The sequence below is a fragment of the Mastigoproctus giganteus genome, chromosome 7 (assembly GCF_048544385.1).
Source record: "Mastigoproctus giganteus isolate SK-2022 chromosome 7, ASM4854438v1, whole genome shotgun sequence".
Taxonomy (NCBI): domain Eukaryota; kingdom Metazoa; phylum Arthropoda; class Arachnida; order Uropygi; family Thelyphonidae; genus Mastigoproctus; species Mastigoproctus giganteus.
The window spans coordinates 231,912,668-232,489,383 of NC_143581.1; the positions used below are offsets into that span (position 1 = coordinate 231,912,668).

General features: G+C 39.9%; 3 protein-coding genes across 3 annotated transcripts; 1 reads left to right on the top strand and 2 right to left on the bottom strand.

The window, feature by feature from the left end:
- Window positions 1-115,473: 115,473 nt before the first annotated feature.
- On the bottom strand, window positions 115,474-404,119 carry RYa-R (RYamide receptor). Its single transcript, XM_090377477.1, has 3 exons — window positions 403,839-404,119; window positions 160,691-162,024; window positions 115,474-115,942 (listed from the first exon to the last, which is right to left on the bottom strand). The coding sequence occupies exons 2-3, from the start codon at window positions 161,507-161,509 to the stop codon at window positions 115,475-115,477; spliced, it is 1,287 nt and encodes a 428-aa protein (XP_090233603.1). The 5' UTR covers window positions 161,510-162,024; window positions 403,839-404,119; the 3' UTR covers window position 115,474.
- On the top strand, window positions 344,632-416,505 carry LOC150083770 (uncharacterized). The gene is made up of 11 exons (XM_090378598.1): window positions 344,632-344,698; window positions 352,815-352,923; window positions 358,411-358,453; window positions 360,486-360,611; window positions 389,498-389,721; window positions 395,599-395,728; window positions 400,273-400,413; window positions 403,818-403,994; window positions 410,171-410,432; window positions 410,522-410,653; window positions 416,068-416,505. Exons 1-11 carry the CDS (start codon window positions 344,632-344,634, stop codon window positions 416,451-416,453), a joined length of 1,797 nt encoding a protein of 598 aa, XP_090234724.1. The 3' UTR covers window positions 416,454-416,505.
- A 71,882-nt stretch (window positions 416,506-488,387) lies between these two features.
- On the bottom strand, window positions 488,388-513,276 carry LOC150083771 (protein spaetzle-like). The gene is made up of 4 exons (XM_090377478.1): window positions 512,930-513,276; window positions 507,601-507,752; window positions 489,163-489,399; window positions 488,388-488,658 (listed from the first exon to the last, which is right to left on the bottom strand). The coding sequence occupies exons 1-4, from the start codon at window positions 512,972-512,974 to the stop codon at window positions 488,481-488,483; spliced, it is 612 nt and encodes a 203-aa protein (XP_090233604.1). The 5' UTR covers window positions 512,975-513,276; the 3' UTR covers window positions 488,388-488,480.
- Between the last annotated feature and the right edge of the window lie 63,440 nt (window positions 513,277-576,716).

The window sequence follows — 576,716 nt, forward strand, 5'->3', positions numbered from 1 at the left end:
GTGTGTCAGTGACCAACCCACAAATATCAGTCAATATCTGGGAAATTAAAATCCCCCATTATAAGACTCTCTGGTTTACTGGCCAATTCTATTTCCCTGTACAGTTTCTTGTTATAGTCATCAGAGTCATTAGGCCTACAGCACACACCTACTCTCAATTTTGATCTCCCAATGCTTATGTGACACTAAACTGACTCAACACTGCACTGTCCAGCGATGTCGACTGGCTTCACTTCCTTGGATTTTATGTTTCTTAACTAATAGTATAACCCCACCTCCCTTCCTATCCTGTATATCCTTTCTGTTCACATTGTACTCTCCAAATTCCAGTTCTGCATTCCTTATATCTGTGTGACACCACGTCTCTGATATCCCAACAATATCTGCCTTTGATGTTTTGAGCAACACCTCAGATTCATCAAATTTATTTACCTAACTCCTAGCATTGGTGTACACGCAAGTATACATGCACGTGTTCTTTTTCCTAGCTACCCTAACACAACCCATGTGTTTAATTGTACTCCAATGACTCCCAACAGTCTCTGAAATATCCTGCATCTTATTTTCCAAGCTGCTGCTCATTCCAATAGAAGCAGTGCAAGAATCACTTTCACCTCTACCAGTGGCTACTGTTAATCTATTAATCCTTGTATCCCCCCCAATCTAGCAGTTTTCCGACCCACCTAACACAGCCTCGATAGCATCAGCAATATTCTTGCACCCTTTCTATTTAAGTGTATCCTATCCCTGTATAAGCAGTCCCTCCTGTTAACAAGTATAGATCAGGCGGCTGAAAAAAATTCTACCCCTTGAGCCTTGCACAATCTTTCCAGGGCCGAATTGATCGACAGGGTTGTCATCTTATACTCCCTCCTATCGTGTCTGGGCAGAATTGCAGACACTTTCAAATTCAACCCTAATTCACGGATTTTTTTCTACGGTGACCTGTACTTGTTAAGTAATTCCGCCGGTCTCCTACTCCTAATATCATTAGTGCCAACGTGTACAACTATATTACCTTTTGTGCCCTTAAAAGATGATATACGCTCTACAACGTCAGATTATTGTCATTTAATGTATGTATTTAACTTTAATGAAAATAATTCAGCACAGTTATCTTATCGACTGTTCATCTTTTTGATTAAAATTCATTTCTATGGGTCAAACTCTTTGAAAGCAATGTTTCTGACTATTTTTTCTTGGATGATGATGATGCTTCTATTTTTTTCGTACTTTGGGCTGAAAGTTCAGAATTCTAAAAGTTAGAATGTTGGATATGATGGTCATTGTAATGCAGTATATTCAATCAGTATATTCATATATATAGTTCATGCAGTATATTCATATCATTATGTTCATAACACGTAATGTTCATACTGTATATTCATATCATAAATTGCTATATTCTGTTGTGAAATTTTATACCAAACTATTCTGATGTACTCTCCATATCACTCAGAAAGTGATGTAAATACTATTAACCGCTTTGTTTCTGATTCACAGATTGTGCTAGTTTGATAAGCGCGCGCGCGCACACACACACAGTACGTGCAATTTTATTCACAACTATTTAGGCGATTTTCTGCTAGAGAGCAGCACATCAGACTAACTTCCAAGATTTAAATGTTTCCGCGAGGCCAACTACTGTAAGTTTAATAATATTCAGGGATTCACACCAGAATGGTTTTATTTGTGTCCTTGTATGAGTAGAGTTAGCTGTAAACAACGACCAACAACCAAGACACACATAGTTATGCGCCTACTGCTTGAAACTATCATTTTGATGACTCGTTGCCACGGTAACGCCTTTTGCAAAGAAAACATTTTTGTTAGTCACGAAAATTAACTTGAGTACTTCAATATGGAAGATTGCTCTGCTCCGTTTTCCAAACAACCGTGAGCATTACTTTACTGTTTAATATTAATTCATATTAAATTAGAAAGGCAAAAATTTCTATTCCAATAGCTGACACAATAACTATCGTAATATTTAAAGCTTTAGTACAATAATGATCTGCTTTGGTGTGCTATTCTGACTCCTTTAACAGCTTTCCAGCACAACTCTCGATGCATGAATACGTTACTGCCAATTAGGTACTAAAGTAAATTTTACGGAACAATATTATCGCCCCTTCTCTCTCTCTCTCTCTCTCCATGTCTCGTTTCCTTCCCGAGATGTTCTCGAAATGCGAACGCCACCAGTGAACTGCAAGTTGCTCTTCGAGAGAAAATGGAGCGTGGTGTAACGTAGGCGTCACGTCGAAGCCTACTGTAGGAGTGCCGCAAACAGAGAATCAGCAAAAACCCTAATGGACTTGGCAGGGGCATATCGTCTTGGTCTTAATGTTGAACGGGCTCAGATATTCCACCGAAAGCACGGGCATAAAACAAGATTAATGTTCGCTCTCGTCTTGCTTCGTGCCTGTGGATTGAAACTTTGTCTCGTTTATAAGAAAGTGATGTTGACGTCGTGAATACATCATTTTCTTCTTGGTGGAAAGTCAAGGTAGCTCAGATGAAAGAGGCTGCTGCTGTTGCTCGGATCATTTTTCTCGTTTACCCAACGCGGGATGAAAGCTTTTAGTCACAGCACTGAATTCGATGAAATATTTAAGCACACACACACACTTCTTACTTGCGTAACCTCTCGTAAAATGAATGCTCCTTTCTCGACTCCACCATTCAATTAGGGCTTCCCCACCCTAAGCGATGTCTGTCATTTATATGCCCCTCCGTCTCTGCGAAATGTTTCGCGGACTAAGTAGTAATTACATTATATCTTGCCGCATGGTGTCAGATTCAGGCGAAGGGTTCTGAGGGTTTTAAACTGGGGTTTTTCATCCCGCATTTTTTTTTTTTTTTGCAGGCTCTCAGGTTTGGGCCACTTAACAGCGGGAATCCAGGTACCCACCGGTATTGCACTACTTCCGGTAGGTGCGGGATTTGTGCTATATGCACATACAGTGTTAAAAACTTCCACTTTTCTTTTATATACTTTTTTAGGCCAGTCAGCTATGTAGAGTTTCTTTCTACACCACCACAGGTTATCAAGGTGGAGATGGGCTTGAAATCGGGTGGCCTGGGAGCCACCCAGTTTCAAGAACGAACGAACGAACGAACACACACACACACACGTTAAATATATGTACAGAGAGCATATAAATATATGTAAATAACTGTTGTATATAAATCTTGTATATTAATTGATGTTTATACATCTTGATTGCATATTATGCATAATAAATGAATTAAAATAAAAATTCCACAATACAGGTAGACTGATCATTGAACAATACAATATACTGAGACCTCACAGCCTTAGTTTTTCTGCTCAAAAATCGAACAACCAGCCAACAATCATGAATCATGTTCACTGTCCTTGTAAACGTTAAATTTGGCGAGCAGTTATCCATTTTAAAATTTTAGTTCAAGAAATTACGTCGGACCTTTGTTAAATGGGCAGCCTGCGACCTATGAACAACTTTTAAGTTCAATACAAGTTTTATTTTTATCTTAATTACAGTATAGCAAGACAACTCTGTTTGGTTCTGTTCTTGAAAAGTACAGATGGTTTCTCTCTGCTATGTATCACAGCTGCCAATGCGCCATTAAAAACCAAACCAAACCAAATCTGCTATATATCAAAGGTAATGGAGAACAAACACGACGGAACAAAGCGACTTTGGGACCGAAGCGCGAACTCCTCACCAAGATACGGAAATGGGCTTCCGGCAATTCAACGTATCATATGCAATTTTAACTGTTGCATTTCATGAGATGCTCTCTATGAAATAAAGCTAATGGCTCGTGATGGCTTTCCTCGAAATTCGCAGACGTATGGAGATATTGGAGCAATCGTCTGCCCTGAATTCTCTGAAACACTTAGCGAAATGTGAAACCACTCTGTAAGGGCATTTGCGGGTCACTTAATCCAATAGGTAGACGTTAACGGTACTAAGAATGTCGCCATGTAATGATCCTTAAGCATCCCCCGGTCCTTATATTCCCCGTCCTTCCTAGGTTTCTCCAATAAACAGTGCATTAAGTCTCGTTAGTGCTAGTTGGTGGTTTCTCGTATGTGGAACCACAATCGTGTGTGTGATAGCACGAAATGAGGCTTGTTTTCCCTCACACAGTGTTAGCTGTTCTACCTCACCGTTATTGCTCTCTTATTGACGAATAAAACGCTGTCATTGGTGATGATACTTACAGCGAGTATTATGATGGCAGGGTTGCAGAGTTCGTCTCTAATCTGTTGTTGTTGGAGAGCAATGTCGAGTCCCTCATCTGCGGTTTTACCCTTCTAGATGAATGTAATGTTACAGGGTCATTCGCTGCGATTCCCTCAACACTCTCTGTAAAGTGTTTATCCTGTAATCTCCACAAGTAATAAATGATAGAGCCTTTGAAATATCATGTGATGCGGTTGAGTACACAGTTCTGTAAAGATACATCAAATAATTCTTCACGTTTATTACGAAGATTAAACAATTACACTGCTCGACGAAATTAACAAAACACCTACACTGCTCGACAAAATTAACAGAACAAAATGTTTTTCACGAATATTTTATCGTGAACAGTGTGCCGAAGGCGAATATTTAATATAATACCCATCCTAGCATGCAAATTCAGAGTATTCAATAGAAATCGATGTACCACCTTACAGAGCCGCAAAAATTTTATTAAAGTTATTCATACCTATAAAAACACGGGTTGGGACAACATCACCTCATTCTCGTTTTTTTTTTTTGGATTGTTTAGTGAGATACTGGCAAGTCATCGTCGTTTAGATGATTCTTTGAGATGGCGGCCATTGGACGACTTGAAGCCGGGCAGTCGCAGACGGAGGTGGCATGCTGGTTTAATTTATCACGCAGTGTTGTCTCAGCATTATGGAAGCAGTTTCACTTCACTTTTTCACTAGAAGGTGAGGAATCTACTAGAGCAGAGGTCGGCAACCTGCGACTCTTTAACTTTTAGCCCACATGAAGCTAAGTTTGAAATGGAGTTAGAGGACTTAAAAATCAAGGACATGTGGAGTTCAAGACTAAATGCCTTAAAACTGAAATTGAGGATTTGGAAAGGTAAAAGGCTGCCCTTGCAATTCTACATAAATGGACGGCAATAGATGAATTGAAAAAGCAAGATCAAATTGTGTTCGATGCGTGGAGTAGCTTACCAGAGACGTATATAAATTTGAAAATATCTGCGTTTGGACGTCTCTCAGTTTTTTGTTCGACGAATTTATGCGGGCAAATATTTTCGAAGATGAACTATATTAAAATAAATCAAGGAACCGTCTGAAATGTGAGTCTCTCAGCATGTTTAAAGATGAAAATTACGGCATACTCTCCTGATGTTGAGAGACTCGCTCAATAATTCGTACCTAATTGGACGTTTGTTACGTTTTTTCAGTATTAATAAATAATATTTCAAAATATATATTTTTTTAATAAAACACCTTCCCACTCTATTTCATATCTTAAAAACCTCCCCCCCCCCTCCCCCAGTTTGAGCTCAGGTGCGACTCTTCGGATTTTCTTTTAAATTAGATCAAAAATTGCTCTTCACTCAAAAAAGGTTGCCGACCCCTGTATTCGAAGATAATAAGCCAAAATAGAAGAATAATTGGAGTAGATCTGCTTTGGGATAGTCTACAGTGATAATAGTACTCTCCTTTCATTTCAGATAAATAAATGTTTGTAATAGTTCGCGGTTTTCCTAACCATTTAAATGGATAGAAGGAAAGTGGAGAAGGAAGAACAGCCGCCTCGGCTGTCTCCCCTTTCTTCTAACGTTTCCCAGCTAAATACTGATGGCAGTAAGAGAAATTCTGATAGTAAGCTATTGAAGGGAAAAAGTAGTCGCTGCTGTATGGGGGGGAGGGGAATCTTCCTCCGCCCGATGCTGTAGCTAGCACTGGTAGTATGACAGATGTTAGTGAGCTTAGGGGTAATAATTTTCCCTCTAATCAGAGTCAGTTCGACTTGGCAGATCAGGGTACTCAAATCGAGGAGATTAGGGAAGGAATACAAGAATTACAGTTATATTCTGAACCCAGTTGTGAGATTCCAGACATACACCCAGAATTTTTGAATGTATATGAAGATAGTTTTTTTGGAGATGTTAGCAGGAGAAGCACTGGCACAAACGTTAGGGAAAGTGACATTATTGTGGCAAACAATCGCGAACAGCGTTGTCAATGTGTGGACGTTAACTCTATGAATTAGTGTCTAAATTGAAGAAGTTAGTTATTGATTACACAACTAATGAAGCCAAAAAAGTGGAAACCAACTATTGGAATGAGCAGCAGCTTGGAAAATAAGATGCAGGATATTTCAGAGACTGCTGGGAGTCATTGAGGTACAAGTAAACACATGGGTTGTATTAGGGGAGCTAAGAAAAAGAACAGGTGCATGTATACTTGCGTATACACCAATGCTAGCAGTTTGGTAAATAAATTTGATGAATTTGAGGTATTGCTCAAACCATCAAGGGCGGATATTGTTGGGATATCAGAGACGTGGTGTCACACAGATATAAGGAATGCAGAACTGGAATTTGGGTGTACATCAACGTCTACAGAAAGGATAGACAGGATAGGAAGGGAGGAGGAGTTATGCTATTAGTTATACATAAAATTTATTAGTTATACATCAAGGAAGTGAAGCCAGTGGACATCGCTGGACAGTGCAGTGTCGAGTCAGTTTGGTGTGAGATAAGCATTGGGAGATCAAAATTGAGAGTTGGAGTGTGCTGTAGGCCTAATGACTCTGATGAGTATAATAAGAAACTGTACGGGGAAATAGAGTGGGCCAGTAAATCAGAGTCTTATAATGGGGGATTTTAATTTCCCAGATATTGACTGGAATTTGTGGGTTGGTCACTCACACACTAGCAAGGCTTTTGTGGATTTATTGGATGATTGTTTTCTAAATCAGCATGTTCGGAAGGCAACTAGGGGGAGCAACTACAGGAACCACTAGGTGGCAGTGATCACAGTGTGCTGAAGTGGGATTTACTCAAGGAGGTAACTACCATCAAGGGTAAAGGGAAGGGTTATTGCTTTCGTAAAGGCGACTACAATGCTCTGAGACAGTATTTAAATTCTATACAGTGGGACCAACTGATGATGTTACCAACAGCAAACTCAAAATGGGAAGCATTCAAAGAATTTATCTTGGAAGCTACTAGGCTTTACATACCAACTAAGAAATATTTTTCAAGGTTTAGGCCAAAATGGATGTCAGATGAACTAATAAGACATATGGCAGAGATGAAAAATGAATGGGATACATACAAATTAACACGTGACACAGAAGCCTATGATAGATATAAGTTGATCTGTAACCAAGTTACAAAGGAGGTTAGGCTGGCGAAGGCAAATTACGAGAAATCTTTGGCAAGGGATGCAAAGAAAAACAGCAAGGAGTTCTTTACTCATGTGAACTCTAGAAGAAAGGGGATGAATCAGATTGGTCTACTTGATATCGATGGTTCAACTGTTCATGATCCTGCTCAGGTAGCTAACAAACTAAATCAATATTTTGGATCTAGATTCACACATTCAGGAGTTATTCAGAAAGGGGAATTCTATAGATGGAGTAAACACTGGCAGTGAGCTAGATGATCTTGTAATAATTGAGAGTAAAGTGGAGGAGAAATTGTTGAAGATAAATACAAGAAAGGCACCTGGGGTGGATGGGATCTATCCAGTTATATTAAAGGAGGCAGCAAAGGAAGTAAGCAATCCGTTAGCCATAATTATGAGAGCTTCCTTGGACTCAGAGGAGGCCCACAGACTGGTGATGTGCAAATGTAGCCCCAATTCACAAAGGAGGTCAAAGGATGACACAAGTAATTATAGACCTGTGAATTTAACTTCTGTTCCAGGAAAATTAATGGAAGTACTGGTTAAAGAAGCACTGCAGGATCATCTTGACAAGAATTCAGTTACAGCTCAGACACAGCATGGTTTTGTTAAGGGAAGGTCTTGCCTGACCAATTTGATTGGATATCTGATGTAGTCACAAAAGAATTGGATGCAGAGAATAACTTTTATATTATATATTTGGATCTTAGAAAAGCTTTTGATGCTGTTGCACATGGAAGACTGCTGTACAAATTGGAGCAATGTGGCATTGGAGGCAAATTGCTGCTATGGATAAAGGGGTGGTTGAGGGGGAGAAGACAGAGAGTGGTAATCAATGGACACTGCTCATCGTGGACTAATGTTATTAGTGGAATCCTTCAGGGTTCAGTGTTGGGTCCATTATTGTTTTCTGTATTTATAAATGATATTGATGATGGTATATCAAGCTTAATGTCCAAGTTTGCAGATGATACAAAGGTTGGCAGGGTTGTTAAGGACACTACTGACGCTATGCTGCTGGAACAGGATCTGTAAAGGTTGAGCAGATGACCTGAGAGGTGGCAAATGAAGTTTAACATTGACAAATGTAAAGTTCTACATAAAAATGGAAACAGCAACCCCAGAGCAACGTATCAACTCTGTGGTACTACACTGACAGTGGTAGAGAATGAAAAGGACCTGGGGGTAATTGTGCAGGCAGATATGAAGTTCTGTGAGCAGTGCAGACGGGCTGCAAGAGTAGCTCATGGTGTCTTATCAATGATATACAGGAATTTTTCTAGCAGGGATAAGGAGGTGATTATTCTCTTGTATAAAGCAATGGTCAGGCCACACGTTGAGTACTGTATGCAGGTCTGGAGGCCTCATTTCAAGAAGGATGTAGAGCTGCTGGAACGAGTACAGAGAAGGGCAACAAGATTTGAATGGAACAAAGGGTTGCTTCTACGAAAAAAGACTTAAACTTTGCAAATTACAGTGTTTGGGGACTAGGCACCGGCGAGGTGATCTGATAGAGGTGTATAAAGCCTTGATCTGATAGAGGTGTATATGCCTCTGCTAATGCTAAAGACAAACCACAAGCTGTACTAGAACCGCTCCATTAATAACGGACAAGACAGTCCTACATAACAGATTGAACATACTCTTGTCGACAAGGGTATGTTCAATCTGTTATGCTGCCTATCTGATTGACACAGCGGTGTCCAACACAGGCTACATCAAGAAAACACAGGATGAGAAATGAAGAAGTACGTGAACTTAAGACTAGAGATAAAAGAGATGTGGCATATGCAACAGGTAACAACCGTCCCGATCATCGTGTCAACCCTCGGTATGGTGCCAAAAACTCTACAAAACAGCTTAGCAGCAATAGTTCTCCCAGCGAACACCTAAAAGGAACTCCAGAAAGTCGCAATTCTGAACACCTGTGGGACAGTCAGAGAGTTCTTCGACGAACCGTAACACCAGACATAACAACCACCCTGTGCACTTGGTAGCAGTAACCGTCACGGGGTGGAACTCCCCAATGATAATAATATTAAATATATAATAATAATAATACAATACAATAATAATAAAACGTCAGATGCGATATCACACGACTTGTGATGAACGTCACTACCGATATGCCTTGCTGCACTGTCGAAACTGTATTTCTCTTTCAAGACATTGTGGTCACTGAACAGCTTCACACTGAATCTCATCATGTGTTACATGTTCTACCCGTTCCTTGGCTCGACGATACTTTTATTTATGACCTGTCTATATTTATTTTTTAAGTAGGACATGCTCTGTAATTTTGCCTGTCGTGCCACGAAAAACTGGCTAGACAAGACTCATCCAGGTCGAAGTGCTTGCTTGTGGCCCCTTTCCTCTTAGGTGTCCAACTGTATTTCGAGATGTAACTAAAATTATTATAACTATTACAAGAGTTAACGAATTTTTAAGATACGCTGCTGGTTTATATTTCTTCCTCGGAAAAAGAATAGATTTTGTTATTGCGCTGTCGCGTAGTTAATCACGCTGAACTATACTTTTGGTACTAGTGGCGAGAGTTAAAGGTCTAAAGAACTGTCTCGTGCTTAAATATTAAGATCTGATATAAATGAACAATTTATTCCGATCGGTTTGTCGCACTTCTGTAGTTGTAATGCAGTTTTCTCTGAGAGATCTGCTAATATATGCTGTGACTCTGTGACATACATCATCGGATCGTTATATGAAAATGATGATTGTCTTGATGGTCTTTGACAAAAAACTTCTTTTTCGAATAATCTGAGATTGCTAAAGAGAAATAAGACACTTTATTCCATCGACCGAATGCAAATTAACGTCATGAATTTGGAAACATTATTAGTCTTCGGATTAAAGGGATGAAAATAAAACCCTTTATGTTAAATAAGTGTTTTCGTAGCAGTTTGTGATGTCCAGGTGTCGCGTCTCGTATGAGGGGCGCAGTAATTCGCGAGGGAAAAGCCAGCAGTTGTAAAGACGGCAGAATTTGTCAGATTTATATGTCGAGGTTCTTATTACATTAGACCATTTTGTTCCGAAGATCGAGTTTCCGATAGAGAGAGAGAGAGAGAGAGAGAGAGAGAGAGAGCTAATGCTGTGATGGATTCCAGTATCTCAAAAAACCAAGAGAATACGACCTGCCATTGCGCTATGCCCAGCAGCATTACTACTGAGAGCAATCAATAACGCATTAGAGCAGAGGCTGACGAAGTAATGCAGTCATTTTGTGATGGACTTCTACAAGAATGTACTCAACAAGAAAACTTTATTTCACGAATAATGACGAACGGGCGTGCGATAGTCGGCCACTGTTCGTTAAAAGTAAACCTGCGGATGTTCGCAGAAAAAATGATAGTGAACCCAATTACTAATCGTACACACAAAAGAATATTTTATTACACTCGTGTCCACACACACTTCGTTTATGCTGTGTTAAACTTCTCGTCCTAGAAAATTAAACTGTTCTTGAAAAAAGGATTAGTACCTTAAATTGACGTGAGATGATGCTTGTTCACCGTGATATGCACAGTAGACTTTCAGAATAATGGCACCTTCGGGGATTCAAGGTGCCGTTATTTCGATTTTTCGTTATTTAGAAAGTTTTATATTTAATACAGAAATAATGAGGCCAAATAAGAAATAAAGAGATTAAGAATGCAATTTTATTGACTGCACATAAAAAACATAATCACGTTGACGATCCCATGTTAAAATCTGCCATTAATACACTCTTGCTTACGTCCAGTTCTATTTTAATTATTACAGCAAATTTAATCTGCGCGCGTAGCACAGTGGTATCGTCACCGTTTTCCCCATCACCTAGTGGAAAAAGCCCGGGTTCGAATCACGTCGATGACGCGAGGAACTTTTATGGGCCTTTTTTTCTTTCTCCGTGGCTGAATTAGTCGGTCTCAGGCGTAGGTAGCAAGGTTTTTTTCTCCAGAATCGGGTTTTTCGTCCAGCAAAACAGCCAAATCGACCAGCGAACAGGCATGGGTATATGAATCAACTTTCCAGGTGCCCCTAATGTAATAGTTTGGATTATATCGAGTTTTTACCACTAAGCTTTAAATGTTGTTTATTTTTTCTTCTCTGTATGAGGTTAATAAACCTCATACAGAGAAGAAATTATGAGGTTAATTTAATTTAGGAGCCATAGTGAGGGGTTTTTAATTTGAAATAAATGTAACTCAGCGCTATAATTCGTAAAATCAGTACAGAATTCACTTTGAAAATGGCGAACGTTAACGAATACAGTAATCACGTGACTTGCCGTTTTCTTTTTTTCGGCACTGTGAGATATCTGCGCTGTATGTAAACATCTGATCTCAATGTGCCGTTAGCTCGAATGTTCCGTTATTTGGGGTGCCGTTATTTCGACAGTCTACTGTATTTTGGTGACACCTTATCTACACGTGTTTCAGCTTTGGTCGCTATATGGTGCAATTCATGTTGCCGAATACTTTTTAATTTAAAATTACAGTTTCCTTTTATTGCGTTTATACACAATCCCTGTAAAAATATTGGAACGGCCACCCTGTTGCATCGTATTAATGAAATGAGAATTAATATGATACAAAAGAAATAGTAAACACTGCGAAAAATCATTTTTTGAAAGTAGATGTATGTAGTTTGTAAGTGGATATAAATTGCGCGTGGCCAATGCTGATTTTCGCGACAATAGTTGTTTGTTGGTATGGTTGTTTTGGGTGCGAATGGCACATCGCAACGAAGGCCATAATGCGTCAAGACCAATTGCAACCAAGCGGACATTTCTGCATCGGCTAAAAAATAATAATATAAAATAAAATGGGATATTTATACTATTCCCATACGCACAAGATAACCATCCAATTCTGCTTTCAATTCAACCAGACTCACTATCTCTGCGATGTTGGGACAACCTGTAGTGTTCGAAAACCCGCTCCCTCTAAGTGAACTTTATGAGATCCACTATTTTGATATTCCCTGAGATTTTATTGGGTGATTTTTTATTCACGATGCCATTTTCATCCAAAGAACACAATATTTTGCTTTCTTCAGATGATTAAAAATTACAGGAAAACAGAAATTAGCGCTTTATATTTAGCAGTGTTGGGAAATTCATGCTTGTTACAAAATGTTCAATGTGTCTCCACGTTCATCAATAAAGTGTCGCAGTCAGTGTGTGAAGCTGCAAAGAACGTGCTTCAGCGTTTCCTCCGACATAGAAAAAATTCATCTTCAATCGCTCTCTTTAGCGCAGGAATGGTCCTTGAATTCTTCTGAAACACCGTCTCTCAGATAACCCCAGAGAGAAAAATCACTTGAGCTTAAATCAGGTGACATTGGAGGCCACACCAGTCTTTTGCCATACACCGCAGGGTAGATGGTTAGAAACCACCCTGTTCTCAAAAATTTCATTAAGGAACTCTTAGATAACTCTTGCGGTGTGAGGCCTTGCACTATTCTGTTGAAACTAGTTGCCATCCACGCCAGTGCCATAGCTATGCATAAAAGGCATAAAATTATCGCTAATGACGCTCAGTTAAATGTCACTCTATCTGTGAAGAGATTCCATCATTCCGGATAATACAGTGTTTTTTTTTTTTTTTTTTCTTTTTCGTACGATTTTTATTTGTGTTCGTTTAATTCTCACTGTTTGAGTATTCATATTTCATAAATTTTGTATGGCAAGTTTTATTTCTTCTATATGTTTAATTCTTATTCTTGTCTTTTCCTTTTGTGTAGCGTAAGCGCTAAGGGAAGGAATCCATAGGGATGGAAGAAATAATCTATTTTTTATTTCTTTTTAATTAATATTTCATTCCTTTTTCACAACTTTACAGTTTTATTAACAATCTACATTTTATTCCAACCCTTTTGTATGTTCAGTAATATTCCAGATCTTTGCCTCTGGAGGTTGTTTGGAAAAAGAGTCGGTGTTTTTATCTCTCTCTCTCTCTCTCTCTCTACTTCAAATGAGGGGCTTTCGTATATTAACATTAGCATTAGTTGAGGCATACGATGCAAGAAACCAAGCTTATGCAGCATCAGCCGAAAAAAAAACCTCCCATTTCACCCATCCATTCACTCCAAATGCCTGTCTAGCTCAGCCTTAAATTTGTTTAAGCTATCAACTTCCACAACAACAGATTGAAGTATGTTCCATCATAAATCAACTATCCGCTGGCTAAAGGCAAATTTCCGCACATCTGTTTTACAACTGTCTTTTCTCAGTTTGAATCTATACCCCCTCAGGTTCTTAGTCTGAGCAAGCGGAAGTATCCCGTCAGCATTGAGCCTGCTCAAATCATTCAAGGCCTTATAAACCTCAATCAGATCACCTCGCAGGTGCCTACTCTTCGGGCGGCGAAATTTGTAGAACTTAAACCTCTCTTGGTAAGAGGCCCCTTCGTTCTCACCAATCTTGTTGCTCTTCTCTGTACTCATTCTAGCAACTCTACATCCTTCCTGAAATGAGGCCTCTAGACCTGTACACAGTATTCTAGGTGTGGCTTGACCATTGCCTTATACAAAGGAATAATCACCTTCTTGTCTCCGCTAGCAAAATTCATATATATTATTGATGAAACTCCATGACCTGCTCTGGCAGCCCGTCTGCACTGCTCGGAGAACTTCATATATGACTGCACAATCGTTGTGTACTGTCGTTAACAACCCTGCCAACCTTTGTATCATCTGCAAACTTGGACATTAAGCCTAAGTGTGCAGATAAACACCCAAAGGAAAGGTTGGCAGGGTTGTTAACGACAGTAAAGACAGTATGCTACTCCAACTGGATCTAGATAAGTTGGAGAAATGGGCTGAGAAGTGGCAACTGAAGTGTAACGTTGACAAATGCATAGTACTGCATATGAAAATAATTCAGTGTATAATTATATTTTTTTTATATTTCATCAATTAATAATCCTAAGCTTATTTAACTTCCAAGTTTCGTATCTGTTATATATTTTTTTTCTCTAGAAGGTCAGTATCTAATTAGTATTTTTTTCCTTTGAGATTAACCGGCGCTTGTGTGTTTTTTCTTTCATAATTTTACATTCTTATTAGAATATTTCATATCTTTTTGTAGTGTGTATGCGTGCGATTGGTTAAAAAATCAATTAACAGCACATCGGAAATATCGATAACTACATATTGTGATTGGTTAAGTTTTTTTTTAAGTATTCAAGGTAATTAATATCCTATGGGAAAAGCTTGTTTTTTTTCTTTCATGCAATGTGGACTTTAAGCTTCGTTAGGTGGGTTAAAAAGGTGATGCTGATCACATAGAAGTAGTTGTGATAGAAAGATGAATTTTTTTTGTTTGACACCTTGAAATCTTTCTAGCAACGGCACAAATTGGTTTCTATCTGGCAATTCATTTTTTCTCCTTTGCAGCGCTGAATGAAGTTTTTTGGTAGTTGTTGGCGCATCGGCTTCTGTGGCCATATTGCACCTCCCAAGGTTTTTGCAGTACTTTGATCCAAGCCCGAGGCGGGAATCGAACCCGCGACCTTTGGGTTGCCGGGCAGGTACTTTACCCACTCGGCTAGCCCGGTCGGCGCTGAATGAAGTAAATTTCACAATGAATAAAGTGGAATACTGATCAGTGATTAGGTTCCTCATTCTTGTGCAAGGGAAAACACCCAAAACAATCCACGAAGAAATGGTCGCTGTTTACGGGGAAGATTACCTAGGTTACAAGATTGTTGTGGCACATTGATGCAAAAATTCAAATGTGGAAGAACAGCGTATGATGAAGAAATCTCAGGACGCCCAGTAACTGCTGTACTGGGCGTCCTATGGCGATTTCCCATTAATCCTGGGAGAGCGCTGTACTAGCTGCAGAACTCCAAATTAGTGTAGGGTCTGTGGACAACATATGTTGATTGTCAATTACATATGAGTAAAGCGGACACATTTAAGTTCCGAGACTTCTGACTCCTTACCAGAAGAAAGAAAGGGCACCATGTGCAGATGAAATGTTGGAAATGTGCCAGGAAAAACTGAAATATTTCCGCATCCTGCTTATTCCCTCGACCTTGCAGCCTCGGAATTCTTTCTCTTTCCTGCCCCGAAGTCCTTTCTTCGTGGAAAATACTTCGCTGCTGATGATGAGGTGATTTCTGCTGCCGAGTCGTAGTGGTTTGGACAGTCAGAGGACTTCTCCAAAACAGGCATGCGGAAGTATATTGAGAGGTGTTAAAATGTGTTATTTTGTCCGGTTAATACGTTGAAAGAGTGTAATACATGGTGTTTGTTTCAACTTTCTATCTCAACTACTTCTGGGTAAATACAAAATATTTTTTTGAAACCCCCCAGTTGGTTTTATCATGTTGTTGGATGTGTCTACAATTTTTATTTATTCATTCAATCTGTATATATTTCCTCATTGTGTGTGTGAGATTGGATTTTAGGCAATTTGGTGTTTTTTTTTTTTTTTTAATTTCCATGTATTCAATGGTTACTTGTATTTCTCTGATTTTTTTGATTTTTTTTATTTCATTGCTATAATCCAATATTCTGCGATTCTCTAAGATAAATCTGACTTTTAATCTCGTTGAATTGACTGTTGTGGTAATTTTGTTACTTCTCTCAGAATTAAAGTCCACTGTTTATTTTTATTCATAAATTGCGTGATTCTGTTTACTTCATTTTGTGTTTATTTGCGTTTTTCATTTTGTATATTTTTTCTATTTCTGAAAAGTTCATCTTTCCTTGATTGCCCTTAATTTTCATTAAAAACTTAAAATTGACACAATATTAATATTTTCTTCTTTTTCATCTGGTAAACCTATGTGTGTTATATTTCATATCCATTTTTGGAATAAAACTGATTTTTCATTCTTGAGAATTTTTTGGGACTTTGATTTATAATCCCTCATTTTTTTAATGAAAGTTCATTTACTCTCATATAATCTCGCTGAAAATATTGTGTAAAAATTTTATCATTGATCTTATAATATGAAAGCAAGTCCGTTTGCGGTCATTTAATTGAAACCATTAGAGCGTTTCTCCTCTTTTAATTTGCAAAATTTGTGCAAATTAAAAGAGGAGTGTGCAAAATGTACAAAATTTGTGCCGCACAGGATGAGCAGAAGCAGTGAAGAGAATTATCATGCGAAGACTTCATCCAGATTTGTCAAGAGAGTCCTAATTTCCTTGCCTGTATTGTCACTGGAGATGAGAATTGAGTGTTTCAGTAAGACCTAGGGACGAAGCATCAGAGCATGGACATCAAAATCATCACAACGGCCTAAAAAGTTTCTTTTACAGAAGTCCAGGTTCAAGACGATTCTGATCATGTTTTTACAAACAGGGTGTGATTCACAAGGAATTTGTATCTGAAGGGGTATTAGTGTTGAGGGTCAGGCAGCACCAGTGGTTTTTCATAACACCATATACAGTACACTCTTGTGCTGTTATACACGTCCAAGTAAAGGCCAGATATGTGTATGATGAGTGTGTAGTGTGTGGTTTATGTTTTTGTGTAGTGTTGGGTTCTTTTGTTCTTTTGGTCTCTTAGCCTAGGGGCCCCGTGAGAACCACCGACCACTAGTTTCCATCCATGGCACAGGCAGCCAGTCCAAAAAGTCAAATTTAACTCTGGCTAGGCCAATCCCGGAGAGCCTGAGCTTCCCAGAGAGGGCCAAAATAATAATAATAATAAAAGATAGAAAAGAAAATTTTCTTTGAAGAGAGCACGGGGGAATAGTCAAGAATGGGTCAGAATGTGGGGAGAGGAGAAAAAAAGAAAATGTGGGTGATAGGGAAAAGTGTCCACCCGGGGATTAGGCGAAGATATAGTTGTGTGGAGGGTGGGCACAAGCCCAGGTATGTTAAAGTTATATACACTGGTGGGCAAAGTTTAAGGACCAGTCAGGTTTTCACCTGTAGCTTCTCATAAGAGTGGCCTGGATATGGGAAAAGGATACCAAAGGAACCTCGTGAGATACAGAAATGATGAAGGAAACAACACCGACACAACAACGGAAACAAAACGGTACAGAGGGACTTTATTCAAAAATGGCAACATAGCACTGGCTGCCATGATACAGATGCATGACGGCCAAAGATGGAACAAAGGGAAGAGGTGGTCCTTAGTGGGAGATATGGCCACCACTAATGTCGATGCAGGCTTTGCATCGCCTGTCCATACTTAGAACAATGTTGTTGATAAGTTCTTGCGGTAACATCGTCTGTTCCTCTGTTAGCGCCATCTTCAGCTGGTGAACGTTTTCTGGTGGGTATGGACGTGCCGCTAGGCGTCTCTCCAGAGCGTCCCATATGTGTTCGATGAGACTTATCGGCAGAACGGGCAGGACAATCCATACGAACAATGTCCTCACTTTCCAAAAGCATATCAACAGCTGCTGTGCGATGGGGTGTGGCGTTATCATCCATAAATAGGAACTCGGAGTCAATAGCCTTCCAGTATCTGGAGTTGTTTACGTCCATCCAAGATAACGCCTCCCCAGACGAGAACACCTCGACCGCCATATCATTTTGTGGTCGTAACCTTTAGAAATAGTGTTGGTCCTTAAGTTTTGCACACCAGTGTAGAAGAGAGGTTCCTGTGATGTCGTCGGTTGGCGACAGTAGTCCAAAGTTTAGTTAATCCCACACTGGAAGGGTTCAGTGTCAACAAGTATACCTTCAGGCAGATGGAGTTGCCCTCAAATTCAGTCATGTAGTATATATATCAGGGGACAGCGATGGTGCACAGTCTGTGTTGAATAATGGATGTTCGCTGGAAGACTTCTTGGGCAAAAGAGGGTTCTTGTAGCTGGGCCAATGAAAAATGACGTGGCCCCAATCATCAGGGGAACCACAGTGGCATAACCGGTTATTTGCAAATCTGAGATTTGTTTTTGGTTGAATGGTCCATGTCCGGTTTAAAGAAAGGTAACCTGTAAAATTGGGGAAAACCAGAAAGGAGAGGAGGCTTCGGATTAGTGATATAAAATTATAAAACGTCCCTTTTCCATCAATAAAACGTTCCTTTGGAGGAACGTTTTATTATTATTATTATTTCGTATGGCAAAAATGAGGATACATTTGTAACAAACAATGTCAAAAAAAAATAATAAAAATAAATTACAATAAGCCTAAAAACAATATTTACAGAAAAAAATTATAAGTAACGTTTGATGAATTAAAATGTAATGTCCAATTTATTCACCCAATTAATAGCATCATCAGTAACACTATGTAGATCTTGGATGGAGCCTTCAAATCTCCTCTTTGGGCACTCCGAGATGACATGCTGGATGGTCTGGGGCACGTTGTCACAGTCGCAGAATGGGTTTTCAGTTTTTCCCCACTTATGCAGCCAAAACTTGCATCTTCCGTGATTTGTTCGGATTTTGTTCAGGGATGTCCATTCCTTTCTTGGTAAGTTGAAACCTGGAACAGCTCTGCATGGATCACTGACTAAGCCCAGGTGGTCGGGATTTGAAGTAGTCCAGTCTTCGCGCCAGGTCTGGTCAGCATTAAAATGTGACTTGATAAGTTTCTCGCCTAGCTTCCATGAGGGGTTCCTAGACTTCAATCTCTCCGGCTTCTGGGGTTTGCAATCCTGATGTATGGGCAATTGAGGATTTCTTTGACATTTCTGCCATTCTTTCTGCAAGGCTATTTCTCTTCTTATATGAGGGGGATAGATGTTAGATAACACTGGTAGCCATTTTAAAGGTGTCGATTTAATGGTGCCTGATATTGTCCTCATTGTGTCATTCAGTTGGGTATCAACTTTTACAGAGTGTGCACTATCAAGCCATACGGGGCAACAATATTCTGCAAGTGAGTAGACTAGGGCAAGGGCTGATGTTCGTAGCACCGTTGCGTTTGCTCCCCAGCCTGTTCCACTGAGTTTATGCAAGATGTTATTCCTAGTTTTTATCTTTGCTGCAATATTACAAAGGTGTTGTTTATACGTCAGTGTTCGGTCCATTATAATTTCCAGATATTTTGGGCAAGGGCTGTATTTTAGTCGTTGACCTTTATATTCCACTTGTGGCATATAGTTAGCCCTATGATTATCCAGATGAAAACAGCTAACTTCGGTTTTATTTAAATTAGGTTTAAGTCGCCATGTGTGAAAATGTTTATTCAGGTTATGAAGATCCTTTGTAAGTACAATTTCGGCTGCATTGAAGTCAGTAGACTGGGCAGTCAGGGCTATGTCATCTGCGTACATGAATTTCCTAGAAGCAGTTGCTGGAAGATCTGCAGTATAGATATTAAATAATAATGGGGCTAGAACTGATCCTTGTGGTAAACCATCATTTAATATATAGGGCTTGCTCGCTCTGCCGTTTAAGTGTACTTCAAACACTCTGTTGCATAACATATTGTTAAGTAGGATCGCGAGGGGCTTACAAGGAATAATCTTCAAAAATTTCAGAATCATTCCTTGTCGCCATACTGTGTCATAAGCTGATGTCAAGTCCACAAAGACTGCAATGGTCTTCTTCTTATCTTGGAATCCGTTCTCGATATGGCTGGTAAGTGCCAGTACCTGATCGCAGCAGCTTCGGCCTGGTCGGAATCCGACTTGTTCAATTGGTATGTGTTGGAAGGTTGTGGTTAAAATTCTGTTGTAAACCATTCTTTCAATTAATTTATAACATATATTTAAAAGTGCAATTGGGCGATAATCTTCAGGGCAAGATCCACTTTTCCCAGGCTTTAGGATGGCAACTATTTTAGTTCTCTTAAACAAAGACGGGAATCTACCATTCTGCAAGATGTCATTAAAAAAATTAACTAGCCAATTCAGAGCACTTGGAGCACAATGTTTCAGGAACTCTGGATATATTCCGTCCACTCCGGCTGCTTTGCCTGGTTTTATTTCCTTCAGAGCTGTTGAAATCTCTGCAATTGTGAATTCTCCTGAGAATTGGGAGGTTGGTTCAGCCAAGGATAGTCTAGTTCTTAATTCCTTCTTAAGTTTTTTGACTTCATCTTTGTTAGTATCGGTTGGTCTCTTGGAAATGTTGACAATTCTCTTGGCTACTTTTCCTGGGGATACTTCTGAGCTCTTATTAATATATTTGGGAGTACTACTTCCGAGTTTCCTCAGAGGTGTCCATGCTTTTCTGCTTGAGTGTTGGAAATTCATACCTGCTGTCATTATGTTCCATTTTTCTTTCCTAGCAGAGTCTAAGCATTGCAATAGGTCATCAGCAATTTCTGTTCTATTGCTAAGTTGGTATTCTTCATATAGCTCATCACATCTTCTGTTCCAGCCAGGAATGTATTCTTTCCTATATCCTCTGGGAATATGTTTCTTTGCTATGGAGCATATTAAACCAACAAATCGCTTATAATTGTCGGTTTTTGATGGGATCCATTGAATATTGTGATCCACCTCATTAGTGAAGGCTTCCCAGTGAGCTTTTCTAAAGTTCCAGCGAGGTACTGGCTTTGATCTTACTATTGGAACTTCGGTACAAATTTTTACAAGAATTGGTCTATGCTGACTACGAGGAAAATTATTCAAAACTTTCCTGCTACACTGCAAAGGTCTTCCGAACTCATCTCTTGAGACAAAACAGAGGTCTGGGTTGGTATCTTTGTTCCATCTGCCTGAGTGAAAGGAACCTTTCTCTTTTGCATCATACATTAAGAAAACATCCTCGACTTCAGACCAGACCATCACACCAAGGCCATCTGCGTTAGTGTCAGCATAGCCCCAAAGAATACTTCTACTGTTGAAATCTCCCATAATAATTGATGGATGATGTACATTCTGGATAGCTTCTTTACACTAAGGTTGAGATGGTGGTTTATAGATATTTATTATTTCCAGGCCCATCACCCCAACCCTGGTAGTGAAAATGTCATTAGAGCTTATGTCCTAAATTTCTATTTGGTCAATTTTATTTCGGATATGCGTAGTGGTACCATAGCTTTTATGGAAAGTAGCCGCGACAAGGCTGTATCCTGGTAATTTACATCTAGAGTAAAGTTGGTTTTGATCTTCACAATGTGTTTCTTGTAGCAGCACAACATCTACATGGTAGTCGTTAAGCACTTTTAAAAGGTAGTCACTTTTTGATCGGCTTATACCCTCGATATTAAGTTGAAGAATGTTCAGAGGGTGTCCTGTGTTCTTTGTTGTTGTTTGGTTCTGAAAGGAGCCATTTAGATTAGGATAATGTTCCATGTTCTAAGTATTAATATAACGTTTTATTGATGGCACTTTTAGTAGTCTCACCCCAAAGCGATTGCCATTGTCGATATATCTCTTTTAATTCTCCTGTTTTTGATCCCGGAGGCTTCTTTGGGAAGGTTTCTCCTTAAATGCTGGAAGAGCCCGTTCCTAACAACATCCAGATAGAGTGGGGAAAATCTGCAATGACTTGAAGCGCTGACGTGCTTATAGTGCGGCAATGCCTTGTAGTAGGAAGTAGACCGTCCGTTGAATGGAATCTAGTTTTTGATCGTTGTGAGCAAGAGTGGCCTTGGTGCACTAAACACTGACTCCATAGCAGATAATGGGAATAACGACGGCCATATAGATTATCATTACACATCTGGTGACGAGGCTAGTAGGAACCAGACGTGTTCAAAGCCGCAAAGTCGATTTTTCTTATTTATTGATTTGAAATTATTGTTTTTCTAAAACTTTTGATTTAAATTTAGTAGTATAGCATTATTTTGTGATTTTCTGATTAATCTGGTGTATTTATTCTTTACTCGACCTTGTAATTGCATAAAAGTATCGGTAAGGGTATCAAATCCACGTCTTACAAGTTGCAGCTCCGCTGAACGAGAAGTTTTTTAGCAATATTTAGCCGCTTTATTGACCATTTTTACCTCAAATTATTTTCTATAAGTAGCTTATAGACCTATTCAGAATCGCTAGTTTATTCTGAATTGAGACAGCGAGATTTGAAAGTTAATTAATACTTAAGTGTCCGTAGATTTACCGTTCGTAACTTGCCGCCTTTGTCATACGATACGTTATATACCGAACTAGATAGCGTTAGTATAGTATAGGTTATAATATTGTCAGTTCATCGGTAGAATCTATTAAACTTGTTGAACTTCGTTGTCAATTAAATTGTACTTTTAACTAAATACGTATAATGACTTAGATTACAAACATAACATAATTAATTAATACATAACTGATACGGAAGTTATATAAAGGGAACTCGTAGATAATTAATACTTGACACTGAAAAATATATATACCATTATAACTGTGTTGGGAACACGTTTAGGGTTATAATTTTGAACTGAAATGGAAATTTTATTGAAATTAATAGAAATCATGACTCAGACCAGAGCAGCAAAGGCTCAAGCAAATGGAAGTACTGTGGCTAAGAGGAGAACTGAGGGGGGCAGTTGCCTTCTTAATCACAGCCTTTTAAAATGCACTGCTTGCATGATGTTTGTGGAGCATTCAGGTGCGGGACATGATATTGCCATGGGGGATGTCTTTGTGTGTGCGCGATGCAAGGAGTGTAACGAAATCAGGCAATAACTCAGCGTTGTTACGGGCCTATATGAGAGCTTGAAGGACAGGGTGGATGTCCTCAAAAGAACTAAATTGAAGGGCCCGTCAAGCTCTCAGTTGCCCACATCAAGCCAGAGCTTGCACTTGGTCATCGCGCAACACAGCGGCAACCCCCAAGGCAGAATGCGCTGGTCCCACAGGAACTAGTAGTTGGTGACTCTATTGTCAGGGAAACGGGAACATGCTTTGTAAAAAGGATAGGTGGAACAGGAGCAGGGTATGTCTGCCAGGGGGAAAAGGATGATGACGTTGTAGAGCGGATATCATCTTTTAAGGGCACAAAAGGTGATATAGTTGTACACGTTGGCACTAATGATATTAAGAGTAGGAGACCGGTGGAATTACTTAACAAGTACAGGTCACTGTTGGAAAAAAGCCGTGAATTAGAGTTGAATTTGAAAGTGTCTGCAATTCTGCCCAGACCCTATAGGAGGGAGTATATGATGAGAGCCTTGGCGATCAATTCAGCCGTGGAAAGATTGTGCAAGGCTCAAGGGGTGGAATTTTTTTCCGCCTGGACTGTACTTGTTAACAGGAGAGACTGCTTCTACAGGGATAGGATACACTTAAATAGAAAGGGTGCAAGAATATTTGCTGATGCTATCGAGGCAGTGTTAGGTGGGTGGAAAACTGCTAACTTGGGGGGGGGGACACAAAGCCTAATAGATTAACAGTAGCCACTGGCAGAAGTGAAAGTGATTCTTGCACTGCTTCTATTGGAATGAGCAGAAGCCTGAAAAACAAGATGCAGGATATTTCAGAGACTGCTGGGAGTCATTGCGGTACAAGTAAACACATGGGTTGTGTTAGGATAGCTAAGAAAAAGAACAGATGCTGCATGTATACTTGCGTGTACACCAATGCTAGGAGTTTAGTAAATAAATTTAATGAATTTGAGGTATTGCTAAAAACATCAAAGGCAGATATTGTTGGGATATCAGAGATGTGGTGTCACACAGATATAACGAATGCAGAACTGGAATTTGGGGAGTACAACGTCTACAGAAAGGATGGACAGGATAGGAAGGGAGTAGGGGTTATGCTATTAGTTAAGAAACACATAAAATCCAAGGAAGTGAAGCCAGACGACATCGCTGGACAGTGCAGTGACCAGTCAGTTTGGTGTGACATAAGCATTGGGAGATAAAATTGAGAGTAGCAGTGTGCTATAGGCCTAATGACTCTGATGAGTGTAATAAGAAACTGTACAGGGAAATAGAGTGGGCCAGTACATCAGAGAGTCTAATAATGGGGGATTTTAATTTCCCAGATATTGACTGGAATTTGTGGGTTGGTCACTCACACACTAGCAAGACTATTGTGGATTTATTGGATGATTGTTTTCTAAATCAGCATGTTCGGGAAGCAACTAGACGGAGTAATACTCTTGATTTGATTATCAGTAGTGATTCTTCATGCATTAAGAATCTGCAAATAAAGGAACTACTAGGCGGCAGTGATCACAGTGTGCTGAAGTGGGATTTACTCAAAATGGTAACTACCATCAGGGGTAAAGGGAAGAGTTTTTGCTTTCGTAAAGGCGATTACGATGGTCTGAGACAGTATTTAAATTCTATACAGTGGGACCAACTGATGATGTTACCAACAGCAAATTCAAAATGGGAAGCATTCAAAGAACTTATCTTGGAAGCTACTAGGCTTTACATACCAACTAAGAAATATTGTTCAAGGTTTAGGCCTAGATGGATTTCAGATGAACTAATGAGACACATGGCAGAGAAGAAAAATGCATGGGATACATACAAATTAACACGTGACACAGAAGCCTATGATAGATACAAGTTGATCTGGAACCAAGTCACAAAGGAGGTTAGGCAGGCAAAGGCAGATTACGAGAAATCTTTGGCAAAGGATGCAAAGAAAAACAGCAAAGAGTTCTTTACTTATGTAAACTCTAGAAGGAAGGGGATGAATCAGATTGGTCCACTTGATATCGATGGTTCAACTGTTGATGATCCTGCTCAGGTAGCTAACAAACTAAATGAATATTTTGCATCGACATTCACACATGAGGAGTTATTCATTCAGCGAAGGGAATGTCAGAGGTATATTCAACTCTGGCAGTAAGCTAGAGAATCTTGTAATAACTGAGAGTAAAGTGGATGAGAAATTGTTGACGATAAACACAAGAAAGGCACCTGGGGTGGATGGGATCTATACAGTTATATTAAAGGAAGCAGCAAAGGAAGTAAGCAAACCGTTAGCCATAATCATGAGAGCTTCCTTGGACTCAGGGAAGATACCCATAGACTGGAGATGTACAAATGTAACCCCAATTCACAAAGGAGGATCAAAGGCTGACACAAGTAATTATAGACCTGTGAGTTTAACTTCTGTTCCAGAAAAATTAATGGAGGCACTGGTTAAAGAAGCACTGCAGGATCATCTAGACAAGATTTCAGTTATAGCTCGGACACAGCATGGTTTTGTTAAGGTGAAGTCTTGCCTGACCAATTTGATTGGATACTATGATGCCGTTACGAAAGAGCTGGATGCAGGGAATAACTTTGATATTATATACTTGGATCTTAGAATGGCTTTTGATTCTGTTGCACATGGAAGACTGCTGTAAAAAATTGGAGCAGCGTGGCATTGGAGGCAAATTGCTGCTATGGATAAAGGGGTGGGTGGTTGAGGGGGAGAAGACAGAGAGTGGTAATCATTGGACACTGCTCATCGTGGACTAATGTTATTAGTGGAGTCCCTCAGGGTTCAGTGTTGGGTCCATTATTGTTTTCTGTATTTATAAATAATATTGATGATGGTATATCAAGCTTAATGTTCAAGTTTGCAGACGATACAAAGGTTGGCAGCGTTGTTAAGGACGCTAATGACGCTATGCTGCTGCAACAGGATGTGTAAAGGTTGAGCAAATGGGCTGAGAGGTGGCAAATGAAGTTGAACATTGACAAATGTAAAGTACTACATATGGGAAACAGCAACCCCAGAGCAACGTATCAACTCTGTGGTACTACACTGGCAGTGGTCGAGAATGAAAAGGACCTGGGGGTTATTGTGCAGGCAGATATGAAGTTTTGTGAGTAGTGCAGACGAGCTGCAAGAGTAGCTCATGGTGTCTTATCAATGATATACAGGAATTTTTCTAGCAGCGATAACGAGGCGATTATTCTCTTGTATAAGGCAATGGTCAGGCCACACCTTGAGTACTGTATACAGGTCTGGAGGTCTCATTTCAAGAAGGATATAGAGCTGCTGGAACCAGTACAGAGAAGGGCAACAAGATTAGTGAATGGAACAAAGGGTTGCTCTTACGAAGAAAGGCTTAAGTTTTGCAAATTACAGTGTAATTTAAGAATGCATAAATGAATGAATTTAAGAGTGCATAAATTCAGATTGAGGAAAGACAGATGTTGGATAGATGTGCGGAAATTTGCCTTTAGCCAGTGGGTAGTTGGTTGGTGGAACAGACTTCTATCCCTTGTTGTGGAAGTTGATAGCCTCAATAAATTTAAGGCTCAGCTGGACAGGTATTTCGAACAAACGGAGGGGTGAAATAGAAGTATTTTTTTTTTTTTCACCGTGATGGGCAGATAGTTAAGATGAGGAAGGAATGTTTATTTTGAATCTATGATTATCCCGAGATATATAATTTCTGAGTACATTTTAATAGAGATTCCTGTGACCTTAATGGTGTTTGGCCGGCAGAGATTCAGGGAGCCTTTCAGGAGGATTGACTTTATCTTCTCACCAGAGACAGCTAGTGTATGAGTGGTGGCCCATTTGTGAAGCCTGCTTAGGGTGTTATTTGCCGGACGTTTCTGCTCGGTCTGGGCATCTGCGTGACAGACAAGAACAGGTCGTCATCGAAGGCAAAGCTTCAGCATGTCCAAGGTCCATTTAGAGCAACTTGTCTAGGACAACAGTCTAGAAGAATGTATTAGTGTTAATAGTAGCAAATGACACAAGAAAGCAAGCTTACACAGCATGAGCCAGAAAAAAAAATGAACCTTCCCATTATGGTCCGGACTGAGCTTTGAGAGGAACCTCTGGTGACAAGTCTGGTGAGTTTTTGAAATTTTTGCCATGCCCGTAACAGATCTCTTTCTCAGTATGGTTTTATGGGGACCTTGGCATGTTGAAGATGACGGAGAATGCTTGGTCACCAAAGCGGGTCGAAAATGCACCCATGAAGTTGACAATGATGGCAAGAGAGTACTTTCCACGAGTATCGGCTGCCATACACCAGCTTCCGGTGTATGGAATCATACACCGGGAGCTGGTGCATGGAATCATCCGTAGAGAAACCGTAGAGAAACCATAGAGAAGCCAAACTGTCAGCAGGATGAGAGGTTTGAATCAGCATAGTGTGAGGCAAGTCTGTAGTGGAGGAGTCTTTCTAGAAGTTTGGCTAAAACAGGGAGAAGTGTAATTGGCCTGTATAACCTGGACTGCTCTGGTAGCTTATCTCGACTCTTTAGAATACATCTGAGATTGGCTATTTTCCATGAGTTCGGGAAGGTTCCAGTCAGCTATTGAACAGAGCAAGTAATAAAAAAATAAAATAAATTTTCTGTTTATACTCCGGGACGACCAAACGGTCAGAGTTTACACGATACACAGAATAGAAGAAACAGCACCGTGTTCAGCAGTCATGGACTTGAACCCCGGTCCCTCAAGGCACGTGTACTTATGCACCCGCGCCCCTGACCACTAGGCTACGCCAGCCTGGCTGCTCTAAGTGCAAAGGGGCAAATTTCTTCACGACGTAAACTTCCAGGAACTCTATACTGAGAGCTTTGTGGTCTTTGGTTTTCAAGAGAACGGTTTGTAGTTTATCAATTCCGAAAGAATCTTCTAGGGTGTGTGTTTGTTAGTTCTCGTTATTTAGGCCTATCTGTGCTTGAAGGTCCGTGTTTGGCTGGTTGCTTGTGGGGTCAGGACTTTCAGCGTGTTAACCTCACTTATTCTTCGCATGTCAGAATATAATTGCCATCCGATTTGACTGTTGAGGTTTGGATTTTTTCTCTGAGGAGTCTGTTGGTGAAGATACTGTAGACTAGACCCGAGGGGGTTAGAGTTCGCCGTGGTTATGACTTTGTTTTGCCAAGAGGACTTCACTTTGCTTCTAATCGTGGTTGTGTAGGTGTTCCTGACGTTTCTATATTCCTCTCTTGCAGCGCCCACTAGAGCCTGGGGTTGCACATTGAAAACGCCTTCTGTCTGCATGAACTGGCTTTCTGAGCTGACTGAGTTCCGCACAACACCAGGTGACGGTGTTTCTATAACTTTTCTCTTTAGGATCGCTAAGTCGTAGGCTAGCTGATGGTCCTGGTAAGATGTTTAGTATTTGTATCAGGGTCAGCGTGCGGAAGCAGAGGTAGATCGCCCGTCAGTACGTTTCTCAATGAGCTTGTGAACAGGTCCCAATTTGCTTTTTTATTGCAGTATTGAACCGTGTCTCTTGGAGCCGTTGGGGTTGGGTCCACTGAGCGCACCAGAGAGAGAGAGAGAGAGAGAGAGAGAGAGAGAGAGAGAGAGAGAGAAAGAGGGTAATAACTCTGTGCTCCGAAGTAGACCACGGCTTCTGAACCCTCCAGTCCATAGGGACCTCCCCTGAATTCCAGGATGTCCAGCCTCAGCAATTGCTCTTCCACTTTCTTTTCAGTTATCATAAAGTCATTTAGCTTTCGAATTCCTCATGTGTGAATGTAGACACAAAATACCTTGTCAATTTGTCAACAATATGAGCAGGGTCATCAACAGTTAACCTAAGTGGCCAAGTGTGATTCAATCCGTCCTACTATTAATATAAGCATACAAGTTTTTCTGCTTTTCTTTGCCTGCTTTGCAAAAAATTTCTCATATTTTGCCTTAGCTTGCCTAACCTCCTTTGTGACTTGATTACAGATTAATTTTTATCTAACATAGGCATCTGTGTCTTCTGATAATTTATATGCGTCTCATGCATTTTTCTTCTCTGCCACGAGTCTCATTAGTTCATCTGACATCCATTTAGGCCTAAACCTTGGACAGTATTTTTTTGTTGGTATGAAAAGCCTAGTGGTTCCTCTGGTTACTTCACTGAATGCTTCTCATTTAGAATTTGCTGTTGGTAACATCATCAGTTGGTCCCACTGCTTAGAATTTAAAAACTGTCTGAGACCACTCTAGCTAAACTTACTATAGCAAAAGCTTTTTCCTTTACCATTGACAGTAGTTATGTCTTTAATTAAATTCCACATTAGTACACTGTGGTCGATGCCACCCAGTGGGTGTTTTACCCGCAGATTTTTAATGCATGAAGAATCACTGCTGGTAACTAGATCGAGTATTACTTCCTCTTGTTGTTCCTCTAACATGCTGCTCTGTAGAAAACAGTCATCCAAGAAATCTACAAAAGATTTGCTACTGTGTGATTTGCCAACGCATAAATTCTAGTCAAAATCTGTAAAGTTAAAATCCGCTATTTTTTTTTTTTACAATCTTATCATATTCATGGTACATGAGAACCCTAAAGTCTACACAGTCATAGAAGGTTGTCTTTTCATTACTGAGGCCCTTCGTTGGTGATATCTCCAGCAACCATAGGTCCCCCTGAAGCACCCTGACACAGATGACTTTTATATGGAGCATGTAAGACCTAATCCTAATAAAAGGTTTGCTGAAGTTTTGCTCCATATTCCCCTATAGGAAAGAGTAATGGTTGAAATAACTGGATTATTGCCTTCCTCTTCATGAACTTGACGTCTCAAGTCTCTATTCAAATCATATTTTTCTTTGTTTTAACCTGTGAGAAGCCTCGAGCCCACTGCCTTCACCCACTACTTGAGCGTCCAGAATGTATTTTGCATTACCTCTGGTGCAAATAATATCTGGCTTCCTTATTCCCTTTTCCGTTGAGAACCTTGGCTCAACAAGAGTCCTCCATCCCCCCCCCCCCCCGAACTAGCCGGTTATTAACAATGGCTACCACAGCATCATGCTGTCTCACACGCTTGTCATGGGACCGGTGACAGCCGGAGTGCAATATGGGCGAGGGACTCTGCTGCATTACAGCCTCCCCTACAACTTCGATCCGAAGACCGTCCTCTAGATGTTCTTGAGAGGGTAGGTAGAGCATTTATTCGAGTCTTTATTCATGGCCAGTCAGGAACTGGGTCCCATCCCCCACCCACTAATGCTGGGCAGAGACGAGGGAGGACTCATGCAGTGCCCTTCCACCAACTTAAGTATATAAGAGGGTTTTCCATCTTTTGGCCACTGATCGCTTATTATTAATCAACTCAACACGATCAAAACAAAATTGGTTTGCATATTTCTTTTCCCCTCTGGAAGTGAGGACGCTCCACAAGCTTCCTTATTAACATTGAACTGTAGGAAACTAATTTCTTTAATCGTTTTTCTTTCAATATAGGTACAGTCCATCTATATGTTGGAATACCTAATCCTCCATCATTAATCCGAGCATACAAGTAGGCATTGGGGAAATCCTTAGGGAGGTTCAACCACTGCTTGACTAATGACCTTATTTTTTTGTCAAGGGAGTTGTCTACCAGCAGTTATTCTACCTAGTGTTAATCGATAGTAGAACCTAAGGATAAGATAGTGTTTGAGGATAAATAACCTCTACTGGGGTGGGACTTTTCTAAGCCGACTCAACTCAACCTCGAGGTCAATGTCAACTTTGGTTTTACCAGTGTCTGAAAACTCTATCCCAAGGTATTTCCACTGTTCCTCAGGTTTCTTAAGTGTAAGCGCCTCGTTCCCTAATAGGAATATGCAAGAATCTATTTTCACCTTCTTTTGTCTTCCTGAGGCTACTAATGATAATGTCCAAGATTTATTGGTATTAATTTTCAATCCCCTTTTCCTAAGAAAAGACTGTGTTCTATCTAATAAAGACTGGAGGCCACCTTTCGTAGCTGCAACCAATACGAGGTCGTCAGCAAAGGCCATTGCGTTCACAATCTTGTCTTCCAATCAGAAACCTATGTGTTTTGGTAGATCACCCAACAAAAGGTCTATGACCATATTAAATAACAAAGGGGAAAGTGGATTCCCTTGTCTAGGGTGCTACGCAATGACCTCTGCCTCTGAATCCCATAGTGGTTGAGGCGCTACCGTAGATATTACAAAGGTATCTCGAAAACGTATACGGTAGACCGTGTCTAAAAGCTGCCTCAAATCTACAAAAACTTTGCTAGTGTGTGAGTTTGCAACGCATAAATAGTCAAAATCTGTCAAGTTAAAATCCGCCATTTTAAGACATTCTGATTTACTGGCTCGCTCTATTCACCTGTATAACTATTTGGTGTACTCGTCGAAGTCATTAAGCCTATAACACACTCCTATTCTCAATTTAGTTTTCCCAGTGTTTGTATCACACCAAACTAACTCAACATTGTACTCGTTACCCAAGTCAACTGGATACACTGTCTTAAATTTAATATTCCTCTTAACTAAGAGCATAACCCTTCCACCCCCTCTTGTCCCGTCTGTCCTTCCTGTATACAGTACTCACCGTATTCAAATTCACTATCACTTATGTCTAAGTGACACTATGTCTCTGCTGTCCCTAAAATGTCTGCATTTGATGATTTAATCAGTACTTCAAATTCATAAAATTTATTTTCAATGTACCTATCATCAGTGTACATGTTCTTATTCTTAGTTTCCCTTACACAGCCCATGTATTCTCTTGTTCTATGATGACTCATAACAGGGCCCGAAGTCCCGACAGCACAGTGTTAAGTGGCACGTTAAAAATTACCTGGCTGCAATGGCTGAGACTCCGTAGCCAGAGAAACACAAAGAGGTAATTTAAGAACGGGTAGTACTTAGCTTTCATGGAGGTCTTTCTTGTATCCAGTTATCATCTCTTGATTTCGAAGAACGCTCTCAGGTCGGAGGCAAATACAGAGAATTATGGGATTTAAGCTAACTGAAATATTAAAGTAAATATCGAGCACATAAAAGAACGCGCACCCAGTCGAGCAGAGCGAGCAATGGAGATCTACCTCAAAGGGAGAGAATCAATGCTGCGTTCTACCTATAGATGCTTCAAAGACTATTCAAAGACTACACAAGTACGACAATGTCCCCCCCCCCCCGCCCATTCCACACTAGTTGTGAAGACAATTCTGACGAAACATGGCATTGTACAGATCAAACTTTGATCGTACTCTCCTGATCTAGCACCAGACTTCTTCCTCTTTCCGAAGATGAAAACTGTCCTCAAAGGAAAGAGATTTCAGGATGTTGGGGATATAAAGGAAAATGTTACCGCTGAACTGAACATCATCGCTTTGGATGCCTTCGCTGACTCTTTCAGAAACCTTTAAAAGAACCGTGTGCCTGGAAACTCAAAGGTCGCGGGTTCGAATCCCGCCTCGGGCTTGGATCAAAATACTGCAAAAACCTTGGGAGGTGCACTATGGGCACAGAAGCCTATGCGCCAACAACTACCAAAAAAAAAAAAAGAACGGTGTAATAAGCGCATTCAATCAGGTGGTGAATACTTTGAATAAAAATAAAACTATTTTTGAGCTCTTTCACTTTGTTTTAATTTCATTTGCGACTAATCCACAGATTCATACTTCTCTTTGAGCCGTAGTTATTGTTTCTCCCTTTTATGATGGCAGTCTGCGACGTGTGAGATTGGATGGGAAGGAATGGAAAGGAGAAGGTCGACGGCATAGTTCATGCGTAGCAGAGGCGGACTGTGTCAAAAATTCTTACCAAGGAAAAAAAATCGGAGGTTAGAGTGTTAATATTGAAAATCGCACTGGCCTCCGCCCCACGGGTTTCCCCCGGTAAGTCTTATGGCCAATCCGCCTCTGATGCGTAGTGTTAGTTTTATTCGGACGGGAACTTGAACTAGAATTCCGTTCAAGTACGGAATTCTAGTTCAAGAATTCCGTACTTGAACTAGATGATTGATACCTAATGAATTAATAAGGTAGTGCCTTTAGTTTAAACATGGCCTTCCGTAAAGGCGCACCCTCCACGAAGACGACTCATCCTCATAAAGGGGCTCTTTATGACTGTGATTTTATGACTTTGACGATACTTTATATAAGATTTATGTGCACTTAGTTTAAACAAATAAAGTTGATATACACGCTTACACCATTTATAGGAATTCATATATTTTACCTTAGCAATAGTTTTCTATAGGATAATCCCAATTTACGCGAGGGTACTAGGAACCTAACCCTCTTGTACTCTGAAATCTCCTACTGTGTGTTCCTATTATTAATGCTGTAATTTTTTTATTTAGTTTGTTACGCGAAATTAAAAACGGCAAATTTTTGTTCGTTACTAAATATTAAATGAATAAATTCAAAACTTATGGCTGCCATTCAGTGGCAGAAATAGGAATTGACAGCAACTGTTATGACCGAAGCTTTCAAACCGAGGATGACATCATATCTCTTGTCAAAATGAATGGTTATTGCCCTTTATTTTTCTACCTTACTAAATTGACTAACGAACATTTATTCCCAAAGAAAGCGTGCGAATTTGAAATAAGAAATAAGTAGCATATTTCGTAAAAATAAAGTAAAAAAAAAAAAGAAGTAAATTGCAGCCATTATCAGTCCATTGCAGGATGGAAGCCTCCTCAACGATTCGTGTTGAGGGAAATGGACCAAAATCTGCCACGCTGGTCCAGTGCGGTTTGGCAGATCGACCGTATTTAGCAGTCAAGGACTTGAACCCTGGTCTACTCAAAGGGAATGTGCTACTGCAGTGCCGCTCCTGACCACTCGCTACGGAGGCGAGAGAGAGAGAGAAATATATATAGTAAAATAATAAAAATAATAAATAAATAAAATAAAATAAAGTAACTTTGCATATATTTCTCTTAAAACAAATGTAAACAAAAAAATCAAAACAAAATTTATTAAAGATATTGACGTTTAAAAAGCACATTCAACCTATTGTCATTAAGGTGACCTACAGAGGAAAAGTATACCCTATATCTTCGTTAGTTAATTCTGATGAGAAAATACTGCATTCATTTGAAATACCTTTGAAAGGTCTTTGCAGTTAATAAAAATTGTTGAATATTTTAATGTGAAACACCACGGAACTGAGGCTGAGGTATCAGTATATCGTGTCTGTAATAGTGAGTATTTTTCGATCAAAAAACCCGAGTTTTTGGTTGTTGAAACCACACAACCCTCGCCCGAGAACTAATTCGGCCATGTTGTGAAATAAAGTCGACGAAACTTCCTCTCTTTGGGAGAGGATTCAAACCGGGACTTTTACACGCGGTGTGGAAGGAAGGTGATCAAAACATTGTGCTAAACGGTGTAGTATTCGGTACTGCGCGTCATTTAGAAGCCAGGTTGAAAAGAAAAATCAAAGAAATAAACATATACAAATAAAATAAAATAAGTTAAAAACAAATAAATAACGTTATTCTTGTCTGTACACGCAACAACTGATAAGTGTGTAGTTAAATAATAACTTTATAAATATTTTATTTAATGTCTTCTTTATATTATATAGGAGGTGAGTAATATACCGATGATTCTTGTTATTTTCACGGACTTAAAAGAGTATTGCGAGACAGAATGAAGTAAAGTTATTGACGGCGTTATGTAAATATCTGTGCCGCCGTTGACATCTTCCGGTTCTGTTGAGTGCGACAGAAATTTTCGCCGCTAGGGGACGAAATATTAAAATCGTTGATTTCGACTTTAATTAGTTGTATAATTCACAGAAGAATGAATAACTTTAATTAAAACATGGCGACATCGGATTTTCAAAGCTTGCACTACAAATAAATGATGCCATTAACGAGAAATTCTAAAGACTCGCAAGCTTCTGGGACAGTTTAATCTCAGTCCTACAATGCCAGCCATTTGTCAAGTATATTTGCTGACGATATTGCGTGTTTTTCTTTATCATCCATCTATTCATCAATCCTTAATCTTTTCTTTCATTAATAGTAAAGTTGAGATGGGGGTGATTACGCTTTCCTTTTCAGAATGAAGTAATGATATAAAGTATGTTTATTACCTGGAATATTATAAATTATAAATGGATAACCATCAAATGGAGTAGCTTTAAGAAAATTCCCAATAATTTAAGTAAATGAATTAATTAGAATGTTCTCAAAGCCCTTCTCGATTGTACTCTGTAATTTATGGAGCAGTAATCTATATAATTTATAGTACAGAAGTTGATTCTTAACCAACAGCCGCAAATCAATGCTCCATCAATCTGTAAATATGTCAAATAAACTTTCTATTGATAGAATTACATTTTCGAAAAATGTAATTTTGCCCTTCATGAATAAAAGTAATTAATCTTCCAAACAGATTTTATCTTTGTAATGACACCTCACTTTTGGCTTTGTTTCCAGTAGATAAAACAACTTATTTTCTGGAGATATCTCTTTTGATTGCTTTAATTAAAGATGTTAAAGCATTAGAGCGATCAGAGGTTATCTATCACAGGACAAACCTTGGAACTGGAAAAGTGTTTTATAGAGGAGATGTCTTACATATTTAAGCTAGAAAGATGACAGCTTGACTTACGAAAAGATGGCGGATTATACAATAAGCTTCAAGTAATAGTGATGCTGTCTGTCATACAAGATAAAAGTTGTTTTTTATGATTTCTATTGCCCTTTTCGGTTCCCCTTTCGTAAAATAATCTATTTTAAGAGCTGACAATGTTTGTATTTCTTGCCACAAATTCCATGCAACCGAAGTGAAGTGCAGTTTTCAGCAGAAATCTCTAAATAAACAGTTTCTTAATGATGTAGAAAGGAAGATCGGAGGCCAAGATGACTTCGCTCCTGTAAGCTTTACTTGGCTGCAAGAGTGGGATCGCCCGAAGTGTGCTACTTGCAGATAAGGATTCGAGGTGTAATGAGACGCGAACAAACAACTGATGCAAGATTGTCCTTTTCTGAGGAGCTGTTGGATAGAAATGCTTTCCAAAGCGGTGGAAAAGGTTGTTTGATTGTGGGAGCAAAGTGGAGACAAGTTGTTTTAGTAGAATTTATCGGTATCACGCGAATAATGGCAGTGACAGGTGGACGGTATTAATTGCTGTAAAATACCTGCTGTAAAATACTATTAATAATTAGATAGTATTTACAGCAGGTATTTTACAGCAATTAACACTGTCTACCTGTCATTGAGATAAACTCCTCTTATTACTTTACAAATACTATAGATAATGAAAGTTTATTCAGTTAAGATTAATGTGATCGGAGCGAATCTGGATTGAAATTCGAATATTTTAGAATTAAGCAAAAAGGAAGAGAGCAAGCCAGAAATGCTAATAAAATTACAAAAAATGCATTATTATATGTTAAAAAAAACCACTCGGAAAAATCTAGAAAACTCAAAGATAAACGTAACATTTGTCTTTAATCTGCTTCAACTCTCATTAATGGGCGAAGTGGATTATTTGCATGTGACTTGGGTGAAGTAGATTCAATCGCACGTGATGGGACAAATCACCTCTGAAGGACACAGCCTAACTAAATATAAAATATAATTTATTTAAATACAAATTATATTTTATATTTGGTATTTCAAACTTTTGGTTCATTACTTTGTTATAAATATTTAGCTCTCTAGAAATTCATCAATTAAGATGTAGAAAATACTTAAATTTTAGTGTAGGCAAAAAAATCCGTAGGATTTTGCTGAATCAGCTAAAAATGTTGCTTATACATTCAATCTTATTATCACTCTTACCAATCCAGCTGCTCCTCTGATTTCTCCGGATTGTCAACCTCGCCCACCCAAGGAGGCAGTTTATTCTAGTGGCCGATAATAAGCTGCCCAAACGTAAATTTCCCTAGATTCTGTTTATAAGTTTGTTCTCGTCTACGTTTTGCTCTCGCCCCTCAGTGCTTTATACATATCAATGAGATTTCCCCCACCCCAGAGATGCTTAGCTCTCCTCTGCCGACTAGCCATGTCAAAATCCACCAGATTTCCAATATCATAATCTTTCGTATTTGTGACTATGTCGAAGAGCACAATTAGTAGACTACGAGAAGTGGGGCTGCGTTCTTGCCTTACGTTTGAGGTTCAGCAATAACCATATGCGTCTGCACATACTCTGTGACAAAGGTAATCTACCCCGCATTACAAAGCGGCATACCGGACAGAATCATGGAATGCTTGTAATCACCTGGAAAGCCTGTCCAGTGCCCGTTTACGCTGTTGAAACCAGGTGGGCCGCAACCACGTATCTACCGTTTGTGGGCGACCTCGAAAACCTCTGTTCTATAGCTCTTACTGCTCTAACAGTAGAGCAAAAAAAAAAAAAAATAATAATAAAAAAATATATATATAATAATAAATAAATAATTAAAATAAATAAATAAAAATAAAATTCTCATACCTATTTGAGGAAGTGTTAAACTAGTGGGTATCAGTAAATAATCCCATACGCTGGGCAACCAAAACCAAAGGAGATCATGATATTGGGAATCATCAGTTGCAATAGCAGTTCACTTCTACTGGTTCTTGATGGCACGTTGACGGCGAGACATTATGTTGAAACCAGCCGTTGCGGATGTACAGTAGGACACCGTTCGAGTCTATCGTAATTCAATTGCGCGTGCCTGCTAAATACGGCGACGTTCTTGTAGTTTTTCTCTCATGTAAGCTTCTCTGACCCAAATGTGGCCTCCCCAGAGTATTGAAAAAGCGTATTTTTTATTATGAGACAACTGCGTCTGTCCTTTCTACGCACTATTCCAAACGTTATTTGACTGCTCACATAGGGCTCTCACACCCCAACAGTGCCTACGTGATGTGAACTTGCTTTTTTGGCCAGCACTTTCAACAGCTCCCATATCCCCTCTTATCGAGCATATTTGGGATACGATGGAAGGTACACTGATGTCCGCCTCTCAGTCCCCTACCACATTGCCCAACTCACAGCACAGTTTTGCAAGAAAGAATGCTCAGTGTTTATCAAGATGACATTTGCCACCTTTTCGACTTTTGCCACGAAATTTGGCCTCTTGTATCACTGTTTATGGATGTCCTACTTTACAATGATGTGCGCCGCATTTTCTTAATTACTGCTGAATTGATACACAAAGAATCATTTCTATATTGATATCTGTTATTCCAACTTAGATTGTCCCTTTTTTTTTTGGTGGAGCAATTTCAATGATGAGAGTAGTGTATTTTCGCTTGGTCACCCTTTCAGTTATATTTAGAAACAGTGAAATTTTAAATACTTCTCTGTAGGAAAAAAATTTACCATTTCAGCGAGAATATGGGAAAACCGATTTTCTAATCGAATCATTGAAAAGCTTTCTTGAAAGATTTGAAGACGTATGGTCAATGGTTACAGAAGAAAATAAAGACCTTGGTATCAAAAAATTACCCCATTATAGGAGAGTTCCTCGGACATACGGAGATCAGAACTTGATGCCTCTTGAATCTCATTTCGAAACTCCCAAACCTACTATCGAAAAATGTATTTTTAACTGCTAGATACCGCTGTTTCATGTCTTAACTCAAGATACAAAAGTGAAAGCGGTAAACGGCTAAAGAGAGTGGAAATTTTCATCCTAGTGCAATTTTTAATGTTTATAAAGGAGGTTTAAATGAGAACAGGTAAAAAAAAACAAAAACTTGTTGGTTCATAATTTTGGAGATCTACTCAACTTGATGAAAACCGAGGAACATATTTCTGAAGTGTGACCGAAATGGCTCTTCTTTGCCAAACTATTCACCAAACAACCGATGACAACTTCCACTGCTGAAAGATATTTTTCTACTTTCAGGAGATCGAAAAATTAATTGCGATCAGCAATGACACAGCAGGGTTGATGGTTGTGGCCATTATCAGCACTCGAGAGGACAATAAAAAACAGCAAACTGGGCGGATAAATTCATAAGTAAAACGGACACAAGGCAAAAAATATTTAGCTCATCATAGCACTAAATTAAGCTTAAACTGTTTTCAATTTATTTGTTCACATTTAGTGATAATGCTGTAAAAATAACAATAAATAAGAACTATGGTTTGCTTACGTTATTTATTCATAATTACTGTATATTCATATGGGTTATGTTCTTTAGGTTAAGTACACACGTAGTGACCCAGGTTTGCACGCAGTTGTAGTAGTTGCAAGGTTTGTCTTTCAGCTATTTTATTTTTAATTTTTTAAATTTTTTTAAGATTTCGGTTCTTTGCCTTTCTGATGATGATTTTTGAATTTCTTCACAAGATTCCGTGAATAATTTTTTTTCAAACACAAATTGAATATACGAGATACAAGAAAATCTTCCCGCAATCCTTTCTCAGCAAACTTATACACCCCTCCCCTCTTTTCGAACTCTAAAATTTCAAAACATTCCAATACGTGGTAGTTGTGCATTTCGTTTTCTTGTAACCATTTTAATAAACTTACTTAACGTTTGCATGCGATGTAATGTCTTTTTTCGTACTGATTTCATTTGAACAGTAGAGATTATTTACATTTACAAACATGTGTGTGGATAATACTGTCGATGGGTCAAGTGTAAGGGCATCAGAACAAGGAAAAGCAGCGAAAAGTGTCTCTGAAGAACCGAACAGAAGTTCTACAGAATTAGTATCCCTTGAATCAGGAAGCGGAACACTTTAGAAAAAGACGGAGATTAAATATAAACATTGTGTTTGCCTGTTTGAATACAAGGTTTGAATACCTGTTTGATTACAGTACAATCGCAGCTCTTGGTAGGGAAGATATTCTGTCTCCTTTCTTATTCATCTCTCACTTCATCCCCCACATTAGCTGACCAATCGTAATACAGGGCATGTATTTTGGCTGTGTGACTGTGCACAGACCGATGTATATGTTTGCGGGCAGAAAAACCGGAATAACTCATGGGGGGGCTGCACCATCCGCCTGAGATCTACTAGCTAAATTCCGGTTGAAGAAGCTTAAAGAATTCCTTCAGTCATAAATGGCAATCGAACCCAGATCTCCAGACCTCTCCAAACGAGTGGTAGGCGGCGATATATCGTGTCGGCTAAGCTACCACGGAGGAAATACACAAGACATCTGTGTGTAAAACATACAAAAATGGCCATCTTTACAAAATGAAGTTAGTTAATGTATACAGTGTGTCATATCTCAGGAACGTTAGAAAATAGTAATGATTCATGATTTAAGTCGCATTTTAGGGCAAAAGCCTCAAGTTGCGTAGTGAGTTAACATGCTTACAAGTTAGTGCAAATGCATCAGATCTGCTCGCAGCTAACTACTAAATAGTTATGATTGGAATCATGCATATCACAACGAGTTGCTCTGATATTGCACTACCTCGAATAAGTAACTCTTCACCATAGGAGAAAACATTTTTACTTATTTTCAGCAGATGCCACCATCCAGACGGCACCATTTCGGAGCTGATTGGCTCCTCTTTCTTTGGGTGGGCACCACCAGGGTGCCTGCACTCTAAAAATTAACAACACAAGCCAGGGTGAGGGTGTTGCCCACCCACCATAGAGGAGCCAATCAGCTCCGAAACGGTGCAGTCTGGGTGGTGGCATCCGCTGAGAATAAGTAACAGTAGTTTTCTCCTTGGTGAAGAGTTACTTATTCGAGGTAGTTCAATATCATGCCAATTCGTTGTGAAGGTATTCACAATATGAGATATACATAATGATGCCAATCTTATAACTATTTAGTAGTTGGCTGCGAGCAGATCTGATACAATTGCGCTAACTTGTAAGCATGATTCATGATTTATAACAAAAAACAAGAGTAAAAAGCATTTTTGCTTGCTCGTTTTTTTATTTTTTATTTTTTTTATTATACTCGCACAACTTTTATGCGAGAACAACCGAGAACATCCACCAACTAGCGCATGGGAACAAACATAATATTATCCGGTGCCTCAACTACAATATACAGTACATGGATAGCCAATGTGATATGTATGAAAATAAATAAAATTGCAGGATTTCTATTGGTCTGATTTTAATGTAATTTGGGATGGCTCGACAAATCGTTCTAAAAGGTCTAAATATAAACTTCATAAAAATCCATCCACCAGGAACGGAGTTATTACATGCCGACAGATGGACAGACAAAGTAAAGACCGCATTACGCATATATGCTAAGACGCGTAATACTGTGTGACGCCTCCGTAGCCAGGTTGGCAGGAGCAGCAGCGCATAGCACACGATTCTTGATTAGACCGGGGTTCGAGCCCGTCACCACCAAATACGGAGGATGCGGAAAGGTCAGGGAATGACCACCGCATATCACGGAGGAATATAGCCTTAGTTGCTAATGCTCCTAAAAACCAAACAAACAGCCTAATACTGCTGATAAAAAAAAAACTCTGGAGAAAAATATTTGAGTGACTCTTCACAATTATTATTTTTAATTAGCAAAATATTACTAAATTGAGTAGATCGAGCTATTTATGGAAGGATTCAATTTGGAAAAACTCTGTGTGTGTGTGTGTGTGTGTTACTCCGGTCAGTCGGTTTGAACGAGGTAAGCTTAACAGCACTATCGCAGCCGATAGTCTGGTGACAATATATTAAGAGAGAGAGAAATCACTCAACATTTGTCGCCTGCGCAACAGGTGTTCTTTACAACAGAACAAAGGGGTACTGTGGCCTAATAGCTCTGGCGTGGAAGACGTTCACAAACTTCCGGAAAATTGATGGTGTTCTCTCGTGAGAGGAAAAATCACTGGGCGAGCAGAACATCGACGGACTTCCATCTTAAAGAGTACACAGAAAGAGAGAAAATCAGTCGGACGCAGACAACTATTGCCAACAGTTCCCCAGGAAATAATCACAGCATGGACTACCCTCCATCGGAGAAACTGTCATGTATTGTATATGTTGCAGTCTTTGATAAAACAGGATTGCCACAGTTTAATATTTGTGATCTGTTGACAGAAAGAAGTTAAATAAGTGAACATGCATGCAATAAATAAAAGCAAGCAAGTTTATTTGCCCTTTAGAAATTTGGTGATTGATAAAGGAGGAATTAGACAGTCGATTAGAGGATGAGCGAATTTGAAGTGAGCGCATCTTCCTCTTTGAACTTCCCCACAGCAAAGTGGGGAAGTTCAACGAGGAAGATGCGCTCACAGGCTGGTGTAATCTCAATAAAAATTAACAAATTGCCTATACAGCGAAATTCCTACTGACATTCACTTGAACTTTTCTAACCAATTTAACGCAACGAAACATTACGAACTGCAAACCTAACTAAATTAAGGGTGTTACCATTTGGGTTAATATAATGGTTACGATCATGCTCAGCATTGAGAAAGGGTCTGAATTCCAATCCCTTCAAGATGCAAGCAACTTTTATGGGCCTTTTCATAGCATGCTTGAATTAGTCGGTTTATCAAGCGAGGATAGAAAGTTTTTTTCTCCTAGAATTGCTAGTTTTTCCAACCAGCAAAACAGGCAAACTGACTAGGGAACATACACAATTTACAGACATAATACACAGAGGTGCATTTGTTCTCTCAGGTAATCTAATATGACATGAATGCTGTGGAAAGATGCTGTGGTTTTCACGGGCTTTATATTCACACCGTGGCAAAGCATGAGCGTAGGTTTTAGGGTTTTCGTCCGACAAACAGAAAAGCGACCGAAGAACACATTCCATTCTTCACACACACACACACGCGCGCCAAAAGCAACCCAATAAGAAAAAACAAGTTAATATTTTTGGACTGCATTTAGAGTGCTCAGAGACTACCCACCAACTCATTAGTCCGAATATGTATATCACAGAGCGCTTGAAACGTAGACTAAATGTTTTAGTAGTTAAGAGTACTGGGCTTTAGAGTTCAGTACTTTCCAGGGATAAACTAAAAGTATCGCCCTCAATTTTTTTTAGAAAGCTTCCAAAATGTCTCCGTCATGACACCTGAACCGCGTCACAAGTACTATAAATTTAATTTGGATCGGATTGTAAACACCATGATAGTCAAGCTTTCCATTTTTGTAAAGTAGGCTAAAATGTACATGATTAGATAAAATACGAGTAGTAGAGACACTTCTGTTATTTTTTAATAATGATAGAATTGGATAAGTAAAAAACTATGGTATAAAAAGAAAACAATAAACTTCAGACACGAGACCTCCGTTTAATAATCCAACGTGCTCGCGCTACAAGAAGCGCTGCACTTGAAAATTAAGAAACGTTTTAGAAAAATTCATTCAGATAAAGCTCGTTTAATTCTGAGGGGAACAAATCGTATACTTACCATCTCGGCAGTTGAAAGTTTCTGTCATTCGGGAGTTACTATTTTATGAGCTTCATCTAATTTCGATGAATACAAACGTCATCTCATTTCTTCGAAAATATAGGTTCAATGCACGAAAGAAGGAATCAATGAAACTTTTTTGAAGTGCAACTTTATCAAGGGAAATAAAGAATAAAGTTTATAGAACATTTTTATGTATTCAGATGTTTATTGGTCTGATGATATTGTCTCAGAGAAAACAGTGTAATCCTAAAGTAAACAGAGTACATTCCCCGTTATTGAATAATCATTTTGAGGGGCATCCAATCGGAAACAGAATCTAATTTAAAATTCATTATGATTTCTAATAATTTCATTTTTCATATCAAAAAGACAGAAAAAGACGCTGTTGAAGAGTCTGACTAAGGAGCCAAAAGTAATCGATTTAAAATTGGTTACCTCAACGGATCCGTGGAAGATAGTGATAGGAAAAGTTTTATCCGCTAAGTATGGATTATATGGAGCCATAATACTTGTAATGAATTATGTGCACGGGTGTGGGACACATTTCCCGGAAATTTCTTTGATGATCAGGTCCCATCTGGAAAATACATGTTAGTTGTTTCATTAAAGTTGATATTTTCCGTGATTTTTAGAGAAAAATAATGGACCGAAAGCTATCATACTTTTTAAGCATATTCTGGTGACGTTACAGACGGAATGACGCAAGAAGCAGTTCTAAAAGACACCACTAGTTTGTAGAGTGTGGGACACTGATACTAGTTTTAGGAAGGCGATGGAAGCAGTAGTGTACTAGCATTATGGAAGAAAGGGGACAGGGTCGTTTTATCTTCATTTGACTGAATAAGAATTTTCATGTTGCAGTGTGTTCAAGATGCAGGTGTCGACCCAGTAAGATTTTCTCTACACAAATAAATAATAAACACAATTCCTTCAGTTTACCACTAACAACGCCTAAAGTTCAATCAATACTTAAAATATCTAAGAGAAAACATTACTAAAAAAGTACAAGAGCAACGACCTAAAGGACTGTTTTTTTTACTCTGCATGATTATATGGAATTTTATTCTTTTCAGCATGAACTGGACAGTAAATGTGGCTTGAAATTGGAAGCTGCTTTAGGTCCCTAAGATGTAACTATATATGTCCCTAGTTAGTTCAAGTTCATTTAGTCTGTATAACATCAACTGTAAAATACTTATAATGGAAGGTTGTGCAACAAAATGTGGCATCTATATATTTAAAATAATTTATTATACTAAATATTTTTTTTATGAAACAACAAACACGAAAGGTATAAAAACATATAGTACGTGCGTAGATCGAAGGTGTGGAAGACAGAAGAAGATTGGACTTCAATTTCTGTAGATTGCAATTTTCAAGGAATATATGTGAAGGAAGGTTGTTCCAGACAGATGAAATTGAAGGAATACATGAAAAAGAAAGGTTTGTACACTTCGAGTTTGAAGTCGGGCTGTAATCGATATTGACTGATTGCGGCACGTGTTCGGACTGGTTTGGAAGAGAGAAGGGGAATTGCAGAAGCCAATTCAGAACAGTTCTCATGGAAGTATATAAACAAAAGACATGCAACAGAAACGGAACGTCTAAGAGACAGACAGTGGAGAGACTCTTTAAGAGATGGGTCATTAATTAATCTGACTACTGTCTTTTGAATGGAGTTTAGAATCCTGAGAGAGGTATTGGGGGCACCATCGCAGATGGGGGAACAATATTCCATGGCAGAGAGGAGGATTTGAGATTTGTAGAGAGAGTGAGTAGGAGTTTAGAAGAAAAGTAATGCCGACAGCGAAAGACAAAACACAGTTTTTTTTAGAAGTAGAGGAAACGATATTTGTGATGTGCTCATGCTAAGAGAGATTAGAAGTTAGAGTAATTCCTAATAGAGATATGTGATCTTTTTTAGAAATCTGAAAGTCTTCGAGGATAACCATAGATTCTTTTTCCAGTGCTCAGCAGTAGACTCTTTTTGCGAGATATAAGAGAGTTTCAAAAGGATGTAAATAAACTAAGTTACCTTTGGTCCGCTGGAGAATTACCTGGAGAATAGCATTTAAGGAATTAGTGTGGGTATTCGAGAAGTTTATTCAAGACAAGATTTTTTAAACTGCAATATGAAATGCAATGTGCTATCTTCAGCAAAACTTTGGATAGGATTTCCAGTTAGTAGAACGATGTCATTAAAATACGATAGGGAAAAGAGTGGGAGAAAGAACTGAACCTTAGGGAATGCCACCATTAGTGACTAAGTTAGAAGACAAAGAGCATCTAGAATCATTCGCAGAGAGTGGTCAGAAAGAAAACTGGATATCCAATTGCAAAAAACAGTCGGCAATCTATAAGATGGAAGCATGTTAAGAGGGCCTTTATGTGAAACACGATAAAAGCCTTAGAAATGTCAAGAACGCCTGCTTCAGTTTCACTAAACTTTTCCATTGAATTGCCCAAAAATAGACAACATAAACAAAAGATCACCAATGGATCGATACCAACGGAATCCATATTGGCGATCATTGCTCAGATGGAAGGCTTCCAGATAGTTTATGAGTTGATGATTAATAGATTTTTCTATTACTTTGGAAAGAGTAGAGGTAAATAGCTGAAGCTACTTTCAGACCATTATCAAATCAAGGGAGACACTCTACAGTTCCTCACTTCACACCTTCAAAATAGAATAATCCACGGCCAAACATACGAGCGATGTGTCTCTTCAGATGTGCCACAGGGTGGTATCTTATCTGGGCTTTTGTTTACAGCGCTTATCTCGCCGCTTGTTGAGTCCAGGCATGATACTATGTTATGCTGATGATATGAAACTCCTCACACTGATTTCTCCACATAATTTTCTCATTATAACAGCATCAATTAACAATATACTCCTGGAATTTGCAAACTACCTCAACCAGTTAGGATTAAAAATACAGAAAAGTCTGAATTTATATTCTCATTAAAGAAAACGCATTTCTATACTCAGCCAACACTATGTAATTCTCCTATTCTCATCGTCAAGAAATATATTGATCTGGGGTTTTTTTTGATCCTAAGCTCTGCTTTGGTAACCACATGGAAAAGCTGCTCACCCAGGCAGCTCGACTCTGAAGGATGGCCAAACTGCATTTGCATTATGTTAATGAAGTAACCACCGCCACCAGAAGGTATAAAAAAACAGTATAATCTCCGCTTCTATATGCTGCAGGGGTATGGGCATCTGCTGCCCCTAGCACAATTGGACCACTATTTTCTACTGAGTTTTGGCTCTTAAAATGGGCCATAAACAAACATAAACTTCCTTCACAGTTAAGGACAACTGAAATGGCTAGTTTGATAAAAATTCACAGGCTTCCCACGCTAATTAGGGTGAAATGCCTTACCACAACTGTAAAAAATGATCACTGGCAAAATTTCGGCACCATCATTCTGAGACCTGTGCTCTTGGAGAGTCCCTCAGCCTTCCCTCAGAGCGACTCCAACTCTCTGCCCACATTTCATCCATCTCCACCTATCCTATAGGTTTATGCCATTTCAGCTATTTTCATGTGCCCAGTCTTTGGATGCTGACCTTAATAAGTTTTCTTGTAATAGGGAGTACAGACACCGCATCTTTAAATTGTACTTCCCTGTCCCTGATCCTTCTCCTTGAAGCTCGAATAAAAGTAAATACAGCTCAACACTCAAAGTATAATATAATTATAATCATTGTGATGTTTATAATTGTATTATACTTTGAGTGTTGAGCTGTATTTACTTTTATTCGTGATGCCTCCGTAGCCAGGTGGGCAGGAGCAGAAGTGCGTAGCACACGCTTCCTGATTAGACCAGGGTTCGAGCCCGTGATCACCAAATACAGAGGATGCGGAAAGGTCAGGGAATAACCACCGCATATCCCTGGAGCAATATGGCCTTAGTTGCTAATGCTCCTAAAAACCAAATAAAAACAACAACTTTTATTCGTCCACATATGCATTTTTATGTTTAATTTATTAATTTCCTTTTCTTACATATTGTACTATTACTGTTAACCCCTGGCCTTGTGGCCGTGAAGGGGGATATTGCAATGTATCCATTTGTATTATTATTACTGCAATAAAGATTTCTAAATGCAACGGAACGATAACTGGATGGAAGGAATTTTTCACCCTTTTTAGGAACTCGCTGGATATGAGCAAATTTCAAAGCAGAAGGAAAAACACAAGTGGAATAAGAAAGTGTAAAAAGGCGACACAAAACAGGAGCAAGCTCAGAAGCACAGGTTTTAAGAACAAGTGGAAAAATTACCATCAGGACCTGGATCCTTCTCGGCATCAAGATTGTTCAAAATTTTTAAGAACAAGTGGAAAAATTACCATCAGGACCTGGATCCTTCTCGGCATCAAGATTGTTCAAAATTTTTGTGACATCCTTTTGAAGGAAGAGCAGAAGAGGCATCGAGTGGAGTGCACTGGAAATGTTAGGAGATGGTTTAACAAACTCGTCACTGCAAGAGTTTGAAGAAAAGTAGGATGCTAGTAAGTCGTCTTTATCTTTAGCTGAGGAGACAATAGAGACAGGAGGTTTTAACAGAGGTGGAAATATAGATGAGTAAAAATTAAGATAAATATAGATGAGTAAAAATTAAGATAAATATAGATGAGTAAAAATTAAGATAAATATAGATGAGTAAAAATTAAGATAAATATAGATGAGTAAAAATTAAGATAAATATAGATGAGTAAAAATTAAGATAAATATAGATGAGTAAAATGGAATAGATGAGTAAAAGGAAATATAGATGAGTAAAAAAAAGTAAATATGAGTAGGGGGGGTCACGTTATATAAGGTAATGAAATTTTTTGGTATGGCATACACACGGCAAAATATACCCATTTCCTTGACATAACGAGGCCTCCACAACGCCTTCCTCATTCATACTACTTGTACTTTCTCCAGTCGCTGTCTGGCAGAGTAGAGGCAGCGAGATTATAGACTAGCTGGTACGGATGCCTCGTGGACAGTTACTAATATGTTCGGTACGGTAGACTAAGTAGGCCGATCTATGAACACCGTTTCAGAGCTGTACCCTGGAAGGGAAAGGAAAATTGGATCTCGTTATGAAGTCATCATAATTGTACAAATAGTATTCAAAAATTCGGCTGTTTTGAATATTTTTCCGAGAGTAGTGGACGATCAGGGGAAGAGCATATCTGGTCTTTAAAAAATAAGAGCACCGCAGATGGATTTATGCATTATGTTAATAATTTTCAAAAAACATAAAGTCATTCATTTGGCGAGGCAATGATTACTAGTTCACAGTGTACTACTTAATCGTACAGTAGATGTATTTAGTTTTTAAGACGATTGCATCGATGAAATCATGTCGTACTATTTATACCTCATTTTAAAAAAAAATATTAGACAATCGTACAACGCATCCCGGAGGCAACATTCGAATCAGCAACATTTATTTCTTAGATAGGTACGTCGTCCTCTGGAGCAATCCGTCAGTAGCGGTGCGGCTTAACATTTTTTTAAATATTGATAAATGTGATGTCATTACCATTTCAGATGCTCAAACAATTTGTCATCTGTTACAATTACACTTTAGAATCTTTGCATATTAATAGAACTCATGAAATAAAAGATTTAGGAATTTTAAGAACTAGTAATGGATCTTACACAACTCGTATTAATAAAGTAACTGCCAGAGCCTCTAAATTACTTGGCTTAATCAAAAGGACTTGTTTTGACTTTGTTGGCCCCGATATCCCAAAACTTGCTTATACATCATATATTCGTCCAATTGTGGAGTACGCGACACAAGTGTGGACCCCCTTTGGTATAAATAATATTAATACGCTCGAAAGGGTTCATAAATATCTCATCAGATTCGTAGTTTATAAATCAGATTTAGACTATTTTATGTTTCAGTATAAAGATTGGTGTAAAATTTTTAACCTTCCCATATTAAGTGTTAAAAGGAATATGTTTGATTGCTTCTTTCTACATTCGATTATTCGAGGCAAAATAGACGCTCCATGGCTACTCTCGTGTATTAACTTCAATTGTCCCCCTAGGCCTTTGAGGGAACATAAATTATTTCACATCTCCAAATTTAGGACAAATCATCTTAAATTTGAATTTGTCAACAGAATAGTTGCATCGTTAAATGAAAATAAAACTGATATTTTTATTAATAAAACTAGTGTTAGAAATGAATATCACAAACTGTCGTTTTAGCCTATTCGTGTTTTGTATTAATTCTTTATATTTTAACTTTACTGAAGTTTATTTGTATTACTTTTATTTTTATACGTTATTATTATATTTCAAACTGTTTTTCACAAATGTAAGGCTTTTTGCTGTTTTTTATGATTAATAAAAAAAATTTTTTTTTTCTTAATTCTGACAACTGTTGTTCTGTGGAGATTATAGGGTTTGGTTTGGTTCGGCTTGGGGTTTAATGGAGTACGGGCCACTAAGCAGGTTATAGGGATCAGAGCTATTATATTATATGATAAACATTCCGAATTACTCTTGAATTCTTAAGCTATATGCATACTTTCAAAAATCTGAATTTCAAAAATCCGGCATGTTCTGGGCCGAATGATGCCAGATTTATGGAGTTCTATCGTATTATCGAAACGACCTTTTTCATTTTACGATAAATAACTTCTTATGATTAGTAAGTATTTTTATTATTAACATAAAACGTTACTGCTACTAGGTAAATGTCTCTTATTGTTATAAACGCCTGCTTCTTGACATACCTTACTGTGTATTAATTAGTCATGATTCATTTCGTTCAAACACTCTCGCATGTCCTGCTCTCTCACAGAGAAGTGAAAAAAAAAGAAAGAAAAGTCAAATCGTCTCACCGAAGGCATGCCTGTGCTGTTACAACGTCTACCTGACCTCCGACCAGATTCTTTGAGGGCTCCTGTCACGTTCCATTAGCTTCGGAGATTTTCCCAGGTCGTTTCATGACAGTTTCAATACCAGTCTGCTTTCATTTGCAGATTGCATCACCAATCATAGACCTAGGAATCTTTAGAGCCGTTGAAATGTTACGTGGATGTATGTATCTGTGTTGGTAGGGCAGCTCCCAGAACGCCTGTTCAAATACGACTCGTATTACTACTATTTAGACTCTTAAAATTGTGCCAGACACGTAGTAGTGTTATGTTTGTGTTGTGCTGGCCTCTTGGCACCCAGAAACAGCAATCACTTGAAAAAGCTGTTTTCAAGTACTCGGCCCTACCACGGGAAGATGGGCCAATTCCAGTAGACAGGACTCTTACGGTTTCAGAATATGAGACAAAAAAAAAAAAAAAAAAATTCACCACACACTCCGGGAGCCCACTCCACAGGAGTTAAAAAAAAACTGATCAGATCACAATCAGTCTGGAGGAACCAGGACACAAGCAATTGTACACTAAATGTTGTAGCTCAATTTCAGGCCACTTGAAGCAGACTCTTCCTTAGTTCAAATACTCCTTTAGCAAAGTCCTGAAATAATTGAAATTTCCTCCGTTCTGATTAAAATATCGCTTCCTAAACCGGTGAAATAATTTCAGTAATCTCACTTGTTACTGTCCTAACAGTATCATAGATATTGCGCTCGTACAACTTTCCTTGGCTACACAAAAACAAAGATCTGTGTTGTTCAGTCCTAATGCAAATAACTTGTCATTCAGTGAGCCATGCCCTGTTATTAGAAATGGCGAATGTAAACTAGGTGAAACCAACTTTTAATATTTTTGTTACGTCTGGAATAAACAGCTTAGTTACCCTTCCTGAGGCCTTGGTATCCCATCTTGTCTGCCACAAATTATTTACCTCTTATAAGCATCTCCTTCCTTTCTCTTCTGATATCAGATTGGATATTAATTTCCATGTCAAAAATTGTAATGGTATTTTCCTCTTGATCCGATAGCAAAGGCCTTGTTAAACCAAAAACAAATCCAATGGAATGGCTACAGCCGACACTTAGAGGGCAGCAGTAGAGACAGTTCTACACACTCAATAACTCAATACACACTCAATAAGACGCTGAGAAGCATAGTACGTGTATTGAATTTAGTTTTGCTTGAAACCTCACCACTGCAGCTTTATGGGACCACACTCCCGCAGCATACATAGTCATAGGAAGAAACACCGCAGTATAATATAAGAACAACATTTTCTGTGACAGGTCCCAGTCAGATGTTGAAACTCTAACAAATAGAAGTAGAGAATTTCCTGATCTTGTTATTTAAGTATGCTAGATACGAGTAATATGACAATAATTCCCAAGTATTTAGTCACAAGCACCATAGCTAATGGCCACAATGACCATTACCTTGTCCCTGTGACAATTAGCTATGGTCCTTGTAATTTTCTGGCTCTAAATCATCAAATTCTTTTTTTTGTATTTACATTCAACCGGGCCGTTTAAATACAGAGAGGAATGAAAAATCGGCCGCTGCAATCAACATCGCCCTTCGCGACGTTGACTGCAGCGGCCGATGTTGGCTGTAGCACTACGCGGCGTTTCGAACTTCCAGACTTAAAGCAAATTGGTTTTAAAAAAGTGTTAATTTGGTATAATTTTTTTTAAAAGAATAATATGGAGGTGGTCATATATATATAAGTGTAAAGTGTAAAGTGTATTTAGGGTCATACGGCACCAGGGGGTTTCCCCCATCTCCGCGTTGTTTACATTGTGATGGGTGTGCCAGTTTGCTGGAAATGCCAGAGATTTAAAAATGTATGGATATTGTTCATATGTAGTGTCGTGTACCGTTGTTCATCTGGTCATTTAGCCGCTGGACCCCTACTGAGGCCCAACGTTGCCCCACTGTCGCCCCGTGGAGGCAGACCAGGTACACCAGTATTATAATTAATTTACTCTGGCAGGTCCTGCCACCTAATTTCCTGAGATTTCAGTGGCTAGGACCTTTAAAAAAAAAAAAAAAATTCGCACGTTGCATGTTGATCACATACATGTTTCCCGGTTTGAAGGGGTTGCATTTGAAAATTTAATGGCCGAGGAGAGGGCGAAATAATTTAGAGAAGCTAGAATTTTGGTGTGGGTCTTGCGCTGGCATAGAGATAGAGAGGGGAGGAGACTGAAGGCTAGGGGGGGGAATAGCTAGGAAAGACTGGGGTCAATAGAGAAGACGACCCCAGCATGTGCCAGTGGGGCATACCCATGCCCCACCAGAGAGAAAGATGTGGGATGGCAGGGGGGAGGCAACAAGAAGGCTGTCCCCCTCTGCCAAGGAAGGGAGGAAAGTGTGCCCGGCAAGGGAGCCGGCACAGGTCGCCATATGGCCTGGCGGCTGCATGTCTGCTTGAGTCAGGTCCTTGTTGTCCCATCCGTGTGTAGGTTCCTGTCTGTGGTTGTCACTTGGCAGCAGGACAGGTGCCTTAGTCAGGTCCGTAGTTGTGGGTATTTAGTCCAGTCTGTACTTATGTCTCTATCTGGAGTCATGGTCATTAGTTATTGGATCCTGGGTCCATTTGTTGGATCCGAGTTTGTCGAGTCCGGGTGTTTTTTTTTTTTTTTTATGCTGTTTCTTCCTGGGATGCAGTCCCTTTGTGGATTGTCTTGATGGTGACTGTCCGTGCACCTTATATGGTTGTTTGCAAAGTCATATATTGTGGGCCTGAGAAACGCTATTGTGGCTGTGGGGGCGGAAGAGTATGCCTTCTGTGAAAAAGATCTTGTGCAAAGTTTGCCAGTGCTTTGTAGCTGTGCTCCTCCTCCAATAAGCGTTCCTCTTGATTCTCTGGTACATAATGTAATTCTGTAATTAGTCGGCATCGGAGGTCTTCATAAAGCTTGCAGTGGTACATTAAATGCTCCCACGTTTCCACTAAGCCACAATGACAGAGGGCAGTGTTGCTCAGTCCAAAGGTCATTAGTTTGAATCTGATGGCGCCGTTGCCAGTTAGGAGGTACGTGGCCAGCAATCCTGGGGAGAGCCAGCTTGGGTATTTTGGGTATACGGCCGAGACAGTTGGGAGGAATTTTCGCGTTATTTGCCCTTTTGTTGAGTTTTGCCACCGTGTTTGCCAGGTTTGCTGAAAATGTACAGTTAGTCTTCTTTTCTCTATTTTCGGTTCGCTGGCTACATTTAATGTGAAATTTAGGCAGGTATCCGGTATCCCTCTGGAAAGGCTGTAGAGGAGTCCACTGCGTATCACTTCCAGGTCCAAGGGGAGGGCACCCGTGAGCACCTGAAGCGCGTGTGTACTCACCGTTTTTCAAGCTCGTGAGATAGTCAGTAAGATGTACCTCTGTATGGTTTCTAGTTTTCTTTTATTAGTTGCAGTGGTTGCTTTCTTGTACCAGACACCGGAGGCATAGAGGATGACTGGCAGGAACACAGTTTTGTGAAAAAGAGCAAGGGTTTTCTTCTTTATGCCCCAGTCCTTGCGGGTGATTCTTGCAAATAGTGACGAGTAATTTCTGATTTTATTTCTGAGATAGTTAAGATGGGGAGTGAAGGATAGGTTTCTATCAAGGAAAACCCCAAGAAATTTCATTTCTGTGGTCAGCTTGACGGTGGTTCCTTGTACTTTTATTTGGGGGGGTCTCCTGGTGTCCAGGGTTCCCCGAAGTAGGATGGAGCTTGTCTTAGTGGATGATATCTTCAGGTTATTTTCGTCATATATATATATATTTATTTTTTTTTATAATTATAATTCATATTCATTGTTAATGTATACTAGGGAGCTTTGCTCCCCCGCTCGCTTTTCTCGCCAGCCCACAGACTCGCTTTTCTATGTAAAATAGAGGTATGTGGAGTAAGTCAAATCTTTTCTACGTAAAAGACACACCCGTCTAAACGCACTTATCGATATTTAATCAGGAAATGGCCGATGTAATTATTTACTTGTGCGTAACCCGCATCCCTCTTCTCCCATTGGTTACTCCACCGCGCCGCATTCTCAAGGTCAAATAAATATCACTATCTAATTATTTACCTACGTTTACATAAGTCACTTAGGATAAGTTCTTTTGTTTCGGGTTCCATAATGCATGAGGAATATTATTGCATCCGAAACAGCAGACCTAAAATATTTACAAACTATACAAATATTTAAAATATTTACAAAATACTAAACTATTTACAATATACAAACTATATCGGGCCCTTCATTAGCTGACATTACAGTGAAACATCAAATTAGCATTAGCATTAGCATTAGCATTAGTAGAGGCATATGATGCAAGAAAGCAAGCTTATGCAGCATCAGCCAAAAAAAAAAATAAAGTAAAATAAATAAATAAAAAATAACCACTTCCACTTCACCCCTCTGTTCGTTCGAAATACCTGTCCAGCTGAGCCTTAAACTTGTTTAGGCTATCAACTTCCACGACAAGGGATGGAAGTCTGTTCCACCTATCAACCAACCGCTGGCTAAAGGCAAATTTCCGCACATCTATCCTACATCTGTCTTTCCTCAATTTGAATTTATGCCCTCTCAGGTGATTATTCTGAGCAAGAGGAAGAATCCCATCAGCATTGAGCATGCTCAAACCATTCAAGGCTTTGTACACCTCTGTACGAATGATGCCGGGCATGGTTATGTATTAGACAGTGCAGCACGTGCACGAGGTTGGTGAACGTTATGGAAGCAGTTGTATTGCAATGTGACGAAGCTTGGCATGCATCCCACGCACGCGCTATACATTGTCAACAGCAAGTGTCTGATTCTGCTCAGTAACCCATTTAATGTTCAGTCCATTTAGCGTTCACCAACCTCGTGCACGTGCTTCACTTGTCTAATACATGACGACGTCCGGCATTATTTGATATTCCATTGTAACGTATTTATATATTAACGTTAGCTGATGAAGGGACCCATTGTCCCCGATATAGTAGAGGTATGTTTGTAAATAGTTTAGTTTTTTGTATATATTTGTATAGTTTTGTATTGTAATTTTATTATTTGTTTAATAATAACATTATACTAATATATTAACATTATAACGCACCGATCGAAATCTAATCAGGAAATGACCTATGTAATTATTTACCTGCGCATTTGTAGTGACGTAATTGTCCCACCCTCTTCTTCCATTGGTTCCAATAAATATCACTAGGAGGAAAACTTTTTTAATGTATAGATAGATATGAATTCTGCTATGTATTTGTTTTTATACAGGGTTATTCAAAATAAAGTCCGGGGTTTCAAACAATTCTTGTACTGAAACCCCGGACTTCTTTTTGAATAACCCTGCATTTATTTCCCTTGTACTGTAGTGAATTTATGCCGTTAGACTAGTGCTGTGCGGTATTTGCAATAAATTAATTATTTATTTATATATGTATATATATTTTTAGAGGGGAACAGGTATTCTGTGTTTTATCAGCCACTCAGTCTAAAACACTGATGGATCCAATATCTTTCTATTACAGAAGATTTAGGAGAAGTCCGGTAGGCCTGCCTCCCTAAAATCAGCTCATGCACACCTTCTCGATGGTAAGCCCTGTTACGTCACTTAGGCAGCAACGAACGTGTAGAGTAGTTAGTTCTCTTCAAGACGCCTGGTCAGCGTGATGAGGAAAAGACCAAACCCTCCAGCACATGACAGCACAACGAAACTAATGGCTCTCAGTCCCCAGCGGCTTTCACTCCCCCTCTTACGTCAGCGAGAGGATCAGAGTGGAAGCAGAGGGTGCTAAGAAACTCTGGATGCGATCAGGCTGCCATGCACGGAAACTGAACTTGGCCTGTTACAACGTAAGATCGCTCATCGGTGAAGACTGGATATTAGAGCTGGAAAAGGAATTATAAAATGTGAATTGGAATATCATCGGTTTGGCTGAAACAAGAAGAAGAAATGAATCACTTATAAGTTTATCAAATGGAAATCTGCTGTACACCAATGGAAACAGTGAAAGGAGTGAAGGTGGAGTTGGGTTTCTGGTCCATAAAGATTTTAAAAACAACATTTTGGAATTCAAAAGTACATCACCAAGGGTGTCAAGACTAATATTCAAGATTTCTAAGAGGTACAAGCTAAAGATTATAATGATTTATGCACCAACATCGAGCTATGATGATGAAGAGGTTGAAGAAATGTACACTGAAATTGAGAGTCTTCTAGATGAGCAGAAAACCCACTACATTATTATTATGGGGGATTTCAATGCTAAGGTTGGAAAAAGGCAAAACAGCGCAGAAAGAGGAACTATAGGAAATTTTGGAATTGGTGAAAGAAATAAAAGAGGTGAAAGACTTGTGGAATTTGCAAAATCTCAAGGACTGTCAGTAATGAACACTTTTTTCAAGAAAAGGGTTAACAGAAAGTGGACATGGAAGAGTCCAAATGGATTAACAACTAATGAAATCGACTTCATCCTCACTAACAGAAGATATATTGTGAATGATGTTACCGTCCTGAATAAGGTAAATGTTAGAAGTGATCACAGAATGGTAAGATGCACACTTGGTATAGATGTAAGAAAAGAAAGAAAAAAACTGACTCGAGCAAATAATACAAAGATCTTTTGGATAACAGAAGTGGAGAAAAAGCAGTATGTACTGGAACTTAAGAACAAGTTTGAGTTTCTGCAGACTGCTCAGGACCAAGATATCGACAAGGAATATTACAACTTTCTGAAAGTGATAAAGCCCAAGAAACCTATAAGGAAAAAGAAATCCAAACAAGAAAAAATTAGTCAAGAAACACTTGTTATGATGAACTGAAGGCGACAAATGAAGAGCAAAATAAACACTGACAAGGAGAAAATTGAGTATACTGAGTTATGCAAAGCCATTAGAAAGAGACTCAGAGAGGACATAAGAAGATTTAACACAAGAAAAGTAGAACAAGCATTAAGGGAAAACAAAGGATTTAAATCAGCAGCCATGAGCAGTAATACAGAAAGACAAATGATACTGAAACTGAACTGAAGAATAGCGATGGTGTACTTATAAACAGCAGAGAAGGCATAATTCAAATAGCAGAAGACTACTATAGGGAATTATACAAGGAGCGAGGGAATGATGCCAGCAGTGCGGAAGATGGATCGCAAATTAGCAACACATACGACATACCCGATATTCTTCCTGATGAGGCAGAACATGCGTTGAAGGAAATGAAGAATCAGAAAGCCCCGGGGAAAGATGAAGTTACTGTAGAGTTGTTAAAATTGGAAGGAAGAAACAACACAAAAACTGGTAAGGCTCTTCACAAAATGCATTAAAAAAGGTGTGACGCCTAAGGAGTGGATCAATGCAATCATACTTTTGTTGCATAAAAAAGGAGATAAATCAGTAATTGGAAATTATAGACCAATTAGCTTGTTATCCCATATCTACAAGTTGTTCACAAGGGTCATTACTAACAGGTTAGAAAGAATACTTGATGAGAATCAACCGAAAGAGCAAGCTGGCTTTAGGACAGGATTCTCAACTATGAATCACCTTCACGTAATATCACAGCTAATGGAGAAAGCAAATGAATATAAAACACCATTATGCATGTCATTTGTGGATTATGAAAAGGCATTTGACTCCATACAGCATAAGGCAATGTTTCGGGCACTGGAAAGACAAGGCACAGAGGCCCCATATATTATGATTTTGAATAAAATATATGAAAACGCTACCTCTTTTATTAGACTAGAAAAAGACAGTAGGAAATTTAAAATTGAGAAAGGTGTTCGACAAGGAGACACAATATCTCTGAAGCTGTTTACTGCTGCCCTTGAGGAAGCTTTCAGAAGATTAGACTGGTCGCAGAAAGGAGTCAATGTGAATGGAGAGTACCTAAACCATTTACGATTTGCAGATGACATTGTGGTCATAAGCCACGATCCCAAAGGATTAGAGGAAAATCTTAATCAGTTATGCAAAGTTAGTAAGGATTTTGAACTAAAGATGAATATGGCTAAAACAAAAGTAATTATGAACAAGTATGCCACAGAAAGGGACATAATGATTGAAAGAGCAGTAATTGAAAAGGTGGAGTCATATACTTATCTGGGACAAGTTATTAGCTGTAATAATGATAAATGGCTGGAAGTCAAGAGAAGAATAAATATTGGATGGATAGCATTCAGGAAATATAGTCACATACTGAAGAGCAATATCCCAGTTTGTCTGAATCATAAAATAATGAACCAATGTATATTCCCCACCATGACTTATGGAAGTGAAACTTAGGCACTCATCAAAAGAATGGAAGAGAAGCTGAAGTACACAGCGAAGAATGGAACGAATTATATTTGGAATCAGACTGTTAGATAAGAAGAGAAACACATGGATTATGCAGCAAACTCAAGTAAAGGACATTCTTATCAAAACTAAAGAATTGAAATGGTCTTGGGCAGGACACATAGCTCGAAGACATGATGACAGATGGACTAAGAAAATAACAGAATGGTACCCAAGAGGAGCTAGAAGAAAACCTGGAAGACAACGGCGGAGATGGATAGATGAAATTCATGAGTTTGTGAGTAGTAAATGGATGGCCATTGCACAAAACAGAAGTAACTGGAAAGTTGCTGGAGAGGCCTTCATCCTGCAGTGGATTGAAAATAGCCTATAATGATGATATATCTTTATTTTTATTTTATTTTTTTGGTTTATTAAGCGATCGAGATAAGCGAGTGACTAGCAAATTTTAAATTTGAAATCTGTCTGAGATTGGGAAAAGAACTGCGTTTCCTGGGCTCCATCAGCATACACGAAGAATAAACGCAAAAAAAAATCGTCATGGGATTTGGGATACCTGTCGACTGACAGCATCTTGTAGCCCTAGAAGTTGCCTTTCCTTGCGGGTAATTGCTAATAATTAAGCGCTTCTGACAACCACAGAATTGGAAACTATTTGTCTTAGCACGTGTAGAGTCATTAGGGCAGGAACAAATTACAGTGGTGCCCTTGTGTTCCGGTTTTGCAATATTTATCGCTGATGTAATTGTGTTACGACGCACTATTCCCGTAAAATGGAGCCGTCTACCCCGTTTATAGAGCTTTATTTCTCTATGGCAACCAGTCCCAGTGTTAATACTAATCCTCTAGGAAAAATGTCGTCGCTTTTTTAGTAGTGAGTACGGGAAACTTGAAAGTAGGTCTCCTGAGAGAGGCGAGAACGCGCATCAGATTAATGTATGTTTTCGGCACTTCTGTAGTCGTCCGCTGATGACAGCTTTTGATAAGACATTCCTTTCTCCAAATGTCTGGACATATTTCTTCTTTAGGTCTAAGGTACCATTTATCATGGAAACTGAGCAGACGATTACATCAATTTGGCTTCCTACAAAACCTTAAGAATAATTTACTGAGTGAATAGTCGACTTCTTGCAAAGCAGACTTAAACGAAGACCAAAGAGATTACGTAGGTCATTCGCGCCATTCTTACCTGAATAGAATCGTCTGCGAAATGCGATCGTAATCCAAATGTTAGAGGAAACTGAATGTTACACTTTGTTTTCAAAATTAGGGCAACATGGCGGAAGACAATGGATCATTAGAAAATGGTGCAGAAACGTCTGAATGAAATACGAAAACTCCTGATTACGATCTTTAGTATATTCTTTCCGTGTAGCAAATCTCTTACCCCTCCAGTGGGCTCTGGATCTTGTTCATTCCTGAGTACACAGTAACGTAGAGTCCTGGCTCCTCGTGCCATGCACTGAGAAGGCAGCTTTCCAGATGATCGCTGCTTCTTGGTGGCGAAGAGGCCAAAGAACACGGTGTATTGTGGTTCTTGTCAAACGGCACTGGGAGATTCCCCCAACTCCGCGTAGTATACTCTGTCTCGCAGTATGAACTCTGTAAATGCCAGAGATAATGTGAGTTGTGGCGTTGGTCTGCGTAGGTTTTTATTATTATTTTATTTTTTGTTTTGGTCGGTTGTTCTTCCGGAATTTAAATAAATATGACCTTTATTGTAAGGTTCATAGGTACACAGGTACCCTACCTTTACAAAGCTTGTAAAGGCATAGTGCATAGTGCATAGTTTTGGGGGAAAGGCGCCTCCGGTGGTTTCCCACATCTGCGCCATATATACTCTGTGGAGACAAACAGTATCACTGTGAAAGCCAGAAAAAAATTTTTTGTGTTGTAAATGAAGTATTGTGCTGGGTTCTGTTGGGTGTCCTGGCTTTTGGCCGCAGGCCCCTGATGGGACCCCACGTTGCCCGCACACACCACTAGGAGGTAGCCAGGCTGCCCATAATTCTCTGGCTAGTCTCCTCCAGGTCACCTGAGCTTCCTGGAAAGAGACCACGTAAAAAAAAAAAAAAAAAACATATATATAAAATAATATAATAGGGTACAGGGAGTACAGGATGTACTGGAGAGGGTAAAGGAAGGAAGTATAGACAGAGCGACGGAGGATGTAAGGGAAGGCATCCTCCACAGGTTGGGTGGGAATTCTCTCACCTAAGCGGAAGTGGAAGAAGAGGCCCCTCGAGAGGGTGGGAAGGCAATCACATATCAAGAGAGACACGGATGAAACAATTCAAGCGACCTGAGTGTCAAGTCCAGTAGCTAGAAGTGGTCACAATCTAGGTGAAGATGTTCAGTTTATGAGAAAGAGTGTTCATCAATGTGCATCAGTTCCAGGACGTTGTACCAGTGATCTTCTTCTGGTGAAGAGATCATGGGCGAAGGCAGAAAAAGCGTGGTACTGGTCTTCCTCATTGATCAGAAAATGTTCATTTCCTCGAGGCAAGGCATGAATTTTTGATATGAGCAACGTTCGCAGGTCCTCGTAGAGCGGGCAAACATAGAATAGGTGATCCCAGTCTTCGTTTTCACCACAAAGACAGCGAGGATCATCCACGATGTTCATAGAGGCAAGTTTGTGATTTATAGATCCATGGCCTGTAATCAGGAAAGTGGTATATAACCCTGGGCTGTACCATGCTGGAGCTTTAGGGTAGATCTGGGCTATTTCAGGTAAGAATTTTTTAGTGATGGAACCTTTGGGGGTGGTATTCCATCTGTTTTGCCAGGCGTTAAGAAGGTAGACTGCAAGGCGCTTTTTTTCTTCTTTGATGGTGTTTCCTGGGTTTGTAGTGAAATCCAGGATGGTGGTAGGGAGTCCCTTTGCGAGCCGGTAGTGCACACCTTTGCGAATTATCTGCAGGTCCAGAGGGAGAACTCCTGCCAAGACTTGGAGCGCTGGGTTGCTTACTGTGCAGCAGGCACGGGTGATAGTGAGAAGGATATTACGCTGGATGGAGGTGAGCTTCCTTTGGTTACGAACAATGAGTGCACGATGAAACCAGACACCTGCACAGTAGGTTATAGTGGGGATGAATACAGCTTTGTATAGCATGTGCAGCGAGCGGCGATTTAGGCCCCAGTCAGACCTGCTGATCCTCACTACCATTGCCGTGTAGTTCCTGACTTTGCGATGAAGGTAGTCTATATGCGGGTAAAATGTGAGCTTGGGGTCGAGAATTACCCCAAGGTACTTCATCTCAGTTGTCAGTTTGATAGTTCTACCAGCAATTTTAATCTGCGGCGGCCTGCTTATTTGAAGGGTTCCTCTGAGTAGAATTGAAGTAGTTTTCTCAGTGGATATATGGAGTTTATGGAGGCTGGCCCATTCTTCTAGCTTTGTAAGGGCTCCGTTGGCTGTTGTTTCCAGGGAAGCTCTGGAGTTTCCAGTGACTGTCAGTATCAAGTCGTCTGCGAAGGCTTGGGTGGAAACATCCCCCAGGTCTAGGTTCAGGAACTCGTCCATGACCACATTCCATAGGAAAGGACCAAGGACAGAGCCCTGGGGGCATCCTCTGTAGACATTTCTGGAGACTTGTCGATAGGCATTTCTGACTGTAACACTTCTGTTGTGAAGATAGTCCTGTATGCAGCTGTAAAGATTTGTTGGAACGCTAGCTTCTCTGAGTCTTCGTAGTATACTTGGCCACCAGAGCAAGTCAAAGGCCCCGGCGAAGTCCACTGATATTACTAAGAAGTATTTGGTGGCTGAATTTTTGATTGAATCCTTGAGCTGTCGAAGAGCATCTTCTGCTGAACGGCCTGCCCGAAAACCAAACTGGTTTGGGGGACTGGAGATTTGCATTTTTATAGTGTTTTTCCAATCTGGATAAGAGAAGACGTTCAAGTATTTTGCTTAAAACGGGAAGGAGTGCTATGGGTCTATATGACCTTGGCTGCTCTGGTGGTTTACTTGGGTTCTTCAAAATGAGGCGTAGATTGGCCTCTTTCCAGTCATCTGGGAAGAGTCCAAGCTTGTAAAGGCAGGGTACCTGCATGTAATTGTGTTAACCCCTTAGTGCCGTGAAGGCACCAAGCCAGGGGTTAACAAGCTGCAGAGATATCATCTCGCAGGAAATGTAATGAATAAATAATAGGATAAATAAATAATATATAGCACATGTCATTTAAAGGAGCCCAGGTTGAAGAAGTAGGAATTACTGATATTCAGTCCTTTACTGAGGATAAAAGTCCAGGAGAGATAGCTTTTTCCAATGACGACCTACCGATAGATATTGATAGCTTTTTCAGTGAGATGGGGGGGGTGAAAATGTAAGGGAACAAACGTAAGAGAGAGCAGCATATAATAAGCAGTTTTCAAGAGCAGAGGGAGATGTTTCAACTATCTATGAATTAGTGACTAAATTAAAGAAACAGATCGTAGATTACACGACTAACGAAGGAAATAAGGTAACGAAGGCTGCCTCTAATTATGTCTTAGACAAGTGGGTTGACATGGAGGTCATCACCATTGCTTTAATTATAGAGAATGAACGGTTGAAGGCTAAGTTAGAAGAAATACAGTTACGTGCAAATTTATTTGACAACATAGTTAAGGGGCAGCCATTCCCAATGGGGGCATGGAGCAGCCACTTACATATGCGGATAAGGTGAAAGGGTTCCAGGCTTATGAAGATGGAGCTAGCATTAGAATACCAAGGTATTGCGAGAAATTTGCTGATTATGATAGGAAGAAAGGGGGGGAGAGGCATTGCAAAGAACAGGCAAACGAATAAAGTTATTTTGAGGGCTGCAGAAGGCATATATGTTAACTCTAGTCAGGAGGTGAAGGAAATAGTTGTTGATACGCTGAGACAGGGCTTTACCGATATTAAAATTAGGAAATTTAGAACAATTATAAATAAGGGTATTGTAGATCTGCATGTATTGTAGAGACTGGAAGGTCTGAAGATTTAGAAAAAAATTGTAACTTCTGAACCTTTAGTTAACAAAGGGATTGAGCGTGATCAGCCAAAGTTAAATAACCCCTCAATTTTGATATATGACATTGATAAGGATATGCCAAGGGAAGATTTTATTAAGGACATGTATAATAAAAACTTTAAAGAACATGGTATTGATGAATCCGAGGTTCAGCAAGATGTTATTGTTGGTTTTAGTATAGCTAAGCAGTCACAGTTATCTAATTGGGTTGTAGGTGTAACATCTAAGTTGTTGCATATTTTGATGAACTGTAACATAATATCTTTAGGATATAATTCGCATAAATTCAGGAGATTTACTGTTGTGGTAAAATGTCTTGGGTATGGCCATTCCTCACACTTTTCAGATTGCAAGAATAAGGACAAACCGTTGTTTTGTGTAAATTGTAAAAGGAAGGGGCGGGCTTTTGACCACTCGGTGAGAGACGTCAGTTGCCCTGAATATAGAAGGGCAAAATGATGAACTATTTTAATAAGCAGCAAGGCGTTAGACTTAATAATGAAGTAAACGATGACCTCTGTTTGAAGGTGTTGTAACTGAATTGTCAAAGGTCTCGCTCTGTTCTGGATCAAATAAGGTTTGTCTCCTTACAAGAGAAGTTTAATACCCACTGCTTGCAGGAGCTATATTCTATGCTACATGCAGGTCAGCATAGGGTAACTGGCTTTCCTGTAGGCAGCTGGGTTGTTTATGCTAAAAGTAGCGAACCAAAAACTGCAATTATAGTTCTGAATAATTGTTTAAATATGTCACTGTAGTGTCAAGTTTTTGTACACAGATTGCTACATGTGTGCATATCACCACACAGAGTGTTTCATTTATGTTGTCAGTTTATTGTTCCCCCTATGACAACATAGAGGTAGCATTACAATATCTAGATTTTTTTAATGACATTTGTAGGTGGAGAAAATATTATCATTGCAATGGATGCTAATGCCAGATCCCACTTGTGGCATTCAAACTCCGCGGATACTAGAGGTATGAACCCTGAAGAATTTATTTTTATGCATGATTTAACTATGACTAATGTATGGAGAACTGTTTACCTTTGATAATGATCGTGGTAGGTCAAATATTGATGTAGCTTTAATGTCATACAGGTTATCACAAAATTTGTGTCAATGGAAAGTGATTTCTGATTATTCCACAAGTGACCACAGATCAATAATAGTGTTTAAAATTAAGTTGGATAATGATAAGAATGGTATTGCACAATTATTGCTGGAAAAAGTCTGAATTAATTACAAGTCTATTAATTGGAATAAGTTGATAGATTCTGTAAAGACTGATATTACCTCTTTCGATAATATGAGTTTAAATGAGCTAAATGCTCAGGAATATGCATTCTATCCCAGAATGTTTTGTTTAGAGCACAACAATATGCGGCTAAGCGTAGGAAAAAAATTCAAAGGGTGGTGGAATTCTGATTTGGCTCGATTCAGAAGGGAGGTATTTTTTGCTAGGAGACAATATCAAAGGTATAGGTCACTGGGGTCATTAGATTCAGAATATTTTAAGGGAGTATACAGGAATAAAAGGAGATTATATCGGAGAGCTATAGTGATTAGTAAACTTGAGTCACGGAAAACCTTGGTCTAGGGGGCTGTAAATCATAACCCCTGGGGTTTTGTTTACAAATTAGTGGTAAACAAGTTACAATTGAACCCCTTACTGTCATCAATAAGGCAGGGGAATATGAGACCAGAGATTGGCTTACAACTGTGCAGTTAATAGATGACAATCTTTTTCCCAATGATGTAATTACTGAGGACACAGAGGAGCAAGCAGGGGTAAGGAGGTTAAATTTTGATTATTCTGGCCCTAATGACCAAACTTTATTTACTGGGCTAGAAGTTAAAAAGGTATGTCAACATATAAATGTCAATAAAATCAGGGCTAGATCTTATTGAAAATAATGTGATTATGAAGCTGTTGGAAGTTTAACCACACTTTTTGGTTAACACATTTAATAAATGTTATCTTGCAGGACTTTTTCCCGGGTTTTGGAAAGTAGCCCTGGTAAAATTGTTGTGCAAGCCTGGAAAAGAGTTAAGTCATCCAAGGAGGCCTATATCTTTGTTGCCTAACATAGCAAAAGTTTGAGAGGTTGTTGTTGTTAAGATTGACTGATTGGTTGAATGATATTTGATTTCTGAGATCAAATGCTGTCAAAGATCTGGTGGATTACATAAATCAGTCAGCCAGCAGGTATGTTCTTGTGCTGTATATTGATTTCGAGGATGCCTTCGAGAGTGTATGGCATGAGAGCATACTCTGCTCTCTGCGACAGCTTTCATGTCGGAATATTCTATATAGAGTTATGGCCAGCTATTTAAAAAGCAGAAAAGTGGTTATTAGTGCCATATGGTATTTTCCAAAATGGTAAGTCGTGAGTGCCCCCAAAGCTCAGTCCTGGGACCAATCTTCTGGAATCTAATGTTAAATTTGTGGATGCAGGAGGATATTGGTAACTGTCATCGTGTCGCTTATGCTGATGATCTTATGGGTTGTGTACCTGGAAGATCCAGACGGGATTTACAGGAGACAGTAATGAATAGTTTATCTCTGTGGGCCAAAAAGCCCAAACTTAATATATCTACTAAGAAAACAGTCATGATGCTGTTCAAAGGTAAATTAGATATAGAGAGGCCTCCAATAGTTTTTCTAGATGGTGAACGTATATCAATGGTTGGTCATATAAAACATTTGGGTATAGCAACGGATAACAACTTGTCGTTTAAGCTACATCTAGAACATTTAAGTCAAAAAATTAAAAAATTTTTCCTCAACTATTATCTGGATAGCTAGCACTGATTGGGGGTTGTGGAGGAGAGCCTTGGTGTTATATTACAAGGGTGTCTTTCTGCCGATTGTAACATATGGTTCTGATGTTTGGTATGTTAGAGTAGGAAATGTGAAATTTAAACAGAAACTTCTTTCAATTCAGAGACAAATGATCCTTTCATTGTTCAAAATTTGTAGAACAGTGTCCACCAACGCTATGCAGGTTCTGTCGGGCTTTCTGCCGCTTGACTTGTATGTGGCTTATGGAGCCTTTATTTATAATCTAAGGAAGGGTTTGTCGTTAGAATTCATAGGATTAAAAGGGGATATAACAATGGAATACGGAAAGGCAAAAAAATTAATTATGAGTCAACTGCTAGAGGTATGGTAGCAAAATGGGAGGAGAGCGATACTGGATGTGTCACCAAACTCTTCATACCTAGGATATCTTTTGCTTTAGATAAAAGAGTTAATGTATGGTTTTTCCCTGAAATGAAAACATCTTACTTTCTGACTGGTCATGGATCTTTTAATTTTAAACTGTTTTATTTTGGACTAGATGTGGATCGAAGATTCCAGGTATTGCCCTGGCCTCCAAATTCCGCAGATATCAATCCCATTGAGCATCTGTGGTTTGCGTCGGAACAGCAACTCGATCTGCGGTGTCTCAACCATGGACCTTGCGGAGTTAAACGATCTGCTGGTTACGTGTTGGTACCAATACCACATAATACATTTAGAAATGTTGTAGCGTCCATGCCTCGCCGGGTACGAGCTGTTTTGGCTGCACGTGGAGGACTAACATTAACTATCTATTTTTTTAAAAAATAGATAGTTTATACTGCTGTGGCTTTATTAAAAGTAGCTTTAACATAAAGACTTGGAATTGCTGTAGATATTTCTACCCAAGGTAGCCGAGAAAAAACTAAGTTAGGTATCTGTGAATAAATAAAATGAAAATTGTTAAAAAAAACCCCGGATAAATACATAAAAATGAAAGAAAACAAATTGAAATAAATCCTTCCTACATAGATTTGTTTACGGCACTCACTTAGCTGTCCTTGTTAAAAATGACTGAATTTTGCTTTGTGAGCTTACTACTAGAATAGCAAAATGTTTCATGACCTCTTTTAAGCCCCTTAAACCTTAAACCCCTTAAATATGGCTTGGGGAAATTCGCTTCAAAAAATCACAAGAGTTTCCTCATACTTATACTAACTCAGTGTAGTTGTGAGAAACCATCTCATCTGTTTCAAGGTTGCTTTCGTATTTGCATGTTATTTGTCGACGCAGTAACCGACGTTTTACCTTTTGCGCTGTTCTGTTCACTGCTGCAACCTAGGCCCTATGACTCCCTGTTCAGCAAGCTGGACGCGTTAATATGTTTTCCTATCGCGTCTCGTGAGAATTTATTTCGTCTCAGCATGTGCAAGTCTCTTCTTTGTTTCCGTTCTCAACGTGTTGACGGAAGTATGCAAAAGAACAGGCTGCAGAGTGTGTGATACGTCAATCACCACTTCCTTTCGTGGATCCAATCGGAATGTTCGCTTGTTTAAATGGAAATAAGTCTCCCACCCCTGCCGCCGAGTTACTGCGGATCGGCTTATTGTGCCGCTCCACCGTAGATCGATATTCAAAAATACACCATTGAACTCTCACTTCTGGTTAACTTCCACGGCGGCTGCATCTCCGTCGAGGGCTTCGCCTAGCACGTTGTCTTAGATCGAATTCGATTTTACGGACGGCCTTTATGAACTTTGAGAAAACTTAGCGCCAGACACTTTCGAAGTGCTGTCGCGGAGATAAGTGGAAATCACAACCGGACAGCACCTGCGGGACAGATTGGTCCTTTTAATCTTCGATCTACGTCCACGTGCAATGGCAGCATTGCCTCCGCGGCAATGCTGCCATTGCACGTGGGGCTAGGTGGCTTTCTGCAATGAAGATTGATTTCGAATTATAGGCAGAAAGAGATGTTCTTAGCATACAAGTATTAGTCTCATGTTCGTGTGTGTGTGTGTGTCTGATGCAATTCGATGAATCCTGGTGGAAGAAATAACTTTATTTTCTTCTTTATTTATGTGCATCAAGGTTTATAAGCGCAGAGAGCTCACACACCGAAGCCACAACTGATTTTGACCACTGCTGTTTAAAGCTCTTATTAGGCATTCAATGCACCAGTGGTGAACCAATCGCATCTTAATTTATGGGGTGGGGCGGAAAACAGCCCACAGTATGAAGCCCACAGTTCCACGATATGAGAAAAAGTCAAACGCGGAAACACGACAGTGGGTTGAACGATATGTGCCAGTTCCTCCTGACACCAGCACTTGTTCGATATTGACTGTTAGCATCTTTTACACTGTGGATTACGTACATGGAATACAATCAATGACATCACTGACGTATTCCCTTCCCTGCCTACATATTGTTATTGTATTTTTCTTCTCAGTTTTCATGGTTCCAATTGGAGTCTTGTATAATAGGGTGGTGATCAGGCTTGTATAGTCATACCGCGAAGGATGTTGTAGGGTATTTTACCACCCTATTGTACAAATGAAGTAAGGTGGTGAAACAATATACCAGTGATTCAAAATTCATGTAACTTAAATTGTAAATATTTAATTTATCATTGACATCGTGATGTAATTTTATTCTAACTTCTATAATAGCAGCACTGGCTATTCCCCGGAGATTCAACAGTCATTTTTATTAACTTTTAGTCACTAACCAGCCATATAAGTAATATTATCCCAGAAACCTGATGTGATGTGACTTGCACATCAGGTTTCTGGGAGCATCGACAAGAGTTGTCTGTCAGAAGTACGGTCTGATGATGGGTATCTTACTGATACCCATCATCAGATGAAACGTTACCTTAATGTATAGTAGTTTAGGGGAAAGATTAATAAACTATATTATTAATTTCGAACGGTATAACAGTGGTATTATATTTAGTAATAATCCTAATAGTAATATTATGTTTTACAATGAAAGCAGCACTTCATTTTCCAGGAATAGGACATGTTCATAATTCATCATCCCGATTTTTACCTTTCGGGCTACTTGAAAGGAACGGTATACCTTTACAATCTCCACATATTGGAAAAATTAAATATTAATGTTGACTCAGAAATTTCGACGATAACAGTCAAGCAAGTCCCATCAAATATGACGAAAAGGGTTCGTTCTTACATTTGAGATGGAGAACATTTTCAACTTTTATTGTAATCTCTATTATAATTATGTTTATAATAATAGATATTATTATGAATTAATGAAACGTACTATGAATTGCATCTTTTGGATCATCCTACAGTATCTTACCCTGTTTTGACACTGTTCACACAAAAGACCGCTGTACAAATTACCCTGAAAACGTATTCAGCACGTTTCAAGTTCTACTGAATCTCTTCATCAGCAAGCAGGTTCCTATATATATATATATATATATACAGGATGGACAGAAAATATGTATACACACTTTATCAGCCCATAACTCAGTAACCGTTTTCTTTTTCAGTTGCAAGTTGGTGGTAATAATGGAGAAGACCAGGCTTACACTTGAACAGCGGAAATTTGTGCTGAAGTGGTATTGGAAGTCGAAAAATCTCAACGAACTCCAGAGACAGTTTAGGAGTAAATACCACACTGAACCACCAACGTGTCTCACAATTTCGCGTATTCGTGATAAGTTTGAAGCGGATGGCACTGTGAAAAATGTACACAGGCAATTCTCAGGAAGACCAACCACATCCACAAGCCCCACGAGAGCACAAGAGGTGTTGGAACTTTTCCTACAAATACCAAGGAAATCTGTCCGAAAAGCTACTCGTGAAATGCTATTTTATATTGTACTTTATACATCGTCTTATAGTTATAGTTACACTGATTATTTTTATTTTTAATTTAGATAAAGAGATTTTGTAGATTACTACTTAATATACGTAAAACCGTTATTTCGTTCGAATCTTGCAGCCATTGTTTTTGTATAAAGTAGTAGGGAATTCAAATTTTTAATTGTGGTAACTAGGTAGCTCTAACGTATAATTATATAGCGTAATACAAATCACTGCATTTAGGATTCTATTAGATAGCGTAGTATTGACAATTAATTAATTAAATTTATTGATCTTATTAATTTAAAATATCATGCCCCAGACTAGCACAGCAAAGCAACGGGTACAAAGTGGCAGGAGTTCTGTGACTCGAAGGAGAACTGAGGGGAGCGATTCTCCAACGCATCACAGCCTAAAAAAATGTGCAACTTGTGAAATGTTTGCCGAACTCTCTGGAACAGAACATGATCTAGCCAAGGACGATTTCTTTGTGTGTGCCAGGTGCAGAGAGTGTCTAGAAATTAGGCATCAACTCAGCGTTCGACTGGTCGTCTATGAGAACTTGAGGTGTAGGGTAGATGCCTCCAAGATATTAATATGAAGGGCCCGTCAAGCTCTCAGCTGCCCAACTCAACGCCAGAGCTCACTCCTGGGCATCAGGCAACACAGCGGCAATCTCCAATGCAGAATGCGCTGGTCCCACAGGAACTAGTAGTTATTGGTGACTCTATTGTCAGGGAGACGGGGAATATATTGTGTAAAAAGGATAGATGGAACAAGACCAGGGTATGTCTGCCAGGGGCAAAGTTTGATGATGTTGTAAAGCATATATCATGTTTTAAGGGCACAAAAGGGCACACGTTAGCACCAATGACGTTAAGAGTAGGAGATCTGCAGATTTACTTAACAAGTACAGGTCAATTTATCAAAAAAAGTGGTGAGTTAGGGTTAAATTTGAAAGTGTCTGCAATTCTGCTCAGACACGATAGGAGGGAGTACATGATGAGAGCCTTCTCAGTCAATTCGGCCCTGGATGGAATGCACATGGCTCAAGGGGTAGAGTTTTTTTCAGCGTGGTCTAACCTGGTTAACAGGAGAGACTGCTTCTACAGGGATGGGATACACTTAAATAGAAAGGGTGCAAGAATATTTGCTGATGCTATCGAGGCAGTGTTAGGTGGGTCGGAAGACTGCTAGCTTGGGGGGATTCACAGACTAAAAGGTTAAAAGTAGCCGCAGGCAGAGGTGAAGGTGATTCTTGCACAACTTCTATTAGAATAAGTAGCGACCTGGAGCGAGAGGTGCTGGGGGGTTTCAGGGACGGATGGCAGTCATCGTGAAACAGGTGGGTATATCGGATGTGTTAGGGTAACTAATAATAAGGATAGGTACATGTATACTTCTAGGTATACCAATACTAGAAGTATAATAAATAAATTTGATGAATTTGAAGTGTTGGTCAAGACATCAAAGGCGGATATTGTTGGGATAGCAGAGACGTGGTGTCACACTGATATTAGGAATGCAGAATTGGAATTTGGGGAGTACAATGTGACAGAAAGGATAGACAGGATAGGAAGGGAGGAGGTGTCATGCTGTTAATTAAGAAATACATAAAATAAAAAGAAGTGCATCCAGCTGATATAGATGAACAGTGCACTGTTGAGTCAGTTTGATGTGACATAAGCACTGCGAAAGCCAAAATAAGAGTAGGAGTGTGTTATAGGCCTAATGACTCGAATGAGTACAATGAACAATTGTACAGAGAAATAGAGTGGGCTAGTAAATCGGAATGTCTTATAATGGGGGATTTTAACTTCACAGATATTGATTGGAACTTGAGGATTGGTCACTCGACCCACTAGTAAGACTTTTGTGGATTTATTGGATGATTGTTTTCTGCAGCAGAATGTTCGAGAGGCAACCAGAGAGGGTAATACTCTTGATCTGGTTATTAGCTGTGATCATTCGTGTATTAAGAATTTGCAGATGACGGCACCACTAGGTAGGAGTGATCACAGTGTGCTGAAGTGGGATTTACTTAAAGATATAATTACCGTCAGGGGTAAAGGAAAGGGTTTTTGCTTCCGTAAATATGAGTTCAGGGATCTCAAACAGTTTTTAAATTCTGTACAGTGTGATCAACTGACGATGTTACCAACAGTAAATTCTAAGTGGAAAGCATTCAAGGAATTAATCGTGGATGCTACTAAAAGTTTCATACCTATTAAGAAATATTGTTCACGGTTTAGGCCTAAATGGTTATCAAATAAATAAATAAATAAATAAATTCTTTATTGCTAATAAGTACAGGACATGTACTAGAGACAATAATACTCAACACGGCGACATGGCCAGGACTTTTACATTATAAATGAAATTATAAATGAAATTAATTGGCAAAAAGGAAAAAAATACCGTTACATGGAAATTATGAGTTACAAACATGTAAATTATAATAATTAAAAAATGAGGACTAAACGTCATATGGAGGAAATTATCCAAGTTCCACAGATGGAATCCACTCGAGGAGCATGTGACGGTATTTGTAGTCGGTAGCTAATTTCTGAAGGTCGACTCCAAGACGGAGCAGTGCCTGAATTTTGGGGAGTGCCTGGGCAGGTAGGAACCGACTACACAGTTCGACTACACAAATGAATTAATGAGACTCGTGACAGAGAAGAACAATGCATGGGGTGCATATAAATTATCAAGAGACTCAAAAGCCGATGGTAGATATAAGCTAGTCTGTAATCAGATCACAAAGGAGGTTAGGCAGGCGAAGGCAGATTACGAGAAATCTTTGGCAAAGGATGCTAAGAAAAACAGTAAGGATTTCTTTACTTATATAAACTCTAAAAGAAGGGGATGAATCTGATTGGTCCACTTGATATCCATGGTTCGACTGTTGATGATCCTGCTCAGATAGCAACCAAACTGAATGAGTATTTCCATCTACATTCACACATGAGGAGTTATTAAGGTTTGAAAATGCCAGAAGTTTATTAAATTGTAGCACACGTTAGCACAACGACACTGAGAGCAAAGTGGAGGAGAAATTGATGAAGTTAAACATAAGAAAGGCAACTGGGGTGGATTGAATCTATCCAGTTATATTAAAGGAGGCGGCAAAGCAACTAAGCAAACCCTCAGCCATAATTATGAGAGCATCCTTGGACTCAGGGGAGGTCCCCACGCACTGGAGATGTGCAAATGTATCCCCAATTCACAAAGGGGGAACGAAGGGTGACACAAGTAGTTACAGACCAGTTAGTTTAACTTCTGTTCCTGGTAAAATAATGGAATCACTGGTTAAAGATGCATTGCAGTATCATCTAGACAAGACTGCAGCAATAATTCAGACACAGCATGGGTTTGTTAAGGGAAAGTCTTGTCTAATATTTTGATAGGATATTATGATGTTGTTACAAAGAAACTGGATGCAAAAAATAATGTTGATATCATATATTTGGATTTCAGGAAAGTTTTTGACACTGTTGCCCATGGAAGACTATTGTACAAATTGGAGCAGAATGGTATTAAGGGTAAGTTGCTACAATGAATAAAAGGATGGTTGAGTGGACGAAGACAGAGGGTGGTAATCAATTGGTGCTGCTCTTCGTGGACTAATGTTATTATTGGAGTCCCACAGGGTTCGGTGTTGGGTCCACTGTTGTTTTGTATATTTATCAACGATATTGATGAAGGTATATTAGGCTTAGTATCGAACTTTGCAGATGATACAAAGGTTGGCAGGGTTGTTAATGACAGTAATGGCAGTGTGCTACTGCAGCAGGATCTAGATAATTTGGGCAGATGGGCTAAGAAGTGGCAACTGAAGTTTAACCTTGACAAATGCAAAGTACTGCATATGGGTAGAATTAACCCCAGAGAAACATAACAACTGTTTGGTATTACACTTAAGGTGGTTGAAAATGAAAAAGACCTGGCAGTAATTGTGCAGGCAGATATGAAGTTTTCTGAGCAATGCAGACAGGCTGCCAGGGCAGGTCATGGGGTTTTGTCAATGATATATAGGAATTTTGCTAGCATGGAAAAGGAGGTGATTGTTCCTCTGTATAAGGCAATGGTCAGGCCATGCCTTGAGTACTGCGTCCAGGTCTGGAGGCCTCATTTTAGGAAGGATGTAGATTTGCTTGAGCGTGTACAGAGAAGGGCAACAAGATTGGTGAGGGTAATGAAATGAAGGGATCCTCTTACCAAGAGAGGCTTAAGTTCTGCAAATTGCAGTGGCTGGAAACTAGGCACCTGCACGGTGATCTGATTGAGGTGTATAAGGTCTTGAATGGGTTGAGCACGCTGAATTCTGATGGGATCCTTCTCTTGTTCAGATTACGAACCTAAGGGGGCATAAATTGAAATTAAGAAAAGACAGATGTAGAATAGATGCGCGGAAATTTGTCTTTAGATAGCGGGTGGTTAATTGCTGGAACAAACTTCCATCTGTTGTTGTGGAAGTTGATAGGGTGAATAAATTTAAGGAGGAACTGGACAGGCATTTGGAGGTAATGGTGTGATTTTTTTTTTTTTTTTTTTTTTTTGGCTGATGCTGCATAAGCTCATACACTTGCTTTCTTGCATCACATGCCACTACTACTACTAATGACAATCCCTAAATCCGGTGTGCATGACATTTTAAAGCGTGCAAAATGGAAAGCTACATTCGTGATCTATTTGAGGATGATAATGACTTTTATTTTCAACACTATGGGGAACCTCCCCATTTTCATCGCAATGTTAGGGCTATCTGGATGAAGCTTTCCCAAAAAGAGGCAGTGTTGAGTTTTTCCTCCGCGTTCTCTAGATCTAACGACAGTGGATTTTTTATTTATGGAGACACCTCAAAGTTAAAGTTTATGCCACAAAACCAGCGACAATCGCTGAATTATGGCAAGTTATTGAAGCAGAATGTGCAGCAATATCAAGAGATATCTTAGGTGATGTATCCACTTCAGTTTCTCGACGATGTCAACAATGTCTGGATGAGAATGGAGTACAATTTGAATACTTCTGTTAATGCGCATTTTTTTCTCACATTTTTCCTTCATTATAAAATTGAATTTATGAAATTAAACACAGAAGTCATTAACAATCAAAGTGTGTATACATTTTTTTCTGAACATCCTGAGTGTGTGTATACAGGGTGTTTCAGTTAAACGTTTCAGAACTTCTAAGAGAGGTAGGGTACATCCTGACAACTCGAAATCATATAGCAATGTGGGGTCGGAAATGCTTTCCTGAAGCGGTGTTGTACACAGAAGCACCATAAAGAAAAGAGACCGTAAGTGAGAAATCGTTTTAATAATACATGAAAAGAAGCAAAAGGTACATGGATTAAAGTAAGTGTTCGAAGTTTCTTCCATGGGCTACAATGCACGCCTCACATCTCCGACGCATGGACATCCGAACATTCTGGAATACTCTAGGCGAATTTCTTCGGCAGCTACTGCGATTCTTGCAACCAGCTCCTCAGCATTGTCAACAGGGGTGTCATAAACTAGCGATTTCATATGACCCCAGAAATAAAAATCAAGACATGATAGGTCGGGTGACCGAGCAGGCCAACGCACGGGACCACCACGTCCGATCCACTGTTGACCAAATGTGACATCCAGGTAGTTACGAACATCTCCGCTATAATGGGCAGGGGCTCCATCGTGTTGGAACCACATTGTCTGTTGCGTCGATGCAGAAATCTGTTCATCTCTCAAAAGTTGTGGCAATACTTGCTGCAGAAAGATCAAGTAGATAGGTCCGGTTAGACGACACGGTAACAGGTAAGGTCCGATGAGGTGATCTCCCATAATACCGGCCCATACATTGACCGAAAATCGAATCTGTGCTGCACGACGTCGTATTGCATGCGGGTTCTCGACCGCCCAGATATGGTCGTTATGCGTGTTGAAAATTCCTTCCCTTGTGAAGGATGCCTCATCGGAAAACAACACTTCAGCAGGAAAAAGGGGATTTGTAGCACATTTTCCAAGGTACCACTGTGCGAAAGCAATACGAGGTTGAAGAAACTTCGAACACTTACTTTAATCCATGTACCTTTTGCTTCTTTTCATGTATTATTAAAACGATTTCTCACTTACGGTCTCTTTTCTTTATGGTGCTTCTGTGTACAACACCGCTTCAGGAAAGCATTTCCGACCCCACATTGCTATATGATTTCGAGTTGTCAGGATGTACCCTACCCCTCTTAGAAGTTCTGAAACGTTTAACTGAAACACCCTGTATATATACAGCATATATATAGCGATAGGTTGGTACATCTTAATTCGTTAACAAATATTTCTGCGTAGGCAGTTAGTTTTCAGTTTCCTCTTGAACGCTCATTGCTTTCTGTATGGTTAGATCTTTCATTGTCACTGTCCATGCACCTAAGCTTTGGTATATATTGTGTATTTTCTATAGTCTATTTGCAGAATAATGAACTCTGATGGTTTCAGGGAGTAACAAACCATGCAATCCTCGTTCTAAGGCTAACTCAGCCTTCACAAAGGATTGAAACCCCGATCGTTTCCACGCGGTGTAGAAAGAGAGAGACAGTAACTATTAAATCACGAGGTCTACGGTTATCTGACAGCAATTCCGTTTTTATAGATACCAGCCATCCTTTTATGTTCTTTATTCCTTTCTCCCCTCCTAAATTAAAAGCACTTCTGCCATTGACACTATCATCTGAACCTATCGCTGTCCCACACTGCATTCATCAAGAGCTGAAATCAGACTTCTAATCATAGTGAAAATGATAAAGGATCAATTTCTGGTCTCCCACCGGAGGGGAATTCTTTCATCAATATTCAAAGAAATCCTCAACCCTCTAGGTGCTCAGAAATTTTCTACATTTCGCTGAAGGATGCCTTTCAGGTCAAACACTCGATCCTAACCTAGCCGTTTTGGGGTTAAAAAATAAATAAATAAACCAGAAACTACACCTTCCAAATTTGGAATTAGAACACCGCGAATCTTTCTAATATTCCTTAATGATTGACTCTCCCTCACCATTCCTAATGTCCCTGAGGTGAACAGAAGTTCCCTCAGAGCCAGTCTTCCTGCCCCCCCCCCCCACACAGCAGGACCATATGCTGTCGTGAAATATCTACAGTTTTGGCTAGCACCTGCTTCGCCATGAGATAACTCTCTTGTCAACGTATAATTTTCTGCTCATTTTGGGTATATTTCATATGACAGCGTGTAGCTTCCCGTATAGAATCCATGTAATTTAGAGATTAATTATGTGACAAATTCTTGATGGGCTACTCCAAAGCTGCTGCTCGCTTCAAAGTGGGCATTAAAAGAAAAACCCCAGCGCGGTTCACAGTACTATTTAGAGCGGCATAATTAAACCTTCTTGGGTCGTATAACATTAGAAAAGGGGTTTGCAACTCCTCACGCCAGTAAAACGAGGGAGATAATCAGCAGGTAATTATGGGTTCCTTCTAATTGGATGTAATCGCCAAAGTATAGACGAAACAGGCAGCCCCATTCTAAACCCAGTTAGAACATTCAGGTGGTAATACTGTAGCGATGAAACCTGATGTATTTACATAAGGCATGCCATCGAGATTTAATTAAAATTTTGGACCATTTTCAAATTTCAAGTGTTGATATATTTCGAAGGCGTAGTGTATGTGCACGCGCAAACACTCACTTCGTTATTCTTGAAGGGGGGCCGGCTATAAACTTTTCTAATGGCAGTTAAGATAAACTTATTGATAAATTTATTGTACTGCACGTTAGTGACACCTATAGTCAATAGCGGTCATAACTCATTGTGTGTATAAGAAACTCAGTCCTGAATTCCACGCGGAATACGCGATTCATATGATATTGAGAAGGAAGCACTTCATTCTCGCACGAATGAAGTGCTTCCTTCATTCGGGAGTTAGAAGGATGACGAAGTGATCTTATCGTGCATTGAGACTAGCAAAAAGACAGTGAAGAGCAGACAAACAAGCAAACAAAAAATCTACCCGATAGTATGAAATGAGGGAGGGAATAAATGGGAATGATCAAAAATTCGGCGTGTTTAGGGAATTTTCATCAGAGCAGAAAGAGGTAAACAACAGCAGGGAACAGTTGGAAAATTAGGAAGTTTCTACAACTTGATCAAACTTAGTAAAGACATTACTGATACCGCACATGATTCGTACTGATTAACGGCTACCATTGAAGCAGTGGCGAAACTCCATTATCACAAAATGATCAGGTCCGCTGCGACTGGGAGCGTTGCGAAACCCCTCGTTTAGCGGCCCAAAGCTGCAAACAGCTGCAACATCATGTGGGTTTAATTAATATTTCCATTGTAAATTATCAGTGATTAAGTAAAATAGCATCGGGCTGTGATGATGCGGAACACACACACACACCCGCACGGCTGCTTTAAACTGCGCTTGAAAATGTAACACGGTATTGTCTCATTAAGTTCACTAAAATGCCGCTCAGAATTAATTTTCAAGGCGGGGGAGGGGGGGGGGGGGAACCTGTCGGCTGTTTTAATGGAGTATATTTCATCGAGTCGATGCTCGAGGAGCTCACTGCGAGAAAGGTCAAGTTAGGCTTTAAATGGTCTTTTGAAGGAGTTAAGGGCTTGCTCGGAAAGAATTAAGAAAAAAGGAAATGAAAGCCAAAATTAATGTTTTTAACAAGATTGAGATGTACGAACATTTTAACTCTTCTTTTCGCAGTCCAATGAACTTCTTTTGAGGAGGAGGAGGAGGAGGGGGTTGCGTATTTGAGGTGGGTTCTAAACCAACCCATAATGATAGCCTTATAACATGCGTGTCATACGCCTTGGAATTTTCTTTTCTTTTACCGAAAGATTTCCTTCATTTTATATTTAATTTTATGAACGCTTCCGAAGAGGCAGAAAGAATTAGATCTTATTATCATCATGCTTCTGAAGCAGTAATTAATATGCGGCTTCTATTTAAACTGAAAATTTCAGAAATATTCGTAGAATTAAATTGTAATGTTCAGGGTTATGGACAATAAGTAGAGACTTTCATATGATTTTTTCCACCTTACAAAAACTCAGGGAAAAGTCACCATCAATTACGGCACGCCCTGGAAATTCCAAATGAGGATTTAATTAAAGAACGCCGGAAAGTAAGTACAGTCGAAGGAGTTTCTTTTGAGGAGCGTCCACAAGTATGGTCGAGGAAAAGTGAGATTAACGTGGAAATGAAAATGTCAGTATCAAGTATAAACGAGTAGAAACAATATGGCTCTTGTGCGGGGCATATCAGTATGCATTTTGAAAGGATCAAATGCTATAATTGCAAAATATTGGGTTATACTATTTTGCGATATGGGGAACGGTACAGACGATGTAATGCCCTGGATCTCAAAACTAATACGCGTTCTGTACGACCATTTGTGCATGCAATCTCCAGACAGCGGTCGAGAATTAATGAAACCTTAAGAAACGACCTGCTTCTTTATCACCGAATAATACCAGTGCTGAATAATACTGGTTGAATAAAAAAATTGAATAATACCAGATGTTGCAATACCACAACAGCTATTTGGTCAAGATTATCAAGAAGAAATTTGAGTAACCAGTAAGTTGTGGTTAAACGCACGGAAATCGAAATGTAAAAAGGAAATGAGGATGTAGGAGGGTCAAATAAGAAAACACGAATTATGGAGCAAATTGTTGTTGTTATTTGGTTTTCGGAGCATTAGCAACTAAGGCCATATTGCTGCAAGGATATGCGGTGGTCATTCTCTGACCTTTCCGCATCCTCCGTATTTGGTGGTTACGAGCTCGAACCCCGGTCTAATCACGCACTGCTGCTCTTGCCCACCTAACTACGGAGGAGCCTATGGAGCAAGTGAGTGATGCATTAACTCTGTTAGTTGAAAACGGTGGCAGTAGCATTCAGAAGCAGATGTAGGGGGGGTAACTTTATCCGATAGTATAGAAACAATGTCGGGGATGGTAACATGGAATTGAATATGGTCAGACCATATATAGGCATTGGTTTCCACTTGTAATGATGCTAAGGAACAGTATGATGAAGAATTTCACGTAGATATAAATGAAGGGACCGCTAAACGTGATTCCAAAGGCTTATAGGTATTCATTATTTAAGAAAATGCTTTTACAATGAACAGGATAGTTTTAGAATCATTTTGGAAGGCTTGAAATACGATATGGTGAACCAACAAGTACAGTTTTTCCGGAACGAAGGAAGCTAAAATATATTCAGATTGAATGGAGATACCTCTGTATAGATAATATTAAGGACTTCAAAGATGTAGAAGTAAAAAACAAATTGAAATAAAACAGATCCGTACAGCTGGGGAAAGAGGCAAAGCCATCTTAACTATTAGTTAGACTTGGTGTGACACAATTTGGGATATAAACCATGAGTCACCTTCGGTCTTGGAATATTAAATATTCTTGGGCGGCGACGGCATATAAACAGCATAGTCTGTGGCAGACAGTGCTATTTTTAATTTACAAATTTCTTTTACAAGAAGTCCACTTCGGGTTGTACAGGAATGCTCTTTACTTTAATTGGAGATTTAAATGTGCACTTACTGGAGTTTTGGCATGCGATGTGCAAGAGGGGTTGTCTAGTGCTTATGGTCTCCGGTAGTGCGGGTGTTTGGTAGTTTTCAAAAGGATTTGGATAAGAGAATTGTTAGTATAAATTGAATCTAGGGGAGGAAATACAGTTAATTAATGTTCATTCTCTAAATTAATCAGCTAAGAGAGTTCAATTATTTGGTCGGTTATAGCACTTCTTATCAGCAGCACAATACAATGGGTAATCATGACAGGAGACTGGAAATGTGTACAGGACCAGCAGCAGAAAAGAATGGGGTAGCAACATTAAGGGAGAGTGTGCAGAACGGGAGGAGGGGCTTATGGTGATTACAGCACCCTGCACAACATGGGGGACTGCATGGACCTAATGGAACCATCGGTATGCGTATTTATTCGCATAGCATATATATATTTCATCTAAATTTGATCATTGGATGAATCAAATTAGTCATATCTGTTGATGTAATCTGGTTTTGGAGACGTTACAGACCAATCTTTTTTTAACGCACAAATAGGCTCACTATAGTATATAGAATGTGGTCCTACGATATAAAATAAATGAAAAATCTTCTAATAACTGATTATTCAGATATCATATAAGTATTAAAGGGTGACAAGATTGGAATGCATGGGCGCTAAAAAAAATCAACTTCTTGTAATCTTCCAGAGGATTGCTAAAACGATAATAATAGGACGACGGAGAGAGTAGTTGGCACAGCGCAGACGGAAACAAGTTTCTCAAAGGATGTGGGGTTCTCCGCAGTAGCGCGGATGATGAAAACAAAAACGGACCAACACTTTGATCATATCAAAATTTTATCAAAAGGAAACACTTAGAAGTTCAAAAACTACAGATATGCTGTTATCTTATATAAAACCATTGTTTTGCCAATCCTTGAATTCTGCTCACCCATCTGGAATCCTCATATCAAGAGTTTAATTAACAAAATTGAAGCAGTCCAAAAATATTTTGACCGATACTTTACGTTCCGTACCCCTCTATTTCATCGCTCAGTATACCACAAATCGCTGTGTGATTGCTATTTTGTCTGAGGCCTCTAAGCACTAGAAGAGTTATTGCTGACATCACCCTTCTGGCCAAAGTAATCACTGGAACATATGAAGCAACTGAAATCCTTAGTAAAATCAACTTCCATGCTCCTCGTAGAGAAGTCAGGAATCTTAGGCTTTTCACCTTGACTCTGTCACCACGGGTTTTATGAAGTTCAAGTCCACTAAACAGAATGAGCTAATGACGCTTTCATTTACTCTTTTTGTGATAATTACCAATCACTGATGAATTCTATTTACAAGTATGCCTGTTCTCTTGAACTGCGAAGTGACTTATTTTTTTCTTTAATTAATTAATTAATTTATTATTTGTTTTACCGGTAACTTAACTTAATGCATACCTCTTTTTGTATTGAATCTAATCGACGTCAATGGTTTATCTTACTGTTCGATTTCTTACAATTGTTATCAACTCTGTTCATTGTTCTGCTCTCAGATACGCTGTTACTTGTTCTGCTCTCAGATACGCTGTTAATTGTTCTGCTCTCAGATATGCTGTAACCTGTTGTGTACCTTGTTATTAATAAATTAAAAAAAAAAAACATCGCAGAGATTAGGGAAATAGGGATGAGGACTAAGGGATTAGTTAGCTTAGATACAAGAGTGGAGAGATGTTTGTCGCCAACCACCGTCCGGTGAGAGGCATCCCTGTAAAATGTAGAAAGATTCGAGAGTTGGCTTTCGTAGGCTACCGACGAAAAAATTATTTTATTTTAATGGCATGAAACAATGATATTTCTTGGTTGTCAGCAAAAAAAAAAAAAAAAAATGTATGGTACATATAAAGTATGATAAGGTGATGTACTGGTCCCCCCCCCCCTCGTATTTTTTATCATTTGATACAAGACTGATTTCGAGAGTGGTGTTATTGTCGAATATCATATTGCTGGTTTGTCGATTAGTATAATTGCCGACAGCCTACATATTCCAAAGTCAACTGCCAGTGATGCTATTATGAAATGGAATGAAATTATGCAAAAACAACGTAATTGCTCTATACAGTAGTGAAATCGTTTCTACGGAGTGGCAAATATGAATACACTAATTAAACTGATTTTCAAGTTACAATCAAAAAAGTGGAGGTAGAAAAATGCCGGTTGCGGGAGTGCAATGTGCAACAACGAAGTTCGGAGAAGGTGGGATTATGGTGTAGCACTGTTTCTTGTGGTATCGCCTAGGTTAGGACTTTTGGTGGTTGTGTGACAAACCACGAACACTGACGCTTATCTTAAAATTTGGACAATTTCATGCTCCCTACGATATGGTAGTTCCTTGGTGCAGACACCATGCGTGTTTGTACAGGTTAATGCCAAATGCCATACTGCCACGGCTCTTTTTTTCCTCTCAAGACGATGCTGTCTTGAGAGGAAAGATAAAAGGTATTGCTGATGGAGTACCATTACGAAACGCCTTTCAGTGTATGCACTGGATGTATTCTATCCCATCATAGTGCTTGCAACGGCCTACGGTAACATGTCTGTAGTAATGGTAGTCACACAGGGAGTGACGCCATCCTTCAGATCAGTGAGGATCATTTCCTTTAACTCCACCGGCACAATATTTCGCCGCCAAGATGGCCCACGATATATTGACATATTTGTATCGTATTTAAAACTGATATGTTAGTGAATTTCGTTTAAACATGGAGGTAGTCTACAGTAGTTCCTGGAAAATTTGCCAACAGCAGCAACAAGTCACAGCATTTTTACATGATCGTGAATTCCGCGTTCTCTTCTCAGTAAGCAAAACGGCATAAAAATCATTCCTCAAAATCGAGCAGAAGGATGAAGCTGTGTTTTTTTCCGCCGCGGTTAGAATAAAAAAGACTGGTAGGTAGCGTAACTGAGTAATTAATGTTCTAGACTAGTAAACTTTTGCAATTGGAGGAGAAAATCTTATCATTTGGGATATACGCATCGGTATTGCTGAAGGAAACAAATATAGAAGAGGTCTGTTGCCTTTAACCCTAACGTCATCTGCTAACTATTGAATAAGGTCTTTCACCTGAAATAATTTAATGAGACTAAATTTTAGCTTCCTTTTTGTTTGCTAAGTCACAGCACTTCACCTTGCCTGCGAAGATCCCAGTCTGATCTAAAAGGAAATATCAAGAGCGTGTTGGTCTTGTAAAAAATCAGATCAACATAATCTTTCATTAACTACTCTTCTTGTCAAAGGTAAACACTTTTGGACGTTTGGTAAAGTTAAGTGCTTGGCTGAAACAGATTTTCCATATATAAAATGTCCGAGAATTGCTCAAAATAACTTAACAGAAAATAATAAAAACGAAAGTAGCAAATAGATAGTAGTAAATCTTGTGCTTCATAGATAAAGATTCAAAATATAAAGATTATAAAACATAATTAGACATTTTTAAGGGTTATAAAAAATGATGTTAAATCGAAAATTAAAACGCCATGATAACTAAAGCCATGAGGCGTCAATGTACTTTATCAGGAATTGCGTGTATTCTTTGCTGGTTTTCAGAATGAAGAACACTGCAATTTCTGGAGAGAAAACCCTGTGCAATCGCCGAAGACCGACTACCTTGGCCACGAAGTAAAAATGGCCCATAAAATGAGATACTAACATCAGTACCGAAAGGGCAAAGTTGTTGATTGGAGAGTTTTTAGCTTAGCTACAACTTAGGCCCTGTTGAGCCGGACACATGATATTGAAAATATAATTTCATTAGGTGTTTGGACTGACATCCCTATTCTGGTGAGTAGCACATTTGTTATTGTTAACGCTCTCCCCTATGTCGTGTGAAAAAGGTCTGAGGTTCTAATGCCATCAATAATGTGAGGAACTTTTATGAAACTTTTTTCTCATCGTGGTTGAGTTTGTCGGGCTCATCAAGGATAGCCTGCGAATGATAAGGAAACTGAGATCTCCCGAACTCAGGTCTTTTTCACCCGGTGTGGGGAGGACGGAGATTCTACGAACTGTGCTATCTACGAAGGTTGCGATTTATGGACATAGATATTAAATATGTATATACACTGAGTGATCACTGAATTATCACCACCCCCTATGAAAACTGAATGCGACCCGTTGACCACGTGAGGTACGAGAATGCGCAGTTAGTTGACCTACTTAGCACAGATAAGGTGTCAGTGGTTCAGTCGGTGGTAAAATCCCGAGCGTGATGGGTAAAAGGAAGGATTTATCGGATTTGATTAAGGACAGATTGTGGGAGCTCGACGAGCTGGTGCCTCGATTAACCAAAAAATACCTTAATCGGTACGTTGCTGGATGAAGCAGGACTTCGAAATTTTGAGGGACTAAAACAAACGGTACAGGAAAGACAAAGTGGAGACAGCTCATCAGAGAAACTGACCAGTCACAAAACTGAATTACTGATGATGATGACATAACAATAAAGAATAATCGGCTTTCTTTCGTTATCGAGCATTCTTTATCTCTCGAGCATGTACGATTTGATCAGTAGAATCAGCAGTACAGTAGAACAGTAGATCAGCAGTACAGTGAAACATCTTTTAATGAGGAGACTTCAAAAACCTCTCCATAAACTAGCTCTACCAAAAAAAAATGCAATAGTGTTACCAAATGACAACAAGCTTCTTTGTCACGTTGAGGAATGCCGAATGAAGTATCCCGTAGCGAAATCCCTTATAAAGTGTCCCGAAGTAAACTACAAACCTTAAGTGGTTCCTTTAACCACTGAATTTACATATTCCAACAATTTTCTATCGTTTGCTTTTCTGCCACAAGAGGCTTTGCAAGATTTGCGAACACGGCCTTTTGAAATAATCCGAGACTAAGCCTGCGATAATAACATACTAAATATAAAAATAATTACATGGCGCTTCCTGGGAAAGTCTGTTCACAAGCAATTGTCGGAAAATGAAGGTTACACCCTCGTGCGACGGAACCGCCTTTCCCGTGTAGCAGTTTCTGTCCACGTGATGTCGTGGTATTCTGATCATTTCACGGATTGAAATACTAATAATCCTTCGAGGCACCTCTGGGTACTCTTCGATTAGTTTTCAGTTGATAACCGCACAATCCCTTAGTTACCTCTAAATGTTGTTGTTGCTGCTGCTTCCCGCTTTGTATAAGGAATTTGATTTGTTTGCATCGTTTTATTGCTGTGCTGTTCATCCAGTTCATTCTTATGCTTTCTTGTCGTGCATCACGTCCCATGGGTAGTCGATGGAAGAATAGACGAGCAACAAGCGAACATTAAATTTTGTTTCAATCTGTGTAAAAGTACAACTGAGAATAACAGTCTGTTTCATACTGTAAGGTTACACTGGCTTGTTTATTTTATTTAATAAACTGTTTTGTTCGTTTAATTATCGTGTCTATAAATTGTATTTTGTAGTTATTTTGCTTATTTTACGAATCAAATCCTAGTTTTCAGGCAGTAAAAATCATGAAGCTAACGCTCATTTAAAACCTACTAACTCTGCTACGGTGTGTAAAGTCATCCCATAAATATCGGATGTGGAGAAGAGACGGATCGCACCCAAACATTTTCCGTATAGTCTAGAGAAGAGCAGCTGGCGTACCCACTGTGGACAAGAGGGGGCAATGCTGCCTGATGACGGATCCGTATCACAGACAGTTCTTCTGGTAAATACAATTATATAGTTCCCTGGGTCACATAGTTCCCTGAGGAGCTGTTTTGGCCACCATCAAATTCCTCCAACTGCATCGATCGTGCTATACGAGCAGTATCGCAAAATGTCACGCCCAAAAGTTCACTGATCCCATCCTTCCACCTAGTTGCAAGTCTTCCTTTAACAGCAGTCTTTGGAGTTGGTTTTGTTATGGTCTCTGTGGCATCAGATAATGTGGTGGTATGCCATTGCCTGCCACATGGTATACCGCCATATCAGGATACTTGGTGTCATTCATACTCAGAAAACCACAATGTAAATTAAGTTGGGTTATTTGCAACTTATTATTATTAACATTAATAATAATAAAAATAATAATAACAGCCTGCGTGCCGTGACGGGTCGGTTGCAACATAAGTTCTCTAACCATCTTTTCTTAAATCGCAATAAAGACCTTCTCTCTCTCTCTCTCAGCATTATTATTATTATCTGTTTATTACCTGGACGGTGCTTCCCTCGAACAGTCACCTAGACAGGATGGCTTTAAAATATAGGATGTAATTGCGTCCCATATTATGAATATATACAAAATATGAGTATACGACGTATTGTTACATAATTTGTAATCTATAATTAATAATATTTATAATTAATTAGTAATCAAATAATCAAATTAAATTTTTATATTAGGGCCACCCATTATTTCTAATATATACCCATATATGTGTTTTGTCTGTAAATTGCATGTGTTTTCTGGTCGATTTGCCTGTTTTGCTGGACGAAAAAACCCAGTTCCTGGGGGGAAAAACTTTCTCTCTACGCCTGAAACTGACTAACTGAGCCACGGAGTGAAAAAAGCCCATTAAAGTTCCTGGCGTTATCGACGGGATTCGAACCCGGCCTTTTCTACCCGGTGTGAGGAGGACAGTGACGATACCACTGCGCTACCGCACAGACATTAATTTGTAATATAATAATTAATAGCAAGGTAAAGTAAGCAGCAGCCATTATCAATCCACTGCAGGATGGAAGCCTCCTCAACAATTCATGCTGAGGGAAATGGACCATAGTCTGCTGGTCCAGTGCGGTTTGGCAGTCAGGGGCTTGAACCCCGGTCTACTTAAAGAGCGTGTGCTGCTATACTCCCGTTCCTGACCACTCGGCTACAAGGAGTAGCACATAAAGATATTCCATTGAGTCAATTGGATCATTTAATTTAGTTAAGTAAAGCTTATAGATAAAAATTATTTTTTTGGCACTCTATATGCCTCGCAGTTGCAAATTTAGGGAGCATGTTAAGAGTAATTTTAGGGAGCATGTTAAGAGTAATAAATTACACAGCATACGGCGCAATAGTAGCTTGGAGAAGCTGTAACTCCAGTTAATACAGGCCAGTCAATTTGTTTCAATACCAGTTTTGCCAGTGTATATTGTTATTTATTATTCGGAGCTGCTAAGATTTTACATCAAGATTGATAGATACGATTTTCCTGGAGATCGCAAGTGGTTTTCCAGAAATTTTTATTCATCCACAGCATCCAATATTCTGTCTGGGGAGCAGAAGACCATGTTGATGAAATGGGAATTGGTACAAGACAAAGTTGGATATATTTATGCTACACCCTTTTATACCTACAATTATATCAAAATTAGAGAGAGTTGTTGTATCAGCATCATCGAATTTTTTAATTGGAATCAGCACTCTATACTCTTTATTCTATGTTCCAAATGCATACAACGAATTATAAATAAATAAAAAATTCTAGGTCTGCAGTTATGTCTTTCTAATTAACAGAATTTAACAAAATTCTAAAATGTAATTACAATATTTTGATTTCAAAATGTAGAACGAGGTGTGGCAATAAAGTTCCCCGACTGGGTGCAATAAAAAGAACACAAAGTGAATGAACTCAAAAATGGTTTTATTTTTACTCAAATAATCATCATCTGATTGCATGCACTTATTGCGCCGTTCTAAAAGTTTCAGAAAAGAATCAGTAAAGGCACACAAAGAGATGATGTTCAGTTCGGCGGCTGCGTTTTTTATGTCCTCAACATCCGAAATATTTCCTCTGAGGGCAGTTTTCACCATGAGAAAGAGGAAGAAGTCCACTGGACAGGGCACTTCCTCAACATACCCAATGGTGCTAGATCGGAAGAGTACGGTAGATGGTTGACCCGTTCAATGCCATGTTTCGTCAGAAGTGTCTTCGCAACAAGTGCGGAATGTTCTGGGAGGGGGAGTGTTGTCGTGTAACAAGAGCCAGCTGCCCTCGAAGCGGCTCACCCGTGAAATGTGTTTTGATAGTATTTAGACTAAGGCGCATTTAGGGCTAGAGCCTCAAGCTGCGAACAAATTTAGACTATGTATATAAAGTGCTTAGCATCATAATACACAGCCATTTCTGAATAAACAGAAAATTTTTATGGTGGCATCGTTTTAGGTTATATCTCATATTGTGAATGCCTTCACAACGAGTTGCCATGATATTGCACTACTTCGAATAAGTAACGCTTCACCTAAGGAGAAGACTAGTGTTACTTATTCTCAGATAGGTACCACCACCCAGACAGCACTGTTTCAGGGCTATTTGGCCCTTCGTCAGTGAGTGGGTAGGTACCCAAGTGATGCAATGATGGCAAAAACAGTTATGAAGTATAACTCCACAATATGAGAGATGCCTGATGGTGTATGATGTATTTAGACTAAGGCGCATTTAGGGCTAGAGCCTCAAGCTGCGAACAAATTTAGACTATGTATATAAAGTGCTTAGCATCATAATACACAGCCATTTCTGAATAAACAGAAAATTTTTATGGTGGCATCGTTTTAGGTTATATCTCATATTGTGAATGCCTTCACAACGAGTTGCCATGATATTGCACTACTTCGAATAAGTAACGCTTCACCTAAGGAGAAGACTAGTGTTACTTATTCTCAGATAGGTACCACCACCCAGACAGCACTGTTTCAGGGCTATTTGGCCCTTCGTCAGTGAGTGGGTAGGTACCCAAGTGATGCAGTGATGGCAAAAACAGTTATGAAGTATAACTCCACAATATGAGAGATGCCTGATGGTGTATGATGTATTTAGACTAAGGCGCATTTAGGGCTAGAGCCTCAAGCTGCGAACAAATTTAGACTATGTATATAAAGTGCTTAGCATCATAATACACAGCCATTTCTGAATAAACAGAAAATTTTTATGGTGGCATCGTTTTAGGTTATATCTCATATTGTGAATGCCTTCACAACGAGTTGCCATGATATTGCACTACTTCGAATAAGTAACGCTTCACCTAAGGAGAAGACTAGTGTTACTTATTCTCAGATAGGTACCACCACCCAGACAGCACTGTTTCAGGGCTATTTGTGAAGGCATTCACAATATGAGATATAACCTAAAACGATGCCACCATAAAAATTTTCTGTTTATTCAGAAATGGCTGTGTATTATGATGCTAAGCACTTTATATACATAGTCTAAATTTGTTCGCAGCTTGAGGCTCTAGCCCTAAATGCGCCTTAGTCTAAATACATCATACACCATCAGGCATCTCTCATATTGTGGAGTTATACTTCATAACTGTTTTTGCCATCATTGCATCACTTGGGTACCTACCCACTCACTGACGAAGGGCCAAATAGCCCTGAAACAGTGCTGTCTGGGTGGTGGTACCTATCTGAGAATAAGTAACACTAGTCTTCTCCTTAGGTGAAGCGTTACTTATTCGAAGTAGTGCAATATCATGGCAACTCGTTGTGAAGGCATTCACAATATGAGATATAACCTAAAACGATGCCACCATAAAAATTTTCTGTTTATTCAGAAATGGCTGTGTATTATGATGCTAAGCACTTTATATACATAGTCTAAATTTGTTCGCAGCTTGAGGCTCTAGCCCTAAATGCGCCTTAGTCTAAATACATCATACACCATCAGGCATCTCTCATATTGTGGAGTTATACTTCATAACTGTTTTTGCCATCATTGCATCACTTGGGTACCTACCCACTCACTGACGAAGGGCCAAATAGCCCTGAAACAGTGCTGTCTGGGTGGTGGTACCTATCTGAGAATAAGTAACACTAGTCTTCTCCTTAGGTGAAGCGTTACTTATTCGAAGTAGTGCAATATCATGGCAACTCGTTGTGAAGGCATTCACAATATGAGATATAACCTAAAACGATGCCACCATAAAAATTTTCTGTTTATTCAGAAATGGCTGTGTATTATGATGCTAAGCACTTTATATACATAGTCTAAATTTGTTCGCAGCTTGAGGCTCTAGCCCTAAATGCGCCTTAGTCTAAATACATCATACACCATCAGGCATCTCTCATATTGTGGAGTTATACTTCATAACTGTTTTTGCCATCATTGCATCACTTGGGTACCTACCCACTCACTGACGAAGGGCCAAATAGCCCTGAAACAGTGCTGTCTGGGTGGTGGTACCTATCTGAGAATAAGTAACACTAGTCTTCTCCTTAGGTGAAGCGTTACTTATTCGAAGTAGTGCAATATCATGGCAACTCGTTGTGAAGGCATTCACAATATGAGATATAACCTAAAACGATGCCACCATAAAAATTTTCTGTTTATTCAGAAATGGCTGTGTATTATGATGCTAAGCACTTTATATACATAGTTTTGATAGTATTTGAAGCATCTGTACATAAAATGCAGCATTGACTCTCTTCACCATCAGATACAAATGCGTTGTGAATCGCACTCTGTTTGTCGAAAAACATGATCAGCATCGTCTTGATCCTGGACTTCTGTAAACGAAACGTTTTGGGCCTAGGTGATGATTTTAAAGCCCACTGCATGCTCTGCCGCTTCGTCTTTGTGGTCGGGTGTTTCACCGATGTGTGTTGGGTGTTTCACCCAACACACATCTCTAGTGACAGTACAGTCGAGGAAATTTGGACTGTCTGACAAGTCTGGATGAGGTTTATAAGTTTTTATTCAATAATGTACTTTACAGAGTTAACTCTAAACCAGCAAAGTAAGGTATTGCACCTGGGGAACAGTAATCCCAAAATAACTTATATACACTTGGCGGAGTTGAACTAAACCCGGTAGTGGAGGAAAGGGACTTGGGTGTTCATACGGTCAGACATGAAGTTGTCTGAGCATTGTAGACAGGTTGCAATGAAGGCCCAGTGTTTCCTATCGATGATTTAACGAACAATCGCTAGTAGAGATATGGACGTCATAATCCCATTGTATAAGGCTATTGTTAGACCACACTTGGAATGCTGTGTTCAAATATGGAGACCACACCTAAAGAAAGACATTGTGCTTCTTGAAAGGGTCTAGAGACGGGTAACTCGCCTAGCGAGATCGGCAAAAGGGTGTGTCCATATGAGGAAAGACTTCAGATATGTGGGTTGCAGAGCTTGGACACTAGGCACCTTAGAGGAGACGTGATTGAGGTGTTTAAGGCTCTGGGAGGCATAAGCAAAATGAATATGGACGACATTTTCACGGTTATGAATGATTCTAGAACTAGGGGCCATAATTTCAAGTTACTGAGGAGTTGTTTAGACTGGATTGCAGGAAGTTTTATTTTAGCCAGCGAGTTATAAATTACTGGAATAAGTAATACCACATGGGTGGTAGAGGCTGACGGTTTGGGAAATTCAAAGGTCAGCTGGATAATTACCTACGGGAGGAGGGAAACGCTTAGGTTGTCCATTTCCCTTTCTTTTAATTATTAATTTTTATTGTATATATATATATATTTAATTTTTCTTATTATTATTATTATTATTTTTGTTTTTATTTTTTTTTTTTTTTGGCTGGTGCATCATTAGCCATACGCTTCAATGCACCATGTGGCCATTGCTAATACTAGTACTAACTATGATAACATTGTGTATGTACAGTATTATAAGACAAATTAAATAACAGTGCATTTAAAAGGATGATGTGCCTCTATACATATATATATAGATGTATAAATCTGTATATAATTACACAGGTAATCCTTTATTAAAAATGTTCAGATGATCATTAAACAAGACAAAAGAGTGGCGATTATTTTATTTGTGTAAGAATTTAAGAAAAATCTGAATTGCTAAGTTGACGTTTTACAGTGTAAATGAAATTTTGGTAATTTACGGAGTCTAGTAAGAGAGAGAGAGAGAGAGAGAAACAAAATAAGTTATACTGTATTTCCTATGCAACCTATATCTAAGATATTATGATGTTAACAAATATTATAAAAAATTTATTATATATATATATTATATATAATATTATATTATATTATATAATATTATAAATAATATTTAAAATATTATACAAAAATTTATAAATATTATAAACAAATATAAGTTTGATCAGAGTTCGCCTGTACCAATTCTTCATTGAAGAATTGGTACAGGCGAACATTGAAGAAGTAATGCAGGATGTACCACGAAACGTCTGAGAATAATTTGCAATTCTTTAAGAAATTACAGGCAGGTTTAAATGTTCATTATTTCACCAATTTCCAGTTCTTGATATATACAGTATTTGCGAATCATGTCGCTAAAAGAATTATTAAGTTCGACTGTTTAATAAATAAGATAAGAAAAATCTTTGGAGGTACATGCAATAATTTTTCCCGTGTAAACACTTAATAGCCTATAATTTTAGTACTATAGTAATCTTGTGCACTTTTTTGAATATTTTCCATCTGTTTAGAGAAAATGTTTTCTGTTTTGGACCCATACAGGGATAGCATATTCAATTGGCAAGACAGTAGCGACAAATAAAAATGCATAGTAAACACTGAATTATTGAACAAATAAGTGAATATCATGAATCCAAGTACCTTATACGCCTTCTTAAAAGTTTTCGCATTATGACCCTTCGTTGTTTCTGCTCATCCGTGAGGTTGTGCGAAACAAATTTTTCACAGACCTTCCTTTTAAATCTTCACGCAGAATTTGATGAATCGTCTCTTTATTCATATCCAACTCATCAGCCGTCATTCTGAGTGTCAAACGAAGACGTCTTATCACAACTTTCCGAACTTTTGCAACTCTGTCCTCATTTCGAGAGTTTGACGGACACCCAATTCTTGGGTCATTGCGAATATTCTCACGTCTGGCTTTAAACTACTTACACCATTCAACACACAGATGCGACTAATGTACAAGTTAGTGCATTTTCATCATTTCTGTACATAGCCAACTACATAAGTAGTCATAAATTGGCATCATTAAGTATATCTCATATTGCGAATACCTTCACAACGAGTTGCCATGGTATTGCACTACCTCGAATAAGTAACGCTTCACCATAGGAGAAGACTATTGTTACTTATTCTCAGCAGATACCATCACCCATACGGCACCGTTTGAAATATAGTATGGGATAAGATCTCTGTTATCCTCATATTATCCCTATTAGACTTAGGAAAGCAAAAAGGATGTAGGAGAGGAAGAACTGCTGTCGGAGGAAGAAAGGGACAGTTAGTCCTTCAACTCACACTGCTCAAAAGCTCATAATTCCTCGAATAAGCAACCATTCCCCATAAGAGAAGATTGGTGTTACCTATTCTCGGAAACTCCGTGAATATCAGGCTTCCCTCGTGACCGTTTCAAGGCTAGTTTGTATTTGTGTGGGATAATAACTCGACTATCCAGTTGTCCCTATTAGACTTAGAAAAGCAAAGAGGTAGAGGAAAAGTAATACTAGGAGTGGAAAAGAAACGGTGTAGAAGAATGAAAGGGACAGTAATTCCTTCAACTCACACCACTCAAAAACTCAAACTCCTCGAATACAACACTTCCCCAGTGGAGAAGGCTGTTGTTATCTATTCTTGGAAATCAGGCTCCCCTGGTGTCGTTTCAGGGCTAGTTGGCCGCTCCTCGGTGGGTGGGCGGGCAGGTACCCTGGTGTTGCAATGATGACAACCCAGTTGCGAAATATAAATCCACAATATGAGAGATGCCTGATGGTGTGGTGTAATTTAGATTACGGTATAGTTTAGGGCTAAAGTCTCAGGTTACGTAAATAGTTTAACTAATGTACAAGTTTGTTCATTTGCATCATTTCTGTACACAGCAACACATGTACGACTTAATGTTTTATCGCCATAACCGTTTTTACCATTTCACACATTTCTATTGCAGATTTTTCAGATTTTATTTTGCAGTTTAAACCAAAATTTGATATTCGTTTGTTGCTACACTGCAAAATTGTGACAGGGAACGTTAACGCTAATAACGAAACTGGTTGTTACTTGCAGCCTGTCAGTCTACTGGACAATCTCTGTACCACCATCTGTTGGAGGCAGTTTGAATTACAGCACCACTTCCGTTTATTTTGGGCATTGAACATGACCGCAAGAGGAGCAGCAGCAGTCCGGGAACTTTATTACCATACCTCGTATATTTGAAAACGACCTGAAAACATGTATTAAACTTACAGCTATTCTTCTGTCTTAATTTTTAGTGCTAGCTTTCTTTTCGCATTTTCTTGCTTGGATCTACTGCTTAAATAAATACTGTTTCTGCTGTACATGTCTGTTTTCAATAATACATTCAGCGGACTTTAAGAGGGCTATTCTGAATATTTCGGGGTTTTTCCCTCTCCTTATTTCTATCTAAATAGCAGTATCAAATAAAATAAACGATGGTGTTTTTCTAGTTTAAGATTACTTACACAATATACGCTTTCTGTTCCAATGCCTTTCTTGCTTGGAATCACTATGATGAGTTAGGGCTTAACTCATCATTCGTCCGCAATTCGAATGAATTGCGGATGAGTGAAGAGTTAGAATCTAATGTTGGTATGTTGTTTAATGGCACAAGGGCTGTTAAGCCATATTGTGCCTTATTCTGTTTAGTACTGCAGTTGAAATGTTAAAATCTGTTAAATAATCGTGTCTGCTTCAAGAATGTAAAAAAACTTAGCTAGATTTGCGTTGTCTCCAATCGGATAAGATAATGTTAAAGGTTCTTCGAGACGTGAAAGAGAAGTGAAAATTGTGTTTCGAACATTAATGTAATGGTTACGATTTAGCAGAATATGCTTCACCGTAAGTATAGCCTGACAATATGTACAAATAGGCGGATCTTCCCCCACGAGCAGATAAATATGGGTTAGATGCGTGTGCCCAATACGCGTCCTAGCCAGGATCACCTCCTCTTGCCTGTTTGATCTCACTCTTGATACCCACAACTGAGGTTCCAGTTTGAATTGCAGCAGCTTATTTCCGCCCCTAGCCTGCCAAATCTGCAACCATTTTTCTTCCCATATATTTTTTATGACTGATTTGTAGTCTGTATACAGCACTTGGTAGCTAGGAGAGCATGCAGTGGTCGGATGTTTAGCGGCTTGGTCTGCATATTCATTTCCTTTGACGCTTGCATGTCCCGGTATCCAACAGAAAGTGACTGATTGGTTAGCAGCACGTAACACAATTATCTGTGATCTGATTGGATTCAAGACAGGGTGGATTGGGTTGGATGAATTTTTTTAACGCTGTTATTGCACTCAAAGAGTCAGAATAGATCATTGTTTGCTTAGGACAGATCACTTACGTGATCTAGAGCTATCTTTATCGCAAAAAGTTCGGCAATATAGACACTGCATTCCTTCGGAAGTGACGCAGAATTAGAAAAGATAGTAGGAACTACCGCTGCACCTACTGTTCTACTTGTTTTTGAGCCATTGGTATATATATGAAACCACTGAGAATTTTTGGTTACATGTGCAGCATGGAGTTTCCTGATGGTGAGATCTGCTGCTTGTTTTTCCCCCAGTGTTGGAAAGAGAGATCACAGACCGGTGTATAACTAGACCATGGAGGTTCATAAGTGTTTGTTTCCTGAAAGATATTATCATTATGTAAGTTCCAGCATTCTATTAGCTGTAGTAACCTTATTCCAATTGGCTTGTTTTCGTTAGGTTTGTTGTCATGAAAGGTAGTCCACTGGGGCTCGAATAAGTATGGCCAGATAGGATGAAAGGGAAGACTCTGAATTTTTGCTGCATAGTTGAGTAGCAATATATTCCTCCGAAGATGGAGTGGAGGTTCGTGTGCCTCTATACACAGGGGACGTTCTGAATGCTCCTAAAGCAATCCTTAGAGCACTGTGATGGATAGTGTCTAGCCGAAGTAGTGCACTTTTCCTGGTCGAGTCATATATTGGAGCTCCGTAATCCAAGTAAGATCTAATGAAAACCCGATATAATCAAAACAGAGTAGAATCTAATACCGATCAACCAACGATTTTTTGACAACCGGTTCTAATATTAATCGCAGTACACAATTCCGTATACATATTGTGAAGTCAATTGTTTATTGCAGCTAATTCTTGTATGTGATCTGTTTGACCTTTATTAAATATTTTTTATTGAAGTTTATATCGCTTCGAAAGCTACTCTGTGTTTCTTTAAGACTTTTAAGCTTTTTTAAATTTTTAAGCTTATTCTTTTAACCTATATTTTATATAGATATTCGTTTATTTAGCTTGGTCTATTAACTGAATAATTTGTTTAGTTTAATTTTTACATAATTTTAAAGTAAATTAAAATTTCCTCAATAACAGCAAGAATTTTACATATCGATATAATTCCCGATTTCTGTGAGTGTTATATCACATTTTTGGCAACTTCCTTATACGGTACTTGTTTTTCCAGTTTTATGGAATGAGCCTTTTGTGTTGAACACGAAAATCCTCCTTATCACATAACCAGGTTAGTGCGCCTTGGTTTGAAGAAACTAGATTCTACAATTGACCTGGGTGTCCGAGATCTGCTCTGAATTTCATGGATATTTTGATGTCCAGATACACCGGAAAGAGTAGTTCATGTTTAGTGCAGTGGCAGACCACATTTATACATTTAGTAAAATAACAATAAAAAATAAACAGCATATTCCACCCCCCATCCCCGTGCGATTTCCCAACGGTCCCTACGTGATTTTTAATAGCCATCCCATGTAAACAGTCGGATCCGCCTGATGTTTCATCCCCCCACTACAGTGGCAGATCTACCTGTATGGGAGTTTCGCCACGTCTTGTATTATGTAACAAGTTTGTTAAAATTCTTAACAAAACACAAGAGACGAACATATTGTCCTATCTTCACTTTATTCAAACTCCTCGTCAACTTTTCTCACGGTAACTGTTCAATAAGTTCGCCAAAATCTCAAGTTTTAGCTAAATTTCTTTAAATAAGTAATATTGAATAATCAGTCAGAAAAGTTTCGTTAATATACGAGAAAATCTCGTAAATCTAAAATCTCTCGATCCTTTTCAAGGCACTCATTGTACGCTAGCAGTGTTTGTGGGTCAGGTTAGGAATATTCTTCACGGTAACGTCATGTCCGACAAATACTCTTCTAACCCGGATTAAACTATAAATTTTAAGTAAACGAACAAACTCTTCTGTTGTGGATTATCCCGGTCTTCGGTAAAATAGCAGTCTGTGAAAGCTAGTACGTTATTTCTATTTCAAGTCACATGAGAAACGCTTCTATCACATCATTAAAGAAATAATGTTGTCCCGATACCTTTGGGTGGCACATCCTTAAGTTTGCATGGTATAAAAAGCCGTAAATATCGTTTACTTCCTTAATAAATGAATTGTTGTGAGGGAACACGATTGGAAAATGCCGATCGTGTTCCCTCAGGGCACAGACTAACGACCAGCTAATTCCTACTCTGCCGCTACATCTTTTGATTCGCTTTTTTTTTTTTTTGAGCTGCACACAATAAATGGACTCTGCCTGTAGATTGTTTATTGAAATGAATGGAGTAAACTAATATAAAAACCATTCATTAAATAATAAACTAGTAGTCATTTAAAGATTTCATTTATTTGTGAAAACTAAAAATAAATTATTATCAAAAGTATTTGTATTAAAATACGCGATTAACGATTACTGGATATCTTAAAAAATAAAATGCAAAGTAAAATTTAAAAACAATGAACTGCATAAATAGAATTTAGGCTAAGGGAGAGTAGCATTACAATTACTACAGTTTAAGGATACATTATATACGAGTACGTCATCCGGTGCGATGCTCTTCTACAGAACATCGCACCGGATTTGCTCCTTACTCTGTTTTCTTAATGTAAATTTAGTATATATGTATTTTAATTTTAGTTTTGTATTGATTATTAGTTTCGTATTTTCTGTAACTCCTAGCGTTCTCACCTTTATTTAGGGTCTGTGTGCGCTGTGTGTTAGAAATGTGTGCATATATATAAATAAATAAACATCCGCGATCCCCGTGCAAAGACCCTCTCTGTCAAGGGAAACGACGCAGGTTTGTTTCTTGCGGTTTTCTGTTGCCTTTCTCTCCTGTGTTTGGGCAAGGCTTGTAAATATCTTGAAAGTCACGTTAGGTATTGAGAGTTTTCTGCCCGCTGCAGAAAAGTTATAATTGTGCAAATCTGAATACTGTAGTGAAACTAGGGAGGACAATTTCTGAAGGAACATTACCATTCATTAATGTTTTTGTTGTCGTTTTCGCACGAGACAGCGCAAAACACAGATGCTTACCCCATCAACTAAAACGTACTGAATATCTTCGCCAATTGTACTGTCATCTATCAAAAGAAGCTTTATGGTCACAATAATTAAAAAACAAAGTTTATATAAATACATTCAGTGGTGAGATGGCTTATCTACAGATAATTAAGCCGGAGAACTTTTGTGCTTTCCAAGTTAGATAAGAACCTGAAAATTTGCATGTAAATGGCTTAACTTCTTCGCACTTTAATATTCATTGCATTACGTAATTACGTGCATCACTCACACATTCAAAAGTCGTGAAATTCAAAGAATTTATTTTCGTTATTAAGCTTATCTAAATTTTACTGATATGCATTTAGAAAAACTCGGGGATTTTAGAGCAATATTATTCTACTGTGAGGCGCGAAACGATTCCTTAATTACGAGTTGCTGTTGGATGAGAATGTTTACATTGCATTGACACCGAATAATAAAATTAACTGTCATCATTAATATTCATTGTGTGGAATGAAATTTGTAATGCATTTCAAAAAGCCCTCACACAGCCAGTGGACTGATTCTCCCCCTCTCCCCCGATGATATTAGACCGGGGAAAAAACGAAAGCAGTTTGTATATTTATGAAAGTGACATCAGTTATGTAATTTAAAATACACTCTAAGGTTTTTAATCAGTAAATTTTACTTCTAAACAAGCAAATTATAAGCGAGTTCATATAAGAAAGATTGGCTTTTCTATCAAGCTCAGTAACTTTTTCAGAAATTTCATTAAACGACGACAAAAGTGCAATAATTTTTGTAAGACTTTTCGTCGGGTATGTCTTCAGAACAAACTTACCAATACTGACCTGTCCCATTGGAACAATGTATATACTACGTACGTATTCTTCGTTTTTGGAGCCATATGGATTGTCTTATGGATATTGCTTTATTTTGTTTCTGGATAGTTATGGTAGCTCGATTAGTTACATTTATTTCCTCTTTTTGTTATTTACACTGATGAGTCAAAACATTATGACCACCTACCTAATATGATGTTAGTCCTCCACGTGCAACCAAAACGTACCAGGCGAGGCATGGACGCTACAAGATTTCTAAATGTGTCTTGTGGTATCTGGTACAAAACCACAGATGCTCGATGGGATTGATGTCTGTGGAATTTGGATACAAGGGCATTACCTTAGAATCAGTTGTAATTATTAAATATGTGGGATTTAAAGTAGCAAACACCTGTTCTAGATATCTTTGTGATAAATTAATATCTGCCGATGGTGGACAATATAGTGACAGTAAGTAGAACGAGAAAGTTGATGTAGAGACTAAAATACAGGTGGAATTTTGATTACACAAGCCAGAGATAACAGTGATATCCAGCTTTTTGTTGAATATGATGATGGCATATTTAGGATCTGTTGCAGAGGACTGAATGATTCTTTCAAAGTTATGGGATATCCCATAACTTTGGAAGATTGCTCATAAAAGTGCTTAGAGACATAAGGTTCCTGAATGCATATAATATCAAATAAATTTTCCGTTGCAATAAACCTGATCTCATCAGCAACGTATCTAGAGCGTTGTGCATTGATCTGCATGATTGTAAGTTGGAAGGGACAGTCTGGTTCGCTGCCTAGCTACGCAGAGAGAGAGAGAGAGGCACACTGCCCATCTCTCGTCTCGAGATCGCTTGTACCGCTGGTTGTTCATTATGATTACCAAACGATGGCATTACCAAGAGACCTGCGTGCCAGATATCTGTGTTTAGATATCTTTCTATATTGGGACTTTTGATCTTAATCTGGAAAGAGGAACAGGATGGATGCCTGGTGTGGACCTTTATGGGGGTACCGGGTATGTTGAGCTGCTTCAGAAGGGTTTCAATTTGTTCTACTGTTGTTTCCGGGCATAGTCGACTTATAAAAATGCTGGAGGGTTTTGCCCTCCTTCCTCTATGCTGCACCGTTTTAATACCCAGTTGTGTTGGGGTTAGAGCCAATAACTGCATCACGATTCTGAGCTGCTTGGGTGAAGAATGTCTCCTTGCCTTGCTTGGAAGTAACTTTACTGCTGATATGTGCTGATTTCATTCCCCATGCTCTTGGTTCAACTGTCTTCTTGGAGCTACTTTCAAACTGCATGTTGTGACCATTAGATATATTTGTTGCATTACTGTTCGTTGTTGGTTGGAAGTAATGCTGTTGTATGTTCACTGCAGCTGTGTTTTGCTGCAGATAGCTTAATTTGGGCTGTTTGATTTTTTATAGTTCAGTTCTGAACCTCTGATGGCCGCTTTAGCATTATTTCTCCTCGTGGAGCTGGTAACTGGTGTGTAGTCTGGTTCGGTCTATTTAGCTGAGAGGGTCTGTCAGCTTTTAATAAGAAATCTGGAGTTTTTCTTTGTGTGATTTTTTTGATAAATTCTAAATATTCAGAATTCCTTAGCATTTCTTCTAGAGGACTAGAGACCTCAAGAGCAGGTTTATTATTATTATTATTAATCGGCACCTTAGGTTGCTGCGGTACAGTCTCACTAGGCGCGGAGGAGACAGGACGTTTGAGTACCCACTTTCCTTTGGAGTATGGCTTCCTTTTCTTTAATTGAGCTATTCGGGGTTCTTAGTTATGTTTCAGGAGTATCGGCTATTCTATTAATACCTTCAAGAATCATCTCAAAGCCATTTATTTCCTGTCCTTCTCTGTGCAATATTAAATCCTCAATTTTCTCGAGACGTTGTACCCAGTTTTCTAGTTTTTTCCCATTGGCCGAGATATATATTTTTTAAATTATTTATATCGCTAATACAAGTGATATGCAATTCTGAGTTTTTTTCTTTTTATATCTCTGTTTTTGGTACCGGGTTCAAAGATCGCAACAGATTGTGGGTTACTGCTACGGGCCTCCTCGGTTCAAGTATGCCGTCCGAATCTGGCGGTCCAATAATTGTAATGTTATTTCGCATATTCTTTACTTTTCTAGGTGTTTTCTTCATTATGGTTTTCCTGTACGGAAATCTGAAAGCCCCAGTGGTGCAGGTGGGGGGAGTTATTCCTAGAAACGCTAGAGCTACATTTAGTTGGCTGAACACCGCTTAGACGTTTTAATTGTTCACATTCCTTTCGTGGGCAGCTAGAGGATTTAGATTTCTTCATGCTGTTAGGACAAATGGAAATTTCCAAACAATTGTTTACAAGCCCTAAGGATACTTGTAGGGTAGATCTATACTTGGACGGAGTAGGAATTTGAATTGGGGGAAAATTCCTAAGGGAATTAATTGGATTATCCCGATAGCAGGGTCGATACTAGCACTTTTGACCTTCGAAGCCTATTGTTCCTGAATTCTGGCAATCAGCAGTAACATTATCGGCCGTCTAATATTAAATTGAAAACTTAAAATTGCATTGTACCTGTTATTTGTGGAATGAAATGGAAAGGATTGACGTACAGTTTACACTTCCTGGATTCCGTAGATGCCAAATATGGACCAGTTTGGTGAAGCTAATACAAGAACATAGTACCTAAACTGGGATCGCAGAAAAATGCGACCTGACGCTTCACCTAACTTTATTTGGTCAGTCTTCATCACGTTTCGCGAGCCAGTCTCTAACAATCCGGGCAGTGTGGCATGGCGCATTATCCTGCTGAAAGACGGCACGGCAAGATGGGAAGACCGTTGCCTTGAAAGGGTGTACCTGGTCAGCAGTGATGTTTAGGTAGGTGGCAGACGTTAGAGTGCCTGGGACATGGATGATTGGACCCAGCAGAACATCGCCCAAAGCATGAGACCGCCGCCACCGGCTTGTTTCCGTCCCATGGTGCATCCAGGCGCCATCACTTCCCCAGGTAAACGATGCACACATACCCAGCCAACAACATGGTGCAACAGGAAACGTGATTCATCGGACCCCACGACCTTCTTCCAATCACTCAAGGTCCAGTTTCGGTGCTCGTGTGCCCATTGCAGACGCTGTTGACGGTGAACCGTAGTTAGCATGGGCACTCGGAGCGGCCTGTGGCTACGCAGCCCCATTTTTAGCAGGGTTCGATGTCCTGTGTGTTGTGACACATTACTCCCGTCACCAGCATTCATATTACCGGCGAGTTGCGCCAGAGTCACCCTTCTGTTGCCACGCACCATCCGGGAGAGCCTTCGCTCACCTCGAGCATCCATGAGCCGTGGTCGTCCAACACCTCGCCGGCGGTTCGTGGGTCTTCTCTCCTCGGGCCACTTGCAGTAGGTACTAACCACGACTGACCGTGAGCATCCCACCAGCCGTGCCGTTTCGGATATGCTCTGACCCAGTCGTCTGGGTCAATTTGGCCTTTGTCAATCTCGCTTTAAGTCCACTGACTTTCCCATCTGAAGAACAAGAGTAACACTGAGTAACGGAGCTCAGTATCAGGTGTTTTTTATACCGTGTCCCGACCCGCGCCGTGGTTCACCTGCAGTTGCTTCGATTTGCATAACGACTCGCTGGTCATAATGTTTTGGCTCATTAGCGTATGTTATTAAGAATTTTACTATATTTTAAATTTATGATGCCTAACCTACCACCAATTAAATCAACCCGGAGTTTAATTAAATAAGAATAATAATTTTCTTTAATCTTTGAAATACTTGTAAGGCTAATAATGATGGATGAAATGAAACAGAAACTACGTTTCTTCTGGAATAAATGATGTATCATCTTATGTTCTGTGGAGGTAGCGATATTTGTCAGAGAGCTTTCATATTTGAGCATTTTGCAGAAACATCAGTAAATGCTACACTCAGTTGTAAACAATCACGATTGCTGAGAGACTTGTGCAAGGCTAGATTTAGTGAGGCGCAGTGGCGCAATTGCTCCAGTGCTCTAAGGTCATGGTGAACCCGGAACAATGCAATTAACGTTTGTTCAGGGTGCTGAAATCTTATTTTTAGGGCTTTTAAAATATGTGTGCCAGGGGTCCCAGCCTACATAAATCGACCATTGCTTTTGTGAAACTTAAAAACACGTTATCGCACTGAATGCTAAAATCCCACTTAACCAGACTCGCAGCTGTTTTTCTTGTGGATGGCAAGAACAGAACGGTACAATCTGATCAATGGCAATACGAGAAACGGAAGTGGTCTGACTGCTACGAAAATAGAGTACGTGTCCGAGTGTAGCGGCAATCAATGACGTTACTTCATCTTACAATGAGACAACTTATGGAGAGCCCTATGCAATCAATTTCTAAAAACGAGTTTTTAGAAATTGATTGCGTGGGTTTCTGTGTATTAGTTTTCAACTGAAGAGAGAGATTACCAATGAAACGGAAAATTAAAAAAATAATAATAAATAAAATAAAATAAAATAAAACCTGGACTTGATTCACATGCCTTTGTGGGTTGATGGGCGCAGATTGGAGTTTCCTTTTCATTCACTTAAGATATATTAAATGCAGTTCATTTATAGCTTTAAATTGAAAATAAACCGCGAATGCACTTAGTGATCAGATTCACACCACTGACGTTAACATGCCGAATCGTATTGCCGATTAAGCTTTCCGAGAACGAAGTTGTGCAGCAATATAAGATAAGAGCTAGAATACACACTGTTCAACTGAATTTCATATCACACTATTGAGTATCTGCAGTAAACCGTGAGGTTTTGTAATCTTGGCGAACTTAACTTCGTCATTTATTTTTAAATTGTTGCTTGAGGCGCACCACTATTAAAGGCAAATATCATTCAGTTAGTAACGAATGGGCCTGGTGTACTGGGGTCCATGGTTGAGAAAAAAAAAAAATAGATACGTATAATGATAACCCAGTTTAATGTAATAATAAAATATATAGTATTAAGTAACAGGCAGTAGCCTTCAAGACAAACGAGTCTCTTTTTCAACTGAATTCAAATACAACTGATAAGTGCAATGAGCTGAGTGAGGCACGTTATTCATTTGCTATTGAGGCACGTTATTCATGTTGCACGGACGTGCGCTGTTTTACTCCACTGATCAGCGCACGTCCGTGCAACAACAATAGCAAATGAATAACGTGCCTCACTCAGCTCATTGCACTTATCCGTTGTATTTGAATTCAGTTGAAAAAGAGACTCGTTAGTCTTGAAAGCTACTGCCTGTTACTTATTATTATATATTTTATTATTACATTAAACTGGGTTATCATTATACGTATCTATTTTTTTTTCTCTCAATCATTGCGTTAGTTTTGTTTTATGTTTTTGCGTCAAAGAATCTAAGGCCAGAAATGCCAATGTATTATGCCAGTAAAAGCCTGCATTCTTATAGCCAATTTGCTTGTTTTTCTAGATGAAAAATCCAAGTTTCCGGGTGGAGAAAAACCTTGCTCGAGACTAACTGAGTCACCGTATGAAAAAGAGGTCATAAAACTTCCTCCTTCCTTGATGTAATTCGAACCCAAACCTTTTCCACGTGGTATGGAAGGACAGCCTTCCATACCATGTGAAATCGTAACCGCCGTGTTAGTAAAACAGCTCAGTGATCGCACACATTTCGAGCTCGTAAGATGGTCATGTCACGTTACTGTGACGTGACATGACGGAATTCGTTTTAGATAGTAAAGGGCTACAATGCCAGGTGATCATCTCAGTCATGACGTCGGGAATTTCTTTCAATTATCAAGAACATGTTAATGGCTTTATCTTTCTTTCTCTTACCCCCTCCTCCCCCCCTTCTTTCTCCGAGATTTTTTTTGTTTCGCATCCAGACGAATTTCTTGAATCTTTAATAGATGACCAAGATGACCTTGTAGTGCCATTATATTAATATCAGTCTCTCTGAAAAAAGAAACTAAGCATTTTTTAACGTCAGTCATAACTTTGCCGTTTCTCTAATGTTGCGGCATTGTGATGTTCTTTTCACTTAAAAAAGTCATGAGCACATGCTTTTTGAGACATTGAGGAAGTCATTTAACTGAGTATCATTAAAAGGAGAAAAACACTAATTGTATTCACGAATGTTTGGTCAGTACTTATTAGGACAGTTATTAGTTCTAATACACTTATATTATATATAACTATATTAGTAATTAACCACTATATTAATCCTAATATAGAGTGGTTAATTATACATATTAATAATCATTAACAGTTATTAGTATTATCCACCAGACCGGTGACCAAATGAAACAGATGTCAGACACCTGTCTTTTGAGATGGCTTGTGCATTTGGAAGCAGCCCAGTATCTAGTTAACTTGCCCTCGGTGACATTATAGTGGTTTTGCTAGTTATCATTCGTTTGGGGACGTCTGAGTTCGAATTGGATTACAGAGTGGAGTAATTTCTGAATGCTCGGAGTTGTAGGTTGCCGATCTCCTTATTATTATTATTTTTTTAACTCGCACAATGTGCAAATCGCCCGTGACCACACACACTAGTAGAGATATAATACGCACGGCTCATTATAGTTCAATATGTCCGCTGATGTACCTAAAACCCACAACAATAACCTAGTTAGTTTGCTGAAAAGGTGGAACATGTTCCGGTATATGAGCCATTTGATAACTGTCTGCTGTTTAATGTTGACCAGCAGAATATTCCTTATTTGAAATTTCCCTACCATATTTCAACTTTGTCTTCCACCACAGTGAATTCCCCTCGACTTCTCAAAAAATAATTCTTACAATTATATTATATTTTTTAATGGATGTGTGCTTGAACCTTGGTCAACTCAGACGAGTGTAATGCAGGGAGCTGTTCTAGCGCAGATGTTGAAATAAAATAAATTCAGCGTCGATTTTCATAGGAGCAGAATTATCCCTATGATCGAAATTCGAACGCAGCAAAGCGTATGAATTCTTTTGACCAGTATATTTTTGCATTAGCCTGACGCTTGATCGCGGCAGGCTTCGTGTGATCAGTATAACTTTTCAGTTCTCTGTCTTGGACTATGGCGGTATTAAAAGCTTCTTCTTCTTCAAGAGGAGTGTTTCCATTTATTAAGGTTTGAAAATGGCAGATGGTTTTCAAATTTTAGCAGAGTGCTTAATGATTTTGTAATAACTGAGAGCAAAGTGGAGGAGACATTGTTGAAGTTAAATATAAGAAAGGCACCTGGGGGTGGATGGGATCTATCCAGTTATATTAAAGGAGGCAGCAAAGCAACTAAGCAAACCCTTAGCCATAATTATGAGAGCATCCTTGGACTCAGGGGAGGTTCCCATGGACTGGAGATGTGAAAATGTATCCCCAAGTCACAAAGAGGGATCGAAGGGTGACACGAGTAATTACAGACCAGTTAGTTTAACTTCTGTTCCGAGTAAAATAATGGAGTCACTGGTTAAAGATGCATTGCAGGATCATCTAGACAAGACCAGCAATAATTCAGACACAGCATGGGTTTGTTAAGGGAAAGTCTTGTCTGACAAATTTGATAGGATATTATGATGTGGTTACAAAGGAACTGGATGCAAAAAATAATTTTGATATCATATATTTGGATTTCAGGAAAGCTTTTGACACTGTTGCGCATGGAAGACTATTGTACAAATTGGAGCAGAATGGTATTAAGGGTAAATTGTTAGAATGGATAAAAGGATGGGTGAGTGGACGAAGAATCAATGGATGCTGCTCTTCTTGGACTAATGTTATTAGTGGAGTCCCACAGGGTTCGGTGTTGGGTCCTCTGTCGTTTTGTATATTTATCAACGATATTGAAGAAGGTATATTAGGCTTAGTATCGAAGTTTGCAGATGATACAAAGTTGGCAGGGTTATTAATGATAGTAATGGCAGTGTGCTACTGCAACAGGATCTAGATAATTTGGGCAGATGGGCTAAGAAGTGGCAACTGAAGTTTAACCTTCACAAATGCAAAGTACTGCATATAGGTAGAAGTAATCCCAGAGAAACATACCAACTATGTGGTACTACACTTAAGGTGGTAGAAAATGAAAAAGACCTGGGAGTAATTGTGCAGTCAGATATGAAGTTTTCTGAGCAATGCAGACAGGCTGCCAGGGCAGGTCAAGGGGTTTTATCAATGATATACAGTGAAACGTCTCCCAACGGACACCTCTCGTTAACGGACTTCTCTCTACAACGGACATTTTCAAATTTCCCAACTCACCTCAATTGGTTTTAACGTGTTTGCAGCTTCTGTCTAGCGGACATTCTCTGTAACGGACGTGGACAGGCAGTCTGCACTGTTTCGTTTAGATTAGCACTTAATTTGATCTCCCCATAACGGACATCGGGCGCGCTCACGGCCCTTTTTCTAGGAACGTTTCTTCCACGTATTGCCTCAATCGTGTGTTTATTTTCTATTTCCGATTCTCTGAATTTTATCAAGGTTTACGTCGCGGTTCTAAACCCTTTTTCAAGAATTTTAAGGCACGTGTAAAACTTCTGATGAATTCGGTGTGTGCAGGGAGGGGGGAATATGGTCGACCTTTCGTCTTTTCAGTTTCAGTTTTCAGTTTTGTTCAGTGTCGTGTGAAGTGCACAATGTCTTCTCGTAAACATTTAACTTTAAAAGATAGTCGAACTCATTAATGCGTATGATCGGCAATAAAATAGTGTTCGCAATCTCGCTGTAAAATTCAAAATCGGGAAGACGCAGGTAAGCGACATCCTAAAGAAAAAAAATGAACTGCTCAAACAATTTTGGCAACACGTAAATGATCAGGTTCAAAAATCATTCCCGAAAACTGTTGGACTTCAAATTTGTCGCGCACGTGCTAAACAAATTCCCATTAATGGGCCTATTATTAGGGAAAAGGCTTCGGAGGTTGCGAATTCTATGGGAGTAAATGAGTTCTGTGGGATGGCTAGACAAGTTCAAAACTCGGCATAAAATTTCTTGGAAAACCGTAAGTGGTGAAGGTGGATCTGTTGATACTGGGGTTGTAACAGAGTGGACCGTCAAATTGGAAGAGTTATGTCGTGATTTTGAAGCTAAGGATATTTACAACTGTGACGAAACAGGGTTGTTTTTTTAAAGCTCTTCCTGAAAACACAATGAGTCTAAAAAACGAAAATGCCAGGGCGGAAAAATTTCTAAGGAACGCTTGACTGTACTATTGTGTACAAATATGCTGGGAGACTTTGAACAACCTCTTGTTATAGGAAACCCACAAAATCCTCGTTGTTTCAAGGGCATAAAGTTGAATCTTTTGGATGTTGACTGGAAGTCTAATAAAAAAGCGTGGATGACACGAGATATCATGAGCGAATGGATAAGTCACTTTAACCAAAACATGATTCGTCAAAACAGAAAAATTATTCTTTTCATGGATAATGCTGCATCTCACCCGCACATTGAATTGTCCAACATTCAAATCATTTTTATGCCACCAAACACATCTGCAGAGTGTCAGCCCTTGGATTAAGGGATAATAAAAAATTTTAAATCTCACTACAGAAAACGTGTTTTAAGACATCTCATTGCAAACATGAACGATGTAACGTGTGCGAGTGACCTTGCAAAGAAAATCAGCATCCTAGATGCGATTCAATGGATTTCCTCTTCAGTACACGCAATTAGAAAACAAACTGTCGTGAACTGTTTTGTAAAGTCTGGCTTCTCAAACGCAAAATTGAAGTTGTGAACAGCAATGTGGAGCATCAAGAAGAACAAGTACTTCAACATCTATTGATAATGTACGATACTTCAGCTACAAGTGACCCTGGCTACAAAGATATGGACTCAAACCTCAGTACAGAAGATGGTGCTCTAAATATCAACGACATTATCATCGATATTTTTCAAGAAGTTCCTCATGAGGATGAAGAAATGGAAGGAGGTCATTCTGTCGAAGAACATATTAACGACGAACCACCGATGAAAATAGAAGAAGCACTCATACAAATCAATCGTTTAAAATTGTTTTTCGCCGCTGAAGAAGATACTGAAGGACTTTCGTTGGTTTCTTCACTCCAAACAAATGTTGAAAACAAAATTATCAGCCGGAAGAAGGTGCAGAAGAAAATAAGTGATTACTGTATTTAGACTAAGGCGCATTTAGGGCTAGAGCCTCAAGCTGCGAACAAATTTAGACTATGTATATAGTCTAAATTTGTTCACCTTAAAAATTTTCTGTTTATTCAGAAATGGCTGTGTATTATGATGCTAAGCACTTTATATACATAGTCTAAATTTGTTCGCAGCTTGAGGCTCTAGCCCTAAATGCGCCTTAGTCTAAATACATCATACACTATCAGGCATCTCTCATATTGTGGAGTTATACTTCATAACTGTTTTGCCATCATTGCATCACTTGGGTACCTACCCACTCACTGACGAAGGGCCAAATAGCCCTGAAACAGTGCTGTCTGGGTGGTGGTACCTATCTGAGAATAAGTAACACTAGTCTTCTCCTTAGGTGAAGCGTTACTTATTCGAAGTAGTGCAATATCATGGCAACTCGTTGTGAAGGCATTCACAATATGAGATATAACCTAAAACGATGCCACCTTAAAAATTTTCTGTTTATTCAGAAATGGCTGTGTATTATGATGCTAAGCACTTTATATACATAGTGATTACTGTATGTATTTTTCTTAAGATAAAGTCATAATATGCATAGCACAATTGTATGTATATTATTTACAAAAATGTTGTGCAAAATCTGTATATAATTTAATTTAATTTTACATTAAACGTTTAACGATTTTTCTTTCTTTCTTTTTTTTTTCTCCCTCAGACTTCTTGTTAGCGGACACTTCTCTCTAACGGACACATTTTCGTTCCCCGTGGCTGTCCGTTAAAGTTAAGTTTCACTGTAAAGGAATTTTGCTAGCAGGGAAAAGGAGGTGTTGTCCCTCTGTATAAAGCAATGGTCAGGCCACGCCTTGAGTACTGCGTACAGGACTGGAGGCCTCATTTTAGGAAGGATGTAGATTTGTTTCATCGTGTACAGAGAAGGGCAACAAGATTGGTGAGGGGAATAAGGGGATCCTCTTACCAAGAGAGGCTTAAGTTCTGCAAATTGCAGTGGCTGGAGACTGGGCACTTGCGCGGTGATCTGATTGAGGTGTATAAGGCCTTGAATGGGTTGAGCACGCTGAATTCTGATGGGATCCTTCCACTTGTTCCGATACGAACCTAAGGGGGCATAAATTCAAATTAAGAAAGGACAGACGTAGAATAGATGTGTGGAAATTTGCCTTTAACCAGCGTGTAGTTAATTGCTGGAACAAACTTCCATCTGTTGTTGTGGAAGTTGATAGGTTGAATAAATTTAAGGAGGAGAACTGGACAGGCATTTGGAGGGAATGGTGTGATTTTTTTTTTGGCTGATGTTGCTTAAGTTCATACATTTGCTTTCTTGCATCACATGCCACTACTACTACTACAATGGGTTTCTTCAGCCTACAAGTTACTTTTTGGTAGGAATTTTTCCTGCCATAAAGTGCGGTTCAAGGTAACTTGGTCGGTTAAATCCCGGGCTGTCATGCACTCCCGTACTCCATCCATTCATGTCCTCCTAGATCTTCTCCTTCCTGGAGGTATCCATTGCAGGATAGCCTTTGAATATATGGTTTCTTGTAACTTTTAGAAGCTTTTATGTAATCCGTTCATTTGTAAATGGTTAATGCGATAATTATTTTCTTTTAAATGGTTTTTCGAAACGGCAGCTTGCCTGAGGTTTGGTTTCCTTTCCGTGAATATTATTTTCTTCATATATATCGGATGTCAGACACTAGTGCGAGGGGAAATTCCCCCCCATTTTGGTGAAGGAAAGTGCTATTTATTTTTTATTCAGAGTGTTTTTTGCCACTTAATGTCGTACAAATTGTTAATGAAATTATAATTATCAAACAGTTCCATTAACAATTTGAATATTTAGTAGAAATCAATCTATGCATGAAATGCGATAGCCTGATAATCCTTTCCTGCAGGGAGAGAGATGTTTATATACGCTTGTAAAACTCAGAGTTGTGTTTACTTAAAATTCACATTTTAAATTATTGTCAAATCGGACAGCTTCGCTTTTCAAACGTGCCTCTAATATTAATAAGTTTCCTGCCTCGAATTTGATATTATCAGTTTTAAATTTTACGAAAGTTGGCCGTTCTGAAATATCATGACGCTCATGGGAGTTTTTTTCCCTGTAACGTTTTTATTCTAAAACGAATCAATTTAACTTTTAAAGCAAATAGCAACATTGATATTTGTCCTCGAACTCTTTTTAAGCTTCTTTGACATTCGTCAACTCTCTTACGTACCTTGTTCAGCATTCTTCAGTATCCTGATACCTTTAGTAATATAATAAACTCTGCTCATCCGGTAACGGAATGTGGTTCTTCACTCATGAATACCAAATAAGTATTTTCACTTTCAGTATTTTATCAATTGTACTCTCCGTAGCTTTCGGTAACTGCCCCTTTAGTCTGATACCTACCTGGTTACCACATATAAGATGTGCCCTTTCTGCTTGTAGCGAATAAACGATGATATCAAACAGAATTTACCCTTTGGGTTTTGTACTTGAAAAGGGCATATTAATGGCAATGGTGTTGTACTTTACTGAACCACTTTCGACGCCTATTCCTCTTCATCGAGGACTTTTATCCTCCCATCCCAGATTATCTCTCCTCATGGTTTCTCATTTGTTAACTGTTTTATACTTTTTTAAAATACTTACCTTACGGCTTTCCGCATTTATTGTACACTGTTCTGTTTAATCCCCTGTAAACTGCTATAGCAAGAAGGAAAAATGGGTCCAAAGAAGTTATTGATAGTTCGTAGCCAAGAAACAATGAATAAAAGATTTCCCTTTATCTGGAATTGTTGGTTGGTTTAATGGGAGTTTATTGGTAGAAGGGCAACTAAGGCCAAATTTTGTTTATCTGGAATAAAGCAGAAATTACTAGGCCATAACAATGCCCATTTGTGCAATGACGTTTTGTTATCGCATCTCAACGCACAAGCTGAAACCTTATGACCACTTTGAAACACGATGATATTTTATTTCTCTTATCGTGTTTATGCTCCTGGAAGAGACGAAATAAACTTTTCTATCTTCTCAAGAGCAGAGAATATTTAATTTTTAGTTTTATTATTATAGTCCGTGTGATAGACTATTTCTTAGGGTTCAGAGTTATTCAGAGTTTACGTGATCTGCACACTGACAACCGGTGGATTAACCAAATAATGTGAATATGAATCAGTGCAATCGAGCAACTCCTAATTTTTATTTTTTTAAAGTCAGGATTAATACTTAATTTCTTTGAGCCATTCTCCTTCGTGATAATTATCTGTGTTTGCATGTGCTGCCGCCTACTGGAACTTCCCTTCAAAATATTTATCCGCCTGGCTACTGGCTTTGCACGAATGTATTTATTTTAGTTTTATAGCTTTATTTTATGAGGTCGCATTACAGCCGCAGTTTAGCTTCAGCGCCAATAGCAAGTAGTCAAGTTTTTAGTAAAAATTGCGCTGTTTTTGCAGTTTTCGATTTTTTGAGGGATATATAAACAATAAAAATGACTGCTTATTCCTGATAGAAATTTCAGACGAGGTATAGCCTCAAGAGCCCAGCTGTGACTCTTCGCTTTTAACTTTCTGCTTAAAAAATAGTAATCAGAAAATATTATTTCAAAATTTTTGTTAAAAAATTTAAATTTTCATAGTCGGAAGCTCAGAATGCTCTTCACCTAATCGTAGTAACGCAATGCTGTTAGTACTCTTACCAGGGACGAAATGTTTATATCAACCAAAATTTATCTGTGATTGAGGCTGAACGATATCTTTTGTCCAGTTAGGATACTGACCAACAATCGGTTCACCTGTTCACACTCCCCTGTCGTAAGTATTCAGACATTCCTTCGAAAGTAACAAACGATGCTCTTGTATCCAAGTAAATAACAGGTAAAGCAGTTTGCAGGAAACTCTAGTCAATCAGTCAGTAATGAGTGGCGGTAAGCTCAAAAAGAAATAATCATTCTCGGCTTTTGCTATAGAAGATTGTTAATTATTCGAAGTCAGCAGTGGCCGATGCTGTGAAAAAATAGAAGATCGAGGAGATGCAACAATTAAACGATGATCCAGTAAACCACATAAAAGAAAGAAAGAAAGAAAGAAAAGAAGACAGCTGTTGGCGAACTCTGAATAAGACATTATATAATCCTCAAAAATCTCTCTGCAAAACCTGACCTCAAACTCAATATGTTAAGACTGTCCATACGGATTTACTACGGATTGATTTTCATCAGAGAGCTGCAGCTAATAAACCCTATAATACGAAAAAATTCGAAGTCTTTTGGGGATGAGAATGTTCATTTGGTGGCCTCAGAAACAATGGAAAGAGGTTCTATGGTACGAGTCATGTTACCCAATGGTCAATTGTGACTGACCTGTTTGGATTTGAAGATTGTCTGGAGAATGATGCCCACAATACATCGTTCCCACAACGAAGTGCGAAGAATACACTACAATGTGGTCTGCTTCTTGCGGTTCGCATTGCAGCAAATTTTTATAATTCGAAAATGCTGTGCAGGAATAGCGCCACATTTCGACAGGATTGATATCAGAACCGCTTGAAAGCTTTCCATAAAGGATAAATTCTGTTATTCAGGCTAAAGGTGTCCAAGAAGTTATAATTTTTTTAAATAATGATTCATTTTCGTCAACATGAGGTTCGAACACTTTTGAGAGGACAGTGTATATTTGTTACTTGTTGCCTCCCCACGACGCATGGAATATATCAGTCAAAAAAAGTATTGCTTTCTTCAGAAATCTGCTTTTAAAATTACTACCTTAAAGAATAACTTTATAAACTGATGATTAGTTCTGTTGCTAGGATATTTGTGGCACAGAATTTTCCCTATTTTCCAGGAGACCGGAATTACATTTGTGATACAAGCTGTGTCACGGATGGAAAACGACAGAAATCCGTCGCGCGACTCTAGTTTGAATTACAGATCGTTTGTTTGGAAGCTTCTGTGATATGTTTTCATTCAACTTCAAGAAAATGTAAACATTCCAGCAGCTGCCTTCCCAGCAGCCGTTCTATTCAGATGTCAAATTAAATTCGAAATCGTTAATCAATGTAAGTTCGCTTCGTGTGCGAGACTTTAACATTGGCTCTAACAATAAAATGTCAGAATGCTTTCGACCAATCTGGCTGCTATAGAAATGTCTCCCACAGCGGTTAAATTAGTTTAAAGCATTTTGAGTTGCATTATTAGTTTTAGCCTTTCTGCTCTAGGATTGAGCAGAAAGGCTAAAATTTCTGCTCCAGGATGAAGCTGCTCCTATTAGATTGTAGCATATTTGAAGTTCTAATATGCACAGCTAAGTCAGTCTAGGCATCTGAAAAAATTCATACTAAAAATCTATCCAGAAACTGTTTCGATTGTGTTATTTGTGTTATACTCTCAATCAAACTGAAGAGGCTAATCAAGTCAACTATTATTAGCCGTTCACGCCTCAGTTCAGAGAGAGGGAGAGAGAGATGTTGCCGTACAGCATCCATTTTTTTTTTTTTTATGGCAAACCTCACTCATCGCAAATTGCATCTCGGCCTTCATTTATTGATATTTGTTTGAACTTTCGCTAGAAATATTACCTCTAAAAGCGATATTTAGCCAAAGTAAGGAGTAGTCACAATCCAGTCTTTGCTGTGATACCGTGTGCCACGTCCGATGCAACTTTGTCTGGATGAGCAGACATGCCACTCATGAGATAAGATTGTATGTTCTACTGATTAATTGTGTGTTCTACATGTTATAACCACTAGCCTTTGTTACGGGTGCTGCGTGAGTCATCGATCTATTTTTTATTAATGATAGTAGTGATTGCAATAAAGATATATTAATATTTAATTTGAATTCTGGTCCATACAGACTGGAACAAAATGCAAAGAAATATTTCGTTTCACACATAAGAGTCACTAGCGACGTCTTCGTCCAGTTCGTGACACACGTGGTGGGTGAGCTTTGTTTTCATGTTTGGGGTTGCACAGGTCATGCTCCTTCCGTTCTCTTGTCCAATCATCACCTTCACGGCCTTGGTCGATCCTCGGAGGCTCATGGTTCGGACACTAGTGTACGTGGAATAGGTATTGCAGCGACCATCCTCCCAAATTCGCTTCCGTGTCTTTACACACGGCAGCCGCCGATAGATCTGCGTAAACCCTTCGCGGAATTTGGAGTTCATCCAGCAGTAGATGACCGGATTGTACGAGGCGTGGCTCATGGCCAGCCAGTGGCAGACAAACCAGATGTAGAGGATGTGCTTGTGCTTCCAGATACTCTCGTCCTGGTCTGCGGCCACTATGAGGGTGTTGAGAGGGAGCCAGCAAAGAGTGAACACCATCACGACCGCTATCATCATCTTGACCATCTGAAAAGATAAGAGCACATCAGTACAAGTGATTATGCTGACTACTGTTACAGTATACTACGGAAATTTGAAAGGTGTGTGTTTATAGGAAAATTTCTGTTTGTTCTAAGATATCTTGAAAGTGGGGCAGGGAAGTTGACTTCGAGTGGTTAAAATTGTCTTTATTTGCGATGCCGCTTGGGTCCGGATGGCATCATCATATGAGTGCTGATGTTGGTTCAATAAAATTACCTAAATATGGTAATAACGATAGGTTAGTTCGTGGGTGAGGGGCAGTTGGATGAATATTATGAAGAATGTCAGATGAAATAAATTCTTCGTAGGTAAAGAAGTTAGAGCTGCTACGACCAGAATATAAATGACTCCGGTTATTCATTGAGCGAGTATATTGCCAATCAAACAAGATGGACGAATTCGTTGGATTAGTAGACTGCTATTCAACCAAGGTAGATCCGTTCATTGGCTCAGAATATCGATTGGCTATGGAAATCGTTCTTGAACATTGATTATGCGTTTCGTATTGATAATTTTAAAAAAGTTATTAGTACGACGTCGTATAGTCATAGCATGGGCAATTAATTTAGTGCTATCTTGCAACTGGAGTGTTCATTAAAAATATATTTTTTAACAAGTTCTCTTAATATAGTTTTATTAGAAAGTAAAAATATAATTCACTTTCGAAATAAACATAATTATCAGAATTATTAATAATATTTTTATATACGAAAGCATTTCAGTTTTTTTAGGTTTCAAAATTTAACAAACTACTAAATTCATAAGAGCAATTCAGATGGGGGAAAATTATGTTCATCAAATCATTCAGAATGTATTGTTGAGTTGCTTCAGCTACTACCAGAGCAGCATCAAGAGTTGAGTAGTGGCTTAGACGTTCTAAGGCTGTTTTCTGCATTACATGTAAAATCAGATGCCTCCGTCACAGACCAAGAAGCACTGGAGAATGCTGTAGATAACTGGTGAGTTTAAGTGGTACAAACCTGCTGTTATTGCTGCCCACACTGCAGGCCCCCATTTTATCTTGCAGTCTCTGAGGAGCTGGTCTAAATCGGAGTGACCAGTGTCAGTCAGATGCACGCCTTTTGTTTGTTAATTGAAAAGGGGGAAGGAGCCAGCACAAGCCTTGACATAAAGCTTACAATTTTCAACTATTCAAATGCGGTCAAGTAGAATTTGATATTTTTTTTTCCTGATCAATTAGGAACACAATGAGACTGAAAAGATTAGACTTCTACGTCTTTAAAAAAATAAGAAATAAAGCGCGCTTGATTGTTGTTGACACGAGAGAGCAACATTCCAGAGATGCTTTTCCTGTTCAGAACTTCCTAGTCATAAACAGTAAATAGGAATCCACAAAAACACGAGGGTTGCTATAGTTTCCTCTGTAGGATATGAGGCTAGCAGAATTACCATTGCTATGACACCAGTGTCACTGAGAAAAATGACTTCGCAATTGAGATTTTTCTGGAGCAGAAGACGAAAGCCGAGAAACAAAGGTGGGGAGTTTACAGATTTCAATTTTTATGCAACTTGATCCCAGAACGATGCCGTTAATGCTCACTTAGCGTGCAAATTATTGTTTGTGAGTTCCATGGTGGGCTGAGAAAAAACTGGTGAAGTAAAGTGCGATGAGTTGTTTATAGAAATTAAGAAAAACATAATACATTCCAGATAATAATTTAATGTTCAACTAGTATGAGATTTTAATATGGTTTCTTAATCCTATTTACAGCAGGACAACATTCATGAATTTACATATTGTGGAAAAAATGCACATCATACTTAGTGAATAAACCTTCCCATGTTTTAATGAAGTTTTAAGTCATTATCAGTAACTGAGAATACATAAAACCTTGCCGGGCCGTCAGATCTCTTGAATGTATAGATACAGAGTAAGAACGACATGGGAAGACCAATTCGGGCGTTTCCTGTACGAGATCAACACATTTATTACAATCATGCACAAATATAAAGTATAAGTTGGAAATCCCCATCTTTACCTAACTGAATAAACCTGTCAAAGCTCATGCACTATTATGTACTATTCAGAAAGTGAGAAATTACTGCGCAGTAATGATCTACCTTGACAAATATATCTTTTATAGAATAGTAGTTTAAGCAAACAATTTTTATTTTTAAATAATAGTTTTTTTTAATGTGCAGTGAGTTAAGTAAAAATTAATCTAATAACATGAGAGTAAATGAATTACAACTAATAGTATAGAAAAGATAAAAAAAAATATATAAATAAATAATCATAAACCAAGGTACATATTATCCTATAAAGAAGCCACGACATGACAAATATATCTATTTACTGTTGTTAGTTTAATTGATGTTGGGAGGATTTAAGGACCGTTCTTGAAAGTTTTTCTTTTTTGACCCGACTATGAAAACCAAAATAAGATCATGGGCCGGTCTTACAGTTTAATTCCTAAAGCAATATGAGCGTCGTAGTTTGGAGAATACGTCTTTCACAGGTGGAGAGTTTGTTTTTTTCTGAGATATGTTGGAACTTGATTCGTATTGCATCCGCAAATATGTCTTTCACTATGCGCCCATTAGACACAGGATAATATACCATGGAGTCTCTTTATCCATTGGCGCAAAACAGAGACCTCAGAATATATTCGCTCCAACTTTACTTCTGATTTTGTTCCAAATTAATGCCATCTCAGCGATGCTGGGTTGTAGTTTAGAAAGAAAAAAATATATATACAAATTTTGTGAACAGCGACTTTCCGAGTGGAAATTCAAACTCTTCACCAAACAAAAAAAAAAAAAAAAAAAAACGTAAAGCTATTATTTCGATTTCCGTTTTTGCAATTCTTAGTGCACTGTGCATTTTTCCATTAAGGGAAGACATGCGGTTTAGTGAAGTGCATTAGTAACAGTATAAAGAGGATCAGGAAACCATTCATGTGCATTAGCACCACATGCGGGGTTTTTTGGGAAGCGTGCAAACAATGGCATGCGGAAATCAAGGAACATTCCTTTCATGCATTTAAGAAATGATACTTGCAGAGGAGGATGGAGGTGCTTGTCTCGGGTGGAGGTGGCTTTGGAGGTGTTGGAGTTGATGGTGCTAGTGGCCGTTGGGGTGGACTGCGGGAGGAAATCTGGCAGGTGCTGCATCTGGACACACGGGAGCCACCTTAATACGTAGCAAAACCCGCTTCGGAATCGGGAGTTCATCCAGCAGTAGATGATTGGGTTGTAGCATGCGTGGCTCATGGCCAGCCAGTGACAGGCAAACCAGACGTAAATGATGCCTGGGAGGGAATAGATCTCTGGGTGTTCATCGCCTACCACAACTAGAGTATTGAGGGGAAGCCAACACAGGGAAAAGGCCGTGACACAGGTTATCATCATTTTTACCATCTGGAAGAAAGCAGCAAAGCAAGCAAGTCACTTCGATGTGGCAAAGAAGAAATCCACTGTAATGTGGAATACAAATTAGGATTGTTGCGTCATAACCAAAGTACGACTGGTAATCATCAAACTTTCAGAGTTTGCTAATATATTCGCTAGGAGAGTTTGTTGTAACATTCAAATCCGCATAATATACTACTACCAAATGTACACTAACCATCAAGATTAATTAAAATTCCTTACACTCTTTACTCTACGGGAAATATTTTATTGTTTAGAGATATGTTACAACATCCTTAACGGAACCTTAATCACTTGCACTGAGTTTGCAAGTGATCAATGCTCCGATAATGATGCTGTAACGCATTGCTGAACATTAAAGTATTTATTGTGGTGTAAAGAGTGCAATGAATTTGAATTAACTTTGATGGCTAACTCCCAAGAAGAAACAGTTCGTTCAAAGTCATAATTAAAAACACAAACAGTTATTTAGGTCAGTTACACCTGGAAACAACAGAAATTCATCTCTCTTACTATAGACGTGAATGTTCTCAGATCTGTGCTAGGTTGTCTCTGTAGAAAGAGAGAAGAAAATGCTTATAGGAGAGGCGGATGGAACCCCATTTAGCAATTAAGGGCAAGTTATTCTTTTGCGAATCTTTATGATCATTTAATTAGAAGAGTTAAGGGCAGCCCAGTCGTTATATGCACGTTTCGAAACATTTTATTTCCGGTGATATCGTCCCGTTGTATTTGAGGATAAGAGTAATAATAGATCAAACTTCGCTACTTATATTAAGAGGTGTTAATAGGTAAGAAAGCAGGCGCATCTCTTGCAGAGCCCAAGAAAAGTTTTACAAATAATTTTCCCATATTTTAACTGAAATTAAAAGAAGTAAGAAAATCGACTTACTTCTTTCACACTACTTAATTTCTGAATAACTTTAATGGATTTTTAAAACTTTTGTATCTGCACTATTAGAAATCTTTTATGATTACTATTCATATTCAGAATTCTTAATACACAGCTTTACTTGGGGTACTGAATTGGATCCAAATGTCCAGTTTACCATTCGTTAACAGCGTTTATTTTTAATTCAAGTAAAATTGTAGCTTACTCTGAGAAATAGGAAATTAAAATGACTTGCAAGGGAAAAAAAATTGTTCACACGCTGTGTTACCAAACATTGGAATATTAATAAATAAGTATATTTTATGGAAGTTGGTAGTTACTCAAATATTACTCAAGTATAAAGGACAGAAGAGTAGAACAGAAATATAAATGAAACCGTAGAAGGTAGGGGTGTCATTTGTAGTAGACATGCCAACGTAGAAACGAGCGAAAAATCTGAAAGTGGAGAGATGATGGGAATATGACAATAGTCTGTGTACGACCGATTTTGGAACTCAAAATTGTAACGGCCATCTTGAACAAAACATATGCAAGTACATGTTGATTATGTTAAAGCCCATAAAAGTTCTTCGCGTCATTGTGTTGGACCTTTTTAAATTGCAATACTGAAAATAGTTTTTTTTCAACAAAACAAAAGAACTGCAAGCCTTGGGTCGGTTTGTTGTTCTTTTGTTGAATCAGGAGTGATTGGCTGAAATTAAGTCCTAATTTCAAGTTCAACTGGGTTTCCTGGGTTAAAATCCATCCCTTGCCTGAGACCGACTACTTCAACAAATTTGCTCATAAAAATTCCTCGCATCTTTGACGGATTTCTTTTCGAACCCTTTTCTATCTGGTGCCGAATTACGGTGATTATATCCACGGGCTACCCTCACGGGTAGCCCGTGGATATGTGCATATTATATATCTACTCCTCGGTACGTTGGCCGTCTTGACGCTAATTATAAAGGAACTTTCCAACCAAATTTTATTGATTTGTATCTATTTTTAAAACTGTTGTATTCTTGTCTTTTATACCTTAAATGTCTGCCCATCAGTGTATACAGGTCTCGAGTACTTTTTTTTGTTAGTTGTTGGCGCATACAACTTCTGTGGCCATAATGCACCTCCCAAGGTTTTTTTTGTACTACTCTGATCCAAGCCGCGACCTTTGGGTTGCCTGGCAGGCACTTTACCCACCCGGCTAACTCGGTCGGCGTCTTGAGTACTGACCCCCCTTTCATGTTTTACCAATGTAACCTTTGATACTGATTTGTTTTTCAACTTTTTTAATTAAACTTTGACACAGTTATGATAACAAATAAATACTTACATCAAAATAAATACATAAACAAATCAGAACTTGTAGAGAGGGAACAAATATGTGGTATTAATCAAGCTCCAAAAGCTTGCTGGTTAGTAATGGTTAGACATTAAGGGATCACCGTCTCAAATAACTATTTAGTTCGGAAGACTTTTATCAGACTTCGAAGCAATAGGAACTGAACAACAGCATAACCTTAATTATCGTTCCCTCTCTTTACGACACATAAATTAAGTTCAACTAAAAGAAGGGAGCATCACAATCTAATTTGTTTCTGCACAAATTAGTTAATGGGTTGATTGACTGTTCTGCATTGCTCAGCGCTGTTAATTCTGCTGTTCTGTCGAAGAATAGCAATAAATGAGAAACCCTAATGTAGGTGCTAATTGCGAGGAATTTACATGATTAATCTGAAGCTTTCATTGAAAAATAATTCTATTTCAGATATCTTTTTTGAGCTTGAAAGAAGTATTTAATATTACTTTAATATGGTGCATATATTGCATACAATTTAAACTTATTGGTTTACTTTAAATTCACCGAGGATGACTGGTACTGTATGTATTATGGTTATGTTTCCTCACTTTGGCAGACTAAAGATACTGCACTAGATCACGCCACTGAAATACATGGTTGTAAGGATTCAAGAGACGGTCTAAGAATATAATATCTGTACATAAGTTTTCCGATTAGTGAATCGGAAAACTTCGATTATTTCCTTTAATTTTGTTTAATTCTTCTTATATCAGGTTTTGTTTCTGAAGTTACACGATGATTAGACTACTTTTCAATGCTAAAGTTAATGCACGGCATCGGGAAAAAAAAGAAAGTCAAACTCACGAACTGTCGCCTTGTATTGATTACAAAGTTCAGTTTTTACACGTTACAACTCATTTCTTGGATAAATTCTAGATTTTTGTTTAAATACTGCACTCCTTATACGCATTTATCTATAATTCTACTTTTTTTAAATACTCATGGAGATCCTCTCAAGCATCATCTACCACCCCGAGAGACTAGGAACTCGCTGATGAGATGAATGAAAGGCATCAAAGGAAATATCCATTGCCCGATATTTTATTATTTTTTTTTGTGAGAAACACAGAGACAGGCGTCATCAGGAAGATATCACTGTGCTCAAAACATCTCGCTTCACTTTACCCTCAGGGAATACAAGATGGTCTCATGGATCATCTTACCCAGAACGAGCTAAAACACATAGAAACTATTTTGTTCATTCCGTTGCTATGGTTACAGGTATCCCGAGTTAAAAAGCGAAATCATTCAAATTTGTTTTCATAAGGTTACCTTGACAACCAGAAGGCGAAACTGCTCAATTTCCTTATGTTTCTATGGTTACATGAAAAGTAGTCCACTTCCCAACCTAGAGTTGATGCGAAGCTTACGACAGATTTCTCATATTACGATTATGACAGACTATTGCTCGAACTTATACCGTACATCTCATTACTAGTTTTGCAGTAGATTAATTTTATTTCGTCCACTACAACAAACATTGTCTTTACACTCAGTAACAAAAATGAGCAGTTCATTTCTTTTCGTTTGCAGCTTGATTTTAATCATATATTAATCTAAATTCACATTTTATTTTAAAGGACTGTGTGCATTTAAGTGAAAGAATTAGCTCATACGTTAATATTTGCGAGGTACGTTTCTTTCAAGTAGGCTCCATAAAACACAATCGCAGAATATGAAGTCACTATAATTGAAATAGATACAAAAGTAAACAGAACATTTCCTTATGAAGAAAGACTTCGAATATGTGGGTTGCAGAGTTTGGAAACTAGACACCTTAGAGGAGATTTGATTGAGGTATTTAAGGCTCTGAGAGGCATCAGTAAAATGAATGAGGACAAAATTTTCAAGATTATAAATGATGCTAGAACTAGGGGACATAAATTCAAGTTACGGGGCAGGAAATGTTTAGATTGGACTGCAGGAAGTTTTATTTTAGCCAGCGAGTTATAAATTACTGGAATAAGTTGCCTTCATGGGTGGTAGAGGCCGACAGTTTGGGGAAATTCAAAGGTCATCTGGATAGTACTTTCGGGTAAGGGAAGCGCATAGGATGATAGGTTTAATTTCCTTTTTTTATTTTATTAATTATTATTATTTATTTATTTTATTTTATTTTATTATTATTTTTTTTTTATTATTTTTTATCATTGTTTTTTTTTTTTGGCTGGTGCAGCATAAGCCATAGGCTTTCTTGCACCATGCGGCCGTTACTAGTACTAATTTCATTAATATTATTTAAAATTTAACGTAATTTTATTTTAATATATGAGTAAAGCAAGTATCGTCTACTTAAAAGAATAGAATAGTCGTCTGTTGCGACAGTCGTACTGAGGTAATTTAAAATGATTTGTAATGTCTTCGTCAGCAATTTTAATTGTTGAATGGCAAGAACCCCAAGTTGGTTTAATCACTGTTCCCCAACACCCGTCGGTAAAGCCTTGAGTTCGCACCTCGTGAATGACACGAGGAATTTTTATGGGCCTTTTTCACGAAGTGGTCGATTCAGTCGGTCTCAGGCGAGGGTAGTATTTAGTATTGATTTTTTTTTTTTTTTAGGGAATTAAAGAAATTGGGTTACGGAATTATGGAAAACAGTGCTTGATGCACCGTTTTCCATAATTCTGTCGCATTCCTCGGTGGAGGATCCAAACTCGAACGGACCTTCCCACAGTCTCCCAAAGATGCTCCACAGGGTTCATGTCCAGTGAACGAGAAGGCCATGCCATGGGGGTAAAATCTGCAGAATACTCTTCGAATCATGTTCTAATCACCACGGCTCTGTAGGGAGGTGCATTGTCCTGCTGGAAGAGTCCATTGCCTTGTGGGTGCACGATGACCATGAAGGGATACAGGTAGTCTGCAAGGATGGACGCGTAACCTGGACCGTTCACAGATGCGTCTAGACGTACCAGAGGTTCCAACTTGTGTCAGTTGAACACGTCCCAGACCATTGCCGACTGTCCACCTGCCTGAACACTTCCTTGTTGACATAACGAGTGCAGCATAGCTTCGTGCGGTTTCCTCCAGATACGCACCCTTCCGCCCGCTCGAAATAACTGGAAACGGGACTTATCGGACCAGGAGACCCGTATGCAATCATCCAAGGTCAAGTGCCGATGTTCTTTCGCCCAGTTGAGGCGTAGACTCCTGTGTTTTGGTATTAACAATGGGACTCTGGTGGGTCGGCGGCTCCCATAACCTATTGCGGGTAATGATCGCCTGATAGTCTTGGTAGAGACGTTTCTGGCACCTCCCTCGTTGAAGTCGGCGGTGATTTGTGCCACAGTCGCTCTGCGGTTGGCTGAAACAATGCGAGACGGACGTCGACTGCCACGTTCATCCACCACCTTTCTCCGGCCACAGCGCTGTCCACGATGAGATGTTATTCCGTAAATGACCTATCCCGATACACTCTTGATACTCCGAACGGGAATAGTTCAATTTCTGTACTACCTCCGCGATAGGGTGACCCATACGTTGTGCACCCACTATCATCCCTCTTTCAAAGTCGGTTAACTCACAACGCTCATCCATACTGACATCGAATTACCGTCTACGTGAATGTTGTAATGCAGCGTACCTATATACCTGCCAAGCGATGGGTTTCCAGTAGGGAGAGGGGTGACAGCGTCGCGTTGCCCAAGAACTAGGTATTACACGAATTCTGTTCTTTCAGTGTGTAAGATTATTTTGTCACGTCTTGTCTTTCCCGCTATGCTCCTCATAAATCAGGCGCCTCCGTAGCCAGGTGGGCAGGAGCAGCAGTGCGTAGCACACGCTTCTTGATTAGACCGGGGTTCGAGCCCGTCACCACCAAATACGGAGGATGCGGAAAGGTCAAGGGAATGACCACCGCATATTCCCGGAGCAATATGGCCTTAGTTGCTAATGCTCCTAAAAACCAAAATAACTAACTCCTCATAAATCTCATTTCTGCTCCCTGAATTCTGCTTTCATCCTTTTTCCTCATAGTCCAAGTTTCAGATGCATACATCAGAATTGGTACGTAATAGGCGTGATATTTAGCCTTCTTACACTTCAGTGGTATGTTCCAGATCAGATCTCTTGTCTGCCTATAGAATTTCCCATCCGCTTGTATCCTTCTACTTATTTCTTCGTCTGTCATTCCAGTCTTTGTAATGTTGCTAGATACTTGAAGTTGTTAACCATTTTTAGCTCTTTGACTTCTTTTATCAAAATTGTACAAGTATTAAAAATCGTACAGGATTATTGCCTATATTAAAGTTCTCAATTAAAATACTTTCGATGCGTAACGGTTTTCAGGTAGGTTGAGAAAAACATACGCTTAACCCAATCGACATGTTAGTTCATAATAAAAACTACTTAGTTTTATTCGCTCTCTGTACGATTGTGCGCGTCGTTTTTTGGGGGGGGGGAGGCAAAACGGATCATTATACAGTGATTCAAATTTTAATTGCTGAATGGAAAGAACCCCAAGAAATTCGTAACATAATGTTGGGTGAGTATGGCGAAAGTTGAAACTCAAAACCCACTGTCGTGGATTGATCATGAGATCAGGGGTAAATGTCTCTGTAAACAAAGTTGACCCTAGATTTGTGTAGGAAAAGTAACGCTAACCGTTTTATTCAACCACCTTGGCCTTTTGCTATTAAGATTCCAAAGAACCTAATGGCAACACAGGGTCAGTCTAAGCTTTCTTGGCGCCCAAGAAGAATATTTTCAATTGCGCTCTCCAATATTGATTAGTAATAGCAAACTCATCTTTGCTGCAAACATTATATAGAAGTAGTCAGATAAGTTTATATATTATATATTTTCCCCCTCTGTTTATAAATGTGATTAATTTTTATTTCTGTTACCAATGAAGGATTAATTTTTTTTTCAATGATTTGAAGGACTTTCCCGCGTAATCTTGATTTTATGTATTTAATTTTTAAAATTCAACAAAAGGATAAAAAAGTAGGACTCAATTTAAAGAAATTCTAGGAAATGCGTACTGATATTTACATAAATACGTGACTTATACGTAAAACATTATGTGGAATGAATGCAAATATGAGGTTGCAGAGCAGTGATTACAGAAAAAATAAATAAAAATTATGAGTAATTTTGCATAAAGTTATGCAAAAAACGACGTGGGTACAAAATGTTACGAAGAATAATATTGTCGGCTTCGATTTTAAATGTATGTAGTCAGATTAGATATAACCGATAAAATATAAATTGGTTAATGTTGGCCGTTTTATATTTAAACATTTTATAAAGTATTTTTAATTGAGCCTGTGAAAAAGTTCAGAGAAAATGTTTTCTTTAGTTAAAAAAAGCAAAATGTTTTGTTGTTACATGGGTTTTTGTTGAAAAATTTACAAACAAAAAAAGAAGCTATGTACACCGAAAGGACAGAATTCATGCGATATCTAGTTCCTGGGCAACACGACCCTGTCACGCCTCTCTCTAGTGTACGAACCCACCGCTTGGCAGGTATATAGGTGCACTGCATCACTGCATTCACGTCGGTAATTCGATGTCAGTATGGATAAACGTCGTGAGTTAATCGACTTTGAAAGAGGGATGATAGTGGGTGCCTAACGCATGGGAATGAATCGTGGACAGCGCTGTGGGCGAAAAAACGTGGTGGATGAACGTGGCCGTCGACATTTGTCTCGCACTGTTTCAGCCAACCGGAGAGCGACAGTGGCACAAATCACCGCCGACTTCAACGAGGGAGGTGCCAGAAACGTCTCCAACAAGACCATCATGCAATCATTAGCCACAATAGGTTATGGGAGCCGCCGACCCACCAGAGTCCCATTGCTCACACCACGACACAGAACTCTACGCTTCAACTGGGCGAAAGAACATCGGCACTGAACCTGGGATGATTGGAGATGGGTCTCCTAGTCCGACGAGTCCCGTTTCCAGTTATTTCGAGCAGACGGGAGGGTTCGTGTATGGCGGAAACCGCACGAAGCTATGCTGCACCCGTCATGTCAACAAGGAAGTGTTCAGGCAGGTGTACGGTCGGTAATGGTCTGAGGCGTGTTCAACTGGCACACGTTGGGACCTCTGGTACATCTAGACGCATCTGTTAACGTCCAGGTTATGTCCATCCTTGCAGCCCATTTGCATCCCTTCATGGTCATTGTGCACCCACAGGGCACTGAACCCTTTTAGCAGGACAATGCGCCTCACCAGAAAGCCACAGTGACTAGAACATGGTTCGAAGAGCATTCTGCAGATTTTACCACCATGGAATGGCTTCCCCGTTCACTGGACATAAACCCTGTGGACCATCTTTGGAATGCTGTGGAAGGTCCGTTCTAGCTTTGGATCCACCTAGGAATGCGACGGAATTGTGGACATTGGTGCAGCATTCAGGATGGAAATATTCGTGGAACGCTTTCATGAAATTTAATTTCACTCAATGGCTCGCCGTGTGACTGCCCTTATCCGGGCGAAACGTGAGCCTACCCGGTACTAAGTAGATAAACTATGATTTCTGTCAACTCAGTGTACTTACTTCACAATAGTCTTCTCCCATGTTCTTCCACACTATCACCTTACGTACACTAAACAATAAAAATCTGCTCACTATAGAACACTGTTCTCTATTCTTTTTAATCCATAGAACTTCGAAGATTGTTTACTAATAAGCTTCACGTCCCTTGATTTCTCAGAATTCCTACAGATCCAGAATAAGGAACTTCCTTTGAATATGTTTCATTGTATTCAGGTTTAATTGTGACCTTTCGGCATTGAAATACTTTGAATTCGTTTTTATTCAGTGATTTGTCTGGTCTGACAACAAAGCCAAATCTAATTTGGCCAAATCTAGACTTTTTTTAACTGTTAAGATATACAAGAAGACGAAAATATAAATAGTGATATTTTGTTTCTGAGTATTTGTGTTTGAGTATTATTTACAGAACTATTCTTATAATATTGTCCTTGGCGCTCCCAGTGCCTCGGCGTAGTTTGCCTGTATCTTGGGCCGGTCCTGTGCTAACATTATCTCAGAATGGTATGCAGAAGTATTGAACAACCTGCGCTTCAACTGCAAGCCACAAGGAAAAGTAATAGAAGGAAACATCCTTCTTCATGATAACGAAGCTATTCCGGCTTTGTTTCCAAATTTGCTGTGAAAAGCACTCAACCACCTTGTGTACAAGTTAGATTTGTTATCGTATGACTTTCATGTTTTCGATCCTTAAAAAGAAAAAATAAACCTTTAAGAGGACATCATTTCAAATTGGATTCTGAAGTCAAAACAGCCATCGATGAAACCGTTCGAAATGGAACAGAAAGACGTTTTAAGATGGAATGTAAGGATATGATAAAAGTGACGTTTTAAAACATTGAACAAACTTCTTACATATATATATAATGAAGATCTTAATATTTTTCTGCATGAAAAGATAGACATCTTTCCGAAGACCAGCTAACCCGGTCATGGTACGAAAAAAAAATCCACCAATTTGCTTCCCGACTCGACGAAATTCGGAAACACTGACAACCAATGTAATATCCACGAAAGCTGTTTATGCTTAAGAGTTACTGAAAACAAATGTTAATGAATGTGGTGGAAGCAGAAGAACCTTACCGTTTCTTATGTATCGAGGCTTTAATGTCAAACAACGTTAACTACAAAATTGCATTTTTGTTTTAAGTCAATTTTAGTTTTACTTTATACAAATAACGATGCATATCATGTCATAGAACTACATCCCTCTAGTACTTTAAAAGTTAGCTTGGGCTATAAGAAAATTTCCGTTGAACCAAGAAAATATCAAATTATTATTTTTTTTTTTGGTTAATTAAAAAACGTTTACTACAAAATGATTTTGTAGTTAACGTTGTTTGACACTAAACCCTCGATATACGATGGATTGTTTGAAAGAAATTTCTCGTTCACTGATAGAAAACTGCTAGAGCTTTGCGTGCAACATGTTTTCCGTGATGACATTCTTGGATGCGGACTTACTAAACGTACGTTTTTTTTTGTACTAAGTATGAAAACAGAGGAAGTAAACAGTTAACTAGTTATTACGACGAAAGGTGCAGTTAACAATTTGACATGCCTCCGAAAAAAAAAAAAAAAAAAAAAAAAAAAAGGAGGCTACAGCGCTGTTTATCATTTCTCTCTGAAGTGTTGGGCAGAAAAATCAAAAGTTTTTCTGTCTCAAAGAGCATTCCATTTGAAGTGTAGTCATGCGGAGTACAAACAACAAGATATTTTTATCTTCCTTTAATCATCTCTGCTTTACGTACAAGCGGAGAGGCTCTTTAAAATGTTATGACGTCATCCGTTTTGTTGGAATGATGAACGAACTTTAAGGGTTATGTACCCCGCCATGCATGAACTGGGCCAGATGGTTTTTCGCTGGAGAAAGGCCTTTTTGAACAGCACATGGTGAGAATCCAACCTTGGAGAAAGTTTAGATTCCAGTTCGCTCAGTTGCACACAAACATTGACGTGACGCCCACTTCACCAGCACCAGAAATGCTTTCAGATTCAGCTGAGTAGAAATCTCGGCGAGTTCGCAAATAAAAACGACAAAACAGATAAAAGGACAACCGAAAACAACAAAACTGTAAATAAAAAAATAAAACTGTAAATGACAGACAGACCAACGAAAAAAAAATGCCAAAAAAAAAAAAACAGACTGTTCAGCAAAGTCAAAATTACACTACACTGACCAAACAATAGGAAACTTTACTCAGCGTCAAATCAGGCAGCCTTTCTTTCGTAAGTTTGGGGAGCGGCATGAATTCTGTAAGGTGTTTTAGTGCATTTTGGTGTAATTGTAAACATTTATTTCAGTAAAATATCGCGTAGCTCCGACAAAAATGAAGTAAGAAGACTTCATTGCCGAATAGCTCTCCAGCATATCCTACACATTCTGAATAGGATTGAGATCAGATGAATGTGGGAAACAGGGAGGATGGAGAATATCCGTGGTGGCATGTTCTCCAAATCATCCTTGCACGAGTCTGGCACGACTAGGAAACATTGAATAGCAGCGATCCTCTGGTTGGAAACAACTGGTTTCATTATCATCCATAAAGTGGCCATCATCTTCGGGATAAAAGTAACATTGCAGAGTGCAGTAGATCTAATACAAATTTGAGGTATATTACGTGGGTGACATTCGACCTTCCACCGATATCAACGGACGCACCTAGTCCATGCTAAAAAAACATTCATTATACCATGATACCACCTCCAGATGCTTGGATTGTCTTATCAAGGCAAGCGAGGTCCATCGCCTTGTGAGATTCTCGTCACACTCTTTGCCTACCATCAGTGTAAAACAAAGTGTATAATGATTCGTTTGATCACATGAATTTCTTCCACTATCCAATAACGACATTCTCGGCACCACCACTGCAAGCGCATTTTTCTATTTTTCTCCGAAAAGTGGCTACCGAATAGGCAGGCGACTGCCAATACCCAATTTCTTTAATTCCCTGCGGGATGAAATAGGGCAGTTCTGGGCTTGGTTGAAATCAGATGGGCCTTATGGCTAGCACAGTTGGTAGAATCGCCATCCTCCCCCACACCGGGTGAAAAACAGCTGAGTTCGAGTCCCGGAATTTTTATGAGCCTTTTTCACAACGTGTCTGAGTCAGTCGATCTCAGGCGAGGGTAACTTGGTTTTTCACCGGGAAACTCGGGTTTTTCATCCAGTAAACAGAAAATCGACCAGAGAACATACGCAATTTACAGACAGTGTATACGGAGCAATATGGCCTTAGTCGTTGATACTCCTAAAATCCCACAACAACAACAACAACAACAACAATTCAGATGTTATTTGCTGCAAACTAGATGCAATATTTTTCTGCACAGTCCTCCTTAGAGTACGACGGCTTCACTCTTGAAGTATTGTTTTTCTCCCATATTTACTCCTCTGAGATGTGGAAGAAATGCTTGCTTTCCAGTCATTAAAAATCTTTCAGATGGATGCTTCTGAGAAACAGCTATGTTTTTCGTTTTTTGAATCTTGGCTCATGCTAAACATGCTCCCCACGATAATGTCTTTTGCAAAGTCTGAGAGATCACGCGCTTTCCTCATTCTAGCTTGAGATTACTGCAGTCGAATAGCCTGTGTAGTCTTTATACTCAAGAGGCATCACACACCTCATTATTTTCTTTGCATCTATTTGCATTTCTTCTATCTGTGACTGTCTGTTGATACGGTTTAAGTAAAGTACTGTAATGGCAATTAAGCATAAATAAATATGGGATATTTAATACATTGAGTGGCTACTTGGCTACTTTGTTTGGTACATCTACCTCTTTTTATAAAATGGAGTAGTCGTTCAGTAATAGCATCATATGTTCCTACCATTCGGTATAAAGCAAGTGGGCATCTTTATAAGGATAGAGCTGTGTACAAATTTAGTGGAATAATGGGCAAGACGAAATATTTAGGTGATTTCGAAGGCGAGTTGATGGTAGTCGACGCCAAAGGCACCGTTATGAGTATCTCGGAAAGTGCAATTCTGTGTGTTTTGCCGTATGACTGTGTCTCAACTGTATAGAGATTGGTCCAATAACCAAATAACATCCGACCGCAGTGAACCTCTGGTCGGGAACAGCTCGTTAACTAGAGGCCGGAGGAGGCAGGCAAGAGTTGTGCACTGTAACAGAACGGGCGCAGTGAAGCGAATAACAATTTAATACAACAGTGGTAACCAAACAGTCATGTCCGAACGCACACCTCATGGTGCCTTGTTGCGAACCAATCTGGATTCCCTCCTGTTAAAACGAGAGGGTAAGGCTCAAAACGCCAACACTGGACAGTGCAAGATTGTTTGCCTGACGAGCACTGGTTCGTGCTGATTGGTGCGCCAGAATATGGGGAAATCTGCATGAATCCATCCTGCCGGGTGTGAATAATATATTTTGTGTACCTGTGAATGAGTTCTTCCAATAGAATAATGCACCCTGTCATAAGACCAGAACTGTAAAAGCTAGTTGGTTCCAGGCATATGAGAATGAATTCACCTACTGAAGTGGCATTTCCAGTCTCGGGATTTCAATCCAGTTGAGATCACTTGTGGGATGAGGTGAAACGAGAAATTCCGAGTCCATATCTACAACTATACAAATTGAAATCATGTCAATATGGACCGGCTGCCTTATGGCATGAAGGATTCAGAGCAGCCTGGATTCTTCATGACGAAAGACCCAGCCTGTTCTGAGGGCTAAATGGAGGAAAAGGAACTACTAGCCAATAAATAGCCATTTTTTTTTTTTTTTTTTTTTTTGGTAGTTGTTGGCGCATAGGCTTCTGTGGCCATAATGCACCTCCCAAGGTTTTTGCAGTACTTTGATCCAAGCCCGAGGCGGGAATCGAACCCGCGACCTTTGGGTTGCCAAGCATAGCCATTTTGTGTTAACATTTGACGTGGAAGAGCCCTGTCTGTTGTTTCGTTATTTTGGATTTTACTATCGTATCAGCTGGTTTAGCTGATATCAGGGGCTTAGAGGGGAACAGGTATCCTGTGTGTTATCAGACACTCAGCCTAAAACACTGATCGATCCAATATCTCTCTATTACAGAAGATTTAGGAGAAGTCCGGTTGGCCTGCCTCCCTAAAATCCACTCATGCACACCTTCTCGATGGTAAGCCCTGTTACGTCACTTAGGTGGCAACGAACGTGTAGAGTGGTTCTCTTCAAGACGCCTGATCAGCGTGAAGAGGAAAAGACCAAACTCTCCAGCATATGAAAGCACGACGAAACAAATGGCCCTCAGTCCCCAGCAGCTTTCACTCTCCCTCTTACGGCAGCGAGAGGATCAGAGTGGAAGCAGAGGGTGCTAAGAATCTCTGGGTACGACCAGGCTGCCATGTACGGAAACTGAACTTGGCCTGTTATAACGTAAAAACACTCATCGGTGAAAACAGGATATTAGAGCTGGAAAAGGAATTAGAAAATGTGAATTGGAATATCATCGGTTTGGCTGAAACAAAAAGAAGAAATGAATCACTTATAAGTTTATCAAGTGGAAATCTGCTGTACACCAATGGAAACAGTGAAAGGAGTGAAGGTGGAGTTGGGTTTCTGGTCCATAAAGATTTTAAAAACAACATTTTGGAATTCAAAAGTACATCACCAAGAGTGTCAAGACTAATACTCAAGATTTCTAAGAGGTACAAGCTAAAGATTATAATGATTTATGCACCAACATCGAGCCACGATGATGAAGAGGTTGAAGAAATGTACACTGAAATTGAGAGTCTTCTAGATGAGCAGAAAACCCACTACACTATTATTATGGGAGACTTCAATGCTAAGGTTGGAAAAAGACAAAACAGCGCAGAAAGGAGAACTATAGGAAATTTTGGAATTGGTGAAAATGAAAGAGGTGAAAGACTTGTGGAATTTGCAAAATCTCAAGGACTGTCAGTAATGAACACTTTTTTCAAGAAAAGGGTTAACAGAAAGTGGACATGGAAGAGTCCAAATGGATTAACAACTAATGAAATCGACTTCATCCTCACTAACAGAAGATATATTGTGAATGATGTTACTGTCCTGAATAAGGTAAATGTTGGAAGTGATCACAGAATGGTAAGATGCACACTTGATATAGATGTAGGAAAGGAAAGGAAAAAACTGACTCGAGTAAATAATACAAAGGTCTTTGAGATAACAGAAGAGGAGAAAAAGCAGTATGTACTGGAACTTAAGAACAAGTTTGAGCTTCTGCAGACTGCTGAGGACCAAGATATCAACGAGGAATATTACAACTTTTTGAAAGTGATAAAGCCCAAGAAACCTATAGGGAAAAAAGAAATCCAAAGAAGAAAAAATTAGTCAAGAAACACTTGTCATGATGAACCGAAGACGACAAATGAAAAGCAAGAAAAACACTGACAGGGAGAAAATTGAGTATACTGAGTTATGCAAAGCCATTACAAAGAGACTCAGAGAGGACATAAGAAGATTTAACACAAGAAAAGTAGAACAAGCATTAAGGGAAAACAAAGGATTTAAATCAGCAGCCATGAGCAGTAATACAGAAAGACAAATGATACTGAAACTGAACTGAAGAATAGCGATGGTGTACTTATAAACAGCAGAGAAGGCATAATTCAATTAGCAGAAGACTACTATAGAGAATTATACAAGGAGCAGGGGAATGATGCCAGCAGTGGGGAAGATGGATTGCAAAGTAGCAACACATACGACATACCCAATATTCTTCCTGATGAGGTAGAACATGCATTGAAGAAAATGAAGAATCAGAAAGCCCCGGGGAAAGATGAAGTTACAGTAGAGTTGTTAAAATTGGGAGGAAGAGACATAACACAAAAACTGGCAAGGCTCATCACGAGGCGCATTAGAAAAGGTGTGACGCCTAAGCAGTGGAATAATGCAATCATAGTTTTGCTGCATAAGAAAGGAGATAAATCAGAAATTGGAAATTATAGACCAATTAGCTTGTTATCCCACATCTACAATTTGTTCACAAGGGTCATTACTAACAGATTAGAAAGAATACTTGATGAGAATCAACCGAAAGGGCAAACTGGCTTTAGGACAGGATTCTCAACTATGGATCACCTTCACGTAATATCACAGCTAATGGAGAAAGCAAATGAATATAAAACACCATTATGCCTGGCATTTGTGGATTATGAAAGGGCATTTGACCCCATACAGCATAAGGCAATGTTTCGGGCACTGGAAAGACAAGGCATTGACACCCCATATATTATGATTTTGAAGAAAATATATGAGAGTGCTACCTCCTTTATTAGACTAGACAAAGACAGTAGCAAATTTAAAATCGAGAAAGGAGTTCGACAAGGAGACACAATATCTCCGGAGTTGTTTACTGCTGCCCTTGAGGAACCTTTCAGAAGATTAGACTGGTCGCAGAAAGGAGTCAATGTGAACGGAGAGTACCTAAACCATTTACGATTTGCAGATGACATTGTGGTCATAAGCCATGATCCCAAAGAATTAGAGGAAAATCTTAATCAGTTATGCACAGCTAGTAAGGATTTTGAACTAAAGATGAATATGGCTAAAACAAAAGTAATTATGAACAAGTATGCCACGGAAAGGGAAATAATGATTGAAGGAGCAGTAATTGAAAAGGTGGAGTCATATACTTATCTGGGACAAGTTATTAGCTGTAATAATGATAAATGGCTGGAAGTCAAGAGAAGAATAAATTTTGGATGGATAGCATTCAGGAAATATAGTCACATACTGAAGAGCAATATCCCAGTTTGTCTGAAACGTAAAATAATGAATCAATGTATACTCCCCACCATGACTTATGGAAGTGAAACTTGGGCACTCACCAAAAGAATGGAAGAGAAGCTGAGAACTACACAGCGAAGAATGGAACGAATCATATTGGGAATCAGACTGTTAGATAAGAAGAGAAATACATGGATTAGGCAACAAACTGAAGTAAAGGACATTCTTATCAAAACTAAAGAACTAAAATGGTCTTGGGCAGGACACATAGCTCGAAGACACGATGACAGATGGACTAAGAAAATAACAGAATAGTATCCAAGAGGAGCTAGAGGAAAACCTGGAAGACAAAGGCAGAGATAGATAGATGAAATTCGTGAGTTTGTGGGTAGTAAATGGATGGCCAGTGCTCAAAACAGAAGGAACTGGAAAGTTGCTGGAGAGACCTTCATCCTGCAGTGAATTGAAAATGGCTGATGATGATGATGATCAGCTGGTTATAACGCACCAAAAGTCTGGTCATAAAAATAACAAAAAAGAACAACAATTTTGATAATAACCTCACTAAGAGGTTGTAACGCATATTCAGAATTAGAATAACAAATGTGTGTGTGTGTGTGTGTGTGAGTGAGTGAGAGAGAGAGAGAGAGAGAGAGAGAGAGAGAGAGAGAGAGAGAGAGAGAGAGAGATCGGAGCGGTACACAGACCCCGTCCTCATCATCGAATACTCTCAATGAAGAAATCAATGAAGCCATAGAAACTGATATTAATACAACAATGGTGCATAGGGAGTGCATAGCGTCGCACGCAAATCAAACATAACAGCATCCAATTCATAGCGTCGACTTGTCTGGTACACAACCTATCGTAGTTTGAGGTCAATGAAAATTTAAATTTTTTACATATCACCTGAGTTTGGCGCATTATAGCCTTAGTTGCTAATGCGCCAATAAAAATGAAACAAACCAAACCAAACCAATCGTCGTTTGTTTCCTGGAACTTCTAAAAGAAGCTGTGTTATGGAGTGACGAATCATCGCGCACTTTTTCCTATCTGATGGTGGTGCTTGAGTTTGGCTGATGCTTGGATAACGTTGTTTACTCAAAATATGAAGTTTGGGGGGGGGGGGCTGTGAACATCTCTGGTTGTTTTCTCGATTTAAGGTTGCACCATTGTTCATCTTTCCTGGAAAAATGAATGCCAAGGAGCACTTACATTCTGGAATAATTTTGCTCCTCCTGGGGTTAGGGCTCTCTTCTGTTTCAGCATCATTGCTGTATACACTCTGCGTATATAGCAATGATTCTTTTAACAATTGTATTTTTCGGCTTATAAGACGCACTTTTTTCCTTATATATACCTTAAAAAATCGCGCACCGCCTACTGAGAAGATGATTCGCCAATGGAGGAAGTTTTATTATAAGAAGCTGATAAAACAAAGCACAAACTTCGTAAATGACCACATTTCTAAGAAAACATGTAGTTGGATAATGGAACTTAGAGAGGTGGGTATTTTAGTGAGTACCAAAATGATAATATTCGAAGCACGGAAACGAACAGCTGATATTGGGATACACGACTTTAAAGGAACTGAATCTTGGTGTTATCGCTTCACGAAAAGAAACGGGTTAAGTTTACGCACAAGAAGTAGAACAGCCCAGAGATTGCCTGCTGAGTACTAACAGAAAATATTAGATTTCCATAAATGTGTCCTTAATGCTAGAAAACAAAGCAACTACGAACTTAGCCAAATCGGAAATATGGATGAAATTCCGTTGACTTTTGATGTGCCATCCAATAAAACCGTAAATCTGAGAGGGTTTACCTGTTCTCACCGTGACATGTGCGCTCTCAAGATGGGGAGAAAGGCCGACTGCTAAAACACAGGGATTCATAATGTTTTGACTGGACAGTGTATGAATGTATATACAGTATATACAGGGTGTTTCAGTTAAACGTTTCAGAACTTCTAAGAGGGGTAGGGTACATCCTGACAACTCGAAATCATATAGCAATGTGGGGTCGGAAATGCTTTCCTGAAGCGGTGTTGTACACAGAAGCACCATAAAGAAAAGAGACCGTAAGTGAGAAATCGTTTTAATAATACATGAAAAGAAGCAAAAGGTACATGGATTAAAGTAAGTGTTCGAAGTTTCTTCCACGGGCTACAATGCACGCCTCACATCTCCGACGCATGGACGTCCGAACATTCTGGAATACTCCAGGCGAATTTCGAATTTCTTCGGCAGCTACTGCGATTCTTGCAACCAGCTCCTCAGCATTGTCAACAGGGGTGTCATAAACTAGCGATTTCATATGACCCCAGAAATAAAAATCAAGACATGATAGGTCGGGTGACCGAGCAGGCCAACGCACGGGACCACCACGTCCGATCCACTGTTGACCAAATGTGACATCCAGGTAGTTACGAACATCTCCGCTATAATGGGCAGGGACTCCATCGTGTTGGAACCACATTGTCTGTTGCGTCGATGCAGAAATCTGTTCATCTCTCAAAAGTTGTGGCAATACTTGCTGCAGAAAGATCAAGTAGATAGGTCCGGTTAGACGACACGGTAACACGTAAGGTCCGATGAGGTGATCTCCCATAATACCGGCCCATACATTGACCGAAAATCGAATCTGTGCTGCACGACGTCGCACGACGACTTCTGTGTACAATACCGCTTCAGGAAAGCATTTCCGACCCCACATTGCTATATGATTTCGAGTTGTCAGGATGTACCCTACCCCTCTTAGAAGTTCTGAAACGTTTAACTGAAACACCCTGTATAAATATTTTCATTTCAGTTGGAATAGGAGTACCACGAAAGGTAGCTTTTCTTAGGGAAGATATTTTTTGAAAATTTCGGGAGGTTTATTCTGAGCCCAAATAGCGTTGAATAGTATGCCATTTGTTATAGCTATTTGGGCTCAGAATAATCAAAGGGGTTGGAAGAGCTGCTTATCAAAAGCAGCCTCAGCCAAATAAAAGCTTTCCCAGATTCAGAACTTACTAAATTCCATGCTTGCATAGAATCTACATGGGCGAGAAGTAGGTGGATGAAAAGGTAAAAATGAGGGTGGGTATACTACAACCAAAGTGATTGTGAAGATTATTTAGAGAGTCTCAACATACAGTGGACTGGGCTGCTCGCTTAGTGTGAATTTCAACTGTTGTGTTTTGTTGTTGTTGTTGTTGTTTTTGGTTTTTAGGAGCATTAGCAACTAAGGCCATATTGCTCCGGAATATGCGGTGGTCATTCCTTGACCTTTCCGCATCCTCCATATTTGGTGGTGACGGGCTCGAACCCCGGTCTAATCAAGAAGCGTGTGGTACGCACTGCTGCTCCTTCCCACCTGGCTACGGAGACGCCCTGTTGTGTTTTAAAATATGATATATGCTCTACAACGTCATCTAGTTTTGAACATAGCAAATATACCCTAGTCCTATTCTCTCTGTCCTTACACGACATATTTCCTGATTCCCTGACAATAAAGTCACCGACAATAACTACCTCCTGTGGGACCAGGTTTTCTGCCTTGGGCATTGCCACTGTGTTGCCTGGCGTTGAGTTGTCAGCTGACAGCTTCATAGATCCTATTTTAATTCCTTCGAAGGCATCCACCCGACTCTCATAAACGCCCATCAGAACGCTGAGTTAGCGCCAAATTTATTCACACACACACTCCGCACTAAACCACACAAATACATCTCCCCTCCCCCTAGCTCTATCATGCCCTGTTCCAGAAAGGTCTGCAAACATAGCATTTATTTATTTATTTTGAGCTCTGTAGTTTGAGGTTTGATAATACTTGGGGAACACCTTTGCATTTCTCTCCATTAAAACATGGCTGCCACTTTTCTGACCAGCATTGCTTGAAGCCTATGCAAATACTCTTGAAGGGGCACTTTTTTGGCGCTTATCATTAACTACTCTCACAACGTTCACACCATCTGCAAATTTTTACATCACGCCCTATAGCCTTCATCGATGTCATTTATGAAATCATACGTAATGGTCGTCGCAGACCCGATCTTGGGAGGATCCCACTTCCAACCTGAAGAGTTACAATTAATTACAGCCCTCTACCTCTTACTCTGTAGCCACCTTCTGCGATCCACCTTGTACTGTATTGTTAATAGTGATACTAAAATGGTTGCCACCAGGTATTATAAAGGGGTGTATGAGTGTGTGTTCATTTGTTCTTTCTGTTTCACCTAATTTTTCACTGATGAAAACTTGGTAAGGTTCGAAACTGGAGCGTTTTTGGTCAATAGTCAGCAATTCATAACCTGGTTAATTCTTGCTCTGTTTTAGCGTGTGCCGAACTCTAGACTTTATTCAAAGTATATTTAGTTTCCGCATTTCTGAGTGACACCGCGATACTCTGACGCACACCCACAGATATTGTACCATATTTCGTTTTGCACATCTCCCCACAACAGGATTTGTGATAGACTCTTGCAACCAACAGAGAGTCTACTGTCTGAGTTATGCTAAGCACTGTAAAAATTTAGTAGATCCAATTCCTGTCTAGGTGGGACGAAATTTTAATGAAATTTTTTCACATCGTGGCGAAATTAGTCATCCGAGGCAAGGGTCGCATTTTATTTTCTCTCTCACAGGGAATTTTATTTTTTATCGGGCAACAAGCAAACGTACAATAGAAAACACGCAATATTCAGACCAGTTAGCCGTCTCGGTGAAAATTCTAAACGGCTTAATGTGATAATTCTCACGTTGATGTAATATTGCATTATTTTGCAACTCTGCGATTTTGAAATGTATTCTTGACTTCTGTTGGTTAAGAAACTTTATTTATCAAAACAGAACCTGTGATAATGATATCTTTCACTGTGCTTTTTTTAACCGGAATCTGTCAATTGAAATATGTGGCAGATCATCCATTCTGTGGGAGATCATTCATTCAAAACTGCTCATTGTGATTGAGGTGTTTAAGGCCTTGAGTGGACCGAGTAAGCTAAACGTTGATGGCAATCTTCCTCTTGCTCAAACTACGTACATGAGGGGATATAAATTCAAATTGAGAGAGGATGGTTGAAGGATAGATGTGAGGACGTTTGCTTTCAGCCAGCGGGTGGTTAATTGTGGGAAGAAATTTCCATCTGCTGTTGTGGAAGTGGGTGGTTTGAATAAATTCAAGGAAGAACTAGACAAATTCTTGGAAGGTATGGATGTTGTTGTTGTTATTTGGTTTTTAGGAGCATTAGCAACTAAGGCCGTATTGCTCCGGGGATATGCGGTGGTCATTCCCTGACCTTTTGGAAGGTATGGATGAGTGAACTGTGTGGGTTATTTGTATTTTTTTTTATTTTTTGACTGATGCTTTATATGATTGCTTTCTTGCATCATTTACCAAAACTAATACTAATTTTTCACAGGCAGTATTTTGGCGAAGAAAGAAGCATGGTGACCTTCAAAAAGAGAGAGGAACGAAGCGCAGAAGTTTGTAGTTCAATTGAAAGATTACAAACAAAGCTACTCTGAAGAAAGTCATGTGAACTAGATAATCCCAAAACGACCAAAAGATGCACGAAGATTGACCGTTGAACGAATTCTTCAAAGCCACGCCTAAGAAATCAGGTCTAAGTTTATAGATTATAAAACTGATTAACAACGGCAGAAAATCGCGCAACACCAAGAATTCAAATCATAGAAACTGAGAAGTCAAAATAAGCACTGTAACTAAACAGAAGGCTAATTTAATGAAAGAAAACAGATTACGAAGAGCGCATACAGAAGATTGGAAGTTTCGTCTTGCACGTGTATTCGGAAGGTCGACAGCTTATTTTACAGCCGAAAGAACACGCTTGGGATGTTAATAGTGCACTCTATTAGCCGTAATTAACCCATCAATCAGGAAATTGATGTTAATCAGATTAAGCAGCTATAACGAAGCAGTCAATTAAGCTCTGATTATAACGATATGCGCACGAACTGCTTTCAGTCCTTGTGCTGGAGCTCCACCTGCAGGGCTGGTGACTAATATTTCCAGGTCCTCTGTTAGCTCAAGGCGAAGGCGAAGGGCGAAGTAAGAATAAGTTTGTAATTAGTTTTACCGTAGTAATTACAAGAAATGCTTCGGTGGGGCCCCCCGGGAACTCTGCAGAAGTTCTTCGATCGTTATGAAACCTCAGTCGTGAGACAAACAAATCGCTCATGCATCCCTTGGCCTCGGGGACTTAGAAAGTATTTTCTTAGTATACGTGCAGAGCAGCGTCATATGTAAGGAAGAATGCAGCAGATAAACAGTTGACGGAACACGTCAACTTCGCATCGTGATGGGTTACTGAAAAGAAAGCTTGTTCATCATCTCCAATTGATTCTTTCAATCTGGAGATGCTTAGAGTTCTTAACGTTGATTTCAGAAGCAGCCTTGAACTGTTGCTATGACGTATGGTTTGAGCAATAACTTTCTCGAAATTGTGTTTCTTGTTCAAAACTTAAATGTGCTTAACAAGCACTGCTTGTTATCAAGACGTAACAAGGGGTGATGTGTTCTATTGTAAGTCTGAGAACAATGTGACACGCATCTTTGTTTGGCTCTGTAACATTTTGAATTTTTCAAAAGCCGAGCAGTTTGTCTCTTTGGTTAACAGTAATTTTACGAAAAGTAACTGCTAACCAAGGCTTGATTTCTGGTCCAAAGAAGTACTATTCTGTTTTTCAGATTTCAAATAGTGACACAGGACAAATCATACGAGAAAGGTAAGAGAAACCTTGTATTTTATGTAAAAAGGGAATCAGAGTAAAAACTGCAGTGTATATGTTTTTAAACTGAACGTGTTTTATGGTCAGTGTATCTTCTTTTCAAGATGAAAAACCATGTATTCCTCGCCCAAATTCTTGTCTGTACAGGGCTAAAATTCAATTATTTTCAGAACATTGCAGAAAAACAGCGCCACCGCGACAGCACTTCTATGCTGCCGCTCAGTAACAGTCCCAAAGGATACACACAAAGAGTTAGTTAACCCGAAAACATTTACTTGCGAGCTTCACACGCCAAACTGCAGTGTAAAAGTTTCGTGAAAGCAATGAATAAGAATTGTACGAAAGTTTTTATACTTTAAAAAGAAATACCTAGAAAATAACGATGAAAAATATAAACGGGATATTGTGGGGCTCTAGAAAAATTAGAAAATCATTGAACTATAAGAAAATCCTACAGTGGTACTATAAATAAACATGGATAGTAATAAAGGGAGTTGTGAAATAATTTCAGAAATCTCAAAAAGCATCGAACTACAAGAGGTGCGGCTATAAAGTAACGAGACTGATTTTTGTAGTGACCTTCACTTACTCATCCAAATTCCCTCATTTAGGAGGGAGCACAATTATTCCAAAGCCTCGGGGTTAGCATAGTGTTTATAAGCACCGTCCTCCCCCCCCCGTAGTGGATAAGGCCCAGGTTCGAATCCCGTCAAAGATGGGAGGAATTTTTATGGGCGCTTTTTGATAACACGGCTGCATTAGTCAGGCTCAGCCGAGGGTTGCATGGTTCCTTCCGAAAATTCAAGTTTTTCGTCTAGCAAACAGACAAATCGACCAGAGAATACCTCCAATTCACATATATACCCGGCATATTATGGTCGAAGTCACTGGTGCGCCTAAAACAACTTGTTCCAGTGACGTACTGCTAACTTCGAACTCTCAATCTGTTGAGCTGTCTGCGTAGCTAGAGAATACAAGTCCGGATTCGCATCATAGTCCATCAATTAATCTTTTCCTCCTAATACTTGCGAACATCCTTCTAACACCTATGTTAATCTCAGCATTTTTCTTCAGAATGTAAGAAGCGTAAAAAATAAACTGTCCACGCTTATAGCACTTTTGGTTGAAGAAACTCATGACATAATTTGTTTAGTTGAAAACATGGATGCAGGAGCCTCTTCAGGATGTTTTTCTACTGCCGAAAAATCTCAACTACACTCCATACATGACATCTAGGATTAATCGAAGAGGTGGAGGGTCAGCAATTATTTTAAAATCAAACATTAAAGTTATTAACACCTACAACTCCTGTTCCTACAACTTTGAAGGAATTTCTCTTCTGATCCAAGTTAAGGATTCACTACTTCAAATATATAATATTTATATTCAACCTGGACCTACTGATGATATTATTAACGAAGTAACAACCTGGATCATCACTGTTAATAAGTCTCAATCTAATATAATTATAATGGGTGGCTTTAATCTCCCCCTGCCAAAATATAATATACAAATGAAGTTGCTGTCCGACTCCTTATTAGTTCTAGGAGCTAAAAATATCAACGTCCCTGCTACAAGAGGTAGCGCTTGATCTAGTTTACTCCAATCTTCAACTTCAAGAAAAAAGGAAGCAGCAACATTACATTTAGATTTGACCACAAGAGTATAGAACTGCAAGCAGAAATTTGCTGTGGGAATCCTCGCTCCCCTCTAGAAATCACTAAAAGAATATCATCAATTAAATTCCTTCAGAAAGAAAAGTTTTTGCAGCTCTTAAAATACAATCCATGGGATTCTCTTAAAAATATGCCTATTCAGGACGCCACGTTTCTACTAATAAAATGGTTAAATCAATTAAAAACAGAGTCAGCATCCAAACTTGTAAGACTTTCTTCTCAATCCAAACTGTGGTTCAAATCTCATCTAAAACCATACTTTAAAAGGAAACAAAAATGCCACAGGCAGTGGAAGAAGTACGGCTCTTCATCAACATACATAAAGTATAAAAGGAGCAGAGCATTGTTTCAGCTCAAAAAAATTCAGGCGTACAAAAATTACTTAACGTTCAGGCTCAAGCATAATAAAAGAGCACTTTCTTCAAAAACAAGAGCTACCTTGCAGCATGACCAGACGTTGGAATGGATAAAATTCAATATGGAAACATGCAATTTTGACATCTGCAATGAAGATATGCAAAATAGATTTAAAGAATTCAATTCTTATAAACGCGCAAATAGCGTGCAACATGAAATGCTTCCTAGTCAAGCCTTGCTAATCAACCAACTTGTAAACAAGAATACAGTTCAGAAAATTATTAACAAATTAAGAATTGATAGTAGTGAAGGCCCTGACGGCATCCCTAGTTTTATTATTAAAATGTCCAGTGCATTCATCATTGATTCTTTAGTTCATATTATTTCCTAGCCATTCCTTCCAAGACTATGGAAGACTTTTAGAATTACCCTGATTCCAAAACAGACTAGTAGTAATAACCATATAAGCTATCGTCCAATTGCTGTATCGTCAATAATCGCTAAAATTATTGATAAGATCATGCTGCCATATCTTCAGGATGCGATCTTCGCTAATGCACCTGTCAACATGCATTTTGGTCCTACAGGGCGTTCCACAACAACAAGCCTAGCTGACACCATTGTGCGCATCTAAACTGCGTTTCAGGATAAAGCACAATGCGATGTCTTTTACTTAGACACAAAGGTGCTTTCGACGACGTTGATCACAAGAAGGCCATTTTGAAATACTGGAAAATCATTTCCTCATTGACACAATGGTTACAACCTATCTACAGTATAGCCTAAATAATAGAAATCTCATCTTCCCCCCCCCCCCTAATACTGATACCATTCTCGTCACAACCACAACAGGCATTCCTCAAGGAGTTGTTCTTTCCAGTGTTATATTTTCAGCATCTCTACAACCACTTCTACAAGAAAATGCAAATCTGCTGGCTTATGCCGATGATTTAAAGTTGTTTATTATTTCCAAAACCTGTGATGACATTTCCAAGGTAAGCCATGATGCGAATTTACAGATGTGCGGAATCATCAAGTATCTGAAGAATCTCAATCTGACTATAAATACAAACAAATCTGCTCAAATAACTTATTCCTTACAGAAACAACCAAACCACATAGAAATTAAAATTGCAAATGTTTCAATTCCCAGCGTATATGCTCACAAAGACCTTGGAGTTGTTTTTGACAAAAATCTTTCATTTAATTCTCACTATGTATATGTTGCCAAAAAAATTCAAAAATCAAAATGGCTGATCAAGCAAGAAACAGTGGCGATTCAAGATAGAAAAACAGTCATTAACCATGTTCAGAGATGCATTTTTTCCATTCTGTACTATGCCTCCGAAACCTGGTCTGGCGCTCCTCAAGTTACCTTAAAAAAATTCCTTGCCCTAGAGTATTGGGTTCTTAGATGGCTAAACAATAAACTTCGTTTTCCCCGTACAATATCCAGGCAACAGCTTTATAAAAACCTAAAAACAAAGCCTCTGCTACAGATGCTACAGTCTGGAGTCATGCTTCTTGCAAAGTTAATTACATCTGCAACCGAGTCACCAAACCTAGCCAACATAATAGCTCCCACCAACAGAGAAAACTCAAGAAACCAACAACAATTCAAATTCAAACTCTCCAGACTAAAACAAATGGACAGGATGTTCCCCAATGCATCCCTTCATCTCATAAATTATCACAACATTGATTGTAAGAGGTTGCTGAACTCTGAAGCCTACAGGAGTCTCATTTACAAACAAATGATGAGAAATACAAACAGCTGCCTGCCTGCAATCCAGTAACTACATCCGAGAGCCAAATGTGATGTTCTGCAATATATATTTTTGAGCATTATAATTCATATTCGTTGCTAATGTATATATAGAATATCCTATGTATTTTTTTTTTATATATACTTGTCTCCTTTGTACTGAATTTATGCCCCTAGCCTAGTGCTGTGATGGGCTTGCTGTAGTTGCAATAAATGAAAATTTATTTATTATTTATTTATTATTGCTCAAACTACTTTTGTAACGCTTCTTTTTGGAATACTCGTACTTCAGAGGCTGCATCATATTCTTTTGAATATCTTCAATTCTTCGTTCTTTGACGAGGATTTTTGAAAACAACCAGAAATTACTCGGAGCCAAGTCTGACCAATGAGGTGGGTGATCAAGCTGATTTAATAGTCTTTGGCTAAAAGTGATTTCACAGAAAGTGCATTGTGGGTGTTGGAGCGTTTTCACAGTGAAGGGCTGCTCATCGTCATACAGTTCATTTCTCTTTGAAATTCACGGAATTGCTAAAACGCTTGAGGACTCCACATTGTTGTTGTTTTTGCTGTTGTAGGATTTTTTTGGACTTTTGTTAGATCGTTGTGGTAAGATTTTTTAGAATTTTTGTTAGATTGTTGTAGGAGTTTTATTAACATTAGGTCATAATAAATATTCATGCTTAGGTAGCACGCGACCAAATACCACACTATATTTTAGGACTGTTAGGGCTATAAGCCTTAAAAATTACCAAGTAAAATGACAGAGAATGTCAACGAGGAATGAGAAAATTTTAAGAAGGTGATGGTATAAACTGCTGTACATGTGTGTGAGAGAACTGGAGGGATCAGAAAAGAAAGAGAGATACACTGATGGAATGACAAAGTTAAAAGGGCAGTGAAACTGAAGAGTGATGCTTTCAGAAAATTGATGAAAACAAAATGGCATATAATGAGAAGAAAAAAGAAGCAAGAGAATTGTAAAAAGAGGAAAAGAACAAAAGTTGGATGGAGTTTGTACGAAAATTAGAGGAGGATATTAATGGAAATAGAAAGATGATATATGGGATGTTGAGGAATAAGAAAAGGAACAACGAAGAACCAAGGTTTCTAGTTGATACGAGTGGAAAATTAGTCACAGATGAGAAAGACACCAGGAAACAGTGGCAGGTCTATTTTATAACCCTGCCTTAATGTTAATGCCAATGGAAATGAAGATGGTGTAAGAGGAGAATTCGCAGTGGAAAAAGAGAGCCCAAAGGTTGGTCTTGAAGTAAAAGAAGCAATGAAACAGATGAAGAATAGAAAATCACCTAGATTTTCCATTATTAGAGCTGCTGGCAATATTGGATTAAAATGGCTGTATGGTTTTATTAATCTAGTTTGGAAAGAGAAAAGAGTACTAGCTGATTGGACAAAGCGAATCATCATACTAAGTTTTAAGAAAGGTCCAGAAGAAAATGTAACAACCATGCGGGAGTCACTTTATTATGCCACTGTGCCAACAGTTTTGAGCGAATACTTGAGACAGGATTAAGGAATAAAATAGAAGACGATTGGCCTGATATTTCGACCGTTTGGTGTCAAACGACGTTAACTACAAAATTGCATTTTTTGAGACAACTTAAATTTTACTTTATACAAATAACTATGCATATCATGTCATAGGACTACATCCCTCTAGTACTTTACAAGTTAGCTTGGCGCCTCCGTAGCCAGGTGGGAAGGAGCAGCAGTGCGTAGCACACGCTTCTTGATTAGACCGGGGTTCGAGCCCGTCACCACCAAATACGGATGATGCGGAAAGGTCAGGAAATGGCCACCGCATATCCCGGAGCAATATGGCCTAAGCTGCTAATGCTCCTAAAAAAAAAAAAAAAATAAAATAAGTTAGCTTGGGCTATAAGCACAATTCCGGTAAACCAAGAAAATGTTAAATGACTTTTCTTTTTCTTGGTTAATTACTAAAACGTTTACTAGAAAATAATTTTGTTTTTAACGTTATTTTTGACACTAAACCCCCGATTTTCTGTAAGAGAATTGCTAGAAACATTGGGAGTTTGCCGAGAGCCTCTTTCTGGTATTTTTAGACCTTGGAAAGGCATATAATAGTGTGAAAAGAGTAAAAGTGTGGAAACATCTGGAGAAAATGGTAATAGACAGGGAGGAGGAGGTTGTGATGATTAAAAATATGTATTCAAAGTGTGAATGTTGTGTGAGGACTAAATTTGGGGACTCAGATTGGTTTCCATTGTCCAGTGGACTTCCACAGGGTAGTGTATTGTCACCATTACACCAAATGGACAATATCCTTGTAGCGGTGGATGATAAAAAAAAAAAGGTGAAACAGCTGTGTTTGCAGATGATGGTGTTCCCAGGGCAAACAAGGAGGAAGAACTTCAAGAGAAACTAACACATTGGGAAAGTGCAGGCGGTGAGTATGGTCTTTCAAATGAGGCTAATTGCTAAAAGGGGCAGATCCGCATCCACCGAAGGCAGTGCTAAATCGCTGGGTGCCAGCAGATTTCTCTAGTTGCCCATACTAGAGAGAAAGAAAGAAACAAATAAGTCACTAAAGGCTTCTTGAATTTCAGTACTACTAAGGATAATCCTGAAAGGCAAGCAGGATGCGAGAAGAACGCATCCATTCATAATGATGTGTCGTTGGAACGTCAGTAATTTCCTTCTGTTGAAATCGTCAATAGAAAACTGTTGAAAATTGGAGAAAAGTTTCAATCAAAACGTTTACGTTGTCAGGCGAGAACTGCGGAACTTTTTCCAGTAGGGAATTTCTAAAGTGATAATAATAAGGGCAGTGGAAGACAACGTGCGCCCAGTCTCCTCGCTGCTGACAAAGGCAAGTGTCATTATTTTCTAAGCCCAATTGAACAAGTTTCGGTTTGATGGAACCGTGCCCAATGATGAGAAAAGACGTGTAGATATTAGGAGAGAACTAAGATGAAATTTTCCGATCAGAAGTAAACAGTACATTATCGATAAATTTTATGTGATTCTATCCTTGACTGACGTGGTCCAACGATCTTGCCAGATGTTGATAAGTTCAACATCTGGCAAGATCAGATACGACGATACGACGTTTTTCATGCTTTGTGTCATTTAAAGAGTTTGCAGGAATACCAGAAAATTCCATCTGCAATGCTTGTTGTTGTTATGATGGAGTTTAACGAAACATACATCGGCAGTGCGTACTTGAGATGATAACAGAACGATATAAATATAAGATGAAGCTCTAACGGCAATTTCCCACCTATTACTTGTAGGGCAACCGTAGAAACTGTCCTGCAGCACATAGCATACAAAGTAGCGTTGAGCGCTGAAGAGAGTACAGTTTTAGCACGCTCAAACCACAGAGGACAACCATAAGCGACAATTGGAAGAAACACAGCTTTGTAGTAGAGCAAGAGCATCTTCCTGCCAAAACCCAAGTCAGATTTCGAAATTCTTACTATAGCCATAGTAAATTTCTTGACCTTCTCGAGAAGTTTGTTGATGTGTAGGGTGAAGTCTTGTCGGTCATCTAAAACTAAACCAAGATATTTCAAGATACGGCGTAGGGTATTTGTTTGCTATCAATCTTAATACTAGGAGGGCGGGCCAGATTAAACAGATGGTTATATGACATTATCTTGGTTTTCGCCTGAGATATAGTAAGCTTGTTTTGTTTAGTCTAAGCAATTAGGTTCAGAAGGACTGTAGACGTTCTGGTTTCAAGCTGAGTTCTTGAATATCCAGAAACAATAAGAACCAAGTCGGCTGCTTAGGCAATTGGGAGAGTAAACTCAAATTTCCTGATAAGCCATCTATTTAAAACAATGTTCCAAAACAGTGGTGCCAGGACAAATCCTTGACGGCATCCACGCGAGAGAGAGAGAGAGAGAGAGAGAGAGAGGAGATAGAGAGAGAGAGAGAAAGAGAGAGAGACAGAGAGAGAGAGATATATCTATTAATTGTCTGATTTTTAGATGATACTTGGATAAACATGTCTCTGAAGTAATTCCGGATGACCTGATAAAGCTGTAACGAACACTTAGCAGCACTCATAGCTTCTAATACGTTTTCCCACCACATGGAATCGAACTCGCATTCAAAATCAATAAAGATAACTAAATGGTAATTCGAATCCAAGTTCTTAACATGTTTCTTTAGTTTTAATAAGGCGTCCTCACAACATTTTCCCTTGATAAATCCGAATTGGTGAGTTGAAAATGATTCCTGATCATGAAATAAATCTGTAATTTTATGATAAAGCGTGCGCCCAGTCTTCTCGCTGCTGAAAGGCAAGTGTCATTATTTTCTAAGCCCAACTGAACAAGTTCGGTTTGGTGGAGCCGTGCCCAATGATGAGAAAAGACGTGTAGATATTAGGAGAGAACGAAATTTGCCGATCAGAAACTCAAATAGCTTACCTAAGTTTGGAAGAACGAAACTAGGACGGAAAGATTTTGGATATGCAGGTGGCTTGTTCGGCTTTTTGAAGAGCTTCACCAGGGCCGTTTTCCACAGACGCGGGAAGACACCATTTAGCAGACATTTGTTAATCAGTTTAAGCCGTTCAGTTTAATTACAACTATACTGTATAATATTTATTTTTTCTGTGTATGTTTTTTAAGTCCCTTTTCTCAATATCTCTTTAATGGCGACACCACATGCACGAGTTTTACATAAACTATACCATGTGCAGCCTGCACGGACTGTCTAAAGCTAACAATACCGATTAAAATTTGATAACACATTTAATCTACGAATTTCTTTTTTTTTTTCATACAATTTGTATGAAAAAAAATATATATTAATTGCTGGATTTCTATTTATCCGATTTTAATGAAATTTTATATTTCGCAAAATATTTCTGTGTGAACCAAATGTAAAATTTCATAAAAAAGCTCTCCACTAGGAGTCGAGTTGTTACATGCGGACGGACGGACGGACAGGCTAAGACAATAGGCGGTTATGCATATATATTAAAGGCGCCTAAAAACAGGTGGACAGTATTCCACAGAAACTAGAGGCTGTCATAATGACTAAAGGTTTTAGAGCACATTATTAGTTTTCCTATAAATAAAGGTTATTTGTAAATATGAGGGTGTTGGGATATAAATCGGTAGGTGTCTGTAGAGCAGTATATACTACACAGCGTTGATGTAGTTTGAAGTTACGATTTTGAGTTAAAAATTCGAAGTTCCGTAACATGCGGATGAGCGAGGATAAGAACAGTGGCTCACACTTCTACTCTAATGCGTTACAGAACGCATCTTATAACACTCTCTCTCTCTCTCTCTCTCTCTCTCTCTCTCTCTCTCTCTCTCTCTCTCTCTCTCTCTCTCTCTCTCTCACAATGCATTTAGCTATACGCAGGTATCACATTGGTTATGATCACTATCCTCCGTACACCTAGTATGTATGTATGTATGTATGTATGTATGTTGTTAGATTTGTTGGTGCATCAGCAACTTAGGCTATAATTCACTAATTACTGTCTAATATCTTCGTTTGTCTTACAAGTGATATGGTTCATATATTGTGATATTTATTTATCAATTTTAAAAAGAGAGAAATGTCAACCATGTCCTCGCGATCTCCTAGAACACACTGTACTGATAACTGGTTGCAGTTACGAAAATGAGAGAAGAAAGCAGTTTTCCGTTCTTTCAGATATAGCGGACGTTCTACGATGGTATGTTTTACTGTTAATGAGCATAAGCAGTTATGCATTGTGGAGGATCATCGTTTGCTAGTATGTAGCTATGAGTGAGGAATGTATGACCAATGCGTAATCTGACTAGGATGGGTTCTTCCTTTCTGTTTCGTCTCAGACTGGATTCCCACTGTTTGGGTTCTCTCTTGATTTCAAGAAGTTTATTATTTGCTTGATCTTGCCACATGCGTGTCCACTGTTCTTTATACGTCTGTTTGATAATGGATTTATGCTCAATATAAGGAGTCCTGAAATTAGGTGGTATCACATTTGTAGCACATTTAGCAGCTAAATCTGCCTGCTCGTTTCCTGGGATTCGAACGTGTCCAGGGATCCAACAAAATATTACGAGCTGTCCATGAAGTTCTAGTAACTGTGCCCAAATGTTCTGTACAAGAGGATGACTAGGGAAGAGTTTACACTGTAGAGCATTAACAGCACTTAACGAGTCCGTATATATGATGGATTTGGTATACGAGTCTTCTTTTATATTGTCTAAGGCTAGAACAATACCATATAATTCTGAGGTATAAGTACTGCATTCTGACGGGAGCTGTCTGGAGATGGTGACATTTGGTAATACTACAACATTACCAACTTTACTACCAGTCTTGGATCCATCTGTATATATTTGAATGGAAGTTCTAAATATTCTCACTAGTGGAATACGCGGGCAGATGAATCCATCTTCCCGTGGCCATAGCATGACAGTTTTTTGTACAGTGCATCGCAGACATTTGTTGTTGTTGTTTGGTTTTTAGGAGCATTAGCAACTCAGGCCATATTGCTCCGGGATGTGCGGTGGTCATTCCTTGACCTTTCCGCATCCTCCGTATTTGGTGGTGACGGGCTCGAACCCCGGTCTAATCAAGAAGCGTGTGCTACGCACTGCTGCTCCTTCCCACCTGGCTACGGAGGTGCCCGCAGACATTTGTAATGTTCAGAGCTGTGTCTGACTATTAGCAAGAAAGTTACAAAATGAAGTAGCCAAAGCAGATCAAGTATTGTAATTTTTAAGGTTACGGAAAAAACACCAGGAGACTTTTTTTTTATTGCCACTGTCTGAAAACTACGTATATTAAAATTAATTTTCACCGAAAATAATTAAGAAATAAAGAATATAAAATAGCGACAATTGAAATACAGTTCTATATTCAACATATACATAAAAAAGGTGGGCCTATATAAATATTTTTTAGCTGTGATAGAGACAGGATTTGGTAAATGGATCGAGTTTGTATTTATCCACTAACACTAATAAAGACTTAAGTGGGCTTTTCTTCCATAGCCTGTTCTGAATATGGTTGGATTAAGGCGATTCTTGTGGGCACGTTTATATAAATATCTTTTAGTAAGGTAGAATTTAAAGTTTTTTCATCAATTTTAATCCTTGAGATTGCCTTCTAATACATATAGGTTTGATTTTATACTTTGTATGTACGATACATGTTGCTGTGGTGCTGAATTCCATCTTGACCTAGAAAATATTTTAGTATTCGAAACTGTATCTTTTAATAATTTGTCTGTTAAACTACGAGTATGTGAATATTGATTATCCAGAAAGACCTAGCATATTCAAGTGTGGGTACAGCCAGTAATATAAACAGTGTTTTAGTCCGATTGGAGTTGTTAAGGGGAGAGGCGAAACGTTTAATGAATCCAAGCTTCATATGTGCTTTGCTTATCATAAATAAATAATCTTTATTATTAGTAAGTGTCCATGATACTTGTTACAATGTGTGGCTAGTATATACTCACAACGGCAGCAGGGCCAGGTGCTTTACACTTTGATGGTGAAATGACTAGTATTAATTGATATAGCTACATAACTTAATACATAGATTATTCAATGTATGAATACTTATTACAAATTGTTCTCTCTCTCCTCATGGCAGGGTTATAATGATGGTGAGAGGACACTACTTAGATATACGAACATTATATACAATTATGAACGCAGAACAAAATTACGTAGAACTCAGTTCGGACGAGTTCACTCAATTAGTTTACCTTGATGTCCGTACGTTACTGACAGTTCTTATTCACATTCAAGGCATTTGTGAGTGGAGTTGTAGTTCCATAGACGCTGTTTATGGGAGATCCACTTTGTGAGGAGTTGTCTGCGTTTCTTGTCTGTCACCAGTTTCTGTAGATCAATTTCCATTTTTTGGAGTGCTTGTAAGCATGGAAGTGCTTGAGGCTGGTAAGGATCGATCACACATGTGCAGCTGGTTCCGTTTTAGAAAGATTTGGGGACTCGATTTCAGAGGCTGCGGAGGGACGTGCCACTCACATCTATCCCAAATATTTAGGACATTTATGCTACCTGTTAGCATTTTTATGACCATCATAGCACACCTCATAGTGATGAGGTTTCTAGTTGACATGTACAAAAGGCCCAAATGTAAAATTCTAAAACACGGAAACATAAAATATCATGAAAATCTTTACACTGGGGGTCAAGTTATTACATGCAGACGGACGGATGGATGGAGAGACTTGGTGAACACAATAGGCGCTTATTATTATTAGCTATATGGTGCAAGGAAGCTTGAGGCTTATGCTGCACCAGCCAAAAGAGAGAGAGAGAGAGAGAGGAATCACCACGAAGAAGAATGATGATATTCAGCTCAGGACCCTAGGTGTGCCAAGGCCATACTCACTAGATGTTTGTTTGTAAAGAGAGAGAGAGAGAGAGAGAGAGAGAGAGAGAGGAATCACCACGAAGAAGAATGATGATATTCAGCTCAGGACCCTAGGTGTGCCAAGGCCATACTCACTAGATGTTTGTTTGTTATTTGGTTTTTAGGAGCATTAGCAACTAAGGCCATATTGCTCCGGGATATGCGGTGGTCATTCCCTGACCTTTCCGCATCCTCCGTATTTGGTGGTCACGGGCTCGACCCTCGGTCTAATCAGGAAGCGTGTGCTACGCACTGCTGCTCCTGCCCACCTGGCTACGGAGGCGCCTCACCTGATGTGAGCCCCTGGGTTGCTTATGCAAATATGTGCGAACTGGCCTGAAAACTCCATTCATAAATTTTATTAAGTAATAGTTATTATAATTTTCCTAGCATGTGTGTGTTGTTTATAGTGTGCGCAATATTTTATTTAGTTACATTTTAAAGTTAAAATATTACTTGAAAACGGAATGAAGCGAATAAAGCATTATCGGTTGTTTTAAAATATAAGGTCGCTATTATAAGGAAATATGTATAAAACTGTATTTATTCATAATATTATGGTTTCAATTCCATGCATGTGATTTAATTTAGTTTTACTCGCCGAGAAATATATGGGCGGAGCAAAGCACCGTACTTCCTCGGAATTGTAGTAATAGAATTTTTTTTATTCCTCATTTCTGGAAATCGCAACACACGAACCTTTGAGCGAAATAAAACAAACTTGATGCCAAGTTACGATGGCTTCTCCAACGGGTGTGACACGTTGTCAACAAAGTTGCATATGCAGCTTGGTTTCTGACCATTTCCACTTGAGGACGTCAACGTGCGTTGTGGAGAGAACGTTCGAGTTTTACTGTATCTAGGTGATGCTGGCAGAATACGGGTAGGGAATCCAGATGTGAATAAATGGGCCAGAAATCACCCAGTTTTGGGACAGTAGTCACGTGGATAGTAAACACCTCTAAGTTATTGTGGACAATGGTAATAAAATGAGGCTCCACTGTAGAATCTTTCCACCTTCTTTTCAACCTAAGGATCCATTAATGTTAACATTATTTCACGACTTACGACCAGGTTATCAGTTTTTCTGCTGCTACCACTTCTCGTAGGTCACGGCTGTGGTATTTTCCTTCCAAATACCTTCTGAGAGAGAGAGAGAGAGAGAGAGAGAGAGAGAGAGAGAGAGAGAGAGAGAGAGAGAGAGAGAGAGGGGGGGGTGAAATGGGAATGGGTTTTTTTTTTTTTCTTTTGGCTGGTTCTGTTCTTAGCATTAGTGGAGGCATATGATGCAAAAAAGAAAGCTAATACAGCACCGGCCAAAAGAAAAAAAAAACCACTCCCATTTCATCCCTCCGTTCATTCGATATACCTATCCAGCTGAACCTTAAATTTATTTAGGCTATCGACTTCCACAACAAGGGATGGAAGTCTGTTCCACCAACCAACTACCCGCTGGCTAGAGGCAAATTTCCTCACATTTATCCTACATCTATCTTTCCTCAATCTGAATTTATGTCCTCTCAGGTGATTATTCTGAGCAACAGGTAGAATTCCATCGGCCTTGAGCATGCTCAAACCATTCAAGACTTTATACACCTCAATCAGATCACCCTGCAGGTGCCTAGTCTCCAGACACTGATATTTACAAAACTTAAGCCTTTCTTCGTAAGAAAGGCTTACGTTTTGTGGCCTGACCATTGCCTTATACAAGGGGCTAATCATCTCCTTATCTCTGCTAGAAAAATTACTGTATATCATTGACAAGACACCATAAGCTACTCTTGCAGACCGTCTGCACTGCTCAGATAATTTCATATCTGCCTGCACAACAACCCCCAGGTCCTTTTCATTCTCTACCACTGTCAGTGTAGTACCACAGAATTGATACGTTGCTCTGGGGTTACTGCTTCCCATATGTAGTACTTTACATTTGCAACGTTAAAATTCATTTGACAGCTCTCGGCCCATCTGCTCAACTTTTCTAGATCCTGTTGTAGCAACGTACTGTCAGTAGTGTCCTTAACAACTCTGCCAACCTTTGTATCGGCTGCAAATTGGACATTAAGCTTGATATACCATCATCAATATAGTTTATAAATACAGAAAACAACAATGGAGCCAACACTGAACATTAGTCCACGAAGAGCAGCGCCATTGATTACCACTCTCTGGCTTCTCTCTTTCAATCAACCCTTTATCCATAGCAGCAATTTGCCTCCAATGCCACACTGCTCCAATTTGTGCAGCAGTCTTCCATGTTCAACAGCATCGAAAGCCTTTCTAAGATCCAAATATATAATATCAAAGTATTCCCTGCATCCAATTCCTTTGTTACCACAACCTAGTATCCAATCAAATTGGTCAGACAAGACTTCTCCTTAACAAACCCATGCTGTGTCCGAGATGATCCCGCAGTGCTTCTTTAACCAGTGCCTCCATTAATTTTACTGGAACAGACGTTAAACTAACAGGTCTATAATTACTTGTGTCGCCCTTTGATCCTCTTTTGTGAATTGGGGTCACATTTGCACATCTCGAGTCCATGGGTACCTCCCCTGAGTCCAAAGAAGCTCTCTCATAATTATGGGTAAGGGTTTGCTAACTTCCTTTTCTGCCTCCTTTAATATAACTGGATAGATTCCATCCACCCCGGGTGCCTTTTTTATGTTTATCTTCAACAGTTTCTCCTCCACTTTCCTCTCAGTTATCACAAAATCATCTAGTTCGCTGTCAGAGTTTACTTCACCTCTGGAATGAATTCCCCTCCTTAAATAACTTCTCTGTGTGAATGTAGATGCAAAATACTCATTTAGTTTGTTAGCCACCTGAGCAGGATTATCAATAGTTGAACCATCAATATCCAGTGGACCAATCTGATTCATCCCTTTCCTTCTAGAGTTTACATAGGTAAAGAACTCTTTGCTGTTTTTCTTTGCATCCTTTGCCAAGGATTTCTGAAAACCTGCCTTTGCCTGTTTAACCTCCTTTGTGACTTGGTTACACACCAGCTTATAGCTATCATAGGCTTCCATGTCACCCATTAATTTATATGTATCCCATGCATTTTTCTTCTCTGCCATATGTCTCATTAGTTCATCTGACATCCATTTAGGCCTTAACCTTGAACAACATTTCTGAGTTGGTATGTAAAGCCTAGTAGCTTCCAAGATAAATTCTTTGAATGCTTCCCATTTTGAATTTGCTGTTGGTAACATCATCAGTTGGTTCCCACTGTATAGAATTTAAATACTGTCTCAGACCACCGTAGTCGCCCTTGCGAAAGCAAAAACCCTTCCCTTTACTCCTGATGGTAGTTACCACTTTGAGTAAATCCCCCTTCAGCACACTGTGTTCACTGCCACCTAGTGGTTCCTTTATCTGCAGATTCTTGATGCATTAAGAATCACTGCTGATAATCAGATCAAGAGTATTACTCCCTTTAGTTGCCTCCCGAACATGCTGATGTAGAAAACAATCATCCAATAAATCCACAAAACCCTTGCTAGTGTGTGAGTGACCAACCCACAAATTCCACTCAACATCTGGGAAATTAAAATCCACCATTATAAGACTCTCTGATTTACTGGCCCACTCTATAAGACTGTACAGTGTCTTATTATACTCATCAGAGTCATTAGGCCTATAGCACACTCCTACTCTCAATTTTGATCTCCCAATGCTTATGTCACACCAAACGTACTCGACACTGCACTGTCCAGCGATGTCGACTGGCTTCACTTCCTTAGATTTTGTGTGTTTCTTAAGTAATAGCATAACCCCTCCTCCCTTCCTATTCTATCTGTCCTTCCTGTGCACATTGTACTCCCCAAAAATTCCAGTTCAGAATTCCTTATATCTGTGTGACACAACGGCTCTGATATCCCAACAATATCTGCCTTTGATGTTTTGAGAAATACCTCAAATTCATCAAATTTATTTACCAAACTCCTAGCATTGGTGTACACGCAAATATACATGCACCTGCTCTTCCTCTTAGCCACCCTACCACAACCCATGTGTTTACTTGTAACGGAATGACTACCAGCAGTCTCTGAAATATCCTGCATCTTATTTTACAGGCTGCTGCTCATTCCAATAGAAGCAGTGCAAGAATCACTTTCACTTCTGCCAGTGGCTACTGTTAATTTATTAGTTCTTTGTATTCCCCCCCCCAAGTTAGCAGTTTTCCGACCCACCTAACACTGCCTCGATAGCATCAGCAAATATTCTTGCACCCTTTCTATTTAAGTGTATCCCATCCGTGTAGAAGCAGTCTCTCCTGTTAACAAATACAGACCAGGCCGAGAAAAATTCTACATCTTGAGCCTTGCACAATTTTTCCAGGCCCGAATTGAGGGAGATATTATTCCATAAACTATTACAACAGCAAGTATAACAATCTAAAAAATAACAAATTTAAAGTTTAATAATATAGATCGAACTTCCCAATAAAAATAGAACGACGGGCTCTGAGAATGATTATTCTCAGAGCCCGTCGATGTGGCGATGTGGCGACGTCTTAGAACACGTGAATTAGTGAATCGAAAAACAAATACGCCTGATGGTAAAGAGGAGAAGAAAGGTTGATTTATATTTAGTTTTGATTCTCCTAACAGAAAATGCTAATAACAAAAATAGAGAATCCATTTTGGCTATTAACAAAAACAATGCATCCACAAAGATAACAAAAAGAATGCATCCACAAAGATAGATAACAAAGATGAACGAATTTTTTTACAGAGAGCAGTATAATCTTTATGAGACCGATACAACTATCAAAGGAAATATCCAGATCCTTTTACTTTGTGTCACTAATATTTTTGGTTTGGGAAATCAAACTCGCTCGATACAAATATGAAAGAGGAAAGTTTTAAAAATATAATTCATTTTTATATCATCAGTATATATCGTATGTTTTCAAAAAGTATTTTATAGATTTTTCACTCTTAAAAAAAGCGCTCGGACACCTATGATGTTTAATAAATCGGATTATTGTTAAAATTGGTTGGGAGTTTTCGGTTTTTTCGAACTGGCATACACAGCATGCCAATTCAAACGGTTTGCAATTTATTATGAACAAGAGTGCGCGCGCTTATGTACCGATTGCGTGTTATATAGGCTTAAAAAACTCCGAATAGCTCACGGGGATAAACCGTACTCCCTCCACATGAGCTTACCTAACAATAGCACCACTGAAAAGGAATTTATAAAAATCCTCCAGACTTCGGCGGAACACAAATTCAATCTCTTCAAACGAGTGGCAAGTGATGTAACCAGAACCTGTGTGTATGTGTGTGTGTTAAGAGTCAAAACAAGTAAGGCTGTGAGGGGTCAACAATATATTGTATCTTTAACTGCGTGTATTCTTTGTTGGTTTTTGCTTGCTGCACGAAAAACCCGAATTTCCGGGAGAGAAAAAAAAAAATCGTGCAACCCTCGCATGTTCTGTTAAAATTCCTCGAGTCATTAGCGGGATTTGAACTAAAGTTTTTTTTCGTCCAGTGTGGGAGGACGGTGATAATGATCACTGTGCTACAGCAAGGGCTATTGAGGATGTTTCCTGAAGGAATGAAGAACGTGTGGACCTAACTTTGACCTGAATAACAGCAGTGGTTCTTTGTGGAAGGCTTTCGACCAGTTCCTGATAACAAGAACATGAAAATTTCCATTCCTCCTTCAGTATACTCAAAATTTTCTGTATTGGTTTTCCCTGATATATCGTTCCAGAATGTTCTAGTAGTTTTTTTTTTTTTTTTTTTGATTCACATGAGAGGGTGAGAGATTTAATTCTAATAAAATTAAAGTTAAATGCATAAAAAGAATAACAAACTCCTGAATGTAAACAGTCTCTGAGAGAGGTCTCCACCTTAAGGACAAGGCTATCGTTAGCGAGCAACTGAGTAATGAGGCACATAAAGTTCAAGTCTGAATCTAAGAATATTCAAAAATTATTAACTCTTACCTTTCGTTTAGATGCGGCCATCCGTTGATCTCGTGCATCTTCAGCCTCTCCTGGTGTTCTCTTTCCCCAGACAACGATGGCAATGCGTGTGTAGGTGTAGATGAGGACAATCAGAGGAAAGAAATACTGCAAGATCATCAGGGCCATGCTGTAGTAATACCTCTGTGTGTTGGTGTCCCATACTTCCATGCAGGCGTACCGATCGGTAATGTTCAACTGCAGCCAGTCGAGAGGCTGCCCCAGCTTCGACACGATGGCGGTGGGTAAGGGAGTGAGCAGGGCCACCACCCACACCAGTACAATGATGAGCTTGGCTTGCAGTTTTGTCATGCGGGGCCTCAAGGGATACAGAATGGCGATGTAGCGGTCGATGCTGATGGCAATTAGGGTATAGGCGCTGATAAACACCGATACGGCCTGGGCGTACGTCACCAGTACACACATGACAGCTCCGAAGGGCCAGTACTGCAGCAGCAAGTTCGACACGAACCCGAAAGGGATGCAAAGGCAGGCCATCATGATGTCGCCGACGGCCAGATTCACGATGAAGAAGTTAGTCACAGTGCGCATACGCTGATAGGCCATCACGATGTAGCAGACGATGCCGTTTCCGCCAACTGCTGTGACGGAGATGGCTATGTACATGATGTACATGAGCGCCTCAACACTCTTCGGAACCCCTTCTGTCTCACTGAGGGTCACATTGAAGGTTTCTTCGACCAACGGGTGCATCGGCCTCTCCCATTCTGGGGATCGCGTCTTGTTCAGTGCACCCATTATAGAGCTGCCTTCGGTGGTCTGTTGGATACCGTGGATCATTCAGGTAACGCAAAGAATGAAGGTCACTATTCTAAGCGTTTACTGGAAATTCCAGAATCCCCGGAACGAAACTCTCCCGCATTCAGTTGTCTTGCGGATGGCGGATGTTTCCGCGCGGACATGACGTCGGAAGAGCGGCTGTCCAGCTAGTCAAATGATGACTCGTTTATCTGTTTCTATGGCAACTGTATCACTTTCTCCCGGAGTTACAAAACTCTGATCCCGGTGTTTAAGTTTACTCATTCGCTTGAGGTTGTTTAGACTGTCCGTCTGCTTCCACGGAATTTTCCATTTAAGGTAAATTTCCTAGGCGATGTCTCATTAGAGAAATGCTGACGTCAGTAGCTTAGTTTCATCGGAGCATCTTAATTAGTAGAGGGATGTGGCTATAATTCTGTTGATCGTGCTGACTATCAGAGGTGAGGATGTTCCCGAAGTCGTCGATTGTGAATGAACTAGAGGTGAAAAGCACTGCTCTCATCCTAAATAATCTGAGAAGTCCTAGTTGCCTCCTCCTGTAAGGAAAAATAACGTGCCTTTACGCATTCAAAATTATGATCATGTTCAATAAAACAACAAAGTAAACTAAATAGAGTAATAATAATAAATAAACATCAGACTCCAAATACTGGTCACCGTCATTCTTTTCATCTTAGAAAATAAGTAGAATAGGAGGACCGTCAACAATCTCTGAGGAATCCACAACCATCACTTATCCATCCTGCAGTCCTCTGTGCATCTGAGGTCTGCGCATGTATAATCTCTACAACCGAAATGCTGGAGTTTTTGGCAATTTACGATTACCATCAAGTTATTTGCACATTATAGAAAACAGAGGTCCTAGGTTATCGAGTGCTTAAAAGTAAGACACCAATGCTCTTTCAATACAACCAATAATTAGCTCGCACTAAACCAATATTAAACATACAGGTTCATCGAAAAAGGTGTCCGTGATTTCCCTTTTAATTATCTTCTGAAATATTTCATCGATTGCTGTGATCGTAGCAGCAAACAGTGTGGTAACTCACTAAATTTTATTTGACACCTCAACAATGACCTTGGCTGCGCCGTCAGTGTGCGCAGAATGACTCCTATGCGCACCGCCTCAGTCAGTGTCAGTAAGAATCTTACTCTAAGATGGCCAATGCCAGTTTCCTCAAACTGATTAAACCAACGTATTGTCCGTAACGTATATATATATGATAAAAAATGCAGAAAAACTATAGAATTAGCGAAATAGAAAGGGAGTATCAGATCAGATTAATGCATTAATTATTAATTATTAAACATTACATCAGTCCGAAAAACATAAATTACAGTATTTATTGAACTGAATACCAAGGAAATCATATGATAATCATATTCGGAGTAAAATTATACTTCAAGAACCATAAGACCAAGTATGTTAGGTAACCTTAGTTGGTCTTCATTGTTATACCCTATAATTAAACATATAAATTATAATGAAATTCAATAAAATAATATAATAATGAAGCAAATTACTGATAAAAGGATATATTGAATGGAACGTGACGAGAGCTATCTGTAATTGGCTTAGACTATATGTTTCTGTTTGCTTTTTGTCTAGGTTCAAATATTCTAAAATTATAAATTCCAATACTCTAATATTATAGATGCAATCTATACTAAATTTATCAGCAAACTAGCAGAATAACCTCTAGCCAGACAGATAGCAGTGAATCAAAAATAATGAAAGTGAGTGCCAACTAATAATTTTTTATGAGTGAAAATTATTTGTGGTGAAAAGGAATGCGGTCAATTTCCCTCGAATTACTCTTATATATTTTGAGATATAAAAATTATAGTCAGCGAGCAGAAAGCAAAGGCAAAGCATATTATATAGATACTTCGGATTTACCGCGTAACTGCCCGCCCCTATAGTAGGGATCCCGGTATTACAGTAGATAGTGATATTAGAAGAAATTATAGAATGCCAGATGTGTTTTATAATGTACACTAATGTACCAATAAAGATAGTATTACAGCTGCATCATATCCAGCTATAGATATATATAAAATAGAGAAAAAAAATGGTATACCAAAGTATATGACAAACGTAAAGACTAACTTTGAAGCTATTAGCTTAACGCACTGGCATTGCGATATCTCAAAAAGAATTCATAGTAACATAATTATATCAGAGTTTTAAATTAATGAAAATAAGTAATAACATCAAAAGTATTAAAGAATCACTAAAATAATTAAAAGCCAAGCTGATTAGGTATGAATTCCCAGAAAAGTTCATATCAAAATATCTAAACAGGGCTATAATTATTGCAATTAATAAATGGCACAGAAGTATTAACCCTAAAATAGTTATAGTGAAGTACATAAAAAAAATAAATGACAATCATATTTTTTTCTCTCTGTTCTCGCTAAAGTCATTCTGAGAGCTTGTACATATGTATATAATAGGCACTTTTCTTGGGGCGTATTACATTATAGCTTACAAAGGTTGTACCTATATTTGTTCGAGGGGCAGTAATTAATTATTGAATTGTTAATATTTAACGTTATTCACTCATATTACGGTACCAACTAATTTCTTACAAAGTTTGTTAAAATAACAGCCATTTGCAGTTGTTTTCTGTAATTTTTAACACTTCAGGTTTCTGCAATTTTGCAAACTTTTTTCGACAATTTTCGACAATTACAGGAATACCTCGCATAGCGCGGTTTCGAACAGCGCGGTTTACAAATTGAAAAAAAAAATTAACCGCGTTACGCACCAATACATTTGATATGTATGTATGTATTATAATGCCAGCACGTAGGCCAATGCGTTATGGATTCAATGCCATTCTGACTGTTGTCGAAACTCCATTACGTACGGACTCTGCTAGCATTCAATGTGAGGATTCAAGGGATACAAGGTGAGGTCGTTGAATGTGCGTAAGCTGTACAAATATTTTTCGCTGTGTATTTTTATTAAAGATTGTTTTTTTTTAAAACGTTACACCTTTATACGCAAATATGAGAGGAAAGAAGAAATGTAATGGCGCCGAGTGTTCTTCTAGATCCAAACATCGAACGAGGTATGAAAGTAAGGCAGGCGTTGCAAAATGACATTCGATGTTATAAAGAGATGTATGCAGATAAAAATAAATAAATAAATAAATTTTTCATTTATTGCAACTACAGCAAGCCCATCACAGCACTAAGCTAGGGGCATAAATTCAGTACAAAGGAGACAAATATATATATATACAGTATATAAAAAATACATAGGATATTCTATATATACATTAGCAACGAATATGAATTATAATGCTCAAAAATATATATTGCAGAACATCACATTTGGCTCTCGGATGTAGTTATTGGGTTGTAGGCAGGCAGTTGTTTGTATTTCTCATAATTTGTTTGGAAATGAGACTCCTGTAGGCTTCAGAGTTGAGCAACCTCTTACAATCAATGTTGTGATAATTTATGAAGTGAAGGGATGCATTGGGGAACATCCTGTCCATTTGTTTTAGTCTGGAGAGTTTGGATTTGAATTGTTGGTTTCTTGAGTTTTCTCTGTTGGTGGGAGCTATTATGTTGACTAGGTTTGGTGAACTGGATGCAGAAGTAATTAACTTTGCAAGAAGCATGACTCCGAACTGTGCAAACTAAGCTGATCAGTTATTTTTCAAAATAAAAATACAGTACATACTTCACTTATATTCTTTTGGTATGTACGTATTGCAATAAAAATCATTTGTACTGTACTTACTAGTATTTTTCATATTTTTCATTTTAATTTCTTTTTTGGCAAGAACTTCGTGTGCGTCAATTTAAAGTAAACAAACACCTATATATTTTTGCAACTTGACCCATATAATCAAATTGTCGGAACGAATTACATTAAAATACATATTAATAATACCTCGATCAGCACGGTTTCGACTAGTGCGGTATTTTTTTGGCACGAATTAACCGCGTTATGCGAGGTATTCTTGTGTATGCAATTGGCTGTTATTTTCTGTTATTTGTTCAGTCCAGTTTATCCACCAATTCTCAGTAATTCCCAGTTTATCCCCCAATTCTCAGTTATTTAATCAATTATGGATGTTTTCTATCATTTTCATTTGTTAAATTAATTATTTAATTGTTCTTAAAGTAACCAAAAATAGGAGGACGCTGCTATATTTCTTTGTCATCTTGCTTTCGTTATCTTATATTTTCACTATTTCTAAAATTCTATGCTAAGGTCTGTTATTTATTTATTTTGGTTATATGCTGCCCTTTTTTTCAATTTCTACTATTTTCTAACATTGTAGGTTATTTAATTAATATTTAATTTTCCCACATTTTTTTAAAATTGTCAGTTATTTAATTAATTAATTATTTAATTGGTCACAAAATAACCAAAAGTGAGAGGGCGCTGCAGTCTTTCTTTATCATATATCAAGCAGCAAACTGAGTCATACGTTTTTTACAGTATGAAGGTATTCTTCATTTTCTATTTATTATTTAATATTATTACAGAAAACTAATTTTCATTTTCTATTTGATCTATTTCAGTAAGGCTGATTTGCCCTTATTTCTAAAAACTAATGTTCAATATTATGCTTACTATTTTATTTTATCTTATTCTAAAAACTTCTGGTACATCAGTTATTTCTCTATTCTTTATTGGATTTCTCTAATATAGTACATCTGGTATTCTACAATTTCTTCTAAATTACTTCAAATATCACTACCTACTGTAATACCAGGATCCCCACTATAGGGATGGGCAGTTACTCGGTAATTTTCTGCCTACACAAAAGCTCGCAACAATTATCAAGCAGTTATTAATCAGTCCGAACTAGAGTTTGAACAGGCTAAGAATATAAAACTTGCTTCTTGCCCTAATGGTAGCCGAGCTTTCTGGTCTCTTGCCAAAGCTATTGGCCGCAACTTTTGCCATCTCTGCTCCCACCTCTGCCCAAACCAAATGGTTCTGTTGTCACTTCAGCCAAGGATAAAGCTGACCTGCTAGCATCCCATTTTTCTTTCAACTCGTGTATTAATGATCTTGGTAAAACACTTCCCACCATCCCCAACACGCTCCATTTAATGCCTCCTGTGAACTTCCGTCAAAAGGCTTTCAGAATGATTTTGACGAATCTTGATGCTAAGAAAGCTCGAGGTCCCGATGGTATTTCTCCATTTGTTCTCAAAACCTGTGCTCCTGAACTTACTCCTGTTCTTTGCCGCCTTTTTGCACTTTCTTATTCCAAAGATGTTTTTCCTTCTACTTGGAAATTTGCTCATGTTCAGCCAGTTCCTAAAAAGGGTGACAAATCCCTCTCATCCAATTATCGTCCCATTGCAATTACTTCTACTCTTTCTAAAGTAATGGAGATATCAATTAACCGCCAACTCTTAAACTATCTGGAAACCTTCCATCTGATCAACGATCGCCAGTATGGATGCCATCAGTGTCGATCCACTGGTGATGTTCTGGGTTACGTTACCCATTTATGAACAAATTCAATGGAAAATTTCAGTGAAACACAAGCAGTTGCTCTTGACATCTCAAAGGCTTTCGATCGTGTTTGGTATAAAGGTGTTGTAAACAATTTTCCATCTTATGGTTTTCCAACTGTTTCCGTTATTGGTTATCCATCACTGAGGGTCATGGTAGATGGCTCTCTGTCTTCTAACTTCTCCACTAATGCCGGTGTCCCCCAAGGTTCAGTTCTTTCCCCCAATTTTTTCCTTTTGTATATTAATGACCTTCTTCCATTGACTGGAAATCCTATCCATAGTTCTGCCGATGATAGTACATTGCATTCCACTTTCCATTTTGAGAAACCTTGCCCTGCTCAATCAGCTTCAACTTTTCGAAAATCTGTTACCAATTCTTTAAATGCCGATCTCCAGGTAATTCTCCAGTGGAGCAAAGACAACTTAGCATTTCAATCCTTCTAAAACTCAGTCTTGTCTTATATCTCGCAAAAGGGATTCTTCTGCTCCTATGCTTATCTTTGGTGACACTCCGATTTCTGGGCAAGTTGATATATCTCTTTTGGGAATTAGCCTTGTAATCTCTTGTAATCTCTCTTGGCACAAGCACATTACAAATATTGCTTCTTCTGCATCTAAAAAACTTGGTTTTCTATTTCGCTCTCGGCGTTACTTTTCTTCCAAACAGCTGTTCACTCTGCATATATCGCAAATTCGCAATGGCATGTAATATTATTCCCACATCTGGGGTGGTGCCCCCAAAACCTCTCTCAGGCTTCCATTCAGAAGAGGGCAGTTAGGTTAATTAATGATTCATCTCTAACAGAGTCTCTTCACTCGCTGTCTGATAGACGTACTGTTTCTGCTGCATGCCTCTTCTACAGATACTTCGATGGGCACTGTTTTTCTGAATTGGTTTTTATAATTCCCGCTCTTTCTTTCAAAACAGTCCGAAGCCAACATCCATTTACTGTCCAACTTCAAACTGACAGAACCAACTTTTCATCTTCCTCCTTTATTCATTCAACTGCCGTTTTCTGGAACAACCTTCCTTCACACATATTTCCTGAAAATTACAGTGTACAGAAGTTCAAGTCCAATGTCAACAAATATATTCTTTCGTCTTCTCAACCTCTAACCCAAGCACGGTACTAAGTACTATAGGTTCTATAGTACTTAGCTCTAATAACTCTCGTGTGGGGTTTACATAAAAAAAAAAATATATATATATATAGTATGCTTTTTCTTTGTTTTTGCTTTCTGACTGTAATTTTTATACCTCAAAATCTATTACAATAATTCGAGGGAAACTGAGGTCTATTGATATCCTTATTCTTCCTCCTATTCGCCTCAATTTGGCAAAAGCCATTCCTTTTCACTGAATAAATAATTTTTACTAATAAAAAATATTAGTTGGCACTCACTTTCATTATTTTAATTATTTCTTATTAAATTTCATTAGTCATATGATTCCCTTGGTATTCAATTCAATAAATACTGTTTTATATATATATATAAAATAAGGATAAAAGTAAAAGTAATGCCAGATCAGATTAATGCCATTAATAGTATATTGAACATTACATCCGTCTGTAATATAGTTATTATAGGAAAAGTATAATATGTACTATTATAGACACTGAATATGTGTATAAACATAACGGTATACTACGGGCCATTAGGCCAAAATAACTTATAAAGGCTATGTAGCCTGTGTAGGTTTACAATGCCATACCCTGGAAATAAACATATAATTAGTAATAATATATAAATATATAATACAATAATGATTATGTAGCTAATTCTTGATATATAGATACATTGAAAGTAACTTTTTTTTATATATATATAATATATATTATATATATATATTATCACTGATTATGTTTATTTCCAGGGTATGGCATTGTAGACGTACACAGGTTATCTTAGTCTTTATAAGTTATTTTGGCCTTAAGGCCAACTGTATACTGTTATGTTTAGATACATATTCAGCATCTATATAATACTTATTATACTTTTACTATAATAACTATGTACTGTATATATGAGCATTGTTTTTAGTAGCATCGGAATCAGAGCAAGAACAACTTCCTATTTGTGACTAAGGCCATGTTGCTCCGTATATACTGTCTGTAAATTGCATTTGATCTGAAGTCGATTTTCTGTTTGGTGGACGAAAAACCCGGAGTTTCCAGAGAAAAAACCATGCTGCCCTCGCTTGAGACCGACTAACTGAGCTACGCTGTGAAAAAGACCCATAAAAATTCCTCTCGTCATCGACAGGATTCGAATTCTTTTCCACCCGGTGTGCAGAGGACCGCGATCCTACCAACTGTGCTATCCACGAGGGTATATGTCTGGGAGATAAAGCTGTGTCACAGTACACACCCATAGGAGGGTCATCAGCTCTCAGCAAATACTTGAGTCAGATTACTGTGTCCTATGCGAGTCCGAGCAAGAACAACTTGCTATTTGCGATTCCTACGCAGATTAGACTGCCACGGTTCAAATACAAGCTTTATGTGATGTAATTTATTGTAGTCTGTCTATTCCATGAATCCTGCCATTGGGAGTGTATCTTTTCGCGTATATTTGCCTATAGTCTATATAGGGGACTGCCAGGCAGTAGTTATTAGTAGGAATTACTGATTTGGCTGTGGTATCAGCCAGATCATTTCCGCTAATCCCAATGTGGCTAGGAATCCAGCAGAAGCGGATATCATATTCATGGAAAGAGTGAATCTTCTGCTGAATTCGAGACAGAACTGGATGAGTATTATATCTCACCGATAAAGGACGAGGATTTTATCTCACCTTATGCAGCAAATAATTATCATAGAAAAGAACCTAGCACTCATTATGTATGTGTTTTTTTTTTTTTTTTTCGCTCTACTGGTTTGCCATGCTACTAGCATATGTTTTATTTTACCATATTATTTACCCTTATCTTAGTTTATTATAAGCAGCATGTGGTGGGATATGCATTAATGCAGCCACCGATGCTCGTGATTGTCATACTAATTTTCTGTTTCTTTTTCTTTTTATCATTATTAGTTGAAATTTTACAATTTATTTACATGGTAGTAGTGAGACGATAGGCTAACGCAGCACTCGTACTGCCTGCTCTCTTTAGCTAATTTTCCGTACATATTCTGGTTTGACAGTGACTTTGTAAGTCGTATGGTGTTGCCATGTGAGTGCCAGGTTCTTTCCTATTATAATTTTTCACTGCATAAGAGCCACCATTATTCAAATCTATTGCGTTTGAGGATCGCTCTTTGTATCGGTTATGTGTTTAAGTATAGGGTATAACACTGAAGAATAACTTAGGTTACTTAAGTATTTGGCCTTATGGCACAAAAGGTATACTTTTTCTCTGAATACCTACATTCTTATTAAATTTCACGTGGCCTTTTGGTTCTCTTGGTATACTGTTCAATAAATACTATAGTATATATTTTGCAGACTGATGTAATGTTTAATCAATTATTTGATGGCGTTAATCTGATCTGAGACTTTTTCTAATTTTCTATCTTTTTATTCTTTATTTTATTTTTGACATTCTGCATTTATTTCCACTTATTTATTGTCACTTAAGTATGTATTCAATACTTAAAATTATGACTAATACGGATATAAAGATGAAGATAGTAAAACAGCAGATTGTATATTACGATAATCAGTAATTTCGTAATGTATTTATGGTTAAGAAAACACAAAATACCGTAACTTTAATTATAAAAATCAGCGTCGAAAATTTGAATTGCGTACCGAAGAGGGTATTAATTCATGATATGCTTCCGGTGTTTAAATCGTGAATGGTGAATTAAAATATTGTAAGGGACGTGATATTTTCGCTAATAAATATAATCTTTATTGTGTACCAAAGGATGTATACAATGTACCCTTTACAGCAGGAATGCTAGGGGCTTCACGTACAGTCGAAGCTGTTTATAGTGATACTCTTTTTAACGTTACACACGTTGAAACGTCCTATGTGGTTGGTCCCGGCCAATTTCTCATTAACCTAATGCTATTTTATGAATAATCGATATAACGACCGCTTTTCTCATTGCCCTGGGATCGTTATATAGAGCTTATACTGTAGAAATAAATACATTGCATGGAACCATAAGGAATACTTTTTAAATGTTTCTTGGTTACAGTTAAATTTCTTACAATGCAAGCAGATGTTTATTCCATAATTTTCAATGTTTTTTATAGTCTTCCATATAGACATAGGAAATGCTGACTCCAACATCATAGGTTAATTCAAAGGATTTTGATCCCTCTCTTCTTCTGGGGCGACGTCATCGTGCATGTTTTTTAATAATACATTCCGGAGACCTCCAAAAGACAATTCTATTATCGTATACATCAATTCCTTCTCTCACTTTCAAAACTAACCCAGACGCGTGCCCGTGTGCTTGAAACGTCCAAATTTTGGTCAATAAAAGTTCCCCTACCGTGATTGGCATTCCCGAAGATTTCGTCATCCCAGTCACTTGGTTTTCACATTGAACAGAGCTGATTGTAAATGATCGTTTGAAGAATGCCGCAGGGCTTTAGTAGTCAATACATCCTCGCTTCTATGGAATGGCCGAAGTCAAAAAAATAATAAAATGAAATAACGACAACCGGGAGCGTTTACTAGAGTATGAAAGAATTCCTGTCACACACCATCCTCTATACTTTATAAGTGAACGACAACAGCAGAATCGATGAAGAGGCGATCAAAGGAAATCAAGTCCAAAGGCAACGAATTTGTTCAGAAAATATTCGCAGCAGTTTAACTATGTTCCATGTGTTTAAAACTGTTCCTGTTTTAAACGTTTATAAAAAAAGGAAGTTTTTCTAAATTGTTGCACTTGTTAGCAAGAATATTGGAATTCCAATATTATTTTAATAAATAAATAAATTTTCCGTTTATACTACGGGATGACCACATAGGCGAATTAGGTTTCTTTCCTTTGGAAGGAAACCTGTTGCATATGGCTTACTTGAAAATTAATCTATTTAGTTCCCCGGGAATTAATTGCGTGTTGATGAATCCATTAATAAAACAGAAATTAATTCTAGGTTAAATTATTTCTAATAATTACTAAATCAATGTTTTGCCATATAAGAAGGATTGGCAACGAAGTAGTGCTTTGCCCTTCTACAACAAGTAGTGCTTCCATCCAAAGTATCAAGACTTTTACAGCCAATAGATGGTAGACATACTATAACGTTCTTGATCCTCATTAGAGGATTTGAAATTGAAAGTTGGATCCATCACTGTCCATTCCAGAAACCTGTAGCACTAAAGGTTACTAAAGTATGGTTTCAAACGTTTCCCAATTGTTGTATAGCGCAGCAAATTTTAAGCTGATGATTTACTGCTTAAATAAATTTTGTATGTGTTGAGACGTCGGTTAACTGAACGTTTTGGGTATTTATCGATTAGGATAATCGACGGACCTCACGCTATTGTTAGTGTATTAGCATAAATCGTGATGCAAGGGTCAGACCATTTGCAATTCATATTCTCCCAGCTCCTTACATTTACATAAACATAAAAGCAAAATTTGACATACATCAGCGTAGAAACGAACTGTTAGCATATATAGAAATTTGTAGGAAGGGGTGTAAAAATCGAACTTAAGAGATTTTTTTAAAGATTAAAATTTATGCGTAAATTATTGCTTTAATAAAGATGTTAATTCGCTAAACTTCAACTGTAATTGAAAGACAGATACTCATCTAGGAAATTAGTTTATACAGATGCTTATCCAGGAAAGTGGTGCTTATACAAATACTCATAAATCAAAGGGGTGCTTATACCGACACTCATACAGGAAAAGTGCTTATGCACATACTTATTAACTGTGCTACTGCAGATCATCTAAAAGTATTCACCATCTTCAAATCTATTCTTCTAGTCAATCTATGCATGATCCCCTGGAAGCTCACTGTTCTTAAAAAAATCTGTGCACATTCTCTAAGCTGCTAACTCGTCAGATTGATGCCCCATCGATAGAGGATATTATCTCACTTCCCAAAGCAAGCAATAGAAACCACCAGAGCGGGCAACGTCCACTTAGGATGAAGCTCACTAACCTGGACTCCCTGAAAGGAATGTTCTCGTATAACATGATTCAACACTTCAACACCTTCTTCAAATAAGTTTGGAGAAAACAGAAATACAGAAACCAAATTATCGATGAAATTTTGACCAAGTCACCAGAATTACTATAAAATGCGAGCTTTATTTATATGAGAAATTAGTAAATTAATAAGAGGAGTTTACCTCAATATAGTACGTAGAACACTTCCGTATGATAACCCTCCAGAAATTAAAACGGAAAAAACGAAAAAATCGACAACTTACCGGTACATTAAAGTAAAATATAAATAATTAAATAATCAATTTAACACAATTCAAAATCAATTTAAAACAATTAAAATTCAAATTAACGCAATTGCGTTCATTTGAATTAACGTTAATTAATTATTTATATTTTACTTTAATGTACCGGTAAGTTGTCGATTTTTTCGTTTTTTCCGTTTTACTTTCTGGAGGGTTATCATACGGAAGTGTTCTACGTACTATATTGAGGTAAACTCCTCTTATTAATTTACTAATATTGTTATCAACGTAGAACATATTGAGTATTACGGCTCTGATTCATACTATCTTATATGAGAAATGTAAATAATTTAATGCAAAAATATAAAGCAAAGCAAATTGTAATGACAGAAAAATATGTAGGAAAACCTGTATTTGTAATTACAATATTAATTTAATATCAATTTTATTTTAAAGTTACCGCTATTAAGTGAATATAATTTTCTAAACAATGTCATTATTTTAAATATTAAAAATTTGTATAAAATTGTACGCTGTATTTAAAATATATACATGTATATTTGTACACCCTCCTAGTCCACTGGCTGTTCAGGGGGTGAACCTAAGGTTAATAAACAGATGATAATAATAATATGTGCTGAAATGCTGTTGCTCTCATGGTTTTGTCCAATCATGCGAAGATGGCCAAAAACTCAGAACGTACTTTAGTGTAGGTAATCTTCGATTTACGTTGGCGATTTGTTCTCGTGATCGGCGACGTACATTGAAACGCGAAAATTGGACGTGTTGCTTACATGTGTGCATTAATGTTACAAAGGGAAGATGCGTTCCCGTGTTCAAACATTTTCACTTAATTTTTGAACACGGGAACGCATCTTCCCCGTTAATTTAATTTAAGCTTCATTTTACTATTCATTAAAATCAAAAACAGAAAAAATTCAATACTAAACAAGAAATCAATACGAATGCGTGCATGCGAGTATAATGTATTCATACATACAGAAAAATATATACAAGATATATTATTCATATTCTGTACTAATCGTAAGATATTATCCACGTTTTGAGAATCCAAAGATAGAAGCCTAAACAGAAACTGATGCTTCTTCCTTTGATACATCTCATTATAGCGGCACAAAATGAATCTTTCGGTCCTCGACTGAAATTTCTGCTTCATTTCTTGTTTGAACCATCTTAAACTAGAATGGCCATCCATTTCTCGAATTGAAGCCTCAGCTATCCTTCTTGCTTTTTGTCGTTCTCTGTTTTACTGGAGCTTCTGAATTTCATCTTCTTGCACTCGTATCTTTTGTTGCTCTAACTTAATCAGATCCTCGTTTTCGGCTCAGCAATGTGCGATTCCAGCGTTAGCTACATCCACTTCAAAGCCAATCTCATCTTCCGATTTCACGGTCTGTAATTGAATTTTGGAGACTCTGGCAAGTTTCTGGACACCCTGAACGCACTCCGCCCATATATTCCGCCGCCGCCGCCACACACACACACCATTCGTCATAGCCAGAGTGACTTCCTTCCAGGATGTCACAAAATGTTGTCCGCTGACTTTATATTGTATGAAGTAATACTGCCGCTCATCGCCGCTTGTCTCAGTGATGAGCTGTCGCTTGGTCCGCTGGAGACAACAGACAGTTGCTATCTCCTTTTTGTCCATGGGTTGCATGGGAAAACGATTTGTATGTTGCCAACCAGGCCTTCAGTGATGTATTTGGTGGCAGACACTGAAAAAAAAAATTTCAATTTAGATTTTTGTTCTTGATGAACGGAGAGAAGAGGTGAAAGTTTAAAACTTAAAATTTTTAAATCAAAAGGACATAAATTTGAGTCCCTGTAGTTATCAGCCACTTCGTGTTCTGTTGTTTGTGTGCACTGCTCGCGCAGACTTTTGCAGCCAAATATTGGCTGCGCGGTAGACTCTTGGGAGAAACTTAGACAATGCTTATAGCACCATGATCACGAATTACAATACGAATGTTGAGAGTCATTTTAAAATGAACAGGTTCCGTATCAACAATCAAATCTACAGTATTTTGTAGTATTTGGAAAATTAAATGCTCTACTAGAGAAGCGTTATTTATTTGAAGTAATGCAATAGTAGCTAACTCGTTGTGAAGGCAACCACATTATGAGATACAATTAAAATGATGCCCTCTACGCTACATACGTAGTTCAAATATATAGGTTAACTGTGGTGTATTTACACCGATACTATATAGTATTTTATGGTGTATTAAAATCATTTTTATTGAATCATAATGGGTTGACCTAGCTTTACCTGTCCAACCACCCCTTAGTCTTTTGCTCCTGAATGAAGCAGTTCATCAGCCCCGACGTGAACTATGTCGATGAGACAGAGTGAACATAAAACAAGTTAATATAACGCAAAACACAGTTTACCTCAACTGTTAACAAACAAACCATTACTAGCGCTGAACCACAGTTTGTCCTCGCATTGCATGCCGAAGACGATGCCTCGCTAGCCAATGCGCGTGAAGGAGGAAGAGAAGAATAAAGTCTGCTGTTTGACATTGGGATCAGAATACTCCATATCTGACGACAGCCGAACATGAAGTCATTTCTGTCGTTATTCGTCAAAGTGCGTGGGCGGCAGCTAAGGTCTCTTATAGACGCGCGTTCTTTCTGCGGCACAAGACCGTGATTTATGGATTCACTGTATATTAAACTGAATATACAGTGGGAAACTAGAAACTCATGCAGTGACGGCTGCTTTGCCATGCTGGAAACGTTTCATAAATTTCAGGATGTCTTACACTGTCTATAGCTGAGTAAATCAATGTCCAGAGAAAATACAGGGGATTCGTGGGGGGGGAGGAAACCTTTTAAATAGTTTAAGTTTTAACAGATAAGTGAAAATATTTACGGTTGTCACCATTATAAAAATTAGTTAATTTTAATATGGTTGGGTAAAGACGGTTAGTAAATTGATATACACCAATGAGCCAAAACATTATGACCACCTACCTAATACGATGTTGGTCCTCCACGTGCAGCCAAAACAGCTCGAACAGGCGAGGCATGGACACTACAAGATTTCTAAATGTGTCTTTTGGTATCTAGTAATAACACGTATCTGGAAATTTGCCTTTATCCAGCGGGTGGTTAATTGCTGGAAAAAACTTCCATCTGTCGTTGTGGAAGTTGATAGGTTGAATAAATTTAAGGAGGAACTGGACAGGCATTTGGAGGGAATGTTGTGTTTTTTTTTTTTTTTTTTTTTTTTTTTGGCTGATGCTGCATAAGCGCGTACGCTTGCTTTCTTGCATCACATGCCACTACTACGTAACCAGCAGATCCTTTAACTCCTGTAAGGTCCGTGGTTGGAGATCGGAATTGCTGTTCCAACACAAACCACAAATGCTCGATGGGATTGATGTCTGCGGAATTTGGAGACTTCCTTGGCAATACCTGGAAGTCTTCCTCGTGTTCCGCGAACCAGTCTCGACCATCCGGGAGGTGTGGCATGGCGCATTATTCTGCTGAAAAACAGCACCGCCAGAGGGGAAGACCGTTGCCATGAAAGGGTGTACCTGGTCAACAGTGATGTTAGGTAAAGTGTGTTTAGGGTCTAACGGCACCAGGTGTTTCCCCCATCTCCGCGTAGTCTACATTGTCGTCTGTTACAGAACACTGTAAAGGCCAGAGATTTAAAAGTGTATGGATATTGTTGGGTGTATTGTTGTGTACCGTTGTTCGTCTAGCCATTTAGCCAACTGAACCCCTACGGAGGCCCACACTTAGCGCAGTGGAGGCAGGCCAGGTACACCAGTATTTTTAAATAAATGATGTTAGGTAAAGTGTAAATTGTATTGATGTCTAACGGCACCAGGGGTTTCCCCCATCTCCGCGTTGTTTTCATTGTAGGTGAACCAGTTCACTGGGATGGCCAGAGATTTAAAAGTGTGTGGATTTTGTATATGTGTAGTGTTGTGTATCATTGTTCATCTGGCCGTTTAGCCGCTGAACCCCTACTGAGGCCCAACGTTGCCCACACTTGGCCTCGTGGAGGCAGACCAGGTACACAGAATGAAATTTTACTCTTGCAGGCCCTGCCACCTAGTTTCCTGAGATTTCAGTGACTAGGGCCTTAAAAAAAAAAAAAAACTCGGTAGGGGTGAGCGCTGGAATTAGAAAAGCCAATTGAGGTGAATACGGTTTAATTTGGATGAAGTTAAGTTTTTGCAGTTTGTGTGGGGTTATACGCTGGCGTATTAGGCAGAGTAGGGGGGGAGACTGAAGGCTGGGGGGAAAAGACAGAAGTATGGGGACGATAGAGAAGGCGACCCCAGGATTTTCAGTGAGACAGGCCCAAGCCCCACCAGGAGAAGAATCAGGGTTGGTGGCAGAGGTGGAGAGGAGACAAGACTGTCTCCTCCTCCCCCACCAGGGGAAAGGGAGTAAAGGTACCAGGCAAGGGAGCCCGGTACAGATCGCCATCAGGCATTGACAGTTGTGAGCACGTGGGGATCCAAGCGATCTGAACCGGATCTTCTTTGGTGATCTTTTTCACTGTAGGAGTCAAATCCCAGTCGCAGGGTCATACATGAGCAGTCTTGTCCTATGGTTGGGCATGTAACCTGTTCAGGTCGCCAATGGTGCATGTTATGAAGATGCAGCATTGGGTTCTGGTGATATAATTTTCTTAGTTCGTGCGTTGGTAATTTGGTTTAGTCATCCAGTTAGTGGTCCAGTGCAAATAATTTGTAGCCAGTTCATATCAATTCCTGTCAGTTTGTCTCTGGTTCAGACGTAGGTCTTCCTGGTTGTCAGTTCCCTCGTGAACAAGGCTAAATGATGGTCATGTTCGTGGTTGTGGGTTATTTGGTACAGTTTTCTTGTGTATTCCGGTTTTCTCTAATCCTGGTTTTGGGATTCATCATCAGCTTCTGGGTGCTGTGCATGGTGGTTTGCTATAAGTGTTTCTGTGCAAAAATGGTAAGGGCTTTGTATTCTTGTTCCGAATCGAGAAGATGCTGTTCCATGTTCTGCGGGAAGTACGTGATAGCAGTGGTGAGCCTGCATCGCAGGTCCTCATACTGGTCACAGTCATACATAAGATGTTGGCATGTCTCCTCGTGGCCACAGAGGCAACGGGATCCTCAGTGATTCGGAAGCTAGATAGTTTTGCATTAAATGGCCCGTGCCCTCTGAGCAAAAAGGTGACGTGGAGCCCCGGTTGGAACCAACTCGGGGGTTTTAGGTAAGGTGTAAGGTGTAAGGTGTATTTAGTGTCAGACGGCACCAGGGGTTCCCCCCATCTCCGCGTAGTTTTCATTGTGGGTGTACCAGTTCACTGGAAATGCCAGAGATTTAAAAGTGTATGGATATTGTATATGTGTAGTGCCGTGTACCGTTGTTCATCTGGTCGTTTAGCCGCTGGACCCCTGCTGAGGCCCAACGTTGCCCCACCTTAGCCCCGTGGAGGCAGACCAGGAACCCAGTAGACTTAAGTTACTCTGGCAGGTCCTGCCACCTAATTTCCTGAGATTTCAGTGGCTAGGACCTAAAAAAAAAAAAAAAAAATAATAATAAAAAAAAAAAATAAATAAAATAAAAAAAAAAAATAAATAAATAAATAAAATAAATAAATAAATAATAATAATAATAATAAAAAAAATAATAATAATAAATAAATAAATAAAAGAAAATAAAATAAATAAAGAAATAAAATAATAATAAAAGGATAAATAAATAAAAGGATAATAAGAAAAAAAAAAAAAAAGAATATATTTATATTGCATGCATATATGCATGTATACAAGCACATATATGTACACACAACGTGCATACATGTGCCAACGTCAATCGTGGGGTTGACGTCGCTTGAATTGGGCCAGAACGTGGGTGAAGATATTTTGGATGTATTTAAATTTAGGTGTGTGGGACTTCGCTAGCGTGAAGATAGAGAGGGGGGGAAGGCTGAAGTCTGGGGGGAGAAAGACAGAAATATGGAGCCAATAGGGAAGACAGCCCCAAGTTTAGTGTGGCATGCCCATGCCCCACCAGAGTGGAAATGAGGGGGGGGCGACGAGAGAATCGTCTCCCCGGGGGAGTAGGGTTTAAAGGTGAAGGGGGCTAGGGTGCCCTCTTCAGGCTGCCGTGAGGCTTTGGGAGCTAGGCTGCAGTTTGTTGTCTCTATTCTTGTCCACTTGATTCAGATTGGGACACTCATGAGGCAATCCCTGTCCCCCCTTTTTTTTTTTTTTTTTTTTTTTTTCTCCGTTGATTCTCTTTTCTTCTTCTTTTTTCCTTATTTTCTTTATTCCTTTCTTTTCCGTTCATTTTCTTTTCTTCCACAGTTTTCTTTTCCAGGAATTGTCTCTGTCTTATGCGATTTATGTTACTGTACTATCAGTCTCGATGTATAGCAATTAACACCCTTCTCCTTGTGAAGAGGTCCTGTGCATACTGGGAGAGCGCTCGGTACTCCTCTTCCGTGTCAATGAAGTGATGTTCAAGTCCTTTGGGGAGGTAATGGATTTTCGTGATGAGGGTGCATCTGAGGTCTTCGTATTGTGGGCAGTCGTAAAGCAGGTGGTCCCAGCTTTCGACCTCCCCGCACGTGCAATTTGGGTCATCGACGAGGCAGAAGCTGAACAGTTTCTGGTTGAAGGGTCCATGTCCTGTGAGTAATGAGGTCAGGTGCAAGCCCGGGAAGAACCAACCCGGTTGCCTTGGGTATATTTTGTTCAGTTCTGGAAAGAATTTACGAGTGATCTCGCCCTTTGTCGTCTCTGTCCATCTTTGCTGCCACTCCTGAAGGAGGTAGGTCTGTAGTCGGGCTCTTTCCGTTTTTTGACTGCTTGCTGGGTTGATTGTGAAGTCCTGATGATTTGCGGCCACTCCCTTTGAGTGCAAGTAGAGCAGTCCTGCTTTCACAGCTTCTAAATCCAGGGGTAGCGCGCCAGCAAGCACCTGCAGTGCAGGTGTGCTTACCGTGCGGCAAGCTCGTGTGGTTGTCAATAGGATGGTCCTATGTGTCATATCCAGGATTTTCTTGTTGGTTACCAGTGATGTTTTGGTGTACCATACTGCAGCTGCGTAGATTATTGCTGGAATGAAGGTTGACTTATAATATAGCATTAGGGTTCGTTTTTTCAGTCCCCAATCCTTCCTCGTAATCCTAGCCACTAGGGCTGAGTATCTTCTTATTTTCATTCTTATGTGTTTCAGGTGAGGTATGAAGGATAGGTTATTATCTAAGATAACTCCTAAGTACTTCATTTGCTTGGTGAGTTTGATGGTCAGGCCATTTATTTTTATTTGGGGCGGACGCTGTACCTGAAGAGTTCCTTTCAGCAAGATGGATATGGTTTTCGTCGGTGCAATTTTTAGCTGGTTTTTTGTGGCCCAGTATTGTAATTTCTGCATTGCCTCATTGCCGATGTTTTCCAGTTGGACTCTGGAATCTGCCTCAATAGTAACAATGAGATCGTCCGCAAAGGCCTGGGCCTCAGCCAGCCCCAAGTCCTGGCACAGGAAATCGTCCAAGACCATGTTCCAAATGAGAGGACCCAAGACAGACCCCTGCGGACATCCCCTATGTATGTTTCTTGTGATTTTTTGATAATTTGTATTTATTTCCACTCTTCTGCCTGAAAGGTAGTCTTCCATTGCTTTGTATAAGTTGATTGGTACTGCAGCTTCTCTCAGTCTGTTCAGGACGCTCGGCCACCAAAGTGAGTCGAACGCCCCGGCAAAATCGACTGAAATGACCAATAGATATTTTTTCCTGCACTCTTGTGCTTTCCTAAGCAGATTTCCAAGGGCATCCACCGTAGAGGATCCTGGCTTAAAGCCAAACTGATTTTTAGCTGCTAGGCCTGCCCTTTCGTAGTGGTTCTGTATCCGCATGTGGAGTAGCCTCTCGTACAATTTACTGACTACTGAGAGCAGAGCGATGGGTCTGTATGATGATGGACATTCTGGGTTCTTAGTAGGATTTTTCAGAATTAGCTTGGTGTTTGCAGTTTTCCATGCTGCAGGGAATTTCCCTGTTTCCAAACATCTGTTGTAGAGGGTGAGTAGGATTTGCGGAGCAATTTCTACTATTTTTTTCAGTATCTCCGGTTCGATCATATCAAGTCCCGGGCATTTGCGGTTTTTGATCCTGGTAGCAGCCGCGCCGAGTTCCTCATGGGTGAAGGGGGGCTCGAGCGCAGGGGTGATATATTTTTCATTTTCTTCGCAAATCTTATGTTGTTCTTGCAGAGTTAGGGTCGCGGGTTCCTTGAAAATTGTGTCGAGTATATTACCCATTGATTGCTCCCAAGTGGTTGTATAGTCTCCTTGCGAGGTCCTTGTGGTGCTGATCACCTCCCCCCTGGGCAGTTTGTTTGTAGTCACCTTGTAAACTACACCCCAGGGGTCAGTTCTTCCTGTCGTGGATACTAGACGCTCCCAGGAACGCTTCTTGCTTTTCTGTATCGCGTCCGTATACTGATTTCTGACTTCTCGATAGCGCTGTCTTAAAGCCTCCACTTCATGTGCAGGCCAAGTCCTACGGGCTCTCTGGAAATCTTTCCTAGCTTTTTGCATCTGGCGTCGAAGCACGGCTATTTCTGGGGTCCACCAAGGAACAGCACCAAGTTTTGGGTTTTTTCTTTTGATTGTTCGATCGCTAATGGTTTGTATTAGGTCTGTAGTCCCCCTCAGAAGGTCATCCGGGTCATTTTGCGGGTTTATACTGGCTGGGTTGCTTTCTATGGCTGTGATGAGCAGGTTTTTGAATGACATCCAGTCTGCTTTGGCAACTGCATATCTGTTTTTCTGTTGGTTTGTTCGTGTTACTGTTGTCAGTTGTCTGATTATTTTAAAGGTGATTGCACGGTGGTCTGAGGTAGTCCATGCCTCCTCCACCTTCCAGTCAGTCACAAATCCCGCCAAGTTCCTAGTAGCTAGGGATACATCGATCGTAGCCTCCCAGAGAGTGTTGCAAAAGGTTGGCAAGTGGTGAGGTTGATTTAGCACTGTCAGCTGTGATCCTGCCAAGTAATCCTCAAGGAGTTGACCATTTTGGGTTCCACGCCTGCCAGGGGTAGTACTGTGCCATGTCGGGGATCGACAGTTCACGTCAGCTCCTATGATGATTTTTTGGTTTGGTAGGATGCCCTGCAGGCATTGAAGATATTCGATTGCAAAATCTATCTGTTGTCCTGGTCTACAATAGAGTGCCACAACGTACAGGTTCCCTAAAGCTGTATTTAGCTGGGCACAGGCGGCCCACTCCGTGCAGAACTGCGTGATTTTAGTCACTGTGATATTGCTGTTCCTTACCAGGACAGCAGCCCATGGGGTGTCTTCAACTGTGTGTATCACTTTGTAGGTGAGCGGGTAGCCTACAACCCGTTTCCCATGCGAGTATGGCTCCTGTAATATGATGACATCGACGTTTTCCTCTTCAGCTTTAACTCGGATCTGGTCGGCTACTGCTCTAGCCCTCTGCGCATTTATTTGAATTATTTTTAGTATATTTGTGTTGTAAGCTTTAATTTTCGTCCCCATAGTTAATCCTACTTTGGTATAAACTCTTGGCTCGTTGGTACGTGGGACACATGGGGTCTCTCAGTGAATGCTTGTACTCTAGCTTTAAGTTTTTACAGTTTACGCAGGTAGGTCCCACATCTTTGTGGGGACAGGCATTATATTCATGGCCTTTTTCTGAGCAGTGGCCGCATGTTGGGGTGGTTTGTGCACACGTATGCGTGGTGTGACCGAACTTGCAGCAGCGGTAGCACTTCGGAACGACCACACGTTCGTGATATCGGTAGCAGCCCCATTCTATAAACACCCTTGTTTGGTTCTTCAGGGTTTGCCAGGCTTCCGGGGTTAGTTCTACTACCCAGTTTTTGTTTATTCCATCCCTCGCTTTAATGGAATATTTGGGCATTGCTATCTCTTGTGGATTTTTGTTAGGGATTTTACCCTGTAGGTTTCTATGGTAGAGTTCGTACGCTAATTGGTTCGGTGTGATGTCTTTATCTACGTCGTATATTATTATGGCTGGCCCTTTTCTTTTGGGTGGTTCAGCTGTTAGACCCAAAGTGGCTATTTTCGGGTTTTGTATTATTCCTAGCATCTCTTTCTTTGTCTCGGTTTCTATTACCAGTCCTATGCTCCTCATCTTGCGTATTCCTCTGATTTGGGTTTGTTTGAGGTCTTCCTTCATGGTGCTTATTAGTTTTGCCTTAATTTCTTCACTTGTTGTTATTTCCTCGGCATTTTTGGGCCTTAGTATTACCAGGTTTGGCGTTGGGAGGAGTGTCTTTTTCTTTGGCTGTTCGTTTCTTGGCATCTGTGTCACAGTTGGTGGATTACTCAGTGCACTTGCATAGGTAGGGATACGCTGTTGCATTTGTTGTGTAACCCTACATTCCTGGTAGGCCTCCAGTTTGGCTGCATTTCTTTCTGCCTCACTGCGAACCTTGTGGAAGACCGTCTCCAGCTTGGTCCATATTCCTACAATATCAGCCCTAAGGGCAGCTGAGATTCTACTTGCGGAGTCTTTCAGTTTGTTTTCAAGCTCCACCCGGAGGGCCAAAACCTGGTCCAGTACCGTTCCATCCGGCAATCTGGGGTCTGTGGTAGGCTGGGGCTGCTTACTTAATTCTTCGCTGTTCTCTGGTTGGGGGTCCTCATTGTTTTGCTGGTCTTTCGATTCGCTTTGCGATCTTGTCTCCATTCCCGTACTCGGGGCGACATATTTCTTGTATTTCTTTTTTGAAGTGTGTTGTGGCTGTGCTCCATCGTCGTGGTCATTCTTCTCTATAATTTGCAAATCATCATTTTGCTGTAGGATAGGTTGTTGCCTTCTTCGTTGGTGTTCATCTTCTGGCTGAAGTTCAGTCAATTTCTGACTATGGCTAATCATTTTGTCTCAGGTACGGTTTATCGAGACTAATCCGGATTATCGAGGTAGGATCCACACACTCAAGAACCGGCTAGGAATGTTTACAAATGTTGCCGATCGTAAGTCCGTGGCACAATTTCGGGCCTAGCAGTGGTCAATCTAAACTTTTGATTCCCCACAAATGATTGGGGGGGGGGTTAACCCAAGTATAGTGGGAAAGTTAATGCTGTGAAAAGCAGGTGGTCGCTGCTTTTTGTGGCGATGACGAAGCTACTGCCGAAGGCTGTAGATGGCAACCAGGAGCTCTCGCTAATAGAGGCTTAAGCATTTACACACATGGGGGTCACCCTCCCCACTCAATAATGCAGATCACTGTAGTCACACCCTCCAGTTCAAGAACAATGGGTGAAGCAGAATGTGTGTCGTCGCAGGCCGTCCCAGTGTAGCACGGCGCAGTAAAAAATAGTTCTCTACACTAAGTACATGTTCGAAGCACACGATTTTACAAAATTCGGCGGTTTACGGTACAGTTTGGTGGAGCGGTCTTTCAGCTCAGTTTTAAACACAGCTTGGGCAACTCCCCAGTCAAGTGTAAACTACCAACGTGGCTTCTGCTTTACATCAGTGCCTCTCTATGGCCCTTCTGCCAGCCACATGGTGACCATTGTAGTCTGACAACAAAGGACACAGATAGAAACGCTGGTAATTTACTAAATTCCCAATAGATATTAAAACTAATCTCACCTACGGAATCCTCCAGATAAGCTCTTTCAGGTGGAACACTTTTTTAGACTGATTTAACATTTTAAACACTTCATTTCCACACAAATTCAGGAGCGCGAAATAACGTGTCCGGTCGTAACGGCCGGCCAAGGTCTACTAGCGGGGTTTTAGGTAGGTGGTAGACTTCAGAGTGCCTGGCACATGGATGACTGGACCGAGGGTATCCTAGCAGAACATCGCCCAAAACATGACACTGCCGCCACCGGCTTGTTTTTGTTCCACAATGCAACCAGGCGCCATCACTTCCCCAGGTAAACGACGCACACGTAACCGGCCGTCCACATGGTGCAACAGGAAACATGATTCATCGGACCAGACGACCTTCTTCCAATCACTCAACGTCCAGTTTCGATGATCGCGTGTCCATTCTAGGCGCTGTCGCCGGTGAACCATGGTTACCGTGGGCACTCGGAGCGGCTTTTGGCTACGCAGCCTCATTTTCAGCAGAGTTCGATGTACTGTGTGTGTGTGTTGTGACACATTACTCCCGTCACCAGCATTCTAATTACCGACGAGTTGCGCCACAGTCGCCCTTCTGTTTCCACGTACCATCCGAGAACGCCTTCGGTCACCTCGAGCTTCGATGAGCTGTGGTCGTCCAACATCTTGCCTGCGGTTCGTTCGTTTCCCCTCTTCGGACCACTTTCGGTAGGTACTAATCACGGCTGACCATGGGCATCCCACCAGCCGTGCCGTTTCGGATATTTTTTTTTTTTATGAAAACCCCAAACACGAAAGGTATCAAAACCTATAGTACTTAGTACCGTGCATGGGTTGAAGGAGAAGTATGGGGGGAGGGGGATGCCGGAAACTTTGCTCTAGAGACTAAACATGGGTTTCACCACTTCAAGCCTCCAATAAGCAAAGTGGTGGTATTTCACCGGTTGATAAAAGTTATCTACCACATCACAATATGCTCTGATCCAGTCGTCTGGCCAATACAATTTGGCCTTTGTGAAACTCGCTTAAGTCCGCTGCTTTTCCCATCTGAAGAACAAGAGTAACACTCATTAACGGGGCTCAGGATCAGGTGTTTTTTATACCGTGTCCCGACCCGCGCCGTAGTTCACATGCAGTAGCTTCGCTTTGCATAAAGACTCGCTGGTCATAATGTTTTGGCTCATCGGTGTATATATTTATATTATGCATAATATAAATACTGTTTATCTCAAATAATTTTGTTATTGTAATAGTTGTATAGTATTTTTGCGTTATTTCAAATATTTTTGTTAGTGTATTGCATGCAAGATCGATAGGCGGCGTCATATTGACTGTAAACTAAAATGCTAACTACACAATTGAATTCATAGCGGATTTTGCGGTTTGCTTCAACATATTCGCCGATTCCAACGCAACTGATTATTCCAACGGAGAGGAGGGGACAGTGCAGGCTACTGCAACAGAATCTAATTGAAAAAGAATTGCCGACTGTTACAGCATTTATGGACCGAATAAAATTTGATAAAACTGGAATTCTGTTGCTTGCTAAAAGCAAGGGATGGCGACGAACACCACTTGACGTTGGAGTGGAAATTTAGGAAGGATTCTAGCGAAGCCCGAGTAACAATTCGATGCGCTAAATGAGTTCAAATACGGAAATTAACCTTGTACAAAGTCGTGTACAAAGACTGGTTATTCGCCTACGAACTGCAATTACTTCAAGAACTGATATACCAACACTTGAACCTGAAAGCTTCTGTTATGATGTTTCCATTTCTTTAAGGTGACAACTGCCTAAATAAGGTGGGCAGTAACTTTCATTGCCGACTGGGCTAGCCAGGTGGGTAAAGTGCCTGCCTGGCAACCCAAATGTCGCGGGTTCGAATCCCGCCTCGGGCTTGGATCAAAGTACTGCAAAAACCTTGGGAGGTGCATTATGGCCACAGAAGCCTATACGCCAAGAACTACTTAAAAAAAAAAAAAAAGTAACTTTCATGAAGCAACTTGAAGAAACTTTCATGTTTTAGGGACATGGAAGGAGTCACAATGTTCGCATTTGAGTTTTTAGAGTGGGTTTTTGAGAGAAAATGCGAGTAGCCCAAAAATGGTAGTGTAGTGTGATTTCATCCACTCGTACGGGGGGGGGGATATGCAATGGATATTGTGCATAGAACGCAAGTTTCTCACTTGCCAACGCTGACAACCGAAATAATCGAAGGGCGTATGTTACCTATCGACTGCAAGTTTTTAATTCCCAAAGCTGGATGGTTCAAGTTCAAGAACTGATATATCAACCAATGAGAAACATGCGATACGTTGAGAGCTACCTACCTATGAGTCTAACTGCGCATCATATAGGAGTTAAAAACTAAACTTTTTTTTTTTTTTTTTTTCCATTTTAGAAATACAATGTCATTGCGTGACTCTAGTTTTAAAAAGCCATCACTCTTCAAATTTTTAATAACCTATTATCCTTCTTTTAGAGAGAAATGCTATTAAATACCGTGAAGTACCAAATTTGTTTATAAAAGAAGGTTAGGTCACCTAAAGTTCGAAAGAGGACTATTGGATTGTTTTTTTTTTTTTTAAACTAGCGTTACTCGCTAATATGTAAATATCAAAAAGTTTTATTTCTTTCATATTGCCTTTGTTATTAATTGTAAATAAACGACGTTATGATGTGTTATACTGTCATAATCTCTGTTTTTTCGTAGTAAAATTATTAACTACACAACTGCTTTCTATTTAATCATGTGTGTAGCATTTTAATTACATTACTTTAGGGGGTTAAGAAAATTTGCTAAAGCGTCTAATTATGACGTGAAGTTTGGTTGTCGATCGATTAGCATTAGTGGTAACGAATCTGAAACATCCACAATGAAGTTTATCAACGAAGCGTCCAATGACTCGTATTACATTATTAGTACTATTCATACAGTGCAGGAAGCCACAGGCTTTTGCTGCACCGGCCAAAAAAAAAAGTTTTATTATTATATTATCTCTCTATACATTAAAAACTTTTTCTTCCTAGTGATATTTATTCAAGCCAATGGGAAGACAGGGCTATACGTCACTTATTCGACCAATGGGAGAAGAGGGCAGGCAACTACACTACAAATGTAATTAATTATTGACAATTGCCTCCACAACGTTCACCAACCTCGTGCACCTGCTTCACTGTATAATACTTGACCACGCCCGGCATCATTTCATGATCCATTGTAACGTTTTTTGTATAACTAGATCGTATGTATAGCTTAGCGTTTTTTGTATATTAATGAAGGGATCCATCATCCCGATATAATTTGTATATTTGTAAATAGTTGAGTATTTTGTAAATATTTGTATAGTTTTTAAATATTTCGGTTAAATATCTTAGTTCTGCTTTTTCGGATACAACAATATTCTTCCTGCATTATGGAACTCGAAGCAAAAGGCCTTTTCCTAAGTGACCTATATAAACACTGGTAAATAATTGTATAATGCTATTTATTCGACCTTGAGAATGCCGCGCACTACAAATGCACAGGTAAATAATTAACTAGGTCATTTCCTGATTAGATATCGATCAGTGCGTTTTGACAGCCGTGTCTTTTACGTAGAAAAGATTTGACTCACTCCGTCATACCTCTACATATTATGCAGAAAAGCGTGCGTGGGATTGGCGAGGAAAGCCACCTAGTTTATTATTAAAATAAATAATAATAAAACTTTTTCCCCCGCCCCCTAACGGGTATTGGTACTAAGTGCATGGATTGGTCTCATGGATTGTAACATTGGTCTCAGCTGATTTCGCAAAGCGGATATGTCACTGGTCTATTGATACAGACGCTGCAAATAGCGATCATCGAACCATACCGTTTCATGTTAATGTGGGAATATGTAATAAGGTTTATGATCTGAGAATTAAAGATCAGATGACATTTGTTTATAAAAAAATCAATTGGAATAGTTTTGGTCCAGTAATACACTCGGTTTATGCCGGGGAAAGATACTTGGCTCTGAACACCATGAATGCCTGTGAATATTCTTTTTATATACAGAATGTTTTTATGAAGCTTTTGGCTAAAAGGTGGAAGTTAGTTAACAAATTTGTTCCATGGTGGTCAGAAGAGTTAAAGATACAGAGAAAGAAGGTTTTTCTAGCTAGAAAGCAATTTTAAAGAGTCAGAGCTCGTGGCATGGTGGTGGTGGTTGATTATTACAAAGAATTATACAGATCTAAGAGGAGGGAATGCCATAAGGCAATTTACCAACATAAGTTAAATGCATGGCAAAATTTGGTGAAAACAGCAGGTAACAATAACCCTTGGGGCCTACTGTATAAATTATCTATAAATAAAAAGTTAGAACAAGATGTATTTCATACAGTTATTGTGGATAACAATTAATTGGGAAACTACTGTTAAGGTGGTCATTGATAAGCTTTTTTCCTGATGAAAATTTAAATGAAGAAACTACTGAGCAGACTGATAAGGGAAGATAATAGAACTTATTTTAATGAGGAAGAGGTTCCACTTTTTACAGTGCATGAATTAAACGTGGTTAGTGAGCAGGTGAATATAAAAAACCCCTGGGATTGATTTGGTCGAAAATAATGTCATTTTTAAAGCTGTTGTATTTATATCCAAATGTTATGGCAAATATGTATAACAAATGTATATTGGAAGATACCTTCCCGGTGATCAGGAAGTGTGCTCTCCTAAAGTTGTTACGAAAGCCTGGTAAGTAGTGAACTAATCCTCGTAGTTTTAGGCCAATTTCATTATTGTCAAACTTGGGGAAGTTTTTTGAGAGGCTAATTTATTTACGTTTAAATGATTTCATAGTTGATAAGCAATTGGAAATGCCTTTATCATACGGGTTTAGGCGGACCAAGTTTACAGAGGATGCTATTAATGATCTCTTATAATATAACGCTGACAGTAAATATGTCCTAGCTCTGTTCGTGGACTTCGAAGGAGCTTTTGATACCGTTTGGTATCAGAGTATCCTTCATTCATTAAAGAAAATGCATTGCCCTGGTAATTTATATCGTGTAATAGTTAGTTATTTAACTTCCAGGCAGGTTATTATACAGTCACATCATCTGTCATACAAGAAGTTTGTGACCAGAGGATGCCAACAGGATTTAGTACTGGGTCCCCTATTCTGGAACTTAGTGCTGAATCAATGGCTTCAATTAAGAGCAGCTAATTGTCACAAAATTGCCTTCGCAGATTATTTAGTATCATGTGTGCCCGGTTAGTCTAGGAAAGTTGTTGAGCATAGGGTTGAAGTGGTTGTTTAGAGCTTGGTATCTTGGGCTAGTTTAAATAAATTAGTAATTTCGTCTACTAAGACTGTTATGATTCTGATGAAAGATAGTTTGGACATTAATCGCCCTCCAAAGGTGATTTTAAGCGGTAGGCCCTGCAAGCAAAGCAATATCAGGACAAACAATTAGATTTATTTGTAACTTAGAGAGCATTTTGTTATCATATTAAGAAAAAGAATCCGTTTACTTGTATGAATATTAATCATGACATTGAAGGTGATCTCAAGGCTGAGAGGAAGAAGATATTTCAAAACATGATGGGTTTATGGCAAATCAGATGATCTGAAAGTGCGCTTGTTATTGTTGTTATTGTTATTTGGTTTTTAGGAGCATTAGCAACTAAGGCCATATTGCTCCGGGATATGCGGTGGTCATTCCCTGACCTTTCCGCATCCTCCGTATTTGGTGGTGACGGGCTCGAACCCCAGTCTAATCAAGAAGCGTATGCTACGCACTGCTGTCCTTCCCACCTGGCTACGGAGGCGCCCTGAAAGTGCGCCTGGAGCTGTTACTCGTTTATATATCCCTGACATTTCATTTGCTAGTAGCTGTCAATTTAATAAGTGATTTTTCCAAGCATGGAGACATCTTATCTAATGATGGGTCATGGGTCTTTAAATAGTAAACTATTATTTTAGTTTGAAAACTAATCCTAATTGTTTGTGTGGTCAAGAAGAAACATGGTTCCACATACTTTATAATTGTCCCTTGCATTCTAATTATAGAACTCAGTTGAATAATGTTATTCATAATTTATCTAATGGCAATGAATCTAATTATGTAAGTAAAGTAAAAAATTTGCTAATTTAGTATTCTTAAAGAGAAGACAGCTTTTACTCTGGAACTTCATTGATGAACGAATTCTCATTGTACAGTTTTTTTTCTTTATCCCCCCTCCCCCACTGGACCTGACTATTTTTATTATTATATATACAGTATATTTTTTTTCTATTTTTATTTATTTATTATAATTTTTTTTTAATTTATTATATATATATATATATATATATATATATATTTTTTTTTTTTTTTTTTTTTTTTGCTGGCGCTGGGTATCGTCACCGTGCGCGGGATATGGAAGTCGGGTCGGTGGTGTGGAGATGTTTTTTTTTTATTTATTTATTTTTATTTTTAAAATTTTTTTTATTTTTTTGCTCGCTCTCGGGCGTGGGCGGCCTGGAAGCGAGATTGCTGGCCCCCACTGGTCTAGCACTTCTACTGGTGGGTGCGGGATTTTTGGGCGTCTAGCACAGACAGTGGTAAACCCGGGCCCTGCTCCATATGCCTGGGTATGGGTGCCGGGCAGCGGTTGTTCGGATAATGACTGCTTCGTGGCCTGAATACTAAACAAGCAATACTCTGAAACATACTACATAAACACTACACAACACTCATTCAGGCCCATTCATGTAGTTTTGTTTAAATTTGACAGTGGCACTAGGTGGATTTGGACTTATGTCTAGGGGCCACCCTAGAACATACATGCAATACATACCAAGTGCATGGTGTGATTGACGCAATATGGCCAAAGTAGCTCTTGCGCCAAAAAAAAACCCAACAACAACAGCATGGAATGATTGGTTGAGTCCGGTTACTATTGTTATTACTGTTGATCGAGGAAGTCCGACTATCCTACAGGTGTTCAGGATCGCGGCTTTCTGGAGTTCCATGTAAGTGTTGTCTGGGAGGACTGTTGCTGCTAGGTTCTTATGGAGACTCTTTGGCACCATTCCGGTGGTTGGGATGGTCATTAATTGTTCCATATGCCACAGATCCTTGACTTCATGAGTACTTCCTGATCTTTTCCTCGTAGTTTTCTGAAGGCTGCTAGTGTTGGGCACCGCTATTTTGGTCAAATATGTAGCCATTTTCTTCTTTGTTGAAGAGAGTTACGTCTAGTCTGTTGTGCGGGATCGTCTTGTCCGTTTTATGGGGCGGTCCAGTATAGTTTATAAGTAGGGGTCTCCAGTACGGCCTGAGGTTAGTACCTGTAATAGAGTACATTTCCTTGATCAGCTGCTATTTTTGCGCTAGCTTCTGATGTATTATTATCCCAAAACCTAGTCATGTCTATGAGTGTACTCCGTCTGGGTAATCACCCTCCATCCCGCGGTGATGTGTTGCATTGTTCCTGGCGCCAGGTGGCATCGTCAGTATGTGTCATCTGTTATGATTATTGTTATTAGAGAGAGAGAGAGAATCTTTATTGCAACTTTATTATTATTGTAAAGGTGCAGGGCAGTGAACCATATCCGTATGTGTGTATTGTCTGTAGAAGTGTGTGTTTCTGGGGTGATTCGCATGTGATGTGCGCTGAAAAACCGGGAATAACTCACTGGAGAAATTCCACTGCCTTCGCCAGCAATTACTTAATTACAGCCTCGATTGAAGAGGACTTCAGAAATTCTTTCAGTCAACGACGGGACTCAAACCCGGATCTCTCCAAACAAACGACAAGTATCGAAACTACTAAGCTGTTATGCAGGAATGTCCAATAATCTATAGTGATTTTGATTAATATGGGCAAAAAAGTGTTGCTTCGAGAAGCGAAAACTTAGGATTTTAGGGATATAAAAGGTATAGTGAGTGTGCAATAGAGTACCATTTGATTTGATATCCTCTTAGCCACTAGATGGAGCCCATATTTAAGTTTATTGACTTTTATAATAGCGAAAACAAAACCTTAACTTTTTATGTTTCTGTATTCAGAAGTTATAAATTTTTCTAATTAAAAAGATTTTTTAGAACATCCTGTGTTATTCACTAATAACATCTTGATGGTAACGCCCTCTTAAGTGATGGGTTCAGCTAACAAATTAGTCTTATAATAGGGCAGTGGATTTGTTGATGAAATCCGTGCTCTGGTTTCACAATCAAAAAGTAAGAATAGACATTTTCTCTTCGGTAATGAGATCAAAAACGATTCGAGAAGGGAAGAGTTCATTGGGCGTCCCTAAGGGGAAACTGGACCCGTTTATAAACGTGCATCATTATGCTCTCAATTACTACACGGAAATCAGTCCGATCTCCTCATTTCAAGGAACAACCAAGATTATTTAGGATAATAACTCTAAAAAAAAAAAAGACCCATTTTCCAACACTCGAAACTATCCCTTCACCCCGAATAATGGCTACCAGCTGAATGTGGAGTCGATGGTCTCAATACAGTTCTTAATGCAGGGATATTATCGGAAGTCAAACAAACATTTGATATTTCTTTAATCGGTCAACGTACGGCAGACAGAGAAGTTCAGTGAGTGAGGTAAGCGAATGCGGGTCTGTTTGTCAAATAGGTAGACTGAATCGGTACTAAAAGCAGCTCTTTCTTTCTTTCTTGGAAAACAGATCTTCCAAATAACCAGCAAAACGGAAGCAAATGTGTAGAGCGTCTGCTGTTCGCTCCTCCCATGGGATCAAATCTGAACCTCTTTTTCTTGTTTACCTCTAGAATTCTGATTTTAAGCAAAAGATCATAATTTGTACAGTTCGTGTACTGTCAATTGGTTTTTTCTTTCTCTGTCATTCAACATGTGGAGTCATACTACAGATCAGCGATTTGTTACACTAGTGATTGCTAGGATTATCGGCTTCCTGCACGTACACAATCATCGAAATTCATGAGGCTGAAGACGAACTCTTCTTTTCTTTCTTTCTTTATTTTTGTCTCGGGGGAGGAGGTTCTTATACCCTATTCACACAACGAAATTTCTTTCGCTGCTTTTCGAGAAGCTGGATATAACAGTACATTCTGCTTGCACGTGCTTTCATAAACGATGCGGTTGTTGCTATGGGGCTAATCAGTCGCTTTCCCTAAGCGAGGTTGCAAATTGGACCAATTAGCTGGAAGCAACACGCAAAAAGGATCGCAGTGTTGAATTAGGTCAAGCGTTTCTTCAACAGCTCCTTCAGCCTACTTAGCGCATGCATCCCTGCACACCATTTCACATCCTCTCTAAACGCGATCTCCGTAATAAGAAGTGAATCCATCGTCTTTCTAGACAAATTTATACCAACACAAAACTCCTTCAGGGAAAGGCAGCAATGCCAGTCGAGTTTCTAGCGCGGACTGGGGGCTGCTTGATTTCCCATACCCTGAAGATTGCAATAATGTCGACTGTTAAATTTATTCTCATCTACCCGCATATAATTTCTCTTATCACGTAATTTTCTTTCCTAAGTTCAACTTAGTGCGGGAATCCTTAAGGGAAGCAACATCTGCTGTACACTAGCCAGTATCCGTGGCTAGAAAATCTTCATGTATTATCCACTCTTCACCCTTTATAGGTAATGAATGAACAAAAACTACACTGAAAGCACATTATGGCTAAGTTTAATTTGTCTTTTAAGAGCAATTTATTTTGACTATGTCTGTAAATATAGCGCATCTCGTGTTGATAGAATTAGCAACGTGTTCCCACTGTTTTCTTATTTGAACTGGCTCGTACGATCATTTAGTTCTTTAATGCAAAGGAAGGAGTGAATGATCGCTGAATACGAAAAGCGTACTAAGGCGTTTCGCTTTCTTATTCCAAGTAAAAAGAATGCCTACAATTTTGTGCTGTAAAATATGGTGGTACCGTTCTTCTTTTCTTTTGCCGAATTGTAGGGGGTGCACAGTTCCACACTTAAAAAATTGCTAACAAATTTTCCCACTTCGTATTATGCTTTAAAAAATATTCCACCAAATACGGTAAGAACGCCTAATTACTGCGATAACTAAACTGTTGCTATTTGCGGCCCCAGTCTTAAAAAATGCACACTTACGCAGAAAAATCACTTGCTGTGGTAACGGCGAACGCGTGTCATAATGAGGTTCATTCCTTAAGGATGTCAGCTTGATAAGGGACTAATTCTGAAATCACGTTTCGATTTTCTAGTCTGTTTTTCAAATGTGTATTCTGAACGATGAGGACAAAAAGAGCTAATAGAATGCAACTATAACCACTAAAGAGACAAACGCTGTTATATCTTCGTACTATTATAAAAAAGGAAACACTGATATAGAAAGAAACACTGTATTAGTATTATATTTGTTCAGGTGCTATTTTGCTACTCAGATAGCAAAACAGCGCCTTGAAATATTGGATTACTCCCGTAGCAAAATTGCACCCTTCCAAGTATACAATCTTAATTGTAGCATTAATTTGCTGCGTGTGTTTTGTGATAATGTTTGTTTCATGATTTCATTTAACATATACTCATAGAGCTAATAGAGGTTTAAAGAGAGAATAAGAGTAGGAACTTATGTGGGGAAAATGTTTTTGCATGCCAAAAAAAAAAAAAAAAAAAATAAATAAATATATATATATATATATATATATATATATATCAAACGTTCTCAAGTCGACAGCTGGCAACATGCTGAAGAACTGGAAATCCAGAACTGACACAGAGTACAAGACACGACCAGGTAAATCTGAGCGACAGGAGCCGAACATCTTAAGACGACTGGTTACCTCATCTCGCCATCAGACACTAGGGAATCTGAGTTTGGAGTTGAGGGTCGCTACAAGAAAAGCAGCATCTATTTCCACAACACGGAGAGTCTCGCTGCATGTCATCAATTTTACGGAAGAGTTGCGACTCACAGGTCTTTCATAGCAAAACAAATGCACACTATCGAGTAGGATGGTGCAAAGTACACCCAGTCTGGACTCCACATCAATGGAAATCTTTCATGTGGAGTTAAGCGTCATGCTACACGCTCATTTCCTCTAGTGGACGAGTTTGGATAGAGAAGATGCCTAGTGAACGCTTACTACTTGAGTGTGTTGTCCTAGATGTGAAGTGTATGGACTAAGTCCACCGACCACATTGCAAAAAATCACTAATACTGCCTTCCATTCTGACTTTCACGACGAAAATTCTAAGTGCTTTACACGTTTAATTTTTTGGAAGCGTCACTTATACCTTCCACTACTTCAATGCTCTACGTCACAAAGCATTAATTGTGAATGCGTCGTTTAAAGAAAATAACGTGAGAACATCGCAGTAGCCAGCAGAGAGCTCCGACGTCAACCCAAATTGAAGTTTGATTGCATTGAGGTAGATAGAGAGGAACGCAGAATTAGGGCAATTCCAAGACAGCCCTATTAGTGGAGCTCAGGCATTCTTTAAGGGAGAACTGGAAAGCAATGAAATCTAGTTTAAATGTTTATTAGCATTAAAAAAGTATAGAAATTAGGTCTAATTAAAACTTTAATTTGCACTAAATATTAATCACTCAGATGAATATTACAATTTAAACTACATAAAATCTTCTAAGAATAAATACTCCAAAAAGGGCACTATTTCCTTTCACTTTGTAAGGTATTGGATGACATTGGATGACAAATAATTTATATGAAACTGAAGATTTCATTTGGGACCTTCAAAGATAAAAGCTTTCCCTCTCCAATATAAAAATTGTTGATTTTGAGAACGCTTAATAAATAATCATTTATCAAAATTTTATCATTTATTAAGAAATTCTTCTTGATAAATGATGAAATGATAAATTGAAACATCGGCTAATCTTAATTAATGATCTGATGGCGATTTGCTGTATAATCGCTGTATGCTTTCAGAAGTATTAGTCAAATTATTAGGAGCCCAAATTGGGGTTTGGGTATTCAAAAATATGCGTCACAGCTGCCAGCTCTCTGGATTTACGATATAAATTTTTTTTTTTTAACTCTCACTGTCCTAACAGATTTTCTTCGACTTTTTCACAAAAAAAGGAAAGTTCACTAATGTACGCGGTGCATTACGTTTCAGATGCGTTCGATCTTTAATTAAATTTATTTATTTTTCTGTGATTAATAGAAATTAAAATTTAATAATTAATTATACTCTTACCAGTTAATTACTAATTGATAATATATAAATGTAATTGTTTTCACATCATTGCATATACCTCACAATGTGATATTCATTTAACTTTTTTTTAAGTATATTATTTATTTTTTCCTGTATTTTAATAACATTTGAAAGATAACACGTATTTCACATCTGATCAATATAATATGCGAACAGTAATAATTCATGATAGATATGCATATTTAGTAAACCGATAACAAAAAAAGGAGCTTTTCGAAAAGCAAAGATTTCATATGCGCGAACCCAGAATATTTATTTTCTGCCCATCCACCATATTGCCATTCATTCATTCCTATAATCAGTGCAAGGAAACAATATCCAGAGCACATGCGGGCGAAGGGATATTTGGGCATGTTGAATATCGCTGTTAAATATAAATGAATGTTTTAAACAATTCTATGAATATATGGCTCAATTTATCATTGGTCTCTAGCTAACGAATTGGCCGTCAGCTGTGCTAGCCTTCGATGCATAAAATATGTGGAATGCACGAAACGATTAGTATTAGCGGAAATTTCCTGCATCACCCAAACACACATACATACCCTGTATATGTATAACATAAAACAAAATATGTATTTAATTGTTCCCATTTCCGTAAGATAACCAATTGTGCTTTGAATTTTGCTTGATGCTGCTTATAGAACGTTGGACAGGAACGTTATTCCAGTGTTCGTTTCAGCAACTCGATGCTCATAGGTAAAAACTTTTATTTCGTGAGATTTAATATTTGTCTCCCGCCTCCACCCCACCCGGTTCATGTCTCACCTACGAGGGAGGACAGACCTCAGTTATTTCGTTCAACCCCTTCGACGACTTGCGCACCTCAATCAGTTATGCTTTTAGTTTTCTAGTTGATAAACTTTGCAGACCACGCTTTCATTGCCATTCTTCATGCGTGTATCAATTTTCACTTATCTCTAATCTAGTCGCCATTCTGTGAACCTTCTCTAGAAGTTGTCATTTTTTTTCAGGTGCAATCTCCAGACCTGAATACAATATTCCAAATGCGGTTTAACCATTGCCTTGTATAGAGGGAGAATGACATCTTCTCTCTGCTAGCAAAAGTACTATAAATCATGGACAGAACAACATGGCCCTCGTAGTCTCCAGTTTACACTGCATGGAAAATTTCATTCCAGATTGAATCTTAACACCTGTCTTTTTCTTCTTGAATCACTTTTAACTCCTCTGCCCCTAGCTTATATTTGACTACAGAAATGTCTTTTCCCAAATGCATAACGTTACGTTTAGAAGCATTTAACTTCAGTTGCCATTTTTCGGACGATATATGCAATCAATCCAAGTATTTTTGAAGCATCATGGCCTGACTCGAATTATTAACCGCACTTCCCACTTTCAAATCATCACTTCCCTAGGATACCACTATGAATATCATTTATGAAAATTAAAAACAAGAGGGGATTTAGCACCGATCACTGCGGGACCTCACTTGTTACGCCGGTCAACCCTGAGGACTGATCATTTATGACAACCCTCTGTCTCTTATTCTTTAACTGGCCTCCGATCCAGCATAGTATCCTACCAGTAATTCCAACTATTTCCAGTTTATATAAAAGCCTTCAAACCTATAGTGGACAGATTTCGATTAAATTTTATGTTTGGGATTTTTATAAAGATTTACAGTATACATAAATGTAAGTATGTATGCATTAGTAGCGACATATGATGCAAGGAAGAAAGCTCAGTCACATCATTGAAAAAAATAATAAAATATAATAAAGTAATACACACATCATTTGTCCATCTGTAATAATTTCTCTCCACACTAGGTGGGAAACGCCTGGGTTCAAATCCCGTCAATGACGCGAGGAACTTTTGTGGACTTTTTTCACTCGGTGGGTAAGTTAGTCGGTCTCAGACGTAGATAGCCAGGTTCCCCCCGAAAACTCGGGTTTTTTACGTTGAGCAAAACAGGAAACTCGGCCAGAGAACACATGCAATATATGGACATACACTGGACATACTCAGTACAGTAGCGTGCACCGGTGTACAAAATTTAAGGACCAGTCAAGTTTTCACCTGTAGCTTCTCATAGGAGTGGCCTGGATATGGGAAAACAATACTAAAGGAACCTCGTGAGGTACAGAAATGATGAAGGAAACAATGTTGTTGATAAGCTCTTGCGGTAACATCGTCCATTCCTCTGTCAGCGCCATCTTCAGCTGGTGAACATTTCCTGCTGGGTGTGGACGTGCCGCTGGGCGTCTTCCAAGAGCGTCCCATATGTGTTCGATGGGATTAGATTCGGAAACGGGCAGGCCAATCCATAGAAACAATGTCCTCACTTTTCAAAAGCATATCAACAGCTGCAGTGCGATGGGGTGTGGCGTTATCATCCATAAACACGAACTCGGGGGCAATGGCACCTCGGAACAGACGCAAATGGGGAAGGATTACCCAGTACAGTAGCGTGCACCGGTTACAGTACCGCCTTCCAGTATCTGGAGTTGTGTACGGTCCATTCAAGATAACGCCTCCCAAGGCGAGAACACCTCGATTACCATATCGATCCCTTTCAGTGATGTTTGCGGAGTGATACAGTGTGCCAACCTCTCGCCAGATTAGTTGACGTCCAGATTTGCTGCTGAGACTGAATCTCATCAGTAAAGAGTAAAGATTTTTGTGGTTGTATCCTTTAGAAATAGTGTTGGTCCTTGAGTTTTGCACACCTGTGTATTACACGTAGGCAGATGAATTAGTTCTTGAATGGCGCTAAAAGGGCAATTCTGTCGAAAGACCATAGGACGCAACGAGTGGGGTATATTGCGTGTGGTGAGAGATGATTGTCGATAAAATAGAAGAAAAGTAGGAGAGCAATAAATCATTTTTATCTCTAGTTGAGGATGCAATAGACCGTTCAGGTTGTAGCAGAGGTGGAATTTTATATTGACAAGAGTTATGGTCAATAGTGTTTGCGAGAAACCACTTAGCCAAGAAATAATTTTTCCACTGTTAGCCTGTTCAAAATCGAGTTTGAATTAATTAATAAATTTTCAGTTGTTTCGAGCTTTGGTATAGGCAGAAAACGAAGATGATTTGGCTGGAAGCTAATTGTCATATGCTACATTCTTATCTTGTACAGCCGTAGAATTTTATTTGAAAAACCATGGTATATTCCTCATTCCATCCTAAAACAAGATTTTAGGATGAAATAAGGAATAGAGGATTTAATACCTACACGAATAATTTCACTAACCCAATATGAACAAACATTGGGATCAGAAAGTTTAAAACAGTAAACTAAACCACGGAAAGGAAGAACAGAAATCAGGCAGATCATCCATTTGCATTCTTGTAATGCCAAACGACACGGGGCTGAGGGATATTAGGATCAGGAGTGTGGGGTGTGTGGTTTTGATAGTCTGGTATTTTGGTAGGCAAATGCACAAGTTGTGCAATGTCATTAGTAATTGCAAAAACTTCAACATCCCGCTCAACTGGATCCGTGTAACTAGAAAAACTAAGCCAGGTAAAGTTGTGAACTAAAATCAGTGAGGAAAATTATATCACTATGAGGAGAGTTAGACTGGAGAAAGTCGAATTAATTTTGAAGAAAGGAAGTCAACAAATTCTGAGTAATTTCTAGAATTGGAAGAACAAGAGAGGCAACAGATGAAGTTAACAGCATTGGGGAGGGGGTTTAAGAGATCTATAGGAGTTCAAAAAGAGGATATTCCAAATTCGTAATTCTCTGACAAGGAATATCAAAGAAGGCATATACCAACTTTACAGTGAAAGGAAGCATACTGCGAATAATTAAAGCAACTGAGTTGTTGAGTTGATACCTGTAATTAAGAGTGAAATTTTCGCCTAGTCTATTGATAAATAAATATCGGTTATTTATATTTGATGTCTTAAGTAATGATTAGCACTTCATAGCTGATTAAAATTAAAAAGTCCTTACAATTTCACAAAATAGATTATACCGTTTTTACATTACTACACGTACTTCCCAATAATATTCACTCAACCTTTTGTTATACTTTTTAATCAAAAAAGAGGGTGAAATGCCACGAATTTTAGGCCCTGTGATTTGATAAATCGTAGTATATATACTGTCAACGCTTTCGTACTGAAATTTCTTATTTCTTCATGGATTTTGACAACAATCGAAATATAGCTCATTAATGAATAATCATAGCAGAAGTATTTAACATTTCTGCTGTGATTAATAATAGTAATAATTGAAGACTTTGTGTTTAGTGTGCTAAAAGAAATGAGCAAAAAGCAATAACTTTTATTCGCTAACCGAGAACCTTTCGAAACGTTTTCAGAGCATGGTAATAAACATAATGTCTTTACACTTGATAAAATTAGGATGGTTTGAATGTGTCTACTATAGTTCGACTGATTTTACTAACTTCTCGTGCAGTTTACATTATGACATCATAATCTTACCTAAAAAAATGTGCAAGCAATGAACATCCCCGACGATTAGCAACAGTTTTCAGAGTTTTTTTTTCTTGTAATAAAATGCCTTTTATTCGCATTTTATTACAACAAAACCAGCTATATTAAAATCGCCTACAGCAAAAGCACGCTTCCTCGCTAATCGTTAACAAAATGCCCGAACTTCATAAAATATTTCGAGCTGCATACTCCAAAGACGCTGCCTGTTTATTTACTGAAAAATTGATAAGGAATTCCCGGATAGGAAGATTGCTAAGAGGTGAGTGTATTACAACTTTTCATGAGGAACTGTGATACGCACGATAGTGACACCCCCCTCCCACCTCATGCTGTCATTTGAAACAAAGTGGTGCCCAACAGGTCTGCCCGATGCTTTTCTGCTGCAAGTAGGATTCCTCTGTGCACGCGTGATGACTTGTACGAAACTATCCATTCCCGAAAGCCACAAATGAAAATGTTGTTTCCTGCAGAACTAGAAGACATTCAAAATAGTTTCCAAGTTTATCTTCCCAAACTTAGAAGTGCAGTGACAATTTGGGTAGCAGTTGATCGATATCCCCTCGGGGAAAGTCGTCATCAGCATAGCATTGGTAAATATAGTTATCTTGTAAGTGGCTTTCATTGCGTGGTAAATGCGATATGGAAAATTTATGCACAAACTCCTCCCCTGCACAGCACCTAGTTCGCATTAACAGAGAGTGTATTCGCTGTTTCAACCGAAAATTTTTAATATTGTATTGGCGAAAAGCGGAAACGAGAAGTAGCATTCTCTAGTATAAATATGTATAAACATCATCTGAGAGTGAACTGAACTTTTACCTCATTCTAAAAGTTCACGGAAAGTGCACTTGCTAGAAAGGTGTTCCGTACACTTTCTGTAGCAATCGAATAAAGGAAAATAATTGGTTATGTGCAGTCACTAAAATAAGGATCCACCCAAAAAAGAAAAAAAAATATGCTGGCACTTTGAGAAGCTGATTTCTTTCTATCGAGACATCATCTCTTTATCCAAAGAGATATCTCAATAGAGTAATAACCCAAGTGTTCAATTTCTATTAGGGTTGAAATTAAACAAAATCCTCAGTACCATCTTGAAGTCGGACTTCAGATTTATTGCACCGCTTATTTTATCAAAAATTTAGTTCTTACCGATGTTTAATTAAGGATATCTTTTCTAAAATAGAGATTTTTTGTAATTCAGAAAATTGTTTCAACATGAATTCCACGGCCCTTTGACTTTTAGGGAAGCGTTACTACCAGTATATTTCTTCAAGGCATTACAATAATAAACGAAATGTAAAGTGAATAACTTAAAAGTAAATAAGTAATTATCACGTTAACAATTGTTTACTAATTGATTAGCTAATGCACACACTGAAAAAAAAAAACAACAACAACTTTGTATTAAGAAAATCACAAAGAGAAGAAATGCAAATAGATGCAAAGAAACAGTGACGTGTTGCCTCGTTGAATATAAAGCCTGCACAGGCTGTTCTGTTCGACTGCAGGAATCTTAAGCCAGAATGATGGAGAAAACGCGTGGTCTATTACACTTTGAAAAGGTTTCTTATCGTGGATTCAATTTTGGCAGGGGCCACGATTCAAGAAAAGGCTTTTAATGACTGGAAGGAAATAATGTGGGAGAAAAAGAATACTTCAAGAGCGAAGCCGTCGTACTCTTAAGAGATTTATATGAAAAAATATGACATCCAGTGTGCAGTAAATAATATCTGAATTCAACCAAGCCGAGAACTGCCCTATTTAAATCTGTATCACTCAGAGAATTGAAGAAACTGGGTATTGGCATCTCCTGCCTATTCGGAAGCCAATTGTTTCAGAGAAAAAAAGAAAAATCCACTTGCAGTAGTGCCGAGAACATCGTCATTGGACAATGGAAGAAAGTGATGTGGTCAGACGAATCTCGGTACACTTTGCTTTGCACTGATGGTAAGCATTGTGTGGCGAGAACCTCACGAAGTGATGGACCCTGCTTGCCTCGTTAAAACATCCCAAGAATCTAGACGTAGTATCGTGGTATGGGGTATGTTCTGATGGCACGGACTGGGTCCGTTAATACCGGTGGAACGTCGAATATCATCTAGGGAGTACTTGAATTTTGTACCAGATCTACTGCACCGTGCAGTGTTACACTTTTATCCCGATGGTGATAATGTACCAGAATCGTTCCCTGCTCGCGTTATTCATCTGATATCAATCGTATTGAGAATATGTGCGATATGCTGGAGAGGGCTATTCGGCAACGAAGTCCTTTTTCTTCAACGTTGTCGCTCGCACTACGGATATTTTGCTGAAATATAGGTTACAATTGGACCAAAACGCATTAAATGCCTTATAGAATCCATTATTCGAAACACAGGCGGCCTGATTCGATACTGAATAAAGGTTCGTATATTTTTGGCCAGTATGTATAATATATAAACGTAATTGTTTTCACTTTGCTGCGTTGATCTGACCAGGAACATTTCGTTTTTGTTGTTCCGTTCCGCTATATTACACATTCTTTCCTCCAACCAGAGCACGGCAACAGACATAATATGCAGTGCCTCAGGTACAATATACAGTATATGGATAAACTATACAACATGTATGAAAAAATAATTGCCGGATTACTGTTTGTCTGATCTTAATGAAATATCGGATGGCTCTAGAAATCATTCTAAAAAGAACGGCCACATATAAAATTTCGTAAAAATCCGAATTATAACGTGCGAGTGGACATGGTGAAGAAAATAGGCATTTTGTGTAAATAAATATTCTTTATTGCGGAGATAACAAATACACCTGCAATTACAAAAAATAGAGAATTGTCAGGTCAGTTCGTACATCGAGGCAATTAGCATCTGTCAGCTGCGAATTAATAAGTTAAATTGCACGCACGCACATACACCTGAATGAAAATGGTAATAATAGCAATCAACATAAAAAATCCGTTCAGGTAGCAGCAAAGTAGATATTACAGATTATGTAAGGTAAAAGAAAGGCTATTCAGAATCTTCTACCTATATTTTTTGTCCGACAGAAACTTTCTATAGTAGTCCAGGGCCCGAAGAATTGGTAACATTCGGATTGGGCGGAACCTGTCGGTCAGCATAACCCTGTTAGTACCGACCGATAATGATGGTGCCGCTCTAAGGTTGACCTGGGGAATCCTCCATGAGCAGAGTCCTCCAGAAGTTCGGAGAGTAGACTTGATTATTCCAGTGAACATCTTGACTGGAAAGTGAGGCGGCTTTCCGCGAGAAGAGCTGGCAGTCTCTTAATACCAGAGAAAGCCATCTGGATTATTTTATGTTGTGAAGGGATGTGCAGTTTATTGGTGACTCACTGCAGCAGTCGTTAGTCCTAGAATTTTTAATTGTGGTCGTGGTGGCCCAAATTTCGGCACCATATAAGATGGCAGAGTATATGGCTGAATAAATGAAGTTTCTAAGGAACTGGACAGTTCACATGCAGCAATCGTTGTTTGTTAATCCTCCTGGGTTTGCGAAACTTGTTGGTTAATCTTTCTGTTTGGGCATGGAACTTGAACTTAGGGTCAAAAGTTATCCTTTGGTTGTGACTACCAGTATTTCCAGATTATTATGAGACACGGAGACTTGCCTGGGGTGGTTCTTCAGTCAGTATATCTTTATGGCTGATTTTGATGGGTTAATTCTAAGGTTAAGGTTATTTAGATATGCTTGTAGACTAAATTTGTAACCTATGACACAGTGATCAGCGTATTAGTCATTGGGCCCGATTCTTGTGCGGAGTTTTAGGTCATCTGCACAACGGATGAAGTCACGTTTTTCTTGTACAAAGGAACGAGTTTCTTTCTATGGATAATAATAAGAAGAAGAAATCTTTATTGTATACAAAAATCTTTATTGTATACAAAATGCATATGCCGTACACAATACCCTTCACGGCTAGAAGCCAGGAGAAGGCCCAGGATCCCCCTTGAGGTCGTCCTGCAGAAATGTTTCTTGACCGTGTGTTCTGATTATGTCGGAGGGGTACTGTGGAACCGAAGTACATCACCTGTGATGGAGAAATAATTCTCTAGCAAATTTATGAGAAAAAGGATAATCACAACATCAAAGACTGCTTGCAGGTCAACGTACGTGATTGCTACTTGCTGTCTTGATTTCAGTATGCCAAGAATTTCGGTGGTGGTGATTGAGAGATTAGCGATCGTCAATTTCCTTGGCTGGCATAGTGGATGTTAGGAAGGCGATGTGGGAGGATCTGCATAGTTACAATACGTATGCTAACGCGCCTAAAGAATGAGTTCACAAAAACTACCAGTGTAATGTCTTCGAATGTAAACAAGCAACATACTTTTTGTCTTCTTTCATTTAATTTAAATCCACATAAGCGTAATTTAAATTAAATGAAAGCACTCTTTGGACAAACACACACACACACTCAGTTTCTGTCTCCTTTCGTCACATAGAAACCAACTTAATCTTATTTTACTTGCAACTTCACACAGCTTGAAGTTACAATATTTTGTTATTGTACAGTTTATTTGAATCTCCAAGAGCATGCATTCCTTTTGTATCGCTGATGGAACCTACCGTTCATCATTTATTTTTCCCTTTATACAGGGATTTTACGTTGGCCAACATTTTCATCGCAGGTGTTAACTAATATTTTTTTCACTTGGTGCACTTCTCTTCGAAACACCTGTAAAAACACCATCGCACACTAACTCAACAATTCAACTTCTTTAACCTCTCTTTAATACCGAGTGCGGCCAGGTGTATCTACGGACCTGTCCACGTCCCTCGTGTAGCCAAGCAATCGTTCGAGTCCCCAAAGACAATCCACGAAGGAAGGAAGACAATTTATCACTGTCACCCTGGCTTTCTAAACCTGACACGGCGCTCGCTATTAAACTCCTAGAATAAATATTCGGTGCAGGGGGCGCTCTTTGTTGGTAGAAATTCAGCACTTGCACGAGACTGCAAACTAAAATTTCTTCACAAGTCTATTTACTCGCTCTCCAAACAAGCCCCAGCTGTATGCAGAAAGTACTTTCTGCATACAGCTGGGGAGGCTTAAACTGTTGCACTCAGCCTCCTTCTGTGAATCGATTGAGAGTCACATTCCTGATGGCACGAATCCGCCACGAGGCGAACTACCCACACAAGTGCCAGTTTCCACAAAGACACCTGTCAACCACGCTAATTACGATCCGCAACCATTCTCTTCAATTGGCGCAATAAGATCAAGAAACCGACTCTCAGCTAATTCTACATCGCACTTTGTGAAATCTTACAGGCAAAGAAAGGGCGCTTGTGGGAATTATGCAGACCAGAATGTGACGTGGACAGCTCAGTGATCTATTTCTGATTGCTGATAGTCTGAAATCCGCGGAGAAGGAAATCCAGATGTATTTTTAATGGAGTTTTCACTGAGAAGTTCGCTACTTACAAGAACTGATTAAAGAAAGTACGCAGCGTCCCCATTAAGAAAATTCATTAAAGAACAATTAGGGCGTTTGTAGTGGCACCCGGTTAATTCTTTCGTCCTTGAGCTTGGGAGCTGACCCTCTCTGGCGCTTTCTATTTATGCTTCTCTTTTCTGTCCCTTCATCTTTCGGAATCTCTCACTTTTCTGTGTTTGCCTGCCTGCGCTCTCTCTCTCTCTCTCTCTCTCTCTCTCTCTCTCTCTCATCTGTGGCTTCCTCTTTCTTTTCTATCTGTAAGGCCTTTTGTTGTCTGTGTCTGCTTAGACCATCTCTTCTGTCTGTGTCTGCTTAGACCATCTCTTCTGTCTGTCTCTCATTTTGGTCTCTTTTTTTTTGTTTGTCTACCTCGATTAGCGAACAGTGTTAGGGAGCATAACCTTGGTATGCCGATGTGTGGGAAGTGTCGGAATACTGTTCGCCCTGCCCACATTCTTTGAACATAAACAACCGTGTTTTTTCCAAAATGTGTAATTAATTTAATTGAAAATAGTGCCGCTCTCTGGATACGGAGGGGAAGGGGACCGATTACATGAGACAAATTATAATATTCAAGCTCAATTATAACTGTGGGATCAGGCGAATTTGAAGTTGCGATACTGCATGTTCAAATTCACAAAAATACGCTACCCATTATCGAAAGGGCACACTGTGTGGCCCACTCAAAGCTTTATAAACAAAAAATTTAATCCTCCCTTAACTACCTAAGCAAATTAAGATTACGCAAGGCGTTTGTGTATTGTATTCCGTCGTTTTATAAGAGTCGCTACTGTACAGTATATAAACGCTATATAATATTCTATCACAACTGCACAGCGGGGATTTTACAAAATGTTTACATGTGATACGAAGGAATAAAATTAAGCATTAATATAAATACCTCATTAAAATAAAGTATGTAGGGATTTTTAGTGCATTTGTTTGTTCTTTATTTTTATTATTGTAATTTTTTTGAAATCTGTATTGTTGCCTACTTTGTCTGCATAATAGCAGTATTAGCAGTTCGATGATGCTTTAATTATAATTGCAGTTGGCATTTCTTTCATCGTGCTCTTTGTTGTTTTTAATGCAGAAATTATTTATTCTTTTATTCGTTTTTTCGACTCTGGAAAGGGAAGTTGCTAAAGAGATCCAAATTTGATGAATAAAGCAGACAATTAAGTTGCTCGCTCTACTTTTTTTGGTCAAAAAGTGTCTTATGAAAATGGCGTATTATCGCGGTGAAGAAGCTATTCAGTTATTGTTGATGTACGATGAAACATTAAAATCTGCTGAAGGCGACACGCTCAAACATTCCTTTAGAAGCCGCGCAAGATCATCCTCAGTACTTCATGTAGTACTCCATGACCACATTATGGATTCATAGCGTTCTTTAATGATCTGTTGCTTTCCAAATGTTTCCGACAACTGCACATCAGTCTGATCTGTAGAGAATATATTCAAACTTCAATACGGTGCATACTCAGAATTATTTTTTGAGAGCCTGCAAACAATTACAAAGAAATCTTTTGTCGAATTACACGCATGATTCCACCAAACGAACTTTTTAAGTGGCCGCCACCTAATAAACCGGCAAATGCAATCCGAACAGACGGGTTCAACTCCATTGTGCAACCATCGGCGTCTGCGTGCTTTAAACCGAAACGTACGTGGTTAACTCGCTTCAAGATAAAAAACTGAATGCGCTACTGCAAAGGCAGAAGCTTCTTGAAATGGATTGCACGATTTGAGCGTGCAGATTTGTGTCCCACGTTTAGAAGTGAACGCCGGGTTTACACCCGGTTTCTAAACATTGTACAACGTGGAGAGGCTGTTAAGTAACTGTTCTGGGTCAACAGATTACGCTCAGCCGTCGAAGTACTAGATTATGCATTCGGCAAAGATATCTTATAAATTATGCAGCCGACTAAAATATACAGTCGCTGTAAACTGTCAAAGGCTTACCAGCTTGCAGGATTTGTAGGATTCGAAGTCTGCTCTCAGTTTCGATTCCCTGCCGTCTTACGTTAAACCAATGTTTTCTCTATTCGCTATCAATAGTTCATCTCGACGCTCCTCTAATCGGCTTCGGGATTTTCGGTGCTCTCCATTTCTCATTTTCCAACAAGTCCAAAGCTTCTATTGACGCTTGCGCAGTTATTCAAATTCTACAAACTGCTTCATATCGTGACGAAACACCGTCCATCCCTTTCTCTGCCGATAACTATTTTGGACAGACAAGATTTTTGTGCGAAAGACAAATTTAAACAAAAAATTCTAATAAGAAAAAATGCGAGAGAAAAATTTCAGAATTTTTTCCCCTTTTCCCTTATTGCGTTTAAATTTAATACGCTTAAATGGGAGCTAATTGCCAGGAGGTCATCGTGATGAGGGGATGATGAACGATCCAGAGCGTATTAAAAATACCAACCTTCAAAAATGCCAGAGCCCAATGAACGCTGTGCCTATTTGAGGGTTGAAAGCTAGAAAAGCAAATTCAATTAGGAAGATTTGTGTATCACTCTGACAACGCGGCGTCACAAAAACTAGAGTACAACAGTTCGCGTGACATTGGAAAGAATGTCTTGCTTTATAAAAAAATCTTACTCGCAATATTTAATAAAGACCGAGGAATTTGATTAATTAAATCCGTCAAGTATCCCCTCCGAATGTATCAAAAAAAAAAAAATCGCTCAGTCGTAGACTATAAAGAATCCAAAATAACAAAATCATTCCGTTCTATACATTAAAGTAAAAGTGACCTATCGGAATATGAAAAGCCACATAAACGTTAGAGGGTTGGTGAGATTAAGTAAAGTCACGAGGGAGTCAGTGATCGTGTCTCCAAATGGTATGTGACATATGTGCGATAAGAGGGACTTTAATGCTTTTGGGAGCCGTCCCGTATGGTATCAACCGCCATCAGGGTAACTGATTAAAGAATGTCATAATAGAGCACGTTCAGCTTTTTAGCTGTCATACTGCTTGTAGACACTACTGTGTTTTTGTTTTTCTTTTTTACACATAAAGTCACCTAACCAAATCTTACCATACCTAGTACGAGGGTACGTTAGTTTAGTTTAAAAAATGTATTTTTGGGAAGTACTTAACGCTTTTTAAGCGTAAAGTAACTAACCAAGTATTAGCATAGCTAATTAAAAAAAATAAATTACCTTAAAAAATAAAAGCGAATAATTTTAAGGTGAAATAAAGTGACCAACTTTAAGTTACAATATACATAACGCCCTAGTGAAAAATAATAGTTGCCAATCAAACCTGTAATAAACGCATTCACTTCAACCAATCAGAATCATGACGTGTGATGTCGCAATAGTTTGCAATAATACGGTCCACCTTCCCTTTGAATTGGTGTGTGTTCTTACGGTCGGTTTGTCTTATTTCCAAGATAATCTAAAGCGGAGTATATATATACTCTGACATGGTCAGAAGAGTTTGGAATAAATCATACGAACATCAATCGTATTTAGCTGTTACGGACTTGAACCACTTTCAAATCGAAGAGTGTGCGCTATTACACACTCTTTGATTTGAAACTCACGCTCCATCGTCTGCTTCGATGTGTGATGGAAGCCACCGTGGATAACAATATGCTGATATAATGCTCGATGAGATATACTACTCGAAAAAAATTAACAGAACACGTGCAGCTTGCGATGAAGAGGGACAAAAGTTGGTATGGTGGTGTAACATAGAATAACAATAAAATGAGGAGACAGCGAGATACGTCGGACAGGTATAAGGGACAATTATAGGTATGGTATAATTATTACCAAAAAAAGTCACATTATAGAAGTCGATACAAGATGCTCGAAAATATGGTCACATGACATCAATACTGCGTATGATCCCCTGCAAGAGCTAAGCAGGCCTGGCAACGGTAAGCCATGCTCGATATAAGGGTGTCTATAAGATTCTGCGGCAATTCTTCCACCAGCACAGACCTTAGCTCACCAAGTGACAAAGGAGTTGGCTGCCGGCGTGCAATGCGATGCCCAAGGGCGTCCCACACATGTTCGATCGTTAAGTGTAGCGATTGCGCTGGCCAGGGCAGTCGTTCGATATCTTCAATTTCAAGATATTCCTCCACCATTCTGAACCTGGAAGCCTTGGATTTGTAATGCGGTATGGTGTATGCCGAATTACCTAGAATTCTGTGAAATCGTGGAGGCTTGAGTCTGCTATCCACTGTATCCGCTATATCCACTGCAACTCCAGCTCCTTGTGCTGGTATTTCTGCTCTCGGCAGCTCCTAGCGCTGCTGGCTTTCCAACAGACTGAACAGATGCAGATCTTTCCAATGAAGTTTGGACTTTGTTTGAAATTTAATTATATGTTATTTTTTTATGTAATTTGATTATTTTTCATATCCTGAAAAAGGCCTCTGAGGTTGGGAAAATTCATATTTTAGCATTAAATCAGCTCACACACCAACCATAAGAATAAGTATTTACTGTAACTAAAATATTTACATATTAAAATAAAATAAAATAAATATTTACAAAAACTGCTATTATATTAAATTAAATTATATACATGTAAAAACATTAAAACTGTGATAAAATCTTTAAGATAAAATACACTAAAATAAACCGGATTAAAAGCGATAAAAACAATAAAAGTCTCTGGAGCTTTCGGAAGCATCGGCTTCCTTCCTCAGCAGTAACAAAACTTCCTGCAGCACGTCCATATATAACAGGCTCACGGTACCTATACACGTGGTGCAGTCGGCGCATGGTCTGAACTGGAAGCGGAAATAGCTCGGGAACGTGTTAAGCAAAACCGTTCATCCGTACTTAGGATGATAGTTTCAAACAGAGGATGCATACGCATACCTCTGTCCCTATTCATAATATTGTGGTCGGATGAACAGATTCGTAGGCTCTCGAGCCATTTACGGTTCCAGAACCCATGCGCTCGATCCACGATAACCGCATCCTCTGGGGAAATTTGATGCTGCTTCTCCCAAAAATGTTCGGCCACAGCAGACTTATTGTAATCAGCGGTTTTTATAGCATTTGCATGCTCCCCCAGACGATCCTTGAGCCGTCGTTTTGTCTCGCCCACATAACATTCCCCACAATCCGGGCATTTTATCCTGTATACTACTCCACTACTCAGGTCCTTTGCTATTGGGTCTTTTACCTGAGACAACACTGTGTGCAACCTCCGCCCGGGAAGCTGCACACAGCGTGTTTTATAACCCCGCAAAACTCTAGCGAGATGCTCAGTAACGCCTGGATAGTAAGGAATGTATGCGGTAGCCACAGGAACAAACGGTTCCTGACGGTTAGACTCTACTCCTCTACTAAATCTGTCTATGATCCTCTGGGGGTATCCGCATTTTCTAAGGTCTGCTGTGACTCGTCTAATTTCACATTCTTTGTCCTCAGAGGTGGTGCAGTGTGACCCTGCTCTATCTAGTAGAGCTTTCACTACACTATTCTTATGCTGCCCAGCTTGTGCTGAACTATAATGGGTGTACTGGCCTCTGCACATAGGTTTTTTAAACACAGAAGCCTAGGGCCTACCCTAGAGACCAGTACATCCAAGAAAGAAAGGGTACCTCCTGTTTCCACCTCTGAGGTAAATTGTATAAATTGGGAGAAGCTATTAAGTATATAAGGAGTATATAAGAGTAGTGCTAAATTATGTGTAATTGACAGCGTGGTTGCCATTGGTTGGCTGGGACAGCTTTAAGTAATAAATGTCAAATATCAATCCACCACTTGAGCTCTATGTGCAGTGTCGTTGTCGTGCATGAAAAGAAAATTTAGACCAACGGCACGCCTAAAAAGTCGCACATAAGGTTCGAGGATATGTTCTTGGTACCTCTATGCGGTTACAGTACCCCTATAAAAAACATAGAGGGGTACGGCCATTGATCATTATTCCGTCCCACAAGAGAACACCGCCTCCACCGTAAGTATCTCTTTCTCTGGTGTTGGAGACGTGATACTGCATTCTTCGCGTTTCTTGAGTGGACCGGGGTTCAAACCCGTGACTACTAAATACGATAGATATTTGTATTGACGATTTTTTTGTAAACTCTACTGACTTGGTTGTTGTGCCAGAGTATAAACAGAATTTTTTTTTTTTTCCTTCGTTGTCTCCAGATGAAATAACGTCTAGAACCTTGTTTATAGGCTAAAACGAAAGTCATCAGAGAACAGATCTGTACCCCATTATTAAGGGCCCTAGTCATGGCACCAATTTCGACGAGCTGTGCGCTGGTTTGGGGTTAATGAGGTACAAACCACTTGCTTCCTTGCGTAGAGTCCATTCGAATTGAGCCTTCTTAACACAGTCCGGTTGGAAATGTTTTCACCTGTGGCTGAAACAACCTCAAGAGAGTTGATGACAAGACATCGTTGGATACCGTCTTGCTGTTACAGCCAGATAGCAGTCTGTTCTGGTTGACTTATCCCTCGGCCGACCTTGAGTAGCTCTTCTTTTAATGGTTCCTGTCTCCCGAAACTGCTTCCATAGTGCCGAGACGGCACTGCATGCCACCTTAATCCAGCGTGCAAACTCAGCCTGCTACTGCCCGCCATCTCAAAGAATCATCTAAACGACGATGACTCGCCATTCTGAGTACTGGAGAGGTGGTTATTCCATTGACCAAGACAAAAAACCGAGAATGAAGTAATGTGATTGCAACCCGTGTTTTTATAGGCATGAATAATTTACATAGTATGCGCTTCTGTCAGGTAGTAGATCGATTTCTATTGGACAGTCGAAATTAGCGTGTCAGAATGCCTATTATATCAAATAATAGGCGATACTGTTCACAATAAAATATTTGTAAAACACATTTTGTTCTGTTAATTTTGTTGAGCAGTGTATATGGTACCGGTACAAGTTTACACCAAATAGTCTGTTAATCGAATATAAATGGTCTCGAAATTTTAAAGCAGAAACTAAAGTGCAATTAGAACTGCTACGGAAAATAATTGGATGTAAAATGAAATATATTTAGCTCTGAGGGGAGAAGTCGATTCAGATTCGGAAACTGAGTTCTTGGGATTAGACCGGGACTGTTTCTTTTTTCTTTTTCTTTTTTTTTTTTGCAGTGGGGGGGAGGAGAGTGTCTATAGTTTAAACTTGACGGTTTTCGCTAAGGCGAAACAGAAATGAGAAGAATAGAGTACAGTTCAATTGCTTGCCATTAGCAAACAAACTTGCCCCCGAAGAGGGGAAAAGTTTATCCACATATGCGCGCGGAGAATTGATAGCCCTAGGGGAACAACTACCGATCGTGCCCTCCACCTGTGGTACTATTGATCTGTAGTCTCCTCTAGATCGCAATGAAGGCCATAGATTCTGGCAATCGATGTGTTTCGTACTGAAAAACATTCCAGGTTAAGAATGGAATTTCTCGAGCGCGCATGCAATGTTATTGTCTGGAGAACCCCGTTTACCGGAGGCAAAATTTATTTTCATAAATCACTCCGACTCAGAATAATAAAGAAATAAAAGTATGAAACTACCTCTGTTTATCTATTAGGGGATGTTTGAGTAGGTTTTATGGCGTTTGATTTGAAGTGTTATGGGCTAGCCAAACAACGTTCTTGTCAACGGGTCAAACTGATGGTGCGTGTCAGTGCTCGTTGGGTGTTTTGTGATGCAAGAATTTTTGCGCATTACCTAGTAAGATCCCTTTCATTAGCGCTGCTGACAAGAGCATGCGCAGAAAACTTTGCAAAGTACAATCTTAAAGTTTTGATTACATTCGTTTTACGTACTAAATTGAAATTAAAGCGAATTTAAAAGTAAAACGAGAAACGTTTTACTAACGTAAAATATTCATTTGATAATTTCAGTTTAAAGTGACTCGATGATGTATTCACAATAAAGTTAAAGGCGGGGGGGGGGGATGTTGTTGTTGTTGTTATTTGGTTTTTAGGAGCATTAGCAACTAAGGCCATATTGCTCCGGGATATGCGGTGGTCATTCCCTGACCTTTCTGCATCCTCCGTATTTGGTGGTGACGGGCTCGAACCCCGGTCTAATCAAGAAGCGTGTGCTATGCACTGCTGCTCCTTCCCACCTGGCTACGGAGTCGCCTGGGGGATGTTGTATAAAGTAATGTAACTTTTGGAAATGGCGTACACATGGCAAGAATATACCAAGCTTCTTGACATAACGTGGCCTCTCGACAATACTCTCCGCAAACACGCTACTCGGACTTCTTCCAATCACCATCTAGCACAGTAGAGGCAGCGAGATTATACACTGGATGATTCGGGTGCCTTCCTGGAGAGTTACCAATAGGTTCGGCCCGCTGGACTATCTAGCGGCCGGCCTACGAAAGAACCGTACCCTCGAAATGTAAGAAAGATTGGATCTCACCATGATGCCCCACATAACCTCAATAGCCATCAGTCATACTGCGTGATGGCGGTTTGTGGAGCTTTGATCTGGAGACTAAACGTGAATTTCACTTTAGAGATAAATCTAATTCAAAGTGAACAGCATCTTTTATAAACACACTTGCCAAAAATTTTAAACTAATAGGTTATTTTGCATCTTGCAATCAATGTAGGGCGTATAAATTTATTTTATAGGACACCTGGTATCGCAGTGGATGCGAGTGTCCATTTCAAACCAGAGCACACGCATTTCGTCCGTACGCTCGAGTTTGATAACAGTAACAAAACAAAGTCATCTGTACTTCATCACGAACAGAGGAGTTTACGATTAATCATTTCGTTATTAGGCCACGCGGGTTTGAACCACGGCCCACTCCAATGCGTGTACCGCTGCACTCTCGCGCTTGCCCACTCTGCCGCTTCGGCAGTGTTCGCTTCATGTTTTAAAATTTTTCGGTAAAATACGATAGAAGTTCGGCGAAATATTTTCTTATTAACTATTAAAGGCCTCCAGTTTTGCTGGAATTAGCGCAAACGTGATTGCAGTTGGTTCATCCGGTAAATGTAAACAGCATGAAATGTATACGAGTCGCTCTCACTGCACTAACTAGCTATTATGGGCTGACGATGGATTAGCTATTCAATAACGTGATGCATTAGCGGCATCAGTTACCTCCGAACACTAATCATTACACGGTATGGGATCTTCGGCAGGTCTCCTTCCTAATCGACACGCATCTGCTTATGCCCGAGCAATAACTGCGCGTACATCGTTGGTCCAGCTGTGACATACGAGCACCTGGATTACATTTCCCATCGTGGCTTCGCCAGTTTACTGCGAGTAGGGGCGGGGACGGAAAGAGGATGCTTCCCAACAAGCTCTAAAAAAGTGCAAATGGCCGTTTACTAAAAACTTCGAAAAAAGTTTCAGCCTATCCACCAGCTCGCGCTTGCAATTTATAGTCGCGTGGCGAAACATTACCGCGGACGAAACATTTCTGTAACTGGAATTGCAACTTCGTACAGACTGCAGACGGAATCCCGAATAAAATTCAGAATTTTATTTATTTGTGGACGTGAATTATTAATTACTTTTTATACATTAATTCATCGGGGACGCTAATTATTATTTTAAAAATAAATTAATGCCGTCTTTTAAAAATTATTTTTTTTTTATCAAAAACGTGTTCGCAGTTATCAGCTCGCAACGGTGTCGCCTTAATTAAAACGAACTTTACGCGGTGTGTATGCACAGACAGTAACGCCGTTAATTCGTTGAATATTTAGTAGAAGGTTGAAGAAATGAGTATTCGGTGTGTCATCTCCCAAACGAGCGATGTGTTAGAAGTATTCTCAGCCTAAAATCTGTGCGGATGCACGGTATGCGTTTCCACGCACTTTGCATTATTTTACGCGAATATAAACCACGAAAACTCCGCATCTCTGCCTTAGACTAGCTACCTACAACCTCCCCCCACCAACCCAGTGAAAAAAGCCTTTAAGAAAAAAATTCGATCAGTGAAGGGATTCGAACGATAACCAGTAATTTTTTAAACGATGTCCGTTCTTTGCCAAACGGGTAGTAGACGAACGCAAAGCCACTGTTCGATCTTTCACTTACGTCACGTGATAAGGAGTGTATGTCCACGAGGCGTATTGTTCGCTTTCAGAATTTCTCGATTACCCGAATAGCATCGTGTGACCGCTTACGAAAGGCAGTGTACAGAATTTCAGGTACGGTGTTTACAAATTGAGATTTTTATAGAACAAAGCGTCGCTTATACGGCCGGAAGATGGTGTCACCGTATGTTTGGTGGAAATTTTTCAAAATTTAATTCAAGAAATTCGCTTTAAATGAATTTCGATTTAATTTTAGGAGCATTTTTGAAACACCTCGTTGAAAACATGCCAACGACACACGAAAGCCGAGACCCGCGTTTGTGCGCTTTTATGCCGATTCTGCACAATCGCCAATTGCAGAATTTGTGCAGAGAAAGAGCAAAGAAGTAAACGGGCCACAACACCCATTTGGGTCATCAACGTAGAAGAATCGTTTACGGAAGTATTCGCGTTTCAGTTTGCTGCAAATCAATACGAGAGATCGATCCGTGACGACGTGTGCGTGCGTGTGTTGGGGGGGGGGGGGATCTGCTAAATTCAAAGGATCCGTTTTCATATCGCTTTCAAATCAAGTTCTCTCCAATTTCGTGCCACACAGAGAACTTTCAAAACAGGCGATGTTTACTTGGAACTAAAGATCGCAAATAAATGTCCACTGGCGGAAGAAAGCCTTCTTTGGAGTGGCAGAACTCTCATTTTGTAGCGAACGTTGAGATTTGAATTTCTCAAATAGCCTTGCCCTCTTTCCGCCCCTCACTCAGCGGTGGGCGAATTTGGATATAAAACGTACAAACGGTAAAAGCATATCTGGCGTTGTCCAAACACACGAAAAGCTACCGATAGTGATGTTAAGTAGTTCTTTTGTATACTTTGCAAAAAAAAAAAGTTTGTTACTGTTATTAAAGCATCGTTACCTTGGCAACAACACGACTAAACGGGACAGTAGACACACGCAAACCGTTAATTACTCCGAGTCCGAATCTATAAAGTACGTCGATCTGTAATTATCGAGATTTTCCAGAGAGATCTCAGGTTTGAAAACATAAGACCAAAACCGCGAGTAATGTAAGACCACTGTTTTTATAACTCTTCTTATTGATGTTGTTGGCGATGTCTTGTACACTGAACGGCCACTTTAATGACACACCAACCATTTTCGTTAAGTGGAGCACTCCTTCAGTAATTGCATCACATGTTTGTACCGCGCAATATAAAGCGGATGAATATCCTTATAAGGATGGGCAAGACGACGAAAGATTTAAGTGATTTCGAACGCAACATTGTTGATCTTTGCCAGACATGCTGGTATTAGTGTCTCGGAAAATGCAACTCTGCTAGAGTTTTCACATACGACCGGGTCTCGGATGTATCAGGATTGGTTCAATAACATCCAGCTAACCGCAGTCCTGTGGTCGGAAAATTAGCTCGTTGATACGACAGACCAGGGGAGACTGACAAGATTTCTGCAGGATGACAGAAAAGCTAGTCAGTCAAATACAACTCATTACAACAGTAGAAACCACAGAGGCATTTCAGAAAGCAAAACTCGTCGGGCGTTGTCATGATCGGATATCACAGCGATAACCGAATCGGGTTCCACTCCTGTCAGCAAAATTAGGTGGTGTGGTTACACCGGGCTAAGGAACACCAATGCCAGACAGTGGAGGATTGGTAAAGCGTTGCCTGGTGTGACGAATCCCGGTTCCTGCTGCATCATGCTGATGGTAAGACCAAAATATGGAGAAAGCAGCGCGCCATGGATCCATCTTGCCATGTCAATAATGCAAGTTGATGATGGCGGTGTAATGGTGTGAGGAGTTTTTTCGTGGTGCGTTCGTCCCTTTTTATACCAGGGGAGCAACATTTGGATGCTACAGGTTATTTGAAAGCTGTTTCCGACTAGACGCATCTCTTCATAGTCACAGTGTATCCATCTAAATGGGTCCTTGAAACAATAATGCACTATGTCAGGTTAGAAGTGGTTCCAAGAACAGGAATGGATTCTTTACTTCTTTGCTTTCCCAGTCAACGGATCACAAACCAACAGAATACGAGTGAGATTAAGCAGAATAACGAGTTCTTCGAAGTAGAGTCAACATGGACAAGCATCCCCGTGGCACACTTTTGACACCTTGTTGAGTCTATTCCACGAAGAATTCGGTCTTTTCTGAGAGCTAAAGAAGGGAACTGCTCCTTATTAAGCAGGTATACTTAATAAAATGGCCGACTAGTAAGTCTTTGTGTCTTGGGTTAGCTGTTGTTTTTTCCACTCGTTTGATATTTTAACTGAGTTGGTTTTAGTTTTACATTATGAACACCCCCTTGTGCAGGACGTAGTCTGTGAGGCTGGTAAAGGCTCAAAGTTGGGAACGACTGATATAAGATTGTAGTTCACACACATGGCGATCAGTTTTTCAGTGTCTGCGAGGAAGAATGCGTTCTTCTCCTTATGCGTTCTTTGTCATATAGAATTTTTTTCTGTTCTTGTCTTTTATCTTTCCACTAGTCTTGTTCTTCGTTATGTTCTTGACTTTTTCATTAGGTCATTTCTTCCACCTCTTGCCATGTCCTCTAGTTCTCTGCATTGTTTCTCCCACCATTTTCCTTTTGTTTCATCTGTTGCTCTTCTAAGTTCATTATTCAAACTTCTATATTTAATCCTTGCTTCTTCTGAACTTTGGTGCTCCATATTCTTCTCTTCTCATTTTGTCTATCATTTTTTCTGTGATCCATGGTTTCCTTGTCCTTTTCTGATCTACTATACCTAATTTACTTTCTGCTGCTCCTACAACAATCTTTTTAAACCTTTCCCATCTCTTCTCCACTTCTTGTATTTCCTCTCCATCCACTATCTCCCTGTTAAATTGCCTCTCTGAAATCATTAGTTAGTGCAGTCTTCAGTACATTTAAATTCCATTTCCTTTTTTTCTTGAACCCCTTATTCTCTTGAGCGTAATCTTCATTTTCATCGCTACCAAATTGTGATCCGAATCAGCATCTGCCCCCGATTAGCTATGCGAATTTTTCACAGAATTCCTGTACCTTTTTTTTTTACTAAAATGAAGTCGATTTGGTACCATCAGCATCCCCTAGGCTTCTCCAGTTGTGTCTTCTTTTCTCCTGTCTAAATCATGTGTTTGATGCAGACATTTCTTCTTTTGCAAAATTATCTTCTTGCCCCTCTCATTCCTTGTCCCAAGTCATCTCCCTCCCTTCCTTCACCCTGACTGCATTCGAATCGCCCATCGCAATGCCCATGTATCCGTAATTCTCCAGTTCTTCCGTTATTTCCTCTGTATGTTCATATATCTCGTCTACTTCGTCCTCAGTATGGCTGCTTGTTGGTAATTAGACTTGCATAATCAATAAATCTATTGGCTCAGCCTTTAATCTTACAGCAATAATCCTCTCACTGACTTGCATCACTTTCTTGAGGCTTTTCTGCGCATTTTTATCTAGAAGTATTTTATCTACTCCTCGCTGGTTGTCATTCCTTCCTTTGTATATTACCCTTATATCTTCACTTACGAAGTCTCCCTCATCTTTCCATCTAGTTTCTGCTGTTCCTAAAATATTCATACTATTTTTCTTCATTTCTCTCTTCACATTTTCGAGTTTCTCTTTCCTCAGCATTGTTCTTACATTCCATGTGCCAAACTTCATAAAAGGATGATTATTACAAGACAAGGATTTCGCTGGTTTATGACCTGAGAAGTCTTGTCTTGTCTTCTCTCCTGCCAAATACAACACTCACAGCTTCTGCCTGCTGAGTCCCGTTTGTACTAAAATTTGATTCAGACGTCATGGAGCTACTAGGGATAAATGTACAAGGTGGTTTCCCGTTGTCTTCCTTGCCAGAAATGGCCCTCTATGGGGTTGGGTGCACCAGCCGTTTCTCAGACTTCTGATCCTCCGCCTGCCGCTTTTCCATTTCACCGTTGTCACTTCAGTGATTTTCCGCTGTCAGGAAGAATGTTGTTGCCGCCCCAACATCCAGCTGGATTTCAGCTTATTTGATGACAGCCAACCCTCGCCATGTCACATCCATTGTTATCAAAATCATGTAGTTTTTTATAGGGATAGACCTGTCACAATCTACTCTACTTCCTGGTGGTGAATGCCGTCCCATTGTCCGCGAATGTTTATTCACAGCAAGCCCTCCTTGAGGGCCGTTCCACTATCCGCAACCTGTGGACGCGCTTGGTGGCATGGAACCAATGCCTCTGGGAAGTCACCCAGAACCAAGACTAGGTAGGTTCCCATGATTTCTGTCAACTCAGTGTATATCTGCCTGTATCATAACTCCAAGACAACTTTCTTTCTCTATTGCTTTTAATTTACCCTTAATTTACCCTCTGCCTAGTGGCGTGCAGAGGATTATGGGTGGCTGCACAACGTTCTGCCTTCTGCCGTACCGCCATCCAGCAACCTCTCAATGAGGGACTGAGTCAAGTGCCTTGCTAAAATTAAAATAAACTATGTCGAAATTGTTCTATACATCCAGTTCATGAGTAACTGTGTCAAAATAGCTTATCAGGTTAATTAAACATGTTTTACTTTAAAAAATAAACATGTTGTGTGTCATTCAGAATGCTATTTCTATCCAAATATCCCTGGATTGCGCTCTTTATCACTACCTCTAAGATTTCACTGGAGTTTGAGTAACCGTTTTGCAGTTGCCATCTTAGAACTACGTTAATTTGGCACTTCTCCAATCCAATAGAATCTCTTTCTCTCGAGTCCGATGATACCCTCATACTTAACCCCAGTAGTTCACAATACACTTTCGCTTTCCTGAAAATTACTGGGTATATATTATCAACTTGCAGGCGCCTTACCTGTCTCTAGCCTTGAAAGTTTTTCTAATAAGTAATCTTCTAAATGAAAGAGGTTGTTTATGCATGGGTATGGATTTCCATCATTTCTACTACCCAGGTAGTATGAATGCATCGTTTATTCATATCTCATATTGTGAACACCTTCACAACGAGTTGCCTAGGTATTGCACTATTTCGAATGAGTATCACTTCTCTTACTTATTCTCAGATGGGCACCACCACCGAGACGGCACCGTTTTGAAATATGGTATGGGATAAAGTTCTCAGTTATCCTCATACTATCCATATTAGACTTAGAAAAGAGATAAAGATGTAGGAAGGTGATATATAGTAGGAGAGGTAGAGGAAGGAAATGCAGTAGAAAGAAGAAACTCCTTCGACTCACACAAAGCTCATATATTCCTCGAATAGGCAACGCTTCCCCAGTAGAGAAGATTGTTGTTACCTATTCGAGGAAACTCAGTGGCCATCAGGTCCCCCCAGACGGCACCATTTCCAAGCTTGTTGTATGTATGTATGTGAATATCTACTCGAATATCCACTTGTCCCTATTAGACTTAGAAAAGCAAAAAGTAGAGGGAAAGTTATAGTAGGAGGGGAAGAGGAAACGAAACGATTCAGAAGAATGAAAGAGACAGTAACTCCTTCAACTCACACCACTCATAAATTCCTTGAATAGGCAACGCTTCTCCAGTAGAGAAGACTGTTGTTACCTATTCTCGGAAACTCCATGATTATCTGGCTCCCCTAGCGACCGTTTCCAAGCTTGTTAGCTTCTCTTCGGTGGGTGGGCAGGTACCCTTGTGTTGCAGTAGTGACAATCCAGTTATGAAATATAACTCCGCAATATGAGAGATGCTTGATGGTGTGCGTGGTTTAATCGAAAATTATTTCTTGACTGAATGTCTAAGAGTATGAAAGAGGTTGTTTATGCATAGTATGGCATTTCCATCATTTCTACTACTCAGGTAGTAGGAATGCATCGTTTATTCATGGGTAGTAGAAATGATGGAAGTGTCATACCATACCATACCATACCATTACAAAAAAACCTATTTCATATTCTAGACATTTCGTCAAGAATGTTTGACAGCTCTAATCTTTTCTGTGGTATTTTTGCAGATCAACCTATAGCTGCTGTACATCACTTTGTATCTTTCCCATTCCACATTTTTCTGCTCTATTAGAATGGCAAGCTCCATATTCATCCATCCATCTCCTCATCCCTCGTGCTATATTTTCTTAATGGTATATGCCTTTATAGCTTCTGTGATTATTGCTTTAAAGGTGTTCCATAATTCTAATATATTCGCATTCCCTCTGCAACAACAACAAAAAGGTGCTACAGTAGTTAAAGATAAAGACACGGGGTTGGTTTAATATCAAAAAAGGGGAGTACTGCAGTTTAAAACGCTATGTAGGGTTTTAAACTGTCATGGTACCTTTTACATTAAATTAAAACCGTTCCTTTACCTTCAACTACTACATATCTTTCTCCATCTTGAAGTTAACGACTCCGTGGTCACTATCTGCCAGCGGTTCCTGTACTGTAAGTGCTATAATTTTTTCTTTTTCACGAGTAATAATGAACTTTAGAGTATTCCTACTCCTAGTATTTTCTCTAGCATACTGGTACAAATAATAGTTATCTAGTTTATTTAAAAATTTGGTTCCCCACGGTGTTTTTCCTCTCCCACTTAGTGACAAATTGAAATCACCCATAATAAGACATTCATTTGCATGTCCTGCATGTAGAGACTCTTATCATACTCTTCAGATCAACGTATTATGGTCAGTAGATTACTCCCACTCTCATCAAACTTTTGCTTTCAACTAATTCACACCTCCTCAGATTCTATGCTGTCAACATTAATTTCTGACTCAGCAAAAGCTCTTCTCTCGCTCAGGTCGCTTTTGATGAGAAGCATGACCCCTATCACTGGTTTTATCTTCCCTGTCCTTAAATGCATTGTATATACAACAGTGGAACTCATCATCTTCAATTTCCGGGTGACGCCACGTTTCCGTTAGTTCTATTGCATGAGTGTTACTTCTCCCAACCTGGAGTTCGAATTCACCCGTTTTATTGACAACACTCCTGACCTAACTATAGACACAATTCTAAGCATTCTTCTATAGTTTTCTGCTTGCACCACCTTTGTTCAAATCAATACCGTCTCTACAAAATACTTTCTTCTACCTATAAGCGCCGGCAACGCTGATAAACATTTCTCCTCCAAAGCCTTGCAGAGTCCCTCAAGTCTTGAGTTAATCCTTAAGGCTTTCAAGCATGCAATTCCTCAGGAGAGAAAACAAAACAAAAAAAAAAATAAAAAAATAATAAAAATAATAAATAAATAACCAATCTGCCCTAGGAATTCAAGTGACCTTGATCGCTGTTCTTTGGGCTTTGATATATAGACTTTCTCTATTGATAAGAGCATCACTTTCTTTCCAACTCATATTCATTAACCCATGTGTGATGACCTTTAAAATGAAGGTCGAGTCATCCCAAAGATGTTCTTGTACACGATTGTTTCTTAAGTTCGTCATCTTAATAACACACAAATCGTAAATGGTATTCAACACTACCTTACTCGGAGATACGTAAAAGTGAAGCTGGATTGGCACCAAACCTCCCTCGCAAAGTATTCACTAGCCTGAGGAGTATCTCTAAACTGTCATTCGTGTTGCATGTCAATGGAAGAGGAATCTTATTTATTTATTCAAGTAGCACCTGGTATAATGTGTCAATAAATTTTTTATCGGTTCGTGTGTTTTCGGAAGGGAAAAATCTCGAGATTCCGAATGGGCGAATTATGCAACCCTCGCCCGAGACTGGGCCGCGATGAGAAAAATTCCACCAAATTTCATCCCGTTTCGAGGGGATTCGGACCCGAGCCTTTTCCACATGGTGTAACCACAGTGCATACAGTTATAACAAAATTCCAATTAGTACAGAGAGAGAGAGAGAGAATAAACAAACAAACATTGGAAATAAATATTTCTTCTTTTGCATTTCAAAATGTCACTGTCCTGTTTTTATGAGAACTCCGAATGTTTTTCGTATTGTGACTCAAGGATTAATTTCCCGCTATTTGCTTTTAGAAAACGTGTAAAAGCTTCTATCGAAGTCTGCCTTCGATAAAAAATAGCAAAATAAATATTTCTTTTCGAAGAAAAATATTTAACGTTGCGCGAAACAGACAAAAACTGTTCGCCTCAGGGATTTTAATTACCATTCCGAAATACTAAATTACGAACTCGAGTCAAAATTTCCTTAAGCATACTATGGGAAGATTTTAAAAGCGGAACACGTCGTCTCGTTAATTATAAGTTATATTAAATTGGTCCGCGGCATGCTGGTTGCGGCAGATAAATCTCTTCATCTGTTTTTCTTTGCCCCGCACACCAAAGTAATTTATTGCGTGATCAAGCCTACAGAGAGAGATTAGTTTCTTTTGGCTCGAAGACAAATAAATAGTCCCTGTGGAGTGAAACGAAGGCAGTCTGCAAAATGTCTTCAATCGCAGCAGAACAAAAAAAGACGAACAGTTCAATTTTTCTCATAAGCTGTACGCAAAGACCAAATTCCTAGATTGGTCATCACCTGCGAGTAAAATAACGGGGTATTTACATGCTAACTGCTTTTTGTAGCAGATTTAAGCTTATAAACTATTCTCATTGCAAGAAGTCACATCTCTAGAAATCACTAGCCCCGTGAATCATTATATGCAAGATATCCGATGTAATGGGATGCTACGCATTCTCCAAACACGACAGTCCCGAATAGCGTGCGAGCAGAAATTCTTCGCTACTTTGAAGCATTCTGAAAGTTAATTTATATTTTTTTTTCTGCGCAGTCACTCACGAAATAATGGCACTTGTTTCAAGGTGCACTTAGGCAGTACATGGCCACAAAATTTCATCACTAAGAACAATAGATGTTCGTCTACGCATATGTATAAATAAATAGACAGACTTTCTATGTACAGACATTGCAGCCAACCAAATGTCCATTGTGCCGTTGGTCCAAGCCCCATCTGGCGAACAATAACATTAGTTGTGCAATAAGAGTGGCCCCTTTCAGATTCAACGAAATAACACACTAAACAGAGCAAAAACTAAGACCCCCCCGATAAATTGCCATTACTTACTCTTGTGTGCACTATATTGCAAAAGTTAGGCACCTAGAGAAGTTGTATATTCCAGACATGGTCCTTGAGTGTTCGTCAAGCTCCATCGATGCGGCCAGATGTTTGAGTCTTTCTACTTCTGTCTTGTTTTTGGTTTCAAGGATAAAACCGACATAAACATCACGCTTTGTTTACCTTTCGCGATTTTCTCTTCAAGCATCCCTAATGTTTGACAGAAAGTCAGACGGAGTGCTAATCTCGGTGATAAGCGTTGTTTAGAGGCAGTAGTTCTGTTTGCACTCCTTAATACTCTCTTCCCGATCATATTTTACTCTGCCAGGTGTCTGTCACCAACGTGGAAGATACGTAGAGCAAAATGGCAGTAAAAAGAGGATCCCAGCAATAAATCAGGTAGGAGATGGGGGATTTGAGGTAAGCCAGTGTGTGCACGGTAGGTAAATAACGGCCGGTGGTGACTGCAGGCTTATTTTAAGGTTGAACTAACACGGATGAAAGCCGAGAAGGAAATTCATAATGATCGGGATGAACAGAAGAGAGGCCATAAATCGTTCAGATGAAGTGGCTCACCTTTGACTACTGAATTACAGCAACGTCGTATAGTGATGACCTACAGCTAGATCTGCCGTAACCTTGTGTTGTGAATAGCTCCGCAAGATGAAGTGTTAACTGGAGTTTGAGGCTGAAAATGATTTTTAACTGTAAAATAAGAGTGATTGCTCTACCTTTTTTTGAAAACGTTGTTAATGGAAAGATTGCAGTGATCTAACTTTACAATTTACAGTTTATCGTATTTCTGTAATTCTGCATAATGTTTTCTTTGGAAAACATATTTATTGGGTCACTGTGTAGAAAAATCCGAATGATACCATAAAAGACTTTATTCCATCGTTTGAATGTAGCATTGGAACGTTCCTTATCTGCATTCATATATGTCATTATCCACCTGACCGATTGCCTTTCCCAAACTGTGTGGAGATTCAAAGGACTATTAATAAGCCACCAGAATGAAGAAACACGGGACTAATTCTCCCAAAAAGTTTCTTAATCGTTTCCAGACTGTGGACTTTATCAATGCTTAAAATAACGCCCATACTATCCGCGTCACTTATGTGAACGGATTCCACGTGATTTTTAGGTTACTTGGGAGCGAAACTAAACAGAAGAAAAGAAAGTATTCTAAGTGGAGCTAGTAGCATTTGAGAAGTGGCCATTTTAAAATAAGATGGCGGATAAACTAAAAATATCCCCATCAGTAGCCTGGACCTCTCTCATTTGTATTTAGAATTTTATTTGATAAATAAGGGTAATTGAGATGGAAGGACAAGCATACGTATGGTGATCTCATAAGTCTACTTAATTGTGATTTTTGGAAGGTAGGAAAAAAACAACAACGTTTGTTGCTGTCACATCATATGCGTAACATTTGATACGATCTGTATGTGTACGCGTGCATTTATGAGCAATGTGCCATCTTCTTACTGCTGCAGATGGGATAAAGCAAGAATGTAAATGGCATCATATACTGTAACTTATAAAACTCATCCTCGGACACGATTCAAACGCGTCACACAACTCTTTGACGGCAAGTTGTGTATTGGTCTTTTTGAGGAAGCACGTGCTCTCGCACATTCCGATAGAAACTTCTTGCAGAAGATAATCGCAGTTGGAAACGTTTGTTTGTTTGCCAACAGCTTTATAGAGCACACGCACAGTCAACTCCACTGCTTCTCTTCTAGGATATTTACAGCGGAGAGGTTGTGTGTGTGTGTGTGTGTGTGTGTGTGTGTGTGTGTGTGTGTGTGTGTGTGTGTGTGTGTGTTGTAGACGCATCTGTGACTTAGGTCATATTGCGCCGTATGTATTGTCTGTAAATTGCGTGTGTTCTGTGGTAGAAAAACCTGAGTTTCCGGGAGGAAAAACCATGCTGTCCTCGCCTGGGACCGAATACTCAGCTATGTTATGAAAAAGGCCCATAAAAATTATTCCTGACGTCATCGAAGGGATTCGAACTCAGGTCTTTTGCACCCAGTTGGGGAGACGGCGATTCTAATAACTGTGCTACCCATGTGGACCATGATTTTGTGTGTGTGTGTGTGTGTGTGTAGGCCAAGTTTCGAAATGTATAGGGGAAACCCTGGAGCCCGCCAAAAATAATAATAAAATACTTTGAACTTTGAACTTGTATCATAACACGCATTCTAATATAAACTACTTACTGAAGAGCAGTTTGTTGCACCACTGAAATCTTAAAGGAAAGCCACTTACGTTAATGGTACTTTAAAGTTACGTTAATATTCTTTCTTGCTGAGACTACACACATCAGGGGACATAAATTCAAGTTAAAGAAGGATGGTTGCAGTACAGATGTGCGGAAGTTTGCCCTCAGCCAGCGGGTATTTTTTTTTTTTTTTTTTTTTTTTTGTAGTTGTTGGCGCATCGGCTTCTGTGGCCATAGTGCACCTCCCAAAGTTTTTGCAGTACTTTGATCCAAGCCCGAGGCGGGATTCGAACCCGCGACCTTGGGGTTGCCAGGCAGGCACTTTACCCACCTGGCTAGCCCGGTCGGCTACCAGCCAGCGGGTGGTTGATTGTTGTTTCAGGCTTCCATCTGTTGTTGTGGCAGTGGATGGGTTGAATAAATTCAAGGGAGAAGTAGAGAAATTTTTGGATGGGTAACGTTTTTTTTTTTTTTTTTTTGCTGGTGCTATATAAGCTCGCTTTCTTGCATCATTTGCTATTACTATTACATTTTGAATTCTAAAGAATTGTAAGGTGATGCGAGTTTGACAAAACTACAGCAGCTTTTTAAAAGAACTTTTTTTGTGGTAGGGAAGCCCCAAAACAGCGCAGTAGAGAACACAAAATTGATACTACACAAATCAATGCGCGATCTTTTGACGCAAGTGAGAACAAACACAATCACCTGCGGCCAGACTGACGTGCGCAAGATAAGAGCTCGTACTAGGGGGAAAAAAATTCATGTGATTATGTTACTGCTGGTAATTGATATGTCACTCATGTAGTGCGGGTTATCCAAGCGCTGTCTAGGGGTTCCTCGTCACTGCTCTTCGTAGGCATAAATAACTGCACAATGTATGTCTATCTTAAGTAATTCGCTGTCCCAGATTAGATCCTCAGAGACCACTGGGAACCTCTTGTAAACGAGAGAGGCTGAAAGGGAAATAAAGTTCAATATCATATCAAAATTTCCTCACGATGGAATTGTCAAATAATTCAAAAGTAAAGTAGTTTTAGCAGTTTTTTGGTATCACATCGAAGTTTGGAGGTTATAAAAGGTGTTAAGGGACACTGGATTATTTTCAGTTAAACAAAGTACTAATCTGCTCACCTGTATAAATACTGTTTGTTGCTCACAAGGTTATAGACGACGAAGAAACTAACCAAGACATGCAGCTATGCCATCCATTAGCAGTTACTTATTAAGATGATTTGGGGACACGGAATCGTTTAAAACCTCCAGAGAGATTAAGGTAAGAGTGTCCGTAACCAACATGCTACTCTCATTTCGAAATACAAAAAATTTGGAATAAATTTAGGTTCCTTTTGCCATATGCAACAGAAATTAGTAGAGAATGCAAACAAAATGAGCGTTGGGATCACGCTGAGTGTCTCTCAGTTTCTCTTGCTGACACAATCGGGACAAACGCATTACGAAATCAATAGAAAAAGTGGTGTAATCCCAAATAACGCAAGAAATTGCCCTGACGTCTTGCAATTACACCTCCATCCTTCAGGGAACAAGAGAAAACGCTTCGCCTTTCCGTCTACTGCGAAATGCGCCTTGAAAATAAGAGATCCCCGACAGATTAAAGCAGCATCGCTTGATGCATCCCAGCAGAGAGAGAGAGAGAGAGAGAGAGAGAGAGAGAGAGAGAGAGAGAGAGAGAGAGAGAGAGAGAGAGAGAGAGAGAGACGCATTTATGAATAAACAAAAGTTTTAGTTTCTGTGAGGGCTTGGAAACTTTCTTTTCTGAGATCTTACAGATGGTTGGGAAAAAGGCAGTTCTCTCCACTGTTTCCCTGCTGCAAAAAAAAAGAAAGAATTCAGATACAAAGCTTTTCTTGGCCGTGGTTTTGTAGACGCTTGGGGTCGTTTCCTCTTCTTGCAAGTTCGTGTTCTTTTGCTCGTCGGCAACAGCTGGCACTGAGAAAAATGGCGTGAAAAGTGGGATGTTGCACCTTCGCCGGTGTTTACTCTTGATAAATGTGATAATCCCGGAGTAACCCTCTACCCCAAAAGAACTAATGGGACACAGATGTACAGAGAGAAATCGGATCACGAGACGAACATTAGCACCGAAACAGACCCCAAGAGTATTCCGAAAAACTGTTGGGCTTCGAAGTTTTTAAGGCCACAGAAAAATGAGAACACCCACGTGTCTGGAGAATACGAATGAATAGCAAGCAGAGATTATGAAGATATTTGAAACTTGCATCGTTACAAAAAATCCACTCTAAATAAGTCTGATAAATCTGTAGCTAGGGGTGCGTTTAATTTATCTTTATTGTTAAAATTGTGTTTAAGTATGCAAATTTCATACCAACCTAAATGAAATTCTGGAAGAATAAATTTCTAGAGATTAATATATCCCCTCTTAAGACCCAATTTTAAAATGTTTTGCCACAGTAACTACAATTCATTGAAAAGTTTCATCCTCAAAGGTGTTCCTCCAGTTTTGGTAATAAGTAAGAATCACTGGAGCTGCTGAATAAGATGGGTCATTGAAAAATTGGTTTACGTCAGCCATTTCTTATTGCAAGTAAACAGATGACTTTTCTCCATTTTCTGGTCTCGCGTTAATGTAATTTAGCCCCTGTAAAATAACCCTCTTTCTCTTAAAAAAAGGCACATTAGGAACGCTATGAAATTTGAGATACACTCCCGAGAAGATATTATAATTTAATATCTAATATTGTAATTCATTGGTTATCAAATAAGGATTTTTGTAAGACTCGTGTATTTAAGTATTGCAGTTTTTCTTAAGCAAACAAAAAAGGAATTTAAGTGTAAAAATGAGTTCACCATTTGAAGATACGAAAGTGAGTCTTAAAATATATATTTAGGCCAGCCAGTGTGTAAAATGATCCCCGCGATGTAGAATACAACGAAATTATACGTAGTTTGGCAATTCATGTCTATTTGCGCAGTCCAGTAATTCGAAAAGATCCAAAACGAATCTGCACGCTACCATTTCCAGACTTGGCACTGGTTTATTGACTGCGTGCAGCGATTACAGCGAAGTTATAAACTCTTCTGACCGCGGATGGGTTGTACTGAATTTGAAAGGAAATTTATTTCTTCAAATTTAGCTCAGCTGCATTTAAACGCCGAAGTGAGAGTACACCGTTTTATCCCATCACTGATAAAATGCAGTATTTGATTTGAGGAAATCACGCTTATATAATTTTCGTGTGGCCTAAGTCCAATTATTTTCTGAAGTCTGCATGAAAGCAACCCAACCAGACAGAAAATGTCTTGCAGAACAACATCAAGAAATACACGGCAGCACTTTGTAACCGATGATAAAATCGGATATGAAAAGTGGAGACAGAAAATGAGAGCCAGAGACAAGGAAAGAAAGGAACTACTAGAGAATAATAAAACTTTCAAGAACACGACTCGCATGAAGTGCTTTGTTTATTTATTTATATATTTATTTACAAACTTCTCGCCCACGGGGCACGCAGACCCTAGATAATGGTGGGAAGGTTGACAATTAATACAAAATAGTATTAATCAATACAAAATAGTGTTAATCGAACAAAACTAGTATTAAAATATATACAAAATTTGGATTAACAAAACAGAGTAAAGAGCAATTCCTTATACTTAGACGGTTTAAGTGTCAAATCAATATTGTGATTGTTCAATGCCTGAAGGAAACGGAACAGAGGACTTCCAAGTAAGTGTTGAGTACGAGGGACAGGCAGTGAGAAATTAGCTCTTTAACCAGAATGCAAACAGGATATAGTGAAAGATATTTGTTCAAGAAGAGATGGAGAATCGATAATAGCATTTATGATATTGAAGACAAAAAGAGACTCATGGAGTTGTCGTCTAGAGGGAAGAGGAATGATTCTGAAGCGACAACAAAGAGCTTCATAATTTCGACAGTGAAAGGCAATGAGATTTCGATAGCGTAAGAATTTAATTTGAATTCTCTCAAGTCTGTGAGAAAGATATTCCTGTTGTGGGGACCAGATAATATCACAATAATCAAAAATGGTTTGTTTGTTTGTTTGTTATTTGGATTTTAGGAGCATTAGCAACTAGGGCCATATTGCTCCGGGGATATGTGGTGGTCATTTCCTGACCTTTCCGCATCCTCCGTATTTGGTGGTCACGGGCTCGAACCCCGGTCTAATCAAGAAGCGTGTGCTACGCACTGCTGCTGCCCACCTGGCTACGGAGGCGCCAATCAAAAATGGGAAGTATAAGCTGCTTGTAGAGAAGAATTATAACTTTGTCACTCTTGAAAATCGAGGAAGAACGCTTAATTAAGCCAAGAAGTGTGGAAGTATGAGATATTACCTGATGAACATGGGAAGAGGAGTGAAGGTCAGATCGAAATAGGACACCTAAATCCTCTAACTGCATGATTCGAGCGAAAGCAACATAATTTACATTTTAATTGCTTTAGAAACAAGTTATTTTTATTGAACCAGACTGGGAGGGAATCAAGAGAGGACTGGAGTTCATCGCTGTCAGTAGAAGAACAAATAACTTTGTAAAGCTTAATATTCTTTGCATAGAGTAATCACTCAACGTTTACGGACTGAAATAAAGTTGAAAGATCAATAAATATGTACTTAGTCAAAGCTTAATAAAAAGACGGCACCCACCTCAATAATCCGTTATGGTTATATGGATTATGAAACAGTGGTGTGGAAAATCTTTGATTGAAACTAAAATCGGAAGTTAAGAATCGTGATTAAGAAAGCGTAATTTAAAAAACTTAGCCCAGAGGAGGAGGAGGAAGGGGGGGAGGTGCACCACATCATCCTCTAGTTGTCAATTACAATACTGTATAAATAAAATATCTTAAAATTAAAAAAGGAATAAGGCCAATAGTCGTGAACGACGGACTTTCGACAGATTCATCTTCAGTTGGCGTTAAAATGAAGAGCATAAGGTTGCTGTAGACCTTAAGCACCCGAACTGTTTTGCTGGACACGTGGTAATTCAATTCGCGTGAGAAATCCAAATGGAAGACAAGGAAACCGGAAGTTCTGTGTTTAAGACGTCAAGATTGGTGTTGAGACGGTACCATCCTGTTATGAGGATTTCGTATAGATGGGGTTTATAGTTTGATAATGGTTATTGCGGATCAACTGACGGGTTGTAGTTATGAGTGTGTACATGCTGAGACAGTTCAGTATTTCCTTTCTGTGTCTGGAAACTATTGACGTGGTAGTAGGCGCGTTTGTTTGCGATGGTGGATGATCCAAATTTATTAGTAGTGCTACCGATGTAACATGCGTTACAATCGGGTTGACATTTGATTAAATAAACTATGTTATTGATGTCCTTAGTGTCATATATGCGGGTTTCTTTATATTTGTTAAAATGGGTTCCTAATTTATTATAAGTAGAAAAAATTATAGAGACATGAGTGTTAGTAAAGATATGACGTAATCGTCTAGCGATTTGGCAATGGTAAGGAAGGACAACGTGAATGTTGGACGAATTGGATTTTTTTATAACTGAGTTATTAGAAACATTTAAATTACTTATCTTATACCTTTAACAGTTGAAATAGTTTGATGGGATATTTTCTAGCTGTGAATTTTCCAGTAAGATATTTTAACTCAAAAACTAAATCATACAGTGATTGGCAGTGTTTAAAACCATTAAAAACTTCATTGTAGAGAATCGATTTTTTTACATTAAGGGGATGGTGTGAAAGAAAATGTAGATATTTGTTTTTTCCTATTAATTTTCGTCTTTAGCCTGTTATTATGTTTATATATGGTTAAGTTAAGAAAATTAATTGCGTTATTAGTTTCTAGTTCAAAGGTATATTTTAGTCTGGAGTGTACTGAATGAAAGCATACTGATGGGAAGAAAAGCATACTGAACATTATTGATAAAAGGGTGAAGGTATGAACTAAGATATTTATAAAGCAGGAGTTCAAAAATTTTCGCAATTGTATTCAGAATAGTAATAGGTCGGTTGTTATTAGGCCTAACTTCCTCACCCTGTTTTTTTTATATATCGGGATGATATGGGCTTCTTTGAACGCTGAAGGGGAACATGCCATAAAGAATACAGCAATTGAAGAGATTTTTAAGAATTAGAGCTAGAGACGAACTACTTTTCTTGAAGAAAAGAGCAGGGAACGTATCAGGACCAGGAGTAGTGAAATACAAGCAGAGAAATGGCTGACCGGACATCATCAGTAGTGAGAACTAATCTATCAATCCAGTCAATAGTACTATATTCAAACGGATAACATGGAAAAGAACGTTGCTTTTCAGGAGAACAATTTTCCAAAAAATGGGTAGCAAAAAGATTAGCAATGTCAAGAGGAAAGTTTATTTAGATATTCGAATCATTAGTTAACAGAGTAATTCTGCAGGTCGGGCTAGCCGGGTGGGTAAAGTGCCTGCCTGGCAACCCAAAGGTCGCGGGTTCGAATCTCGGGCTTGGATATTACAATGGTGCCGTACTCTCCGGTTGGGCCTCACGGCCATGATACACGAGGAAGATTTGCTAATGTCTGATTTATTAATGTGGAATACATGACCTTGCAGGCTTACCAAGTTGTGAAAGCTGTTTTTAAATTACACTGTGTAAGCATCTGCTTGTGTGATTGTCTTATCACGTGTATCCCACGTAAGTATCACAGCTGAGGGAAGGATGAAATCGAACAGAACAGTTTGGGCTTTTCCAAGTCGGTCACTTGAGTGGGCGTGAAAATCTTGGGTAATAATTTCAGTTAACTGGGAAAACGAAACCACAACGTATCACGTGGTCCATATGATATTGAAGCATCGTTGCTTTCATCCATCACGATGGATGAAAGCAACGATGTTAGTAACTCGGCCAATGCGCAACCGTGGTGAGTGGGCCATACACCAGGTGGGAGAATCCCATCCTTCCCACCCCACCTGAGTTATTGGCTGTTATGGACCGATGGCTGAAGATATTAATTTTTTTTTCTTTGCTGAAATTCGTTTGAGAACCGCAAATATTCACAACGTTTTAACTGGATACAGCAAGTCCAACATCTTGTGCAACTGCGTAACATGACTTTTTTCCCCTGATAAATCCCCCCCCCCGACACGCACCATGTGTGTGGTATAGTTTGGTAGAAGAAAGAACCAAATAGCAATACCTGTATTTTAATATAGCTTTCAAAATTTTGTTGAGATCTTAATAATGACGAATTGCATGCGCCACATACACTTCCATTAAAACTACTTGTCTTGTATCGATACCTACAAAAACAGAAATTCCGCAGCTGAAAATATACCAGATGACGGAAATTATATGCAGGAACTACATGAAAGTTAGGAGCTCAATGGGATCCGTGTCTACACCTCATCGCGTTTGCTCGGTTCGAGTCCGGTTTATATATCGCATTAAGTCATAGAACATAAAAGATGGGTCGCTGGAAGAAAGCTCGATGGTAAGTCCGATAATATCAACAGTTTCGTGACGAGTACTCCGAATATCCACTGAAGAAGTAATTTGTAGAGAGAGAGAGAGAGAGAGAGAGAGAGAGAGAGAGAAAGAAAGAAATCAAAGTAAACAGATAAAATATGACAGGAGTTAGGATGGGTCGTTCTTTTTCTTCTTTTTTCATTCAAATAGAATAAGAAGTCACATACACAAAAAATTAGCATCCCATTCACAGACGAGTCTGACACAGTGCCAACAATAACAGTTTTCTTATCTTAAACTTTAAACAGAAGTCGAACTTCGGCTGTAAACAGAACGATCTCTTGGAAGAACATCGCCCGCACGCCTGTCGTGCGCGCAGAAGGATTATGTGCTAATTATTAAATGAGTTAATCCCTTTCTCAGCAAAATAAATGACTCACCTGACATTGCCAAAGGGATGAAGAAACACACGCACTCACGCACGATTCTTATCTCCTTGCACGAACAGTCTTTTATTAAACGCGTCTCTGTAGCCCGACTTCTCCTGTATTGGCCAGCGAGTGCTCGCTGTCATTGGAAGCTACGCATGTTATACCTACCACAGGTTGCCGCACGGGGGGGCAACGGTGCACTGTCGTCAACTGTCGCGCTCCGCGAGCGGAGTCCAAGCAAGCGGTTATAAGTTGCTATTAAAAGAATTTTAGCGAGAGTGCTACGTCTTCTTCGGGGTGAATCCAACGCATAGAGTGAGGGGAAGTGAATGCGGGGGTTGAATAGGAAGAGGCTGCAATGGGAGGGCACAGATGATTAGTGTTAAAAGGAATTTCACCGTGTTTGCATCACCCACTTTTAAACAAGACCCGGATATTTGCAAGTATCTGGCGTATGCCACCACACTGACAATGACGACTTCGGATGACCGTGGAAGTGCTTTGCCCCAGTTTAAGCAGGCCTCTTTGCCATTGGTTTTATTAACAAGCGATCCGAGCCTCCTCTAAATAAAAATAAATAAATACATACATTTTTTGCTTATACTCCGAGACAACCACATAAGGTCAGAGGAGTTCACAAAATAGAGAGAATAAAAGAATTACGCCGTATTTGGTAGTCATGTGAGTTTGAACTGCATTCATCACTCAAAGCAGGTGTACCTTTGTGCCCTCGTCCCTTGACAACTGGACTACGGAGACCACAAATCATTCCTCTATTTAAAGATCTCGAAATAACTTTGCTGACCACATCCTTCACCTACTCTCTCTCTCTCTCTCTCTCTCTCTCTCTCTCTCTCTCTCTCTCTCTCTCGATTTTTGAAGAACTTCCCGAGTCTGTTTAGACTCGAACAATAAGTTAAGAACAATACAGTACTTATGCCTTTCGACCAATAATGAATTTAATGGTTAATTCAAGACCAGACTCGTCAACTGAAATTATTACTCGAACAGATTGGAGAATGCGCTGCCTTCATTTGCTCCCTCCCCTCTCCCACAGAACAATCTTTCAGATGCTGTTGAATCTCTTCACTCGCCTTCAGCTTCTCCATAAATAAATTTCGCCCTGTCCACCTCAGAAAAGTTTCTCTTTGCAGATATGGTCTCCAGCCTTTCCAAGATTCATACTTTAAGACTGATTAATCGTTGTTTACGAAAAAAATAAATTTTATTTTATTTTTCACTCGTCTTCTCAATCCCTTTTAAATTGACATCTCTGCATCTGTTCTACCTCGAGAAAAGCTTCCCTTGCTGATGTATTCCTAAGTAATACATGTTTTTGAGTTGAGTTAATTTTTCTATGTATAAGGTGATCCAAAAGTCAGGAAACTCCAACAGGATACACTTTTTATCATCACATGCTTGTGTGCGAGCGAAGCATAAAGGTGGCTAAGGTCGTGAGGAAGCAGTATATTTTGTCTGTATTTGCGCAGTCGACTCGTTCGCTGTACTTCAAAACCCGAGTTTTCTGGACATAAAACCATTTAACGGTCCACGAAGAGAGACTACTTCGGCCACAGCGAAGGGAAAAAAAAAGTAAAAAAATTCCTTTCATACTGACTAGATTTGAACTTGGCCTTCTGGTGATCCCGAGCGCTGTGCTTAGCTAGGAGGGCATAAATCTCGAAACAGCGGGAGATTACCCATTCCAAGGATCGATCCTGGTTCACACCAAGATGTCGAAATACTTATAAGCCAGATATGTTGATTAAAAACAGCAACAGCAATTTTAGTAGATAAACCAGTCACTCTGAGGTCATCCAAATGCCCTTGCACCGGGAGTACGTTTATAAAAAAAAAAAGTGTTCTTAATTACTCACGTGACTACTTCAGAACACTACAGTACTTAAAGGTATGCCTTTCGACCAATAATGAATTTAATGGTTATTTCAAGTCGATATCTTGTACACGCTCGCGCCTTTGAACACTGCGCATAGGCTAATCTGATCTGCCAAGTCCTACTGCTCGATATATTCCCTTTCTCACTGTTTCGTGGCATTTTATGAGCACTCGCACGTGCAATTTAGTTACACCAATACGAATTTCTTTGCCCGATTGAACCGCCTTTCTCGGTGGCATGTGTATATAGAACTGTTCCTCTTACAGCAAATGCGGATTATCAGGTGATCCTGCTAGCAATTGTCCGAACTCATCTGTAATGGATTGTGTTGCTAGGAAACCAGGTGGAAGACGAAGCCTTTTTGTTGGCCGACTGGAAACGGGATTAATGATCCTCGCAGTTGTGCCTTGAGAAGCTCAGCTATCATTCCGAATCCACCCTATTTTTAGATACGGATGCCATTGCGAAACTCTGTCTTCTCCCCCTTTCTCTCTGTGAGGGGGGAAAGAAGAAATAGACGTGTATAGCCACCAATACGGCAACCAGTGGAAACCGATGATATGACAGCCTGACTCAAACGTTTTGGTGAAAATATATAGATATATTTTGCGTGTACAGGGGACATTGCGATTCGCGGTTTCCCTTCGCTGATTTACTTATTCGTAATTAGGATTTTGAGAGTCTGTCTTACGGATCGCGAGTAGTTGCTTTAATTACTTGCGGGGAATCAGTCAAGTCTTGGCTTTCGTTATCTCTGGAAACTTCTTCTTTGATAACTGCGCATGGCTTTCTTACGAGAAACTGCATCAGTTCGGATTGCTTCCAAAAGACCTCTACTTCTATGGAGAGAAAAAGAAAACTGGCAATATGTCCTCCTTGAGTGCGCACTGTACGGGGACATAAGACAGTTGACGCAGGCAGTGCCCAACATCTCGGAACATCAACTGGAACCAGTGGCGGATTTAGCACTCGAGAGGCCCCAGGCGCAATTCAATTTTGAGGCCACCCTCTAAATATTTTCGGTACCACTACAGTGTGCATTCTACGCGCACGTTTTTACTATAGCACGCGCTCTAGATTTGGTATTGCGGTTTTTATCATTTTGGTTGTGCAGTTCTTTCATACATATTTTAACTAATGTTTAAATGAAAAAAATGGCACAACTAAGCATTAATGATAATACGTATTCTACTTCAGATTCACTTAGTTCGCATAGGACGACCGGGCTAGCCGGGTGGGTAAGGTGCCTGCCAAAGGCAACCCAAAGGTCGCGGGTTCGAATCCCGCCTCGCGCTTGGGTCAGAGTAGAAAATGCAAAACCTTGGGAGGTGTAATATGGCCACAGAAGTCGATGCGCTAACAAAAAAAAAAAAAGTTCGCATAGATATTTCATATAATATGTAGGGATATACGCATAAGAGTTTACTAACTTCTCATATTAAATTATAGTTTTATTCAGTAACGGTAATAATGAAACAATTTTATTTTTTTGAGGCCCCCTCTATTTAAGTGGCCCCAGGCGCGCGCCTGTGCGGAAATCCGCCACTGACTGGAGCAGCTACTCCAAACACCAGGTAACGCAGAAAGTGCTCCTATGCGGTCACAAACACAGCCAACAGTACACCCACAGCAATTTAAATAGTTATGTATATATAGACAGACTGAATTCACTATTATAGCGTAGTTAATTTTTTTTAAGACTGCGCTCAGTCCTGAATTGATCACTCTAGAGTAATTAATTTTTTTTTTATTCTTAAGACTGCGATCAATCCAGTCCTGAGCTGGATTTTTTGAGTCACACACACACACACACACACACACACACACACACACACACACACACACACACACCGATGAGCCAAAACATTATGACCACCTACCTAATATGATGTTGGTCCTCCACGTGCAGCCAAAACAGCTCGTACCCGGCGAGACATGGACGCTACAAGATTTCTAAATGTGTCTTGTGGTATCTGGTGCCAACATGTAACCAGCAGATCCTTTAACTCCTGTAAGGTCCGTGGTTGAGACGCCGCAGATCGGAGTTGCTATTCCAACACAAACCACAGATGCTCGATGGGATTGATGCCTGCGGAATTTGGTGGCCAGGGCAAAAAATGGAAGTCTTCCTCATGTTCTGCGAACCAGTCTCGAATAATCCGGGCGGTGTGGCATGGCGCATTATCCTGCTGAAAGACGGAACCGCCAGAGGGGAATACCGTTATCATGAAAGGGTGTACCTGGTCAGCAATGATGTTTAGGTAGGTGGTAGACGTCAGAGAAGTGCCCGGCACATGGATGACTGGACTCAGGGTATCCAAGCAGAACATCGCCCAAAGCACGACACCGCCGTCACCGTCTTGTTTTCATCTCACGGTGCATCCAGGCACTATCACTTCCCCAGGTAGAGGATGCACGTACCCGGCCGTCCACATGGGGCAACAGGAAACGTGATTCATCTGACCAGACGACCTTCTTCCAATCACTCAAGGTCCAGTTTCGATGTTCGCGTGCCCATTGTAGGCGCTGTTGCCATTGAACCGTGGTTAGCATGGGCACTCGGAGCGCCTTGCGGCTACGAAGTTCCGTTTTCAGCAGGGTTCGATGTATTGTGTGTTGTGACACATCACCAGCATTCCAATTACGGGCGAGTTGCGTTACAGTCTCCCTTCTGTTGCCACGTACCATCCGGGAGAGCTTCACTCACCTGGTGCATCGATGAGCCATGGTCATCCAACACCTCGCCGGCGGTTCGTGGGTTTCCCCCTCCTCGGACCACTTTCGGTAGGTACTAACCACGGCTGACCGTGAACATCCCACTAGCCGTTTAAGGCACCCTTGATTTGAGAAGACCACTCCAAATCAAGGTCAATGGTGTTACAGTAAAACTAAAAACAGAGCTTAAATATCTAGATTTGATCTTAGACCTTTCCTTCACTCCTCATCTAGACCAACTCAGGATTAAGATCAGGAAGTATGCTGCCCAAGTCTCAAGAGTTGCCCGGAAGGTCTGGGGCTTAAAGAAGAGAACGCTGTCCCTCTTCTATAAGGCAGTTTTCATCCCGGTTTTCACCTATGCTTCTGGAGTCTGGTACAAGAAAGCCAATACAGTAGTAAAAAGGTCGCGCCTAGGAACTATCCAGCGCTCTCTTCTCCTTCTGTCATTGCGTGCCTGTCGCACCGTCAGCACCCATGCGCTCCAGATCCTCACTGGATCTCTTCCACTGGACCTGGAGATTGTTCGTCATGGGTTGCTCTACCAAATAGCCAAAGGAAGAGCAATTACCTGTGCAGGTTTCACTACTGACCCAGCCAATAATAGAAACCCTGAAAAGAAGAGACTTAATGAACATCTAACAGACACCTGGCAAGAAAGATGGCAGACATCAACTAAAGGCGCTGTCACCAAATTATTCCTCCCTGATGTCAGGGCCTCCTACCCCCTCACACCTGTCTGGTTTTCACCAGGACTCTATGCTACCTACCTCCTCACTGGACATGGCTCCTTCTAGAAAAAACTACACGACTTCAGAATTTCAGACTCACCCCGCTGCCACTGTGGAGAGGATCAGACGTGGGAGCACCTTGCCCACAGCTGTGAAATCTACGAGGACTTCTGGAGGATCCTAATAACGAAACTACTCTTCAACTACCAAAATCAAGAACACCTCACCCTACAGAATGAAGAAACTTACCGAGCTCTGACTCAATTTGCAATGGACCTATTTACCAGGCAGAAAGCGCTACCACCACCTTAGTATCCGAATCAATAGGTCATAACAACCATGACTGCCAATTGTTGCTACGCATCATTGAACCATGGATGCTAACGCTTTGGACCAACTCGCACAAGACTTGACCAGCAGTGCAATCAAAGACAGGGTCCACACATACCTTGACAAATTCCTCATCATTGATTCCTGGACCAACTTCTCTCGAGCAGACGTGACACATCTCATCAAGAAGAGGCCTAGCATCGATCCCTGGACTTGACCATCAATCTTGGACTCCCGGTTTTGACCACCCCCACTATTCGTTATCATGGACTACTGGACCAGCCTTCAGTCTGGATGCGACACAGACTCACCAATTGGAGCCCCAATGACGACACCTGAACTAGACCTTACTGAACATGACCCATCCACCATAGCAGCACTCACACTGCTGGATTTCCAGCAAGTTTTCGGCTCCAACTGACTGGCCGTGCTACCTGTACCTACCCTGAACTTGCGGGGTATATCTCTCTCTCATTTTTTTTTTTTTTTTTTTTTTTTTTTTTTTTTGGCTTCTTTCTTCTGTTTCCTGCCATCCGTTCTTTTACTCCCCCCCCCCTATTTTTCTCTTACAGAATGATTTTTTTTTTCTTGTGGCGAGGTGGTTTTCGTCCACCCGCCACCCCACTCTTCTCTCTGGTGAGGCACTGGGCATGCCACACTGTCATCAGGGGCCATCTTCCCTGTTGGACCCTTTCTTATATACAAATATATATATATATAATATCATTAGAAAAAGTAAATCAATCCAATAATAAGAATACTATAAAGGACTTAAGAAAACGCAAAAAAAAAAAAAAAAAAAATTAGAAAAAAAAAAAAAATTAAAAAAAAAAAAATTATTATTATCGTTTTTTACCGACGATCTAGATGACTTCAACTGGGGCCAACCACCCAGAATGAAGGCAAAAAACGACAAGAAGTTCTCTGTGATGATCAATATATGCTAAGTAATTTAAATCTAAACCAAATATAAACCAGTATAGGCCGAATATAAATCGAATATAAATAAATCGAATGAAGATAATTAATTAAGAAAAATTTTTTTTGAAATATTAGAATCAAAGGTAAGAAATATAAGTAAAATATAAATGTAAGAAATATAAGTAAAATATAAATGTAAGAAATATAAGTAAAATATAAATGTAAGAAATATAAGTAAAATATAAATGTAAAATATAAATAATATGTGGTGCCCCCTATGTGATGGATACGATTACCGTATCCATCACATAGGGGGCACCACATATTATTTTGACGACTATTACATTATGTCCTAGATACGGTCAAATGTAGTATGTATTATATATTTAATCTTGTTTTAATCCTTTAATTACGTTCTCTGTCGGGTCAACGATGATTAATATATGCTTACATTTATATTTTACTTATATTTCTTACCTTTGATTCTAATATTTCAAAAATTTTTTTCTTAATTAATTATCTTCATTCGATTTATTTATATTCGATTTACATCCGGCCTATACTGGTTTATATTTGGTTAAATTTAAATTACTTAGCATATATTGATCATCACAGATACAGAGAACTTCTTGTCGTTTTTTGCCTTCATTCTGGGTGGTTGGCCCCAGTTGAAGTCATCTAGATTGTCGGTAAAAAACGATAATAATAATTTTTTTTTTTTTTTTTTTTTTTTTGCGTTTTCTTAAGTCCTTGATAGTATTCTTATTATTGGATTGATTTACTTTTTCTAATGATATTCTATAGACATTGTGGGTGTATTGCATGATTGCTTGCAACTGCATTAACCCATAAATATTAGTTATTGTCTTTTAACTTTCTTGCTTTTCTTTATTTCTTGCTTTCCTTTTATCACTAATATAACTATTAATATATATATATATATATACACACACACACACACACACACACACACACACACATGCCCCACAGGTCTAAATCTAAAAACATCAAAATTACTGCCCGACCTATTTGGCCCTAGAACAAGTTATTAGCGAACAACCCTACGCTCTGTTAAAATTAAAACCGTTGCTCAAGAAACAGCTATCATCTCATTCTCAAATCTGGTCCTAGCCACTGAAATCCCAGGAAAGTAGGTGGCAGGACCCGCAGAGTACTCTAGCTACAGTGGTACACCCGGTCAGCCTCCCCGTGGCATGGTGTGGTAACGTCGGGTCCCACTAGGGGCTCGGCGGCTAATAGACCGGAGGAACAAAGGGCACAGCACAATATACAGCACATGACCCCCACACACTTCAAATCTCTGGCCCCGATACAATGTACACCCGCGGAGATGGGAGAAATCCCAGGAGCCGTTGGACACTAACATACCTTATATGCTCTGACCCAGTCGTTTTGTAATTACAATTTGGCATTTGTCAAACTCGCTTAAGTCCGCTGCCGTTCCCATCTGAAGAACAAGAGTAACACTCACTAACGGAGCTCAGTATCAGGTGTTTTTATAACGTGTCCCGACCCGCGCACGCGCCGTAGTTCACCTGCAGTTGCTTCGATTTGCATAATGACTCGCTGGTCATAATGTTTTGGCTCGTGGGTGTATATATTTTTTTGCTGCGATCTGTTTAGAGTTGGTTACTGTAGTGTACTTAAGTTTTTTTTTTTTCTTTTCCCTAAATTTTTATTTTATCATTGTGCTCCCCTCGGAAACTTGTTCCCAAGGAGGGAGACCGTGCTTGATAGTAGAAATGGCCTACCTTCCCGTGGCTAGGGACGAGTATCCGGAAGCGGCCATCCTGGTGATCCGTTTTTGGGTAACCAAATGGCCAGACCAAAATAGTACAACATAGCACCCACTTACTACAACACTAAGCACCTATCTGGCCAATTTACACAGAATTGTATCTTCACAGAGAAATGAGGCGAAGTTGAACCGTTGTTTTAGGTGCCGCCCGAACGTTAAATACATGCATACATTACTTGCAGGGTTCATGCTGTGATCATAATTTGCCTATCACAAATTAGGGACTCGATTACTCATCGAATCTAAGCTTGTTTGGGAATTGTCGGTTAGATGCATCCACTGTGAGCTTTACCGTAGATATAGTAGTAGTAGTAGTGGCATGTGATGCAAGAAAGCAAGTGTATCAGCTTATGCAGCATCAGCCAAAAAAAAAAAGAAGAAAATTCACACAACCATTCCCTCTAAATGTTTGTCCAGTTCCTCCTTAAATTTATTCAACCTATCAACTTCCACAACGACAGATGGACGTTTGTTCCAGTAATTAACCACCCGTGGCTAAAGGCAAATTTCCGCACATCTATTCTACATCTGTCTTTTCTTAATTTGAATTTATGCCCCCTTGAGTTCGTAATCTGAACAAGTGGAAGGATCCCATCAGAATTCAGCGTGCTCAACCCATTCAAGACCTTATAAACCTCAATCCGATCACCTCGCAGGTGCCTAGCCTCCAGCTGCTGCAATTTTCAGAACTAAAGCCTCCCTTGGTAAGAGGATCCCTTCATTCCCCTCACCAATCTTGTTGCCCTTCTCTGTACTCGCTCAAGCAAATATACATCCGTCCTAAATGAGGCCTCCAGACCTGTACGCTGTATTCAAGGCGTGGCCTGACCATTGTCTTATACAGAGGGCAATCACTTCCTTCTCCCTGCTAGCAAAATTCCTATATATCGACAAAACCCCATGACCTGCCCTGGCAGCCTGTCTGCATTGCTCAGAAAACTTCATATCTGACTGCACAATTACTCTTTTTCATTTTCTACCACCTTAAGTGTAATACCACACACTTGGTACGTTTCTCTGGGGTTACTTCTACCCATATGCAGTACTTTGCATTTGTCAAGGTTAAACTTCAGTTGCCACTTCTTAGCCCATCTGCCCAAATTATCTAGATCCTGTTGCAGTAGCACACTGCCATCACTGTCATTAACAACCCTGCCAACCTTTGTATCATCTGCAAACTTCGCCACTACCGCCTGATATACCGTCATCAACTTCATTGATAAATATACAAAACAACAGAGGACCCAACAGCGAACCCTGTGGGACTCCACTAATAACATTAGTCCACGAAGAGCAGCGTCCATTGATTACCTCTCTCTATCTTCTCCCACTCAACCATCCTTTTATCCATTGTAGCAACGTACCCTTAATACCATTGTGCTCCAATTTGTACAATAGTCTTCCGTGCTCAATAGTGTCAAAAGCTTTCCTGAAATCCAAGTATATGATATCAAAATTATTTTTTGCATCCAGTTCCTTTGTAACCACATCATAATATCCTATCAAAATTATCAGACAAGACTTTCACTTAACAAACGCATGCTGTGTCTGAAGTATTGCTGCAGTCTTGTCTAGATGATCCTGCAATGCATCTTTAATCAGTGACTCCATTATTTTACCGGGAACAGAAGTTAAACTAACTGGTCTGTAATTACATTACTTGTGTCACCCTTTGATCCTCCTTTGTGAATTGGGGGTCACATTTGCACATCTCCAGTCCATGGGTACCTCCCCTGTGTCCAAAGAAGCTCTCGTAATTATGGCTAAGGGTTTGCTTACTTCCATTGCTGCATCTTTTAATATAACTGGATAGATTCCATCCACCCCAGATGCATTTCTTATGTCTAACTTCAACAATTTCTCCTCCACTTTGCTCTCAGTTATTTCCAAGACAATGTACATTTATTGTCTTGGAAACGCCCACCACTCAATCACTTTTCTGGGTGATTTTATTACCTGATAAGCCCACCAATTAATCGATAACCGCAGTTATCTAAATATTGGAGATTTCGAATACTTACTACCTCCAGTCTGTCGAACCATTCTGTCCGTCTACAAAACTTAAATGAAAAAGTTTGGGGGATTTTAACTTACCATATATATAATAAATAAATAAATAAATAAATAAATTTTCTGTTTATACTTCAAGACGACCAAACGGTCAGAGTTTATGAGATCATAAGATTTGAATGGGATTGATCAATCAAATAATAACGGCAATCACTTGGCGTCTTATCCGGAAGTACTCTTGTAAAAGATGAACCTGACAGAGAAATTTCAATTCCAACCCGGAATATAATTATCGCTATGCAAAATCTAAATGCAGGCACATTAATAGATTCCGATCACAGAGCTTTTAAAGTTCAAAATCAGCTGCAACGCAGAAAACATTAATACATCCCTGAATTTATGAACATATAATTTCAGAATTAAACTGTATTATTATGGAAAACAGCTATGGGCATGAGACTTAGTATTACTTAGTTACATACCTTGAAAGGACAGAAGCATCTTATTTATATCTTACGATATGCTGGCCAAAACTTTCTAGAACGCACCATTGGTTACTGTTCTGACTTATGCAGTTGATAACAGAGGAGTAGAGAAAAGTGAAAACCTTCAAACTGAGTGGAGTGAAATCTTTCTTTAATATCTTAAAGGAATGCAGATAAATCTCAGACGTTTCATGGCATTTCCTACGCATCAACTTCACACACTTATTCTTAGAGTTTGATGCGTATCATAAGCACAGCAACAAAAGAAGAGAAAGGTGTATACCATTAAATATGCACGTTTCTAATTATTGTCTAATTGGCAGTCTTCACAATTTCTAGTAAGCACCTTCTGGCTATCATAAAAATGTATGTGGAATATTTAATGGCATTAGATTGTCACTCATGCGATGGCAAAAACATGAGTGACTGGGGATTTATAGGGGAGAGGGTTGATGCAGAAAACGGCCGGTTCCTTGCATAATTTAAGCATTCGATACTAAGAGGAATATAACTTCACATTTTTCAGATCGAATATTTCAACATATGAGACTTTAACTTGCGTATCAACCAAATTATAAAGTGTACCTCTGCCAGCTGAAGACCAGTGAAGAGATTGAAGCCATGACAAAGGGAAGATGCAGCTTCAACGGTTGGAAAACAAGATAAACACCTGCCTGACTGAGAAATACCATCAGAGTTTGATGAGCCTACTACAAAGCTGAAGGTGGGACTCTACGTTGCCCGCGCACACCGCTAGGAGGTAGCCAGGCTGTTCGTTATTCTCTGGCTTGTCTCCGCCAGGGTCGTTTAAACTTCCTGGACAGAGACAAAAAAATAAATAAAATATAATAAAGAAATAAAAAATATTCCGGCACCAGTTATAATCGTTTTAATATGTGCGGTTCCTGGTGGCTAAAATATTTGTTATTACATTTTATAGTGGCTAAATATTTCTTATTAGTTATCCTACTGGCTAAATATTAGCCACTGGGAAAGTGAATTGACACAGAGGTTCTGTCAGAAAGTTAACATTATAAATAAGAGTCTGGATTCTGTATAATAATATTTTATCGTTAAGTAGCCTGATGCGATAACCTTTAAAAACATGGCAGAATCAGTGACAAGAAAGCATGGATAAAGACTATAAACATATGCTAACATAGAATAATATGAACAAAAATAAAATCAGCTAAGCTAAAATAAATGATCCTAACAGAGAAAAAATAATAAATTCCAAGTAGAGTCTTAAATGACAGCGTACCTAGTGAAGTATCCTTTTGCCGGGAATCTGGCCAAGCGACCCCGAATACACCAGTGTCCAAGGAAATAATCTCTAAGTTTCCACTGATTCACTATGATTTCATCCCAATTATGGATTCGACCTACTTCCTCGTCGAGGAGCACAGAATTACGGTTCCTATCTCAGGCGACTCGCCCATGGCATCATGGGCGAGTGGCATCACATATGCACTCACGAATAGAGAAATTTAGGGATTAACATCTCAGGAAGATATCCAAGAAGAACAGCATGACTTCATATGGGCTTGATGGTGGGATTCCTCAGGAGCAGGTTTTTTGTCTCCACAGCACACTTATGGATGTCTTCATCTACAGTCACTAACAGGTAATTTAACGAACGGTATGCAAGGTCAGTTCTCGCATGGTATTATTACAAGTTCCTTGGTATCAGATAAACAACGTACGCTTTCTTGAGGCTTCTTGGTTGATTCGGTCATGGGGAAGACAGGTAATCTTTCCGATTTTCAGAATGGTGTTATCGTTGAAGTAGAAAAAAAACGAAAACGAGACGGTAGGAATTTAAATCGAATTTTGCGCCATAATGGAAGGTTCAGTATGCATAAAACGGCAAAAAATTAAATTTAGGTTAAGAAAGGCCCATTTCTGACAGAACTATGCGGCGGGTGCTGACGTTCTGAGATTTAATAATCGTGTGACTATAAAACAGCGACACCCTTTTTGCAAAAAATCGAAAGGTTCGACTGTATTGTGGAACAGCGTCTGCGCGTGTAGCACAGTGGTATCGTCACCGTCCTTCCCACAACAGGTGGAAAAGGCCTGGGTTCGAATCCCGTCGGTGAACTTTAATGCGCTTTGTTTCACTCCGTGGCTGAGTTAGTCGGTGTCGCGTGTAGATAGCATGGTTTTCCCCCCCAGAAACTGGGGTTTTGTTGTCCAGCAAAACAGGCAAATCGACCAGAAAACACATGCAATTTACTGACAAAATAAATATACGTGTAGTTGTATATTTACGGGTGACCATAATATCATAATTTTTTTTCTTTTTTGGCCTGTAGAACAGTGGAAAAAAAATCATGTGATATGACGAGCTCGATTTACGTTTTTCTGCGCCAATATGATGAGAGCTTCCTTAAGCCATGCATCGAGATTGTCTCCTGTTCACTACTCAAGTCATTGGTATCATGGCATGGGTATGTTCTGTTGGTACGGGCAAGGTCTGCTGATGCCGTTAGAAGGCGTGTTACCTCCAATGGGATATCTTTCTGTTGTATCGAACCAATTTAACTTCGAATACTTTCTTTTTACACGGATTGCAATGGGTTCTTTCAAGACGACGACGTAACAATCAACCGTGCAGAAACTATATCTGAATGGTTCGGGGAATATTTCCAACATCTGCACTCACCGCATGGTTCTCCAGATCTAAATACAACTTAGAATCTCTGGGATATACTGGAAAGGGCAGTTCGGTGTGTTCAGAGGATTGCTGTTTTTGGGAAGGGCAGTTTGTCTTCGCAGTTCCATACAGAAACTGACAAATATCCTGATAGAAGAATTGTCAAATCAGCAGCTAGACTCCGTCACATCCCATTGGAATCCATACCACACGATGTGTATGGGTAGTAATTGAAGCAAAGAGTGAGTACTAGAATATCGAATAAAGGTTTCTAATTTTTTGGCTAGTGAATGTAGGCGAAGGGTGGCTCTAATGTGTATGCTGTAATTTGTATATGACAGTAACCAATCAGCGAGTTTCAGCCTGTTAGGGACGAGCAGCAAGACGTAGTAGCGTCCAAGACTTGAGACAAGGATTCTCCGGTTCCAGTGGTTCCAGAAGTTGGGTTCGGACATAACACCTGACAATCTTAACAGAGAAAACCAGCCATTCTCATGAATGGTTGCAGGAAAGCGTTTGATGTTAAGGGCCTCGGCGATTTCGGTTGTTGAATGGCAGCCGAAATTTCCACTTTTCCCATTTCAACAACCGGTATTGTAAGACCTACGGCTTACCTTTATGGATTTGTAGTCTGCATCAACTCAGCCATGTCTCAAAAGTTGACGTCAGAGATAGCAGATCCTGTTATTATTGGCCCCACATGTGTGGAGTTATCCTTTACCGATCAATATTGAGAACTAGCCGAGTTAATACAGACCCCAGATCCAGAAAGGTAAGCTTCTAGTCTTCGATTTTGTTTTGAATTGAATTGAAAACAAAACAAAACAAAACAAAACTAATGTTTTGTTTTGTCTTCCAGAGCATCGTTAGATCTGATGCTGGTGAAAAATTTTATGTCATCAGTACGTAATGATATCGCCGCAACTCATCACATAGGGGACAAGGACAGTGAAGAGGAGGACTTTGCCGTAATTCTCTTCTGAATTAAAATTGGAAAGTTGAACTTTGCTGAGAATTAAGACGAAGCCCAACGAAATAAATAGCGAAATGAATACTTAATTCATTTATAATAAATATTTATATTTATTACAAATAAATAAAGTTTATTTATGCAGTCTTGCAACTGTGACGGATAGAATTCAAATTGTTTTGCAGCAGGTGCTGCTCCCAACGTTGAGCCTCGATGATATCTTACTCTTCTCGCTGATATTTTTTTGTTCAAAGAGTTCACTGAAATTTTGAATAAATTTTAATAAAACCAAATGAATATCAAAATCCAGAACTAAAGTTCTACACGAAAAAGAAGGGAAATGCAGCATCTTAAAACCTAAAAGTTGCGCACATTTAAATTTTGCGTTCTAACTTTTTCCCCGCTCGCCCCACACCCACCTCCTTCATCGCAGTACTGAACGTACCTCCTGGCAAAGAAATTCAATATGCTGTTAACAAAGGTTTGCGGATATTCCGAATTCGCAGCTCATAATCAGGACATTCGCATGAAAATAAGTTTCATCGTAGAAAAGTACGAACCCCGGGTGGATTCCGGAACAAAGGTGTAGAAGAAAATGTGAGAAATTATGACGTTGAGAGATTGACGAAATGCAATCACTTGATGGTGTTTTGTCAGGAGAGACGATCAAAGTTATAATATTAGATTATAACGTAAATAAGAATTAAATGAAATATGAATTTTACGAATGACGACTTTAGTAACTGGAGCCATCAGTTAAAATAAAGTAATCGAATGAAGTGAATCCGTTAGAAGGGTTATTGGGCTCATGAATACACGCGAATTGTTTTCTTCGTAACACGCCATTTGATATAGGTCTCTTTCCCTGCGCTTGGTGTCCATACTCCGTTCCTTTGCTGTGGCGAGTTCATTGCTTTGGACTTCCTCCGTATTATTTCTTTCCCGCCCGTCTTTATTATTCAACCAGCTGGCACCGTGCTAGCTGCCGTCTTTTCGTAATACCTTCTGAATTTTCACAATAAGCATTCGCCAATTTAAGCGGATAGCAAACCAGAAAAACATTTATTCTGCCCTTTTGGTCTATGAACAAACAAGCCATCTCGTCTTGTGGTTAAAAATTCGAAATATCAAACAGAGTGGCGTATGTTTTTCTGGATCAGCTTGGAAACACGTAGGCGGTCGCGAATGTCCCCATATTCAAAAGAAAAGAGATTGCGAAGCCCTCGCAGATGACGACAGCCTCGTGGAAAGAGTTTAGATTGCGCAAAATTACACTCCCATTATACAAGCGAAGTTAGTAAAATCGTTCGGTTGTAGTAAGCAGCCCACCTTTAGCCACCCGATATTACCAAAAGTGTTAATTTTTTTCAATATGTGGTACTCAGTTTTCTGCTCCTTAATAAGAACGAATTAAACCGCAATGACATTCCCACTGTCCGTTGAAATGTAGTCGCATTACACGGATGCTGTATAACGCCACCATATAGCAAAGCATCGCCTATTTAATGTTCGTGGAATTTCTACTGAGAGAAAGTAGTCTCAAAATTCTCGACACTTTTCTGGAAGGTTAAGCTGGAAAAGAAATTCAGAAGATATAATCAATTTTTTTTAAATAATTTTTATCGATCTTCTCCATCTGGGTATGCCTTAAAACGCAATTAATTGGCTTCCGATTGATCCACATAGCAGTGGCCAATCAGAGTGGAGCCAGCCCCTTTAACAGTGGCTTCGTGGAAAAAGCGCACGTAGTCGAAGGGCCTCAAATATGTGCGGGAAAGTGACCTTCGCAGGGAAATCGTTGTAGTATTTTTTGCACCGAAATATCTTTATTGCAATCAGTGAAAATAAGTAAATTTTCCATGGATGCCTGATGCAATGCCCATAACAGCAATAATGCTAGGGGTTTAACATAGAAACGAACTAAAATAGGAAAAAAAACAAAAAGCAAGTTGTAAACACGTGAAAACAGTTTGTTTTTATATAAAATTAACATAAGTACAGTCCCTCACCATCCACCCACATTAAGTATCACATTCCCTAGGAGAAACAAACATTATGCATGAAAAAAAAATCAATAAACTTAGTTCGATACAATGAAATTCCATGTGCCACTGCTGAGCACTCTACCTTTTTATGCTACTACAGTATATCAACAACGTGCATTTAGTACAGTGACAAGAACGATTTTTCCGTGATTTTAAGGAGTCCAAATACTGAAATGGGCCGTTAATTCCGCACGAGAGAAAGAGAGTGTATATTTTAGGAGGTGGATATACAGAATGGCACGATACGCCATTCGGAAGATGATTCTATTAGGACATCCACTAGAAATATTGATTAACACATCAACCGGAACTGCTGGGGTACATCATCTCCATGTTTTTTCTTAAAAGACAGAGTCTATCAATCAGTTGCGCTTTAGCAATAAAGAAAAGGTGAACCCCCACCCTTCCACCCCAAGTGCCAGTGCATATTGGGGCTGTACCAAGTCCCAGCTGGCTACAAAGACAAACGAAAGAACGGTTCACTGAGTGCAATTTTTACGGCGTCACTCTTCGTAGACAGGACTAGTGAGCAACATCAATTCACTCTGAAGATGCCCACGATCGATTCCTCTCGTGATTTTCGAAAATAAAATTCTGAACGCCCTCTGTGGGATGTAGAAATGTTGTTCTGTTTGTGTAAGGAGAAAATGTCGAAGCATCCGTCTTGCTGTTCCTCTGGGGGTATTTTAAATTCTATTTGCAAATCGTTTTCCCTCTCCCCTTAAAAACTATATTCAGTCAGTTGCAAAAATCTGAAGACCTACTACTTCTTACAGAGGTGCCCACCGAGTTTATAATAAGTAAACTGTTCGCACGGTTAGACCGTTTAATCTGACGAATCACAGAAAATGCAAACAAATTAAGCAAAATGTAAGCAAAACTAATTTCTAGTTGCACTTCCAACTCCGTCTGAAGGATCATTTAACATTGCCAAGAAGGCAGCAAATTGTTTATTTGAATGTGGAGGATAAATGAAATAGTCGGGCAAGTTGTGTTCCTGTGCATGTCTAGACAAGCACAAAATACATAAACTTCAGCGGAATTGTCATGCGTTGAAGCGGACGGGGCCGTGTGGTGGACTGCAGGAGATGCGACATCCTTTCGAAATTGCAACCGAGATGAAATATGAATTCGGCACTGGCATTTCTAGAAAGAGCAAGTCACGGCTCCTGACGATTTCTACTTCTGCCAAAATTTCAAGAAACGCCTACGGAGCAGTCTGCGGTCACCAAAAGCTTAGGATTCTTATTTGGGGGTTGCATTCTTTTGAAAGGTAATAAATGGGTTTAAAGGAAGGGGAAGATAGGTAACTTTTCTCGTAATCCTCGTCTACACTGCTAAACTGAAATATAGAATTTCTTCTTGTCATACAATAAATAAGAACACCAGAAGTCAGTGTAAGCAGTTTTGAGATCAAGGTTCTCGGGGGGGGGGGGGAAGAATCAGTGTTAGTTTACTTCGCCAAACAGTTGTAAATGGCGTAGTTAACAAGAATACGTGGGGGGTGGCCAGAATTAAGAAAAGTCAATAAAATTCCGGCAGATAAACCAGATGGCAGCACTTTCAAATTATGCGGGGGAAGGGGGAGGTCAAACAAAATCGCCGGAGTATTTGAATGGTATTTTTATAATAACGCTGATATATTATGCATAAATTAAGCAAACAATTTTCTGCATGCAAACGAAAATCGCAAAGTTAGTCACGGACACAATCTTGTATTGATTTTAAGAACACTTGGGAATGTATCAGAACGATAATTCAACGCAAATATCGGTAACAGAAAGTCAAAGTACTGCTTTGTTCAGTAATACAGCGAGCCATTCGTGTTGTATGCAGAGCTAAACTCGATGACTGGTATTTCGTGGTTGCGAGGAAGGTCCACACAAAGACCTTTTGTGGAAAACATGCTTGCCAGCTTGGTCTTTAAAGGAGTGTCGGGTTATCCGAGAAAGGTAGCAGCTACCAATACATCGTCTTCTCCATTCGCCATTATATGGGTTGTCAAAAATGTCAGTCACACATGACGAGGTCTAGTCGCGGAGTAGAGGACAAAGTTGGAGTTTGATGATAGTTCGAGATGCTCGATTCTCTCTTCGAAACGTCGGTGGGGGGATAGCGTAAACTCATCCGGCCAGATATCGCCGGGGTGGGTATCAGCATCTGGCGCATACTTGTGCTGATCGATGTTTTTTCCGACTCTTTTTGAAGGTCATTTTACGAGATGGTTTCGAAATTTCACAAAATAGCGTCACACTAACAAGCAGCTCCACATCGCTAATGAAGCGTCCCTGTGCTCCAGGTGCCGGCGCTAATGAACCAGCCAGACAGGTAATTTACGTGAGAAACTATTAGCAACCAAGAATCAATACTTTTCTTCAATAGTTTCTTGAACTTCTTTCACGTGACTCGTGTGACGTCATGTAGCAAGATGGAGCTCCTCGGCTGCTACTTCGAGAACAAAGCAACTCGAAATACACAGCTCACTATTCGTAAGCTGTCTCGGCGGGTTGTTAATACGCTTCCATCTCTTGTGTTGCAAGGGTGGGTTACCGGTTAGATATCCACAATGGGGAAGAGGGCTTTCGGAGGAGTCAAAAATTAAAAGAGATATTTACATGCCACCATTGGATGATTCGGAAATCAGTATGGCCTTAGAATTTCACAGAAGTGAAGAAATAAGAAATCATCACTTCATTTTATACCCTTCTGATAGAAGTGCTTATTCCATACACACTTCTATCACTGGAAAATACGAAATAGGTTTGTAAACTCCGACAGTTGTAAGGAGGGAGAAAAGCGCAGCGCGCGTGTGTGTGAATGGGTTAATACTGTACCAGTTAGCACGATTTCTTGCATGTGCTGACTGGTACCGTATTGATTGGCTGAGTAAATATCGTGTGCTTATATTTGGGGGGAGGGACAGGTGAACGTTGAACTCTTTTTTTTCTTCTTTTTTTTTTGACAAAAGAAGTGTACGCTAAAATTAAACTATACAAATGTTCCGTTTATACTCCGGAACAAGCACAAAGATCAGAATTTAAAAGTAATCATTTAACAAGAATGCGATCATTCGCATTCTTTAATGATCATATTCTTGTTAAAATGATTAGATTAGTAAACATGTGATCATTAATCGTATTTAGCAATCGCTGGGGATCTAACAATGATCAACCTGAAAGGCGTGTGCACTGTTATGTCGTGCATATTTAATTTTAGATAATCTAAAATTTTTTAAAGTTCCAAAGGAGCTGAATGTTATAAACTTTGTGTTAATACTCACGACCGCTCATTTGTAAATTAATTACGTCTCATTAATAGCATCTTCCCCCGAAATACTTATTTCAACAAGACGTTTCCCCCACTACAAATAGTAATTATAAACCTTTATTTGGATTGCTTTAACTCAAATTATTGTTCGCTAAATTTAAACTGAAAATACGTGTCTGACCCAAGGAGCTAGCTAAGCCCTTGTTTCTCACCTCAAATAGAAGCTACTTGTTTTCATCTCTTTTCGTTCGGGGTTCTCTCTTAATTCATTAAAATATTCAGGGGTTCTCATAGAGTGTCTCGGGTCCTCTGTAGCTGATAGATCTAGTTCACGTACCGCTTCTCTTGTTCGATGAGTCTAGTGGCATTTCATCCCTCTTAGTTAAATACTATTTTTGCCATTCTTAGCTAAAATTTTCGATTGTACAGTTTTCAAACAATTTTCTTTCCTAAATGCGCATCTATTATCTGTTGATCAACGTGGTTTTCGTCCTGAAAGTGGTGACTAATCTCCGATGCTTTTAGCAATCCATAACTACGGATGTCGATAAGGAATAATAGGGTAGTATTCAAACAGACTTTTAAGGAGTTTTGTCCGGTAATTTTATATCAAAGAAAATTTATGGGGAGATTATTCGGGATTAGTGATATCCTGGCTTCATTTACACCAGTTAGATCGTTCATAAAAAATCTTGGCTCAGGAAGAGCGTCCGAAACATTTACACGGATAAGTGGAGTTTCTCGGGGATCTTCACTGTATCTTAATTAACTATAGCAAAGGAACGTCAGAAATTGCGGGCAAAATTACCGGGTTAACAATGTGCAGAATTAGTTTTTATTTATTTAGCGTACATTTGGAGTCCCAAGGCTAAATCAAACAGGATATTTGATGAAAATTAATGTTGCGAAGTTTCTGTTTTTATATAAAATCAAGGTGGGGGATGGAAGAGGGATCATGATATGCTTATTGCGAATTTATAACGTTTAAATGTCAGTTTTATTTAGTGAATCTCTAAATTTTCATCTCTCTCTCTCTCGCTCTCTGCGTCTTCAATTGCGGAAAATAAATTATCCTTTCGATTAATTGCATTTAGACACCTTCATTCTATCCACTCCGAGGTAGTGGATAGGATGGCGCGTCCCCGTTATGTTATGTTATTGGTTTCGAATCGCTGACCCTAGATGGCAGCACGAGAAATGCCGACAAGCCGTTGTCGACACTTTAATTAGTGTTTGTATATTCGCGGTACATTTCGTATAATCGTCAAAAGTAAAGATAATTATTCCTTATTATTACTAATAACAGAATTGGTGATAAATCCATTTATTAATAGTATGTTGGAATTCTCGAGGGAGTTCTTGACTGGGAAGTTTGTTTTAAGAAAATTCACTTTTGACGCTCCAAGTTTTAATTAGATTTATTGTTAATTTAAGGATAAATTTTGACAGAATTCTTTCCCAGGATTTAAATTAAAACTACGAAACTTCCGGATTCCATCTTGAATTGTGCCATCGGGCCAGGGTTTGTGTTCTGCGAGATTATTATTCTACGAGGGAATATTATATTATTCTAACAGGGAGCTGAATGATTTTGTGATAACTGAGAAGAAAATGGAGGAGAAATTGTTGAAGTCGAATATTAAAAAGCGCTTTGGCTGATGAGATCAATCCAACTATATTAAAGGAGGCAGATAAAGAGGTCAGCAAACCTTTAGTCATGATTATGAAGCATCCTTGGATTCAGAGGAAGTTTTGTGGATTGGAGATGTACGAATGTATTCCCAATACACAAAGGGGGGAACAAAAGATGAAATGAGTGATTACAGACCTGTTCGTTTGGCTTCTGTTCCAGGGAAATAATGATGGAGCCACTGGAACTAATGAAGAAGTATTGCAGGAGCATCCAGCTAGGAATGCAGTTATACTGCGGTCACAGTCGATTGGTTGGGGGCAATCTTATCTGACCAATCTAACTGGATGCAAAAAATAATTCTGACATCATATACTTAAGATTTATGAAAAGTTTTCGATGCGGTTTACATAAAAGACTGCTATACAAATTGAAGCAGTATGGTATTAAGGGCAAGTTACTGATACAGATAAAGGGATGTTCAGTAGCCAAAGACAGAGACTGGTTATTCATGGGCACTGTTTTTCTTGGACAACGTTATTAGTGTAATTCCTCAGAGCTCATTGCTGGTCCGGTAGTGGTTTTCTATATCCATTAATGACGTTGATGAAGGCATATTTCCTCAGAAAGGTCAGATGACCTTCACAAAAAGGAGGACAAAGAGTGAAATAATAATACTAAAAATCAACGGGATCATCATTGAAAAGGTTCACTCTCACACCGATTTGAGGTTGAAGTGGGATGAAAGACTAAAGTTAAAAGACCACCTCAATTTGGTCAGGCTTAAAACGCTAGCAGCTCTCTGGGCAGTCCGTCAAGAAATGGTCGGTCTTAGGCCTCGAGGGTTCCTCTTGGATTACTTCCAAAGAAATTTGACCCCCATACCGCTTTATGCATCTGTGTTTAGTCAGGCGCCTCCTCTGCTCAACTGAAGGGATTCCTTGGGGACGAGTATTGGCTCCTGAGATGGTTAAACAGAGCGATGGGCCACCCTTTTAAAATCTGTCGGAGTGTGCTGTACGCAAACCTCGGCATGAAATCATGGGAAACCATCATCAAGGAGAGGAATCTGCACACCTTGGCACAACTCCTTTGTGGCCGAATGGATTCACCCGACATCTGGGAAGTGATGACAAACCTTCGGACCACCGAACGAACCCGGTGCAGCTCGAAGCACTACACAGAAAACATCCTGAAAGAAGGATATAAACTAGAACTATTGACTGTACCATTTTCAAAGTTTTGAAACTTCAGTGTTTGTGTCAGCTTACTTGTACAATGTGTTTTCCTATCTTTTAAATTCAATCAATGCAATCGCCTTGAATATTTATAATGTACACCCTTCTAGCCAAACCAGGCTGTTCCGGGGGGGGGGGTGCCCACTGATGTGGAAATAAAAAGATGTTAATAATAATAACATTAGGGTGAATGTCTAAGTTTGCAGATGATAAGAAGATTGGAGAGTGGTTAATCACAGTAATCAGGGTATGCTGCTATGGCAACAAGAACTAGACAGATTAGGCAAATGGACTGAGACGTGGCAATTGAAGTATAATGCTGACAAATGCAAGTTACTTCATATAGGAGCAGTAATCTCAGATTAAACTATCAACTGTGTGGTACCACACTCAGGGTAGGGAGAGTGAAACGCCACTGAACATGGAGCTCACGTGGTGGAGGAATATCTTGAAACTGAAGATATCCAACGACTGCCGTGTCCAGCACGATCATCAGCTCCTGGGTTACTTGGTGAGCCATGGTCTGCATTGGTGGAAGAATGGGGTTTGTTTTCACAGAATCTTATAGACACCCTTATAACTGTGTGGTCTGCCCGTGTGGTCGTCCCGGAGTATAAACAGAAAATTTACTTATTATATCGAGCATGGTTCACGATTTTTACGCCTGTTTAGCCGTTGGAGGGGATCATACGCTGTACTGACGTCATGTGACCATATTTTCCAGCATCTTGTGTCCACTTCTGTAATGTGACATTTTTGGTAAATTTGGTATGTTATGTTATTTTGGTTTTTAGTAGCATTAGCAACTAAGGCCATATTGCTCCGGGGATATGCGGTGGTCATTTCCTGACTTTTCCGCATCCTCTGTATTTGGTGGTCACGGGCTCGAATCCCGGTCTAATCAAGAAGCGTGTGCTACGCACTGCTGCTCCTGCCCACCTGGCTACGGAGGCGCCAGTAAATTTGGTATAATCCTATAAATGTCCCTTATACCTGCCTGAAGTTGCTCGCTGTCTTCTCATTTCATCGTTATTATATGACACACCACCATACGAAATTTTATCTGGCTTCAAACTTCACGAGTTACAACCCGTTGTCTATGTGTTCTGTTAATTTTTTCCAGCAGTATGTGTGTTCATATACGTGAAAAACTCGTTGTCGCTGTTCTTTTCTCTCTTAGCCGTACTTTCTCATACTTAGCCCTGGCCTTCCTAACCGTATCTATAGTACTATTACAGATCAACGTGTAGCTGTTGTAGGCTTTATTACTAATCATCGCTCTGTAACTCTCCCTACCTATCGTTTTTTGCTCTATTAGACTGGCGAGCTCGGTATACATCTAACTCTGCATCCTCTTTGTGCTATATTTTCTTAGTGGTATATAAGCGTTCATTGATTCGGTAATTGTTGCTTTAAAGGTATTCCATTACTATAATATGTTCCTCCCTCCCTCTGCAGTCTATCCAATTTATAGATGTTACGTATTTCCTTAAACTGTCAGTTCCTTTTTCTTAAAATAAAAAAACTCCCGACTTAACGTTATGCGTTATCATTACCTGCCAACGTTTCCTGTACTGTGTGCCCTATGATGTCATCTGATTCGTGAGTAATGATGTGGTCTAGAGTATTGGTATCCCTGTTTTGTCACTAATCCTGGAACAGTGGAACGGAAAGATGGGTATACGCGTTTTTTTTCTCCGCTTTTGTTGTTATTAAACTTCCTAGTGGTGTTATCTATCTATCCTCCGAAAGGTATCCCAGCATTATGCTCACTCACTTCAACAGCCTTTCATGTCCCATTGGCTGCCGTGACACACTTCATCCTCCCGTTTAGGCTCTCCACCAACGAACAAAAGACCACAGCTAATTTACTCTTCTATTTCCTTCTGCTGAACAAAATGCCAGTTGAGATGCTGATATAGGATGTATTCGTTTTACCTTCATCATTTCATACGGCATTATTCTATTGAAGCAGACATGAGTATATGCCAAAAAAGCTACCACATCATAGGAAGCATGGAATTGTCCTAAGGTTATTATTATTATTATCATCATCAGTTTATTTCTCTTAGGAGAACACCCGGTTACAGCTACTGGCTAGAGGGTGAAAATACACATACAACTATGTTACAAAAATACATCTATGTTACAATTATAAAATACATGAAATACATAATATCTGATTTATAACTACATTTTATCTGGAAAATACACTATTTCAGTTATTAATTATTCGCAAATACTTTTACTACTTAACTACTGTAAACTGGTAAGAACATACCGTGACAATTGAAGCATACCTTCTGCTTAAACACACACAAGTGGGAGTTTTACCATATTTACATAAACACAAATATTTACAGCAGCCAAAACAACGTACAGCATATGAAACAACACGAATGACCGTGATACGGCAAAATAAAAATTTTAAAGTTCAATTTTCCAGCAGTCTTCTTCTTCTGTGGGGATTAGAGTTGTGTAGGTAGGTCAATCCTTACACATTGATGAGGTCGGGTTTCCTAAAGCCCAGTGGCTTGTGCCTGGCCTAACAAGGTGCTGAAACTGTATCCTCACATCTGTATTTGCAAGTAAGAGTTTCTGAGAACTTCCTTTCTGTAGGATTTGCAAGTGCAGAGCTTTTCAGGATTGATGTTGAGGTTGTTGAATAGCTGTATGGTGTTTGCTGGAAAGAATCTTCCGAGGCTATCCAACTGCGTAAATGCCGCTTTCAGTTGTGGTTCTTTATCTGCAACTCGTCTTGATTTTTCGCAGGGTATTTCTATCCACTCTCGGGCTTTCGGTGCATCCAGTCGTCCCGTTAAAAGCTGAGCGACGGTCATTATGTTCCTTGACGTGATTATTTGTCTCCAGGGTGTGACCTCTAAATTGGAGTATAGTATAGCTCTTGAGATGGTAAAAGGTTTAGCTGAAATTCTGTTCAGCCATCTCAAGAGCCAGTATTCAAGTCCTAGAAAGGCTTTGATACTGCATTCGGGAGCTGAAGACCAGATCTGTGCCGCGTATAGGGGAATAGGAGTAACACATCTGTTGATGTATTGCTTCATCAGACCGGGGTCTCTAATACCGGTGAGCTCTTGCCTGGTTGCCCAAAGCGCCGCGTATGTTTTGTTGCGGATGTATGTGAAGTGCGGGCGAAAGGTTAGGCCTTCATTGAGGTAAGTTTCGGCGTTCATGGGTTTCCGCACAACCACCAGAGGTGCTGGATCATATCGTGAAAAAAAAAAAAAAAAAAAAAACTTGACTCTTGGCGGCAACAGAGAGAGAGAGAGAGAGAGAGAGAGAGAGAGAGAGAGATGATTAATTTTGCAAAACCGATTTGTAGCGCTCTATGGACCATTTACTTTTGCTGCGCTGTTGGTGATATTTGGTTTATGCGCCACCGCTGTATAAAAACAAAAGCTCTGCTGCTCGTAATATGTCCCGTGCCGACCTCAACCTTTGTTGATGCCTTAAAACTCCTGGTTGATATTATCCTGGTATATCTGACAATCTTGTCAGAACGTTGCTGCGAGTCCTGGTTGTACCGTCACGTGTCCATTTCATAACATGACCGATTGTCGACTTTAAAGTGACCTCCTCCTCCCCACGAAATCAGTTAGCTCCACTCTATGTGCTACGACGAGAAAACTAATTTGTGTGGCTCGCACTCCTTTATATAACGGTCCGAGTCACTTGTTTACCCGTTTTTGTTATTCGGTTTAACGACACAAGGGCTACTAAGGCCAAATTGTGTCTGTTCATCGTTTATACACAAGAAGCATATCGTTAGAGATTTTAAATTATATGCTTCTGTACAAGACAATATGTTTTAGGTAATTTCTTAATTTCCTAAGAAATGAGATAAATCAGGTGATATAATCAATGTATCAATATCAATCAATATCAATTAATCTGGTTATCAATCAATAACCAGAAAATGATGGACCGTAAGTTGCCTCTGACAGGATGAGCACAGGTGGGTTTTCTCCCAATAATAGGAAGAGATGAGTATGATGAGTGTGTCCAATTCGGTGTCTTGCCAGTAACACTTCCTCTCATCTGTTTCGTCTGAAGCCAGAGAGCCACAGCTTTGGATCTTCTTTTATCTAGTAAAGTTTGTTGGTGTCACTTTTCCACATCTGCGACCATTTATTGTAGCACGCTTTGCATATGACAGACTTAAAATCAGAGAAAGGAACCTGAGGATGTTGTGAGAGAGCGGATTGAGGATGTTTAGCGGCAAAGTCAGCACTTTCATTTCCCAGAATGCCTGAATGGCCAGGGATCCAGCAAAAACTGATTGCCTGATTGGACACACTGCAAGAGAATAGCTGGGAATAGATCTGTTTCAATGTAGGATGATAAGAGGAGAAATTCTTCCTTATGCCAGAGACAGCACTCAGTGAGTCTGTGTAAATTATGGCAGATGAGATGGAAAGCTCAATAATCTTACTAAGCGCTAACTTAATGGCATATAATTCAGCTGTGAAGACGCTGCCAGTAACGTCCCAAAGGACTGCCGTTCAAACAGCTCAGATTTCAGATGATCACCCCTTGTTTATCCGGAAATGTCTTATAGACTAATGAAAAGAGTGTCCCTTACTCTTTGGATGGTACTGTATAATTTAACTGATGACGTTTATTGTACTCGTATAATTTTGTTGGTGGTGTTTATTGTACAATTTTTGATGGTGCGTACTGATGACCATCTTTTTGATGCAATTCAGTTCTGCCTGGTTGGTCTAACCTTGATATATGACGATCGGTCTCAGAATATAAATGCGGAGAATGCTCACTTTAGTTAAATGGGGTGGCAGGACCGGAAGATGTATATAATTCCAGTGTCTAAAACGGATTCATCCATGGAATCAGGATTTGTAGTTAATAGGAGTTTAGAAATGAGAATTCTGCCCATTTCCATCTTAAAGTTAATACATCTTTAGAATTTAAGATCTTCGAAGAAGATTAAAAGTATTACTTCGGATGCTCCAGATCACCAAAACGTCAATGGGATTTAAGTGGATAACCGAGACTATGAAGCCTGATTCGAGTTGGCTATGAAAGTTTAGCGAGCAGAGTAAACAGGGAATTGTTCAGGCTGAGACAACTTCTTCGTAGTGTATTAGTGCAGAAACACATGCACTTGAGTGATTAGCGCTCAAGTGACTGCTAAATCCGGTTAATTCATTGTGAAATATTCTCTTTTAGCAAAAAGAATGCTATGACAGAAGAGGCGTAGAATCAATACAAATACTAGTAACATATTTATTTATTTATAATCAATACAAAGAAGTGAACGATAACGAATGTTTATGAGTGGTAAGCATTGAGTAAACAATATAAACAAAGTGAGACAAAAATGTGCATAATATATACAAAAAAAAAAAAAAAAAAAGTCAGGAGTGCGATGCACCAAAAACAAAGAAAGAAGGAAGATATCAGATATCCATGGTAGGCGAGCTCAACTCTGTATTGGTGCCATTATAAAGTTTGGATAACTGATGAATCGATCGATTTCGAGAGAATGAATTAAATGTGCTGATGGAAACGGACCAGCTTTAAAACCTCTCGCAGTATGAATTTACCATTCAACGTTTCGCGTAAGAAACATAAGCCAATACAGTGCATCTGCTTTAGCGAACAGCAACTGATGTTTCTAAGCATATCGCTGGTACTCTTCAATATGCGAACTTCGATATTTTTTTACCGATTGAACCAAGCGAAAAATTATTGCTAGTGAACCAGTCAACAGAAAGACCGAACGTGTTGCTCAAGATGTGCCCAACTATTAATAACGGTGAATGAGGAGAAAAATCTCCTTTTAAAAACTGAAAAACAGGTTCAAGAAAAGCACCTAGAGGAACTCCTGGAAGCAACGTAGAGAGGAGCCATTCCCCTTAATAACAACGTAATTATATCTGGAAGAGACGTAAGAGAAAATCAAGAATGACAGCTATTTAATCCATCGATTAAAATTTGTGTTGAACAGCTCGATGCGTGAATAATCTCATAATTGGCAATATCGGTGTGATTCATCATCAGCCATTTCCAATCCACTGCAGGATGAAGGCTTCTCCTGCAACTTTCCAGTTCCTTCTGCTTTGTGCAATGGCCATCCATTTACTACCCACAAACTCATGAATGAATTTCATCTGTCCATCTCAGTCATCGTCTTCCAGGTTTTCTTATAGCTCCTCATGGGTACCGTTCTGTTCTTTTCTTAGTCCATCTGTCATCATGTCTTCGAGTCATGTGTCCTGCCCAAAACCATCATGTGTCCTGCCCAAAACCATTTTAGTTCTTTAGTTTTGATAAGAATGTCCTTTACTTGAGTTTGCTGCCTAATCCCCACTGCTGGCATCATTTCCTCGTTCCTACTATATAATTCTCTATAGTAGTCTTCTGCTATACTATTTATAAGTATAACATCGCTATTCTTCAGTTTCAGTATCATTTGTCTTTCTGTATTACTGCTCATGGCTGCTGATTTAAGTCCTTTGTTTTCCCTTGTTCTACTTTTCTTGTATTCAATCTTATGTCCTCTCTGAGTCTCTTTCTAATGGCTTTGCATAACTCAGTATACTCAACTTTCTCCTGTCAGTGTTTATCTTGCTCTTCATTTTTCGCCTTCGGTTCATCATAACAAGTGTTTCTTGACTACTTTTTTCTTCTTTGGATTTCTTTTTCCTTATAGGTTTCTTGGGCCTTATCACTTTCAGAAAGTTGTAATATTCCTAATCGATATCTTGGTCCTGAGCAGTCTGCAAAAGCTCAAACTTGTTCTTAAGTTCTCCTCTTCTCTTATCTCAAAGACCTTTGTATTATTTACTCGAGTCAGTTTTTTCCTTTCCTTTCCTACATCTATATCAAGTGTACATCTTACCATTCTGTGATCACTTCCAACATTTACCTTATTCAGGACGGTAACATCATTCACAATATATCTTCTGTTAGTGAGGATGAAGTCGATTTCATTAGTTGTTAATCCACTTGGACTCTTTCATGTCCACTTTCTGTTCACCCTTTCTAGAAAAAAGTCAGTGTTCATTACTGACAATCCTCGAGATTCTACAAATTCCATAAGTCTTTCATTAATTTCAAAATTTCTTATAGTTCCCCTTTCTGCACTGTTTTGTCTCTTTCCAGCCTTAGCATTGAAGTCCCCCATAATAATGGTGTAGTGGGTTTTCTGCTCGTCTAGAAGACTCTCAATTTCGGTGTACATTTCTTCAACCTCTTCATCATCATGGCTCGATGTTGGTACTTTTACAGTAGAAAGCTCGAAATATCTGCGTTGTTTTGATGCTTTGATTATCGGATGTTCTATGTCTAATACCAGAAATTAGACATAGTATATTGTTAGCCACAACGGGTAGTTTAATGGACACGCGCACGCGCAATAAGCTAGAGCTCATCCAACGTAGTTTGAAATCCCTCACTGCTCATTCCAATGTTCGGTCTTTTAAGAGGAGAAATCAATTCCACAGAAAGCACTTAAAATGAGTTGAACTTTTTTTGCCCACGCTCAAGATGTGCGGGGATTATTTTCAGCCACTGAGATCAACTCAGTTTATTGCTACGAGACAGCGAGACAACAAGCCTCATTTTCCGGTATTTACTACGAACATCAAAGTGCACACACGCGAATGTCAGCAAGACAACCGATATCTACGCGCGTGCTTCTGTGAGTGTGATGTAGCGAGGAGGGGAGGGGAAGAGAGGGATTCTGAGCTATCCAGTTGGAATAAGAAGTCTGAAAGCAGTCGAGTTAAGTGGCAGCGCTCTAGTCCGGGGAAATTGGCGCCTGACGAAGAACAGACCCCGTTACACGTTCGAAGTGTTCCTGGTGTCAAGTTCTTTCGGGCGAATACCCCAAATTAGATGGCAACCACAGCTTCCCCCTTTCCCCCAGCCGAATGCAGCAACGTCAATAATAAATTCCGCCTCGTTTTCTTCCCATTTTCCTCTTTGCATTCCCACTATTTCTTATCACCACCTGCCACTTAGATTTCAATGCCTCGCATTTCTACAGCAACCCTCTCATCTGCGACAGTTCCTTTAAAGTTACACAACATCTTCCTGCGTCAATCTTCCCCAGCTGTCACCGGGGGTGATGGATTCCCTCATTACTTTCCCATTTATATTTCGGTTTTTCATTTTCAAATTCCTTTTTATTCCTCACGCGATGCCACATCAAACATTTGAAAATTCCACTCTTTTCACGCACTGCGGGCCAATAAAATACTACGCGAGACTGTTCAATAAACCTGGTAATAGCACCCCTGGTAACTTGTTCTAGGCAGTAAAGAGGATCCGCCGTACGTATTTGTCTCGAAATGCAAGGAACGAAAAGAAAACGTGCAATTTATTATCCCACTTTGAACGCGGCTCCGGGCTTATGATGACATAATCAAATATGGCCATCACTACTTCCAAACAGTATCCATTACTTAATTTCGAACTCAGCAACTTAAAATTGCGCGCAGCTCTCCATCTTTATTAGGCCTAACTCAGAATTTATCCTCGAATTAGACCAGCTACACGGCCTTGTCGGAATAAAATGACTGTTCTTGAAAGTATTAGAACCATTGTACACACACGCTCAACTAGAAAAAATCATGTACACACACGCTCAACTAGAAAAAATCATGTACACACACGCTCAACTAGAAAAATCATGTACATGGCAGTACAAGATTTTCAAGCATCAAATAGATATACGGCCATTGTGTTGTTCCGTTTCACTGGGCTTAAATGGGCGTACCAGGCGGTCACTTTAGGCTGTGCATGTAATTATGCAATCAAACACTAAAACAATCATTCCGTGTGTAATTGGAATACATTCAGCCTCAACGCGGTACAACCACAGAAGTGTTTGTCACGTCACGTGTTTGTCAAGTGTTTGTCACGGGCTGCCAGAGCAGGTCATGGAGTCCTGTCAATGATATAGGAACTTTGCTAGCAGGAACAGGGAGGTGATTATCCCATTGTACAAGGCAATGATCAGGCGACACCTTGAATACTGTGTACAGGTGTGGAGGCCTCATTTTAGGAAGGATGTAGAGATGATAGAACGAGTACAAAGAAGGGCAACAAGATTGGTGAGGGCAACAAAGGGGTGCTCTCATCAAGAAAGGCTTAAGTTCTGCAAGTTGCAGCGCCCTGAGAGTAGGCACCTGCGAGGTGATCTGATTGAGGTGTATAAGACCTTGAATGGGTTGAGCAAGATGAATGCTTATGGTATTCTTCCTCTTGCTCAGACTAAGAACCTGAGGGGGCACAGATTCAAATTGAGGAAAGACAGTTGCAGGATAGATGTGCGGAAATTTGCCGTTAGTGAGCTGGTAGTTGATTGCTGGAACAGACTTCTACCTCTTGTTGTGGACGTTGATAGCTTAAATAAATTTAAGGGTGAGCTAGACAGGTATTTGGAGAGAATGGGTGGGTGAAATGGGAGGGCCTTTTTTGGCTGATATTGCATAAGTTGCTTTCTTGCATCGTATGCCTCAACTAATGCTAAAGTAAAATCGTTTATTCGCATTAGCCAAAAAATGATTTAAATTAAGATATTTTAAGATCTAATTCTTGTTGTTTAAATTAAATTGAAAGATTAACATAATAAAGATGTTAAATTAACGAAAGCAACAATTTTTTTAAGTTCTTCATATTAACAAGTTAAAAACACGGTATATTAAAAGAACTGCATGATCCTTGGTTTCTTACAGACGAAGGTTCAATTAAAAGGCCTAGAATTAATTCTATCAACGGAAGTAGGTGAAGGGGGCTGCATTACGAGGGATTAAAAACTACGGCTTCTCGCAAACAGAATAATAAATGATTCTCCCAAGCATACCCAAGGCAAACACATTTCGAACAAATTTCGACTACGAAAATTCAATCAAAATAAGCAATATTCATGGCGCTGAGATTATTGGAGCGCTCGAAATCATATTCGTGGATGAAGATGGGGGAGGGAGGAACTGTTCCTTCACATGCACTGAAGAGATTGTCACACTTGCGAAGTACGGAGTTCAGCCTGCGACAATTGCCGTTTAACTTAAATAAACCTCTAACAAGATTACGCGACATATACTTGACTGTAAATCTGCCGGAAGGCGCTAAGGAGCGCAATTTCCATCTTATCTTTACTCCCGCTGTGTGAGGGATTGCCCCGCTATTACTTCAACTCTCTTAGGATTTGGTAAAAGAGAACGCAAGAAGTTATACCCAGAATTGAAATTCCTTTATCCTAAGAGACGTTCTTCTGTCGCTTTCTCGGGGAATGAACTTCGGTGAAAAATTCGTCTCTTGAATATCAAATCAGAAAAGATAAATAAGGGAACGCTTCTTGGAAACTTCTTGCGGTTATTGAAGCATGCGAGAGATCTATAGGTGGGATTTACATATGTATGCAGGAGATCTGTTTGGATGGGAAAATCTCAAGCTCGCAGATCACTCTCCTGCCTTAAATGATTTAAGTGGATTTAATGGGGGAAGTGCAGGGTTGCGCTTTTGTAATCCGCACACGGGTTGCTGCGCTTGGCGACCACTGGTAAACTACTCAAGGCCATGTTACGATGCTCGCAAAAGTGCAGCACAGGGAAATCGTTACGAAACTGACCACTGGAAAACCGACTTCTACAGCAATGTAAAAAAAAAAAAAAAAAAATGTAGATCGAGTGCGTTATAAAGGTGGTTTGTCTTTTTGGCGAGATCGTAAAGCTCGTGGTTACAGCCGCTATTAGAATTGCTTTCGTAATACTATACAAATTTGTATGTTGACCTGACTGAGGTCATCCTGTTTTCTGTTGCGATACTTTTAGTAATCGCTCCACAATTTTTTTTTTCTACTCCACTAAATACAGCACGTTTTGCTGTTGCAGACAAATTTCGTACCATAAGCATGTGATCGTGTGGTGACCGCGTAAAGCCACTGTACTTTGTGGTGATCTTCTACGCTTGCTTTCTGTTTTTAAATAGGTATGCCAAAAAGGCTAAACATAAATGCAACTTATACAGCTAGTTCTTTAGAAACTGTATTACCTTTATAAGGATAGTGTTATTTTAACAAAACAGTGTCTTCTGATTTGGTATGCGATTATTGTTTTACAATAATTAAGGTTTTTTTTTTTTTTTTATGAAAACCCCAAACACGAAAGGTATCAAAACCTATAGTACTTAGTACCGTGCATGGGTTGAAGGAGAAGTATGGGGGGAGGGGGATGCCGGAAACTTTGCTCTAGAGACTAAACATGGGTTTCACCACTTCAAGCCTCCAATAAGCAAAGTGGTGGTATTGCACCGGTTGATGAAAGTCATCTACCACCTACTGCGATAATGTTTAGAAATAGTAGTAGTAGTGGCACATGATGCAAGAAAGCAAGTGTAGGAGCTTATGCAGCATCAGCCAAAAAAAAAAAAAAAAAAATCACACCATTCCCTCCAAATGCCTGTCCAGTTCCTCCTTAAATTTATTTAACCTATCAACTTCCACAACGACAGATGGAAGTTTGTTCCAGCAATTAACCATCCGCTGGCTAAAGGCAAATTTCCGCACATCTATTCTACATCTGTCCTTTCTTAATTTGAACTTATGTCCCCGTAGGTTGGTAATCTGAACAAGTGGAAGGATCCCATCAGAATTCAGCGTGCTCAACCCATTCAAGGCCTTATAGACCTCAATCAGATCACCGCGCAGGTGCCTAGTCTCCAGCCACTGCAATTTGCAGAACTTAAGCCTCTCTTGGTAAGAGAATCCCTTCATTCCCCTCACCAATCGTGTTGCTCTTCTCTGTACACGCTCAAGCAAATCTACATCCTTCCTAAAATGAGGCCTCCAGACCTGTACGCAGTACTCAAGGCGTGGCCTGACCATTGCTTTATACAGAGGGACAATCACCTCCTTTTCCCTGCTAGAAAAATTCCTATATATCATTGACAAAACCCCATGACCCGCCCTAGCAGCCTGTCTGCACTGCTCAGAAAACTTCATATCTGACTGGACAATTACTCCCAGGTCTTTTTCATTTTCTACCACCTTAAGTGTAGTACCACATAGTTGGTACGTTTCTCTGGGGTTACTTCTACTCATATGCAGTATTTTGCATTTGTCAAGGTTGAACTTCAGTTGCCACTTCTTAGCCCATCTGCCCAAATTATCTAGATCCTGTTGCAGTAGCACACTGCCATTACTGTCATTAACAACCCTGCCAACCTTTGTGTCATCAGCAAACTTCGACATTAAGCCTGATATACCTTCATCAATATCATTGATAAATACACAAAACAACAGTGGACCCAACACCGAACCCTGTGGGACTCCACTAATAACATTAGTCCACGAAGAGCAGCACCCATTGATTACCACCCTCTGTCTTCTCCCACTTAACCATCCTTTTATCCATTGTAGCAACTTACCCTTAATACCATTCTGCTCCAATTTGTACAGTAGTCTTCCATGCGCAACAGTGTCAAAAGCTTTCCTGAAATCCAAGTATATGATATCAAAATTATTTTTTGCATCCAGTTCCTTTGTGACCACATCATAATAACCAATCAAATTTGTCAGACAAGACTTTCCCTTAACAAACCCATGCTGTGTTTGAATTATTGCTGCAGTCTTGTCTAGATGATCCTGCAATGCATCTTTAACCAGCGACTCCATTATTTTACCCGGAACAGAAGTTAAACTAACTGGTCTGTAATTACTCGTGTCACCCTTCGATCCACGTTTGTGAATTGGGGACACATTTGCACATCTCCAGTCCGTGGGAACCTCCCCTGAGTCCAAGGATGCTCTCATAATTATGGCTAAGGGTTTGCTTAGTTGCTTTGCCGCCTCCTTTAAAATAACTGGATAGATACCATCCACCCCAGGTGCCTTTCTTATGTTTAACTTCAACAATTTCTCCTCCACTTTGCTCTCAGTTATTACAAAATCACTAAGCACACTGCTACAATTTGATAACCTTCTTCCATTTTCAAATTGTAATAATTCCTCACGTGTGAATGTAGATGCAAAATACTCATGCAGTTTGTTTGCTATCTGAGCAGGATCATCAACAGTCGAACCATCGATGTCAAGTGGACAAATCATATTCATCCCCTTCCTTTTAGAGTTTATATAAGTAAAGAAATCCTTGCTGTTTTTCTTAGCATCTTTTGCCAAAGATTTCTCGTAATCCACCTCCGCCTGGCGAACCTCCTTTGTGACCTGATTACAGACTAGCTTATATCTGCCACAGGCGTCTGAGTCACCTGATAATTTATATGCATCCCATGCATTTTTCTTCTCTGTCACGAGTCTCATTAGTTCATTTGATAACCATTTAGGCCTAAACCTTGAACGATATTTCTTAATCGGTATATAAAATCTAGTAGCTTCCACGATTAATTCTTTGAATGCTTCCCACTTAGAATTTACTGTTGGTAACATCGTCAGTTGATCCCACTGTACAGAATTTAAAAACTGTCTGAGACCACTGTACTCCCCTTTACGGAAGCAAAAACCCTTTCCTTTACCCCTGACGGTAGTTACCTCTTTGAGTAAATCCCACTTCAGCACACTGTGATCACTGCCACCTAGTGGTTCCTTTATCTGCAAATTCTTAATACACGAATGATCACTGCTGATAACCAGATCAAGAGTGTTACTTTCTCTGGTTGCCTCTCAAACATGCTGCTGCAGAAAACAATCATCCAATAAATCCACAAAAGTCTGACTAGTGTGTGAGTGACCAACCCACAAGTTCCAGTCAATATCTGGGAAGTTAAAATCCCCCATTATAAGACATTCTGATTTACTGGCCCACTCTATTTCTCTGTACAATTGTTCATTGTACTCATTCAAGTCATTAGGCCTATAACACACTCCTACTCTTATTTTTCCTTTCGCAGTGCTTATCTCACACCAAACTGACTCAACAGAGCACTGTTCATCTATATTAACTGGGTGCACTTCCTTTGATTTTAGGTTTTTCTTAATTAACAGCATAACACCCCCTCCCTTTCTGTCCTGTCTATCCTTTCTGTACACATTGTACTCCCCAAATTCCAGTTCTGTATTCCTTATATCTTTGTGACACCACGTCTCTGCTATCCCAACAATATCCGCCTTTGATGTCTTGACCAACACTTCAAATTCATCAAATTTATTTACTATACTTCTAGCATTGGTATACATGCAAGCATACATGCTCCTATGCCTATTCCTTGTTACCCTAACACATCCCATATACCCCACTATTCCATGATGACTGCCATCCGTCCCTGAAACCCCCAATACCCCTCGCTCCAGGTCGCTTCTTATTCTAATAGAAGTTGTGCAAGAATCACCTTCACCTCTGCCTGCGGTTACTGTTAAACTATTAGTCTTTGTATCCCCCCAAATTAGCAGTTTTCCGACCCACCTAACACTGCCTCGATAGCATCAGCAAATATTCTTGCACCCTTTCTATTTAAGTGTATCCCATCCCTGTAGAAGCAAACCCGATAAAAGCGCTCGCCCTCCCCGAAATTATGTGCAATTAGTTAAAGCGGTTTTTTCAGTTCCATCAAATGTTAACTAACACAAGCTGTTTTAAATAAAAGTGGACTAGAGATCATACTTCTGAATTATGGGCATCACTGCAAGTCATGACAGTGTATCAATGTTCAGCTAATCAATCTTGTCTTTATTCTGACTGTAAAATAAAATAGGGCTAAATACAGGTGGTAAAGAGAGTTTAGGATTCTTCTCCCTCTCATCCCCGCCACTCAAGATCTCGAAATAAATTGAAAGCCCATTTCTCCCGCTTTTGGAAATCATGAGTCTTCAACCACGTCATTATTCACAAGTAATAATAAACACAAAGTTTCCTCCTCAAATTATGATGACTGATGGGGACATCAACGTCCTATTGGGAAGCAGCCTAAATATTATTTATTTAATCAGCTTGTTGCTAGTTACAATCGCCCCTTGAACAGCATGCAAGTTAGAGAGGAATATTAACAACTTTGAAAATATATTTGCAATAGTATTTACAGTTTGGAGAGAAAAGACAAATTTGTATAAATAAATGAGTTGTTCTTCATCGCTGATTGACTTCGAAGGACAGCATCCACAACCATTCTCAATACACACTTAGCAATCACACCGCTTGGTTGCAGCATAGCTTTCAGGAACATAACTGCGCCCCGAGGCTGTCAACATCCCACACGACATCCTCGACCACGATTGATAACTAGGAGAGGACTGCACATGCATTGCAAGCAAGGCTATGGGTTCCAGTTATTACTGTTGGGACTCATTGTTTGTTGGAAGATAGTGGTTATGTAGTCCTCACTGGAGCATAATTTTTCACAGTTGACTTGGTATCGGTTTAGATTTTCTATTGTATTCAGTGGGAACATCCTGTTGGTACATTTCAAGGAGATGAGACTGGAGCGGAGTGGCCTCTTTTGTAGGTTGCATGTATGCTTCTGACCATGTGGATGTGAGATAATGCCTGACAATACTGGCGCGTCGTATCTACCTCTCAGTAGCTTGGCCAGGATATGAATATTAGTCCTTATGACAATAAACATCCAAGGTGTCCACTCCATATTCGTATACAAAATGCATCTTAACACGGTGAAGGAGAATTTTAAGATTTGTTTAACCACCTAAGTAACTAATATTCAATGCTTATGCTTAGGAAAGGTTTGACGTACGTTTCTGGGTACGTTAATAATACTGGTTATGAACAATTACTGCCGTTGTTTATTACTCTCACGGTAGCTCTCGTTCACTAATGTGAAGATCATTTAAGTACCATTGGCCTGTAAGCCAGATTTACAAACGAAGCTGCTCCCTGTACGTGTGGACAGTCAAGCCAGGAAATTTAACCGTACAGTAAATCATTGGCTTCAATGATTTACTACACATTTAAAGTGTCCATCTTCAGTCTCTGGTGAACAAAAAGCAGGTGGGCTGGCCACCATTGTGCATGAAGCCGACCTTGATGAAGACCTTCACATAACGTGACACACGTTTTACTTTGGAATGATCGATTTTAAATAAACAAATATTTTTATTTCCGAAGATAAGTAGGCAGAAGTCCTTCAATGGCCAGTTTTTATGGCCAGGGTTTATGAATGCGATTCTGGAGAATCACAATAAAGACAGAACTGTACGAGCTGAGTCACCTACCATGGAACTTGGTGGATACGGGGCACTTTAGTGAAAAGAGATAATATAATGTAAAATCGTTTCTTAAGTCATTGATCACGCACATCGACAGGGTATGAGTGGCTAACTGTTAGAGAATAAGAAGCGAGCAATGTTCTAAAAATTTATTTTTTATTTATTTATTTTTTTTTTTTTGCAATACTTTTTGCAAAAACATGCACATGGCTGATAGAAGAAATCTATCAGCCATGTGCAACCTGTTCTGTTTAGTGTCTTGGGAAGGAATCGCCCGATGGGGTTCAGAGTGGGATTCTCCGGTGAACACGTTCCCACGGGATAGTGTGCTGAAGTCGCATTGAATCTCATCTCAGAGATTGACCTGTGGAACCACGGATTAGGTTTGCACCAAGGCTGTAGTATTTCCGACAATGGACAAACCATATTTATGAGCTGCTCGCTGGATCAGCTGATATTATGAAGCGTATCATTGAACTGGAAAGTGATGAAATAATGATCACTTAAATCTGCGCGAGCGTACTCTGTAATTTCTTAAAGAATTGCAAATTATTTTGAGACATTTCGTGGTGTTTGTTTGTTTGGGAATTTATTAAGCGCATCAGCATCTGTGGCCACAGTGCACCACATTCCGCGGTATTTCCTTTACCACTTCTTCAATGAAGTACCACGAAATCTGAGAATAATCTAATTCTTTAAGAAGTTAAAGGCAGATTGCCCTCCACGCATTTTAAGTTTCCAGTTCTTAATATACCTGCGCACCATATCGCTAAAAGAATATTTAAGAGCATATCACTGTCTGAGAGTTTCGGGGGCAGCAGAAGCCCACGTTTCCGCCACATACACGGCTGCTGAGATGGACAACTGTTGTAATATACACCGATCAGCCAAACCATTATGACCGCCTACCTAATATGACGTTGGTCCTCCACGTACAGCCAAAGCTCGTACTCGGCGAAGCATGGACGCTACAAGATTTCTAAATGTGTCTTGTGGTATCTGGTACCAATACGTAACCAGCAGATCCTTTAACTCTTGTAAGGTCCGTGGTTAAGACGCCGCAGATCGGAGTTGCTGTTCCAACACAAACCACAGATGCTTGATGGGATTGATGGCTGGGGAATTTAGAGGCCAGGGCAATACCTGGAAGACTTTCTCGTGTTCCACGAACCAGACTCGAACAATCCGGGAGGTGAGCCATAGTACATTATCCTGCTGAAAGCTTGCACCGCCAGAGGGGGAGACCGTTGCCATGAAAGAGAGTACTTGGTCAGCAATGATGTTTAGGTATTTGTCCATCTCAACCAATTATCATGTAGAGAAAAAAAATCCCTTTTCACATTGCCCTAAAGTGTTAATGCGTATTTACCAGGCCTCTCTGCCATCAGGTGGCAGTCACCAATGGACAAATACCACTCGATGCTCGCCCTAGCACAAGGAGCTAACCTGGGTCTACTGCTATGTCAGTGGTAACATAGCACCAGAAAATCCCGCACCCACCAGTGGCCGTGCGAAACCGGCAGGTACCCGCGAAATCCTGCTCCCAGGTTGCCCACTCCCGAGAGCCAAGTATATTAAGATGATGTTTAGGTAGGTGGTAGACGTCAGAGTTCCCGGCACATGGATGACTGGACCCAGGGTATGCCAGCAGAACATCGCCCAAAGCATGACCGCCACCATGGCTTGTTTTCGTCCCAAGGTGCATCCAGGCACCGTCACTTCCCAAGGTAAAGAACGCACACCTACCCGGTCGTCCACATGGTGCAACAGGAAACGTGATTCACCGTACCAGACGATCTTCTTCCAATCACTCAAGGTCCAGTTTCGATGCTCGCATGCCCATCGTAGGCGCCGGTGAACCGTGATTAGCATGAGCCCTCGTAGCGTCCTGCAGCTACGCAGCCCCATTTTCAGCAGGGTTCTATGTACTGTGTGTTGTGACACATTACTCCCGTCACCAGCATTCCAATTACCGGCTAGTTGCACCACAGTCGCCCTCCCGTTGCCACGTACCATCCAGGAGAGCCTTCGCTCACCTCGAACATCGATGATCCGTGGTTGTCCAACACCTCGCCGACGGTTCGTGGGTTTCCCCTCTTCGGACTACTTTCAGTAGGTACTAACAACGGCTGTCCGTGAGCATCCCACCAGCCGTGCCGTTTTGGATATGCTCTGATCCAGTCGTCTGGCCATTACAATTTGGCCTTTTGTCATCTGAAGAACAAGAGTAACACTGATTAACGGAGCTCAGTATCAGGTGTTTTTTATACAGTGTGCCGGCCCGCGCAGTAGTTCATCTACAGTTGCTTCGATTTGCATAACGACTCGCTGGTCATAATGTTTTGGCTCATCGGTGTATTTCTTTGTTATGCTAATATTTTTTTTTTTTTTATGAGAACCCCGAACACGAAAGGTATCAAAACCTATAGTACTTAGTACCGTGCATATGTTGAAGGAGAAGTATGGGGAGAGGGGGATGCCGGAAACTTTGCTCTAGAGACTAAACATGGGTTTCACCACTTCAAGCCTCCAATAAGCAAAGTGGTGGTATTTCACCGGTTGATGAAAGTCATCTAGCACCTGATTTCTCACGTAGAGGAGATTCTATCAAGTTTACATGTGAATCACAAGAGCATCTAAATGGAATCTAGATTTCCGTAATGATAAGTCTTATATCATGAATATTAAGATAGCTTATTTAGCTTACATTAAGGTAGGAATGGGCAACCTCCGGCCCGCGATCGTTTTCAAAATATACTGTATATAATAAACGGCCCTCCAAAGAATATATATAACAAAAGGTTTATGTTTATTAGTATCATATTGTAATTTGTATTATATTTGCTGTTATTAAATTGTTTTTAACATTTTTATTGCGTTGGGTGACGTCTTATTAATAAAATTAATTATATGTACGAGTATACCCAAATCTGAAAGATCTGCGACCAATCGCCATAAATCGCTCTTTAATTAAAATGTTTGAAAAATCGACTGAGCCAGAAATTGCCCAGCACTGCTTCAGTCACAGGCTTGAGTACCTCCATACTGTTTTGCATAAGAGATCAACAACCACCAATCTTCTAGATACTCTATTCAGAATCGAACAAGCCCTCAACAACACATCCCAGATCGACATCATCTTCCTGGACTTTAAATCGGCATATGACAGAACATACCTTCCAGCTCTGTTTACCATACTTAAGTACTACTTCGGTCTGGCAGATACCTTGCTACAAATCTTGAAGTCAATTCCACTTCCCAGACATCTGTCTGTTACCGTCAACGACATCCAGGTAACTTTCGACGTTACAAGAGGCATCCCGCAGGGGAGTGTGCTTTTAACTATCCTCTTCGCAGCTGTTTTGGAACCTTTCTTAGCATGTAACTCTAATTTTGTTTCTTATGCCGACGATCTGAAGTTCTACGTGAGTTCAAATCATCCTCATCAGATTTTTGATATTAACCAACATGCATCTACACAGATAACGAAACTGGAAAACTATCTACCACAATCGGGCCGCAGCTGAACCCTACCAAATCTGCACAACTACCGATAACAAAAAAAAAAAAAAAAAAGTTCAAATCTTCGTTAGAGGTGATGCAAAGGGTAACTTCCCATACAGACCTACTAGGCCTCACCTTGGATGTTGGACTCGCCTTCCAGCAGCGTCAGGAGCTCGCTGGTGTGCATCAGCCAGCGCTGCTTGTTCGGCACATCCTGAGATGCATCCATCTGAAATTTGGTCATCTGCTTCTGCCTCCCACCTAAAAAAGAACCCCAATCTGGAATATTGGTTGCTCAGATGGATGAACAAGGTGGTGGGCCACCCTTTTACTATCTCCAGATCCATCCTTCAAGCTAATCTAGGCACCACTCCCTGGAGACTTCTCATCACGAAAAGAAATACACTCACGCTAGCTCGGCCTATGACAAGTCGAACTGATGCTCCATCTATATCTCCATTAATCTCTGGGCCAAAGAAGAAAAGAGGAGAACACCCCGATTCTTGCCTCCCTCTGCGGCCTAACCTTACAAACATTGATTCCCTTAGGGACATGTTCCCAGCCTTCAGATCTACAATAAATTAGACATCACCCTGATAAGTTCTGTCAGGACAGGCCCTACAGAAAGGAAATACTTAACTGTTACCAGCTATTGAATCTATGACGTCCACCTACACCTGGACTTTTTTGCCGGCTGCATTTATCTTGCTGTTTATTACAAACTTTGCTTTTATTTCGAGCTCTTGGAAGTTCATCTCTGTAAATATGTCAGGTCGAGCACTCACGTATTCTTGTACATTGTACGTGTGTTTTCTCGCACCTTAGTATGTAAATTTCACACCCCCTGGCACATTGCTGTCCCGGGGTGGCCCACAGTTTCCTGGGGTAATAAATTTATGATAATAATAAATAACATAAAACTATTTATGACAATTTTTTTCATTATACACCATTTTAGTAATCCTAAAAATCATGGAAATCTAAAAAAAAAACCCCGCGTGTACCTCACAGACATTTTATTTGACCCGTCATTTAAAAAGGTTGTACCCCTTGCATTAAGATAACGTTTCGGGAACCTTGCTGTAACCCATCCTCAGATCATACATAAGCTGTTGCCATCCTCCTGCTTGCCGAATGTACCGACTGCATGTTTTGTCGAAACGATACCCTAATGTATAGTGATTTAGTTAATAGCTAATTAAACTATCTTAATATTCACGTTGTATAAGAGTGGTCATTACAGAAATCTAGATTCCATGGAAAACCACCACGTAACGTCCTTATCCAACTATATCAGCATCTAAATGATTATAGTGGCTCCAACTGAGATCGGCGTCAGCGGACATATTAGGGAAATGTAGAAACTACATATACTGTACTCTGCAATTTTTATGTATATGGTAAAGTCGGCATATATTAAACGAACTGGAAAAGTCCACGCTGGAAGCATCCCGCAGTTTGTATGAGCATTTGTACCACATAACCTTCGACTTGCTGGAGATCGCTAACTGTAAGCAGGAGAAAAACAAAATTTTTGGCTAGAACAGGCAGAAAAGAGAGACTTTTCTCCAAAATAAAGCGGAGAATTTTCAGAAAAGTAGATTTTTTTTAAAACCCACGCTACACTAAATATTAAATGTTGCTGACAGCGTTAATACACATTTCACATTAAATTACAGCCATAGGATTGTGTATCAGTTACAGAACGCTTTCAAAAATTAGCTGCAAATACTGTATATAATGCTTCCAAACGTTCCAAATATAGAATGCTTCCAAACATTAGCTTATCTAGGATTTTTATGTGAGCGGATTTCTGTTTGCAAGGTCTGTTAGACTTCAACTGATTATGATTGCTTCAAGATAGATACTGTTGCAGACTTGGCCCTCTTCAGAAATGAAATGTTGAGTCAAAGTTTTGTTTGTAACAATGAAACTGCTGTTTAGACTTGGTTCACAAAAGAATTTGCGAAACTTCAGCAGAAAGAGAATATCTAAACTCAGTCTTGTTTCTCTCACCTGCTGAGTACCCTCTTATCTTCTCACGCTAAACATCGCTATGAGAAATTGTTAAAATGTCAAATATGACTTGGGATAATTTGTTATATTTCACGCTTGTGCATTTGTTAGTTCCTCGACCAAAGACCACAGTACATCAATTCTTCTTTCATAATCTTGTCTGGTAGATTCTCACACTGCACATGGTAGAACTGATGCTGCAAAATATCTATCGCGTCATTTATTTGTTTATCTTTAATGACATCAAGAAGTAATTGTCAACAGAGCAGTTCATATTTGAACATGATGCATGAAGTGTGTGCTAGCTCGGCATTTATAAGCGCGTCATTATTCGATGGTATATTTTGTAGTCACGTGCATCAATATATTCTTTTTCATTGAACAAAGCGCGGAATGGTCTCCTCTTGTTTTGGACTCTCCGCGACTTTGATATTTATGGTATTTATACTGCAAAGTATAAATACCAAGTCGAAGAATCCAAAACAAGAAAATTGGAGGAGAACGTCAAGAAAGTCAAAATCATTCCTCTGGTTTCGTCTGATTTGGTAATCAACTTCGAAAATGGAGATGGAAGATTTGAAAATTGTAGGTATAACAAATTTATACATCACGTTTTTCGACCTATCTAGGAGTAATGACCACCATAAATATATGTCAGATATATTGGATTGAAGAGCTATAGTCGGATTTTTAAATGTTGACTTCACGTTTAAAGAAACATATTTATTGCTTTGTTCAAATCAGATTAAGTCGAATATTTGTTCAGAGCCAATCTGCGATTGCTTTCACTAGAAGCTTGCGATTCAGATTTCTTTTTCTTGGGGGGATTTTATTATTTTATCTTCTTTTGGATCATGAACTGAATTTGGATATAAGTGAATGCCAATCACTAGTGATTGTCTGTTTTACTTTTCAATTTGAGAACTCTGAAAAGTGCTCATATGGCTTTTCTCACCACTTCTATAATTTCATTTATTACAAGTCGCCATTGTTCTACAAGTTTAATTAACCATTTAACTAAAGATAGCCGTCGTGCACACACGCGTCAAAAGCTATTTTACTTCAGCGGCGTGCATTAATTGGACTGTTTCAATTTTTCTATATTTCCTTTTAGCTCTTCTTATTTTTAAATATCCGGTTTGAATCAATGACGCGAGGAACTTTTGTGGCCTTTTTTACATTGTGACTAACTCAGTTACAATGTAAAAAAGCCCACAAAAGATACCAAAGTTATTTCTCTCAGTATCTGGGGATTTTTCGTCCAGAAAAACAAGAAAACCGTCAACAGAAGTTATGGACAAATTGCGTACGAGTTTGTTCTCTCGGGTAATCCGAATATGAAATATTGTTCTATTAATCACAGAAGAAACGTGAAATACGTGTTATATTTCAATTGTTATTAATATAAATTTATTCTGATAAATAAATAAATTTATTTATTTATTTATTTATTTATTTATTAACTTCATACTTGAAGTTAATAGACGCAAATTTAACTTTAAATGTGACTTGAGTAATTAAATATTGAGTACCACCGGGCTGGAAGAAAAGAAGGAATAAAGTTAATATAATCATTAATTAAGAATTTCAGTTACGTTAAAATAATACAAGACGAAATACAGATGATATAAAGATTTTTAAAAATCGTGCAAAGACCAAATTTACATAAAAGGGGATATTGCGGAATGCACGACGGTGCGGAAAATTGAAATTTTAGAATCCCCTGAAATTGAGAATTCTTTCCTCTTGCATACATTTAAAATTCTTAATAGCTAGTCTAAGTTGCACTTATGTTAATATGCCCTCTGTACCGAATAACAGCTTCACACTCTTATTTTAATATATCCAAAAATCCTTAAACCATTGTGTATGATTTGTTATTATTACTATGTGGGTAATTTTGACACGATTGGAAAATTATTAATTACTATAGTTTAAATAACCCGATTCTTGCTTTTCCTCTAGTTTCTATTTCTTTAAAATGGAAGGGGAAAGAGGTTTCAAAATGTTGACTTATATGCGCTTGTTTTGATCGCGAAATTTCCTTTTTGGTATAGCTATTCAATTTCTTTAACCTTTTAACTACTAATTATAATTCTACGCGAGTGTGTTTGTATTCATTTCCAGCAATAGAGTAATCTTAAGCTATTGGTCTTTTTTCTGAAGAATTGTTTCTCACTTGAAGATCTGTAAATGCTGGAAAGGAAAAAAGCGCTTCAAACCTGGCTTTTTTTTTTTTTAATTTTTTCAAACGTGGCACTTTGATCTTTGTGGGAAAAATAAAGAATTTAATGGCCACTTACAGTTAATGTACACCTTCGAAATTTCCTTCAAAGTGTGTATTAACTGGAAGTCTCCTTTTTCCCCGAGAATGTCGATCGTCTCGGATACACCATGCAAAGAACGAAGGACAGGTTCGCAGAGTTCATTTTTCCACACCAGTAAATTTGGGATCAGCAGTTCCTCCATAACATTTAGATGTTTTACCGATCTCCTCTTTCCCTTAAGAGCTACAGTTAGTGCGCTGTTTCAGTCGCTGAACTTTTTATCCCTGTAGGACATCCACTAGATGGGGGAATCAGACGTTAAACAAGGATGTAGGGACAGCACGCAATTCTTCCAGTATTCGTGATTGGATTGAAGATTTTATTGACCACTTCGACGGACTGCTGTTTATCTTCCATGTCATTGACCTCAAAAGAGCGGCCTCCGCGATAAACATAAAGAGTTTTTAGACGTCGATTTACTTCGATATTGTAGCATCGCCCACAAACAAAACGGTGGATGGCAACATGACCCTTTTGTTGTTTTCATGTTGACATTTGGCTTCCTATTTCGTCCGTTGTAAACATGCAGGTTAAGAGTGGGAGTTTATTAAGAGTAGCGAGCCCACGCAATTTCCTGCTCATCGTCATAGGGACCACTGACTGCTGTTATCTGGTCTCACCTGCTGTTATTCGTCTCACCTTCACAAGGCGGCGGATGTTTTGTTATCTACTTAGACTTCTAACGTCGCAGAGGGTATTTCTTTCGCCGCTTTCAGCACATTTTAAGAGTACGAACTTCTTCAAGCAGCAGTGAGGCGTACTGTTGGCGTCCAATGGACTTTGATGTTCCGCTAATATTTCCTTCAAAATGCATTCGGGAAGGCTGAGTACGAATATTGATGAGAGAAGCCTTGTATTGGCCATCGAGTACATGTTCCAGATATGCTACATGTAGCGTCATCTGGAGGTAATATATGGAGATTCCCAGACTAATTTACACAGCTTCGTGCACACAATTACTGACACCTGGGGTCTACAGTCAACCACGAACTCAATGATGCACGGTGACAACCAGATATTGCGAACACCCCCCCCCCATTTCCCCTTTGTTCGGTCAATTATTAAATAGCACGTACGCGCACACACAGCTATTTAGATTAGACAAGCCAGTGGCTGCTGAGAAAGCAGACGCATGTCTCCATTATGCAAATTGCCTCGAGTGTCTCATTTTGGATCGTTTCTATCGCAGCCAAACTCTTGCACGTTGTATCGATGACCGTATTGTTGAATTGCTCGTGAAAATACACTTAAACAGCGTATTAAAATTCGATATTTCTGAGAGAGATTTTTTTTTTTTTCCTTTTCGCAAAAAACTAGTAAAATTCGTTAAAATGATAGAAAAAAAATTGTATATTCATTATCAAATATAGCGGAATCAATAGCTGAAGATGTTAGCTATTAAAATAAAGCAACCATTAATCTGCAGGTACTTTTTTTTATTATTTCCAATGCAATGTATACGATAAGTGTTTTTTACATATGGTAAAAGTGTTTTATACGTCATTTAAGATGGTAATACGTTTCATAACATCTCGCAGATGCTGTGAATTTCCACTTTCTATTTCTAACTTTTACTGATGTTTATTTCAGTTTATTATTAATTCCTCCTGTACGTCAAATAAGCTGCCGTGCAATGAATTATTTCTAATTCAGGCAAATCTGTTACAACTTAACCAAACTATTCTCGACACTACGGCAGGCAACCGTTTTAATGATCTATAGCAAACTTCATGCGATCCAGCTTTCTCTTACTCCCCAAAATTTTGTATTTGTGTCCTCCAGGTCTTCTCTCGTCTGTTAGTGAAAATACATCTCACTCATTTAGGCTGATTCCAGGGTCTTAAATCAATAAGGTCATTTCCCCCCCCCCTAGAATTTCTAGTTGCGAAGGTTTGCAATACGCACTTTCCAAGCTGTTCTTCATATGGACATCGATTATCACCCATTACTAGTCTGGTTGCCCTTCTCTGAATACTTTTTCGAAGTCCTGTTTCTTTTTTTCAGACTCCCACTCCCTCAGTCTTTTTTGTCCAGAATCACTTTTAACTCCACTCCTCCTGGATTTCTGTACCTTAAGTTTGATCATGGACGCGCGAAAGTTGTTGCTTAAGTACTCACTGGAGTCGGCAGAACTTTATTTGCAGGTGATCTATGTGGTAGAAAGGAGAGCCTTTGGTTTACTATACAAAGTACATAAAACAACGTTTATTGACCACATAGAAATAAAGAAGATTTGAATTTATTCAGCCATCGGATACAGCGTTAGGTTAGGTTGTTTAATATAAGCATCCAGCATTTAAGGCATGCCTGAGAATTTGATGTGATCTACGTACATGCATTATAAGTTTGTTTGTTTGTGATGAGAAAACCGTGCTCATCACACTCGTGATCGATCATGGTGCAAAAAAAGTACCACGATCGATCACGAGTACGCGCAATGGGAAACTGCGTGTCCACTCAGTAAAGGCGAATGTTTAAATAATAACATTTAAAATATAACCAATACTGCATTTTAAATATTTTTTGAATATTATCTGAATGCTTTAGTCATTTGCAACTCAGGTGGATAGGGCTATTTTCTAACATTACTAATTGCTATCTTTTGTCAGCTGCACAATATAGTGAGGTGTGATATATATAGTCGTTAGTATTATTTCGAGCGTAGCTTGTCGGCACAGAGTATGAATGGATTTTCAGTTGTTCTCCAGGAAGACCACTCAAGGTAGAGGAGGGAGAATACAACAACATTATCGTATTTAGTAGTTATGCGGGCCCAACCACGATCACTCAAAGAACATTTACCTCTGTACTCATGTGACTGGCCACTCTGCTACGGCCAGATTACACAGCAGTACTTTTCAAGATCAGCCACCGGTCTTGTGTTCGTAACCGGGGTGAATATAAGTGGCGTAAAAATGAATAGAAATGGCATAAAAATGATAAAATTTAGTGTAAAGTTAAACAAAGCCGCCTTTTAACTTTGACACTTCAAAAGAAGCGTTTGGTGATCTTACTCTCCAAACGCTTCTTTTGAAGTGTCATGTGTGAATGTCAAGAGCAAGAGTTTTTGATTGGCATGAAACGTTTAAAGAAGGTAAGGAGATGTTCATGATAATATATGGTGTGGATGTCCAGTTATTACCTACAGAACTGGTTAAAATTTTGGAGCTCAGAAATCTGGTTCATTTAATTCTAAATCACGATAATCGTGATTTAGAATTAAATTTAGATAAAGAAACATTCATTCTGAAAGAAAACTTGAACATGAAGAAAGATTCAGATAGGATTTTCAGGTACTTTGAAGATGATAAAAAAAAAGTGACGATTTTACATTTTTATTTTTTTCGATCTTTCAACGAAAGCTGAAAAACACAGCGCATTTGAGGAAAATAGTAACCGTTAATGAAACATGGCTGTCAGTATGGCCCTGGTAAAAGAAAGTATCGAAGTTTGAAACCTTCAACAACCGGGCCCAAGAAAATGCGCAATTAAAAAATTGCATATTCATGGAATTCATCCCACATGGTCAATAGTCAGTCAAACTTATTATATACAAATTCGCACAACTTCTGCACGATATGATTGGCTTCATCATATTACAGTGTTCTGGCTTCTTTCCGTGAATCAGTAATTGACCGAAAGCGGTATTATCCAGACTTGGCTTCAAATATTTTTGACTGTTTGCCGAACTGAAATTCATCCTCAAAGGATAAACGTTTGTCACCATTGTGGACATTCAAAATAATGAAATGCAGGCTTTGAAGCCCATTTCAAAAGAGGAGTTCCAAAAATGCTTTCAGATATGTCGACGTCGTAGGAATAAGGGACTCACATTTGGGTGTACAAGTTCAAGTACGGTCATTACAAAGAGTCAGTCAGTCTCATAGTAACCTCAAACGTGTTTGTATTAGAGATTTCATGATTACTTACTTTAAAACCTAACATGTTCGCTGATTCCCATGATTTTTCCACATTCGGTGTCGAGGCAGCAAAAAAAAAAAAAAAAAAAAAAATTAAATAGAAATAATCTTTCCAGATGTCCCTTGCTGTAAGAACTTGTAATGAGTTACCACAAGAAACAGTCGAAGGAAACTTCTGTTGCTAGCCCAAACTAGAAATGCAATTTGTAAATTTATAATGGAATTATTATCACAAATCTTAGCAAAAAATTAAGTTTTGTTCAAAGTAATTTAGTTGGTTTATCAGGAATAAATGCGCTGAGAAAGGTTTCTGGTATTGTCAGAACATAATTAAATATCGACCATTTAATTATGAGCGATTTCGAAGCTATTCGGATAAAAACTAAAATATTTTTCTGATCTTTTATCACAGAGAGGAGATTGTAATCAGTTTTTCACGCGTGAACACCACGCCAAGACAGAGCGAAGTGAAATTATTACGGAAACTTCTCACGGAACACCAATCGATTCCCACTAATCAATGGAAACTACGCTAAGACAAAAACATCTGAAGAAACAAAACATTCCAACTTTTACAGCGCGGGGATGTTAAATGATGAAAATTGGAAATTAAAATGTACGTGACCCAAGTTTTACTTTTAGAACTGAGTGATCGACGCCACATTAATTATAACGTAATAAAAGAGCCGGAATGCCCCGATATCGATGAAAAAAGTTCGGAGTAACTTTAATAAGGCAATTATGAAAGTTAAAAGGCATCATTTGAATGGATTTTAGGGGCCAACATTCCATCACAAGTACGCTTTCAGCGTGAACCGTGGAACTTTGCTGATTGACTAACAAATATAGAAGCAATGCAAACACGGGAACTTTTTAAGTGAGTGAACTACTTATTTCCTATCATACATGGGGCAGGTTTGCGACTCTTTTCTGTATTATAGTATTTTATGCTTTAAAAATAAAAATCCACAAATTCTTTATTTAAAATAGGACCAAAATGTTATCTTAGAAAATTCTCTAACGAAGAACCATTTGATTCAAACGTAATATGGGTGAACGCGATTGTATACGGACGGTTGGTCGGTGGACAGCACTCTAATTTTCTCGGCCACACAAATACAGTAGTATAGTCAAGAAATGCAAGGAATTGCTTTTATTGTTTTGCACTAGCAAACAAAAAAACAATTCCCAATACTTATTTTCCGCCTCCAAATGCGATCTCTAACTTTGTCTCTCTCCGCCTCAACTTGATAACTTCTTGAAATCTAGCTGGCTTCAAGGAGAATAATTTTGCGCAAAATAGATTTTTGTAGATGGTGATGTATTGCATCGACTAAGGTACACTGTACAACAGACCCAAATGACAAGGAATACTTTGTAGAAGGCTTTGGAACATTCACGACAGGAAAGCCAACTGGAATTAGACACCGGTTCTTCTTAATTTTTTTTTTTTTTTTTTTATGAAAACCCCAAACAAGAGAGGTATTAGAACCTATAGTACTTAGTACCGTGCTTGGGTTGGAGGTTGAGAAGACGAAAGAAAATATTTGTTGACATTACACTTGAACTTCTGTAGACTGTAATTTTATAGAAATACGTATGAAGGAAGGTTGTTCCAGAAAACGGCAGTTAAATGAATAAACGAAGAAGATGAAAAGTTGGTTTTGTCAGTTTGAAGTTGGTCAATAAATGGATGTTGGCGGTACGTGTTCGGACTGTCCTTGGTCGGATTACTGTTTCAAAACATCTGATGTCAATGTTTGCCCAGACTGTGTCAGTTAAATTATTGTTGTAGGGATGGAATCCTTTATTCCACACCACCTTAAAATGTCATCCTTTATCTAAACCTTGGTTTTCCAATAAATGTGCTAAAGCTGTTCAAAAGAAGAATGATGCATATTGTAATTGGCTGGTATCCAAATCTCCAGGTTCATTTTCTGCCTACACTAACCCTTGCAACAATTGTAAATCAGTTATTAATCAGTACAAATGAGATTTCGAACAGGCTAAAAGTAGAAAGCTTGCTTCTTGTCCAAATGGGAGCCGAGCCTTCTGGTTGCTTGCCAAGCTATTAGCTGCAACTTTTGCCCATCTCTGTTCCAACCTCTGTCTAAATTTGACCTGCTAGCATCCTATTTTTCTTCCAACTCGTGCATTAATGATCTTGTTAAACCTCCTACAATTCCGAGTACCCTCCATTAAATGCCTCTTGTGATCTTCCATCAGTGGGATGTCAGAAAGATTTTGAACAAACTTGATACTAAGAAAGCTCCAGGTCCTGATGGTATTTCTCCACTTGTTCTCAAAACCTGCGCTCCTGAATTTACTCCTGTTCTGTGTCACCTTTTTTCACTTTCCTGTTCCAAAGGTGTTTTTCTTTCTGCTTGGAAATTTGCTCATATCCAGCCAGTTTCTAAAAAGGGTGACAAATCCCTTCTATTGATTTATTGTCATATTGCAATTACCTTTACTCTTTCTAAAGTAATGGAGAAATCAGTTAACTGCCAACTCTTAAACTGTCTAGAAACCTTCCATGTGATCAACGATCACCAGTATGGATTCCATCAGTTTCAATCCACTGGTGATATTCTGGCTTACGTTACCCATCTTTGGACAAATTCAACGGAAAAGTTTCAATGAATTCAATGAAACTCAAGCAGTTGCCCTTGATATTTCATCTGATGCAGGAAAGCAAGCTTATGCAGCATCAGCCAAAAAAAATAAATAAATAAAATAAATAAATAAAAAATAACCACTTCCACTTCACCCCTCTGTTCGTTCGAAATACCTGTCCAGCTGAGCCTTAAACTTATTTAGGCTATCAACTTCCACGACAAGGGATGAAAGTCTGTTCAACCAACCAACCACCCGCTGGCTAAAGGCAAATTTCCGCACGTCTATCCTACATCTGTCTTTCCTCAATTTGAATTTATGCCCTCTCAGGTGATTATTCTGAGCAAGAGGAAGAAATCTATCAGCATTGAGCATGCTCAAACCATTCAAAGCTTTATACACCTCTAACAGATCGCCTCGCTGGTGCCTAGTCTCCAGACACTGTAATTTGCAAAACTTAAGCCTTTCTTCGTAAGAGCACCCCTTTGTTCCATTCACTAATCTTGTTGCCTTCTCTGAACTCGTTCCAGCAGCTCTACATCCTTCTTGAAATGAGGCCTCCAGACCTGTATACAGTACTCTAGGTGTGGCCTGACCATTGCCTTATACAAGGGAATAATCACCTCCTTATCCCTGCTAGAAAAATTCCTATATATCATTGACAATACACCATGGGCTACTCTTGCAGCCCGTCTGCACTGCTCGTAGAACTTCGTATCTGCCTGCCTGCACAACCACCCCCCAGGTCCCTTTCATTCTCTACCACTGTCAGTGTAGTACCACAGAGTTGATAGGTTGCTCTGGGGTTGCTGTTTCCCATATGTAGTACTTTACATTTGTCAAGGTTAAACTTCATTTGCCACCTCTCAGCCCATCTGCTCAACCTTTCGAGATCCTGTTGCAGCAGCATAGTGTCAGTAGTGTCCTTGACAACCCTGCCAACCTTCGAATCGTCTGCAAACTTGGACATTAAACTTGATATACCAGCATCAATATCCTTTATAAATATAGAAAACAATAATGGACCCAATACTGAACCCTGAGGGACTCAACTAATAACATTAGTCCACGATGAGCAGTGCCCATTAATTACCACACTCTGTCTTCTGCCACTCAACCATCCTTTATCCATAGCAGCAATTTGCCTCCAATGCCACACTGCTCCAATTTGTGCAGCAGTCTTTCATGTGCAACGGTATCAAAAGCCTTTCTAAGATCCAAATATATGATGTCAAAGTTATTCCCTGCATCCAGTTCTTTTGTGACTGCATCATAGTATCCAATCAAATTGGTCAGGCAAGACTTTCCCTTAACAAAACCATGCTGTTTCCGAGCTATAACTGAAGTCTTGTCTAGATGATCCTGCAGTGCTTCTTTAACCAGTGCCTCCATTAATTTTCCGGGAACAGAAGTTAAACTCACAGGTCTATAATTACTTGTGTCAGCCTTTGATCCTCCTTTGTGAATTGGGGTCACATTTCCACATCTCCAGTCTGTGGGTACCTCACCTGAGTCCAAGGAAGCTCTCATAATTATGGCTAAGGGTTTACGTACTTCCTTTGCTGCCTCCTTTAATATAACTGGATGGATCTCATCCACCCCAGGTGCCTTTCTTGTGTTTATCTTCAACAATTTCTCCTTCACTTTACTCTCAGTTATTACAAGATTCTCTAGCTTACTGCCAGAGTTGATTATATCTCTGGCATTCCCCTCGCTGAATAACTCCTCATGTATGAATGTCGATGCAAAATATTAATTTAGTTTGTTAGCTACTTGAGCAGGATCATCAACAGTTGACCCATCGATATCAAGTGGACCAATCTGATTCATCCCCTTCCTTCTGGAGTTTACGTAAGTAAAGAACTCCTTGCTGTTTTTCTTTGCATCCCTTGCCAAAGATTTCTCGTTCTCTGCCTTCGCCGGCCTAACCTCCTTTGTAACTTGGTTACAGATCAACTTGTATCTATCATGGGCTTCTGTGTCACGTGTTAATTTGTATGTATCCCATGCATTTTTCTTCTCTGTCATATGTCTCATTAATTCATCTGACATCCATTTAGGCCGAAACCTTGAACAATATTTCTTAGTTGGTATGTAAAGCCTACTAGCTTCCAAGATAAGTTCTTCGAATGCTTCCCATTTTGAATTTGCTGTTGGTAACATCATCAGTTGGTCCCACTGTATAGAATTTAAATACTGTCTCAGTCCATCGTAGTCGACTTTACGGAAGCAATAACCCTTCCCTTTACTCCTAATGGTAGTTACCTCCTTGAGTAAATCCCACTTCAGAACACTGTGATCACTGCCACCTAGTGGTTCATTTATCTGCAGATTCTTAATGCATGAAGAATCACTGCGGATAATCAAATCAAGAGTATTACTCCCTCTAGTTGCCTCCCGAACATGCTGATGAAGAAAAACAATCATCCAATAAATCCACAAAAGCCTTGCTAGTGTGTGAGTGACCAGCCCCCAAATTCCATTCAATATCTGGGAAATTAAAATCCCCCATTATTAGACTCTCTGATTTACTGGCCCACTCTATTTCCCTGTACAGTTCCTTATTATACTCATCAGAGTCATTAGGCCTATGGCACACTCCTACTCTCAATTTTGATCTCCCAATGCTTATGTCACACCAAACTGACTCGACACTGCACTATCCAGCGATGTCGACTGGCTTGACTTCCTTGGATTTTATGTGTTTCTTAACTAATAGCATAACCCCTCCTCCCTTCCTATCCTTTCTGTAAACATTGTACTCCCCAAATTCCAGTTCTGCATTCCTTATTTCTTTGTGACACCACGTCTCTGATATCCCAACACTATCTGCCTTTGATGTTTTGAGCAATACCTCAAATTCATTTACTAAACTCCTAGCATTGGTGTACACGCAAGTATACATGCACCTGTTCTTTTTCTTAGCTACCCTAACACAACCCATGTGTTTACTTGTACCCCAATGATTCCCAGCAGTCTTTGAAATATCCTGCATCTTATTTTCCAGGCTGCTGCTCATTCCAATAGAAGCAGTGCAGGAAGCACTTTCAGTTCTGCCACTGGTTACTGTTAATCTATTAGTCCTTGTATCCCCCCAATCTAGTTTTCCGACCCACCTAACACTGCCTCGATAGCATCAGCAAACATTCTTGCACCCTTTCTATTTAAGTGAACCCCATCCCTGTAGAAGCAGTCTCTCCTGTTAACAAATACAGGCCAGGCTGAAAAAAAATTCTACCCCTTGAGCCTTGCAATTCAGAAGGACAGTGCCCATGGAAGTATCTGTAGAAAAGGCATGCAACAGAAACAGTACGTTTATGAGAGACAGCGAGTGGAGAGACTCTGTTAGAGAGGAGTCATTAATTAACCTGACTGCCCTCTTCTGAATGGAATCCAGAAGCCTGAGGGAGATTTTAAGGGCGCCGCTCCAGATGTGGGAACAATATTCCATGGTAGGGCGGATTTGTGATTTGTACGGAGTGAGCAGCTGTTTGGAAGAAAACTAACGCCGAGAGCGAAAGAGAAAACCAAGTTTTTTAGATGCAGAGGAAGCAATATTTGTAATGTGCTTGAGCCAAGAGAGATTAGAAGTCAGGGTAATCCCCAAAAGAGATATATCATTTTGCCTAGAAATCGGAGTGTCACTAAAGATAAGCATAGGAGAATCCTTTTTGCGAGATATAAGACAAGACTGAGTTTTAGAAGAGTTGAAATCAGCTAAGTTGTCTTTGCCCCACTGGCGAATTACATTTAAGGAATTGGTAGCGTATATTCGAGAAGTTGAAGCTGATTGAGCAGGGCAAGGTTTCTCAAAATGGAAAGTTGAATGCAATGTGCTATCATCAGCAAAACTATGGATAGGATTTCCAGTTAATGGAAGTAGGTCATTAATATACAAGCGCAAAAGAGTGGGAGAAAGAACTGTACCTTGGGGGAAACCAGCATTAGTTAGAAGACAGAGAGCCATCTGCCATCATCATCAGTGGGCGAACAGAGAGAAAACTGGATAACCAATTAAAGGAAACAGTTGGTAAACCATAAGATGGAACCTTGTTTAGAAGAACCTTTATGCCAAACACAATCGAAAGCCTTTGAGATATCAAGAACACCTGCTTGTGTTTCACCGAACGTTTTCATTGCATTTGGCCATAAATGGGTAACGTAAGATAGAAAATCACCCGTGGATCGACAATGACGGAATCCGTACTGGCGATCGTTGATCAGACGGAAGGTTTCTAGGTAGTTTAAGAGTTGGCAGTTAATTAATTTCTCCTTTACTTTAGAAAGAGTAGAAGTAATTGCAATGGGACGATAATTTAATGGGAGGGATTTGTCACCCTTTTTAGGAACTGGATGGATATGAGCAAATTTTCAAGCAGAAAGAAAAAAACCCTTCTTTTTCACTTTCTTTCTGCTTGAAAAGAAATTTTCAAGGAGGGAGAAAGAAAGTGAAAGAAAACACAAGAAAGAAAAACGCCTTTGGAATAAGAAAGCACAGGACTAAGTTCAGCAGCACAGGTTTTGAGAACAAACGGAGAAATAACGTCAGGACCTGGAACTTTCTTAGCATTAAGATTCGTTAAAATCCTTCTGACATCCTTTGGACGGAAGACCACAGGATGCATTGAATGACGTGTGTTTGGAATGGTGGGAGGTGTTTTACCAAGATCATTAATACATAAGTTGGAAGAAAAATGTCTTTTCTTCCAACTGGAAAAAGAAAAGAAAGAAATCCTACAAGCGGCTCCAGTCTGTAAACTGGAGCCGCTTGTAGGATTTAAGTCCTCTTCTCTGATGTCCGTGTGAGCCAAGTTTGGTCGCCTATTTGGAGGTCGCTCTTTGGAAATGGGACCCGTCCACTTAAATCAGATTTTAGCATCCATAGGATAATGCGTAGAGGGCTGCTCGCCGCTTTTGGTGTATACTCCGTCTGTAGGTCAAGATTGAGTATTCAAGAAGCAAATCCTGGTCCATTTGATGCTGGAGATGTAGGTTCGATAAGTCTGTAAATTCAGTGCAGTTAATGCAGCATTTGTTGAGTAGTCGCTCAAGAGACCCATGTCCCGTCCATAGATATTTGGAAAAGTAGGATTTATTGTCCATTAGGGCGGATTCGTTGTTGTTTGGGAGAATGGATCTGTCAACCAGAATGCAAGTCCGGGTCGTATATTGTGCACGGAGGCTGTGCTTGCTCTTTTGTTTGGAGGTTGCCCTTGGGAGCCATATCCCGTCGGTGAGTCAATTTGCAGAGAAAAGGAAGTGAGTATGGTTGAGGTGAGTTTCAATTCTGCCATGATGTCCAGCGTTATCCACTGGGGTAGAATTGGGAGGTTCTCCCCCCCCCCATACTCCTCCTGTGACACGTGTTCCGTTTGGTTATAGTTGGTGATGAGTTGGGATATTTAATGGTCCTACCCCAGTAATCTGGTATGGATGGAATTATAAAAGTTTCCACTTGATCATGGAGCTTTCAGATTTGGAGTGCGTGGAGTATTACATTTGTCCTTGTTGTTCGTGATTTGGAGGCAGTGGAAGGGTTAGTCGTCTAGTGTTATAGGCTCTGAGCAAATTCAGTTAAGGCTTTGTAGGTTGTCCCATCCTCCAGCAGGTGGTGTTCCTGGTCTTTAGGGTTGCAGCGCACTTGTGTGATCAGCTGGGCACGTATATCATCATACAGTTCACACTCATGCATCTGGTGATCCCAGGTCTCGGGGGAGCCACAGGCACATGAAGGATTGTTTGCTATTCCAAGGAGATGAAGCTTGTGACGGATTGCTCCGTGTCCTGTAAGGAGATAGGTGACATGCAGTCCGGGGCAAAACCATGTCGGAAATATAGGGTACACTTGCTCCAGATTTGGAAGGAACTTTCGCGTGACTTCTCCCTTATCAGAGTCTGTCCAGCGCTGTTGCCAGATTGATCGGAGGTAGATTTGAAGCTTGTTCTTCTCGGCTTTCCAATTGCTTGTCGGATCTGTTGTATGGTCCAGATATGTTGTAACCTTTCCCCGTCCAAGCTGCTGCAGCATGCCTGTTCGGGTAGCCTCGAGGTCAAGGGGCAGAGCCCCTGTAATCACTTGCAGTGCGTGGGTCGACACTGTTTTGCATGCACGGGTGAGGGTCAATAAGATCGGTCTATGTATAATTTCAAGCCGTCGGCGATTTACCACGGTTGAGGCCTTGTGGTACCATGCGCCAGAGGCATATGTAAAGTGTAAAGTGTGTTTAGGGTCAAGCGGCACCAGGGGTTTCCCCCATCTCCGCGTAGTTTACATTGTGGGTGAACCAGTTGACTGGAAAAGCCAGAGATTTAAAAGTGTATGGACTTTGTATATATTTGATGCCTTGTACCGTTGTTCATCTGGTCATTTAGCCGCCAGACCCCTACTGAGGCCCGACGTTGTCCCACTTTAGCCCCGTGGAGGCAGACCAGGTACTCACTAGTATATAGTTCACTCTGGCAGGTCCTGCCATCTAATTTCCTAAGATTTCAGTGGCTAGGACCTTTAAAAAAAAAAAAAAAAAAAAAAAAAAAATCGCGTACGCGTCAAGTCCGAAATGTTGGGCAAAATTAATTTAGATTGGTGATTTTAGATTGTGTGGGGCGTGTTCACGTTGCTATCAGATAAAGTGGGGTGAAGGGGGCAAATAGACAGAAATATGGAGCCGAAAGGGAAGGCAACTCCAGTTTACAGTGGGGCATGCCCATGCCCCACCAGAGGGAAGAAATAGGGTGGCAGGGTGGGGAGGGGACAGTTTACTGTCCCCTCCCAACCTACCAGGAAGAGGTGAGACAGTGATCCAGACAAGAGAGCTGGCTCAGGTTGCCAATGTGGTACTTGTGCATGGATGGGAGCAAACCAGACCGCAGGGTCAGGTCTGCACCATCCAGAAAAACTTGAGGCCCAGCAGAGGCGATCCAATGTTGGTTTGGCTGAACAGGTTGGCAAAATGTCACATGAGGCATATGTAAGTGGAAATGGACATTGAAATTAGAACTGCGACCACGTATATTTGTAAAACGAACTAGGAAGTTTTTGGGAGGTTTAGATCTTTTCGCCGATAAGTTTGCTCTATTAGTTTGACAATTCATGGTGTATTCAATAGTAAGAAAAAGTGGAGGGGGGGGACGTGCTGTATGAAGTAATGAAATTTTTGGATATGGCGTACATATGGTAAGAATATACCCATCTCTTTGACATAACGTGGCTTCGCCAATGCCCCGCCCCCCGCATACACACTACTCGGACTTCCTCCAGTCACTATCTGGCAGAGTAGAGGTAGCATTTTATACACTAGCTGATCCGGAAGCTTCATAGAGAGTTACCAATAGGTTCGGTTCGGTGTACTAATTAGTGGCCGGCCTGGGAACACCGTTTTAGAGCTGTTCCCTCGAAATGTAAGTAAGACTGGATCTCGCCATGATGTCCATCATAACCTCAAAAGTCATCAATCATACTGCATGATGGAAGAGATAGGGAAGGGTTGACCGGAACTTAGCTCTAGAGACTAAACATGGGTTCCACCACTTCAAGCCTCCAATAAGCAAAGTGGTGGTATTTCACTACCATTGGGCCTTGCTGGCTTCTCCCGGATCTTGGATCCCAGGGGAAGGTTTAAGTCATTACCTTAATGGGATGTGCGGTATCGTGCTGGATCATGAAATGCCCACTTGTACAGAATTGATAGGTAGTGGTACCAGAGATTTGTCTAAAATATCGATATATGAAACAGTACTTAAGGTTTGCCGACCAACTTTTAATTAAATTGCCAATTAACTTTTTTTGGGGGACGACATTTTAAAGCAATGCAACACTAGGGAAACTCGTTCCACGGGAAGGTTGTTCTGTTGTGAGAGGCGAGACTATTGCATGATACGCAGTTTAAATCCTCCTCGCTGCAGAAACTAATGAACGGACAAGATAATTCTGCTAAAACAAAAGTAATGATGAACAAGTATGCCACAGAAAGGGAAATAATGATTGAAGGAGCAGTAATTGAAAAGGTGGATTCATATACTTATCTGGGACAAGTCATTAGCTCTAATAATGATAAATGGCTGGAAGTCAAGAGAAGAATAAATTTTGGATGTATAGTATTCAGGAAATATAGTCACATACTGAGGAGCAATATTCCAGTTTGTCTGAAACATGAAATAATGAACCAATGTATACTCCCCACCATGACTTATGGAAATGAAACTTGGGCACTCACCAAAAGAATGGAAGAGAAGCTGAGAACTACACAGCGAAGAATGGAACGAATTATATTGGGAATCAGACTGTTAGATAAGAAGAAAAACACATGGATTAGGCAGCAAACTCAAGTAAAGGACATTCTTATCAAAACTAAAATGGTCTTGGGCAGGACACATAGCTCGAAGACATGATGACAGATGGACTAAGAAAAGAACAGAATGGTACCCAAGAGGAGCTAGAAGAAAACCTGGAAGACAAAGGCGGAGATGGATAGATGAAATTCATGAGTTTGTGGGTAGTAAATGGATGGCCAGTGCTGAAAACAGAAGGAACTGGAAAGTTGCTGGAGAGGCCTTCATCCTGCAGTGGATTGAAAATGGCTGATGATGAATTCTGGAAACATCTTAGTGAGAGATAAATGTCCACATTTCTTCATGGATTCTTAATAGACAAATGCGATGGCTGATACGAGTGCCGGATTTCTTTTAATTAAGGATGTTTATTTTTTCTTTTTTTCCTTTTTTTTTATGTGCCGGATTTTAAAGAGTTTCTGATTATAAAGGGCCAGTTTTACAGAATTTACTTTATTAAAGAATAAAACAATTCTGATCCATCAGTAATTTTTTTCACACACCCCAAATTTCAAATCTAGAGGAGAAAACAATAAAAGTCAAATGAAATCAATCTGTTTTTCCCCATAGAGACATTATTTACAACTAATTGCCAACATCTGGAAATAGAACACCATATATATAAAAAAAAATAACTCTTAGTTGGTATTGTTCAGTAGTTTCAGAGTGCATGCTAGAACATTGAGGTATTTCGATATGTTTTGAATAACAGGAAATTGTTTTGCGATCAACGGTGTCTCCTTGGAAAATATCGTTTTCTGTTGAGCCTTATAGTGAATTGTGTCCAATAATGAGCACCTCATTAGTGGGGTAGCAAAGTTGGGTTAATGGGAAAATTGGGTAAACATTAACAAATGAAAGGTACTGCATATGGGTAGCAGTAACCCGAGAGTAACATCAATTGTGTCGTACTACACTCAGCGCAGTGGAGAAGGGGGAAAAAAAGACCTCGGGTAATTGGACAGTCAGACATGGAATTCTCTGCGCAGTGCAGACATGCCTCAGGATAGCTCACAGGGTTTTGTCAATGATTTACAGAAACTTTGCTAGCAGGGATAAGGAGGTGATTATCCCTATTTATGGTTACAGAGCAATGCAGAGGGAGAAATTGTTGCTGTCAGCAGTGGATGAATCCATCATTAGATTATTTATTTCTTTCCGACGTGAAGAGGTTTGGGGATCTAGTTACAGGCGGATATACTCTACTCCATGATCGTCGGAGACCATCAATGATTTATATTCCCAGCAAATTTTTGGAAGGACTATACACCAATCGTTCGTGCGTGAAGTGTGGTCGAAGAAACTGTTAAATACTGCTCCTCGGATCTGAGATTGACGGAATGGATCCGTTAGACTTGGTAAATTCAGGTCTGATGTGAACAGCCCGGATTTTGCTAAAGACAAATATCCGGGTCGTAGGCTGTGTCAGTTGTCATTTAGTCTTTTTCTGTCGTATATTATTTTATTCTCCCATTTTAATTTATTCAGTTTTTTGGTGTACGTTCTCATTTTCATTTAAAGGATATACCCATATTTTGAATGAATTTTAGAGAGAGGCGACATTCCATCACAAGTACGCTTTCAGCGTGAACCGTGGGACTTTGCTGATTGACTAAAAAACCTCTTCTTTATTCCAATTACCACATGTTAACCTGTGACGTGCAGTTTGCTATGTGCATATCATTTATTCATCTGTGTTGCAATAAACACCCAACCACCCACTATCTCTCTCTGCTTGCCACCACACACAATATTTTTGTTTGATATTAGAGGACACTGATAGAGCCAAAATCAACTTGGCGGGCTAGATGGCAAACTTAATTTTTCACATTCGAAACAGCCTGGAGAGGTGTGCCTAGTTTTGTTCGTGTTATGCAAGTCTACAAAGCGAGATTGAAAATTTGTTTCGTATGACACGGAAATCTCGAATAATTCAGACTTCATTATACCTTCGTCTCTAATTATTCTCCATGCTAGTATACAATATTAAATGGCTGACAGTTATGTAATATTTGCATATCATACAATGACGAGAACTGTCTGCTAACTGGGAATATTTGCTTAATTTCAGTTCAGTTTGTAATAAGAAATGCACTTGTTTAAAAATTTCATTATTCGGTGAAATCGGGTTGCATCATTTTATTTAATAAAATTGTTCATAGTTTTATTTTTCCATACCATGATGAGCCACCAGCAGTGTTGCCCCCGTAACTTTAAATCACTAGCGGAAGGTAACAAAGCAACCCCTCTCCCCAGAGAATTTTTAAATAGGGAATCCGGAAAACATTTAGAAGAAATCAGCAGTCCACGATTTCTCAGCTTCAGAATTAAGAGGATCACCGAAGTAATACGAAGGAAAGATAATAAACATTTGCATATATTCCGATTACCACATTCCCAATCCTATCTGTTGCCTTGCTGTGACACCAAAGGGCACTATCCAATCAAGAAATTTTCAACATCCTCGCATACCGGGGTTTTATAAGAACTTTCCTGCCACCCGATTCCCTGTTAATCTTGTGAAAAGTGTGCTTCGGGCGAAGTCTTTAAAAAGAAATCAAATCTCGAGATGCGGGGCATCGCTCACCCTCAGCGCGTTCTGTGCCCCCTACAGCGTTGATATCTCACTTCACGAAATCGTTGTGTTCGACAGAATTCCTCGAGGAAATTTAGTTGCTCATCTTTGCGTGGGCCACCATCTGTCCGTATTCCCACTGCCAGCCGAGAGTGCCCACCTGAACGAAGAAACAAATATTTTTAAGGAACGCTACTGGAGACGCAATAATTTTTACTAAGTGCAGAATGGTCTATCGCGATCGATCGGTTTTCAAACAGCGGTAAACGAGAGACAAATATTTCATTCGATTTTTTTTCTTCGCAGCAAACAAAGCGCACGCAGTCAGTGACGAAAACTGCTCATGCGTGTTGATAGAGAAGTTGCGACTTTGAAGTCGTTTTCTTGTTTTTGTTTATAATGAATCGCGGTCGATCCACTCTTAACTATTCGTTAGAAATGTACGAAATAGATCGACGATTCTTCCGGAGACTCAAAAGTATATTTGGTGAAAGTTCCGATTTTATTTTTATTATCCTTTGTGGTTTAAGAAGTTGAAAGTAATGAAAACAATTTCAATTTCATGTACTAACAGCTAAAAACTGATTTACGGACACGCGCTAAAAATGAGAGTGAGAGAGAGAATTTACAGGTTCATTTGGAGATCACGTAACGAATTATTGAAACGTACTAGTACAGAACTGAAACGCAAGTACAAGATACTTTCGTGGTGTAACATTCAATGGCGGAACCCCTTGTAGCAGGATGACAGAATAATAATCGCAAGACCATGACGGATTGGCCGTCTTTGAATCTACCTGCAAAAACAAGGCGTGTCGCCAATACCACCTTCACAAGTAGGTAACACGGAAGACGACACCGTAGCGCGGAGCAAGGAAAGTACCTTAGCGACCAAGAAACTCGAGAAAGATGGATGACTTTGCGTGGAACAAGCATTATCTCAGCTGGCCAGAGTGAAGCATTGAGTATAGAAAATTGTGCGAATTTTTCTGGGATCGGGTTCGACGTTCAATTGTTGTGTCGTTAATAGGGTTTAATGGCGCAAGGGCTGCAGCGTCCGTATTGCGTCTATTCATTATCTTATTGATAGGAACTGATATACGGAGTTAATTAAAATCGATAATTTAAGTGAATTCGTTTTAAATAACTGAAGAATCCTATCAAGTTGGCATTGTTTCCTATAAGATGATGCAGTGTAAACGGCTCTGATAATGTGGACAAAGATTTGAAGGCTGCAGACCTGTCAGCGTGGCAATGAGGGCAGTCTATAATAATGCGTTTTACGGTTAACAAGGCGTGGCAGTGTACACACTGTGGAGGATCTTTCCCTGAAAGCAGAAAGACGCATCAGTTGTGTGGCCCATCCATGTTCTTCCAAGATCAACTTCATGTTGATTTTTCCGAAAACTGGTGTTCCACTATTGCGGTTTGTTTAAGTTGTAACAGACAGTTTATTGTGTGTCTGAGATTGGTTGTGGCAAGTTTTTTTGTACAAGAGATCAGTCAACGATTACTTACCTTCGGAGTTCAATGTGGCAGGAAATTAAAACTTGTCCAGCGATGATTATCTTTCATTATAGGGGAGCGATCCGACGTTTGAAAGTAAACTTCATACCATGCTGGCAGCCAATTAGCCATTAATCTCTTGCGATGGCAACGCGAATTTACTGTAATACTAGGAGGTTGCGCAATTACAGGTGTAACTCGAGAAAATATTGTTTTACTTTTATCACGTCTGGCAGTTCTATATTAGTCCAAATGTGGTGGGCGAACTCTGGGCAGACTGACCACTAGCAAGTTACCACTGAACTTTTAATATTACTAGTTATCGAACGAGCCGTGAACGGTGATGTTACTGTTGAGTGTCTGGATCTTTTATGTTTGGTAGAATGTAGTATCACACCCGTGTGAGAGGGAATATCTGACCAGGAATTCTGACGTGCACGGTATTGGAAAAAGAATTAGCAACGATCAACGAGGAACAGAAGCCCTGGATTATCTGGCTTGGGTGAGGCTACCTTTACTATACATCGTAAGTTAAGACAGTCTACTTATGATTGGTGTAATTTATACGACTGCATTTATGCACTGAGGAAAGAGGATGAAGAGGATACTGGTCTTAAGTCGCTAACTTGGGAGGTTGGTTGGTTAGTATTTTATTGGCGCATTAGCAACTAAGGCTATAATGCGCCAAAGTCAGCCAGGTCATATAGAAAAAAATTTAACCTGGGAGGAAGAATGGCTTTTGAAGAGAGAGATCTGATATAATAATTCCTAAATAAAGGGAAGTAATATTCTAGTAGAATGCGATTGTATATATTTATGTTTACAGATGATACAAATGTTTGCAGGGTGGTTAACGACAGTCATCCGCGTGAGCTACTGCAACAAGATCTAGCAAAGTTGGGTTAATGGGAAAATTGGGTAAACATTAACAAATGAAAGGTACTGCATATGGGTAGCAGTAACCCGAGAGTAACATCAATTGTGTCGTACTACACTCAGCGCAGTGGAGAAGGGGGAAAAAAAGACCTCGGGTAATTGGACAGTCAGACATGGAATTCTCTGCGCAGTGCAGACATGCCTCAGGATAGCTCACAGGGTTTTGTCAATGATTTACAGAAACTTTGCTAGCAGGGATAAGGAGGTGATTATCCCTTTGTATAAGGTCATGGTTAGGCCGCATCCTGAGTACTGTAACTTCCTAAAGTGAGGCCTCCAGACCCCACTTTAGGAAGGTAAGTGAACAGAAGGGTGTTCTTACCTAGAAAGGCTTCAATTCTGCATATTGAAGTGTCTCGAGACTAGGCTGAGGGGAGATATGATAGAGGTGCTTAAAGCTTTTAATGGATTGAGTAAGCTGAAGGGGCATAAATTCAAGTTGAGGAAGGATGGTTGCAGGGTAGGTTGTGGAAGTTTGCCTTCAGCCAGCGGGTATTTGATTGTTGGAACAGGCTTCCATCTGTTGCTGTGGAAGTGGATAGGTTGAATAAATTCAAGGAAGGACTAGACAAATTCTTGTTCATGGTGATATGGATGGGTGAACTGTTTTTTTGTCTGTTGCTATATAAACTTGCTTTCTTGCATCATTTGCTATTACTACTACTACTGTTCAAGAAGTAATGTTCTAGTAGAATCTAGTTGTAGCTGTTAAGGAGAGGTCCAAGAATTAATGCGCTAAAGACATGGCATTGAGATCATCAAATGAGTTGAAGTTTAGAAATGCTCGTGCGTATTTTTTTAAATTTCGAGTGTTTAATGTTTAAGTAAGTACCAAGCCTGCTCAGCTGATGGCAGACAATATTTTGGCGTACTATTTGTTCCTTTCTTGGGCAGTGTCACCCCGGATTCACTGATCCATTGATTAGATTCAGTGATACGACGACAAAATGCAGCCGCATATTTAAGAAATTTATCAGTACACGTACATCGCTTATCTTAAAGACACTTTTAAAGTAGAGAAAAGTTTCAAATACGGAGAACAAGAACATTACGTATAAGCCAAATTTACCATCATAATTGGTATGGTTAATTTAGCTTTTTACTTCGTGACTTTCTCCCATTTGAATGACTAATGTTCTGTTCTCTTCTCAGTTTATTCACTTTATAATAACTGGATTGGATAACTGTCTGCTCATGAGAAACCAGATTATGTAGCCGGTTCCATTTGAGCAGAGGGTTATCAGTTGAATAGAGTTTATCCTCGGCCTTCTCAGATCCTTTCTCCCAAACTAGCCCGCATAAATTCACAGTTCAACCCCACATTTTCTAGAAATAACGTTTTATTCCTCTTGTTCGGAGTTAAACTAACGTTCCAGAGTATTCCTATAAGATACTACACTTACAGGCCAAAAAAAAATTAGAAACCGTTATTCAATATTTAGTAAGGCCACCTTTTGCCCAAATTGCTGCTAGTACTTGTGGCATGGATTACACTAGGTATCTGACGGAGTTTATCTCAAGTTGACCATTCTTCCATGCAGATATTTGTCAGCTTCTGTATAGTGACTGTTAGAGAACTGTGGAGCGAACTGTCCTTTCCAACACATCCCAGACATTTGAATCTGGAAAATTAGACGGACAAGGTAGATGTTGGAAATCTTAGGACTTCTTCGAGCCAGTCAGATACAGATTTTGAACGAGATAGTTTCATTTTCGTCTTGAAAGAATCCGCCGCAATCCGCATAAAAATGAAGTATGCAGGGTGAAGTTGACACGACAGAAAGATATTCACTGGAGGTATTACGACCCTCTAACGGCATCAGCGGACCCAGCCCGTACCAACAGAACTTACACCATATCGTGATACCACTCGTAGCCATTTGGGGGTGGCACGAGACAGTGGATACATGACTTCATGAAGTGCTCCCCATATTTTCTCCCAAATTGGTGCAAAATCGAGACTGTTCAGACCACATGAGCTTTTTCCACTGTTCCGTAGTCCAGTCGTGGCATTGGTGGCAACCCTTCAGTCGAATCTTTTGATTTTTTACAGAAATAAGTGGCAGTTTCATATAGGCACACGACTACCAAATCCTAGATTCTTCATCTCTTTCTGTATCGGTTGGAAATGGGTCTCTATAGTTGCCTAAATTAAATTTTCAGTCATTTCACGCACAAATTTTATTTAAATTCCCTGTTTCGTTTCTTGAATTACTAACTTTCTTCTGCATTTCTTCCTTTTAGAGCTGCATTCTCCTTTCGTATACATTTGGGGTAGCTGCTTTCGACATACAAGTGATTTTACAATCTACATACAATCTACATACATACAATCTACAAGACCAATAGATTGACAGTAGCCACTGGCAGAGGTGAAAGAGATTCTTGCACTGCTTCTATTAGAATGAGCAGAAGCCTGAAAAACAAGATGCATGGTATTTCAGAGACTGCTGGGAGCCATTGTGGTACAAGTAAACACATGGGTTGTGTTAGGGTAGCTAAGAATAGAAACAGGTGCAGGTATACTTGCGTGTACACCAATGCTAGGAGTTTAGTAAATAAATTTGATGAATTTGAGGTATTGCTCAAAACATCGAAGGCAGATATTGTTGGGATATCAGAGACGTGGTGTGACACAGATATAAGGGATGCGGAACTGCAATTTGGGGAGTACAACGTCTACAGAAAGGATAGACATGATAGGAAGGGGGGAGGTGTTATGCTATTAGTTAAGAAACACATAAAAACCAAGGAAGTGAAGCCAGTCGACATCGCTGGACAGTGCAGTGTGGAGTCAGTTTGGTGTGACATAAACATTGGGAGATCAAAATTGAGAGTAGGAGTGTGCTATAGGCCTAATGACTCTGATGAGTATAATAAGGAACTGTACAGGGAAATAGAGTGGGCCAGTAAATCAGAGTGTCTTATAATGGGATATTTTAATTTCCCAGATATTGACTGGAATTTGGGGGCTGGTTACTCACACACTAGCAAGGCTTTTGTGGATTTATTGGATGATTGTTTTCTACATCAGCATGTTCGGGAGGCAACTAGAGGGAGTAATACTCTTGATTTGATTATCAGCAGTGATTCTTCATGCATTAAGAATCTGCAGATAAATGAACCACTAGGTGGCAGTGATCACAGTGTGCTGAAGTGGGATTTACCGAAAGAGGTAACTACCATTAGGGGTAAAGGGAAGGGTTATTGCTTCCGTAAAGGCGACTACGATGGACTGAGACAGTATTTAAATTCTGTACAGTGGGACCAACTGATGATGTTACCAACAGCAAATTCAAAATGGGAAGCATTCAAAGAACTTATCTTGGAAGCTACTAGGCTTTACATACCAACTAAGAAATATTGTTCAAGGTTTAGGCCAAAATGGATGTCAGATGAACTAATGAGGCATATGGCAGAGAAGAAAAATGCATGGGATACATACAAATTAACACATGACACAGAAGCCTATGATAGATACAAGTTGATATGCAAGCAAGTTACAAAGGAGGTTAGGCAGGCGAAGGCAGATTACGAGAAATCCTTGGCAAGGGATGCAAAGAAAAACAGCAAAGAGTTCTTTACTTATGTAAACTCTAGAAGGAAGGGGATGAATCAGATTGGTCCACTTGATATTGATGGGTCAAGTGTTGATGATCCTGCTCAGGTAGCTAACAAACTAAATGAATATTTTGCATCGACATTCACACATGAGGAGTTATTCAGCGAGGGGAATGCCAGAGGTGTATTCAACTCTAGCAGTAAGCTACAGAATCTTGAAATAACTGGGAGTAAAGTGGAGGAGAAACTGTTGAAGATAAACACAAGAAAGGCACCCGGGGTGGATGGGATCTATCCAGTTATATTAAAGGAGGCAGCAAAGGAAGTAAGCAAACCCTTAGCCATAATTATGAGAGCTTCCTTGGACTCAGGGGAGGTACCCATAGACTGGAAATGTGCAAATGTGACCCCAATTCACAAAGGAGGATCAAAGGCTGACACAAGTAATTATAGACCTGTGTGCTTAACTTCTGTTCCAGGAAAATTAATGGAGGCACTGGTTAAAGAAGCACTGCAGGATCATTTAGACAAGACTTCAGTTATAGCTCAGACACAGCATGGTTTTGTTAAGGGGAAGTCTTGCCTGACCAACTTGATTGGATACTATGATGCAGTCACAAAAGAACTGGATGCAGGGAATAACTTTGATATTATATACTTGGATCTTAGAAAGGCTTTTGATACTGTTGCACATGGAAGACTGCTACACAAATTGGAGCAGTGTGACATTGGAGGCAAATTGCTGCTATGGATAAAGGGGTGGTTGAGGGGGAGAAGACAGAGAGTGGTAATCAATGGACACTGCTCATCGTGGACTGATGTTATTAGTGGAGTCCCTCAGGGCTCAGTGTTGGGTCCATTATTGTTTTCTGTATTTATAAATGATATTGATGATGGTATATCGGGCTTAATGTCCAAGTTTGCAGACGATACAAAGGTTGGCAGGGTTGTCAAGGACACTACTGACACTATGCTGCTGCAACAGGATCTGGAAAGGTTGAGTAGATGGGCTGAGAGGTGGCAAATGAAGTTTAACATTGACAAATGTAAAGTACTACACATGGGAAACAGCAACCCCAGAGCAACGTATCAACTCTGTGGTACAACACTGACAGTGGTAGAGAATGAAAGGGACTTGGGGGTGGTTGTGCAGGCAGATATGAAGTTCTCTGAGCAGTGCAGACGGGCTGCAAGAGTAGCTCATGGAGTATTGTCAATGATATACAGGAATTTTTCCAGCAGGGATAAGGAGGTGATTATTCCATTGTATAAGGCGATGGTCAGGCCACACCTAGAGTACTGTATACAGGTCTGGAGGCCTCATTTCAAGAAAGATGTAGAGCTGCTGGAACGAGTACAGAGAAGGGCAACAAGATTAGTGAATGGAACAAAGGGGTGCTCTTACGAAGAAAGGCTTAAGTTTTGCAAATTACAGTGTCTGGAGACTAGGCACCAGCGAGGTGATCTGATAGAGGTGTATAAAGCCTTGAATGGTTTAAGCATGCTCAATGCTGATGGGATTCTTCCTCTAGCTCAGAAAAATCACCTGAGAGGGCATAAATTCAAATTGAGGAAAGACAGATGTAGGATAGACGTGCGGAAATTTGCCTTTAGCCAGCGGGTGGTTGGTTGGTGGAACAGACTTCCATCCCTTGTGGTGGAGGTTGATAGCATAAATAAGTTTAAGGCTCAGCTGGACAGGTATTTTGAACGAACAGAGGGGTGAAGTGGAAGTGGTTTTTTTTTTTTTTTTTTTGGCTGATGCTGCATAAGCTTGCTTTCTTGCATCAAATGTCTCTACTAATGCTAATGCTAATTTCCCTTGTTTTATCAGTTTTGGCTTCTACTAAACGTGCTCCAACGATAACACTTTCTGGAAATCGGAAAGATCACCTAACATCCTCTGATGTTAGGTGATCTTTCCAATAGACTATAACTGCAAAAAAAATTATAATATTTTGGCCAGTGAGTGTAGTTCTATACGTCCTAGCATAGGCATATAATGCAAGAAATAAAGCTTATATAGCATAAATCAGAAAAACGAACCCTTCCCATTTCACCCATCCATTCACTCCAAATGCTTGTCTAGTTCTGCCTTGAACTTATTTAAGTTGCTGACCTCCACTGCAACAGGTGGAAGTTTGTTCCAGCTATCAAGCACCCGCTGGCTAAAGGCGAATTTCCGCACATCTATTCTACAATTGTATTTCCTCAATTTGAATTTATGCCCCCTCAAGTTAGTAATCTGAGCAAGGGGAAGAATCCCATTAGCATTGCGCTTGCTCAATCCATCAAGGCCTTATACACTTAGGTGATTAATAGAACGTCTTAAAGTACCGTATATGAATTAGACTAAATGGGGATGATAGCATAAAGGCTTAATTGTCGGTACTCACCTGAATTGATCTGCTCTGATACATGATGTTAAGGTGGAATAGGATGATTAAAACTAATTTAGAATATAGATTAAAAATAATAAATAAGGACGAAAATGTTAAAAGATCTGTGGTTAAGATTTTCCCAGGGAAGAAGGAATGCACCATCTTATTCAAGGTTGTCATATATGCGAAACATTAACATTAAAGCTAGATGAGGCCAATTGTCGTAGCGAGAGACTTTCGTATAAATGTCTACGGTTGACAATGATGGGTAAAAGAAGAACTATGTATTTAAATAGTCCTGATTTCCCTTGATGCATTTCGAAACACGTGGTGAAAGATTTGTCGGGAGTTTTGTATTCAAAACATTAAAATTAGTGTTATGGCAACACCATTCTCTAACGAGTGCCTCGTATTGAAAAATTTTGTAACTGGATTTTAAATTAATAATAGGAATAGCTGAACAATTTTGGAGTTATGGTTATGGAAGTTAAAGTGCTGAATGAGTTCAGTGCTGGCGTGATCAGTTTTGAAACTATTAAAATGGCGCGTGTTGGAGGTTGTTATTGTACCGTATTTTGCAGTGGTGCTTTGTAGCATGCGTTGACAATTAAATAAACGACATTTATGTCGCATATAGGGTAACTGTGTGTTTCCTTGTAAGCATTGAACATAGACCCTAATTTATTATACGAAGAAAACGTAAAGGTTATATCGGTGTTGGCAAATACTTTACGAAGTTGTCGAGCAAGTCTATAATGGTAAGGGAGGACGATACGTGTATTCTGTTTATTATCCCGGTTGGTGTTTTGGTTGTGCGGATTGTTAATTCTGTATTCGGCAACGGAAATTATGAGTCGTAAGGGATATTGTATAGTAATAAACTTCTTTGTAAGATATTGAAGTTCTGTGACTAAATCGTCGTGTGAAGAAATGTATTTTATGGCGTTATGAATCTGATTGTACAGGACGGATTTTTTAAAATACCGTACAACAAAAACCTCCGCGCTTAATGCCATTTTAATAGTTTCAAAACTGACCACTGAACACGTTCACTTCCATAACCCCCAAATTGATTCAGCTGTTCCTATTATTAATTTAAAATCCAGTAACAAAATTTTTCAATACGAGGCAGTCGTTATAGAATGGTGTTGCCATAACACTAATTTTAATGTTTTGAATACAAAACTCCCGACGAATATTTCACCGGTCTGGAACCTAACACACGTGAGGTTCCCACATGTTTCGAAATGCATCAAGGTTAATCAGGACTCTTTAAATACATAGTTCTCCTTTTACCCATAATTGCCAACCGAATACATTTATACTGGTCTGGAACCTGACACACGTGAGGTTCCCACGTGTTTCGAAATGCATCAAGTGAAATCAGAAGTCTTTAAATACATAGTTCTCCTTTTACTCATCATTGCCAACCGAAGACATTTATACGAAAGTCTCTCGTTACGACTATTGGCCTCATCTAGCTTCATGTTAATATTTCACATATATGACAACCTGGAATAAGATGGTGCACTTCTTCCCTGGGCAAATCTTAACCACAGATTTTTTAATATTTTTGTCCTTATTTATTATTTTTAAAAGAATTTAATTTTTAATCTATATTCTAAATTAGTTTTAATCCCATTCCACTTAAGTTGCTCCCTTAGGTGAAGTGTTACTTATTCGAAATAGTGCAATATCATGGCAACTCGTTGTGAAGGTATTCACAATATGAGATATAACTTAAAACGATGCCGCCTTATAAATATTCTGTTTATTCAGAAATGGCTGCGTATTAATGATGCTATTGCACTTAATATATACATAGTCCTATTCCACCTTAATATCATGTAACAGAGCAGATCAATTGAGGTGCGTACCGACAATTAAGCCTTTATGCTATCATCCACATTTGGCCTTATACACATCAATTAGATCACCTCGCAGGAGTGTAGTCTCCAGAAGCTGCAATTTGCAGAAGTTAAGCGTTTCTTGGTAACACCAACCCTTTGTTCCACTCAACAATCTCGTTGTCCTTCTCTGTACTCGTTCCGGCAGCTCTGCATCTTTCCTAAAATGAGGTCTCCAGACCTGTATACAATATTCAAGGTGTGGCCTAACCATTGCCTTATACAAGAGAACACCTTATACAATCACCCCCTTATCCCTGCTAGAAAAATTTCCTGTATATTATTGACAAGAGACCATGGGCTAGCTACTCTTCCAGCCCTTTTTCACTGCTCAGAAAACTTCATATCTGACTGCACAATAACCCCCGATCCTTTTCATTCTCCACTACCTGACTGTAGTACCACCCATTTGGTACGCTACTCTGGGGTTACTGCTACTCATATACAGTTCTTTACATTTGTCAATCTTCACCTTCCACCTCTTAGTCCATCTGCACAACTTTTCCAGGTCCTATTGCAGCAGTACACTGCCATTACTGTCATTAACAACCCTGCCAACCTTCGTATCGTCTTCAAACTTAGACATTAACCCTGATATACCTTCATCAATATCATTGATAAATACCGAAAACAACGGGCCCGACACCGAACCCTGGGGGTCTCCACAACATCAATCCATGAAGAGCAGTGTCCATTGATAACCACTCTGTCTTCTACCATTGAACCATCCTTTTATTGTTTGTAGCAACTTGCCCTTAACGCCATACTGCTCCAATTTGTACGGTAGTTTTCCTTGTGCCACAATATCAAAAGCGTTCCTAAAATCGAAGTATATGATGTCAAAATTATTCTTTGCATCAGTTTCTTTGTGACCACATCATAGTATCCAATCAAATTTGTCAGACAAGACTTCCCCTTAACAAACCCGTGCTGTGTAATTGCACGTAATAACTATAATTGCAGTCTTATCGAGATGATCCTGCATCGCTTCCTTAACTAGTGACTATTATTTTCCTTGGAACAGAATTTAGACTAACAGGTCTATAATTACCTGTGTCACCCTTTGAACCCCCCTTTGTGAACTGGGCTTACATTTGCACAACTCCAGTCCAGTACTCCCCTGAGTCCAAGGAAGCTTTCATACTTTTGTTGCCTCCTTTAATGTAACTGGATAGATCCTATCCACCGCAGGTGCCTTCCTTATGTTTAACTTCAACAATTTCTCCTCCGCTTTGCTCTCAGTTATTACAAAATCACTTAGCTCCCTGTTAGAGTTTGATAAACTTCTGGCATTCCCCTCCTTGAATAACTCATGTGTGAATGTAGATGCAAAATACTCATTCAGTTTATCAGCTATCTGAGCATGATCATCAATAGTCAAACTAGCTATGTTAAGTGGATCAATCCGATTCATCCTCTTCCTTCTAGATTTTACATAAGTAAAGAAATCGTTGCATCCTTTACCAAAGATTTCTCGTAATCTGCCTTCGCCTGTCTAACCTCCTTTGTGGCTTGATTACAGACTAACTTGTAAGTCTATAATCTTACAAGTTAGTCTGCCTTAGGCTACTGTATCGCCTGATAATTTATTTGCATTCCATGCATTTCTCTTCTCTGCACGAGCCTCATTAATTCATATGAAATCCATTTAGGCCTAAACGTTGAACAGTATTTCTTAGCTGGCATGAAAAGCCTAGTACCTTTCAAGATTATGTCTCTGATAGCTTTCCATTTAGAATTCACTGTTGGTAACATCATCAGTTGATTCCACTGTATAGAATGTAAAAACTCTCTGAGACCACTGTAGTCACCTTTACGAAAGCAAAAACCCTTCCCCTTACCTCTGATGGTAGTTACCTCTTTAAGTAAATCCTACATCAGTACACTGTGATCACTGCCACCTAGTGGTTCCTTTATCTGCATATTCTTAATGCATGAATAATTACTGCTGATAATCAGATCAAGAGTGTTCCTCTCTCTTGTTGCCTCTCTAACATGTTGCTGTAGAAAACAATCATCCAATAAATCCACAAAAGCCTTGCTAGTGTGTGAGTGACCAATCCACAAGTTCCAGTCAATATCTGGAAAGTTAAACTCCCCCATTATAAGACATTCTGATTTACTGGCCCACTCTATTTCTCTGCACAATTGCTCATTATACTCATCAGATTCATTAGGCCTATAACACATACCTCTCATTTTTCCTTTCCCAGTACTTATATCACACCAAACAGACACAACATTGCATTATCCACCAACATCAACTGGATGCACTTTCTTCGATTTTGTGTTTCTTAACTAACAGCAAAACCCTTCTTCTCTTTCTGTCCTGCCCATCCTTCCTGTACACATTGTACTCCACAAATCCCACTTCTGCACTGTTTATATTCGTGTGGCACGATGTCTCTGATAGCTCAACAATATTTGCCTTTGATGTCTTAACCAACACTTTAAATTCATAAAATTTATTAACTATATTCCTAGCATTTATGTACATGCAAGTAACCCTAATATAGCCCATGTATTTACTTGTTCTATGATGACTCCCAGATGCACTTGAAATCCCCAGTACCTTGCTTTCCAGGCTGCTACTGCTGTTCATTGCAATAGAAGCAGTGCAAAATAACTTTCACCTCTGCCAGTGGCTACCGTTAATCTATTGGTCTGCGAATCCCCCCCCCCCAAGCTAGCAGTTTTCCGACCCACCTAACACTGCCTCGATAGCATCAGCAAATATTCTTGCACCCTTTATATTTAAGTGTATCCCATCCCTGTCTCTCCTGTCAACAAGCACAGACGATGCTGGGAAAAATTCTACCCCACAAGTCCTGCACAATCTCTCCAGGGCCGAATTGATCGACAAGGTTCTCATCATATAATCCCTCCTATCGTGTCTGGGCAGAATTGCAGACACTTTCACATTCAACCCTAACTCGCGACTATTTTTCAACGTTGACCTGTATTTGTTAAATAAGTCCGCAGAGCTCCTACTCTTAAATGTCATTAATTCCAACAACAGCATCACCTTTTGTACCCTTAAAAGATGATATCTGCTCTACAACGTGAACTTTTGCTCCTAGAAGACATACCTGGTACTATTCCACCTATCCTTTTTGTACAATATATTCCCCGTCTTTCTGACAATAGTGTCCGACAATAACTAGCTCTTGTGGGACCAGCGCATTCTGCCCTGAAGATTGAGGCTGTGTTGCATTTTCTTCCTTTCTTCTCCTGTTTCCCGAAAAGTTCGTGCTACTATAATGAGTAATATCAGCCAGTTATTTCTAGTTTTCACCCATCCATGGTGGCAGAACACGAACTTCAACCGTATGCGTCACAACCACCATATTTCTTAAACGTGCTATTTCTGTTTTTATATTTCGAGTGTATATTCTAAATAAGATTTTCCGCGTAACAAATCGAAAAAGCCTTCCCTGGTTTCAGTATACGTTTTGGTGCTTGTAGAATAAGTCTATATTGAACGAATAGAAACGTTGTTGTTGTTTATGTCATTGTGAAGCTTGGCCTTTAACCAAAGCATCAGGAAAAGACCTTTCTGTTTTCGCCAAAACAATGCTAGGACTCACATAGGGGCAGTGACAATAAGTGCCACGAGGAAGAATCTGAAATGGGAGGCGCTTCCGAAATACAGTCCGGCTTATCACCTTCTGATTATCGTTTGTTCGGATCATGAAAGAGTTATTAGCCACTATACAGAAGAGTTTCATATTCGAACCACGCTTCTATTTTAGCTCTAGCTGAAGCTCCTGTTCAGCCATATATCACTTAACCCCCCCCCCCCAGTTTATTTAATTATCAGCAAAAAAGAAATATGAAGATTACGAATCACATAACGTCAAAAACTGTGAAATAAATAAACCCAGGAGGAAGAAGCCAAACAACAAATTTTTAGAGAATGATAGATTTGTCTCTTCTCAAGAAAATTTGGTGGATCACCGGTTTCTAAATCAGGGCTTCGAGAATTGGGGTGCTCACGAACGCCGACCTCATTGCTCACTGCGCAGAATACGTTGAGGATCCCAACGCTAGAACAACAAAACCGATACTCGTCGGGGGAGGGGACGGAGAAAGGTGTGTAACGAGACAGCTCCAAAGCTGCTCTAAGCAAAGCGGAAATCTTTTGCGCTAATGAATGCAGATGCTGGAATGACAGAAAGAAAGAGGAAAGGAAACGAAAGAAGCAAAGAAAAATAACGACGAATTTAACGTCTCTCATTTTTAAGGAATGCCGAGGATGTGTGGGCTTGCGATTCACGGTGTTCAACCATTCCTTACGAAGTGTCATGCCGCCCGACCTCAACTCCTCCCCCTCAGAAGGCGAACCGAGTTTCTCCATCGAGACTGGGGCCGGACAGACAACAAAAGGGAGCCTCGCAGTCCCCACACAATAAAGAAATCATTTCCCGGGATTCCCAGCTCGCGATGGGAACCTCCGACTGGCTTGCGTGTGTACGGCGAGGAGAAGGTGAGAGCCGACGCACGTGCTCCGAAGAAGAGAAATAAATGAAGACGTAGCAGAAATCAGATGCCCACTGAAGGCAGCCCAAATGAGAGGCGCACAACCCGAGAAGTAACCACATCTGCCCCCCGAGGGCCCCTTCCCACGCCTCGAACTTCTCCGAAAGAAGTTCCCTCAGTTGCGAAGGACTGGTGGGAAGCGCGTGCATGAACTCCGTCTGTCTGGTGGCCTAAATAATCGGGTCCTGTGGAGAATGCAAACCGCGAGAGAAAAGTGAAGTAATGGATGGGGGTTGCTCTGCCTCGCGAGACGAAACTTTTCTCTCCCTCCGTATCAGCGGCGGAAAAACTTCAGCACAGCGGCGATTTGTCTTGCTTACATAACCTCTTCTTCCGCTAATTAACGCAAGAAACTTTAAGCAAAGTTAGAAGACTTTGGACTGACTGCGAGGGCAACACCGAATCCCACCAGCTGATGAATTGCCCCTTCGTGCAGGGGACGTTGCGACGGCCGCAGAACGACCTTTCGCGGTTAATTATTATTACATCAGCGGAGAACTTTACCGCAATGTCATTTTCGTAAAGACGAGTTAAAGAGGCTGAATTGCGGCAGCGGGAAGTCAGTTTACTAAAGGGAAGGAGGGCTGCACTTTGTGACCCTTTTATGAGCACCGCGAGCAGCGGGTTTTGTTTCAAGTATCTAATTGGTCCGTGCAGTTCTGCTTGAGATGGAATGGCGATGACGTCACAAAATTGGGGCCCCGCAATTTTTAGGGGGAAAAAGGGAAGCGTGGAGTTAATAAGCCAAGCTGCATCATATTTTGAAGAGGATTATTTCACAGACGTCTTTAGAAAAATTGTTTGCGGGGGAGGCCAGTTTAATAGGGTTATTCGTGATTCAGAAAACAGAGAAGTCTGAAATGGAGTTCTCTTCTAAACGCACAAACCTCAGGAAATCGGCAGTAAGCATCATCTACCGCACTCGTGGGAAATTTTGACCAACCGAACCCGCAGGCCTTTTCTGTTACCATGACAACGTCATCGCTAATCTAAACACGTACGCTTCCTTTCTCCGCATTATACCGTATTTGGAAATCAGCGCGTTCAAAGGTATTCGGCACGCTCGCAGCACACTCCCTGCTTCTAATATCATCCCTAGACCACCCTGAAACAATATTTATTTCATCACGGGTTATTTCACCTCTGTGAGCAATATCTTTGCAGAATCTTAGGGCGGTTAGCATTTTGCGAAATTACGAACCCCGAAGAGTTCACAGAGAACTCTACACTGCCAGTGCACCTGATTAAAAAATGGGTTGTTGCAAATGCCATTAAAGAAATCGCTTCAATGAAATTTGACCGCAAACCTTTCCAAAGAACGAATACATGTAAATAGCGCATTAATTATAGAATAGGTTATTTGCGTCGAAGAAAACAATCCCCTCTGTTGAAGAGATTCTTGTAATCACAATTCTTAACCTATACTACACTGCTGGACAAAATTAACAGCTCGACTAAAAAAAAAGTTTTTCATGAATATTTTATTGTGAACAGTGCGGCCGAAGACGAATATTTGATGTAATAGGCATGCAAATTCCGAGTCCAATATAAATCGATCTACTACTTTACGGAGCCGCACATTATGCAAATTATTCATATTGTAGGTCGTAACCCATTACGGGTTACGACCTACAATATGAATAAATCATCGTCGATTCTTTGAGGTGGCCAGCCGTTGGATGACTTGAAGCCGGGCAGTCACACGCGGAGGTGACTGCCCGGCTTCAAGTGTACTTAATGTGTCACGCACTTTGGTCTCGGCACTATGGAAGCAATTTCAGGAGACAGGAACCATCACAAGAAGAGCTGGCCAAGGTCGCCTGAGGGTTACGTTAACCAGAACAGACCGCTAACTGGCTCTAACAGCAAGAGTGAACCCTACGATGTCCTGCCATCAACTGTCTCTTGAGGTTGCTGCTGCTACAGGTGAAAACATTTCCAACCGGACTGTGTCAAGAACGCTTAATTCAAGTGGACTCTACGCAAGGAAGCCAATGGATTTGAATCACATTAACCCCAAACCAACGCAGAGCTCGTCGAAACTGTGCCATGAACATGTGACTTGGAGCCCTGACAAATGAGGTACAGTTCTGTTCTCTGATGAGTCCTGTTTCAGCTTACAAACCGATTCTAGACGTTATTTCTTCTGGAGACAAGGAGGAATGCGGTACCATTCCTCTAACATCAGAGAAAAGAACACTTACGGTTTAGGAGGCGTTGTATAATGATTAACGGCTGCACCCCTCTTCACGTTTTTGATAGGGTTACCGTAACTGCGCGACCTTTTAGAGGTGCGGTGGCACAGATTTTCATGCAGGACAACGTCATTGAATTGGTAACGAAAACGCGATACGGAACTGACGTTACATCATAAATGACCCTAAGTTGGTCACCAAAGTTGATTCGGTATTTTATCTACTTCGGGTTTTTTTTTTTTTTTTTTTGCCAGAGCAACAACAAAAGCCTGTGGCTTCCTTGCACTAATATTACACAATTCATCATTACAAATGATTACGCAAAGAAATTTTTGATAGTGCGGAGAAGGAAAGCAAAATAATTGAATTAAAAGAAATAATTTTTCCACAAGCAAAAAATTACTGATAGAATGTTTTCAAGTAGCAGACTAGGAGTACATTTAGAAAACAAGTTCGATAAAAAAAAAAGTAACATTTTTGGTCAACAGGCCATTTGTAGTCACAGGTCAGAATACACAAGTCACACTCGTTACACTGACATCTGCATTGTATTTCATTAATTATTGGTTAAGAGTTCATTTCATTCTCTTCGTGGCAGTTTAGTTGGGGAAGTCGGGGTTAGATTCGTGGATGACTGGAGGAGTTATTCCGGGTTCTTCAGCCTCCACAATATGCAAAGTGACCTGTGAAGTCTGTGTATATTTGTTTTTCTATAGAGAAACGCACAATGCTTGGGTTTTCAGCAACACCCTTAATTAGGAATCCGTATGTGGGTTACTGTATCCTGGTCAATTATTCCACTCACAATATTATCATAATTTCATTTTATGTTTCTTGTATTCTGTCTATCATGCGAACTCCTCTGACCGTTTGGTCGTCCCGGAGTATAAACAGAAAATTTATTTAAATTTATTTATTTATTAAAAAAAAAAAAAAAAAGGTCAATTATAATTGTGCAAGTACGTATAAAATTTTATATATATATATATATATATATATATATATATATATATATATATATATATATTGTGGCTGATTTAGCAGCTTATAATTCCGAAGAGTATAAAAGGTACCAACTGCACGTTGTGTAGTTTAGAAGCGAAGAGAAATCTTAAATTATTCCAACTTCCAGTAACTGCGAATTATCTTAATAATTCGGAAGAGGCCGACACTGTTTGTTGACCTTTAATGCAGTGAACGCTACTGTACATGCCCTCACTTTGGCACGCGCTTAATAGAAACAGACCTTTAGTGTGCGTCGAAGTGTTTTGAATTAATTGGAGCCATCGCAGGCACTTCTGAGCGGAAGTCCCGAGTAAGCCCTCGGTCTAATTCATCACCGACAAAGTTTCCCGAACTCTACATCTCGTATTCACTTCCCGACTGACGTCCGGCGTTGGTGGAATTCCATTTTCAGCGATTCATTACATAACAGAAGTAAATTTCAACAGCAGCAATTGTTCGTCTCTTGTACTATACCCTGCCAAAAATATTCGGACACCGCGTTTGGATAAACACAAGTTTTAATGAACAAATTAATAAGATGTAGGCAATTCTCTGCTCCAATAACAAACCAGAATAGATCCATCGTGGAAACTTTTTAGCAGGCAGAAAGAATTTGTCCATTTTATGTCTTTCTGTCGTCAGAAGAGGGGTATAATGGCGGCGCAATAATCGAGCCCGTATAAGGAAGCGACCACTACACCCCTATTTCAGATCATCCCAAAGGTGTCCGATGGGATTCTTGTCTTTCTAGACTCAGACAGGAGAGGCGAGTTGTTAGACTTCGTTTTCTCAAAGCAAGTTTTTACGCTGTCCACAGTATGGGATGGAGCATTACTGTTTTCTGCTTTTTATCTTTATAGACATCCTTTAGCAGCAGTTGAGTGGTTCAAGCTCACGTGGTTCATAAATATGATTAATGATTGTATTCATCGTTAAAATGATTAGTTGGAAGCCTCTGATATAGTGGTCGTGCCAGAAATTAAACGGAAATAACTTTCGACTAGACAGTGTCGAAAGTGAACCAAAGGCGTACATCAGAAGATTAAATTAAGCTAGACAACTTATAATACCAGCTTAAACTTAACAATTTAGAACACAAGTTTCTTACTCATTTTCTGAAATTCAATGATTGTTCTCCTCCACCCACTACAGCTCACATCTAGATCTGCTGGTGAATCAAGTATTTCTTTCTTTATTATTTTATGTTTTGTTTGTGCATAGTTTATGTTCATATTATGTCTAGACGTACCACAGGTCCCAATGTGTGCCAGTTGAACGCGCCCAAGACCATTACCGACATGACGTCTTTTTGACATAACGGGTGCATAGCTTCGTGCGGTTTCCGCCAGATACGCACCCTCTTGTCCGCTCGAAATAATGAAACGGGAATCATCGGACCAGGAGACCCATTTCCAATCATCCAAGGTCCAGCGCCAATGTTCGTTCACCGAGTTGAGGCCTGTGTCGTGGTGTTAGCAATCGGACTCTGGTGGGTCGGCGGTTCCCATAACCTATTGCGGCTAACGACCGCGTGATGGTCTTGCTGGAGACGTTTCTGACACCTCCCTCGTTGAAGTCTGCGGTGATTCGTGCCACTGTCCCTCTCCGTTGGCTGAAACGATGTGAGGCAGACGTCGCCGGCCACGTTCATCCACCACCTTTCTCCGTCCACGATGAGATGTTATTCCGGAAATGGCGTATTCCTGATACACTCTTGATATTGTCGAACGGGAATAGTGCAATTTCTGTACCGCCTCCACGATAGTGATCCATGCGTCGAGCACCCACTTTAATCTCATCCTTCTTTCAATGTCGGTTATTCACGAGGTTTATCCATAATGACATCGAATTACCGTCTACGTGAATACAGTGACGCAATGTACCTATATGCCTGACAAGCGGTGGGTTCGTCCACCAGCGCGAAGGGTTTTTTTTTTTTTTTTTTTTTTTTTTTTTTTTTTAGGAGCATTAGCAACTAAGGCCATATTGCTCCGGGATATGCGGTAGTCGTTCCCTGACCTTTCCGCATCCTCCGCATTTGGTGGTGACGGGCTCGAATCCCGGTCTAATCAAGAAGCGTATGCTAAGCACTGCTGCTCCTTCCCACCTGGCTACGGAGGCGCCGCGCGAAGGGTGATAGCCTCGCATTGCCCAGGAACCAAGTATCCCATGAATTCTCTCCTTTCAGTGTAGTGTGTTTTTTTTTTTTTTAATACTTTATTTCATTGTTTGATGGGCATTTGTTTCATTTATTTGATGTAAATCAGGGCAGTCCAATCTTTCTTACATTTCAAGTGTACAGCTCTAAAACGGTGTTCGCAGTCCGGCCGCTAGTTAGTACACCGGGCCGGACCTATTGGTAACTCTCTAGGAGGCTTCCGGATCAGCTAGTGTATAATCTTGCTACCTCTACTCTGCCAGATAGCGACTGGAAGGAGTCCGATTAGTGTGTATGCGAGGGCATTGTCCTCGCATACACACCGAGGCCACGTTATGTCAATGAGCTAGGTATACACCATATCCAAAAATTTCATTACTTCATACAGCATGTCCCATCTACTTTTTCTTACTATTGAATACACCATGAATTGTCAAACTAATAGAGTAAGCTTATCTGCGAAAAGATTTACACATCCTAATTTATTTCACAAATATACGTTTTCTCAATTCTAATCTTAACGATATCCATTTCCACTTGGAGTCTACCAAACTCCATGTACTTTTTCTGACAGAAACTCAGTTATCGGTTGATTCAACCACTGTCATCTCAGTTGTCCGAATTAGTATTGGCCTCATGGTGCAAGAAAGCCTATGGCTTATGCTGCACCAGCCAAAAAAAAAAAAAAAAAAAAACCGAATAGAACAACGATAAAAAAATAATAAAATAAATAAATATATAAATAATAATTAATAAAAGAAAAGGAAATTAAACCTATCATCCTATGCGCTTCCCTGACCTACTATCCAGATGACCTTTGAATTTCCCCAAACTGTCAGCCTCTACCACCCATGTAGGCAACTTATTCCAATAATTTATAACTCGCTTATTATTCGCTGTATGATTCCTTTCTCTTCAAAGGTGATACTTGTGCATATTTCCGTACTGATATTCCCTGTCAGAGACTTAGTAATTTGGAATCTCCTCTTTTCGACCTTCTCTGACTTAAAATCTCTCTACCACATTCTTTCAAATTCATCTGTTGCCTCTGTCGTTCCAAGCGATTACCAGCTCCAGTAATCACTTGGAACTCTTTGACTTCCTCTCTTTGCAACTCGACTTTCTTCAGTCCAATTGGGCTTGATGTAGCCAAGTGGTCAGGAGCCAAGTGCAGTAGCACACATAGTCCAGTCCAACTTTCTTAACAGTGAGGTAATTTTCCTTGGAAATTTTAATGTTCACAATTCTAGCTGGCTGGCTTCTGATTTATAGTTACACGGATCCAGGTGCTAAGGATTTTGCTATTACTGACATAAAAGATTGTTCATTTACCTACCAGAATACCAGACAATCATACCCCCACAGCCAACACGCTTGATCTTTTTCTCACAAACAACCCTTCTAAGTACACGGTCGAAGTGAGTGGTCTTTTAGGCACCTCAGATCACAACTTGGTGACTGTCTCTTCTCCAGTGGAGCCTTTATCTCATGGCTATTCCCAACCTCGTGTTGTTTGGCATTACAAGAATGCAAAATGGAATGATCTGCGAGATTTCTTTTCTTCTTTTCCTTGGTCGGAGTACTGTTTCAAAACTGCTGATCTCAATGTTTGCTGAGATCGTGTCGGTGAAATTATTCTCGTAGGCATGGAATCCTTTACACCATAAAATGTCGTCTTTTATTTAAACGTTGGCTTCCAATAAATGTGCTAAGGCTGTTCAAGAGAAGAACGTTGCATATCTTAATTGGCTTGTTTCCAAATCTTCAGTGTCATTTTCTGCCTACACCAAAGCTCGCAACAATTGCAAAAGCAGTTATTAATCAGTCCAAAGTAGATTTTTGAACAGGCTAAATGAAGAAAACTTGTTTCTTGTCCAAATGGTAGACGAGCATTCTGGTCTCTTGCCAAAGCTATTGGCCGCAACTTTTGCCCATCTCTGCTCCCACCTCTGTCCAAACCAGATGGTTCTGTTGTCACTTCAGCCAAGGATAAAGCTGACCTGCTAGCGTCCTATTTTTTTTCCAAATAGTGTAGTAATAATTAAGAAATCTTTATTGCAATAATAATAATAATACAATGTTGCCCTTCACGACCACCAGGCCAGGGGTGAACAGTAATAATACAATATAAATAGAGAGCATTGATATATCAAACATAAGGAAATGCATATGTGGAAGTACAGCTCAAAACTCGAAGTATAATACAGTTATTTACAGTAGAATATATAAATAAGATATTGGCGGAAACAAAATTTCATATACATATAGTAATATAAAAAGGCAACGTTCTTTGCACTGAACAGAAGTAGTTAGTTCATCATTACTCACTGTCATACTGAAAAGTTAGTATGCCATCTTCACATCAGGTGGTATAGTTGGCTTGCGACATTAAGACGAGCTTCGAGGAGAATCTTGGTAAACCACCGCCCACTATTCCCAGTACGCTCCATTCCTTCTGATATCCCTTTGACGGAACGCCACATCCTGTGGTGTTCCGTCAAAGGGATGTCAGAAGGATTTTGAACAATCTTGATCATAAGAAAAATGCAGGTCCTGATGGTATTTCTCTACTTGTTCTCAAAACCTGTGCTTCTGAACTTACACCTGTTCTGTGTCGCTTTTTTCACTTTCTTATTCCAAAGGTGTTTTTTCCCTCTACCTGAAAATTTGCTCATATCCAGCCAATTCCTAAAAAGGGTAACAAAATCCCTTCCATCCAATTATCATCCCACTGCAATTACTTCTACTCTTTCTAAAGTAATGAAGAAATCAATTAACCGCCAACTCAAACATCTAGAAACCTTACACCTGATCAACGATCGCCAGTATGGGTTCCGTCAGTGTCGACCCACTGGTGACATTCTGGGTTATGTCCATCTATGGACAAATTAAATGGAAAAGTGTGGTGAAACTCAAGCAGTTCCTCTTGACATTTTAATGAATAAATAATAAATATTCATTTATTGCAACTGCAGCAAGCCCATTACAGCAGTAGGCTAGGGATATAAATTCAGTACAAAAGGAGACAAATATATAAAAAAAATTACATAGCATATTCTATATATACATTAACGAATATGAATTATATTGATCAAAAATATATATTGAAGAACCTCACATTTGGCTCTCGGATGCAGTTATTGGGTTGCAGGCACACTGTATTTCTCACAATTTGTTTGGAAATGAGACTCCTGTAACGCTTCGGAGTTCAGCAACCTCTCACAATCAATGTTGTGAAAATTTATGAGGTGAAGGGATGCATTGGGGAACATCCTGTCCATTTGTTTTAGTCTGGAGAGTTTGAATTTGAATTGAATTGTTGTTGGTTTCTTGAGTTTTCTCTGTTGGTGGGAGCTATTATGTTGGCTAGGTTTGGTGACTCGGTTGCAGATGTAATTAACTTTGCAAGAAGCATGACTCCAGACTGTAGCATCTGTAGCAGAGGCTTTGTTTTTAGGTTTTTATAAAGCTGTTGCCTGGATATTGTACGGGGAAAACGAAGTTTATTGTTTAGCCATCTAAGAACCCAATACTCTAGGGCAAGGAATTTTTTTAAGGTAACTTGAGGAGCGCCAGACCAGGTTTCGGAGGCATAGTACAGAATGGAAAAAATGCATCTCTGAACATGGTTAATGACTGTTTTCTATCTTGAATCGCCGCTGTTTCTTGCTTGATCAGCCATTTTGATTTTTGAATTTTTTTGGCAACATATACATAGTGAGAATTAAATGAAAGATTTTTGTCAAAAACAACTCCTAGGTCTTTGTGAGCATATACTTTTGGAATTGAAACATTTGCAATTTTATTTTCTATGTGCTTTAGTTGTTTCTGTAAGGAATAAGTAATTTGGGCAGATTTGTTTGTATTTATAGTCAGATTGAGATTCTTCAGATACCCGATTATTCGGCAAATCTGTAAATTCGCATCATGGTTAATCTTGGAAACGTCATCACAGGATTTGGAAATAATAAACAACTTTAAATCATCGGCATAAGCCAGTAGATTTGGATTTTCTTGTAGAAGTGGTTCTAGAGATGCTGAAAATATAACACTGGAGAGAACACCTCCTCGAGTAATGCCTGTTCTGGTTGTGACGAGAATATTATCAGTATTAGTGGGGAAGATGAGATTTCTATTATTTAGGCTGTACTGTAGATAGGATATAACCATTGTGTCAATGAGGAAATGATTTTTCAGTATTTCAATGGCCTTCTTGTGATCATCAATTGTCGAAAGCACCTTTGATGTCTAAGTAAAAGACATCGCATTGTGCTTTATCCTGAAACGCAGTTTGGATGCGCACAATGGTGTCAGCTAGGCTTGTTGTTCTGGAACGCCCTGTAGGACCAAAATGCATGTTGACAGGTGCATTAGCGAAGATCGCATCCTGAAGGTATGGCAGCATGATCTTATCAATAATTTTAGCGATTATTAACGATACAGCAATGGACGATAGCTTATATGGTTATTACTACTAGCCTGTTTTGGATTCAGGGTAATTCTAAAAGTCTTCCATAGTCTTGGAAGGAATGGCTAGGAAATAATATGAACTAAAGAATAAATGATGAATGCACTGGACATTTTAATAATAAAACTAGGGATGCCGTCAGGGCCTTCACTACTATCAATTCGTAATTGGTTAATAATTTTCTGAACTGTATTCTTATTTACAAGTTGGTTGATTAGCAGGGCTTGACTAGGAAGCATTTCATGTTGCACGCTATTTGTGTGTTTATAAGAATTGAATTCTTTAAATCTGTTTTGCATATCTTCAGTGCAGATGTCAAAATTGCATGTTTCCACATTGAATTTTATCCATTCCAACGTCTGGTCATGCTGCAAGGTAGCTCTTGTTTTTGAAGAAAGTGCTCTTTTATTATGCTTGAGACTGAAGATTTAAATAATTTTTGTACGCCTGAATTTTTTTGAGCTGAAACAATGCTCTGCTCCTTTTATACTTTATGTATGTTGATGAAGAGCCGTACTTCTTCCACTGCCTGTGGCATTTTTGTTTCCTTTTAAAGTATGGTTTTAGATGAGATTTGAACCACTGTTTAGATTGAAAAGAAAGTCTTACAAGTTTTGATGCCGACTCTGTTTTTAATTGATTTAACCATTTTATTAGTAGAAACGTGGCGTCCTGAATAGGTATATTTTTGAGAGAATTTTTTAAAGGCTTTTGATCATGTTTGGCATTAAGATCTTCTAAATAAGCTTCCATCATATGGCTTGCGAACTGTTTTTTTGTAATTGAGTACCCAGTTTTCTCTCTGGCCGCTCACTGCGGATCGTGATAGGTAACTTCTCCACTAATGCTGGAGTTCCCCAAGTTTCTTTCTTTCCCCCCACTCTTTTACTCTTGTATATTAATGACCATCTTCCAATGAGCAGAAACCTTCTCCATGATGATAGCATATTGCTTTCCACCTTCCAGTTTGAGAAATCTTGCCCTCAAACAGCTTCAACTTTTCGAATATCCACTACCAATTCCTTAAATGTTGATCTACAGGTAGTTCTCTAGTGGGACAAACGTAACTGAGTTGATTTCAATCCTACTAAAACTCAGTCCTGTCTTATATCTCGCAAAATGGATTCTTCTGCTCCTATTCTTATCTTCGATGACATTCCGATTTTTAGGAAAGATGAGATATCTCTGTTGGGTAGTACCCTGACTACTAATCTCTCTTGGCATAAGCACATTACAAATATTGCTTCCTTTGCATCTAAGAAAATGGATTTTCTCTCTCTCTCTCTCTCTCTCTCTCTCTCTCTCTCTCTCTCTCTCTCTCTCTCTCTCTCTCTCTCTCTCTCTCCCCGCGTTACTTTTCTTCCAAGCAGCTGTTCACTCTGTACAAATCTGAAATCCGCCCTGCCATGGAACATTGTTCTTACATCTCCATGATAAGCAAACTCTTCGAAAGACTCCTCCAACCGCGGCTCCAAGTACATTATATCAATGCTGGCCTTCAATCTGACCGGCAATTTCGTTTTTGCCCAGGACGCTGCACAGACGACGCTCTCTGCCAGTTAGTCACTGCAGCCCCAATAACAACACAAATATTACCTGGTAATTGCAATAGATTTCGCTGGAGCATTTGATATGCTCTGGAAGACTGCAGAAAGCACATACTCCACTCAACTTGTACAAGTGTATTCAAACATACCTGGATAACCGGAAGATCACAATTTCCACTCCATACAGAAGTCTCACACGCCCTGTCCACAAGGGGGGGGGGTCTTGGACCCATTCCTCTGGAACATTGTTCTAGATGAGTTCCTTGCTCTTGACCTGGGCCCTGCTACCAGGCATTCGCCGACGAGCTCACCATATCGGTCGTTGCAGACTCAAGAACGTCCCTTGAAGCAATCTCAAATCATGCCATTCCGATATTGCAGGATTGGGCCAAATTCCGTAAGCTACGTATCTTCCCCACAGAAAACGCAGTCCATCCTTAAGGGATCCCGGCAGACAACAAGACCTCCACAGATTAAAATCCGAGGAACTTCCAGCAACCTGGTCACTGAACGTTAACACTTGGGCATCGTCTAAGACTCCAAGCTCACCTTTTTCCCGCATCTTTCATCTCCATACCAAGGTCAGAAATTATACAGCCCTCATTGTTCGGATCAGCCGGTCAGACTTGGGGTTAAATCGCCGCACGCTTAAGTTTCTCTACAAATCCATCTTTCTACCAATCATTACATGCTCCGGGTCTGGTTTTACCGAGCCACATTGATCCGTAACCAGCGTAAGCTAGAAACTATCCAGCAACGTATCCTACTAACTATCACCAGGGCATGCTGCGCGGTCAGTTCTGCGGCCCTCCCAGTCTTTTTAGGCGTCCCACCACTCGATATAGAGGTCATCCGTCGAGAATTATATTACTGCCTGTTCAGGGGTTTAGTCTGTGCGGGCAGCACAGTGGTATTGTCACCATCCTCCCCACACTGGGTGGAAAAGGCACGGGTTGGAATCCCGTCGATGACGCAAGGAACTTTAATGGGCGGCTTTTTTCACACCGTGGCTGAGTTAGTCGGTCTCAGGCGTAAATAGCAAGGTTTTCCCCCAAGAAACTGGGGTTGTTTGTTTCGTCCAGCAAACAGACAAATCGACCATAGAACACACGCAATTAACAAACATAAGACACAGCACGGCAGATGAATTTAATTATTCGGGTGGCCTAATATTTAATATAATAGTTTTTGTCCAGGGGTTTACCCACTTCCATTTTTGGGTGTACTGTGAATACCCTCAATGAGAGAAAGACGGAGAAGAGGCTAATTGCAATCAAGCTTCTACAGACCTGGCAGGCCAGATAGTCTAATTACAAAAAAAATTATTCCTGACGTTTCACTTGTTTTCCCCCAAAGTTCCACCGTGGTTCGCCAGGTTCTTTACGCAACTTATCTGATAACTAGGCATGGTTTGATCAATTAAAAATTTACTTCCATGGTCATAATAGATAATCCCTATTGCTCTTGTGGAGAAATCGAGGACTGGAACCATTTACAAAAAAGCGATAAGTGTTTGCCATTTTATTTACCTAATTATTATTTTATATTGAACTTTATAAGTAGCCATATAGTTCTAGATACGCTGGTTATTTTTATTTTAGATAAGAGTTTTTGTAGATTACTACTTAATATCCGTAAAACCATTGTTTCGTTCGAATCTTGCAGCCATTGTTTTTGTATAGAGTGGTAGGGAATTCAAATTTTTAATTGTGGTAACTAGGTAGCTCTAACGTAAAATTATATAGCGTAATTCGCATCCCTGCATTTAGTATTCTATTAGATAGTGTAGTATTGACAATTAATTAATTAAATTTATTGATCTTATTAATTTAAAATATCATGCCCCAGACTAGAGCAGAAAAGCAACGGGCACAAAATGGCAGGATTGCTGTGACTCGGGGGAGAACTAAGGGGGGAACGATTCTTCAACGCATCACAGCCTAAAAAAATTGCGCAACTTGTGAAATGTTTGCCGAACTCTTTGGAACAGAACATGATCTAGTCAAGGAGGATTTCTTTGTGTGTGCCAGGTGCAGAGAGTGACTAGAAATTATGCGTCAGCCCAGCGTTCTGATGGGCATCTATGAGAGCTGGAGGTGTAGGGTAGATGCCCTTGAAGAAATTAATATGAGAGCCCCGTCATGCTCTCAGTTGCCCAACTCAACGCCAGAGCTCACTCCTGGGCATCAGGCAACACAGCGGCAATCTCCAAGGCAGAATGCGCTGGTCCCACAGGAACTAGTAGTTGTTGGTGACTATTGTCAGGGAGACGGGGAATATATTGTGTAAAAAGGATAGATGGAACAAGTCCAGGGTATGTCTGCCAGGGGCAAAAGTTGATGACGTTGTAAAGCATATATCATCTTTTAAGGGCACAAAAGGTGATACAGTTGTACACGTTGGCACCAATGACGTTAAGAGTAGGAGAGCTGCAGATTTACTTATCAAGCACAGGTCAATGTTGCAAAAAAGTCGTGAATTAGGGTTAAATTTGAAAGTGTCTGCAATTCTGCTCAGACACGATAGGAGGGAGTACATGATGAGAGCCTTGTCGATCAATTCGGCCCTGAAGGAAATGTGTAAGGCTCAAGGGGTAAATTTTTTTCAGCCCGGTCTGTGATTGTTAACAGGAGAGACTGCTTCTACAGGGATGGGATACACTTAAATAGAAAGGGTGCAAGAATATTTGCTGATGCTATCTAGGCAGTGTTAGGTGGGTCGGAAAACTGCTAGCTTGTTGGGGGGGGGGATTCACAGACTAAAAGGTTAAAAGTAGCTGCACGCAGAAGTGAAGGTGATTCTTGCACTACTTCTATTAGAACAACCAGCGGCGAGAAGCGAGGGGTGTTGGGGGTTTCAGGGACTGATGGCAGTCATCGTGAAACAGGTGGTATATGGGATATGCTAGGGTAACTAATAATAAGAATAGGTACAAGTATACTAATGCTAGAAGTATAGTAAGTAAATTTGATGAATTTGAAGTGTTGGTCAAGACATCAAAGGCGGATATTGTTGGGATAACAGAGACGTGGTGTCACACTGATATTAGGCAGGCAGAATTGGAATTTGGGGAGTACAATGTGTACAGAAATGATAGACAGGATAGGAATGGAGGGGGGGGGGTGTTATGCTGTTAATTAAGAAAATCAAAATCAAAAGAAGTGCATCCAGTTGTCACAGATGAACAGGGCACTGTTGAGTCAGTTTGGTGTGATATAAGCACTGCGAAAGCAAAAATAAGAGTAGGAGTGTGTTATACGCCTAATGACTCGAATGAGTACAATGAACAATTGTACAGAGAAATAGAGTGGGCTAGTAAATCGGAATGTCTTATAATGGGGGATTTTAACTTCACAGATATTGATTGGAACTTGTGGATTGGTCACTCACACACTAGTAAGACTTTTGTGGATTTATTGGATGATTGTTTTCTGCAGCATCATGTTCGAGAGGCAACGGAAGATTGTAATACTCTTGATCTGGTTATCAGCAGTGATCATTCGTGTATTAAGAATTTGCAGATAAAGGAACCACTAGGTGGCAGTGATCACAGTGTGCTGAAGTGGGATTTACCTAAAGATATGATTACCATCAGGGGTAAAAGAAAGGGTTTTTGCTTCCGTAAAGGTGAGTACAGTGATCTCAGACAGTTTTTAAATTCTGTACAGTGGGATCAACTGACGATGTTACCAACAGTAAATTCTAAGTGGGAAGCATTCAAGGAATTAATCGTGGATGCTACTAAAAGTTTCATACCTATTAAGAAACATTGTTCAAGGTTTAGGCCTAAATGGTTATGAAATGAACTAATGAGACTCGTGACAGAGAAGAAAAATGCATGGGATGCATATAAATTATCAAGCGACTCAAACGCCGATGGTAGATATAAGTTAGTCTGTAATCAGGTCACAAAGGAGGTTAAGGCAGGCGAAGGCAGATTACGAGAAATCTTTGGCAAAGGATGCTAAGAAAACAGCAAGGATTTCTTTACTTATATAAACTCTAAAAGGAACGGGATGAATCTGATTGGTCCACTTGATATCGATGGTTCCACTGTTGATGATCCTGCTCAGATAGCAAACAAACTTAATGAGTATTTTGAATCTACAATCACACATCAGGAGTTATTAAGGTTTGAAAATGCCACAAGGTTATCAAATTGTAACAGGATGCTTAATGATTTTGTAATAACTGAGAACAAAGTTGCGGAGAAATTGTTGAAGTTAAACATAAGAAAGGCACCTGGGGTGGATGCGATTATCCAGTTATATTAAAGGAGGTGGGAAAGGAAGCAAGTAAACCCTTATCCATAATTATGAGCTTGGACTCAGGAGAGGTCCCACGGACTGGAGATGTGCAAATGTGTCCCCAATTCACAAAGGGGGATCGAAGGGTAACACGAGTAATTACAGACCACTTAGTTTAACTGATGGGATGGGATTCTTCCACTTGTTCAGACTAAGAACCTAATGGGGCATAAATTGAAATTGAGGAAGGACAGATGTAGAATAGATGTGCGGAAATTTGCCTTTAGCCAACGGGTGGTTATTTGCTGGAACAAACTTCCATCTGTCGTTGTGGAAGTTGACAGGTTAAGTAAATTTAAGGAGGAAATGGACATTTAGAGGGGATTGTTTTGTAATTTTATTTTTTATTTTTGGCTGATGCTGCGTAAGCTCATACAATTGCTTTCTTGCATCACATGCCACTACTACTACTGTACCTCTGCCCGCTCTATGAGGACCTTCGTAGCATCTTTTACACCAGGATCCAAGACATACAAGGACGTGAACACTTGCTTATTACAGAAGAACAGTACTAGCATGCGTTCACCAATTTTTCCCAAGATCTGTTTTCAGGACGGAAGACCGCAAAACGGAACCAGGATGATGCCCGGACTTGAGCCAGTTGAATACCATATGGTTCAAAGGCTGTACACTGCCGAATATACCTGCTAACCACGATCTTATCGAGGTTTTATTTGCTATCTCTGTCTTTGGACAGAGTAGGACTGAACAACTGGCTTTATTCCCTTTCCTGGGACTTGTTTCCTTCTCCTGGTGGACCTTAGCGCACTGAACTTGGGCGGCTGTTTTCTCTACAGCCGCTACACTTTCTCCCTTCTTGCACTATACCCCCGTGCTCTACTATAATAATAATTATTTTTTTTTATTTTATTCATTTTATTTATCTATTATTTATTATTATTATTTTTTTTACTTTGTCTACGCTCAGGAAGCTCCGGCAACCCTGACGGAGACTAGCCAGAGAAAAATGGACAGCCTGGCTACCTCCTAGTGGTATGTGCAGGCAACGTGGGTCCGATTAGGGGACCAGTGGCCAAATGCCAGGAGATACAACTGAACCCAACACACAACACCTTTCTGGCATTTACAGGAGTACTGTATCCCTTCACAGCGTACATAGGGCGCAGATTTGGGAAACCACAGGTGGTGCCTGACCCTAACACTATAATGCCCCAGAACGTCTCTCGGGCTTCTAGATTCCATTCAGAAGAGGGCAGTTAGGTTAATTAATGACTCGTCTCTAACAGAGTCTCTCCACTCGCGGTATCATAGACGTACTGTTTCTGCTGCATGACTTTTCTACAGATACTTCCATGGGCACTTTTCTCCAACCAGCCAACATCCATTTACTGTCCAACTTCAAACTCACAGGACCAACTTTTCATCTTTCTTGTTTATTCATTCAGCTGCCGTTTTCTGGAACAACCTTCCTTCACACATATTTCCTGAAAATTACAGTGTACAGAAGTTCAAGTCCAATGTCAACAAATATCTTCTTTCGTCTTCTCAACCTCCAACCCAAGCACGGTACTAAGTACTATAGGTTCTAATACCTCTCGTGTTTGGGCTTTTCATAAAAAAAAAAAAAAAAAAAAAAACTTATAGCTGAAGCACTGGATATTGTTTGCTGCCGTGCGCATACTGGAGGAATAATGGGCAATAAGGCAGATGTACAGAACAAAAGTTTCGGTTCGCGCATAAAAGTCATTGCTTTTTGCTATTTTTTTGTTATAAATTGTGAATTATTACGATTTGCTAACATTCCTGGTCTTCTTTTTGTTGTAATGGCATTTACACAGTTTTTCTCTCATTTAGCTGCAGGACAACCAGATAAGTATTTTTCCATTTTCGTTATAATGAATCGCTGTCCTCTGCTCTTTTAGAGCACACAAAAACTTTTAAATAATGTTCACTACAATGAAATTACAGTTCATAGCCGAAAAGGAGCGTGCCACTGCAACCCCTATGATTGCGAAGAAACACGATTCCTGAGGCTTATCTACAGAACTTCCAGAATGTTGCCACTATGGCATTTTCCAAGATTTGGCAGCGATGGATTTTGGCACTATCTACTGACCGACAGTGAACAACAAGTAACAATTCATACCATGAACCATTCTCCCTCGAACTTCATTATGGGCACAATACACCGCCACTGCACTGCAGCACCCCGACTTGTCGCTCTGTACGACTTGTTTTCGCAGATATATGTTCCAAGAACCGCCGGTGGGATAAAAACTTTATTCCGACCACGGATGAACATATAGTCCATTAGTTTTGATTTCCTCTAAATCAGTCTCAAAAAACAACTCGCGTTCAAATCGTAACATTGAGTTGCTCTAAAATGACAAAAAAAAGCGAAATGAAGTAAAATCAAGACTAAGGTGCAAGTGTCTCGGGAGTAAAAAAAAAAACATGCAACTGGAGACCGACTAACTTCGGTGACAATGCGTAAAGAACCCCCCAAAGTTCCTGCTGTTCAGAATGGAGGAAACCAATCTAGGCGATTCCACACGATGTTGAAGAAAAGTGATTGCATAATCTACTATGATCCTTGAGTGGCATTGCTCGAGTATAACTACAGGCTTAAAGTAAGAAAATGAAACTTCATTATACTTCAAGACAAACCGGAACGCAGCAGCATCGAGAGCTGAAGAAATGGCAGAGTCATAATACGAAATGTATGTTTCTTAGGAAATACAAATTTTATATAATGCAGGAAGAGGGGGTCGTTTTCATTTTGTATCAGCTCAAAAATCATCTAAAATTTATTTTCAAATTTTTCACACCTTTATACTTAAACACTGTCGACGTTTTAATCTAAACAGAACTGATTATTTCAGGAAGATCACTATTTCAATCAAAAAGTAAATACTCCTAAATTTAAGCTTAAAAACTATGCCTCATTCGGACCTGAACATTTACCTGCATTTATGTTTAATATTCGGCTGACAATTACTATCTCTATACTAGTTGTGTTTTTGGATTATTCAATTGGACAAGGTATATCCATTGGAATTTATTCCTCTTCACGATCTTTTCTATGCGAGTGCCTTGGAAATCTGCCCAAATAAATCGCCTTCGAACTGTACTCTTAATGACACTTTCGGAATTTCTTAGGTGATATCGAATGCGGTTGTGTACTCCAAAGGTCAATTATAAATGACTGGCTTAGTACTGGGCATTGCACTTAACTTCAATAAATCAAATAATTCTTTTTATTACTCCAGAGCAAGACCTCGCCTAAAAATACAACTTAATTACCAAAGACGTTCTGCGAGACGTGGATCGATGCAAAGGTAGCTCTTTAATCAAAACCGATGTTTATTTTCATAATCACATTGACACCTTTACTTCTAAAGCACTCAAAGTGCAAGGCCGCATTTAAGCATTTTCACGTTTTTTTCCCTCTAGTCTGACTAGCTTAAAATTGATTATCAAAGTCGCTGGTACTTTGGTCTTACACTTCGGTGACCTCATTTAGTTCCCTTCATAGAAATGTTTGTTAACACTGAATCAGGTAGTACGAATCTGCTTTCTGGAACAGCACCTTTCTACAAAATTATTTATGAGAGTTGTTCAATCATTTATTTATTTAAATTACGCATTACGGGCCAGGCCCAATTATAATATATAAAAGGTATATCTTATAAAAAAAAATACAGTAATGTAGTTCAAATATTATTGAATCAAAATTAAATAATTAAGAACGTGTAATTTTTCAAATACATTTTTCAAGAAATCTTATTAAGTAGGTAAAGCGACTCGTTAAATTGTATAATATATAATTTAATGTGTAATTATATAAGTTATAATACATTTAAAAATGTCTTGTGAAAAGAAGAAATAAGGGTTAGTTATCATAATTGTACAATCATTTGTATATTTACAGACAATTAAATTGTAAAATCTTATATAGAAAGAAAATGTTTTCGACATCTAAATCGAATAGTCTTTAATTGATTTTGAAATGAAGTGAATTTAATAAAAGGGATCGCATTAATCGATACTAATGGGTAATTTAACGGAGGGAGTTTTCCATATTCCGCTCTAGGTATCATTTTGTTTTCATGTATGACATGCGGGGACATTAACATTAGCAGTGGAAAATGATGCAAGAAAGTAAGCTTATACAGCATCAGCATAAAAAAAAAAAAGCACGACACTTCCAATTTCATTTATTTATTCCATCCAATAGTTTGTCTAAAAAAATTAATCAATATAGTAGCAACAGAGAATTATTTAGATATTTTTACCGTGAATTGTTTTATATTACAGTTTAAGCTTTGTATTTGTCTTCTGTTGGTAATAATTTAAATCGATATTTATTTAATAAATATGCCAAATAATAATTGCTTCTATGGGTAAATATGGAGTATTGTTCAACATGTACTTTATTGCCCCTGTTTGGTTTTTCCAATTTATCTTTCAAATCTGTTGGGTTTCGGTTAAACTGGACAGGCGCATTCTAGAGCTGGGAGAATAAAATGCAGAAAAGTTTGTTTGTTTGTTATTTAGGAGCATTAGCAACTAAGGCCATATTGCTCCGGGATATGCGGTGGTCATTCCCTGACCTTTCCGCATCCTCCGTATTTGGTGGTGACGGGCTCGAACCCCGGTCTAATCAAGAAGCCTGTGCTACGCACTGCTGCTCCTTCCCACCTGGCTACAGAGGCGCTGCAGAAAAGTACTTTTGTTAATTCCAAATTAATTTGGTGCGCTGAGCGTTTTAGGCACCCTAATTTTTTTGTATGATTGGGCCACAATATTGTGTATGTGGTTTTGAAAGGAACAATTTTATAAGAATGTAATGCCTAAATCTTATGTGATTTACTATGGTTAGTATTTTAACAAATTTTACAAAACATAACAGAATTAAAATTTACCCTTATTCAGTATATTGCGATAATTTTTGTAATTTTAGTTGAATAAGAGAAAATGAAAACACGTCCAACGTGTGACAGTTCTCAGTAAGGTGGGAGACGTGGGTATGCACTAGTTCATAACAAGACTTCGTTAGGTTGCGCGTGAGGTGTTTCGTATATGGCACTTCATGTGGACGATGTATTCGAACCAGCGAAGCTTGCATTGGTACAATTTTCAGCCGCTAAAGGGAAAGAACCATAAAAAATTCATAATAGAATGATGACTATTCCGTGAAGAGTCCTGTTCAAAATAGCTCTGGTAAAATCGTGAAGAAGCAGTGGAATGCATTGCAAGCATCCTCAATCTCTTAAAAGCGGAAAAAACGATCTTAAATTTGCTGAGGAAAAGAAACTTTTTCTTCGGCCACTGTGGTCTTTTGTTGTTAGAATTTAAAGAATCCCACACACATCAACTCGGAACAATATGCTGAACTGCCTTCGTCTAGGCATCAAATGTAAACGACTGGAACAAATGACAGAAGGAATCATCTTTAATCTTGTGTTTAAAAGAGACGTCTTCTTCTATTAAGAACTAATAGTGAACGAATTAAGTACTGCACCATAAAAACTAATTTATTCTGAAAAGATTCTAACTACTTTAGCGATACCATACAATAAAGATTTCTTTCTAGAACGTGATGCTTTAAGAATAATTAATTTTAACATGTAATTAATCTAAAGTTATACTACTAACCAAAAATTAACCGGGCACTCCTGTTTTCATAGTCCACCGAACTTTCATAGATAAACTTACATACCCAGACCGGTACGAACTACACAAGTTAATTGTTTTTGCCTTTGACACGAGAGCCGAGCTGATTGATTTCGAGAAGGGTATTATTGTCAGATATCACAATAATTACTGGCTTGCCGATTTGTGCAATTGCTGACAGCGTACTCTATCTAAAGTCAACCGATGGTGATGTTATCGCGAAATGGAAACGCGATAGTACTACCACCCAGCAATGCCCAGGAAGATTACGGGAAGCTCACTCCACGTACAGAGAGTACTCGGATGGATATTAGAACAATCTCAACAGATACCCCTGCAAAACATCAACCAGGAGTTTATGGCGCCACCAAGAGTTGAAATGTGTATCAACACACGGAGGAGCTGTACAGCCTCAGTTTTCATGGAAGGCGACGCATTACCGAATATCACCTGTGGGAGATTCAATTGTCGCAATAAATCGTAATTGGTCCACAGAACAGTGAAAATTGGTTCTATACAGTGATGAACCTCGCTACAGCCCTATTTCGATCAGATGGGTGGGGGTCGATGATGCTGAAGAATGTCTGCTGTCAGAGTGCACTCTGCTAAAAATGAAGTTGGGGGGAGGCGACTCAAAGCGTACTTGACTTGAACCAATTTTACAAAACATAATAGAATTAAATTTAGCCCTTATTAAGTATACTGTGATAATTTTTGTAATTTTAGTTTAAATTTTGAGGGAAACAATTTTAAAGGCAATTTATCATTGCTTATTTTGATATTTTTATTTAAATTATTTTTTAAATGGAATTATGGCACACATCATAACATATAACAGAATGTCATGACTGACAGGGAAATTTTTCACTAACTGTTCATCTGTGAGTTACGGCATTTTATCTTGTACTCGCCATTGTATGAATGGAGAACTTTCTCTAGCTGATGGAGTTTTTTTTTTTTTCTGTTTACTAGATGTAGGAAGTGTGACGACCTAAATTACAACTCTGTGTACTGTTAGGCGAGACAGTTCTCAGAACACGAGATGATGCTAGAGAAAAATCGAACTGAGAGCTCGATAGAGACCCAAGTGGTGTGTGATTCTATATTGAGGGATGCTCTCCCGAGTTCTGGCCCCAGGATTGGAACTTTCAGTGCAGAATGCTTTGTTTCCAACAGCAGATAGTCTTGTTGGGAGATTTAATTTTAAATAAACTGGAAATTTATTAGTATAAGACAGAGCTACTCTGCTCAATACGTTCTACGTGTATTTCAATATTTGTAGAAGAATAAGAGAAATTTACCTCAATATGATATGTAGAACACTTCCTAATGACACTCTCCAGCAAATAAACGAAAATTAAAACAAGTTGTTTTAATTTCTTAATTTTTTAAAATTAATTTTATTATTGTAATTAATTTGCGTTAATTTTATTTTCGTTTATTTGCTGAAGAGTGTCATTAGGAAGTGTTCCACATATCATATTGAGGTAAATTTCTCTTATTCTTCTATAAATAGTAAACTGGAAATAAATTCTGTAATGAAGACAGGTGAAACATAACCAGGCTATTCTTCTGCCTGTTGCGAAAATTCATGATGTAACTAACCAGCTATAGTTTCTAATAGTACTAATTGGTGTAATAGTACTACTCCGGGTACTAATGACTTAAAATAAACGAAATTATATTTAGTCAAGAAATATAAGGTCATGAGGCAAAAATCCCACGAGTGAGGACCAAATGTTCTTGTGTCTGTAATTCTGCCCAGACAGGAGAGAGAGAGAGAGAGAGAGAGAGAGAGAGAGAGAGAGAGAGAGAGAGAGAGAGAGAGAGAGAGAGAGAGAAATATACGAAAGTCTTGTGGATTTACTATACACTTAAGCGACTCTGCAAGGCTTATGTGGGCGGGGATTTTCCTCAGCGTTGCCTGCGTTAGTTAAATAAAGAAATTGGTTTGGTGAATATGGAATACATTTCAGCAGAAGTGCAAGGGTTTTTTCTAGTTTTAATGAGGATGTCTTAAGGGTTTAGGGAAACTGAACCCTTAAGACTCCATTACAGTGACTTCACTAACCCCCCCCCCCTTGTAGTTAGGAGGAGTAACTGGTATGCATTCTGTTATACTATAAAAGGCTACATGCGAGTGCATCATCCCCTTTGGGGATGTTTTGAGGTCATCATTAGGCTCTGACACGATTCTCCCTGAACTGGTGAAGTACGAACGCCTCCTCGATTCTGAAAATGAAGTGCGGAAGACGTGATGGGCATATAATCCTGTGAGTTTGATTTCTGATTTCAGTAGTAGGAAAGCACATGGAGTCTGTGGTTAAGGATACAATACCGGACTATCTCGACAGCAACAGATATCCTTAATGGATTACAGCGCGGGTTCGTCAGAGGAAAGTCTAATCCTACAAGTCTAGTTAATTATCACACACAAGGAAGTCACAAAAAGTCGATGCAAGACATAACTTCGATATTATTTACCTTGACTTCAGTTAAGCTTTTGATACGTTTCCCTGTGAAAAGTTATAAACTGGAGCAAGTTATGGCTGCTGGTAAAATCCTTCGTTGGATCGAGGGCGGTCTAACAGATGGGAGACAGACAATAATAATAGCATTCATTGGGGTAAAGTAAACAAGCTTAGGGTAACGCTGCTTTTCTTATCTTCCTTAATGACATTGATGAGGGAGTGCAGAGAAACTTGTCAAAATCTGCTGATGATTTAAAGGTAGGAAGGGTTGTTTACTATAAACCAGACAATTTTGCTTCAAAATGACTAATATCGGTTGCAGAAATGGTCTGAAGTATGGCAACTAAAGTTTAATGCTCTTAAATATAAGGTTCCTTCCCCTCCTAGGAAACAGAAATCCATGCGGTATATTTGTATAAGCTAAGTGAAATGGAGTTAAAAGTGGTTCAGGACAAAATAATGGGGGGTTAAGATTCAATCAGGCATGAAAATTTCAATACAATATAGATTATATGAGATATATAGGGCCTTCGCCAGTAGGGAAAAGGAAGTTACTGTCCCTTAATATAAAACAATGACGAGATCGAAATTTATATATTGTGTTCAAGCATGAAATATTGTATGTAGAAGAAAGATTGAAAGAAGGGCAAATAGACAACTTTTCGAATTTTGGAGTTACAGAAGGCTGGATCTCATGAAGTCGACTTTTGGGCAGCGTGTTATCGAACACTGAAATGAACTGCTGTCCCAAAAAAAATAAAAAAACTTATTTCACTTGGTGGAGTTCAACTAAACCCAGTACTGGAGGAAAGGGACTTGGATGTTACGATACGGTCAGACATGAAATTCTCTGAGCATTGTAAACAGGTTGCAAGGAAGGCCCATGGTGTCCTATCGATGATCTATCGAACTTTTGCAAGTAGAGACAGGGACGTGATAATCCCATTATATAAGGCTTATGTTAGACCACACTTGGAATACTGTGTTCAAATATGGAGACCGCACCTAAAGAAAGACATCGAGCTTCTTGAAAGGGTGCAAAGAAGGGTAACTCGACTGGTGAGATCGGCAAAAGGGCGTCCTTATGAAGAAAGACTTCGAATATGTGGGTTGCAGAGTTTGGAAACTAGACACCTTAGAGGAGATTTGATTGAGGTATTTAAGGCTCTGAGAGGCATCAGTAAAATGAATGAGGACAAAATTTTCAAGATTATAAATGATGCTAGAACTAGGGGACATAAATTCAAGTTACGGGGGGAAATGTTTGGATTGGACTGCAGGAAGTTTTATTTTAGCCAGCGAGTTATAAATTACTGGAATAAGTTGCCTTCATGGGTGGTAGAGGCCGACAGTTTGGCGAAATTCAAAGGTCATCTGGATAGTACTTTCGGGTAAGGGAAGCGCATAGGATGATGGGTTTAATTTCCTTTTTATTTATTAATTATTATTATTTAGTTATTTATTTTATTTATTTATTTATTTTTTTTTGTTTTTATCATTGTTTTGTTCGGATTTTTTTTTTTTTTTTTTGGCTGGTGCAGCATAAGCCATAGGCTTTCTTGCACCATGCGGCCGTTAATAATACTAAGACAAATTTAAGCTGAATTGAAAATAATAATAATAATAATAATTAGATAAAGTAATCAATATCATCTTCCTTCACGTACCTATTTATCCAATATTTCCTTAAATTATTAGCCATATAGTGCAACGAAGCCAAACTTTTGCAGCACCACTAAAACAAAATAATTAAAGAAAAAATAAAAATGAATACATAAATAAAAATAATAAGAAGAGGGATGATGGTGTCGAAAAGAAGTACTTATCATACTGCACTGAGTGTGGCGCAGGATAAAGCCATCTGCGTTCATGCCTTAGGCAGAGGGGTCGTAGACAATCTTCCAGTTGGTTGGGCTGGATGATCTTGCGCTGTACCCCGTATGGCTAAGAGCCATACGGGGTACAGCGCAAGATCAACCAACTGGAAGTGCTTCCTATGCAACTGCGCTATGACCATTCAGGAAGGAAGTAAACGCCAACGCATGAAGTCAAGCACCAAAATGAATACGTTCATTATGCGAACATACTAGGAAATAACCAAGCTAGAGACCGATATGCCAATGTACAGGTCGAGAGAAGTGGTTGAAGCGATTCCCAGATTCCCGGTCACCGAACAGCGATTAGCGGACCAGAGTAGGACCATCGTCCTACTCTGGTCCGCTAGAGTAGGACCATCGTCCCGAAGAACATAACTCCTGAAATCTTGGAAAAAATCAAGCATGACGTGAGCGACCAATTACACAGAACAAAGAATGACAACATGGAAGCACAGCAGGAAGCGCAAGAAGAAATACAACCCAGAACATACAACCCTGAAGTGGAAAGAGACGAGATCATGATATCCAGAATAAAAGACGAGTGGAAGAAGGCCCTAACAGAATTCGAGGGAATGAATCCTTCAAAGACCCATTTGATACCGAAGCAGAGACCCAATAGAATCCTGTGGATAATCACAGACCGCCTCAATCAGCAAATAATGCCACATTACCTCGACAACAACGGTGCAACACGGGAGGCTATCCACACAGCCGTGGCTGTCATAACAGCCACTAGGATTACTAGAAGAGGAACATGAGACCAGCAACAGAAGAACTGAAAAAAAAAAAAAAGTAATCGCCAGCTTGGGAAAGAAGACTTCAGAGTCATGATAAGCTAATTGACCCAATACTGACGGGGTAACAGGAGTAAGAAATTGATTCCAAACGTGAAGAGTCCTCAAGAGAGACAATGTCCACAGCATACACAAGACCAAAAATCAGAGAATACTTAGGCACACTGAAGGAGAGCCTCCTCGCACTCAGCAAGAGACTACGCCGATACAAAGAGAGAGCTCCCAGAGGAAAATAAACAACCGAATCTTCGATGAAAACCAAAGAGCCTTATACAGGTGTATCGGACAAGACTTGAAAGAAGGAAATAATCTTTCTTTATTTATTTATTTGTCCTGCCATATTAAATAAAGTTTTACAATGGTGAGTGACAAATTCCCTACACGGCAGTAAATGCCAGGGGGAAACGGACCACCATAGCAGAAAACGATAGAGTTCTAGGGCAACATATGGAGCAGTGAAGTAAGACATAACAGCCGAGCCCCCTGGATAGAACTAGAAAGGAAGGTACATGACAAGACATTGGAGATTTGGGAGGAAGTACAACAGTCAATCAGGAAGTCCCACAACTGGCGAACCCCAGGAATAGATAACGTCCATAACTATTGGCACAAAAAGCTCACTTGCGCACACACAAGCACCTAGCAAAGCAGTTCATCCGAATGATGTCATCTAGAGATAATCACGCAGTTTCTTACTCAAGGAATCACATCTAAATAATATATCTCTCTCGTTGAAATAACATAACCTGACTACTTCATTAACTACCTCTCCATCTTCGAATCATCAGCGAACTTAGATATTAAACTTGAAATACCTACATCAATATCATTGATAAATATTAAAAACAGAAAGGAGCCATGAACCCAACCCTGTAGGATCCACCTATAACATTAGTCCATGAAGAGCAATGACCATTTATAACTACCTTAAATCAAATTTAAATAAAATTAATTAAATTGTAATTATATATTTTAATTAATTTTTATAAATTATAAAAATTATTATAGGAATACTAAAAACTATCTAGGTTTTATAATATTCTAGCAAGAGTAAGAGAATAAAAGGGCCCTTTTGCCAAAGTCAAAATTCAATCTCTAGAGTTAACATACAGTTAACCGTGTTTATTTCAAAATTGTTCGTAGTTAAGCAATTTGTGAATTAGATAAATGCAACTCCTAAAAGATTACGATGATATGTATCGGTACATGACACACAAAGCATTCGGTGTCATCAGTGTGTAATAGTAGTTTTGCACCCGATGTAAGCAAAATGAAACAAAGGTCATTGGTATATATTGTTTATTAAATAAGGGTTGGCCCAATGCGAAACTGTAGGGCACGTCCATTTAGCTGAAAAATTTCTAGACTAATAATTATGAAACACTACCAGGAAAGATTTACATGAAACAATCTTGAAGCCAAATGAGGAAAGTCCGTCAAACTAAAATATTAATGTTTGAGTGTGATCTGTTTGTTTTGCTTGTTAGTCAGTTATTTGGTTTTTAGGAGCATTAGCAACTAAGGCCATATTGCTCTGAGGATCATTCCCTGACCTATCCACTTCCTCCGTATTTGGTGGTGATGGGCTCGAACCCCAGTCTAATCAAGAAGCGTGTGCTACGCACTGCTGCTCCTTCCCACTTGGCTACGGAGGCGCCTAGAGTATGATCTGTCTTTATATTAATTTACTGAGAGTACATCATGCCCTAGAGGCAAACTTAAGTTGCGCACTGTTGAACTTAACACTTAATGACATTGGTGACAAAGTAATGGACAATAATTGTTCTTTTTTTTTTCATTTGTTTCTTAATAATTGTTCTTTTCTTTTTATTTGTTTCTTAATTTCGAACTATAGTTCATCAGCAATGGCTGGACAATATGGGACCAATCCATAATAAACTAAACGTTGTAAACTTGGGAATTTATTTCGTGAGTTTAATTATCACTATTTCAAATGTTCTTCCAATTAAATAAAACTAAACGAGAGAGAGAGAATATTCGGAAATTTTATGGAGTGATTTGCGATGGACGTGAAAAGTGTTGATAATCGAAATAGAAATATCTCTCGGCTCATGTTGCGAATTTAGTTGCCTCTCTCTCTCTCTCTCTCTCTCTCTCTCTCTCTCTCGATGCGCAGATATTTTTCCCGCACCTTCATGGTGACCCGGATTCATTGATTACATTTATCGAGAATTCTCCACGTCACGTTGTTTATCAGATATTTCCCATCTCTATTGGAGAGAAAGATATAACTATGAAACTCAAGAACAAAAAATGGGGGAATAATCAAAGGTTGCTCGTTGAAGGTCGCTGCTTGGCGTAGTTCTCTATACTTGTTGATTGGAGTGGGTGAAGGTAGAGGTTTCTGACATGTTTAAAATTTCTTTTCGATGGGAACAATGAGAGAAAGGTGAGAAAATGCGTCATTTTCTCTTTTCAAAAAAAAACTCTTCATTAAGATAAAAGCACGTCGTGCTTTCTTGAGAGCAGTTTCGCCATCCTTTTGGGAAAAGATGTATAGACAGCCATGCAACAGAAATCTGCAGAAACCCACGCGAACAGGTCGAAAGCAAAATTCATTTGGAACAAAGGGTGTGTGTGTGTGTGTGTGAGTTACCACTCGGAATCCTTATGACTTTTCAAGTAATTTCTTTTAAATACTATTTAAGTGACTGTGAGCAAAATAGTAATAATGTTTGGTCTCGTTTGAAAAGAGAAAAAAAATTTTCGGACTTCCTTAGAATCAAAACGGCTTGATGTCGATTGCACTTTTATTGCTATGGCTTCATAAGGAAGTATTTTCAACGATTTTCCTATCTCCATTATTCCCCAATCTGCACCGAAGATTCTCATCTTGGGCTGTGTAGATGTGGCTTCTTGATTTTTGTGGAGACATACTGGCAATGGTAATTCTTTCCACTCTGGGAAATGTGGATGAACATCATATGTGAATGTACACTCTCCATCAAAAACAATATTTTAAATTACTGCCGTATCAAAGATGATCAGACATCTTCTCTCTCAGAGCGAAGAACTTTAAAAATGTGAAATTTATAGTTTCGAAAATGATCAGTTACAGAACCCATAGCACCTAGAAGTTATTTTCTTATTCGGTGAACCACTCTCGAACAATGCGAGCAACGAGCATTATCTTGCTGGAACACACCTGTGCCATCCGGGAAGACAGTTGCTATGAAGGTATGTGCCCAATCAACAATAATCAACAATAATAGATAAAAAAATAAAAAAGAAAGAAAGAAAGCAAGAACGAAAACTGCCATATTAAGGCCACCCGGGAACTAACTCATCTGCCCATGTGCAATATGTCCATAAATTGCGTGAATAATGGAGTTATATCGTCGATTTTCCTGTTTTTCAGAACGAAAAACTAAGTTTTCTTAGGTTGGAGGCCTTTATTTGTACGCCTGAGACCGAATAACTCAGCCACAGAGTGAAAAAATGCCCATGAAAGTTCCTCGCGTCATTGACGCGATTCGAATTTTGGCCTTTCTCATGACGCGATTCGAACTTTGGCCTTTCTCATGACGCGATTCGAACTTTGGCCTTTTTCAACCATGTGGGGAGGACGGTGATTATATCCACTATGCTACTAGTGCAGACACAATGACTACGTATCTTTTAGCATTCAGAGTGAGGTCTGGGGTGGTGGGGGGTTATGAGGGCTCCAGTAGATTCCCAGGAAAACATCCTCATACCAAAACACTGAGGGCAGCTTTTTCTGTTGTACCAGTACATCGGAGTGAATGTTCTCCGCAGTTTGTCGGCATGAGGAACTGTTTTCAAGACTCACTTGGTAAGCTTGGCCTTTGAAAAGCCATGTCCTGGAAGAATATATATCATAGTCACTGAAGGAAAAAAACATTATCGAATATGTGGAATGATATTTCTTGTAACAAGTGTCGTATTACTGGAATTCCATATTGATTGCTAAATACTAGCCGGTTCTTTCCAAATTCTTAATTTCTTGTACTTGAAAACATTTACTGGATGGTTGTTTATGCCTATATTCAAAGTAGATAAACAAATGTCACACTAAGGCCACCCGGAATATACTTGCATCTGCCGAGGGTATTATGTTTGTGAATTGCCTGTGTTCTCTGGTTGATTTGCCTGTTTGCTGGACGAAAAACCCAAGTTTCGGGATTGGGAGGGAAACCTTGAAAACCACGGAGTGAAAAAAAGCCCATAAAAGTTCCTCGCGTCATTAACGGAATTCGAACCCGGTGGGTGAAGGAAGGCGACAATGCCACTGTGCGCTACCCACGCAATCAAAGTAGATGGGCATTTTTTTTTCATGTAATACCACGTAGAGACGGTGTATAAGTCCAGTGGCAAGACCCCAGAAAGGGCTTATAATGCCGCAGTTGAAACTATACGGCACATTCTATACATGGCAAGATGCATGATATATTGTAATGAAAGTAGCTTTGCCTGAATTTTGACATTAACTTTAAAATACCAAACACCAAAAGCATAGGAGATAATTGGTACTATGCATTTGTTTGTTGAGACCCCATTCAGGACGGTTGCAGTCAAGTTTTTTTGATATCCAGATTATTGGTGTGAGGTAAAAAGCTGAAACTGTCATCTATTATTATACCTAAATATTTAGTTTGTGGAACAAAAGGAATCTGTATTCCATCGATATGAATCTTTGTAGGTTGGCCATAATCTAGTTTTCCACTGAAAACCATCAAAATATCACCTAGATTTACTAGGGATATTTTGTTTCTTGAAGGACGTCAAAGAGACTAAATCCGTAGAAAGGAGAAGACCAGCTCGGTCCTCCAAAATCTTTCTTAATCTGCCTGAGATACAGATAACTAAATCATTGGCGTAAGTAACAGTGTAACCAGGATCAAAAATCCGTGTAAGCCATTCATGGGAACGATGTTCCAGAAGATGGGGCTAAGAGAAAAGGAACTAGGAACAGAACTCTTTGGACACCCTCTTAAATCTGATCTGCTGAAAGATTGATATTTGGCGATCACTTGGATTTAACGATTGTGAAAATAACTTCCGATAACTCTTTAAAGTTGCATGCTACAATTTGGAAAGGTAAGGGACCCGAGGGCAGTGTCCTATCAGAGGGAGTCGAAAGCGCCCACAACGTCAATAAATATTGCCAACTCATAAACCGCAGTGTAATTACGACAGTGATTAACCAGCGCAGCGATAGCATCCTCTGAGGAGATGACTTTTAAAACCATATTGATTATGCGAGTACAGATCATGTGACTGGAAGAGATCCAAGATGCGGGGAACTAGGAGTCTTTAAAATAGTTTTGAAAGGTCAGCAAGAAGTGAAATTGGTGTGCATGCTGTTGGGTCCGAAAAAAGACTTTCCAAGTTTGTGAAGAATTTTCAGCAGCGCTAAAAATTCTTCACAAACCTGGCAAGTATTTCTGAAAAGCCTCATTATCACTTCTAATTTCAGCTTGAACAGGAGAGTCCAAATCAGGAGAGTTATGGACGTTATCTATTCCTGGGGTTCGTCAATTGTGGGACTTCCTTTTTGATTGTTGTACTTCCTCCAGAATCTCCCATTCTCTAATCTCTTGTTTCAGGAAATAAATGTAAAATGATTGAAACAGATGAAGACCAATGTGTATGGTCAGCTTACGTTAAACACCACCATCGATGAGTCGTGGGCACCTACCATCGGCCCGGCCTCTGCTGCTGCTCTGTCCACTATTCGTCTACTCTAGGAACATTTTAACTACACCATTCTGCGGACAGTCCACGAGATTCACAATTTCCATAATACTCAGATGTGGGGAACCATGGGAGGTGTCTCCTCGCTCGAACGTTCCATAATACCGGGTAGTTATAAAATAAGTTTCCCTATTCAGGAGACCCTCGGTCAAAACAGTTAGAGATAGCCACCGATTTTCACAGCGCTATGTCATGAAAGGTATGGGAAAGCCATTGGTAGAAGGGAAAAATAATTAATTAAAATATCCGCCACCAGGGGATGAATTGGCTCTGTAAACTTATGATTAGATTTTAATATCAGAACTTAGATGAATGGGTAGAAAATGGGTAGAATATAATAAAAATAAGAAATGAAGATACAATTATGCGAACATGATTAAAAATAATGGAATGTATTCAGGAGCCCTCTGAAGCCAAAGTAAAATAGAGAAAGTAGGATTGATTATAAGTAATTACTGATAATATTAATAAATAAAATAGAACAAATTAAAAAATGAAAAGAATAACTTAGAGAGTAAAATAACACGAACATTGTTCCAATAGAAGTCATAAGGTGTAATCGCTTTCCAAGTAGTGGAAATGCCACCATTCGAATATACAACTGTACAAGTATCAAATTAACCCTAATCAAGGTGGAACATTGTGAATCCGAATTTTTGTTTAATAAAATCAGAGATTTTTTATAATAAAATTTATGAAATTAATTGGAATATCATTAATGCGAAGTTTGGTATACAGATCATTTAAAGCACCAATAAAAAGAGATTGATTACTGCTAATATTTGCAAGACGGATAATTTGTGTGTAGATTATGTTTTTATGAACCTTAATAGAAATGTTAGAATTCCAGTTCGTTAAATAAATAATATTAAAATTGCTTCTTTTGTCGAATAGTTCTAAATTATGACGAAGAGGGGGACTGTTTAAAGTAATATTTAAATCAAGAAAATTTGCATGTTGGTTACCAATATTTTCTTTATTAAGAGTGAGTTCAGTGGGATATATGTGGATTTTGCAATATTTTTAAAATGAATATTGAGAATAAGAATGTCATCAACATAGCGGAATGCAAAAAAATTAAGGTTCGGGTTGTTATGAATATAGAGATCTTCGTAGTAATGAAGAAATAAATTGGATACTATACTAGAAATTTGTGAACCCATGGGAACTCCTATAGATTGTTTAGGAGTGTATTTACCATCGTAAATATAATTATTTAAAATACAAAGGTTGGTATAGTTATTCCAAGTAACCTCATCTGATGGTATAACGTTTTTGTATTTAAGAAACAATTGATTAAGTACACTGACAATCAAATGATGTGGTAAAGAAGTAAATAAATTGGTGAAGTCATAAGTTTCAATACTAAATATTCTGGAATAGGAATTGGAAAATTTAATGATACTATGGTTATTGTTGATGATCCAAGTGGAAGGAATATTAATAAGAATAGAAGTTAATAATTTGAAAAATGGTTTACCCTGGTTGATAACAGACACTTTTTTTTAGCACTAGTGACGAATCTAAGGCCAACTGGATGTTTATGGAATTTGGCTATCATATATAAAAAAGGCAAAGCAGAATTTCGGTATGTAATTTTTTATTTAAAATAATTAAATGCACATGGCATAATACTTTAAGAGTTTAGTATCTATATAATATCGGTGTTTTGTTACTTATTCTCAGTGAGTACCACCACCCAGACATGTTTCAAGGCTATTGGCTTATCATCAGTGAGAATAAGTAACAATAGTCTCTGAGAATAAGTAACAATAGTCTTCTCTATTAGTGAAGCGTTACTTATTTGAGGTAGTGCAGTATCATGGCAACTCGTCGTGAAAGCAGAGCACAATATGAGAAAGAGCAAATGATGCCCACAACAACTACTTTGTAGTTTTTTTAAGAGTGTCTATGGTGTATCTAAACACCGATATTATATAGATACTAATAAATAATAATAAATTTTCATTTATTGCAACTACAGCAAGCCCATCACAGCACTAGGCTAGGGGCATAAGTTCAGTACAAAGGAGACAAATAAATATATAAAAATTGCATAGCATATTCTATATATATATTAACAACGAATATGAATTATAATTATCAAAAATATATATTGCAGAACATCACATTTGGCTCTGGATGTAGTTACTGGGTTGTAGGTAGGCAGCTGTTTGTATTTCTCATAATTTGTTTGGAAATGAGACTCCTGTAGGCTTCAGAGTTGAGCAACCTCTTACAATCAATGTTGTGATAATTTATGAGGTGAAGGGATGCATTGGGGAACATCCTGTCCATTTGTTTTAGTCTGGAGAGTTTGGATTTGAATTGTTGTTGGTTTCTTGAGTTTTCTCTGTTGGTGGGAGCTATTATGTTGGCTAGGTTTGGTGAACTGGATGCAGAAGTAATTAACTTAGCAAGCAGCATGACTCCAGACTCGTTGATCATCTGTTGCAGAGGCTTTGTTTTTAAGTTTTTGTAAAGCTGTTGCCTGGATATTGTACGGGAAAAACGAAGTTTATTGTTCAGCCATCTAAGAACCCAATACTCTAGGGCAAGGAATTTTTTTACGGTAACTTGAGGAGCGCCAGACCAGATTTCGGAAGCATAGGACAGAATGGGAAAAATGCATCTCTGAACATGGTTAATGACTGTTTTTCTATCTTGAATCGCCGCTGTTTCTTGCTTGATCAGCCATCTTGATTTTTGAATTTTTTTAGCAACATATACATAGTGAGAATTAAATGAAAGATTTTTGTCAAAAACAACTCCTAGGTCTTTGTGAGCAAATACGTTGGGAATTGAAACATTTGAAATTTTAATTTCTATGTGGTTTGGTTGTTTCTGTAAGGAATAAGTTATTTGAGCAGATTTGTTTGTATTTATAGTCAGATTGAGATTCTTCAGATATTTGATGATTCCGCACATCTGTAAATTCGCATCATGGCTAACCTTGGAAATGTCATCACAGGATTTGGAAATAATAAACAACTTTAAATCATCGGCATAAGACAGCAGATTTGGATTTTCTTGTAGAAGTGGTTGTAGAGATGCTGAAAATATAACACTGGAGAGAACACCTCCTTGAGGGATGCCTGTTGCGGTTGTGACGAGAATATTATCAGTATTAGTGGGGAAGATGAGATTTCTGTGATTGAGGCTGTACTGAAGATAGGATATAACCATTGTATCAATGGGGAAATGATTTTTCAGTATTTCAATGGCTTTCTTGTGATCAATGTTGTCGAAAGCACCTTTGATGTCTAAGTAAAAGACATCGCATTGTGCTTTATCCTGAAACGCAGTTTGGATGCGCACAATGGTGTCAGCTAGGCTTGTTGTTGTAGAGCGCCCTGTAGGACCAAAATGCATGTTGTCGGGTGCATTAGCAGAGATCGCATCCCGAAGATATGGCAGCATGATCTTATCAATAATCTTAGCGATTATTGACGATACAGCAATTGGACGATAGTTTATATGGTTATTATTGCTAGCTGTTTTGGAATCAGGGTAATTTTAAAAGTCTTCCATAATCTTGGAAGGAAAGGCCGGGAGATGCAACTGGAAATAATATGAACTAGAGAATCAATGATGAATGCACTGGACAATTTAATAATAAAACTAGGGATGCCGTCAGGGCCTTCACTACTATCAATTCGTAGTTTGTTAATAATTTTCTGAACTGTATCCTTGTTTACAAGTTGGTTGATTAGCAGAGCTTGATTAGGAAGCATTTCATGTTGAACGCTATTTGCGTGTTTATAAGAATTGAATTCTTTAAATTTGTTTTGCATACTAAACTCTTAAAGTATTATGCCATGTGCATTTAATTATTTTAAATATTATCTTATACACCTTTTGGCATCTCTCATATTATGCGATTAACTTCACAACTGGGTCGTCATGTCTGCAATACTAGGGTACCTGCCCACCCACTGATGATAGGCCAATAGCCTTGAAACATGTCTGGGGAGCCTGGAGTTCACGGAGTTTCCGAGAATGGGTAACAACAGTCTTCTCTACTGGGGAAGCGTTACCTATTCGAGGAGTTTATGAGTGGTGTGAGTTGAAGGAGTTAGTCCCTTTCATTCTTCTACATGTTTCTTTTTCCTCTTCCACTCCTACTATTACTTTCCCTCTACCTTTTTTGCTTTCTAAGTCTAATAGGGACAAGTGGATAGTAGAGCTATTAACCCACACATATACAAATAGCCGTGAAACATGTCTGGGTGGTGGTACTCACTGAGAATAAGTAACAATAGTCTTCTCTATTAGCAAAGCGTTACTTATTTGAGGTAGTGCAGTATCATGGCAACTCGTTGTGAAGGCAGAGCACAATATGAGAAAGAGCAAATGATGCCCACAACAACTACTTTGTAGTTTTTTTAAGAATGTCTATGGTGTATCTAAACACCGATATTATATAGTAATTTTTTATGCAGGGCTATAAATTTTTTTTGATGATTCTATTAATGCCGAGATTATAGCGTAGAAAAGTGGAACTGCTTTCGACTTCCTTTTTGAGGGTTGTATAATAAAACTGCTTGCAGAAGAATGGAAAGTTGTTGGAAGTATCTACAGGGGTGATAATAAATTTTTGTTGTAAATCTAAGATGGCTTTTTTGAGATTAGAGAACCTGATATGTGAATTATTATAAAGGTTGTAAGTCTTAGAAATAATTTTTTTAACGTCTTGATATATAACGTTTATCCAGTTATAAAACGCTTCATGAGGTATTGTATACTTATAAGCCAACTTATTGCAAAAGTTTAAGATATTAAGATATAAATCTTTATATATATTATTGAGGTTGGCCTTATGGACAGGTCTGAATTTGAATCCTTTTTCCATGGCCGACTTGAGTGGAATGTTGTTAATAATATCCAGGTTGCCAGTAATAATATGTCTGATGCTGATAAACGAAAGGAGAATTACGTATGGAATTGGGATTATTACAATGATATGGAAGATCTGAAGCTTGCAAGTTGCCTAAATTAGTAGCTAAAGTTTTATAATTACAAATTTTGAGTCCAATAGGAGATTCATAGCTAAAGCAGTGATGGATCTTGAACTTGAAATCGTTATAAAATGGGAGAAAATTATTACGGTTATTTAGTAAATGATGCCAAGGAATTTTTATCAAACCAGCTATGCGTGAATTTAATAGTACAGTATTCATTACTGTATGTAGTGATACGACCTAATCTAAAGAGAGAGATATCTAAAATAATATGCTTAAGTTGAATATTTTTAAAATTGAGTTAAGGCTTTTAATATAGAGTTTTTGATATTAAAGAGAAAGGCTATGTACATCAAGAATGGTGTTGTCCCAGGAGCTAATAATATTACGAAAATTGTGCCGAATATGCCTGTGATGACGATTTAATTTATTTCCACGTTTGTATCTACGCTTATTATTATTGAAGAAATGACTGAGATGGAATAGATTGTAAATACAGTGGCTGGTGTTTAAACAACCGTTGCTTAAAAGAATTTGAATTTTGTTAAAAAAATCTATTGTTTAAGCCATAGGGATATAAAGACTTACAGGTACACATAAATAAATTCTCATAACAGTCACGAAGAACGTTGTCATTGATGATGGCAAGTATTTTAATTTTAACGTTATTGAAGCCATGATGGTGAAAGTGGAAGAGTTCTATTTCAGTATCCAAAATGGTGTTAGGTAAAAGTACTGTTCTTTTCTTCTCCCTTCCTCTTCTTCGTTTTTATATATATATGCGCACACATACGCATTATATACAGGTATAGTAATCAGCAATTTGACCCTTCACTGCCATAAGGAGGGGGGTTTTAAAAACAAGAAAGCAAAAAAATTTCTCATCTCCACAGACTGTGGGTGAAGGATGCGGTTCAGGATTCTCTGAAATGATCATCGAGGTAAAGGGAATTCACCAGCGCTAATATCATAACGTACAGAAATAGGGGGAGCCACTGCATAACCACTTCCCGGAGTTATTTTTTAGTGTGAAATAGAGAAATACATAAAAGTTTATTGGACTTCAAATAAAGTGATTTTTTCGCAATAAATATTGATACACGCAATTCTTTCGAAAACGTGGTAATCAATATCCCTCCCACAAGTTCATTTGAAACATTTTCTACGAATGGTTGAAAATTAAAGCGATTTCATTTGCTGTTTTTTTCGCTTGGGTATCGCACACTGTTTAACGCAGAAAAACAAACGAATTCTATAAATGCGAGTTAAAAAGGAACAAAAATCTATTAAAGATGCAGTTTGCTCATTCTGCCCATTACAATTGTACAATAGGAGCCCACGTTCTGTAGCCAAACCCCCCTTGCGGAGGAGAAGTGTCTGCAATAGGCCTGTATCGGATGAACGTAGCCACATCTCTGAGGACGAGAGTATTGCTCCACTAAACGCGAGCACCTGCCGAGTTCCCACCGCAATCGAAAACAGGCTGGGAGAATGAGGGCTGCTTTACTGCCCGCGCGGCCTGGACGCGTTCGAGATCATTGCGCAGAACAAAAGCGTTTCATCTACGGAAACATTCTATTAGGAAAGGAGAGGCCGCGCCCGGTATCCCCGTAACATTAGCCCCACTGATAAAGTGGTAATTGTAGAGATGAATGATTTCATCATTACTGGAAAACATTCGCCGTTCTTCGGAGATAATCTTCGCCATAAATTTCTCGCAAATGATAAACAGGGCGAGCGCGTCTGTTCCCAATAAACTATTAAAACGAGGCTAATTGCCCTCGTCGCTAAGGACAGTTTGAAGCCACGAGAAACACATGTAAGGCAGAGATCAAATTCTTGTAGCCGATTTCTTAGCTCTTTATCAGACAATGGACAGCCTCTTCGCCTCTCCTTAGGGATGGGGGATTCGTTTCTTATTTCCAATTAAAATGAAATAAAGATAAGATGGAAAATCAGCACAAAACCGTTCCGACTGTTCAGTCATCATGCAGCCAAATGCTCAATTTATACTTGATGAGAGAATTTGATATTTTGGTATAGCGCTTAACTGTTATGATCAGAATCCCACAGACCCCTCCTTAGAGATTAAAAAAAGTAAATAAAATCGATAAATGAACGCATCTTCCACCCCAAAAGCTTACAGAATCAGTTAAGATGCTAAGTGAAAAGTTTGAATTGATGTTTGATGCCGCTACGCAGTGCTGGGCCGACTCAAGAACGAGCATTGATAAAGATGAACGTCATAATCATCCCAGTTTTATAATAATTGTCCTCACCACGATCCAAATATTTCGTAATCATCAACTGTCGTCTTTCATTCTCTTTTATTAAAGGCGATGAATAATTTCTCGCAGCAAACTCTGAAGTGGCTTTCCACTTCCCTCCGGCAACTCGGATTATTTTTAGATAAGTACACCACCAGGTGTCGCTTTCTCACGGCTCTCGACTTCCCCAGTAAGAAATAGATTTCGACCGATCGCGGGATTTCATACTTTTTCGACAGAAGTCGCTCCTTGATGTAAACATTATCACTTCATTTTAAATTCATTGCATCCCACTGTTTTCAATGTTGCACTTCCACTTTAATATATTTGATATTCTCTCTAAGCGCAGAAAGACCAATGACCTGAGAGGCTTTGAGCACTAATAAGTGAAAGTATTAGGCTTTCCACGATTGCAAATACCGAATAGAGATTCGGGTGAAATCATTCAGTTCAAGCTGCGACCGAGGGTATTAGATCTCAGCCTAATCCATCCAGCACGATCACTTACATCATTCCTTTTTCGGGACTCCTTCCCTTTTCCAATAGAAAACTTCTTAGCATTCTACCAAAACGCGAGATTGTTTTAACTCTTGACCTAATAACTAAAATTACTTTTCTTATGTGGCTCGGTGAACCTCTTGCGCGAATATTTTTTCTTTCTTTCTTTCTTTTCCAGCGTGATGTTGTTCCGGAGGTGCAAACAATACAATAAATTGGTTTTAAGATATATCGCGCGTCCACTCTTCGGGGTTTTGCGCCAAAGATATGTTTCGCAGCATACGTGTTCACTTCTCCGGATTCTGTTCTCTTCCTCGCATCAATCTTACCTGCCCCGTCTGTTTCTGTGCCTCCGACTCATCGATATTCCGTACGACAGTCTCTGTGTGTGTACCAAGTTCACACGAAAGCGTTGGTTGCAATTCGTCCGAAAAATGCGTACGGATTTCGCGCTCAATACGTATACAAATAAACAAACGTTGCAAGATTTCGGGATTGTTTTGCGTACGTTAATTGCAAATTTCTGTAATTTTAATTGGAAAAAGAAAAAAAATTCCCGAATTTGCGCAGCTAACAGCTTGAATAAAGCGAAGAAAAACCTCCTTTCCATCGCGATGCGGCCAAATGACGGCTGATCACGTGATGTGCATTCTTTGATGGGAACCATCTGTGGAGTGTCCTACAAGTAGTGCTGGGAGTTTCGCGAAGTTTTCAGCAAAACAAATCCGAAATGGAGTTCTGTGTAGAGGCGGCGGCGGCAGCGGCAGCACGGCCATTGCGAGATGGAATTACAGATCGAAGAGGTGTATTGGCCTGGTGACGTCACACCGTGGGAAACTCGAAACCTGTTAGCCCTGGGCCTCTAACGATTTCTCGCAGAGTTTCTCCGTGTATGTGCTGAGTTCGTGTCCACGCGCCAGCGAGCCTGCACGCGGACCAGATGAAATGCCGGATGAGGTTTGGTTAGGTTCTTCCACGGAGCACGCATCGGGAACCGTAGCAGCAGCAAAACGAAGGAGAAGACGCCTGGCACGGCACACGTCGTGTCTCCCACTGTTAGGACTACCCTGTTGAGCGGCACTGACAGAGCATCGCTTCACGCCTCGCCAGTTATGAGTACTTACAGCTCACCTGGGATTCTCTCTTCATTCCACTCCGCCTTGGACAACATTGTCAAAGAGAGGTAAGTGTAGGGGTCCGTCACGCCCCCCTCCCTCCCTTCCCGCGCTATTCGCGAGTCGTTCGCCCCCTCCGTTCCCTCGCATAAAGCAATTCTTAATTGTCTCGTTCATTCAAATTTCGCACGCTTGCTGCGATTTGCACTTCTTGAAGCATCTCTCTTTTTTTATCCACTGCGCATCCTGCTCGATATATTTTAATCTTTGTTCTGGTCGCGATGAGTTTGAGCGTGCCCCACCGATCATAATATTTTACCTCGTTTTCTCCGTCACGGATATACTCACGTAGAAGTCAGCGTATGGTAATGTGGGGAAGCTGCTTATCTTAGATGGTTGATTGGTTTCTCTGTGGGGTACATGGATGCAACATGGGAATTGAGGGGTGGGGAGAGTTGACAGTATACTGTAGTTGGGACAACTGCAGTAGACGGTTGAACTGAAAAAATTTTTGCTAATCCAATTAAGAGAAATGCTTGGGGAGAGGGAATCGGAATTATCCATTGACATTTGACTAAACTCACTGTTCAAGTTCACGAATGTTTCATTTTGTCATTTAATCATTTACAAATGGTCTGACTGAAGTCTGAAAATCTTTTATTAGGCTGATTCACATAAAATACCACACATACTATCAACATAATTCTCGAAGATTCTTCCTCATGTGTGTGTGTGTGTGTGTGTGTGTGTGTGTGTGTAATATCTTGGATAACTTGAGTGATTTATTCTTTAAAAAAAAAAAAAGAAAGGAAATCCCTGTATGAAAACTCACTTCCTTGTTGGATTAATGCAGTGGGAAAAAGAGCGAAAAGTAGTCCGTTGCCAGGGCTATTGTTTTAAAGACTGGGTTGTTTATCTGTTTCGCATTTTGACACTGGTGTTTTCATTCGATTGCACCAATCCCGATATAGCAATCCTCGTTCAAGAGTGAACGACGCATTTGACTTCACACGTCACTGGAACTGACGACATCAGATGAGCAACGATGACACCACTTGTAAACGGCGCATCACCTTTAACCGGTAACAAACGACTCTTTATGCCAACAGAGGGCGTGAACATCAAATCCGAACGTGTGCGTAGAAAGAACCGAGATTTTCCCCATAGATTTTCTAATATTCCAAGCGGTAGCAAATGTTGTCCTTTTGCAAAAATACCGTGGGAACCCACGTTAACCCTCTCCAGGCTGTTCGTCCATTTAAATGCGGATCTGTCAGGAACCGACGTTTATTGCTTTCTTTATATGCCTCGGGGCAAATTATTAGCCCGTAATGGCCTCTTTAGAACGGCAGATGGGGTAGGATGGTCCCTTTGCAGATCCAATCCCTCGAAACTTCAAAAGGTTTTACGTTGTTTTATTTAATCTTGCCCGCGGTTTCTGCGCACTAAATAGGTGTTTACAGCGGAACCCCCTAATAGAGAGAGGCAGAAACAACGAAGAAATTACAGATCTTCGGCTTGGAGTTTATCGATCGTCGAGATCAAACAGCAATCATTCGCGAATTTGATATTTAAAAACATGCCAGCAACTCCCAAACAGCTGGTTATTTCCTGCTCTGGAAGCGGCACAGAGTCGCGAGCTACAACATTATTCTTCATAAAGATCGCTTAAAACAGCAATTCGGCGCAGGAGAGCAATTCAATATCCAGAGACACACCGTGGGAACACGCGCATTCACAGCAGCTGGGCTTAACTTATTTATGAGAACCCGTCGTCATGACAGGTTCTCCGAAACAGTAGCTGCAACCACGAGAAATGCTAGAAGACCGGAGAAAATACAATCTGTAAAGGCGCAAAGGAATAGAAAGACGGAAAAACTCCAGTAAACAGATCGTTAAAAATTTTTATCAGCTCCGCTGCATCGCGAAAAATGATACAAAACTTCCCAACTGCGAGCAAGTTTCGGTCATTTAACGGGAAATTTTTGCAAGCGCGTCTTTAACCAACCCCGCGCATGGTCTCGAAATATACACGCACGCGCGCACGGATACAAATATACAAAATGGATAAACCTTTCATAATCCCACTTTCCACCCCCCAAAGTTGCCGGCTCGGTTCCATCTTGTAAGCCCTTTGGAGAATTTTTTTGCACTAGGTGGCGCTCTCTCGCTTAATCTCCGAAGTCTGGTATATTCGGTTACAGAGAGGGAAAAAAAATGGAAGGAACCTCCGGTGGCTGCCAGGGTAAGACTTAGCCTTGTGTAACTACCGTTGGACCAGTTTATTTTCTTTATCTTTTATGTACAGTAATTGTTTTTTTTTTCTTTTGCAGATTCACGGACACCTTTAGAACAGTTGGAGAACATCCGCAGAGGGTAAGTATCCTTTGAATTTACATATTTAAGGAAGGTTGCTTCGCTTAAATGCTTTGTGGTACGAGAGAGCTATTTCTCTAAATCGCTTAAGTTTATTCACCACCCCGTGTAGGGGGCTAGGAGGGAGTACAAATCTTTGAACGTTACTTTCCAAAAGTTAACGTCGAAGCAATTGGTAGAATCTGCACTACAACGTAGAAATGCGACCGATTGACGTACATAGAAATTGTTTACATTATATTATTTACCGAATAGAACGAATGTTAGAATCAGTAATCTACCTTGAAGATTACTGATTGTTCAAATAAAAAAATTAAATTAACAATTCTAAGTCATTGTATGGATGGTGAATTTGACGTTCTCTCGTTAGTTTGTCAAACTTTTACGATTAAATCCATCCCAGGATTCAGTTTCTTTAAATAATTAAAATTGTAAGCGAACAAACGAATCCGCATTAAGTAATTCATCGCCCGATTTGCAATTAATGGTATCGTGACCGCGTTCAAGTACGAGTCTGATTTCGGTGTCGCGTAATCGACGTCTCGTTCATTAATTTTAAAACTGGAACTACTTAAGGGCGGCTCGGTTGCTTAATTGCGCCAATTTTCCGCTTTATTTATTTATTATAAGTTTACGATACAACGAAGATGTCTAACTTCCATATTCCTTCAAAAGTGAATGTAAAAAAGTCGTTTATTTTTGGTGCGGTCCTTACGCGTATTAATAACACCAAACAACGAAATCGTTTTACTTTACTGAGCTAAATACAAATTTTAAAACGTTTTCCGAGTTAAACTATTATTTAATGAGAAATTGGCTGGATGAGTTTTGAACATTGCGATTGCTTCTGGCAATTCAAAACCTCAAAAAGGCAAAACCGACGTAGATTTCTGAACAAAACAACAAAGCAAAACAATTGTTTATGTTTCTTCCTTTGCGTTGCCATGGTTGCAAAGTGCCGCGTATTTTCACCTAGAAATATTAGCCTCAACCGCAGTAACTGTTACACATCGGTGCAACGAGGGTATTACGAGGGCCGTGTGATTTGGAGGAGGATACAAATCACGTCACAAATCCGAGGACGTCGTAGCGGGAATGCCCTCGCAGCGATTAGTCATGCCGTCAAGGAAATCCTCCCGTGGAGAAAATGAACGAGAGATTCTCCATACGAACACAAAGTATCGGTTAAACTAGCAGCCAATAGAAAGTTGCAAACAATTTAACCAATTACGAACGATGAAATTTTTGAAGTCCGTTGAACGGAAGAAGAGAACAGAGTTTCGTAACTCTTCACTTTTTGACTGACAGCTAACAAATCCTCCCTGTTGTATTGTAAACATCTTGGCGTCAAATCCAATGCATATTTGCTTATCTGGAGGGGCTGACAATACGTGACACACGGAAAAGGTCTTCGACGCGAGAAGAAATAAATTGCGTTCCTGGGAGAAAGAAAACTGTGGATTGTCACAAGAAATCAGGAAACTGTTGCGCGCAGCAGGCCTTCGAATAAAAACGACTTCAGAAACGATCGCAACTTGCCCGACAGCCTCCAGAATATAAACGCGGCGAGATTAATTGTATTTGGAACCGAGAGGACCAGTTAGGAACAATTCAGTTTCTGCCTTTCGCGCTTGCTTTAGATCAATTACTGAACTCGGTGACACGGAATCCATTCAACTGTTGCAACCGCTTCTTTCGACCGCAGTGGTCCCAGAAGCATTATTGTAACGACCCAACTGTCCCGCGGATGAAAATTTATTTCCAAAAAAGACAATTAAGGTCAGAAAAGTAATGAAATCCTGCTCACTTCGCGGACGGGTCTTAATAGAAAGAAGTGTTCCAGTTGCATCAACGAACTAATAATAGAACAGCCTTTGTTGTATTTTGCTCAGCGGGTTTTTTCCAGCTTTCTTCAAGACGATTACTTTGAAATCTAACATGTTTTTTTATTTACTTCGCTTTAAAAATGTAAGTTTAGCGAATGTCGTGTAGTCCTTCAACGTTTAAAATGTTTTTCTTTTTTATTTTGCAGGTGGCCGCACGGTCTCTAAATATGGTTTCTAGTTCTCGACCCAGTACTCAAGGATTCCTCAGGGAATCCGAATCGAACATGTTAACGATGGGTCTGATAGGGTGTCTTCCGGACAACGTACAGCAGGTAAGCGAATATTTATTTATGTGGCTAGTATTAGCGACCTCCAGCGGAGGAAATTTGCAGAAAATTGTAATGCCCTTTTTGAAACTAACCATTTATGATTAAGCGGCTTCTTCTTGTGTTTCAACGCATTGCGGGAAAGCAACGTTTCAGTTGTTGTAGCAGAACGAGAACCAACTTGAGATTTTCTTTGCTCTCGAACCGCACCACACTGCGGTTATTCCAGACCTCCAACTTCGCGAAATTATTTAATCTAAGTTTTCAGTCAGAGGAAGCTCTTGGCAGATATTCTAAGAGGAATAATTGAAAGCGTATTCATGGTAGCCTATCGAGTCAGAGACCGATGATGACTTTAAGCAAATGTTACTCTCAAATTCCAGGCGACATCTTAACGCCTTCTTTATGTAACTCGGGCTATCTACATAAACAGCAGCCACATCGCGAGCCATTTCACTGTGAGACACGCAGCGCTGCACAAACACCAGTAAATTACTTTCCACCGCTCCCAGAGTTTCCTCCCCACCTCCTTATAATAACCTCTTTCTAAACTTAAAAGGATTTTGCACAATGAAGGCACTCGAAATTATCCCGAGGGAGCGTCAAATGACACGAACTTTCCGTTATGTAGTAACAAATATTGGGTAATAATAGGAGCAAAATTTATTTCTTGCTTGGCGATTCCACGAGCGTTTGGACACTGCTGTAGGACAATTTAAATACGGCCAACAAATTTATTCAATTCGCTGCTTTGTGTAATGTTTATAAACGGGATCTCAGCCATCTGCATAAGAAATTACTTTGGAATAACGTTCTGCGAAGTCAGGCCATGGCAGATTGTTTCATTCCTCCGGGTGATGTGAGGTGATTATTGGAGAACGTTATCCATGGAAAACACAGAAACAATTATCTCTCCTGTTCTTCAAATTAATTGCTTCAAACCAATCCCAGTTTTAAACAATTTATTGAAAACGAATGAAATAATAAGAAAATGTAACACCTCGTCTTCTTAATGCTCTTTATGATTTTAACATAAATTGACACTCTGATGGAACTTTCCATCCGCGATGATATTTAACCTGCAGAATGTTAAGATGAACGCTTTAAGCGTGGATAATTTCCAACGCAAATTATGCGCTTCAAACAAAGTCATCATAGTTCAGGGGTTTAAAAGTAGCACGCGCTGCGGTATTCTCAACAAAGATGAACGGTCCAAGTTTATTTCACTTACCTGGTGACCGTGTTGTGTGCCTGCAAGCTGGGCTTTTCTGAAAGCGGCGAACAATATTTTTCCGAAGCTCCTTAAGTTCTCAGAACCTTAAAAGGGGGGGAAAAAGAAGTCTTTCAATCAACAGTTTCGAGCGTATCTTTTGTCCTCTGCCGCTCACTTTAATTTTCCGGTGTAGCTTCAGTTGCCAATGGCAACAAAGAGCTGACGAACGAAAGGCATCGTTAACACTTAATGGCCGGTCCTCTATAAAATGGAATTTCTTTTGTTCGGAGAATTCCTTTTGTTAGCGAAGGCCTGACGGGAAAGACCCACTTTGATATTTTGTTTGGTCCCCTCCTCAACAAAATCTATCTGACCACGTCGAAACACATCCAAATCAACTTCATTAGTTTTATATGCTGTCGTCATCATATCATTTACTATGTTTGGCGAATTGAAGATTTAATCAGTGTAGTTTTTGTATGACGTCGTGCATTTTAAGACAGATTCTCCTCGTCTTCATCAGTGCCTTTAATGTTCCCCATACAGATGCTCAACGCCCATTCTCTCTCTCTTCGACGTTCCTTAGACTCAATTTGCATACCGATATTTTTTGGAGTACTTTTGCTCCCGAAGAGTTCAGATAATCTTTTTGCTTTAATGTAAATCAAGGAACTTCTTCTTAGTCAATACCATTTTTTTGAATTTGTTTTTACACCATACTGGCATTTCCCGTAATGGTGGTGTCGTGTTTCCCACCTGCTGATTTCGGGTAGCCAAACAGCCAGTTCATTTTTGGTCATTTCTACGGAATCCTGTATCTTAGAAGTGAAACGAGGCGGAGATGAACTAACGTTCCAGGTCCCGCCCTACAAAATAGATACATACTGGCATTAAAGAAAAAAGAAATTATTTTTTGTAATAATGTAATCTTTGATATAGTAAAGGGTAAAAGATGCAAAGGAAGGAGTCTTTTGTTGTATTAACCAAAAATATATTTGTCTAACTTGTCAACTCACTCCGATCTTACTTTTCCCACTGCCAGAAGGTACCGATCTGGTAACCCCTTAACCTTACCAGACTGTCAAACCTCAACCATCCAGGAATCCAATTTATTCCACTTGTTGACAAACAACACTGACAAAATATAGTTCCTGGGGTTCATATATTTCCCCTGATTTTTCTGTATATTTCAATGTGAAATTAATGCCTATATTCAATCCCCAACTGCCCTCAGTGGCTTTATCACATTTGTAATCCATCATGCATATGGATTCCGTTTGCTCTTCTTAAGATGAGCCTCCCGTCTTTGCACCATTTAAAGAAGCTCAATATCTTTTCTTAAATCAATCTTCAAACCTGAACACAATTATCCAAATGCGGTCCAGTAAATAAAATATAGCAGTGTTGCCAAATTTACCCAATCCCTCTACAGCCCTTCCAGTTACCAGGCCACTCATCTGTCACAATACGCACATTTTTCAATGAAATATTATCTATTACACTGATAAATAATTGCCTCTCACTATCAGTAATATTTAGAAAGTCTTTTGTGGCATAATTTGAGCTTTAAGGTTGATCATCTGTAAACCAGATAGCTAAGATCCAGAAAACCATTCCGAAGAGTGATGAATTCCTGGACATGGCCTAAAAGTTTGTTTATAACGTTATGAGATTGCAGTAGGAGCTATATCCTGCTGAGAGGTCCAATTGCCTTTATGAAACCTGGTTTGGTTAAAAAGAACTACTCAGTTACACAAAAGACCTAAGACTCTCACCAGTGAGATTTCAGTGAGGCTATAGCAGATTTACGAGTACTAAAGAAATACTAAAAGTAAGTGTTTCACAAAACTCTAGAAAGAGATCCCAATCGTGGGCCATATAAACCAGATTAGAATAGTTGACAAATTAATTGGAAAGAACTGCTGAGCTGTTTAAAAGAGGAAGGTAATAGAAAAAAAAACAGAAGGATAATTACTACTGAAATCAAAGTAAATACCAATACAGACAACATTATCCAAGTTAGGAATACGGAATAAGGGCTTGTCTTTCAAATATCATTGCATAAGCATAGAAAAAGAAGACATTGGGGGTTTATGGTCAGTCAGACTGAAATTAAATGGAATCTGAAATGAAACGTTATTAAAAACAGTGTTTTAATTATATTTTGATTACAGTAACTTTGTTTAGGATTAATAGCAATGCACTAGCTTTCTTTACCGCTTTATTTAGGAATAGACGTGTTTTATAGAGGACTAATAATGAAGTCCCACTTTATCCGAAAGATCACTGCAGGAGTCCCGCAAGGTGGAGTCCTTTCCGGCCTTCTGTTCTCAGTCATTTCTAATTTCTTTTATGTGTCCCCATGACGATGCTTTATATTTTCTAATGATATAAAGTTGCTTAGGCTAATCCCACCGTCACAAATCCAATGGCAATAGTTTCTTCAATCACAGAGCTTGGCTGTTCTTTCAAATTGCTTGCTGATTTTTGGGTTAAAACTTTAACCTTTATAAATCTGCAATAATGATTTATTCACTCAAACAACAACCAACAGTAATTCAACCATCAGTTTGTGGTGTCTCCGTAGCCGTGTGGGCAGGAGCAGCAGTACATAGCACACGCTTCTTGATTAGACCGGGGTTCGAGCCCATGACCACCAAATACGGAGGATGCGGAAAGGTCAGGGAACGACCACCGCATATCCCGGAGCAATATGGCCTTAGTTGCTAATGCTCCTAAAAATCAAAAATAATAATAATGGCATCAGTTTGTGGCACTCTCATCCCAGTCTTTATCAACTGTCTACAAAATAGACAACTCTGTCTATTTTAATCCGAAGCTGAGATTTGATGTTTACACAGAATAATTCCGCAAATAACACTTGCTGTATTTCAGCAATGCGCAATCGCTATCAGATACCTACAAACTATACTTTATTTTATATGCTGCTGAAATTTTGCATCTGCTTCTCCCTTATTTAAAAAAAACCACTGTCTGTTCGCATATGAATACTGTACCCTGAAATGGACCACAGATAAGCATCGTCGACAACTCCCCCACCTCAATTTAGAACCACGGACATAACTAAACATCTAAATGTGTCCAGCCTCCCAAAGTTAATTGATATCAAATTATTATATTCGGGCCACCTGTAATTTCTTGCATCTACCCGTATATGTATTATGTCTGCAAATTGCGTTTGTTCTCTGGTTGATTTGCTGGACTTAAAAAACCCAGTTTCTGGGGGGGAGGGTGAAATCTTGCTATCTACGCCTGAGACCGACTAACTCAGCCACGGAGTGAAAAAGCCCATTAAAGGACCTCGCGTCATCGACGGGATTCGAACCCGGACCTTTTCCACCTGGGGTCGGGAGGACGGTGACGATGCCGCTGTGCTACCGCGCAGACCAGTTAACTGACACCAGACGTTTAATGATTACGATAGTTACAGTGGCACAACCCTTCGCCATCCTTTAGGTTCTGAAATACAATAGTCTACAAATTTGTGATCGTTTCCTACCTGACCAGGCAGTCCTTGGCACTGCTGCGTCTTGGAATTAACCTGAAGAAAATGGCTACCATTACATATACCATGGCATTCTCCTGCAGTGGATCGCTTCTGTTCAATTGGAATAACTGCTTCCTGATCTTGTGGGCCAATTCGTGCCACGTTGTGTTTTTGAGCTGCAACAACAATTAATTCTCATCTGTTGTTTGATCAAAATCCGTGGTTTCATTATGATTCACCTTCCCTACATTGTTTTTCAGTTGTTATGTGCTACCATGTTTATTTTTTTTTATCTTTATATATTCCTGTTTATTACATTTTCCTATTTTTATGCTTTTTTCATTTTTGTGTAACTAATAACTTCTTATGCAACCTTTCCAAGCACATTTATTATTTTCTAACTTAATGTAAAACTTCTGGCCATGTCGCTATAATGAGCATTATTGTTCCTAGTACACTGCTCGACAAAATTAACAGAACACGTAGAAAAGGCATCGTAATTCGTGTAGGCTGCGATGAAGCGGAACAAAATTTGATATGGTGGTGTACTGTACAATAATGATAAAATGAGGGGACAGCGATAAACCTCGGACATTTATAGCGGTTGTATAAGAATTACCAAACCGGTTACGTTACAGTTGTCGTGTGGGACAGAATAATGTTCAACGGCCCCACCCCTCTTCATGCGCAGAGGTGCGGTAACAATCTTCGAACTCTATGTGCGACTTTTTAGGGGTGCGGTTGGCCCAGATTTTACTTTCGTGCACGAAACGCCACTGCACATGGAGCTCAAGTGGTGGAGTAATATCTTGAAATTGAAGATATCCAACGACTGAGTGACCAGCACGATCATTAGATTTAAATCCGATTGAACATGTGCGAGACGCCATCGGGCGTTATTGCATGCCGACAGCCAACTCGGTCACTTGGTGAGCTAAGTGGTGGTCTGCGCCGGTGGAAGAGTTACCGCAGAATCTTATAGACACACATATCGAGCATGGTTCACCGCTTTTAGGCCTGTTTAGCCTTTGGAAGGGATCATACGCCATACTGATATCATGTGACCATATTTAAAAAATTTAAAGTAGTGGGAATGCTGTGTCTCTGAAGAGAATCGAAGGGTGCGATTCTCCAAAGTACCCCACCCTACAAAATGTGCAACTTGTGAAATGTTTGCAGATTTCTGGAACAGTTCATGATCCAGCCAAGGAGGATGTCTTTGTGTGTGCTAGATGCAGAGGATGTGAAGAAAGTAGGAGCCAACTCAGCGTTCTGATGTTTGTAAGAGAGTTTGAAGAGTAGAGTAAATTCTCGAGGAATTCAAATGGGGCGCCCATCAAACTCTTAGCTGCCCAGCTCATCGCCAGAGCTCACGCTTGTGCGTCAGACAACAGAGTGGCAACCTTCAATGTAGAATACTCTGGTCCCACGGAGCTAATTACTGTCGGTAACTATTATCAGGGAAACATGTTGTGTAAAAAGGATAGGTGGAATAGGACCACGGTGTGTCTGACAGGATCAAAAGTTGAAATAGCGCATATATCATCTTTTAAAAACACAAAAGGTGATGTTATACATGTTGGCACTAATAACATTAAGCGTAACAGATCAAAGGACTTACTTAACAAGTACAGGGCAATGTTGACAAAAAGTCGTGAGTTTTAATTGAATTTGAAAGCGTCTGCAATTCTGCCTAGGCACGATGGTCGGATTGTATATGTTCAGTGCCTTGTCAATCAATTGAGCCCTTGAGAGAATGTGCAAAGTCCATGGGTAGAATTTTTCTCAGCGTGGTCTGTGCTTGCTAACGGGAGAGCCTGTTTTTACGGGAATGGGTTACACTTGAATAGAAGGGATGCAAGAATATTTTCTGGTGCTATCAAGGCGGTGTTAGGTGAGTCGGGAAACGGCTAGCTTGGGAGATACATAGATGAATAGTTTAAATAGAGCATCAGGCAGAGATGAAAGTGATTCTTGCATTGCTACTATTGGTACTTGTAACAGCCTGGAAAGCAAGGTATCTGGGATTTCATACCCGGCTGTGAGTCATCATGGACTCACAGCCGGGATGAAGATATAAGTGATGCTGAATTTGAATATGGGGAGTACAATGCATACAAGATAGGAGAGGCGGAAGAGTTATACTCTGAGTTAAGAATATTAAATCTAAGGCAGTGCATCCAGTTGACTTGGGTGACGAGTGCAATGTTGAGTTAGTTTGGTGCTAAATTAGCACTGCGAAAACAAACAAAATTGAGAGTAAGAGTGTGTTATAGGACTGATGACTATGACAAACATGTATACAGGGAAATAGTTGCCCAGCAAATTAGAATATCTCGTAATGGGGGATTTTAACTTTCCAGATGTTGACTGGAATTTAAGGATTGGTCACTGATACACTACAGTTTTGTGGATTTCTTGATTGACTATTTTCTACAGCAACATGTCAGACAGCCAACGTGAGAAAGCAGTTCTCTTGGTCTGATTACCAGCAGTAATTCTTCATGCATTGGGAATCTGCAAGTAAAAGACCCACTGGGTGGTAACGATTATAGTGTAATAATGATGAATGTAACTAAGGCCGTAACTACTGTCAAGGGTAAAGCTTTTGCTTTCGTAAGGATGACTCTAGAGGTCTCAGACAGTTTTTAGAGTGTGTGCAGCGGAATGATGATGTTACCAACAGCAAATTATAGATGGGAAGTACACTGAGTGGACAGAAATCTGGGAATACCTACCTAATAACGGGTAGGCCCCTTTGGCCCGGATAAGGGTAGTCACACAGCGAGGCATTGAGTCCCCTAGTTCATGAAAGCGTTCTGCGGTATTTCCATCACCCATGCTTGCTGCACCGCGGTTCATAATTCCATCGCATTCCTGGGTGGAGGATCCAAAGCTCGAACAGACCTTTCCACAGCATTCCGAAGATGCCCCATAGGATTCATGTCCGCTGAACGGAGAGGCCATTCCATGGTGATAAAACCTGCGGTATGCTCTTCGAACCATGTTCTAGTCACCACGGCTCTGTGGGGAGGCGCACTGTGCTACTGAAAGAGTCCATTGCCCTGTGGATGCACGATGACCATGAAGAGATGCAGATGGTCTGCAAGTAGGGACATGTAATCTGTACCGTTCAGATATGAATCTGGACGTACCACGTGCCTGTTGTTGTTATTGTGGTGGTGGTGGTGGTATTTTCTGGCGCAAGGGCTACTTAGGCCATTTGCGCTTTCCAAATTAATTTAGTTCACTTATGCTATCTGCTTGAATAGTTCCTTGTTGACATGAGGGGTGCATAGCTTCGTGCGGTTTCCGACAGATACGCACCCTCCAATCTGCTCGAAATAACGGGACTCATTGGACCAGACGACCAATCTATAATCATCCAAGGTCCAGTGCCGATGTTCTTTCGCCCAGTTGAGGCGAAAAGTCCTGTGTCGTGGTGTTAGCAATGGGACTCTGGTGGATCGGCGGCTCCCATAACCTATTGCGCCTAATGATCGCCTGAAGGTCTTGATGAAGACGTTTCTTGCATCTCCCTCGTTGAAGTCTGCGGTGATTTGTGCTACTGTCGCTCACCGGTTGGCTGAAACAATGCGAGACAGACGTCGACGGCCACATTCATCCACCATCTTTCTCCGCCCACAGCCCTGTCCACGATAAGATGTTATTCCCGAAATGGCGTATTCCCGATACACTCTTAAACTGTCGAACGTGGATAATTCAATTTCTGTACCAGCTCCTCGATAGAGTGACCCATGCTTCAAACATCCCTATTATCCCTATTGTCCTACAACTATAACTCAATTAGGCGATGAAAATTCCTGTGCTCCTTTGCTCGGATGGCTGTTAACTGACTGTGATTTTGTTATTGGTGATTGACTGTGACTTTGCTACTAATGACTGCAGGACTTACTGGATTTAACCTCAACTGTTTATAAGGTTTGTGCATGCTTGTGTAAAGTTTTGTCGGTTGAATGGTACTGTTATCCTCAATTATTTTCTTTGAACTTGTTTTTTTTTTTTTTTTTATGTTAATATGCATAAGAGTACTTTCATTGTTTACTTTGAAATTATCTGTGTGTACCTCAATCTGTTGAGGTTTTCTTTTGTACAGTATTTAATACTTGTATAAGTTAACGAGGCGGAGATGAACTAACGTTCCAGGTGCCGCCCAAGACAAATAAATACAAAAAAAAAAAAAATCCCTATTATCCCACTTTCAAATTCGGTTAACTCATGACGTTTATCCATACTGACATCGAATTTTACCGTCTACGTGAATGTTGCCTATATATCTGCCAAGCGGTGGGTTCGTCACTAGCGAGAGGGGTGACAGTGTCGCGTTGCCCAGGAACCAGGTATCCCATGAATTCTGTCCTTTCAGTGTATTCAGGGAGATAATCAAAGAAGCTACTAGGCTTTTCATACCAACGAAGAAATACTGTTCAAGGCGTACACCTAAATGGATGCCAGATGAATTATTGATACAAGTGGCACAGAAGAATATTGCATGAGATGCATATAAATTATTAGGTGATACAGAAGCCTATGGTAGATATAAAGTAGTCAGTCAGTCATCAATTCACAAAGAAGGTTATGCAAGCTATGCAGAGTATGAGAAGTCTCTGGCAAAGAACAGTAGAAGGAAGGGGATTTGAATCACATTGGACCACTTGATGTCTATAGGTTAATTGTTGATGACCCCGCTCAGGTTGCAGACAAATTGAATAGGTATTTTGCATCTACATTCACATATGAAGAATTCTTTATGGAAGGGGATGCCAGACGTTTATCAAACTAACTAGGAACTAAATGACTTTGTGATAATGGGAAGGGAAATGGAGAAGAAATTGTTGAGGAGGATGGACATAAAAAAGGCACTGGGCAGATGGAATCTATCCAATTATATTGGATAGATTCAAAGCAGCAAATGAGGTAAGAAAACCCTTAGCTATAATTATGAGAGCATCCTTGGTTTTAGGGAAGGTCCCTATGGACTGGAGATATGCGAATATAACCCCAATTTTGAAACAGGAGTTCAAAGGCGACATGAGTAATTACAGACCTGTTAGCTTAATGTCTATTCCAGGGAAAATAATGGAATCACTGGTTATATAAGTAGTGTAGAACCATTTGGACAGGCATGCAATAATACTGCAATCAAAGCATGCATTTGCCAAGTTTTTTTTGCTGGTCTTGTCTAATCCTTCTAATAGGTTACTATGATGCAGTGACCAAGGAATGCAAAAAATGATTTAACATCATATACTTGGATTTCAGGAAAGCTTTTGATACTGTTGCACATAAAATACTTCTGTACAAACTGGAGCAATGTGGCATTAAAAGCAAGTTACTGCTATGGATAAAGGGATGGTTAAGTGGAAGAAAATAGTGTGATTATTAATGGACACTGCTCTTCGTGGACTAATGTATTAGGGGAGTTCCCCAGGGTTCAGTGCTGGGTCCATTGTTTTCAATATTTATCAATGATAGAAATGTACAATGTCTAAGTTTGCAGATATACAAAGTTTGGCAGGTTGGTTAACGACAGTCATTAGGGTGATCTACTTCAAGAAGATCTAGGGAAAATGTGTATATGGGCTGAAAAATGGCAGTTGAAGTTTAACATTGACAAATGCAAGATACTGCACATGGGTAGCAGTAACCCATGTGCAGTATGAGTTACCCCAGAGTAACTTAGCAAGTGTGTAATACTATTCTGTTACACTCAGGGTAGTGGACAATGAATAAGACCTGCGGGTAATTGTGCAGCCAGACATGAAATTCTCATAGCAGCGCAGGCATGCTGCGAGGACGCTCATGGGATTTTGTCAATGATATACAGAAACATTGCTAGCAGGGATAAGGAGGTGATTATTCCTTTTTATAAGGCCTTGGTTAGGCCGCATCTTGATTACCTATACAGGTCTGGAGAACTCACTTTAGGAAGGATATAGATCTGTTGGAGAAGGACAAACAGATTGGTGAAGGAAACAAAATGATGCTCTGATATAGAAAGGCTTCAGTTCTCCAAATTGCATCGTCTTGAGATTAGGCATTTGCCGAGTAATCTGATTTATTGAGGTGTTTAAAGGCTTGAATGGATTGAGTAAGCTGAATGTCAATGATATTTTTCCACTTTCTTAGACTATGCACATGAGGGGATATAAATTCAAGTTGAGGAAGGATGGTTATAGGATAGATGTGCAAACTTTGCCTTCAGCCAGCTGGTGATTGATTTTTGGAACAGACTTCCATCTGTTGTTGTGGAAGTGAATGGGTTGAATAAATTCAATGGAGAACTAGACAAATTCTTGGAGGGTACGAACGGGTGAAGTGAGTTTTTTTTTTTTATTGATGCTCTATAGCCTTTCTTTCTTGCATAATTTGCCATTACTGCTGCTGCTACTACTACTGCAAACAGCACACTACTCATTAGATATCACAGTTCACGCACTTATCTGGCTTGGCAGTAATGCTTTTACCACAGAATTTACTAATGCAGTTCTATGGGGAACCACAGGAACCGCTTGCCACAGAATACAATACAATATGCACGTACGGCCTGTACCATCAATAGTTTAATAGAATTACGAGAGCCTTCAGACACCGATTTTGACCTCTTCTGCCACAAGGTTGTTTTACTAAAGAAGTAAAACGTAAATCTTTTTAATTTTGTCTAAAGTAAATACATTTCATTGACATAGCTTGACATTTGTAATTTACTTTTGTTATTTGTAGAGTTTACTTATGAATAAAAAACAAAAAAAATTTATCTAATTTCGCTTTGTTTATAAATTTTATTTATGTTATTTATTAGTAATTTTTATTTACTATTTTATGTAATTACCTGTTGAGTGCTGCTCTGTTACTCATTGCTTTAAACGTTTACTTGTGAAAAAAAAAAATGATTATTTTTTTTTCTTTCCTTTTTACTACGCTGTTTATTATAGATCTTTATTCACTATTCACACGTTTATGTCCTTATGTGTTTGTTGTGTCTACTAACGATAGCGGGCTTCAGCTAACAGCATTCATAAACCGTAAGAAAATAATAAATAAAAAAGAGGTCGAGGAATCTATCGAGCACACACTTTTAGAAAGTGCAACTCCTTTCTACCGATAGTATGCGCTGAACCAACACTAATCTTGCACGACATGGCAATTTCTTTAATAGTAATACGACGGTTTTCTTGTATAATTTCTTCCACTGGCGGTTTAACCTCTGGTGTCACGACACGATGGGCTTTCCCTGGTTGAGGAGAATTCTCAACTTTCAATACCGTTCTTAAACTCGTTCACCCGCTCGTAGACTTGCCGCTGACTCATGCACACTTCACCATACAGAGTCAATATTCTGCGATAAAATTCACCATCTTCATCTTTGTTTCTGTTCTATGGTGGCCCCAAGACTCTCGTCCAAATCCACCTAGAACTATAATCAAACACGTACTCTACGAATATTACAGGTGGCCTGAACATTATATTCGGGCGATAAAATTCAGAAATCGGAGTACAAATCTTATCTCTGCCTCGCGCATGGCTGTGAGGGTGCCGCCATCTTCAAAATTGGGTGTTTCCAACTCACGCTAACAGATGGTGCCATGTGAGCACTCAGTGTTGCCAACATACTTCGATCAATAAGGTGACAATCATTTTAAGGATTTGCATAATATGCATTTTATGTTGGTTTTTACGGTTTTCATTTGGTCTTTTGAGAATGACTTCTAAAATTAAATACGAGAAATTAATTTAAATATTACAATCTATTTACTACCTGTTATTATTGTGAGCAAATTTAATTTAAATAATTCTGTAATAAGACAGTTTAATAATAAACGCCCTTCTGGCCTGCGAGCCTTTCAGTGGGAAAGTCTAACTTTAAATTGAATAAAATTAAATTAAAAGATGTACTGGCTGCAGTAACACTTTTGATCATAACTTTGTGTATGAGCCTTAAATAACAAAAGCATGCAAAATCCAAATTATCACCTGACACCAGCACGTGAAATAAGATACGCAAAAGAGAAACGTAACGGCAGCGCGAAAGTGTAATGAGATGAAAAGAAAAAAAAAAACTGAGGAAGGTGGGAAATGTAAAATGCAGAAAGAGAAGGAAGAAGAGGGACGAAGGAAGATTGACAGATAAAATAAGAAAAAAAGAATTAATCAATCAGATATGAGGGTGTAATTCAGCATATATTAAGAGCGGTGCCACGCTCGCAGTAGAAAGTGCAAAGGTAACCTGAACGGAAAACTTAACCCTCCGTGCCAAAAGGAGTATAAAATAGACTTCACGACATTTCCACCATACTCTAATCTGGAAACCAACGACAAAGGCCGCGCGACTTCTCAACCTAAAAAGACTATTTCATAAGATGTTCCATTCTTGATAATTCATTCGCTGGAGGCTCAATTCTAAGCAAACTTTCACCATTTCTCATAAAGAAAATATACTGAAGCAATTGTCGGTTTCCCAAAATGGTTAAAGGACTCTAATGTGGGGATCTTCCGATAGAAATATCTAATTCAAGATGACTTTTCCTGGACTTGCTGTTACAGTCACTCCTCACGCTACCCTAAACACTTCCAAAGGAGTAATAACGGAGTGGGATTTGTTAACCATCTCAGAGAAAGAAATAGTACCAAGAGCTGAGAGCCCAACGAGTTGTACAAATAAAACGCATTATGACTAAAAAAAAGATGACAGTCTTATTCCTACCTGGAACATCTTACATACTTTCAGCAACCGAATTCTACCACAAACAGTTAAAGCAGGTTATTTATTATGCCGAATCCGTAAGTACATACCAAATCCGAACAGGTGTTAGGAATACTAAAAATACCATTGCAAGCCCTCGCTGTGGATACAAAGAACATAGCCAGACTACTGCCACTTCCCCTGTCTGTCCAAATTGTAGAGGAAATCATCCGGCCGTCTCTAAGGTGTGTGAATTATGGAAACTTGGTAAAAAAAAAAAAATTACAAATATACAAAGTGGAAAACAAAGTAACATCCTGAAGCGAGAAAACAAATACTATCAAGTCTGCCTGCACGCTGGTATGCAGCTATTGTCAAAAGCCACAGAACAGCTTCTAGCCAAAGATGTCTCAGTTTCTCAAAATGTTTCTACTACTATGTCGCCAGATCCATACTCTTCTATCAGCCAGTTATTTCCTTAAACACAGTTCATGAGAAAACAACACCCCAACAACTATAGCATAACATAAAGCCAATATTACAGGAACCGGATAAAACAAAGCAAGCTGTTACTGATGAAAAGAAACAATTACACTCCGCCAATATGGAAATAGATCAAGAAGATCAATTACTGATGCTCCACGCTGATGACAGAGTGATGGTCACTCTGTCTGTCCAAAAAAAGAACAAAAACAGATGATCCTAAAAAAAAAAAAAAAAAATCAGATCAAACAACAACACCAACCAAAACCAATGAATACCGTTAACCTTTATACAATGGAACCGCCGAGAAATTTTGGAAGATTTAATAGAATAATTTGACCCTCAAGAAACTTATCTAAATCCCAAGTATATTCCGAGTTTCGGAATTACACCATACACGCGACAGAAGTACAGAGTTATCTCGCGGAGCAGTTGCTATTCTGAATTGATGTAATATCCTTTGCAGACCTGTACCTCTTCAGACCATCACAGACGTAGTGGCAGTAGGCATTGTTGTTGGGATCACTTTAATTCTAGTTTCTATATACATTCCTCCAAATTTTTCATGTCCACGTACTAATCTTGATCATACAGTAGCCAACTTAGACCTCCACTTGGTATCTGGGGATCCCCATAATGGATGATGGGGATCCCCTTATATAGATACCAGGAGTCATTTAATATAATCGTTACTCTATGATTACCACTACTAAACACAGGATCACATAACTACATCCATTTCTCAACAGGTATCACCTCTTCTCTCAATATGATGTCCCTCTATCTGCCCGAGTACGGAATGGTCAGTATTGAGTGATCCACAACGCAATTACTCTCTAACCCCACAACATTACCTGGAAATTTTCTAAAGAAGTTTGGAGTAATTACAATAAACGCGTCCAATTCGATGACCAATTAATTCTGTCCAAATCCATTGAACATGTTAACGATACACATCATTGAACAAATACTAGCAGCTGCTACTGTAGTAATACCAAAATCGCAAACTAACAGACCACGAGTCTGCAACCGTTGGTGGAATAAAGATTGCAGCCTTGCCATATTGTGGAAGGCTAAATCATGAAATCAATTCCGCAAATATCCCACTACGGATAATATCGTTAAATACAACAGACTTAAAGCTGAAGCCCGATGAGTTACTAGGAAAGTTAAACAAGATTCTTGGAATAAATTTGCTTCCGCCATTACCAAAGACACCGATCCACGGGTAATCTGGAAATAGAGGCATTGAATGGTAAATATCAAAGGAATCCTTCGCCGAGAAATAATGATCTATCTTCCACTGCTGAAACAGCGGAAGCCCTTGCCGATCTTTCTCTGAAATATCAGCTTCTACTATATACGACTCATATTTTCAGAATATTAAAACTCATGCGGAACGGTGAAAGATCGATTTTGCTGCCACCACTTCCTATACATACAATAAATCCTTTACAGAAGAACTCAAGAAATCCTCACGGAGTTCCTCTAGCAGAACTGCAGGACCAGATGTTGTAGCACCTAAATGATAAAGCTTTGAACTCTATACAGCTTTTCTATAACCGGATCTTTAGAGAAAAGAACTATCCGTTATCTTGGTATCATTCACTTGTATTAATCTTTCCAAAGCCAGGAAAAGATTCCTCTTTTCCAAATAACTGTAGGCTAATTTCGCTTACTAGCTGCTTAGGCAAGACTCTACAAAAATAGTACGGCGAAGGCTCACATGGATTTTAGAATCACAGAGCATCGTGAGTGATCATCAGTACGGTTTCAGAAAGAACGGATCCACTTTAGATATCCACATTAGAGCTGAGGTTAACATTCGAAATGCTTTTATAAAGAAACTTCTAGTAATGGCATACTTCAAAACTTGCAAAATTAAGAGGAAACTTGGCCCAGCTGATCCAAAACTTCCTCCATCATAGAGAGACCGTCTATCTATTCTCAATGCAATATTATTTGCCCTCAGAATAAATACTGTGATACAAAAATTTTCAAATTATTTTATTAAAGTCTCCCAGAATTTCTTCTATATACCCATTTATGTAATGGGTCTGTAAAATTGCGTGTATTCTCTAGTCGATTTGTCTGATTTGCTGGATGAAAAAAAAAACCCAGTTTCCGGGGGAGAAAACCTTTCTATCTACGCCTGACACTGCCGACTAACTCAGCCAAGGAGTGAAAAAAGCTCATTAAACACCTTGCGTCATCGACGGGATTCGAACCCGGGCCTTTTCCACCCGGTGTGGGGAAGGAGATTACGATGCCAAGAAATACCATAGAGCTCCAACTGCAGCTAGCGATTAATAATCTGGACGGCTGGGCCCTACGAAATGGTTGTCGAATTTCTGACCAAAAATGTCCTGCCATTCATTTTTGAAAAAGACGCGCACTACACTGACCCTGAACTGCGGAAAAAGAATAGAATTATTCTTTAATTTTTCAAGATTAATATTGGAAAATGAACTTAACCTTCAGACACATGTAACTAGGATTCGCACTAACTGCTTGCAAAAACTAAACATCCTTCTATCAGTATCATCTGAGGAATGCAGAGAATACCTACTATATTTAGAGCATTAATCAGATCACGGCGGCTGGATGACAGTTCTCCAGTATATTCCTCAGCCAAGGAAGAGCGCACTACTCAATACTGTCCTTCTGGGGATAGGTGCAAACCTATGGAAGTGAAGAAAACCATTTTCGGCCATAAAAATGCAACGACACCGCAGAATAGTCCTGTCAGTCAATAGACAGTAAATTATACCAAAAAAGGAGTCAGGTGTTTCAGAAGTTCATAAAAGCGTGGCAAGGCATCAATAAAAAGCAAGATTCTTTCCTCACCACTCCTAAATGATAATATGCCTACTACGCACAGCCATACCGAGGCGATTGAAATGCCACCAAAATCGTGCGCACCCGAACTAACGGACCTGGTGACGATACGCAAAGAATTCACATTGATAAAAAAAAAAGCATCTTCTTAAGAAGGAAAAATAACTTAGGCAACTGATACAGGCAGTGCAGGAAGAAATTAAGAGAAAATACACAACATAATTTGAGCAAACTGCTGCCAAACTCTATGAAGTCCTTTGGAATTGCGCGTACTCTGCAGGAATCTCATAACAGGCATCCTGCTAGCTGTCATAGCATCAGTCTTGCCAAGAAAGTAAACGTAGCGACTCAGACAAACTTTTGGGTAAGGTCAAATACCTAATGCTTCTGTCATGGAAATTTACAATAATCCAAACAGGGCTTTCCATGTAAATGAAAGCGCCCTAGAACCACTCCTTAATGAAACAGAATACTGCAAATTCTTAAAGACATTACAGAACCGGCACCAGATTGATAAAGCGATGAAAACGAAGATGGACTCGACAGATACACAACTGCTGAAGGATTGGACTATATCTATTCCATTAATTATAATCGCAATACATTGCAACCACGTAAAGTGAATAAAATTCCCGTTCAAAGGGAATCCGTGATGGGCCCCCACATAATCGGAGACCCGAGCGACTCAGCACACCTCACAATCAGTCAAAAATGGCCATTCCTCCTAGGTCCTTTCCATCTACTCCTGTTTCCGGTATCAAACAGTCTTATTCAGGCGAACTTCCCGATGCTCTTCCGACGTGACAACCTTCTGCTAACGATTACTCACAAACCAATAGAATAAATAGGGGCACAGCTCCCTCAGGTCAACCTCGCCCTTACTACACGCGATCTACCCATATGCCTTTGAAGGAGCCTCCACCCGCACCGGGGCTCAAAATGCAGCACTTTCTACCCATCCTAAGTACTACCTGCCAGCTGCTCCACAACCTCCAAAAAATCACCCAACCCCGCTCACCAATCAGGAGGGTATACTATACACAGCTGCGAATTGTGAGAGGGTAAATTTCCCTCCACATACCAGGTACATCAGGTCTCTTCCATCACCACCTCATGAAGTTGCTGATGATGATGTCACTTTCTCCTTGATGCCTACCGTTGAAGTTATGTCCACTTCCTGCGTTCATAACAGAGTAGAGGCTATAATTGCGCGTGACGGTTTCATCCATGGGATTAGCGGCTCTACGTAAGTCAAATCTGCCCCTGTATTAGCATGTTTTTGTAACAAGGCTTGGTCCTGATACATCCCCCACAGGATGTTCGGAATTTGATATTAAGCAAGACTGGAATGTACGCTAGTGTCTGCCAAATGCGTACAAGACACCCTTTTTGTGCATCGTTTGATGTCGCTTGTTCAACCTCTGATTTAGCTGCAATACTTAACCCTCACTTGCTGCGGCTATGCTCAAGGGTCATGGAATTTCTTGAAAATTCCCGAGTCTCTGTCCCAAGAACTCGCCTCTAGCAACTAAAGAGATCGGAAGACATTGGATCCGACAGGTGCTGCTCAGTTTTTACTCAGAACGTCAGGAGTATGTGCAATAAACTCCACTCCAACAGAAAGTCTCACGGCGCCAGATCTGATGAGTAAGGCGGGTGCTCCAATGTCGTGATCTTGTTTTATTTTAAAAACTCTCACTGAATCATTCGTGCGCACATCTTTCTCATGGCCAACTGCACCGTCCAAATTGTTCCTTTGTCAATGTGTAACTGTTCCGCGATTAGTCGAATGCTCATCCGACGGTCTTGTCAGTACGATCTTTAGAATTTTTTAAACATTCTCCTCTGTCGTTGAAGTTGTTGATCTTGTCGTCGTGGACATCTGGTCGCCCTTCTCTGAACCGTTTGTGCAATTCGTACACACGTGGCTAATTCATGATTTCATCACCGTACATTTTCCGTGACATCTCCAACATTTCTGCACTCTTCTCACCAACTTTAACTAAAAATTTAATAACAGTTCTTTGCTCTAAATTACGATCACTCAATTTTTCCGCCGAAGGGTTAAAAACACCGATTCACTTAAAGAAGTACAGTTCAATCAAACTTAAGGGATTGTAACGAAACAAAAGCTGATCTGTACGGGTAAAAACAAGCTACAGAGCGATATGAATGTTGTTGACATTCATAAGTGTTGGTAAGCGACGATTTTCGTTTCATTTTAGATGCATCTATTTCTCAGGAGGCAAACGCTCTTTTGTACACATGCAGCTAAAATACAAAGTCATCCCAGTTATTTTACGGGAACGTTTCGGCCATACACGTTTTACCGACCTCCATTTGCTCATGAGTGAAAGCCCTCCTAAGTGCTCTTTTATGTTAAACACAGCTCAGTGTTAAACATTTCAACTGATTGTCCACGCTTCTCTAACGAAAGATCTTGCACCTTTAAAACACTTCAGTTTACAGAACCCTCCAACAATAGAACACGTTCTTTGAGTTAAGGTAATGTCGATAAACTTTTCCTGTTCTTCAGCGAATTCAGCATCTAATTTGCTCTGATGTACAGATTAAGCTTTCTAACAGATGAAGCAGTTAGGCTTTAGTTGCCCATGTGTCGTAATGTCTCACAACAACAATATGCAAATCTCTACGCAAACCTTTCTACAGACATAACATATAATTGGAGAAGGAAGTTAAGTGGTGGTTTTCCATGAAATTTAGTTTTTTTGTATTGACCATTCTTATACCACGTGAAAATGAAGACAGTTTATTTAGCTAATAACTAAATCTCTAAATATTAAGGTAACGTTTCTGGAACCCATCCTCAGATCATACATAAGCTATTGCTAGCCTCCTACTTGCCGAATGCTCAATTCCGACTGCGCATTCTGAATGGACTTTCGGCAAGCAGGAGGCCAGCAACAGCCTGTGGTCTGAGGATGGCTCCCGAAAGGTTCCCGGTAAATCCCTATACCTTAGTGTACAGGGATTTAGTTATTACTTTCTTAATATTCATGTGGTTTAAGAGTGATCATTATAGAAATCTAGACATAACATATTTATGGCTATGAGCGCACACTGAAGCCATTAATATTGATATTTTTTTCTCATATACCCTAAATAAATTTTTCACAACGTGGCTGAGTTAGTCCGTCTCAGGCGCGAGGGTAGCGTGAATTTTTCTCACAGAAACTGGGGTTTTTCGTCTAGCAAACAGAAAATTAATCTCAGAACACACGCAATTTACAGACAGTAGACGCGGAGTAATATTGCCTTAGTCGCTGATGCCCCTAAAACAACTTAATATCTCAACTCCCAGTGGATGGATTTTCATGCAATATTATATTTTCCTTTTTTTAGACAGATTTGTCGAGCCATTCCATCTTTTTTTTTTAAAATTGGTTTAATAGAAACCTAGAAATTATTTATTTGTCGTTTCATCCGAATGTAATAACACGATTCTAACTACTGAATAGTTTTTAATGAGATTTTATATTTGACTCATTTATAGATATGTTGAGCCCGTCCAAATTTCACTACAAATGGACCAATATAAAACCGGAAATTATTTTTTTCATACAGATCACATAGGCTATCTACATTGCATCTGAAGCACTAGTTATTAAAGTGAAAAAACAGTTACTTTTATACAGTTATTTACTTTTCACTTCTGTTAATCACAAAAAAATAAGAAAAATTTAAGAAATAAAAATCGAACGTATCTGAAATGTAATTTACATATTGCAAGCTGGTCAGTGCTTCTGTTATTTAAAAGGTGTTGTGTGTAAGGTGACAGAGAGGCTCCTCGCCTTAAAATCTTACTTGTGAATTGTAGCTCATTTTCTGTAAATATTCTTTGTTCATTTTATAATTTGTTTTATTAGTTTTGATTAATATTTATGCACTGCCGGTTGTTGCAAAAAGGATTTATTCTGGACTGTGACATTATTCTGGGTGGTGCTTCCATCCTTTGTTGTCCCTCATGTGTAGTACAGTTAGTTGACTCACGGTCCTCCCCACACCGGGTGGAAAAGAATCGAGTTAGAGTCCCATCGTTGACGTGAGGAATTTTTATGGGCCTTTTTCACAACGTGGCTGAGTTACTCCTTCTCAGGCGAGGGTAGCACGGTTTTTTTCTCCTGGAAACTTGGGTTTTTCGTTCAGCAATCATCCTCTAAGGAATTCGACCTCAGAACACTTTTCAGAAAAGTATACAAGGAACAATATGGCCTTAATCGCTGATGCTCCTTAAATCCTACAACAACATCCAACAAAGGATGTTGTTGTAGGATTTAACAAATTTAACTAAACAAATAGCGAGAGGACGACCAATTCGATTATTAACAGCCTCAACCACGTGGAATTCCGGTTGTCCATGTTAACCTGTACAGCATATTTCATCACTCCAGCTTTGTAACTGTACTGTATGCAACATATGAACATATTTATCCTGTAAACAGAGAGTCTTTACTACCTCATTGCAACAACTGCGATGATTGTCTGAAAGTCATTGATGTTCACTACTGGAGTTTAGTAACATGCACTTGACGTAATGCTATGAAAAAAGAAGCCTAACAATGCACGTCCGGCGAACGTAGTAGTCAGGAATAGAATGCATCACCATTTGTATTACATTATTGTTGAATCTGCCCCATGTTTCCAATAAAATAGATTGCGACTTTATGGGCAGCCCTGTACTTTATTAAACACAGATATGTTAGTCGGTTGTCTGATTTTAAGCCAAGGCCACGCTACGTCAGTCTTTGTATTTCGTATTGTCTCTAAGAACTGCGCATATTCTTGTGGTCGCTTTGCCTGTTTGCCGAACTCTGTGGGTAATAAGATAGCGCACGGTGGGTAACGTCGTTCCTCCTTTCATGTTGAACAGTCTTGGTTCGAAACCCGTCACGAACCAAGAACATCGTGGCTGAATTAGTTGTTTTCGGGCAAGGGTTTCACACTGCAAAATCAGTGTGATACCGGCTGCTCCAGAAACTTGGGTTTGATAAATCCATCATACAATGACCAGCCCTCTCGTAGTCTTAGTTTCTTTGGAGGACAAAATAGTTTGCTAAATGAATTATATATTCCGAATTTTATTGTCAAACCATACAATGTTCTTCCAAGAAACGAACAGCAGTGAAAAACGAAAAGTAATAATTGAGGGCAAATAGGCCTGTTGTACTGGGATCCATGATAAATGATGATTGTTAGCCAGTAAAATAATTTAATTACAAATAGATACTGAATATCTGTGATTACAAATAGATACTGTAGCTTTCGAGACAAATCGTGCCTCTTTTTCAACAGAAACATTGAAAATCTCTAAGAATCTATTTTTCTCTTGAAAAAGAGGCACGATGTGTCTCGAAAGTACAATATCTATTTGCAATCAAAGATATTCGGTATCTATTTGTAATTAAATTATTTTATTGGCTAACACTTAATCATTTAGGTAATAACTGTTTGAAGAGAGGATGATAATCACTGCATCAATCTGAAAACGGTTAAAGAATTCTTTAAAATCTCCGAAACCTGGATGTTGACAGAGTCAATGAGCGGAAGGACGAAGTTCGGATCGAAAGGCAACTCGTTGATAATATTTAAAGACTTAATGGAAGAATTGCCTATAGAAGAAACGTTCGGAAATTATCTATTTAGGAAAAATCGGCATAAAATTTATTTCGAAGGATTCAGAAATATTTCTTATATAAAAGCAGAGAGAGAGATACTACTTTTCAGTGATTTTACGTGGATTAAATCATCTCTCAAAAAAACACGTTTGTTCTTCACGAACGACAAATTTTAAAATTAAAATTTCTGAATTCCTTAAAATCCGATAGCTGCGAGGCACTTTAAATTTATTTATATTACGACACGTGTTATCCGGATTTTTTCTTGAATGTGTTTTCAGAAAATAAAATAAACCATCAGCATTATACCTTATCTCGTCACGACGCTACTTTCAAAAGGTGTTATATGCCCCTCAAGGCTGAGGCCTATTGACTTTGTTCAGTAAGTCAATAAGGATCACTCTTGCGCCGTGTGAATAGAATAACATTTATCTGCATGCTCCCAAAGACAATGGTAGAATTCAGCACGAATATCTCGCCACAAACTGGATAAGACACTAAGGTGAACAGAGAACGTACTTAATAGGTATCTCATATAGGGGAGCTGAAATGAGCAGACCTGGCTACAAAATCACATGAAATAAGAGACGCAGTGTCGCTTAGCGCGGTAACTTCGACCTTTCTGTAAGCAGGAAGTTCAAAGACGGCAAACTTCTATCTGAAGACAAAAAAGTGTACAGCATAACGACAATACTCCTCTTTTTACGGTAACCATGGCTACTAAGTGAAGCGGAACAAATAACTCGATATTTGAGAAGAAAAAATTATGTGGAATTTGTTCAATCTTCCGACGTCAATTTGTTGGGAAATTTCTGCGACTCAAGAATTTGGGTGGAGTTTGATGTTTCCGTAATTTTTTTTTTATTCTTAGTTTGCTTTTGACAAGGAAAACAAAATTGATAAGGTATGAGAGGAAAATCCTTGAAAGTACACAGGCGAACGTAAACAGACCGGTTGATACTGCGAAGTTCGAATTTAGAATGAATGCACGAATTGGTGGTGGACGCAAGTTGATTACGAACTGATGTGATTTGTTGCAGACTGGATTCGTAGCATGACTGAGTTAAATGAAAGTATGTAACGTCACATAACTCTTCCATTACGGTGCCAGCCTGATTTTTATGACCTTTGTCCTCATTGAATGTCAAATAACGGTGGAATTTTATCTTATAAACTGACTGTCCGTAACTGTTAGAAGAATTTAAACTATTTCTACTGGTGTAGAGATGCACGTAGATACACGGTTTTGAAACCATGCGGGAGTCAATTTAGAAGAGATTCTTTTAGTTCGCGATCTTTGCGCTTCTGTATACACAAAAGCAACGAGAAGTAGTATTTATCCTGATTTTTTTTTTTTTTTTGCACTTTGGTATACACAGAAACAAACTGTCGCTGCGTGTGTTTATTAGCGAACATGGAGCAAATACAAATTTATTTTCGTAGAAAATTCACGCACGAAAAAAGCAGCATAAAAAATAGTTGCATTATTTATTACTTTAACGTAGTGCAAGCTGTAGAATCTATTCCGTTAAAAATATTATTGATAATTCTATATTCGTACATCTTTTATTTTTGTCGAGCATCCGTGAGTTTCTTTCTATTATCTTGCAAATCGGCATCCCTTTTTGTGTGCTGCTCACTACAGACTGGAACGAGTGTTGGGTCCTAGTCGCTTTTGATAGTTGAAAGATGCAATTTGCGTATTAGCATTAGTAGAGGCATATGATGCAAGAAAGCAAGCTTATGCAGCATCAGCCCAAAAAAAAACCCCTCCCATTTCACCCCTCCGTTCGTTCGAAATACCTGTCCAGCTGAGCCTTAAATTTATTTAGGCTATCAACTTCCACAACAAGGGATGGAAGTCTATTCCACCAACCAACTACCCACTGGCTAAAGGCAAATTTCCGCACATCTATCCTACATCTGTCTTTCCTCAATTTGAATTTATGCCCTCTCAGGTGATTATTCTGAGCAAGAGGAGAATCCCATCAGCATTGACATGCTCAAACCATTCAAGGCTTTATACACCTCTATCAGATCACCTCGCCAGTGCCTAGTCTCCAGACACTGTAATTTGCAAAACTTAAGCCTTTCTTCGTAAGAGCACCCCTTTGTTCCATTCACTAATCTTGTTGCCCTTCTCTGTACTTGTTCCAGCAGCTCTACATCCTTCTTCAAATGAGGCCTCCAGACCTGTATACAGTACTCAAGGTGTGGTCTGACTATTGCCTTATACAAGGGAATAATCACCTATTTTTAGAAAGCAATGGAAGAGGTATCGCCGTGAAAAGGCATTAACAGAAGTTGTCTTCTTTATAACTTCTATTAATGGAGAAGTCTTGGCTATCTCTGGGAGAGTTTTTAGCCTTTGGCAGAGTTAAAAATGGAATATGAGAAAGATCAGTAGCTCAGGGGAAGGACGAATACTAAAAGGAAGGTTATTGTTTTTCACGCATCTATTGGACAGAATTAATTCAAAGAGGCCATTCTGGAACTAAGGGGCATCTCTGATTGGGTTGCACATTCTATCCCACTGCATCAGCTGCTGTAACAATTTGCACGCTACCAATGAAGTTAGATAAAGTAAATAAATTTACAATCGGTTATTAATTAGCTAATAGATTTCTATAGACGTAACAGATGCGTAGCATTCAGAAACTAGTCACGTGGTCAGATTAAATACAAGGAAGTGTGCTTCCAGCATCTCGTGGGTTTCGTGCAATTACGTGAAGGCGCAATGTTTCCTGAGTGAGACACGATTTTCAGTGTCGCGAATTCAAGATCTAACACCGTTATCGATTGGTCACATGCACAGGAAGTACACTCGCTTTATCAATGCAAGTAATGACTCCAGGGCAGGTCAAGTGACACTGTTTACAGTAAAATTCCTTCCCAATTGTGCCCAGGCATGCACCTGCACTCACTAGCTACACCATTTCTGATCTTTAGATATGAAGCGTATTATTTTCGTCTCGACATTGACACCCTGCCAGTAATGTGGCAAATGCGTGTACAAAAATAATGAAAATAATATAGGCATGGGAAAACATAATAGCAATAGAAGTTCGATTCACTTTTCCATTTTTGTCATCAACGTACGTAGGAAATTCTAGATTCAAAATGATTTATTCTGTAAAATATAGCTTACACACCGTAAGCTATATTTTGATATGTGTTCTGATATGGAAACTACTTCGGCTTTTCATTTCTTTCTTTTCATGGAGCTGGAATAATGCCTATTCCAGCTGACTTGCATCAAAATCTCCAGCTTCATTTTGTCTTCTACAAAAGCTTTTAGTACATCAAGCTCCTTCCCTCTTTAACGCGACAGATGCCTTACTAAAATTAGAATATTTTTTTGCAAATATTGGTATAACGGGATTTTTATCCGTTATTTATTAATTATTTAATGCAACTACTGCGTAAAGCGAAAATACATTAAGCGAACAGTTTTTCTCATAAAAATAATATAAAATGTGAGGGAGGGTGCGAACAGAGTAGATTTTAATAATAATATATTTTTACGTACGCTATGTTCGAGAGGTACACGCAGAAAACCCAAATGCTTAAATAACAATGAAAGTGGTTTACCTGCAAAAAAAAAAAAAAAAAATTAACAAAATATGTTAGAAAAGCGATTATTTCTAATACTAAAATATTTGAAGTGTCTTTCAAATGCCTTAGCATTATAAAGGTTACCAGAAATTAGTTGATTATGTATACACAAAAGCAACCAGAAGTAGTATCTGTCCAGTTTCATCGACTTCAAAGCGTTTCCTAAGAGGAAAGAACCAAAACGTCTAGTTCAAAACAACCCTAAGCGAGGTAATGGTGTGGTTGCTGACAAGTTGTTAAATAAACCGAAACTTAATATTAAAAAGGTCCTCCAATAGATTGCCATTGGAAAAAAATGGCAATTGGACTTGTATAATCCCTTTATGCTCCAGATCGATAACCCACAACTTCTGCCCAACCATATGGAAAAATGGATTATTATTTTTTTTTTTTTTTTTTTTGCAACAGACGTCTCCACGTCTGTTGCATCCTGGATACTCCATTGCATCTTCATATGAAGACAACTTACTTATGAGAAACTATCCTTTCCTCTGGACTCCTACATTGGTGATATTAAATCTTCTCCTAACATCCCATCAATCCTTCTCCTGGTTTTACGACAGAGATTAGAAGAATCTTGAACATTCTGAGTAAAGTAAGTCCAAATTTGTTTACTTAAAACCCAGGCTCGATTACAAAATCTTTTACTTTTTATAACATCCTGGACCGAAAGGTCTCTTTTTTACTATCAGGATATTGTGTGACTAAGTTTTTCTTTTTCTCTAAGAAAAATATATTATCTTAGAGACGCTAACTCCTCCACCGTCGAAACGGGAATCAACGTGAAACATTTTTCGGTTTTGAAGACAAGTACTTGGAGCCACTATGCTATTCTTCCCAGTCTTTTATGTCAGATATGTGAAGAGCACTTTCTGTAATCCCAGTCTTGGAGAATTTTGTATAAGTTTTCAGTGACTCTAAGAAAATTTTTCTGAAAGGTTCAACCCCGTGTATTAATTAAAGAGTCCCAGCAGGAGGCCTGCCTAATGTGCACAAAACGATAACTTCGATTACTGCAGGAGAGCCCGTTTGATGATAGTTTCTACTACTAGAAATTTAGCAAGAATGTGACTGACTCGTGATCTTTGCAAAACGGATCATATCATTTAAGGTGATGCGATTCTCGCTTTAATATCGTTATGGTTTTCTATGCATTCTTATTACAATAAAAATTCTGTATTACTTTGGGCCAGAAATTAGAAAAATCGTATTATTGCTGCTTTGTTCTCATTGTTCTGTTTCAACTGCTTAAAATTCAAAAATGCAAAAGGACAAATTTAAATATTAACTAATTATATTATCATTGTAATCGTACTATTCATATACAATTATGCGTTTACGAGCCAAATTTTATATTGTGCGTTATGAAAAAGACTCTACCCCCATCGAAACATTTAACAATACCCCCAGTCAGTCTGTGACAGGATTAATCACACCTCTTCAAATGAGATACAAGTAAAAAAAAAAAAAAAAAAAAAAAAAATTTGCATTTTTCCGTTCAGCTCATTTCGGCTATCACACTACCAAGGCTGTATCCTGACTTCTTTTTTAAACGAATATTATTCGAAATTTACTAAACAAAATAATTGTAGCTTCTCACTAAATTATATCTTTAAACTATATGTTTCGTAACATTCATTTTTATATATTTTTCCTTTGTGTCAACCGCATTAATTTGACAAGATTTGTAAATTTCTGTAATTCTGGTGTCATCTTATTCTAATGCTGTAATGCTTGAAAGCCGTTTCCCTGCATAGCTAAATAGTCATACAGAAAAATGACCACGTGGGGGAATTTCTCTGCCAGATAAATTAAGCCAGTAAAAGTGCACCCAGATGTCATAAATAGATGCCTGAATCACTTCTTGTCCGTTCAGTATACTTAGGTCTATTTTTAAAACAAATCATAGAGTGAGCAGTTTGTTTTAAATCTGATAAAGCAATTGTGTGTCATTATTGGTCTCAAAGAATTGAGATACTCCGTAATGCTCAATTGTATCCAGTATGCGGTTTTTATCGTAGTGAAAGTGAGATTTTGTTTTTGACCTCTGATGGACATAACCCTTAATGTCCCACTAACTTTGATGTTAAATTCCCAATTTGTTTTGTCGGCACAAATGTGTACTGTCAATTTCTCGTAAGTTGGCAAAGCTGTATACGTAAGCAGTGAAGCGGTCGTTTTGCATTCGGTGACCCATTCCCTTCCACTGAAGGGACGCCCGTCAAGAGCAGGTCATACATAGGCATTTTCACTAAACACACACTGAATAAACACGAGACATCGACTACCACTTTAACGAATGCTCAAACGATCGTGAAGAACAAGCGAGTGGTTTGCTTTAAGGCCAATGAGAAGATTAATCGATTATGATTTACGTTGGAAATGAATCACAGAATTTCTTCCACGATTACCACTATTGAGTGGCTGCACAACAAAATGACGATTCGATTGCTTAAGTGAATTTTTGCTTACCCAAATGAGAACTGATTTCTCTTTACACTTCAGAGTCGCATTTGTCTGACTTCGTTAAAACCTGTTTTCTGCATTGTTGTTCTGATGGTGGATCTTTTTTTTTTTTTTTTTTTTTTTTAATATGAACCCCAAACACGAGAGGTATTAGAACCTATAGTACTTAGTACCGTGCTTGGGCTTAAGGAGAAGTATGGGGGGAGGGGGATGCTGGAAACTTTGCTCTAGAGACTAAACATGGGTTTCACCACTTCAAGCCTCCAATAAGCAAAGTGGTGGTATTTCACCGGTTGATAAAGGTCATCTACCACCTACAAGGATCGCGTACATTCTACCATCAGATAATTTTATTGTCTTTGATTAACGTGTTCTTTTTCGGTTTAACCAGTGTGGTGTTTTTGATGTTTTCTTTTATTTGTTTTGCAGGCCATCAAGAGTTTCTCCATTCGCCCAGCCAAGCAGCATATCACCTTCGCGTTCCCCTTCATGGAAGACACTATCCGCAGTTTCTGTGACAGCAGAGATATCTCGGACGTCGGGGACTCCGCCAGCAAGCCTCGCTACGTCAGCTCAGTGCTGTTCTTCGACGAGTGTCTGGAGGTGATTCAGGGGTTCCAAACGTACGTCACAGTTATCCCTCACCTCAATAAGTAAGTGTATAAGAAGTGCGACTTTATCAATCCTTTCCAATTTTACAATGAATTGCTAAGATTCGTCTTCATTATACCTTTTAACACGCTGCTTATAAGTACGCAATTCCCGCTAATTTCAATTTTTTTATTTATGCTAAGGAAATTTAGTCTCTGAGGCGTCAGTCTGTAAATTGTGCGTATCCTGTGATACGTTTGCTAATTTTTCAGGATGAAAAACCTAAGATACTGTTCTTTAAGTATGTTGTGAGATAAATCCATAAAAATAATGTCCATTATTAACTCGCCAATTTTTCAGCAACAGCGAGGTTAATTCTTCCTTCTGTATTTGCTGTCTTCTAGAAAGCTATCTTTTCCTTCAACTTTGCGCATTATAGCCTAAGCTTCCGTTCCGCCATACAAAATTCAATCAACCAACCATCTTTTCCACTCGCACACAGGCTGCAATCGTAACTGTCTTTCAGTAAAGCGCATTCCCACTGGTATTACAAATGTGCTAACAGCTATGAATATATACTGCCTCATAATATCACCCGTTAACATCACAAAAGTGTTAACTATTTTCCAACACGAACGTATGTTAGAAGGGAGTGTTCACGGAGTGGTTTTCTCTTTCTACTCCAACAGAATAACAGATTGAATCCTTCAGGTTTCAGCTAAGATTGTCATGGTCTCTTGATCACTGCCATTCGCATTATACAGACGTTGTTGGAACGGTAATATCAGTTTACCAGCCCGGTTGGATGCGATGCTCCTGTACTACAAAAACCGTGTCGCACGATATAAATATTACCCTCACCTCAGAGAATATGGAGGTCCCAGTTTTCATCCATAATAATAATAAAAAGTGTGTTTTATGGCCATATCTCGAACACTTATTGAGCTTAGAAATCTGAAACTAGATGCATTCCAAATGAAACCTAGGAATATGCCCCTCTTTTCTTTTTTTCTTAACTCTTTAAATTGACCTATGAGTTATCAATAAGTTTTAATAACTTTATTTCTATGAGTTAATATAAGTTCTTATAATTAAAGCCATTATAGTTGTTATATTAATTGAATGTTATAGTTTTATAAATGTAAAGGGTAACAACTTATTTTATAATAGGTCATTAATAGCTTTATTTCATGAACGTAAATGAATGAAAGCTATAAATTAATTTTCTCGGATAATTTGCGATATTAGTTAATATCAGTAAACGAAAAAAAAAAAATAATAAATCTGCAGCCATTGTCAATCCACGGCAAGATGGAGGCCTCAACAATTCATGGTGAGTAAAATGCCACGCTGGTCCAGTGTGGATTGGCAGATTGATCGCATTTAGGAACCCCTGTCGCAATTTAAGGAGCGCGTGTTATTGCACTCCCGCTCCTGACCATTCGGCTACGAGGCCTGACAATATTAATAATGCGTTAATATATTATAAATTAAGTGCATAATAGTAAAGGGTTTGGAGGAGTATCTCTGATGTTCGATAGTGAACTTGCTAAATCATTCCACATGGAACTAAATCTGATGATTATAAGCGTCAAAGCAACTTGGGCTATGAAGCGATAATATATTGGGTCTGTAATTACCGTATTCGGTAGGTTTGTTGTTTTCTGAAAGAAAATCCAAGTTTCCGGGAGAAAACAAACCGTGCACCCTCACCTGAGACCAACTAATTCAACCAGCGTGAATAAAAAAATGTGGTTGAGCTAGTTGATTCCGAAAAAATTCGTAGCGTTGTTGAGGGGATTCGAACCCAAACCTTTTCCAGCAGGTGTGGGAGGACGGTGATTATAATCCCCATGCCACCCGTGAAGGCGTGAAGTACATTAAATATTCTCTTTTAATAAATGAAACATTACATTTCATGTCTGTAAAATGAGATGGAAACTTTAAACTTTTTTAATTTTTAAAAAATTTAATGTCAATGTTATAATATGAAAGAGGGTGCCGTAAGTACGAATACACGAAAGATAGCTTTCAATTAATTATTCGCTGTAGATATCAAACAGGGACAATCCAGCAGAAAATTATCTGAACAAATATGCAAATTTCCGAAGTAAAGAAATATAAATAAAGCAGCATATCAGCGGACTTGGAGAATATAGTGTGGTGTAAAAAAAAACTTGCCACAATTCACGCACCGAAAGAAGCTGTATTTTTAAACGTTGCGTGTCACTTACTGCGAAACACAATTGGCTTTGCCAAAGAGAAATCCTGACGAGCCATGTGTGATACTGCCAGCGCTACAAACGAAATACTTTCTTCCTTACCTCGCACTATGAAAAATTACAAGTTTATTGACATTGTGCCAAACACCAGAGGCAGTACATTATCTAACAAGAATTTCTCATCTCCCTGGAAGTACCAGGTATGCCTCCCAGTAAACCAAATTTCGAGATTGGCAGTCGATCGCGTTTAATACGAATCTACACCTGCCATCTCTGAAGTAGAACATGATTAGCTGTCAAGAAGCCAATGCGAATGTCACGGAAGTCATCATCTTCGTGATTGGAGATGCAGCAGGTCGGGATGCATTCCAGTCATCCCTTTCTATCTGCCATTTCAATTTACGCGACTCCGGTTCCCTGCTTGGCCAAAGTTTTGCCATGAACAACATCAACAAAGAACAAGGACAAACATTCAAAATTGTTGAACTCAACTTGGAGGTCATAGTTTTCTCATGGGTAGCTCTTACGTTGTCTAAAATAAAGTAATAACAAACATGCATTTACTATTTGCTCATCTTTGTTCCAATCAGCAAACCATTCAATTTTGTGAATACACTTTGTTCGAAAGAACTGAACTTTGGGAATGCCAGCATTATTTGAGAAGTTAGAAGACAGAGAACCATCTGCCATTACACGTGCTGCGGTTAGGGAGAAACTGGTTAATCATGAGTAAAATACACGCTAATAAATTCGTGTTCATTTTACTATTTACATTATTCTAAAACTGCTAATAAATCCTTTGAAGTGTTACAGAAACAGCCCCCCCTCTAGTAGCGGTATTGAGGTTGGTGTTTATCAAATCTCTTTTCAAAAATGTGCACATTGCTCTACATCCATGAGTCCTGCTGATTGCAAAGAGCATTCCGACTTCATCGATAGCTAAAAGTTAAAATCACTGCCTGTGGCGACATAAATCCGAATGAGGTTATGGCCGGTTCAAAGTGTGTAATGAAGTCTCGCGATATGGAAAATCTGTTTGATGGAACAGAAGTAGGTCGCCAGATTACAGCTGATTGGGAAAAGCGCCACTGAAAATTAGGACCTGGTATAATCAATCATCACAGTTGCTATCACAGTCACTTTCTCCGAAATCTTTGCATCTGTTTCATACAAAATTCGAGTTTTTCTTGAAATGTCTGCATATACCACACGGAGGTTCAAGATTGACCTTTCCTAGTCATTAGACCTAAATCGCCGGGGACTAGCAAAATGATTCACAACACACATATGTCGATTAATCAATTTGGAAGTCTCCTTTATAGAAAATTTCCAAATTGATTCGAATCCGCTATCCGCCGCTAATGCAAATACCATGCCGACGTCAGTACCACTGCTGAAAAACGCATCACCTCGTGGCTTGGCGGTGATTTTATGACCGTAGTAGTGACACTGTTAGTCATTAAGTCGCAAAGTATTTTCATTGTTATGACAATTGAGGTATGGATGGATCAGAAGAGATCCGAAGTGGGTAAAGAAGTCTCGAGATGTGGAAACGGGCTGTTTCAAAAGTAAGCCGTAAAATGTTTCCGTAAAAATATGACTGTTATGAGTACTCCGACCTTAGGGAGGAATTCGCCATGCTCGTAATTAGAAGACAATTAATCTTGTTTCAAATAAAGAAAGAAGGAAATTGATTGTCGCATCGTGTCATGAGGTATTGTAGCTGACTGGAAAACAACCAGCCTGGCTGATCATTAGATTGGATTTCAATATTTCAACAAGGTAGGCGCAGGATGGCAGGTACCGTTCTAATTATAGGCGATAAACTTACCCTGTGTGGGCAATGACACCCAAATCGCTTCAAAGAGAAACACATCTTAGAGGGTTCTTGTGCAGATGGACTTTGGACATTGTTCTATATATAAATTTTGTATGTATTTTAATACTAGTGACTGTTTTGTACTGATTCTCTATAATTCTCTCTGGGTCTGCGTGCCCTGTGGGTGAGAAGTTTGTAAATAAATAGATTGCCTACTTTGAATGAATGTGCCGCATTCTCTGTACGATACTATGAATTGTTTGTTTTTACATATGTATGGCATTGTAATATACGGCGGGGGTTGCCCGAATTTGGTAGGAACAGCCCGATACAATAAATAATAAAAAAAAGTGAAAAGCCATTTTAATCTGAACAAAATAGAACAACACAATTGAAAGCGCATCTGTACATTTTCGCTAGTCGTCTAATGCGAACAGAAAGCGCATTTTCGAGAGTTGTCCATTGCATTTCAGACACTTGTACCGCCCTGCTAAAATTGGAGTCATACCTCTGTCGTGAAATTCAGAGATGCCGCCATTTAACCAGACTTCAAAGCACCGGTTGGCTTCATTTTTACAGCCGAAATATTCCTTGTAGGATGTTTATCCGAGGCAAGTCAGAAGGGACAACAATAACAGTGTGATGAATGGAAAAAACAACGTTTTCTCCCATCTGTAATGCTACTTGGACATGGCTGTTGCATCTTTGCTGCTCACAGTTGCTAGTTACGAATTTTGATTGGCTTATTCCTTTTGATATGAAAAAACAAGTAAGAGTGAACCTCTTTTTGACCACCTTTGAAAGATGGTCAAAAAGGGCAGCCACTCTGGCTTATAGTAAGCAGAAAACATGACAAATTCAAAGTGTGTAATGAAGTCTCGCGATATGGAAAATTGGTTTGACGTAATAGAATTGTAGTTCATCAAATCGTGGCTCAAGGGGAAAGCCGCCTTCTCTTCCATTAGCCCTGATGCAGACAGGGAAGCAGATTGAGTGACCTTGAGCCACCTGTTTTTTACGCTAGTCGTCTAATGCGAACAGAAATATAGTCTTGTAACAAAAGAAATTTTAAACAGAGAGCGGGTCATATGTCAGTTTACCGAGAAGATATGCAATTAACGAGAAGTAAATTACCAAAAAATGTTTTAAATGTTCATTTAAGCCGTCACAAATAATGTCATATAAATATACGCTGAGTGGCCCTTTATACACCTACATACACCTACCCTTATGATGAACGCTCCTTAAGTTCGAGATAGAGGAAGACGAAGGATTTAAGTGACTTGGAAAGTCACATAGTAGATGGCGCCAGTGAGGCCCAGAACTGATCTAGAAACACGAGAGTGAATTTAGCCCACCAGCCACCTCCTCGTTCACCAGATCTCAATCTAAGTGGGTATCTGTGGGATGACGTGGAACGAGTGGGATTAAGGCTCCTCAACCATAACAGTTGGAACTATAAACACGACTTAGGCACTCAATTTCAACAATTCAATGGTCAAAAAAAAAAAAAGCTTCATACCTTAATTTCGAGTTTTTAATCTGATTATGTGATACTGTATTAATAAACGAAAACAAGGAGGCCGACCTAGCTAGTCATTCGCTATAAATTTAATTTCTTTTACCTTAATTAAAATATTCTAACCTTTGGTAAACACGACCAGCCTAAGGCAATTATTCACTACATAACGCGCAGGCGAATAGCTTAGTTCAATGGATGTTGTCAGTTATTTCGAAGTCCATTAAATCGAGAGTTTACTCTAGTAAAATTACTCGGTAAAATTTCAGTGGGGTACAGAATTAAAGATTTGTAGCCGTGAATGTGTGCGCACGTGCAGTGTGATCTTATTTCAAAAGAATCATTTTGGTTTCTCTTTCTTTTTCTGGCTCTGTCCTAGGAGCAGTCTTCCGGTCGTTCTTCTCACCCTTTACCAAAGGGACACAACCGAAGGGGTCTGCAGACACTTCCAGAGTCTTATCCGGATATTGCTGGAGAAGAGGACGCTGTCTGGACTCTGGAGACTTCCGGTAAGGTTCCTCAAGTATTGTTCTAACTAAATAGCGTAGGTCTGTCGCTCGATATTTCACTTTCAGTTGACGCGACGAAACGTTTGAGTTCATCGTGGAAAAGTACTCGCTGTTCTGGACTTTCGAACACGAATTAGCCCATTTCACAGTTGAGTTCAGCAAATGCAAATACAGTTGCTGCCATCTAACGGCCGCAGCTGTTATTAAAACGAAAGCTGTCGTATGCTGTATATAACAACTTCATTATTTTTGCTGTCCGAATCGAGATTAAGCCAAGCACACTTTTTTTTTCCTTTTCCAAATGCTCCCGCGATTACTTCATTTTAATAATCGAAAATTGATGCGCGTGTAGCTTATTCAGCAACAAAAAATAATCCATTAATAAAATGGACTTATGTGTAAATTGCTTGGCCAAAGCTGTTTATCGCAGCGCCAATGGAATTAACGGCACCTCTGCTTGTCCCCAATGCAGTATATTAAACTGTATCGCGAAGATATTATTAAGAAACAACAAAGAAATAAATTTAGAATAAAGTTATTTGGCTTACCATATGGAAACTGCTGCGTGGCGTCGGACAAACTGTCATTAAGTCCGCAATAACGTCATCTTTTCATCTCAGATTTATATTAAATCAGAATTTACGTCGAAACCAGAATTACATTATGCGCTAAACGCCTGAAACTTCTTTCGAAATCATACGTTCAAATAACAGAAACACTCTCTCTCTCTCTCGAAATTGCTTGTCGTTAATAATTAAACGTAAATATTAAAACATTTTTAAATGTTCTTATTGTATTATTGAAGACAACTAATAATACCATTAGAAGTATGCATATGTAGCAGAAAAAATCTGTTAAATGCAATATTAATAGAAATATTACAAAATATAATATTAAATGTAATGATTCATGACCCGCTGTCACGATGTTGGGTAGAGCGCGAACGTTGTCATCACACTGAGCCCAGTAACGATAATTTTTGTAATAATTAAATTTTTAGATATTAAAAAATATATATATATATATATTAAAATACGTTAATAAATTAAATTTGTGGTTCTAGTAAATTTGAAAAATAAAAATGAGAGAGAGAAATATTCAAAAGATTTATCAGATAATTTTTCGAGTCATGATGACATCTCATTACACTCTTTGCGCCTTCAACTTTCTGGTCATCCATCACTGTTTCCTGCCCGTTTATCAAAGAGTGGTGGAAATTTTGGAAATAAATGTGAATGAAACAAAGGCATTTAATTATAACAAGTTATTAGTGAGAAGTTCGTTTCAATGTGTCTTAATACTGCGCAATACCGGATATTGAAGTTACAGCTGTACGAAAATGAGCGGACGAAAAGAGCGCTTTGTACACCCCACGGAACAGAACAATACCTCAATAAATCACGTGATCTCAGTAGGTACCCAGGCATGCTCTGTTACACCGAAGCTGAGCATTCCTTACGAGCTATACCCTTCCTCTAAACTTTAATGGTTCGCTGGAAGAAAATAAATTACCTTCCATAAAAACAAAATCTGGACCAATGCATTCCTGAAAATTAGCGAACACGAGGATCAGGAGTCTCGTGTTCCTCTCATCCCACTAGCGCGAAAGGAGACACGGTTGGAAGTGGCAATTGAATGGCGAGGGCTGGACGCGTTCCCCTCGTTCGTCAAGAATCCGATTGAAGAAAGAGTATCTGAACTCATCAGTAAAGAGCACCACGGCCCATTGCTTCTGGGTGGTGTGGGCAGCCTGGGAGCAGGATTGCTGGCACCCACCGGTATAGCACTCCTTCCGGTGGGTGCGGGATTGTTGTGCATGAGGCACTTAAAATAGAAGACCAGGCCCAGTACCAAGTGAATATGGGCGGCCATTAGGGTCTCTTCGCCACCGGGGAGCGGCTGTGCAGGTGACAGCTTCTTCCTGATGGCGAAGAGACCTTCCATACAGGTCTATTTTGCAGAGGTTCTGCACAAAGTCAACTTTATCAGGTGGAGATAGACGGAAGTCTAGGTGCCACCTTAGACATAATAATAATAATAATAAATTGCTTCTGGGTTTAATCACCATGCTGTCGACATCACGACAATCCAAACAAGCTCATTTGGATATGCAGTAAGGGAATGTATGTATTTTTGCAGGGTGGCACCTGGAACGTTAGTTCATCTCCGTCTCGTTTCACTTTTAAGATACAGGATCCTGCAGAAATGAACTGGCTGTTTGGCTACCAGGAATCAGCAGGTCGGAAACGCGCCACCACCACGGGAAGGTAGACCAGGGGGGGGGGGTTACCTTGGCGGCAGCAGAAGAGAGGGACGCCAAGAGCCCAACAAAGTTCGAGCCAATGACTCGAGCCAAAAATAGTGAGGAAAAAAAAACTTATACAACTATACAAAAATTAAATACTGTACACAAGATTAACCTCAACATATTGAGGTAAACAAATGATACTTTGACGTTTCAAAGTAAACAATGCAAGTAATCTCGTTAACTTTTAAAAATTAACATATACAGTATATCGAAAAAATTAAAGTTTATATACAAGGTCAAAGAAAATAATTAAGGATAATAATCCAAAAAAAAAAAAAAAAAATTAAAATTCCCTAAACCAGTACTATTCAACCGACAAAACTTTACACAAGCATTTTAGCCTAGAAGCAGGCGCATACCTTATAAACAGCTTAGATTAAATGTGACATCCGGTAAATCCTGCAGTCATCAGTAGCAAAGTCACAGCCAGCCAATCACCAATAAAAAAATCACAGTCAGTTAACAGCCAGCCTAGCAATTTCAGGAGCACAGGAATTTTAATCGTGAAATCGAGTTGTAGTTGTAGGACACTTGTAGAGTTGCGAAAAAAAAAACCACAGCAAAAGTTCAAAACTGTAGATCTTGTTGAGTAAATGGACGTCATTGTAGTGAAGGTGAAGAGTCTTGAGCTGAATTTGAAACATTTGCAGGTACAGTCATTGCAGAAAGAATTGCAAGCCTTTTATTGAAGGCTGCCTTACAAAATCCTGAAGGGCGCGGTAACTGGTGGCATTTGATACAAAATTAGGTTCCAATCCTGATGAAAATAGTGTATAGTGTGTTCGTGTCTAACGGCACCAGGGGTTCACCCCCCCCCCCCATCTCCGCGTTGCTTTCATTGTAGGTGTAACAGTTCACTGTAAAGGCCAGAGTAGTCTGACTGTTCCGTTGTCGGAACAGTCAGACTACTCTGGTATTCCCGGTATATATTCCCGGTGGTATCCTTCTGACATTTACATAAGGATGGCTGTCTTGGGATCAATAGTGCGCACGATAAACGCGATATACAAAATATCATAAAGAGGCTGTTTTTATTTGGTTACCCGGTTGGCATGTTGATCGGCACTGATTGCGGGATCAGGTAACACACAGCACTTGCACTATTGCCTGCAGATAATGTTTGTAGTAGTAGGGTTTTTAGGAGCATCAGCGACTAATGCCATATTGCTGTGTATACTGTCTGTAAATAAGTGTTCTGCGGTCGATATTCTGCTTGCTGGACGAAAAACTCGAGTTTCCAGAAGAAAAAATCCATGCTATCCTCGCCGGAGACTGCCAAACTCAGCCACATTGTGAAAAAGGCCCATAAAAATTCCTCATATCATCGATGGGACTTGAACTGGGGTCTTTTTCGCCCGGTGCGGGAATGGCGGCGGCGGTTCTACCAACTGCGCTATCCACGAGAGCTGCAAATGATGGATTTGGTCCATTAAGGACAGTAAGGGAATAGTTGGTTTGGATTTTATTGGCGCATTAGCAACTAAGGCTATAATGCGCCAAGACCAAAGGGAATAGTTGTGGCCGCCTCCTCGTGGTACGGCAGAGTACTGAGGAGCAACCTTCCTGGTGATCACTGCTCCCTCCCTGGTAGCAAAGTTTCCAAAAATAAAATACATTCAGAAATGAATTTATTTTATCTGTATATTGAAAACACAATACATTCATGTTCTTCCTTTGGTTTTGAGTACTAGTTTAGGTTAGGTTACTGCACTTTTAACACACTTAAAACAATAATGCCACTTAACTGCAAGTGGCATTTTTTTTATTCAAGTTGTTTATAGAGTAGTGTGAATTTTGTGTTCTTTATTACGGGAGCTACACACAATATTAATTCCAGATATTAAACCGCCGGATTTTCGAAACAGAGGCGTTTTCTAAGACTAAACACTCGCGTTTGTCTCTGTGTTAGTGCAATTTAGAAATGGTTTACACTTGGTCCGTCTTGAACAGATTTATGGATTTTATTGATCGTAATGATGAAATAGACAGGTTCAGAAAAGAGGTGTTTTTATTTAGCTAGATATTAAGATAATTTTTATCGGGTCAGGCAGAGAGTACTTTGTTTCACAAATGAATTCAGTTTTCTTATTTGTGTTCAAAAATGCATTTACGTTATTGTGTTCACGCAAGATTTCAGACGATATGAAATCGAGATTAATTTGTGCGCGATTTTAATTTAAATTTTATCGCTTTTAGTGAAGTGCTTCAATCCCAAATAATTCTGGTTTTCCTTTAGATCATGGTAGCAGAACTGAGTCCCAAATACAGAGAGATGGTGCTCGATGTGTGTACAGAAACAGTGGCCGAACTGCAGGCGGATAACCTCACCCACACATTTCCTGGCAAATCAAGTGACCAGATAATGATGCTAGTTAAGGTAAGTGGAAGCTCCAATCCCCCCATCCTTCCACCATCTTACCCATTTTACGTGGTAAACTGGAAAGATATTTGCCCGTATATCAGTAACTAGAAACTGCGTTTCCACTTGATGAAGAATGTAAAGCACTGACAGGGCTGGCAAATGGCCAAACCTCCTGTTGCCTTAGTTCATCATGTAGGCGGTGCCGGGCTTCGCAGGTGGTAGCTACAATTCACTGATCTGTCTCCTGGGATCCCCACAAGAGGCTATATTAAGAGAATTGTTTCTTAGATCGCATGATAAAATCAATTTTCGTGCGTGGACTCTGCCCATAAACGAAATCTGTACAGAATTGAGATAAATTCGACAAGCGTCTTTTATCTCGGGAGACCACAACACCCTTTGTTTAGAATACAAAATGCGCTTTGTATCTCTCCATCTATTTCAAATAAACTGCATAAAGATAACAAGCAAGTGGCTAGACAGGCAACTTGTGCGAGCCTTGGCGACAACGGAAAAGAAGAAACAGAAAATTAAGTTTTTCCTTCTTCTATTTCACAGTCGCCTGCCTCACCTGCGACTTTCTTAATCTCTAGTCTGGCGGAGGAACAGGACAAAACTTGTTGCCATAGATACAAGTGAGAGAATTGGTATTCGAGTTAATTATGCAAGCAGCACGATGAAGTGGCTGAAGAATGCGTTTGAGGTCATAGAAGATTGCGAAATAAACTCGGGTTAAGCAAAGAACACGCAAACACTGCAATGGTCTTGCCTACTGAATTTCTCTTAGGCTAACTGGCGCTGTTTGAAATTTATTAAAAAAAAAACAGTCAACGAAATAAAAGATAAAAAGGTTTATTCCTAGGCGTCAATCGCTTTGCGGTTCTCTGGGTTAGGAAAAACCATGCAATCCGCAACCAACTCTGTGGAACAAAAAGTAAAAATATTTCCTCCCAGACAGGAATGAACCCTTGTCTCTCCCACATGTTCTGTTGTACATGTGGTCCTACTGACGGCACTGAGAAAAATGCCGGCAAATGACAATCATCCAGGAAAATGTTTGATGAGTAACACTGGTTACGATAGTTCTCCGTCCATAGCTTTTGAGAAAGGCCTGGATTGGAATCAGAAAAAAAATCCGTCATCATGAAAAATGTTTGTTTTTTTCCACACCTTGGCCGATTTATTCGATCTCTGGAAATGGTTGAATGCATCTGCTCCCTAGTAAACTCAGTTTTCATCCGAAAAACAAGTAAACCGACAGTAGATTAACGTGACTTATAGACTCAATACCTGATGCGTCGTTGGTTTAGCTTCATCGGTGAAAAAAAAGAATAAACAAACAAAATCCAGCGGATCGGCTGTCTGTCCCCAAATATTCCGATTTATATTTGCGGTACCGCACACTTATAATAATTACACAAATGCCATTAAGGGATCTTTCAGAATTTCACTTTGGAAAGAAATTCAAACAGAATTTCAAGTGCCTTTGTAGTTTCTGCAGTGGGAGTAATCCGTAAATATTTCCCATTTAATCCTATTTGGTGCATCGAGTGGGAATGGTAATCTTCCATTTATTACGTCCCAAGAGCCACGATTTCAATAATGCGAAGTTATATCGAGAGGATTTGCGTTCATCTCCCTTGAAATCCATTCACGCAGGATTATTTCGAAATGATTAATTATCAGAAATCTATGTTTTAAAGAGTTTTCTGAGGTGGACATCGCGCTCCGTGCTAAGAATATTCGAGTGGTTTCCACATTTATGCAAAATTCGCCGCATAAACGTAGAGATCGCTTGCGAGCGTTGTATTTCTCTCGTATTATGCAAGGGACCCGTTGCGAATTGTCTAACTAGAATGCATCGTGAAAAGGAATAAGGGGATACCCGACGTTTCAAAACCACCACACTCACACACGTCACATTTCTTCAAAGATTATACTTCGGCAATTTTAGTAGCTCAACTACCGCGTGTCATTTGGGAATTGCTTTGAATAGAAAGAATGCGCAATGTTGGGAGGAAATATTTTAGCCGAAAGATTTCGTAGAGAGAAAGTTAAAGATGGAGGAAGTAAAGAAGAATTTCCCTCAGTGGCATAACTTCATTGTGACGATACAAAGGATTGTAATTGCGGTAAACATTTCGGACAGCGGAGTCTTAGTAAGTGCGTTCGGTCCGCTTTCACCTCGTAATCCGACTGTGGGAATGGACCACTCCCTACGGGACAATCCCCGCACAGTCGCGATCATTGTGACGCAACAATGAGCACGAGATCGATGTCACGTTACCGCGAATTGACAGCACGCTTTATTCGACGCCACGGCACGTTAGCGACACTTCGATTTGTGAAAATATTACTGCCGCTGCGGGACCGTGAGAGGTGTAATGTGCGACAAGGAGACGGTGTTAATAACAGTCGGACACGACATTGGCTTAGTGATTTTGGTCCCAGCTGCTTCCTCATTAATACCGGACAAGGAACGAAGGAGGTTTGTGAAATTACAATACGGAAGATTTCATTCGCATCCCGCGAGGAAAGGGGTGCCGTGGCAGGGGGGAGGGGGCTGAGATCCAGAAATTGTACTATTAATAATTTGTCTAGTCACCGCACTAGCAGCGTTACCAATATCCCCCCCCCCCACTTTAATTACTTAAATGAATGTGGTAAAATCTGACTCATTCAATTACTTGAATTCAGAAAAAAAAAAAAGATTTAATCGAAAAATATTTCTTACTACTTTACGTATTAAAATATATTCGGAAAGTTTAATGGCCGCAATTATTTATTCAACCGATATTTGCACGGAGAGTGGCTAGAATCCACGCCCATTACTGCGCGTTTATTGAGTTCGCCAATACAAGCAGAAGCTTCAGAGGGAGGAGTGAATTTTAAATAAACAGCGAAAATTAATGGCAGCAGTAAAAAGAACAGCTTCGTTTATTTGAAGGCTGTTTCGGGTAAAAAAAAAAAAAAAAAAAAAATCAAACTTACTTGTTTTTATGCGCAAAAATAAAGGAAGTGTTTGTAGATTAAAGCAGTTATATCCGTACAATTTTATTTTCTTTGCACATTTTTTCCCGGATTTTAAATTTCTACAAAAATTGCGGTAATCTTAGCATACCGCTTTGTAGGAAGAAGGGTCGTTCTTTACTTAAAGAAAGAACGACCCGGAAAGAAGCAAAATAAGCGATTGTTTCTTGGCTATAAAAACGAACGAAATTTATTCGAAATAAGTGTTAAAGAGAATTTCAATTTAGATTAGTTTTTTACTGGATTTTAAATTACGTAAACTTTAATAATTTCCAACTTTTGTTCGTAGAAAAACAGGACGAGTTTATTTCTTTGCTGATTGACTGAGTTTAAATACTGACACTACCGAAATATGGTTGTTTAAACTTAAGAAACTCCTCTATTTGTAGGAAAAATTGCTACGACCTTACCTGCTGTCTTACCGGGAATTGCTCCGTAGGAACATCCAGGAGGTTGTCCGACAGCTCACCACGACGGATCCCGCTTACTTTTTATCAGTCCTGGACCTTCTGCAAGCCCCGACTTGTTCCGTTCTGGATTTCAAGAAGGTGGATATGATGTTCAAGGTGAGTTTTTACGGCCCCATACCCTCAGATATTTTCACCCCTCCCCGGTGTACTGGGTCATACCGTCGCGTGGGAAGTGGAGCAGCGTTCCTTTTATCGAGCCGCTAAGTCTTCCTCTCCGCGTTCACACGAGTCCGCAGTCACGTTTGTATTGTTGCGCTCGCCGTCTCCCAGTAGATGGCGCCCCTTTTCCTCCGGCCGTAGTCAATGTCTCGGAGCTGCAGCGATCAGATTCAGAAATGAATTTGTTTATAAAGTAGGTCACTTTGCACTCGACAACAGACTTCATGCACTACGGCCACTCCGAGTGCTTCATTTAAAAGCCACATTTCATCAATCAAGCTGTCGGTTTCCATAGCGGGTGAATAAAAATGCGCGGTTGCAATGGCAGCGTAGCAAACGCCCACTCAGTTAAAGCTGCTCCCCATATCTGTACACTATAACTAACTGTCCCGCGGATGGACGGATTCTGATACTTGTGCTCATCGGTGTACTAAGCGAATCCTGTGGTTAAAATTCAGCGGAGATGTTTAAAAGTTTTAGCTATTCTCATTCATGGTAACTTCCCCCGATTTTCCGACAAGTATTAGCTACTTAAGAGATAAGTTACTAAAACTTAAGCGCTCATCGATATACATTGAGCAAACAGTGCATTGTTGGTTGAACTCGTACAAAGTGAAGAAGACGATTATCCGTTGGCTCTATAAAGAGTGCGAGTGAATTGGAAGAAATGTTCTCGCTTATCTAATGAATCTTAAGCGCTTATCTTAAGTGCCAAGGGGTTGGGAGAGGAGGAATGTTTAAGTGGAGCACAATTCGAATGTGGTGTCCTCGAAATAACTTTGGATTCGCAGCTCAGAAACAGCCCGGTTTGTTGTGGTCACGTTGGAATCAAACATCTGCGAGTGACGGCTTTTCCCGCCTATTTCGAACCGAGCGTTTCAGCATAAAGAAGAACGCGAGCGTTCAGGGATGCGTTCCAATTTCGAAAAGTGCACGTCACCGCCAGGGAGGATGTCACGAGTGAAGATAACGGCAAACGATATTATCGCAGTTGACGTTAACAAGCCGAACCGCGAAGATAAAAATGGGGATGTTGCGATCAAGGGTCGAGAATGACGATGTAATTAGTGCTAATGCGCAGATATTCCAGAACCAGACTTGATGACAGCAAAGGGGGGGGGGGGGCTCAACTCCATCCGAGATATTTGATCTTAATAGTTCCCACACTTTTTTCTTTTTACCAAAATAGTTCCTTTTTTTTTTTTTCAAAATCGGCGCCCTATTTTTAATGAATAACCCCCATCACCTCGCGCGAATATTTGTTTGCAGCTACTTGTATTCTCACTTTCGTTCATTTCGAGGAACTCGTTATGGACTTTTTCAAACACGTAGCGGCGGATAAATGTATTCATTTCCACAAAGGCGATTTTTTAAATCACCTTTTTACACCTGCACCGTCGTGTGATGTCGACAGTGCGCGTGCGGGAGTTAATGTCACCAAACGGAGCGCGGTATCGTTCAGCGTGAGCCAATGCTCCAGTAATTGATGCCGATTAATGCACGAGACACAGACTAGCGCAGTCGGCGAGAACGACCGTGACGGGATAGAAGCCATCAGAGCAGGCGGTCTAAGTGCCCGAGGCAAGCCATTAACATCGGGGTGTTTAATGCCATTATTCTGACTTGGTGACGCGCTACTCCGATCCACAAGCGGCACGCAACTCAAATTACCTGGCGAAGAAATCTGTAACGCGGCCATTTGGCCACTAGAGAATCAATGGAGAAGATTGGCACTGAAACGTGAGAACGTGTAGTCAAGGGAGAGGATGCTATGCTCAGTCGTGCCTGATGCTCGGTTCATCTGCGTACATCTGGTTGCAGATATTGACTAGAAGACGTTCGACAACTTTCTGTTCTCTAAGAAACATATTGTGAGGGAGGCTGGTCAAGGGCGTAGCCATGGAAACCGATGAAACAGGTTCGCCTCTCTCTCTCTCTCGCGTGCACATGGGGCTTTCACCGAGTCGGAGCAACAGAAGGAAGGGGATTTCCACTCGAATGAAGACTAGATCTGCTTACGAAGTAAAACCTTCCCCTCCTTATGAATTTTCCAGTGTCTGCACTCTGGATTCTTTTTCGTATCGCGCAAACAGCGCTCAAATATCAGCGTGGAAAATGTCTTGAAATAGGAGATTCTTTTGCATCTAAGGTCACAATAAATTAATAAAGAATAATCTTCTTATTATTATTATTTATTTATCTAACACAGTACTGAATCCTCACGCAGATGACCAGAAGAATTTTACAGCAGAATAATTAATGATTCGGAACTTCTTTTCACAACGCGTGTTGATGTCTACACACATAATGGCCGCGTGGTCAAACGCAAAGGTACGTTAGAACATTTGTTCGAGTTGAATGTGGTTAAAACCAACGTTAGTGATAAATACTGCGATGTTCTTGTATTCTCTTTGTCTTGTGAAGACGAATTCCAATGTGGCTGTCCTACAATATAAACGGAAAATTTATTTTATCGCATTACTATGTTTTTCTTTTTTACACGTGCCAGATTTTCGCCAACGTGATTGCAGGGGTGCCATCTCCAAAGAAAGTTTTCTCCTAATTATGCAAGCACGATGAATCGTCGTCTTCAGATCACCATCAGATTGAAAATCCCCCTCTAACCCCCATTTAGCGTCCCTGAGAAGTCATTATAAGTGTTTGTTTCTTGGTCCCTGGAGTGAAAGATCTCTTTAGGGTGGAGAGGTTTCTTCTTTCGGAGAGCGTTTCGCCGTTTTCCTTTCACTTCGTTCCGGCTGCGAGAAACGTTACTGGTCGTAATTATAAGTCCCCGAGCCAATCTACTTTTAATAAATAATTTCACTCGTTCCCTCCAGCGTCAGCCATTATTTCATATGTGCTTTCGGTAACACCAATTACACTTCAATAATTTATTTCCGATGAGAACTGCAACGGAAAACTCAATTAAACAAAGTGCCGCGTGCCGTGGTGTTCGCATGTGGGGGAGGGGGGGACGAGCGTTTTTTTTTTTTTTATTATTTTTATTTTATCTAAGCGGGTGCACTCGCGATTAATCGTCTTTGCGACGCAACGCGACTAATAGAGAGAAAAACGTCTTATTTAGGCGGCAGCTGTCTTTTGGAGCCACAACACACACTGATCGGCGTTCACTGGGCGAATTGCCCGATTAACAGGCAACAATGCGTGACGGCAGTGCACTCATCCGGATACGCGCGATTAATATCGCGCTGCTGACGACTTCCGTTATATCGAAATATCGTCAGCAAGTTCACAGGGGAAACCGCCATGGAGTCACACGCTCGCCCGATAACAGCTTCGCGTATTTACGCAAAGGTCTTCCGATCCGAAACGCACTACCTTCCAAAAACTATAGGAAATGACATCGAGACGTAATCACTTACCAGACTGCCATTGGGCGCACTCATTTCGGTTGATGTCCTAATAAATCAGAAAGGCTACGTCTTCAGGGACGAATGCGCAGAAAGGGAAATCAACGGCTTCTCTTTCTGCTCGCGATGTTTCTAACAAACTTATGGTAGTGCTCGAATAAATTGCATCCCCCTCATCTCATTTTTTAGGTTGCTTCTCCTTATACTAGCGGCTAATCTTTTATAAATAGCCGAAACAACATAAATAAGTAATAATAGTAAGAGTGAAAGGTAAGGTAATCAGCAGCCTTTTATCAATCCACTGCATGATGGAAGCCATCTCAGCGATTCATGTTGAGGGAAATGGACCATAATCTGCCACTCTGGTCCAGTGCGGATTTGGAGATGGACCTTATTTAGCAGTCAGGTGCTCGAACTCCGGTATACTCAAAGAGCGTGTGCTACTGCACTCCCGCTCTTGACCACTCTGCTACGTAGGCAATAAGTAATAATAATACGCATTAATTGCAGAAAAATTTACTTTTATGCCTTATGGGTAAAATGTTCAATGAAATTAGTAATTTTCTCCAAAATAACAACACGTTACTTATGCTTCGTACAATAACAAAACTTTTATGAAAGCAGTTTTGTTTTTTTCATTAGTTTGCTCATACTAGGATGACAGGTAGCTATATCACCAAAATCACAACAAAATGCGCACTAATAGTTCGTTGGCCCAGCATCGATTGGATAAGTCTCTGAATTCTTGAGGAAATCTGGTATCAAACACGGATTAAAGTCTCCTGCGGCTCTCTAAGAGTTTTGGTTTCTTTTGCATTACGGAAACACCCATTCTGTTTCCATAATTTTCAGCTGGATTGAAGTCTGGAAATGTTGTTGCGCGAATTAATTTATTCTTCAACCATTTTTGCACCTGTGGACAGTAAAGAAAGCGAAATAAATTACTTTGTTTAAGCAAGAGTGGACGTTTCATAAATTTAAAACTCTCGCTAATTTTATGAAGTAGTTCTTACGGTTTTGGCTCTGACATGAAGCAAATTCGTCACGAAAAATACATTTGGCATCCTGCTAGTGATCCCTAATTGTGCAAGTAATTTCGTCTCAAGAACGTACTTGTACGCCTCAGCATTCACTGAACCCCTTCAAAAATTCAAGACGACCATCCCCTCTGAGTGAAATATAGAATGTTTCTCTGAGGAGACGATATAGTCAGGATGAAATTCTTATCTTCCTCTTCGTCTAATAATTTGCTGGCCGTCCGAATTGTGCGAGTTAAATTTTGATTAATCAGAGAAAATAATGCATTTCCATTGATCCTCAAACAAACTAGCATGCTCTTTTGCCCACTTAAATGCTGGGCTTTCGTTTTCTTTTTTTCTTTTGGCTTTTTTTCTTTGACGACTTTCTACTAATCCCGATGAGAAAACACATTAATACCGTAGCAGTACTTGTCTTCAGCAACCCTGTATCCTCCTCCCATGCTGTTTTGTGTTCTGTCAATGAGGACCTTCTGTTTCGGACACAGACGGACCAGAAATCTGTCCTGCGCTGCAGAAGATATTCGTGGAAGTCCACTTAATTTCCTTTCTTTCTGTTTAGACTGCCAGTTTCTGATAATTTTCGTAATAAACAAAGACGCCTGGGTGGATGGGATCTATCCACTTATATTAAAAGAGGTACTAAAGGAAGCAAGCAAACCCTTAGCCATAAGTGTATTCAGATGATTCCAATTATCATCCGAATACACTTATCTTGATGAAGCTTTCGAAGATTTTTTCGTGATCAAATTGTTATCTGAAAAGTGCGAGGCATTATAGCCAAAGTAGCTTATGCACCATCAAACTGCCCCCCATAAAGTGCAATTTGGGTATATTCACGATAAAATATTTTACCTTTCTCTCCAGCCTGAACTCCATTCTCCTCAGTCTGAAAGAATAGGGTGCTTTAGGCTTTAAAATAACATTTTTCAATCTATAAAAATATAACAAGGTACAATATCTATGCCTTTAGGTTTGTGCGGGTTGTCTTAATACTCAGTTATCGCTTATATAAATCTACATAAATAAAGCAAGCTTCCGGAACCAATTTTGGTACCGTCCTTGACTTATTTACCGCATCTCATTGTCGATATCGTGTTACAGGCCCTTTCTATGAATGTTATTGGCGGCAAGGTGGGATTACTGATAACGGTTTGTGCGCTTCTTCCTTTACTGTTTCAAAGTGACATTGAGCAAATCGCTGATAAGTTTCCCCGTTGCTGCATTATCTGGTGTGATGGTACTGCCTCCTAGTTTAAGTGAAGCGGATGTCATCAGAAGCTGTGAGAGGCGACAAGATGCCCACTTTTAATGAGTCTGTAATGAGGACATGATTGGAGTGGCACTTCACAGCACGCGAGAAGTTCCGGCATGAAGAGCACGAAAAAAAAAAAAGTAGAAAAAAAAAAATTACGAACCTAGACCACGTGTGATGCAAATACCGCAGGGACAGGTGTCGCTGTCTTGTCGCCGCAGGAGATAGAGGAACTGTTGCTAACATCGGAGAGAACAAAGAGCTGGAACGTGTTTCGGTAATTTTCGCGCAGGCCACAAGAAAGCCTGAAGGCGCTGTCTTAATTGCAGCGAGTGCAAAAACGTTCCAGGTCTTTTTTCCCATCTGAACAAATGTGTTTGTCTCACTAAATAGCTACTCATATGCAGAGAGTTTCTTTAATCGCCACTAGCTCTAATTTTAATCTTTCAGAGTCCCGGGATCGACCCTGCAATCAAAGAATTTTGGAAAATCTGGGGCCACGAACAAATAGCTCGAAGAGTGTTTCCAGTCACCATGGCAACAACACCGCTCACCAAGCTGGGTCCGTTGTACAGTAGACTGGGTAACAGTAGTGTCTCACCAGGTGGCGCTGAGGCAATCGTCAGTGTGGGATCCTTATCCCACGTGCCGGTGAAGGAGGGACTGCAAAGCGTGATCAAGTGCCTAAAGTCTCAGGACATTTCACAACCGAGTAAGTCATCGTTCACAGAGTAAACTCTTTCGCCTTACACTTCCCTCCCAATCATAGCCTATTGACTCACTCCTTTCTTTCTTCCACAGAAGAACCGAAAGATGACCAGCACGAGAGCAAACTACATTCTTGCAGCTGCAGCGTATGCAAGATCCAGTCTCAGCCATTAAGGACCTCTCGATTGCGGTTCTACGGAGATGTGCCAGCGAAAACAAGCCAAGGTGAGCAAATCGGATCACATTCTTAATTTTCGTTCTTTTCTTTCTCAAATGTATCTCCAGACACAACACATTAATCCCCGATGGCGAAATTACTTTATTCCTACATATTTCGCGATTATTTAATAACAATGAAGTGCGCTGTGCTCTTTGCAAAATTGTTTTCGAGTGGATCGAAACCAATTCTCCGCTCTTATTTCCTTCCTTTGCGTCATTGCTTTAGAATTTATTGGTTTTTTTTACGATCGGGGATGATGGCAATGACAGATGATGCACGCGAGCGATGGGCTAGCAAATACTGTCATACTCAGCTGATCTGCTAGATGGACCTCGCTGAAGAGAGGAGAGCCCAGCTGGTTTGGTACTGCCGTTATTCGCCGAGACGCGAGACACGTTGTCATCTGTTTGTATCAAGACTTGCAGGCGGGATGGGATCGGATGATGGCGAATAACTTCAAGATGACTGAATTAATCCCCGGGGACGTTTTCCGGGAGACATCTCAAAGTGGATGGTCAATGACGCTGTAGATTGAAGAACAGAAATGGTTCAGGACCAGAATTAGGTTTCTGCTTCGTGTCGCTGTGGATTCAAATTAGACTAAATGGGCCCTACTTTCTCCCAGCATCGGCGGGTGCAGGTGATGCGAATCGTTCGTTCTGTTTGCCATCGTTAGAGGCCTTAATGTGTATTTTCCATTACCAACCCCGTTGTAACTTTCATTTCAATGAGACGTTACTTGTAGGCGCTCTCCCTTATGGAATGCGCGCTTAGCTTAATTTAATTTGTCCCTCTGTACTGAACTGTCATCAGGGGGGTCATTACCGCTCGATGTCTTTGTATTTCCCAAAACAAAATGATTATTGTTATTCTTTTCTGCCGCCCACATTGGAACGCATTGTTCAGCGTTAGCAATCATCTGGATAATGAAGCAGTCGAGTTCAATAGTTGAGACGAGGAGATTAAACTCTAATTGAATACACGTACTTACGGTGCCTTGCCAAAATATTAATAGAAATCCTTATGTGCTCGACGGTTGTTTTTGTCGTTCGAAAGCACCTTTCTAACCTTTTAAGGGGAAAATCAACTCAATGGCGTATATCTCGATCCCGCACAGATAGAGAGAGGGCATTCAATACTGACTCTCCATCTCTGAGAGAAATAGTGAGGCTACTCATTGGCCCTTCATTCTCTTAAACATTTCTTTCCTCTGATTTCCGAAAGGGAAGGAAGGAAGGAATTCGAAAGTAGGAAATATTTGCAGAGAAACGAAAACACCTCGAAGAGAAGCTTAGAAATCCCTGCTGGATGCAACGAACATCTTTCATGGTTTGTCATATTTCTGCTTGTCTATGGTCGTGTGTGTGGAAAAGGAGCTGGTCTGGTGATTCACAAGAAGCTCCCATTAAGATAGAGCAAATATTGATCTCCCGGGGACCTCTGATGCCCACTTACATCGCACACAGCCTGCGCGAAGTGTGTTTTCCACCACAAAAAAAAAAAAAAAAAAAAAAAAAAAAAAAAAAGAATTCAGAACTCGGGAACATATTTCAATCAAATGTTTCAATTTGGAACAGCCGAAAAGCTTTACGTTCGCTGTCTCCTGTGAATGCGATTGCAATGAATCCGAGAAGGCAAGAGTGCTTGCTGAATGAGGATAGAATTTTAAGAGATCTTTACGAAATGGGTGAAGGGGTAAGCAAGAGCCGAACAAAAGCTTTTTCTTCCTTTGCTAAAGAAGCTGTTCCAAGAGAAGTACAGCAAATAAAAGATGTCATTGACTCTGCAGAGTTGCACGAATATCCTTCCCCTCTCTCTCTCTCTAGGCACTTTACCTCTTAAATTCTCACATCTGCGCCGTGAAGAAATACAGAACTACTGTAAATGCCAGAAAAAAGGTTGAATGTGTAGTATTGTGTTGGGTTCTGTTGTATATCCTGGCATTTGGCCGCAGACCCCTCGTGGGACCCCACGTTGCCCGCACGCACACACCTCTAGAAGGTAGCCGAGCTGCCCATTATTCTCTAGCTGGTCTCCATCAGGGTTGCCTGAGCTTTCTGACAGAGGCCAAAAAAAATTGGCATGATTAAGTGTATCTCATATTATGGGTTGTCACCATTGCAACATCAGGGTACCTGCCCACCCACTGATGAGGAGCCAATAAGCTCCGAAACGGTGCCGTATGGGTGATGGTATCTGCTGAGAATAAGCATCAGTCGTCTCCTATGGCGAAGCGTTACTTATTTGAGGTAGTGCAATATCATGGCCACTCGTTATGAAGGTATTCACAATATGAGATATATTTAATGATGCCAATTTATGACTACTTATGTAGTTGGCTATGTACAGAAATGATTTAAATGCACTAACTTATAGATTTATTTATTCTTATGACACTGAATGCGGTGGTATTATTTATTATATGTGTTAGCGTAACTTATTATTGGTAGGTAGATATGTAATTTTGTGCACTTTTCAAATTTATATCAAGTTTAGTTCTTACAAAAGTCAAATTCAATTTTTTCACAAGAACATGACATTAAAAATCTTTGAGGCATCTTATACGAGGATTTTGTAAAATGTAAAAATAATTTGTTAAATGAATCAAAGGGATAGCATTCTTTTATTGCCACGGAAAAATTGAGAATCGTGAGAAAAACACTGACGAAATCGGGAATCGTGCAGCGGCTAAAAAATGACAAAAAAATTTGCATTAGATTGCGAAAGAAAAAGAAAAAGCATTAATGTAACTAGGTGGTGGTGGTGGTCGGAAGCCTTTGTTTAAACCATTCGTCTGAGGAAAAATTGTTTTCAAAAGACCTATTCGTGTATGTAATGCACAGTGGAAATAGAAACCAAAGACGCGTTTTGAATGCGTTGTGGGACAAGAGAAAAAGATAATCGCTACAATTGCTTCTACATCTTTCTAAAAAAAGGAGGACTCGAAGTTTCTTTTTAATTTGGTCTTTCAAGAAATGAGATGGACTTCTTATTTCTTTATTGCAATCAGAATCACGGCTAGCAGCCGTCTCTCTCTCTCTCTCTCTCTCTCTCTCTCTCTCTCTCTCTCTCTCTCTCTCTCTCTCTCTCTCTCTCTCTCTCTCTCTCTCTCTCTGCATTTTACTTACCATGGAGGGAGATATATATACACGCATTTCCGTGCTATGTATTAGAGATTATCCAGAAGCATCCGAATGTGTTTTTGTACTAAACTGAATGCAGTGCGTGGAATTAAGTGACATAATGGAATATATGATACGATTCACAGCAATGGCTTGTTGTGAAATGAGTGTTTTTCGACTTCATATGATAATATATGGGGAAGTGGAAAACGTGGAATCGGTTTCATAAGGCTAGCAAACAGACATCCGTAGTTTTGACAGCTGCATCCTGTCTACGCAGTGAAGGAGATTGAGGACGAGTGTAGAAGCACGATGTAATGCGATGGATCTTAAATGTTGTAGTCATTTAATAATAACCTAGTAATAATTTGCCAGTACATAAAGCGTAAACAGAGAGAGAGAGAGAGATTGTAACAGAGTCGACAAACTACTATGGCGTTAACGGCGGAAACATGACGACAGAGCGTGTGAGTGCAAGAAATATCGTTGATGATCCGTGGAGTGTAATAAACTGGAATGAAAAGTCCAGAATAAAATGCATTTTTGTGCCGCTATCTACTTGCACCGAAATGACTTCGTCGACCAGCATCACGGCCCCTTCTCCTTCACCACTAGCGTTTTCTAAGAGGATAATGCATCTTCCTCCCACTTATTGGAAAGCCCTTTTACTAAGGGGTGTAGTCGAAATTATTGACAATCAAAATTCGAAACATCAACGGCTTATAAAAGATTATAACGCCAGTTAGTCGTTATGAAAAAGTTTTACACTCAGAGTTTTCTTGTTTTTGTTTGCGTCACTCCATTAGCTAAACCCAAGTGAATATATTACTGATTGAATGTTTTATTAAATCCTCTATCACGTTTGTTAGCTACTTAATAGTTGATAAAGTAAGTCCTTTCCTTTATATAAAAATTAGCGTGAAGGGCTGATTGTATTTGAATGCTTTGTTAGAATTGTATGGCAACAATTCTCTTCTGTGTAGAGGAAAATTGAAGAATGGCAAGTTTTCTTCATGATTTCCACTCGCAGTGTGCCTTTCTACATAAGTTGGAAAATAGCTTTCGTTAAAAATTTGTACCCTACGCTAATAGCACACACACACACAACAATGCGACTGGTCGATATGACCAACTGGTATTTGAACTGCCAGAGTTTTGCCAGTGTCGGCCTTTTGACGTGCCAGAATTTTGATCATTTCGGTCTTTTGGCCTTCTCAGAGTTTTGGTTGTTCGGCGTATCGTGTTTCGGAAATTTTATTTCCTCCAAAACTATCACAATCATCCACATTCTAACCTCAGTTGGGTCCACTCCCTTTCTATCATTTGGAGCTTAATTTGAGTGCAGAAATACCCCCTTCCCCATTTCACTAGCTCTATCCATGATCCCATAGCGCCCTGCTGCCAACACGCCACCTGGCGATCTGGACCTTTTTCCGTCTTCCCCCCCCCCCTTCCCCTTCTGGTGGCCCATGGATCTGCCCCACTGACTTCCCTGGGGGTGTCTTCTCTATTGCTCCCATATTTCTGTGTTTTCCTTCCAGTCTTTCCCCGCCTACTCTGTCTAAACCATCAGCGGACGCCCCACACATCAAAAATTTAAATGCTGAAATTCGAACTGCTTATCTTTCGGCCTAACCAAATTCCAGCGATCTTTTTTTTTTTATTATTATTATTATTAGGCCCCTAGCCACCGAAATCTCAGGAAACTAGGTGACAGAACCTGCCAGAGTACAAATTACTGGGTTTCTGGGTCTGCCTCCACGAAGCGAAAGTGGAGAAACGTTGAACCTCAGCAGGGGTCCAGCGGCTAAACGACCAGATGAACAACAGTACACGACACTACACTTATACAATGTCCATACACTTTTAAATCTCTGGCATTTCCAGCGAACTGGTACACCCACAATGTAAGCAACGCGGAGATGGGGGAACCCCAGGTGCCGCTTGACAATAAACGCACTTTACATATGGAGCATCGAATTCAACAGAGAACATGGCTGAAAGTTCTTCCTTTTAGGATATAAGGGGAACACTATTTCTAGTGTTAGTCAGCCCGTATGCGTCAGGAGCATTATGGACTGATCCAGATGAGAGTACCCAAATGAATTCATTTCACGAGTGGACTCTTCCCATTTTATAACTTTTCAGCGATAATAAATGCGAATGATTATTCATTATCACTGATGGCGAATAGCCAATGTTTGCTGGTATAAGGGGTTAGTTGGTGTATGTGGGAAGGGGGAGAGGAATTGTTTTTCAAGGAGATGCACTAAGCTGGTGTTTTGATTCTCTTGCAGGTACCACAGAGGGATCTGCCTTTCACCTTCCTCTGCAGGCCAGAGCGACACCTGGTGAGCATCGGCAAGCCTTCAGTTCCCGCTCGTCGTTCCATGTGCAGCACTCCGCCCTCCCCTACCCTCCTCTGTCCACGAGTGATTCGCGAATGAGAGACTTTTCTTTCCAAAGTGCGTGCTCCAAAACGACAGAGTTGCCCTATGACACGGCTGGAACGCTGTCAGAGACGCAGAAGCCAGTGTATAGTTCATCTCGGCAGCTGGTGCAGCCCGTTCCCCATTACTTCCCCCTCAACTTGAAGGCCTTCTCGCAGCCCGTGGTGTACAGTTATCCCATGCTGAACAAGACCCAGTACTCCCTATCCCTCAGCACGCGGCCGAACATTTGATTTGCACGCCCGGACTATTTTGGTCGCCCCCCCCCCTCCCTTAAGGACCCTTGAAAAAACTGTTAGCAGTGCGAGCCCGAAATTGGACAGTCGTGTGATTTACGTCAGCGATTCTCATGTTTTTGCTCTTTGTTCTTTATTGGATTAAAGCTTGAATCACGTGACTGAATCTGTGCGAAATACTTCGACCGTGAGAGGTTAAAACTTAAGACAGCTTCACCACTAAGCACGTAACTTCACAACCACACGTGGCTTAATGCTTCACAACATAAAGGCCGTGCTGGTCTGAGATTCAGATAAACTGACTATATTCTTCTGATTTTTTAAAACGAAATTATACTTCTAGGAATTCTTCAAATCAATCAACAAAACCGAATGTGTAGATAGATGCGAATTTCTATCTACAAAAGAGCCTAAAGTAATTAATTTCCAATCAGCAATTCTCAAAGTGACAAACAAACTTGGAACACAAAAAGTGCTCATTCAATCATAGGGCCAGTACATGCCGAATGCCTACACACTTAAACAGCACAGTTGAAGAAGGCCTAAACAGCAGCGGTCCAAGATCTGACCAATTCTAACGTTCGACCAATATGAAGAATAGCCATTAATCACAACTGTCTGATCATAACCTCTCCTGGGAGACTGAAACAAATGTTTTACTAAAATCTAAATAAACAATGTTTCCTACATCCAATTCATGAATAACTGTGTCAAAATACGTAGCTAACCAAGTTGTGTATCCTTCAGAAATGGATTTCTGAAGGATACACGTTACTTTCAAAATCCAACAGATTTTCTATCTAAACGTGCTTCTAGTGCACGCTTCCTCACTTCCTCCGTAATTGTGCCGTATGATGCCCTCGTAATTAATCTTAACGTTCCATGCTCCCTCTTTCTCTCTGCCTCTTTCACAATTACTTAATATATCCCATCAACCTCAGAGTTCTTACTTGCCTTTAGTTTACTACCCCGACACATCCCTCGATGTTATTCAACTGTTTCCCTTAGCAATCGCGTCCCTTTCATTTGATACATCGCATCCCTCCGCACATCGTGACAATATTGGTTGTTGCAGCAACAAACAAGAGTTATTTTGAACCATATCATCAGATAAACGAGTATCTTTATTAGCCCTATATCCCTAAATATTAATTTCCCCGAATTAAGGTATCCGCGCTGAAACTGGAAGAAACCTTTGCGCCACCTTTCTTAATGTATTCGGTCTTCTCAAAATAGATTTATTCTACAGTACCTACAAGTTCGGGCCACGCTGATAGAGATACCCCCCCTCAAAATCCTTCAGATTCCCTCAAGTCTTCAGTTAATCCACAATGCTTTCAGGATGTAGTGCCTCCTCCTATCTTGCCTTAGCGAAATTGCAGATATGTAATGATTCTGACCTAACTGGCGGCATCTTTTCAGCATGGTTCTCTATTTATTCAACAAACCATCACTTGCGTTTAACATCATACGCCCCGACGTGAATAATAATAATGCTCCTTTAATCTCCTTAAAATCTATTAAGACTCATACGGGAATCGCTACGGCCATACCGTCTGAATCATAATATTCTGGACTGAGCATTCGAATATGTAACAACCGCTCTAAAGGTAAGAAAGAAAAAAGTATCCAAAGTGGTACTACAGAACGCAAAACTCTCGTACCTTATCACGGATGGAACGTAATCGAACCTAACCGGGTTCCTCTCCTGCCAAAAAAAAAAAAAAAAAAAAACCCCAAAAGGTATGCGATTATTTCCCCCCTGGTGGGCTGAGATGACCACTGAAGTATCGGGAAAATGTTGCAGTCTGGCGAATGCCGATTCTTGCTGTTTCACGCTGGTGGGAAGACAAGAATAAGTTGAAAAAACATGAGATTCTACAGACCTATCCTCAAGTGACGACACTGGGTTGTGGCGGCAGCTTCATTGTGTCCGGAGTGTTTGCGTGATGCACATTTAGCTCCTTTCTATTTAAGCAATATTTGGATGGAATAGGTACATCCCTTCTTTGTTGCAGTGTATCCACCTTCGAATGGGTTCTTCCAAGAGGATAATGCGCTGTATCACCAAGCTAGAATTGTCCTCCTAAGGAGGACAATTCTAGCTTTTCTATTACAGATATCTGCAACTATTTCATTGGCAACGACCATGGGAGGCGACTGAGTCATTATGGACAAGCATCCCTATGACAGGCTTTCAACACCTCGGGTGTCCATGCCACGATGAATCTTGAGGTTGTTCTGAGGGTGAAACGGCCTTTTCGCTATTAGGTAGACATACCTAAAAGTGGCCACACAGTTGTTTATCCGAGGTTTTATTTTCTGTTATTGTTTTATTTTATGTAAAGTATTTTTGTTGATTTGTTTGTTTTTGTTGATTTATTTATTTATTTTTGGAATATAAATAAGTTTTTTGCGAATATATAGTAAATGATAACATATACAGGGTGTCTCAAATATATTGGTACAAATGTTTAGGGGAGGTAGGTAACATCTAAAGGAATGTGAATCGCATAGGAACCCATAACCGGAAACGTCACAGGAAAGTAGTAGTAGAGGCACAAGAAGCAGAAATGACACAAGACAGTAATTAGTGGCAAACATTTATTTGACATAATATTAACAATGGAGTATGAGATGGATGCATTTCATGATGTTACAACAGATGCTCCAAGGTTCCACCATGAGACGCGATGCATGCGTGACACCGACGCAACATGGACACGGTCGAACACACCTGGAGTTTCTTTGACAGTAGCAGCAGCGCAGACGAGTCTCGCCACGAGATCCATTTCCGTCTCCACAGGCGATTCATACACGATAGATTTGAGGGCCTCCCCACAGAAAGAAATCAAGGTTCGATGAATCAGGTGAGCGTGGGGGCCAGGCAACGGGTCCACCACGGCCAATCCATCGACGCCCAAAACGCCTGTTGAAATGGTCACGAACACACTTTCCATAATGAGCAGGCTCCCCGTCATGTTGAAACCAAATGTTGCGTCTCGCATTTGCTGGAACATCGTCAAGTAACCCTGGTAGAACTTGTTCAAGAAAGGTCCGATATTTAGCGGAGTTCATCGGGATGGTAACAGGTATGGGCCGACTAAGCAGTCACCGACCATACCTGCCCACACATTTATTGTGAAGCGATGTTGTGCCGCATGGGGGAGCACACCGCGTGGGTTGTCGTGAGCATTTTGCTGATTGAATAAGCCTTCCCGAGTGAAATAAGCCTCATCCGTGACCAAAACATAGGCTGGGAAATTCAAGTCTTGAACACTTTCTTGGAGAAACCACTGCGCAAAAGCCACACGTGCAGGGTGATCTTGGGGGAGCAGTAACTGAACCCTTTGGAGATGAAACGGGTGTAAGGAATCGTCGTGCCAGACATACTGTACACTGCAACCAGACACTCCTAAGGCAGAGCCAACGGCACGTGTGCTGGTAGTAGGATTATTCTGGACGGCGTTCAACACACTTTCTTCCATGGCGGGAGTTCGCGTCGAACGTGGTCTGCCCGCACTACTCCTGTTACCTCTAAATGACCCATAATCGCACAAATTTTGATGTACACGTGCAAACAAAAAGGTGGTCGGGTACATGTCTGTCTGTCTGGGAAGCGTTCTCCATAAATTCGTTGAGCGGCTCGTCCATTGCCCTCTGCTAATCCATACACTAGGTGCATGTCTGCCAGCTCACAGTTCGTATATCGATGCATGCTCTTCGTGCGGCGACTACTGCTTGAATGAGTAAACCAGAAATTTTCCCTCTGGCGAACTGATGAACAGCGCCGTCTACCGACTTACGGTGACGTTTGCCGTTATGGGTTCCTATGCGATTCACATTCCTTTAGATGTTACCTACCTCCCCTAAACGTTTCTACCAATATTTTTGAGACACCCTCTATGCTTCGATATCACTTGAGCACAAGTGAGGCCAGGGACTACAGGGATACTTTCGCATAGATCCATCTGAAAGTTCTCCGTTTTTCCGTCAGAAATTGCTTCGCCGAGGATATTCCAGCTTGCTTTGATCTAACTTTCCCGTGAGTATCGAAACCTCGCCTTCCATACTTTGAGAACGCTTGTGGGAAAACAATTACTCTAACCACGGAAGGAACCTGCAACACGGTTAAAATTCACCAATACACTTGAACCCCATGGGAAACCACATAAATTTAAGGATGTATTAGGGCTGTAAATAGTAATAAAGTAAAAAATAATTAATTTGCTTATACAATAATGCTGGAACTGTTTTAAACAAATTAAATGCATTTGAAGAAGTCAACTAATGCTGACGTAGCTGAGCTTACTGAGAAATGATGCCAAGATAAAAAATTTCATGTCGGTGAATATTGTTTGTTCAAGAGAGACGAAGGGTGGGGTAAGGATCTTCTTGCGTATTCCTCACGCAGTATGCCAATATATGACCTGAGGAATATTCTTGCCACATCGAGGCCATCATCGGCACTTCCAAAAATAATACGGATGTTGAATCAGTAGCATGAAATGAGTTACGGTAAAGGGGAGAAGGCAATTGTGGAATGTTGCATGCCAAATGACTGAGGAAAAACTGACTTTGGACTGCAAAAGTGCAAATCCCCAATTCACAAAGACGGATCGAAAGGTGACACGAGAAAATACAGTTTAACTTCTTTTCAGATAAAAATTAATGGAGTCGCTCGTTAAAGAAGTGATGCAGGATCATCCAGACAAGTCTGCAGTTATAGTTCAGACACAGCATGAGTTTGTTAAGGGAAAGTCTTGTCTGACAAATTTGATTGGTTATTATGATGTGGTTACAAAGGAACTGGATGCAAAAAATAATTTTGATATCATATACTTGGATTTCAGGAAAGCTTTTGATACTGCCGCACACGAAAGACTATTGTTCAAGTAAGAGCAGAGTATGGCATTAAGGGCAAGTTGCTGCTATAGATAAAGGGATGGTTGATTGGGAGAAGACAGAGGTTGGTAATTAATGGGTGCTGCTTTTCGTGGACTAATGTTATTAGTGGCGTCCGACAGAGGTCCGTGTTAGACCCATTGTTATTTTCTGTATTTATCAATGATATTGATAAAGGCATATCAGGCTTAAACGTCCAAGTGTGCAGATAAGAAGGTTGGTAGGGTTGTAAATGACAGTAAGGACAATACGCTACTGTAACAGGATCTGAAAAAAGTTGAGCACATGGGCTGAGAAATGGCAACTGAAGTTTAACATTGACAAATGCAAAGTAGTGCATATTGGTAGAAGTAACCCAAGAGTAACATACCAACTGTGCGGTACTACACTTAGGGGGTAGTGGTGAATGAAAAAGACTTTGGGGTAATTGTGCAGTCATATATGAAGTTTTCTGTGCAGTACAAACAGGCTGCAAAAGTATCTCATGGTGTCTTGTCAATGATATATAGGAATTTTGCTAGCAGGGATAAGGAGGTGATTTTCCCCTTGTATAAGGCAATGGTCAGGCCGCGCCTTGAGTACTGCATACAGGTCTGGAGGCCTCATTTCAAGAAGGATGTAGAGCTGCTGGAAGGAGTACAGAGAAGGACAACGAGATTAATGAGAGGAACAAAGGATTGCTGTTACCAAGAAGGCTTAAGTTCTGGAAATTGTAGTGTCTGGAGACTAGGCACCTGCGAGGTAATCTGATTGTATAAGGTCTTGTTGTTGTTATGGGAGTTTCTGGCACAAGGACTATTTAGGCCATGTTGCGCCTACCAAAGGTAGTAAGGCCTTGAATGGTTTGAGCAAACTCAATGCTGATGGGATTATTCTTCTTGCTCAGATTCCGCATCTAAGGGGGCATAAATTCAAATTGATGAAATACAGTTGTAGAATAGATGTGCGGAAATTTGTCTTTAGTCAGCGGGTGGTTTGCAGGAACAAGCTTCTATATGTGGTTATGGAAGTTGACAGCTTAAATAAATTTAAGGCTGAACTTTTTAAGTGAATGGATGAGTGAAACGCGAAGGTTTTTTTTCTGATGCTATATAAGCTTGCTGTCTTGCATCATATACATCTGCTAATGCTAATTATATAGTCATTAGACTCCGGAAATATTCCTTGGATTAGAGAAGGGATAATGTTTCCACAGTACAGCTGAAGAGAAGTTGGGTAACTATAGACTAATGGGTGTAACTTTTGTTGTAGGGAAGATCATAGAATGTGTTATTAAGAAAGCGTTTCAGAACTATTTCGATAAAAACGGTATCTTCAATAGATTCCACCGTGGGTTCGATTAGGGAAGGTCATACCTCACCATTCTGGTAAATTACTATGACATATATCAGTAAACAGTTGGATGTAGGTAATAATTTTTTAACATTTTATATCCGTACTTTAATAAAGTTTGTGATATGTCCCTCATGGAAGGCTGATATACATACACTAGAACAATCTGATATTACTGGTAAGGTGTTATGCTGGATTACAAACTGGACTAAAAAAAACAAAAACAAAAAAAAAGGGTTATAAACGATCAGTCGTCAGACTGGATCAGTAACAAGTGAGGCCCCCCTCCTATTTTTGATGTTCATAAACGATATTCATAAAAGTATCCAAGGGAAGCTGTCAATTTTCTGATGATCTGAAAGTGGGACACGCGTGGTTAACAATTCGAGCCAGGCCATGATGCCGCAAAAAAATTGAATCACTTGCATATATGATCCAAAAAATGGCAATCGAAGTTTAATTCTTCTAAATTTATGATTATGTATTTGGGTAAGCGAAATACTGCAGCACGTATTAACTAGGTGAAGAGAGCTAAAGGTAGTTCAAGACAAAAAGAACTTGGGTGTTACGATTCAACCACATGAATTTTCCATGTAATGTAAACATGCGGCTAGGAAGGCGCGTGCTGTAGTGTCCATGATTTATAGGGCCTAGGGAGATGGTTAGACCGCGTTTGGAATATTGTATGTAGGTCTGGAGACCGCATCTAAAACAGAACTTCTGGAAGAAGGTTGAGAGAAGGATGACCAAATTGATGACGAGTGCAAAACGATGCACATAGAAGAACTACTTAGGTGTAGGCCTACCAAGTCTGACAGCCAGACATTTTAAGGGGAAACCTGATTGAGTTGTATAACTTGCTGAAAGGTTTAAAGTAAAATGAATGAATGAGAAAAGCCTGTTCTCCCTCGTAGGTGACACGAGGCACAAGTATTAAATCTCAGGAAATAAGAGACGACTGGATCTCATGAAATTGACCTACGGGCAGCGGGTTGCCAAACACCGGAATATTTCCTGACAACATGGTAGATGCAGTGAGCCTGGCTAAATTCAAAATAGAATTGGATGGTTACTTTGTGGGTTGGTTTTGGGGTGGTTTGTTTTTCCTGGCTCAAAAATCAACTGAAGCTATAGTGCGCCACGGCCAAACTTTGTGGGAATGGGCACATAGTATGAATATTATACTTTATTTTATTATTCATTATTTCATTTCATTTATTTTATTATTCATTATTTCATTTCATTTATTTTATTATTCATTATTTCATTTATTTTATTATTCATTATTTCATTTATTTTATTATTCATTATTTCATTTCATTTATTTTATTATTCATTATTTCATTTATTATTCAATTTCATTTATTATTTTATTTTGGCCCATGCAGAAAAAGTCCGCTTCCTTGCATTATTTGGCCTTACTGAGTCTAACAGCGTATATTGATGGCACTAAAACCGATATTAATAAACCAGTTCCAGAAATGCTTCCAGTTGTCGCAGAAATAATCATCGTTTCATGTAGCGCTACTCAAAGAAACTGTTTTGAAGGGAACAAAAGAAAATTAATGGTAAGTTTAATTTATTCAACTTATAAAGCTATTCCTGGAATTTTCTAGCAATCCATCGTATACATGAAATATACTGTTCCAGAAAACGATACAAGTTTAGCATCTAGAAAAGACAAAACACGAATACCCAAGATATATTGGGGCAAAAATAAAAATCAACCAAGAAATCTGAAAACTAAAATAATTCTGAAATAACTTATACAAGAAAAAAGGTTAGGCGACCGTCATAAACACAATGAAGGTGAAGAAAGAAAGGGCGCTGCTGATGTCAGCCGAATATTACCTCCCGAGTGGATGCGCTTATCAAGAGTTGGGATCTGCGATTCAGGAGTATCAGGTAAGTCGCAACACAGAATGACCAAAGAGAAACACTGTTGAAATCTGTCAATTATGAGCAGCCCTCGACAAAATTGTTCAATATATATGGCCGCCACTGTCAAAATGTAGTCACGGGGCAAGGAGGGTGGGGCGGGGGAGAATAATAAATAAACTCGAATCATCTGATTAGACGAAATTACCTCGTTTACTTTGCTTTTTGGCTTAAAGTTCATATACAATAATGCCATCTTTCTAAATATCAATCCAATCCGTTATACTGTACCATCCGATATCAATCAACTGCGTTAGACGATCTCTTGATAATCGAATTCTGGGAAAATTTGAAGCTTTTAAATTTCTTTACACGATTACGTTATCTATATTTTAAATTAATGATTAAAGATAAATCTATTAATTACTAACTAGGGTAGTGAAGCAACAGAAATCGAAAGAGCACGAGCGATAATAAATTATCGACTGACTTCCCGACTTACGACCACCCTGCATGCAACCAAAGCTCCATCAGATAATGTTTGCACGAATCGATAGTCTTCGAATATTTATTGCGCCCAGCGTTAAATCCAAAGCTCGAATTAAGGGCAGCACGTGCAGAGAGGTTAGAAAAACACGAATTAATACCAATATACAGTATTTACGATTTATTACCCACTGAAAATACGATTACTCAAATATGCATCGTCGCTCACCTTTTAAAGGCAGGCATTTTTTCATCTTCTGACTGAATTAAAAAGTAGATTGCGGTTGTTAATGCAGGTTTTACTGTAATACGCGAAATGGGAAAGATGACTGCAAAGAAAATCGCTCCACTTACACGGCGAAGGTATTAAGCACGAATTTAAGGGGCAAAAATAAGTCCACTTATACCGAGTAACTTTAATTTTTACGTTGCCCTAGAAAGAGGAATGTGGGCTGTTATTCTACCTCCACGTCCCTTTTAACCTATAAAACTTGTTCTGAAAAATAATGCTGTCGAGGGATTAGTCATCGCTGAGAGTCCATCTTCACGTACCTTTGTCAAAATTGGTGCCAAATCCTTGCGAGGTATAGATTACAACGATCGTAAAACAAAGAACTGAAAGTTTCAACCTCGTTCACGATGATCTGTAAAACAGTAGTCACCAGGTCGGTGTAATAGTCTCCATGGCGACTGTCTTTGTTTTGTCGAGCCCAGATTATAAATAAGCCCAAATAGAGTAAGGTAACTTGTCGCTTAACTGGATTTGTTTGTAATGTTCATGGTGCGTGTCCGTTAAATGGTGGGGAAATTGGAACTAAGGGTTTCATGTCACCCGCTGAATAAATGCTGCCATCTGTGATGTATTATGGGGATGATAACGACAGTAAACAGAAGTCCTTAAACGAACCGTCTCTCTCAACATTGTGCCGCACGATTGACAGCACAGATATTCTCCTTTGATGTTGTCAATATTATTTATACATTGAATTAGAATTTAAGGCCAAATTTTGTTGCGCGTTAGATCTGCGCAGGTGTGTTCACGGACTGAATGCTAAGAAACTGCGGAAATCTCGGTTGAGAGGACAGTTGACCTTTAAGAATGGAAATACATCGACCAGGAACACTTGCACGAGATTTCATACGCCTTTTGAGTCGCCGTGGTTCTAGCTCTCCTGAAAACTAAATACGGCAGTGTTCTTGTATTTCTCTAAACTCCTCTGACCACCTTATATGTGTTCGTTGCCGAGTATACGGAGAAAATTTTATTTATTTATCATAGGCCTTCCAGACCGATGTATGTGACGGCATCAAGGGGTGGGGGAAAGAGGAATGGAGTTAGTTGGTGGTCATTCAAATGATTTATGGCAGTGGAACGGATGAATTTGAGGACAATGCGATACGAGTTTGAGCAAGGAGATGGTACAGAAGTTGAGAGGATTGAAAAGACTAGACTGGCACGGAGAATTTTTTTTTTTTTAGCAGTGGTTAGTTATAACACGCAGTTTGCATAAATGCTTACTGATAAGAACACACTCCTAGGTATTGTGTGATTACACAATATTGTTGCTAGAACAGGTTGTCAGTAATAATACAGGAGTTGTCTGCAAGGACAAGGAAGCGATTACCGCATTGTATAAGGCAATGGTATATCGCATCTTGAGTACTGCATACAGATCTGGAAGCATCGTATTAGGAAACGATGTGCAACCGTTGGAACGGCTGGAGAGGGGAGCAACAAGATCAATATCAACAAAGCGATACTCTTATCACAGGCTTCGGTTCTACAAACTGAAGCGTCTGCAAACTAGACATCTGATTGAGGCGTTAAGGTTAAATGGATTGAGTAAGTTACACACATGAGGGGCAAGCATTTAAATTGAGGAAGAATGGTTGCAGAATAGATGTGGGGAAACTCGTTTCATCAATCAAATACTAAACGGTGGTTGATTTTTGGAGCAAACTCATGTAGTGTTGTGGAAATTGGTAGTTTTAATAAATTCAAGGAAGAATTAGACAAATTATTAGAGGGCACGGGTTTTTTTTTTATTGGCAGATGCTATATGAACTTACGTCTTTGTATCATTTACCACTATTAATACTGGAAATTAACTGAGTAACAAGCAGTTTGAACAAGCATCAAGAGGTTTAGGTTGAAATCGCCGCAGATAAGTGCGTTGTCCAGTGGAGGAGCTTGTTTAACAGCCAACTAATGACCTCAGTCGTCTTCAAATAGTAGTAGTAGTGGCAGGTGATGCAAGAAAGCAAATGTATGCGCTTATGCAGCATCAGCCAACAAAAAAAAAAAAACACAAAAAAAAAAAAAAAAAAAAAATCACACCATTACCACCAAATGCCTGTCCAGTTCCTCCTTAAATTTATTCAACCTATCAACTTCCACAACAACAGATGGAAGTTTGTTCCAGCAATTAACCACCCGCTGGCTAAAGGCAAATTTCCGCACATCTATTCTACATCTGTCTTTTCTTAATTTGAATTTATGCCCCCTTAGGTTCCTAATCTGAACAAGTGGAAGGATGCCATCAGAATTCAGCGTGCTCAACCCATTCAAGGCCTTATACACCTCAATCAGATCACCGTGCAGGTGCCTAGTCTGTAGCCACTGCAATTTGCAGAACTTAAGCCTCTCTTGGTAAAAGGATCCCTTCATTCCCCTCACCAATCTTGTTGCCCTTCTCTGTACTCGTTCCAGCATCTCTACATCCTTCTTGAAATGAGGCCTCCAGACCTGTACGCAGTACTCAAGGCGTGGCCTGACCATTGCCTTATACAGAGGGACAATCACCTCCTTTTCCCTGCTAGCAAAATTCCTATATATCATTGACAAAACCCCATGACCTGCCCTGGCAGCCTGTCTGCATTGCTCAGAAAACTTCATATCTGACTGCACAATTACTCCCAAGTCTTTTTCATTTTCTATCACCTTAAGTGTAGTACCACACAGTTGGTACGTTTCTCTGGGGTTACTTCTACCCATATGCAGTACTTTGCATTTGTCAAGGTTAAACTTCAGTTGCCACTTCTTAGCCCATCTGCCCAAATTATCTAGATCCTGTAGCAGTAGCACACTGTCATTAACAACCCTGCCAAACTTTGTATCATCTGCAAACTTCGACACTACGCCTGATATACCTTCATCAATATCATTGATAAATATACAAAACAACAGTGGACCTAACACCAAACCCTGTGGGACTCCACTAATAACATTAGTCCACGAAGAGCAGCACCCATTGATTACCACCCTCTGTCTTCTCCCACTCAACCATCCTTTTATCCATTGTAGCAACTTACCCTTAATACCATTCTGCTCCAATTTGTACAATAGTCTTCCATGCGCAACAGTGTCAAAAGCTTTCCTGAAATCCAAATATATGATATCAAAATTATTTTGCGCATCCAGTTCCTTTGTAACCACATCATAATATCCTTTCAAATTTGTCAGACAAGACTTTCCCTTAACAAACCCATGCTGTGTCTGAATTATTGCTGCAGTCTTGTCTAGATGATCCTGCAATGCATCTTTAACCAGCGATCCATTATTTTACCCGGAACAGAAGTTAAACTAACTGGTCTGTAATTACTCGTGTCACCCTTCGATCCCCCTTTGGGAATTGGGGATACATTTGCACTTCTCCTGTCCGTGGGGACCTCCCCTGAGTCCAAGGATGCTCTCATAATTATGGCTAAGGGTTTGCTTAGTTGCTTTGCCGCCTTCTTTAATATAACTGGATAGATCTCCTCCACCCCAGGTGCCTTTCTTATGTTTCTACCACCTTTAGTGTAGTACCACACAGTTGGTACGTTTCTCTGGGGTTATTTCTACCCATATGCAGTACTTTGCATATGGGTAAAAAATGGTCATATGCGGGTGGGATCAGAGCGGTGTAACATCTATCAAAGCAGAGTTTTACTGTGTGTGTGTGTGTGTGTGTGTGAGATGACATGCTCTAAAAATATCTGGAGCATGTGTGCCATCACAAACACGATCCCGCCACCTCTTGATCGAATTGGTAACTTGCAGGGTCTAGCTCAAACGATCATTTCCTGTTGTTTTTCGAGTTGCGTTTCTGAGAGAAACATCATGTAAGTAGGACGCAAGAGAAGAATCTGATCAAATGAGTTGTTTCTCATTATCCATCCAGATAATGAGAAAGGCTGAGGAATTTAACCCAGTGGTGGCAGAGAAGTAATTCTCCCGATTCAAATCATTTGTCAGACTACATCTGGAATAAATACGTTATGAACCTGTTGAAGAGGGTAGTGTAGAATAAATTAACAAATTTAGTTATAGACACAGAGAGATGTCTTACAGGGTGGAGACTGTAGTTCTGTAAGTTGCGATGTTTTTAAATTGATCATCCGTGTAATGATCTTAAAGTTTTATTACTTTTCTTTTAAAAAGGATTGGTGGTGTGTGTAATAAGCAGTGATCCATGAAATCTTGGGATGAAAATGCGTAGTTTCCGGGAGAAAATATCATAACTGTCGCCAGAAATAAAAAAGGGTTGAGTAAATTAAACGATGAAATGGCGCACACATCAAAAGGATACTTTTAAATTAAAGAGGGAAAATTGCAGAATAGATGTGGGGAAAGCTACTCCCTAGCAAATTTATAATTGGCTACCGGAATACATTTTACTGGTGTAAGCTGCGAGCTTATGTGAATTTAGAGGGGAATGGTGCGGATTCTTGGCTGAAACAGATAAAAAACCGAATGAAAGATTTATTGACTTCTTTTAATTAATTGGGCAATCAAAGAACCAAAAGTTGATATTTGAACAATTCTCTGCAAGTTTCACTTTTCAGGAAACACAGAGGAGAGTTATTCTAAAGAACGAAGGAATGAATGCAGAAGTAAATTAGTTCTTTTCCTGTGACATTTTCTCATAAAAATAGTTAAGATGTATCATTTCAGCATTTTCGTGCACGCACACAAACGCTAACAGAAAATGATTGCGATTTATGGCTGAGGTTCATATATTTAGATTGGATGTTCTCCCGTTGATGTTTATAGTGGATATCTTGACTCTCGATGCCCCCAAGCCCTATCCTCATAACAACACGGAAGACTAGACTTCTTTATTTCCACAAGAAATCTAATTCGAGATTTTTGCATTTTCTTCGGAACTAAATTATTCCGAAGTGACTCGTTCCATAAATCATCAGCGTTGCCGGTGGCCCTTCCACCGCTAACTCTATTCGCCGAAGAGCGCTTGTTAAACACAATTGGCGCCCGGATTCGATGCCACCATCACTCAGTTTGTTTTTCTGCGGGCTGATGGACGTCCCTTCACCACCACTCACAAATTTGCGCGGTTAATATATTCCAACACATGTCCAGGTATTGTCTCGTGCAGCAAGAACCCCGACTGACATCGTTAATCAGGAGAAGAAAAAAGAAAGCAAGATTGTTTACCTCATCGAACAGTAAAAGATCGTGGAAATTGAATGCTATTGGGCGGAAGAACGATCCATGGCGCGTTTATGTGGACTTCGATTAAGAAAGATACTTTTAACTTTCGTTTTAAGTTTTCTTTACTTTAACTTTTGCTCGAGTTTAAGCTTGCCAATAAATTTCTTAGCGTATTTATTTCTAGTTTCACGGGTTCAGTACACATTCCGACAATAACTCCCACACAACTCAGCCCGATAGAAGAAACATTTAAAGAACTACGAATGGTGCGTGCGTGTGTGAAAGGGAAATCTTGGAGAGCAATTTCTGTTTTCAAACTATTGAAGTTTATTCGTGGCTGTTAAACAAACGTCTGCATGGTTTGAAATGCCAAACCCCGGGGAAGATGGCAGCGTTTATAGGCCTCTTTACCCCACCAGTAGTTACTTTAACTGCTTGCACTAAGTAAAAAGCATCTTGCATTTTCTTTCTTTGAACTGCAGACACACAACAACTCCCATTCGATGCGGTATCCTAGCAACCGATGAAGACGCTGTCAGTGGGTTTCAAATACTTTTATTAGTGGCAGCGCGGCACACATGAACTGAAACAGAAAAACTACGTACGTGAACTCCCAAATGTGTTTTCGAATAAGGAATATATTTTCAAATAGAGAAATTTAATTAAAAGGGATGCGGAGTTACCACTTGGCAGATGGGATGATAGGATGCTGCTTTGTAAGTATGAATAGTGTGGGCATGCGTAATTGCTGTGTAGAAAGCATTCGTTTAAATAAACGGCTTTTGGAATAGAAGCAGACTTCGCTTAACAGCCCTCGTAACAATGGCAGCTCGGTCGTTTGATAGTTATCGCGTGCCTGGTGACGTCACAAACGAGTATGGGGCCACGCGAAACGTAAATTTATCGAAACACGTTCTTGGGCTGTAATTGGGCTGAAAACACATTAAAAAGCGAATTTTCAAGTGATTATTTTCATTTCTCTGCGAGTGAATTATTGTAGGAGAAGGCAGCCGTTAACTTAAAGCTCTCTCACTCTACTTTCTCGGCTAGAAAATGTCGAATCAGTCACGTGGAGACAGCTTGTGAGGTGAAAGTTTCGCAAAACTAACTTAGTGGAAAGAAAATGGCATTTACTACGATGGAGAGGGACTGACTTCCACGGTAGGTGAAGGACGTATTTCAGAAAGTGAGCGTGTTTTGCGTCTGGCGTTAACTTTACCTGACTTTCATCGCACGAAAGTAGAGAGAAAAATCAAAAAACGTAATTCCATAAATCAAAAGGTAATTCGATTAAGTTAGAAAAATCAGTTACTTTCTCTCTTATTATTGAGGCGTTAGAAAAACGCCTTTGAGCTAAAATGTTTACTTTCTATACGTAGCCAATTTGACAGCGAACGAAGAAAATGGAGGAAACAGAAGAATATTCTTCAAGATTTGGCGTCATGATGACGTCACCCCCCAAAAAAATTAAAAAAAAATAAATTAAAAAAATCAGTAGAGCTCAGTCTCACAGCTCAGAAATTAAACTTTGAATTTTATGAGAAAGTTATATAGTCTTGGAGTTTGGTATTGAAGTAATGTTAGACTGGAGTTTTGTACGTCTCGAGTTCGAGCCTACCTCGCTTTAAGCCAGTGACATGAGAGCGAGAGATAAGTACAAATATTCATTTTCGGGTTGGAAACTACTTGTCAGCTGCCTAAAATCCAAAAATCAGTGAAAAACGCAAAATTCCTTTGGCACATACGCAAATACAGTGCATGCAATCAACTAGGAAACTTAAAAAAAGTCAAAAAAGGTAATCAATACTAGGAAAAGCTTCTTGAAGTACTCTTTGTTCCTGAGGGCCGTTGAAGATTTGATCATACCACCAGGAAGAGGAATGATCTATAACGTACTTGAATTAGCCACTTCTATTTTTCTTTTTAAGGCTATTTCCTATGTTTTCCTGTGAAATTTCCATCACAGCTCCTGGACAACCTGGCTTTTCTCACTTCCATCCGGGCATGGGTTCGATTCGAGGAACGGGAAGAGCATTTTTGGGCTCTGTGATCGAATCAATTGATCATGGTTTCAGCGCGGCAGCTTAGGTTTTTCATCCAAGAAAACGCGGAAATTGATCATCAAATATATACAACTTAACACGTGACAAACGAGTTTGCATCTCTCAGCGATGGCTAAACTAAATTGTTTGCTACAACTTGCGCGGTTCTCACATGCCTATAGCTTTTGCTATCATTTACTTGATGTACGCGGAAGGTGATTGTATTTTCCTACACTAATTCCATTTGATTATTTCATGGCCTGGCTGCTTTTGAGGTAATAATTCTCGCTCTTATTCGTTGGGTCAAGGGAAAAAAATGCTAATTGAGTGTCTGTCTCGTGCGCAATTAAAGTCGCTTTGTAAATCTGTGGGGGAAGGTGAAATTTGGTAATTAGATCTTTCGCGTAATGCAGCTGCTAAAAGCGACTTGAAAAGCTTCACTACAAAAGCACCTAAGATGGCCATAATTTTAAATCACTCCTGTGAAAATCAATGCGTCGTACAAGCATTGTTGAGATATTCATGATTTTAGAAAAGTGAAATGAAGTGATTCGCCCATTTCGTTCCTTCAGGTCAGTGTATTGGCAGAGTTACCATAGCGACGTACTTTCCAGCTAAAAGCGGAACAAAAAGTATTTAACGAACACTGGGAGACCATTGCAGCGTTTCCCTCAACAGAATTTGTTGGTCTCCACTCCAGATTATTTGAAGAAATACTGGATTCCATTGCTCGCCCTCTGTTGGTGAATGGCATAAACACAGTTCGAACTCTTACAACCAATCCGTTGCATTAGCAAACACTCTCCATTAAGAAATTTATCAGGATTATCCTTAAGATGCAGCGAGCAGGGACTGCAATAGTGTGCATAGTGTGCATAGTATTAGGGTCAGGCGCCACCTGTGGTTTCCCACATCTGCGCCATATGTTCGCTGTGAAGGAATACAGTACTACTGTAAATGCCAGAAAAGTGTTGTGTGTTGTATATGACATATTGCGTTAGGTTCTGTTGTGTGTCCTGGCATTTGGCCGCAGGGCCCCTAGTGGGACTCCACGTTGCCCGCACACACCACTAGGAGGTAGCCAGTCTGCCCATTATTCTCTGGCTTGTCTCCGCCAGGGTCGCCAGAGCTTCCTGGACGGAGACAAAAAAAAAAAAAAAAAAAAAAAAAAAAAAAAAAAGGTAGAGTCGGGGAAGTACAGAGTGTACGCAAGAAAGGAGGGTATAGCTAGAAATATGGAGGATGTAGGCGAAGGTATCCTCCAGGTTATCAATGGAGCAATAAGCGCCATCAGTTGAAAGGGGAACCCGGGAAGGACGATAAATAAGACAGCAAGAGAGCCGTGTGCAAGTTGCCACTGAGGAATGAGGTGGTCCATATGCCAGTTGATCCTATCCAGGTTAAGATCAGTTGGCCAGTTAGGTTAGGATCAGATGTTTGGGTTGTTCCTATTTTGTGTTGGCAATAAGGTGCTCCGTCTTGTGAAGAGGGCTTGTGCAAACTTGGTAAACTCATAGTAGTAATTTTCTTCTGTGATGAATAAGTGTTCATTTCCTTGAGGGTTATCTTGTATACGAGTAAACAGGATGCTGCGGAGGTCCTCATAGTGTTGGCAGGTATATACTAGATGGTTCCAGTCTTCTATTTCACCACATGCACAGTAGGGGTTGTCAATGATTCCCATGGATGTTAATTTATGGTTTATTGATCCGTGTCCAGTGATGAGGTAGGTGGTATGAAGACCAGGAGAAAACCAAGTTGGAGATTTAGGAAATACGGCATTCACATAAGGTATAAATTTCTTGGTGATTGGGCCCTTGTCGGTAGCAGTCCATCTGTCCTGCCAGGTCTGAAGTAGTAGGATGGCAATTTTTTTCTTTTCCTGCCTGATTTCATTCAGGTTATTGATGGAGTGTCCAAGGATAGTTGCTGGTATACCCCTGGATAGACAGTAGTGGAGGCCCCTTCGAATAACCTCCAGATCAAGCGGAAGGACGCCCGCAAGAACCTGAAGGGCTGGGTTGCTAACTGTGCAGCATGCCCTTGTAATAGTAAGAAGGATGGTGCGCTGGATGGTTCCCAGTTTACGTTTGTTGTTGTAAAGAGTTGCCCTGCGAAACCAGACCCCTGATCCATACGTTATGAAGGGAAGGAAGATTGATTTGTACAGAATCTTAAGGGTGCGTCGGTTCAATCCCCAATCGCGACGACTCACCCGTGCGATGAGAGCAGTGTAGTTTCTCACTTTCGCGTGGAGGTGTGCAAGATGCGGAGAGAAAGTGAGCGCAGGGACTGCAATACTCACTCACGCCAACCGAAACACAAATCAACTCCATAAAACAACAAAATTTCCCTTCTCGATCGTCCTGTCGTGGGAAATCGCCGCTGCGGGTTTTATTGAGCGCTTCATTGATTTTCCTGGCGATGCTCACTTATTGGTCGGTATCGGCAGATTCGCCTTGACAGTTTGGCTCTTGTCATCTCTCTGATTTGTTCCGTTGTCCTGTTCTCTAGCTGTTTTTAAGATGCAGTGTCTTTTCAATGTTTTCTTTCCATTTCTCCCTTTTGTTAAAAGTTTTGCGCAGAAATCGAGAATGCATCCCTAGCACATTGTGAATTACGCAATTATCCTAATACCATTTCATGGTATCAGTTAGTTAAAAGACGTTTTCAGAAATGATTATTCTATAGAGACATTTTTTCCTGTCTCTCTGAGAAAGAGTATAATCATCTTCAAAACATCAATGTAATTAAAATATTTCGTAGGTAATGTATTTATTTTTCCTAGTTTTAATGTTCTTTTGATTAAGGTATCGACTCAGCTCAACAGATTCAGTCTTCATTGAATTATATCATTAGTCTAGGACTATGAAGGACCATTCCAGTAATTTCTTAACTAGATAACAAACGTGTTCAGGGTAGAGTCCTACCTTACTCAGTTGCACAACTTTCGTCTTTATCTGTTGGTCACCGATGCTGATGGCGAGAAAAGGGTGATCATTCAATATTCAAACGACTCAGCAATGTTCTAAAAAGTTCGTTGATGACCAACCGACTTACCAATATTCTAAAAATTTTATGATTCGATAATCTAACAGTTCTGTAATCTAAAGAAATCTGTGCAGAGATTTCTTTTTAACTATCCTAACTCCCAATAGGTGACGATCTTATAGAAACACTTTCCTCCAATAAAGAAATATTTCAAAAAGACAAAAAAATCGCTTGTACGATAGCTGTTCAAATTTAACTCGAACGGCTAAGTTTTTTTTTGTTTATTTAACGGTATCTTCGATTTAAAAAAATGTAGTACATTCCAAAAGTTTTTAAAAAGTAGAAAAAAGACATGTAAAATATGGTGGTAAAAGGATAATGGATGTACAATTAACAACTGTGCGTATTTTGAAACAACTTGAATTTGAACTATTAAATATTAAATCGTGTCAACATTTTCATCCATTAAAAAAGATGCCGAGTTGGTGTAATAAAATAAGGTACTAAAGAGTGATGTTCCCAGTTGGAACTACGAAAGTAAATCTTCTTATCGATCGTACTTCCAGCCTTGCTCTTTGGAATTCATATTTAGGGACCGTAGTCTAACGAAGGACCCTTATGTCACTCGGTTGTCTGTCCGTCCGTCCGTCCGTCCATCACAGGATTGTATCTCTGGAACCACTCAACCTATTTACTTGAAATCTTGCATGGGTTTGTACATTATGTGGGCCAACATAACGCCATATTGACCGTTGTTGATAAAAATTTGTCTGAGAAATGGGGGATAAAATGTGGGGGGAACAAAAATGTTGTGACAACCTATAGCTTATTATACACCGTTGGAAAGAGCTCAACGAATAGGTTTAAAACATAATTTTAAATTAAAAATGGCGGCGCCAGACAGAAAAATGCGAGTAATTTTCGCGTCCCCCCTTCTATTTCCGTCGCTAATGGAGTTAAAAATTTAAAAATCGCATTAGCTATGCGTTATTCGATGCTTATTAAGGGAAAACTATTGCGATTGAAATCTATCATTTACTTTTTGTGTTAAAATTTAAAAAAAAAAAGTTTTTATTGCACTTATTGCTAAATAGTTAGTTAATAATTCTATAAAGGTCATTTATAAATTTTGCGACGAAAAGTATTTTTTAACAATTTTCAAAGCTGGAGTTGTCCCGGCAAGGAGGTACTCGGAGAGCCAGTGTTGAGGTGCCAAAGGCGAGATTCGAACCCGCAACCTTTGGATTGCCAGGCAAGCACTTTACCCAGTGGTAGGGGGGGGGGGGTCTTGTACGGCCCTCACCTGCCAGTCGCTTCTACCAAGACTTTAATCGCTTCTCCCACCCTTGTCATTCACAACAAGTGAAAAGACTCAAATAGACAACGTTTTCGTTAGTTCCTCAGTTTTAGGCCAAGCCGGGGTACTAGAAACTTTATTCAGTTACCATAAAGCCCTATTTGAGATACTACACTAACGACCATTCGTGACTACGGACCCTTCATCCTGAGTGCCCGGCTTCGTAGCAGTGTACGTTCAACTTGCTTTTCGCGTGCCTAGCATGCCGTTGTAAACAGTCTTCTTTGCTAGGGAAACCGACGCCATGTTCGTACGCAACATAACAAGCGCAAATGCTCCGTTTTACAAGACCCTTCAAAGTAGTGCCGATTCGATGGTGCGTTTTTGTTGAATTTTTTGCGAAAATGTATTTTCACATCTTTCATTGCCTTACCGGGTGTGTGTGCCTCTATGAGTTCATCTCAGATGACTCCTCACATCTTGTGGAGTACCAAGATTAAAATTGCATCAAAGGTTTTAAGATGAGAATGCTTTGCGATTCCACCTCGATTTGACACGACCAGTTTCAGCCAGTAGGTGGCAGCAGCTCCGTATGATAAAAAGACTTCTTTCATGGATGGGGCGAAGTTTTGCACACCCTCGGTACAAAGGCAGGTGCAGCATCATCGTGGCTACGACAATCAGGGCAGCGTGACACTCGCCAGAAAAAATAAATAAAATAACATAAATAAATAAATGCCAGAAGCAAAATCGTAGAGGAATGCAGAAAAGACGGCGCTATCGCCTAGACACGCGAGATCTTGTTGCTTGAAACCCCTCTCGATAAAACAGATCGCTTTTCTATTTTCCACTTTTCTATTTACCGCGAGCTCGCTGGATGTCCTCTTTGGGACTGCGCGCCTACTTGAAACGCTGCACCGTTAACTGCAAACAGCCCGCGGATACAAACTTCACTTCCTCTCAAATGGCTCGCACGTGGTGCAGTTTTCATCGGACAATGAAATTGGAGAGAAAAACGCACGTTTCGCTGGCCGCAGAAAATGGGGGGAGAGCCAAGAGACCAAGAGGGCATTTCTGAGCGTCTTTTGGAGCGTGTAACGAAGTAAAACCAACTGAAGTGGACATCGTTTACGGACGGAATTACTTTCTGAACTTTATCCCGCTCTCGTGGCCCAGAAAGAAACCTTGACGATCTGCTGCAGCGGTGCAGTTCCACCTTTATGATTTCTACAATCGCTGCCCGGAGATGGTCTTAATTTTATTACGTGTCAGGACGACCGTGATAACCGCTGTGGAGTTACGATGGCACCACGGTATAAACTGAGCCCCCTTGTGATTAAGATACAGGTGCGATGCTCGCACCTAACAGAACAATCTCTCCAATCGCTTCGATCTCAGTTTGTTGTCTCGTGCTGTATTAACTAACACAGCGTGCTTTGCCGTCTTAACCTTCTGCGTCTGAAACATGTGGTCTTTGCTGATCCCCCCCCTTTTTTTTTTTTAAGTTGAGTACTGCGGGCATATTCCATCTCTCTCTCTTTGAGGGGATGGGCCTCATTCGCTGATCAATACAGTTCCATTTATTTAAGTGTTTACTTCATGGAGGAAAATTCTGTGAAGTTCATTGATAGGTTTCTTAGAAATTCGTCTTACGTTTTTCAGTTCACGTGCATATATCAAATCTCCCAGGCTAACTCCCCTTAATTATTTCCGTGTAGTTAACAGCTTCCTTACATCCACAAAGAGATAATTAACGGTTTAACTACGGACGGACGTTTCATTCGAAGGCGTCTGACATCAAGGACAGATCTACCACATCTTCCATCAACTTTTACCACGCGGGAACTGCAAAATATCGCGAAGCTGGTACTAAAACGAAAGAAAAGTCTGTGAAACATTGTGGCTAACTCCACAACACCTACTACGTATTAATAATAATATATATTAAAAAACCCCCATCATATTACGGTTACCCAAAAGTAGACTCACCCATTCATGTTTTTTTTTTTTTTTTTATGAAAACCCCAAACACGAGAGGTATTAGAACCTATAGTACTAAGTGCCGTGCTTGGGTTGGAGGTTGAGAAGACGAAAGATGTTGGCATATGGCGGCACGTGTTCGGACTGTTTTGAAAGAGACAGCGGGAATTATAGAAGCCAATTCAGAAGAACAGTGCCCATGGAAGTATCTGTAGAAGAGGCATGCAGCAGAAACAGTGCGTCTATGAGACAGCGAGTGGAGAGTCTCTGTTAGAGATGAATCATTAATTAACCTAACTGCCCTCTTCTGAATGGAATCCAGAAGCCTGAGAGAGATTTTGGGGGCACTACCCCAGATGTGGGAACAATGTTCCATGGCAGGGCGGAATCCCGATTTGTACAGAGTGAGCAGCTGTTTGGAAGAAAAGTAACGCAGAGAGCGAAAGAGAAAACCAAGTTTTTTAGATGCAGAGGAAGCAATATTTGTAATATTATTAAAATCAGTTTATTTCCCAAGAAACCTTGGGTCACCCTGGGACGGCTCTCCCAGAAGGGTGAAATATATAAATAATTTTCTGTTTATACTCCGGGATGACCAAACGGTCAGAGGAGTTCACAGGATAGCCAGAATACAAGAAACAGCACCGTATTCAGCAGTCACGGGGTTGAATAAAAATTTCTGTTTATACTCCGGCACGACAACCAAGTCAGTAGAGTTTACAATAAATCGTCAATACAAATATTTATCGTATTTAGTATTCACGGGCATTGAACCCTGGTCCACTCAAGCAACGCGTGCTATGCACTCGTGCTCCTGACCACTGGGCTACGGCAATATGCTTGTGCCAAGAGAGCTCAGAAGTCAGGGTAATCCCAAAAAGACATATATCAACTTGCCCAGAAATTGGAGTGTCACCAAAGATAAGCATAGGAGCAGAAGAATCCCTTTTCCGAGATATAAGACAAGACTGAGTTTTAGACAGATTGAAATCAACTAAGTCGCCTTTGCCCCACTGGAGAATTACCTGGAGATCGGCATTTAACGAATTGGTAGCGGATATTCGAGAATTTGAAGCTGGTTGAGCAGGACAAGGTTTCTTAAAATGGAAAGTGGAATACAATGTGCTATCATCGGCAAAACTATGGATAGGATTTCCAGTCAATGGAAAAAGGTCATTGATATACAATAGGAAAAGAGTCGGGGAAAGAACTGAACCGTGGGGGACACCGGCATTAGTGGAGAAGTTAGAAGACAGAGAGCCATCTACCATCACCCTCAGTGAGCGATCAGAGAGAAAACTGGATAACCAATTACTAAAAACAGTTGGCAAACCATAAGATGGAAGCTTGTTTAGAAGACCTTTATGCCAAACACGATCGAAAGCCTTTGAGATGTCAAGAGCAACTACTTGTGTTTCCTTTCCATTGAATTAGTCCATAAATGGGTAACATAAGCCAGAATATCACCAGTGGATCGACACTGATGGAATACATACTGGCGATCGTTGATCAGACGGAAGGTTTCTAGGTAGTTTAAGAGTTGGCGGTTAATTGATTTCTCTATTACTTTAGAAAGAGTAGAAGTAATTGCAATAGGACGATAATTGGATGAGAGGGATTTGTCTGGAATAAGAAAGAAAAAACCTTTGTAATAAGGAAGTGTAAAAGAGCACCAAAAAACAGGAGTAGGTTCAGGAGTACAGGTTTTGAGAACAAGTGGAGAAATACCATCAGGACCTGGAGCTTTCTTAGCATCAAGATTCAAGATTAGTTAAAATCCTTCTGACATCCTTTTGACGGAAGACCACAGGCGGCATTGAATGGAACGTGTTGCGAATGGTGCGAGGTGTTTTACCAAGATCATTAATACAAGAGTTGGAAGATAAATGGGATGCTAGCAGGTCAGCTTTATCCTTAACACAAGTGACAACTGAACTATCTGGCTTTGATAGAGGTGGGAGTTCTCCGGTCGGTTTTCTAATTTGCTGGACGAAAACCAAAGTTTTATTTTATTTTCTGGGAGGATGGGGAGAACCTTGCTCTCTTTACTTGAGACCGACTACCTTGGCGACTAAGTGGAAAAAAAAGTCCATAAACGTTCCTCGCGTTATTGACTAGACTCGAACTCGGGCCTCTTCCACCCTGTGCGAGGATGGTGATAATAACCACTGTGCTATCAGCGAGGACAAAAATCTACTAGAGCTTGTTGCCGTAGATACCAATCAGAGTTGAGTTGATTATTCTGAGTTTGGAAATTACGGACATTGGGTGTCAGTTTATCTCATCTGTAAGCTAATTTAAGGTGGATTTTCCTGTTTTGTGGAAAGCCGAACATGAGTCTTTGGGATGAGACGCCATGCACTTCTTGAGACAGACTAAATCAGTTGCCGCTTAAAACCCTAAACGTTCCTTCCATCGATAGTGATTCGAACGTAGGCCTTTTAAAACGGAAGGAGAAATTGGCTCGCAGCCACTGGTCACGAGGGCGCACATTGTTTACAGTTGTAGTAGAATTTTTCCTTAAGAATAATGACTTTCTCAAGCTATATATATCACTGGGTGGAATTTTTTTTGGGGAGGGGGAGTTCTATAGTTAAACAATTTTTTAAGGAATTATCGTAACGAAGTTAAATTTCCCTTCGAAAGAAGAGAAGACATTTATGACAGGTAGAGTAGTCTAAGAAGCTCCGATTCGTTTTAATCAAAATTCTCTCTCTTTCTTTGACCGATGAGGGTAAGAGCAATAAACGTATGTATTGTTTGCACGTGCGCACTTGAATTCATTTGCTTTCTAATTAAAGGGAAGTGGCTCGGACGTTGTCAATCGTGAAACAGTTTGTTGCCAACAAGAAAAGTTTCGGAAGACAAACAGCAGTTAGAGAATGTATTCAGACACTTGACAGCGTCCATTCGATGGGCTAAGATATTCGGATCTCTATCGTGAATGTGTTTCGAGGGCCTCTGATGTTCGCCCTCCTCCATGTTCGGGATATACAACGGAACGAACAATGTTTACCCCAAAGACTTCAATTGCTCTGTGAAGTTTTGTTAAAAACTCATCTAAGAAGCAAAAGTATTAGAATAAATTCGATCGAAAGGGGCAAAGTTCACGAACATTTGGCACAGCGATACGCAAGTCCTTCAGACGAAAAGCAATTTGATCCACCACGACCGTCATTCTAACAAAGAAAGACGACAATGGCAAACTTTTTTCACTCTAACGATATCCCATCGAAGAGCAGAGTTAGAAACGGAAACTAATTTGGACAGAAACATATGACACATCTACGTGCCAGCAGCGGATTGTAAGAAAAAGGTTAGTGTGAAACGTTAATGAACAGAAGAAAGGCCATTCAAATTTCCGGTTCCGGTAACATCCCATGAATGGTCTATTGACTAAGGATAAAATTGCCTGGAGAACGTGAATAGAAACACATTTATTAAAAAACGAAAAAAAAAAAAAAAACCGCTTCATTTTACTTACTTACATAAGGCTTCTTGAATTCTTATAGGTATAACACATCTTAGGAGACAAAAGTTGGTCTTAGGCGATCAGAAAAAGTAAACGATTTTCCCGATAATTCTTACAACTAAGTAACTACACTTCCCTTCAAAAAGTATAAGAACATTCCTCTTTCATAGTCCATTGGTCATTTCCAGTAAACAAGTGACTTGGACCGGGATATAAGAAAGGTATCTGAGCCATGCAAGTTAGTTGTTCTTGTCATGGCATGAAGCCGAGCGGACTAATTTCGAGAGGGATGTTATTGCCGTATGTCAAATTGCTGGCTTGTAGATTAGTGCAACTGCTGACGGCCTACACCATCCAAAGTTGACTGTCGGCGGCGATGTCATCATGACTCACCGCCGTGCAGCAATGCATAAGACCACAGAAGCTGCTACACGTGACCAGAGGGGGTATGCGGATGGATAGTACGACAATCTCGTCAGATGTTCCTGTAAAACATCAAGCGGGAGTTTATTGTGCCATGAGGATTGGAAATCTGTATGAACACAAGAGCGCGATCCATTAGCAATAGTTTAATAGGAGAACGTACACATATGCCAAACATCACCAACAGCATTCAGCGTTCTCGCCTTGCATGGTGCAACCGAACGTAATCATTAGTCCATATAACAGAGGAAATCGGTTCTGTGGAGTGAAGAATCGCTCTGCACCCTATTCTGATCAGATAGGTTGGATGTGGATGATGTCTGGAGAACGTCTGCCGTTGGCATGTACTGTGCAAACAATGAAGTTCGGTTAAGATATGGGGGCGGGTTATTTCTCATGGTTTGGCCTGGGACCTTTGGTGGTTGTACGGGACCCACGAACTTTGACATCTACTTTAACATTTAGAGAAATTCCACGGTCACTATGATGTGGAAGGTCATTGAGACAGACCCATGTTTCTTCCAACAAGATAATGCCCCTTGCCCTTTCCTGCTCCAGAATGGTTCACGGAAACGAATGTATAAAATTCGCAATGGCCGGCTAAAAGATCAGATCTGAACCCTACGAAACAAATATGGGATTAACTGGAACATCTGGCGAGGGCCAGAACAATATGTCCCACTTCGGTAGCTCAGCTGGTTACTGTACTGCACGAGGAATGGAGGACTGTACCTGCGTCGGGCTATCGTTTATTGGGGGAAAATCTATCCACGATGGTGAAGTGTGTCATAGCGACCAAAGGGGAATCGACAGGCTATTCAAGTGAGTGGCAGTGACGTCAGTGTGAAACCGATATGTGTCCGGATATTTTTTGGAGTGAGTATATGTGCTTTGCTGATACTACATGGTTACTGCAATTTGTTTGTTGTAGGGTTTTAGGTACATCAGCGACTTAGACCATATTGCTCTGTACGTAATTTGCCTGTGTCCTGTGATCGATTCTGGATGAAAAACCTATGCTGTTGTTGCCTAAGACCAACTAACTTAGCCACGTTTTGAAAAAACCCATAAAAATTCCTCACGTCATCGTACGGGTTTCGAACTCTGGTCTTTCCCACGTGGTGTTGGAAAGATGGTGATTATACCTGTACTACTCGCGAGGGCACTGTGATCTTTAGACACGATGTACTCGCGTTTAACAAGAGGCACTTCTGTCATTTTTTAAAATACAATATACCTAAAAGTATAAAATAGCTAAAGTTATAAAAAATCGTTCATTGACCGCATTTTATAGCTTTACCTCAATCACAGATTAGAAAACCTCGGAATATGGTCCTGAGAGAGCTTTTATGAGGTTTAAAATGGTCTTAGAAAGTCTATTCATATAACGGTCTTAGCTGGATCTTAACCGGCCACAGAACAATAAAGTTCCAGCGGTCTGGCACTGGGAACTAAACGATGTTTGCATTGGTTGATCCTCTTTATAACGCTGAGGTCTTAAGTTCTCGAGCGTTACTATCACTACATCAACACTGGTGTTCATTTCTGTTCCAGCGATTCAGATGGCCAAACCAATAACTGTTAACCCTAATAATGACTAGCTTCAGATCCTTTTGTGCCTCATCAAGATACCCCATTAAAGTATCAAAGGAAGATAAAGACCCATAAGGATCTCTTTGAAAAGAGGGAAAAATACGATCTCGCTATTTTACGAACCCATCGCGTCGCTGATTGTCTTGGAGAGTTATAAAAGTCTGCATGCAGCGTGTGCTTTAAGTCACCTTCGTCGAAATGTCCGCAAAAAAGTAGTTTCAAGAGAAGAGGCAAAGAGGATTTTTGTCTTTAAGATCTAACGCGTCGATTACAGCAAGATACACAAAGTAATTAAGCTCAAGACGTGTTGTGACGGCGGAGAAATTGTTGGCACTGTTCTTTATGACGTTGGAAGGTCCAAACATTTGGGAAGAGTTACGGTCTTTAGTAGGGTCTTAAACAAAAAGAAACATCGCTTACAAAACGAAGATGTTAAAATTTCAAACATAACATTCAAAATGTAAAAGTGTGTATTTTTAATAGTCCGATCTCATTTCGCTCAATCAAAAGCTTGATTGTGGACAGAGGGATGTGTTGACAGTCTCCTCAAACACGAATAAATCCTTCTAACTAATTTAAAATTATTCCCGATTTCCACGTGAAGCAAATTTTACATCACTTTGCGATATGCGACAAGCAAAATTAATTGGTCGCAGTGTTAGCGCCCCCCCACGGTTAATTTTTAATGACGTAGCTAGCTGTGATGAAAAGCATTTCTCCTTATCAGAAGCGTAATTTAGTTTTAAAGAATCTCATTTGACTTGGACCTACTTCAACCTTTTAGAAATGTCTTTACAACTCGCAGAAAGCGAAGGGACGGGGAGGAATCACCCATAAAAATAGCTTTAAGGGATTTTGCTGCAGTTTCTTTTCAGCTTCCAACTTCGTTCAGTTTCTCTTTGAAGTAAGTAATGAGATATTTGCAGAGAGAGAGAGAGAGAGAGAGAGAGAGAGAGAGAGAGAGAGAGAGAGATGCATCCTACGATGGGTTTTAATGGTTTGCATCTATCGTCTTTCATATAATTAGGGCGTTAATCCGATTATGCTAATCCGCACCCAGAGGAACCAGTGTGTTACACGGAGGAGGACAACTATGGAGAGTGAATATAAGACCAGTTACGAGATTAAAAAAATTCACTTCACTTTTGTAAACATTAATGGCAACGATAATCAATGGAGGAGGATGCTTTAAAAGTGGAGAGTTCCTTCTTGGAAGTGGAAAACGAGTTTTCCTTTGAACCATGCGGATGTAAAGAACATTTTTTATTCGAAGGTTATTTATAATCTTAGAGTAAATATCGAGCACGCAGTATTATACTCGAGGCATCTGTATCAACTGAGAATGCTGAGCGATACGTACTTATCCCGAGTGATTTTTTAAAAGGGCGATTTTGTGATGGCCACGCAAACGTGGTCTTTTGAAAAGACCAAAGAAGACAGTTTTTAATCGGCTTAATTTTTAAAATTTATTATGAAACAAACTGACAAAGATATAATAAAATGCAATTTCTATTAAATAAAGAAAAACGAGGTTCTGTTTTCCAACGAATTGGTGACTACCATGAGGACACAACGAAATCTGCAATTATTGTTCGATGAAAATTTTTCAAGAAGCGCGAAAAGCTTCACCAAGTGAACGCTTCATTCGTGGGTAGTGTCGAATATTTACTGACACCGAATGAATCGGCAAAAGGAAGACTATTGCAGAAACAGTTGATCGGGGTCGGAATTCGGTTCTTTCTTTTCACTCCAGGAAAATCTGTCATCAACTCAATTTACCCCCGACAATGGCGTGGAAAGTTCAGTTCTGATAAAGCGCTTCGCCCGTCACTCGTAAACTGGCTCTTGGCATTCTTCTATACGCTGTGAAAAGGGCCAGAGTTTTTTCTAGATAGGTGGCACTCTTATGAGCTCCTTATTTTTCACACCGCGGTCTCGACCGAGAATTGCACGGTTCCCCTCCGGAAAATTGGGTTTTCTCCTATTCCGTAAAAACAGACAAACCGACTATAGAATTCAGATACGGTACACTGACTCCCCATGGCATTAATTTCCTTGGCGGAAGCGAAAAAAAAAAAAAAAAAACGGAGATATTATGGTTTTCTTCTTTTGCTTAGCAAAAAGTTCGCGTTTAAAAATTAAATAAATAAAGAAAAATAATGCAATCCTTGCCCGGGCCGACTAGCGGAACTAAGGAGTAAAATACGCCCATAAAAGTTCCTCGTGTCATTCATGGGACTCGAAACGGAGTCTTTCTCATCTGGTGTGGGAGGACTGTGATTATAATCACTGTTCTACGAGGAATGTGGGCATTTATGGTAAAGTGTGTTTAGGGTCAAACGGCGCCGGGGGGGGGTATCCCCCATCTCCACGTAGTTTACATTGTGGGTGAACCAGTTGACTGGAAAAGCCAGAGATTTAAAAGTGTGTGGATGTTGTACATGTGTAGTGTTGGGTACCGTTGTTCTTCTGGTCGTTTAGCCGCCAGACCTCTACTAAGGCCTGACGTTGCCCCACTTTCGCCCCGTGGAGGCAGACCAGGTACCCACTAGTATATAGTTCACTCTAGCAGGTCCTGCCACCTAATTTCCTGAGATTTCAGTGGCTAGGACCTTAAAAAAAAAAAGTAATCGCGTTGAGGGGAAAGCGCTAGGACAAGGTCAAAAGAATTGTGGGCGAAATTGATTTTGAATTGTGGAATTTGGATTGTGTGGGGCGTTCACTAGCATGCAGGTAGAGTGGAGAGGGAGACTGAAGACTGGGAGGAGATAGAAGTATGGAGCCGATAGAGAAGACAACTCCAGTTTACAGTGGGGCATGCCTATGCCCCACCAGAAGGAAAAGAAGGGGTAAGTGTAAAGTGTAAAGTGTATTCGTGTCAAACGGCACCAGGGGTTTTCCCCCATCTCCGCGTAGTATACATTGTCATGTGAAACAGAACACTGTTGAGGCCAGAGATTTAAAAGTGTGTGGATATTGTACATGTGTACTGTCGTGTACCGTTGTTCATCTGGTCATTTAGCCGCTGGACCCCTACTGAGGCCCAACGTTGCCCACACTTGGCCCCGTGGAGGCAGACCAGGTACACCAGTTTTACAATTATTTACTCTGGCAGGCCCTGCCACCTAATTTCCTGAGATTTCAGTGGCTAGGACCTATGTAAAAAAAAAAAAAAAAAAAAAAAAAAAAAAAAAAAATGGGGTAGACGCTAGAGGTTTAGGTAAGGCCGAGATAGGTTTTAAATGAAGGTTAGGTTAATTTTTTACATTGAAATTTAGCAGCATGCAGTGGGACATTCACGGTCGGTAAAGGTAGAGTGGGGGAAGACTGAAGATTGGGGGGAACAGATAGAAGTATGGGAACGAAAGAGAAGGCGATCCCAGGAGTGTCAGTGGAGCAAGCCCCACCAGGGAGGAAAGGGGGGGACAGGGGAGGGGATGAGACAGAGGCCTATCTCTTCCCCTTCCCTGCCTAGGGATGGGGTTTTAAAAGTGAACTGGGCAAAGGTGCCTAGTTTAGAACGCCAGGCGGCGTGCTGAAGCAGAGCTGCTGTGGTCATGTGGTCCAGTCATTGCGTCGCACATGGGAGAAAGAGTCCCGTCCAGAGAGAGATCATTGTCTAGTAGGAGTCCGCATATATGGTGTCGGATCGTCTATCATTTGCAATGGATGTTCAATCCTAGGAGACAGGGAGAGTGAGGTCCCACCATAACGGCCATAGTCTGGTTCAGTTTGGATGCTCATCTGCAGGGAGCCCTGGGCTAATGGCGTGCATTATTGATTGCAATTTGTGTTCTCCTTCTTGCAAATAAGTCTTGTGCAAATTTGGCGAGCGCACTATATTCATCGAAGCTGTCCAGGAGATGGTGTTCCTGGTCCTGAGGTAAGTAAGTTAGTCTGGTGATTAAGATTCCGCGTAGGTCGTCGTACAGTGGACATTGGTGCATCAAATGTTGCCAGCTCTCGCGTTCCCCACATGGACAATGTGGGTCCTCCACAAGCCGAAAAGCTGCAAGTTTTTCATTGAAAGGGCCGTGACCCGTCAGGAGGTAAGTGGAGTGCAGTCCTGGGTGGAGCCAAGGCGGTGATTTAGGGTACACTTTGTGTATTTCCGGAAAAAATTTCCTTGTCACTTCTCCTTTGGTACTGTTTGTCCAGCGGGTTTGCCACTCTTGCTTTAGATGCCCTAATAATCGGGTTTTTTCTGTCTTTCTGTCATTTGTAAGTTCGATGGTGTACCCCATGAATGTGACGGGCATCCCTTTAGATAGGTAGTATGACAGGCCACACCTGACAATCTCCAGGTCCAGCGGGAGAACCCCCGCCAGCACCTGGAGCGCATGCGTACTGACAGTCCTGCATGCGCGGGTTATTGTTAGAAGGATTGATCTCTGGATTGAATCAAGAATTCTTTTATTTACGGCCATGGCTGTCTTGTGGAACCAGATTGGAGCAGCATATGAGATTGCTGGTATAAATGTAGCCTTATAGTAGAGAGAGAGTGTTCGCTTTTTCAGGCCCCAGTCACGCCTTGTAACACGGGCTACCAGTGCAGAGTAGTTTCTAATTTTTATTCTTAGTTGCTTGAGATGAGGTTGGAAGGAGAGATTGTTGTCAAGGATGACACCTAGATATTTCATTTGGGTGGTAAACTTTATCGTTTTTCCTTTTATTTTAATTTGCGGGGGTCTTCTGATATTTAATGATCCTTTGAGAAGGATCGACGTTGTTTTTGTCGGTTCAATTTGTAGCAAGTTTTCTTCCGCCCATTGTTGTAGGATCTCTAGGGCATGGTTTGCCTGTATCTCCAGTTGGGCCCTGGAGTCTGCAGCCACCATCAGTGCAAGGTCATCTGCGAAGGCTTGACACTTTACTTCCCCCAAGTTGGTGTCAAGGAAGTCGTCGAAGACTATATTCCAAAGCAGGGGGCCAAGAACGGACCCCTGCGGGCATCCTCTATGGATATTTCTTGTTATCCTTTGGAAGGGCGCTATGACTTCAATTCTTCTTTGGGACAGGTAAGCTTTGATAGTATTGTAAAGGTTTATGGGCGTATGAGCTTTGCGGAGTCTGCCAAGGACGCTTGGCCACCAGAGAGAGTCAAACGCCCTAGCAAAATCCACAGCGATCACCAGGAAATATTTACTTTGGCATGAATTGGCAGTATTTATAAGGTTCCTGATGGCTTCGATTGTTGACAGTCCCGGCCTGAAGCCATATTGGTTTGCTGCCTCTAGGTTTGCTATGGAGTAATACTGTTGAATCCGCTTGTATAAAAGTCTTTCATAGAGCTTGCTCAAGACCGACAGCAAAGCAATGGGCCGATAGGAGGTCGGAAGAGTTGGGTTTCTGTTAGGATTTTTTAGGATTAATTTTGTATTGGCAATTTTCCAGTCCTTGGGGAAGTACCCCTGTTTCAGACAACAGTTATAGAGTCGAAGTAGGAGTCCTGGTGTTAAATCCACAACACGCTTAATGATTTCCGGTTCAAGCATATCCTTGCCCGGGCATTTTCTAGTTTTTATCTGCGCAGCAGCGCTCTGAAGCTCTTCCTGTGTGAACGGCTGTTCCTGGTTGTCAGTGGCGTAGTCATCGTTTTCTTTACAAAGCCTGCATTGTGCTTGGGACTGCGGGTAAACCTGCTCCTTGAAGATCGAGTTGAGGATGTTTTCAATCGACTGCTCCCACGATGTTGTAAGCAGTCCCTGCGGTGTTCTGGTAGTAGTAAGGATTTCCCCCCTGGGGAGTTTGTTGGTGGTAACTTTATATACCACCCCCCAGGGATCTGTGTTTCCCATGTTGGAGACGAGTTGCTCCCAGGAGTTTCGTTTGCTTCTTCTGATCGAGTCCGTATACAAGTTTCTGGCAGCCTTGTAGCGCTGTCTCATGACTTCTACTTCAGCTTCTGGCCAAGAGCGCCGGGCTCTTTGAAATTCTTTCCTGCGCATGATGACTTCCTTCCGCAGTGACTGCAGATCCCGATTCCACCAAGGCACTGCCCCTGGGGATGGAATTTTCTTCTTAATTGCTATCTTGCTGACTTTGGTGATGAGTTCCGTAATCTTTCGTTGAAGGAGGTCCGGATCCTCTTCCAGCATCAGGTCCTGCTCTCCAGCATTTACTGCTGTGAGGAGCTTCTCAGCAAACAGATTCCAGTCTGCCTTGTTTATTGCATATCGGTTGTCCAGTTGTCTTGGGATCTGAGTTCTGGTTAGTGTCCTAGAGATTTTCAGCGTGATGACACGGTGATCGGAGGTTGTCCAGGAGTTTTCTACCCTCCAGTCAGAGACGTGGGCGGCCGTGTTGGTGGACGCAAGTGAGATATCAATTGTTGCTTCCCACAGTGTATTGCAAAAGGTGGGGAGTTGGTGCGGCTGGTTGAGTATGGCTAGGGGTGACCCCGCAAGGAAGTTTTCCAAGAGCTGGCCATTATTTGTTCCTCTTCTATCTTCGGTTGCACTATGCCAGGCAGGCGAGCGGCAATTGACATCTGCTCCGACGATGATTTTCTGGTTTGGAAGGACATCCAAGAGGTGTTGAAGGTAGTTTATGGCAAAAGTGATTTCTACCCCCGGTCTACAATATAAGGAGACCACATAGAAGGAACCTATGGGTGTGATTACGTGGGCGCAAGCTGCCCAGGTCGTACATAACTGTGTCACTTTGGTGGCTGTTATATTAGGATTCCTGATGAGCACCGCCGCCCAGGGAGTGTCTTCATCACACTGAATGGTCTTGTAAGTCAAAGGGTACCCCTTTACCTTTTTTGCGTTGGAATATGGCTCTTGGACAATAATTATATCGGCATTTTCCTCGTCGGCCTTCACTCTGAGCTGGTCAGCCACTGCTCTGGCCCGCTGTGCGTTGTGCTGAAAGATTTTGATTTCCGTGGTATTGAATTGTTTTGGCCTAGTTCCCATAATCGGTCCTGCTCTGGTACATACTCTTGGCTTTTGTATACGACGGGCACTTAGGATCTCTTATGGAATGATTGCTATTCATTTTCGCTGCCTTGCAGTTCGCACAGACGGGTTCTTTGGACTTGTTTGGGCAGCTATTAAAGTTGTGCCCTTTGTCGGAGCAGTGGCCGCATGTTGTTGTTGTTTGAACACAGGTGTGGGAAGTGTGGCCGAACCTGCAGCATTTAAAGCATTTGGGAACGATCACATGTTCCCTGAAGAGGTGACAGCTCCACTCGATGTATATTCTCGTTTGGGTTTTTATCGCTTGCCAGGCCTCCGGGGAGAACTCCACAATCCAGTTATTGGCGTTTCTGTCTTTAGGCTTGGTCGCATATTTTGGAATTACTGACCTTTGCGGGTTTTGGTCGGGGAGCCGATCCCGAAGGTTCCTTGTAAAGATTTCCTCTGTTAGTTGTTGTGGGGTAATATTTTTTCCAACGTCAAAAATAATAGCAGTTGGTCCCCTTCTCTTTGGCAGCTCTGCAGTTAAGCCTAAAGTCGCGATTTTAGGATTCCCTATTATACCTTGTATTTCTTCTCTCGTCTCAGTTTCTATCGCTATTCCCGTACTTCTAATCTTCCTTATTGACTTGATTCGTGTTGTCTTGAAGTCGTCTTTCATTGATTCCATTACTTTAGTTTTAATTTCCTCACTGGTGGTTGCTGGTTCACTCTCCTTCGGTCTTAGGATGATCAAATTTGGCCGCTGGACAGGTGGTTTCTTTTTTGTTTGCGCTACATCTGCCGAGGGAGAGGGAGCGGCGGGTGTCCTCAGCGCAGCAGAGTAAGAGAGAGAGCGCTGTGGCATTTGCTTTTCTCTCCCTTCCATGAAAGCTTCAAGCTTAGCTTTCGCCCTTTCTTGTTGGAGGTGTTCGTTCATTGCGATGGTTTCCAGTTTGTTCCAAAGGATTACTATGTCTCCTCTGACGGCCGTAGTGATCCTATTGTTGTTGTCTTTCATTATATTTTCCAGCTTGGTTCGAAGTATCGAGACCTGATCCAACACAGTATTTTTGTCAGTAGTGGGAGCTGGGAGAGGGCGAGCTGGAGTAGCAGGGGAGGTCTGCACATATCCGTCCAAGGATTCATTTGCAGCAGACGGGACACGGAGAACTGGAGTGGCAGTTTTTAAGCTAGAGGAGATAGCTGCAGTAGTCGAGTGAGCTGGTGTTGCGGGTGGGAGCTGAAAAACTGGAGTTGATGCAGGTGGAGCATTAGCAAGGGACTCCAGGATGGAAGCAGCCACTGGTGTGGACATGATAAAGTCCAGTTCACCCGTGAAGGACTGGTCCGGTTGAGTAGCACAAGGGCTGCTGTTTCTCTGTCTTGTCAAGGGATTATTAGTAAGTTCTCCTAGGTTAGTAACAGCTTCAGAATGGCTTCGTTTATCGAGCTCGGTGGAATACACCTGGCTGTTACTGACATGACGCCTTCTACTATTCTGCAGTGGGCAAGGTGGCGTCAAGTGGGAGTCAAGCAGCAGTTTGGGAGGGGAATCCACGGCTGAGTGGGAAGGGATCCCTTGCCCATTCGCCGGCTTTTTTTCTCGGCAACAGCATGCAATGAATTTCGCGCGAGCTGCGCTTGATAATTTTTTCAGGCTTATATAAGAGAGACCCGAGCAGCTCTGGCAAATTTGGAATTTGCATTTGGAGCATTTGATGTATGCACCTTTGTTTTCTTCGTTGGTTTCTTTTTTGCAAATTCTGCAGATATTTGCATTTTTAAAACTATTCGCCCCTTCCATAATAAACAAAACAACTGTACGTGAAGACTACGATTTGGTAGTCACACAAAACTTAAGCCTGTTAGTCACTGCAGCAAAACAAAGCTTTCTCCAATTGTGAACGGGACCTCCTGCTGTAGAGTATTGCCGCAGGCAGGGAGGTGACACGAAACGGAGAGAGAGCGAAGGGAAAATGTTATTGGTCAGCAAAGCTAGTGTCCACTAACTGCAAATTATGCTATACAGTACAAGAATAACTACAAGCTAGCGTCCATCTTGAAGAAGTGCATTGTCCCAAGCCAAAAGGAGAAATATACAAAATACTTAACTTTTGCTGGAGCAACGCAGCTGAAACTTCATACACGAGTAGACGGGCGTTCATCAATGGTTACTGGATCACTTGAATGGTTGAGCATTTAATATAATTCACTTAAGTTACTGTTTATTAAGAGCGCTAAACACACACGGTATACTAATAGGCGCCACCTGGCGGACACAGTCAAAAAGAAGGGGTAGCGAGAAGGAAAGGTGACAGCAGGGCTGTCTTCCCTCCGCCAGGGAAGGGTAAAAAGTTGGCAGGCAAGGGAGCCAGCCTGATCGCCAACAGGGCATAGATGTGGGGTGGCTTCAGTCCGGGCGCCAATCGCCAGGGCTGGCCCATTCGGTATTCCCAAGAGTGGAGTGAAAGTATCTCTGTCCAGGTTTTCAGTCCAGGTCTGTCTGACATTTGTGCAGGTCCTGCTTGGTCTTTTATTAAGTAGTTACTCGTGGGATCCAGGTCCGTCCAATGGTCGATGTTCAGTAGGATAGGATTCAGTCACAATCAGGGTGGACTCCCGAAGGTCCGATTGTAGTCAATGTAGGTTGTGCGATGCGATTGGTTAACAGTTCTCAAATGGAATCGATGTCCCATCCATGGGTCAGTATTTGGGAGAGTGCAGTTGAGTCACAGTCCAGTTTTATCTTGGTTCGTCATTTGTTGTGATTGTTGTATTTATCCTAATTGTTCTAGGTTTGTTGGCAAAGGAAGAGTCTGGCATCTTGCAAAAAGGCACTGGAGCAAAGTTGGTGAGGGCATTGTAGGTTTCCTCGTCCTCCAGTAGGTAGTGCTCCTGATTTTTGGGATTGAACTGGACTCTTGTGATGTGGTATCCACGCAATCTTCGTACAGCTCACACGTGTAGCAGGTGGTCCCAGGTCTCGAGGGAGCTACACGCACAGGCTGGGTTATCTGTCAGTCCGAGGAGGTTTAGCTTGTGGCGGATAGCTCCGTGTCCTGTGAGAAGGTAGGTTACGTGGAGACTAGGGCAGAGCCATGTCGGATATTTTGCGTACACCTGTTGCAAGTTCGGAAAGAACCTTCGCGTAACGTCTCCTTTGTCAGAAATCGTCCAGAGTTGTTGCCATATTGATGTCAAGTACGTTTGTAGCCTGTATTTCTCAACTTTACAGTTATTAGCTGGGTCCGTGGTGTGGTCCTGGAAGGTTGTAACTTTGCCACGTCTGAGTTGCCGAAGCATGCCGGTGCGAGTTACCTCAAGATCAAGAAGGAGAGGGCCCGTGATCACTTGTAGTGCATGGGTAGAGACTTCTTCCATGCTCGGGTGACGGTCATAGGATTGGTCTGTGCATAATATTGTAATTGCTGGGATAATGGCTGCTTTATAAAGGATCGCAAGGGTGCACCGTTTTAGGCACCAGTCGCGAGGTGTGACTCTGGCAAGCATGGCAGCGTATTTTTTCATCTTAGCCTGTATATATTTTAGGTGTGGGGTGGAATATAGGTTACGGTCCAGGATAACTCCCAGGTACTTTAGTTCTGTGGCTAGCTATATGGATAGTCTGTGACCAGTTTAATTGTTCTATTGTTGATTCTTATTTGCCGCTGTCTAGCTGGGGTTAGGTAGTCCTTAAGTAAGATGGATTTGGTCTTGTTGGCCGAAATGGTGAGTCGATGCCTTTCCGTCCATTCTCGAAGTGTGGTTACTGCTGCATTCGCGAGAGTTTCCAGTTGGGCTCGGGACAGGTCGTCTGCATAGGCCAATGCCTGTATGCCCCTAAGTCGAGGGAGAGGAACTCGTCCAGTACATAGTTCCACAGGAGGGGCCTTAATACCGAGCCCTGGGGGAATCCTCTGTGTACTTGTCGGTCTACCTTGCAGTAAGGGGCCTGTACCATCTGTTTGTTACGTAGCTTCTTATGCAACTGTATAGATTTGATGGCAGTTGGGCTGCCCTGAGTCTTGCGAGGTCGCTCGGCCATCAGAGGGCGTCGAACGCCCTCGCAAAGTCTATAGAGATGAAGAGAAAGTATTTTTGTCGGCAGCTCTCCGCCATGTTAAGGATACATTCCAGTGCATCGAGGGTTGAGTTTCCAGGTTTCAAGCCAAATTGTTTGTTTACTGTCAAGCTAGCTGTGAGGTAGTGTGATTCAATCCTATGTCTGAGCAGCTGCTCCAACACTTTGATGAGCACAGACAGGAGGGCTATTGGCCGATCCGGCTTGTGCTGTGGTTTGCTGTTCAGGAGTGTTTAATGGATTTAAAAGTGGCGTCTAGTATGTTGTTTACAGTATCGTGCCAGTTGTTGGTCATGGCACCCTGGGGGGGGTGATGGTGGAGGGGATTACCTGCCCCTTGGCAGCTTATTTGTGACTATCCGATAGATGATACTCCAGGGGTCAGAGTTGCCGACAGTAGAGACCAGATGCTCCCAGGACAGCTTTTTCCGCTGCCTGATCATCGCAGTATAGGTGTTCCTGGCCTCTCTGTACTGTTGCCTGAGTGGTTCCACCTCGGGGGGGGGGGGGGGGGGGGGAAGGTCCGTTTGGCGCTTTGGAAGGCGCGTATCTTCTGGTTCATTTCTCTTCTTAGCAGATCAAGTTCTTGCGACCACCACGAGACGGCTCCCGGCCGTGGGGTCCTTTTCCTGATTTCTTGATTAGTCGCATTAACAATGGCATTGGTGACAGCGCGTTGGTGTTGGTCCGGAGTTTGTTTGTGGAGCTGGTTGGACGGCAAGTTTTGTGCAATTCTAGTGATGGCCTCTTTGAATTTTCTCCAGTCTGCTTTGTTGACAGCATATCTATTCTGTTTGTAGCAGTTTGTCTGGGCACGACGATGGAGTGACCTATACATAGTAAAAGTGATAGCCCTGTGGTCGGAGCAGGTCCAGTCCTCCTACACCTTCCAGTCATTGAGATGACCGGCTAGGAATCTAGTTGCCATGGTGGCATCCAGTGTGGCCTCCCAGAGAGTCGAACTGAATGTTAGTAGATTGTTAGCGCGATTTATGACAACAAAGCTGCTATTGGCCAGGAATTCCTCCATGTGTTGCCCATTTCTGGAGCCTCTACGCTCTGGTGTCTCACTGTGCCACAAAGGTGAGCGGCAGTTTAAGTCGGCAAATACGAGGATCTTGGCTCCTGTTAGTTCGGTTTGCACTTTATTCAGATATTAATGTACGGGAGGATATCTGCTTCTGGACGACAGTACAGGGAAATGACGTCGAGTTCTCCTAGAGAAGTTATGTGTGCACAGGATGCCCACTCGTGGCACAGGTGTGAGATCTTGGTGACAGTTATGTTGGGGTGTCGTACAACAACTGCAGCCCATGGGGGTTGCTCTATCCATTTGGACAGTTTTATAGCTGGGTGGGAATCCTCGGACAGCGCCTGCACAGGTATAAGGTTTTTGCAGCAGGAGAATGTCTAGATTTTCTTCTTCGACCTTTTGCCATATCTCTCCCGCTACAGCGATGGCTCGTTGTGCATTAAGTTGGAGGAATTTAATGCAGCTGTTGTTGTAACTTTTAGGAAGAGTCCTCATAATATATTCTTGATTGTTGGGCGCTTCTTGCTTTTATATATACCGGGCATTTGTTGTCTCTGACTGAGTGCGTGTGGGGGAGTTTTTGCCACTTGCAGGTTGCGCAGGCTGGGTCGCTTTGTTTATTTGGACAGTTTGCATAATTGTGCCCCTTCTCAGCACAGTTTCCGCAAGTTGGCTCCTGCTGGACGCAAGTGTGGGTGGTGTGGCAGAATCGGCAACACCGGAAGCACTTTGGGACTGCGATGTGTTCCCTGAAGCGGTGGGGGCTCCAGTTTATATCCTCTTGTTTCGTTATCACCCTCCATGCCTCGGGGGCCAGTCCGACTACCCAGTTTATTGAGCTGCCATTTCCCCCTCTTCGTTTGGTGTTTAGGCATCAGTAGACTTGCGTGGTCTCTGGCTGGTAGGTGTTGTTGAGGGTTTCTTGTGTACATCTCCTCGCAGATAGAAGTGGGAGTCAGATACGGGTCTATGCCGAATATAACAATTGAGGAGCCTTTTTCTCCCGGCAGAGAGTCCGAGCGTCGGTTTCTTGGCATTATTTATGATCAAGTTGGCATCGTCTTTTGTTTCCGTCTCGATTATTACCCCAGTGTTACCCGTTTTCCTGATGGCTCTAATCTTGGCTGTTTTTAATTCTTTCGTCAGAGAGTCAATGACTTTCTTCTTGACCTCTTCGCTAGTTTTAAGGGTGTCAGTAGTGGCTGGTTTAAGGATCACAATATCTGGTATAGAGAACAGCGTCTTCCTGGGTGCGGACTTGGTGTTGGTGGTGTTTGTGATAGCCATTGTTGTCGCAGGTTGATTCCTCAGCGCATCAGAATATGTCGGGGCACGCTGTGGCATTTGACTTGCCCCGCATTCCATATAGGCCTGTAGCGGTGTGGTAGCTCTGTCTTTGTCAAGGTGTTCATCAAGTAGGATTGTCTCCATTTTGTGGAAGATTCTGACAATCTCAGATCTGAGTGATGCTGACATTACTTGAGTTTTCCTTGAAAATGTTCTCAAGTGCGGTTTTCAGAAAGAGCGTCTTTTCTTATATGGTACCCTCTGGTATGGCGAGGTCGAGGGGCGAGTCCTGCTGTTTGTCTTCTTTAAGGTCTTTTGTGATGCAGCTATTTCTGACTGTTCTTTAGTCTGTGTTTGGGAACGTGTTTCCCGCCCCAATCTGGGCATCAGCTGATTTCGATTTTTCCGCTTGGTGAGTTGGGATCCAGAATGGGGGTCCTCCTCTTTGTCCTCCCCTTCGTCCATAATAACGGGGTCGTCACTCTGTCCCTGGGGATCATTATGTTTTCCTGTTCCTTCCATTTCACGAACTTCGGATAACCGGTAGTTCGGGTTATCGGTGTATGTTAGGATAGTAATATAGGCCACTGAAAATGATGGCAAATGATGCCCACCACACGTCTGTGGCTTAATTTGAAGGTACACAGTTGGTTATGGGAATTTTGGGCTATCCCCTCTATCAGCTGGGGGGGGTAGAGAGAAACACCTAGGTATAAAAGTGCTCCTAGAAAAACGGGGTTACTTCCTGTTATGGTTTTCGGAGGCCCTAATCACGCTGACGAAATCAGTTTTACTCTCGGAACAATAGTTAGAGAGATCTCTCTTCCATGGAATGTCTATGGAGGGGGGTGGGACACTGAGCACATGGTACATTTATTTCCGCAAAGATAGAAGTAACACAAAATGGTGGGGCACTCTTGCAGCCCAGACAGCACTAACTGGCTAATCCTCCCAAGTCAAGAATAGAATCAGATTTGAACGTGGCAGCCGCATTATATCGGAGCACTCTCCATTACCTCGTTGTGAGCGGCATGGTGACCCGTCTCACAACAAAGGAAATAGATAAAGAACGTAAAAATCTGACTATATTTCCCTAGAAGTTGGAAAAGTCTCACCTTATGAGTCCACTGTTGATTGATCTTCAAATAGAACCAATAATTTAACTGTATTACATTTGGAACATAATTCATTATGTTCCAAATGTAATTAATTCATTATGTTCCAAATTAATTCAAATTATTGCAGAGTGATAAACGACACGTCCGTACTGTAAGGCAGCCATAATGGCGATCTGGCATTTATGGTAGCCGGTTTTCTTTTTTTTTTTTTTTTTTTTTTTTTTCTGATGAAAAGCCAAAGTTTCAGCTATGCAAGCCTTACACGAGACTGACTATCATCGCTATGGATCGCAATAAAGTGAAATTTTAGGAAGTTTGCTGTTAGATGTAGGTTTACCTGACATAGCTTTGTGCTCACACAACAGAGAAAGTGTACAGCCCATCCATCTATGCCGAAATCAAAAGGTATACCCCGCTGGTTGACTCCAATATTGTAATACTGTTAATTGTGGACGATGCTTCAACGGCTAAAAATCAAATCTGACGCTTTGTTTCCGCACAATGGTGCGCCATATTTCACAAAGAAGTCACAACATTTCAGAATAAGCATTTATCTGTGTTCTGGACAGAATAGAGAGCCCACTAATTCTATAGATCATCTACTCATTCCCCTCCTTCCCAATTTTTGTTCTACTAATGCGAGACTGAATAATTTTAAATATCCTTTCTTTTAAACTTTGAATAATTAAGCATTTTATGCTAAATTTTTCCAACGCTATCAGAAAAAGTGTAACTATCCTTCTAGGTAGAATCTGTCGGAAAAAGTCCTTCGAACTTAAAAGAAAGAGTGAACTCCCAAGAATTGAAACCCTAACATCCACTCGTGGACAATTATTGCAGTCGACCGCAGTCATTAGCACACACACGCGCAATGTATCGTGGAGCGCCAAAGGGGCACATTATGCACAATTTTCCAGCCAACCGGTTAGTTGCCTCGGCACCTGGTATCCTGGTAATGGCCTTATGAATACCCTCCCTTCAGGCTGAACAAACCGTGTATACGAGTATTTCAGAGAGAGAGAGAGAGAGAGAGAGAATAGTTTGTTCTGACACACATTTCGCACTCTTCTGACTCTCCCCGAGGCATCAGAAGCCTCCAACGCGAGACAAATGGATTTTCTGCTGCCTTTGATCAAGGGAGCGCATCCTCTAGTCTACACAGGGCGCAGTCAATGAGCACGTGTATTCTCATCACTCTCAGTTCCGTCGCAGCCTGTTCGGTAGCGAACATTTCGCCTTTGAAGTCGAAAGCCGAATCGCATTCAGGTGGGACCCGAAATAGGAAACTTCCCGTCATACACCGCGCCACATAGGTCGATAAGAGTACAATTATCTCCTCGCCGAGCCCCGCTCACTTCGAGGGCGTCACCACACAATCGGCTCCCTCATAAACGCGACTGCGGAGAATGAGCCGAATGAAGGATGCTCGAGGAACGCAATACCAAAAGATTTAATATTTCTTAATTCTTTTGCATTCCAACTCGCAGCTCCGTTTGACTTCGTGTACTTTTCGAGGGCTTTTCGTTCGTAAAAGGAGAAAAACTTTCGTAATTTCTCGGCGGGGGTTCATCAACGGAATGAAATCACGCCGGAACACAAATCTCGTTATTCACCCGAAGAGTATTTCCGGCCCGTATATTTTGTTTCGTTCCTCCACAAATGAAAATGCTAATCCCTGGAGTCCCGCTCGCCGAAGTACACCCGGACGCGTATCATAAACACGGCGTAACAGACGATCGGGGCAGCGCCATCTATCGGTTACACGTGCGAGCGATAACTGAGTTCGCCTCGGTGCGGCGGAACAGATGCCCACACACAACGAAGCTCCGAAGTAACTCGTTTAGAGCAGTGGGTGTGAACTCGTGATAAGGGGAGTATAACCCTTTCTATTTCTTTGCCCGCTGTTAACCTAAATGTGTTCGCGTCAGGTGTCAACGTCGCGTACCTCTAATTAGCGTTCGGGAAATTGTTAGGCCAAATTTATGCCCATTCAGAGGCGGCCAATGAAACTGCAACTTTGTTTTGGTGCTCAAAAGAGTGCGGGTTGGCCGCGCAGGATCAGAGGAATGCGCAAAACAATACATGAACAGCACCATAATTAGCAGCCACATGGACCTGAACCATGGTCAGTTCAAAACACAGTACGTTTGAACGGAATGAATGAGTTAATAGTCCTAGGAGCGGGGATGCTGTCTTCTTCTGCTCCTAGGACTATTAATCCATTCATCTTAAAGAGGATTTACTTTTTAATTATTTATGAGCGTGTTTAGAACTATTATAGTTACCCGTTATCTCGATACTACTCTTAATCCATTACACAAATTATTATATACTTAAATGTGGCTTAAATAAATAATCCTCCAACATGTATTTGGACACTAAATGAAAAAAAAAAAAAAAACAGTTTGATATTTAAACTTTTCCCGTACTCTTATGTACCAATAGTACTTTCTATGTTTTTTGCTATGTGGAAACTGGGTTCTTGCTCCGCATTTCTACAAGGCGCGGCTGTTCCTCTGTCTAAACTGCGATATCTTTTTCTGGATCTCAGCTGTAACGTTCTAAAAGGTTGTTGTTGTTATTATTGGGTTTTAGGAACATCAGAGACTAGTACCATATTGCTCCGTGTTTACTGTATGTAAATTGCGTTTGTTCTGAGGTCGATTTTCTGTTTACTAAGCAAAAAAAAAAACCCTAGTTTCCGGGATAAACACCATGCTACCCTCACCCGAGACCGACTAACTCAGCCACGTTGTGAAAAAACCCATAAAGTTCCTCACGTCATCGATGGGGCTCGAATTCTGCTCTTTTTCACGGGGTGTGGTGAGGACGGTGATTCTACTGTAAGATATAGATCTTAGAAATATAATAGAAATATTTAGCAAATAGAAAGGGCGATGGAAAGGGAGAATTAAGTTTAAAAATAGTAAGTACTGTATCAAGATTGGATATTTAGTTTAAATGTAAATAAGGTTAAAGTTGAAGAAACACTGGATTTGGGGATGGCAAAGTTAAGACGTATATGTTAAATAGCGGCTAAATAGAAACAAGTAATTTCGAATAATATAAGAGAGAAAACAGAGACAGCGGTCAGCATTAGGGAAGGGTACCATTTGAGAACAGGCGAGAAAGGGTTGCTGAGGGAAAAACAATCGGACGTGAAATGGGATTACGAAACGTCTCTTTTGATCTAAGCCACCATTAGGAAGTAAACAGAAAATGAGTGGAGGATATTCAGTGTTCGCGTCAAAAGAAAACGGCGTCAGGGTGACTGATATTTGATAGTTTGATATATTTAGCAGTGAAGGTGTGAACACGAAACAGTGTTTTGGAGGTGGTGACCGGTAAGCATAAAAAGATCATTCTGCTGTGTGAAAAAAAATAAGAAATTTCTAGAGAAGGGTTGGTTTGTGCGCAAGGGAGACAGCTGTGGTCAGTTGTTTTAGCAAATAGGAAGGAATAAAAAAATTAAAACAGTATGGGGGCCATAGGATTGGTTGGAGTCCTTGGGGGAGGCGTTCCAAACTTGAGGGAAACAGAAAAGTTCGGGGGAAGCAATTAAGCAAGTGCCCACTCTGTATCTGACTTCTGTGTGGTCTAAAAAAAAGTCGTAAGTAGAAGTAGATTTTTTGGTGGTCGGAGTTCACATCTCGTGCTAGCAAGATGAAGAAAGAAAAGAAAAAGCGTGCAAGAAAGAAAGCTTGGTCCCGCATCGGAGGGCAATGTTAATGTGACCGGCGTCACTAGCAACGAAATCGCAAGATGTACCTCCGAAGTTTTGTCGTGTAATAGCCTACACCTGTGTCTAGGGTCCGGCCCGTTCAGAAATAGCCAGTTGTGGGGACATGTGAACCAAGAAAAGAAAGAAAGCCTGTCCGCCACTAAGGAAAGCAGAGGGCCCAAGAAACGGAAGAAAGCCCGTATGCCACGAAGGAAGCCTGAACGCAAGGAAATTGGAAGTAGCCGCCATTCCGGGACGTAAGTCTGTTCTTGTTTTTTTTTTTTTCTTGAATCCTGAACTCAAGGACTCATACCCTAGCTTTCTTTATTTGCTGATCCTGATACCAGGATGGAATTTTGGTAAGATGTCAGGTGCCGGACACACAACATAATAGACCACCGAATTTACACACAAAACACTATACGCACATTAGCATTAGGAGAGGCATATGATGCAAGAAAGCAAGCTTATGCAGCATCAGCCAAAAAAAAAAAAAAAACCCCTCCCATTTCATCCACCCATTCGATCAAAATGCCTGTTCAGCTCAGCCTTAAATTTATTTAGGCTATTAGCTTCCACAACAAAAGATGGACGTCTGTTCAACCAATCAACTACCAGCTGGCTAAAGGCAAATTTCTGCACATCTATTCTACAACTGTCTTTCCCCAATTTGAATCTGTGCCTCCTCAGGTGATTATTCTCAGCAAGAGGAAGAATCCCATCAGCATTCAGCTTGCTCAACCCATTCAAGGCCTTATACACCTCAATCAGATCAGTTCACACGTGCTTACTCTCCAGGTGCTGCAATTTGGAAAATTGAAGCCTTTCTTGGTAATAACACCCCTTTGTTCCCCTCACCAATCGTGTTGCACTTCTTTGTATTCTACATCCTAAAATGAAGCCTCCAGACCTGTATACAGTAGTCTAGGTGTGGCCTGACCATTGCCTTATACAAGGGAATAATCAACTCCCTGTCCCTGCTAGAAAAGTTCCTGTATATCATTGACAAGATATGACAATGACTCCATGACTTGCCCTGGCTGCCCATCTGCACTACTCAGCGAACATCATATTTGACTGCACGATTACCTCCAGGTCTTTTTCACTTTCCACTTTCCTGAGTGTAGTACCACACAGTTGGTAAGTTTCTCTTGGGTTATTGCTACCTATATGCAGTACTTTGCATTTGTCAATTTTAAACTTCAGTTGCCACTTCTCAGCCCATTTGCCCAACTTATCTAGATCCAGTTGGAGTTGCATACTGTCTTTACTGTCGTTAACAACCCTGCCAACCTTCGTATCGTCTACAAACTTGGACATTAAGCCTGAAATACCATCATCAATATCATTTATAAATACAGAAAACAATGGACCCAACACTGAACCCTGATTGACTCCACTAATAACATTAGTCCACGAAGAGCAGCATCCATTGATTAGAACTCTGTCTTCTCCCACTCAATCATCCTTTTATCCATTTTAGCAACTTGCCCTAAACGGTATCAAAAGCTTTCCTGAAATCCAAGTATATGATATCAAAATTATTTTTGGCATTCAGTTCCTTTGTGACCACATCACAGTATCCAATCAAATTGGTCAGTCAAGACTTCCCCTTAACAAAACCATGCTGTGTCCCAGCTATAACTGAAGTCTTGTCTAGATGATCCTCCAGTGCTTCTTTAACCAGTGCCTCCATTAATTTCCCTGGAACAGAAGTTAAACTAACAGGTCTGTATTTTCTCGTGTCACCTTTCGATCCCTCTTTGTGAATTGAGGGTTTGCACTTTTACAGTCAGTGGGGACCTCCCTTGAGTCCAAGGATGCCCTCATAATTATGGCTAAGGATTTGCTTACTTCCTTTGCTGCCTCCTTTAATACAACTGGATAGATCCCGTCCACGCCAGGTGCCTTTTTTATGTTTAACTTCAACAATTTCTCCTCCACTTTGCTCTCAGTTATTACGAAATCACTTATATCCCTGTTAGAGTAATGGCCGGATTTGGCGCAAGCCTCACCACAAAGTATAAAAGCGGCTAAAGGGGGGTTTGCTAGGGTCTGCAACAACTACACTTAAATACTTCCATTAGCGTGCAATGTTTCCTACAACTGCTTTGAGGTCATCCACTGTTTTTGTTACTTGTTATGTTGTTGTTATTTGGTTTTTGGAGCATTAGCAACTAAGGCCATATTGCTCCAGGATATGCGGTGGTCATTCCCTGACCTTTCCGCATCCTCCGTATTTGGTGGTCACGGGCTCGAACCCCGGTCTAATCAAGAAGCGTGTGCTACGCGCTGCTGCCCAACTGGCTACGGAGGCGCCTGTTTTTGTTACTAGTGAATCGACACGCACACCATTTGACAGACTACTATGAATTATGAAGAGATCTAGAATCTTTGCACGTCTCATTTTGTTCCATCTGCCTGTCCCAGAGTGCATGCCTTCTACATCCTTTAAACTGGTACTGCCATCTGCTTGCCATGAAACCTGTGGAATTAACGATTACTGTAAAGAGGTGAGGTGTCGCAATATATGTTGGCGGGCAGCGCATAACTATCAGCGATACCTTAAAATCGAGTACAGATAACGTTTCTGTTATCGTGAAGATACAGCAGAATTTTCTCAACAGGTGGAGCCACAAAAATCTCTCCTTTGGACTGTGCGTTGAAATCGCCTTCTCTCGGAAATAGTTTTGCCTTCCAAATTTCGGTTCATGTTCATCGACATTTGTTGTATTTCCAAGAAATACTCGCACGTTTCTGCAGTGTAACAGTAGACTGTGCCGCCACCTGAAAGTGGCTGATGGAACTATCATCTGAAGTTTAAACATCAAAGACCATTTCAATGCACGGAGCTTCTGATATGTGTTGGCCATCGATGCATTCCCACATCGCGAGTAGCTGAAGTTGTCGGCTGCTTCTAATCTTCGTGAGTGAAGCTCGTTAAGACCAGAGAAAAGGAACAGGCGGCGCCTTGAGAATACTTTCAGTTGGTGAGCTGTCTTACGAGAAGAGATACCGAATGCATTAAACTCGAGACCTTCCCTGGGAGATTCGGCTGCGAACACTGCAGATGGACACGGGGGTGAGGGCAAGTGCATGAGCCATGATTACCACACATCTGGTCGGCTTTTTTTCACCGAAATAAAAGCGGAAGAGCTTGTGGAAATACAGATCTTGCAGAAGAAAAAAAAATACTTCTGAAGAATATTTATCCTTAAACGCCTCAATAAGGATTAAAAGATATTAGCGCAATCTCAAGAAAACAATTTTAATTTTCGACCTGGAATGAAGCTACTACGGAAATCAGAAGTAGCGACACGTGGTTTGAGTCTTGTAGTCCAGCACATTATCTAGAAATTAGCTGGTCAAAAACTGGAATTGAAATGGAATGGAGAGCATCTTCAATTCATTCTGTTAATTTTGAAATATGTCAAATAAAAAAAAACGGTAGATACCAGTCTACTACTGCGACCGTCTTAATTGAGCGCCACCTGGTGTGTAGTACAGTAGATATATCATATGATTAAGTTCACTTTATGAATCCGAAAGACAAAAGGACGTCCGTATATAATGGGACATTATCGAATGTCTCTGCTCCCACCCCCAAAGGCAAAAAGCTAGCTCACATTAGACTGATATTTCATGTCTTGCGAAGGTCTGATGGTTGCTGCCTGCTTTGTCATTGATATTAATTGAGCCTCAATCGACTAACACGCCACCACACGGCACATTTTTCAATTGTTCCTAATTTATATTTATTTTTCTGTCCCGTTCGCTTTGTGTCGGTGTTATTCCTAATGAAACCTGTACGTCTGGCAGTCTATTCTGCTGGTTACGGTACTTGGTTGCTAGGCTACACATCATTATTTAAATGAGGTTTGGTGTTGCGTCGATGGCATGTCGTCTGCTTCTTGCAAATGGTTCCACTTTATGGAGATCGCGATTACCATTTTTTGTTCGTTACAGTGATAAATGTGACTCTTTATGCCGCGCGATATTGCGCGAATGTGTAGAAGGCGTCCTGTGTTGACACATATTTATACTCTCGATGTTATCTGCTCGAAAAACTCCACGCAACTTTTATTTGCATGAAACGATAAAAGGGACGAATGATAGATATTCGGTCGTGTCTAAAGGGCATCCTCCCGCGATATCCAGTCTAATAAAAATAATAATAATACCATAACAGCGGTTAACACCACTGTTATTGCTACAAGTGAACGTAACTGCTCAATTTTCACATTAAGTGAGAAGTAAAGCACTTTTGCTATTTGCAATAATACTTCGAAGTACTGTTGCAAAAAGCAGAACAGCTGCTGACTACATATGAATCATAAAAAAAATTATGGAATTTTGTAGGTGGCGCTGCTAATCAACTTAATGGAAATGCCAGCTGATCCATCGAAGGCAATCGAGAATAAGAGATGCAGGTATAACGGTGACCAGGATCATGCTGTGAATCTACAGGGTGTCTCAAAAATACACGGCATAACTTCAGGAATGAGTTCCTCATATGTAGACAATAAAAATATTTTATATCAACATAGTTCCGGAAATGGTTCGTTCCCGAGTTATTAACCGGAATGCCTTATCTCCCGCATGTGATTTCCTTCATCACAAGGTACTGACAGAATCTGGTGGTTTTCCATTCCGACCACGTACTCAAATCAGGAAAAGCGGATATGCACTTTATGTACGGTTTGGCGGACGGCAATGCTCTGGAGGCTCGTCGTTTGTACCACGAAAGGTTCCCAGAACGAAGATATCCAGACAGGAAAACGTTTGAAGCTATCCATCGCCGCCTTTGTGAACATGGGACCTTTACACCTCGTGCTGCCGACAGAGGACGACCAAGATCTAGGACACCTGAAGTAGAGGAAGAGATTTTGGATGTTGTGCATGCCACTCCTGGAATCAGCACACGCAGAATAGCAATGCAACTGGCTGTTCAACGTTCGACTATTTGGAGAGTGTTGCGAGAACACCAACTGTATCCTTACCATCCGCAACGGGTACGGGCCTTGTCACCAGCAGATTACCCTGCGCAAGTAATGTTCTGCCAGTGGTTCTTGCGGCAGTGTGGTACAACTCCTCACTTTCCTGCCTTAGTGATATTCACAGATGAAGCACAATTCACACGAGACGGAATCCAAAACTTTCACAATCAGTATATATGGGCATGAGGAAAACCCACATGCAATTCTTCCATCACATCACCAACAGCGGTTCAGCCTCAACATCTGGGCGAGTGTTTTTGGTGATAAGTTATTTGGGCCCCATGTACTTCCAAACAAACTCACAGGGCAGGCGTACAGAAACTTTCTGGAAAACAACATGCCTGATTTCTTGGACGACACGCCATTGATCATTCGTCAACAAGCACACTTCATGCACGATGGCGCTCCCGCACGTTTCAGCTACCTAGCGCCCGCAATTACCTGAATCGAAGGTTTCCTGATCGGTGGATAGGTAGAGGTGGACCAACTGCCTGGCCACCACGCTCGGCTGATTTAAACCCATTAGATTTCTTCTTGTGGGGCCATTTAAAGTCATTGGTGTATTCGACCCCGGTAGCTGATGTGGAAACTCTCCGCAATCGAATTGTGGCAGGTTGTGAGACAATACGAAACGTGCCAGAAATTTGGCATAGTCTTCGCGAGTCATTGAGACGTCTATGTGAGGCCTGTATTCAGGCAGGACAATTTGGACAATAAGGTGATGTGAACAGTTACGTGTCATAGAGAGACCTTCAAAACTCGGAAACCAAGCATTTCCGGAACTATGTTTACAATTAAAATATTTTTATTGTCTACACATGAGGAACTCATTCCTGAAGTTATGCCGTGTATTTTTGAGACACCCTGTATATACTGCGCTTGCTAACAGTATCGACTATTTCTACTTTAAATATAATCATAATTTTATTTTTAATGATTTTAATATTTGTAATTTGAAACTAAATCACTAATCTAATCTGACCTTACCAGGTCTTTAATGGAGCTAAGCGAACTAACAGACGCTTAGCAGTTGATTTCCTCACACTACACAGGCAATGCCATCCACGAACCACGGCATGACATTATAAAGATCAGTCTTTAAACAGGAAATGGAAATGCCAGCTGATGGACGTTGCGCATGCCACTCTATCATAACATATTTTTTAAGGTTTTAGCACGGAAACGTGCTGAACGACAACTAGGGGACTGTTGAACAATCGACAAAATCTTCAGTCAGAACGATATCGGAGAAATGTTTGTGTTTGTTGTTTGTTTGTTATTTGGTTTTTAGGAGCATTAGCAACTAAGGCCATACTGCTCCGGTGATCATTCCCTGACCTTTCCGCATCCTCCGTATTTGGTGGTCACAGGCTCGAACCCCGGTCTAATCAAGAAGCTATAGGAGAAATGCTACGAGTTTAACATTAATGTGCACCGTTTGGTCATCAATTACTAACAAGAGTATATGTACAGTCCTGAGAGAATTGGACATGCCAACAAAAATCTTCAATTTAAAAATGATCCTCAGAAATACTGGAGCTAAGGTGTAAATCGAAGTACAGATTTCTAAGCCATTCTAGGTGAGAAGAGGATTAAAATAGGTAGAATCCCTCTAGACGGCGTTATTCAACTTGAACCTGGGTAAGTAAAATAACGAAAAACTCAGGAGGCATTTTATTCAACAGAACGATGCAATATATAGCTTTTGCTGATGATAAAATGTAGTATTGTTAAGTTGAATGGCAAACTACCTGAAAGAAAGCGTGTAGCAACTGGAAGAGGGACCAAAGGAGCTGGACCTAGAGATCAGCACTGATAAAACGAAGTATATGCTTAACACCAGAAACAAAGCTGGTCTGAAGATTGCATCAGTTTAACTACTTGAGTGGTATCATTACGGAGCCCAACGAAGTCAGTGTGGAGGTAAAAGCTTGTCTAGCCGCTGGTAACCTGTGCTCTTTTGCCTACTAGAAACTACTTACACCTTCAAGTATTTCGAGGAAGTTGACCATTTGCAAAACGATAATAAGACCTTTCATTCTATTTAGCCCGAAATATGGACACTGACGAAGAGAGTATGCGGCAAGCGTTGGAAAGAAAGGTCCTCAGGAAAATATACGGGGCAGTCAAAAAAGATGGAGGATAATAACAAACCAAGAAATGTACCAGTTCTACGAAGACTCAGATCTGGTAACAGAAATAAAGAAAGGAAGACTGCTGTGGTTGGGACAGGTGGAGAGGACGGAAGAGAACAGAGCTGCTCTTAAAGTAATGCTCAAAACTCCGATGGAAGACGAGGGGCAGGAAGCCACGGTAGAGATGGCTCGACAGCATAAGACTTGAAAAGAATGGGAATCTGGGGCTTGCCAAGGAGGGCAAGAAGTAGAGAAGAGTAAGTAGATATTGCATTGTTAAGGAGGCCAAGGCCCTACAAGTGCTGTAGTTCCAGGAGAGCTACAGTGACACGAGTGAGTCAGTAGGGATTCCTCGATCAACGAACTTAAATCAATTTATTTTAAAGAAGGCGACTGACTTGATTGACTGAATTAGCACTGTTTATCCAACCTTTATTTGCTAGGAATGGTTACGTCTGCATCCTTTATTTGGACTAGTCTGGATGGAAAGTCTAGCCAGAACATGTAAAAGTAAGGCTGTGGGGGGGGGGACACATTGCCGGAGAAAGATATTTATAAAGATTGTCCTCTCAAACAAGAAATGGTCACGTGTATAAATTGTAAAAGAAATGGAGCAGATGACCATTAGGTGCGAAGTTGAGAATTACCAGAGTATAAAAAAGTTCTTAGAAATGAATAATAAACGATTAAATTATGGATGTTTTTGTCAAAGGAATGATTTTGGTTTAGAAATTGCTGAGGTGAATGGTCAGCGATCTCGCTGGTAGCTTTGCAATTGACAGAGAGTTACACGGTAAGTGGCCTCGTTAAAGGTTAGCGCAGCATGTCCAAGGGTGTCAGCGCTGTTGCGTTTAAGAGAATGGTTACTCAGATTGATGTCCTGAGTTTCTCTCATGAAATTTTGTTGAAATTATAGATGAATTTGGAAGGGTTGATTTAATAAGCGTTTAATGCCCGTTTATATAAGGAGCAATGTCTACTTAGAGTATATTGATAGTGTATGAAATGTTACGAAATAAGCATTATATTATAAGGCTATATTATATTATTGTATAATATTTCTTATACAATACTTATATAATATAATACATAAAATTATATTATTATTTAGACACTAATGCTAATTCGGTTTTGTGTGGGGGGGGGAGGGAATGAGGCTACTGATAACAGATGAGCATTGTTTGAAGAGTGCTTTGAAGCTAATCGATTAAAAATAGCTAATACAGTATTAGCTATTTCTAATCGACCTAATTTATTAGATTAAATTAGCGCATTCCCCTCAACATCAAGTCAACAAAATAGATGACAGTGAGCAGTAATTCAGTGATCAATCACTTGTATTCGGTATTGCCGAGTTGTGGACGACTTGCACCACTGTGACCACAGAGCAATTTTGTTTGAGGTACAGCAAGGTGAACGATTTGTACATATGGGTGATGTCGGTAGCTTTGTGGTCCTTGGCGAATTTACATACGTTTATTCAAAAAGTTAGGGAACACTTTTTTTTTTTTTTCTGAGATAAAATGGGATGACAACCTGGCAGGGCACAGGTGTACGATATATCGTATAGGGTCTCGTGCAGCTCAATGAGGAGAGGCAAGATGAGAAAGGTTTCGTTACCTCGGAGGATAGGAAACTGCGTGATATTAGAAATCGTGTTAATAAGTCTAGGAGGAATTTCAGCTGCGGGCCAGGAGGTGTGGAGATGACTGAGTTACGGAACAGTATGAGTTACAATATATGGTTGTGAAGAAATAATATGTAGATAAGGTAAAGGATTATAAGCGAATATCATGGCATGGTTTCGTTAAAATGTAGTCAGAGCATTGAAAGATTCCATATAATATAACGATGGAGAATTTGAAAATTGGTGCGGTGCATCATACATCAGGCCGAAATGCTCGCAAGAAACAGCTGTCATAAATGAGTTGTTTCAAGGTGAAGATAAGCTCAAGGAAAGTGATGAATAGGATTTATCACAACAGTAAGATTGAGATAGAGTTCGCTGTCAATGAATTAGAGCTTTTGAAGTTATCTAAGATTAAGAAAGCTTCAAGTATCGATAATATTGTCGAAGACTGACCGAATATATTACTACAGCTATAATACTGCTGAACAAAATTAACAGAGCACGTAGAAAACGGGGTGTAGCTCAAGACGCTTGCAATGAAGCGGGACAACATTTGGTATGATGATGATGTACTATAGAATAACAATAAAACATCGAGAAACTTCGGACAGCTATAAGAGACATTTATAGGGGTTGTATAAGAATTAACAAAAAGTGCCACATTACGGAAATATGGTCACATGATATCAGTACGGCGTGTGATCCCGTCCAACTGCTAAACTGGCCCGACAGCGGTGAACCAGACTAGATATAAAGGTGTCTATAAAACTCTGGCGACAAATCCTATTCTTCCACCGGTGCAGACCTTAGGTCACCATGTGACAGAGGAGTTAACTGTCAGGCCAGTTTAGCCGTTGGAGGGGATCATACGCCGTACTGATGCCATGTGATATATTATATGTCGTCATGCAATGCATCGCCCAAGGGCGTCCCACATATGTTAGATCGAATTTAAGTCTGGTGATCGTGCTGGCCACGGCAGTCGTTGGATATCTTCAGTTTCAAGATATTCCTTCGCAACTTTAGCTGTATGCCCAGTTGCGTTATCGGACATAAAAAGAAAATCTGAGTGAACCGCACCCCTAAAAAGTTGCACAATAACATTCAAGGATCTGTTCTCTGTACAGTTACGGAAACCTTAACATAAACATGAAGAGGGGTGCGGTCGCTGATGAATAATACTCCTCACATGAGAATACCGCCTCCACCGTAAGTGTCCCTTTCTCTGACGTTGAAGGGATGCTATAGCATTCCTCATTGTCTCCAGATGAAATTACATCTAGAATCTATTTTTAGGCTAAAACGGGACTCCTATTTTATTGTGAACAGTGTCACCGAAGACGCTGTTTCCTATGAAATATTCATGAAAACAATTTGTTCTGCTAACTTTATCGAGCAGTGTCGTCGTTCGAAGGAGGGTGTTTTTCCAAAATTTTATTAAAAAGTGCAGGTAAGGATCCACATGATGCAAGATCTTATAGACCCGTGGCACTACTGTCTTGTATTTGGCATAATTTAGAGCGCATGATAATTAAAAGGCTGGATAAACGTCACAACAGGATATACCAGTCGTATAGTATCCAGAACAGTTTTTTTTTTAAGAGGGGCAGATCTATTGAAGATGCGTGTTCAATGTCTAAAATGAGGACCTTCATTCTGTGGATAAATACGTCGCTGGGACATTTATTGACTTTGAGGGATCATTACCTGACTTTTACCTTGTGTTAACCTTTACTGTAAACCCCTGGCTTCTAGCCGTGAAGGGTATTGTGTACGGCATATGCATTTTGTATACAATAAAGATTTCTTCTTCTTCTTAGTTTGTATATTTGTAAATAGTTGAGTAGTTTGTAAATATTTTAGTCCTGCTCTTTCAGGCTCAACAATATTCCTCATGCATTATGGAACCCGAAGCAAAAGGCCTTTTCCTATGTAAATGCAGGTAAATAATTGCATACTGATATTTATTCGACCTTAAGAGTGCCGCGTGATGGGGGTGTAGCCAATGGGAGAAGAGTTTTGCGGGTCACGCGGTACAAGTGGTCGGGGCAGTACGTCACTTCAACTGCACAGGTAAATAATTACATAGGTCATTTCCTGATTAGATATCAATCAGTGCGTTTCGACAGGTGTCTTTTACATGGAAAAGATTTGACTTACTCCTCCATATCTCTATTTTTACGTGGAAAAGCGTGCGCAGGGGTTGGCGAAGCACCCTAGTTATTATTATTTAATAGCACATTGGAATCGGACCATATATTACTTCAGTTGCGGCGGTGTCGAAAATATCCTGGTATAAGAGCAGGACATTTATTGCTCCAGCTTGTTATGTCTGTAAAACTGTGTGTTCACCGGCGTATTTGCATGTTGACTGAAAACCTGGAATAAATAAAGGAAGGGTCTTACTCCCTCCAACGGAAATCGGCTAACTACAGCTCCGATTGACGAGGCCTAAGAATTCCTTAACTCATCGACGGGAGTCAAAGCCAGACCTGTCCAAACAAGTAAAAAAACCATTATACTGTTAGGAGTTCCCAAATAAGCTGTTCACAGTCATCAGAAAGAAGCTTAAAAGTATCGAAAGGTTAGGAATTTGAGTAGTATGTGTTGCCAGTTCACTTTACGTAAGTTGTTTCGTTTCGTCTCCTTGGGAGAGTCGCTGAACTCAAACTTTTATGATAAAGTCACAGAATATGTCTTTATAGTACGAGTAAATGATTCTGCTTACTGTGTCCCCGAAGAGAAAATCTGATCCAGTGTGCATCTTTTCCAGTGAAAAATATTTTCTTATTATTTAACATTTAAATATTTGCGTAAAATAAGGTAATTATCGTACACATTAAAGCGAAATCATCTTTTAAATGCAATAATTCTCGTGTGTTTAGTTATGGCTGTAGTTTATTAAAATCACTCCATAACGAAATTTTCTGTTCAGTAGCCGGTTGAAAGGTTTTTAATTTTCTAGTATATTTGTTAAATTCTATTCGTGATTTATATCAACGAAAGACTGTCGTTCGTATTTTCACCTTGTAGTAGTGGCATTTAACCTTGTAGCTTGTGCAGCATTAGCCAAAAAAAAAAAAAATTTTTTTTGTAATGCAGACATACAATGCCTGTCTGCATTGTCTCCTTAAATTTATTTAACCTATCAATTTCGACAACGACAGATGGAAGTTTGTTCCAGCAATCAACTACCCACTGGATAAAGGCAAATTTCCCCGCATCTATTCTACATCTGTCCTTCCTCAATTTGAATTTATGTCCCCTTAGGTTCGTAATCTGAACAAGTGGAAGGATCCCATCAGAATTCAGCGTGCTCAACCCATTCAAGGCCTTATACGCCTCAATCAGATCACCTCACAGGTGCCTAGTCTCCAGCCACTGCAATTTGCAGAACTTAAGCCTCTCTTGGTAAGAGGATCCCTTCATTCCCCTCACCAATCTTGTTGCCCTTCTCTGTACACGGTCAAGCAAATCTACATCCTTCCTAAAATGAGACCTCCAGACCTGTACCCAGTACTCAAGGCGTGGCCTGACCATTGCCTTATACAGAGGGACAATCACCTCCTTCTCCCTGCTAGCAAAATTCCTATATATCATTGACAAAACCCCATGACCTGCCCTGGCAGCCTGTCTGCATTGCTAAGAAAACTTCATATCTGACTGCACAATTACTCCCAGGTCTTTTTCATTTTCTACCACCTTAAGTGTAGTACCACACAGTTGGTACGTTTCTCTGGGATTACTTCTACCCATATGCAGTACTTTGCATTTGTCAAGGTTAAACTTCAGTTACCACTTCTTAGCCAATCTGCCCAAATTATCTAAATCCTGTTGCAGCAGCGTACTGTCATTAGCGTCATTAACAACCCTGCGAACCTTTGTATCGTCTGCAAACTTCGACATTAAGCTTGCTATACCATCATCAATATCATTTATAAATACAGAAAACAATAATGGACCCAACACTGAGCCCTGAGGGACTCCACTAATAACATTAGTCCACAATGAGCAGTGTCCATTGATTACCACTCTGTCTTCTCTCCCTCAACCACCCCTTTATCCATAGCAGCAATTTGCCTCCAATGTCACACTGCTCCAATTTGTGTAGCAGTCTTCCATGTGCAACAGTATCAAAAGCCTTTCTAAGATCCAAGTATATAATATCAAAGTTATTCCCTGCATCCAGTTCTTTTGTGACTGCATCATAGTATCCAATCAAATTGGTCAGACAAGACTTTCCCTTAACAAACCCATGCTGTGTCTGAATTATTGCTGCAGTCTTGTCTAGATGATCCTGCAATGCATCTTTAACCAGTGACTCCATTATTTTACTGGGAACAGAAGTTAAACTAACTGGTCTGTAATTACTCATGTGACCCTTCGATCCCCCCTTTGTGAATTGGGGATACATTTGCACATCTCCAGTCAGTGAGGACCTCCCCTGAGTCCAAGGATGCTCTCATAATTATGGCTAAGGGTTTGCTTAGTTGCTTTGCCGCCTCCTTCAATATAAGTAGATAGATCCCATCCACCCCAAGTGCTTTTCTTATGTTTAACTTCAACAATTTCTCCTTCACTTTTCTCTCAATTATTACAAAATCATTAAGTACCCTGTTACAATTTGATAACCTTCTTCCATTTTCAAACCTTAATAACTCCTCATGTGTGAATGTAAATGCAAAATACTCATTCAGTTTGTTTGCTACCTGAGCATGATCATCAATAGTCAACCCATCTATGTTAAGTGGTCCAATCTGATTCATCTCCTTCCTTTGAGAGTTTATATAAGTAAAGAAATCCGTGCTGTTTTTCTTAACATCCTTTGCCAAAGACTTCTCGTAATCTGCCTTCGCTTGCCTAATGCCCTCTGTGACCTTATATCTACCATTGGCTTCTGTGTCGCCTGATAATTTGTATGCATCTCATGCATTTTACTTCTCTGCCACATTTTTCTTCTCATTTTTCTTGTTTGTATTAATACATAATTGAATAACGGAAAATTAATAATTTAAATTATGGGTTAAAACTACTTACTTCGTGGTAATCCCTGAAGAATTTCATACGTGTAAATGACATTCATAATAATTCGATCAAAACTTTTATTATATTTCGCACGAAACCAAAGTGTAGAAAATGAAGGCTAAAAATATAGAAAATAAATTGTGTCTCGTCGGATAATCCGAATCTGTCTGTTTTTTCTTTTTTGAAACCAGATTCTTTTTTCTTTTTTTGAATAAAAGTTTTCGTATGTTTTGGGGCCATATATGCCGGTTTCGAAAAAAAAAAAATCTTACGGACCAGTATCTTCGTAAACCAAGTGAAGTGGAAAATGTTTCAAGGATTCATAGATCTACTTGAGAAACCTACTCACTGTTACTGTTTTGTGCTCATTTTTCCGAGAGGATGGGGTGGAGAGAGAGGAGCCGATTTTCTCGAAGTCGTTTTGTCGTGAATGCAGCTTTCGCTTTTCTAGCTTTGCTCACTTGACCACGACTCATATGGTTTCCGCTATAGTAACTACGGTTCCCGATAGACACTTGAAATTCTTGCATCAGTCTGATGCTGGAAACGACAATATCTTTTCACTTTACCCCTGATTTTCTTATTAATGATCCGTAAGGAATCTCGTGACTCGTTTTACATCATGGTAATTCTGAAGGGGGGGGGGGTTACATTTTCAGGATTAATAGCGAGGAGGTGAATATCCACGGCGTCGATCAGACGCCTAAATCACGTGAGTTCTTTCCAAACACAAAGAAAAATGTCCCCAACGTATCGAAATGCTCACACATCGAATTCCAATTCAGATAAGGAAGAAACCTGCTCACGCGTGTTGTTCAAAATTACAGCTCTCGGGAAATACTCAAGGCGTGCGCAGGATTGCATTCAGGGAAATTCAGCGGCACGCAAAGATAAGGAAGGAGGTCGAAAGCCGTTCAGGGGACTTTCTTTGTTTCTCTTTGAGAGTTAACTCGCGAAGACAGATGCAATGTTACCGCAAAAACATTAAATTGAAGTTTCGTGAGTCCACTAACTGGCAAGCCAAGAGAATTCGTCGTACCTCGCGCACTTACAATTCTGAGAACGAAGATTAATTATGAATACACAGGAACTGCTGTTCCCTGCTTATTGTGTTGACTTTGCCTCGGATGGTAGCGATCAAGAATAGAGTTCAATGTGTGTGTTGTGCGAGTGTGCCCGCATAAACCGTAATTGCTTAGACATGTGTACCGTCGACTAGTCCCTGGCGAATGAACACGCTAATTATGTGCGGAGAATAACATTCGATACTCTGTCCACTCGATTACATTGACAATCGCGAGCTAATGTTTGAATCGGTTACAATCGACAAAACTGTTCGCAGTCACAGAAGCAGCCGGTTTCCTAATGAACAGCTTGCACAACCGATTCCAAGTACACGTTATTGAGAAATTGAATGCCATTTCTGTCAACAGATGGCAGCAGTGCATAAATTAATCTTTTAAAGAAAAGTTAATTTCAGTTACCGAATGTGAACTTATAACCCGATATTCAATCTCCTAACCTCAATTAAGATAACTCAGCTCTGGAAAATAATGTTTAATTTATGAGTTCACGTGGGGGATGGCCCTACCAGTTAAAAGTTGGATGTAAAATGTATGCACACTCAGTGAGAGGGAGTTGAAACAGAATGGAATGAGAAACGAAACTGGAAACAGTGCGACATACAAAATCAACTGTAGGAAAATCGTATGCCAATGGAAGACCTCTGACACTGCCATACCAGACACCCTTATTCAATTCGGCCACACCGAGAACATGTTGAAACGGATTTTCAGCGGAAATTGAAGTCACCCCATAACGAGATACTCGAGAGACAGTTGACGAGATTGGGTGACCATGGTCGCTCTGTTGCTGGTAAGCTGCAACCATCTCCCAATAATGCATGCCATCGTCCATCTTGGTGGAGAGAATGAAAACCTTGGACAGCAGTAGCAGAATGCGATGTGCAGTGAAGAATTACACTGCACTGTCCATGCATGCATCAGATTAGTATTAATAGTAGAAATTATGCAAGAAACAAGCTTCTACAGCATTAGCAAAAAAAAAAAAAAAAAAAAAAACCCTCCCACTTCACCTATAACATTCCAACCAATAGTTGATCTACTTCTTCCTTGAATTTATTTAAGATATCAACTTCCAGAACAGCAGATGGAAATTTGTTCCAGTAATCAACCACCTGCTGGTCAAAGATAAACTTCCGCACATCTATTCTGCAACCGTCCTTCCTCAATTTGAATTTATGCCCACCTCAGGTGCGTAATTTGAGAAAGAATGCCATCAGCATTGAACTTACTCGATCCACTAAAAGCCTTAAACACCTCAATCAGATCACCTCGTAGGTGTCTAGTCTCCAGACATCGCGATTTCACGAACTGAAGCCTTTCTTCTTAAGAGCAACCCTTGGTTCCGCTCACCAATCTCATTGCTCCTCTCTGTACTCGTTCCATCAGCTTTACACCGTAAAATGAGGCCTCCAGACCAGTATGCAGTACCCAAGATGTGACCTTTGTATAAAGTCATTGCTTTATACAATGGATAATCACCTCTTGATCCCTGCTATCAAAATTCCTGTATATTGCTGACGAAACCATGAGCTGTCCTGGCAGACTCTCTGTACTCCTCAGAGAACATCGTATCTGACTGCACAATTACTCCAGGTCTTTTTTCATTTTCCACTTGTTGTAGTAGGGTTTTAGGAGCATCAGCAACTAAGGCCATATTGCTCCGTATATTCTTGTGATCGATTTTCCCTTTGATGGACGAAAAACCATGCTACTCGCGTCTGAGACAGATTAATTCAGCCACGTTGTGAAAAGCCCCATAAAAATTCCTCGCATCATCGACGGGTCTTTTCCACCGGTGTGGGGAGGGCAGCGATTCTACCAACTCTGCTACCCATGAATGTCATTTTCCACTACCCCGAGTACCACACAGTTGGTATACGTTACTCTGAGCTTGATGCTACCCATATGCACTACTTTGCGTTTGTCAATATTAAACACCACTTGCCGTTTTTCAACCTAATTTTTCTAGATCTTGTGGCAATATCATACCATCATTACAGCATACCTGCTAATCTTTGAATTATCTGGAAACTTGGACATACCATTAATATCATTGATAAATACAGAAAACAAAAATGGGACCAACCCTAACCGTGGGGGACACCAACAATAATATTAGCCCAATGATTACTACTGTCTTCTCCCACTCAACCATTCCTTTATCCATAGCAGCAACTTTCCCTTAACGCCGCACCCTCCAATTTGTACAGCAGTCTTATGGGCAACAGTCAAATTTTTCGAGAAATCCAAGTATCTATCTAAACATTAAAAAAAGTTTCCTCCTAGTGATATTTATTCGAACCAATGGGAGAAGAGGGCGAGGCAATTACGTCACTACAAATGCAATTAATTATTGACAACTGCCTCCATAACGGTCACCAACCCCGTGCACTTGATTCACTGTCTAACATTTGATGTTCCATTGTAACGTTTTTTGTATATTAATGAATAATCTATATTTGTAAATACTGTGGTTTAGTATTTTGTAAATATTTTAGATATTTGTATGGTTTGTAAATATTTCAGTTAAATATTTTAGTGCTGCTCTTTCGGATGTAACAATATTCCTAATGTATTATGGAACCCGAAGCAAAAGGCCTTTTCCTAAGTGACCTATGTAAACGCAGGTAAATAATTACATAGTGGTATTGGCTAAAGTCCAGTATAGTATACACTGGCAGGTACTTCGATGAAAGCGAGGAAGACTGCGATAATTGGCAGGTGACGGAACCTCCCTTTTCCGATTGTTTTGTGTCTCGTCGAGGAGGGGGCGCGTAGCTTAGGTAGGGTGTTTATCCCTCCATCTCGCTGTTTTAAAATGGAAAAACGAATTCCCGATTTAAAAACAGTGGCAGATGTGCGGAAAAACACCCTAGGCATATCGACCTAAGAGGACAATGGGCGGGGAAAGCAGTGGCATCTGCCAATCACTGCTTTGTTCCTGTCCGTTTGTCGAGATATGGGAGTTACAACTTGTCAATCACTGCTTTCCCACTGTTTTTCTTGCCTCCATGTTGGAGGGTGTACACCGTTCTGGAGTTTTACCGTGATATTTATTCGATCTTGAAAATGCCGCGCACTACAAATACACAGGTAAATAATTACATAGGTCATTTCCTGATTATATATCGATCAGTGCGTTTCGACAGGTGTCTTTTACATAGAAAATATTTGACTTACTCCGTATACCTCTAAATTTTACGTAGAAAAGCGTGCGAAGGGGAGGACGAGCAAAGCGAGCATGGGGCGAATTCCCCTAGTATAATATTAAAATTATTTTTTGCATCCAGTTCCTTTGTCAGTGCATCATGGAATCCAATCAAATTGGTCAGAGAAGATCTCCTCTTAACAAACCCATGCTCTGACTGAAGTATAACTTCACTCCTGTCTAGATGGTCCTGCATTACTTCTTTCAACGTAATGCCCAAAGTACGGTTCACTCAGCTTGTATTGTTCCAATGGTGATGTTCGGTGGAGGAAGTATATTGTCAAGATCCTGTTTTACGTGCTTTTCACTTGGTTTACTGGCTGTGGAACCATGAATGCATCTGACTATTGCGACGTTTACTTTTTTCACTTCGTGGATGAGTTAGTCAGTCTCCGGCGTAGATAGCTAGGTTTCCGCCCCCCCCCCCAGAAACTGGGTTTTGTCGTCCAGCAAAACAGATAAATCGACCATAAGAACACACGCAATTAACAGACATAAGACACACAGCATGGCAAATGAATTTAATTATTCCGGTGGCTTAAAAATAATAGTTAATATTGCGACGTTCACAACTGTTTGTTGCCTGCATTGCGACAATTCTTTGAAGGGAGGGAACGTTTTGTGACAGTTAGCAGTGTCATGCTGATGGATGAATGTTCACTCTCACAAAACATGGTTATTACAAAGATGGTTTTAAGAGAAGTACACAGTGATCGTGCCATCTGCAACCCAGGGTTCAGACGTGAATACAATTCAACTTTTGGGAAGTGTTTGACCAATAACTGAGAATCAGAATAAGACGTCCTTAGTTCATGTAGAGCACGATTCTAGGCGCCATATACCATTTCGGGCTAAGTAATATCACGAAGCCCCTGGTGGCTCGTACTGGATATTAAAATTTTCTGTTTTTGAGTTGTTTCTTGTTTAAATTTTCCCCAATAACGTTCGAACGATAGTGAATTTAAAAATACATTGCGCCGCTTTCTAAGAATAATAAATTTCCATTTATTCGTGAGGTGACCAAAGCCAGAAGAGTTTGCATATTCATCGCGACTGCGTACATATTGAAATAAGGGTGGCTACAACCTCCGGTTTACAAATGCCAGCGCATTTTTCGCGGCACCGAACGGGCTCGATGTTGCTAATAAACTTTGTAATACATTCACACTAGCGGAAATCCTCCTAGAAAATTAACTACAAACCAATGTTATATGACGAAGCAATTTGTGTGCAATTATGGGGTGGGATGGGATGGGAAGGCAGAAAAAGAATTAGTGAGAAACATGTGCCAAAAGAAGTCATCATCGTTGCCACTAGATGGAAGCACGTACCACCTTCCTTCGAAGTCATGCGCGTACCATGTTTTTTGCATTTCTTTCATTTATTTCTTCGATATTTGACAGAAAATTCATAAACTTAAACGAATTAAAAACTCATTATTTTTACAATGAAAACTGAGCACCACTGTTGTAACGTTCAGAAACAGCGCTTAAAAGTTAGAAAGATAAAATATCGTGTGTATTTTATCTGTACGTGTGCGTATCAGGAAAATTTACAATGGACATAAATCGTGCGTATTGTATGTTGAAGTAAGTACTAACTTGATGTAATTCACCGTTGGCCATACACATAAAATTTAAAACACCAAATTCCTTGCATTAAACTGAGTAAACAAACTTTTGAAAATGTGAAGATCGTTTTATTTCAGATATGTAATTAGACTCGTGTTTATAAACAGGGTTAGAAAAACCTCGTGTTCGAACGAGGGTGTTGCGAATCTCCTACCTTGCTCAGAGGTTGGTGCCTCAGTCGCTGCATCCTCTTCCCAGCATTAAAAGTTTACAGGTGCTTTGTTAGCAGGGATAACTTTGTTACCAAGAACAAAACAGTTCGCAACTACTAAAGATTACTTTTCCTAAAGAAAGTATAAACATAGCACGTGTATTTGCGTACTTAATAACGTTATGATTAGAATGCGTGTTATTAAAATTCATAGAATAATATGCATTGTAATGAATATTCTTATCTCTTCGTGGTGTTTATTCAAATACTTCCAGAAGTTCAGAGACTAAGTTAATATGCAAAGAGTACAAATCGGAGAAACTAGAATAGAACGAATCCGCCGAATGGTGTTAAAGAAAGGGTGGGTGGAAGATTAACTAAATTTCTAATATAGTTTTAAAATATGACTGATTGTTATCTAATATCTAAATCAATTTCTGTGTACACCTATGACCGATATGTTATATTGCGATTTCTTCCTCTTTCGAATAATAGTAGGCCTACCTATTTGCAGCCCACACCTGATTGCTTGGATTTTATTTATTAATATTATATTTTGTGCGTCTGTATGAAGTTGTCCATATATTAACAACGTTTTAAGGACACAAAGGCGAATCTAAAAGTGAAATCATAAGTATAATCTTCCGGACATTATGCCGTGTGCAGCAATTTCAAATAAGTCATCATTTGGTCTATAGATGATTTGAAGTCATCGTTTGATCTATTTTTAGATGGACTAGAGAGCCACAACTCTTGGATATGCGTTGCTTATGACACATGAGCAGTCATAAGATAACGCATGAGCTACAACTGTTATTTGGCCAATTTGAAGGCTTTTTTATCCCAAAACTTAGCATTATTGAAATTGCAAACACGAATTTATGGCATTTGGCCACAGGCATCAAAAAAAATAATAAAAAATCAGTTACGTCACTGCAAATCGGCACATTCGTTGGAAATTTCTTATTTACCATACCTCTCAAGGGGTGAATGGGTCAAGGCGGTTATTGGAGGCTTCAAACAGCCTGTCGATTCTATCGTATGTGCGAGTCTCAACTGCAAGTTGTTTTGAAAGCAAAAGTTGTGCTTGGTGTTCGTTGTCTGGGTCAGCTTCAGGTCTCGGCAGCATTCCTGGAAATTTGTTAAAACCTAAATCACGTTTCATCCAACTTTAATTTATGAAGCCATTAAGGAAGTAAACTCAAAAGGATTAATGGAAAACGAAAGAATTTAAATAGGCCAAACAGAATATCCAGCTGTTTCACAGCATAAGAGCAGAGCAAATTTCTTAACGTTTGTAAAACTAAATTTTGTTTTATAAACACGAATGATCAATTCTGTTTAAAGCAATAACCTTAACAAAATAACCACTGAGATATTTATCAGCAATACTGTAACGTGGCGAACTAACTCTGGCGTGACGAAGGTTACCCAGCCAGACTGGTTCTACCATCCAGTCCTATAACAGCACAACCTCAAAGTCTGAACACAACCTAAACTAAATTTTAAATAAAATAAATAAAGTTCCTGTTTATACTCCGCGACGACCACCCGGTCAGAATACAATTAACAGCACCGTATTTAGCAATCACGGGCTTGAACCCCAGCAAAGCACGAGTACTTATCCACCCTCTGGCCTGGCCACATGGTGTAAAAATATATAAACCGTTTACCTCCTCCTTAGCGCTGTGGTTTGTCAAACAAATAATAATAAATAAATATTTTCACTAGCTATCTTATTCTATAGTTTGGCCAAAAATATAACTTTCGTGATCGCAAAATACGACTTAGTGTAGTACCCCACTGACTGTCGAAAAAAATAATTGGAGACTGGGAGAGGAATGCCTTAAACAAGGGAATCTTTTCATTTTATGAGAATTAAATTTATTGTCTGGATTGTTTAAGGCTTTCCATCTGTGTTATTAAGATCGTGAAGTGTCAGTATACTGCGTAAACTGCGTGTAATCTATTAACTGCGTAAACTGCGTGTAATCTGTAAACTGCGTGTAATCTATTACTGATCTGTGTTTGAAAGACGAAAACCCGACTTCCCTGGAAAATAAAAGTTCCGTCTTGAACCGAAAGTCATTGCTATTTTGTTGAGAAATCTATAGAGTTCTTTAAACCCTAATTTTGATTATCTGCTTTTGATCTATTTTTGCTAATGTTGTTTCAGGATCAAAACCAACTTTCTAATGCAGTCTTCGGCATGTCTGAGACAGAATGTGGAGGGAATAACCTACTGATTAACGACATATCCAATTGTAGAACTGGGGAAGGGATAAAGGTTCGCACGGACCTTTATCCCTTCCCAGACGTGATTATCGATAACTTCACATTGCTAAACCGTAACTGGCAGAAAAAGGACTGTGCAAACAGCATGTTAGGACAAAGTCCTTTGTGTTAACACCTCAACTGAAAGATATATATGCAAACCGTATCCAAATATTTAATTCCCCCGTCTCTGCGTGCGCTCCTGCACACAGAATATGAACTGACTCATTCAAGTGTTTAAAAAAATACAATGCCAAAGCAATGTTTCTAACTCGTCCTGAAGCAAATACAGATCTTTTCAGCTAAACACTGTAACTACCAACATGAAATTAGTTTCTTAAAAAACTCACCTGTCGTTAACAGAAAGGGCAGGCTGTCGTACTTCGACTATACTAAATCATTATGCCAGTACTTCTCGAGACGAGACAAACTTATTATTAAAAACTGGAAACTGCAAAAGATAGAGCACATACCAACGGCAGAATGTTCTAACTGTAGTTACCTACGCCCTCTACTGAATGGCATTCGTTAATGCAAAAACCTGAAAACGCAATATAAAACTCTGGTATTACAATTTGAAAAATATAAACATATACTGATGCTAAATGCAATGAAAAGAAACTAAGAAACATACTATATGCTGAAACCAGAGCTTTCTGTGATAAGAGTTACAGGTGTGCACTAATATGGTGTTGGGCCACCCCAACACCATATTAGCGCAGGCTAAAACAGCTGGTACTCTACGTGGAATAGATACAAATAAATCTTGAATTGTCTTCACAGGAACATTAAACCATTCTTCAAGCTCCTCGAGTGATGAAGTTAGAGGAAATCTGCTTCTCATTCCCCTCTCCAAATATGCCCAAAGCGGCTCAATAACATTTAAGTCTCGTGATTGTGAAAGCCATGGGAAATGCTTAGCCCCAGTTTCAGGCTCCTAAAACCAAGATTGGACACATATGGCTGTGTGTATATTGCAGCATTATCATCTTGAAACATGGCATCGTTTGTGGGAAACAATGTTTGCTCCACTGGATGAACCTGGTCACTCAAAATATCAAGGTAATCTAATAGGGCACCTATGGAATACCAAGATATTGCTACTCAAATCATTGTTGATCCTCTTCCAAGTTTGACGGGTGGCACAAGACAGGTCAGGATGATACACTTCCTTTGACATTTGCCAAACGTAAACTCTGCCTGCTGTTAGAAAAAGTGTGAATGATGATGCTACTAAAAATATGTTTCCAATCATCACGTGTCTGTCCAGTTTTTCTGCTCCTTACACTATTGCATCCTCTTTTTGATATTACCATCGGTAACGAGTAATGCTTGGCCGTAGCGGATCTGTCATAAATTTCAGTTTTATGGATTGCTGAGATATTATTTTTGGGGGAGCGGTTCAGCGTTTTCGGTCCAAAGTATCTTTCACTGTCCGGCGGTCTTCTTATCAGTCAGCTTCGATTTTATGTCACAATTCGCCATATCAGATTTTGTTTTTCCATACTTGGGGAATGAAAACGTCACTTTCGATACAGTTGCTCTGGATACATTAAACAAATCACCAGTTAGCAATGTCCCTACTAAACGCGCACTGATAATTTGACCTCTTTGGAATTTAGACATATCGGTCATTTTCTTCATATACTTTTTATGTTACCTCTAAATAATCTAGATGTGCAAATGCCTAGGAGCCACCAGCGATACCCCACAAACACACACACACACCTCTAAATAAACATCAGCTTTTATTGTCTTTCCTTCTCAGTGCTGTCTGCTAGAAACAAACAAAAAAAAATCATTGTGAGTTCATAAATACGTTGTATTTATTTAATTAAATAATTCCAAAATGAGCTTGCTTCAACACTTTCGGCTACTCATGAACTCATTTGAGTAGTTTTGTTATTTCAGATCGACATTTGTTCGCATTTCATGTTCTGTGGAGAAGATTCTTGCAGTGAGAGTTTTGTACTTTGCGATGTGTAAGAACCAGGCATGCGACTGCAATCTACACTGAGTGATCAATGAATTATAACCACCTGCCTAATACTTCGTAGGTCCTCCTTCTGCCTCAGTACAGCAGCTATCCGACGTGGCATTGATTCAACAAGATGTCTGAAGCGTTCGGGAGGTATGACCAACCAAGCTGTGTGTAATGCGGTCAGCAATGCAGGTATGGAGGTGATTGGTGTATCCAGACGCCTGATATGCCTTTCCATAGTGTCCCACAAGTGCTCTATGGGATTGATATCGCGGGAGTTCGGAGGCCAATCAATATGCTGGAGTCTCGATATGAACTGTGTTCCACAAACCGTTCCTGCGCATTAAGTGCCCGATAGCTCGGTGCATTGTCATCTTGGAAGACACCATCGCCATTTGGAAAAAACTGTAACATAGCGGGGTGTACACAGTCAGCAAGCAGTTGACGATAGCGGAGACCACTGATACGTTGTTCCACATGCACCAGAGGTCCAAGTTTCTGGCAGTGAAACATGCCCCACATCATACAACCGCCTCCACCGGCCTGCACTTTTGATACCATGCATGATGGATCAAGAGCCTCATGTGGTTGACGCCAAATCCATACACGACCATCCACGGTGTGGAGTAAATAACGTGACTCATCCGACCAGCACACCTTCTTCCAGTCTTCTAACGTCCAACTTGCATGCTCTTTGCACCAGGCGAGTCTTTTACGCCGATGAACCTTGGTTAGGAGAGGATGCTGTAGGGGTTCGTCTGTTGGTATAGCCCATACGTGCGACGCATGGTCATGCCAGGTATTGTTCCGGGTTGGCTCATGTTTTATTGGGTAGTCAACTCTTCAACAGTGCTGCGCCTGTACGAGTCGTCGGACCCGGCGGTCACCTCTAACATCAACATTTCGGTGACCTTTGCAGTTTTGCCGAAGGGTCACTGTTTGACCATTTTGACGCCAGCCCTGGTACACTTTAACTATGGCTGCTCTCGAGCACCCCACCAGTTCAGCCGTTTGGGAAATCGAGGCACCAGCTCGTTGAGTTCCCACAATCTGTCCTTTATCAAAGTCCGATAAATCGTTCCTCTTACCCAACACGCTCGGAATTTTAGTACCTAGTGAACCACTGACACCTTATTTATGCTACGTGGGTCGATTAACTGCGCACTCTCGTACCTCACGTGGTGTCAACGGGTCGCATTCAGTTTTCATAAGCCGACCGGGCTAGCCGAGTGGGTAAAGTACCTGCCCCGCAACCCAAAGGTCGCGGGTTCGATTCCCGCCTCGGGCTTGGATCAAAGTACTGCAAAAACCTTGGGAGGTGCAAAATGGCCACAGAAGCCGATGCGCCAACAACTACCAAAAAAAAAAAAAAAAAAAAATCAGTTTTCATAGGGGTGGTCATAATTCGGTGGTCACTCAGTGCTTATCTTTTGCAAACTTTCTTTTAGTCAACCAGAGTAATTAGTTGTAGAACGCATGTGTTTCGTGGAAAACACGACATCCGGGAGTTTACTGGTATGTAAATTAAGATTAGGTACAATAAATACCTGCAAAAAAAAAAAAAAAACCAAACGAAATCAGTGTACATCCAAGTGTGAATGATCTATAATTACGTACGCCAGCACTAAGAACAGTCGCTGGGTTGCAGTCACTTAGCACACCTTCTAGAAATTCATTCCCGCCGCTAATAATATCAGAATTTAAGTTTATGTTTATTCTATTGAAACGTCCACGACACGATAATTAACAGAATTCGTACGCTGAATTTCAGTGCGAGTGAAGTTTCGCGCATTTTGTCTGCCGCCGTGAGGCTCAAAAAACGCACACGACCACACGTCTGAGGAAAGTGAGTTTAATTGAAAGGAGGCAGGCCAAACACATTTTCTCTTGTCAGCGAGATCTGGACGAAGTTCGCAGAATCCGTTCCTCTTAACCAGCCGTGCTGATATAGCAAACGCACGCTGAAGGAAACTCGAAGGTCTCGGGGTAGGTCTTGACATTTTCTTCGTCGAAAACGAGCAGTTTGTGCGTCACGTATTTCTGTACGCAACGAGTCGGCAATGAAGAATCGCAGGAGAGAACGCCTGAGCAGCCGCTTTCCGGTTTTCTGAAAGAAAAAGAAACAGAAAACAAACACAAATCATTAATGTCAGGTATTTTCGCCATCGACTACACGGCAGAAACTGCGTTTTCACGATTCTAAGTAGCGAATCGTGTCAAAATATACGGCCAAGGACAAAATGAGGCCCACGCGACTAGTTTTGGATTTACGACAACAGATGGAGCCACGTTTTGTTTCAATATAAAGAATCTAATACGTACTGTAATTTATTATTATTATTTTTTTTTTTTCTCTGTTTATACTCCGGGACGACCAAATGGTCAGAGGAGTTCACAAGACAGACAGAATACAAGAAACAGCACCGTATTTGCAAAGATTCTTAGTGAAATTTAGCGTTTTTAGTTGCCACAGTAACTAAAGTTGGGTAAAGCACCAGAGATGTAAGTGCGAGGGAAAATTTTCAATCTCTGCCGCGTAGTGTTTTGGTAGAAGGGTGGGGGTTCTCTTTCGAGACACCCGGGTTTATTTTGCTAGTTTGTTTACACTTACTTGCATTCCTCAATGGACACTGCCTGCCTCATGTTGTCATCGTTGATCACGTACTTCCACTTACTGATGTCATTCCTCGCCGCCTTGGGGAAAATTGTTCTGGGGACGGTTTCGCAGGCTTGAACGAGACTTATGTCATCTTCTGTGGGCTTCCTGCGAGTGATGATGTCGTAGGTATACTCCTTGAGAAAGTTTAAGGCGGACGAGTTGGTTTTCAAAGTTTGCACGATGATTTCTCTGTAACAAAAGCAAAGTGTATGTTCTAAATAACCATCACTTTTCTAGTATTACACAAAACGGTGTAAAGAAACAGAAAACAAACAAAATTATATAAAAATCTATTTAATCCGAACTAATATTTATTTAATAAACACTCCATTTAAAGTGCATGCTAATAATAATAATAATAGCGAAGCTCCTATTCACAAACTATGCTGGACCGCGCCATAATAACGGACATTGATATTTTTTATATTTATTACTTAAAGCGGTCCCAGCCAACCAATGGCAACCCCGCTGTCAGTTACTCATAATTTAGCAGTACTCTTATATACTCCCTCTCCTGTTTGCCCAAGTACAGGGAGGGAAAACACCTGCCATGACCAAAAAAGATTTATATGAACAAATTGAAAAATAATCAAATTACATAATATACATATAATACATATATACAAAATATACATATAATTAAATTTCAGATCAAGTCCAAACTTCATTGGAAAGATCTGCATCTGTTCAGTCTGTTGGAAAGCCAGCAGCGCTAGGAGCTGCCGAGAGCAGAAATTCCACCACAAGGAGCTGCCAAGAACATAAATGCCAGCACAAGGAGCTGGAGTTGCAGTGGATATAGCAGACTCAAGCCTCCACGATTTTACAGAACTCTAGGTAATTCGGCATACACCATACGGCATTACAAATCCAAGTGTTCCAGATGCAGAAGAGTTTTCCGCCTAAAAAATATTGCAGTTGCAAAGGTTTGGAAAGCCAAGAGGTTCTCCTGTTTATCAACTAGAATAGCCTCGCAGACTTCTGCCATAAGACTGAGATTACTAACCCAAGATACCAATTCAATTCGGAGATCGGTGTACTCCTCACAGTTGTACATAATGTTCCCATGATTCTCTTTCGCCACAATGGCAACTAGATCTTTCATTAATTCCTAAATCATGCAACTTTGCATTAATCGAACCATGACCAGTTAATAAGAACATAGCTTGTAAGTTTGTAGCAAACCATTTGAATTTTATCGAGGCTGCATTTCTTAAATCTGGGAAAAAAATTGTGTAATCTGCCCTTTATCACAAACACTCCAACGCTCTTGCCAGACTTTTACCAAAGCATCCCAGATTGTTGTCTTTTCCTTCCTGGGATCTGCCAAAATGTCCACCTGTAAATTCAGAAAAGAACAGGGAAAGCCACGGCGGATGAAGTAAGCCAATGCACAATACAATAAATGCAGATCAATAGGCAATTTTCCAGTCACAATCTGCAAAGCTGGGGTTGACACAGTTCTGCATGCCATGCACATCCTAAAGAGCATTACTCTTTGAATGGAACTGAGCGTTCTAGTAAATACTTTTCCACTTACACGTTCAAACCAAATTGGTGCACCATTCGTTAATACACATTCATATAGCAAGTTCAGCGCCTTACCTTTTATTCCCCAGTCAACTCTAGTGATTCGAGTAATCATCCCAATAAATATCCTCACCTTTTCTGATAGATAAGTAACATGTGAGTTGAAAGTCAAAGATCCGTCAAACATAATGCCTAGATATTTTAATTGCCTTGCAGATTTTAGGCTCGACCCATTCATTCTAACAACCGGTGGTCTTCTACTCGAAAATTGATCCTTAAAGACCATTGTCCTTGTTTTGGTTCCTGATACAGTCAGTTTATGTAACCTACACCAATTATTAAGCTCAAACAAAACCTGCTGTGACCTGGTTTCTAGTTGCATCCGTGTATTTCCTTCAATAGGCAACACAAGATCATCGGCATATGGCACCATCTCTGTATGCTCGAAGTCCCTACGCAACCAGTCCTCCAAAACTAGGTTCCACATTAGTGGTCCAAAAACCGATCCTTGTGGGCATCCCCTGATCACCTCTCGTACAATAGAATCAACAGACGACTTAACAGTCACTGTATGGTGCATGAAGTAGTCCTTTACCACCCTAAAGATCTTAGTTGAACAGCCTGCAAGTCTCAACATCATAAGAACGCTGCTCCATTAATGGAGTCAAAAGCTCCCTCAAAATCAATAAAGATTCCAAGGACATACTGTTAGAGCCTAATATATAGTTTCGCAATGCTCGAAGCGCATCTTCTGTTCCACGACCTGGAGTAAAACCGTATTGTCTGCCAGACCAACTTAGGTTTTTTTCAGTATAGTCAGAAATCCATTCCTAATCCAGAGAGGAGGGCAATAGGTCGATAAGATCGTGGATCATTCTTTGGCCTAGATGGTCTCTTCAGTATCAGCTTTAAAAGGGCATCCTTCCATGGTGGTGGAAAGGCCCCGTCACGAAGGCAGTTATTAAAAGTTTCAAGAAGGATCCCTGGTATCAGTCGATGAGCCCGTTTAATGATCTCTCCTTCAATGAGGTCCATCCCTGGACATTTATTGTGCCTTATGCGTTGTACTGCATCACAGAGTTCAATCAGGCTAAAGGGATCCTCGTTATGTACCCCAGAGTAAGCATGATTAAGCTTTTTCATCAACAAGACGATCACGCATTACAGACCATATATAACCTCATCGACAAGAAGGAAATGGCTACCTACCTGATCAATATAGCGGTGCCCAAATCCAGCAACCTCCAGCAAACTTACGAGGAAAAGATCAGGAGGTACACAGACCTAAGACAGGAAGTCAAAGATATGTGGCATATGAAACAAGTAATGACAATCTGGATCACCGTGTCAAGCACGGCCATGGTGCCAAAGAACCACCATAAGAATCTAGCAGCAATAGGCCTTCCAGAGAACACTTATATGGAACTCCAGAAAGCCGTGATCCTGAACACCTGTAGGATAGTAAGAGAGTTCTTTGACTAACAGTAATAATAATAGCAGCCAAACACAACCAACAACCCCATGCACTTGGTACAAGTGCCCATTAGTGGGCGGAAAAAAGCCCATAAAGGAGAAAAGTTTTTTTTTTTTAATTATAATAATACATTGCCAGAAGTAACTGGACATACCCAAAGGTTTTAAAAAACGTTTTATTGATAAAATGTTTAATTACGTAACCGTATCCTCTTCGATAAAAAATTTATAAAATAAATTTTTCATAACACGAAGGCAGTATTTTGGTATTTTAGCCTATTCCTCCTTCAAAAAACGGCCCAAAGACAACGTTCCAGTTTTTCCCAACGGTCTTAAATGGGGTTAAGGTTCGAGATCTGGAGGGGGCACTGAAGCTTTTCCTCGCCCGTGCCTTCAAAACGAGGTACTACAGGTTCTGCACTACCAATTCTGCATTGTCATGCTGAAACAGAGAAGGGTATCCGGAGTCCGAAGAGCAGAATTGTTCTGAATGCCATGTGTCGCATGGCATTCGTTGCTCTAGTAACGACGCCCAAGCCATGAGAATAAACCTCAGACGTGACAGGACATCCTCCAAACTTCACAGCTGGAACAACACACTCTGGTAAATAACGGCTCAAGGCATCCTCTAATCCAAACACGACCATCAGATCAGAGAACTATGTATCGAGATTCGTCACTCCATTACACAGCTTCCCAACGTTCTAGTGACAAATTACGAATACAGTTACGTTCCACAGAGCAGCGCAGGGTGTCGACTTTCCTGGGTTGTGCACCAGGAAAGCCGGCACTGGGTGCTGTGATGTTTGGTCTGTGTGCTGCAGCTCTTTTAATGCTGTGGGGGGCTCCCTACTTATCGTCTTATTGATATCAGTTCTTGTGAACTCCATGAATTGCTGTTTGACAGTTTTAACCGGTCTCTCCCGGTCTTCTGTGGTCTACCAGAATGTGTTCCAGCTGTAGCAGAGCCATGACGCTCCCATATGTTGATTACGTCATGAATCGTTCAGCTAGGGTGCTGCAATTTTGCTACATAGGCACTAACAGGTTAATATGGCATTCTACGATGACTCTCCGATGGAAGTCGCTGAGAAAAACTCCTCTATCTATCCACTGTATTTCGTCAATCTTCCTGCTTCTTGCGTAGTTCCTTTTACATCTAATCCCAGAAGTCCCTCTAGGAAACAAGGGATTCGGGGTCATCCCCCAAAGAAAAATTGTTTAGAAAATAATAGTACTAAATTTATGAATTTGAGGTTTTTTGCAAAGTCCTAGTTAGTCTGAATTTTTTTTTTTTTTTTTCCTGAGATCAAGAAAAACAATTACCATTTTTGCTCGCCCTGCTCTCTTTTCTTTGTTGTAGTGGGTTTAATGAAGCTTTTCCTTTATTTGATATTTCAATAATAATATCACACTTATTCAATTAAACAGTTCTCATTCCACAGTGATGCATTTAAGTAATGGCATCATAAGCACTAATTTGACATTTAAACTTACAAAATTATAATCAATCGGACAAAACTAATTTAATAGGTATTATTTATATATTATTCAAAATTTCATAAAGATTTCCACCGTAAAAGCATGTTATATTTCTCTTTTTCTTTTTTTTTTTACTCTTCATGTCTATGGATGCGCGATGGTCCTGAATATGCCATGGTTTTATTAAGCGTTGCGATTGGCAAACCCTTTAATAGATAAGTCACAATGTCAAGCTGTGCATCTAGCATAAGTTGTTGTTATTGTAGGGTTTTAGGAGCAACTAAGGCCATATTGATCCGCGTATACTTTTTTTGCAAATCGTGATCGATTTTCTGTTTGCTGGACGAAAAACCCGAATTTCTGGGAGAAAAAATCATTCTACTTCGTCTGAGACCGACTAACTCGGCCACGTTGTGAAAAGGCCCTCACGTCATCGACGAGACTCGCACTCAGGTCTTTTCCACCCGGTGGGGGGAGGACAGCGATATTATCAACTGTGCTAACCGCGAGGATTCTAGCTTAAGTCTTCGCCGACTCAACGCGCCAAAGGCAATTGCAATAATAAATAATTTTTCCAAAATCCAGAAATGTCCCAGATATTTTTGTCCGGAATACATCGACACTGTGTAAATAAAATTGTTATAAAGTAAGATATAAATCTTATACTCTACAAATTATTCCACTTCTTTTACGCATTTGACAAAACTGGATCAGTTTTACACTCGTCTAATTTTAACTGTTCAATAATTTATATGAGATAATATGATCCACTCCAAGTTAATTTAATGACGGAAAAGTTTAAACATTACAGCAATCTCTCTCAGTCCTACTAAAAACAAATAACACCCCTGGGCTTTGGACATACTGCCAGTTTGTGGGGAAGACTGACCCTGAATAGGATTGATCCTAAGGATGAACTTTCAGAACCGCCATGTTAAGAGAATGTAGCCACAAAGTGTTAAGTTTTAGGCTGTCATTACTGGTCATATTTGAAATTTATTTCTGCTCCCGATATGGCTTAGCAGGAAGAAACTACATATCTGAATCCTCCAGTGCATAAAGCAGCAATGCAATTAGGCACCGGTATATCGTGTGGTATGGCCCGTTTCCATGTTTTTCGGGATGAAAAAACCTAGTGACTCGGAGAGAAAAATCATCCAACCTTCGTCAAAGACGGAATTGAAGACAGCTCTCCTTCCCAAGGCGTGGAAAAGCAATGATTACAGTCTTTCTGCTAAGTGGTTAGAAATTGATTTATAAAGGAAAATAACTTCTTTTTTTTTTTTTTTTTTCGGCCCATACAAGATGGTGATGCATCCTAGAGGATCAGAATGAACCATGAACTTGACCATCGTATTCAGAGTGTGGACATCGTCATATCTGAAGAGCCAGAGACTTGCCTCTGGGACATGTTATGAGAATGGATGATAACAGAACAACTAAGAGTATAATGAAATGGAAACTTACAGGAGGAGGACGAGAGGAAGACCACGAAAAAGATGGATGACGTAGGAAAGGACTTAAAGCCCATGAGAATAAGAAGTTTACGAAGTTTGACTTCTGGGAGGGTTTACTGGCGGAACATCGTCGAGAAGGCTAAGATCCACCCTAGGTTATACTGCCAGAAGAAGAACTTCTGATGCGCTATAGTACTCTCATATTTTAAGAGCAGATTACACGCAAAATACCCAGTAGAAGTGTGCTTAACCTTACCAAGAAAGAAACAAAAATTTTTATAAATCATAACAGCTTTTGTAATAATTTTAGAATATTATACGTTCTAGAATATACGTTTGTTCAAGACCTTGTCCTCGAGTTCCGCCTCTACGAAAGCATATCTTAAATCATTCGAAAGGCCTTCAGGAAGAGTCGAGTTAATGATATTAACCAGAATCAAACAGATTTATTTATTTGAATAATTACTTTTGTCACCAATGGCTGCTCATTGTGCGTGGGATTAACTCTATCAGTTTAGCAAGAGGTAGCACGGTGGGAAAATGAGTTTCGTTTGGTATGGTTGATTTTAGTACGTATATTAAAAATCAGTAAATACCGATATCTAGTTAATTCTCTAATGGCGCAAAAGAAACTCAATTGACTTCAATCCTTCTAAAATTCAATCCTGTATTATATCTTGGAAAAGGGAGTCTACTGATCATTTGCTTTTTTCGATGGTCTGCGCGCGTAGCACAGTGGTATCGTCACCGTCCTCCCCGGGTGGAAAAGGTCCGGGTTCGAATCCCGTCGATGACGCTGGGAACTTGAATGGGTTTTTTCACTCCGTGGCTGAACAGTCGCTCTCAGGCGTAGATAGCAAGGTTTTTTCCACCAGAAAACTGGGGGTTTTCGTCCAACATACAGACAAGTCGACCATAGAACACACGCAATTAACGGACATAAGACACAGCACGGCAGATGAATTTAATTATTCGGGTGGCCTAAATGTAATAATTTTTTTTTTTTTTTTCATCTTCGATGACACTCGGATCCCTGTTAGGGATTATCCTGGCTTCTGATCTCTCTCTTGGCACAAGCATATCTCAAATATTGCTCCCTCTCTATGAAAAAAACTGGGATTTCTTTTTTACTCTCTCACCGTTACTTTTGGCCTAAACAATTACTCATTCTTCACAAATCTCAAATTCACCCTATCATGGAATATTATTCCACGTGCGAAACATTCCATGGTAGGACGGATTTGAGAATACTGTTTCCATATGGGAACAATATTTCACGGTAGGTAGTGGTGCCTCGAAACCTCTCCCAAGCTTCTTGACTCAATTCAAAAGAACGCAGTCAAGTTAATTAATCAAATTAGCAGAATAACCTTCCTTCACATATTTACGAAAAATTAACAATTTATAAAAATGTATAGAAATTCGAGTCCGATGTTAATAAATATTTTGTCTTCTCAGCCTTCAACTCAAAGTAAGTATACGTGATCGAAAAATCTAGAAAAAAAAGCCTGCATAGGAACTCCACGGAGACAATTTGGTATGATTACTACACGAATTGGAGTCAAGTTTACTTCGGTTTGTGGTTCAATATTTAATTGTGGTGGTTCTGTGGTATATAGGCGCTACCGTATAGATTCAAAGCCTGCTTTCTAGTGATCTAACATGCCAACCTATAAGGCAAGATGAGATATTTTTCGCCGAATTGTTAATGATGGTTCGTGGGCTTCTAGATCCAAACCCAGGACTAGGGATGTCCTAAAAATGTCTCTAGTCACAATACGAATTACACTGCATTTAGTTATTTGAATTGGTCAATTGAAGCCGGTTTAAATGTTCCGTGCTGATTCACATACATGGACTCTGTAATCCATTTTTGACAACATAAACTTCGATATAATTTAGTGAAGTTGCTCCCATTGCCCTTCATGAAGCTGAGAATAGTACTCAGAGGATATTTAATTTTTCATATATTTTCTTCTGATCTGTTTAATATTTTCGAGGAAGGTTAATTTTTTATTGGAAGTAATGCCGAAGAACTTAACACCGCTTGTTTTATTCGTATAATCTGAACCTTCAGATTAATGTCAGGATCAGGGTAGACATTTCGTTTTTGATTATGTGGGCACAGTGCACTACGAATTTGTGACTAGGTGGAGAAGCAGTATTTTGATTACTACGTTGTTTTGACACGTTTGTGTCAGAATGTGAGGCGAAAACGATCTCAAAAATGTAAGGATTGCTGAATCCTGCACCATGACAATGTGCCCAGTCACACATACAGGGTAGTTCAGCAGTTCTTGGCTGCGAAAAAATACCTACTCCCCCGGCATTGCACTGTCTGACTGCTGGCTGTTCCCGAAACCGAAAATGAGGTAGGTCCAGGGTATTCATTTCGCTACAGTAGATGACCTTACATGGACTTAAAGAAAACGCCGAAAGGCGCTACGTGCGTGCGCTAAAAGAACAACATTTTAAAAGAATGTTTCAAAGTTTGGGGAGATGAAGACCAACGGAGTGTGTGTGAGGGTAGCTGAACTACCCTCACACACACACACTCCGTACTTTGAAGATGATTAGTTTATAGTAAAATCTGGGAACTTTTTAAATGTACATCGTATCTGTTATGTTATTTATTACCAGGTATGTATTTTTCAAGTACAATATATCTATGTTAGTATTCGAGGTTCATCAAAGATTATAAACGATATGCCCAGCGGGATAAAGTTTCCTCTTGGATGGATTATATAACACATATTAAGTACATCTCACTCTGTTCTTGCTCTATTTCCCCTTTAGAAACATGGATTAGATCTCAGTTGGATATAGCATCCCGCGAGGTGTTCTAGTTGTTTTGTCTGGGTTACCTGGAACAAGAATCCTGAATCGTTAGCATATACGAGTATGCGTAATGCGCCTATTGCCTTCATCATGCCTGTAATAACTGGGCTCCTAGTGAATGAATGGATTTTCATGAAATCTTATATCTGTGCTGTTTAAAATAAAATAAATTTTCTGTTTATACTCCGGGACGACAAAACGGTCAGAGGAGTTCGCATGATAGATCGAATACAAGAAACAGCACCGTATTCACTGGCTTGAACCCCGCTCACTCAAGGCACGTGTACTTAGGCACCCGCGCGACTGACCACTAGGCTACAGCGGCTTAACAAATATTTGTATAGTCATTCCAGACTTTCATTAATACTGGACCAATAGAAATCGGACCAATTATTATTTCTTTGTCCTTCCATCCGTCCGCATGTAATAACTTGGCTCCCAGTAGATGGATTTTCATGAAAGTTTGCATTTCTCTCTGTTAGAACGATTTTTCAGCCTTTCTAAATTTGATTAAATTTGGACATAGTCATAGTATATTAATATATGTATGTTGGCACCTGGATTTAAAGTCCATCTCCACCGTATGATCAGTATAAATAGAACATCTACCAATAGTAAAAAATAAATAAAAATAAGAGCCACTCTGCCACCTGGGAGCAAACGCCAAATTGGCAATTGCTTCCCGGTGCCCAACCCTAGGGCCGGGCATGGGTAAACTTTTCCTGTCTGTGCACAATGCACGAAATCCACACCCATCGGATGAAAATGCAATACTGATAGGTGTCACTTTCCCCGCATCCTGGTTGCCCACACACGGAAGCACAAAAAAAAAAGTATGCAAGCGGTCAGGAGTAAATCCCGCATCATCAGTTCAAGATGCCACCAAAAAAAAAAAACTCTTGTCCGCCTGCAAGAGGGGAAAAAAAATTTAAATTGGACAACAGAAATCTGGCAATTATTATTTATTTTTTTCATACATATCACAAAAGCTATCCACGAACAGAATAGGCAATGTGGGGGATATATATATATATATATATATATATATATATATATATATATATATATATATATCGTTATATATAAATCATAAACAGTTACTATTTGTTAACACACCTGAAGTGTAACGCACTGCGTACATTAACTAACTTGTTTCAATTAAAAGGGGCGAAACTTGACTAGTGATTGAAAAACTATACTTTACATGAAGATAGTATTGTATAGTCCGTTTAACATTGATTGGCGCATTTTTTTTCTTTTTCTTTTATTGTAATGTAACGACTCTTCCGTCTTGAATCATTCTGGATTGACTTAAACATAACTCAGCTTGGCACACAAATTAGCGTACCAAATTTGTCAATACTTTAGTAGGAAAGCATTTCTTCTTCTTCTTTACGTACAGCTCTCGCCAAGTTTGGAGGCACAAAGCGAAACGTGACCAGAAGTTTATCCAATCAGAATCGAGTCTATAATCCAGCCCATTAATCCTAGAAGTGGTGGCGCCTAATTTGTAGAATGTTCAGTGTTATACGAATGTCTGTTGTTAGCTGAAAGTGTAACTTATTTCTGCTACACTTTTCAGCTAACATTAATTCCAAGCACGACGATAGAAAAGTACGCCAGTTTTGTGTGACCGTGGTTCAATCTCGCTTGACTAGTAAATACGGTGCTGTTCTTGTGCTCTATCTTGTGAACTTCTTTAACCTTATTGTGGTCGTCGCGGATTATATTGCAAAATTCTCGTCACAAACATTTTCAGTACTTCATTTGCCGCGCTTCTACTCTTTAAAACCTACATATTTCTGAGTAATGGTTTTGCCAGTGGATAATGCGCATGCGTGCTCACATGTCAGTCTCTTTGAAATGGCTGATACTTGGCAGGCATATATCCGCTCATCTGTGTTTAAAGCAAGAATATCTGATTTGTAGGGTGATATGTAAATATTTAAATGTAAAGATAGAGCGTAAGGTAAAAATATCGAAAATATTTTTATCTTACACTATATACAAAATGTTTATGTATAAATATCAAAGAATGCATATGTATATAAAAATGCAAACGTAGAAAACTCAAAGGCCCTGTCCTCCTGTCGCGCATAACTGGCCGTAAACTGGATTTCTTATACACTGGTGAAAGTGACTTCGACAGTTAGCTAGGTTCGGTGGTTGTTCCTCTATTTAGCGTCCAGAAGTAGTAGTTGGACATCATATTTGACATTCGATCCTTGAAACCTTTTTTTCATTTCTTTTATATCCAGATGGAATCTCTCCTCTTGCTCTTCACTTCAACTGCCTAACATTTCTGAGAAATGGCTGATATGAAAATGCAAGACGCGTACCTTAATACTCACATTGCAGCCTACTCTTCTGATACTCTCCAAGCATGTCATTCACAATCGGTTCATAATCTGGGTGTTGTTACTGTTCCCCCCAAAATTGCCTTCTACATTTTTAAAGCTATTCCAACCGTTTCATTCAGTTTGGCTCAGGGATTCGTCAAATACAGTCCGGCAGCAGCAGCTTGCCGATTTAAGATGTAACAAAAATTCCTCCTTTGATTTTTCAAATGTAAGCGATGGGAATTTAGTGCGAGCATACTTAAAACAATTTCCTTCTTTATTCGGGCTTGGACGATCTGTTTCATTAAATCTAGCTCTGTGTGGAAGGAGGAGATTGTTTCGATCTCGTAGTGGTTCGTCTTTAATGTTATTTGAACCTAGTCTCTGAGATTGTCTTGGTGGCCACACTTTCTTTTCCCAGTGTTCACTTTTTGCTCGACTATACCACTCGCACAGAAAGCAAGGCATCTTTCTGTAACCTAGTTATTGGGCCGAGGCCGAGTAGCAAACCAATAACTTTGAAATCTGCACCCACTAGAAGGATCCTTGTACTCGATTTTTTCGTGGGTTTCGCTTAAGTGTGCTGAATGCTACGAGAATGAATGCACACGTGCTCCGTTATGAAGGAGAATTCCTTTTAGGCTTTGCTTCGATGAGTCAATAAATAGCCTCCACTCGGTTGGTAGAAAAATTTTCACAAAAAAAAAAAAAAATGTTTATACCGTAGGAACGTTGTTGCAATGTGTCACTGAGCAACTTAGGAAAATGGGGAACCGATATTTTTTCACGATGTCTGTATTGATGAAAAGGCTGCTCCTGGAGACAGCAGATTGTTGGATTGTCTAGACCTTAAAAGCTCTTTAAAAAAAAAAACTATTATATTAGGCCACCTGAATATTTCTTTATTCATCTACCGTGCATTGTGTGTAAAATGTACGTAAATTGCGTGAGTTCTCTGGTAGATTTGCCTGTTTTCCTGGACGAAAAATCCGAGTTGCCAGGGGAAAAACCTTGGTGTCTACGCCTGAGACCGACTAACTCAGCCACGGAGTGAAAAAAAGCCCATGAAAGCTCCTCGCATCAATGACGGGATTTGAACCCGGGCCTTTTCCACCCGGTGTGGAGAGGACAATGACGATACCACCGTGCTACCGCGCAGACCCCCTAAGAGTTCTGCAGGCCTTTTTAGTAGATTTAAATCTCTCACAAGGTCGTCCAGTTCATGTTGTTTATCTGTGGTACAGACTTAGCATTAGCATTAGCATTAGCAGGGGCATATGATGCAAGAAAGCAAGCTTATTCAGCATCAGCCAAAAAAAAAAAAAAAAAAAAAACCCACTCCCATTTCACCCCTCCGTTCGTTCGAAATACCTGTCCAGTTGAGCTTTAAATTTGTTTAGGCTATCAACTTCAACAACAAGTGATGGAAGTCGGTTCCACCAACCAACCACCCGCTGGCCAGAGGCAAATTTCCGCACATCTATCCGACATCCGTCCTTCCTCAATTTGAATTTATGCCCTCTGAGGTGATTATTCTGAGAAAGATGAAGAATCCCATTGGCATTGAGCATGCTCAAACCATTCAAAGCCTTATACACCTCTATCAGATCACCTCGCCGGTGCCTAGTCTCCAGACACTGTAATTTGCAAAACTTAAGCCTTTCTTCGTAAGAGCACCCCTTCGTTCCATTCACTAATCTTGTTGCCCTTCTCTGTACCCGTTCCAGCAGCTCTACATCCTTCTTGAAATGAGGCCTCCAGACCTGTATACAGTACTCAAGATGTGGCCTTACCATTGCCTTATACAAGGGAATAATCACCTCCTTATCCCTGCTAGAAAAATTCCTGTATATCATTGACAAGACACCATGAGCTACTCTTGCAGCTCGTCTGCACTGCTCAGAGAACTTCATATCTGCCTGCACAATTACCCCCAGGTCCTTTTCATTCTCCACCACTGTCAGTGTAGTACCGCAGAGTTGATACGTTGCTCTGGGGTTACTGTTTCCCATATGCAGCACTTTACATTTGTCGATGTTAAACCTCATTTGCCACCTCTCAGCCCATCTGTTCAACCTTTCCAGATCCTGTTGCAGCAGCATAGCGTCAGTATTGTCCTTAACGACCCTGCCAACCTTTGTATCATCTGCAAACTTGGACATTAAACTTGATATCCCATCATCAATATCATTCATAAACACCGAAAACAACAACGGACCCAACACTGAACCTTGAGGAACTCCACTAATAACATTAGTCCACATTGAGCAGTGTCCATTGATTACCACTCTCTTTCTTCTGCCACTCAACCATCCCCTTATCCATAGCAGCAATTTGCCTCCAATGCCACACTGCTCCAATTTGTGCAGCAGTCTTCCATGTGCAACAGTATCAAAAGCCTTTCTAAGATCCAAGTATATAATATCAAAGTTATTCCCTGCATCCAGTTCTTTTGTGACTACATCATAGTATCCAATCAAATTGGTCAGGCAAGACCTGCCCTTAACAAAACCATGCTGCGTCTGAGCTATAACTGAATTCTTGTCTAGATGATCCTGCAGTGCTTCTTTAACCAGTGCCTCCATTAATTTACCTGGAACAGAAGTTAAACTAACAGGTCTATAATTACTTGTGTCAGCCTTTGAACCTCCTTTGTGAATTGGGGTCACATTTGCACATCTCCAGTCCATAGGTACCTCCCCTGAGTCCAAGGAAGCTCTCATAATTATGGCTAAGGGTTTGCTTACTTCCTTTGCTGCCTCCTTTAATATAACTGGATAGATCCCATCCACCCCAGGTGCCTTTTTTATGTTTGTCCTCAACAATCTCTCCTCCACTTTCCTCTCAGTTATTACAAAATCATCCAGCTCACTGCCAATGTTTACTTTACCTACATCATTCTCCTTCCTGAATAACTCCTCATGCGTGAATGTAGATGCAAAATACTCGTTTAGATTGTTAGCCACCTGAGCAGGATCCTCAACTGTTGAACCATCAATATCCAGTGGACCAATCTGATTCATCCCTTTCCTTTTCGAGTTCAAGTATGTAAAGAACTCTTTTCTGTTTTTCTTTGCATCCTTTGCCAAGGATTTTTCATAGTCTGCCTTTGCCTGCCTAATCTCCTTTGTGACTTGGTTACAGACCAACTTATATCTATCATAGGCTTCCATGTCACCCATTAATTTGTATGTATCCCATGCATTTTTCTTCTCTGCCACATGTCTCATTAGTTCATCTGACAACCATTTAGGCCTAAACCTTGAACAATATTTCTTAGTTGGTATGTAAAGCCTGGTAGCCTCCAAGATTAGTTCCTTGAATGCTTCCCATTTTGAGTTTGCTGTTGGTAACATCATCAGTTGGTCCCACTGTATAGAATTTAAATACTGTCTCAGACCATCATAGTCGCTTTTACGAAAACAAAAACCCTTCCCTTTACCTCTGATGGTAGTTACCTCCTTGAGTAAATCCCACTTCAACACACTGTGATCACTGCCACCTAGTGGTTCATTTATCTGCAGGTTCTTAATGCATGAAGAATCACTACTGATAATCAGATCAAGAGTATTGCTCCCTCTTGTTGCCTCACGAACATGCTGATGTAGAAAACAATCATCCAATAAATCCACAAAAGCCTTGCTAGTGTGCGAGTGACCAACCCACAAATTCCAGTCAATATCTGGGAAATTAAAGTCCCCCATTATAAGACTCTCTGATTTACTGGCCCACTCTATTTCCCTGTACAATATCTTATTATACTCATCAGAGTCATTAGGCCTATAGCACACTCCTACTCTCAATTTTGATTTCCCTATGCTTATGTCACACCAAACTGACTCGACGCTGCCCTGTCCATCGATGTCGACTGGCTTCACTTCCTTGGACTTTATGTGTTTCTTAATTAATAGCATAACCCCTCCTCCCCTCCTGTCCTGTCTATCCTTTCTATACACATTGTATTCCCCAAATTCCAGTTCCGCATTACTTATATCTGTGTGACACCACGTCTCTGATATCCCAACAATATCTGCCTTTGATGTTTTGAGCAATACCTCAAATTCATCAAATTTATTTACCAAACTCCTAGCATTGGTGTACACGCAGGTATACATGGACCTGTTTCTATTCTTAGCTACCCTAACACAACCCATGTGTTTACTTGTACCGCAATGACTACCAGCAGTCTCTGAAATATCCTGCATCTTGTTTTTCAGACTTCTGCTCATTTCAATAGAAGCAGTGCAAGAATCACTTCCACCTCTGCCACTGGCTACTGTTAATCTATTAGTCCTTGTATCCCCCCCAACTAGCAGTTTTCCGACCCACCTAACACTGCCTCGACAGCATCAGCAAAAAATCTTGCACCCTTTCTATTTAAGTGTATCCCATCCCTGTAGAAGCAATCTCTCCTGTTAACAAGTACAGTCCAGGCTGAAAAAAATTCTACCCCTTGAGCCTTGCACAATCCCTCCAGGGCCGAATTGATCGACAAGGCTCTCATCATATACTCCCTCCTATCGTGTCTGGGCAGAATTGCAGACACTTTCAAGTTCAACCCTAATTCACGGCTTTTTTTCAACAGTGACCTGTACTTGCTAAGTAATTCCGCCGGTCTCCTACTCTTAATATCATTAGTGCCAACGTGTACAACTATATCACCTTTTGTGCCCTTAAAAGATGATATCCGCTCTACAACGTCATCAACCTTTGCCCCTGGCAGACATACCCTGGTCCTATTCCACCTATCCTTTTTACAAAGGATGTTCCCCGTTTCCCTGACAATAGAGTCACCAACAACTACTAGTTCCTGTGGGACCAGCGCATTCTGCCTAGGGGGCTGCTTCTGTGTTGCCTGATGACCAAGTGCAAGCTCTGGCGTTGATGTGGGCAGCTGAGAGCTTGATGGGCCCCTCAATTTATTTCCTTCGAGGGCATCCACCCTGTCCTTCAAGCTCTCATAAAGGCCCATAACAACGCTGAGTTGTCGCCTGATTTCCTTGCACTCCTTACATCGTGCACACACACAAAGACATCCCCCTTGGCAGTATCATGTCCCGTACCCGACTGCTCCGCAAACATCAAGCAAACAGTGCATTTTAATAGACTGTGATTCAGAGGGCAACTGCCCCCCCTCAGTTCTCCCCTGAACCACAGCACTCCCATTAGCTTGAGCCTTTTGCTTTGCTGCTCTGGTCAGAGTCATGATTCCGATTTAATTCAATAAACTTCAAAACAAAAATTAAATCCTTAAGTTATATCCCAAAACAGTTATGTTATATATATATTTTTTTCGGTATCTAGTGTTTTCTACGAGTTCCCTTTATACAACTTCCGTATCACGTGTACCACTATAGTTATGTATTAATTATTTGTTAGATTAAGTCGTTATATATATATATATATAGAGTTAAAAGTACAATTTAATTGACAATAAAGTTTATCAAGATTAATAGATTTACTGATTAATTGACAATATTATATTATGCACTATACGACACTAAGCTTATGCTATCGTGTAAAAATGGCGGGAATCACGAACGGTATTTCTACGGACTCGTAAGTATTGATTAGCTTCCAAATCTCGCTATCTCAATTTAGAATAAACTAAGGATCCTGACTAGGTCTATAATCTACTTATAGAAGATAATTTGATATAACAGTTGGTTAATAAATTGACTAAATTTGGTTAAAAAAAAAAAAATTTGGTTTGTGACACGTGGATTTGATACCGTTACCGATACTAAGTAATATCTACGAAATCTCTGTCTAAGTTAAACTTTAAACTAAGTATCGTAACTAGGAATATAAAGCTACTCTAGAAAATAAGTTAATATGACAATTTAAACTAATAAAGCAGAAAATAAATCAGGAAAAACTTCTCTGTTTGAAGAGCTTTAAGGAGCAATGGCCGCACAGGCTAACCTCGCACCCAGACTTGTAAATGTCTTCGCCACAATAGTTTATATCATCCTCTAGATCACAAATGTTAGATTCGGGGGTCTGATGGCATATGTTCAAGGTTCTGAACTAGTTCTTGAACATATGCCATCATCAACTGATTCTTGAAGTGGTGCCAATAGTTCAAGCCCATGGAGTACTGCCGTAACAGCTGAAGTAATGTTGTTGGGGTACACAGTGCTCTGCTGCGTTATATCATGCTACATTTACGGAAGAAAAGCAGCGGTCATTAATATGATCGCGAGGCTCCTTCCACGTCATAGATACACCAAATGTCATGGCTTTCTTTTCCACATTTCCACAATTGCAAACCCTTCACACGTGTACGACAGACTTTATGGGGCCAAACCTTTGCCTTGGTCACCTAATTTAACTTCAAAATATGCGGCATACATTTTTTCACAAATGATGCTACATCCCGCCTTTGTTTTCCCACAGCACAGGTACCGCACATATAACAAAATATATTGGGTTTGTTCACACAATCACGAGTTGCCATTGTCACGACACAGAATATGAAAATCACGTTAGAGGCAGGTAATAGTTAGCACGAGTGTTCCAGAACACAATTGGATGCAGAAAAAATACTTTAGGTTTATATAGCTAATTTATTTGCAGGTCTGTACACGTCTGGACACGTCTACACCTGTCAGTCACAAAGAAATGAGTATGCATATCGCGTATACATTTATTTTTTTTTAACCTATGAATTTTAGAAATGCAGACCAGTGTACTCTGTGAATAAGCCGATATTTCATTCATTATTGCCATTCAACTATACAGTTGGACTTTATATAAAATATACATGGATGAACTTTATACAAAGTCCATCCACGAATGTTCTCAAGGCTTCGTAAGAAAGCGGTAGTGTCTTGAGAATTTAAAACATCCTTATAAATCTTAAGGTTACGGGCAAATAATTACCGTTCGACTGGAGACTCACCACAAAGGAACTGAATGCTGTCCATGTAGCAAATAAAAGAGGGGTTCAGTTTCGAGGTATATCAGACTGCAAAGAAAATGAAGCTGACAGAGCTTCTGAGATCAGGCTTGGTTAAAGAGAAAGTGGGACAGAGGTTTGATCACCGGAGACAGAATTTCATCAGACTAATTTTTCAAGTAGAGGAATGTGGTTGACTTGATTGAACGCTTGGAAAAGATCGTAAAAAGTAAAATAAGTTGTTGAATAAGTTTTAGAAAAATATTTATTGTGTTTATTTCCACATAGAGAGTGGGAGAAAAGCAATATTAAAAAACAAACAAAAAAAAAACAATATAGATTAAAATGATGATAGAAGCATTGAACTCACATTGGGTAGTTCGTCACGGACTCGCAGTAAGTTTGGTTGTTTGGACATAGTACCTCGGGCATCTGCAGGGTGAAAGGATTCCTTGTGTTTTCTTCTTTGGGGTAGATAATCCCACAGAAGGTCTGTTTGAACAGCAGGCAGTGAAGGAATGCCTAAGGAAAGAAAAAAGTAACATCGATAAAAAGCATGGAAAACAGTCACTTATCTCGATGTTCTGTTTAAAACAAATGTTTTTTTTTTTTTTTTTTAATTTATATCCCGAAACGACCACACAGGTCAGAGGAGTATACAACTAATCATTCTGAGAAGAATACAGCACAATCATTTAGTAGACACATGGTCTCGAATCCTGGGCAACTCAGATGAGCGTGCTACTGCACTTAGAGTCGCCTCCGTAGCCAGGTGGGAAGGAGCAGCAGTGCATAGCACACGCTTCTTGATTAGACCGGGGTTCGAGCCCGTCACCACCAAATATGGAGGATGCGGAAAGGTCAGGGAATGACCACCGTATATCTCGGAGCAATATGGCCTTAGTTGCTAATGCTCCTAAAAACTAAAATAACATAACTGCACTTAGGCCCTAATCTCTCGGCTACGGTGGGCAACACAAAAGAAGAATGGTTGGGTCTACTGAAGCGTCTGTTGCTTGGTATTTATCCTGTACGTTGTCGACATCTAGAAGTCGCTTCAAGTGTCTAAAGTTAACTACCGAGGCGGATAGCGCAGATATTGTGCGTATATTTTATTGCCCGAGGGAAGTCTTCCTAAGACATACTAAACCGTAATCAATTCTCTAGCCTTTCAGAAAAGGATTTAGATCCCGGCGAAGGTCTCGGGTTGAATATCGAAATTCTCAGACTGAATTCAACCTGAGACTGTCCGTATTAAAATTTCAGTTTTATTTTGTTTAAAAAAAATAAATAATAAATAATGAAATCCACACCTAGTGTAAAACTCATGCCACAGAAATGCCACTGAGGGCAGAAAATGATTACCACAGTATCAACATCTCAATCGGCGCGTGTTTATGCTACAACCACAGAGTTCCTTAACAGGAAGAAATGGCTGTAGTCGAGCTCGTTCCGGATGGCAGATGGAATCAGGACCAGCCATACTGATTGCTATGTTCATCAGTCCTTATTGGTAAGATTGCAGCGACAATGGGACTGAATCTCGTTCTCCACACACATGGGTCAAATTTGTATTCCTGTCATGTTCAGTGGGTTCATGTGCTTCAGCCAAGAGACAGGTAGACCAGCTAGAGATTTTTGTCGGTGGATCGTGCGCCACTGAGTTAACTATTCGGACTTTTTGTCAATGTACTGTGGAGCGACGAATCGACTTTTACACACTAAGGGGTGGTTAAATACCTGACGAAGTACAGTATATGCAGGAGCGGTTCCAGGCTGAAGGGCTTATAGCTTCCCTTTAAGATCGAAAAATGTGAATTTTTTACTTCTACATTACGAATAAAGCTTTATGATTCCTCGGAACGCTGCTGCTTTAGACTTCCCCTTTAGAAAATCCTGTTGCCGACCCTGAATATATGCATTCCCGATAGATGAAATACTTCCGCCCTAAATGGTCGAAAAATGCACGTTTCTTAGTAACCCTGAAAGTTAACCAAAGGACAGCCCTAATGCCTGTTCACACACATTTGGTTGTGGTGGTATTTAACCAGACATACCAATGTTACGCTTTTATGCGATTTTTTTTTTCTGTTAAAGAAAAAAGTTTAATGAAATGAAAAGTAATTTTCTTAATTCTGATAGTTACCAAACGCTGATTTATTAGAAGTTAGAAACAGCGTTCTGATTTTCATTTAGTTCATACATTACAGACTTCTAACTTATGACTCCCTCGGGGTGTCTCCTAATGAATATTAAACATAATAACGCGAAATTACCCACATACGGAAACGTAATCATGTGACAAGGAAACAACACCTCTTGTCGAGGTATTGTGGCCGGCCGAAGCGCGATAATACCGAATGAAATGCCGTTTTTCCCTCCTAAACAAAAGGCGACGCATGAAACTGATGTGAGCAGAATTAAACAGTCGCGAAGACAGACCGGATTTCCGCCTTCATTGGCATAGTCACAAGTGGAATTTGACAGAACGTAAGGCGGAAGAAGTGGACCCGGAATTGATCTCACGTTGCCACCTTAGCAATGCGATAACACCATCTTCAGAAGAGGAAGCGAAAAAGACACTTCCGGCAGCGGAAACCACACACGCACACCTTTCAGAATAGGGAAAAGATAGATGAACAAGCCAGCCAGCAACCCACTGAGAAATTGGACCATTCTACCTCTCGCAGGGCCAGGGGGGGGTATGACTGCTGATGGAGTTCGCCGTTGCGTGAACGAGGAAAGTGGTAGCGGCCAAGCAGGTGCCAATTACACTTGTTGCGCAGTCAAAGTAATGACAGGTTTCGGGAAATGTTCGTGCATAGATTGACGGAAGGGCAGGTGACAGTCGTGTAGCCGTTCGCAACACACCAGAACAACAACGCTTGAAATGACGGTTGGTTGCGGAGTATTTTAGTTCGCAAACGTACTACTTTAGTGCATTTCTGGATTGCCCCGCTGTGTACCATTTCTTTTCGAAATGGCCAAGTGTGCGGTATCACGAAGCGGTGCTGTTTACTGCAATCTGAGAACCTCCTTAGCAAAAATAGTGGTTAAATTACTTTTCCACACAGAAGGTTCAGATGCCAGAGTGCTTTTTAGGTTATTGCGAGAGGGACTCAAGTAGGCGAATAATTATCACTGGCAAATGATTTAGTTTATTCTTTTTGAATCGTTAATGACGCCTACTGGTTCTAGCATCTGAACGGCTGGAACATCGTTTTCCTTTATTATTTTGACTTGTTGTGTTCACGCAAAAACAGACTCCGTTATACGAATGCTTTTGGAAGTCCGTGAGGAATTCATTAGAACAGCTTTAAGCATCAAAAACTGCAACGTGTACAAATACAGATCTGTACATAATGATGGGATGAAGTGGCAATAACGTAAAAGAATTTTAATTTTTTTAATTGTTTGTTATTAATTCCTCTCCGTAAATGTCTGAATGTCGGTATAAGTGAACTAAACTTAAGATTTTTTTTTTTATTTATTTCTTGAAAAACAATTTAAAGTTTTGATGGAATAGTTACCATCCCAGCATTACCGCAAAGCTGGAAGAATTGCTTTTCGAAGTATTTTGCATCTTTCTTATCTTCTTCATCCGCTATGAATATGAAAGGAAGGGCATTTGTCGCGAACAGCTACATGACTGTCGCCTGCCCTTTGAAAGGCATTCAAATGGAATTCGAACGCCAAGGTCTTCCCGCTTCTCTTTCCATACTTCTGACCTCGATAATAACTTAACAGAACTATGAGTGCTGTGGCCATTTTCCACCAACGTGTTCGCTATGAAACAAAGCAATGTAAAATACTTCCAAGTAATTATCTTTCAGTCTTTGCCATCTATCCTGGTAGGGTGCCAACTACTGATATTTGCTGAAATGGAGCAACCTAGAAAGAGGTTCTTTTTTTTAGCTCGAATGGCTTTATTGGCCACGAAAGCATGCGAATCTGAAAAACACTTTAGGAACAGAATATGTGTGCCGTATGTGAGTAGACACTTCGAATGTGGACAGGACAATTAAATAATCAGAAGCATCGGTGTCAGGAAGATACCAACAATTGGACCATTATAGTGCTTTCAATAAGAACGCACGGGAATACGCGAGTCGCTAGCGCCTAAAGAAACTGGAGAGTCCACTAACGATGTCACTGCCAATGCTAATGGCGATGGTATGGTTTCAGCACCACACAGAGCAAAACAGCAAGAACACAACCGCGATTTCTTTCAGTAATGGTTGATGACCGTCGTTTGGTACAAGAAAAATCCGAGTCTAATGTGAAGATTTAGTGATATTTTGATGGATACTTGTTGGCATTTGATTCACAGCCAATTTAGAGAATGTATGGACTGTCAAGTGCTCCCTGGACGATCTGCAAACTCCAAGAACGATGCGACAATCACAGGTAGATTTGTCATTTCTGTGACCACTTGGTTACAGAAATGACACTTGGCATCATTTTCGTGGAGTTCCTGCGCACCCATTGAGTACCGATTTTGTGTTCTCACTCTCTCTCCTTTTTCAGACATCTAAATAATTCGTCCTCTTAGAACTTCCGTACATAACGGCACCAACATTCTCCAAGGGTGCACACTCTCTTAGAACACACGCCACTTTTTAAATATCCATGACAATACTAACGTACGAACAACTTGTCTTGTCCTGGGAATTTTTGATGCATTGAAGAAGCATTTAAAATTCCTCCAGTTTCCGTCGGGATTCGAATCCGAACCTGTCTAAATGGGTGGCAAGTGACGAAACCAATAACTGTCACAGAGGACAGCACACAAACATTATAACCGGTCGTATGGCTCCAGCGCTATTTTGTCGACTGCCTGGAAACGCTATTTGTTTACTTATCATTACATTATAGACCTAAACAGCGTTTTTTTTTTTTTTAATTTAACGCATGCCATTTCCGTATACAATCATATTTTACTGAAACTTCTACAACTTACTATGTACACACAAAAAAAATCACTCCAATTGCTAGGATGGAGTGGCATCATCTCCTGCTGAAATGTTTTACAGAAGACACGAAGTGAAACCTTGCTGCTGGATTGGCTGCATCGTGCCGACGAGATCCTTACATGGTCAGGGGCATGTGCGTTGTGACGTCACAACCCGTGTTGCAGCCTCATTTCTTCAGTGAGCAGTTTCGCTAGGGTAAAAAAACCCTGTGGAACAGGTTGCCAGAAATCTGGTTCTTCGTTAGATTTCTTACAATGAAAGAATTCCCTTAAAAGTAGGGTTGGATATATTCACCCTCATCGCATAAAGAAAGCCCTTTCATCTCATCCTCTCCCGAGTGAGAGGCACGCTGATATTTGCGAATTGCATTCAGAATCGTTTGAGATCTTCCCTCACCAGGATGGCCAAGGAAAATCCCACCCCTCAAGTTTATTTGCTATTCCTGCAGTGTCTGTTTCCTTCCGGCTCAGTTCAAGGCAGGGCGCATGTTTGAGAAGGGGATTCCTACAAAGCAAGAAATCCGTCTGGATCTTGAACGTGAAACTCGTCGGGGTAACTGAATAGAAGAAGCAACGTAAGTAAAGCCACCGCAGAGCCACTGTTTGGGGGGAAATCCAAATCAACGCAAGAAATCGCTTCCATAGTGCCACCTGGTGACCGTGAATGGAAACAGTGGGGATGAAATTTTCACACAGTTAGCGAAAGACGAAATTGAAACAAACTCACCAAGAGGACTGCCGATGAACTCATCCACCGCAGAGGTGTCTTCATGCTGACCTTCTGCAACCGCACTCACCAAATGACAGAACTCTTCTGGCAGCTTGCGCTGTGCGGTACACCACACGACGGAACATTGCGCAACAGATGTTCGTTATCAACAGCGATCAACGCACGAGTGCAGCGATTCGGATTAACCTGCTAGAGATGTGTTGCGAATACGTGGGTGGGGAAACGCCGAGAAAAAAAGCACCCAGGGAGGCCCCCAAGGTCAGGGGACTTCGTGACGTCACGTGTCGACAAGCTTGAATTAATAATTGGCAATGTCCTTCGGACTTGACCGCGCATGTGAGGTCACATGACATGCGCGTCACAGAAAGCAAAGGAGGAAGGCCGACACAAGGTGCACAATTTCTAAATAACTGCGCATGTTTACTAAGAAAGCCGTTTAAAATGACAATTTCTTCTGCGCCGACCTCCTCGAGCAACCTTTACCGCTACTCCCCTAATGACACTCGCAACGAGGAAGTGAGTACACGTGCACGTCAGTACCTGACGAAGTTACTTCGACTGGAACATCCCACATCACGAATAAACACCGCCGAGATGAACAAGCAGAAATTAGTGTCCGACAGAAAAACCCACAAACTGAAATGTAGGAGGTCGAACTTCAGGGGGATGAACGAAAATTTCCTTAAACAACACGTAGTCTGCAGTCCAAACACGCACGGATTCAATCAAATACTATTCCAAACACCTCAGTTTCCCTGTTTACTACACATCCCAAAAATGCGTGAACTTTTCTGCCAACGTTTCAGAGAAGTAAAAAAAAAAAACATAAAAATTAAATGTTCGTTAGCGGGATCTGTTTAGACGGGTCTTTCTCCTACTCATACTGGCTGGTCGCACAGGGAATGCTTCAGTATTGATCCGATGTCTGCATCAGGGGGAAACCTGCCCTATCACGTGTACGAAAAAGGGAAAAAGGTTATCCCTTAAAATATGAAAGAAAAATCAGTAGTGGAAACAAAGCTAAAAGATTAAACGTTGCGGGATGAAGTTTAAAATCCCTTCTTCATTGCAGATAACGTCTGCCCGTAATGTGAAGGCTGAAGACCACAAACTCCATAACTCATATATAGTAAAGAAAATTGTAAACCGCTTCTACTGAAAAAGCAGTTTTGAACCCAACTCCGATATATATACTCTTGTGGGGGGGGGGGATTTATTTAATGTTAAAATGTTATTTTCGTTTTATATATTTCCCACTTTCAGTTTTATCTCACAGAAGATTTTTCTTAGGTACCCTCACACCTATCAAGGCCACACCTCACTGCTATACTCTATATATATCACAGAAGATTCTCAAATTCTTGAGGGTAATTTCTTTTGATTCCCCTTAATCAGACACCGGGATTCTCTCACTAAATTGTGGGAGAGCAAACTCTTAACTAAGCAAGCAAGGCGTGTGTTACTTAGAATAACAGGGCTCAAAGTGAAAACAAAACATGAAATTTGTTACATACAACATAATATACAATTGAATTAAAAAGCATACAATTCTGTTTCATATATTAACAATCAAATATGCTGCATTCGTCATTCAGCTGTGTTCTCACCATTCTGTTACAATATACTTGTTAACTAATCTTCAGTATCCTAAAGTCCTTACTTGTTATTAATCACTCAGACAAACCAACGAATCTTCATCAATTAAAACACTATATTCAGAGTTGCTCATATAACTTAATTATCTATAACTTTAAAACATATTCAGAATCCTTCTTTATAAGCTTGACTAGCCTTCTAACACATTACATCTGTTATATCAATCTCATCTACTATTCATTCCTTAGTTTCCTTTCCATCATACACTAACCCTTTTTAACATAATCAACTCTGTTAGTATATCTATCTCAGAGATAATTTATCTTTCACTTTACTTTACTATACTATACTATACTATTTCACTAACAGTCCTTCTTGTTAACTTAGAGTACTTAATATATAGCTCACCTACTTCTATCTTTTTCTTTTCTTTTCCGGAGAGGTTTCAAGCTTCCATCTTAGGCTCTCCAGGATATCTTCTAAGGCCTTTCTTCATCTGCTTTCTCCTGAATCTGCTTCAGATAATTTTCCGGAACTCTTGGCTGCATGAGTCTGGCGTCCTTTCTCCTACTTTGAATACAACAACTCCTTCTTTGCTCCGGATTACTCAGATGTATCTTTCTCCAAGGGGGTCGTTACCTTTCCAGGTTCACTTAACCGTCTTTCATAACCTTTTGCTTATCATACTTAGCCGTGCCGTTACTTTTCTTCTCTTAACTATTTCCCCTTTCTGTCTAGGGCCCTTTTTTGCACTCCCTACATTTCTGCACTGCCCGACTTACTTTTTCTTCACCCCCTCTCCACGATAACTGCTTTAACCACACTCCCTCTTACACTTGCCACTTCTGTGTTTTTTCACACTCTCCCTCATCACCCTCACGACTCCAACTTTTTCTCCACCGTTTGAACCTCCTTCCCCCATCCTGTCTACCAATCCCAGGAATTCACCTAATCGTCTAGTTCTCGGGGTAGCATAATCCTTTCATGTCTGCCGTCCGTCGTCTCCCAGGATAGCCATTCTCTTCTTTTCCCATTTGCGAAAATGTCGACCACTTACCAAAAATTCCTTTCCGTATCCAAGATTAAATTATTCTCAAATTACAAAAATTTCCCATGACCTCTAAATCTCTATATTTGTAAGATTGCATCTTACAATCTTTCGCATTTATTCGAACTGCTCATTGCACTGGTTTTTTTTTTTTTTTTTTGTGATTGATAAATAACAGCAGGTTACATATATCCGTAAATACATCACGAATTGTAATTTGTAGCAAAGAACGAAATGTAAGAAAGAAAGCAATACAACATTAGCCAAAAAGAAAAAAAAAAAAAAAAACTCTTCCACATCACTTGTCCATCCCCTCCAATAATCTCTCTAGTTCTTCCTTGATTTTATTCAGACTACCCACTGCTACAACAACAGATGTTTGTTCCGACAATCAACCAACCGCCGGCTGAACGCAAACCTCCGCACATCTATCCTGTAACCATCCCTCCACAATCTGAATTTGTGCCCCTCGTGTGCGTAGTCTGAGCGAGAGAAAGAATGCCATCAGCGTTGTGCTTGCTCAATCCATTCAAGACTCAAACAAATATTAATATTGAAACATATCTTTCCGGGTAAACCACATCGCCAGGGTGTCGACAAACCTGTTCCTTCCAGTTGTCCCCGTGGGCAGCACAGTTAGTAGGATCGCCGTCTCTCTCCACGCCGGGAAGAAGGAGGCACGTGGAGTGGGGCCGGAGATCTACTATCTATTACAGGTGACTTCGTGCCCATCTACCCAACATATTGGAACTCTAAACATTGGATCGAAACTCTAAACAGAGTTCAAGTCCCGGCCATCTTTACTTAACTAAATTCAGTTTTCAGAGGCGACCATGTGCTGTGGATGTTATGTTGTAGCCACTTAGCCCAAATGGCAATTTTTTATTTGGTTATCAACACTGGTACGAGAAGCCGGAACCAGGGTCTATTATCTTTGAGATCACAAAATATTCGCAAAGAAAAACATTTACACAAAATGTTTTTCTGTGCGAGTGGAACTGCAGGGCTAAAGCAGATCATTAGATCAGAATACGATTTGAGTGGCCAAAAAAGGATTTAATAACACACCTGGAAGCAAAAATATTATCAACAACGCTTCTCTTTCCAAGCAAAGTGTTTCGAACGTGGGTCTAATAAAACAGTTTGTAGGTGGCTTTAGATAAAAGGAACCAGGTTTTTCGATATACCCGTTGAAACATTTCCTGAGACACGAAACTCCAGCCGGCGTTTTCGATGGACCACAAATCAGAGTGATCCGTTGTCTGCTGTAAGATTATAATTTCACAACTGCTGCATTTTGGCAAGAAGGATACGCTCGGTTAGCACTCGACAGTGTTGTTAAAACTTTTTATAAATTTATAAATTTAAGGGCTACCGAAAAGATAACAATGTGTTAGCAACTTCAGAAAAACTAGGTTGCAACACGAGTATGAAGATTCATTTTCTACGCTGCCACCTTGAATCATTTCCATTGTACCTTGTGCAGGGATAAAGGGTACGAATCAAGACTATGCGAAAAAAATAAATGGAAAATAGCAGTGATAGTGAACTGATGTTTGTGTTTGAAAAGGTATCCGTGTGATGAGCACAAAAGAGTTTGAGAAAAGTCTGCACTTTTTTTTTTTTTTTTTTTTGATTCATATAGATTAGTAAAAAAACTGTTTCGAACCTAAAAAAAGTGAGAATATCCATGTACATCACCAATTTTCTTAACAGTGTATTGAAAACTGTCTGATGAATGTTCGAAATTTGCACTCTACACATATTGCTATTGAGTACCTTGGCGCATTAGCACATGTGCATACCGACCTCACCATGTCCGTCCCCATGTAACAACTCCCAGTGGGCCGATTTTCATGAAATTTTATATATGGGCCTTTTAGAATGATTTGTCACTCCATTCAAAATTTCGTTAAAATGGGACAGATAGAAATCCAAAAATATTATTATTATTTTATTTTATTATTAAAATTTAAAAAATGAATTTTTATGAAATGTTGTTTGGATCTTTTAGAAAGATTTGTAGAATAGTCCCAAATTTCATTAAAATCGGCCAAGAGAAAACCGACAACTATTGTTTCTTTGTCCGTCCGCATGTAAGAACTCGATTTCGAGTGGATGTATTCTCATGACAGCTTATATTGGGGCTTCTTAGAACGACTGGTCGACCACTTCCAAATTTAAATAAAATCCCTTCCAATTTAATTAAAATCGAATTAATAGAAATCGGGTATTTATTATTTATCTATTTTTTCATAAATATCACGTAGGCTATCCATAATACGACATATTTTAGCGGAAGCACTGGATATTATGTTTGTTGCCATGGTTTGCTGGAGCAGAGTAATGTGGCGGATGCGCAGAAACGAAATGTTTGCGGTTGACGCATAAAATTGTTACTTGTATTTTTATTTTTTTTTTTTTTGGTTAAAAATCATGAATTATTTCTATTTACTAACGCGCCTGAAATGTAACGCACTGCACAACTAACGTTTATTTTATTTTATTTATTATTATTATTTTTAATTTTTGCGCAAGATAAAGCAAAAATCAATTACAGATTTGCAATCGGCACCTAAAAGCAGTTATTCTCAATATTGTCATAATTATTGTCACCATATCTCTGCAGGGAGTTAAGGAAGAAAATATTAATATTTTAAAATTAATGGAAGTTAACACTGAACACTATTAAAATTAGAATATTAATATTTTCATTTATTCTATTCTCAAAGGATTATTTTCCAGAATTTGGTGGGGACATCACTGTTCGTGTTCTCCCTCTCCCTGAATACACTGCCCAAGTTTCCACTCCAAACCAGTCAGAGCAATGGCGCATTGTCAGAATGAATCATAACAAAACAAACCTCTTTTAGACACGGTTCTCATCGGTACGCGCCAGCTAGCCAGAAGCGAAAGTAACGTCCCTAATCGTTAAGCAACCATTTTAAAATCTGAAAATTACTTTCCTGGTATTCCTTAAATAGTAAGAAAGTACGGGAGAGGAGGCGTCCGCATGAATTCGAATTTTCCTTAATTAGTATTAGCCATTTAGTGAAACGAAGCCAGGATGTTGCTGATAAAAAACAATAAATAAAAACTGTATGAATAATAAAAAAAAGTAATATATTTACTTGACAGATATGCCTGCGTCGTAAATATAAATATATTTACGACCTTCCTCTTAAATATAAATAGATTTACGATATCTGGGCCCTTAAAAAGATTTTTTTCTCCGATTTCCTCACTCCCGCATTTGTCGTATGATTTGGGAAATCTCGAATTACATCGTCATCATCTTGTTGCTTCAGACTGAGTGAAATCAGTCGATTTTGTACAGAGAAGGACATCGAAGTTCTTTCTTAGGTTATCCATATAAGTGGATGAGGCCATCGAGTTAATTAGACTTAGTGAGTGGGAGTTCAATCGAGTAACGAAATGACAAAACGATAGAAATGAGGAGACAGTGAGAAACTTCGGACAGGTATAAGGGGTCATTTATAGGAGTTATATAAGAATTACCAAAAGGTCACGTTGCATTAGTTGATACAGGATGTTCGAAAATATGGTCATATGACATCAGTACGGCGTATGATCCCCTCCAATGGTAAATAGGCCTGAAAGCGGTGAACTACGCTCGATATAAGAGTCTCCTCTGTGGCAACAAATTCCATTCTTCCATCAGCGCACACCTTAGGTCACCAAGTGACTGAGGAGTTGGCCCTCTACGTGCAATTAGACGTCCCACACGCGTTCGATCGGATTTAAGCGTTGTGATAGTGCTATCCACGGCAGTCGTTGGATATCTTCAGTTTCAAGATATTTCTCCACCATTTGAGTGGTTGAGGAATATCTTGAAATGTGTAGTAGCGTTGTCGTGCATGAAAAGAAAATCTTGTCCAACTGCGCCCCTAAAAAGTCGCACATAGAATTCGAGGATCTGTTCTCGGCACCTCTGCGCAGTTACAGTACCACACAGGTGGTAGATCACTTTCATCAACCGGTGAAATACCACCACTTTGCTTATTGGAGGCTTGAAGTGGTGAAACCCATGTTTAGTCTCTAGAGCAGTTTCCGGCATCCCCCCATACTTCTCCTTCAACCCATGCACGGTACTATAGGTTTTGATACCTTTCGTGTTTGGGGTTTTCATAAAAAAAAAAATAAATAAATAAAAATAAAAAACATGAAGAGGGGTGCGGCCGTTGCTCATTATTCCGCCCCACACGAGAACACCGCCTCCATCGTAAGGGTCCTTTTCTCTGATGTTGGAGGAATCGTTCCGCATTCCTCTTTGACTGCAGATGAAATAACGTCTAGAATCTGTTTGTAGGTTAAAACGGCACTCATCAAAGAACAGAACTGTATCCCATTTGTCAGGGCTCCAAGTCACATGTTCATGGCACCAGTTTCGATTGGGTCTGCGGTGGTTTTCAGTTAATTGGATACAAACTACTGGCTTCCTTGCGTAGGGTCCACTTGAATTGACCATTCTTAACACAGTTCTGTTGGAAATGTTTTCACTTGTGGCAGCAGGAACCTCAAGAGATAGTTGATGGCAGGGCATCATAGGATTCCGGATTGCTCTTAGAGCCAGACAGCGGACTGTTCTTGTTGTCATCCTCGGGTTGCCTTGGCCAGCTCTTCTTGTAGTGGTTCCTGTCTCCTGAAGTAAACTCTGGAGACAGGAAAAAAAAATAACTGTAAATTAAATTTACAGTATATTTCCATAATGCCGAGACGACACTGCGTGACATATTAAGCCAAACGTGACACCACCGCCTGCGACTGCCCGGTTTCAAGTAGTCCAACGGCCCATCTAAAAGAATCATCTAAACCAGGAATTCTTAACTGGGGTTCACGGAACCGCAAGGGATCCATAGATAGATTTCTGGGGGTCCATGAAATTGGATGGGAAAAAAATTACATCTTTATTTTCACTAACCTCTAACTGAAATTTAGCATTTCCCTCGATTATGAATGCAGGTAAAAACCACAGTAGTATTAACAGTACCTGTGACTCTGTCATCAATGGAAATCACAGGTATTTTCATATCATATTACAGTTGTTGCAGATAGCTCGAAATGTCGTTTAATGCAAGCGATGAACTCATGACTCATACAGGAATCGGGTACGGCTATTTCCACCTGAATCACGATATCCTCGGACGAAGTATTCAATCTGGATCTTGTAACAACCCTTATTAAAGTACGAATTAAATTCGCAAAATATTGCAGAATTAATTTAAGAAAATAACAATAATTAAACAGATATGAAAATTTTATGAACCACTGAATTTAAGAATTTAAATCTGAATGAATGTAGCTTTATATATAGTTTTATTAGGTAAGAATTAAATTTGCAAAATATCAGAGAAATATCACAGAAAGTAACTCCAAAAATTGTATACCATTTACAAAATCGTATAACATAAAATTTAAATTTATAGTATGTTGAAGGAATTAAGCGATAATAAGTTTGATGTACAGTTTTCAAGCATTAGCAAACTTTTTCTTCTTTTTGCGCCATATTTGATTAAATTTTGAAACTAATTCACTGAATATGTTTTGCACCATCTCGTACATCTCTGTTATTGCGATATGTAACGGGAAGTCCAGTCACATGTATTCCTCTAATACGACGAATATTTCCTGTTTTTCTTTGCCATCCCCACTGATTCCAGAAAAAACCGTAATGAGTTGTTTGATTAATGTCTCCTCTCACCTAGGAAAACTTAGACGATGCTATCGCATTTTGAAAAGCGCTCATTACCACCGATTGCATCTGTTCCACTTAATTCGCCATAGATTTACCGTGTTTGCTGTGTTGACCTCTGAATTATTGCAACGAACCAATTCCTGGTTCAAATCGCTGACGTCTTTAAGATCACGGGCTTTTGCGTATAGGACTGGTCCACTCACTAGTTCTTGATTTCTCGCTCAGGAGAACCAGTGGCGAAGAGCCTAGTTGTACAATATAACAAAAGACAAGATGGATCTGTCTTTAAGCAATTATTTCTGCTTTATATGACAAACTTAATCGTTTTATGGTTGTCATATACATACAGACAAATATAATGACGCCTCATATCTGCGCTTAACAATAACTTATTTATATATAAAATATATTGTATTTTTATATATATATAAATAAAATACTCACATATTTATTCATTTCTAAACAGTAAGGAGAAGGACTACTAAATATATGCAATGCCCTGTGTTTCCTAGCAGTCTTCTACCCAATTTCAGAGAGCATGCGTAATCCGTGCTTTAAAGATAAAGTCAATTAGTAATGCCTGTTTAGGACAAAAGAGGAGGGTGATTTGTCAGAAGTGAATGACACATTTATATCTGGAGCTGGCAGGGTAATGCGTCATTCACATTTGTCCAGGCGCGAAAACTGATGATCACCGACTTAAAAATAATAATGATAAAAGAATTAAAACATATTGTATACATCAGCAAATAATAGGATATATTAGATATACTAACCTAATCTCAGAGAGAATATTACATAACCAAAATATATTTCTTTAAAATATTAAAAATACCTGTTTTCATTTTAATAAATATTGCGATACACCTTATGGAACACGGTCTGTGTCTGTAGTACATTGTACACTGGAAATGATACTTCCAGTGTACAATAACCGTCCAAAGTGGTTCCTTTATGGAAATAAACAGATACGAATAATAATAATAATGGCTCTTTGAAACCAGGCTTTTTCATGGCATGGTTCCAACGAGCCTCTATAAGAGCCTAGCAGCAATAGGCCTAGAGAACTCTTTCATGGAGCTCCAGAAAGCTGCTATTCTGAACACCTGTAGGACAGTCAGAGAGTTCATCAACCACCAGTAATAGTAAGGCTGCCGTAGCCTAGCGCAGGGGTGCATAAGTACCCGTGCCTTGAGTGACCGGGGTTCAAGCCAGTGACTGCTGAATACGGTGCTGTTTCTTGTATTCTGTCTGTCTTGTGAACTCCTCTGACCGTTTGGTCGTCCCGGAGTATAAACAGAAAATTTATTCTTAATAACAATAATAATAGTAACCGGACATGCACTTAGTACCAGTACCGGTCAAGGGTTGGAAAAAAATCCCATAACAATAATAATAAGGGACCACGATTAGCCCAGTGGACCACCAATATCATAGACCCGAATTCGAATCCTGCCGCGGGGTAAAAAAAAAAAAAAAAAAAAAAAAACGCGAAAATCACTTCATTATTACTATTCCGCTGTAGCAGCCACCAGAATGGACGGAAGGGAAACCAGAGAACAACATAACACAAAACGCAGACAAGGAACCACCAGCCTGGGAAAGAAGGCTATAGCAGAAGAGATAAGAGTAAAGATAGGCCCAACTGACCCAGTACCAATGGGGTACTGCTGTTACCCTGTTGATACCGGGGCCAGAAAACCTTGACACCCTCAAGCAGAAACTCCTGGCACTCAGCAAGAGACTTCATCGTTACAGAGAGAGTGCCCAGAGGTAAACATACAACGATATATTTGATGAAAACCAGAGGGCCTTCTACAGGAAAATCGGACAAGAGAAGAAGGAAGGCAACGGACCCCACAACCAGAAGCTACTCGAGAAGTTCTGGGGAAACTTGGAGCAGCGAATGAGCCATAACGGCCGTGCCCCTGGATAGATGTAGAAAGGAAGAAAACCTTGAACGTACATAAATAACATCCAGCAGTTCGCCCAGATAATAATGCACCCTGACACAATCCCAGAGTCTCTAACTCAAGGAATCACCTACATTAAGGCTAAGGACAAAGATACCACAGACCCGGCAGAAGTACAGACCAATCCCTGTGTCCCCAAAATTATTCTTTGCATCCAGTTCCTTTATGACCACATCGTAATAGCCAATCAAATTGGTCAGACAAGATTTCCCCTTAACAAACCCATGCTGCGTCTGAACTAACTGCTGTTTTGTCTAGATTATCCTAGCATTACTTCTTTAACCAGTGACTCCATTATTTTCCCTGGAACAGAAGTTAAGCTAACAAGTCTGCAATTACTCGTGCCACCCTTCGATCCCCTTTTATAAATTAGCCATACTTTCGCACATCTCCAGTGGGTGGGGATTTTCCATGAATGCAAAGATGCTCTTAATAATGACTAAGAGTTTGCTTACCTCCTTTGCAGCCTCCCTCAATACGAAGGGCGATAATTTAATTCGTAAACTGGTGCAAGATCTCATCTTAATTGTTATCATCCGAATATTCTGTGGATTTCTCCTGGAAATACTGTCCCTTAAACTTTGCATGCTTTCGCCACTGTCGTCCCACATTAAATGCTTCTCGCAAGCCATTTTTGAAAGGCTGCGAAATCTTCTGTTGTGGCTCTGTGAGCATCGTTGTGTCGAACACGAAACGCTTGCCTTTCAGAGCTTTTTTCTGACATGGAAACAGAAAGAAATCACACGGGGCTAATTCCGGTAAATAAGGGGGATGTGGCAGAACCTCGGCACCTATGGCAGTAATCACTGCCTGCACAATATTAGCCGTATGGGTCCTGGCATTGTCTTGATGGAGAAACCACTTCACACCCGAAAGTTCGGTCACATCGGAATATGGCCGTCCTACCAAGACTCTCATCACCGTACGCTTCATTCATCTCTTTAACTATTTCCGATGCATTTAAGTCGCTCTCTAACACAATACGAATTACATATCGCTGTTCAATCTGTATGTCCGACATGATACTTGGTCAAAAAAACGGTGGTCAGTGACACGTGACTAAAAAAACTCTCTTCACGCAACATTATCTCGACAAGTACTGGCAGCGCACACGGAGTCTTCTCAGTAGCAATCAGAGAGCGCGCCACTAGCAGCAGTTATGAAAAGGCTGCTTAATAAACATAAAATCTTGCACCAGCCCGCGAATTAAATGATCACCCCTCGCATAATTAGATAGATTCCATCCACCCCAGTTGCCTTCCATATGTTTTGTTGTTGTTGTTGTTGTTGATGGGGTTTTAAGTGCAATGGCTACTTAGGCCATATTGCACTTAGAAAAGTGATTCATACTGCCTGTGTTGTTTCATGTAGAGACAGTTAGAAATGGCTGTACAGACCTATTTGTTTTAAGAAGGAAAAGAATTCTGTGAGATTTGATTTTTCGCCTATGATATGGCTAAGTGACAAAGGTTCCTTTAAGCTTGCCAGAGAAATGAATGATACTAATCGAGCATTATTATATAGAGTACATTCCAGAAGTATGTGTTTGACTGTGAGTGGTGTATGGCAATGGTTACACTGAGGAGGGTCATTCCCTGACAGGAGGAACAGATGAGTTAGATGAGTATGGCCTATTCTGGCTCTGGCCAGAATTACTTCTTCTTGTCTGTTTGCAATGGGGCTGGAAGCCCATAATTTTGGTACAGGTTTAATTTGGAAAAGTTTATTATGAATTTGCGCTTGCCATTGCAGAGTCCATCGACCATTACATATAGTTCGGATCTTAATTTTATAATCTATGAATGGTACTAATGAATTCGTTGGGGCTGCTCTCGATGGATGTTTGGCAGCATCATCCGCAATTTCATTTCCTGGTATTCCAGTATGGCCAGGTATCCAGCAGAAAATAATCTTTTGTTGATGCTCTCTCAGACGTATCAACTCTGTTCTAATGAGCTTTATTAGAGGGTGATTAGACGGAGAGTTGTTTTGCAAGGCTAATAAGGAACTCTGCGAGTCTGTGTATATTAAGCTCTTTTGAATTGACATATGGAAAATGTGTTCTATAGCAAGCTTTATGGCATATAATTCAGTAGTGTAACTACTGCACTCTTTTGGGAGAGATAGAGAAATGATAGTATCGGGGAGTACTACTGCTGCGCCCGTTCCACTTTCAGACTTCGATCCATCCGTATAAATTTTAATGAAGTCGGGATAACATTGAGTATGAGCTATGTGTAGCTGTTTGATATTTATATCTGATAGGGAGTGTTTACCCCATTGTTGGAAATAGTTGTCACAAGATGGCATGATAGCAGACCATGGAGGGTTGGGATCTATAGGATCTTGTAAGATTTTATTAAAGTGAATATCCCAATCTTCTGCTAGTTGTTTTAGCCTAATACCAGCAGGCCGAACTGACTGTGGTTTGTTTCTATACAAGGTCGTAAAATGTGGATTATAAAGTATTGACCAATTAGGATGGGTCATTTGGCTTTGGATCTTGGTTGCATAGTTCAGCAGCAACATCTTTCTCCTGATATTTAGGGGAGGTTCATGAGCTTCAACATACAAACTTTGCACTGGAGATGTTCTGAATGCACCTAGTGCTGTTCTGAGAGCTGAATGTTGAATAGGGTTGAGGCGAGATAAAGCACTCTCCCTAGCAGAGTCGAAGACAGGTGCACCGTAGTCCAGTCGTGATCTGATTATGGTTCTATATAAATGAAGCAGGCTGTAACGATCTGCTCCCCATGTTGTGGCTGATAAGACTCTGAGTATGTTTAGTTTTTTTTGACAAGTAGTCCGGAGATGTTCAATATGCTTTTGGAAATTTAACTTATTGTCAAAAAACAATCCTAGTAGACGAATACAATTAGTTATGGGAAGAGGATGGTTATTCAAATGCAGCTCGGGGTCCGGATGCATATTGCGTCTGGAGCAGAAGTGAATGGCAGTAGATTTCTGGCTGGACAGTCTATAACCATTTTGTGTCATCCATGTCAGGATGCGATTCATTGATATTTGAAGTTGGCGTTCAATGTAATGCATGTTTTGAGAATGACAAGAAATTGAGAGATCATCTGCGAAAAGGTATGAGTCCACAGTTTTCGGAATGAATTCAGTTATATGATTCATTCTCATTGCAAACAAGGTAGCGCTGAGAACGGACCCTTGTGGAATTCCTTCTTCTTGGATAAAGATTTTAGAGAGGGTTCCCCGATAGCGAACTTGAAAAGATCTCCGTTGAAGGAAATTTTGGATAAAATATGGTAAATTACCTCTCAGGCCAAGAGAATGTAGATCCTTTAAGATGCCAAAACGCCACGTAGTGTCAAAAGCTTTCTCAACGTCAAGACAGACCATGACGAGATGTTCCTTTTTGATGAAAGCATTTCTGATATTTGACTCGGCTTTGATCATGAGATCAAGTGAGGATCGGTTTTTCCGGAAACCGAATTGGTTGTTATTTATTAAGTTTTGAGACTCAAGGAACCAAGTGAGACGGCGATGTATCATTTTCTCGAGAGTTTTGCTGAGACAGCTGGTAAGGGATATCGGTCTGTAATTTTGAGGAGCAGAATGATCTTTACCGGGTTTTGCAATCGGTAGTACATATGAATGACTCCAGGAGCTTGGGAAGGTATGTTCAGAAAAGATTCGATTATAAAATATGAGCAGCGAAGAGAGTGATCTTTGATCTAGATTTCGGAGCATTACATAATATATCCCATCAGGGCCAGCAGCACTGTTTCTTGAGTTTGTAAGAGATTGCTGTAGCTCAAACATGGTAAATGGTTGATTATAAGATAAAGCAGAATTGTCAGTGTAATTCAGTCTGGTTTTCTCTGCAACTGTTTTGCGTTTTTGGAAAGACTGATCGTAAGCATTACAAGAAGACAACAGAGAAAATACAATTCCCAGTGCATTTGATATTTCTGTGGGATTAGAGAGTTCTTGTCCATTCCAGTTTAGTATCGGGGTGGATAGAGGTGGAAATTTATTGTTCAAACATTTTATTTTTCTCCAGATTAATCTGATGTCGGTATTTTTATTAACTGATGTGGCGAATTTAATCCACGTTTCTTTTCTTGCTTTGCGTCTGACATAGCGAGCTTTAGCTCTGAGCCGTTTATAGTTAATAAGATTGGAGGTGGTAGGATATTTGCGGAAAAGATTCCATGCTTTGTTTTTCTCTTTTTTTGCATTATTGCAATCTTCGTTCCACCAGTAATTTATTTTTCGTCTATTACTTGCTTGATATTGAGGAATTGCGACGGATGCAGCTGCCAGCATTTGATTTGTGATATGCTCAGTAACACTATTGATGGAACCGAACTGAATGATATCGTTGTCAAATGAGATGTGCGATCTATATTTTGCCCAGTCAGCCTTTGAAAATTTCCATTTAATTGGACTTTCTGTTGAAAGGGAATAGGAGGTTTGAATTTTGCAGATTAACGGAAAGTGGTCGCTGCTATAAGGATCACTTAGAGATATCCAATCTATACTTGGAAAAAGGATTGGGGAACAGATGGAAAGGTCTATGGCAGATGTTGAGCCCGTAGGTAGGTGGACATATGTAGGAGACCCAGTATTCAATAATGTTAAATTCTGCCTATCGATGAACATTTCGATAAGCTTACCTCGTCTGTCTGAGGTGGGGGAACCCCATAACGGGTGATGTGCATTAAAGTCTCCTAGTAAACAAAACGGAGATGGTAACTGCATGACAAGATTTTCAAGTTCCTGAATAGTATATTGATGACTAGGTGGAAGATAAATGGAAACCAATGTTAGAGTAATACCATTAACAACACGCGTGGCAACGGCTTCTAAGGATGTTTGTAATGGAATACGTCTGGCGGGGATGCTTGAGTCCACGAGTATCGCTACCCCTCCATGAGGGTTATTGGAGTCAGCCCTGTCTTGTCTGAATACAGTGTAATTTTTGATTGAAACTGAGACCAGAGATGTCAAATTAGTTTCTTGTAAGCACATTGCAAGAGGTTTATAGTGATGAATTAATTCGTGTATATCATCTAAGTTACTGCGAAGACCTCTACAATTCCATTGGATAACATGTTCCATTATTTGGTTTTGTAAGAGGAAGTTGAATCTGTCTGCTTTTTATGCATGGGTTGTTTGAAACGGTCAGATTTAGATTTTTCTTTTTTGGGAAAATTAGGGCGTCCTGAATCATTTTTATCCTCCATATCTCCATCTGCATGCAATTCAAGAAAATCCTCTTGGTTTGGCATATCATCAGTATCCATGCTTGTTGGTTGTTTCACCTCCACAGGATCTGGTTTATGCAATTTTTCTGTCATTGTACTGTGGGTTACGTTTTGAGTTGGAACTGTGAGTGGCGTATTATTACTTTGGTCCACTAACTGTGATTCAGATGTAGGTTGAGTTGTTAGTACTAATCGAGCCCAGTCGGCGATCGATTTCTTGGGAGAGACTGACACTTCTGTCTGACATGCTACTGATTTGAAACTATGGGAAGCCGAAGCATAAGTGGTTTTTGGAATACTTAATTTTACTTGTCTTCTAGCTTCTTGAAAAGATACTTTATTTTCAGTCTTGTATTTCTGTATTTGTTTTCCTAACTTCCAGAGATCGCAATCTTTGGAGTAAGCTGGGTGACCATATGTTTTAACTTCAACAATTCCTCCTCTACTTTTCTCTTCAATAAAAGCAGTACAAGAATCACTTTCACCTCTACTGTTAACCTATAAGTCTGTGAATACCCCCCAAGCTAGTGAATTCCCGGCCCACCTAAAACTGCCTCTATAGTATCGGCAAATATTCGTGCACCCTTTCCATTTAAGTGTATCCCATCCCTGTGAAAGTAGCTTCTCCTATTAACAAGCACAGACCACGCTGTAAAAACTTCTACACTATGAGCATTGCACAATCTCTCCAGCGTCGAACTGATTGACAAGGCTCTCATCATATACTCCCTCCTATAGTGTTTCAGCAGAAGTGCAACACTTTCAAAATTTAACCCATACTCGCAACCTTTTTTAAACATTGACCTGTACTTGTTAATTAAGTCCGCAGATCTTCTACTCTTAATGTCATTAGTGCCAACGTGTACACTAAAAGGACAGAATTCCTGGGCAACGCGACGCTGTCACACCCTCTCGCTAGTGGACGAATCCACCGCTTTGCGGTATATAGGTAAAATGCATTGACGTAGACGGTAATTCGATATCAGAATGGATAAACGTCGTGAGTTAACCGACTTTGAAAGAGAGATGATAGTGGGTGCCCGACGCATTCGTCATTCTATCGCGGAGGTGGTACATTATTATTATTATTATTATATTAGGATCACTCGTAGTTCATTAAATAAACCCGTACAGTATTTGTGTCTGTAAATTGCGTATGTTCTCTGCGTATGCCTGTTTTGCTGGACGAAAAAAACCGCAGTTTCTGGGGGAGAGGGAATCTTGCTATCTACGCCTGAGACCGACTAACAGTCACGGAGTGAAAAAAGCCCACTAAAGTTCCTCGCGTCTTCAAGGGGATTCGAACTCGGGCCTTTTCCACCAGGTGTGCGGAGGACGGTGACACTGTGCTATCCGCGCAGACCGCGGAAGTGGTACAGAAATTGCACTATCCCCGTTCGACAGTATCAAGAGTGTATCGGGATTACGCCAATTTACGGAATAACATCTTAACGTGGACAGCGCTCTGGGCGGAGAAAGGTGGTGGATGGATGAACTTGACTGTCTACGTGTTTCGCATTGGTTACGTGTCGATCCTTGCAGTCCATCTGCATCCCTTCATGGTCACCGTGCACCCACAGGGCAATGAGCTCTTCCAGCAGGACAGTGCGCTTCCCCACAGAGACCTGGTGATTAGAACATGGTTCAACAAGCATTCCGCAGATTTTATCACCATGGAATAGCCTCCCCGTTTACGGGACATGAACCCTGTGGAGAAACTTTGTGATGCTGTGGAAAGGTTCGTTCGAGCTTTGAAATGCGACGGAATTGTGGACATCTGTGCAGCAAGCATGGATGGAAATACCTGTGGAATGCTTTCGTGAACTAGTGACTCAATGCCTTGCCCTTGTGACTGCCCTTATCCGGACAAAAGGTGGATCTACCCGTTATTAGGTAGGTACCACTGATTTCTGTTTACTCAGTGTAGAACTATGTCATGTTTTGTGCCCTTAAAAGATGATATCTGTTCTACAATGTCAACAACGTTTGCCCCTGGCAGACATACCCCCTCTCCTATTCTACTTATTCAAGAATTTGAATATGGGGAGTACAATGTGTACAGAAAGGACAGACAGGATAGGATGGGTCGGCTTCATCGCAAGCTGTACGAGTTACACCACGTTTTCTACGTGTTCTGTTAATTTTGTCGAGCAGTGTAGCTAGTCATTGGCAGTGAATTTGGGCCTGGCCATCACTTAATGTCTAAGGACTCAAACACAAGGAAAACAAAGGTACACAGGAGTCCAGGCCAGCAGCTTCAGAAACCTTTTGCTGATTTTATCCCAGGGGCTCACATCTGGTGAGTTTGGGCTTGGCACACCCAGGATCCTGAGCTGGATATCATCATCCTTCTCTTTTTTGGTGATTCCCTTCTACTTCTCTCTCTCTCTCAGGGTAATCGGGGAAATTTTTTTTTTTTTTTGGCTGGTGCAGCATAAGCCTTAGGCTTCCTTGCACCATATAGCTAATAATAATAATAATAATAATAATAATAATAATAATAATAACAGACCTCCGAAAACGTGTTCAAAGCGAAATACAACTCACTCTAGCATCTCTCTCTCTCTCTCTCTCTCTCTCTCTCTCTCTCTCTCTGTTTGAATAATACCAACAGTCATGATCCACTGGAACAATATGGCTTAAGGTGCTGATGCAGCGTAAAAATCAACACGTGTTTCAAATAGCACATGAAGCGTAAAAATCACAAGCAACTTGTACTTCGAAGAGCAGATAAAAGAGAATGGGTTAACCTGTAAATGTGCTGCCATCTAGTATCGTTTGCAGAAACTATTCGCCATGCATGGGTGTGTATTCAGCACCAAAGCAACTAAGGCGTGTTCTCTTCGGTCAGCTTGCTGGACGAAAAACCTGAATTTCAGAGAGAGAGAGAGAGCCCTCGCTTAAGACCGTTAACTCTTAAACTCTATTAAAACCAGTATTTAATAGAATTTTCCTAATGTTGGCAGGGGTTTCAATGACCCAGTGAAAGTTATTCTTAATTTTAAATCTACCTTGACACATTTTTTGAATTCATCATCTGTTATACTGTAATCAATAAGGTTCTTATCATATAAATCCTTAAGAAGATCATTATCAGTGATCTCTTTATGAACGTCATATATTATAAGAGTGGGATTCAATTTCTTAGGAAGATCCACATTTAAATTGTGATCGATAAACTTACTACACTTTTTTAGTTTCTCAAGATCATTATTAGAGGCAGCCTCAATTACAATACCCTATCTCTTATTGATTTTTTTTATCTTAATTTTTCTTTCTTTCAACCTTTCTTATTGATTTTATCTTAATTCTCTTCAACTCTCATTTAAACTCCTTTGTCACCATTTGTTTTATCTTGAGTTCACTTTTGCCGTCAGCACGCACTAATACCACGTGTCTGGTTTGTGTGTGTCCCCGGAGGGGATCGCACTCACATTAACCTGTTTGCCTACACCAGTGGTTTTCAATCGGGGTGCCGCGGCACATTAGGGTGCGGCAACAACATTCTTGGGGTGCCGTGTAATTTGGGTTTAAGTTACTTAAAGTTATTATTATTATTATATATTTTTTAAAATTTATATATTTATTTCATTATAAAAAGGGTACAATATAAAGGGTACGGTACAATATCCATTGTACCGTATCTTTTTAATTTTGTGGTGATCTATAATTGATCTTTATTTAGTACCTCTATATAAAGAATAAAATTATTATATAAGTATATATTAAAAGATCGAAAACCACTGCGTTACGTATTTCCTTTGGCCTAGGGGTGCCGTGAAAAAATAATGGGGAGGTAAGGGCGCTGTGAACCGAGAAAGTTTGGGAACCTCTGGCCTACAACAAAAGGGGCAGCTACACCTGCATAGCTAGCTGCTAAAATTTGAGCAGGCAATATTTTACATGCAATTTCAGTTTTAGCTTTTCATTCTCAATAGTTAGTTCAAGTAACATGCGTTCCATTGAATTCCATATCTTGCCAACCACGGCAATCATGGAAGGGGTTACCTTAGTCTCATTCTTCAGATTAAAAACGTAATCAAGAACAGCAGAGTCATCTAAATGGACTGTCTCATTATTCTGACCATTATCAGTTCCGTTTGTCCTTTCTTGGACCAGTCCAAGTGGGGGAAAATGTTGCCCTAAAGTACCAACAAAATTGGTGGAAGGGTCCCGGAAATCCGCGAGTTCCGGAGCAACGGTCAAATCCCCTGGTATGAAAGATGAACAATTTTTGTCAGATGTAGTTACAAAATTTCTTCAGATATACAATAATTATATATAAGTTAGACAACCTGTGTACAATTATACTAAGGTCAAGTATTAAAAGAATAGTTTAAAACAAGTTATTTCGATTCCCGGGCACTGTCAGTGTCCATGAAATCAGCATCAGGCACGGCACAGCATAACTAATTAACATAGAGCTATAAAGAAAACACTTAGAATAATAAATATACACGAGCGTCACACACCAGGCCACCTAGCCAGTTACTCTTGTTTTAATTTTAGTTTTGTTATAATTATTAGTGTTAGCCATACGGTGCAAGGAAGCCAGCGGTTCTTGCTGCACCAGCCAAAAAATAAATAAATAATAATAAAAGAAAATAAAATACACTAAAAATAAAACAAACCACTTATTTGACTCCCTCCTCACGTACATACCCATTCGATTGACCTTTGATCTCCTCGAAATCTAAGCCCCAACCGCCCATGGAAGCAACTTATTCTGCAATCAACAACCTCGTTGGCTTAAAGAAAGCTTCCTGCAATCCAATCTGAATCCCTCCCTCCCTCAGTTCTGTAATCATTTATAACCGGGAAGACGCCTCCGTAGCCAGGTGGGCAAGAGCAGCAGTGCGTAGCACACGCTTCTTGATTATACCGGGGTTCGAGCCCGTGACCACCAAATATGGAGGATGCGGAAAGGTCAGGGAATGACCAACGCATATCCTGGAGCAATATGGCCTTAGTTGCTAATGCTCCTTAAAACCAAATAACAACAATATAACCGGGAAATTTTCGCCCCGTTTCATTTAAATTCCTCCCTCAGAGCCTTGTATACCTCAATCAGATCTCCTCAAGGTGCCTAACTACCAAGCTCTTGCAGCCCCTATTCGAAGTCGTTCCTCATATGCCGATCTCACTAAGCGCGTCGCCCGCATTTGGACTCTTTCAAGAAGTTTTATGTCTTTTTTTTTTTCTTAGGTGTGATCTCCATATCTGGACACAGTATTCCAAGTACGGTCTCACAATTTCCTTATACAGTGGGATTATGACCTCCCTATTTTTACAAGCAAATGTACGATAAATCATCCATAGGAAACCATGGTCCCTCCTTGCCGCCTGTCTACACGTCTCGGAGAATTTCATGTGCGACCCTATCGTTTCTCAATGCCTTTCCTCTTCTACTGAAATTATCACCAAGGTACATAACAGGGATAATAAGCCATTCATTGGAGCACAAATTATTATTTTATTGCTTTAGGCATTTGAGTTTGAAGCTGATGTCCGTATGTTTCGTTGTCTGTATTCCCGGTAATTTGCATGCTTTGTCAGTTTAAACACCTGGAAATAACTTTCTCTTCTCTCGGGACTAACTACAGTCTAGAGAGAAGAAGAGTAGAAATTCATCCAGTCGTCGATGGGAATGTAGACAGACCTATCCACATGAGTAGCAAACGGCGATGTATCTTGGCGACTAAGCTGCCACGTAGAGGTCATGGAAGCACAAAGAGAGAGAGAGAGAGAGAGAGAGAGAGAGAGAGAGAGAGAGAGAGGTGGGAGGAATGGCAATTATTCCGCCGATGAAGAATTTATTTGGGTTTTGTTAAAGGATATTGAATGGGTTTGTCATATAATTCCTGAGCTGCACAGATTTCGTCCGGCTGGCTCGTTGATGACAAATACAGACTATCTGGTAATATGTATTCATAGCAATATTGCCAGAACCAGATTGTTTATTTAGACTTAACTAGAACAGGAGTTATATCGAACGCATCAAGCATTAGATTATTAGCAGTAGTTTATTCCTGAAGAAATAACATTTTACACTATCTACTTAGGTCTGTCAATGTAAAATAAAATATTACAGTCAATTTTTATGGACAAAGATAAAAAAAAAGCCAATATCATTAAAATGCATCGTTGTCTAACTCTTAATATTTTCCCGCTTACTGTATGCTTTGAATCTACATATACAAGTACAAATTTCATGAGTAATCTGTGGTAAGGTTCTACTTCTTTGATTTGGTATTTAATGGCCCATTGGCGGCATAAGGCTATGATGCTACTTCTCGTGATTCTTATAGCTTGATGAAGGCTTGATATAAGTATCTGCAAAAAGGTGGCAGATCTATAGCTTTTGCCACTGCTCAGCTTCTATGGTTAATGAATAATCCATTTAACACCTCAATGGAATTAAATGAAAACGTGTAATCCTGGGATGTCATGCTTAGCAGTTTCGATCAGATGGGGATTTAGTTGGCGTAGGCCGTAGCTTCTACTGCGTGGTGGAATTCTTTTTCTGGAAAATGATATTAATGGTGCCATATCAGGGTTGTTTTTATGGTTTTGGAGTCCCAGAAGAGTTATCATTAGGCCTACTGTTTAAATTTTACCTAAATAGCTAGTTTCTCAGGGATAAAACTCGCCATTTCCTATTTACTCTTAAATTTAAAATTCTTTTCAGTCGTTAAACGAGTCTGACAGTTGCATTTTCAGAATATTATTTGTTGAAGTTTGAAGTTGAAGGGGTAGAAGGTTTTACTCAAAAAGTTGAAGAGTTCGTTGTGGGAGTTGTTTCGCTGGCATGAACGATTCTTCTAGCTATTAATTACCGAATTATTACCATCATATCATGATTATGATTCTTGAAAATAGGCGCGGATTTCTTTTGAACGCAACATAAATTTCCTCTTCCACAAGATATTGCACATAATTCCATCAAGCTCATATTTTTCTCTATATCTCCAATTTTATGGTGCAACGTTGACTGGACGCCAGCGCATTAAATGAATAATTAATTGTAGGATTTAGACGCATTAGCAACTTAGTACGTATTGCGCAGTATATATGATAGGTCTGTAAACTACGTATGTTTTGTGGTCGGTTTGCTCTTTGCTGGATAAAAACCCGAGTTTCCGGGTGAAAAACCATGCTACCCTTGACTGAGATGGACTAACTCAGCAGCCAAGTTGTGAAAAAGATCCATAAAAATTCCTGGCGTTATTATTCGGATTTCAATTCAGGTCTTTTCCACCCGGTGTGGGAATGGCGGTGATTCCACCAACTATGCTACCGCGAGGGAATGTTTAATGCCAGTGCATTAAACATTCACGATATCACACGACCACACAAGTAGTGCCAAAGTTCTCTACTTTTCAGTAGCTCATCTTATGAAACACTGAAATGTATAAATAATAAGTGTATAAATAAATATCCTCTGTGTTTCTGTCAAGCTTCTTTAGCAAGAAGAGAAAAGCAACTTCATTTGACGTGCTTGTGAAAACAGGATGTATGTCAACATACCTTACGTCATCGTTGCAATGTGAAGTCTGTGGTAGGGATCACTTAACAGAGACACGTTTCGCGTTATCGAACAGTGATGTGGCGTGGTTTAACGTAAACTAGCAGAAAGAAACTACAGCTATCGTAAACGAGTACAGTGGTTGGCATCCAGGAGCGGATTAAGGTCGGTTGTGGCCCCGGGCGCAGAAGAAAATATTGGGCCCCTTAAAAAAAAGAGAGAGACAGGGAAAATAAAAATACATGTTAACCATTTTTTTAAATAAGTAAAAAATATTATGCACTATTAACGTTTTATTTCCAATAAAATTTGAATATAATATATGTATAATATAATTAATAATATCATAATAATAATCACAAAGTTTTGAAGTAATAGTTGAACATATTAGTTTAACTATTGGTTGAACTAATATGTTCAACTAATTTGTCGGGGTTTTGCGCGGGCCCTTCAGAAGTCGGGGCCCAGGGCGCGCGCCCGGTGCGCCCGCCGTTAAATCCGCCTCTGTTGGCATCAATTTCCTCCCTGCAATAATTTCGACAGATTCTCGTAGGAATTATGTTCAAAAACTCAGCAGTGTGCTTAAAAAGTTCTCATCACCTACAGTTTTCAAATATCGTAGGTGATCGAAACCAAGACCTGTCGTTAAAGCTTCATTTCCTGTATTCCCACTCGGACTTTTTTCTTGAATAGTTAGACGCGGTCTCCGATGAACACGGTGGAAGGTTTCACCAAGATATTTCTCAAATGGAAAAAAGATACCAGGGAAAATGGAGTCCAAATACGTTGGCAAAATACTGGAATTTCGTACGGGAAACACCAATGGACGATTATAAAATAAAAATTAAAAAAAAAAAACGACAAAATAAGTGTTTTGTTATCAGATAAACATTTTTATAAATAGAATAAGGTTAATAGACCCATTGTTCAATATTTGGGACTGTACGTAATGTTTTCTTAAAATATATGAAATCTTTTTTACTAGAAACCTTAAAACTGTGGATGTTACCTTAGCATTAACATTAGTGGAGGCATATTATGCAAAAAAGAAAGCTTATCCAGCATCAGCCAAAATAAAACCTTTCCATTTCACCCGTCGATTCGCTCCATTTTGATTGCCATTTTGAATTAAGCAACGTCATTTTACGTTGCTTAATTTGAATTAAGCAACGTCAAAATCCACAAGAATCATCCTGGATTTTAACAGGGAGTGAATTTTTTGGCCAACCAGAAATATGTACTTCTATATCATATCCGATCATTGCATAACAGCTTGTATGCAAGTATACTCTTATGCTTACAGAGTAACTCCTCCCACAGAATCGACTTCACAATTAGCAATAGATTGCGCATTTGGAGGGAAGGACACATACAGATTCGAATGCGCAATATGCATTCCAGCAAGCACTACCAGCGGATGCTGACAACGGCCATCCCATCGACCCCTTTGGGTGAAGGAGTTGAATTGTTAATACAAAGCCAACAAAGAGGGATGCTAACCAATTGACTTAATTTATTTATATTGGGTTTTAAGATTTCGACTGGTTTATGGAGCTGCAAGCGAGAGCTGATTAGACCCGTATTCATCATCATCTGATAATATTTATTTGAGCCAAGGGTGGACCACTTTTTTACGACAAGAAACCCGATGAAAACAAACCAAATGCAATCGGATTACAAAATTAAATTTCAGGTCAGAGGAATTTGCAATAAATCGTCAATGCGATCGTTAGTCGTATTTAGTAGTCACGCGAACTTGAACAACGGTCTACTCAAGGAGCGTGTAATACTCCGCTCTCGTTCCTGATCACTCGACTATGTCAGGCCAGGTGTAGCGGAAATATGTTTTCCGCAACCCACAGCAAATGTAATAGTTACCCATGTTTGAGTCGGGACCCATACGTTTAGACTCACCGAATTGTTACTGTGATTGGCGAAAAAGTAGCGCATCAGATGTGCAAGTGGTGCCATCTGGTAGAATTTATATTAACTAAAAGGAATTTAGTGTTTAATTATAAGTATGTATTAGTATTAACTCTTGATTTTTAAGGAGTATTAGTATTAGTAATGGCCACATGGTGCAAGGGAAAAAATAAATTTAAAAAAAAAAATAATAATAATAATAATAATATAATAAAATAACAAAAAATACATAAAATAAAAAGATAAGAATAAAAGCAAATTAATAATAAGAAGAAAAAATTTTAAAAATAACAATAAGAAAATTTTTTAAAATAATAATAAGAAAAATTTTTAAAAATAATAAGAAGAAAAATTAATAAGAGAAAAGGAAAGGGACAACCTATGCATTTCCCTCTTCCCGTAGGTAATTATCCAGCTTACCTTTGAATTTCCCCACACTGTCAGCCTCTACCATCCATGTAAGGAACTTATTCCAGTGATTTATAACTCGCTGGCTAAAATAAATCTTCCTGCAATCCGGTCTAAACAACTCCTCAGTAACTTGAAATTATGGCCCCTAGTTCTAGAATCATTTATAACCGTGAAAATTCCGTCCTCATTCATTTTGCTTATGCCTCTCACAGCTTTAAACACCTCAATCAAGTCTACTCTAAGGTGCCTAGTGTCCAAGCTCTGCAACCCACATATCTGAAGTCTTTCCTCATATGGACACCCTTTTGCCGATCTCACCAGGGGAGTTACCCGTCTTTGGATCCTTTCAAGAAGTTCAATATCTTTCTTTAGGTGTGGTCTTACGATAGCCTTATATAATGGGATTATGACGTCCTTATCTCTACTAGTTCGATAATCATTGTTCAAATGTTCGACAATCATTGATAGGACACCATGGACCTTCCTCGCAATCTGTCTGAATGCTCGGAAAACATCATATCTAACTGTATCGTAACACCCAAGTCCCTTTCCTCCACTACTGGCTTTAGTTCGCCTCCACAAAATGTATAAGTTATTTTGGGGTTGCTGTTCCCCAGGTGTAAGACCTTGCATTTTGCTGGATTAAAGCATAGCTGCCAGTTTTCTGACCAACCCTGAAGTCTATCTAGATCACTCTGAAGAAGCTCTGCTTGGGAGTGATCATTAACTACTCTACCAATCTTTACATTATCTGCAAATTTAGACATCATGCCCTCTATCAATTCATCGATGTCATTTATGAAATTCAAAAGCAACAGTGGTCCTAATAGCGATCCTTGGGGAACCTCACTTCTTACATCAACCCAATTTGAGGAATAACCATTTATCACAACCCTTTTTATATTATATATTATACAGAACATCATAATTACAACCAGAAACTTCGGCAAAGAGATAAACTTAAACAACATAAAGAATACATAAGTCCTCCATTTATATCGCTTCTAATAGAAAATGGCTCCCGATTTATGAACTAGCCCCTAGAGACGTAGTGTTCGAAATCGTTAATTTCTGTACAATGTCCTTAGAGTGCTGCCATCTCGTGGAAGAGCACACCATTTCGATAGCTTTAAGAGAAACATGATGTTGGTTGAAGGCGTTTAATTATGCGTGGGTAACACACACACACACACACACACACATCATTTCTACTACCAAGGTAGTTTTAATGCATCGTTTTAATTACTTTTCATATTGTGAATACTTTCACAACGAGTTGCCCTGGTATTGCACTAACTCGAATAAGTAACGCTTCCCCTATGGAGAAGACTAAAGTTACTTATTCTCGGCGGGTGCCACCAACCCCAGACGGCACCTTTTCGAAGCTTATTGGCTTCTCATCGGTGGGTGGGCAAGTCCCTCGTTGTTGCAATAGTGACAACCCAGTTATGAAGTATAACTCCACAATATGAGAGAAGCCTGATTAGTCTTCTCCATGGGTGAAGCGTTACTTATTCGAGATAGTGCAATACTAGGGCAACCGTTGAAGGTATTCACGATGTGAGATATAATTAAAACGATGCATTAAAACCACCCTGGTAGTAGAAATGATGTATGTGCGCATGGATAGGTAAACTCCTTCGTACTCTGAGGCATTTAGCCAAGCAATGTCTTTTAGATGATGTTGGTTGCTCACACTAGATGGCGCCTGTATCATTTTCGTGTGGGTTATTTTTCGAACCACATGTGTAGATACACAAGTGTTGCTATCAAGGTCGATACGGTAATTTACGTGACAAAATATGCTTAAGTAGCGATAGGGTTGAGTCACATTACGTAAGGAACAATATTTCGCTATTGTTCGGATCGGTGCGATCAGATTACGTATTTTAATATCGGTTTCTGCGTTGCGTCTTGAGTCTGTGATGACGGAGCGTCTCTGGGCGATTTTTCTTCTTCGTGTGGGGCTGATATCTGAGAGAGCAATGACGTCATCTCGTCCTAATGAGTTCTCTTCAGAGCGGCACTACACCGGGAGGAATACAAATTCTTTTCTTCCAGGTTTTCCCAGAGAATTTCGAGTTTAAAGAAAGCAAAATCATCAATCTGATTTCTCATTTATTTATTAGGACGCGTTACAGGGAAGGAACCCCCTTACAACGTAATATCGCCGAAAATTACATCATCGTCATGTTCATATACAGAAATGTATACAAATTTGAACTCGAGGTTAAATGGGAATCTTTATACGCATTTGAAAGGCGTAGCGGGTAAAACTCATAAAATAATGTCGAGTCTGTCTATATAACCGATGTCTTGTACAATGATGGGAAAATTAAAGAAGCATACCAGTTTTCTTCTCTATTTTAATTATAATATAAATTAACGTCGAAAATAAATTATTTTATGAATTTTTTATTATAAGTTTTCAAAATATAAAGAATGAAAAAGGTATTGGAGGAAAACAATAAGTCCTTATGATTGGGCCTTTGTGGGTATCACAGTTGGTATAATCATCGTCCTCCCCATACTGGGTAGAAAAGATTCGAGTTCGATTCTTTTCGGTTGGAGTTCTGTCGATGACGTTAGGAATTTTTTAGAGTCTTTTTCAGAACGTGGCTGAATTAGTCGGTTTCAATCGAATATAGCGTGGTTTTTTTCTCCCGGAAATTCGAGTTTTTCGTCCTGGAAAGAGAAAATCGACCACAGAACACACAATTACAGACAGCATATATGTAGCCTTAATCGCTAATGCTTCTAAAAAACCCTATTACAACGACAACCTTATGAGAGGATTTATGTGTAATGAAGTGACTTAGATTACCACAGTACATTTTGACACGTCGAGGGTCAATTACTGTCACAAACCCATTGGGAATTTTTTTTGTTGGGTGGCTGATTGAGAAGGACATACTGTAGACTGGAGGAAACAGCCACGTATAGCTTAATGTCTTCTGCGTAAGAAGACATTAAGTAAGACAAAAATTTAGTTGGAGATGTTTCAAACTATGTGGCTATATCGCTGATATATATTAAATAATAATGGGCCAGGGCGAAACCGTGTTGCACAACCTTAGTTAGAGAAAAGATATTGGAAATACCGTCGTTGATAGAAACTTGATATAGCTTATCAAGTTTCTGTCAACGTAAATTTAGCTCTGAAGTTAGCTAAGCAGCAGTTCACGTATGCCACAGAGCTTGAGTTTAACTGCTAAGTCTTTGCGCGAGACAGAGTCGAAGGCTCGACTCAGATCACTGTAGATGCCATCGACCTCGAGATCTTCGCCAAGCTTCGCCATGTACTGCCAAAACTGGTACAAATTAGTAAGCATGGAATCTCCATGTCGAAACCGGTGCAGTGAAGGAGAAAATAACGTATTGAAGTAAGGTGCCAACCTTTTAACTACCAAAGAGTCAAGAATATTCGCTAGAATTTAGCAAAAACGATTGGCCTATAGTTTTTCAGAAGAGATTTTGAGTCACACTAATGGACATGTACTATGGGGCATAATTGAACCAAGACGGATATGTGCCAGTTTGATGAGAAACAAGCAAAAGATGAACTAAATGGGCAGCAACTACGTTAATGTATCACGTTAATGTACATCAGTACCACGCCCATGGTTCTTCGAAAGTGACTACTGCAGTTTTCAACCGGAACTCCGTAATAGTTCAGTTATTTTATAAATCAGTTGCAAATACCCAGTTGAAATTGATCTACATGCATTGCAACAAGCAAATTACTTTACTAGGCTGTACTTGCCTATGAAAAATGCGAGGCATCAACAAATCTTAACAAATCTATACATATTATAGAGCGCAACCTCATTAATTAAGCATTTCGTACGCTTTTGAGTGGACCTTATTACCCTTTTTTTTCCCTGGCATTTAGCCTTTTGCTAAAGGCGGGATCTTGCTGGGGCTTAAGTTTGGGCTCCTTGGGTGCGGAATTGCTGTCACCCGCTGGTCTTTCGCTTCACTAGTGGCTGCGGGAGTTTTCTTTTTTACCCTTTGATTGATTCCAAAATGATTATTATCTGTTTATTTCTCTTTCGAGACACCCATTAAAAGCATGTGGCTAGAGGGTGTGGTTACATTATTTCAATATTTACAAGCATATTTACATCAACTGATTTACAATATTTGAAAGTCATAAAACACAGAGCATGTGATTATTAAATTATTAAATAATTAATAATGGAATATTAAACAATTCATAAAAGTTAATATTATTATATTAATTATTAAATTAATATTCTAATTATATTTGTATCGCCGGTATACATTACCAAACATTTCATTTCTGTACATTTTATCTGTACATAGTTTCTCTGAATCTGTGTTTAAATTATTAAAGAACTTTCCAGTATTTGCTGGGAAGAATCTTTGAAGAGAGTCCAACTGAGTCGTGTCATACCTGAGACTTGGTTCTTCTCCATTTATTCTCTGGCGCATCATCTGAGGGCGAGTGATTAAATTTTCGACTTTCGGCGCATTTAGTCTCTCTGTTAATAACTTTGCCAGAGTTAATATGTTTTTTGTAATGATGATTTGCATCCAGGGTGTGGCGCCTAGATTAGCATACAAGACTGCTCTTGAAATGGTAACTGGTTTCCCAGAAATCCTGTTTAGCCATCTCAGGAGCCAGTATTCCATCCATAATTGATGTTGTTCTCAGCAGCCTTGATGTTGTTCTCAGCAGCCGATGACCAGATAGTTGATGCGCACAACGGTATTGGTGCAACACATTTAAGGATGTATTAGATCATAAATTGAGGGCTTCGGAGACTGGTGAGTTCTTGTCTGGTGCTCCAGAGTGCTGCGTACGTCTTCTTTCTAGTATATTCGAAGTGAGGTATGAAGGTTAATCCTTCATTACACTTAAGGCCAAGGTCGACACGTGCGGGGGCTTTTTGAACTCTGGTACTATTCACAAAGATTGTAATTTCGTTTTTCTTAAATAAAAATAAATAAATTTTCTGTTTATACTCCGGGACGTCCAAACGGTCAGAGGAGTTCACTTCGTCGTTCTGGGCATTCAGCATGAATTAGTCGAGGTCCGCCACAGTACATGCGTAGCAGTGGCCCACCTCCTTGTGGTGTAGACGGACGCTGGGTAGGCTTTCCAGGTGATCGCCTTCCTGGTGACAAAGTGGCCCGAAACAACACACACACACACTGCACAAACATAACATTACACACACATTTCTGGCCTTGTACAGAGTTCTGTATTGATCACAATGTACCACCAGCGGAGTTGAACTAACATTCTGGTCCCGTCCTACATAAGCTACTATACATGTCTACATGGATCTTATTACCCTGAAAACTACCCCCCCCCCCCATACGCTCCCTATCTCATCTATGGTGTAGGGAATTTTAAAAAATAGCCTCTAAGAAATCATCAGATACCCTTAGAAATGAAGAACCATCTGAGTTATTCAGTCGAAGTTAAATCTCATTATGTCTGAGAGACAAAAAATTTGGAATAAATGCCATAAGGAGCAGTTTCTATTTAGTCTTAGTCAAAACTAGTCAAAATATTAAAGGGAAGGCGATTCTGAATAAAAAGAATCTCCAAGAAAATTTGGAGATTCTTTTTATTCAGAATTGATATAACGTCACACATACTGATGCCACCCGTTTGGACTTTCAGTTATGCTAACAACATTACAGTGGAACCCGTCCAACATGTCAGATTTCGAAGACAGTAATAAGAAAGAAGATCCTTAAAGCGAACTCCAAAACTTCAATGATTGTAAACACGAAAACTTTGAACTGCGCTTAGTTTTGTTTATATTTTCAATTAATTTTATATTTTCAATTACTCTACCTCGGTTTGCATCGTAAAAATTCTTCACATGCCGCAGCACTTGCAAGCCGTCTCGGTATTGCACTACCACAAAAAAAATAACACTTCTTATTGCGAAATTCCAAACATCGCTATCTGTTTATTTATAAGGTTTCGTCTCCTGACGGCTTTTCAATTGTACTGTTCATTTTTCAACTTTTCCATCGTCCTGTCATCAGTGCAAACCTGGAAAGTAGTTGTGATATGAAATTACAGTGTGAGGAGTGCTAGCTTGTAGTAAAATAAAACTCGAAATAACATGGCTTCAAAACTTTTCTCTTCAAATACGCTTTTGTTTCTACTTCACAATTATTTTTACCTGCCGCCGTAGCCGAGTGGTCAAGCGTAAGGGTAGATAAGTACACGTGCTTTGGGTAAAAATAACCGTATGCCTTCGGTGCTACACCCCGAGCACTGTTGTTGCTCTAGGTATCGTCACTTTCATTAATTGTGGTCAGCGTCGGCGCAAAGGTATTCGGCACCCTAGACGAACCCTTATATAAATTAATAAAATAAATATCTCCCTAGTAACTGTTTAACACAAAGGGGAAAGTACTGGATCATTAAGGCGGTCATTAGGCTTAGGTATCCATAAAATTCTTCTGGCATCGTATACAATCCATAGAGGAGTACCTTAGGTCCTCTCAACGACCCTATTTAAGACGGCGCTGGAGCCTTTTTTGATCTGTGTCTGGACTTACTTCATAAACAGTCGACATAAAATTTTTCATAATCCCTACGTGCAGAAGAGCGCAACTCACCAAATACAGTTGCTTCAGAATTAACTAACCACAACTGAACTGGAGCTTAACCCAGTAAAATCTGCTCAACTGGTAGCGAAAAAAACGAAAAAAGAAAGAAAAACAACATCCAAATAAGCGGCGCTATAATGAAGAAAGTTTCCTCCCACAGGAACCTGGCCTTAGGTTGAATGAAGGTTGAATGAATGAATCAGAGTACTGTTGGAAGGTACTTTTAATACATAAAAGCCAAGGCGTATGCAGCCATATGAGCGATTAGGCAAGAGCTAGTGGGGGGTAAGGAACCCTCACACCAATGATACAATACATCCAAAGATGCTCCTTTCCGATCTCACTCTGTATCTCCGTTATCTGGTCCTCAGCTGCACAATCACAGCTAAGGAGATATTTGGGACTAGGATTCTGGATCCTGAGGTGGATCAACCGGTTAACTGAGCGACCGTTCACAATGTCACGATCGATTCTCCACCCCAACTTCGGTATAACCAGTGGAAAATACAGATTTCAGCAACAAATATCTACCTGATATTAAAGCTCATCACGGGGATCGTAGACGTGCTCTCAATTTCAAGTATTATTGGACGAAGAAGCCAGGTGGCCGAGAACTAGGACGCACGAGACTTCCGTCAACAATTTAGTGTGTCTCAAAAAGATGTTTCCATTCAACGTAATTATTCTTTATAATGCGCTCTCCATAGATCCCTATAAATTTTGCAATGACAGCAACAGGAAAGGCGCACCCAATGACACTTGCCAATTCATTGGGATGTAGCACAGCAACCGTTTCGGATGTTGGACAGGAGCGAAATAACTGTGATGACTAGTTGATCATAAAAAAGTAGCATCCTCCTGCCCGACTTCCATAGACATGCTGCAGCAGAAGAAATGATTTATGCTAGAGAATACCATTTATATGTCTGTAAAACTGTATGACATTACAGCTTATATTTATAAATACGTTTATAAATTGTAAATGAGTATTGACAATATACCCCCCTTCTCGAGAAGGGAGCACCAGCAGTGGGGGAAAGAAAGGGGGATACTGTATGGTCATGATCGGGGACACGAGGTCAACGAATGAAGGAAGATATAATCCTAATCTTCCTTCCCCCAACTTAGTACACCTCCAATGAAAAGTGCGCCCTCTGCATCAGCCATCCCTTAAGGGTGATGACTGCAGCAGTCTGAAAGCGTTAAGGTCCTAATGACGGTTGTCGCTCATGTGTTCCGAGTTCATGCAGCGATCAAAGTGGCGCTATCTTTGATCTTACTGAGCAGGCGCACTAATGACTAGCCAAGGCGATAACCAGGAATCTCAACTTTATTCCCCTTACACGCACACGCACACACACACACACTGATAAATGGCACGCGCGAGTTGCTTAATTTTTACCTCGCCTAAGATCGATGCCTAATGATAGTTCCTTCATGCGCTCAATGAGCGACCTCTGGTGGCGTGAAGTTCTGTTCCATTCGTCTTCTCCCACCCGGAATTGCGCGGTGTTAATAACAGTGATTAGAAGGAACACGAGCTCCCCCGTGCCACGTGGGTCGTGTTTGACTTCACCTTCTCAGGTAGCGCGAGGTGATGTATCGCACCCCCGGGGATTGGTGAGTTTCTTTCTTCGAAGAATTTCTTCTCGTTTGTAATACGGCCAGAACAAGTCCGTGGGTTGAGATAAGACTCACGAACGAGGCGATTACGGTTAACTGCCAACACGTCAGGCAGGTGGTGATGGAGGATGCGGTTTGTAATTAAAGGAAACATCAAAAGAGCGATTCGCTAATCTGAAGTGATTCCAACGTACGATGGGAGGCCGAAATCTAATGCAGTTGAAGGAGGGGGTGGATTATACAAAATGCAAAAGAAGTTAGTTTTAGTATCAGAATGGCTAAATTATGCCAAAAAGCACACTTTTTCTGCACCCCTCATAAAAATAAAAATATTTAATTTTCCTCGTCGCCAAAAAGTGACCGATTCCGCTCTAAACTTAACCAACCTCTCCGCCTCGGCTACTTGGTAATTTATTTCAACAATATGCGCCACGCCGCCGGAGATAAACTTCGTGAGATTCAGTGTTCTCTCTCTCTCCCCAAAATTTGGTATTTGTGCCCTGGTCTCTTCCATGAGTAAAAATGTACTCCCACCCCTCCAGGACCCTGTATAACTGAATTAGTCCTCCGCTAAATAGCTCACAAAGATTGTGTCATATTTGCTCTTCAGTACGCATTTAGATGAAGTTTAATCCTGACATAAACATATATACAGTATCATCGAGTTAAGCTCTCATTGGCCAGTTCCAAAACTATGTAGTGGTGCTTCGTTATTGAGCAATGAGAGCTCTATGGATGACGTATTTTGTTTACGTCGCGATTAAACTTAGAGTGAACAAAGTGCTGTCTCAATCTCTGCAGCCCCACCCTCTGAACCGTTTCTTGAACAAAGGTTAATGCACCTTACCGATCTAGTCATTCTTTGAATCCTTTCTGGAACCTTTACATCTTTTTTGAAGTGCATGATGACCAGAGACCTCCGAATAAATCCAACAGGTGCTAAGCTTTTCGATTGAGAATGATCTTCATCGTACGTTAAGTTTAACTATTTAAGCAATATGAACGCTAAACATTTTTTGTATTTATTGTGTGTGCGTGCGCTCCCCCGGCTAGTCTATGTCGCACTCATAGGAACTATCATTTGAAAGCTGGTTGTTAAAGGCCACTTTTTCTCTCCTAGTAGTGGTGTCCTAACCTAAGCCCAGCGACTTTTCAGTCGGGCCACTTTTCTTCAATATTTTCATTGATGACTTGTTCCGATAACCACAGAAAATAACATCCAAATAACACTATTTTTCGACTATGTTATAACCATCAATTTCCAGAACTTCCTCTTAAACTCTACTGGGCATCAAAGACTCAAGGTTCTGCTGTAAAAAGCCACTGCCGCATTTCGACCATGGCCCACCTATTTGGAACACACAAAAAGTAAAAAAAAAAAAAAAATAGAAAAGGGTGCAATCAGGGCTGTAGTGGAGGGTATACGCCTAATACCATCTGGATTTTTTTAGGTGAATAGCGTATACCTTCTGGTTTTTGAAAAAACTTGAAAAACAAATACAGTGCCTTGTAAGATGTAAAACCTTACAAGTAAATTGCATATAAAGATAACAGATCGTCGTTCCCAAACTGAGAATTTAATAAGAAAGGATACGTTAGGAATAGTTATATTATAAAATAAAATATAACAAATCAAATAAATTGAACAAAGTGGATCGTAAAAAAAATATGGGGGAGATTAAATTAAGGAGAGGGCTAATCGAAGGCAAGGGAGAGTCGTGAGAATTACTACACGAAATTTCTACCAACAGATGGATAAACACTCAGCTATAAGTACCGTAAACAAATCTTAAGGTCTAAAACGGGTAGCAGAGCCATCGGTGAATAGGCGGGGGTCGCTCTAGAACAATGAAAGGTGAGCGGAATTAGTCGGAGCATCCCTTTGATCGGAGACAAACAGGAAGTGAGAGATTAATACTGTGTCCAACACAATAGGGCTAGCGTCTGGTAGTCTGCAATAGCTCGTCCCGAAGAAATTTATGATAGGTGCGAATCTAGTAACACGTGTCTGTAGGAATGTCGGCCTATTTCAAAAGAGAACAGACGGCCTGGGAAAGGAATAGTGATATTAAAATGGGAGGTTGAATCTAGCGGAGATGGACATAGCATGGGAAACCCACACTAGCGAATAGTCGGGATGTAAATTTAAATATTGAAGTACGAGTGGTTAAATTTCTGAGCGAAGGTGGGCCAACACAAAAGGGCGGTACACAAATTCGGAAAACAAAAGAGACGACAAAGTTGAGTTTCTTGTCGGTGTTTGTGGAAATGGCTTACTAAAGACAGGTAAAGTTGAGATATTTGTCGGTGTCGGTAAATATGAGTTAGTTAAAGACAGAGTTGAGTTTGTGTTGATGCTTTCAATATGAGTTAGGAAGGGACACAGAATTGAGTTTTATGTGGGTGTTTATGAAAATGAGTTAGTGGGACACAGAGTTGAGTTTTTGACAGTGTTAGTGGGAAAATGAGTTAGTAAGTGTGTAGGGCTAGATAACGACATAAGCATCAGCCAGTTGAGAAAGTTCTGACAAAGTTAAGATGGAGTAATAAGTTGTGTACGGTTAGATAAGTCCTGTCCTGTCCTGTCCTGTCAGCCAGTTGAGAAAGATCTGACAAAGTTAAGATGGAGTAGTGAAGGGTTAGATAAGTTTAAGTACAGTCAGTGAGTTAAGAAAAGTTAGACGAGTTTCATGATAGAAGAGAACAGTCGAGTAATCCGTCATCGGAAGGCAAGGGTAGTGGCCCGTATGCAAATAAGTCTAGTCCGTCATCGGAAGAAGGCAAGGGTAGTGGCCCGTATGCAAACGAGTGAAGTGTATGGAGAAATAAGCCTCGTCCGTAATCGGAAGGTTGTGAAAGTGGCCAGCGTGAATATAAGTAGTGTAAGAAGAGGAATAACCCTAGTCCATCATCTGTAGGCAGTGATAAAGGCCAAGGAGAGAAATAACCCCAGTCCATCATCTGAAGGCAGTGATAAAGGCAAAGGCGCAGATAAGTGAGCTGAGAAGGTAAAGTTGTAATCCCGAGCCCGCCAGAATAGCTGAACCATAGGCTAAGTAGCAGTATCAAAGACCAGCCCATAAATTCCTAAGAGACTCAGTGATGCCCTATCCAGATGTAAACTACAGCCCATTGAGAAACGAAAGGCCCTGAGATGAATGCCCTTGGCAAACGATGATGCCATTCCCAGACAAGGAGCTGAAGGCCCCAAAACGGAGAAATCCGATTCGTAAAATTAAGTAAGTGACTAGTTATATAGTATTCTCCCTCACAAATAAAGGACTGTTGGAACTCTAATATCAGATTAGTATAACGTTTAGAAAGATGTTAAGGGAAGGTTGTACAAAAAAATATAAATATATATACATTAATATAGAGATAATTCAGATGATAGTTATGGGTTTTGATTAATGTATAATTAGACATATGTAGACAGGCAAAAGAGAGAAATAATTGGATATTTGTTATTAGTTATTGTCTAACATATATGTATGATATATTTTAGAAGGGAAGGGTAGAGAAATACAAAGAAAGAAAAAGAACTTCTGAATGTAGCTAACCCTTTGGACAAGCATTAGTTCAGAAATTTATGTCAGGTGTATGATTTATCTTGATTAGAGAAAGTTTGTGAACTTATATTCCCCAAGACAAAAAGGGGCACTAATTAAATCAGAAGTTAAGAGTGAAATTCCTAAATCAATTTATAAGGTAAGAATTTGATTTACATAGGAGAAAGAGAGAAATTATTGTTCATATGTGAAGAAAGAAGAAACTATAGCAGTTTTCTGTAAGGATATTGATTATGTTGTGTAGAAAGAAATAACCCTTCTAATGCAAAACCAATGTACTTAATTTTATATATATCTGATGCTACATAGGCAAATTTGGATAATATTAGTATGTGCCTGAGTTTTGATCACTTTATCATGTTGTATATATATATGTAAATAAACTATGGTATGTTTTTGTCATTCTTGAACATTCAGCCTTTCCGAAGGGAATTATACATAATTGAGTTCCCTTGAATCTGGAATTCTCCTGTGAATCCAAAGTCAGATGTGTAAGTGGGGGTATAAGAAAAAGGGTCTATATAAATAAAAAGGAACAAAATAGAGATATTTGATAATAATAATCAGGAAAGTAAGGAAAAGTAAAGAAAAAGACTTATTTTTATTTATTTTTTTTTTTCATTTTCTAACCCCCACAGCCTGACATGAACTGAGTTCAACCAACTCAGGAATCGGAGAGAAATTGCTTCTTGCCATCAAAAAGGTAATGGAAATCAAACCTGCGACAGAGTAAATAATATTAATTATTGATGGACAAATAACAGTCGTATTTGGAGTCTTGTGTCCGCTTTTAGTTTCTGGCTTCAATGACTTTGAACCGAATGAGACCAAAACCAAGGCACCGCCAAATTGCATAATGGGAAATGCGATGCCAAAGAAGCCACTCGGATCCATCGTTGCCATAGTAACTGATAACTTTATCTTCGTGTTTTGATTAATCCATTACATTCCGCCTTCATTAATTTCTGCTTTCGTTCTCTCTCTCTTTTTTATGAAAGGTCTTCGTTGGAGGAGACTAAGTGGGGGTACTGTAACGCCCCCTCCGTCGAAGAAATGTTGTTTTGTGTGGGTACATTGTCCGCTACACAACTCGAGTAATGCACTTAATGGGACCAAAGTGGTACCAAAGACTCGTCTTTGGTGACGAGATTTTTGAATTACATTGTCCCGGTGACAAGGTTTTCTGTTCCCCGCATATCGGAATCCGATTAGCGTCATATTAACTGCGCAGCGTGGTGAGGACGCACCCCATCTCACAAAGGAGCGATTAAAGATAATATTTCATGTCTTCGATACAACTTGGGTGTCGGTGCACATCGCGTCGCTCCTGAGAACAAATGGTTTCTGCGGCTGAGCGTCATTATGCGGTGCCGATCCGATCGCAGCGGAGAGATCAACCGGAGGAAATCGAAAACAAATTACGGCGCTGGCAAAATTGGGAATTTCTTTTCCAGCGACGTCAGAGAATGACGGAAAACATCAGCAATGCTCGGGTGCGCGGGGAATTTCTTCCCCCCACTCCGAAGAGGAAATTTCATTAAAAATCTTTTCTGAACTAACTTAGAGAGGGAGGGCGGGCGGGCATGGACGTTACGTTCGGCGATATTAATACGGCATTAAATTGGAACCACAACAGAAGCAACATAAATTGGCAGCGATGGAGCAAAAAGGGGTTTGCGAGGGGATGATCGTGTTGTGCTTGTTTTTATTTGATATTTATGAATCTGGAGTGCGTGTTGAAAAGAAAGAAAATACACAAGCGACTCTGAGTAATATGCATATCCAGTGCGCGACGTCACCGCGCCAGGGAACATTAAGTACACCCCTACTGCGCTTGTGTGTACAGAAGGAAGCTGCACGCAGGAGTAGTAACTCTTACCGAGCAGACATGTCCGCGAGGTATTATGCACAAAGTGTTGTTTAAATATTTCACGACTCGTTTTAAAGACATAATTTAAGGATAAATCACCAAATTTCAGGTCTGCGTAACCTCTTAGCCAATACCTTTTAAAGATGTAAGCTGTACTTATCAAGTGATGACGTATTCCCTTGAAAGAATTCTCTGTTGATACCCAAAGGAAAAGTTTCACGGAAAGAAAGTTGAGGTGAAAGATCATACAGCCAGCGTTTGTTGTTAGTACTGCTGACGAGTGAAATGTATTTTGCGGGTATCACCAACTTTCCAATAGAAAAAGTCACCGTAAAAAGTGCTCGAGTATTTGATCCGCTTTTTTAATGTCCATCCAAAAATAAAAATATCTCTCAAGGTCGTTCTTCTCTAGTGAGGGTGGCCCATTGAAACTTGACAATGGATTCGAACCTCTATAAATTGTAATTTCCAGGAAATGCGTAAGATGGATAGTTGTTCCAAATTCCCTCCGTTGAAGGGATAAACGAAGAAGAGAAAAATTTAGGGAAAATATCTTTAATGCAAAAATGAGATTATTTATAATTTGTAATAACCCGTCACAATAGCATGACAGAGGCTATCAGGATAAACACGTGGAAATATAAAGTAAAATTAAATTTGAATTCGAATCTTTGTATATTATCAAAAATGGTACGACACAGCAAACATTTCTAACTCTACATACCATACTTTGGAGTTTCTATGAACCCCAAAGTATCCAGCCGCTAACTACGGCTCTCACCTGAAGCACAAGGGAATGGATCTTTGATGTGGATTCAAAAATTATTATTATTATTAATCAAATGGAGATGGGTTCTCATATGGAGATGAGTTCTCCGATACACTTCCCTGTATTTCACTTAGAGAGCTGTGGTCACTAGATGCCACGAAACATTAAGTGGGCATTTTGTCTTTTCACATGCGGTGATGGTAGAATCAGTTTATAGCATGTACTCAGTTGTGATTTGCTGGGTTCAGTACGGGTGGTTGTTCCCTCAATGCAGGAACGAATTTACATTTTCGGGGCTCTAAGCAGGAATACTTTTGAGGCCCACTTTGTATAAAAATACACGGTTTTATACATTTGCTTGCGCAAAACATAACCCTTCCCCTAAATGCTTATTTAGGGGACATTTATCTCGCTTACTCTGTAAAAGTAAAAGGTAAACTGCAGCCATTATAAACCCACTGCAGGATGGAAGCCTCCTCAACAATTCATGTTGAGGGAATAGATCATAATCTGCCACGCTGGTCCAGTGCGGGTTGGCAGATCGACCATATTTAGCAGTCAGGGGCTTGAACCCCGGTCTACTCAAGGAGCTTGTGCTACTGCACTTGTTGATCCCCCCCCCCTCATTCAATGAATACTACGTCATTGATAATAATTCATAAGGAGCACATCAATCATTCAATTCAATTTCTTCTACTCCATTACCTTCTTCATTCAGTCGTAATAATGAAACTTTTTTAAATCATCCTTACCTACAACATTTATTTTCAACTTACTTTATTTTGACACATATTTTTAGTATTTTTGTACTTTCACTCTTTACCGATCGTTAAGCTTTCCTATTTTATTTCTCTATCTCATATTAATTTTCTTCACCCCCCCCCCTTCGTTTCCCAAAATTATAATACTAATCAGAAATGCTCCTGCTGTTAAGGCATATATTCAAAAATTAAAGATAGATGACGTCTCGTCTGCAGTCACGGTATCAGCTGCTTAATATGGAGGATTTCATCCAGGCAGAGGCTTCATGAAATCAGCCTCGCATTCAATTTTTATTGACATCTAATGAGAGAGTGGATGTGCAAATTCAGTGGTGGATTTTTCACTTTCAGAGATCTAAACTAAAATCCTTTCGGAGCCCATATGTTATCAAAATACACCATTCCACCTTAGCAAAACGGAAGTTTTTTAATGAATTACAACTGATCAGCCAAACATTATGATCACCTACTGTGAATAGCTAGCTGGGTGTAACCGATTATCATGCCTTTCGCCATGACAGTCAGTTGCACCCAACGTGGCATTAACTCTACGAGTGGTGGAAAGTGTCCTTTCCACCACTCGTAGAGTGGTCATTCGCCAGTACATGGCATAGCGAAGCAATGCCATGTATTGGCGAATGCTGCTGCGGTCCACCAATATCCCACAAACATTCGAAGGGATTGATATTCGGGGGAATTTGATGGCCAGGGGAGCACACGAAATGCATGTGCATGATTCTCGAACCATTCCAGCAAAATGCGCGACTAGTGACACGGGGCGTTGTCATGTTGAAAGAGTCCAATGCCATCGGGAACAAAACCTGGCCCAAAACAATGTTCAGATAGAATCTGGCGTTGAGAGTGTGTTCAATAGTGATGAGAGGACCCAGTGATGACCATTCATCACTCAAACCACGATACCACCGCTGCCGGCCTCTTTTCATCCAACCGTGCGTCAGGTTGCCACAGTTCACCTACTAGCCATTGAATACGCACCCCTCCATAGGCATAATGGAGTTGGCACTTTGAATCATCACACCACTTTGATCTTAGCCAAAAGGCCGAGAAGCGATGATTCATCACACCAGTAGACTCTTTTTCAGTCGTCCAATATTCAGGAACGGCGTTCCTGTCTCACATGTTGCGCAGGTCGCCTACTCGTAGGCCTATTCGCAAGAGCGTCTGCCGGATGCTGTGCTCGGAAACCTTCCTTTGTGTGCCCTTGTTGTAGTCTGCTGTTAATTGAGTCTGCCGATCACCTCGACTCTCAACCAGTAGGTGTTTTCCCCCGTCCTGGATCTTGGGTGGCTGTGTGTGTGTGTGTGTCTCTCTTCGGATCATTCTCACCACACTTTCACAACGGCGGCCCTCAAACAACCGACAATGCCTGCGATTGCTGATTTGTGGTCTCCACTTTCTTAAGGCCACAAATCATTCCCCGTTAAAACTCCATCGGGTCCTTCCCCTCCCCTATTGCATTTAAACATCTCACTTTAACTCTATTTGGCAAAAATTAACCTCTAACGTCCCCTTTCATTTTTTTTTTTTTTTTAGGCCCTAGCACTGCCATCGTCGGAAATTCTGCGGAGGCCCCACATCTCGGGCTTTCGCAGAGTTCTGTGTCAATAAAACAACGCGGTAATACAACGCGGAGATGGAGGAAACACAACATCAAAGCAGAAATTTGGAATAAAATATTTCATCAGGTAAAAAAAAAAGACGCAAAAAGTACATAACTATGAGGGAAAAAGCGATTCAAAGGCTCAGGTAACGGGTGCGTTTAGAAATTTTAGTTGCCTCTTGAAGTGTCCAGGGGTATCAAACATCCCCAAATTTGCTTTGTTGATTGATCTTGCAGTCCGGTTATAATAGTTGTAATATCCGTAATTTCTTCTTGCATAGGATGATTTGAGCAGTGGATGGTCTCTTAAGGCTCCTTTGGGTGGTTGAAGACGAGGAAAGGGCAATTTATGATACCATGTAACAGCTGATAAAAAGAAGAAGATCGGTTTTATCTCTTCTTTCTTCCAGCGTTTCAAGTCCAAGGAATATGCACCAGGTAAGATTTCTATCTTTTCTCATTAGAATATAATGAGAAATCTTACCACTCTTGGTAAGATTTCTCATTATATTCTAATCCACTTTTAAAACAGACATATTGTATTGCTCTCTTTTTGGATATTTTCAATTTCGAGTTTTTGATGTTGCGTGGGAAGACCAGACCTGGGAGGCAAATTCTAGGGCTGGCCTAAAATGAATTTTGTAAATAAAGATGAATAGTGCCAATTGATTGAAGTCTCGGTTAACTCTTTTAAGTAAACCTAGCTTTTTGTTAGTCACCCTCACAATGTTTGAGACAGGGGCATCAAAGGAAAGTGATTCTTTGATTAAAAAAAAAAATATATATATATCCAATTTTTTGACAGAACTAACATTTTTGAACGCCTTGTTGTTAACGCAATAAGAAAAGTAAGTTTGTTTGTTTGTTTTTTGTGTACATTGGCAAAACTCATCAGCTGACACTTGTTTTCATGGACAACCATTCTATTGTCATTCAGCCACTGAATTACTCGTTGAAGAGCTTCGTTAAGAATGGTACCGTTGTTGGTATTGCGAATAGCTTTGTAAATCTTTTTGTTGTCTGCAAATATGTTCATTTTAATTTGGTAGTCTCCAAGAATACTTTGCAGGTTGTTGACGTAGATGTTGTTATTTCTGAATAACAGCGGGTCCAAGGATGATCCTTGCGGGACACCCATTTCTGGTTTAAAAGGATGTGAGATTACTTTTTTTAAAAGTCACCGATATATTTTTTTTTTAGTTCTTGACATTGCGCCTTAAATACATTCATTTTGGAGGACTCCTAAATTTTGGTTAGGAATCTCCCTAAATTCCCTAAGCCGCTCGTATTAGGGTTGCAATAATAACCCATTTTCTAACATTCCACCTGGATAATCCTTTCATTTTTTAGCAGAGCAAGATTCTTTGACTAATTATCTTTGTAAAAAGTTGTAAAAAGATAATTAATCGAAGATTAATTATCTTTTTACAACTTGCAAAATCTTGTTGATCATGACAGCATGGAAGTCCTTCATAAGAAACTGCATAATAAAAACTTGTGGCCGAATTAGTCGAACTCGAAAAGTTTTCATCCGGGGAAAGAGGCAAACCGCCCACAAAATGCTCGTAATTTACAGGCAAAATACACTAAAACTTCAAGCTACTTTGGCACAAATATAAACATCAATAAAAAAAAAAAAAAAACATAAATAAATAACGACAATCAATAGTTTGGCTAAAGTGAGTTGGCAAATGGAGTTTACGAGATGGACAAAGGGATACGGAACAAGAATGCAGAGAAGAGAGAGAAAGACGAAGACAGTGCACCAACAGGGAGGGGAGCTGGAGAACGAGCTAAACGGGCTGATAGCGAGGAGATGGAGAAGAGATGCAAATGAGGCCACCTAAGCCATCGGTAGGACTGCGACGCGGCTATTCAGCTCACATGTCGTGCAGGCATCGATCAGGGTGGCTAATGACTGTCCCCGTCTTAATGTCGGGTCATCAGCATATCGTTAGCGGCGCCACGGGGTGACAGAGGCAACAAACACGGCCATTAAAAAGCAATCAACAAACGCGACAAGGGCCCACACTTTCAGGGGGCCTCCGCATATGGCGGCAAATTGAAGTCTATAAAGTGGAAGCCCGATGACGGTTCGAAACATCTTTCAATCCCCCTCCGATCCGGATACGACCGATGAACACAGCGGAAGGGGACGCTCGTGTTGCTTCTTGAGACGTTACGTCATCCGAGGGATGCACCCACCGAATCAATTCTTTCCGAAGACTCCCAAACGGAATGCAGTTTTTGGGACTGAAGGAAATCGGATGACTCTAGGGAAGATCCTTAAGTGAAGGGGCATGTCGAGAAGGGTTCAATGAGGCGAACTTGGTGGTGTGGGGGGCGGGGTAACGTTTATTACTTATGGGGTTTTTTTTTTTGTATCTTTTCCTTTTGTATTAATGTATATCCCCGTAGTCCAATCCTCCCACTTTAGCATCTGACTTGTTTGTTCTCAGAAGATTACCTGACTCGAAGGGGACCTTAATTATTTTAAGTATTTCTCCACAGGATTGGCTGAGTTTCGGAATGACAGACTCCAACACATGAATGTAAAATAAAACAATGTTTATTAACATATCATACAGAAACTAATAATAGTGACTTGTTATTTCATTAACCTTTATATGTGTAAATATCTTGTTCAAACTCCAATGTTTTATCATCAGATATCCTATTCTAATACACATTATTATTCATTATGCAATGGTGTCTCTTCGTGTTCTTTACAGGGACTTGGATAGGTCGTGGTATTCACTTCACATAGATTCTTCCAACTCTTCTTCTGAACAGTCTATATAATACACCAACAACTACCAGCCAATGAACTGGCTCACAAAAACCTTCAGAGTTCGTGTCTCAATTTGTAAGAAAATTTCATTTATTCAATTAGACACCTTTACTGCAATCAGGTTAACAGGAAATATTAATCAATTCAATTTAACATTACCCTTCAGGACCGTTAATCCCCTATACCTTTATATATATCACTTTTAATTAGCCCCTACTCAAATCAGAAATACTCTCCACAAATCAACTCATTATAAATCAAAATTCCAACCTTTAACTTCATATATAATATAAAAACCTTTCCCAACTTTAAACAATTCTCAGTTATCTATTATACCCTCTCCTTCCATCAAGCATTTATATGAGGGGCTTCATTTCAAATTTAGGCTACGTCTGTTTTAAATACATTACACCTTTATACATATATTCATTGCTTAAATCTCCCTCCTTAACTATATATATACTTATTTCTCCTAAAGTCCTCTCCTTAATAAATTAGGTACACCTATTTCGGTAAACTCTATAGCACTTACATGTTTGGCCTGGAACTTTCCTCTCTGCTCGGCTTCCTTTCATATCGGTCATTCAGGTACTGGAATGCGGGGGCGCTCATTTGGGGATCTCGGTGATTTATGGTGTCTCCCTACCGGATACTGCGTGGCTGGAATCAATCAGGGTCGTATATTCTTTACCGGTCAGCATTTCTTCTTCCGTGGATAGAGGAGTTGTCTAGTAGGTCAATGGTTCGACCACTCATTAGACTGGCTTTGCCTATATAATTTTCAGGATGTGATTCTTCCTTGCTACGGCTTCCATGCTTACAGGTGAACATTCCTACGGGCTGTCGGGATACGCAGAATTTCTATCATTGCTTCCATCTACCTCAGGGCTGCAGCTATCACCCAAATTAGACTACTGCTCTGCTTTGTATCGTTCTCCAACTCATTCAAATCATTCTCCAGACCGCTTCGAGAACTTCTTCCGACTCCTCCGAAAACTTCTTCCGAATGCCACGAAAGCTTCTCACTGAATGCCACGAAAGCTTCTCTCTGAATGCCCCGAAAACTTCTTCCTAATCTCCCTCTCAAAATTCCCTCCACTTTCTTCCTGGCCAATAGGAGATCTGCGCATCCCTTTTCCTGTGCTCTCATTTGTCTCCTCTCATCTTCCGTGGGCGGGTCTTCTTCCCAACTTCCGTGGCCTAGAATATACGAGAACCATCTAGAACGAGAGGCGGAAGTTCAGGTTAACTGAGAAACGTCACAGCTCTTCCCGTGACCTCACGCGCGCACACCTGGTGACGTCGCCCACCTCTAATGGCGTTTCACCGTGAAATTTCTAAGAGAGCCAACTTAAGTGCTCTTGGCCCTTACTATGGTGCATCTGCCTCTGTCTTAATGGGGATTTGTCACGGTTATTTACTTTTACTGACTCGTCAAAGAATTTCCATACAAACAAACTACAACTAAACAGGGAGTGACTGGAAGGTATTTTTGAATTCCAGTGCTACTTAACTGATGTTGTTTTTACCAGAAAACCACTATTCATATTACAGTTAAATTCTCATAATATTTAACAATTTTTATTAATTAATGTAAGGACGGGTCCTTACATAGCATTCCTCTTCCCCTAAAAAAAATTTATATTCCATATATAAATTTTTTTCCTTTCTGTCCTCAGACGGATATGACCTTATCCCAGATCCACTTTATCGACAGCCAATCTCCTCTAATTGCCTTTCTATATTTTCTAATTACACTTATATACCAGACATTACTTAAACTTATATTAAGCTTCATTAACTACTCCCATCCCATATTTTCGTCGAATACTGCTCCTAGATACATTTGCTGCATCCTGTTTATTTCCTTCAGTTTGTGTGCCTTCTCCTCACTGTAAACTTCAGTTCTGTAATTTCCCAATCCTTCGATTCCTTTAATTTCTGTTGCTCCATTTAATTTGCGATCCTTCTCATCACCGCCATTCTCTCCCCCTTCATGTGTTTTCTCTCCCGAATGTAAACCGACCCTTTCTCTCGTTTCCAAAATTCCTACGTGTAACACCCTCCCCTTCTCTTGGCACTTTCCCCCATTATTCCTATTTGTTTTGGTGTTCTTATTTAATTCCCATTTGTTTTGTGTAACCAGAACTTTATTATCTGTGCTTGCCTTACACCCTTCTAATTCTTCCCCACTAGCTTCCTTTGGAGTTTCCCCTTTCTCTGGCTCATACTGGGCTCTGACGCCTGCCTTTCGCCTCCTGTCTACCTTTGGACTCGCCTGGGTATTACTGCCGAAGGTAATGCGGCCATTTCTCACATCTATCTTGGCTCTTAACTTCCTTAGGAGGTCCGTGCCTAGTATTGCGTCGTGTCGACGACTGTTTATTCTGTTTGCCACAAAATATGAATGGGCCACCAAGTTATCACACCCCTGTATTCTTACCTTGTCTCTGACAATGTAATCGGTGTGAATTTCTCCAGCACCTACCCCCTCCACAAGAAAATCGCGGCAACATCTTATATCTCCCTTACTCGGCCTTTTGCAGTATTTAATGAGGTAGTCCCACATTAAAATAGACCTCGAGGCTCCTGTGTCCACCAGAAACTTACCTGGTACCCCTCCTAAGCTGCCTCTCACATATAATAGGTCGTTTCTACTGCCATTAGCACTTACCGCACCTAAAGATATGGCCTTTCCTTTGGCGGTGTTTAAGTGTAATGATGGCCTCCTGCAGCGGGCATGTCTAAAAGATCCATGTCTCTTGACTACGGCATTGTTAATGCGCTCTCGTTCATTCCGATACCCCCCTTGTTTTGCGCAATGCCTTTCCTCCCTGTGCTTGTCCATGTTTCTGGGGTTTTTTACGTGTGGGTACCTGTCTCGTTCCCAATACTCTTCCCTTTCCCAGCTTTCTTTAGCACCCTGTTTCACTTTGCAGTAGCGGGTCCAATGGTCTGAGTTCTGGCACTTATAACACCATTTACGACCGCCGTCCTTGTCTCCCCCCTCGTTTGTTCGTGAAACTATACCCAATCTTTGTTTCACTTCCGTTTGTTGCTGAATTTCTCTAGCATCATTGCTTAAGGAGAGCCTTTCCATCATCCACTCCATCTTTCTTTCGATGCTATTTAAATGTTTAGCTAACCCTTCGATTTCGCTTCCCCACTCCCTCGATTCCTTTCCTGTTTCAGGCTGCTTTCTGTCGGTTATCGCGTTTATCTCCTTTGCCCCCGTATTTCTACTAAAGTTTTCAAGTCTTTCTTCCTCTAATGAGTGTGAGTACGCTTCTGTTAATGTTTCTGGGTTTTTCCTTAGTACTTCTTTTTTAAAACTGTGCCTGAGCCCTGTGATGAACTGCCCAGTTAGTATTTTTTCGAATGCCTGTTTCTCCGATTCCGATGTTTCTGTGTTTAGTTTTAAATTTAGGAGGCGCTGGTGGAATTCGCTTACTGTTTCGCGAGTGGTTTGCGTGTATCCTCCCAACTTTCCTACGCTTGTTAACAAGTCATTCTTTTTCCCAAATAATTTTCTTAATGTCTCAGCGAATCTGTGGAGCGTTACTATTTCTTCTGCCACTGTAGCCTGCCTGTATTTTTCTAATGCCTGTCCTTCTAATTTAAATTCCCCTATAGTTATGACATCCATATCGCTTAGCTCTTCCTTATCCTTAATTAACTTTAACTTATTAATAAATTTTTCCACTCTTTCACCTGATTCCCCCTTGAATGGTTTCAAATACTTGCTGTATTTGATTTGTCCTGACCCCCTTGCTACTCCGCTTACCATTCTCACCTCAGGTTTTTCTTGGCCTTCATGTTCGTCACTGTGGCCCCCAAAATTTTCGCAGTCCTCGCCGCGTTTCCTACCCTTTCTTGGCATTTTTATTTTATATCTATTAATCTCTAGCTATCAACTTTAACTAATTAATATGTCTGCCGATTAATCTTTCTACAATTCTTTAACTATATTAGATAATCTAATTCAATTTACCATTAACATTTACCTGCTTGATCAATAATCAATTAGTAAAATTTCAACACCCAATAAGTCTCACTAATTAATTCAATTGTAAATAAATAATTTCCAGTTCAACGCTAAAACAGTACTTGTCTCTAAAATCCACCATTATTTACTTGTTCAATCTAAATTCATTCAACAATAATCAACTCAGTAAAACATATATAATTCTAACTTACGCTTTCTGGCTCGCCAGCTGAATTTTTTCTATCAGTTTCAGCAACTGGATTGCATGTATATATACATGTAAATATATTTTCCTGTCGTTCAGAACTCAGCCTTCCGTTGTGCAGAATTATCCTGGCTTTCGCTCGCCAATTGTGGGGGTCGGGGTAACGTTTATTACTTATGGGGTTTTTTTTTTTGTATCTTTTCCTTTTGTATTAATGTATATCCCCGTAGTCCAATCCTCCCACTTTAGCATCTGACTTGTTTGTTCTCAGAAGATTACCTGACTCGAAGGGGACCTTAATTATTTTAAGTATTTCTCCACAGGATTGGCTGAGTTTCGGAATGACAGACTCCAACACATGAATGTAAAATAAAACAATGTTTATTAACATATCATACAGAAACTAATAATAGTGACTTGTTATTTCATTAACCTTTATATGTGTAAATATCTTGTTCAAACTCCAATGTTTTATCATCAGATATCCTATTCTAATACACATTATTATTCATTATGCAATGGTGTCTCTTCGTGTTCTTTACAGGGACTTGGATAGGTCGTGGTATTCACTTCACATAGATTCTTCCAACTCTTCTTCTGAACAGTCTATATAATACACCAACAACTACCAGCCAATGAACTGGCTCCCAAAAACCTTCAGAGTTCGTGTCTCAATTTGTAAGAAAATTTCATTTATTCAATTAGACACCTTTACTGCAATCAGGTTAACAGGAAATATTAATCAATTCAATTTAACATTACCCTTCAGGACCGTTAATCCCCTATACCTTTATATATATCACTTTTAATTAGCCCCTACTCAAATCAGAAATACTCTCCACAAATCAACTCATTATAAATCAAAATTCCAACCTTTAACTTCATATATAATATAAAAACCTTTCCCAACTTTAAACAATTCTCAGTTATCTATTATACCCTCTCCTTCCATCAAGCATTTATATGAGGGGCTTCATTTCAAATTTAGGCTACGTCTGTTTTAAATACATTACACCTTTATACATATATTCATTGCTTAAATCTCCCTCCTTAACTATATATATACTTATTTCTCCTAAAGTCCTCTCCTTAATAAATTAGGTACACCTATTTCGGTAAACTCTATAGCACTTACATGTTTGGCCTGGAACTTTCCTCTCTGCTCGGCTTCCTTTCATATCGGTCATTCAGGTACTGGAATGCGGGGGCGCTCATTTGGGGATCTCGGTGATTTATGGTGTCTCCCTACCGGATACTGCGTGGCTGGAATCAATCAGGGTCGTATATTCTTTACCGGTCAGCATTTCTTCTTCCGTGGATAGAGGAGTTGTCTAGTAGGTCAATGGTTCGACCACTCATTAGACTGGCTTTGCCTATATAATTTTCAGGATGTGATTCTTCCTTGCTACGGCTTCCATGCTTACAGGTGAACATTCCTACGGGCTGTCGGGATACGCAGAATTTCTATCATTGCTTCCATCTACCTCAGGGCTGCAGCTATCACCCAAATTAGACTACTGCTCTGCTTTGTATCGTTCTCCAACTCATTCAAATCATTCTCCAGACCGCTTCGAGAACTTCTTCCGACTCCTCCGAAAACTTCTTCCGAATGCCACGAAAGCTTCTCACTGAATGCCACGAAAGCTTCTCTCTGAATGCCCCGAAAACTTCTTCCTAATCTCCCTCTCAAAATTCCCTCCACTTTCTTCCTGGCCAATAGGAGATCTGCGCATCCCTTTTCCTGTGCTCTCATTTGTCTCCTCTCATCTTCCGTGGGCGGGTCTTCTTCCCAACTTCCGTGGCCTAGAATATACGAGAACCATCTAGAACGAGAGGCGGAAGTTCAGGTTAACTGAGAAACGTCACAGCTCTTCCCGTGACCTCACGCGCGCACACCTGGTGACGTCGCCCACCTCTAATGGCGTTTCACCGTGAAATTTCTAAGAGAGCCAACTTAAGTGCTCTTGGCCCTTACTATGGTGCATCTGCCTCTGTCTTAATGGGGATTTGTCACGGTTATTTACTTTTACTGACTCGTCAAAGAATTTCCATACAAACAAACTACAACTAAACAGGGAGTGACTGGAAGGTATTTTTGAATTCCAGTGCTACTTAACTGATGTTGTTTTTACCAGAAAACCACTATTCATATTACAGTTAAATTCTCATAATATTTAACAATTTTTATTAATTAATGTAAGGACGGGTCCTTACAGTGGGGTTGAAGAAAGGGTGTTGCGAATGGGTGTGATGTCATCGGGCAATAATCAACAACATCCCCATACAGTTCTACTTCACGGTCATTTGCCTCGCTGAAGAATAAAATGCAACGCTTTGGAACACCGCATTTACAGGCGTTTTGATGCTTCCGACTGTCAGCTCTTGAAACGGAATGCCGAATTTTGATGTGTTGGAGTACGGAGGATGCGATCTCTCGCCGGAACCCATCAGGCGCTTTTATTTACATCGCAAAGTTAATGCTACACTCGCTAACCACATCCCTCGGCTGTATTCTCTTCGAAGGCGCCGCTTGACTCACAAATAAAACGCCGCACCCCTAATAAAAGTGCATTTTGGCACTCTGCCAGCTGCCCACCGTCACTGGCACGTTTTAAGAGAGAGATAATCTCCATTTCGTAGAGAAAATTTAATATTTATGTCCTCGCGGAGAGAGAGAAAGAGAACACAAATATACTCATCACAGCCTGGCGTCTGCATCACAATGACCGCACGCTTATCGCCTTGCCCTCCCTCGGCCCCCTCCTCGGTGGCAGCCCCTGCAAATGTTTTCCGAGTTAAGCCTCGTTCTCTAAATATAGGAGTTGTAAATGTTTCATTTCCCGTTACAGAACTGGAGCGACAGATCGATCATAAGTGTGTGTCTTATCTAACTCGGCACACGAGTCGTTGTGAGGCTCGGCGCTCCCCATTTTCAAGGATTTTTCTCTCTGTCTTCGAATCAATATCTTCCGCCAAATAATTCATCTTGCTATCGCCTCGCAGTTACCACTCCGCTTTATCGGGGTTTCTGTTTTCGAGGGGTTCTGTCATTGCTTCGCTCAGTTCGGCAGTATTTCCTCCTGTCTCGTCCAAATGGCGTTTGGGTTCGCCGCGCACTTCTACGCAACAATGAGACATGGCACCGGAAATGCATTCTCACTAGCCGGATGTGACGTCGACAATCGACACCATCTAAAACATTGTGGGCGTTTCTGCAAAGTGCGGCGACACGTTTGAAGTTAACGAGTCGTAATGAGTAGGCGCGATACCCATGTGGGTGGCACAAACCCCGCAGTTCATCACTACCAAATTACTCGCCGCTACCACACCGAAATTACGATAGGTGGCGCCGAAAGATAACGGAAAGGCGGTCAGGCGTTGCACGACCTCCCTTATCTGTCCACCACTGCGTGAAGTGGGTCCCAGTGGGGACATTCATCTTCCCCCTCCCCGTGAAGAAACATTCCCCCTCGATGGCCAGTAATTGCTGGTGGAAGCAAAGACTTTCTTTCCCAAAGTTCTTGTAGCGAAATAACAACCATTTAGAACACATTCAAAGATGCCATTTTACAGCTGAGTTGAGTTCTTTCCATTAAATTTGAGGCGCTACTAAGGCCAAGGAACCAGTGCCTAGTGTTTATAAATTCGGTTTGTATATTCTCTGCTTGATTTCTTGTTTTTAGGAATGGTAAACTGGAGATGACAACAGTGAAACCCTCCATCCAAGCCTGAGCTGAAGTCATTGCTGGAAAAGCTATTGATAGTGGCTGTTTCTATCATAACAAAATAAAATGGTTGATTCAAGGTAGAGTTTATTTGGTTTAATTTTTATCTTTTTTTCCAACTTTTTTGGATTACTTCCATACTTTTTCATTTTCCTCAATTTGAAGTTCAGTGTGTTCTTCGTCTCCTCAAAAATGCATACATAAAATCGCAATTTCTTTTTATATTTTGGTTCTAATCTTTCAAACCGTCAATAAGGCTAATCCATCTAAGTATAGGCTGATTATTTGAATGGCTGAGATTTATGACATTCGTTGGTAGCACAGTTGGTAGGATAGCTGTCCTCCCCCGCATCGGGTGGAAAATACCTGAATTAGATATTTTTATGGGTCTTTTTCACAACGTGGCTCAGCTAGTCAGTCTCAGGAGATAACATAGTTTTTCCTCCCAGAAACTCGAGTTTTTGGTCCAACAAACAGAACACATGCAATTTACAGACAATATACACGAACAATGTGGCCTTATTTGCCGATGCTCCTAAAACCCAACAACAGCCAACCAACCAACCAACCAACCTATGACATTCTGATCCATGTTCAAATCAACCCAAATCTCCGTCCCTTTATTTTTGTGTTCTGTTCTACACCTACTAGTCTGTTACTTTTTACAACCAGTATTTAATCATGGTTGCACTTGTGGCACGATCGATGCAATCTTCTTAGACTTTGCACATCGATTCAAGAGTGTCACTTAAAGATATTATTTTCTAAACTAGAGGATTACATTATTTTGACACGCCTACCGATCTTGATTTGTCGCTTCACAGTTGTAGGAAAGCTTCAGCAGTTATAAAAGATTTTCATTTAGTCAAGTATTTAAGTTTACCATGGTTCCAGCTCATGACCGCTCAATCCGATTGATGATAATGCTCTCGTCAAAAAAGATTAATTATAAACTCCTCTATCCTATATTTTAATAAATAATAAAATTTAAAAAAACTCAACGAAAGTACTGCGTACCAACTTTTTCCCAAAGACTCTTGCCTCTGAGAGAAGTCTTTGATGCAGCTCACTTAGGTTATTCGTGAAACAGTATCATCACATGATTGTGCACGAGGTTTGGTTATGCATCGATGAATCCCAAGACATATGTGAATCGATAGACAAGAAATACAAGGCAACATTGCTTCTGAGTTGTTGAACAATCTACAAACATTTTACAGTTACTTAAATATGCCTTCCCGCCTCTTACACAAGATGGCACTACTGTAAAAAGTGGATCCATTCGAGAAACGATTCTCCATTGAGATACCTTACTAACCATCACCAGTAGAATATGGAATGAATGAGCCTTAGTGACGCACTTGATTTAGGTGGGTGGGAGAATTCATTTTCACGAGTTTTTCATTAGCCTCCTGTTCGTAATCTGTGTTGTTTATTCCTCCATTAACCCGGAAAATCGACGCCTGACCGCGCGTTTTACTAAATGTGCGGGGGACTGCGCTAATCTGGGCCAAACAGCTGCTTAACCAAGATAAGTTGACAGAGGTCAGGGATGCGGCGTAATTACCGATTCGCCCGCGGTTTTTTGTTTGTTTGAGGCCCCTTCCCCTTTTACCCGAGTTAATCAATCATACCTTTAACCAGGCTGCACGAGTTGAACTGAACGGCCATGCGCAGAACATTTCATATCACGCAAGGAACTCTTGCGACACTTCTCGGTGCGCTTGGCTAATGGTGCTACTGATCCTAACATTCCTCCTCTCCCCCCCCCCCATCCCATATATCCCACTACACAGCGTTCTTGAATAGTGGACTCTGAATTGCTTTTAAAACTGTCTCCACCCACAAAAACATTTTCATTTATATGGCGCCCCCTGGTGTTCGTGACTTTTCTTATAACATTAACCCCGGGCGTGGTATTCCCCGTGAATCAGTTTCCGAGTGCAGCCAGTCTCAAAGATGCCCCCGGCTGTTAAAGGAGGGTGACTGCGACAAGGCTGGAGTGTTTTGAGATAGCCTTCAATAGGAACACTAAACGGAAGTGTTTTCTTCAAATCCTATCCATCATCGGCTGTTTCCATCACTCGTCTATCCAAAGGCTATCGCTAATATCACTCGTTAGTCTCACCTGGACTGAATAATCCCTCAGGAAATTGACCGGAAGAAATGCAAACAGAGCAGTAGAGAACTGAGATTTGTATCGATAAACTGAAACCATGGAAACCAGGAGATGCAACAACTTCCTTTGCTGTAACGCAAAGTTCAGCAAGTGCAATATTGCCTGTAGAAACACAGGATTGTACGAGCGTAAAATTTCGAGAAATGCAGCAGAATCTCCCACTCCACATTGGAATTTGTGCTGCGTTTGTGGTAGGTCCCATTTGTCTTCTAGAGGGGCGAGTGGGAAGCAAGTGGAGCGCATAAAATCAGTGATCATTCATAAAAGAAAACTGTTTCGCCTTATTAGTTAAACACACGCGCACAATGAGTCCAGGAAGCGTCTGCTGGCACGCTGTTAATTATCAGGGTGTGATAATGGCTCGCGCTTACAGCTTCGTGCGTGGAAGATGTAATTAAAGCAGTCAGTCGTTAGAGCGTTATCGTCGTGGCTTCCGAACCTTATCACACCCAGCGCATGGGAGACGCACAGCGGAAATGGAACCAAATAAATGAGGGGGCCCACCTGAAAAACGTCTGCAAGTGCTCCGGATGTGCCACGCAGAGTGAGAAAGAAAAATTTATTTTCCCTATCAGTATGGAAATATTCTAATCAACAGCCAGCGAATGGGCGATGGAAACAAATTACCACACCGAGGATTGCATTGTGTTGCCATGCACTTTGTGTACAGTCTCGTGGTATCTGTCTTGGATGGTCACGTTAATCAGTGGTATCCGTTTTTTGTTTAGGCAGAAGTAAATGTGGTTTCTACCAGATGGCGCTTTTTTCCAAGATGGCCTCCGTTTCATGCAATCGGATCTGTTGCTTGAAGACAAAAGAAGGAGTAACTGCAAAGCTCCTCAAGTCCTTGTGGCAATAGTTTGCTTTCTGGGCAGTGGTTGCTTAGGAGATGTCTCGGCGCTGATTATTGATTTCTGGAGCTCCATCTGTTGTGCTAATCCCTTAAACAAGGCGGCGTTGCGTGTAATTAGTAGAACTCATTACCCCATCTATCGACGTGCATCATTAGAAACCCATTAATGGAACTTGCCATTTTCCCTTTCTCACTCTTTTTAACGCCCACAAAAACAACGTGCTCATTATGACGTGGCTTCAAAGCGAATGGGGGTGAATCAACAACCCACCTTTATATTAGAGAATGGCTCTGCTTCAAGAGTATTTCCCTCTTGTACATTCAAACAGGAAGTTTTCGAACTCACCGGAACTTCCTGCCTCGTTAACTGATGCTGTGTTCACGCAGTGATGGAGGGAGACCTCTCCACTGGACGCTATAAATAGATTTTCATCCATTCCTCCTCTTTTGATCCCAGAAGCTCCAACGCGGAAGTTGCTACCATGGTAACTGCAAATTATTGCTACGCCTCTTCAGAGGCGTAGTAAGAATTTGTAGCCTTCAATGGGTAATTTATTTTCCACAGTATGTTGGACATAGTGTGGTTTGTCAAAATGCACCAATTTCTTTACTGTAACCTATTCGTTCTTTCACTACTTAATTGAGGTACGTGAAATAGGTAGCCTTCATTAACGTTACAGTCATTTGAGTGGTAACTGTCATTTAAATTGTGTTGTAGCTGAATTCTGTATTTTGGATCATAAATTGCATTTATGCTTAGAGCTCTTGAACAAGTGTTTTCTGAATTTTTCAGAATCATATTCCAAGATTTACCTGGAAAATGTTTTATTCACGGGTCTGTAGATTTAAAAATAATTACGCTGATGGGAAAATCAAAAATTTACTTTATTTCAAGACCTCGAATGCTGAAAATCCGATGAACAGGACGTTTTGATAAAGATGTAGATGTATGGATGTTGTTCCAAAGCATCTGCAAAAGAACAAATTTTGTGGTTTATTTTAATACTATTTTGTAAATCGAAAAATTTGAAACGAAAGAAGCAGTTTGCAAGATGGCGTTGGTGTGAAGACTCTCAGATCTGATGGATGTTGACAATCCAATTATTCTTGTAGATTTGCAAAGGACTGTCTTAAAAGAAAATCTTTATTCTGAGACGTCAAGATCAATGTACTTCCCCTCATATTTTCATCTGGGAGGGGAGGAATACTTATTACAGCTGTTCTTGCAGAAATGGAACGCAAAGGTCAATGGACAACGGACTTTCCACGTAGATAACTAAAATTCAAATAGCTTAGGAGAGCCAAGGCTATGCACGTGTGTTTAGCCGTCCTAACTTTCGTTATAACTGAGTTATTATGACCTAACAACGTTTAGGATGGGTTTTTTATTTCTCGTGATAGTCGATGACGTCATTCCAAACATATCTGCTCAAAATCAGAAATTTTGAACGGATAGTGAAAATACGTGTTCCATCATTTAGGAGTTATGGAGAAGTTGTTCTCAATGAGTACACTGAAAACAACTTCCCAATGAGTTCATTTCTTTGCATTTACCACGGGACTACCCCAAAATGGATGGAAATCGCTTAGCACGTACAGGGGTGTTGGAATTGCGTCCGTGGATTGACAAAAATCGCCAAGAAAATGCGACACGAAATGATTCATCTCCTTTCCACGATTGTACCACTCCGTACCAGGCACGAGCGACGCACGACCCAATCAGCACCCCAACTGATTGCGTCATGCTATTCCTTTCGTCATTCTACACCGTATTTAATAAACAATTTCGACGGAAAAGAATTTATAATTCAACATGTCGAAGACTAATAGTGAGCGTTGTAAGGCATATAGAGCACGTATCCGTGCAATGCGACCACCTAAACCACCTCCATTGAGTGCAACCGAGAGATCTCAGCTTTTCGACAACGAAAGAAATTACAGCCTGCGATGGAGTTGGACAAAGAAGCCGGAGAAGGTTCATCCACATCTTCAGAGCCTTACATCTCCCCAGAAATGCTAGAAGTGAATTTGGAAGAAGGAGTCGTGGAAGTTGATACTGCAAATGAAAACGATGAAGAGTCTCCGAAGCCCAGTCGTAAACGAAAAGGGAAGAAGACAAAACCGACTGCAGAAGTACTCCATGAAATCATTCAACACGTAATACACAGCCGGAGCATCAACACGATTTTCAGAAACACCGAAGCATCCATGCGCAGTTTAAACGTATATTCCTGGATAATGATTTAGGTTCAGTCTGTTCCGTGTGTGATCGGCTTTGGTTCAAGAAAGATGCGAAGATTGTAGCAGCTCGAGATCACGCTCTTCTTCAAACAGCATTTCCAGATGAGGATGTACGTCAAATGTCGGCCAATAACAGCTGTCGTGGCTCTTTCAAGAACAAAGTGATTCCCGCTCTATCGAAGGTTTTAAATATCATTCGATACCACAGCACTTGCTAAAACTAGATTTGGTAACGGCACGTCTCATATCTCCGAGGTTCTCGTTCATACAGATTCGTCGCCTGCGGCATTCATACGGTCAGTACGGGATCCTCGGTCAAGTGATAAATGTTCGCCTAAAGAAGTTTCACTTAACTTCCGCTATGCGTGCGCGGCACACAAACAATTTTTTTTTTTTTTTTTTTCAAGAGCGAATAATTTTTGTACTAAATAATAAATAAATTTTCTGTTTATACTCCGGGACGACCAAACGGTCAGAGGAGTTCATAAGATAGACAGATTACAAGAAACAGCACCGTATTCAGTAGTCACGGGCTTGAACCCCGGTCACTCAAGGCACGTGTACTTATGCACCCTCGCGCCTGACCACTAGGCTACGGCGGCCTTCTCCTGTATATCCATTGTTCTGCTGAGTCCACAATAGGAGTTTTGGAGATACAGACTTATTTTTGTATTACAGTTGTGTTGTAATAGCGGAAAGATAGTTAAACGGGTGTATTCATTAACTTAGGTGTGCGTGTTAAGCGCCAAAGCAACTATGGCCATGAGGCGTCGCTGTTTTGGGTCTGTAATTGCATGTAATTTTCGGTTGTTTTGCTATCAGCGGGTGGTTGATTGTTGGAACAGGCTGCCATCTGTTGTTGTGGAAGTGGATGGGTTGAATAAATTCAAGAGAGAACTAGACAAATTCTTGGAGGGCACGGATGGGTGAACTGTGTTGTTTTTTTTTTTTTTTTTGCTGATGCTTTATAAACTTGCTTTCTTGCATCATTTGCCATTACTACTACTATTATTTTTCTGGACGATTAACCAGTTTCCCGGAATAAAAACCACATTACCCATGAGAGACCGACTAACTTAGCCACGTTGCGAGAAAAGTCCATAAAATTTTCTCGAGGCATTGATAGGATTTGAATCCAGTATTTTCACCCAGTCTGGGAGAAGATAATTGTAACCAGTGTGGTTCACGCGAGGGAATAATCACAGCTTTATTGTGTTTTTATTAAGGCTTATTTACACTATCGTTTTTCCCTTCATTCAAGCTTCATGGATCCACAAAAATGGATTTAAAATAATCCATTTTTGTGGAAGAAAAACGATGGTAATTACTACAATTTTGATAATGCAGCATATAATATTTTCTTAAAGAAACTAATTAAAACGGTGGAACCAAATACCACGAAGATAACGCGCTTCGCCGTTCATGAAGTGGTATTGCCATCCTCATATTCGTGTCTTTTCTTTGGATGTAAGACATTAACTAAGTTTGATAGTTGCATATACGATCCATTCTTAAATAGTTTCTCCAGTAATCGGGTTCTAGACAGTTTTTCTAACAAATGAATATGAGAAATTTTTCCGTTGAAGCAACCAAGCCTTGCATCACTTCATTTTTTTTTAATTTCATGTTTTCTTATTTAATATGATAGCAAGGGCTACAGAAATCGCGTCAAGCTCACTGAAATAACTCATGTTATTTCGCTTTAACACCCTACCATAAACAAGTGGAAAATGAAACAACTGATCGTCTAAATGCTACGTCAAAGCTCAGGTGGCATGAAGCTTGAAATTAAGGGAAAAATGATCGTGTAAATGGGTCTTTATGTTTAGGTACTCCTGAAGACTGTGTACATACGGCGCAAAAGGCTGGTGAGATAAGAAGTTCAGTTGGTACTTCTGCAGAATGTTTCTTGATTACTATTTGATGATTCATTGTTTTACTCATGGGCACTGCTTGTACTGGTTTCCTTCCTTCCTTCCTTCTAAATACGATATGCATTATTTAGGGCACACCTTTCGAATTTGAAGTATTAGAAATATATGTACACTGGAATTTAAGTATTCCGCCTTAATATTTGTTGTTATTCGATGTGCGCCAAATATCAAAATTATATTCCTAGTAAAGAGAAATTTTCTATCACAAAGGATCATGACGCATTTTGCGAACACCACACCCTGGAATTTCAGTGCTTGCTCAATTTCTTTATCAGAAAGATGAGTTAAGTCCTATTCAGCTATCCCACTCAAAACCCTTGATACTCCGCGGAGTGTCAAGGGTTTGAGTAGGGTAACTATAACAGGTTCCAAAAACTTATAGCTTGCAATAACAGCTCTGACTGGTACTTTCAACTTCTACCAAAATATCTCCGGATCGGAGAAAGTTTCGCTGACTTTTGTGGTCCAATCATTCCTTCTAGGCTTTTTTGAATTACAAAAGTAGACAACCTCCCTAATGTTTTTGCTTTTCCATGTACCACCAAAAAAAGAATGATAGTGCTAAGTGCCGGACCAAGGTGTTTTCGCACCCCGGCAGAAAGATTTTTCAGCGCCCCCTTTACTAAGGCTATATATACATATATATTTTCATGATATATATATATATATATATATATATATATTGAGCTTCTTGAAAGGGTCCAAGCCAATAAGTACAGTGAGATTGACAAAAAGGCGATAATATAAAAAAAGACTTCGTTGTTTTTGGCTTTTAGGCGCATCAGCAACTTAGGCTATATGCCACCTGAGTCGAGCCGAAGTATAAACAAAAACATTACTCCCAAAGCGTCAGCTGTAGCCGAGTGATGAGGTTGCGTAAGGATGCGCGCTGTGAGTGACCGTGGTTCAAGCTCGCGTGGCTACTAAATGGGGTGCTATGTCTTGTATTCTCTCTGTCTTGTGAACTCCTCTAGCCGTCTGGTCGTTTCGAAGTACATGTATAAACAGAAAGTTCATTAATTTATTTTATATGTGTGAAAAGGAAGTTTGATATGCACTAGTACCTCACCCACAACGAAGAGCTACGAGGGGACGCTCACCCTTGGACTGAGAGGTACTGAGCACGCAAATTAGACGCCAAGTTACTTCGAGCTTTATATCCTTATTTCCAACAAGTTTAACCATATCCCAGGACTAAGGAGAACGAGACCTATTGGAATACAGTTAATCTCAGCAGTAAAAACTACTAGCCAATTGATCCTGTTCGGCCCGGTGCAGCTTTCCGTCTTTTGAAGAAAGGGCCAAAGTCGTATATTAGGGATTGGCCCGTCATCCACCTGGATCCTCCTTTCCAAATTTCCACTGGCCGCGATGCAAGGCTGCACACGCTGGATTCAAATGATGCAGCCCGGAAACCAAGTGGATGTCAGATCCGAGTGATGCTTTTCTGGAAGATCAATAGCATGAGTAAGTGATCCCCACCACCTAAACGTGCCCACGTCGAGGCTACATTGTGGAGCCAAGAAGGGAGAAAAAAATTCAGCTTAACAGTAAAGACGAATCGATTTCTTCATAAATTAAACAGTGAACCAAATTTCGCCGTGCCGACAAACCATGGTAACCATACTGTTCAACATATATAGGGTTATCCATTTATCTAACAATTAGTGGGTAACTGTGTGTATGGTACACGCCATCGAATGTGGAGCGAGATATGTTTGTACTGGTGGCAGAAAGCGTTTTATTGTGACAACAGTAATGTGTTCTTATTTCATAAAACTGCGTTGCATCTAAATCATTTCTGCAATGCCAGACATTCAGCAATAAAAAAATACCAAAACACCAAATACCAAAGTGAACTGCATTTATCCGAATGGTGACCACATTTTTCGTATACAGTTGCATAGAACTCACTAAAATGAGTATATGTATGTCTGCAAGAGAAAGATGGTCACTTCTATCAGATTCTATAACATTTCAATTAAATTTTGTATTCTCTTTTTAACAAAATTTTGTTGTTTTGCAAACTCGGCTGGATTTTAATTGGGCAACCAGCTATTGTATTAATAAAGTTGATCCATTTTTGTTATATATCTATGTTAAATAGATACTACGTTAGCATTTTTATTTGGAATTCCAGATAAGGAGACCACATGCAACTGATGTGATCAATGGCCAAAAGGATAAAAGCGGAAATTTGTGTTCGAATCTCATCGGAGACTCCAGCAATTCTTAAAGGCCTCTCCAACAAGGTTTGTAGTTAGCCAATTTCATGAGTAATTAGTAATTTTTTTTCCCATGAGTAATTCAGATTTTCAGCCAGTACAACGAATATAATTTGGACAATGATCCCACGTATTAAAAATATACAAAGAATAATTAATTCAAAAGTACGTATTGAAAAACATAAAGTTCGCAATAATTTTCAACAGTCTAACTTATAAATTGAAAGTATTTACACATTCACTTAACGCAATTAAGTGAATGTATTCTGGGATTAAACCAATATTTTTTTCAACTGATATAAAAACATGATATGTTGTGAATGGATCAAGTTTGCGTTAATCTAGTAAACATAAAGTTGAATTGGAAGAGGTTCTTGTTGAAACATTAGAAATTACAATAGAACACAACAGAAATTAAATAAAGGCTATTTGTTATTTCAATTTCGATCTTTAACATTGCTTCTGATGTACAAAGGTTTCATATTTTTCGATATTTTGAATTTGTTGTTCTTTCCACTTCTCAAAAGAAACATTCTTTTGTCGTTTCTGCCAGTCATTAAAGAGACCCTTAGCCTCTTAATATAACGGAAAAGCATGGAATCAAAGAAATGCTCATCGCAAGGAATGGGTTGGTAAGTCTTTCAACACTTCTCTCCAACCCCTTCCCCATTTTAAGGGGGTGGCTGCGCTCCAGGATTGACAGGCGACGTAATTATACCTGACAGGACCAAAGAGAGACTCCTCAACTCCCCTTGGGAGATTTTTATCAAGTTCCAAAGAAAACTAAGTTTCTAATAAAAAAATAATAAATAAAAAAGCGAACTTGACATTGTAATCGCGACAACCCCCGACACCTGAGGGCGGATGTACGATACGCACAAAAATGGTTTAATTAAATCGACCGAAGTCTATCGTGTGGCGCAACTCAAAAGAGTTTTCGATAAACGAATAGTTTCTTATTAGAATTGTTTAGTTGCCATGGCGATAGGATGCAAGGGTGGTGGTGGGGGGGAACATCTTGAACAAAATGAAGAGTTGAGGGTTTGTAGGCGTTCTTGGTTTAACCTCGGAGCGCTGATCGTTGTAATCGCGAGCTGGCTGCTGATCCCCAAGGCTACCAAGAAACCGCATCTTCCCCGCGGGCCGTCTCTTCTCCCTGCAACAACCAATCTACCATTTATTATCCCGAGTAGAGGTCGTTACCAAGCACGAGCCGAGCTACGTCACCACAACATTAGCTTTATCGGCCCACACGATAGCACCGCAGTACTTCGCACTCAATTTACGAAGGTGATTACCAGCATCACCTTGAGGTTGGCTCGCAGCTCGTGTTTCTACCACATTTCGATAAACAAGGTGAATACTTAACAACGAGAAGGGAGGAAGACGGGGGGAGGGCGT

Bases quoted from the DNA above. Each gene is read 5' to 3' on its own strand.
- RYa-R (XM_090377477.1), bottom strand. From the start codon at position 161,509: ATGATCCACGGTATCCAACAGACCACCGAAGGCAGCTCTATAATGGGT. The intron at 115,943-160,690 runs GTAAGAGTTAAT...TTATCTTTTCAG, and splicing joins TGGCCGCATCTAAACGAAAG to ATGGTCAAGATGATGATAGC.
- LOC150083770 (XM_090378598.1), top strand. From the start codon at position 344,632: ATGCGAGCAACGAGCATTATCTTGCTGGAACACACCTGTGCCATCCGG. The intron at 395,729-400,272 runs GTAAGGTTCCTC...GTTTTCCTTTAG, and splicing joins CTGGACTCTGGAGACTTCCG to ATCATGGTAGCAGAACTGAG. The intron at 410,654-416,067 runs GTGAGCAAATCG...ATTCTCTTGCAG, and splicing joins GCCAGCGAAAACAAGCCAAG to GTACCACAGAGGGATCTGCC.
- LOC150083771 (XM_090377478.1), bottom strand. From the start codon at position 512,974: ATGAAGACACCTCTGCGGTGGATGAGTTCATCGGCAGTCCTCTTG. The intron at 489,400-507,600 runs GTGAGTTCAATG...CTTTTGTTACAG, and splicing joins TCCGTGACGAACTACCCAAT to AGAAATCATCGTGCAAACTT. The intron at 488,659-489,162 runs GTAAGTGTAAAC...TTTTTCTTTCAG, and splicing joins GTGTCCATTGAGGAATGCAA to AAAACCGGAAAGCGGCTGCT.